Source organism: Curcuma longa, chromosome 1, assembly GCF_044706935.1.
Source record: "Curcuma longa cultivar G26 ecotype Majalengka, Jawa Barat chromosome 1, ITB_CL_G26_1.1, whole genome shotgun sequence".
NCBI classification, from domain to species: domain Eukaryota; kingdom Viridiplantae; phylum Streptophyta; class Magnoliopsida; order Zingiberales; family Zingiberaceae; genus Curcuma; species Curcuma longa.
The window spans coordinates 14,599,458-15,091,917 of record NC_133861.1 but is presented as its reverse complement, the minus strand read 5'-3'; the positions used below and the strand labels follow the sequence as shown (position 1 = coordinate 15,091,917).

The 492,460-nt window shown below is 38.5% G+C and overlaps 81 protein-coding genes and 4 pseudogenes across 101 annotated transcripts; 46 read left to right on the top strand and 39 right to left on the bottom strand.

The window, feature by feature from the left end:
• The first annotated feature begins 8,724 nt into the window (after positions 1-8,724).
• Positions 8,725-10,944, top strand: LOC141846000 (putative indole-3-acetic acid-amido synthetase GH3.1). The gene is made up of 3 exons (XM_074734016.1): positions 8,725-9,112; positions 9,206-10,110; positions 10,192-10,944. The coding sequence occupies exons 1-3, from the start codon at positions 8,772-8,774 to the stop codon at positions 10,791-10,793; spliced, it is 1,848 nt and encodes a 615-aa protein (XP_074590117.1). The 5' UTR covers positions 8,725-8,771; the 3' UTR covers positions 10,794-10,944.
• A 363-nt stretch (positions 10,945-11,307) lies between these two features.
• LOC141845633 (F-box/LRR-repeat protein At3g48880-like) lies at positions 11,308-16,933 on the bottom strand. 2 transcript variants are annotated; one of them, XM_074733756.1, is made up of 3 exons: positions 16,527-16,933; positions 15,567-16,330; positions 11,308-12,673 (listed from the first exon to the last, which is right to left on the bottom strand). In XM_074733756.1, exons 1-2 carry the CDS (start codon positions 16,886-16,888, stop codon positions 15,613-15,615), a joined length of 1,080 nt encoding a protein of 359 aa, XP_074589857.1. In that variant the 5' UTR covers positions 16,889-16,933; the 3' UTR covers positions 11,308-12,673; positions 15,567-15,612. The 2 variants fall into 2 exon arrangements, with proteins under 2 accessions (XP_074589857.1, XP_074589822.1); XM_074733721.1 differs by lacking the exon at positions 11,308-12,673 and having other exon boundaries at positions 15,406-16,330.
• Positions 16,934-17,256: 323 nt separating this feature from the next.
• Positions 17,257-18,522, top strand: LOC141845817 (uncharacterized). Its single transcript, XM_074733850.1, has one exon. The coding sequence runs from the start codon at positions 17,308-17,310 to the stop codon at positions 18,313-18,315; it is 1,008 nt and encodes a 335-aa protein (XP_074589951.1). The 5' UTR covers positions 17,257-17,307; the 3' UTR covers positions 18,316-18,522.
• Positions 18,523-19,404: 882 nt separating this feature from the next.
• LOC141845092 (putative galacturonosyltransferase 12) lies at positions 19,405-22,330 on the bottom strand. Its single transcript, XM_074733171.1, has 6 exons — positions 22,120-22,330; positions 21,127-21,176; positions 20,869-21,024; positions 20,189-20,779; positions 19,812-20,114; positions 19,405-19,717 (listed from the first exon to the last, which is right to left on the bottom strand). The coding sequence occupies exons 1-6, from the start codon at positions 22,328-22,330 to the stop codon at positions 19,436-19,438; spliced, it is 1,593 nt and encodes a 530-aa protein (XP_074589272.1). The 3' UTR covers positions 19,405-19,435.
• A 1,827-nt stretch (positions 22,331-24,157) lies between these two features.
• Positions 24,158-29,301, top strand: LOC141844834 (autophagy-related protein 18f-like). Its single transcript, XM_074732845.1, has 8 exons — positions 24,158-24,789; positions 25,693-26,151; positions 26,227-26,658; positions 26,848-27,084; positions 27,170-27,976; positions 28,064-28,230; positions 28,347-28,691; positions 29,033-29,301. The coding sequence occupies exons 1-7, from the start codon at positions 24,586-24,588 to the stop codon at positions 28,669-28,671; spliced, it is 2,631 nt and encodes an 876-aa protein (XP_074588946.1). The 5' UTR covers positions 24,158-24,585; the 3' UTR covers positions 28,672-28,691; positions 29,033-29,301.
• Positions 29,302-29,399: 98 nt separating this feature from the next.
• On the top strand, positions 29,400-31,745 carry LOC141845919 (uncharacterized). Its single transcript, XM_074733937.1, has 5 exons — positions 29,400-29,666; positions 29,788-29,979; positions 30,129-30,222; positions 30,385-30,550; positions 31,264-31,745. Exons 2-5 carry the CDS (start codon positions 29,866-29,868, stop codon positions 31,352-31,354), a joined length of 465 nt encoding a protein of 154 aa, XP_074590038.1. The 5' UTR covers positions 29,400-29,666; positions 29,788-29,865; the 3' UTR covers positions 31,355-31,745.
• Positions 31,746-32,007: 262 nt separating this feature from the next.
• LOC141845184 (putative pyruvate, phosphate dikinase regulatory protein, chloroplastic) lies at positions 32,008-34,398 on the bottom strand. The gene is made up of 3 exons (XM_074733272.1): positions 33,823-34,398; positions 32,381-33,020; positions 32,008-32,309 (listed from the first exon to the last, which is right to left on the bottom strand). The coding sequence occupies exons 1-3, from the start codon at positions 34,357-34,359 to the stop codon at positions 32,206-32,208; spliced, it is 1,281 nt and encodes a 426-aa protein (XP_074589373.1). The 5' UTR covers positions 34,360-34,398; the 3' UTR covers positions 32,008-32,205.
• A 507-nt stretch (positions 34,399-34,905) lies between these two features.
• Positions 34,906-36,967, bottom strand: LOC141824776 (COBRA-like protein 10). The gene is made up of 2 exons (XM_074712117.1): positions 36,418-36,967; positions 34,906-36,341 (listed from the first exon to the last, which is right to left on the bottom strand). Exons 1-2 carry the CDS (start codon positions 36,965-36,967, stop codon positions 34,906-34,908), a joined length of 1,986 nt encoding a protein of 661 aa, XP_074568218.1.
• Positions 36,968-37,559: 592 nt separating this feature from the next.
• LOC141845013 (putative LRR receptor-like serine/threonine-protein kinase At5g45780) lies at positions 37,560-42,450 on the bottom strand. The gene is made up of 10 exons (XM_074733055.1): positions 42,312-42,450; positions 42,156-42,227; positions 40,920-41,063; positions 40,774-40,845; positions 40,641-40,700; positions 39,497-39,570; positions 39,273-39,416; positions 38,868-39,203; positions 38,103-38,494; positions 37,560-37,880 (listed from the first exon to the last, which is right to left on the bottom strand). The coding sequence occupies exons 1-10, from the start codon at positions 42,437-42,439 to the stop codon at positions 37,566-37,568; spliced, it is 1,737 nt and encodes a 578-aa protein (XP_074589156.1). The 5' UTR covers positions 42,440-42,450; the 3' UTR covers positions 37,560-37,565.
• A 1,476-nt stretch (positions 42,451-43,926) lies between these two features.
• On the bottom strand, positions 43,927-48,464 carry LOC141812392 (cleavage and polyadenylation specificity factor subunit 3-I). Its single transcript, XM_074700409.1, has 5 exons — positions 48,188-48,464; positions 47,959-48,056; positions 47,291-47,336; positions 47,063-47,212; positions 43,927-45,753 (listed from the first exon to the last, which is right to left on the bottom strand). Exons 1-5 carry the CDS (start codon positions 48,350-48,352, stop codon positions 44,119-44,121), a joined length of 2,094 nt encoding a protein of 697 aa, XP_074556510.1. The 5' UTR covers positions 48,353-48,464; the 3' UTR covers positions 43,927-44,118.
• An 803-nt stretch (positions 48,465-49,267) lies between these two features.
• On the top strand, positions 49,268-51,794 carry LOC141833382 (protein DETOXIFICATION 40-like). Its single transcript, XM_074720809.1, has 7 exons — positions 49,268-49,698; positions 49,988-50,619; positions 50,712-50,768; positions 50,839-51,077; positions 51,166-51,284; positions 51,384-51,470; positions 51,548-51,794. Exons 1-7 carry the CDS (start codon positions 49,354-49,356, stop codon positions 51,626-51,628), a joined length of 1,560 nt encoding a protein of 519 aa, XP_074576910.1. The 5' UTR covers positions 49,268-49,353; the 3' UTR covers positions 51,629-51,794.
• Positions 51,795-53,045: 1,251 nt separating this feature from the next.
• On the top strand, positions 53,046-53,925 carry LOC141812895 (protein S40-6-like). The gene has a single exon (XM_074700849.1). The coding sequence runs from the start codon at positions 53,200-53,202 to the stop codon at positions 53,788-53,790; it is 591 nt and encodes a 196-aa protein (XP_074556950.1). The 5' UTR covers positions 53,046-53,199; the 3' UTR covers positions 53,791-53,925.
• Positions 53,926-56,498: 2,573 nt separating this feature from the next.
• Positions 56,499-60,588, bottom strand: LOC141831779 (protein translation factor SUI1 homolog). Its single transcript, XM_074719185.1, has 5 exons — positions 60,498-60,588; positions 58,694-58,801; positions 57,002-57,207; positions 56,856-56,909; positions 56,499-56,758 (listed from the first exon to the last, which is right to left on the bottom strand). The coding sequence occupies exons 2-5, from the start codon at positions 58,728-58,730 to the stop codon at positions 56,714-56,716; spliced, it is 342 nt and encodes a 113-aa protein (XP_074575286.1). The 5' UTR covers positions 58,731-58,801; positions 60,498-60,588; the 3' UTR covers positions 56,499-56,713.
• A 2,755-nt stretch (positions 60,589-63,343) lies between these two features.
• LOC141847080 (protein S40-6-like) lies at positions 63,344-64,381 on the bottom strand. Its single transcript, XM_074735067.1, has 2 exons — positions 63,498-64,381; positions 63,344-63,414 (listed from the first exon to the last, which is right to left on the bottom strand). Exon 1 carries the CDS (start codon positions 63,959-63,961, stop codon positions 63,512-63,514), a length of 450 nt encoding a protein of 149 aa, XP_074591168.1. The 5' UTR covers positions 63,962-64,381; the 3' UTR covers positions 63,344-63,414; positions 63,498-63,511.
• A 1,812-nt stretch (positions 64,382-66,193) lies between these two features.
• Positions 66,194-69,720, bottom strand: LOC141818654 (putative beta-1,3-galactosyltransferase 2). The gene is made up of 11 exons (XM_074706136.1): positions 69,358-69,720; positions 68,603-68,696; positions 68,358-68,422; positions 68,065-68,276; positions 67,909-67,972; positions 67,558-67,630; positions 67,298-67,418; positions 67,106-67,196; positions 66,909-67,034; positions 66,700-66,809; positions 66,194-66,598 (listed from the first exon to the last, which is right to left on the bottom strand). Exons 1-11 carry the CDS (start codon positions 69,684-69,686, stop codon positions 66,450-66,452), a joined length of 1,434 nt encoding a protein of 477 aa, XP_074562237.1. The 5' UTR covers positions 69,687-69,720; the 3' UTR covers positions 66,194-66,449.
• Positions 69,721-74,733: 5,013 nt separating this feature from the next.
• On the bottom strand, positions 74,734-76,301 carry LOC141824766 (uncharacterized; annotated as a pseudogene).
• A 562-nt stretch (positions 76,302-76,863) lies between these two features.
• Positions 76,864-83,675, bottom strand: LOC141812511 (uncharacterized). The gene is made up of 13 exons (XM_074700505.1): positions 83,491-83,675; positions 83,310-83,398; positions 82,344-82,441; positions 81,967-82,133; positions 81,676-81,851; positions 80,581-80,904; positions 80,427-80,491; positions 79,785-79,833; positions 79,514-79,661; positions 78,827-78,911; positions 78,679-78,748; positions 77,355-77,495; positions 76,864-77,279 (listed from the first exon to the last, which is right to left on the bottom strand). The coding sequence occupies exons 1-13, from the start codon at positions 83,618-83,620 to the stop codon at positions 77,022-77,024; spliced, it is 1,800 nt and encodes a 599-aa protein (XP_074556606.1). The 5' UTR covers positions 83,621-83,675; the 3' UTR covers positions 76,864-77,021.
• Positions 83,676-84,765: 1,090 nt separating this feature from the next.
• LOC141827623 (uncharacterized) lies at positions 84,766-90,590 on the top strand. Its single transcript, XM_074714950.1, has 3 exons — positions 84,766-85,723; positions 86,013-86,152; positions 90,075-90,590. Exon 1 carries the CDS (start codon positions 84,798-84,800, stop codon positions 85,659-85,661), a length of 864 nt encoding a protein of 287 aa, XP_074571051.1. The 5' UTR covers positions 84,766-84,797; the 3' UTR covers positions 85,662-85,723; positions 86,013-86,152; positions 90,075-90,590.
• A 2,134-nt stretch (positions 90,591-92,724) lies between these two features.
• Positions 92,725-93,643, top strand: LOC141827710 (dof zinc finger protein DOF5.8-like). Its single transcript, XM_074715061.1, has one exon. The coding sequence runs from the start codon at positions 92,757-92,759 to the stop codon at positions 93,435-93,437; it is 681 nt and encodes a 226-aa protein (XP_074571162.1). The 5' UTR covers positions 92,725-92,756; the 3' UTR covers positions 93,438-93,643.
• Positions 93,644-98,623: 4,980 nt separating this feature from the next.
• Positions 98,624-107,507, top strand: LOC141829105 (uncharacterized). Its single transcript, XM_074716524.1, has 21 exons — positions 98,624-98,709; positions 98,779-98,950; positions 100,185-100,241; positions 101,056-101,083; positions 101,193-101,315; positions 101,649-101,760; positions 101,910-101,947; positions 102,047-102,100; positions 103,197-103,265; positions 103,341-103,457; positions 103,589-103,657; positions 104,532-104,611; positions 104,755-104,862; positions 104,970-105,366; positions 105,494-105,574; positions 105,675-105,842; positions 105,929-106,056; positions 106,146-106,284; positions 106,693-106,817; positions 106,911-107,066; positions 107,150-107,507. The coding sequence occupies exons 2-21, from the start codon at positions 98,856-98,858 to the stop codon at positions 107,184-107,186; spliced, it is 2,181 nt and encodes a 726-aa protein (XP_074572625.1). The 5' UTR covers positions 98,624-98,709; positions 98,779-98,855; the 3' UTR covers positions 107,187-107,507.
• A 1,740-nt stretch (positions 107,508-109,247) lies between these two features.
• Positions 109,248-111,658, bottom strand: LOC141826514 (squamosa promoter-binding-like protein 18). 2 transcript variants are annotated; one of them, XM_074713870.1, is made up of 3 exons: positions 111,074-111,658; positions 110,386-110,911; positions 109,248-109,648 (listed from the first exon to the last, which is right to left on the bottom strand). In XM_074713870.1, exons 2-3 carry the CDS (start codon positions 110,742-110,744, stop codon positions 109,495-109,497), a joined length of 513 nt encoding a protein of 170 aa, XP_074569971.1. In that variant the 5' UTR covers positions 110,745-110,911; positions 111,074-111,658; the 3' UTR covers positions 109,248-109,494. The 2 variants fall into 2 exon arrangements, with proteins under 2 accessions (XP_074569971.1, XP_074569901.1); XM_074713800.1 differs by having other exon boundaries at positions 110,386-110,873.
• Positions 111,659-116,133: 4,475 nt separating this feature from the next.
• On the top strand, positions 116,134-116,994 carry LOC141846333 (dormancy-associated protein 1-like). The gene is made up of 3 exons (XM_074734353.1): positions 116,134-116,280; positions 116,399-116,624; positions 116,689-116,994. Exons 1-3 carry the CDS (start codon positions 116,175-116,177, stop codon positions 116,723-116,725), a joined length of 369 nt encoding a protein of 122 aa, XP_074590454.1. The 5' UTR covers positions 116,134-116,174; the 3' UTR covers positions 116,726-116,994.
• A 574-nt stretch (positions 116,995-117,568) lies between these two features.
• Positions 117,569-122,490, bottom strand: LOC141843441 (mitochondrial arginine transporter BAC1). 2 transcript variants are annotated; one of them, XM_074731505.1, is made up of 8 exons: positions 122,237-122,490; positions 120,651-120,740; positions 119,062-119,163; positions 118,834-118,938; positions 118,646-118,738; positions 118,364-118,564; positions 118,188-118,286; positions 117,569-118,110 (listed from the first exon to the last, which is right to left on the bottom strand). In XM_074731505.1, exons 1-8 carry the CDS (start codon positions 122,330-122,332, stop codon positions 117,976-117,978), a joined length of 921 nt encoding a protein of 306 aa, XP_074587606.1. In that variant the 5' UTR covers positions 122,333-122,490; the 3' UTR covers positions 117,569-117,975. The 2 variants fall into 2 exon arrangements, with proteins under 2 accessions (XP_074587606.1, XP_074587612.1); XM_074731511.1 differs by having other exon boundaries at positions 117,569-118,102.
• Positions 122,491-123,104: 614 nt separating this feature from the next.
• Positions 123,105-130,322, bottom strand: LOC141843630 (putative E3 ubiquitin-protein ligase RING1a). The gene is made up of 10 exons (XM_074731682.1): positions 129,991-130,322; positions 129,849-129,915; positions 128,390-128,448; positions 125,084-125,165; positions 124,831-124,951; positions 124,678-124,719; positions 124,031-124,564; positions 123,835-123,939; positions 123,543-123,743; positions 123,105-123,473 (listed from the first exon to the last, which is right to left on the bottom strand). The coding sequence occupies exons 1-10, from the start codon at positions 130,154-130,156 to the stop codon at positions 123,441-123,443; spliced, it is 1,410 nt and encodes a 469-aa protein (XP_074587783.1). The 5' UTR covers positions 130,157-130,322; the 3' UTR covers positions 123,105-123,440.
• A 2,209-nt stretch (positions 130,323-132,531) lies between these two features.
• Positions 132,532-133,602, top strand: LOC141836462 (ethylene-responsive transcription factor 8-like). The gene has a single exon (XM_074723959.1). It carries the CDS (start codon positions 132,581-132,583, stop codon positions 133,310-133,312), a length of 732 nt encoding a protein of 243 aa, XP_074580060.1. The 5' UTR covers positions 132,532-132,580; the 3' UTR covers positions 133,313-133,602.
• A 6,868-nt stretch (positions 133,603-140,470) lies between these two features.
• Positions 140,471-142,694, top strand: LOC141837750 (protein RICE SALT SENSITIVE 3-like). The gene is made up of 7 exons (XM_074725125.1): positions 140,471-140,763; positions 140,851-140,904; positions 140,998-141,117; positions 141,398-141,506; positions 141,766-141,807; positions 141,883-141,939; positions 142,009-142,694. The coding sequence occupies exons 1-7, from the start codon at positions 140,627-140,629 to the stop codon at positions 142,603-142,605; spliced, it is 1,116 nt and encodes a 371-aa protein (XP_074581226.1). The 5' UTR covers positions 140,471-140,626; the 3' UTR covers positions 142,606-142,694.
• Positions 142,695-142,862: 168 nt separating this feature from the next.
• LOC141837759 (protein CHLOROPLAST ENHANCING STRESS TOLERANCE, chloroplastic) lies at positions 142,863-148,094 on the top strand. Its single transcript, XM_074725136.1, has 6 exons — positions 142,863-143,148; positions 143,280-143,324; positions 143,774-143,887; positions 144,573-144,653; positions 145,248-145,415; positions 147,237-148,094. The coding sequence occupies exons 1-6, from the start codon at positions 142,882-142,884 to the stop codon at positions 147,324-147,326; spliced, it is 765 nt and encodes a 254-aa protein (XP_074581237.1). The 5' UTR covers positions 142,863-142,881; the 3' UTR covers positions 147,327-148,094.
• A 1,662-nt stretch (positions 148,095-149,756) lies between these two features.
• Positions 149,757-152,381, top strand: LOC141835962 (uncharacterized). The gene is made up of 5 exons (XM_074723375.1): positions 149,757-150,478; positions 150,557-150,614; positions 150,695-150,778; positions 150,864-150,999; positions 151,778-152,381. The coding sequence occupies exons 1-5, from the start codon at positions 149,851-149,853 to the stop codon at positions 152,096-152,098; spliced, it is 1,227 nt and encodes a 408-aa protein (XP_074579476.1). The 5' UTR covers positions 149,757-149,850; the 3' UTR covers positions 152,099-152,381.
• A 1,373-nt stretch (positions 152,382-153,754) lies between these two features.
• LOC141841523 (phosphoglycerate kinase, chloroplastic-like) lies at positions 153,755-157,461 on the top strand. Its single transcript, XM_074729699.1, has 6 exons — positions 153,755-154,359; positions 155,501-155,578; positions 155,675-155,935; positions 156,110-156,427; positions 156,571-156,729; positions 156,868-157,461. Exons 1-6 carry the CDS (start codon positions 153,946-153,948, stop codon positions 157,075-157,077), a joined length of 1,440 nt encoding a protein of 479 aa, XP_074585800.1. The 5' UTR covers positions 153,755-153,945; the 3' UTR covers positions 157,078-157,461.
• Positions 157,462-157,863: 402 nt separating this feature from the next.
• On the top strand, positions 157,864-160,964 carry LOC141843288 (outer envelope pore protein 24B, chloroplastic-like). The gene is made up of 3 exons (XM_074731354.1): positions 157,864-158,091; positions 158,173-158,541; positions 160,675-160,964. The coding sequence occupies exons 1-3, from the start codon at positions 157,891-157,893 to the stop codon at positions 160,753-160,755; spliced, it is 651 nt and encodes a 216-aa protein (XP_074587455.1). The 5' UTR covers positions 157,864-157,890; the 3' UTR covers positions 160,756-160,964.
• A 1,101-nt stretch (positions 160,965-162,065) lies between these two features.
• Positions 162,066-163,351, top strand: LOC141833893 (remorin 4.1-like). Its single transcript, XM_074721402.1, has 2 exons — positions 162,066-162,793; positions 162,948-163,351. The coding sequence occupies exons 1-2, from the start codon at positions 162,164-162,166 to the stop codon at positions 163,137-163,139; spliced, it is 822 nt and encodes a 273-aa protein (XP_074577503.1). The 5' UTR covers positions 162,066-162,163; the 3' UTR covers positions 163,140-163,351.
• Positions 163,352-163,667: 316 nt separating this feature from the next.
• On the bottom strand, positions 163,668-168,390 carry LOC141833886 (uncharacterized). Its single transcript, XM_074721393.1, has 5 exons — positions 168,300-168,390; positions 167,622-167,851; positions 166,354-167,542; positions 164,079-164,155; positions 163,668-163,968 (listed from the first exon to the last, which is right to left on the bottom strand). Exons 2-4 carry the CDS (start codon positions 167,841-167,843, stop codon positions 164,148-164,150), a joined length of 1,419 nt encoding a protein of 472 aa, XP_074577494.1. The 5' UTR covers positions 167,844-167,851; positions 168,300-168,390; the 3' UTR covers positions 163,668-163,968; positions 164,079-164,147.
• A 1,814-nt stretch (positions 168,391-170,204) lies between these two features.
• On the bottom strand, positions 170,205-177,533 carry LOC141838915 (transcriptional regulator STERILE APETALA-like). The gene is given in 3 exon segments (XM_074726577.1): positions 170,205-171,335; positions 177,292-177,500; positions 177,503-177,533. Coding segments are annotated over 3 exon segments (1,371 nt in total).
• Positions 177,534-180,199: 2,666 nt separating this feature from the next.
• On the bottom strand, positions 180,200-180,941 carry LOC141847825 (uncharacterized). The gene is made up of 3 exons (XM_074735915.1): positions 180,717-180,941; positions 180,565-180,631; positions 180,200-180,485 (listed from the first exon to the last, which is right to left on the bottom strand). Exons 1-3 carry the CDS (start codon positions 180,916-180,918, stop codon positions 180,341-180,343), a joined length of 414 nt encoding a protein of 137 aa, XP_074592016.1. The 5' UTR covers positions 180,919-180,941; the 3' UTR covers positions 180,200-180,340.
• Positions 180,942-182,400: 1,459 nt separating this feature from the next.
• LOC141841847 (uncharacterized) lies at positions 182,401-183,553 on the top strand. 2 transcript variants are annotated; one of them, XM_074730051.1, is made up of 4 exons: positions 182,401-182,562; positions 182,675-182,756; positions 182,848-183,017; positions 183,135-183,553. In XM_074730051.1, the coding sequence occupies exons 1-4, from the start codon at positions 182,542-182,544 to the stop codon at positions 183,393-183,395; spliced, it is 534 nt and encodes a 177-aa protein (XP_074586152.1). In that variant the 5' UTR covers positions 182,401-182,541; the 3' UTR covers positions 183,396-183,553. The 2 variants fall into 2 exon arrangements, with proteins under 2 accessions (XP_074586152.1, XP_074586144.1); XM_074730043.1 differs by having other exon boundaries at positions 182,848-183,553.
• Positions 183,554-184,440: 887 nt separating this feature from the next.
• Positions 184,441-186,290, top strand: LOC141828422 (alpha-1,6-mannosyl-glycoprotein 2-beta-N-acetylglucosaminyltransferase). 3 transcript variants are annotated; one of them, XM_074715867.1, is made up of 2 exons: positions 184,441-184,642; positions 184,816-186,290. In XM_074715867.1, the coding sequence occupies exon 2, from the start codon at positions 184,844-184,846 to the stop codon at positions 186,143-186,145; it is 1,302 nt and encodes a 433-aa protein (XP_074571968.1). In that variant the 5' UTR covers positions 184,441-184,642; positions 184,816-184,843; the 3' UTR covers positions 186,146-186,290. The 3 variants fall into 3 exon arrangements, with proteins under 3 accessions (XP_074571968.1, XP_074571953.1, XP_074571962.1); XM_074715852.1 differs by having other exon boundaries at positions 184,603-184,744; XM_074715861.1 differs by having other exon boundaries at positions 184,633-184,749.
• Positions 186,291-192,259: 5,969 nt separating this feature from the next.
• On the bottom strand, positions 192,260-194,877 carry LOC141828411 (cytochrome P450 85A1-like). The gene is made up of 9 exons (XM_074715841.1): positions 194,644-194,877; positions 193,893-194,214; positions 193,648-193,797; positions 193,295-193,543; positions 193,126-193,212; positions 192,984-193,062; positions 192,808-192,914; positions 192,599-192,723; positions 192,260-192,510 (listed from the first exon to the last, which is right to left on the bottom strand). The coding sequence occupies exons 1-9, from the start codon at positions 194,826-194,828 to the stop codon at positions 192,423-192,425; spliced, it is 1,392 nt and encodes a 463-aa protein (XP_074571942.1). The 5' UTR covers positions 194,829-194,877; the 3' UTR covers positions 192,260-192,422.
• A 6,979-nt stretch (positions 194,878-201,856) lies between these two features.
• Positions 201,857-205,009, top strand: LOC141846663 (cytochrome b5). Its single transcript, XM_074734706.1, has 3 exons — positions 201,857-202,000; positions 204,335-204,401; positions 204,539-205,009. The coding sequence occupies exons 1-3, from the start codon at positions 201,914-201,916 to the stop codon at positions 204,784-204,786; spliced, it is 402 nt and encodes a 133-aa protein (XP_074590807.1). The 5' UTR covers positions 201,857-201,913; the 3' UTR covers positions 204,787-205,009.
• A 705-nt stretch (positions 205,010-205,714) lies between these two features.
• LOC141844954 (fructokinase-like 2, chloroplastic) lies at positions 205,715-210,544 on the top strand. The gene is made up of 5 exons (XM_074732943.1): positions 205,715-205,859; positions 206,673-206,992; positions 207,174-207,799; positions 209,365-209,836; positions 210,129-210,544. The coding sequence occupies exons 1-5, from the start codon at positions 205,819-205,821 to the stop codon at positions 210,338-210,340; spliced, it is 1,671 nt and encodes a 556-aa protein (XP_074589044.1). The 5' UTR covers positions 205,715-205,818; the 3' UTR covers positions 210,341-210,544.
• A 2,051-nt stretch (positions 210,545-212,595) lies between these two features.
• Positions 212,596-217,863, top strand: LOC141839564 (uncharacterized). Its single transcript, XM_074727345.1, has 7 exons — positions 212,596-212,675; positions 214,100-215,215; positions 215,315-215,396; positions 215,525-215,591; positions 217,140-217,322; positions 217,416-217,476; positions 217,562-217,863. The coding sequence occupies exons 1-7, from the start codon at positions 212,648-212,650 to the stop codon at positions 217,735-217,737; spliced, it is 1,713 nt and encodes a 570-aa protein (XP_074583446.1). The 5' UTR covers positions 212,596-212,647; the 3' UTR covers positions 217,738-217,863.
• A 518-nt stretch (positions 217,864-218,381) lies between these two features.
• LOC141829679 (protein LONGIFOLIA 1-like) lies at positions 218,382-223,539 on the bottom strand. The gene is made up of 7 exons (XM_074720284.1): positions 223,509-223,539; positions 223,252-223,425; positions 222,807-222,874; positions 221,793-222,725; positions 220,629-221,684; positions 219,911-220,046; positions 218,382-219,295 (listed from the first exon to the last, which is right to left on the bottom strand). The coding sequence occupies exons 1-7, from the start codon at positions 223,537-223,539 to the stop codon at positions 218,529-218,531; spliced, it is 3,165 nt and encodes a 1,054-aa protein (XP_074576385.1). The 3' UTR covers positions 218,382-218,528.
• Positions 223,540-229,955: 6,416 nt separating this feature from the next.
• Positions 229,956-231,072, bottom strand: LOC141832111 (PLASMODESMATA CALLOSE-BINDING PROTEIN 2-like). Its single transcript, XM_074719596.1, has 4 exons — positions 230,927-231,072; positions 230,396-230,635; positions 230,267-230,300; positions 229,956-230,163 (listed from the first exon to the last, which is right to left on the bottom strand). Exons 1-4 carry the CDS (start codon positions 230,976-230,978, stop codon positions 229,956-229,958), a joined length of 534 nt encoding a protein of 177 aa, XP_074575697.1. The 5' UTR covers positions 230,979-231,072.
• A 989-nt stretch (positions 231,073-232,061) lies between these two features.
• LOC141832095 (uncharacterized) lies at positions 232,062-242,893 on the top strand. 2 transcript variants are annotated; one of them, XM_074719578.1, is made up of 17 exons: positions 232,062-232,505; positions 232,619-232,744; positions 232,874-232,958; positions 234,986-235,088; positions 235,254-235,338; positions 235,700-235,786; positions 235,955-236,040; positions 236,238-236,421; positions 236,528-236,961; positions 238,017-238,098; positions 238,182-238,358; positions 238,427-238,480; positions 240,125-240,217; positions 240,305-240,370; positions 241,039-241,085; positions 241,219-241,872; positions 242,333-242,893. In XM_074719578.1, the coding sequence occupies exons 2-17, from the start codon at positions 232,628-232,630 to the stop codon at positions 242,697-242,699; spliced, it is 2,721 nt and encodes a 906-aa protein (XP_074575679.1). In that variant the 5' UTR covers positions 232,062-232,505; positions 232,619-232,627; the 3' UTR covers positions 242,700-242,893. The 2 variants fall into 2 exon arrangements, with proteins under 2 accessions (XP_074575679.1, XP_074575687.1); XM_074719586.1 differs by having other exon boundaries at positions 232,062-232,519.
• A 1,009-nt stretch (positions 242,894-243,902) lies between these two features.
• On the top strand, positions 243,903-245,554 carry LOC141813010 (uncharacterized). The gene has a single exon (XM_074700929.1). It carries the CDS (start codon positions 244,397-244,399, stop codon positions 245,435-245,437), a length of 1,041 nt encoding a protein of 346 aa, XP_074557030.1. The 5' UTR covers positions 243,903-244,396; the 3' UTR covers positions 245,438-245,554.
• Positions 245,555-246,318: 764 nt separating this feature from the next.
• Positions 246,319-249,582, top strand: LOC141835568 (SNAP25 homologous protein SNAP32-like). Its single transcript, XM_074722965.1, has 6 exons — positions 246,319-246,443; positions 247,424-247,868; positions 248,320-248,413; positions 248,591-248,715; positions 248,807-248,904; positions 249,326-249,582. The coding sequence occupies exons 2-6, from the start codon at positions 247,467-247,469 to the stop codon at positions 249,423-249,425; spliced, it is 819 nt and encodes a 272-aa protein (XP_074579066.1). The 5' UTR covers positions 246,319-246,443; positions 247,424-247,466; the 3' UTR covers positions 249,426-249,582.
• Positions 249,583-251,933: 2,351 nt separating this feature from the next.
• LOC141843320 (uncharacterized) lies at positions 251,934-256,311 on the bottom strand. Its single transcript, XM_074731430.1, has 2 exons — positions 256,131-256,311; positions 251,934-254,699 (listed from the first exon to the last, which is right to left on the bottom strand). The coding sequence occupies exon 2, from the start codon at positions 254,670-254,672 to the stop codon at positions 252,288-252,290; it is 2,385 nt and encodes a 794-aa protein (XP_074587531.1). The 5' UTR covers positions 254,673-254,699; positions 256,131-256,311; the 3' UTR covers positions 251,934-252,287.
• A 1,681-nt stretch (positions 256,312-257,992) lies between these two features.
• LOC141839731 (uncharacterized) lies at positions 257,993-265,420 on the top strand. Of its 2 annotated transcripts, none has more exons than XM_074727659.1 (5): positions 257,993-258,670; positions 259,221-259,455; positions 260,411-260,643; positions 261,787-262,561; positions 263,012-265,420. In XM_074727659.1, the coding sequence occupies exons 3-5, from the start codon at positions 260,413-260,415 to the stop codon at positions 265,198-265,200; spliced, it is 3,195 nt and encodes a 1,064-aa protein (XP_074583760.1). In that variant the 5' UTR covers positions 257,993-258,670; positions 259,221-259,455; positions 260,411-260,412; the 3' UTR covers positions 265,201-265,420. The 2 variants fall into 2 exon arrangements, with proteins under 2 accessions (XP_074583760.1, XP_074583686.1); XM_074727585.1 differs by having other exon boundaries at positions 259,200-259,455.
• A 3,446-nt stretch (positions 265,421-268,866) lies between these two features.
• Positions 268,867-271,469, top strand: LOC141821886 (indole-3-acetic acid-amido synthetase GH3.8-like). Its single transcript, XM_074709266.1, has 4 exons — positions 268,867-269,213; positions 269,306-269,407; positions 269,806-270,637; positions 270,705-271,469. The coding sequence occupies exons 1-4, from the start codon at positions 268,867-268,869 to the stop codon at positions 271,245-271,247; spliced, it is 1,824 nt and encodes a 607-aa protein (XP_074565367.1). The 3' UTR covers positions 271,248-271,469.
• Positions 271,470-272,231: 762 nt separating this feature from the next.
• On the bottom strand, positions 272,232-278,578 carry LOC141821895 (uncharacterized). The gene is made up of 6 exons (XM_074709278.1): positions 278,319-278,578; positions 276,626-276,831; positions 274,988-275,279; positions 273,764-273,871; positions 272,789-273,024; positions 272,232-272,706 (listed from the first exon to the last, which is right to left on the bottom strand). Exons 1-6 carry the CDS (start codon positions 278,532-278,534, stop codon positions 272,592-272,594), a joined length of 1,173 nt encoding a protein of 390 aa, XP_074565379.1. The 5' UTR covers positions 278,535-278,578; the 3' UTR covers positions 272,232-272,591.
• A 7,574-nt stretch (positions 278,579-286,152) lies between these two features.
• Positions 286,153-288,573, top strand: LOC141844395 (uncharacterized; annotated as a pseudogene).
• A 2,134-nt stretch (positions 288,574-290,707) lies between these two features.
• On the top strand, positions 290,708-297,326 carry LOC141834726 (putative prolyl 4-hydroxylase 9). Its single transcript, XM_074722074.1, has 8 exons — positions 290,708-290,897; positions 290,978-291,091; positions 291,886-292,043; positions 292,453-292,555; positions 292,987-293,082; positions 295,761-295,826; positions 295,926-296,045; positions 296,958-297,326. The coding sequence occupies exons 1-8, from the start codon at positions 290,727-290,729 to the stop codon at positions 297,039-297,041; spliced, it is 912 nt and encodes a 303-aa protein (XP_074578175.1). The 5' UTR covers positions 290,708-290,726; the 3' UTR covers positions 297,042-297,326.
• A 4,092-nt stretch (positions 297,327-301,418) lies between these two features.
• LOC141834716 (putative N-acetyltransferase HLS1) lies at positions 301,419-303,399 on the top strand. Its single transcript, XM_074722063.1, has 3 exons — positions 301,419-301,908; positions 302,010-302,203; positions 302,285-303,399. The coding sequence occupies exons 1-3, from the start codon at positions 301,699-301,701 to the stop codon at positions 303,150-303,152; spliced, it is 1,272 nt and encodes a 423-aa protein (XP_074578164.1). The 5' UTR covers positions 301,419-301,698; the 3' UTR covers positions 303,153-303,399.
• A 1,389-nt stretch (positions 303,400-304,788) lies between these two features.
• Positions 304,789-305,622, bottom strand: LOC141841986 (zinc finger protein ZAT10-like). Its single transcript, XM_074730203.1, is given in 3 exon segments — positions 304,789-305,256; positions 305,258-305,590; positions 305,593-305,622. Coding segments are annotated over 3 exon segments (657 nt in total). The 3' UTR covers positions 304,789-304,962.
• Positions 305,623-306,448: 826 nt separating this feature from the next.
• Positions 306,449-310,475, top strand: LOC141827444 (adenine phosphoribosyltransferase 1-like). Of its 2 annotated transcripts, XM_074714702.1 has the most exons (7): positions 306,449-306,495; positions 306,564-306,729; positions 306,861-306,971; positions 307,528-307,620; positions 307,698-307,847; positions 309,090-309,148; positions 310,245-310,475. In XM_074714702.1, the coding sequence occupies exons 2-7, from the start codon at positions 306,642-306,644 to the stop codon at positions 310,296-310,298; spliced, it is 555 nt and encodes a 184-aa protein (XP_074570803.1). In that variant the 5' UTR covers positions 306,449-306,495; positions 306,564-306,641; the 3' UTR covers positions 310,299-310,475. The 2 variants fall into 2 exon arrangements, with proteins under 2 accessions (XP_074570803.1, XP_074570795.1); XM_074714694.1 differs by lacking the exon at positions 306,449-306,495 and having other exon boundaries at positions 306,498-306,729.
• An 821-nt stretch (positions 310,476-311,296) lies between these two features.
• LOC141827436 (uncharacterized) lies at positions 311,297-318,189 on the bottom strand. The gene is made up of 11 exons (XM_074714683.1): positions 317,497-318,189; positions 316,320-316,880; positions 316,152-316,239; positions 315,300-315,362; positions 315,053-315,216; positions 314,725-314,800; positions 313,937-313,996; positions 313,055-313,174; positions 312,064-312,273; positions 311,897-311,973; positions 311,297-311,813 (listed from the first exon to the last, which is right to left on the bottom strand). Exons 1-11 carry the CDS (start codon positions 318,087-318,089, stop codon positions 311,579-311,581), a joined length of 2,247 nt encoding a protein of 748 aa, XP_074570784.1. The 5' UTR covers positions 318,090-318,189; the 3' UTR covers positions 311,297-311,578.
• Positions 318,190-322,046: 3,857 nt separating this feature from the next.
• LOC141811445 (nuclear pore complex protein NUP58-like) lies at positions 322,047-326,631 on the bottom strand (annotated as a pseudogene).
• A 556-nt stretch (positions 326,632-327,187) lies between these two features.
• On the bottom strand, positions 327,188-329,166 carry LOC141837122 (CCG-binding protein 1). The gene is made up of 3 exons (XM_074724582.1): positions 328,863-329,166; positions 327,743-327,816; positions 327,188-327,663 (listed from the first exon to the last, which is right to left on the bottom strand). Exons 1-3 carry the CDS (start codon positions 329,092-329,094, stop codon positions 327,334-327,336), a joined length of 636 nt encoding a protein of 211 aa, XP_074580683.1. The 5' UTR covers positions 329,095-329,166; the 3' UTR covers positions 327,188-327,333.
• Positions 329,167-330,755: 1,589 nt separating this feature from the next.
• LOC141836943 (uncharacterized) lies at positions 330,756-334,999 on the top strand. 5 transcript variants are annotated; one of them, XM_074724446.1, is made up of 2 exons: positions 330,756-330,870; positions 331,776-334,999. In XM_074724446.1, the coding sequence occupies exon 2, from the start codon at positions 331,842-331,844 to the stop codon at positions 334,701-334,703; it is 2,862 nt and encodes a 953-aa protein (XP_074580547.1). In that variant the 5' UTR covers positions 330,756-330,870; positions 331,776-331,841; the 3' UTR covers positions 334,704-334,999. The 5 variants fall into 5 exon arrangements, with proteins under 5 accessions (XP_074580547.1, XP_074580555.1, XP_074580525.1 ...); XM_074724454.1 differs by lacking the exon at positions 330,756-330,870 and adding an exon at positions 330,994-331,154 and having other exon boundaries at positions 331,794-334,999; XM_074724424.1 differs by lacking the exon at positions 330,756-330,870 and adding an exon at positions 330,994-331,154.
• Positions 335,000-337,790: 2,791 nt separating this feature from the next.
• Positions 337,791-338,632, top strand: LOC141848239 (uncharacterized). The gene has a single exon (XM_074736300.1). The coding sequence runs from the start codon at positions 337,867-337,869 to the stop codon at positions 338,359-338,361; it is 495 nt and encodes a 164-aa protein (XP_074592401.1). The 5' UTR covers positions 337,791-337,866; the 3' UTR covers positions 338,362-338,632.
• A 3,015-nt stretch (positions 338,633-341,647) lies between these two features.
• Positions 341,648-344,951, bottom strand: LOC141843726 (uncharacterized). The gene is made up of 11 exons (XM_074731760.1): positions 344,833-344,951; positions 344,518-344,587; positions 344,200-344,283; positions 343,953-344,069; positions 343,406-343,810; positions 342,895-343,301; positions 342,707-342,806; positions 342,556-342,615; positions 342,369-342,455; positions 342,122-342,250; positions 341,648-341,962 (listed from the first exon to the last, which is right to left on the bottom strand). Exons 1-11 carry the CDS (start codon positions 344,949-344,951, stop codon positions 341,648-341,650), a joined length of 1,893 nt encoding a protein of 630 aa, XP_074587861.1.
• A 3,765-nt stretch (positions 344,952-348,716) lies between these two features.
• LOC141835004 (uncharacterized) lies at positions 348,717-350,319 on the top strand. The gene is made up of 2 exons (XM_074722421.1): positions 348,717-348,982; positions 350,031-350,319. Exons 1-2 carry the CDS (start codon positions 348,831-348,833, stop codon positions 350,107-350,109), a joined length of 231 nt encoding a protein of 76 aa, XP_074578522.1. The 5' UTR covers positions 348,717-348,830; the 3' UTR covers positions 350,110-350,319.
• Positions 350,320-350,508: 189 nt separating this feature from the next.
• On the bottom strand, positions 350,509-351,194 carry LOC141814464 (putative calcium-binding protein CML19). The gene has a single exon (XM_074702426.1). It carries the CDS (start codon positions 351,192-351,194, stop codon positions 350,622-350,624), a length of 573 nt encoding a protein of 190 aa, XP_074558527.1. The 3' UTR covers positions 350,509-350,621.
• Positions 351,195-352,202: 1,008 nt separating this feature from the next.
• LOC141834995 (ubiquitin homeostasis protein lub1) lies at positions 352,203-371,810 on the bottom strand. Its single transcript, XM_074722412.1, has 22 exons — positions 371,720-371,810; positions 371,301-371,635; positions 369,765-369,868; positions 368,088-368,156; positions 367,024-367,084; positions 364,522-364,661; positions 364,104-364,293; positions 363,592-363,653; positions 363,179-363,267; positions 361,920-361,992; positions 361,771-361,830; positions 361,225-361,371; positions 361,099-361,137; positions 360,909-360,946; positions 358,172-358,258; positions 357,538-357,700; positions 357,276-357,353; positions 356,995-357,128; positions 355,574-355,650; positions 353,699-353,768; positions 353,453-353,518; positions 352,203-352,548 (listed from the first exon to the last, which is right to left on the bottom strand). Exons 1-22 carry the CDS (start codon positions 371,777-371,779, stop codon positions 352,414-352,416), a joined length of 2,277 nt encoding a protein of 758 aa, XP_074578513.1. The 5' UTR covers positions 371,780-371,810; the 3' UTR covers positions 352,203-352,413.
• Positions 371,811-374,817: 3,007 nt separating this feature from the next.
• LOC141848061 (uncharacterized) lies at positions 374,818-375,915 on the bottom strand. 2 transcript variants are annotated; one of them, XM_074736177.1, is made up of 2 exons: positions 375,846-375,915; positions 374,818-375,530 (listed from the first exon to the last, which is right to left on the bottom strand). In XM_074736177.1, the coding sequence occupies exon 2, from the start codon at positions 375,497-375,499 to the stop codon at positions 375,029-375,031; it is 471 nt and encodes a 156-aa protein (XP_074592278.1). In that variant the 5' UTR covers positions 375,500-375,530; positions 375,846-375,915; the 3' UTR covers positions 374,818-375,028. The 2 variants fall into 2 exon arrangements, with proteins under 2 accessions (XP_074592278.1, XP_074592285.1); XM_074736184.1 differs by lacking the exon at positions 375,846-375,915 and adding an exon at positions 375,664-375,678.
• A 2,001-nt stretch (positions 375,916-377,916) lies between these two features.
• Positions 377,917-378,266, bottom strand: LOC141838474 (uncharacterized). The gene has a single exon (XM_074726003.1). It carries the CDS (start codon positions 378,198-378,200, stop codon positions 377,988-377,990), a length of 213 nt encoding a protein of 70 aa, XP_074582104.1. The 5' UTR covers positions 378,201-378,266; the 3' UTR covers positions 377,917-377,987.
• Positions 378,267-380,738: 2,472 nt separating this feature from the next.
• LOC141830596 (uncharacterized) lies at positions 380,739-381,565 on the top strand. The gene is made up of 2 exons (XM_074718034.1): positions 380,739-381,147; positions 381,240-381,565. Exons 1-2 carry the CDS (start codon positions 380,739-380,741, stop codon positions 381,563-381,565), a joined length of 735 nt encoding a protein of 244 aa, XP_074574135.1.
• Positions 381,566-382,813: 1,248 nt separating this feature from the next.
• On the top strand, positions 382,814-386,417 carry LOC141848198 (heterogeneous nuclear ribonucleoprotein 1-like). Its single transcript, XM_074736263.1, has 3 exons — positions 382,814-383,185; positions 383,708-384,530; positions 386,171-386,417. The coding sequence occupies exons 1-2, from the start codon at positions 382,874-382,876 to the stop codon at positions 384,482-384,484; spliced, it is 1,089 nt and encodes a 362-aa protein (XP_074592364.1). The 5' UTR covers positions 382,814-382,873; the 3' UTR covers positions 384,485-384,530; positions 386,171-386,417.
• A 6,095-nt stretch (positions 386,418-392,512) lies between these two features.
• LOC141838720 (AP2-like ethylene-responsive transcription factor CRL5) lies at positions 392,513-395,454 on the top strand. Its single transcript, XM_074726281.1, has 9 exons — positions 392,513-392,798; positions 392,912-393,383; positions 393,533-393,615; positions 393,757-393,765; positions 393,857-393,945; positions 394,018-394,091; positions 394,192-394,242; positions 394,316-394,392; positions 394,886-395,454. Exons 1-9 carry the CDS (start codon positions 392,513-392,515, stop codon positions 395,440-395,442), a joined length of 1,698 nt encoding a protein of 565 aa, XP_074582382.1. The 3' UTR covers positions 395,443-395,454.
• Positions 395,455-397,148: 1,694 nt separating this feature from the next.
• LOC141824757 (transcription factor MYB87-like) lies at positions 397,149-398,182 on the bottom strand. The gene is made up of 3 exons (XM_074712095.1): positions 398,047-398,182; positions 397,780-397,909; positions 397,149-397,671 (listed from the first exon to the last, which is right to left on the bottom strand). The coding sequence occupies exons 1-3, from the start codon at positions 398,180-398,182 to the stop codon at positions 397,149-397,151; spliced, it is 789 nt and encodes a 262-aa protein (XP_074568196.1).
• A 1,410-nt stretch (positions 398,183-399,592) lies between these two features.
• On the top strand, positions 399,593-400,306 carry LOC141824747 (agamous-like MADS-box protein AGL29). Its single transcript, XM_074712083.1, has one exon. The coding sequence runs from the start codon at positions 399,593-399,595 to the stop codon at positions 400,304-400,306; it is 714 nt and encodes a 237-aa protein (XP_074568184.1).
• A 6,596-nt stretch (positions 400,307-406,902) lies between these two features.
• Positions 406,903-411,802, top strand: LOC141830219 (homeobox protein rough sheath 1-like). 2 transcript variants are annotated; one of them, XM_074717713.1, is made up of 5 exons: positions 406,903-407,533; positions 407,602-407,715; positions 407,810-407,963; positions 410,628-410,881; positions 411,311-411,802. In XM_074717713.1, exons 1-5 carry the CDS (start codon positions 407,216-407,218, stop codon positions 411,518-411,520), a joined length of 1,050 nt encoding a protein of 349 aa, XP_074573814.1. In that variant the 5' UTR covers positions 406,903-407,215; the 3' UTR covers positions 411,521-411,802. The 2 variants fall into 2 exon arrangements, with proteins under 2 accessions (XP_074573814.1, XP_074573807.1); XM_074717706.1 differs by having other exon boundaries at positions 410,622-410,881.
• A 2,306-nt stretch (positions 411,803-414,108) lies between these two features.
• LOC141824740 (protein FAR1-RELATED SEQUENCE 5-like) lies at positions 414,109-416,307 on the top strand. The gene has a single exon (XM_074712072.1). It carries the CDS (start codon positions 414,109-414,111, stop codon positions 416,305-416,307), a length of 2,199 nt encoding a protein of 732 aa, XP_074568173.1.
• An 11,553-nt stretch (positions 416,308-427,860) lies between these two features.
• On the top strand, positions 427,861-433,620 carry LOC141828858 (pyruvate kinase isozyme A, chloroplastic-like). 3 transcript variants are annotated; one of them, XM_074716248.1, is made up of 7 exons: positions 427,861-428,337; positions 428,765-428,849; positions 428,945-429,135; positions 429,368-429,486; positions 430,128-430,371; positions 432,563-432,800; positions 433,100-433,620. In XM_074716248.1, exons 1-7 carry the CDS (start codon positions 427,861-427,863, stop codon positions 433,429-433,431), a joined length of 1,686 nt encoding a protein of 561 aa, XP_074572349.1. In that variant the 3' UTR covers positions 433,432-433,620. The 3 variants fall into 3 exon arrangements, with proteins under 3 accessions (XP_074572349.1, XP_074572362.1, XP_074572356.1); XM_074716261.1 differs by having other exon boundaries at positions 428,038-428,337; positions 432,566-432,800; XM_074716255.1 differs by having other exon boundaries at positions 428,159-428,337; positions 429,353-429,486; positions 432,566-432,800.
• A 287-nt stretch (positions 433,621-433,907) lies between these two features.
• LOC141828883 (amino acid permease 6-like) lies at positions 433,908-437,087 on the bottom strand. The gene is made up of 7 exons (XM_074716271.1): positions 436,973-437,087; positions 436,513-436,737; positions 436,302-436,395; positions 435,937-436,151; positions 435,651-435,781; positions 435,167-435,394; positions 433,908-434,430 (listed from the first exon to the last, which is right to left on the bottom strand). The coding sequence occupies exons 1-7, from the start codon at positions 437,085-437,087 to the stop codon at positions 434,008-434,010; spliced, it is 1,431 nt and encodes a 476-aa protein (XP_074572372.1). The 3' UTR covers positions 433,908-434,007.
• A 3,350-nt stretch (positions 437,088-440,437) lies between these two features.
• Positions 440,438-448,613, top strand: LOC141838599 (cyclin-T1-3-like). 2 transcript variants are annotated; one of them, XM_074726130.1, is made up of 8 exons: positions 440,438-440,613; positions 441,808-441,890; positions 442,998-443,326; positions 444,159-444,240; positions 445,385-445,519; positions 446,738-446,913; positions 446,993-447,144; positions 447,408-448,613. In XM_074726130.1, exons 3-8 carry the CDS (start codon positions 443,100-443,102, stop codon positions 448,364-448,366), a joined length of 1,731 nt encoding a protein of 576 aa, XP_074582231.1. In that variant the 5' UTR covers positions 440,438-440,613; positions 441,808-441,890; positions 442,998-443,099; the 3' UTR covers positions 448,367-448,613. The 2 variants fall into 2 exon arrangements, with proteins under 2 accessions (XP_074582231.1, XP_074582221.1); XM_074726120.1 differs by having other exon boundaries at positions 441,808-441,925.
• A 1,061-nt stretch (positions 448,614-449,674) lies between these two features.
• LOC141847731 (acidic leucine-rich nuclear phosphoprotein 32-related protein-like) lies at positions 449,675-451,753 on the bottom strand. Of its 2 annotated transcripts, XM_074735813.1 has the most exons (3): positions 451,031-451,753; positions 449,954-450,108; positions 449,675-449,860 (listed from the first exon to the last, which is right to left on the bottom strand). In XM_074735813.1, exons 1-2 carry the CDS (start codon positions 451,694-451,696, stop codon positions 449,959-449,961), a joined length of 816 nt encoding a protein of 271 aa, XP_074591914.1. In that variant the 5' UTR covers positions 451,697-451,753; the 3' UTR covers positions 449,675-449,860; positions 449,954-449,958. The 2 variants fall into 2 exon arrangements, with proteins under 2 accessions (XP_074591914.1, XP_074591906.1); XM_074735805.1 differs by lacking the exon at positions 449,675-449,860 and having other exon boundaries at positions 449,953-450,108.
• Positions 451,754-454,032: 2,279 nt separating this feature from the next.
• Positions 454,033-457,407, top strand: LOC141838709 (protein TRIGALACTOSYLDIACYLGLYCEROL 2, chloroplastic-like). Its single transcript, XM_074726269.1, has 5 exons — positions 454,033-454,580; positions 455,926-456,255; positions 456,644-456,759; positions 456,931-457,021; positions 457,094-457,407. The coding sequence occupies exons 1-5, from the start codon at positions 454,110-454,112 to the stop codon at positions 457,184-457,186; spliced, it is 1,101 nt and encodes a 366-aa protein (XP_074582370.1). The 5' UTR covers positions 454,033-454,109; the 3' UTR covers positions 457,187-457,407.
• A 1,392-nt stretch (positions 457,408-458,799) lies between these two features.
• Positions 458,800-460,844, bottom strand: LOC141835448 (putative CDP-diacylglycerol--inositol 3-phosphatidyltransferase 2). Its single transcript, XM_074722902.1, has 6 exons — positions 460,742-460,844; positions 460,542-460,586; positions 460,394-460,459; positions 459,293-459,407; positions 459,164-459,220; positions 458,800-459,083 (listed from the first exon to the last, which is right to left on the bottom strand). The coding sequence occupies exons 1-6, from the start codon at positions 460,804-460,806 to the stop codon at positions 458,907-458,909; spliced, it is 525 nt and encodes a 174-aa protein (XP_074579003.1). The 5' UTR covers positions 460,807-460,844; the 3' UTR covers positions 458,800-458,906.
• Positions 460,845-460,932: 88 nt separating this feature from the next.
• LOC141835440 (FHA domain-containing protein At4g14490-like) lies at positions 460,933-462,223 on the bottom strand. The gene has a single exon (XM_074722897.1). The coding sequence runs from the start codon at positions 462,136-462,138 to the stop codon at positions 461,137-461,139; it is 1,002 nt and encodes a 333-aa protein (XP_074578998.1). The 5' UTR covers positions 462,139-462,223; the 3' UTR covers positions 460,933-461,136.
• A 742-nt stretch (positions 462,224-462,965) lies between these two features.
• On the bottom strand, positions 462,966-466,932 carry LOC141833817 (protein POST-ILLUMINATION CHLOROPHYLL FLUORESCENCE INCREASE, chloroplastic). Its single transcript, XM_074721317.1, has 8 exons — positions 466,770-466,932; positions 465,856-465,967; positions 464,963-465,047; positions 464,801-464,879; positions 464,608-464,721; positions 464,407-464,519; positions 463,344-463,451; positions 462,966-463,220 (listed from the first exon to the last, which is right to left on the bottom strand). The coding sequence occupies exons 1-8, from the start codon at positions 466,894-466,896 to the stop codon at positions 463,098-463,100; spliced, it is 861 nt and encodes a 286-aa protein (XP_074577418.1). The 5' UTR covers positions 466,897-466,932; the 3' UTR covers positions 462,966-463,097.
• Positions 466,933-467,583: 651 nt separating this feature from the next.
• LOC141846343 (pentatricopeptide repeat-containing protein At1g28690, mitochondrial) lies at positions 467,584-469,569 on the bottom strand. Its single transcript, XM_074734364.1, has one exon. It carries the CDS (start codon positions 469,425-469,427, stop codon positions 467,898-467,900), a length of 1,530 nt encoding a protein of 509 aa, XP_074590465.1. The 5' UTR covers positions 469,428-469,569; the 3' UTR covers positions 467,584-467,897.
• A 536-nt stretch (positions 469,570-470,105) lies between these two features.
• On the bottom strand, positions 470,106-472,959 carry LOC141839554 (uncharacterized). Its single transcript, XM_074727334.1, has 5 exons — positions 472,647-472,959; positions 472,332-472,395; positions 471,521-471,685; positions 470,678-470,743; positions 470,106-470,576 (listed from the first exon to the last, which is right to left on the bottom strand). Exons 1-5 carry the CDS (start codon positions 472,922-472,924, stop codon positions 470,331-470,333), a joined length of 819 nt encoding a protein of 272 aa, XP_074583435.1. The 5' UTR covers positions 472,925-472,959; the 3' UTR covers positions 470,106-470,330.
• A 2,119-nt stretch (positions 472,960-475,078) lies between these two features.
• LOC141846980 (uncharacterized) lies at positions 475,079-475,718 on the top strand. The gene has a single exon (XM_074734993.1). It carries the CDS (start codon positions 475,225-475,227, stop codon positions 475,519-475,521), a length of 297 nt encoding a protein of 98 aa, XP_074591094.1. The 5' UTR covers positions 475,079-475,224; the 3' UTR covers positions 475,522-475,718.
• Positions 475,719-480,055: 4,337 nt separating this feature from the next.
• Positions 480,056-486,389, top strand: LOC141836145 (uncharacterized). 2 transcript variants are annotated; one of them, XM_074723567.1, is made up of 9 exons: positions 480,056-480,592; positions 481,057-481,104; positions 481,211-481,270; positions 482,535-482,621; positions 482,710-482,814; positions 483,277-483,390; positions 484,084-484,184; positions 485,167-485,278; positions 486,106-486,389. In XM_074723567.1, exons 1-9 carry the CDS (start codon positions 480,056-480,058, stop codon positions 486,226-486,228), a joined length of 1,287 nt encoding a protein of 428 aa, XP_074579668.1. In that variant the 3' UTR covers positions 486,229-486,389. The 2 variants fall into 2 exon arrangements, with proteins under 2 accessions (XP_074579668.1, XP_074579676.1); XM_074723575.1 differs by having other exon boundaries at positions 480,123-480,592; positions 484,075-484,184.
• Positions 486,390-488,046: 1,657 nt separating this feature from the next.
• On the top strand, positions 488,047-492,401 carry LOC141824730 (arginine--tRNA ligase, chloroplastic/mitochondrial-like; annotated as a pseudogene).
• Positions 492,402-492,460: the final 59 nt, after the last annotated feature.

Here is a 492,460-nt window from a genome sequence, read left to right as displayed (position 1 = left end):
TAGGAAGTACGGTCGTAATTTACGAGCCATCAATATCAAAGCCAATGCCAGCTTCTCCAACGACGAGTAGCGAAGTTCAGCGTCCTTCAATATATGACTAGCAAAATATACAGGACGTTGGACTTGGTCGTCTTGCTTGACCAGGACTGACCCTAAGACTTCTTCAGAAGCCGACAGGTATACCCATAAGGGTTCGTGGGCAGCTGGTTTAGCTAAAACAGGAAGCTCCATCAGATATTTCTTCAGCTCCTGGAAGGCTTGCTCGCACTTCTCGTCCCAGGAAAAACGTGTGGCCTTTCGCAGCACCTTGAAGAAGGGTAGGCTTTTTGCCGCAGAATGGGATATGAACCGGGAGAGAGCTGTGATCCTCCCCACCAATCTCTGGACTTCCCGGGTGTTTCTGGGGGAAGGCATATCTTGCAGCGCCTGGACTTTCTCAGGATTGGCTTCAATTCCCCGTTCGGTGACGATGTAGCCCAGGAAGCAACCTCCTCGAACGCCGAACAAGCACTTGTTAGGGTTCAACTTGAGGCCGTACTGCCGCAGCGTGTTGAAGGTCTCCTTGATGTCGTCGGTAAGCTGGTCGGCCTTCTCCGACTTGATCAGTATGTCGTCCACATATACTTCCACGTTGCGGCCGAGCTGTTGCTGGAAGACTCGGTCCATGAGCCGTTGATAGGTGGCTCCTGCATTCTTCAGACCAAAGGGCATAACAGTGTAACAGAAGGTTCCGTCAGCAGTAACAAAACTAACCTTCTCCTGGTCTTCTCGGGCGAGAGGGATTTGATGGTACCCTTGATAGGCGTCCATCATGCAGATAAGTTCATATCCTGCCGTAGAGTCCACCAACTGGTCGATCCGAGGAAGAGGATAACAGTCCTTGGGGCAAGCTTTGTTCAAGTCCCGGAAGTCGACACAAACACGCCATTTACCTCCGGGTTTGGGGACCAGGACTACATTGGCTAGCCAGGTAGGGAATTGTACCTCCCGAATTTGGCCGGCTTGCTTCAGTTTGTTAGTCTCCTCCCGGATTATCTTGTTTTGTTCGGCGGAGAAGTGTCGCCTCTTTTGCTTGATCGGCCGGGCATCAGGATATGTGTTGAGGCGATGCTCCATGACGTCTGGGGATACTCCCGTGATTTCCGTGGTGGACCAAGCGAAGACGTCATTATTTTGAACCAGGCATTCCACCAGCTTCTCTCGGAGCGCCTCAGATAGATCCGCTGCAATGTGGGTTACCCTGTCAGGATGGTCGGGAACTACTTGCACACTGACCTTGTCGAGGAGATTGCGGGCTGAGTCTCCCGCCGCCTTTGCTTTATCCGGGGGAATTTGAGAAGGGTTCCCCTCCATCACTGCTTGTACCTCAGCAGGCTTACTTCTTTTGGTCGCTCGGAGGTCGGTCGCGACCATGTCAATGTAGCAGTTCCGGGCGACTCCTTGATCTCCACGCACGGAACCTACTTGACCCCGCACCGGAAACTTGATTTTTTGGTGGAAGGTGGACACCACTGCCTCAAAGGAGCTGAGGGCTGGTCGGCCGAGGATGACATTATAGGAGGACGGAGAATCCACCACTGTGAATAGGATGCTGCGGGTTCGTCGCAGGGGCTCGTCTCCCAAAGAAAGGGGGAGCTGAATTTGCCCCAAGGGTTGGACTGCATGTCCAGAGAAGCCAAACAGGGCAGTCGTCATAGGATGCAACTGACTTCTATCCAAGTCCATTTGGTCAAATACGTCCTTGTAGAGGACGTTGACCGAACTACCTGTATCCACAAAAATGCGAGCCACTTCGTAGTTGGCGATAGTGGCTCTGATGACCAGGGCGTCATCGTGAGGAAGGGATAGTCCTTCCAGATCTTGGGGCCCAAACTCAATGGATGGGCCGGGAGGCAGCGCTGCTGAGCCGATGTTGTATGCCTCCAGTCGACGGCCATGAGCTCTACGAGCTCTGTTGGAATCACCGTCGGTAGAGCCACCAGCAATCATGCCGATCGTGCCTCGATGAGGCGCATTGTTCTGGTTGTCTCGTCGATCGTCGGGGATTGGTTCAGTGGCCAAAGCGCGGCCATGCTGCTGCTCCTCATGCGCAGGGAATTGGTTTCCCCGTGGAGGCGATTGCCGTTCCCCCCGGGGCTCTGGTCGGGGGTCAGGACCGGGTCGCCTTGGCGCTCCCCGCCGTGCTGGTCCACCTCTCCAGCCAGGATTTCCCGGTGGACGCCTTCCTCCGGGCTGCGGGGCCGCCGCAAGTTGCTGCCTCTCCATAATGACCCGATTGATCTCTTGGGCCAAGACTCGACAGTCCTCAGTGTTGTGGCTGTTAGACTGGTGGTAGCGGCAGAAGCGAGTCGGGGGGTGGTTTCCAGCGGGAACCTCGTATTCTCTGGGGGCCTGTGGAGTATCCACAGCTTGAACGGTACGATGCTCATGCCGAGGTGGGGGTGGAGGCAATGGCCTCTGCGGAGCCTCTCTTCGTGCCTCCCGTTGAGGAGGAGCTGGAGCAGGTCTTCTATCAACAGGCGGAGCAGGTGCGGCGCCACTGCCCCGGGAGAGTTGAGTTTCTTCCAAATGCATATACTTATCGGCACGTTCCAGAAGTTTGGGAAAGCTGGGGGGAGGCTTCTTCACTAACGATCGGAAGAAATCTCCATCTCGTAGGCCTTGGATTAAGGCACTAATGAGGACATCAGAAGAGGTGGAGGGTTGTTCCAAGGCTTCTTTATTGAAGCGATGGAGATAATCCCTCAAGGTCTCCTTGGGTAACTGCTTCATTGCAAAGAGAGTGAGCGGGGTTTTCTGGTACCTCTTGAAGCTAGAGAACTGGTGCAGAAATACTTCCCTGAACTCATCGAAGGAATGAATGGAAGCAGGCGGCAGGTGATTGAACCAGCGCTGGGCCGATCCGGACAGAGTGTTGAGAAAAACGCGGCACTTGACCCCGTCCGGATATTGGTATAGTAGAGTCGCATTCTCGAATCTACCGAGGTGATCTTCGGGGTCAGAGGAACCGTTGTATTCTCCTATAGGCGTAATCTTGAAATGCTGGGGTAACCCTTGCTCCAAAATTTCTTTGGAGAAAGGGTTCTTATGCAGCTTCATAGGGGGATCTGATGGGGAAGCCAGGGGAGCCTTCCCCTTAGGGTCGTACCGTCTGTTCCCCCTCCCATGGGGTCCGTGCGAGTCGGCCTCGGTAGAGCACCCCCCGCGGTTCGAGGAGCCTTGAGGAGGTATAACCTCCTCCAAAGGTGAAAGTCGATGAGCCCCGGCGGGAGCATTGTTTACGGGTGCAGGGGGTAATGGTATCCGACCCTGAGCGATCATTGCTTCCACCACTGCCTGGATGGTGGCTTGCAAATCACTTCCTGACCCCAAGATTGGGGCTCCAGGATTAGTAGTATCGGGGTCTCCTTCTCCGCCATGGTCGCGGTTGTCGGTGGTGCGTCTGGTGGTGACCATCGTGTCGTCTAGCTCAGAGTTCCCACAGACGGCGCCAAAATGTTCCGGCTAAAAACCGACGACAGTCAACCCACGGGTCAACAATATGCCACCTCAACCGTCAAGGGCCCCACGGGAAAGAAGGCCTGCAAAATCACTGAAGAACGAACGGGTTAGCTGGCGCCGGGAAGTCCCGGCAGGCCACTCCGACGCTCAAGTTAGGTTTCAGGTGGAAAGTAGTGAAAACGAAGAAGATAGTAGTGAGTATGAGAAGAATGCGATGCCTCTTTCATACCTGTGAGAGGACTTATATACCTGTGAAGAGAACCTTCCACCTGTCAGCGTGGCAGACTTTGAGGGTATCCGGGGGGACAACTTCTGATACTATCTGACATCTGTGTCAGGAAGATGGCATCTGAGGGACAAGGGCAAGCTGTCTGTAACCGTCTTCCGACGTGGCGATACCCCTGGCTTTTGTCGTTTAGCCGGAAAAGGGGAGATGATTGCCACGGGGAAGAAAGATGCCGAAGACATGAGCGTAACCCGTTCCCTGCATATCAGTTTACACGCTTCTTTGTCTGTAGTGTGAATTAAACTTGAGCCAGGATTGTTTATCGGAGTGGGAAATCATCTGGGACCGACAGCAATCGGGTTTACCCAGGACCAAGTGTGGAAAGGGGGCATTGCCCGGGCGAACCAGACATTGCGGGTGAAAGGCCGGGTGGACCGGGGTCCGGGGATGTGATTCCCGGGAGATGGCTCGGCAGTGTAGTCAATGTTTGGGCCGAGGTGTAGATGGTGCTGGCCGGGTGGACCGGGGTCCCGGGGATGTGATTCCCGGGAGATGGCTCGGCAGTGTAGTCAATGTTTGGGCCGAGGTGTAGATGGTGCTGGCCGGGTGGACCGGGGTCCGGGGATGTGAATCCCGGGAGAGATGGCTCGGCAGTGTAGTCAATGTTTGGGCCGAGGTGTAGATGGTGCTGGCCGGGTGGACCGGGGTCCGGGGATGTGATTCCCGGGAGATGGCTCGGCAGTGTAGTCAATGTTTGGGCCGAGGTGTAGATGGTGCTGGCCGGGTGGACCGGGGTCCGGGGATGTGATTCCCGGGAGATGGCTCGGCAGACTTCTCGTATTCCCCTAACCGAGGGTACCCACCTCGAGACCACGGGTCCCACAGTTGGCCACGTTAGCCACTTGGTTGACCTTTGGGGCCGCCTATGACTGGGCCAGACTTCCTTGACCGTGGGCCCCTGAATCGGCCAGGATGGGCATTCTATTGACCGACTGCGCCACGTCAGGCCTGGCAAGACTTACCACATCATTATCGTCTACTTATTTTTGCTAGCTTTATACCAGCAATCACATCCATGTGGGAGGGTATATATGCATGTTGATTGAGCTCTCCGTGGATTAGACCCTGGTCGATCTGACAAGGACCAGAAAGACCGGATCAGTGTCTCCACTTTAACGTTAAGACTTCGGTGTGTTCTGTGGGGTGATCAGGGGAATGAAATAATGCTTGGGACATCCATTAATGGAGACCATGCATGCACGTAGACGTTTGGGCCTGTGATGGCTACGATTGCAGGAGCAAGCCAAGTACAAATTAATCTCTCATGTCTCTGCAAGCGCACGGTTGCCAAACTCTAAACTGTTGCAACGTCATCAGCAAAATGGATACATATATATCACTATTCCCTGGAAGAATATATATACACACACCTGCCTGCTTTCAACATCCTAGAAATCAATTTGCTTCTTGGGGAATTACTAGAGACATAATTATGGTCTCTTTGAATTGGCTCACAAACAACAAAAGAAAAAAAAGACTCTGTTCGTTGAATCACTGCTGGTGATGCAGAGAGGACAGGAAGGTGCAAAAGCCGGCCCCGTGACAACATCACCGGGAATTCCGGAGAGTGTAAAGAGAGTGGTATAAATCAATCACCAGAACTTGGCCATCATGTACAAGGACCAGTTTCTTCCATAGGGCAAACACTATGATTCATGCATTTAATTATTTAGTCGTTTTATATTCACATATACTATGCAAGCTAAGCTAAGAGGAATGCAGATGTATCAGTTCAGTTTTCCAGTGGTCCAACTACTCCGACCTCTCGATCAACTCGCAATAGTAAATCGGAACAAGGGAAGATATATACTTCATGCATTTTGATGTCTATTTGTGTGAACTTAATTTCTTGAACAAAACGAATACGGAGCAATCATATATTGAATGTCGATCCACAGAGAATACAACAAATTTTTTAAAAAATGTTTTTAGTTTGGCTTGTAGTTTGATTGGTTACAACAGCAGCAAGACAGTAGTGTACAATAATTAATTATGTTTTTCATATTAATTATTGATGTAGAATAAAAAATAATTCTGAAGCAAAATATCTAGTTAGCCCTCTCAATCGGCATATTCATCTTGTCTTGTCCTTGCAATCGCTCGCTTAATTCTCAGACATTCTTTTAATTAGGAAGAATTCAATCAATAATCATATGCACCTAACCAGAGTTACTGACTTGCATTGCAAATAGCTAGTACCTTCTCAAATTTATGAGGCCCGGGGAATTAATGATTCGTAAATCATTTATTCCATAAGTAATTAAATTCTCCGCTTAATTAATTATAACCCTTTTAATTAATTACCTTGCCATTAATTACCGTACGTGTGGCAAATCCATGCACAGGCTTTAATTTTTTATGTAGCAGCGTGGCCAAACCGGCAGTTGAGTGGGCACGGCCGCCGTACGGATGAACAGTCTCTTGTACGTGTGTGTTTTTCATCTGTCTGTGTGCCACACGATACGACACACGTTTCCACTCGCTTCAAATTGGATTAAAGTACATAATTCTTGTGTATTCTTGTTGTTTTTAGATATTATTTTTTATTCATCTGTACATAATACATTTTAAAATGTTTATGATAATGTACTCGAAAGAGAGAAATCATGCATCATCCTGGAATGACATATGGATAACCAGCCAGCATAGGCATAGCATCTGATCCTATTCCCCTACCTTTAAACCGAGTGGGAGATGTGGCTCTGCTCACATCGCGAAGCTATCTATCTGCAAATGATGCAAAGAAGCATCGTGTAAAAGTTCGTTGCCGTCCTCCATCGAGTCCTTTCTCCATATGCTCCATCACCTCTAAAAGCTGTAATTCTTGATCACGTCCCCAGATTGCTAAGATTACTATTAATCTGCGATTGGGACACATATCGTACTTAATTAATTTGATCTGCCTTCCCTTGGACTTAATTGGTATATATGTATCCGGCCGGCTAGGTCGATCGAGCAGCAGCTTTTAAGTTGACAGCCATTGCCCGGAGCAAATTAATTCATGGATTTATGAATGAGGAAACACGTCTTAATTGGAAATTGGAGAGGAAGCGAGATGATGATGGGACAAGGAGTTGGTCCCCGCGTGGCGATGGACGTCGGAGACAATGAACGATGGCGCATGACAGTGAACGAGAGGAGTGACTGTGATCTGATGGTGTCAGGAAGAAAAAGGAAAATGCAAGGCAAAAGCAGAGTGGAGGCCACATGCATCCATCCATCCATTACCAACGATTTCATCCAAAAGAATCAAATCATTTGGTGACAGAGAGACACTGACATATATATATATTATTATTTTTGAAAGAAAGAAAAAAAATACTTCTTTCTTAATTTTTGTCCATAAAAAACGAGGTAGAGAGAGGTTTAAACATTTTGGAATATGAACCTTTGATTTAATATTTCCCGGCCCCCTGTTTAGATAATTGCACGTAGGAAAAAGAAAAGATTGCGCAGGGATTTCCACCAACCTTTTTGCTCCACTACAAGTAACAAATGACCAGTACTACTCCATTCACCTTTTAATTTTATCCTTGCAACTTGAACTCTGCGTGTGTGGCTCATAGCATCCATGCAAGCTAGGGGAGTCATAAAGTACCTCGCTTTAAGTCACTTCTCTTATTTCTTGTCAATCCTGCCATGATTCCAGTGCATACATGTCGTCGATCGGGCTCAAATAATTTGAGCCTCGAGGCATGCACTCAGGCCCCAGCTAGCCACCAATTCGAACATCTTAATTATTCTAAAATATTACAGGAACAGAAGAAGTAATAATAATAATAACTCAAAATTACGATCGACCAGTGCAATCTATCTTCGTTGACTTCTGGTCTGGTTAAATTTGCAGAATAGTAGGTTTATATATTGGCAAAATATTAACTTAGTTCACATAATACTTCGTTAGGCCTTGCCCCTAATTAACTTCCAATATAGAGGTGTGTCACCCCTTGCGTCTATCTTAAAGGCTCTCTCTAGATTTGAGTTAACCTTATTAATTCCCAAGAAGCAACACATTAATTACATCACATCACCACACACAAATTACATGCCACCATGTCTACGATAAATTATATTAATTTTTTGGTAATTTGTTTGTTTGTTGGAATTTATATTTATGAACGGCCTGATGGTTTCTTTTCATCGTCCTCCTCCGATACGCTTGCTTTAATTAGTTTCCAAATTTGGTTCGTGCAAGGAGATAAAGACGTCTGTTATGAACCTCATTCGCACCCAATAAATTCCAAGGAGACAGCCACATTACTTTTCTTCGTGCGACAGAGGCACATGAAGTGCCTCCCAACTCCCCTCTCTCTATGCATATTTATATATATCGCTTTGACGTGTATAATCATATCGCTTCCTCTTCTCTTCCTGCCTTTTTCTTCTTTGCTTAATTGCTTATCATTTCGCACACACCAACACCATCCTTCACATTATACAGATATAAACTGCAGATCTGTATCTATAATCACGCACTAGATTCCTTGACATATCTAGTAACTAACAGTACGGTAACATCTAATTTTAACCTCGAAAAATATATCTCGTTCCAGCCATTTATTTCTAATTAATGATGGGATTGAATTTTAAGTGAATCATGCATATGGTAAAAAAAATTTCTACACATACATTAACATGAGACTCTATAAAGGGACATTATTTAAGATATTCTTGTTCTATATATAATCGTTACAGCGGCCTCCAAAATTTATTTTTGATCCATTTGACTGTTCATAATTTGACCGTTGACCTTTTAATCTGGAGAAATTGATCTATGGATTTTGTTGTCGAGTACGTACACTATATACGCTAAATTATATACCAGTGATCGGCCGTGAGTTAATACTCCTTCTCTATCTAACTACTTCGGCCTCGCCCTCGCCGTCTATAAATAGCAGTCATCGCCGTCCCACGCTCTCCGCACCCAACACAAACCTTCTCAGCTATTTTCAGCTCATTAAAATTCTCCCTCGCTTTTTTCATCATGCCGGAAGCACCAAAGCTACTGCCTGTCACTCTCCCCCGAGTAGAAGGCGATGCCGCACCCGAGGATCACCGGAAGGCCCTCGAGTTCATCGAGGATGTGACAGCAAACGCAGACGGAGTTCAACGGCGTGTCCTCCTCGAGATCCTCACCCAAAATGCTCCCGCCAAGTATTTGCACCGGCACGGGCTGTCCGGGCGCTTCGCCTCCGACCCCGAGGCCTTCAAGCGCCTCATCCCGCTCGTCACCTACGAAGACATCCAACCCGACATTCTCCGCATCGCCCAGGGAGATACCTCCCACATCCTCTGCGGCCATCCAATCTCAGAATTCCTCACTAGGTATCAATGCATAATTAATATGCTTAATCATTGACGGTAAAATTGAATTGAAGTCAATCAGCCGGAAACTAATTTACTCTGTGCTACGTATAGCTCGGGAACATCCGGCGGAGAGCGGAAGTTGATGCCGACGATAGAGGAAGAGCTGGACCGGCGGTCGCTTCTATATAGCCTACTAATGCCGGTGATGAGTCAATTCGTGCGGGGCCTCGACAAGGGCAGGGGAATGTACCTGCTGTTCGTGAAGTCGGAGGCGCGCACTCCCGGCGGCCTCGTCGCACGCCCCGTTCTAACAAGCTACTACAAGAGCCGTCACTTCCTCAATCGCCCCGCCGATCCGTACAACTTGTACACCAGCCCCAACGAGGCCATCCTCTGCCAGGACTCCTACCAGAGCATGTACGCCCAACTCCTCTGCGGCCTCCTCCACAGATCCGACGTCCTCCGCGTCGGCGCCGTCTTCGCCTCCGGGTTCATCCGCGCCATCCGCTTCCTCGAAAAGCACTGGTCGCAGCTCTGCCGCGACATCCGCACCGGTGAACTCGACCACGAGATCACGGACCGGGCGGTGCGAGAAGGCGTGGGACGCGTGCTGCGCCCTGACGCGGAGTTGGCTGACTTGATCGAGGCGGAGTGCAGCAGGAAGTCCTGGCAGGGCATCATTCCAAGGTTGTGGCCAAACACCAAGTACGTGGACGTCATCGTCACCGGCGCCATGGCGCAGTACATCCCCACGCTCGACTTCTACAGCGACGGCCTGCCGCTGACGTGCACCATGTACGCCTCCTCCGAGTGCTACTTCGGCCTCAATCTGCAGCCTTTGAGCAAACCCGATGACGTTGCCTACACCTTGATCCCCACCATGGCCTACTTCGAATTCCTCCCCATTCCAAGCGCCAGCTGCTGCAAAAGTACCGACTTTGATCACCGAGATTTGGTCGACTTGGTCGATGTCAAGCTCGGGCAAGAATACGAGCTCGTCGTCACCACTTTCGCTGGCAAGTCGTCGATTCATCATTCGGCCACTAATTACAAATTAAACAAACAAAAAGTTAAGAACATAATAATTAATGGTGCAGGTTTGTATCGTTACCGCGTGGGCGACGTTCTGAGGGTGACGGGGTTCAAGAACAAGGCGCCGCAGTTCAAGTTCATACGGCGGAAGAACGTGGCGCTGAGTATCGACTCGGACAAGACGGACGAGGTGGAGCTGCACGCGGCGGTGAGCGCCGCGGTGAGCCACCTGGAGCCGTTCGGGGCGTCGCTAGTGGAGTACACGAGCTACGCGGACACGCGCAGCATCCCGGGGCACTACGTGCTTTACTGGGAGTTGCGGGAGGGACCGGGGACTACGACGGTGCCGGCTTCGGTGTTCGAGGACTGCTGCCTAGCGGTGGAGGAGAGGCTGAACAGCGTGTACCGGCAGGGGCGGGTGTGCGACAGGTCGATCGGACCGCTGGAGATCCGGGTGGTGGAGGAGGGTACCTTCGACAAGATGATGGACTTCGCACTGAGCCAGGGAGCGTCCATCAACCAGTACAAGGCACCGAGGTGCGTACGGGCGGGGCCAGTGGTGGAGCTTCTGGACGCGCGGGCGCGTTCCAACTTCTTCAGCCCCAAGTGCCCCAAGTGGGCGCCGGGCAACAAGAAGTGGAGCAAGCTCCTCGATGCTGCAAATTAAGTTCATAATTAATTGACTGATACTGCCTCCGCGCGCGACTCAATTAATCGGCGAGATGATTTTGCTGAGTTACATAATTTACATCTTTCTTTTGGATGCTTTCATTTAGTCGCACCGTGTACTTGTCAATGTAGTTACAGAGCTAGCGAGGTACCTAGCTCGCTGTTCATCTTAACTTTTTTTTTTTTGGGTATAATTAAGTAATCACATTCTCTGTTGTCTTTCACTTTTTCAACCAGATTAGATTCTAGCGAAACCATGAAACAGATGATATCGGGATACAAGTATGATCAGCGTCAGCTAGCAGAGGATTTATTGATTCGACCTCTGCCTATTCACTTTTGGCCGGCAAAGAGAGCTCGATGCACCACTGCCTAAAATTATACCTCTGACACGGACAAGAACACATGGTTTTGGTGATTTTAGCCAGTGGGTAGATATATGCATGCATGTTTGGCTAGGTAGCTACTTCCCTACTTAATTTGTTCAACGCTAAAAGCCTTTCTTATTATAATTACTTCAGTACAAAGAGATGTATCACTCATTCGGAAGATAGACATATAAGAGCCACAGTATGTTTATCCATCTGTATTTATTGTATGGGTCGACAAGGCATCTGTGCATGTGGAATTGTTGTTAAATTCTTAACATGTCAGTGGCTCTTTAAAGAGGTGAAAATGTGACTCGTTCTCTCAATATAATTAAGCATTCTAATACTAATCCTTATTGTTGTCTGTACCTGCAATATTCAGATTGTTTGATACCCACCGCACAAGGTCTGGCAGCTGCTTTGTCTGCCTTGCTATGCTACTCAGTTTGCTTTCGTCCAAGATTTAAACCATATCTGAAAAGATGAAAGCCACCATAGGAGATCAGAGATTCTAAACTGATAAAATAAAGAATAGATAGCTAGTTTGTTACTTCAAGGTCTAAAGATAAGAATACCATTTGGCTAGGAGAAGCATACAAAACAAACAATAAGAAAAGCAAAACACAGTCAAGAAAAGGACCATGGGATTCCGTGGCGCTTATCGTAAAGCTGTTTCAATTATATGCAGCAACCTATGAAAATTACCCAGGCACAACGAATTAATTCAACCATTTTTCTTTTTTTTTAAAGATCAATAGATTAATAGTAGTCGCATGTAACCCGAATCCTGATGTAGTACTTCATCTCTTAAAACTTTGAAAAGGTAGAAAGAAATAAAGATCCCTGAATTATATATAAGCAGACAAGACATGGGTCGTTCAGCCCTTGCTCACATTTTGTTGTCAACCAAAAACAGAACCGGCAGCGGACACAGGCTACAAACAGAAAGCCTATGCAGACCAACATAAGTTATGGTCATTAATGTAGATAGTCAACTGGACTATGAAACATCCAACAAAATGAATTCCTGTATATCAGTATATAACAATGCTTATAAGTCAACCCATTCAAAATGCTACACAACGTTAAAGTCATGTAGCACCCAGAGGTCCTCCCTGGGAAATCTTGTAGAGTCCCCTTCATAAGATTTGCCTTTAAAAACAAAGCCCACGTAGCAAATATGCAGATAGCCAAATGGCCTACTCCCCAGTAAATTAATGGAAGCGAACAGAATACAATGTTCCAAGCCATGTACCGACGAGGTGTGCAAAAAGACAATGCAATAGCATAATAAAGTAGGACTATATAGAATTGAATAAGCTTCCCTGGGCTTCATTGTGCGAAATATTTTCTTCTTACTCCCGACCAAACAGGTGGCAGCCACGCCACGATGTCTGCATTGACCAACCACACCTCCTTGGGACGATGGTAACGCACGTGCAGGTGGGAAAGGAGAGAGGCCCATGCCAGGTAGCCTCTGAATAAAAATACTGCCGGCCGGTGTTATCTCCTTGATAATAACACAGAAGTGGCAGACCTCAGCCTCGGCAATAACTCACATTTCTTGCAAGTGATGATGCAATGGACATAATGAATTTGGAAAGAAAAAAGAGTTATTTACAGAACATGTCTATCATCATGCACAATTCAGAAGGTCAACAGCTAAATGATCATTAGTTATCTGCAGTCAATTATATCTGATTAAGCTTCTTGATCTGACAAGTTCAGCAAAGACCATTTATAACAAAGCAATACCAAATACTACCCCAAAAATCTCTTATTCTCCTATAGCCGACAATATTTCTTTCCTTTTTTTCCCCACGAAATAAAAACAAACCAAAACAAAATATGAATCACAATAAATGAAAAGTTGATCTCCAATAACAGTTTGGCAGACTATCCAGCTACCTTCCTAACCAATCTAACATGAAAGGATGTAAGCATGTATAGCAAACTATCGAGTATTGAAATAGCTTTCACAAATGTAAAATTCCCAGAATTCCTCAACAAGGTGAAAAGCATGTACTTATGCGGATAGAAAATGGTTGACTTAAGGTAATACGAACTACTGATGCAGGAACGCCGATACTGAAAATTAGCATGCTAACCTTACGACCAAATGGCAACCTTATACAGGAAGCACACATCTCTCCTGGCAAACAACCACATTCTTTAAGCAAATATTGTTTACCAGGTATTTCATACTGATAACAGATAAGATTGAAAGAAACCAAATAGGTGGATGGAATAAATTCTAATTGTTAACGGGCTGAAGCATAGTATAATTTCTTGCACAATTTCATTAACACTACTTTCTCTAACAAAAGAAAACCACAAAACAAAGCAAACAATAGGAGGCAAGCCTTAACCAAAGCACAGAGAACAAAGATGATGTATTACAAAAAAATTGTAACACTAAGATGAAAGTAGGCAAAACAGACTGCCATACACTGATACACGCTAGAAATAAACACCCTATCAGCCCATATCATATTCATACTCAATTTTTGTTGAGATCAATATATTGTTCACAAACATTTAATTATCATATGACCAAAAAAACATCTAATTAATAACAAAGCGAAAGAAAATCATATGAAAAAGAGGTATTTTAAACTCAACTGGTAGTTATGGAGTTAGCTATCGAGTTACTTAATCCTATGTTATATCCATTCATCTGGTCATAAATCAACTCTCTGAAATGGATATGCTCCATAACGACAATAAACAAAATGTGGTTGAACAATAATTCTTAGTATAATATATTCACTTCATCTTCATCCTATAGAATGAATACAAGACTGTTCTGAGATTTACTAAGCGGAAGAAGCATTTGTCCAATTGTTTTGAGCAACAAATTCAATTAATTAGAAATTGACACAGAACGGGACTGGTGACTTGTATTGAAGAGGGTATTCCAATGCAAATTCTTCATTGATGATTGAATGAATGAAAAAAACAATATTCCTTTGAATATTCGAGCCTCCTAAGAATCAGTGTAAGGCTTACTAGGCTAGCTAGAAAAATGGGAACAAAATAATAAAAAAATTTCAAGCTTAAAATTTGAATATGCAGTAGTTCACTTTATCGGACCAATTTATTTTACAAAAGTAAAATGTTTTTTTTAACATCACCAATATGAAACATCAAAATCTACCATAATGCTGATTAAAATTTGCAGAACAACAAATCTGTACCCTGAATATTTGAAATCAAGATTCCTTTTTTCTGTATAAGCAATGAAGGGGCAAGATAAATGGTCTATATCCCGGAGAAAAGTAGAAAGAGAATTCAACAAACATAGATGGGCCAAATATAATCATTCTAGAACTAAGAAATCTCAGATAACCATTGAAAATTTTGATTACTTAATTTGATACCCACTAAGTTGAACTCAATCGTCTTAAGTGACCTAGATCAGAAGGGTAGTACCTTTGAGAGCCAATTAGGTTGAAATAGTTGGGAAGGTGCAATCTCCAACCAAAAGAGGCAACTTCTTTATGGAACTAGAGGTTCGGAGTGGATTCAAGAGTCGGGCCACAGAAGAAGCGGAGATTATAAAAAGGAAGCGTAGGGACTATTGAGTGAACCTAGCCTCCTGGCTAGCATTAAAAAGCCATCAACCTTACCTGCAAGCAGTCGTGTGTCCTTGGGCACCCGCAAGCAACGCATTCCCATGGAACGGCGACATGTGTCTTCCACGCACTAGCAAGCAACACCTTCACCCACGCCCAAGTATTCTCCACCTCTGATGTCAAGCCACGCCGCCGCATTTGCTACAATCAACGCCAGAATCTTCGTTGAGATCATCCTCCATAACACCATAGCACCCAAATCGAGGGCCTACCATTCTCGTCAGTGTAAATTCACCCATGTTCCGCGACTCCAATGAACACCGACCATGACTTAACGTCCAATGTGTGGTTTTTCTCCTACATGATTTCCTCTGATGTGCAGCGATCCTTCTCGCATGATCTCCTTCGCATTTTCTATAATCTCTAATCTCGTGCTGATTTATGGTAAAAAAGCAACGCTAGTAGCGTACTCTATTATCTGTTTTTATTTCATTATACTCATACCTGAGTCTATTTTTTCTAATTCATGTAGCAAGTTGGGCATAGCTAGTCTATGCTTTAACTTGAAGGGGAATATTAGACATACTTAGTTATTAGGATCCTAATCAGCAACCATCCTCAAACAATCACAAGTAATTAAACCTAGGCAAAATAGCAAGGCATCATATAGGTAAAGCTTATTTAATTTGACAAAGCTAGATACACACCAAAACTGAAGTATTGGCATGTTAATAAGACATCAAATAAAATGATTATTGCCAAAACATGTGACTTCATAGCCACATATATACACAACAAAAGACTAAAGTGAGAATACCAGAATTTCACCATGTAAAGCAATCAGATGCATAGTTTCTTGTAGTTATATCTGTAATCAAGAAGGGTCTTTATCTCCTGTCAGCCACTCCATCACCTTTTCTTTAAGCATGCACATGCAGGGTTTATGCGGCGAGTAGTGCTCTCTGCAATCCAGAAGATCCAAACATTTGCAAGATTTCTGAGCTGAGCAGTGCTTTTCAGGAAGATCCACCAATTCATGGAACTCAAACAGGGACTTGCATTGCCAGCAACTCACGTGTTCGACACTCTGAAATGTTGATTTGGAAGTCCTGCAGGATTCCTCCGAAACTATATTTGAACCACAAAAACTGCAGTCAATAAATTCACCCAACTCAATTCCTGAGTTCCATATGAAAATTTTGAGACGTGAAGCCTTCTTAAGAATCACATCAGTGATCGGAGAATTCTTATATCCAGAAATATCAAAATGCTCGAGTTCCTTCAATCCATCTAGAAACACAATGATTGCTTGTGAGGAGATCGCAGGATCTGTAATCTCAAGCTTGCGAATAGATGGAAGCGACTCGCAAATAATGGACGCCATGCGAGCATCCATGCCATGAGAAAAGACTCCCAGGTCTGTCAAGTGAACGCAGCACTGATTAACATGTTGCAGCACATCAAACTCTATGAAGCGCTCGTTCACCTTCATGCCTCTTAGGAACTTGAGTCGGGTGATAGAGTTGCAGAATAATTCAGCCTCCATTGCTGAATCACCGTTTGGAAAGTCGAAATATTCCAATCTTGGACAACTGAAACTCCAAAAATTTAAAGGTTATACTACGGATAATATTATTTCCTTCGTTCCTGAAGCCCGATCGATATTTGTGAAATAGCACAAAATCCTGTTTCAAGTTGTTGATACCAAAATCCGAAGGGTAAACCAGAAAAAATGTAATTGGACATAGTTTTTGACAGAAACATAGAAAAAGAACAAAAAGAAATCACCTTGTGGCGACATTGAATAAATCCTCGTCGAAGACGAAGGAAGGGAAATATATACATTTAAGGAGATGACGGCTGCGAGCGACAGCAAATCGGAGGATGTGGCTGAAGACAGATCTGAGATCACAGGACGGAGAGACACCAATTTGTTGGAAGATACGGATCCACTCGCGAAAGTCGAGCTCCAGCCAGCAGAGGGGATCGAGCGTAGCAGCGCGCCAAGAAGAGCACACGAAGGGGACGCCGGCGATGAGATCGGCCACCCCTAACCTTTGAAAGATCGTCACCAGTAACTCCGGGCTGAGGTCCTCCCACCGCCTTCCATTCGGGTTCTCTCGTCCCGCTGCCCTTTTTCCGGTGGCCATAGTCACCGCATCGCGTCTCCCGCCCCTGGCTAGGGCACCATTAGACGCCCGAAGACCTTCACGACTCTCTTTTTGGGCCTAACTCTCAAATTAGGCCACATGGGCCGGCCACGAATAGTCAACAGGATTGTTACACTTCAATTAGACGATTTCAGATACACAATCTGAAATAAACAAAATAAGAAAAATTTTAAAGGATATTTACAGATTTTCTTTACAGACATTAGTTAAACTTTAGTGTGTTTTTAAAATTAAAAATTGAAAATTAACGCTATATTTACAAATTTGCGAACGGAAGAAATCATTTGCAAAATTGATTTTTTGCAGATCTAAATTTGATTGCAGACTGAGCTCAGCGACGGCGTCATCATTATCCCAATAGCTCAATGTCCTTCCCCCAAATCAAACAGCGATGAAAAATGGCCGCTTCCAACTCCAGTCTCCTCCTCAAGCTCCTCTCTTCACAGACCCCATCACCGTCTCTCCCTCGTGCCTTCCGCAGCCAGGTTCCCGCTTCTCTCAAGGCCACCGGTGCCTCTTCTCCACGACCGCTCCTACTCTGCTCCGCTTCTTCAGCTCATCGCGACCTCCACTCTTCCACCACCCGTTCCAACTGCAATCCCCCTGCTTCGCGAGAAGAAGCCGTCTCCCAGGCCAAGCTCTGCCTCTCCTCCGTCCTGCAGAAGCACCTTAATAACTCGCCCTCGCTCCCCACCCGCAAGCTCAAGAAGCCCAGGCAGCCACGGTACCGCGTCGAGATCCCCGTCGTCGACTCCTCTCCCTCTTCCCTCGTCCCCCTCGCCCTCGACGTCTTCTCCGACCTTCCCCTCCAAAAGAAGAAGCAGGGCGGCAAGCCCAGGGCGCTGCTCCTGTGGCCGTCGCCCGAGGCTGCCGAGTCAGCTCGTCAGGCCTTTGGCTCGGTCGACCACTCGGATTGGGACTCGGTCGGTTCTCACTCGTTCACCTCCGCTGACTTGGCCGTCTTCCTGTCTCCGGAGGTGTCGCAGCTGCGTGAGATGAGGACTGCGGCCAACGCTTTGTACCCAAAGCCGCTAGTGCTCTTCAACCCCGGTTGGGGATTTGAGGAGGAGAAGGACTTCGAGAGGGAGATTGCGGGTTTTGTCAACTCCTTCGACGTGGTGTACTCGTTCATGGGGTTGGAGGTGAGAGGGGTGCTCAGCAGGAGGAGGGGAGTGGTGCTGAAGTGCGCGAGGGATGGGGTGGTGAGTGGAGAGGAATGGGTGATCATGGTGGAACAGGAGGGAGAGGAGTTGAAGACGGTTACTAGCTTCAAGAAAAGGCCGTCCATTGTCGAGGTGGAGAACGTACTGTACAATCTCATGGCCGCGAATTCGCCAGTGACCAAGTCAGTCAAGTTCATTAGCGACCTCGTCTCCAATGTTACTGGAAGGAAGGCAAGCAAGTAAACGACTTAAAGCTTTTCATTCTCAAGGTTCTCTTGTGAACGTTGTACTAGGTGTTCGACAATTTGTTTCAAATGCAAAGCGTTTTGTTTGACGTGCGAGTACTTGTAAATTTCTGAAGTTTCAGTGAGTAATGCACCATGGCACAAACATGAATATGAAGATGCAAGTATTCCACATGAATAAGAATTGTATATTTGTATGGTGTTCTACTCTTTGCAAAACATGAATATGAAGATGCTTTAAATAAAATTTATTATTAATTTGGATAGTTCAATTTTTTAAAACCACCAGCTAGCAAATGAACAAAACGTGCCCAGGGCACAAAATAACTCCTCCTTAATGTCATCGTCATTTAATTATAATTTTTTGAGACAGACTGTGTGAGACGGTTGAGATAATGAATTTCATTTTTTAGTGAAGTGAAGCCATTGAGATTCCAAATATAGCTATTTTTTCATTATGCTTGGAGCTTACACAGCGAAGAAAAATTGAGGGCAAGAAAGGAACACGCACACATTCAATTATCGCTTTGAGCTTGTTGAACTCGCGATAATTTCTAATTTCTTATCAGCATGCTCAAGGAGAGGTCCCATTCTTGATATTAATGTCGACTTCTCATAGGATATGACAAGGAAAGGCATCGTAGTATGTGTCCTTGAGGACAATGATGCCTTTATGCCACGTGAAGTCTTTATGCTATTAAAGATTAAGAGGCAGAGGCAGTGGGGAGGTAGTTCAACGACAACGAGGGTGCTCGTGAAAGCATCGAAGGAGCAACAAGTAGGTGAAGAGGAGCAACGACAACGAGGGTGCTCGTGAAAGCATCGAACGACAACGATGCTGTAAAAATAGAATTACAGCATCGTTCTTTTCTTGTTATTCTCCCATCGAAATAACTTTTCTTTTCACACAGTATCCATATTCCGTGCAACAAATCGACAAAATCTTTCCTACACACAAAATGATCCAAGAAAAATATAGTTTTTTAAAATCCTGTTGGCTTCTTGCATCATCCAAACCATGAAAACGGCTGACAGTATGTTCAACCAGATATGGGATTAATCATGGTTAGCCTTTTGCTGCCATTGTTCGACTCGTTTGCCCTTTATCAAATGTCCTGTTATTCTCTTATGTTACAACCTCTGATAAATTTGTCGGAGAAGTCAAGGTACTTGGTCCACAGTGGCCTGATCTCTGGAAATGCAATGTCCAGCCACGGTTTGGCTCTGCCATTGAAATGGATCACAGCGACTTTCTCTGCTTCTGCTACGGTGGTGTTTTCTTGGTAGCCCAGACCCAACATGTGCCAGTAAGGATCAATGGCATGAACATGACCATGGAACGCTATTAGACCTGGAGGCAGAGTGCCTAATTGCCACAGACTCAAATCTGATTCCAGATTCTGAGGATCAAGAATGAACAAACAATAAATCAAATACAGTTAGAGGTGAAAAAATGAAATTGTTTGCAGGAAGAACTGCTTTAAATAAATAAACCTTTTGCAGCCAATGGTAGTAAGTAAGACTAATGTTTGTCTTCCTCCATGCGTCCAGATCAAAAATATTCATGCCATAAGCCCAAGCACACTCGTAGGGTTCGAAGTTTGCAGATATCAAGGAGTGAGAGAAATTCAAGTAGTTCTTCAATCTCTTTGACATGACGAATTTATCCGCGCCTCTGCATGTCTCCACTGCTCCATTTACCTTGCCTTGAAGATCAATGTCCCATAAGGGTGAAAGGTCTGCTTGGACAACAACGTCATCGTCTAGAAAGACTACCTTGTTGAGGCTCGGAAACAGCTGCATAGTATAATTGAGGATGAAATGCAGTATCTGAAATGCTAATTAAAAAACCAAAAAGATTCAGGACTCACCTCAGGTAAATGGATTCTGATATGGTTCATGACAGAGTGGTATTTGGGGCTCAAGGCCTGCAGCTTGGCTGCCACAACCACGGGCTTCTCGCTGACGTTGGCGACGATGGCCGAGGAGCCTCCCCGGAACTGCGATCTGGCGGCCCGGTCCTTCTCCATGGCCTCCATCACCGGCACCCGTCCCCGAGCGAACCAGTCGAACTGGTGCAGCGCCTTCACCTCCACCACGGAGGGCCCCAGCGGGTGGAGCGCGAACCACGCTTGCATCGTCGCGTACGTCTTGCGGTCGGTGATGACGTGGAGCACAACCGAGGCCGGGTGGAGGGCGTTGGCCACGAGGGAGGCGGACACCACTGCTGCGGCGAGAACGTTGTCGGAGGCGAGGACGAAGTGGTAGAGCGATGGATCCACCAGGGCGGGCACCAGCTCAGGCGCCGGAAGCTGCAGTCGCGCAGCGGCGTTGGTGGAATGCTCCTGGGCGAGGCGCAGAGCGAGGCAGTACAGCGGCTTGGGGATGCTGCTGGACGCCACGTGGCGGTACAGGTACTCCTGTATCTTGGCCACCCGGGTCCTCTGCTCCATTACTAACACCTGAAAAGTCAACGACCAGTGGTCAACCGTCGATCAATGCTCAGAATAGTCAAATCTCACAGCTACTGCTAAAAAATAACGATGCGCACCATCTCTTTGAGTCTTAAGGCGAATGCTTTCGCATCTGATCGCTCGCTCTTCATCTCCGCGACGAAATCCTCCAAAGTCTGAGGGACATCCGAACCAGGCTTTGGTTGCTTGATCTCTGTTTCTTCGAACACTTCGTACATCTCCTCTGGAACTCTCTGTTTTTTTTTCCAACAAAAAAAAACATAATAACCATTTAATTTTTAAGCAAATTAACCCGATCATCCATGGAGTCAAATTTAAGTAATGTTTCAGCTTACCGACGAGTCTAACCTCCACATTCTTGGAGCCAACCTCTTGCCTATGCATCCTGTTTATAGTCAACAAGCAGAGTCCAAATTAATGAAGCAGCATTATATGGACATGACAGTTTAGCATTATTATTTGCCTCCTAATGAAATTGTGCTGTTTATATTTAGCTAATTATTATTATAATGGGGTCAATCTGTTTGGGATTGCAGTAGTTTCCGGTTAGGATTCTGAAGGAAGTTTAATAAAGCATGATGCTTTTTCTCTTTGAATTGAACGACGAATTTGAAGGACGAGGAGTTAGTTTTCCTTTAGATTCGGTCCTGTGGGTTTAGAACGCGACAGGCCAGCTAACTTCTACAGACTACAGAACTAAAACATGTCACTTTAATTTCGATGATGTGATATCAGCAGTCACTATTTCTGAGAGCTGCCTTTGCTTAGGACTTAATTCAACGATATTTACGAGTTTATTCTTGGCTCCAACACAAACATTGCTAGCCTAGTTGAGCAGAAGGCTAATTAGTTTATTCCTTTAAGAGGGGTCAAATTTTGGTTATGGTTCAACAATCTTGCATCTGTGTGTTTGGTGAGGAATAAACGTAATTGTCGCAGTGAATACTAATTAATACAAGTAGGCATATTTAATACAAGTAGGCATATTGGCATCTGATCACAGCTCTTTGCATGAAAAAGGAGTGAGTTGTTGATAGGAGCATAATTGCAGCTTTTTAGATCTGTTCTGTTCTACTTGAATTATGTTTGGTCCAATGCATTTCGCATGAGCTTGGCAGTACTTCCACATATATAATCGAAATCTACGAAATGGAATGGCTATATCTTCTGTCTGATTGAATTTAGACAGTCAAGTAGGATAGCATTACGAACTAGTTTCAGGAGGAAGGTTTGTTTAGCTAGTCATAACTTTCTTAATGAGTTAATGATAGCACAAAGCGAGTAATTAAGAAAGAAGGAAGAAAGGATGTATTACTGGCATGCATTACCTAGAGAAGAACACTGGGTGTCTCCTTCGATGGAGTCCATTGCAGTCAAAACAAAAATGAACCTGAACATGAAGGTCATGAAGAGCAGGGAATAGATGACCATCTTATAAGAAAGCCTCCTGGACGCAACCTTCACTTTGATGAACTCCCTCACCCCCTTCCCCGGCAACACCGTCACCTGCCTCATGCTCGGCGATATGTGGAGCTGCATAGTAATCCACAGCAAGGAATCCAAGTGCCTCAGACCCAAAACAAGTTCCCTCCTTGCTACGATCCATTCTGTGCCATCCCAGAGAATGTAAAAGGAGGCCAGTTCTGGTGCCTAGGTTGCTTTCCCCCACCTACCATTTCTTAGCACTTGGATTAATGTCTCTGCCAAAGCATGAACATTTGGAAGGAAGTTGTTCGAGATAGGGACTCAGGTTCAACAGCCATACATAGCAGTTTGGCGAGCCTAATTCAAACTTAATAACTTGGTGATCTTTAATCTTTTTTTTCTCTTTCAATGTGGTAATCAGATCTTCTCTTCCAGTCTTGGGTTTGAAGCATAGAAGCTTATGATAATAAATTAAGAATAGATGGGAAGCTGCTGTCTGAGTTTTGCTAATCTGTTGTGTCATTCTGGGTTCCTTTACCTACAAATAAAGGAGGGTAAGTTAAGCAGCCAAACCAGATCCCTTCAGAAGGGATGGGGACTGCCCAACCATGAGGCTCTAGTTTTTTTTTTCTCCATTCTCTCAACAACTCCAGTACTCCACTTTGGTTCGTGCCATGATTGATAATTGAGCTACTTGAGTTGAAATTGTACGAGTCCTAAGTGTTCGATTGGGGATTACTCATGTCTATAGTTGGAGAACAATGGATGAGAGTCTCTCTCCCACAAGTCAACATTAGCAAGATGATGCATTGAGTGGAGAAGTTTTGATCACTGATTCATTCCCATTAATGAACGATGGGAAAGAATCTAATCATTCATGATCAATCGTTTTGTGATCAACTGAAATTGTGATGCTCTGCAACAGTGGAAATATTGTCCAGATCGAGATTGAGATTGAGATTTTTCTGAAAAAAAAAGAGACAGGAGAATCACCCAGCAGCCATCTATGACTAATTACCCTGTCCAAAGAATAGAACAAAAGAATCAAAGCAAGCACAATGAGAGCAATTGTTTATCAATTGTTCCAGATTTTTTCTAGTTTATCTTATTAACAAATTGTTTAGTTGAACTCTCTATATTCTATAACTGTGATTGACAAATCAATAATCTATATACAGTCTAAACACAATTAGGAGTGTTTGATTGGGAGTTATTATTAATAATCTTAATTATCTGTCAAAGGATATATTTTTCTTGTCAAAGGATGTTCATCCAAAGAACAAAAATTTAAATTTTATAATTTCTATTAATAGTTGCTTGGTGCAATGATAATAAAATAGAATCCAAGAACTTTTGGTGAAAGGTCAAGAATTTAAATTTGTTTAAACAAATAAGTTCTCTAACTTCTCAACATATACAAAGTAAACCTTGCTCATAATAGAGGGGAAAACTATAATTAAATCTATTAGTAAACGTTTACTATTTGTTTCTATAATCAAATATAAGGAACACAAATTAATCCTTCTTCTAATTTTTTTAAAAAGATAAATTATTTTTTTAATTGATATCAATTTATGTCGATTAATACCGTTGCCTTGGGCAGGAGACAGACCATTTTGTAGAATAGGAAAAGCATTTATTATCGATTTATTTCAGCGATAAAAAGGATTTTTTTTTTGTTGCGGAGCTAGAGGCCAAAAAATGGCCATCACTATTTATTCCAAATGAATAACATGCATAAAATATCATTAAAATAATTATTTAAAAAATGATTATTGGGCTAAGATGGAAACCAAGAATATTTTTTTTTTTTAAATTTTGTAAAAACAGTTGTATAAATGAATTAATAAATTTTTTATCTCAATAATAATAATTACAAATCAAAGCAAACTGGTAATTGCTTAATTTGTTAGGTTTTGAGGGAGACGTAAACGAGAGTCTTATCTGGAGGCAAGCAATTATACAGTTTTCTTCTCCTTCTCCGTTTTATTCTTCGCTGCCAGGGCAAAAATAGGCGAGCTCACGAAACGCTCCAGGTAGATCCTAAAAACCTCCCTTTTGTTCAGAAATCGGACCAACAGGCACAAAATTTTTGATCGAGGGATCGAATTTCTGGCTGAAAGAAGTGATTTTGGCCTAGTTGCATCAAGCTCTTCGAGTTTGTTTCTTCCGCCTCGGAGGATATGGCGAGATTGGGCGGCTAGGAGAGGGATTTGGGCTCTTTCTCCTAGCCAAATAAAAAATTCAGAGAAACAGCCCTCGGTTCATGATTAGGAAGAAGTTGCTTCCTTGACGAACCAAAGTTGCTGCTTTTTTAATTCCTTTGACCTCGTCTATTTTGGGATTTCTCGTCGGTTTGGGGTTGGGGCATGAGGAACGATGTGCACGGGCATCGTGACGACGGTGTGCCAAGGAACCACGGCGGCAATGGCTTGTTCTCGGTTCGGTCGCTGTCCAACTATATGAGGATTGTGTCCTCTGGCGCGTCCAACGTCGCATCTAGTGTGCGTTCAGCTGGGGCGTCCATAGTTTCCTCCGTATCTGATCGCCATGATGACTCAAGCCGAGACGAGGTACCCTTTTCCGTTGATTCCGCAAAAAATTCGATATAATAAATGTTATGTACAAAGGCATTGATTAATGAACGTGCAAAGTACAAGTTATTTTGATTGCATGTTTTTCTTGGAATGGATTGGTCGCATGCTTTTCTTCTTGAAAAATTTTGAAACAGAAAATACTATAAAAGTAGCTTTGTCCTTTTAGTCATATACAAAGCAAATCTACTTATATGGATGTACGCCAATTACTTATTTTCTTTGTAATTGAAATTTTCTTTTAATTAGGCATGAGAGCTCTGCCTTTAGCTAAACCTAATAGTAAGATGTTTAGAGCATTACAGTCATTCATCACTTTGGCAGGATTACTTGAGACTACAATGAAACTTGGCGCTGGATCACAACGTACTCGAGATTACTAGAGTATCAAACTCTATATTGCATGAATAAAGCACTATTGATGATTGGGATAAAATTATGAGCAATGATTGGTCCAATGATTCATCTTTGAATTTAAATACAAATTCAATTCAAATCACTACAATGAACATTTAATACATTTTTTTATTTTCAAGACATTAACACATGGATCACCAATGCACTGATGAGACAACAATATCTGTTGAACTCTGCTCTTACAAAAAAGAATATGTGATGAATGCTTCAAATAGTAAAAGGCATCTCGTGCCATGTAAGAAAAGGAAGTCAAAAGATGCTTGATTCTCTTTGTTTTTTGTCAGTGTCCATGAACCAAGATTTGAACAATTTGAGAATAAAAATTTTGCAAGAGTGACATATATGGTAGGATATCTGTATTCCACTTTTATGTTTAGGCATTTCATGCAATGCTAGTTTGTTCTTATTATAGTTGATTTTCAACAATGCTAGTCCATTCTCATTAAAGTTTATGTTCCTACAAAGGTGCAATGGGCTGGATTTGACAAGTTGGAATTTGATGATTTTTTCCGGCAAGTTCTTTTATTGGGTTTCAGATCTGGCTTCCAGGTCTGGGATGTTCACCAGTCCAATAATGTGCGGCAGATAGCATCAAGGCATGATGGACCTGTATCATTCCTTCAAATGCAAAAGAAATTAAAACCGGCAATGAAGCAAGAAGATAAGTTTGCAGAAGTTCGCCCACTATTGATTGTTGCCGAGGAGGCTTCAATTAGCATGAAAGGCAACAACCTTGATGGGGATGGTTCTTCTTTTAATGAATCCACAACTAATTGGGATATGGGAAGTGACACACTATCACCAGCTTATCTTCGATTTTATTCTTTGAGGACCCATGATTATGTACACGTTCTGAAGTTCAGGGCTGCTATCATCTCTGTCAGATGCAGTTCTCAAGTAATTGTGGTTTGTCAAGCTACCCAGGTTGGTACTACTTTGTATTCATCTTTTACATAGATTAGCCCCAGAAATAATTAAGAATAGAAACTTATTCTACAGATTCAGTGTTTCAACGCTGCAACTTTGGTGAGAGGTTATACAATTCTTACTTACCCAATTGGTGCAGCCTGTCCCGGTTCCAGTGGTATAGGCTATGGACCATTGACAATTGGTACAAGGTGGCTGGCCTATAGTGGTAAACTTATTGCGACTTCAAACACTGGCCGTGTTAGTCCCAAAAATATGAGTCCGGCTAAAAGTGTGTCACTGCCACATTCAAACAGTGGTCTGGTAGCAAACTTTGCAAAGGAATCAAGCAAGCAGCTTGCTGCTGGTTTAGTGACACTTGGAGACATGGGATATAAGAAGATCTCAAAATATTATTCTGAACTTCTGGCTGAACACAGTGGCCCCAGAAGACATGGAACTTCAAGCTTAAAACATAATGGAACCACGAATGGGCAACTGTCTGATACAGAAAATGTAGGCATGGTATGAAATGTTACTCTGGCTTCAATTTTCACTTGCCTTAGGTGGTTTAAGTACCATGCTTGACTTTGTGTGTACTAAACTAATTCCATGATTTGAAATATGATGATTGAAATATGTTCTTGATTCTAATAAGAACCCAGATGTTAGGAACTATCCAAATGTTTAATTGTTTCTCTTTGAAATTCATAGGTCATAGTCCGTGATATTGTTTCCAAGTCAATAATAGTTCAGTTCAAGGCACATTCAAGTCCTATTTCTGCATTGTGCTTTGATCCAAGCGGAATGTTGCTGGTGACAGCTTCTATCCATGGTCACAACATCAACATTTTTGGTATTACGATCTCTATGCTTGACAGTTCTGCAGGATCCAATGCTAAAGGCTCTTACATTCACCTCTATAGGTTGCAGCGTGGCATTACCAATGCAGTAATTATTCTTGTTGATACTTTCCATGCCTATTTATCTTTACCTTGTGGCATGATTGACTGATTTAGTTTATGTTCCCTATCAGGTTATACAAGACATCAATTTTAGTGATGACAGCAAATGGATTATGATAAGTTCTTCAAGAGGAACCAGTCACTTATTTGAACTTTCTTCTTCTGATGCTGCCACAGAACTTCAATCCAGGGAGGTTAAATTTGCAAACAATTTGTATGAATCAGATTTCATGAAGAATGCACTAGGGAAGTCACTTCATGTCTCTTCTTCTCCAAAGCACATACACATGAATCTTCTTTCATCTGGTCCCCCTGTCACATTATCAGCTGTAAGTAGAATTAGAAATGGGAATCCCGGTCTAAAAGGAGCTGTCAGTGGTGCTGCAGCAGCTGCTACTGGCAAAGTCAATCCATCTTATGGTGCCATTGCTTCAGCTTTCCACAATTGTAATGGTTCTCGCCTTCACACTGAAAACAGCTCACTAATGTCAGCATATTATTTGCTAGTATTGTCTCCTGCTGGATCTATTATTCAGTATGTGTTGCGGGAACGGAATGGTGACAATTATGTGAACGTGTCTACCCTAAGTAATAGTTCTTATTGGTCAATACATGAAGGCAATTCAAGGTTACATGTCGAAGCACTTCAGAAATGGGATGTCTGTCATAAACGAAACAGAAGGGACAGGGGCGATAACGTGGACATATATGGTGATCATTTTCAAATGGGGGGAAAGAAGGGAACTAATATTCTGTCTGCTGGTACCAGTACAGACATGAAAATAAAGCATAATGGGGAAGAAAATCAGCATATGTACTTATCAGAGGTTGAGTTGCATGTGCATGAAGCTAGGACTCCACTATGGGCAAAGTCTGAGGTACTTGTGTGTCCCCTGGTTTTAAACTTAATGAACTGATTTCGTGGCATAATTGTTATCTCAAATTTTACTACACTTAAACTACAGATATGCTTTCGAGTGATGATGGATGAGAACGTTAAATCGTATGATAGTGGTAGTTACTATGGGGAAGTTGACATAGAAAACATCACAAGCCATACAATTGAGGCTAGGTCTAAAGATCTGGTGCCTGTTTTTAACAATTCCCGAACACCAATGTCCCAACAGCTAAGGTCTGACCCCACCCAGTTCTCATTGCTTTTCAAAATATCCTTATTATCCAATTATGAAATATTCAGGTGACCCTAGCTGATTTTCCTGCCATATAATCTTATTTTTTTCGTTTCAGGATAAATGTTTCTGTTACCAACCAGTCAGAACTTCTGTACCAGCAGAAATCAAGACAATTAGAAAGTGGAAGGCTTTCGCACATCAGCCATAGTTTCCTGGATTATGATTATGATAATCATTCAATGGCCGAATTTCCCAGTGGCATCAGTGACAATTGTTGGAAGCGATCCATGGCTAATGAAGGTTTTGTAAATAATAATACACATGACCAATTTACAAGGAATGAACATCGGTTTGTAGATAGTAGCGAAAACTTGAAGTTGGAGACCCAGCTCGAGCTTGTAGAAAATACAAAGGAAATCGAGGATCTACTCTCATTATAATCACAATGGAAACCTTGAAGGTGATATTAAGTTTCCATTCAATTGATAGATGCTCCAATAGTCCATTTTATGGTTAAGTAAGAGCCTGGTAGCATGTTCTCCTTGTGCCACTTGTTGACTGATTTTCTCCAGTAGTTCAGTCGACATTATCATCTTAATCTATCCAGGTGATATGATATATTTTTTCTTGATTCATTAAATAGTCCCATTTTATGCTGGAGCATCTCTAACTTTCTAATTGGCGAGTAATGAACTTACATCTTCTCTGATGTAAAAGACATCATAGTGGTCATATTTTCTTCAGGTGGCATTTATTTACGTTCTCTTAATTCTGTGTTTTATTTTTTCTCTTTATTTGCAGGTTGCCACCCAAAAACTCTGATGCATAGAAACTATTCTTTCATTGTCGATGGGGGTATTAACTTACTTGTCCATATTCGTGATACAATTTCGCCTCTGGTGCTGGAAGTTGTAATTTCATTCTCAGCAACGTTTGTGCACAAAGAGCATCCACACGAGAGCATCTCTAATTTGTAAATAATGACAGCATCTCTCTCTCTCTCTCTCTCTCTCTGTGTAGTCTACATGGATTGGTGTTGATATATATTGTGATTGATTGTTTGTGCTTAACTAACTTTGACTTGAGCAACTATATGTATATTGTAAAGATATCATCTTACTATGTTCTCCTGCTTCAATTATTCTAAACGTCCCAAACCCATCTTATCTTCCATTTCAATATTAACCATATGAACATTGGTTAAACAAAAGGCCCCTCTAAATATTTTAACCTCCGTTTTGTTTCCCATGTCCAGGCGACACGTTACCTGTTCCTCTGCAACAAGGCATCTAAGAATATGTTCCACTTCCTTCCACTCCATCATGTAAATCTTCTTTCCCTTCCCAAAGTTGCAATCAGCATATCCGATTTAGTATCGCATCACTCTTTCATCCGTCAAAAGATTCATAGTGTGAGCGTTCGAGAGCAGCAAAAGGTAATCAATCCTCCGTTCCATTTCGATCCAAATCAGGTCAACTCCTCATACAAGTTGTTGCCGTAATTAAATACCATCGTTTCACATGCGCTCTCCGCTTTATTTGCACGTCTGGCTTCAGAGTTTGGATCCATCAAGAAATTAAGGTTCTCGATCTCGCCAAGGACGAAAGAGCTAGCAGAGGCTACGAATTCCGGCGATGAATTCCGATAACACTCCACGAAACGACGGCGAGAAGTCGGACGACGGCTTCGTGGCTGTCAACGTCGCCGAACTCGCCGTTGCAGTTGACCGCCCTCCTGCAACTCCACGAGTAAGTTTTACTAATTAGTTTTGGATTCTCTGCTCCCTTCCCCTGCTTTTGTGCTTTCTCTATAATCCAAGTTGGGATTCTCCTTCGGTGTGTATGTGTTGCTCTAACTCCTATAGCTAATAATCTCTTTGGACTCGGCTTAATTAAAGACTATGTCAAAGAGCTTGTCGAGGAAAGGAGGGCCACCAAGAAGCGGCGGCGGCTGCGGCGGCGGCGGAGAAGCCGTTTCCGTCGTCACTTTAGGTGAGTCGTCGTTCTCGTTCCTTGATTGTTTTGCACCTCCGAAAGAGTCGTTAGCTTCACGGTTTTGTTTTGTTATACGTGGACATCTTTTATTTTGCCGAAATTTTATATTTTTATATATTGGAGTTTATCCACAAAACTGACGTGTTTGTCGGGCGTCAGATGGGTCCGGCGTGAAGGACAAGCCGCTCTGCGTGGCCGTCGAAGGGGAGGCCGAGGTCGCGGCCACGGCAGCGGCCGCCATAAACAGACACAGACGAGCTCCCACCGGGCGGCGGCTGCCTGGGTGGCGCGATCCCAGAAGAGTGCTTTTGGTCTTCGCTTCCTTGTAAGCTTTAATCTTCGCTTAACTGTTTTCCATCGCCTTTTTTTTCCCTTCAATTATTCAACTTGAATTTCGTTTATACATTTCGGTATTTAGCTTTAGAAGCTTCACAAGGACTCGATCGACTTGGAAATCATAACGCACCATCTTTATGAACTTCTTAAAGTTTCGCTTTGATTTTGGTTTGATGGATGATATAGGTCCTTACAATAATAAAGTTTCTTATGATCGAAGCATTAATAAAAATTAATTAATTGAAGTCAACTTAAATAAATTACGATAAGATAAATTATTTTTTGATTGAAAGTGGCAGTTGGGTGTCTGTTCTTTGGCGATTGGACAGACCCCGTTTACGGTCCACAAAGATGGAGATGGTCTGATTCATTGTGTTAATTATATAGTTCCCGCCAAGGTTACTTCCTCTTGATCGAGTTAATCGCCGGGATTTTTGTGTGATATACTAGTCATTTCTCACGGTTTATTATTCAAATAGTGCTTGACTACCATGCCTTGTACTCCTACTCTTAGATTCGTTGGATATCGTAAATTACTTTGCATTTTAATCTCTTGCTCCAATATAATCTTCAATGTTAATTACAATTGAGTGGAAAGGATTATGAAATGCATGCAGCTTCGCAGAAGCTGTGTCCCTCGATAGTCTTTTTAATAGACGTGATTAACGTTAACAAGAAATCGCTCGGACGTAATTGGTGCAGGTCTTGCATGGGAACGCTGATACTCATCTACTTTACTCTCGCCGTGAGCAGGATGAACACCGGTGCCAATGTCGACGACGATTCCGGGTGATGGCTCAGGACTTCAGACCAACACTAGTGGCACACTTCACAACTCCATTACTATTATTTTTTCCATTTTTGAAGGATAACAAACCATAGAAAACGTGTTTGAATTATGTACCACGCTTGAATCATGCACGTTCCATTTGTTGCTTGTGTGATGAATCAAATATAGATATTGAGAACGAAGATAAGGGACCCACGAGGAGTAGGCACGGCCGCGAGATAGGGAAGGAGGATGTAGGGCTTGGAGAAAGGAGATATTGAACGTGTAAGTCACATGGAGATTTTAAAGAACAGCGTGCCTTGTGTTGTAGTGGGAAGAAATTAAGAACTTTGTATGCCAACTTCCTTACCTACTCAATTTTTATGTTTTGGTGAGTGTATGAAATTGGTGGTTAGTGATTCCTGATTCCCTACTAATTTAATAAATAGTCCGAATACCAATCACCAGAGAGTTAGTTGAACACAAGAGGAGGAAAGAGAGTATCTTCTATTTTGTCTTTTGGCAGGTAATACATTTAATTCATATCTGTCAGAAACTAGCGCCATGTGTGATCGATGGTGCCGAATATAAGTCAGGTTGGGTTTTAAACTGAAGTAGAAAAGATGGTATCTCTCTTATTAAACATTTGAGATAAAATGGAGCACTATGTCATTCATTCTCTAGATGTCTACATATACATAATCCAAATACAATTAAACATTCAAAATTAATCATGAACTACTAACAATGGGTGGATCAAACCCATTCCAGCAAGATTTTCAGGTATCGCATTAAGTATAACAAACTTGGCACTATAATACATATATACAGAAAATATAGAGAACTATTCTGTTGGAGTATTTACTGACTCATTCTTAGTACCGTTTGGAAATGCGTGGCATGGAACATTTTTGTTTCCTGTCGTGATACATCCTGACTATAACAGCTGCAGTTTCTTCAATTGCTTTTCCGGTAACCTCTGTAATCGATAACCAAGCATTGAGATAACTAATGTAAACAGGAAACTGAACCTGCATAACTAGAACTTACCGATCACTGGCCATACTGGATTTTGTGCAAATATTTTACGGGCATATTCCAGTTCCTCCCTCACATGATCCATTTCTGAATAATTGCTTCTCGACTCACTGTTAAAGCCAAGGCTTTTAGCCCTTGCTTTTCTAATGGTCTGCAGAATAACTGGGTTAATTGTCAATCCAAAGATCTTCCCTTGATTTATCTCAAAAAGTGTCTTTGGTAAGTCCAGACCCATCACTATTGGAACATTTGCCACCTTATACCCCTTCTGAGACAGATATATGGACAAGGGTGTCTTCCCAGTGCGAGAAACTCCAACGAGGACAATGTGAGCATGGTCCAGGTTCTGGGGCTTAGCTCCATCATCTTGTTTGATTGTGAAATCAATAGCTTCAATACGCTTGAAATATTCTGCAGTTAGAGGAGCTGTTCGGCCTGGAGCACCTCGAGGAATTCCAGAAGGAGCAACACCAAGATGAGTAGCGATGGCCTCAGTTGTGGGGCTGAGTATGTCAGCTGATGGGACACCCCAATGCTTACAAGCATGTTTTGCAGATTCTGCCATGGCAGGATCAGCAAGAGTATAGAGTATTAAAGCATCTTCTCTAGCAGCTTGCTTTATGATCTCCATCAGTCTATCCATATCTTCCACCTACAGAACAGACACATGATATATCACCTACAGATAAGTCAAAGTTGAAGATAAAACTGAAGGCAAATAAACATGCTATTTCTATTTCTTATCCACAATCCTTTAAATAATCCATCTGTGCAGTAGCTTAGTAGCACAAACACATCCCCAATTCGCAGATACGAGTGCAACTTTAGAAGCTGTATAAAAGATATACAATCTATGCATCACAAGAAATAATAGTGTTAGCCATTACACATTTAGAAACACGCACAATCACAAAAAAAGAAGAAGAAGAAGAAGAAGCTACAATACCATGATAAATTGCCTTTAAACTACACAAAATAATCTAATTAAATTGGAGTTGCAAATTGTCATAAAAACTAGCAAAAGTAGAGAATTTGCAATCGGAAACTAATAGTTCCCACATGGTATTCAACTGTATATGATGTATAGCACTGTATTTAACAGCGCAGAGAAGAACTTTCAGTTGCATCCCTATTTGTACCATCCCCGTTAATTGATCAAAACTCCTTGTACACATTCCATCAAACAAGTTAAGTGATCAGTGAGCCATTCAGTTTCCTTAACAGGCTCACGCTAACTCTTTCCTTGCAGAAGAAGGCTGCATAAAAGACGCTCGAATGTATGAATGTATTTTGAATCAATTAATAGGTTTTAGTTTAGCCCTAAAGCTACACGATAAAACAGAACAAAGTATAAAGCCAAAGGTTTTAAAGATTGCTCCTTTCGAGGCTTCTTCTTTCCTGCATGGTATATAACTAAGAATGCAATGCAAACAAGACAGAAAGGATGGACGCACCCCGGAGAAGAGGTGGGTGTTGACAGGGCAGCCGCGGTCGACGAGGCAGTGCTCGAACTGTCCCAGCGCCGCGTTCACAGAATGCTCAGCCGTCCACCCCGTTCCGTCCGAAACCATGTAGATGGCCTTCCCCTCCATCACTTCGCACCCATCCTCCTCGTCCCCGTCCTCCTCGATCCCTTCCGCGGCCACGATTTGCCGAGCGCTCGCATCGGAAGGCGGCGAAGAGGGTAGGGGTGCTGGCGAGGGCGGCCCAGCGATCTTTTTCCGGAGGGAAGGCCAATCGATCCGGCGGCCGGAACGAACGGACCTCGCGCGGGACCAGCGATTCAGCTGCGTGCTCACGCGCCGCGGCGGCGGCGGCGGCGGCGGCGGTTCGGGGCCAGGGTCAACCGCCCGGCCCGGTTCCTCCGGGTCCTGGACGAGGCAGGAGGAGACGAAAGGGCACGGAGATCTCCCTCTGGGGATGGAACGAGGACTCCACGGCGGAGAGCGAGGCAGGAGCAAGGGAACAGGGCGGAGATTGGATTGCAACATGAGAGGGAAGGGATTAAGGAAACAGGACTGATCGTGTGGATTTCCTTTCCTTTCCTTTCCTTTTTATTTAAATTGATCGCCGGTTTGAAGAAGCGGTGGCGTACGCTGACGCGTTCGAATCCACGCCGACAATCAGAACGATGAAATATAGCAGTAAAATACGCGTGCCAAGAAGCTTGAAATTATACAAGAATCCATATGATCTTTGTCTAAATTGTGTCACATGAAATTTGATGATACAACTATACTATGTAGTAAATGCAAAGAAAGATTACTTGCATCTTCTGCTTGACCTATAGATCTTTGATGCAACGTCCCTCCTCTTTAAAAAGTAAAGGATTTGAGTTTTCCTGCACATTAAATGATTTGCTCAGCTGTAAGCATGCATCATTCAGCCGTGGCTGTGTGTCATATACACGATCTCCACAAAAGTTCCTAAAAACACTCCCATTTCATCGAATATGACACTGGCGACAGGCCAGGCCACCATGCCTGCTCAAGAGTCAAGCCAAAGTTTCGTCGTGTTGCTTTGCTACCTCAACGACATTAATCTAAAGTCAATAGGAGAGCGACGACGGCAGCCAGTAGCATCACTACCCCGGAGCTAACAACACTATGTTGACGAACTGCACTTGCTGCCGGAATCCTTTCCGGCAGCGCGCATTCCTCTCCATTGAAGAAAAGTCTGGTGGGGAACCCGTCGCCCTTCGCAATTGCGATCCCCGGTGTCTCCTTCTTGGAGAAGGAAATTACTGATTGCTGTTTGCCAGGCAGTCTCGGGTCGACCTTGGGATTCTTACCGTCCGTTTCGCCGATGAGGTAGTTGAGTCCCTCTAATCCTTGAAGGAAGAAGGTCCTGTTGACAGCGCCGGGGCCTCTCAGCTTCGTGGAGTTGAAGGAGTAAGCTCTCTCGTAGCCGCGGTAGGCCTTGTCCATCTGCACCGCCACGAACCAGTCCTTGAAGTTGTATTCTTCCCAGTTGAACAGGGTGATCCTGGCCGTCCACCCCTTGCGGAAGTTGGACATGATGTGCCAATTGATGCTGACATCGCAGTTGTCGGGGCAAGGCAGCCGCCGGGGGAGTTTGTAGTGTTTGATATCGGCCCAGGCCTTGGCCTTAGCGATGCGGTTCTTGGCGGGGACGAGCAGAGCTTCCGGGGGCAGAAGCAGAGCGCGCACGTCGGGATTGCATGACCGGAATTTTGAGTCGTCGTTGCAGCCGCAGGCGCAGGTGTCGCAGGGGATGACGGAGTCGTTGTAAAAGGCGGAGTACGAGACGCAGCACTGGGTGGTGCCCTTCTTGGGGCGGGTGGCGTTGCAGGCCACCTGCCAGCTCGCGATGGCTTCCGACTTCGACACGAGCCCGCTGGGATCGGGGAATTCCATGGGGGTCACCCGGAAAGGCGGGCCGCAGACGTAATTCGCGTTGAGCACGCCGTTGATCTTCCAGTTCGTGGGCGGGTATAAGGCGGTGCGGTTGAGGTCGGGCGGGATCTTGTAGACCTGCAGCTGAAAGATGGCCTTGGACTGCGAAGGGTCCATGGTGGGGGGGAGCAGAGTGCCGTTCTTGCAGCAGTAAGGCAGGTTACCGATGTTATTGTCTTTGGCGCGCTCCGGAGGGAGGTCCACGATGGTGGGCTTCGTCTCGCAGTTCATGACGTTGGCGAAATCGAGGCCCTGATAATACTTCCCGGACCGGCCGTAAAAGCAATCGGAGGAGTCCTTCCGGAGGGTGTAAGCGCCGCGCATGCTGTAGATGAACTCGCCGCGCTTCCACTCCCAGGTGAGGTTCCAGTTGTCGAGGCGGCCGAGGGGGCTGTTGATGTCGATGGTCACTTGGGCCATGTAGTTGCTCTCGTACGCCTGCAGCACATCGTAGGCAAAGGTGAGGTCGCCGTACCGGCGGGGGAGGAAGTGGTGGTTGTCCGTCTTGTTGGGCTTAAACTTGGGGTCTTTCACGCAACACACGTACATCTGCGTCTCTACAATGGCAACAACGTGATCATCTCAAAGAATAATTAATGGAGATTGTAATTTAGACAAGATCGGATGTTTTACTTTTCTTAGCGGGGGCAGGGCACTTGTAGCCGGGATTCTGCAACTTGATCGTGCGGGGCATGGGCGTACCCGGCGGCTTCACCCCGAACTGTGTCCCCGTTAGGTCCACCACCGCCTGGATCTGCGACATGTCCCCCGCCGTCTCGATAGAGGTCAACAGATCCGTCTGCGGGTACCCCGACAGGGTGGTGCCGTTCCCGACGTGCGCCGGAAAGTCAGTGCCGTCGGTGATCACGGCTCCTCCGACCGACACGAGGATCTCGTCGTGCTGGAAGCCAATGAACATGCTCCAGGCCTGGAGGTCCTGCGCCATGGTGTTGATAATGGTGGCCTGAGCCTTGAACGCCCATGACTGCGCCGAGGCGTTCTTGACGCGGGGGAACTCTTTGGTGCGCGAGATGAAGTTGTAGGTCAGGAACGCGCCATTGCAGCTGTCCTGCGCCTTGGGCGGCGGTTGCGTCTCCTCGTCGTAGTCCTGCGCGCGCGCGCCGGCCACTAGGCAGAGGAGTAAGAGGGCGGCCGCCAGGAGAACAGGGATCCGGGGCGGCATTGCGGATCTGATCCAGCTCGATCGTAATTCAAGGGAAGACGGGAAGAGAAGAGTTTTGATCGAGGAATGGGAGAGGAAAAGGAAAGGGTGGAGGGAGTGAGAAGAAGACGGAGTCAAGCTCCGACGGACGGATTTGGCGGGAGCATTTTAACGGTTTGTCGCAATTATTCAAATTAAATTGCTGGGCATATATATATATATATATATATATATATATATATATCATATATATATATATTCCAGCAATTTTCTAGAATGTCTCTGGTATTATTATTAAGTTTTTAATTGTTATATTCTTTGTTTTATTATAGTTTGCAGATTTAAATTGCCTTGTGAATGCATACGTTGCAGAAGCTGTACATGCTTTCTCTGGTACAAACAAGCACAAGTTGTTCATGTACTTCGTACACAGCATGCTACATGAACTCAGCTTTCAGAGGACTTAAATTATATCCTAAATACAGCAAACAAGATCTTCATGTACATTTTATCTATTCATTAATCATTCCAATAGCCACGATGATCAAACTGGTCTACATCTACATGTATGAGAAGAAAACGCTTGGTTCTAAAAATCTGATTGGAAGCGTCATCACAATCATCTGGGCCCTGAGAGCTCAATCGCTTCGATGATGAAAGAAGAGGCTTCATTAGCACCATCAGAACTTCTGGAGGAGCTGCAAGACCTACAGCAAGTTACTTCCCCGTGTGTTTCTTCAGTTTGCTCTGCTGTCCCAGCAATAGATTCAAGTGTTTTAACAACTTCAGACATCTTCGGCCGAAGGGCAGGATTTGAAGAAGTGCAGAGCAGAATAACTTCCACAGCAGTTTCAAGCTGAGCAGAATTAAAAGCATCGTTGAGATCCTTGTCGACCAATTCAGGGTCTCTCTTCTCTTCATGTAAAGTCTTGATCTGCATAAGGCATTGGTTCGCTGATTAATAAATAGAAACCAGATGAGTTGCAGAATAGCTACAAAGCAGAAATTGCACAACTGTGTAAACTATCACTCTTGATGGCAAATAGTGTCAAATATCAAACTTATACAGTATGTCTCATTTTATTTTCATGCATTATCAAAAAGGGATGATGTGAAAGCATGAAGTAGGATAAAACAATTGTCAGAATACACTCACCCGGTCGAGAATCATTCCTTTCTGGCCATTACCATTTCCAGAACTCATGGTCTTTTGGCCTATTATCAATTCCAATAGTAGGATGCCAAATCCATAAACATCAGTCTTCTCGGATGACTGCCCGGTAGAGAGATACTCTGGAGCAATGTGTCCTACGGTACCGCGAACTGCAGTTGTGACATGAGATTCTCTCCTATCTAGAAGTTTTGCCAATCCAAAATCTCCTACCACCGCTTCAAAATTTTCATCAAGTAGAATGTTTGCAGCTTTTACATCCCTGTGAATTATTTTCGGGTTACATTGTTCGTGCAGATATAAGAGCCCTCTAGCAGCACCAATTGCAATTCGTATTCTCTTGTTCCAGTCCAAGGATGGTTTACCATGAGAATGATCTGCAAACGGTTAGATGAATGAAACCCATGTACTGAGATGAATGGATGGAAAAGAGCACATATTTCTAACCAAGGGACAATATCCCTGACTAACCATAATGCAAAGTATTATACTCTAAATCATCAAAGAATAATCAAAATATAATTGTGTGGCAAAAAATTTCTTGCATGTCCAACAAGAGCAGGTCAAGTGATAATAATGTAGATACATTTTCCTTGAAAGAAACCGAACTAATTCTGGAGTTAGAAAATTTTTCCCGAGGAATTCAAAGCTAGACTTGATAAAAACCATCTGATAGTGTGGTTTACTGACTTATATAATCGTTCCTTATATTCCATATCTCAAAACAACCAAAGTAACAAGACTACTGACCTCTTAAACGATCAGCCACGCTCCCATTTGGCATAAAAGGATAAACAAGCAATCTCTCATTTGTGGTCATGCAAAATCCATATAGTCGGATTAAATTCCTGTGCAAAGCTAGGCCGATCATTTCAACTTCTGTTTGGAACTGTACTTCTCCAGTAAAATTTGGATCCTTTAATCGCTTCACTGCTACCACAGTTCCATTTCTGAGATGGCCTTTATAAACAACTCCAAACCCACCTTGACCTAATACAAGTTTGGCACTAAAGTTTTCTGTTGCAATTTGTAGTTCCCGGAATGTGAATCTCTTCAAGTGTCCCATTTCAAATTCATAGTTCTGATCTGCAGAGAATTCAGTAATATGAGTAACTGTCTGTCTTCATGATCATAAAATAGAATACTGAAAGATACCATCTCCAGCAAAATTCATCCTCCATTTGCAGCAACGTAACCAGAAAACAAGCAGTAGCAAAGATAATATTAAGGTACAGCCAATACTTAAAGGGATTGCAACTGCCAACTGACGGTTGTTAGAATGTTCCAAAACTCTAGTTTCTGCAGGAAGAATAAAAACAGGTTCAAATCTTTGTGATAAGGTATAGCAAGTGATAAATCCAGATAAGAAAATGAATTACCATTTCTTGTTACCGTTACAACTGCACAACCATGCAAATGAGAAGTGTTACAGAGTAACTTATTACCTGCAAGACTATACATTCCAGAGAGAGTTACAAATAATTCATTAGGGATATCTTATATAATATTTGCCAGAGAAATGGAGGAAAACAACCCAGAAACTACATTCTAACAGACCTATCATCGTCAATAACATCAAACTAAACTGTGTTTGTCCCAACTTTTGAAAGTGGCTACATAAATTTTATTCCTCAATTAAGCTCTAAGCAATGTATATCATTACTAATGTTAAAATTAATTAAAATATTTTTATATTATATTGGCCAGTGCCTTGTTGGATATTTCTTGAACTCCCAAGATCTACCACTCTAATATCTTCAACTATAAAATTAATTTTTCATTGTTTGAATATGCACATACTACTTAGTTTATTTTCTCTCAAACTATACCAACTAATTGAGCTGCACTTAATTGCTCCCGATATTAGTTTTTCTAACCTTTCCATCCATCTTAGCATTCTTATCTTTGTTACATGAGTAAAATTAACTTGTTGTGCATATTGCTCCTGGCAACCCACAACTTCAATTAATCAACTATAGTAAGTTGAACGGCCGTCCTATTCCTTACAAACCTACCAACTCAGAAAAGTGCAGTCCAAGATGTAAATGGTACAAGGTAGTTTCATTAATTAGGTTAATTTTCAGCCATCTAATATTTGTTACAAGATTATAAGCCACTATTTCTGCAAGCCACTGCTTACAAAGGTTGAAACGAGATGAGAAACTGGAGTAATAAAAAAACACCACATCTAGTTGCCTAAATCAGCATCAAGATTAAGATTTGATGGAACAGGCAATTATAGCTTTAGTTTATCTTACAATAAGTTATGCAATGCTAACTAAGAAATGCTACACCATTTTTAAACATAAGAAAGTTAAATAGCTAACAGGGAACAGAGCAAATTGGAATATTTTAGATCTTAAACATAGCATAAAGTGCAATCTTTATTTAACTAGAGAAGACTTGGCTGTAGAGTTAAAAATTACATAACTTTCATTGTAGTAGTAATTTTTTTAAAAGCCTCTCAAGCAACAAAATGACAGGTGACAAGAATTATATAATATCTGGATTTATCATTCTCACCTGTAATCATTTGCAAGTATCTTTGGAGTTGGACCAGTTAATTTATTGAATGATACATCTCTGCAATAATCTATACATAAGATTTACTTGGGAATTAATACAGAGGTGTAGAATAATCTAAAAAGGAACATACAAGAATAAGAGACCCGAAAGATTAGCAACTGCTTCTGGAATCTGACCAGACAAACCATTCCGGTTAAGTCGCCTGAAGAACAGCAAAGTAACTACAATTAAAACATTAACAGCAAGAATAAAGAACCTTTAAAAAAAATCACATACATGTAAACTAACTGAGACAGAAGCCCAAGAGCACTTGGAATTTCTCCAGTGAACTGGTTACCAGAGATGTCAAGGGTCTTCAGCTGTGACAACTTTCCTATTTCTGGAGGAACAATACCTGATATTTTGTTATTTTGCAATAGCCTGAAATCAAAGATATTTTCATTATTTGGACAGATAGTGTAGTTTGATGTAAAGCCAGGACTGTATTTCTACCTCTCTTCTCAAGTTATTCTAATAACAATCTTAGGTCATTTTATGGAAGGGCACACATAATGTTAATATTTACTAAAATACACCTCATTCTCAAAATATCTATAATTGTTTTAACGCATCTAAAAAATTTTCAAAAATATTTTGATGATCCTAGTGATTAAAATTAACAATGGCATGAATTAATTTCTAAATGCATAGCAAATTCAACGGTGGTTAAATCATCATAATGGTCTTCTAGTGGTAAAATTCTAAAAGTAAAGGCATGATTGAACTCCTGGGAGAATCATCAATGCAAGACAGTCAGATATTGTCATTTTGACCATTGGAAATCTTAAAACACCTTAATCATCCTCTAGCAATCAAAATAAAAAAGGGGCATGAATAGACTCTTAGAAGCATCACAAATACTTGTCTCATATTGTCACTGTGATTATGACTATGAATGATTGTTGAAGTGTTTTAGCCAAACTACCTTGATAGCCCTCTATTGGCCAAAATCAATGGGGGAAGGTATCAATGGATCCATGAATGCATTATGAGCCTAATAATGGTTTCATATTGTCATTTTTACCACTAAAAATCAAAAACCATCAATATATATTCTTGTATAGGAAAATAATCAAGGTGTTTTAGCTGCAACAGCTTAATGGTCTTTGAGTGGTGTTTTAGCTGCAACAGCTTAATGGTCTTTGAGTGGTAAAAAATAGGAGTAAGAGATAAAGAATAGCGTTGATGATGCTCCAATAGTTCATTCATATCCTTACTTTTAGATTTAGAGACGTTTGAACAATTACAGTGATTTTTGGCAAAAATATGACCCTTGGTAAAATAGCAAAAATCTTAGCTATAGCTATGCAACTGGCCTTACGTGCAAATGAGGTCCAGGGCAAACTTCTATATTTCCTCAACTTTTCAATTATTAGAAAGATCTAATTCAGTCTGTCTCCAATGCTTGCCGTTTCGCTAATCTTTTCTCTGAAATGCTAAAGATTAGTTTATTTTTCTTTTTGTATTTCTTACAAGGTTTGCAGGTGACTGAGGTTGCCAATGCTCGGCGACAGCGTCCCAGACAAGCCATTACTCGCCATTTCCCTGCACTCCCAACACAAAAGAGTCAACAAACCCTAGCTGAAATGTAAAACACAACACAGAGGAGAGAAACAACAGAAGAGTAACCCAGACAAGGAGATGACGAATCCATCGGAGGAACAGCCGACCATGAACCACGTGCAAGGGTCGACGGAGTTGATGTCCCAGCCACCCATCACCCCGGCCTCATCTCTCATCCTACTCTTCACCGACATCAGAGCCGCCACTGCATTCTTCGACTGTCACACAAAGGAACATTTTTGGCAGGGGAGGAGCAAAGCGTCTCGATTTACCTTCGTAGTTAACGCCTTTGGGCGAAAGAAGAGGGTCGGCGGAGCGCGCATTGTGAGCCGAATGCAGGATGAAGAGCAGAATCAACAGATAGCGGTAGTTCGCCATTGAGGGCGGCAGCTAGGGAGACGGTCGTCACAGCAGCAAGGTGATTCAAATGAGGAGACTGGGTCTCCGTTTCCAGGAATCGCTGCAGGCGCTCGCTTCGAGGCCTCGGTCTCCGCGCGTAGAGCTAGGGGAGGGGTTAAAAATGGGAGACATTGGAGCAGTTCGTCAAGATCTAGGATAATGAAACAGGGAGAGCTGATTGAAGGCAGCTGGTGTTTCATGGAGAAAGACGCCGTAGGCGTTGGAAGACGGTGGCGGTGACAGATTGTGGCCTCGAGATGGGGGAGCCATGTCGACGATGGCAACACTGCCTGATCAAAAATGACTTTTTTATCTTTGGACTCCAAGATCTTCGTTCACATTAAAAAAATCTCTTAATCCAACCAATTTCTTCCTAAAATTTGGTTACGGCCTGCCAAAGATTCAACTTACAAATAAACTTCCTTGTGTCGAGGATCCGAACAACCATGTTCCTTAACTCCTCAGGCAAGAAAGGAAAATATCCAACTTAACTTCTTCAAACAATTGTCATAGGAAACACCACAAAGCGTCGCCAGAGCACAAAAAGAAAGAAAGAAAGAAAGAAAGGCAAAGAAAATTTACAACCTAACTCTGTTTCTACGCTACTCTACATGTTTGTTGTTGTATAAGACTGGACACTTTGAGAATCTCATTGTTCACGGCGATGGCAACGCCAACACTGAATCCGGTCGAGGTTGGGGCTCGAGGGACCATTGCATCGTTGATGTCACGAGAGATCGAGTACCGTCGACAGATGAAACTAGATCATCATTTCGCCAAACAGAAACAAAACCAAGCAAATGGAAATGCACCATCGGTAAAGAAGAAAAGAAGGACAAGCAAGTGGCAACTGCAACCAACGGACGGTTCCTTCCAAGTATGTGTTCGACTGCCGATGTTGCTCATCAGGTTAAGGTGGAGAAGATGGCCGGAGTCAGGTACCAGAATCTGAGAACATGCGCAAAAGGACTAGAAGGGTGACAAAGCATATGATTTGGAGAATAAATTTTCCCCTTTTTGTTTTTGTTATTGTTATTACTTCATCGTGTCTTAATTTTTGTTAAACTTTGTTTGCATCACCGGCAAAGTACCTCAAACATCAAAATATATTTATTATAGTCGACAATCAGCTAGTTCCAGACTTGACATAAAGGGGGGAAAACCTATGTAAGCGTACCTGTGGATTGAAACTGAAACAATGTGTCAAGAATCACTTCGTCTAAATCTAAGAAAAGGTGATGATAAAAGCCTGATTCAATGAAGTATCATACTACTCCAATGAAGAATCACAAAATGTTTAGTTGAAAGGATCAAATATTGTAACAGATATTATCCAGATACAACTCTAAAGAGCAGGTTAGTAATATCGAGTGCAAGAAAAATCATAAACTAAACTATTAAGTGATGATCAGTTCTTCCTAACAGTACATCTTAGATCAAACTGCATAATACTGTGAACAGTCAGCTTGGCACTTCATGCCGAAAGAGGAATTGGCCTCACAGCACTCTGTATCCGCTGGAATGCTACCTTCACCCTCTCCTTAAGACTGTCATTGTCACATTCCACTTCACCATTCTTTCCATCAAGCCGTGCAACATGCCCGTCAACGGTGACAATCAGTTTTCCTTCCTCTCCAACCTTGACATCCCCAAATAAGGAAACAAGTAAACTGTAGATTACTTTATGCGCCATTTTCTCTGTCTCCTCCTGTGTCTTTTCAACTTCTGCAACAGCTGTTACCTTTGGACCTTCTCGACTAATATTCAAGATCATAGCAACAACAGAATCAGAAACCATATCGCTTATAGGATCAGATGACCACTGCATTGTCAAATACTTCTCAGATTCCTGCCGTATCGTCACTCTTGCATGCACGATTAGTGTAGGCACGTCAGGTTCTTCAGTAGGAGCCTCGACACTCTCATATATTTGCTTTAGTCTGTGTTTAATAACTGAAAAGGCACCAGAATAAGGAATAGAAATTCGCTGGGTAATGTTCGCAGTGGACAGCTGAGAGAAGACATGGAGGTCGTCTGGTGCCATTATCTGATATGTGAAACCCTTCTTGACTAGTAAGCCACTAGCTGTTTCTCCTACTTCTGGTGTTTTCTCAGCTAGTCTTCCAATAATTTTAGCCATTTTCTCAGAAGTGAAGTACATCTCCACAGACTGGCAGTTTTTAGGTGACAAAATCTTTATGTTTTTATCAGCAAATTGAGAAATTAGCTTCTGCTTAAGTCTTCCCATCTCATTGGCTTCTCCATGTACAAGGATTATGTTTGGTGGCATAAGCTCATTCAAGAAGGCACTTGTCTGAGCAAAGTCTGCATGGGCCGAAAAGGAGATATAGTATACTTGCATGTTAAGAGGAGCAGTGAGACCATTCATGAGGGTGACTTCTTTTGGTTCGTAGGTGATAGTTTTCGATAAGGTCCCTTCAACAACATAACCAGGAAGCACACAAGCATTTTTCTTATCTGAACACCATCTATCAAATAGTTGCCTTGAGAGACCACTTTGTAGACTACCTGGACTTGCCATCACAACTGAGGGACCAATATCATCAAAATTCTCAATGCTTTTCAAAGGATTAATGTGTTTGAAGTCAAAGGGATTTGAATTTGCAAACTGGTTCCTGATCCTCTCATTCATTGAATTTATGTACGTCTGATAGACAGCCATGCATCTTTTAGCAAGGGGTGAAGCATAATATATGGGAATGTTATGGAGCTCTGGATGATTTGACCAGTACTCATCAAGGATGAGGAGCAACTCCTGGGCCCTTCCAAGGGCAAAAGCAGGGATGAGCACCCGACCACCTTGGGAGATTGTTGAATAGATAACATCAGTAAATCGCTTCTCCCGAATAAGGCGTGGTTGGTGTAGCTGTACACCATAAGTGGATTCTATGATACAGATGTCGGGAGAAAACTGTGGGATTTCAGCAGCTCTGAGATGACGATCCTCCTCACGGGAGTAGTCTCCAGTGTAGAGGATCCGGACACCAGCAATGTCAACCATGAACATGGCAGCACCCAGGACATGACCAGCAGTATAGCACCAAAAACGAATCCCATTGACTTCCAGCGTTTGGTGAAAATCAATGACCTGAAATGGAAGTAATAATCATTCCAAAGAAATATTCAGTAAATATAAGATCCTGCAAATATCTATCTATCTTCATGCAGAAATAAAGATACATAAAATATGGAATGAGAATTGTATGCAGCAAGGCCAAATGCCATCCCAAAGATGATTAGGGCACTTGAGTTCTTTCTCTCGACCATAAAATGGCAGATGCATAGATTAAAAAAATCATTTTTTATTCATACATTTTCCACTTTAGTTCGTGTGAATGCGAACTAACAACGCACAAGAAAATGTACACTTCTAGGATTTCAGAAAGTGTTTTAAGGCAGCATCAGCTGCATAGAGCATATGTGTAATATGGCAGCAATATATATATATATAAAGGACAATTCGGTGCACGAAGCTCCCACCAATGTGAGATCTCAGGAAAGGATCTTGTACACAATCTTACTCTGCTTTGCAAGAGATTGTTTTCGAGACTCGAACGCGTGACCTCTAGATCACACGGCAACAACTTTACCGTTGCATCAAGGCTCCCCTTCATATATAACACACACACACACAAGACAAGCAGATCATGTGCATATAATTATCATCTAAAGTATTTATCACTTGAAGTTAACAACTTAAGCACTTGCAAGTTACACACTATCAAATAGGCAGCTTGGGATTTAACATTTAAGTCGATTTGGTTCAATCTAAATTAGTTTAGAGGAGTTAAATAAGACTTTTAGCCTGAATATGTGGTCTGCATATGCCCTTCATCGCCTAGAGGGTATGCTATGGGGGGTCCCTTCCAAATCCATCAACACAGTCAGATAAGCGGCCTAAATGATGACTTTTTAAAACAATTTTCTCTTCATCCACATCAAACATGATATGTGTGCCAACCTAAGACGATTTCTTGATATGCTGAGAAATTTGCATTTTACAAAGGTCATGAAAATCTCAGAAACAGATTCTCAGATGTTTCATCTTCTTTTCAGGTCTTTCATCTGTGGTATATTTATGTCATTCTTCCCTAACCATATTTCCTACGTTAATGCCATTCATACTTGCAATTATTTGTTTTTAATTTGGTTAAAACAATTCATGATTTGTTTCACTAGATTCACTAAGGGAAACACACCCTTAAAACAATAACAATTCATGGAAGTAAAAATTTCAACTAAATCAAAGTACTCAACATGGAAATATATAAATACAATTTCTACACAGATAACAATAATGTATGCCAATTTTTGATAAAGAAAGATTATGGAGGTCACAACATTTACAGATTTATTGTTTTGAGGGGTAATATGCACTATGATTTTATCAAGCATACCTCAATTTTGTCCATTGAACGTAGAATGTCTTGCTCATCAAATAGCATATCCTCAACAGAAACTTTGCTCACTTTGACATAATCCGACAAAAGAAGCTTGTATATAGCTTTCGTAGCATGTGTCATGAAAATCCGACCTTTAAAAGTAGTCTGTAAATAGAATTGCTAATCTCTAAGCATGCAAATTTATGTCAAAAGATAGCTTGAATTTGATTAGATAAAAATCACCTTCTCCAAGAAATATGGAAGTGATGCAGCATGATCAAGATGAAAGCTGTAAGTTCAGGAAAATTCAATCAAATTAGATCAGTTTGATCCCAACAGTGAATAAGCAGAAATCAACAACTAGAAAAAATGTATGTTTTTAGCATGAGCTTTAAGGGACTATATGAGATTAGACTTCCTAGATCCAGTTTCTCACAAGTTCATTAGAAGCTGTTAGTTAGCTAATATCCAGCATAACTATATTTGGAAATGAACAGCACTTGGAAATACATAAAACGAAAAAATCATAATCTATTGAGACAAAATTGATTTTTAACATCAGATGAAATGAAACATCTTTGTTTTAAAGAGATTGGCATCAGCAGGTACATCCAAGCTGATCATTTATATTATTAAACTAAACCAGTGGTGTTACTAAACCATGATGAGGAAAAACTGAAAGGAGTGACTTATTCAATCACTTTTTTGCAAGAAGATAATCAGCAGGTAATAGAAGGAGGTAACCAAGAGGAGATAATGCATTTTTTTTTCCTATTTATAAACTCTAACTGAGAACTCTGATAATTTGGTGCATTCTAATAGCCTAAGACGCCACCCAAATTTTAAACCTTCATGTCGTGTTTTCTTTAATTTTTTAAGAAAAGGGGTTGAAAATGGTAAATAGTGCATACTGCGTAACAAGAAGCACATCGATGGTTGAGGGGTCGATCTCGTCAAAATAAGGCAACGCAGCCATCCCGGAGTATCCCGGGTGAATCCCACAATCGAACTGTCAATCAGAACCAAGACACAAGTTCAGACTATATTCTACTGCACAGCGACAAACGCATGAAGCAAAAAATCAGAGCAGTGGGGAATACATCATATACAAGCAAAATATACAAGGTTACAACTTTCTACCAAGACGTTCTTTCCTCTGTAGGACATATAGACGCAGGATCTGCCCACTTCACTGCCCGCCCCCAGCGGGGTGATGATGAGCTGGTCGCCCTCCCTCGCCGTCGCCGATGGCGTCGAATCCTTCCTCTTAAGAGCCGAGCCCAGCCCTGTCACGGCGGACGCCATCTCGCCGACCACTGGAAAACTGCGAGACCGAGGAAAGAAGTATCCCTGAATTCCCACTACTTAGGGTTTTGAAGCAGGACTGCAGCGAGTGAGAGGGGAGGAATTCTGCCAGTACGACAGGTTCGGAGTGAAAGCTACGGGTCGGATGTGCAACTTTCGGATCCGAATCAAATGCAATGCATAGTGTAGCAGTTTGGGATCCGAATCAAACTTTTTCATCTAGAGTTATCAAATCAAAGAATTCAATAGCAAATTAAAAAATAAAATTATTTTTTCCTTTATAAAATAATTCACAATATTTTTGATAATACTTTGAGAAAAATCAAGTATTCTCTGTATAAACAACTTAAAACAACTACGATGAATATTTTTTTATATTTTACTTTTAGATTATCAAGGCTTCTTTCTTTCTTGGATTAAATTACAGATTAAGAAATGATTAAGATGTATCGATTACCTGGATTACAAGAGACCCCAGATACCAGAGTAAGAACAGCATAAGCTGTAACATGCTCAGACGTCAGTGCGATTTTGGACAAAAGGTGAAGCGTAGGCAGTGAGCTGTTCGTTTCGAGATGCAGCCTTGGTCGTCCACAAAAACTTGATTATATATAAAGAAGATACATTCGTACAAGTAATTATTCAGGACCATATAATAAGAACCATCATCGACTTGGGACAATTTTCCTCCCTATCTCTACAACTTGGACTCAGTCTCCTCGAGACGTGTATGATCATGCACCATCCGCTTTTGATCGAGTTCATCATCATCGGACTGCCGAAGGCAGACGTTGACTCTGCGCAGCGTACGCCAAATGCTGATTTCATGCGTTAACTCGCAGCCTTTGTTAAGTAGTGGTGGATGGAATATTTAGAAATTATCGCCAATTAAAATTTTCACGATCGATACATGTTGCAGGGAAGGGGGGTCGCCAACTCTTTATTCATTTATGCAAATAAATAGCGACTAGACGCGAGGAGTTCTCCTAATCGGCTGCAGCATGGCCGCCTCCGAGCTTTCCTCGCCTCTCTTGGCCGCTTCCGAGCATGTGCCGCTGCCGAAGTCGTCGCCGCCGCCTCCGGAGGGCGAGGCGCACGGAGTCAACGGGCAGCTGGAGAGCATCCTGAGCGACGACTCCCTGCCGAGGGTGCGCCGCATCTGGATGGCTACCCTGGTGGAGATGCGGTTGCTCGTCTACCTGGCAGCGCCGGCCGTCATGGTCTACATGCTCAACTACGTGATGTCGATGGCCACCCAGATCTTCTCCGGCCACCTCGGCAACCTCGAGCTCGCCGCCGCCTCCCTCGGGAACACCGGAATCCAGATTTTCGCCTACGGTCTCATGGTGATTGTTTGACCAAAATTCCTTTTCCCAATCTTACAGAACAAAAATTCTTCATCCAATTTATTTATTCGATCATCCCACTTCCCGATGCGATAGATGCGATAGATGCGATAGATGGCTGTATAGTTCATCCATAATTTAACAATTAGTAACTTCTATGATCTTACTTGTATGTTTTCCTTTCGTGTTCCATGGATAATTACCGTATGCTCTGTTTCAAACTGCAACAATTTGTCAAATTTGGAAACCATTTATCTTGTTTTTGAGCAACCAATGAGTTACTGCGCAGCTGGGAATGGGGAGCGCAGTGGAGACGCTGTGCGGGCAGGCGTACGGCGCCCACAAGTACGAGCTGCTCGGTGTGTACCTGCAGCGCTCGACGGTGCTGCTGATGGCCACCGGCGTTCCACTGGCAGTGATCTACGCCTTCTCTCTCCCCATTCTTGTCCTGCTGGGGGAGTCGCCACAGATCGCCAAGGCGGCGTCCATATTCGTTTACGGACTCATCCCGCAGATCTTCGCCTACGCCGCCAACTTTCCCATCCAGAAGTTCCTGCAGGCGCAGAGCATCGTGGCGCCGAGCGCCTACATATCCGGGGCGACGCTGGTGTTGCACCTGGTGGTGAGCTGGCTGGCGGTGTACAAGCTCGGGATGGGCCTTCTGGGGGCTTCCCTCGTCCTCAGCCTCTCCTGGTGGATCATCGTGGCGGCGCAGTTCGTGTACATCGTCACCAGCCGCCGGTGCCGGGCCACCTGGACCGGGTTCACGTGGCAGGCCTTCACCGGGCTGCCGGAGTTCTTCGGTCTGTCGTCCGCCTCCGCTGTCATGCTCTGCCTGGAGACCTGGTACTTCCAGATCTTGGTCCTCATCGCCGGCCTCCTCGAGAACCCCGAGCTCGCTCTTGATTCGCTCTCCGTTTGGTAATTAAAAATTTCATGTAACGTTGATCGATTCAATCTAGCCGCCGCTTTAGATTAATTTCGATTTGGGTCGTTTTCATCGTTTGGTGCAGCATGACAATTTCTGGCTGGGTGTTCATGATCTCGGTCGGATTCAACGCCGCGGCTAGGTCAGTAATCATCACCATCAATCATTAAACAATATATTTAATTTGATACCGATGGATGCTGCATGTGCAGTGTGCGGGTAAGCAACGAGCTAGGCGCCGGCAATCCAAAGTCGGCGGCGTTCTCGGTGGTGGTGGTGACTGTCATGTCGTTCATCATATCGGTGATAGCGGCGCTCATCATCCTCGCCCTTCGCGACTACATCAGCTACGCCTTCACGGAGGGCGAGACAGTAGCGCGCGCCGTCTCCGACCTCTGCCCCTTGCTCGCCGCCACCCTCATCCTCAACGGAATCCAACCAGTTTTATCCGGTAATTAATCAATCTGCTCACCCATCCATCAAATTGTGCAACGCCTTCACTGATCAAACTTACACGGGCCTTACAAATTGAACTGCAGGCGTCGCCGTTGGCTGTGGATGGCAAGCTTTCGTGGCCTACGTCAACGTCGGCTGCTACTACGTAGTTGGTGTTCCACTTGGTTCTCTCCTCGGCTTCAAGTTTGGTTTAGGAGCCAAGGTCAATTTGATCTTTGCATCCCAATTCTTACTTTCGATTGAATGACTAGAAATCAATAGATTCCTCACTATAAAAATAATAAATACTCTGTTTTTGCAGGGGATTTGGGGAGGCATGATCGGTGGTACCTTCATGCAAACGCTTATCCTGCTTTGGGTCACCTACCGAACCGATTGGAACAAGGAGGTAATTAAATAGCAACTGCTAATCAGTTGATTATATTAATTGGTATTAATTAATTATATTGTCGGTGGTTGCTGCAGGTGGCAGAGGCTAAGAAGAGATTGAATAAGTGGGGGGACAAGCAGGAGCCCGGCCCTTCTATCCTAGAGATTAACAAGTAATCAATAAGTGATTTGGTTAACTGCCTGTTATTTATCAGGATTTTTGATGAAATGTAGTTGTTGTAATAACGTCCGTCCGGCCCGATTAAACACGGTAGCTAGCTCTTTGGCTGGGTTTGCATTTGTTGAAGCACTGAATTGTACAAGCATGGATTATTTGAACTTTTATTACATCAGCATCAGGCCTACAAGGTTTTAAACAAGCTAGATTTGAAGACAACCCCATTGAGGAATATGATTCCCAATTTAAAATTATTACATATTGATATGTTGGAGACGACACAAAATCAAGTCGGTTCGATTCGTTTTGAGATCGAGTTTAGATGTGGGCAATGGACGTCCTTGAGTTCTCATCTCTCGACTCAATTAACTGTCAATTCGATATAAGCCAACTCAACAAATTAAAGAGGCCCTTAACCTAATTCATGTCTGGCCTATTTATGGTGCTATGCTAATTTGATTCCTCGAGGAGTCAGTCCCTCCCCTTATCTCAATTCGATAGAAGCTAACTTGATAAAGATGCCCTTAACTTGATTCGTGTCCGGCCTATTTGTGGTGCTATGCTAATTTGATCCCTTGAGGAGTCAGTCCCTCCCCTTATATCAACCAGATCAGAGTTGCTCAGTTCGCCTCTGGAGTATGATTGAGTTGATTATTACGGTATAGATTTATTGCAGTGGGCAAGGATCAAATTTCGACGAAGTCAAAATAATAGTGATCGATTTACCTCTTATGATCGTCAAGTTGACCGTGTGATAATGAATTCCAACTTTACTTGCTGGAGAGTTGCGAATTAATCATGGAAGAAATATGCATGCCCTACCAAATCACAACTTGGTGCCACGGGAACAGACACTCTGAAAAAACACATCCTCCCTATGCAAATTAAGCACATGCATCCAATCCATCACATTCACCAGTACAAAATTATTCATCGCATAAGACAAACTAAATTATTCAGTGCAACAGGAAAGTGGATTCTACATATATTCCAGATCCAATGAACTGCAACGATCAAGAAAAACAAAAGTAGACAAAAAGAAAACTGGCAAAGAAAAACTGGACTCGGTTGTTTCTCTGTTCTCATTCTTATTTTGTTTTCTTCCTGATTAATTGAATTAACAACTATAATCTTTTTGAATCATTTAGTAATATAATCCTAGCTAGCAAAGAGGCCACTGAGGAGCAGAAATCCAAGTTGGAGTTGGCCACTCAAATCTAAATCCCTCTGCCATCCAATGTGCAATCTAATTAACCTACCAAATCTAACCCCACATTAATTAAAACCACGTACAATTCTCTTCTGTAATTAACTATCGCTGCCGGGGATCGACCAATAGTGAAGCTCACACGGTCGCGTGCCACGTGGTAAATCGTACGGAGGGGGCCCTTCGTTGACGGAGCGCAGCGCCAATAGCCGACGGCCCTCGCTGTATAAATGGGCGGCGCCGCTTGCCCGCTCTCGCTGCCGTGTGCTCCTCCGCCTCCGCACACCGAACTCACCGCCTGACGGCGAGCTTCCTTCAGTCCCCGGAGGGTGCTAAAGCCCGCACGTACGGGAGGGATAGAGCATGGGTAAGGGAAGGGTACACGGAGCTGCGCCCATGCTACCCATGCCCGCCGCGCCGGCGCTCTCCGGCGACGTCATGGACGACCTTCCCGACCTCGAAGAGGGCGACGTGTGGCCTGAATTACAGGATGCTTCTGGGGACCACATCGAATCTGCCGACGCTGATGCTGACGACGGAAGACGCCCTCCGGCCCGGAGAATGGGCCGGCGCCGCAGCAGACGCTGGGGCAGGCGGTACGTCGGCGGGCTAACCCTCGCCTTGGAGGACGGTCGCACGGGAACGTCTCCTGCTGCGTCTCACCCATCTCAGCAGCGCGAAGGGCACCGGGTGGCAGCGTCGGCGCCCGTGGACGTGCCGGTCTGGCCGAGGTGGCTCCAATCTGGGTCGCCAGCGGAGAGGGAAGCCGAGGAAGAGGAGGAGGAGGAAGATTCCGGGGACGGTGAGTGGCTCCCACCTCACGAGTACCTGGCGCGGGCGCGGCGGCGGAGCGTGGCAACATCGGTTTTGGAAGGCGTCGGCCGGACGCTCAAGGGCCGGGACATGAGACGTGTACGCGACGCGGTCTGGAGTCAGACCGGTTTCTTCGGTTGACTCGATCCGGTTTTTTTCGTTTTTTTTTTCGTCTTTCTTCGTAAAAAAAAGTGGGTGGGGGGATAAACACAATTAATGTTGTATTTTCTTGTAAATTTCCAATTTGGCCATGTGGAATTCAAGAGAAATTTAAAATGTGCCCGATCGAAAGTTTGATTAGATAGACGACAAATGGATAGGCTCGCATGTTCAGGAAGAGACGTAGGCCGTCGGAATTACGGTACAGGCCCTCCGATGAATTTGAGTCTCAATTATGTTTCACTGTAGTAAATTTGTCTTCCAATTAGTTGATAACTCTAAGAATACTTTGCTTAGATTAGATGAATCATCATGTATCTTTTTTGAATTATTCGTAAAATTTTTTATGAAGCGAAGAAAGAGACGTAGGCAAGTGAGGCACTGTCTCATTCAATTCTTTGAAAATCCAATCTGTAAAGGGCATTTTTGAAAAGAAAAAGAAATATTATTTCCATCTCACAGCTGTTTATGTGGTTCGGTAGGATAGTGCAAAAATAAGTTTATTATGCAGGGACAATCTATCTAGTCACATGTTTCCATTTATTATATTAAATGACATTTTGGAATATATCAAAGTTGCATACTCCAAGATAGCCCATGAATGCTTGCACACCGCTGGCGCTGAGTAGATAGGAATATTATTATTAATTGTTGGTAAATTGTCAAATATATTTTTTTTAAACAGTCAGAATTTGTGAATGTCAAGAAGTTCAAGGTTTGGTGACTCAGATGCTACGTGGTTTCGAAACGTGCAAACAACATTAATCAGTAATTAAAATGCATTATTTAAATAGTGAGCAAATAAACTGAAATCCTACTAAATTGTCCGTGAAATAGGACATGAAAAGTTAATAACAAATAAATTGCAAGTTTAGATGATTTGTTAAGCACATCTAAACCTTTAAAAATATTTAAACACTGTGTTAAAATTTAACAGAGATTTACATATGGCAATTAGATTAGGATTCGCAATTGGTCGAGAATTCTAGATCCGCGCCCCTTTAAGTTTTCTGGTATTTATTTTTTTTAATAAAAAAAGAAATTGACTAAAAATATCCTATAAAACTTTTAAATTTTATTTGCTACAACATAAAATTAAAAATTTTCATTGAATTGAATAAATCTTAGGCATAAATTCTTCAATTTTAGAATAGCTCTGAACACAATTGATTAGTTATTGCTCAAGTGATCGACTGAATAATTATAATCTCTACCTGCATAAATTAGATGTTTTAATACTTATATTTTATACAGGAAAACATGATTGATTAATTAATTAATTAAAACCTCCGTGATTGTCTGAGATCTCTTTAACAAAATATACATCGATCCACACATAATTCTGTCTCACACAATCTACAACAGGACAAAATAAGAATGCCAATCAAGCACGATATATACTAAATGGGGCTTCATGTCAGGGGCGAAGCCAGGATTCTTCCGAAGGGTGGGCCAAATTTTTTTAACAAATTGTTAAAAAATAAGTTGAAGTCTTGAATTATTTAAGAAGTAAACAATTATCTAAGAAATGCTTAAAGATCTGCTCTTCGTATCTTTAAATTCTTGAAGTCTTGAATTATATCGACCAAATCTAAAATAGGGCAAACCTATCTCGATAGATCAAACCAATAAATGGTAACATTAAGACCGAATCAAGCTTTTAACACCAATCCTTAAACTAACCAATTCAACATCAACCAACCAATCCAACAAAACTAAAAATTCCAACATCAACAGATCAATTCCACAACCAAATTCAATCCATCAACATATCCCAACAGCCATGAACTAATCCCAACCAAACAAGAATCTAATAGAGCATCAACCCTAAACCGAATCAAACACCCACGATTAGATCACCATCCAATAGATCAATCCAAGAAACTAATAAATCAACAACCTAATTAATAAAATAGTAATTCTAAGCAAACAGACTCAATTAACCATAATAAAGCTTACCTTAGTTTGAACTCTAATACAACTCAGATTCCAGTTCCGTTTCCTCCTCCTTGCCGATCCAAAGAAAACTTATGATCCGTGCCCTAGCACTTAGCTTAGCCCTAATCACGCTCTGCCGCGATTCCTCCGATCACAATCTTCACCGATCGATCTCCCAAATCGATCTGTAATGTAAACTCCATCAAATTCAGAATTCCAACACAACAGCAACAACCCAAATTAAACAGGATCTCACCTTGGTCTCTTTTCTTGCTGGCGAAGGAGGCGAAAATCTCTGGGCTGCGAACAGTGAGATCCAGAGCGCGAAGATGGCGCCGGTCGGGGCGATCACGGGGAAGGGAGATGCGGCATGAGTAGGCAGGGGAGATGAGAGGGCGTCCGTTTGTTCGCGAACCCTAGCGTGACGGCGGCAGGCGGCTTGCTTCATGGAGAACGACGACGGAGAATCACCGATTCACCGTGGTCGTCGCTCAAGGAGAAGGGAGAGTTGCCGGTTGCGGCTGAGGGAGACCTCACGCAGTCACGCCGATTACGATTTCGGGCGGAAGAAGAAAAGGAAATGCTGTGAAGGGGAAGAGGAATCGCGCTGCAAGGGAAATCGCGGTTCGGGAGAGGAATTCCTAACGGGTTAACGAGTTTTAAACCCGAATTCCATTAATCGTATTTTTTTCCTGTATTTTACAAAGACTGGGCCATGGCCTAGTTTGGTCAACTAGTAGCTCCGCCCCTGCTTCATGTGATCGCCTATATATCAGTAATAAGTTAAGGTGACAGGACACACGTACGCAACCAGCAGGTCGCATCAGACAGTATAAATTAAACAAAGGAGGAGTGCTACTGGTTACCCTTCACAAGCTTCTTGATATGGTCACCGCGTGCACTCTTTATATAACGAATACACAAAACGTATACTTTCACACAACTTGCAGATGCATGCATATAGTCTTCAGAAACCGTGAATCTTGATGCGTTCTTTCTTCACTATACCAGCCTGGATCACAGATAAGGCACAAGAGCACCAGGCATAAATTACTCATCAATAGACAGACCAAGATCAATTACTGAAAGAATTTTATTCCAAGCATTACCTGAATTAAAAAGTTTGAGACATTCTTACGCTGATCGCCTTGCAGCTGAATAACCTGCAAGATGATCGCACGGGTTTTAATTGCCATGTGGTCGAAGTCAGAAAATGAAAATGAGCTAGTCCCGTCGTGGTTTCAATGAATAATACCTGCCCTAGTTCAGGATCCTGGACAACGGTACCATTGCAGCAGAATTCTTTCTTCAGGTCTTTAAGAATCTTGTTGTAGTTGAACTCTTTTCTTAGACCCTGTACAGTAGTCAAGCTCTTTCTTCCGTTGCGCTGCTGGATGCGCACATGCACATATTCCTTAGTTCCAGCACCAGAGTCGTCAGCATTTGCCTCAGCAAATGGATCTGTTGAAGTTTTAGGAGAATTAATTTAACTATAGAATAACTACTGCTGGGACGGATCAAATTCTGATTCGTGAACTAGATGTTATTCCCATGAAAAGGAAAGTTATCCATCTATTTTCCTTTTCTTTTATCATACTTGTCTATTGAGAAATAACAAGCCATAATGTCAGACTTCATCAAAAATGTTGATCAAATGAGAGTCTAAGGGCTCAGATAATAGGATCGAAAAATCCTATAATTTATTTACAATTTAATTATAAATTCCTTAATAAATAAACCCCGTATATGGAGAAAAAAAAAAAGAGTCACAATCATACTTACATTAACAAACAAACCTAACCCCCACATACCAAGATAGCCCCTTTAAATTGTTTTAAGTTGAATTTTCTTTGTTCTCCATCTAACCTTTTTGATTGTCAAGTAAATTTCTTTAGTTCTCTGTTCAACTGACCTTCAATTTCAGTTGATTAACCTTACATGAATTTTATGGTTAACATCTTTATTCTTACTCCTTTTATTGTTAATTGAATTATATTTCATAACCTATATTTAGTTCTACTTATTTAAAACTTCAATTTATAAAATCTCTCTCCACATTTCAAGCTTCAAATTTACTCTACCTACACTTCATCAATTAGCGCAACATTGTAAACAAATTCTAGTCAACCATCTAATTCAAAATAATAAGATTTGAACAAAAAAATTAATTATCAGGAGTATAAGTTTAACACTGATTTATAAATCCTTTATCTGTATAAACATGAAAGATAGATATGTTGCCTAGATTAACTCAACCATTACACTGCTGGAGGATCAGGATTGGTGGCATTTAAGCATTTGCGGGTTATATTGCAGTGAACTGCCACACTAAAAGTCCGAGAGGCAGAAAAAATTATTTTTGTTGGATCATTAAAAAAATATTACAGAAAAGGAGAAAAGTCGTCAAAGAAATAAATGGAGACAGTGTTAAACTACCCATCAGACAATCAATGGTAACAGAATCACCAACACCATTCAGGTACCCTCATTTTTTAGTTCATACATGCCATAACTATTAACTGAATGGCATAAAAGAATCATGAGAAATCCTCTTAGCAGGTTAAAAAATATACCAAAGCATTTGAAGGTGGTTAAAATATATACCAAACTATTTGAAGGTGATGCTCCTATTGTTATCACTCTAGCCAAATGCCAAATAATAGCATTTTGTTATCTAATAGACAATGATAGAGCATGTTATTTATGAGACCAATTTGTCTTTTCAGATTTACAACTATAACAAGTCAGATAATATTTAAAAACTCGTTGATATAAACTAGGACCTAGTTGATAAGCATCATAAACATGATGCCACAAGCTAACACGTTTTCTGAGTTCATCTTTGTTCTACAGATAGGACTAAAAAGAAAAAAAAATAGAAATAACCACTAGCCTAAACTATCAAAGAATATATGGTTGTCCGGAAAGTAGTCTATGTTCAACATACCAAAGGCAGTTGGAATATGTACGTCGAGATCTGACATGAAAGTTAGCTCTTGAATTTGGGGTGGGCCGAACAAACTTCCTTGACTAGCTCCTCAAAATGTTCTGCAAGCTGCAAAATAAGCAATCAGGGATCAGCATAGTTTCCTTTACTAATTTCAATCACATGAAAATGATATCAAGCAATACCAATATATCAGTTTTAGAGATGGTTTGAGACATAAAAGCATGTCCTGTAATTATCTCTCATATTATACGCAAGGACTAGACAGGTTGTTGTTGAGCTACATAAGCAACAAAAAAACTCATAGTTTAGTGACATCTTGGAGTAACTAATGAAAGTGGTATGTTTTGCAGGAACATCAGCCACAATACGGCCCATATGACAAACCATAGCTTGTCGATACACATGAAAAGAAACTGGACTCAGCATCCAGAGTTAGTTACATGATTTTTTTTCTCGCATCATCTCTTCAATTATAGAAAAATTTTAGAAATTAAAACAAATGTTTTGCGTTGAAGGCAATTTTTATAGTGCTAGTACATTACATTTGTAAGGAATAAGTTAAAAACGCTACTAGTAAATTCTTCCAAAAATAATTCCAGAAACTAAAGGAGGCAATTAACCAATCAATAAAACAAGGAGGCAAGTCTTGCAGATGCATCTCAATGTAGTCATATCAACCTTTTGAAATTGCAGACTTGAGAGCCAATTTTAGCCACAAATTCCGATCACTTTGCTTACTATCAAATCCTCATAAAATATTTTGTTAATCATACGCTGCTTATATCTATAAAATTATAAATCATCTTCGTTTATGTCGTGTATATCAACGATTATAATTCCTTTATGTTTAATGCTTTAACTGATAAAAGGTGGTTATTTTCATAATGGAATATCAGAGTCGTACAAGCTAAGGGATTTATATCAGAGAGGGCTAGCATAATATTTCTGAAAATGACTCTAGCTAGCTAGAAATAACCTGAAGCAAAGATACTTTATTTGTATTGTAGAGGTTTTTCTTATATATGATAACGATAAACCTTATTATGCAAAACGGCCAAAATTTTAACATCAGAAGGGAAAAAAGCCAAATTCTGTATTATTAAATTGACAAGAGAAAATCATACAACGAAGTGATGAGCTCCGTACAGGATTAGAAGAACAAAATCAATTTCATGTGTTAATTAGCACAATACAAGACAAACGGGAAAGAAAAGGAAAATTGATTCCAAATAATTGGTATAAATCAAGCTTTTTGACGACGATAATAAATAATGGATTATGAAGAAACACAATTATTTGATTTTTGTTACACTAATCTGAGATAGCTTGCACTTGGACATCCAAATACAAGCTATTCATTAAAAACTACAGACTTTTAAATATAAGCTTCAATAAGATAACTAAAAAACAACGAAAGAAGATTGACTTCATCCAAAAAACGAAGAAATAGGAGACTGCTAGAAAAACAAGAAGGTGACTACTCAAATTCATAGTCAAGACCAACTTAATAATCCGTTCGCTCGAGCATGCACGGGAAAAAATATCATACATAAACGTCAAGACAGCCGTGACCAATGACTGTAGATTTGCTCCAATTATCTAATCATCACCTTATTGACGCCTTTGCAAACCTACATACCTAAAATCCGCCTGACATCCAAACCGAATAACCAGCACAAACTCAAAGGTCGAGTCTTTTGCAATCAAGAATCCTCACCACCAGCCATTCCAAAAAACCAACCAACCAAACAAACCCAAAAAAAAAACTACACAAGAAAGGAAAATAGAAGAACAACTTTACCTTGGCGCGCGCAAAAGAGAGAATCGCGGGAAGAGGGAGAAATCTGGGAGGATGCTTGCGTTTGCCTTGACCGCCTCCGCTGTGTTCTAATATAGAGGGCAGATCGTGGCTCCCTCACCTCATCGAACAACTTCTCCGTCCGATCCAGATCGTAGCGTATATGGTCGATAGGCAGTTTAGTGGCGGTGGCTTCGCCGGACGGTCGATTCGTTCTGGATTCACGTAACAATCGTGACTTGTGGTCCATTGGGCGTGAGGAATAGGCATATCAATTGTTAGCCGCACACGTGTCGACAGTTTATTTACTCCTTTGTTTTAACTTTTTTTTGTTTAATTTAAAATATTTGTTTTATTTCCCCATACGTTACCACCAAACCACCTACCATACCAATCACAATTTCATCTTGCATCTATCTATTAAATTATTTTAACAATTTTTTTTTAAAATTATTCTTTATTTTTTTCCTTTTAAATTGTTTCTTTTTATGATCCTTTTACATTTATATATAAGTTTAAAAGATTTCTCTTATTTTTCTTTCTTTTCCTTTTATTACATATGATTTAATTATGAAGTATTTATTTGTATACTTTATTGACTATTTTTAATAGAATAATTTTATAGTTGTAAATATCTTATTCTGATTATTGTCATACAGTTGTGAAATAAAACTTTCTTATTCTTCTCAATTAATTTAATTATTCAAATATATGTGATAAACAAGTCATTATTTGTAATGTAAAATAAAAATTTAAGCAATGGACAAAATGAAATATCTTCTTATTTATAATTAATCTATGAGTTTTTCACTTCTTTTAAACTCTTATCTGGATAATATAATTTGAAAGGAGAAATTATTCTTTCTGCATGGGCAAATTAAATTGATGAGCGAATTAAAAAGTTTATTCTTTTGTTCTTCCTTAGCCATATATTTAGGCCAGCAAGATTTGTTCTTTTTCCACTGATATTATTATTGTCTACGAGAGCCGGAAGCAGAACACAGTTCGTAGCGAGCATTTATAATATATTAGAATGTCTATTTCGGAAATTAAACATCTTTCAAAATTTGATTCGATGCTAATCGGATGGGATCGAATAAAGCTACTTTTAATTTTGACCTGATAAACGAAAGGTGGAGAGCATACTGAACAATTGAGACAAACCAGAAAACGACTTCATATTCTAAAGGCAATTTGCACAGATTTGTCAAGCAATGCATGAAAAAGAAGATGTCTGGAGGTGCTGATGTCTTTCTGCATATATTCCTGGCTTCGATAGATCAGCTAATTAGTTAATTTGAGTAAGTTCACAAACTGTTCCAAACAAAATATATAGAGAAACATTATAACTTTCCAAACTGATACGTATCAGTTGCAGAAGGTTCGTCAGTATCAGATGAGCCTTATGTTCTAGAAGCAAACTGATCGAGTAAGGGCGTCGGCACCAGCAACGATCTCCGATATCTGCAGCTCCGGTCGTTGGAGATGAACAGCGTCCTCTTCATCTCCACGGCGTTGCTCATTGCGGCCATTCTCAGCCGCAACCTCGCTCGATCAGTAATTGGCTGTTGAGAATCGAGATACACGGCAGCAGGGCGTCCAGAGCTCCAGGCGTTACAGAGCTTAATTATTTATTAAAAAGTTTTTTCAGCTCGACTAAAAGTTATTATTATCATTACCATTATTCAATATTAGACTCTTATCGATCTTAATAATGGACTTTGAAATGATTGGTTTCACCATGTAATTTTGATCGGTATTTTGAAAAAGCAATAAAACTCAAAAAGTATACCTTCATAATGTGTTTATTGAACGTTAAGCGGCACGTCTCATCATCGAGACAAGCGGCCGTCAATCGACTGACTTAAGAAGTACTCAAACAATAGAGTTCTGATTGATTCATCCTGTAGAGTTCTGATTGGGTGTCAGTAATCCAGTTTTCTTATTCTTCAGCAGCATGCATGAGATACTAGTCATTTATGATTCACCACCAAAGTGTACAGGACAGCCAATCCTTGATTTACAGAATTCTGTTTCGACAATTATATTTTATATGCTGTGACATAGTTGGGCAAATCTTTAACTAAATAAATTGGGGTTTTGGAATCCAAAGTCGCTTAAATAGGAACTGCTTTTTGTTGAGTAGTGGTAAATCCCCAACAAACATAATGCATGCATGTCTGTATAAACGAAGTACTTTGTTGAGTCACGTCACGTCTAAGTTAGTGAACGGTAGCTTTAATAGTTCAGTTTATAGAATTATTGATGTGCACTACAGTTCATCGGTACTCGTTTAGTGACTTGGTTGTTAGTAAAGTTGTACTAATCGAGATGTGATGTTGGCCTGCACTAACCCTATGTGTCTAAATGATCTACTGGCACAAGTTTAATAGTCTTCAGATTAGAAATATGGAGAAATTCCGACCTAGATGAAGATGATTCGATGGAATAATAAAGAAACATTGAAAAAAAAACAAGTAGAAGATTAGAGAAATCTTCCTCCAAAAAGAATCAGTCTCCAGCACCAAGTAAAATAAATCATTATTATCGCAACCAGATGTGTTAAAACAAACCAGTTTTCTTTCTCTCGATGTCATTGTTATTGTACTCACCACCACAGTGTAATTTGGTCAATCCAACCTCAATGATCGAGAAATTGCCAGTCAGTCTTAATGCTATCGATTATGTCACATGGATCATATGTTTTAACTAGAACTTGACAAAGTCAACCATCGCAGTCCTGAATAAGTTGCCATTCTGTCGAGGATTCGTTGTCGAGGCGCAGGAATTCATTGAAAAATCATGATGCATACAGTGGGACGGGAGGAAAGAATGCGAATCCAATCAAAGAAATATAAGAGAATATGTATTACTTACATACTTGCATACCATCTTCGTCCTTACAGAGCAAAATCTTGATCTGATCATTAGATTCAAACATATAATTAAATAACGAAAAAGAAGGGAGATAGAAGCTTTATCTGACCAGCTCTCTGTTCTCACCTCGCCTGTTCTTCTTACTCTAAGAAGCCAGTCCTTGTGAGAACGGCATTCCTGACTTTGCTGAGATCTCTCCCCTTCAGCGTCCTCCCGGCTCCTTCACACACCGACGAAGACGACGATATCAGTTGGCTCTTGGCCATCTTCTTGGCCAGCCACTCATGCGGAGGATCTCCATCCTCCTCGCCATCGTCGTCGTCCTCCTCCACAATACCTCCACAGCCATGCTTAAAGACCTTGGACCAGTTCGGGATGCTGAGCGGCGCGGATCGTCCCAGTTCTCCGCCGCCGCCACTCAACCGTGGGAAATGAATCCGCCCACTCGTCCTACTATTAGCATCAACGTCACAAGAATCATCCTCACCTTTTCTAGCCCTCGGAGTCGCTGTTTTGGTGACCCTGGCGGCCGTCACAACAGCCCACACCTCCTCCTCCTCAAACTCCTCACCGCACCCTTCCGCCATCATCAGAAGCCAACAATTAGCCAAGAATCAGGAGGCGATCAAGCCTGTGCCCACCAAGTGGGAGGCATGCCTGCTTTATACCCCCGCCTGTTCACTGCTACTACAGTGAACGGATTGGCAGGGATTGTGTAAAATGTACGAATGGCAACAAATAGAGAGCGATAGAGAGAAAAAGGATCGAAAAGGTTGATAGAATTTTAAAAGTAAAGAAATTAGCCCACAGGATGGAACAGAGCAGAGGACGCAGGGAAGTCCAAACCAAGCTTGGTTTTTCACTCTCCTATGGGCTTTGTCTGGGTGGCAATTCCTGAAATGCCACCTGTGGACGCACAGCAGCAGGTGGAGGGGGAGGATTGGCCACTGCCTGCAACCTTATCCCTGGGAGCTGGCGAGCCACCAATTTTTCTGGGAGTGACCGCTTCCTTTACAGCACGGAGAAGTGCAGTATCGATCTCAGGCCATGGCCATGATGCAGGGGAGGCATTCGAGTGGAGTGGGTGCAGTATTAAATAGGAATTACAATTTACATGGTGTGTGTGTTTTTTTTTCAATATTAACTATGCAATTTCAACGCAAAGTTAATATTGAACAAAACAAAATAGCGGTGTGTGGTTGTGTGCACTCCTCCGGGACTAAATTCTTTTCTCGTGGGGAAATTATGATGGGTTAGGTCATGTCGGTTGGTGTTCCAAGATTAAATTTAATTAAAATGAAAACAATGCCTTTAATCAAATTAAATCCATTGGAAGGAGAAGTGTGGGCCCGACCAGTCGCTGTCATTAACCCAAGTGGTTCCGTTTGAGCCGTTGTCTAGAATTAGCGTTCTAGATCGTCGAAATTATTACAAATTTATTATAATCTCCGCCGCGCCAATTATTGGAGCCGCCACAGTAGTATCAAAATTGTCGGGCCGGATTTGGACCATTTGGCCCAACAATGCCAATCTATTTCAGCTGAGTTGCTTTCGCCGTATACGAGCAACAAGATAAAACTTACAAGGAAAGGTCTCATCGTTTTCTCTTGAAACATTAACAGTTTGACATGGAAGACGTACGTCGTTTTTCATGTGATCTTTCGCTGTTTATTTTGCTTTGTTTCTGCGTGCTAAACCTGGCATCAGAGCCACGTTGATGAATTTTCTTATGATACAATGGAATTTGTGGGAGATAGGTATTCAGACATCACTAAGCAAGCAAAACAAACTCAACTGAAACGTTTGACGGAGATTATGAACGCACAAACATGCTCCAAAACAGTTCTTATAATAGCTCAGGATGATTCATTTGGATGTTTTCTTCTGGTACTACCTTGCCGAAGCTTGAAGAAGCAAACGTTTTGACTTTCTCCATCTTCTTGTTATCTTTCCCGCTCTCCTTTTGTACTTGCCGTCGTCGTCGTTCAGTCCGCCGGTGCCCCACTGATCTGCCCAACTCGGAGCTTCATTCGCCATGCTCTGCAATTCGCAGTCAACACAGTCCATTTCCTCTTTACAACACCATCAATCAAAGGGAGAACAAGAGAGAAAGGTGCCTACCTACCTCTTCGACTTGAAAAACTAAGGATACGGAGAGGAATAGGTTGCTGCTGCTGCTGCGATCTTGGTGATTTGATGGAGGTGACTCTCGATGTAGAATGAAATCACTTTTTTTAAATGAATTAACAAGGGGAGCAAATGTACCGGCGTTAATAAAAGGCACATGCATGACTCAGCCAACGCATTCTTTTTAGCCTCTCTAACAGATGAATCTCATGGATTCAATCACCAATTAATACACTCCATTCAATACAACGCAGAACAAGAGAAGAAAGAAAGAAAGAAAAGTTTCCTTGTTACGATTTGATCATTGACATTGGACAACTGGGTGCCAATCAAAAACCTTTGCATTCGACAATTTTCTAGGACTGAACTTTCAGAAAGATAGCTTTGTTGAATTGTTGCTTCTTCTCTCCTCCAACAATTTTTTAAAAAGATGTAATCATAAAATATAATCTATGTTTTAAAAGTTGATTCAAATATAATATATGCTGTGGACTACACTGTTTATCTTTTCAAGATCATATATCCATGGATTATATATCCATGTTCTATTCATTTAACGGCATGGCATCAGTGTATCTATTTGCAGAAGCAGGCGAAGAGCTCTATGTTAACGAATTAGTAAATACCCGAACAACAAAACAACATGGAACACCACGTTTCTGCATCTCATCGTACCAGAAAAACGCAAACAAGCATTTATTGCATCTCATCGTCACGCAAACAAGACGGCCAATTTATGAAAAAATGTGGGGGAGAACTGTGCTCTCTCTCTCTCGCTGACTGTGTCTGTGTGTGTACCCATCCCTAGAGGAATCTTTTCTTAGCAAAATGAAAAAGTTCCCTTGCTGCAAGAAATTAGCCACCGTGATCTTCTTTCAATGCGGATATTAACATGGCACAACGTAGTATGGCACCAGAGATTGGGAAATGGCAGATGCTTATTAATGGAACTTAGAAGGATGCATTCCAGAGAGCTTTCTCGCCTTCACCGCAGCGCCGATGAACCTCCTTGATCCTTTCTGCTGAGTTGCAAATCCCACTGCAGCTCCAATCAAATGAGGCAACACAGACGTTCCCTGCTTGGGCTTTCCACTCGCAATCTGAATTTGCACCAGTGCATTAGTTTAAGCTCAAACTGTAGCCGATTCACATATATACTCAAACTGAAGAAGAATTGCATGTTTGTGAACAGCAAAATTACCGGGTGGCGTGCTGCAACACAATCTGCGATCATCAATATGCTCGACATCTAACCCAATAAACCACGATCCCAGTGATACATCCTCATTCGCATACTTGTGAAGCAAATGCCTATGACAATGAACCAGTGCTCGGTTAAAGTTTTAAAATCTCTTCTACAAACGCACAAAAGTTGAAAGACCGCCAATAAAAATAGAGAATTTTACGTACTGGTTCAAGGATATATAACTGGCCAAATCCTTTGAAATGGCATATAGCTGACCAGTGGCATGTCGAAAATATTTATTTCCCTCCTCTCCAAACTTCCAAAACTCAGGTTCATGATATCTGACTCCCCTATTCCATAAAAGCAGACAGATCAATTGCTGAATTGTAATGTTAGAGTACAAATACCACCATGTGCTTACTTCTGAGCTAGGACTGGACCAGATTTCATGCATCCTAAGTATGCCCGAGGCTTCGTTCTTCGTTGTTTAGCCAGAGTCATTCCAAGAGTCGCTACAATAAAAAATAAAAAGTAGACTCGACATAAACACATTTACCATGTTGCTATGCATATACAAAGGTAGGCATGCAATCCAAGTTACACTTTCACTTACCAATATTTACATGAACATCATCATCTACTTTGACGTAGAAATCAGCATCCCACATAGAGACAGCAGTAGCAAAATATATTTTAGTTTTTGCTGATAACTCTAGGTAGCCTTCGACATGATCCTGCAAAATTATATGACTTGAGCCAATAATACAACTTCAATTCATCACACACAAAAAGTCTCCTAAAGGTATCACAATTAAATTAAACAGCTTCATTGTCTTATGAAATTTTTTTTATAAAAAGCATGTCATGTCTAACCAGCCTCATGAAGTCGCCATGCTTACTATGTTCAGCTTCGATTGCCTTATCCAAAATTCCACCAGGTGTAGCACTGTAAATATCTCAAGGCAGGCAAGTCAAAAGAAAATTGTTAAGCTGCAGAACTAGCAAAGACATAACGAGCAGAATCGTATTTAGAATTGAAAAGGGTACACATAGTCAATTCTGTTTTTGAAATTATTTTTCTTTCAATATCTTAACCTATAAGCCCACTCGCAATATATAAATCTAGAAGAGGAATGACAGAAAGCATGAACATTAGGAATTGTTAACAAGAATTTCACAAACCTATACTTGGTTTCTCAACAAGATCTTATCATAGATGCATACCTATGACCAATGACAAAGCGGATAATAATGCCTTTCTCTTCTTCCATCTTCTTTCTCTTTTCGCCTGTTATTTTTTTACACAATAATTTAATTTGTTAATTAGATCAAAGAGATTTGTCGTGCAGCAAAGAAGCAAAAACAGGTGGAGCCAAGAACCTTGAGGCATCCAAGTAGCACGGACAGAATCTCTTCGTCTACGACTGCTAAATGCAGTATTAATTCCAACAACCATCAGATACTTCCTCGGACCAGTAGTTTCAGTAGGGTTTAGAGTCTCTGTCGGTGGAGCACTAGCGAGAATTGACTCCTGTGCAGCTCTTGCAGCTGCTAGCTCAACTTCTAAGTTAGATATTGTCTTATCTAGTGTCCTGCACAAAAGGGTTCCATTATCTTGCTGCTACAGCTTGATCAATGAGTTCCAATTTCACAATAGATACGGAAACACGTACTGCAAAGCTTCAGGAGTGTTTGAAATTTTGCCAAGGATTTCTTTAGATTCTCCTTTTTTGTTAAGCTGAAACAGAGAGGGAAGAAAAAAAAATGATGTTGACAAGATCCTTGATCAGACACTAGCAAAGTATGATTGGTAAAGCTGATGAATAACCAATTAAGGTAGATAAACAATGCAACAAAATCTACTGTCATTAGCATTGCTTAAAATGATACATCGATATAATGTGGCCAATACACTCACTGTTCTTAGATTGCAATCGTTGGCAACTAGATTCATCTTATTATTTTCTGTTCCTGTTGCCCTAATCATGTCCTTGGCTTCAGGCATTGTCCAACTGCAAAACGTTACTCTGCTTCAGAACAGGATACGTACCATAGGGAACGATGACAGACTATATATCATTTTATCAAAAAAAAACTACTCTGAAATGAAGTGATTATAAAACACAAGAACACGATGAAATTAACTAATACACTGAATTATCATCTGAAGTGGAGAAATTTTGCACTGCTTCTGACAATATATGGGCAGTATATTAGCACTATACTGATATACACCAGACATAATACAAATATATTTTCATCATGCATGATATAATTAGTATTCTTGAACATCAGCAACTTTTCTAGATACTCAATAAAACTAAATTCCAATTGATTACTATTGATTTTTCACTATATAATGGTTCTCTTAGCTGAGGTACATCTTAATCGAATGGGTCATCAAGAACTCTGGCAGAAATACAATCAAGTTAGGGGAAAATCATATTTCCCAATTGCCAAAACTAAGCAGGACATAGTTGTAGAAAACCCATTTCATTTTTTGTAACCCAAAGATGAATTTGACTAATCAAATGACAAAAATGTAAACAATTCAGAATTTAGAAACAAAATTAGCAAAACACAAAACTGCGTAAACCATCGATCAATTATATAAGATAACAAATTTGAGAAGCAAAAGGTACAAATTAAAGAAACTAAGAATAAATTCTTCACCTGTTGATGAAGAGTAAGCCAACACAAAAGCTTCCAATGCAAAGCAAAAAGGTCCAGTTTTTGGACACCATTCCCCTAGTCGACAACTCTCCTCCGCCTCCACTACCACCGTTTCCTCTCCTGAAGCTCATACCTGCAGTCTCCTCTTCTTCGTTTCTCCTCTTATTGCGGCACCACGAAATCCCTCGAATCACCACTCTCCATCCCAGTTCTTCAATAAATATCGCATCTTTACCACTCGATGGTGGAATTTTTAGCAACCGAGAGGGCTCTGAGAAACCAAGAGGATCAAAAGGCAAGATGAAAATTGCTCTTTTGGCAGCAAGCATTCGGTTTTGGACTCTTCCCTGAACTCCGTTTATTCTATGCGGTGGGAAGTGGAGGAAGGATAAAGCACCTACCAACTGAAGCAGGGCATCTCAGAAAGGCTACTTAGGGAAAGATTACCTTAATGAGACTCCGTTCCACAAATTTGATCTCTTTCTCTTTCTTACTTCATTCACGGTGCAAGAACATGTGTTGCTGCGCTAGAATACGGCGGCAAATTGGCATAAAGGCCCTTGGCGTCTGACAAAGAGAAGGGTGCCGCAAAAGAAAGTAAGAGATCATGTGGATCATGGAATAGGGTCACACAAAGAGAAAACAGATCATCACGTGGAATTGTAGGATGACAGCTTGGGGAAAGCACTGCTCTAGAACATCTATCTCCTCATTGACTAGACTAATAGACTTTTCCAATTTCTTGCATTATGTAATGCAAAACCGAAAATAGATAATCTACACTTGCATTATATCTAGTGTTCAGATTCCTTTATTTTATTTTATTTTATTTTATTTTTATTATATTTATTTAAAATAGCTTTACTTGTCTGCATTAAACTGCCCTGACATTAATGCAATAATTTGGACTCAGTTCTCGTTTACTGAGCGGAGTAAATGAGAAAAAGTTGCAATAATTATAGCTTATAACATAACCAGTAATGGCATGATAAAGAAACACTAACCGAACATGATTATGGTAAGTCTATTCCAATTGGTAATTAAAGATAACGACAAATTGCAAAAGAAATGACGTTTTCTGTTTTTTTTTTCACTTTCATATATATGGACATTGAATCCTTCTTTATGTTACTTGAAAAAAAGTTAAATTTTTTTATCATAACTCCAATGAAAATACATTGCACATTCACTCTTTGAACTGTTCTTCTTAGAACAAGTTTACCCAAATAATGCTATATAGATTGCAGAGTTGCCTCCAATTCTGTGCTTTGACTTGCCAAAACAATGATCAGATCAGAGCAACACATGGATTGCAACCCCATCAACATTAGTTCATTAAAATGATCAACATTAATGTGATGAGTGGGAAGACCACCTTGCCAACAATAATGAATGACCTTTCAGTTGCCCTTCACGTGGTCTGAGCTACAAAAGGTCTTGATCAGCTTCCTTCGTGAAGAGGAGAACTCGATCCAGATTGAAGAATGAAGACCAAGAAGACTATATATGTGAAGGGGCATTCATGTAATCTGGAAATTAATTACTTAACTATTTCTTCAAAATGCAGCAGAGCAGTTCTAAATCTGATCAAGTACATCAATCACAAGGCGAGGAAGATTGTTAAGCTTGCAGAGGTTGCCATTTCCCATCTTGTTATAGGGATTTTCTTTATATAATCACTCGGTGCAATGGATCGAGATGAAATGTTTGCTGTAAACTTTGCCTTGGGAACAACTAAGTGCAAGAGACAGAGGAGGAGGAGGAAGCAGAAGCCTGCCATTCCACGTGCATGGGGAGGCCAACCACGTGCACGTTTTTTAGCGTTTATGCATGCAGTTGCTGGGTCATCTGCTGGGAAGTTTCATGAGCATAATAATAAATACTTGTTTGGCTGCCATCTACTATTTTTTTCCCTGTCAATTTTGATCGATTGGATCTTGAAGCATCATCAGATCCAAGCTGTTCAGTAATTTCCTTCAAATTTAATTAATGTTCATTAATCTATGGAAAATAGGCGACGATACAGTTTTATAAGTTTTCCAGCTGGTGAAAGAGGGATTTTCGTCAATTTTTCATCAAATTTTATATTTTCAAAACCTTTTGGAAAAAAGTGTGAGCCGAGTTAATTATTTCAGACAGAGTTTTGACAGATCGTTAAGTTGTGGAAACAGTGCTAATTAATTGAATAATTAATTAACTGATTAAGTGGACAACATAATTATGCATCTAGTACGGTCTGCTAAATTAACCTTCTTTATGATTTATTATGGTTTTTGCTCGAGTAATATATCTTCTTTACGTTAGAGATCATAAATAGATGTCACGCCTCATGATAATTAGGTTTTTTAAAATAAATAATTAGTTTAAAAAATTAACTAAAGTTCATATAATTTTACGGATATTTCTTGACCACTAATTACTAAAATTAAAAACATATTACTCATCTAAAAGATAAAATAGGAGAAACAAAGTTAAAAATGAGAATTGCATTTGAAAAAGAATATGAAAAATATAAATTTATGGGATTCAACAAGTTTGCTTAGGTGTAAAATGACTATTATTTTGTTATAGAGTTTTTTTTTTCTCTTTCACATAATCGTGAATGTAGATATATAAAATAATAGATAATATATTGTCGAGTCGCTCAAGAGATAGATTCGTAGCTTTTAGAAGTTTTGGTTTTAATAACTTTGTGTGTAAACTTTAAAGTTCTATTTTAAAACTTCTTTAGTAATACTTAAGATACACTTTAATCATATTTTCTATTTTAATTTAATAGCAACTATAATAACTTACACGGAATCATTTTAAAACTTATGTACGAAGAAAAAAAAAGAGACACTTGTTCAAGCGACTTCAGGCGATTACCAAATGCAATCATCTTAAATTGTAGCAGTTGCTTTTGCGTACTTTGACAGTACTCACTGGGGAAACTAATTTTCACGCATTCAATAAGAATCAAAAAGGCAAAATATAATAAATTAAAAACAAGAAAAAGAAGATCAAGAAAACTATTTAATTTCAGGGGGATATGCATTAAGGCTGGATCAGTTAGGTTTACAATAAAGCTTGGTCGGTGCTGAAGCTTCAGCTTCAGCTTCAGTTCTTTTTCTCACAATAAGGTTGCAGTGCCAGGAGACAAGAGATGAAAAGCAGTAAGTAGTACGTACTGCAAATGGTTTAAGGGCTGCATGCTTCCCTGAGAAGTTGGGCAACTAGTAGACCAAATCCAACACTAGTACGACATCAAGCAGTTGGAATCTAGATTTGGTCGGTCGTCTTTAATTTGTTGGGTACGTACTGACTATATATGTGCAAGGACATCGATCGATGTTTTCATTAACTGAGCGCATAGGCCATGCATTGATTTTCCAACCACTCCAAGCACTGCACTAGAACCATGCTCTGGAGTAGATTATATATATTATTAGCAGAAGAAAGAAATAGAACTGGTAAGCAATTGTATTTCTTTTCTTATACTCACATAGCTGATAAGTCATTGAATCTGCTAAATAGTTTTGTTCTTTAGTGAAGAATAAGGCAATTCAGAATAATCAAGCCTGTTAAAATATATATACAGTACTTTTGCTAGATTATTATACGATCAGGTACTAGGTCAAAACTCCTTGAGGACGTTCCTGGGCTTTGTTGCTATGATGGGCCATGTATATATGGATCAATGGGCTTATTGGACAGTGTCATACTTTTAAAATTTTTATTTCGCATTTTTAATAAAAAAAACGATGTAATATGAGATGGATAAATTATTGATAATTAGAAGAATAAACACATAGATTATAAATAACAGTTACTTACATTATTTTTGAGAATTCAGACTAAATTTATCATTTATCAAGACATCTAAAGTATATATTTTTAGCAATCATCCCTAATCCAAATTGTTCAGCTTCTCATTCTATTACACATTGCATGCGCTTGCAGTCTCAGTTCGATTGCCTGCCATTGACTTGACTTTGAGGAGATAAAGAACAAGTTCGCTTTCTGCACCAGTCAACAATCATTGCGTCCATGGCTCCACCACAGTGCCCAACAGCCCAAGTACCAACTAGGGCCAGATTCCACAGTCCTCTCTCTCTTATAGGAAGGACCCCTCCTTTCTTTGACCTTCTTCGACTTACCAATATCCCTACGCTCTGACCTTTCTTCACTCTCCAGTTTCTCCAATTGAGCTTTAGCATCCACGCAAAATTTAAAACGGATCCAACAAAGGGAACTACGAATTCTCGACGGTAAAAGTTGAAATTTTGCTCAAGGAAACAGGAACAAATCCGCAGCTTTAGCAGAAGCTGATTTCTGAAAGTGATTGTTCTTGAGCTTGGCGACAGACAATTTAATGCGACACAACCACCCCATCCCCATGACCTTTGACTCCCGGCGTTTATCCCGATTCCCAGCTAAACAGCACAATGGATTAGTGTTTACTTACCTATTCTGTTGATATGTCTTCATTGTTCGTTTAAGTAGAAGCTTCAATTGGTATCTTGATCCCTGATGATTTCTGAGTATATTGAAACATGTACATGTTCGTGGTATATTTATCCACAGTCATTTCTACTTGCTAGAAACAAATTAATATGCATATAATTGTTCACATCAAAACCTAACATCCAAGTGATGGACTTTTCTTCCACTAAAATATAATGCTATTTATTGCTGACGCAACTGCATTGTTTTCTAGCAAACCAAACATTTCCATTGAAAGCGTGACAAGGAAGACATAATTAAGTGTCAGCATTTAAGAGATACATTATGGATCTAAAAGATAAAGAGCAGATAGAAGATAAAAATGCATATTAAGCAAACTCAGCAAGTATAATCATGCATTTTATTATGGCCCCCCCATAAAATTCACTTTCTCACACCTCTCCTTTCTTGTTTCCCTTTTTGTAGCATTTTGGAGCCATATGACAAGAAAATGATCTGGAGAAGGAGAACAATTATAAAAGTGTTGCAGAGAGAAAGCTAACACAAAGGAAGATGCCTTTTTCATTTGATGCAAATTACCAAGAATCAGGGTTGATGTAGCTCTCCTTCCAATACCTCATGGTCATCAACTCCAAAACCTCCTCCTGCCTGTCCTTCTGTGAGCCCTTTGCTTTATTGTGCCGTTCTCACTGTTAGCTTTGCTTCTGAATTGTCATCAAAGAAAGGGAGAAGACGAGCCCAAATCATGTGCTTTGCTTGTGATGTGCACAGGAGGTATTGGCGTGTCTCAATCTGAAAACATGGTTGGATGCTGAAATAGCTATGTAATTGGATTGAGCCGCGTCAATATCTCTTTTCCACTCAAGCACATCAGCTCAAGGTACTTATCTTGCTTCTTCTTCCTCTCGCATCAAGTTTAATCTGTTCCTCTCAGTTGTTGGTCCACTTGGTTCTCTTTCTTTCTCCTTTCGATTATGGATACTTAGCATGTTGATCATTTGGAACTACAACTAATTAAATAGACATTAAATAACAAGTACAAACAAGAAAAATGTTTTTTTAGAAAAGAACAAATTTCAAATTGCCATCGCTATGCATCTTCAGCAAGTAATGAAATCCATACTCTAAGGTTCTTATGCATGTGGGTCAGCAAAAGCAGATTCTTACACCCAGTTATTCCCAACTCTTTTCTGCAAGCTAGCTGGGAATTCCATGGAATCACTGCATACTGAAAGAAAATACTAATAAAAAATGAACAATTTGGAAATGAATGAGCTCTGCCTCATTTAGGCCACTATATTTTATGGGTAGCCAATAATTATATTGTCCAAGGTTATTTCTATATTTCTAATCCCATCTTCAGTTGAGTTATCGGCTGAAAGAGCTTGTTAATGGTCATTGAAGCAGGGTGGTTCTGAAAGATAGATAGTACAACGACTTTGTGAGCTAAATTATTGGGGCAGCAGCTAAGATGCATTTTTACGCAGGCAAGTTGGTGGCAAGTCCTTGGTTCTTACTGCCAAGCCAATATGCTTTCTGCCATGTCAAATCCGTAGAGAACAATTTGCTGTTTGTTAAGTGTTCATCGGTAAATGAGATGACAAGAATCTTCCTAGTTCAACTGAAGGAATAGTAAGAATTTAGTTACCAAAAAGTTATCCCTTCCACTGTTGCATAAAGTTGTCATTCTGTTGTTCTTCCGAAACCACTACAATCTCCCAGAAATATGTTTACAGTACATCTTCATCAACTCTTTTCTTGAGAAAATGATATGACCAAACTACAGCTTTTTTACTTGAGGAATCTAATAGAAGTTGATTTCCACCAAGATTATAGCACGAGAATGCGAATCATTGACCCAACAATATCAAGATAGCTGTTTGACAGCATGTATTGAGAAATGGAAACAACAAATTGCAGAGAATAAGCGCAAGGGGACCAGCATCAAGCGCCGGCAATGGCAGTCGGTTAAGATTGATCACCGCCGCAAACTGAAACAGCCCGAATGAACTCGATCTCGCATCCGCCGCAAACAGGGCCGGAGACTTGGTCGCGGACTGAGAAAAGTTCAAGGTCTGCTTCAAGCCATATCCAACACTGTGGCCTGTGCTGAATCCTTTGCCCGGGCCTTGGGAAGATAAAAATTCGGGGACTATTGGACGCCGATTCTGCCAGTCCCATCGGCGCTCTCGTCTGGAATTACAGAGAGTTCCACAGGTTTTTTACTCCTTCCCTCACCATCTTCATTGCTACCTTCTTGCATGCAGACCTCTAGATGTACTCCACGAGCTCCGTGACGGAGAGCGCAGCCGCAGTCTCCCCAATGACCTCGAGAATGATGTCGCCAGGAAGTAGTCCGTCGAGCGCCGCAGCGGATCGGGCGCGGACGTCGGGCACGAGAAGCCCGTGCAGCGACTCCTGAACAAGTAGCCCTGCGGCGGGCACCTGAACGAAGACGATCGGTTACGCGAAAGCGTTGTTGCAGGGGACGCCGGCGGAGATTACGATGAGGCGGTTTTGGAGGAGGTTGCCGTCGTAAAATCCATCGCGGACAAATTAGTGTCGTACGGTACATGATAATTACTAATTAATCACTTGGGCCTTTAATTTTCTTAGAAATAGTATAAAAGCTCAATGGATTTTGAAAGCCCATCTTAGAATTTCTTCAAACCATTAATCAAAAGGATGGATTTGATTAAGAAGAGCATTTATTTTATTCCCTACAAATTTAAAATGAATATCCTTAAATACACATATATCCGTTGCCTTTTTTTTTGATATAATAATTTTTCAAACCGACTAATTTTAAAGTGATTTATCTGACCTCATGACAATTTGCTATCCATCATCAAAATAAATTTAAAAAACGAACAACATATCCCAACGATCCAAAATTATCTTTTCACAGAAAAAAATTAATCAATAATACAACATAATTAAAAATCAACTTATGAATATTTCATTAATTATGAACATGCTTTACCGTTGCACCGTAATTCCGGAGCAACATGAAAGATTTTTCTTAGCAATATGTAGTGTTGTGATTGAAAAAATATCATATACAAATAAGCACTAACTTTTTTCATCTCAAGAGTATCAAACACAAAATGAATGTACAAGTTTAACCATGGCCATTGGCTCATTGAACATCAAACAATATAAAGGAGGGAAAATTGAGAAACATGCCCACTCTCGCACTCACTTGGGTGGTTGTTAATTTAGTTTTTCAGACTTTTGGAGAATAAAGATGTCCTCTTGTCAAAAAGGTTGGAAAGTACATGACCCTGTTTCTCCTCTGATTTTTTATCATCCTTTGCAGTTCGTTTCCATATTGGTTGTTTGCCCTTTCCAACAAAGTTTAGGTTCCCTACCTTGAAGAGTTTCGTTGATTCGCCAGGTGGAGTTTCATCAGGTTGTTCTTCTGCTTTAGCGATTTCTTCAGGTTTCAGGACTATGGCTTCTATCGTTCCATAAACCTACGAGGAAATAAACAGTGAACCAAAACGAAATCTTAGTAGTAGTATCAAGAATGATAAGAAACGAGACCATACCTCGCAAATGTCATCCAACTTTTCATTCAAAAGGCCGCATTGATAGGTTCCAACTATGTAGTCTTTGCACTTATTGTATAATTTGTTTAAGGTGCCATCCTCTGGAACTACTGCTTCAGCCATCAGTAGACCAGAAGAAATCTAAAAATTTACAAACAATGACAATATCTGAAAAGCTCAGATTAATGAAGAATGCCAAGGAAGGATTATCAAATTTAGGTCGAAAGGAATACAAATACAAACCAGTATGTTTCAGAAAAGTGAGAATACACAAATAATCTTGCTCCAGGAACTTAACAATTTGTTTTATTTATTGAAATTTATTGCCCTTATGAGCCTATCGTCGTAAAGCTTTTGTTTTTTCTCAAAAGAACAATCCTTGGAGCAAATTATCTCACCAACAACTTCCCTGAGCGTTTTAGAAATATTTCACAACTTAAGTTACTAATTAGGTGTTCTTTGGGAGGAAATGGGATGAGACAAGGTTCTTGCATGATGCAGCTAATGTAATACAAACGAAATTTGAGGCCCTTAGAATTGCATGATCTAATCAATAAAATTCCAGATGATTTGCCAAAAACTGCAGAAGCAAATACTTAAAAATGCATAATCTATTTTCGCCATGTTAGGTTCATAAGAAAATCTATTCTCCTGAATAATGGATGATGGATGATAGTTATTCCTATGGTTCAAAGAAATTCTTTGAAATCTGACAAAAGAAAATTTTCTAATCCAGCTTAGATATACCTATCAGCAACTAATGTAATAGCTATTCCAACTTAGCAGATTTTTCATTTTCTAAATATATTTCTGAATCATCCACGTCCTTCCTAATTCCAAACTACAAATTAAAATTAGGAATGAGGATGAAGTATGCCTTCCATTCTATTAACCAACAAAGGAAAAATACAAGTTTCTATTTCATTCTACAAGAACAACTAATCTATTCGTGGTTAATTGCATTCCATGAACCAAACAAGGTGTTAGAATCATAACCATGCGAAGATGCTGTAGTTGAAAAATAATGCTAGTCAAGATCACATCATGATTTGCATGCTGATCGGTGCAGAATCTTTGCTCCACCTGTTAGTATTTTATAATTAATAGTCGAATTCCTTTTGGAACAGAAAATGCATACCACACAGACTAGTGCACCTATTCCATTAGGTAGTAAACAGTATCCTTTTGTAACTAATCAATATGGCAGTACATAAAAAGTTGATAACGTGTCAAAAGCAACAATAATAATTAATAATCCTGCAAAATACATAAACATGCAAAGTCGAATTCCTTTTGGAAGAAAAACTAAAAAGAAAATGCATACCACACAGACAGCAAGCTGCTCAAAGAGCTCAGATGGTTGGATGCTCTCAAAGGAAGTTAAGATGCTTTCACTTCAAAATCAACACAATCAATCATTTTTCTTGAATGGCATCAAGTAAAAGACTGGCCATATAAATTCACCCACTTACACTGCTAAATCTTCATCGAACAATGGTGTTTGTTTGACAGCTGGTAATGCTTTTGCAGTTTCCCACAGTTCATGCCACAAATTACCTAGATTTGACCAACAAATGCATGGTGCAAGTCATCCAAAAATCACCATAGTAGAGAGCTAATGGAGAAGGTGACAAAAGAAATTGTCAAAAAACCAAATCAGTAATGACTGATCATTGATCTCGTCCCTTGAAGAACAACCATGAAGAGCCAAGATGACTCAATTATGAACCAAGTTGCCTACCAAGGTCAGATGTCAGATTATGAGTTAAGAGGTCCACTAGATCGACTGGGTGTTCATAAAATTAGGAAATCATTAGCCAGTGAACATCAACAAGGTATCTGTCTGGATGACGAATTTTCACTACCTATGTTAGTAATCTAAAAATGTAATCCCAAATAAAATGGAGTCAATTCATATGCTGGGCTTGGGTCAGTCCAATTTAAGGATCCATCCACTCCAGGTGGATTGTTATATATAGATTGATTCCTTTCTGAATATCTATTAAAGCTTTTAGGATAAATGACTAAGAAGAATCTCTTGTTCCAAACATTGAAGAATGTACAGTTTTTCTACATTAGTTACCATCATGTGGAGGACACAAGACATTTAGTAGCTACCTGTCTAAATATTACACCAGGGAGATATAGGCTGTGTTTACCTTTTTCCTGCATCCTTCTACTTAATTGACCACGTCGAGATGACCCTTCATCATCAAGTGAATTATCGAGCTGATTGTCCGTCTCCATCCAATCTGGTGGAGAGTACCATCTTACAAAGTCTTCTAGGATACACCCAGGGTTAGCAGCCTAATGAAGTGATATTTCTGGTGATTACACAACTTTGAAATTGCATAGCATTGCTACACAAATCAAGAAATAAGGAAAGGATTAATAAACACTATAAAATACTGAATGAGATTTCACACTTGCCTTAAATGCTTGCATGTCAGAGAGGAGTTGAGAGCAACCTGGCCCTAAACTGAGAAGCATTAAGAACAGGAGAGTAAATACAAATTATAAATTAAGAAAGATGCAAGTACCATTGGCATAGACAACAATGAATCATTTTTATGAAACTAAGAAAAGCACCAGTCAATTCATATTTTATTAAAATAAGAAAACCCAAATTTGCAACAATGTGATCTGATGTTTCAAGGAGTTCAGTCTCAAGAGAAAGGCCTTTCTATGTGAAATTAGATGCAAATAAGTTCACCATGTTCAACTTGGACATTATGGTGATTTTCAGAAAGTTCAAAGGATCTATTAATTCTGATTCAGATGAAATGAAATAAATCCATGATAAAAAGATCACTAAAAAAGGAAAAAGTCAAACCAAAAAATAAATTCTCTACCTTAGTACATTCACAATACAGTCATATCATACTCATACTTAGGGTGGTGAATTAATACTCACCCTTTTCTGTGCGTAACTGAATAACAAAGAAGATTTTCTATCTAAAAAAAAAGAAGTGATTTTCCAATTTGACCAAAACAATAAACCACATAGACTGGAAATAGACAACAGCATATTAGCAATCCCATAAAAATATTTGCCTACAAATAACTACTGACCTCCCAGTTCGCAGCACAAACTCCTCAGTTTCTTTTATAAGTTCTTCTGTTAGAACTGGCCCTTCCTGGATGTAATGGCAAGCCAAGGATCACATTACGAGTGGTGTAACAGAAAAACAGCCACTCAGTTAATTATGCAACTCCAAAATGTTACCTGTGTAATAGGAGAATATATAGGTTCGCCAGTTTCTAACATGGTAAGGTTTTCAGATGGTCCTGCAATTCCAAGCCTAAGAACATAATCTCCAGTACTGGTCCTTGCAAAGCCTTTAGAAGTTGGAGATGAATCAATATGTTCATGACTAGCCTTTGTCAATATAGAATGCAATAATTCTTCATCAATACTTCGGCGCTGTTTCCTGGCAATGGAACAATTAATAACTTGGAACTGTTGATGCAGTAAGCAAGAATTCAAGTCAGGATCTGCATTTAATGGCATTCGAGGTATTGGCTGGCCATCAGACCATAATTTCCTCAGCTGCAGAAATAACAAGAAATAAGAAACAATTACAGCAAGTAATAAATCATTGAAAAATAATAATTATTCTTTGGATCGATTGTGCATTTGACGTTCTTTGTTAAGGAGTTCTGGTAGCATTTAGAATGACAATAATCTAAGTAGAGGTATGCTTGAATTATTGTAAAATTCACAAAATTTCACACAATAGCTTATGACATTTACTGTAACCACAAATATCCAAGCCTTTTAGCAAATCCTAGAACAACCTATCCAATATGCACAATAAGATATTTTCTTTGACAACCTGAACAAGCTCACCAGTGGTCACTTTACAAGAAGGTTTCAAGTAGGATAAATGCATGCAAGCTTAAGCATTGAAATAGGAAAATAAACAGAAACATAGGAAGTATTTTGTTATCTACTGCTTGTTATACATGAAGAGGGTAGCGAAGGGAATTACTTGAAAGACAGGCAGAGCATAAATAAATAATAGCATTCATCCAAACTATTGTGTGCTTGCAAAATGTAATTTAATTAACAATAGATTCAGAAAGGATTTACAACAGCAGCAAGCTTTTGGAGTTTCGCAAATGAAAAAAAACACATCTTTCATCAAAGAACTCATGAACAATACATTAAATGTTACTGGTGTAGATATGAGATGATGAACTTCAATGAGAACAAAATGGGGAAAGGACCAGAATTCACCAGTAATGAGAACAATTCAGATAATGTTCAAAGTAAAAACAGAAATCTTTCCCTCGACAAGAAACAAATCCAATTACTTACTTCAGCTATGACACTACACCAAAATGATGCCATCTTCTGTAGTGATTTAAAGCCTCCAATAATCACAGACAATTCAACAACAAAGCTTCCTGGTGGTGCACCATGAAGATCCTTTAACAACGTAGTTGGAGTAAGGTCGGATCCACATACACCTTTCCATGGCAAATATTGTTCCTCTGGAAGTATCTTGTTGACAATTGCAATCAAAGTGAATATTTAGTTGAATGAGAATAATTTATAGTTGACATGAGGATCAAAAAATTGATGCAAAAATTAGTTACATGATTTTACCTGATTTAAATAGACGGCTTATGGAAGAATTGATTTCCTTATCTTCCTTATCGCGAAGAACTAGAGACTTTACTGCTGAAAAACTCAAACCACTCTTTTCCTTGGTATATGAGGGCTCTACAGCTGATGACAAAAGGCTATTTACAGAGTTGAAGTTCTTTGAGCTCCTATAAAAGTTAAATGCATTTAGATGTAATGATTGATGATAAGAGAATGCAGAGAATTAAAAGCATGAAGCTTTTATGTAAAAATACTGTGCATATAGGTTTGTTCACACATCTACAAAAGCTAAAATTATTTATCTGTTAACGTAGGAAGGGTAATTGTACTCTATGCATACGGATCCAACATGTAACACATTTTGTGAATAAACTTACTCAATTGCCAGAGCTAGTTGTTTAATTACAGAAGATGAAGGAATTGCCTTCGTTAGAGGTTTTGAACTGCCTTTCTTGGACGAGCTTTTTTCCATGACCTGAAAAAGTGTTGATTAGTTCTGTAAAATAGTTATGCATCACAATTTACAGATTTGATAGGAGAACTTGGAGAAAAGGCCATCCACAGAACTAACTGCTGTGGAAATAATACTTGATTCTGAAAGCTGTGTCTTACACTAATTCCAGCTGCCTAGGTAATATTGCAACCTCTCTTTCTTTCTAGAAAAGTATATGATGATATTATAAAAAACACAAGAAAATACAAGATTCTCAATTTGTTTGCTTGCAGAATCAGTTATTCTCCCTAAAATGGATTTTATCCATCACTTGGAGTTCCATAAAAATCTATGTGAGGCTATTCTCCATTGAACTCTATGCATGGCTATATTATCAGTAATTGAATTCATTTAGATCATCTTTTTATTCGTTGATCAGAGTCTCTTAATTGGTCTCTTAAAAATATCAAACTAAATGCGCAAGGCTTGTAGCAATTGTGATACAGGGGCTGTAATGCAGACATCTTTTCACCTAAAATGAAGAGTTGCATCCATGATCCAAATCCTTGTCACTAAATCATAAATACTAAACCCTTTACGCTGAGAAATGATGTTTGACTCCGATATTATATATATATATATAGCCAACCAATATTTTCTGCTTTATGGAGCAACACAGCTCCACTTTGCGTACTACCATGTAGCTGAAGAAGTGATTATATAATAGAGTGAAGAAAGACAGTTGAGCAAATAACTATAGCTAGAACAGGATATAAAACATACATTTGTTCAGTAGCACGGGAAATACTGTAGTCTGCAGCTTATGTTCATGAATAGCAAGCAAAATCTTATGGTATATAATCTACGTGAAAAAACAAAAAAGACAATCGTTTTCACCCATATAACTTACCTCCGTTGGCGATCTGCAGGAATCATCGTCCGCATCTATGTCTCGATCCGTGGATCTCCTCGTCCCTCTTTGGGACTGCACGTCGATGTCTGCGACAGGTCAAATCAGATTCGAAGCGGGAAGGAAGATACACCATCTTCCTAGTTATAATCAAAGCGGGAGATAAGGAGGGGTATGGAACCTCGATCGATCTTAAGGTCGGCTTTGATGTCAGTGAGCACCTTCTCGGCCCTAACCGCGGCGGATTGAAGCGCCGTTTTGGCCCTGGAGACGAGCGAGAGGGAATTCAGCGACGGCTGCGGCGGATCCATTCGGTCGATCGCCGGCGAGTGACGGTGAGGGGTCAAGGGCGAACTAAGAAGTTGGCCACCGAGGCACGCATTAAGCACGACCAAAAAAATGAAAGAGGAGAAGACAAGTCACAAAATATAATTATTTGGAAAGTGCATCAGTATGGATACCCTGGATCGACGTAAATTTATATCGTCTTGGCGTTGGACACGAGTTGTCGGGACCGCTGGGCTTCCACAAAAGTAAAGGGGTATGTTTAGGGGTATTAAACGGCAGTACCAAAGGGCAAGATGTTAAGAAAATGAGAGAATTGGTGAAGAAATTTCTTTCGGTTGGAAATATGTGAACCTTTGAAATAAGTAAAGAAATAATTGCAATAAAATTGGGATAAAATTCACCATCCTTCCTTCAATAAATTATTATTATTATTATTCAATGAGATAGTAGGTTATGTAATATGTGTTTGTTTAATATTATGAAAAAAAATAATCATACTCGTTTTTAGTTAATTATAATAGATATTATTATTATTTAATTATAACAAATATGTATTTAGTTAAACAAGGCTATTTTTGAATGAAATAATAGAATGAAGCGTTATTTTAATATTTTTAAAAACTACACTAACAAAAATAAAGAACGCAATCAAAACCGATCATGATCATGATCATTAGTGGGATTAAATCTGTATAATTCATGTATTCGTCTAATAAAGTTCACCATGATCGTGATGAATAGCTGATAGAGAACGAAGGAGTTTTTATTTCCCATTCTCTCTACATAAGCGTCCTTTATATATATATATATAAAGAATTAACAAGGATGCCCCGTTTTAAATTATAGAAAATGTTTTTTTATTAAGTTACCTAAAATTATTTATAGAGTCATTTAACATTTTCAGCCTCGAGTTCCCAATCGCTCTGCGTAAAATATCTAAATTTTATAGCTCCCATTTTATTTCCCTTTTTCTAAATAAAAATATAAAATAAAATCTGCAATAAGAAAAAGATAAGCTTCCCAGGTGGCGTCTCAGGGGCCATGAGTCCATGACGGCCTCTATGCCGTGGGACCTACTGTTTTGCTCCATTCTCTTCCTCCCACGCGTCGCTTGTTCTCTCAAACACCCAGCCAATTAAAATTTACGGAGACTTCTGTCGATCCCTATCCTCCACCCTCTCCGTCTTCCTCTCCGCCTCGATGGCGCTCCTCCCTCATCATTTCACCTCCGCCACCCTCCACCGCCACTGCTACCATCCCCAGCCTCCCTCCCCCAATCTCAATCCTCTCAAAAATTCTTCCTTTCTTCCATCCAAATCTACTTTATCTAATTCGAAGCTATTCCACCAACTCAAAACCCAATCTTTCGCCGCCCGCTGCTCCTCCTCGTCCTCCGACCGCCCAGTTTCTAGCGACCTCGTGGAGCTGCCTCTATTTCCCCTTCCTCTAGTACTCTTCCCCGGTGCCGTCCTTCCACTCCAGATCTTCGAGTTCCGCTACCGCATCATGATGCACACCCTACTTCAGACGGACCTCCGATTCGGCGTCGTCTTCTCCGACGGTGGTTCTGTTGCTGATGTTGGCTGTGTAGGTGAAATCGTCAAGCACGAGCGCCTCGTAGACGACCGGTTCTTCCTCATTTGCAAGGGCCAGGAGCGCTTCCGTGTTTCCCGCGTCCTCCGCTCGAAACCCTACCTTGTTGCCGAGGTTGCCTGGCTCGAGGACCGCCCACCGCCGCGTCCATCTGAGGGTGAGGACCTCGAGGTCCTTGCCTCTGAGGTCGAGAACTACATGCGCGACGTCATTCGCATCTCCAACCGCCTCAACGGCAAGCCCGAGAAGGAGGGCACGATGGACCTGAGACGCAATTTATTCCCCACGCCCTTCTCGTTCTTCGTGGGAAGCACCTTCGAAGGAGCGCCAAGGGAGCAGCAGGCGCTGCTGGAGCTTGAGGACACTGGCGCCCGACTTCGCAGGGAGCGGGACACGCTCCGGAACACCCTCAATTACCTAACCGCTGCCTCAGCCGTCAAGGATGCCTTTTCACCGTCAAACTCTGCTTGACGAGCGATATGCTAGTACTCCGATGGAAGAGACGAATAGGCAATGAAACAAACACTTTATAGGCAAGATATGTTTCACCTTTTTCCCCCTTTCTTTCTCTCTATGCTCGCATCCTTTATTTACTTTCATCTTTTGTATATTATGACATGTAATAACAATGAATCCAAATTCAGATTAATCTTCTTCTTTTGACAATGTTTTAACTGGAAGGATTGCTCTCTTAAATCCAATTCGTGCATAGTTATATTCTTGGATATCTCTGATGCAATCGTTATCTTTAATTTTCTGTGTATAGGTAATTGTTATGGTGTATGATGAAGTTTTGCACGTTCTGCTCTTGTTTTGTTTCAGGCGTGCATAATTAGATTATGGTATATGATTATTACGTGTAATGCAATCTTTTGATCAAAGTGTGAAGTTTCCAGCTCAACACATTGATGGCCACAAATTCAAGCATGCAAGTGTGGACTATGATACATGTAAAAGATAAAGTATAACCTCCTTCCCCAAATTTAAGTTTTTTATATTTTCCCTGTATGACTATAATCTGTCAGTAAATAGCTCAATACTGAAATTGATTATTAATAAAATTTGGTTTCTAGAAAATGTCTTGTTGAGCTTTCTATTAAGACCAATTTTTTAGTTTTATTTATTTCTGGTATACATTAAAGGATGAGATTTACTATTTCCAATATTCTCGCATTAAACAGATTCAGTAGGTTTGTAGGGATCAGAAGTTTGGAGCATGGCATTATAATAAATCTTCATAATATTCTCAGATAAATGCCAACTAGTCATTTACAAATTGTGTAGGTCTAAGATGTTCCATCTAAAAGATAAAGTACTAAGCTGGACGAAGAGATTAAGTAACCACAAATGTTTCAGGAAACTGTCACCCACCTTGTTGGATGTATATCAGTATATAATGCATCAAAAAAAGATAGCTGCTGTGTACCTTTGGAATGTCCAGCAAACCATTCAAGCATTTAGCAGCGTCAGTAATTCCACATCTGATTAGGAAGCAGTCTAGGGCTTTCATAATGTGTTTATCACTGATTATAATCAGTTCCAATCCCAGATCGTTGCTTATCTGTTTTTTGATATTGACATTCCTAAACAAGTGCCATTCTTGTAAATTGTGTTCCTAGATTCCTGTTTCCATACTATTTATCTATATCAACTTCAAGAACATCACACCTAGGTTGGAAAAGTTCGAGGGAGGAATTCACTGGCTGAGAAGGAATATGACCTTTGTTCTTCACCACTGGTCTGCTATCAACAGTTCAGTTTCAGTCATTAGATTGCATTTTGCAGTCATCTAGTTTAATCCCAAATAAATTTTTGTTGCCTGAATATCTGCACAGACCCTTGGAAGTTGTAGAATGGCACTGAGAGGAAAAACTTCTTATTCAGCTTAGATATGAGAATTAGAAGCTACACCTATTGGAATTGTGCTTCAGGTTATGCATTTAATAATGGGTAAAGAATCTTAGCTTGTGGCTGTTGCCTAGGAAATTAAGAAGACAGAAAGCTTAGTTGTGATCATCTATGGTCATCATTCTTGATGGAGGCCAATAGGCGAGACGTTGACAAGGTCTAGACTCCAGAGACCACTTGGAAGTCAATGTTAAGATTAACTGTGCTCCCTATCTTGGTCTGTTTCAATCAGGAAGCAATTATGTTGGTCTCGAAATTCACCAGTAGTTTTTGTATTTGTATTCCTACAAACCCAAAGAAAACTTCCTCGGTTATCAGCATGCATGTTAAGTTAGAGGTTATATCTGTTTGTCCAATTTGTGCTTTGAGTTTACCTGTATATTCTAATTGATAAAATTGATCGGCTAACAATTTAACCAAAGAGCTCAAACTGTTAGAAAGGAAACAATCTATATACTTATATCCTTAATATTTCCCCTTCATTCATGTGTAGGTAAATATACTTAAATTGATTGGTCCAAATGGGCATATGCATTGAGGAGATAATATTATTGTCTGAGATAAAATTTGAAGCCATAGCCTCTGATATTAATTGGCTAACCACTTATTCAAAAAGCTTAAGCCATATGAAAGAGATGACAATTAATTGGTCCCTTTTGTACGAGTGGTCCCTTTCTTACAAACTAAGGTTTTGGGATAAGTGACTAAGTGATCAACTTTGGAATGGCATTAGAGCAGCATATTCTAGATTCAAATCTTGCTTGTTATCATCAATTCATATGTTGGATACGAGCTACCCAAGTGAAGTATATCCAACTCTGCAGGTCTACACGAGAGAATCTTAGAGATATAAATATACAGAGTATAGATTGGTTCCTTTCCTGAGCTCGTGTTTGTTTATTTATTTATTTTGGTAAAAAATTGATCAACTTTAGCACTGATCAACATAAGAATCACTTATCCATCTCTTTCTATTCCATGCTAAAATCGGCGACTGACTCTTACACTCTTGTTTGGATCTGATTGCACCAATCCTGAGATGAACAAATAGATAATGCACCAGTCAAGAGAGGAATAAACTAATAAATAGCTTAGTCTCAGCACCGTTTGGCTTCAACTATCCTTGGTGCTGATCAATTAAGTATTTTCCTGTGCATCCTTATTCATTTGCTTTCTTGCAAAATAGCATCGGAATCATGGTACCAAGTTCTATCTATTCATCTCAAATACCAATGATGTTTGATTGAGAACTGTTTCCTGGCAACAGCATGTTTGAGTGTCACCTAGCCTGCAAAGAGATTCTTCCTGTAGTACAGTGCGGATGGAAATTTGCTAATATCCTGCGCAGTTTATATCATGTGCGATTTTGCTTGACCATTCATCATTCATCTTTAAGGGAGGACAATGTGGTCCTAAATAGTGGAAGATTGCACTATATTCCCAATTTTCCTGACACGGATGACCATCAACTTTAGAAAAAAAAAACTTAGAATTCAATATAATGTTGCTAATGTGATGCCTTGCAAATTTTTACATGATTATATACATTCCTTTCCCTAGAGTCAAACTCCATAACTTGGGCCTTGAGTAGAGACGATTTGTTAGTTAAGAAAACACTTTGATCAATGCCAAACTGAATGCTTCGCAGATAGATGGAACCACACATTCTTAGCCATGTTCTGAGTTTATCCTAACAAAATCCACTGTATTGAGTAGAAATTTTTGGAGGCCTTCAAACTGATAGGAGATTTCCAGAGACAATAGTGGGAACCCAGACAATCAAGAATTTTGTCATCGTTGAGAGGCACAATAAGTTAGATTTACCCTAGAGTATTAAACTTAGGTATGGATGAAAATATTGCGAAGGTGGAACCACCTATAGAGATTAAGTTTTGTGCTAAAACAAGTTGGGCAAGTTCAGACAAGATACAGATTATCTTGATCAACTGTAATACCAACATTTATATTTTCTATCCTTAATTTGGACCAACAATAGAATTTCACAAAGCCAACATTGTGGCATATTATGCCAATAATGTAATAGGGCATAGATTAGGAAGAACTATCCAAGTTATGAGCATACCAGATCCCAGCGCTGACATTCTATAATTGGTTTAGAGGTTGGAATATGAGGGAGGAGGATCGGCACACATGCAGCTTTCAGATCTTCAATTCCTTTGATCAATTGGCATTTCAGGAAATTATTAGACAGAAAGTGATCTGAGAACCAAGACTAGTGGGGTGGGTGGTTGATTGATCGATGTAATGGTTTGCTTGATGATAGCAAAAAAAAACATATTGCAAGTACTGAACAGCATCATATTGTCATGGGATTTTTATAATGGGACTACCAGTGGAATGATCTCGTAACTTTCTGTATCATACAAGCAGTGGGTTGGCTTGCTCTCGGACTATGTAATTGGTGGATTTTTAGTCAATGACATAATCAATTACAAGAACTGAAGAGAATGATTGGTGTTGGCCATTGAAGATGATGTTTACACCACATGAGGCCTACCAGAACATTACAATCTGTATTGATGTACACTTCTTTTGTGGGCACGTCTCATATAATCTTATGGTCCACAGGACATGCGATTTAGGTGAGAAATCACTTTTAAACATATAATGCCTTAGAATTGGGTGCAAAGATGTACTATTATGTCTATATAATAAGAACTCAACATGACCTTGCAGCTCTAGTTAGACATACAAAGGATGGTAAGGTCCCATTGAATGATGAGGATACCATGTATAAACTCAAGTGCTGAGGTTATACTACATCATCCGGCTTATATTGATAGTTTAAAGTGATACAATTAATGATTTCTGCCAATCAGTGCTAGCTAATGCTTTTTTTATTGTTTAAATTCCTATCATCTAAATTGATGGTTTTGTTTCACGCAATGTTCTTTTCAAGACAAATTGAAGCTTCAATATCCATGATTGTTATATTTTGAGTTTTTCTTTCTACAGGTCAACATGTGGAATCTCTCAACAGTAAAGACCTGCCATGTTCCATGTCCTCACTTGCCAGCATCTCCTTTATCGATTATTTAACTGTGCAAACTAAGTGGAACACCTGAAGATAAGGCTAGACTTCCCAACACATAGAGTCTTCTCTGTTAGTGGACTTTGATTTATAAGCAAAGTACGCGAGAAGACTTGTTTTACTCTTTGAACTTTGTGGATAAGAGACAACGGAGAAATTCCCTCGATCAGGACATCTGAGGAGATGAAGACCAAAAAGGGTGTAAACTACTGCCACGAATGAGACTCATGGCCTTTTTAGCTATTCAGAATTTTGTTTGGCAACTGCAAATACCATCACAGAATAGTTTTGGTGTTTCTTTTTTCTCAAGTGACATTCTTAACAATTTCCATGGCGAATCAGTTCTATAGATTTCAACCTGATTGACGTCGCTGACTCGACCATCGTTTGAGTATCTTTTTCTTGGACATTTGCTTCATTCAAAGTGTGCTTGGAACTAATATATGTCTATCCTCGTGTCTTTCTCCCTTTGCTATCTTGCCTAGTATTATTATTCTCAGTGTTACTAATTTGTAACTCATCTACCACATTCCAGATTATTCTCATCCAATATATTTGAGGTGCATCGTAGATGTATCAGAGCCAGGTGCATCGTAGATGTATCAGAGCCATACCATGTGATTCCTGTTTGGTCACTTCATCAAAAATTAAAGCTTCCAACACGTCGAAATCCAAATGTTCAATCTTTCTTGTAAATACTTTTCTGTACACGTCCCCTTGTAATTGTCATCACCATGTGACAAGAAATTAAACACTACACAACATTTATTACACTACGTCCTCTATTATCGAGGACAAGAAGAGAGAATTGTAGCGAGGACCATGAAACCTGTCACGATTGATAACATAAGATTTGCATCTGTGGCATCGCCATTAATTAGCTTACGAAATCCTGTGGCGGTCGAAATTTGAAAGAGAAGCGCGCAAGGACCACCGATGGCGAGCAATTCTGCAGCGCGGTTTCGTTCTCGATCGACGACATTGGTGCAGCATCGGCTCTGCCGTCTACGGACCACACTCGATCAACGACTCCTTGTCTCTTTATATGCGCCACTGTTGTGCACCCCTTTCTTTCTTTTATATTCCTCCTAGCTATTTCTGTTGCATATAGGAAAACGCCGCCGTTGAGTTGAATAGTATGCGCGCGCGCAAAAACATCAGATATATATATATATATCAACAATTTCATATAAACTGAAACTAAATTAGCTTAATTATCTAACCATTTTGGCATGTTTAGCCAAATTCATATGTAAGATCTCTTATTGAGCGAGGTTTTATATACCACAAAATTTTAAATCAAAATGAGTTAAGACATTTTGAATTATTCATAACAGATTAATAAATTAGAATTTTGCAATCAAGCTATAGACCCAATTGGGTCGTTTAGACCTCCACATAAAATGCATATTTCTTTTCCTTAGTCTCATGTGAGTCTATTTTTAATTTGCTACAATGTAAGGTGCTGATGAAACAGTGCAAGTCAACGAGGCTAGGTGTACAAATATGATAGCCTTTAGATATAAAATTGTCCAAGTCAAAAGCGACCGAAGTGGTTAAATTGACCGAACCCGTGCACATAGACAAGCAGGCCCACCACTCGAATTCACTCATCAAACTTCTGATATACTGACACCCTAGCTCCTCGTCAATTCTCTCCTGGAAAAAGTCTTCTTTGTTCCCATAAACAAAGCTTTCAGCCACCTGATCGAATGATCGATCATTTGTATTATTAATTCAGATGAAGAATAGCATGCAGTTTAATTTGTTCTTGGACAGTGAAAGTCATACAAGGGCGTGGGGAGTGGATCGAGTTAGTGGTATGTATGTCAGAAGAGATTCAATGTTTGATGTGAGCCATTATTCGCATCGACCTGCAGCTACACCAATTTCCAACAAAATTTGTCCCCTTCTCGCGATCCCCGTTCTCATATCCGCTGCAACTAAACACACCAAAAAGCAGAGACCAGGTTTACATGCAAAGTGATTGACAAAAAGCCTGGGAACTGAAAAGGCACTACACCAATTATTCATCCCAATTATGTATTATATCATGCGCGCCTTGCTCTCGTGCAGGAATCTAAACAATAACTCCTCTTTGTACAACAAAATCCCTGCGGCGAAACGAGGTTCAACGTCCAGCGGTTAAAACCTGAATGTATGGCCCCTCGTTGCCTGTTTCTGGGTGTATCATGTGTATCCTAGATTCCACCATGCATGCAAGACACATTTGAACTTGTCCCCTCTCTCTTTCTCTCTCTCTCGTCTTCCTCACAATGTAATTCAGCAGCAGCACTGCAAGGTTGAAATCGAACATAAATGTTTCTGCTCTGCTGCCAAATTATATAATTGCGACAGCTTAATTCCTCCACAATTTCACATGCATGCTTTCCTTTCCTCCACCACTTCACATGCATGCTATTCCAATCCATCGCCTTCACTCTGCAGTAACACGGCATTAAGCTTTTTTGTTTGCTACCTCTTGTCGTGGAACCTTCTCTCTGTCATATTATATATTCTTGTCCTCCCCTTCTTCCCTTCAATTAATTTTCCTCCAAATCATCCACTACTTCTCTCTCCCTCTCTCTCTCACACGCGTTGCCAAGATGAGCGATACCATTCTGACTGCTAAGAGTAGAAATTATCACAATGGTGGTGCAGAACAAGGTAGCAAATCTAATCCTGGAGCCATGGAGCGGCCGGAATTGTCGCCCTCGATAAAGTGCCCTCGCTGCGAATCCACCAACACCAAATTCTGCTACTACAACAACTACAGTCTTTCGCAGCCGCGCCACTTCTGCAAGGCCTGCAAGCGCTACTGGACCCAAGGCGGCACCCTCCGCAACGTCCCCATCGGCGGAGGATGCCGCAAGAACAAGCGCATCAAGAAACTACCCCAGCGGCCGCCCCCGCCGGACGTCGTCGCCTCAGCAAACTTTAAGCTGCAGCCGGCGCCGAAGTTCAGCAGCTTTAATTTGAACCCTTTGGTGTCGACTGCTACACCAATTAGTAGTCTCGCCGTGAGTGATGAGATGTTGAAGTTGGAACGATATAATTCGTTGATGATGGAGCTGCAAGGAATCGGGGATTTTGGATTAATTGATAGTTTGGGATCGGGGCAAAATCTTATGGTTAACAACAATCAATACGCTAATGATTTTGCAAGTTCTGCAGCTTCCACGAATGTCGGGTCGGTGCAAAATTTTACAGCCTCTTCGACAACTAATCGTTGGATCGATGCGGCGAAGCGGTCATGGTCGTCCTCGTCCTCGTCGCGGCTCATATAACTCAGGCATTCATGTGGAGAAGCAATATCAAGCAAGGTATACATTTAAGCCAGTTTTATACATGATTTGTCTGTTTATATTGTGTATTAGGCAGTGCTACTACTTTTTATGAAGATAAGAGTGGATCAGAAAGATCATGTCTGTTTGCAAATATATCAGTATGTATAGTAGCTAGTATATATGTGATTGGTTCATATATGTATGTGGAAGGATAGAATTGTTTTGCTCCGTGAGCTTGACCTCAGATCCATTCATCTTAATTAACTTGAATTAGTATTACTCAGTTTTTCAGGCTTCGATAAAACTAACTAGGGTTCTTTTTCTGGTTCAGATATACGTGAGAGTGTTTTTTTCCTGTATATATCTTTCTTATATTTTGGGGGTCAAACGTATATATCTTATTTTTTATTAAGGAGATGAGTCAGTACTCCAGGTATGCTTCAGCCTGCATATATTGGCTAGTGATCAGGAGACTTCCCTCACTTTTATGATTGTGTCAGCTATTGCATGCATCCAGATCCATGTCTTTTCTTTCATTTAATCCACATGGAGACTGAGTTCCATACATTGAAGTTGCTGAAAGATATACCAAAAGTAAATTAGCTATTGTATCATTTTGCTTGAAGTTTAGTCTGACTGAAACCTAAAACCTAGCAACTCTTTTCAAGTTCTACATATCTCATAGATTGACTGCCAACAGATTTTGAGGGGTTTTATCCATTTCTGAAGCTCATGTTAGTTATTACTGGAGATAGCCTGATAGGTAGTTAGAATGCACACTTGTTTGTGATTTTTTTTTATCAGAAAGAAGAAAAAAAAGGTGCATAGCAGAAACAGCTCCTGTTATTTAACAGAATTGATAAATCTCTCTCTCTCTCTCTCTCTATCCATTCAGCACACTTTATGCCTTTGAAGTACATGGATTACGAATTATTCATGTACATTTGGTTTTAGTTTCTCTTTCTTTCTCCCTCAAAAACACAGCCTAATGAGTGGAAAGATGCGTATGGAGCCCATGTTATTCTTTTTGAAAATGATATGTATAAATATTGAATTAAAGTGAATCATATGTATTTTTTGTTGTATAGACATAAATAGATGCTTATACATCCAAGAAATGGTGGGCATCAGGGCATTTAATTTGCCTTTTTCCCTGGGGAAAGGAAGGCTGAAATATAAATAACTGTCGAACAAAATAAAAAAAAAATACAGTGAAGGAGAAGAGTGAAAGAATTTGATTGAGAATTTTATTTCATTCAATGACTTACTATATTAATGATTATAAAATAAATCTTATTTATAGATATAACAATCAGGCCTTTAGATGACTATATATTATAAATATACACAACCCTTTTTTTTCATTTTGGTTGAAATATACACAACTCTCCAAATATGCATGATTTTTAGTAACTGATAGTTAATTTTTTCAGCACTTCCTTTAAAAAATTTTATATACATTTCTATTTGCACCATTTTCTATTCAGATAACCATGCCTGCACTTTAGCATTCTAGTAGGACACTTCTCAAAATTCTTATCTCCAATTGTGGAATCGACAAGCTATATGGGAAAAGGATTCTTAGTTCAATCTTCCATTTATATAGAGGTTCATCAATCTTGACTATTATTCAATCTTTGACTGTAGAGCTCTTCGTGTTGGTATGATCAAAATATTCATATTTATCTTCATCCTTCAAATTGTTATTCTTCTTTGCAATTTCTTTTTTTCATAAGATGGTGACTTTACCTTAATATTTCCAATAAGAACAAAAGAGTTGGTAAAAGCTTTAAAAACTCTATAACTGCCATAGGGGTCTATAAATGCGTCAAACTCATTGTCAATCTTCTTAAACACTTGTTTGTCAGCTCTTTTGTATTCCACACAATCATCTAATTAATAAACACTTAATTCTTTGTCAACAAATTTCTCTTGTTGCCTGGAGTGTTTTTCTTGTTTATTGTCAACTCTTTTGTATTTCACACAATCATCTCTAATAAACACTTAATTTTTTGTCAACAAATTTCTCTTGTTGCCTGGAGTTTTTTTCCTTTTATTTTCTAAGGAACGAATATCTTCTCTTTCTTCTGTAATGTCTATCTGTTAACTGTCAATCCCTTCATCTGAATCATTTTCTTCTTTTTTTTTCTAAGGAACGAATATCTTCTCTTTCTTCTGTAATTTCTATATGTTAACTGTCAATCCCTTCATCTGAATCATTTAGGGATAAAATAAGATATGTACCTCCTCATAAATGACTTTTAATGTTATCATAGCTTCATGTACTGTCTTTGTTGTACTAAACCATGAGAGGCCACTTTTCTTACAATTGCTTGAACAATCAATTGTAAGACTTTTTTTCCTTTTGACATCTACTCTTCATTTTCCTCTTCTGAGAGTACTTCTACAATCTGTTTCATTCTTCATATTTATGAACACCATAGTTTATGTCTTTACTCGACTGACATTTTACTCCAAATAAAGTCTTCATGTCGATCTTCCACATTTGATAGTTTGCTTTCTGGAATTCTGATATATAATAGGCATTCAAAGAAGCATTCATTATCAATCAAAACATAATCCACATTTTTTTCCCTTGAAGAGACTCAATCAGTTCTCTCAGACTATCTGTATACGCTCTTAGCCGCCTGAGCCTTTGGATCAGGAAGACTAGGAAAACAAGAGGGAAGAAAGTTGAAAGCTAATCTCATTACATTCAACGATTCGATGTAAAAGATCATGAAACAGCTCGTGGTGATGATTATCACAAATAGACACCAGTCTCATAGTATACATGATTTCTAGTAATCAAGAAAATATCATAAACTATATCAAGATCAAGTTTTATTTATTAACAAAAACTTAACTGTACTGTGATTATGTACAAAGTAGAGAATGATATTCAAAAGGTTCAGTCTCTCCAAAAGTTTGCCATCTTACTGATTGATGAATAACTTATTCTTTTCCTTTTGTATGTGAAATGCAGTATAAATAGATCAAATTCAAGCTAGTGTCAATCCTCTATTTGTTTAACCAAACCAGTCATTTGTTTAAGGTGGCATATATATAATTATTGAGGAAGTTTACTGTCAGATCAGTGAGGTGGCTGTCATAAAACCTACCTGGTGTGTTGCTCTTGAAAATCTTTTCAGGTTAGGGATCGAACAGATGAATAGCTGTTATTTGTGATGTCGAGGGAATGGAGAATATTTGTCCTTTATTGTCTTCGACAATATCCATGTCAAGGCTTACCTTGGACATTCTGGAGAATGACCACTGGTTACTGTAATGTATATATGGACATATACAGCAAATATACTTGAGGAAAACAGTTTGTTTTTCCAGGAGTTAATTACCTCAAGATATTAGGTTAAAGAAACCTAATCAAGATCTTACTTCGACACAAAAAATTAATATTGATACAATTTCAGTTCTAACTCATTTATCACCCACACGCTACAAACATCAATGTTATAAAAAGAAAAAGTGAGTCACACTCAAATTTTGATTAAAATAATTCATTGACCAAAAGTTCAAAATATTGATTTATCATGTAATTAAACTACAATATTATAATTAATACATAGCGTTTAGTGCAGATGAATAAGAATGAATAATATTAAAATAGAATTAAAGATGCAATTTAAAATAAAAATGATCCATTTTATTATTTTGTTTGACTGCAGTAATAGAGTTTTACCACCTCGCTTAATGCGATTGGTTAACTTTGCCTAGCTAATAAGCCTTCTTGTCCTTTCTATTGAATTCATTTTTTTTCATTCAATTTTAAAATTTGCATTGGTAAATTCATCAATAAATATGATATTTGATAGTAGAGAATGAAGTGAGTAGAATGCAATAATTTGTAAAGAACATTCCAATTCTATTTCATTCGTCTGTCCAAATATTCAGAAAAAATTATTCTTGAGGAAATGAAACACTCCGATTCTTCTTCATTCATGATCTGTACTTTCTCACATTTACGCGTATCAAGTAATACAAAATACAAATTTCAAAAAAAGTATATATGTTACAGAAGATATTCATCAAATCATTCTCACAAACATGAAAGTTCAGAAACTGTTGAAGTACCAAACAACATAATACTCTCTAAATGAAATAGCCAAACTATTTTTTGGTGAATTTTTAAATTAGACATAATTTGTGATCTATGTACAACGCCAGTGGTGATAGTCTTGGTTGTATAACTAAAATACAGCATATTATACAATCATCAGTTCATACACTATATTTAATCTTCAGAACAACAAATTAAAAGATGCTATAGTTTACTGATATTTAACCATCCCATTGCCTACGCTGTTATGTGTGGCTAAGTAAAGATTACCGAAGTTTAAAAATGCGTTGTTAGACTATTAATTAAAATTGTTGGTGAAGGAAATATCATCGGTGTCATGTACAGAAATACGCCTTTAAAAATGACAGTAAAATAACATCTATAAAATTATAATTTCTCTGTAGTGAATTTTTTATCATATTATTTTCTAAGATATTTTCGAAGCCCCCACTTTTTTAATATATATATATATATATATATATTGAGAAAATATATGTCATTTATTATTTTGTGTAATTTGTATCGTTTCAAAGAATGATTTTGTAGAATTAATTCAATAAACAGTAACTGCATCTTAAATATTTTTTAATTCTAAAGATGACTTAAATATACTTTGAATTTAGATATTTTTAAATAAATATGCGCGTTTTATAAGTGGGCTTATTTTGCAATTTTTTGTTATTTTGAAATAAAACATTTTACCTGATTACATTGTTATCTATTAGATTATTGTGATGCATAATTTTTTCGAATGAATATAAAATTAATTCAGACAAAAAACTATATTATTTATAAAAATACTTGTAATATATAGTTAGAAGATTTATTTTCAGATGATCAGGAAAATCTAAATACCGCAAATTTTTTTAATGAAAATGTCGTAATGGTCCTCGAGAAATACACAACACAGGCACATGTGCTTGCATATGAAAAGAAAAAAAGAAAAAAGAAGAAAAAAAAAGAGAAAAAACCGAATGAATTATATGGCTGCAATTAGCTTTTATATTAAAAATAACTGTCAATGGATGGCTCGTCTCATCGTAATTGGTTTAAAGGACAAAGATACAGCGTGCACACTCGACACATAGCCATCTGTTCAAAGGGGATCCTTGGTCTCCATCTTTCCGCTCCTCTCCCTTCTCCATCGATCGCATTGCTACGCTTCGTATCTCGCCTTCTGCGATCCCTTCCCAGGTTCGTTCTACCTTCCAGTCTGCCCCTGGATTCGCACAACACTTGGATCCTACTATTGAATCGAAGCAGGTGGTCTAGGGTTTGCCAAAGTGGGATTTCAGGTAGGGCGAATCGGGGTCTGATCGTGTCGGCTTTCGGACTCCGAGATGTCGGACCCCGCTTCCTTGGCTGCGGCCGTCGAGGCGCGATTCAGTTCTCTGGAGCTCATTGGCCGGGGATCCTTCGGCGACGTCTTTAAAGGGTGAGTACAGGATTCCTCTTTACTATTTGGAATTCACATTACACATCTCATGGTGTTCAATTGTTTTGGACCTTCGTGAGATTAAAGATCTCCAAAAGTGATACAAAATATAATTAATATATGATTCTGAATACATAAATAAATTAAATTTAAATTCTTCTTCCTTACTTAAGTTTAAATCCAAACATAATAACCAAAATTAGAGTTTTTAGGAATTATTTTCTAATCTAGAACAAGAAGAACTTCCACAAAAGCTATTTTTTAACCTATAAATACATCTAGAATCTCTCTGGTATCTTTGGAAAACAGAGACTTGGCACTACAAGGTCAGATTTATGAGGTGTGACTCTTGTTTGCAGTGTTTTGGTGTAATATGGATTTCTTGACTTCCTATTGGGGTAAGACTATCCTATTGGAAAAGTTCTCCCCTGTGTAGATATCTCTTCAGACTAAATCTGCATTCTTTGGTTATCTTCAGAGGAGTAGGTGGTTGTGTTGCATGTGAGAACTGAGAAGTATGAACACAGACATGAAGATGCACACTATATAGCATGTGGAGAACTGTGTTCTATCTTCTATTTGATTGTTTGCAAAAGGATGAAATTCAGCCAATAGCCATGGTGTTGACAGTTGAATTTAATGTGGGTTATTGCAATTCAGAGACTTGCGATTTGCTTCTCCGTATAACTCACTTAGCAATATGAGCATTCTATTTTAACATTTTTTACCATCCAGAGTGAAAAAATTGTCTGGTTCTTTGAGAAATTTTGGTTGTTGGATGCTCATCTTAATCATGAGTCTCATGACAAGCGAGAAGGTTCTTTAATTTACCTACTAATCATAGCTGAAAGGCAGACTTGATTTTTTCCCCCCAATATTGTGTATCCATGTTTGGAGTCCTTTAGTTCTAGTTACTAATATAGCATGTAGAACCCAATTTAGCATGACTTCTTAATTATATATAACACTAGACCTTGTTTACTAGACAATGCATATGCTTGTGTGTTGTTCTTTAAATTGCTTGTTGTGTTATAATCTCAAGTACTTGGCTACTATTCCAAAGTGCTGTCATATTCTACTTTATTATATTGAGTGTCATATTTTATTTTACAATATTTAGAGCATCTCAATTTTCTTGCATGCATAAACCTTGCTGAAATGTTTGTTGGTTTGCTTCATGAGCTTTGTAGAATTAACAGTTCTAATTGTCATGGAAAAATTTCCTCTCCTGCAGGTTTGACACGGAGCTGAATAAGGAGGTCGCAATTAAAGTCATCGATTTGGAAGAAGCGTATGTCATTGATTACCATGTTACATGCATATCTTAATCCTTGAAGGATTTTATTTTCTAATCCTTCTTTGTAGTTTAATGAAAAAATGCACAAAATAACTTATGCAAGATACATTGATACTACATATTCAATGCTTGCAATGATTTTGTTTCATTTTACTTAATGTTCCATAAACTAGTAACTCTTGTTTATCACTTGAGAATTGAAATCTCTGTTATAGAAACTCAAAGGAGATGACACACCCTCTAAAATATTTGAACTCAGTAATATAGTATTAGAAATTCCTATAATCACATTAATAAGTCTAGTCACATTCTGCATGTTTCATTCCTTTTTTCATATTTTTATGTGTTGTCTGGCTGTACATATTAGTTGAGACTTTGACGATTGAAATTGACATGTGTAGATGATACATGGCCCAAGGAGTTGCTAAATAATGTGTATTTAATTAAGATTGTCCAGACAAAGACAATATTAATTTTGAGGGCAAAACCGATTGAAGTACTTCTGCTCAAAAATTCACATACACTTGGGATAACTAGAATGAAATCTACATGTATGCTATTCTTTCAAGTTAGGCAATTACTCATTGACTATATATTAAGGATTAGCTCTTTTAGATATTTCAATGTTTTATCCAAATTGTAGGTTGAATACATTGAGCATCAATCTATAGCTGACTTGCAAACTTGAGACGTTCTCCACTTTTTACATCAAACACCACTGCATTTATTTCTCATTGGTTAAATGTTTTTTATGCTTGTTCTAACATTTACTCTGTTTTTTTTCTTGTCTGAAACTTTCCATTTGTAGTGAGGATGATATTGAAGATATTCAGAAGGTTGGTTACCAAAATTTCTTTTTCCACTCATATTGATTATATTTTGTTGATGGAAGTATTTTTTAAAAAATAGTTATCATTATTAATTATTATTATTATTATTTTGCAGGAAATAACAGTTTTATCTCAATGTAGATCCCCATACATTACTGACTATTATGGTTCCCATCTCCATCAAACCAAATTGTGGATTGTGATGGAGTACATGGCTGGTGGTTCTGTTGCTGATCTAGTAAGTTCAACACTACAGTTTACTGTTTTGTTTATGACACTGGCTATTATGTGTGAATTTTTTATTTTGCTAATGGAAGAAAAAGCATTTAATCAAGTTGAAATTCGTATCATGTATTTTTTTAATAATGCTATGAATTTATGCTATAGCGTTCATATGCCCATATTTTAAGCTCTAATATGGTAAGGTTATATTTTATGTGTTCAATTTGTTTTGAGTTTAAAATAGTTTTTTCTAAATTTCTGCTACAGAGGCTTGTGTAAAGCGCTGACAAATTTCAGAATATTGATCACACCACCTTGGTATTTTTATCATAATACTTGTGTTTTGTAGCTTCAAACTGGCCCCCCTCTGGATGAAATGTCTATTGCATGTATTCTACGTGACTTGTTGCATGCAATTGAGTATCTACACAATGAAGGAAAGATTCACCGGGATATAAAAGGTCTTTTCTCCTACATTATTCTTGTTCTAGATGATGCCTGTTAGTGCTTATTATCTGTTAGTCTACCATATGATTCCTTTTTGCATTTTGCAATTTTTTATTAGCTGCTAAAGTGAATTTAACAGACAGATCATTTATTTATTTTGCAGCCGCAAACATTTTGCTTACTGAAAAAGGAGATGTGAAAGTATGCAAATGCTACAAATTTTTTGTTGCATTTGTAACTGTTGGGGACAGCGTAATATGCTTGATGCAGTTACACATAATGCTTCTGTCTTTGTTGTAGGTTGCAGATTTTGGAGTTTCTGCAGAATTGACAAAAACAATGTCAAGAAGGAAGGTACATGCTTTTGGTCATTAAAGTATTTGCAGCCAGAGTTTTACTTCTGGTCAAAAGTGCATTTAGGCCTTTATCTCTAGTGCTAATTACAAATTTTACCTCTTGACCTTACTGCATGTTGAATTAGAACTACCATTTAGCTCATAGGATATTGCTTAAGTGCTTATGCTAGAATGTTTCATTTTTGTTAAAGTTGATTAGATTTCCACTTACCCAAAATGCTCGAGTTGTTGGTAAAGCGACCAATTTATATATTAGATCGTTAACACACTCTTTCAAATGTGGAAGGGGGAACTAGACTCGTGCAAGTTCTACTTCTGAATAAACTGGAGACTGGGGATGCATATCAAATACAAACATTCTAAAGGAAGCAAGCACTGAATGCTAAAGTTGACTTCAATGATGATTTATTTTCCTGTTTGTTTTTCTGCAAGATATTTGCAACATTGATGAAGACATCATTTATAATGGTTGGGTGGTTACTTAAAACAAAGTGAGACTTCTAGAGTTTTATCTAACTACCATTTACCTCGTATAGGCTAAAAGAAAAATTTTATAAGCCTGTGTAGTACAATGAATTATGCTTTATGGTTTAGAATGTTGGGTAATTAACAAACGCAAATCTAACATAGATAGCATATAAAGATGGACGTACAAAATTAGTAGGAAAAATAAAATATTACTATTTGCACGTAGTTAGATGTAGCTTCATACGTAAGACTATATGTCAAGATGTTGTGTACAAGTTCATGAACAACCAGGAGATTTTTAAGTTAGACAAGTTGAATTAAATAGAGTTAGAAGTGTGGTGAGAAGGGATATCATAGAAAACCCTACTTAATGTAATTGAAAGTGATTAAAATGACTTGGGCATTACTATCGGTATAGTCTTATATAATTACTGGATAATATTCATATAAGCAAACCACAGGGTCTTGTGTTCTTCATTGTAGTATTTGCATTTCTTATTGCTTCAGGACACATGGTTTGTTGCAGTTGTTATTCACAGTTATTATTGCCCTCTTTGGGTTTAATACCTGAGTAAGTTTCCCTATTTCCAAATGAAAAGACCAAACACTCTTTTTGATTGTTTCAGACATTTGTTGGAACTCCATTTTGGATGGCTCCTGAGGTCATTCAGAATTCTGAAGGATACAATGAAAAGGTACATTGAAAATTGTTGTTTTTCAAATGTTTTAATTCTATCAATTTCTCTTGATCCCTCTCATTGGTGATGCAGGCAGATATTTGGTCTTTAGGTATTACTGCTATAGAAATGGCAAAAGGTGAACCTCCTTTGGCTGATATGCATCCCATGAGGGTTCTTTTCATTATACCACGAGACAATCCTCCTCAGGTTTCTTCTTGTTTGTTCTTTGTGAAAAATGCCATCTTAACACCCCATTTTATTGTGTTAATATAAGGTTGTTTTCACTAATGATAAAGAAAAACATGCATTTGAGAAATATGCTTTTTTGTTTAATGCAGCTTGATGAGCATTTCTCCCGACCTATGAAAGAATTTGTATCTTTATGTCTAAAAAAAATTCCCACTGAGGTAAGTTCTTCCAAGACAAGTTATCTATCTATCTATCTATCTATATCTATCTATCTATCTATCTATCTATCTATATATATATATATATATACATGTTAAAATTATAGCTGTTAGTGATTACATAGGAGAAAAAGAGAAAAGGCAAAGTTCTAGTTTGTATTTGCTTAAAATCTATAGCTCTGTAAGATGTATAATGTTTTCAAATGCATTTGCCAACATTCTATGTTCTTGTTTAATTCCATGTACCGAGGAACTTAATCATTGCACTTTGTTTGTCAACTACCCATGAATTGCCTGCTATGATAATGACTGGAACTCATTTCTCAGCATTTTCTTGTTTAATTAGGTGTTGCAGAAAATTTATGACTTAACCATACACGTTTTGTACCAAAAAAAGGAACTTTTGTGTCTTTTAACAACCAAATCAGAAGCATGTCAGTTCTACTACTGATTTATTCCCATTTTTCAGATTTTCTTATATTTCATTGATGTTATATGATGCACAATTTTTTCTCTTTCTACCATTGTCAATGTTGTTAAGGGCAAGAATCAAGCTGTTTTTTTCACAAAAGACCTGATTTAACATTTACATGTTTATGATTTGGGAAAAAATTGGTTATGAGTTGCATGACTTAATTGTTTCATAATGTAATTTTTCTACTCCTTTTTATCTTTTATCCTTTACTCTGATTACATTGTATTTGTTTTTCCCTTCTTTTCTTTTTGCCTCCTTCTAACCTTTCATTCCAGAAATTTTTCTTAGCAGTATCTCAAATGTTTATAATAAAGGATTGTACTTTGAATAGATTATCATATGCACTTTTTGAGTCTATAATGTTAATTCGTAACTAACAAATTTAGCATCTTACTTCAGAGGCCTAGTGCGAAGGAGCTTCTCAGGCATCGCTTCATCAGAAATGCTAGAAAAAGTCCCAGGCTTTTGGAGAGAATAAGGTCTTTGCAAAAGTACAATTTGTACTTTGAAACTGCAATTACAATTTTGTATGCAAAAGTGTTATTTACATAGCTTGCCTGACAAATAGTTCTCCTTAATGGTGGATAACTTTAACGAGTTCATGGTTTACATTCTATGACAGAGAGAGGCCAAAGTTCATTGCAAAAGAAGACATAGAAGGTCAAAATCTTACAAAAATGTATGATGATGGGACAAGAACCATGAAGGTGGTTAAAGATGCTTATCCAAGGTAAACTTTTCCTGACCGCTGTCAGTTGCATACTCTTTGGGGATCCTTCTTTGCCTTTTGCTTCACTATACTCAAAGCAAATTCCAGAATAATGCTATTTTGGACAGTGGCATGGATGGCATACAGGGCACAGGGACTGTACGCAGCATTGAGAAGCCTACTAGCCAAGCACCACAAGGCACTGGTACTGTACGCAGCAGTGAGAAGCCTACTAACCAAGCACCACAAGGCACAGGTACTACACGAATACCAAGACCAACAGATGGTTTACATGGTACAGGGACGGTCCGAAGTGCTGTAAGATTGCCACAAGTTGATTATACAAGAGACAGAAAAACTGATGTCATCTATGGTTCTAACAAAACAAATAAGGTGGCAAGTAGAGAAAACAAGGCTGCATCTGAATCAGAAGGTCCATTTGATGATTCTGCATCAAGGTTCTCATTGCAGAAGGTGGCTGATCGTGGCAAAGATGATAGAGAGCTAGAAGATTCTTTGGAAGATGTGGGTTTTGTAACTTTGTTATTCTGATTCACAAATTATTAATATAATTTGGACCCAAGTATAAAGGTTACTTTCATGAATTTTTGTAAAAGTAAATATGACATTCAGCACGTTTGTTTGATTTCAGGATCCAAGTGAATTAGGTACCATGGTTATACGCTCTCCAAAAGAAATTTTGAAGCAGGCAGCTTTTGATTCAAATGTGAAGGTGAGATAAAAGATCAGCTCTGAATGATGAATGAGATTCATGGTTCTTCATGGGTGGGCAATTGAGACCTTATGCTATTGCAATCTCTCCTATATTCCAGCCTATAAGCAGGTACACATCATCTGAAGATATGTCAATTAGTGGCACAGTAGTTCTTCATGGCAAAAGTGATGAAGCTGGTACTCTTCGTTCTTCAAAGTCTAGGCTAGGGATGCAGGAAAAGGCATCAAGTAGTTCCAATGAAGATAGTGCTACAAATCTTGCAGAGGTTGTTTATATACTACTACAATTTTATGGACCTTAACTGTACTTGCTGCTAATGTTTGTCTGATTTTAAATGATGGAACACTTTAGGCAAAAGCTGCACTACAAGCAGGAGCAAGGAGAGGAATTGCTAGGGAAAAACCTATACCAAACAAACAGGTTAAGGATTCTCTTGAGAACAAATTAACTGAAAGGACAAATGCATCAGAATCCTCTAGGTATGAGAATTTTTTTTTATTTTAAATGCAATACAGTCCATGGTTGGTTGTTGAATTTTACAGGTAAGAGTAACCCCTTTTTATTGCAGAAATCAGAGTGAGAATATTGACCTACAAAAGGTACTGAACAAGCCACGTCAGTTAGGCACTGAGCAATCTCAAGCCAGAGCTTCTGCTGCAGCAGCTTCTCCTGCGTTGTCTTCATTGATTATTCCTTCCTTAAAGGAGGTGTGCTATTGATATCTATTTGTATTTATTTTTTTTCATTATTATTCTATATGAATTCTCAATCATTTGGCAGCAACTTATCTTTTGGTGTTAATTTAGAGAATGAAATAATATTCTTGTGTATGCAAAAGGTTTTTCATAATCCAAACTGTTTGACTATTAGATGCAGTATGACTGTCATACAAATATTTCTCGCAATGAAAAACTAGGAGCACTTTATAGGGATATACTTCAAGACTTGTTAAATTTGTATTTTCATGTGAACAAAAATCTGTTCGTCTAGTTTTTTTGTAGAACAACATTCATCTTTACCGTCCATACATTGATCAGTAAAATTACTTATTCCTTGTCTCCTTGATTCAGCCTCTGAACTTGATCAGCAATTCTATTTGGGTTTATATCTTGTAGGCTACTGATGATATGTCTCAAGCAGCAGCTGTTGCAAAAGTGACAGAGTCACTGATGGATTTGGAACACGAAATACCTGGCTCTTGTGAAGCTCTGGTTATTAAGATTCTTCAACGATTAGAGAGGTACCTCCTTTTTCATCTTTCACTTGCAAAGTACATTCGTACCAGCTATGTGATTTGGGCCCCCCTCAATGAGCATATTCAATCTCACCACAGTTCTAAGGAGCCTAAAGTGAAGCAGCTTCATGACTTAGCTGTCAGTATGTTCGCGGAGCAGTCTTCCCATGATTTTGTGGATGGGAAGAAACGACTTAACTCATCACTGGGTGAGACCCCCAGTTTAAGCCCACTAGCAAAGTTTCTCCTCACGAGGTAACCAGCTTTACATGGTGCCCTGGTTATTCTTCCATTCCTGAAATCTATGCTTCTAGTAAAATTCGGTTACATCTGTGCAGATGGCGGGTCCAAGTTTCTCAGGAACTCAACTCATGAAGCCACCACAAATCCCAATAACAGACTATACCCTTCTCAAGGCCAACCAACTTTCATTGTAAATATTTATTGTCGGCAGCAGCTTCTGCTGTGTTGATCGTTGTGTTTCTTAACTTTTGTGTTCTTTTATTCCTCAAGGATGTGAAGAAGTATGGCATACAGGGGGAGAAGTTCCTGTCCTATTATCATTTATCATCGGAGTCTAGTTTGATGTCAAATTTTTAGATACATCTCTAATCGATTGTATCAAACAAGTTATTTCCTCGTCAATGCAACTTTTTGTAAATGTAAAAAAGTTGTCAAGAAACAGTCACTTTTTCATAGGGTCATATTTCAAAGCAATTGTTCTACTTCCTCTACCGACTTGGCCTGAAAGAAGGGAGTGAATGTGAAATTTCATCGACACTGAACCACTAATTTGATGGATTTAAGACAGCAGTAAGCGAGTACTCAAGTAACTGCCATCCAGAGCGGCAAATGTAGCAATTGAGGAAGCATTTTAGATATTGTGGGATCTCAACCAAACATCTAAATTAAAAGAACTAAACGAAGGAAAAATAAAGATAAAATCTCGATTCTCATAGAACGACGAAAACAAATTAGTTTGTAAGTGGCAATCAGCAATGCCACCAACTTATAATCTCGACAGGATCTATTATAGCTTCTCTGCTAAGGTCCTGAGCAAGCTTCGGTTTGCTCTCTTAATTTGTTAAAAGTTAATCAAGTTAAATATTATAAATTAATTATATTTGTGAAAGTGTAATGGGTGTTTAATTTGTTTTAAGAATGAATTAAATGTTTATTAAGGTTATTATTGAATTTTAGTCTAGTTCTGCAGTGAAATCATACATATTTTTGAATCTGCCCTAACAGACAGATGACTAGCACCTCTCAACCTTGCTTGCTCGGTTCTCCTCAGCGCGCGTTATCTCAGCGAGTAGCAATAGTGCGCTTGCTGATTTGATAATATCTGCAGGCTCCTATGCCCTTTGTGTCGTTCCTTGGTCATGAATATAATCGTCCAAAACAATCGATCGACAGATCTTGATCTTGCTGGCATGGATTCGTCGGAGGTGCGTGAATCCCTAGCTACATTCACGGTATTACCGACCATATCATCATCGGAGCTGAATCCCTTACAGGGTATTACTGACGACGTCACGTGTTACATAATTTTTTAACATGCTAAATAATTTTTTAATGAAATATTACATAATATTATATTAATTGTATATTCCTTCTTAACCATGGCTTTGTATTGGGTGCTCAAGTCTAGCTCATATATATATATTTTTAACCTACTGGTTAGTAGATTTGAAATGGTCATTCGCATGCAGTTAGATATTATGTTTCATATTAAGCTATAATTATATTAGAGATATCCAAGCGACTACTTTGAAGACGAGTTTTACTGCCATTTTATTTTATCTATGTGCACTTTTGTTTTTTTAGCATATTTCTGTTGACTACGATATTCTTATACATTATTATCATTTCAGTTTTGAGTGTTTGCTTTGTGTTTGTTAATTATTGGAATGGTTAGAAGGTACTGACAGGTATTGTCAGAAGCAATGAGTATGTTTAATTTTTATATATATAGGAAGGGAGTTCTTCAGGTCGTGACACCATTTACCATTTTACCGCATGCTGCTAATTAAGGTCCGTCCTTCCTTCACTCGAAGGAAGAGAGTAACTTAAAACCACTGTCATCACTGCTGAATAGATAGACTAGTAGTAGCCTGTGCAAGGAGTTTGTATTTGAGGGAGTTTCGTACTTTAAATCAGGTACCTAAGCTAATAGCCTAATAGCTCTGCCGGGTTGATTGTGTTAGACTGCATGTGGAGGAGGTCAGTTGCAGGCCGTCCATTCTTCTTTCTTAGCAGCTCTGATCAGTAACTAACTACGAGAGGGAGATGCATGGCCGGAAACTCGGATATGAGACTGTATGATATGATGCTATTAATGAGATTAAAAGAATGGAGTTAAAAGAATGCCAACAAGGGAAGTAAAAGGTGAATATATATATATATATATATATATAGAGAGAGAGAGAGAGAGAGTAGTAGCAATAAGAACTTCAAGTCTCAATATTTCACCAACAAGATAATCGAACCAGCAGACTTGCAGAAGAAAAAGAAAATTACATACACAATTAATTATCAAACCAGCTAGCTGATCATATGCTATTGTGCTTAGATTATGCAAGTTTATGTTGCTGAGAAATCTAGCGACATTTAGTAGCAGAGAAGAGAAAGACATAGCATGACAGAAGAGAGAGAGCATGCTTCCATTCAATGGAGAGGTTGTTCATATCTGGAAGCGGCCACCAGATTCACTTGTCTGGATCCTCCCGTCTGAGCTGATCCCTTCAGAGGAACTCTTTCTGCGACGCTCATTGTGACCAGCCAAACGCCGCCGGCAGCTCCTCTTGGAGTCATCAAACTCTGATAACTCATGGAATCTGCACACAATAATTACTTATATTGGAATCAATGAAGCCAAGGCACTTAGTTTAGTACATATAACGTAACTCTGGACCTTTAATTAATATAAAACCTCAAACTGCATTAATTCAGAAACTCTCACGGCAGGAACGTAGGGTTGCATGTTTATAGCATAGCACATTTCCAATATTAGTCGTATAGATCAAGGAAAATGACGTACAAGACAAAGTTCGATTCGACTGAAAACGCACAAGTAGATGTTAATGATTAATTTATTACAATGCTAAAATCGAAAGCAACTGCAAAGATCAAGCTTCTACAAGCTGAGGAGAACATTGTTGGATGGGAGAATGAACGATTTTCGTAGGCAAGAGAACAAATTAAGACAAGCTTTATCTAAATTTCATCATAAGTATTTTCATGTCACGATATGGAAAAGTTGACACTCTTTTGCAGAGGTTTTTTGAGAACATGTTAAAAACAAGTTTTGTCTCCTTGTTCTTCTGCTTCAGAGAACCTAAGAAGAGAAACGGTCCTATATTCAATAAACAACGATGAGCTAAGACTGCAATTTTTAATTTAGTGAAATCGAGATAAATCAATTCACTAAACTAACAAGAGATTAAGCAAGAAAAGACTAAATTTGTCCCTGATCAAGAATAATGACAAAATTACATGAATCCCGAAGGTAAAGCTGCTGCTTTTTCCTCCCACGAGAAAAAAAGTTGAAAGCAGAGGATGGAACAGGGGTGACCTGCTGCATTGCTGGCAGAACCTCTGTCGAAGCCCGGAGACGTTGACGACGGCGGCCTTCGAATGCGCCTCGCATACCTTGTGACGCCGGTAGTACCGCTTCGCCTCCGCCAGATCGGCCGAGCACTTCTCGGCCTGGCAGCAAGGCGGTGACGCCCCTCCGCTCCCCGACCCCCTCTTCGACGAAATCGACGGCCGCCGCTTCTTCTCCTCCTCGACCCCTCCGCCTGGCGCTGCCTCCCCGTCTTCCTCGTCCCCGTTGGCGTACGCGCCCGTCGCCACCTCCTTCGCCCTCGCCCTCTCCCTCTCCCTCTTCTGGCTCCTCCTCTGCTGCTCCGCCGCCGGCTCCCAGTGCTCCATGGTCGGCCCAAAGCAGAGAATTTTACGGAGCGAGGAGGAAAAAGGTGAGAAGAAGGCGAGGTGCGCGTTGGCCTCGCGTGGACCACTGAGGCAGGCGTGAGAGAAGAGGAGTCGATGCTTAACTATTGCCTATAATTTTTTTCCCTCCGTCAAAGATTCTGTCGTCCCTGTAATTGACGTACGCAGAAACAGCAAAAAAATACATCCAAATTGAAATCCAAAATACACACTCCATGGTTTCTGTAACATCTTCTCTACCTAAAACACTAAAGTCACGCAGGGATTCTTAATTAACCTTCGATCGTTTGCAAGAAAAAAAGAAAGTGTACCTTTTGTCTTTAGTTCTGAGTGTGTAGTGGTGGATGACCGCAGCTGATTGTACCCTCGACTCCATCTCCGCCATTCCGCCGTCGACACGCCCACCTCTCTTTCTATCGTACTCGTACCTCCATCCTCAACTTAATGGCGAGCAACTTTTTAGTTTTTCCCCCATCGGCTTCTTCTTTTTCTCAAACCAGGCTTGTGATGATGAAGAGCCAGGACTAAACCAGCGACCAGAGCAGTAGTAGTCGTACTGTTCGACTGGTCTCTCTCACCAGCACTGTCACCCGACAGCTGAGCTGCGCGTGATCCTAGACAATACAGCAGCGGCGGATGGAATTATAGGAGTTATTACAGGACTCGAAGCCGCAGGAGAGAGAAGAGGGAGCGTGGAATCGTAAAGATTTGCAGGTGTTCAAGTCTTAATTAAATGGGTATTCCCCTCCCCGACTTGCGACCTCCTGCTGCGCGCCGCCGCCCGCCACTGATTAGGTTTGGTGCCGCAACTGCCACGCAAGATCGAGCGAGGGAAGAAGAAACGTACACATGTATGGACTTGAGTGCTTCAATCTAAGGCTGGAACTAGATGCCTCTCCGGTTACTTCCTAGAATATAACATCGTATTCGCATCGAATAATTGATTGATGGACGAAAAATGATGAATCCATTATTTACACAAAATTGAATTAAGTCAGCACAAAGTTTACGGTTGTAGTTTTTCTCTTTTTTGTTTTTTGATAATTGAGGAGATATTCTTCGATAAGGATTGATTTGATCTGAGTTTTTAGAAATTTGATTTTTAAATGATCTGCTTTTTTTCTATATATGTGAAGAGAATCTAGGGAAGGCTGAACTTAAGATTCTGTTTCCATTCTCTAAGAAATTATAAATTGATTAAATTCAATTGTTGATTTTCCCCTCTAAAAAATATCTAAGATGGCTCCAGGTATTAATGTTTGGTATGGCCCCAATGAGCGAGTAAGGGATATTGAAGCTTGAGGATCTCGACTAATCAGCATTTAAGAATCTAGTACTGGTTTATTAGATCATGTTCGGTATCTGATTAGACTATTTTTAACTTTAAAAAATCCAATGGGAACTATTACTTAAATGCCCAATAATTGAGCACCACAAATACTCAGTAGTCATGTATTTAACATTGTAGGAACTTATTTATTTAATCCATTTAAATGGGGGGTCTCTATTAGGAATAAAGACTTGTTTTTTAATACAAGACATGTTACAATTCTAATAAATATATCATTGTTTGTTTTAATAAAACACTGGAATCTCGAAACTTTTCATGTACTTATATATATATATTTGATACCATATGCTATATATTATAGCCTTTTATTCACGATGGTTGATATGAATTTAATTTGAATATGATCTAATGATAAACAAAGCACATTTTTGGGATATTTTATGAAGGGACCTTAATAAAAACCTCTATGAACGGTGATTATGGTACTTTTATATATTAGCTTCAGCTTAAATAATAGGGTTCTCGAGAAAACTTAAATTATCTTTAAAAGGTGTTGATGGTACCGGGGCTAAGTGGTTGGTCTCATTCCTTGATCAGTCTAGTTCGATTCTCGAACAACAATGTTCCTAGCACACCCGGCTTCCCCACTCAATACTTAGATATTGGTCCCCCGAGCATCCAACTTCTCCGAGAATTTGACTCAGTACTCATGTATTGATTCCCCGAGTAATCGACTTCCCTGAGTATCTTGACTTAGTGCTCCGATATCGGTTCCCCGAGCATGCGGCATCAAAACTCAGATACTGATTTCTCCGAGCACCTGCTTTGTTTCCCCAAGTATCTTGACTCAGTATTCAGGTATTGATTCCCTAAGCAACCGGCTTCCCTAAATATCTTGACTAGCTCAGTGCTCTAATATCGATTTCTTCGAGCACCCAACTACCCAAGCATCATGGTTTATCGCCCAAATATTAGTGTCCGCGGCATCTTGACTCAATGCTCGGACACTGACTCCCTGAGCATTCGAGTTCAGTTTTCAACTACAGGTTTCTACTCATTGAGTGGGTATTGGCATCTTGAGCACCGGGACTTAATTAGTCCTTGGATATCAGCTTTCCGAACATCTAGACTCAGTTTTATTATATTGAATTTTCAGAACAGAACATCAAGGGGAAGCATACTCGAGCATAACTGCATAAGGTAGTGTGGCTAATCTGATGGAAGGATGAAGGACATGTGCCATTTTGTTAAGAAAATCCTAATTAACAATGGTTGGATCTGATCTCTGATCACTGATGACATGTGGCATTTTGTCAAAAAATTTTTTTAACGGTGGTCAAATTTGATCCCTTGATCACCGATAGTACCAATAGCTAAGGGACATGTGACATTTTGTTAGAAAAACTTTCTAACGATAATCCCTTAGAAGCACTTCATGCGGAAGATGAAGAAATCTGTGATCTTCCATTAGAAAATTCCTTTCTTTGCACTATATAAGAGCCGGATGAGGTTAGGTGGATCAAGGATATGATTTTCTTTTCATGAACAGAGATAATTCTTTTCCACTGAACATTTTTATAATTTTTTTCTTTGTCTTCTTGGAATCTCTGTTTCCTTCTCCGTGATATTAATTTGAACGTCGATGACCGCATCAGTATAAACAAACAATCATAACGTTTTCTACCGGCTTTCAGATTCTATGACTTATAGGAGGCGGATGTAAATTTTTATTTTTGAGAAGTGATACCATCACGTATAATTAGATTTTTTGGTCTCGAAGAAATGAAAAATATTCTCTCTTTTTTATATAATAGATAAATGAGCATCGCCCTTGATTATTTTGTTTCTACGGCTTCGTCGACAATGAGTGGCGCTGTGGCGTGGCAGTTGCGGTGAACACGTTCGAGGAGCTCGAACCGACTCCTTTGTCACCATTCAGATCGGGCTCTCAGCTCCCTTCCTGGTGGCGCAGTTACGCCGCCGCTGCACCCAATAGGCCCGATCATTATATTGCGCGGGGACTGAGGGTGATGGCCAAGCGAATTATGGAGAAGGAGAAAAAACGAGTCCTCGAGGTGGTTGGATGATCAACCGCCGCCGTCGGTGGTGATCCTCTGTTTTAGGAGCATGCGCAGCTGGCGCAGGCGGCCGCGGCCAGACAGGACTGAGAAGGCATGCAACGGTTCTTGTGGAGCCTTCGGAGATCGTCTTCGCCAACGTCGGACCTGCTTCCGCAGAGATTCGACATTCGAGGAGAAAATCTTGGTCATATATAAATTTTAACTGATGATTTAATATTATAAAATTTTTAAAATTTTTTAAGTACTATGAAATTTTTTTTTATCAAATAAATTGAAAAATCACATGAATTTTAACGGACGATTCAATATCATATATTTTTAATTTTTTTTAAATATAATATATTTTGGATGAAATTTGAATTCTATGAGTTTGAAAAGATTTTTTTTAAAGAGATTGAATAAAATATGCTATGAAAATAATTAAAAATAAAAAATATATTTAAGGCAATCTTTTAAAAAGGCAGAAATCTAAGAATCATCTTGATTGTCAGAATAACTCTAAATGGATTTCTTTATGATCCTTAATATACCACATAAAAATATAAAAATTTATTATTCTTTCTATTATTAAAAAAAATCTCTCAACAATATTATTATAAGTCTTACACTATCCAATCATACCTCTTTATTTATTTATTTTTACTTAATATATCTATGATCTTATTCATATTTCTAATTTTAAAATAAAACATAATTTTAAAATTTTACTATGGCTCCGAGGGCATCTCCCATATAAGATATTTAGAGAGGATTGTGAAATAAAAAGTTTGAATCATTATGGACGCGAGATTTGAAATTTTTAGTTTGAATCATTATTTTTTTTTCTATGGTGGTGGGACCACTGAAGATGAGATATTAAATAAAATTTTTTCTATGGTGGTGGGACCACTGAAGATGAGATATTAAATAAAAAATTAATAAATAAAGATACATGATTTGATAATGTACTACTCATATATAAAATTATTGAGAAAATTTTTAATGGCATACTGTTGATGTGGTATATTAGAATCACCAAAAAAAAACTCATTTAGAACATTTCCGATCACTAGAGCTATAAATGAATTTTTTTATGGTCTCCAAGATACTAACATCATAAAAGTATAGAAATCTACTACTTTTAAAAAAATAAAAATCTCAAACATCATGTTTGAGCTTTTTTGTTCGACATTTTATAAATCTCTCCAAAACCTTGTATTGGAGTTATCCTTAAAATAAAAACTGCAAACTTTATGCCCACAATAATTCAAACTTTTTATTCAACGTTTTTATTTCATAAATGTTTCAAAAAATCTGCTGGGCACTGGAGTTGCAAAATGGATGAACGTGTCCAAGGCAATTATAACATTAGTCGTACATTTTTTAACGACAGTTTTCGACAGCAGGTACTAACAGATGTAACGGCGTTATTTGCGTCGCTGTCTCTCGTCAGTGTGGGGGCTCGCACTTCGCCAGCGGGCCCAAAGCTGACTCCATCCTTATCCGCTCCATTTAAAGCGCACCCACCGCTCTCCCATCCGTGTTTAAAAAATACCTACTGACCAGGAACTGATATCTACCTTTCAAGTGCATGGTATTTTCATAGGAGAGGAATCACTGGTTGAATTTCCCAAAATTCAAAGTGAAAGAAACAAAATAAAATAAAATAAATTTAGTAAGGGCTGCTTAGTTCCTCTTAAGTGCGAGTATGATCGAGATTAAGAATAAAATAAATTTAAGATAAGACAGACTTTGATGACTTGTCGACCAAGAGTATCTTGGGAGGATCTACATTGTTAAAAAAAGACAACAGGTGATAGTGACATTAATGACCGAGATACCATTTAGCAATTAATTAAATTCACCTCTGTAATCTGTATGATCACCCAATGAGCGTTATGATTAAATTATTTTCAAGCGTATGTAAAATGGTAATAGACTACAATCATAGGTGCAGTGACCGACCGGTGACACCACCGTGTAGACCTCCATGCTATAAATGAGCAGAAAGCCATTCATTAGTTCACGGGAAAGGTTTGAGGTTAGATTCCACCGGCAGAAATGGTTCTCCTTGATAAGATGTGGGATGACGTCTTCGGCGGCCCTCAGCCTGAGAGAGGCCTAGGAAAGCTGAGGAAGGTGTCTCCGAGGCCTTTGATCATCAAAGGTCTCACTTTACTCATCTCAATCTACTCGTGCAGTTAAAATTTGAATTTATGGATCTTATTAAACGAGCAGCTCGATCGGTTTTAATTACAAAAGTTTGCCTTTGATATGCTTTCCAGAAGGGGAGGGTAGCAGTGAGGGCGGCAGCATGCTCCAACGTTCAATATCTCTGCCCCAGACGCCGACCACTCCAGTGACGCCGTCGTCGTCCAGCTACTCACCGACTCAGCGGCAGGGCAACGTGTGGAGGAGCGTGTTCAACCCCGGGAGCAACCTCGCCACCAAGACCGTCGGAGCTCACTATTTCGACAAGCCCCAACCCAACTCCCCCACTGTCTACGACTGGTATTTATTTTAAATATTTATATACCATCATACGTACCCGTATAACCATTCATGCCTTTTACAGGTTGTACAGCGGTGAGACGAAGAGTAACCACCGTTGAAATTTATCTACTCCAGATGTAACTGTCACGTATATATATATGTAGATCAAGTGAATACAAGTTGTGAACTGGATGCAGATGTGTAGTGAGCTAGAGTACTACGTCTTATAACCTTGCTGGTAATCTCAAGTGTTAGGCTGCGAACTATCGGTTTAAGAGAGTGAGGTTTTGGAGTTTAAGTTTGTTCATATGTGATGCTGGCTTCGTGTATCCACTAGTACTATGTACATGTTTGATAAATAAAACTGTATTATTCTTCCTGCTGAAAATTCACACGGAATCTGTAATACTGCACGTATAAAGTTTGATTGGAACCTAAGAGGTTAATGGATCTATATGCGGGAACAATCAAGGCAGCAAGTTGCATCCCAAGGGAGACAGGGCTGCTTTGAATATTCCAAGTAGCGTGTGAGCGAAGGAAGGATGGCTCAGGGATAAGGATGGACTTGGACAGAAAGGGACTCGTTTGTTTGGCTGAATAATTGTGGTGGAAGCCATCAATAAAAACAATCAAAGGAAGATTATAGATAATGATATTAATTGGGATTTACAAAGAAGTTTTGACTAGAAACAGTGCCGAGAAGAAAATGGCAGCATTAATCGCTAGGGATAAGGTTGGAGAGCAGTAATGTCGTCGAAAAGGACACCGGGCGCAGGGCGATCCCTGTCGTCTAGTGCTGGATGGTTTATGCTTTTTGAACCAAACCGTCTCTAACATTCAGTAAATGTACCAATTGAAGAGACCAATCAATTCCCAATTTTCAAGCTCACTCATTTCCTGTCGTATTATGAGGTACATGGCGAAAACTGATCTAAAATAAAAACCATAAACTTATTCGGATCTGAAATAGGAACAACACATTTATTCGATTTCGAAGACACCAACACTGTCCTACATATTACTCGACTAGTTCGATTGACAGAAAAGCTCAGATGTTCCAATAAAATAAAGCAAACAAAAGTTGGCCATCAAAATTGTTTCACATGAGCACAAATCTTCTTAAATCTAAACAGTAATGGAACAGATCCAACCTGTAGACATCAGGCAGTTGAATTGCAATGCCTTGCTTGCCACTCCAGATTTTTGATGTCCACGGGATCGGTGAAGAAAATGCAGTCCTGAAAGAACCTCGGTGAGAGAAAATAAATCCCCCAATTGAAGAACTGAAGCAATGATCTATATATGAAAAAAACAATGGGTAACTAGCTAGTTTACAGTTCAAAGAAAAACATTCACTAAGCTGACGCTGTCAGTCTTTTCTAATTCCTAAAAACTTAGCCGTGAGCTCCCAAGTCACTATAGCAACAGCATTTGCCGGAAACGACCTCGCTAAGGTGGGCCCAAGACCAGCATAGCATCCACTCAAGCCAACTCTCCTGTAAATCTAGAGAGGAAAAAACTCCATAAACCTTCTGCAAGTATGCGCATAAGGAAGAGACGAATTGCAAAAGGATAACATACCAATTTAAGTGTTCCAAAAGGGTTTTGATTAACATTTTGATCTGGTGAAGTCTGAATTACAGTTTTTGCAACATCCAATGGTAGAACAGCCAACCAGAACTGTGAAAAGAAAGAGAAACAAAAAAAAATAAGTTAATAGTAATGTTATAACTGGTGGAAGACTTATCTTTACTTACAGCGGTTCCCGAAAGTCCACCAGTAACTATGCCGATCCCTGTATCTATTAGAAGTTTCGAGTGGTGGCTCAAGGCAGATGGAGCAGAGTTTAATTGGCTATGCAAGTAGTGACGACTTAGTTCATAAGTGCTGAAGAACACTGCATTGCCAATTGATTCTCTTAGAAAGGTTGATAATCCACCACGATATAGGCCTCTAAACTGAAAAACAAGCATGTGAACTCACCACGATATAATAATCAAAGATATTTAATAAAGGGAAATAAATGTATAAAACCTTACCCCTTCGCTCTGAATAGTTTTGATAGCACAATCTAAAGGACCATTGTATTTAACAAACATCGATGCAGCATTCCCTTGAACTTGCATTCTACACTGGAAAACACTTAGCGCATATTAAAATTTAAAATGAGAAAGCAATATGATAAGGTAACAACAAGCTAGTTTAAAATGCCGAACTGCCTACACACTTTTACTAGTTCTGTTGGACATAGTATAAAGCTAATTATTGCTCCACCAAATGCAGCCGAAGGAATAATTACTTGAAGTTGTGGCTTCTCGCTAGGAATTTCTCCCTGTACAATTAACAAATTACCACCGTCCATAGCAGAAAGAAAAAATTACAAAAGCAACATAACAATTGAAGATTTGTGGAATTGTTGCCAGGGATAATGAATATGTTGGCTACAGTTTATGACCTGCAACTTTTGCTTCACTTGGGAATACATGCCAAAAAGAAGGGAACTCTCAAATGCCATTCCAACAAAAGAGGATGATGCACCTTTATAGAGTCCTCTCACCTGCAATATTCAGCATAGAGAAAGCTCAAGGAACTTAAGATTCTTGCAACTACATAGAACTTTATGTACACAATTGAAACTTTGAATACACTATTGTAATTTCAGTGAGCAACTTAGGAAGAAAAACTAAAATTGGATCACAAACAAGATATGGAGACAGAACAAGCATTTCCACCGAATCTGCTCATGTGAAAAACTAAGTCACCCAGACTTGGATACGAGTATGGATCTAGGTGTCCAACACCTAATTTTCTAGAAATTTGGCATTTGGTCACTAAGGGTGTTAATATCTGACTCATTTATTGATTTCAGAATGTTCGGTATCCAACACAACTGCAGGACAAAGAATCTAACAACATAGGTTGAAAAAACAAGGGGAGTTGTGCTTTGACTTAGTATGCAAGAATTTATGAATGGGTGTTGTTATGACTTACAGCTATTACCGATAGACTTTGGAGACAATTGAGGTAAGGAAGAACATGTCAGAATTTGAGTGGATAGCTAGATGATTCTCAGGAATGATTGAGAGAATTAAACAAAAAAGCAATTATACCTGAATATATTATTAATAGTTATTCAGAAAAAATGAAGGCATCAACAAAAGACAAAACACCAATTCAATTTCTGATTTATTGCTAATAGATACTCAGATTGCTCCATGGTCAAAAATAGCTGAATAAATAGACATTTAGGAAGGATCAACCTCACAAGTTAATTCTGATTATTAATCAACCCTTTGATTAAGTTGCTACAGTTGCAGACGGACTTCCCACCTGGATATAGAGTCTAACTATTAAGAAAGGTTGTTGACGTAATTATTGAGCTTAAATTCCAAGAAGTATGTACGAGCCTTGTAAAGAATGTTGAAGTACTTGATAATTAGATTTTAGAAGGTAGCCTCCAAGACACTTCTTGACAAGACTTGTACCTTCAGTACCATGCTAGAGGCTCAAAGGTTCAATATTCAGATTAAGTGATCAGGAAAATGTTTACAATTATCAGACATCCAAACACTGTGACTCAAAATTTGCTTCTCTACATCATATTAACATTGAAAACATTAAGATGTTAACATGTAATATAGATATACAATGACACAGCAAATTTCAATTATTTGGGAACATTTACATAATTTCTTTCTCGGATTGAGCGTTGTAAAAAATCATATCTTTACTATTACTAGATCATTTAAATTTCTTCTGTAGATATCTTATGTATGTTTTGATCAACGCATCTCACTTTGTGGATCAGTTTGGAGAAAATCAAGACTATGTTAGCTCAAGCAAATAGAACTATACAAAATCAAGGTATATTAGACTAGCAATGGCCAGGGAGAATTATTTTTTTATGTAAATGTTTTAAGCATCTATTCTTTACTCCGTGCAAGATCGCCACCAGTAAAGCTTAACATATAACATATAGAATTCTGTTTATGAGAAGTTTGTTTCCAAGACAAATGAAGAACCAAATTAAGTTTGAAAGCATACTCCTTCAGTAAACAAGATCCGACTAGTGCAGTGTAAAGCATTCTTGTATTCTTTGACTTGTGTCTGTGTGTTATGAGCCTGCAACTTGACCTGCCACATAAAAACAATAAGGACCTATATATTTTTGTTAAACCATAGCATCTAGGAAAGCAAATCCCTGGCACAAAGAAGACTAATATGGATAAAAAAAATAACTCGCCTGAAAAAATTGATCAATCCTCAGACTTAACTATTTATTTGCATGGAAAGTAATAATCCTAGAAAATTGCAGAAGTATACTTCTCAAAATTCTAAGTTTCATATGCATAGTTCCCAAAATAGTGCAACTACCTCACAAAAATAATCTCAAGATGCCTTTTTGCTGTCCAAAGTAAAAGAAGCTTGAAGAATCTACATTTGCTGATGAAAATGGTAGTATACCTCTTTCCAATGCACGATTTTGAACAAGCTCATACAGAAAAATTATTGTAATGGGTGTTATAAACAGACCTTCTGTAATTCATTGTGTGTATGAATGTCTTCTAAGCTCTTCAGTTATTATTGAAATTTTAAGAGTACCAATCAGATGCTTTACTATAACGTGAAAAAAGCATCTCATAAACATGAATAGACTTTTATGAGTTAAATTTCTACTTCCATCGATTTCAGGAAATGGTTGGTCTTTCATTAATAGAATGAAACTAATGTGAAACAGGAAACATATAAGAACTCACACAACCTATTAATTCCCAATGATTGAGCATTCCACATCACTTTCTATGAGTTAAATTTCTACTATAACGTGAAAAAAGCATCTCATAAACATGAATAGACTTTTATGAGTTAAATTTCTACTTCCATCGATTTCAGGAAATGGTTGGTCTTTCATTAATAGAATGAAACTAATGTGAAACAGGAAACATATAAGAACTCACACAACCTATTAATTCCCAATGATTGAGCATTCCACATCACTTTCTGTCAAAGAATTATAATTCCCGATGTTTAAATTACATGCGGTCTGGTGCACTTAGTTGCAGAAGTTTCTACCTCACAAGATGATGCTATGAGTTTTTCAAACACAATGATAATGTTAAGAGTGCCTATCTTCTTCTATTTTTGCTACACAGTTCAATCTTTACCATGCTTTGCATGCCGAAGGAAATTAGTTCCTTACATATGCAAACAACAAAATTAAATAAACAGAATGTCCATGTGACTTCGACAACTATATAAAAATTTACACTGTCAAGTCACGCATATTCCTGGAGCAAAGATCGAACATCAAAGGCAAGCACATTGCTCCACTCAGGCCAGAATGATGACAGCCTTCATCCTAACTAGTCAACAACCCTCATCTGTTGCTCAAATCATTCTCTTAGTTCAAATCATCAAGCAAAAACGGCATAAACACGTCCAATCAAACAATGTGAACGCTTCCCAGTTAATAGTACAAACATCCAGGATCAAATAGACGGCTCCTTGTCAGAATCACCCGGCACCTCGTAGATCCAATGTTAAGAGGGAAAGGAGCAAAACTGGAGGGGAAACCCTAAAGAAAAATTTAAGAAAAGAATACATAAAGAGGGAGCAGCGAAGGGACCAACCTTGACAGTGTCGAAAGGATGGCCGGTGATGACGGTAGCGACACCTGCGGCGAAGCCGGCCGCATATTCCTTGGCTGCATCGACTGCGGGGCTCATCGCCCCCGTCCCTTTCCTTCACCAACTTTTTCCTTTTGTCTGCTGCCCTTTACGGCTTGACTGCTCGCCATAGCAGCCGATCCATGATCTAAGAACAACCGGTGCAAAAATTAATCAGAAAAAAAAAAAACTATCGCAGATTTTGCTGTGTTCAGGTGGTTTCGTCCACGGCACTTGGGTCTGAAATGAATCAATCAAATGGTTAATAAATACATTTATAATTTTATTCTGTTCATTTGATGTTTAAAGTTAAACAAAAATTAAATACTAATAAATTTTTATTAATATTCACAAAAAATTGAGAAAATTTATGTTTACCAATAAATTATAATTTAATTATGTTCATTTGATGTGTAAAATTAAATAAAATATATAAATACTGATAAATCTGAGTTATTAATATTCGTAAAAATCCTAAGAAAATTTATGTTTAAATAAATAAATTTTTATTTATTTTTTTAAAAAAATACTAAGTAAATATTTTATTTTCTATACTCAAATCGAGTATAAAGTATCATTTGTACAAATAAGAATTTTCGTGCATGATTATTTTCTCTATGAGGCAATTACTTACAAATGCATTGGACATTTTCTTTTCCAAACAAATAACCCACCCTTTAACGTGTGAAATGAATGAGTGGATTAGCTGTTGAAATATTTGTAGAGATAGTTCTGTAATTCATATATATATATATAGTCATATTGATATAAAATGCATATATACTCTACAGCATATTCCTAGTTAGCACAGTCATCATATCCACCAGCTTCATGTCAAGTATATCCCCGAAATGAATGGGAAAAAAAATCCAACTTCAGGTACATTATTTGCAAACAGTTTAAATAATCTCATAGATGATCATTTCTTAATTATCTAGACACAAGTCTAAACGTCTGCAAATCTTAAGCTTAGTGAACATTTGGATGAAAACTATCTTGTCTTTCATCAAGTTCAGTCCATCACCCTTCTTATCTAGACAAGCTTCTTGATTTCCCCACTCTTGAGAGAAACTGTAAGAGTTTGATTTATATCCTTAGTATATTGGAGCTATATACTTCCTTTGCATCGTCTAAGTCAAAAGAGCAGGTTATACAATGCTGAGTTTCTCTACCTCTGAATTTTCAGATAGTATACCAAAACCTGGGAAGGATGGATGTGTCATTGATAAAAAAAAAAAAGACTACTAATAGACCAATAGAGAAATCTCACCAGCTCCCCTTTATCCCCACTATAAGAAGCGTAGAGTGTCCCAAGAGATTCTCCTCCTTCCAATATCTTCAGGCCTAAGGAAGAATCAGTAGGTGCATTGTCTATTAAGCTGCTAGACCTGACTGCCGAAGGCTCATCCTGAGGCTTCCTTGCAAATATTTCAACTTCTTCAGGTTGTGCAGATGTCTGAAGTGCAATGAACTGCAAGCACACATCCATAGGCATAAAATTAGAAGAAACATATTCCAATTCAAAAAATAAGCAATTTTAACCCAATAGAAAGGTTAATTACTTGGCACAGATGTGTAATTAACAAGGTTTGCCCGCAGCTAAGATATGGTTGTTCCAAATTTGGCGTACTCTCATCCAAAGGGACTATGGTTACATGTACATCAAACTGAAAAACAGAAATCACAGCCCACTGAGTGTTTACAGATATTGTTATGAGCCACGAGTGGTAGATAACAAAGGTTAATCTTCCTCTTTACCTCCTCATCAACTTCTTCTAGATTGCGCAGGTAGTCAACCAATTTGCCCATGCGTCCCCCTCTTACCAACCTACCATTTGAACTGCTAGAACTATTATGTCTGATTTGACTACGAGTACCATTCTTCCCCCAGGCAAGAATCTCTCTGTTTCTTGCTTGCAAAGATGATGCCCTAACTGGCTCTCTGTTAATTTCAAAATCCTCATTTTCCTCACTGCTAAAATTGGCACTGCCTAATGTCCTAGCTGGAGAAGATTGGGGTGTTCCCCATTCCTTGGGTCTCTTTGGCCTCCGGTCTCCTGACCACTCATCTGTAGAAGAAGAAACTTTGGTTCCATCATTGCCATTTGCATCCACTCCTTCATCAGAGTCAGCAACGGCAGTGTCATCACTAGCAATATTTTTTCTGCCACTACCACGCAGATAACTTCCTTGTGATTTTCTGCCAAATGATGTACTAGCTCTAGTTGTTGACCTTCTCCTACCAAGAGCTTCAGATTGACGTTGAAATGTCTCAGCTATATATAATTGTATCTAGTTTGAATAGGTGATAAACATAGAAAAGCGGGTCAGAGAAATAGAAGAACTACAAACCACTGGATTCTAAATTTAAACTTCATCAACATATCTTTAGTTATATAAACTACCTTCTGGTTGCGGGATCTCTCCTCTTCAAAGAAAGCTAGTTCCTGCAGCCACACAATAGAACTAACAATTTCATACACAAGACAAATAGCTGCAATAAGAATGACAAAAAAATTATAGATAAGAGGGTTTCAACTTAATCGAATCTGGTTTACCTCCTCTTCATACTTGTCAATATCCGGATACAACGCTGCTATAAGGGCATCATATTTTGGATCATCCCTTAAAGAACGCCGACTTGCACAGTGAGTGCGGCATGCAGGACATTCATTATTTCTGCGGAACAATACAACAATGACTAGTTTGCTTGCTAGGAAAAAAACAGAGATAGTAGCAATACATGATTTTCCAAACAACACAAGGAAAACAATTACTTGCATGTGCACAAAGTGAGCACTTCCAACATACCCAAGTCTCATTGATTTGTCAATACACTCTCTACAAAAGCGATGAAGGCATTCCATTACTGTCCTTGTCTTGCGTATTATTCCTAACAGTTATCATGAAACTCATCTTTAATGTAATATTATCACAAGAATAATTACAAAAACTATCTATAATATAAGCTAGAGTGCAAAATGAAAATAATTTCATCTTTGCTTCTCAGTCACCAATGGTACCTGAAAACAGCTTCATATAAATAATGCAAAAGAGCCACTATTGTCCTCATCAAGAAAAAAAAATAGCAATCTTGCAATTTTTGTTTTACATAAATGCATGCATGACCTGCATTTTGTCTGTCACTACAAGTACAACACTTAATTCTGAATTTAAAAAATGAATTAAATCAATGAAATTGCTGAAAAATAATCACATTGATAAATAAAATGAATTCCAACATATAGACCCAATGAATTAAAACCATTTTTTTTCTTTCTCTAGTAGATTCTAAATCATATTCTGTAATTTCTTTTGAACTTCTCAATCGAAGATCTTGAGATACTCAATTTCTCAAAAAAAGAATGAAGCACCCATAATAGATGCCAATCAAACTTGGACAATCATATCGGTATAGAGTGATTTGGAAAACCATAGTTGCTTCTTAACCATTGAACCCTTTCATCAAGATAGATGGAAATCCTACAGGAATGTTTTGTCCAGACATTTTCACTATGAAAATTTTCCTTTGCCTAATTTAAAAATATTTTGCAATAATTCACACTTTGAATTTAATGTATTTACACTCTCATCAATAGCACAATATCATATTTGAATACCACACTCCTAGTGGATTTACAATTGAAAGTAGTATAACAACCAAGTCTTATCCCACTAGATGGGGTCAGCTATTTACAATTGAAAGTAGTAATGTTAAAAAATTGTTGATTGAGTTGATTCTTAATGTAAAGCTAAAAAAAAACAGTTCGGTGCACAAAACTCCTGCCAATGCGGGGTCCCAAGGAAGAGTCTATGTATGCAATTTTGCCCTGCATCATAAGAGGTTATTTCCATAACTTGAACTCGTGGCCTTCAGGTCACATGACAGTAATTTTACTGTTGCGCTAAGACTCCCCTTTCTAATTCTTAATGTAAAGCTAAGGTAGAAAAATCATGTCCCACTATGTCCAACACTAATCAATACATTATCATAGGTTTCTCTTTATCACGATGATATAATTACAAGACATTTTTTCTACTCACTCAGTGCAATAACTATCTCGTGACTATCATAATTTTTTCTTATAGATTATGTGGATAATTGATACTGATAGTTAATTCATCAGGTATATGACTGCACTGATTTTAGAATATGATTGTTTCATCTCTTTTACTTTTCTCATTGCTCTTTTTCAAAGTTCCATAGTATGGCTCTGTTGTTTTGCAAAATGTTCTTTCAAGCAATCTTCAGCAAAACATCTAAAAATACTTACTGACAAACAGACAAGTGGGACTGTTTAAAAAAAGAAAGTTACCCAGAGTTAAAAAAAAAAAAACCTAGCAGTCCAAGAGTCAGTTTATAAAATTGTAAATTAAAATTTAGCCAAGACATGCATGACACCCACACTTTATTTCCTCACATGTGAACTAATAAAGGAGTTACATTAATTCATTCATCTAAGCAGAAAGCGACAATTGATAGGGTTGCCTAGGTGATGAAGTAGCCATCATTAGGCCTCACATGCTTGATTAGGGATGATTCTGATTTACAAGTCAGAGTTTTAGATCTTGACAGAAGTTAACCACAAATGGCGAAGGTTGTCATCCGGCTTCAGTCTCATATTATGAAGTGTGAGTTAACAAAGGAGTATATAGGCTTAGATGAGTGTTAAGTATTTTAGGTTTGTGAACAAGCTTTACAATTCTCTCATGTAAGTAGAGGATAACAACTTCATATTGATTAAACTGCAATTGGCTATTTATCATAGATTTCACCAAATTGATAAATAATAATGCAAGAATTTGGTAATCAATAATCAACTAAACAAATAAAAATAACAAACGGTTATTTAAAAGAAGCATTAATATCAATAATCTTACAAAAATATAGAATAAAGGAGAACAAATAGTGCACCACCACAGGAGAGATAGAGAAACACTAGATTGTGCCAACCCCGATTATTAAAAAAAAAAATTTGAATCCTAAAGTGCGGTTTAGCGAGCCTACTGTAAAGATCTAGTTCATCAAAGAGGCAATTATAATCTTATTTTAGTTTATCTTATATAATCATGTCATGATGAATTGTTTACGAGCTTGCTAACGCTTACTAAGTATTTTATTAACATCTACTTGTTTTATGTGGATGCCAATAGTTGTAACATCTTAATGCGCATTATAAGATGTATTAGGGAGTGACAATTTAATTGGTATCAGAGTGGACTTAATCCTAGGTATGGCAAGGTGCTGGAAAAGTTTGCCTGTGAAATAGTGTAGTTATTATTAGGCCTCGCATGTCGCTGATTACGGATGATTATGAGTTACAAATTATAGTTTAGATCTTGATAGGACATCAAGCATTAAGTGGGAGAGATTATGTCTCCTAATTTACTATCACATTATGAGCTGTTAGCTGATAAAATATCTTTATAAGATTAGATTACTGAGCTACTATTAATTTGGGTAAAATCATTTTAGGTCAGTGGATGAGTCTCATAAGTTAATCGATCAATTTTCCATTTGAGCATGTTAGTGTGAGAACATGATTATAACATAATTGTTAATAGTAGATTTCCTCCCAAAGTTCTTAAGCTTCTTCCTTCTTTTCAACATCTTCTTCCAATGTTAACCCTCTAGAGATATAAATTGAGAGTACGTGTGATAGTTCATAATTGAACTCAGAATGGTCAGCATCTGCAGAGATGACTGATGATAGAACAATCTTTGCCTGACATCACTGTCAGATAATAAATCAAATGTTACTCTGATAATTCCAAGGAGCCTTGGTTAATTGATCTCAAGATTGATCTACATTGGAATGAATGGCAGTGGTACCCACTGCTTCTATCTAAATTGTCAATTCATTGTATTTAGAATTTAAATATAGTTGCCTGCATCCCACCCCACCCCCTAATTTTATCAACTATCCTCCCAAACTCCATGTCTTCTCAAGATACACAGTGTTCAAAGGGCTTGATCATTATGTATTCATCTCTAACTAACACGACCTCATAAATAATGTAGTGATTACAATGTCTGTTATCCTACCTTGCCACAAAACAAGAAAATTTTCAAAGATCATGTTACAACAAATTATCCATAGGAGGAATTTACTGTACCTAAACAAATAGGACATCGCACTATTTCTCGAACATCAGCAACTTTCACAAAAATAAATCTGAGAACAAAAACGAGAGTTGTGAATCAGTTGTATAGTAGGCAAGAAAATACAATTGATAATGTGCACCATTTCTACTTAAAAAAGGAGGACTAACATTAAAAATACACATCATTGAAACAACAACAACAATGTAAACTTGATTTTGGCAACTATATAAAATAGTCACGCATGACAAGTGAAAACTACCAACAACATATTTATGTTTTTAATTCTACAGGACAAACAGACAGAGTGTATTAGCGGGTCCTATCCACAGGTTTTATCACTTAATATAGGGCAGATTCACCCATGCACATCATGTAGTGTGAATAAAACTGTGGGCATGAAATTACTGATAAGGTTGACATTTGCTGGAAAAAGTAAAACCCAACAGCATAGCAAGAGAAGTCATGTATACATTTAGCTCGGCATGTAGTGGTGTGTAAAATGGATAATACTCTTAAACCAGGATGGGAGGCAAGGCAATCATGTTTCAGGAATTTAGCCTATATGTCTCATTTTTTTAATAATAATATTCGGTCTTATAGACCTTAGTATACTGGATACTGAAGTGCAAATATGTACTGGGACAAACATACTTTCCAGAATGACAAAACGGTATAAACTATTTAATCAAACTGTTCAGAATAAGAGACAATGGACCTATCTATGCTAAGAACCTGAATTTCTAACCACACGACATGCCAAAGCTCATACTAGGTATACAGGAGTAAAAGGATCAAATCTACAGTATATATGATGAACTTCCTAACTCCTAAGAATATCACTAGCTTACCTTGAAGAAGACAAAGAATAATAAAAAGGACAGACAAAAATGTCAGTGAAGCTTGCCAGAGAATGTTGACAGGGATAAAATTTACAGCTAGAATATTTGATAGAAGATGGCTCGATCACAGTAACTTATATGATATTTTTCTACGAAAGACCTTAGGCAACTAGTGATGACATACAATCCTAGGCTGAGGAGAGACGTGCATCGACGACGATCACCAGACAAGCGAATCAAGTAGAAAACTACTCAAAGGTCACCCGATTGTTTTATTTTCTCAGCAACTTCAAGTCTTCAATTGCACCTAACCATCCATCCGGTTGAACTACCAATATCCTAATCGCAAACATACGCCATTACACATGCATAACCATTAAAGAATACCATTTCGTATAGAAAGAACGACCAAACGCCCACGAAGCTGGAATGCACGAGGCACAAAAACCATTTCTGTAGGTTTGGCAACGGAGGATGGCATCTCCCAGTGCATCATACGACAAATCCGACGCCACCCTCTCGGTCGCTCCAGCCGGACAATGACTATCAGAAATCCATATCACAGCCAAGAGGAAGAGGCTCGCCACGAACGCGAAAGATAAAAGAGACGCGGTGAAAATGGATAGCGTACTCTGGCGAATTCGCTTCGTCGTACTCCTCGTCCGACGATCTAACCTCACCAATCCGGCCATAGAAATCTGCAGGGAAACAGCAACGACGGTGAGATCGAAAAAGACACGAAAGAAAGAACGAGGACTCGTCGAGTTCCATACCCTCCCGCCGTTCCTCAGCCTCCTGCGCAAGCTCCTTCTCAGCGATCGTCTGGGCGTCATCGCCAGCTTCCTCGATGCCAGGATCCTGCTTCTGCTGCAGCGGCGCCAGGGCGTCTAGGCCAGTCGGGGAGGGCTCGTCAGAGGCGGGGCGCTTGTGGGCGGTCATTCGGTGCTCACCTTTTTGGAAAAAGGTAAGAGACGAGTTGCTTGAGGGGCAAGGAAGAATGGGAGAGGAGGTGGGGAAGAAGCGAGCGCTTCGCTTTATGTTCACGGAGAGGAAGAGGGACGATGCCCAGCGTAGTTCTTGCTTGATCTTCTCGCGGTCCGACGTCCAACCCGTACTTATCGATCCCCTTATTCTCCTTCTGCTGCGAGGTTAATACTATCAACATTCACGAGCTTTGTACCTGCCTTCTGATTGCTGCAATGTGCGGGCCTCATCATTTGGACGCTTGCGGGGTCGCCGGCGGAGAAATTAGATTATTCCAAATAAACACAAACGTTCGATAAACAAATAGCCACACAACTTTTGTACGTTGATCAAACCAACCACTGGTCTAAAAGGCATTTTATAAGCGAATAAATGAAAATTTGTCATGCCTTTTAGAGGCATTATATTTTTGTTATTTACCGTGTTAACGTTCTTAACGCTCCATCATGCATTTAAATTTTAATTGTACCAAACCAATAAAGTGTCAAGTTCTTGCCCTTTAGAAATCGAATATCTAAATTGAGTCTTAATTCTTTTTATTATCTTGTTGTCAATAAGGTTTCAAGAGTAAAGTGGTCTTCACCTCATAAGAGACAATATTTTATTTTTTTTCTTGTCATGAATCGTAGTTTCTTCTTCTGAACCTTGACCAGTTTCAGAGAACTGCCAGCAGCTGCAGATTTGAATCCCAATTTGCGATGTCACTGGGCCCCCATATATGCGCTGGAACCTGTAGGCCATATCAGCCCAACAATACTAATCTATCAGGCCTTCAGTTCTCCATTTCATTCTCTGTTTGAAATGTACGATAGCAGCCAGTTTTTCCAATAATCTAGTGTATCTTACTTTCATTGCCAGCCCTTTTAGTTCAAGGAGTGTTTTCTGAGGTACTCCGGACTGTGTAAACCTGCCAAACAAAGCATACCTTGCTTTAAACGCTTCAGTTATCATTCTCATGTCGATATACAATCGCCTATGAGTGCTTAGCAATCCATCAGCAATAGGAAACGCAATAGGCCTGACGCAGCAAGCAAGGCCCATCCCCAATAAATTTCCTAATCGCCCCGACAGGATTCTACAGCACACCTACCACCACCACCACCACCCCATGAGAAAAACAGGGGGGGACAGATTTTTAAGGATGCAATTGTGAAAATTGGCAGGCAATCTAGTGAAAGTGAGAGAAGAGTAAAAATAAATCTGCATGAAATGTTATGTGGCTCAGACGACCTTGAGCAGGCGAAATTTAAAAATTTTCAAATCTGTCTGCATTTATTTTTTTAATAGTATTTTATGTTTCCCCATGGGTAGTGCCTAAGGGGCACCAGAGGCATTCGTGCAGCGCTGGTCCATTACCCGGAAGCCTATTCGAATAAGTTCTGAATGGCCAGGCAGTGAGTCCGTTGCCTGAGTGGGGTAGTTAGCTACTGACTTCGGCTCAGCTCACACGAATCGCGTCGGCACACCCACCCGCCCGCCCACGTAGTCTTTATGTGCACCGCTTCCACCCACGTTATTAGGCTGCCTGTGTTCCCACCAGGGCGCCGTCTGAAGTCAAGCGACCATATCTTTGTGTCATAGATCTTCCCTGATGCCTACTTATCTCTCTTAACTGCTGGCTGGTAACTGATACAGTGCAATTACGTGCTCCTACATCACCGCAGCATCATATCGTCCGTGGACACGAGTATGCCTAAACTTGACCAAATCCTCAGTGATTGCAGCACGTGTCGCCCTTTTGTTGGGGTTTCGTCTTACGTGACCGGCTGTACGCAGGAGCAGTGGAACGAGACGCCTCCACGCTGCGTGGGGACCAGTGCGAAGCCGGAGGCGGGAGATCGGGCCCTGGCGCCGCGATCCATGTTATGCGGCACGGAAGCGGCCGATGCTGACAGATGGTGGATCCCACGGCGACGCCGTTAGTTTCCACGTTGATATTGAATTATTCGCGTCACGCGCGCGCCGAAGGGACAGAGACGGCCTCATCCATTAACCACGGTGTCAGTGCGACGGAACGCGGGAGAAAGCCGTGCCGTCCTCCTCTCAACTCTCGGGGCGCCAAACCTCGCGCCACGTAACCTCACGCCCGTCACCCTCGTCGACACTCAACCAAATTAAACGCCTTCACCTACACCACCACCCACCCGAGGGCCCAATGCAGCTAGTAGAGCGGTGAGAACGTGGGTTAAAGTGCGAGGGGGGATCAAGTCATCAGAGCGGTGGGCAGAGTATAGTCAAACAACTTGTTGACTCCTCCGATACAATCTCAAGTTCTGCCGATCACCGTCCAAATCTCGCTGTGATTTTATAAATAAATGCCTTGCACCCTTTCCCTTTATTCACTTGAACGGAAGAGGAGCGTGGCAATACCCTTTCCCCATGGTCGTCATGCCGATGGTTGGCGGCGGTGGAAGGATTGACGCTGACGGTGGACGGAAGGATATGCATTTCCGAGGAGTGAGGAAGCGGCCATGGGGACGGTACGCGGCGGAGATACGGGACCCCGGGAAGAAGAGCCGGGTTTGGCTGGGAACCTTCGACACGGCAGAGGAGGCAGCGCGGGCGTACGATGCCGCCGCCCGCCGCTTCCGCGGATCGAAGGCTAAAACCAACTTCCTGTGTCCTGACGCTTATCTGAGCCCGAGCGTCGTGGTCGTCGGACCAACTTCAGCCGGCGGCGGCAGCCCGAGCAGCACGGTGGAGTCCAACGGCCACGAGATTATGGTTTCTTCTGCGGCAGCTGTGCCGCCTATGGCGATCCCGCTCACGTCGTCTCTCGACCTCGATCTCCTCCAACGCGGCCGCTACGCCGCGCGGTTCTCCTTCCCCGCTTATCCCGTCGCTCCAGCCATGCCAACGGTTCGCCCGTCGTCTTTCTTCGGTTCTATAGTCAGATCAGAGAAAAACGCGGCTACGATGAATCGCCGCCATATCACCATCTGCCCTCCAGTGTTCGTCGCCGCTCTACCGAAAGCAATGCCTAGCTCTGTCCAAAGCGACTCTGAATCCTCCTCGGTCATCGATCTCCGCCCTAACCCCCATCCATCCATGCCGCATAACAAACCCCACAATTTCGACCTCAACCTCCTTCCTATGCCGGAGTTCGATTGATGCCGGTGCCACTTTAGCTGAAACAATTATCTGATCTTCCCTAGTTCTTTCTCCAGTGTTTTTTTCGGTTTGTACGAATTTATCTCTCAACCTCTCCTTTGCCTCAGAAGCAAGAGCAGTAAATAGGAGAGTTTTTTTGTAAATTAATTTAGATCTTTTTTTATCTTCTTTTTCTCCTCTGCCATCAGATCGAGAAAGAAGAAGGCTGCAATGTAATATCGAGACTCCAGATCCCGTCCCCGGTGATATCTTTTATTCTCTCTAATGGAAATAACTCCTCTTTTTTTTTCTGTTAAATTGTCAATTTGCAAGCGTGGGGTGAGTGGGTGCGGCTGCCTTAGCCGGCAGGTCCCTTGTCCCTTTCCTGCGCGCCACATTCTCACTCCAATTCATTTCGTCCCCACTTTTCTTTAATTATTAAAAAAAAAACATTATTGGAGCCCTAAACTGTGTCGCGGGACCACCTCTCTCTGACCCGCCTCCAGCGATGCCCTAGTCTGACGCAAAACGCGATTCCCCGCGTCATAACCACCATTCCCTCTTTCTGTAACAGCCCAAACCGGCATGCGGAGTTTGGTGAAGAATGCGGGTAGATGGCGATGGGGTCGGAATTTTTTCACACATTATTGTAAGCGTGTTGGCGACGTTTGTCCCGTATCTACGTGTGTAGCAGCCGTCGCCGACTCTGGTCCAAAAAGGCGTCCGCACCACCAATCCTCGCGCCGCCCCGCATAGTGACAGATGTGAGTACGGCTGCGGGTGACTGCCCGACAGCGGCGGCCCCACAGCGTATTGGTGCGGATAAAACTGCATTGATCCGGGATGAGGTAGGATGACCCTCGACTTGGAACTTGTTAACTTGATAGGTGGTGTAAAATTTCAGATCTTCTTGATCGATTTGTCAACACTCCAAATTTCAAATCCTCCATGTGTGGAGCCGTGGTTGGACACCCGTGGCGGTTCGCTCGCCCAAGAAATTTGAGTTGAATTCTACGTAAGCCGGGCGGCGAAAGCGATGGGTCAAACAAATGGCTTACCGACGTCGGCAGGAGTGGGGGCTCGGCGCGGCGGAGGTAACCAGTAAGGTACTATGGTGCGGTTAGCGCTGGGGCCACGCGCTGCTGCACGACTCCTGCAACGCTGCCCGCCTCGGAACATAATTAATGCGGCTTGTTCGTCGGCTTGTTAGGGGCAGCCCCCTCACGCCCTTGCGTACGCTCCGCCAATCTCGCTGTGATTTTTGTTTTTTTAATTACTTGTTGCGTCGGTCGCACCGCTAGACGGGTTTCGTGCCCGGCCCCCCTCCTGCCCCCGCTTGCCGCGTGTGTGGTGCGCGAAGTCGGACGTCAAGATCTAGGAGTACGCCCGCATAATGCTGTAATACAGGCAATCTACTTCTATTTGAAAGCGGGCCCTGTCCCACAGGGCATGATGCACGGCGGACCTCGCTTGGGGAGCACACATGCTTATTTCTTATTATGCAATCGGGATATTTCATTTTTATTTAGTATATTTCTTTTTTAAAGAAATATTTTTTTCAAGTAGGAGGAATATCACACAATTTAAGCAGCACAGTCAGGGATTTATATATGGACAAAGAATCCCCGCGACGGCAATTATTCCAGTAGCCAGACGAGGGAAATGCTAAGTAGCATTTGATTTTTTTTTTTTAAATTGACATCAAATATTCGACTTAAGTTAATTAATTATGGAGATATTTTTTTAATTGCCCTTCCGCTTTAGCATGAAGAAGAAGTCCCTCTGCCCTTTATTGCTGTTTGGTGTTTTTGTTTGAAAAGATCCATCTCATTTAAGGGAGCTATCGTTCTAACTGTAATACAATTCGCATAAAAGACGATTGAGACTTTAGTTGTAGACGTATTGATATTATTCTACTGATAACGATAACGTGAGATAGAACATATTTGTGTGAAATATACGATAGGAAGTTAAATTAGCGTAAAATCTTTAGGGCAACGAGCAACACCTGTACATTCGCTTCCATCCGCTCCAGTCAGTGATTCTTATACGCAGTGATAATTATCAGTACAACGACATGCATATTGGTCGGTTGAGGTCTCCTTTCAAGGAAGATATTTAAATTCTTCGTAACAGATATAGTCGCCGCATATAGTCAAGTTAAAAATCAAACGGAATTGAAAGCCAAGTCAAATCGAGCTAAAGTCAGGTCAAATCAAACTTGAGTTTGATCGGATCGAGCTTGAGTCAAGTTGACCTTCACTATGATACCTCAAGTCAAGTCCATTCAAATCAAGTTCGGTCCATCTTAATTTGAAATTTTAATTTGACACGATCACGAAAGAATGCATCTTTCTGTACTAAAAGAAGAGATGTACTATTTGAAAATCAAGATCATTTCATTCTTTATTTAAAAATAACTAATGACAGCGTAAGGTAGGAAATCAATTATTTTCTATTATCTTTGCTGTTCATTTTCACTTTACAATTCTTTTTCTTCTAGATCTGACTAGAGCATCGTTTGAGCCTTACTAAGATTCATCTCGACTCCTTCTAATATTTTCTTGAATCTTTTCAAATCTCTATTAAAAAGATCTCTATAGTATTTGGGGTTCTGAAAATTTTAAAATCCAATAATATGAAAGCCGACTTAATTGAAACTCAACTTGAGAGGGGAGGATCTCATTGAAGTCCAATGCGAAAGGAGATTCAATCCGCCAGAGAGAGACCTGATAAAGAACAAGCCAATTGATATCCAATTGATCGGAAGTGCTCGACCATGAATGGCAATGTCATCTCGGACCGGATCAATCTTAAATCACCTTTTAAGGTCAAAATTAATATTGCTACAATACAAGTATCTGATTACTTTCTGATACCGACGGTACCTTATTCAATGGGTATTAAGGTTAGGTAAGGTACCTGCCCCACCGTCGGGCACTCTTTACCCGTTTCCCCCTTTTTATTCCGCTTTTTTGCTTTGCTTCACGTGGACTAAGGCTCCAATTGCGGTCGCAAAGTTAAAGGAGATAGAGAAGAGGCAACGCATTAAGGTACACCATGCCAGCATGCGGCCGCCGGACAGCACGACCGTCCGCCGCTTCGTTGTTTTTTTTTTAGGTAATAAAAAGTCCATAGCACACACAATTCCCTGCGCTTAAAACAATACGCAAACGGCGGCAGCTGAAAATAATTAAAATACGGCAAACGCGGCGAGCGTGGTGCCATGTATGACCCGTGTTGTCCTGATTAACGTTTGATCCTTCTTCTTCGATCGTCATCAACCACGACGTACGGTAAGCAGAAAAGCACTCCACCCAGACAAAGGCTAAGGTTAAACAATATATAGTCGCACAGTCTCAACTTCTCGCCAGACAGCGGCTAAGACATAAACGTACGTAAGAACCAGATCGCTGCTTAATTAGTTAACTATACATCAGCGACGACGACGATCGTGACTCATTCAGATCGAACGGAATATCGCAAACTAAATATCGACACAGAGAAATGGCAGAAGATGAAGGCCAGACCTGAATAGCCGGAGGCGACAGGCGCTGATCAGCGTGGGCAGATCGAGTGGCTGAGAATGAGTGCATATGGATTAGCCTGCGGCGGGAAGAGCCAGAGATGGCCGGAGAGGTTGAGGCCGAGGTTCAGCGGTGGCGGGGGAGGCTAGGGCGGTAGGGGCAGTTAGTCTCAGCCTTGCGCTGTGGAGGGATCCCGCGGCCTTCTCGGGCGTGTCGAAGGTAACAAGCCGCACCCGCGTGTTCTTCCAGGGGTCTCGTATCTCAGCGGCGTATTTCTCCCATTTTACTCTCGCTCTCACGAAACAGAAGCACCGAAACGAGATAAATAAAGAAGAGTAGTAGACGAAGCTCAAAAAAAAAAAAAAAAAGAGAGATGAGTGATGTGAATTAATTGGTTTTTGGATGGCTTAATTTATTGCCTAATTGACTTTTTTATACGTATTATTTAAATAATATACAGAAACCCCATTAAAATAGATCTAGTATACAATTATAAAAAATTTATAATTATAATTATAGCACTGGATGGCGTGCATTTCGGTCGATTGAAATTAATTTAGGATTATTGCTATTTTTATTTTGGATCTTTAAAGAAGGAAGAATCCCGCAGAAGTAAAGGAGTAGGAGGAGGGGCGGCGCCTCGCCATAACTATTAGTATTATCATTAATTATAATAATCACTTTAAAACGCCACCCTTCTTCTCTTTTGCTCGCAGAGTGAAACAATGGCGCGCAGTGGGAGCAGGGAAGCAATACGTACGTGTCGACCGCTAGATGGAGAAGTTGCAATGGTGGTGGGGGCGCTGCAGCCGGCTCTGATGACCCACGTGGAGGGTGGCAGCGCCGTGTCGTGGGGCAGGGAACAGCACGGCCAAATGTTCACGCGCCGATTTGGCAAGTGATCCACAGGCCTGTGATCCACTCAATCAAATATCAATTTTAAAAATAAAACTTGTTGCTTTATCCATTCATTCGGATCAAATCTATCCAGTGAATTTCGATCTGATATATCGGCGGCTAAGCCGGTGGCAAAATTGCCCACGGCTTAGTTAGTAAAAATTACGAAATCCGAGTAAATTTCCCATTAATTTACCACACATGGTCCACCCCACCATTGCCGCAGCCTAGTCGTGCAAAATTATGGGCGTCGTCGTTTTTCTGCGGACGTGGTGGGGTGCGTGTACGAGCCTACCTGCTGCTGCAGGCTGCAGGATGCAGCCTTCACGCTTCCGTATCGATGTAGGCCCAGGGCAACAATCTTGTTAACCCAACGTTTCTATCCCTATACAATTGAAATAATACTATCCACTTATATTTCAAGTATTAGACGTCTTAGTAAAATTTTAAATGTCAAAAGATTGATTTTTTGCATCAAAGAAGATCACGATATCCTTACCATGCTAGCTCTGATGTCGAAACCATTGCCAATAACTTTCGACGTGTTAACATCAGAAATATAAGCCAATTTGACTGGATAATCAATTTAAAGAGCATATCATCAAACATAAGATAATCAAATTCTATAGTGTTTCTGGCATAGGATAATTTATCTGCTTTAATAGAACAAAGCGAAGCTAAGTATTTGAAACTAATTAAATATGCAGCAGGAAAGTTTACATTAAAGTAAATTTCATAAAAATATGGCAATATGTTCAATAATTAATATAAATACAGAGTTGAGATAATTTAAAGTAAATTTCATAAAAATATTTTATAGTTCAAACTAATTAATATAATAGGAAGAATCAACGTCTATCCATATAAATTAATTGAAATTACTCCCTTTTTTTAAGACAAAAATGAAAATAAATCACTAAAAGGAAGATTCAAGAAACTCAGTAGTGATCGAATATATAGATTGATAACAAAATTGATCAATTACGAGACAGAAATCCAATCTTTAGGATATCCCTCTGTGGAGCTGTGTCATATCCAGTAATTCCTGTTCATCATTTTATGAATAGCAATAGTGGTTGAATATTTATGAAAACAGAATCTAAAGTCACGAATTGAAACTTGGTATATCTTCTTCACGCACTTCATCATTATGATCAGAAATGCTAAAGAATTAATGTTCAGAAGTTTAGTATTTCACGACCACATAAATTGATCTGGGCACGAGAGTTTATGGACTACGAATATGATCTGCTTCAGAACCAGTATAATCCATCAAACAAATGACGGGTGCATTTTCAAGATGCTATTCTGAAATGGGCACTGCCCTTTCTTTTCATCCAAAGTTGTTGAATCTCATTTGATGCTAGCTGTTAATCGGCTGAGAAAAAAGAGAGACAAAATGAAGGACAAACTTGGGTCCTCAATCTGTTGGAAAGTGAGGACTGCTCGGTAGCATCCCGTCTTGGATGCTGTTCTTCATCGTGATAATATTGACTGCTAAACTGGTTGATCAAATGGACAGACAGACCTGGAAAATTTTTTGACAGAAGCAACTGATGCACAAGCTACTCCTGTCTTAATTATCACTTGTGTCGACACAAGTGCCAAAGAATAAAACCTCTTAATTAGTATGAGGAATCCACAATATTTAGTTTAATTATACATGAATCGAGGAATACTAAAAAAGTGATTTAAAATTTACATGAGGATAAAGTTTGGGGGACAATTATCTTTCATTTTTATAATTACTTTTAAATTTTTATTATTTCATTTTCAATGTCTATGAGTTTCATATTGTTACTTTATTATTTGTATATTTATACATACTTTTTCCCCCTTATTTTTTTATATTGTTTTTCATATTTTTTGATTCTCGATTCTCTAAGATATTAGTTGATATAAAAAAAATACGTGTACTTATATACATTTTTACTAAGATATTACGGAATTATATTTTTTAAAATCTGAAAATTTTTGATGGCATCGCAGTTATGACAGATTTTGATTGTGGGACCAGAGGAAGAAGGTCAAGGGAGGAGTGGGGCAAAATCATATCCTGCCAATCTCAAGAATAGACTTTAATATTGTCTTCCGGAATTCGAATTGATTTCCTACTGATTAACCATTGACTTCTGTCTTTTAATCAAAATTCTCGATGTTTAAGCATATAGACTGAAACTATATAGTCAACAGTTATCGTAGATTTTGCTGGATCTTACCTCAATCTCAGGGAACAGACAAAAGAAAGAGAAGGGGCCGTTGGAGCTCATGGTGAAAGTAAGAAGTGAGAAAGAAAAGTTTTTAGCTCTCCCAAGGGATGGGGGCCTGCAATCGGTGCTCTTAACTCCGCCAGCTGCAACTGGGCAAGTTAAGCACTTGCTCTTCAAATTCATCTCCCTACTTCTTCAAGTTAAAGCTCTTCATTTCCTCCCTCTCCGCATATGCCTGTCTCTATCTTCTCACGCACTGGTGCCACGCTTAACTTAATCTGCTTTGTCTCTGCTTAAACAAGCCTCTTTGCGTTTGTTTATGCCTCACGAGGCACCGTCCTCTGCCAGGCACGTGCTCACGTGCCGCTGGCTTTAGTCTATTCGCTGCTGCTGTCCTCGGCGCTACTTCTTTGTCAAATTTGATCAGATAAATAGTAGCTCTGTATTCAGTGAATGTACTTAAACCATGCAAATGGTAAAAGTTAGGACCACTCGTGGATGGAGAGGCCATTGGAAGGAAAGTAGCTAGCATAGCTGCCCGACATTATATGATCATAAATCTAAGGGAAATTCTTTTGTGCTATCTGTTCTTGTGCTGCCTTGCAATCTAACAGAGATACTGAGATTGGAAAGTGCGAGAGTAGATTGAGGCTTTTGGTTTTAGCAGGAAGAAGAAATAGAGTGAGAGATAGGTAGACGAAATGGTGGGCTCGGCAGGAGGAGGGGACAGCAGGAGCAAGGATGCAATAGGGATGATGGCTCTTCATGAGGCTCTCAGGAACGTCTGCCTCAACTCGGATTGGACTTACTCTGTTTTCTGGACCATACGCCCTCGCCCGTACTCTCTCTACTACGATCGCAAACTTTTCTTTCGTTTCTCTAGTTGTTGTTCGATTGTTTCCCATTTTTTGCACTTGGTAATCAGGAGGAGCAGGGGTGTCAATGTCTGCAAGGTGGTGGGAGACGACAATGGCACCCTGTGAGTTGTCACCACTAATTTCTTCTAAAGTTCCTTGTAAAGATTTAAATTTTCGTCAAAATTTTAGCTAATTTTCGTAGGAATTAACTGCAGGATGTTGATGTGGGAGGATGGATTTTGCCGGACAAGCGAAGCAGAGTGCATGGACGAGGAGGACACTGTGAGGAAGGCCTTCAGCAAGATGTCGATTCAACTCTACAACTATGGAGAAGGGTGGGTAATCGGTAGGTGTTGAGGGATAGCCATTAACCATAGAAAAAACATGACTCCAATCTTAATTATCACCTTCCCTCTCTCAATACTCTTCAATCCTTTTTCCATTTAAGGAGGAACAACAAATAAAAAACTATGTTTTTCTATTAAAATAGCGATTTTGATTACTCCTGTCAGTCTTGGGTCAGTGAATTGCCAAAGGATGAGAGCTTGCGTTGTTTTTCTTTTTATTCCTTTTGTTTTGGTTAGGCTTGACCAGGAAATTGATTGCACTGTGCAGCTTGATCGGGAAGGTTGCTTCTGATAAGTGTCACAAATGGGTGTTCAAGGAACCTTCGGATCAATGTGAGGCCAGCATCAGCAACTACTGGCAGAGCTCCTTTGATTCTGTAAGTGGTAGCCTGCAGCATTTTGTGTTTTTGTTCCTTGTTTTTACCTTTTAGTAGACAGCACACCACTGCACCAGCTGACAAAAGGGAGAACCAAGTTCTGGAGAGCTTACACTTTGCTCCATAATTGTACCTGCAAAAGAATGAGAATAGGATGCCCTTTAACTTTAATTGAGCTACTCTTTTTTGCCATCCATTTGCAAGCATTAAATCATTGTGACTAGAGCTTTATTCCTTGTTTTATACTTTGTCAATACAGCTTCCTCCCGAATGGACTGATCAATTTGCCTCTGGCATTCAGGCAACACACATTTCCCTCTTCATTTTTTATAATCTTTAAAACTTATTTTTATTTATTTTTTGATTTTCGGAGCAGACTATAGCTGTGATTCAAGCAGGCCATGGCCTCCTCCAACTTGGTTCCTGCAAGATCGTAAGTCTTAGTTGCAGATTTTCTTCCTAAAAAAAATCACATTAAAATCCAAGATTTCGAACGTGTCAGATAGCAGAAGACCTGCATTTCGTGTTGAGAATGAGGCATATGTTTGAATCACTGGGGCACCAATCCGGCTTCTTCCTCTCGCAGCTCTTCTCCTCCAGGAACAGCAGCACCGCTTCCTCTGTTCCATTCAAGCAAATGCCAGCTCCGAATCCACCATTGCTCTACAATTGGAACCACTCTGCAGCCTCTTTGAATTCTTCCTCGATTTATCAACCTTCTCCCCATGGCGGATTTCCGAACAACAAGGACGCCACCCTCCTCTTCCTCCCTCGCGCCGCCGGAGCTCAACTGGAAGAGCCGGAGCCAGACCTACGCTGGCCCAATGGCCTCTCCTTCTTTTCCGCTCTCACAGGAACGGCCGACGACGCCAAGATTCTATGCAACTCCGAGGTGATGGGAGAGAAGATAGATGCACATCAGCATTCGCCAGCGAACCTTTATGGCAATGGTGACGAGGTGAAGGGTGTTCTGGACGCTTCAAGTATCCATGGAAATGGAGGTGATGCCGTGCCCGGTGTGGATAATACAGAAGACTTTTTGAGTCTGGAGAGCCACTCCGGCGAGGCTGCAGGACTAGGAAGATGGAGAACTACATGAACTAGTTCACTGTTCTTATTAGTTTGATCAATTTCTCTTGGGCAGCTTCCGTTGCTTGTCGTTGTACATTTTGATGCATGAGAATAAAATGTGGCTGTATTATAGTCATTAAATCGCGACGGGCGTTGTATTTTTTTAAAATAAAATTATTGATAAAATAAAATAATATAATATTTGGATTGTTTGTAATACGATGCAGCCCGGCCCACTAAGAGTGCGATAAACCGTACCCACTGTCGTGCTCGCCTCCCAATCCGGCGCTGCAATCCGACGCCCATGGCTCTTTATCTCCCGTCGCCCCCTCTCAAACTCCCCGCCTTCCTCGTTCGCCGGGTTCCCTCCCGGACGCCTCCCTCTTCTTCCCTCGTACGTCGCTGTCCCTCCGTCTCCCACCTACCTCGCCGTTTCCCTGGCCACCGCCGACGAGGAGGGCTGCCTGTTCTCGCCTCCGTCGGCAAGGAAGAAACCGACGTGCGCGTCTCCGGAGAGGATCAGTCCGACGTATCTCCCGAGGATCTCGAATGCGTCCGGGAGATCCAGAGAGTATCTTTACTTCGCCCTTTGTCGACTTCTTATTGCTCCTCGTAGTACTTTTTCTTTCAGAAAATGTTCAAACTTGCGATTTGGATGCATTCTCCGTTGAGATTGTGAATGAATCTCTTTTTTTTTGACAGGTTTTGGAGCTTCTGAAGAAGAATAGAGACATGATATTCGGAGAGGTATGGTTCTTTGTAGCTCTTGTACAAATGTAGTGCAATTGTATGATTAATAGAACTGAATTTTTATACAGAAGTTTTCATTACTTAGGCTGCCAAGAAATTTATTTGTCCGTGACATTAGTGCCACATACCTGGAGAAGCACATTTACTTTGGATTCTTATATTTTGTTGCTTTGCTGGATGCCTAGAGTTTCTAAAACGGTTACTCTTGATTTTTTTTCTTTTATAGTGTAGCATGGTTAATTGTCTTAACAAATTATGTTTGGATAGAGTTGTGCTGGCCCACTGAGGTTTTATATTTTATCTCAATTACTAGCCATAATAATTTTGTCATTTATAAACCAAAAAAAGAAAAATTTGTCTTATCATCTTAATAATAGTAACCTTGGAGTTTAGTCCTTCCTTTGATCTAAACCTTAGCTATATTTATTCTTCTTTGGCATTTCTAGGTTAAGTTAACTATAATGATCGAGGACCCTAGGGATGTTGAACGGAAGAGATTGCTTGGTATAGATGACACAGAGGATATCACCAGGGATGATTTGGTTACTGCTCTGGAAGATGTATGTGCTTCAGCTCAGTAAGATGTATGACTTTTGTAATTTGTAATAATGTATGTGCTTCAGCTCAGTAAGATGTATGACTTTTGTAATTTGTATTGCAAATTTGTGATAGAACTCTTGTCAAGGTGTATAGCTAAGCACAAATTATCAGTATGCATCATTACTTAATCTTTTGTGGTTGAACTCACAAGAGCTAATGTGTTTGCTTCTTTGGTTTGCTTGGCTGCTAGGTGAGACTGGATATTGGGACAATACATCTGTGTACAAACAAGTGGTGGCTTTGTTTGAATCACTCTTCCACTAATATATGTCGACCCCAGTCATCCACCAAGATAATTCTAGATTTATGATAGTGGATTGCTATTGTTTATCTTATGCATGCTTGATGCTTGGATACACTGACACTTATTCTGCCAAGACAATCAGCTGCTTTCAAAAAGTTGTCTAGGACATCCATATAGTACAACTATCTGAAGTTTACTTAATCAATAAAAGTATGAAACAATGCTTAAAAATTACTAAATAGACCATTGTGTGCAGAAGGGATTAGCCTAGGGAGACAAATATGGTTATTGTTGACTGCGTTATTTTTCACTGATAGGGTGTTGGTAATTTTTTTAAAAATGAAGTGTATGTTGTCAGTTCTGTTTATTTAGAAAACTAACTTTGATTCTATTATCTGTAGGTGAATGAAGGGAGAATTCCTAAAAACCGGGTGGCTCTTAAGTTGCTTGCAAAGGAGATGACTGAATGGCCCAATCTTGAGGTGCAAATTTTAACATTACCTAGGAAGAACTTGTTGTTTACACTGTTCAATTATTATATATACTCATATCTGGGTAGTTCTGCTTTATTGTGGCATTTTTTCCCCACTCAGATCTCCAAAATTTAATTCCTCCAGTAACCTGAATTTTAGAAACAGAGTTTTGGTGTGTTTCCTGTTCACTGCAGTCAATTCTCATTTTTGTTTTTTTGCCCATGCTGCATGTCTTTGGTGAAGGGAATGGAAGGTGAAAACCCTACGGGCATTACATTATTGAAAACATTTACATAGTGGTGGGAATGAACCCCCATGTTGCATTTTAAATTTTCTTCTCTCTTGGATCATCTTAGTTGGCAATTTGTGGTTTGCCTAATGATTGATAACTTTTAGTTAAATGGTTGTTAGAGATGTACCAATTTTCATGTTATTGGCATGTTGGTTTTAATATTGACATAAGGGTCTTTGTTCTTGAGCAATATGTATATATTTTGTAATTATTTTTATTAGCAAAAGTATATCCATTTATCAAAGATCCATATGTAAATGGGACATGTTAGATAACATTGGTTGTTTTTTAAATTACCTTTTTGCATAAAGGTTGAATCACTAGAGAAGGGTAGCCCTAGCAAATCTCTTTATGCAAAGGCCACAGATACAGGAGTTGATCCCCAGGCTGCTAAGAGACTTAACATAGATTGGGATTCAGCCGTTGACATAGATCCTGAAGAGGAGGATGGCGATGATATAGATGTGCCCCCAGCTGTGGTAAATATTTTAGATCTTTCTATCTCACGCATTCATATCTATAAATCATTCATGTCTTTGAGAATGGTGATCTTATTTGTTTCTTTTTTTTTAAGGTAAAATTCTCAAATAACTGCCTTTTTTATTCTTATTTTAGAATTTTCTTTTGTAGTTTAATAGACTTACAAAATGACTAGGCTTTTGAATATATTTTCTGTGTGTGTTTTTTTTTATTTCCTCCGTTAGTATAGTTAATTCCTCAAGATTTCAGAGCTACAAAATATTTTTGTAAAATTAAACAGCTGCCTATAAGGCCTTGAGGTGTTATTGTTATTGGGCCCTCAACTATTTGACATTCTAGAATTTGGCAAAAGAAGGTGTTATATTGTTCGTTCCAATAAGAAACACTGATAGTATTTATAGGACATGCTAAAAAACACTTTTATAGTATTTATCGGACATGATAGAATTATAAGGCAAATCTAGAAGCATCAATGTTGGACTAAACTGGCTACACTTAATAATTATAATACCATCATCACTCTCTCCAAGCTTGAGCATAGATTCTAGATTCTGTCTATGTTGGCTTGGTAAATAAATTAGAAAAGCTCTCATAAATATTAATCAAGACCATGACAATGAAAACGACAACATAACTAATCAAAGCTATGGAAACTTTTGATGGAACATGGTAGCGATGACTCCTTCATATCAGTGTGTTAATAGAGAGGATGAAGAGAGATCAGGAACATATCTCTTGTATTTCTGCTTGAAGTGCCGCATGTAATAACACATAATAGATGGAGAAAAGGAAACCCTTGAGGGTCCAGATGAAAGATGAATAACTCAACTTAATCTTTTGTTGGAAGTAGAACTGAGAACAAGATGTTTTTCTCATCTGGTCTTCGTCGGAGATGGATAGTACAACTCAAAGCTTTTGTTAGAAGTAGTAATCTAAGAAATGAGAGTTTTCTCTGTTTAAGTAGTCAATGAAGATGGAGAAGTAAGAATGAACTGAGTGTTTCTAGGAACGAGCAAAAGGAAGTCACTACTGGATCAATGGGTAGAGAAGAATAAGAGAAGGAAATATAGAGAGAAAGGTTGTGAACAAGATGATGGGAACACATGAAGTCAAGCAATTGAAGCCCTCTTTCTGCTTTGCTCAAGAAGGAAATAATCATAAAAGGAAATTAAGGAGATGGATACTTCTGTGTCTAGTGAGCATATCTTCTCCACCTGAAAGCAAGCAACCAAGCACAAGGTTAAGATGTATAAGAAATGCAGAGAAATAAATCTCCTAGAAAAAGTACATTTGAAACACCAATAGACATTAATCTAAAAACAAAATTGAGTATTATACATCATGTTGAGAAATGGAGGATAGCAGGAGCAGATTAGCTAGATTAGACAGAGATTGAAGAGAAATTCAATGAGGGGAAGTTGTCATTGAAGTCAGTGGCTTCCCCCTTCAGGATAATCTTCATAAAAATCTAACCTTAAGAACAATGGCTCAGATACCATTTAGAATATGGGAAAAGAAAATATTATATTGCTTGGATTGATAAGAAGCACTTATGTAGTACTTGTGGGACTCATGATAAACCCATAAGCCTAGAAGTACCAACATGGAGCACCTGCTGTCTTTAATACCTATAACAGACATCTTAGTTAATGATTGGAGTCTGCTGATATCATGATATTATCTTAAGAACAAGTAAAACAGACAGCATGCTAGGTTTACTTGTAATGGGTTTCACCAGGATCTCTATCCTGTTTGTTGTGCCCATGTTTTAGTAAATTTTTTTGCTCTTTTTTACTGACCTGAACTGTTTGTCTGTGCAGGGCTACGGTGCCCTTTACTTGGTCACAGCATTGCCAATTATAATTGCAGTGTCAGTTGTGTTAATCCTGTTTTATAATTCTCTGCAGTAGCGGTTTGTCTTAACAAGTTGTAAGTTAAACTGCTGCCAATTTAGTTTGCAGTAGTTTGAGTACCACATTTTCCCAACTATATTATTAAAGATGCAGATATCAATCTTTTCTAGTGTCTAGATGAAGTTATTTAGCCTTGTTTGACATTTGTGCCAGATCAGCTTTAAGTGTATATAACTGTTATTTATTCAATTTAATCTGTTTGTTCACTGGTTCCTTTCTGCCAATAGCGATCAACTGTGTTGTGGAACACAAGCAAGGCATAGGCTATGATATGATATAACTCGCTGATTGGCAAATAGTATGTAAAGATTATCACTAGTTTTTCTTTGGGGACAACTGTGCAGCTACTTGCATACTTTGGACATAAGCATTAAATCTAGAGCTTACATTGTTTGGAATACACTGTCTGCATGAGTTATTATTGAGACCATAGCAGCGCTGCCTTGCATATTATCATTTATGACAACTGTGTACTAAAAAGAATTAATTGTCCCTTCCATGTTAACATTTCTCCCCAGCACAATTATCAAGCCATGGTCCCTTAGGTTTTCTGCTATTAGAGTAGGAGACCAAACACAGGTGGATGAACTCATCAATATCTCAATATTTGTCTCCTATCATATAGATGGAAAATGCAGTCTATCATACTGCTGTATTCTCTTGTTTGTCTTCTTTGTAGTTCAACTGATGACAACATATCTTTAGCTGTGTTTGCAAAGAAGTTTCATGAAATTCGTGTAGGAAATGCACCTTATGAACAAGCTAGTCCTCGTGGAAAATTACTAATTCACAACATGTACTTTGCTATTATTTATCTTGTAAACAAACTTTGTTGTGCTAAACAAAGAGGTAACAAAGATCTTTTTATGTGAATGAGAATCATCCTACTAAAGGGGGAACAAGATGAGCACCTTGTTTTTCTGTTTACTTCATGTGTCAATCTGATCCTGCACTTTACTTTCATTTGATGCATTATAGATATTTATCAATCCTCACATAGCTGCAAACTGCAAATGACATTGTGGGTAAGCAGTGATAACCTAATCTATGCTTCCAAAAAGATTAGAAAAGAACTCAACAAGTTCCTGCCGTCGACATCAGCTCCTTCGTTTACTTCCAAAGACATCCATCCTTGGGCCAACCGCCCGTGAAGACATGGCATGTGAGCTCTAACACTATCTGCTACTGTGCGTTCTCTTCTTGAATCTGACAGGACACTCTCAATTATTAGATCATCCTCGGCCATTCGCTGATTGATTATGACACTCAGTCTGCCACATGACATGTGTCCAAAAGAACACAAGTTTTGATTAGGGAGATGCATATGCATGCATGATCCAAATTTATGTTCATGAGTTTCAACTGTTATGAAATGATAGAAAGTTTTTCTATTGAACCTTTCAGTGGTGGCATCGAGATAGAATATCTCAATCAAGATAAAGAAAGCTATGAACCTATGTGACAAAAACTGGCGTGTCAAAAGACTTTTTTTTAATATAAAAATAGTAATATTGGGATGCAGTTTCACTGCTATGGATACATGAGCATGTACTTCCTATGCTAATCTTGTTTTTTTTATATAAAAAAAATCCCACGTAAGCCTTTATTAAAGATTCTGAATCAAAAGGGTTTTTTTTTTCACTGCCATTTTCCCAACCTGCACTTCCTGTTCCTGGTTGGCATGAATAAATAAAATGCCTTCACTGCTAGCCCTACAGGCACCTGCTCGCAGGCCTACAACCCTCGGCTCCGAGTCCCCGTGATCACAACATCCCATCCCACGATTCAAGTATTTCACCCACCCTACAAATTAATAATTCCAAGCACAGAAGTATAATTTCAAATTATATATTTGTTATTCCATTTTGCAGAATTTATAATATACTATCACATGCTTACTAATACGTGTTATATTATTTAACTGCTAGTTATATTGTACACTGAACCCATAAGCAATTTCGCTGTAACAAATGCTTAAAGCTGCGCTCTATCGGTTTAACCCATTAAACTAACAATGCGTTAGTCCACATGAAGCAACTAAATTAATATTTAGTCGTATATATGTAATCCCACAAGTAGAAGCACTATGGTGCCGAGATGGGTGTGTCAATTAACCTACCATTTTTTCCCAATTAAATGATAAAAAAATATAATTCAACTGTATTAATTTCCTAGTTTATTGAATAATTGAATTTTGAGTTCCACTTCCTCTATGAATAAGTACATGGAGCAGCCCTTGTGCGAGACATCCCCAGTTCCCACCTAAAGTGGCCTGTCCTTGGCAGTGGCAGACCCCCCTTCCTTATCCCTTCGCTCCATGTTTTATTCCTTTCCTCCTCCGTCTAATTAGTTACCTGCCCCCGCCTTGATTCCTTTTCCTCCCTCCCTTCCCTTCCCTTCCCTTCCTTCCCTCCCTCTGCCCTATAAATAAACAACCTTCCCTCCTCCATCCTTCCCATCTCAACTGCGATATCTGGATCTATTAGCCTCCTCTTCTTCACCTTACAATCCCTCCACCGACATGTGCAATTCCAAGATCAAGTCTGCCCTCTCAAGGGAGGTGGCGGAGATCGACGGCCGTCCGGTCCTGCAGCCGCCCTCCAACCGCATCGCCCCGCTGGAGGCTGCTCGGCCTCTGAAGAAGACCTTTCTGAAGTCCCTCTCTTTGCCCTCCTCCTTCACCAAAAATGCAGTTCGACCTGATGCGTATCACATTGCTGCTGCGATTCCCACTAAGCTCTCGCCTCCGGTCTCCCCCAAGCCGAAGCAGATCAAGGCTGCACCTCCGCGAGCCAGTGAGTCGAACGGGTTGAGTACGAGCGGCGATAAGCTTGCGGTTGCGAAGCCGCCGCTCACCAAGTTATCGCGTCCAGTGATCAAGCGGTCGATGAGTGCCGTTGGAGCCGGCGAAGTCGTTGTGTCGCTGGAATCGATGTCCTTGCTTGGTTTTGACAGGGCTCCCGGTAGCATCGCCGCTGCCCAGAGGGAGCACGCCGTGCTCGCTCAAGCGCAGCGCAAGATGCGGATTGCGCACTACGGGCGCACGCCGGGGAAGCTTGACGGAAAGGTGATTCCTGTTGATTCTTCCACGCCCAATGATGCCAACAGCCAAGAAGAGAAGAGATGCAGTTTCATCACATCAAATTCTGGTGACAAACTGACGTTTACTTCTTTTCGCTTACGTGAGGTCTTTTAAATTGTTAATAATTTCTTGATCTGCGTTTTAGATCCTGTGTATGTTGCATACCATGATGAGGAGTGGGGAGTGCCCCTCCATGATGACAAGTAAGCTGTTCTCTCCTCTCTTTATCTCTCTGTTTGTGCATAGACTAAACTAAAGAAAGCTGCTTGCTTGTTTTTCACAGGATGCTATTTGAACTATTAGTACTAGCAGGATTTCAAGTTGGTTTGGATTGGACAACTATATTGAAGAAAAGGGAGGAATTCAGGTGAGGAAAACACAATTTACTGAATGCAGAATCTGTAAAACAAATTAAGATTCAAGTTTGATGATACGCCCTACTGGTTTTGCAGGGCTGCTTTTGCCGAGTTCTCTGCAGAGTTGGTGGCCAAGTTCACTGAGAGGCAAATGGCCTCAGTTTGTGCAGCTTGTGGGTTAGATATAGGAAAGGTTAGAGAAATAGTCGTCAACGCCAAGAGAATTCTTGAGGTACTTGGATAACTACAATGCTAATTTTGTACTCTTCTGCATTATTTTTTATTTTGCATGTGTTTCATAATATCAAATTGTACATCAGCCAAACAACTTGTTCTCTGAAATGACACTTATCCATGTTTTGTCGAGTAATTATCAGAACAATCCTAATCAAACACAAAAGAAACCTCTTAATTCGCTCTGAAAATCACTAATGAGGAGAAAAAGTATCATAATCAGTGTTGCCAATTTACAAGATTTACTATATAGAAATTTGATGAATATAACAAAAGGTTATCCCAAAAATTAGTAAGTGGACCTCAAAGAAGCACCCGTTTGGGTTGACAACTAATTAAATTATACAGGAGAAAGCAGCAGCTAGTTGCCTCCTTTAGCCACCGATCAAACGAACGAACGTGATCGAGGTCAGAGGACCTCAACCCACATTAAAGTTTTTGTTGTAATGTTTTAATTCTTACAATTTTGCAGCAAAATCTCTGAAAAGTTACAAGCACTCTGTTAAGTACTCTAGGCTGCATATTTTAACAAATGATTGTTTCTATAATTGATATCCATGTCATGAATTCGTAGATGCCACTAAAACTCCCTTCACCATTGTGTGTTTCTTTGTAGAATATTTTGGTTAAAAAGGTTTATGACAGATTGTTATACGTGTAAATTCTATCTGTGTTGGGTTCATAAAAGTTATTGCCTTAGGATTGAATTTGTTAAATTTCAGCTTCTTTTCAATTTGAATATTCTAATCAGACAGCACATGTGGCTGGTTGGACAGGTCAGAAGAGAGTTCGCATCTCTGGACAATTATTTGTGGGGGTTCATCAACCACAAGCCCTTCTCACCTAACTACAGGTCTTCCAGGAAAATCCCAGTTAAGACATCCAAATCAGAGTCCATTAGCAAAGACATGGTACGCCGGGGGTTTCGGTTTGTTGGTCCGACCGTGATCCATTCCTTCATGCAGGCTGCCGGTCTGACGAACGACCACCTAGTCTCATGCCCCCGCCACCTTCATTGCGCCTCCCTGACAACCACCACCAGCATTACCACCAATGCCAACGACCACCCTACTTCCACTCTGACTATCACTTTGTAACTTGATTAGCTAAGTGAGATTAGGTACCCTCTGCTTATTTGTAATAGAGGAATCTAGTGAGCTGTGACTACTTGTGTAACATGGTTGTCAAGAGTGTGATTGAGGTGTTCTTTCTTTCTTTTTCTCAAATCCAATGATAGGAATGCTAGGGAAGGAGATTGCATAATTGCATGTGCTGAGGGAGCATGGCATGTGAGTTGACAGCAATGTCTATGTGTTGCCATGTGATCTGATCACTACAACCTCAATTATTCCTTGAGTCATCATCCAACCCACCTTCCTTACAGATCATGCCATTGGGGAAAAAGAATATTTAATAACAAGCAAGCAATTGCTTTCCTTGTTCATGTGGCAATCTGTAGTTCTTTTCTTCTGTTTAAGTTTGTGTTTGTGTAACTGGCTTGAATGTTTAGTGTGAAAGCAGCGAATTGACATCAATCTTGTGAATTTGTGGCTTAAGAAAGGATGAAAAAAAAAGAAAGTGGAATGTGAATTTCAATTTGGTTGGCATGTAAATGTATACCTTTTTTTCCTTGTTTCCCTTATTATCTGCTGAAGAATCTACATCTTGTGCACTTTCTTTTTGTTTTGGTACTTGAGGACTTTAGTTTTGTTCATCCATGTAGAACTTCCATCTTCACTGCCCTCTAAAAGCCTTCAGAACAAAGTCTTGACTGTAAGCTCGTGCATTTGCTCATCGGGAACTTTATAAATGAGCCAACATCCTGAAGAATTTAATTGAGGGAACCACGTCATTATGCAGAAAGCTAATTAGTTTTATGAAAATAAATTCGAAAATGGGATGCCAAATTCTCAGACTAAATTATTTGAACCAATAAATGGATTAGTAAAGTGTTTAAGCAGAGAGACAGGAGTGTTGGATTTGCTGTGTAGCATTCATCAAAATTAGTTTTGATACAAATTCAAATTGCCCACAGAACAATAAGGTTCTCCAATAACTATGAAAAAGTGTTTTGCACAATCAACTTTAACTTGCACTGCAATATTTGATGTTTGGTACACGTGAGAATATTACAATTAACCAATAAACTTTCTAGAAATATTTCTTCAGAGAAACATCCCTTCCACATACATACAGGATTGCCTTTTTTTTTTTAATGTCAAAACATAACAGAATTGTCACAGGTCCAGTTTACCTCTCTCTGGAAAGGAACTACTGTTACAAACTGTTTCAGTCAATCATCGTGGAAGGTCAAACTATCAGTCAATTAATTATCCATCGTACATGCTCCTCAAGAGTGGCTTTGAGAGATGACAGAAGTAACTTGAAACACGCTCCAATGGAAGATTAACCTGGTGCCAGAGCTCTCGACAAGCCACTCTAATGATTAAATTAAAATTGTTCTCACCAATTGCTCAACAAGCCACTCTGATGTTTAAAGTTTCCAACCTTACAATTGCTTTCACCAATTCCTCAAGAATTGCACACAATTCCCCATGAATTGCTCACAATTCCTCATGAAACTACGTACATCAATAGAGAATCAGGAGTGGCCATGAATAAAGCCGACCGTGTGTAGATTTCATCTAAAGAAGAGAATGGCCATGTAGCATAATTAAAAAGATTTGGAATATATATAGATATATATTAAAGTCAATCCCTTGGTCATCTCTTCCCGCAAACGGCCACCAAAATCCTCCACCCGCCCAAATCAACAACCCCTTGGTCATCGATCGAAGAGAACCACTACGTACCCTCTCTCCACCGCTCCTCCTCGATAAGCAAAATCCATGCCCTCGCGATCTCCTCCACAAACCCAACCACCTTTTAACCCTCTCTCCTTTCCCCGCTTGCCCTCTCCATCTTTCTCCAGAGCTCGCCATCCATGACTTCCACCGCCGCCGCCACCTTCTCCCTCCTCCCGACCTCCTCATCACGCCGGCGTGTGGCCGCGGCGTCTGCCTCCGCTTCGGTTTCTCTCCGACCCTCGTTCCGACGGCTGGGATTCGCCTGCGCCACGGCTGATCGTTTGCTGACCGCCCACGTCGCCGACAGGATCCAGGCGGTGGCCGGGAAGAGCGGGAGAGGGACGCGCGGAGTGGTGTCAATGGCAAAGAAGAGCGTTGGTGACCTCACTACGGCTGACCTCAAGGGGAAGAAGGTGTTCGTCCGAGCGGATCTGAATGTGCCCCTAGATGAGGATCGTAACATCACAGATGATACTAGGATCCGGGCGGCTGTGCCGACCATCAAGCATTTGATCAGCAACGGGGCCAAGGTCATCCTTTCCAGCCATCTGGTAAGCGTCTTTCCTTGGTCGAACTATTTTGCAACTCGGGTTTCTATCATATATCACGGACGTTCTTAAATGTTATGCTTTTAGCTAACGAATCTGCAATGCGCATGCTGTCAACTCGATATTTGTTGTTTATTGCTTTTACAAATTGCTTGGAGCCATCAAGGTTTATGGTATCTGAATTCTGTCTAATAGTGTAGCAGATTCCTGTCTTTGGCGGCAAAAAAAGAAAAATAAACTTTGAACTTTGTTATTGAAAAAATTATGTTAGAAATCTATGCGTTTACATTTGAGAGTTCTCAAGAATTTCCGAGACTAAAAAATTTACAATATAATACCAAGCATATCCTTAATCAACGATTCCAGACGTAAGAACTAAGAAAAGGAATTTCAATTCTGATTTTCTCATTTAAATTCAAACAAAAGAGTTAGAAGGAAGGAAGTCTTTTTCAACTGCTCTTTAATTATTTTCGATAGAAATTGGTGCCAAATATGCTGTTAATTCTCTTTTCAATAGAAATTGGTTCCAAATATGCTGTTAATTCAACTATAATGGCAATTATTCCATGCTGGACCGGCAAGTTGTTTTTTGTTAAAAAAAAACCCTTCAAAGTGCAAAGATGAGATGTTACAGCAGCCATGATATTTTCCACCTCTGTAATCTCATGGTATGGAGGACTGATTTATAATGCCCTTTACTTTTTCTCTTTTACTAATTCAAAAGATTTTGGAATTTTATTCTACATCAAATCCATCTTAAAAAGAACCTTTTGCCAGTTATATGATCTTTGTCATAAAAGTAGATGTATAACAATTTATACGATTCCATCTCGGATTTCAATATTTGCTTTGAGGAATTTTTTGCTAGCAATTCTTGAGTTGATCTCTGTGGATATGGAAGAATCCTGACTATAAAGTGATGGCTTGCTGGCTTTCTTGATGTTTGATTGAATTATTGGAATACCACAATGAACTGCAATTTCAATTAGCCTCTGCGAGGATTATTATAATGTCATTTACTCTAGTTATTGTTGTCCATGCTATAATAGATAATGTTTACACTTTGTCATATGGTTACTAATTAGTTGTATAGGTTTTAGAGTTATTGCCACCGTACTTATATATTATTTATTTGGATAATCAGGGACGTCCAAAGGGTGTCACACCGAAATTCAGCTTGGCCCCTATTGTGCCTAGGCTTTCTGAACTTCTCGGAATCAAGGTTTGATTGTATTCTAACTTGTATGGTATATTGCAAGCACGGAATTCTACCAGTGGGCATTTGTTATTCCAAACTATTCTTTCTTTGCATGAATAGGTTGAGAAAGCCGATGATTGCATTGGTCCAGAAGTTGAGAAATTGGTCAATGCACTTCCTGAAGGTGGTGTTCTACTTCTCGAAAATGTAAGATTCTATAAAGAAGAAGAGAAAAATGACCCTGAATTTGCAAAGAAGCTGGCAGCACTAGCGGATCTCTATGTAAATGATGCATTCGGAACAGCACATAGAGCACATGCATCAACGGAGGGTGTCACCAAGTTCTTGAAGCCCTCTGTCGCTGGTTTTCTACTGCAGAAGGTAGGTATAAACATTGAAAACAACTTATAGGTCTGTCATTTTGCATCTATTTATTTGAGGCTTTGCAAAATAATATTGACACATTTGAACCGTGCCAAACAAATTGTTCATTCCATATTTTGGTTCCTGTTTTATGTTCACTTTGCTAAAATTGTTCATTCCATATATTTGCAGGAACTTGATTATCTTGTAGGTGCTGTTTCAAGCCCCAAGAGACCTTTTGCAGCAATCGTAGGTGGTTCAAAGGTGTCATCTAAAATTGGAGTGATTGAATCACTATTAGAGAAATGTGATGTTCTCCTTTTGGGTGGAGGAATGATATTCACATTTTACAAGGCACAAGGCTTCTCAGTGGGTTCTTCTTTAGTAGAGGATGACAAACTTGAGCTTGCAAAAACTCTTATTGCACAAGCCAAAGCCAAAGGTGTCTCTCTTTTGTTGCCAACTGATGTTGTCGTGGCTGATAAGTTTGCACCTGATGCAGCCAGCAAGGTTTGCTAATCTCTTACTAGTTGCTTGGGAAAACTATTATGGATCACACATCTCGTCCTCGCTATCCTTGAAATAGCACAATCTGTGTATATTATCAATGCCAAAAACAAAGTGGTGATCAAGGACCACTAATTTTTGTGCAGGTCGTGCCAGCATCTGGAATTCCTGATGGTTGGATGGGATTGGATATTGGCCCAGATTCAGTTAAGACATTTAGTGATTCACTGGATACAACCAAGACCATTATTTGGAATGGTCCAATGGGAGTGTTTGAGTTTGACAAGTTCGCTGTTGGAACTGAGGTAAGGATAATTTCTCTTCTCATTAATATATATTAGTCGTACTAATGGAGATTCTGAATTATAAGTGAGTTCATTGAGTTTTCTGTGTGATTCATTATGGCACCAGAAAGCAAAATTTTACTCTTTTTAACTTGGCAGGCCATTGCCAAAAAGTTAGCAGAGCTCAGTGGAAAAGGGGCGACAACAATAATCGGAGGTGGAGACTCTGTTGCTGCTGTCGAGAAAGTTGGAGTAGCTGATGTAATGAGCCACATATCAACTGGTGGAGGAGCTAGCTTGGAGCTTTTGGAAGGAAAAGAGCTTCCAGGAGTTGTTGCATTGGAAGAAGCAGTAGCTGTAGCTGCTTGAACTTGATACCAGATTATTATTTCTTCCTTAAGCTCCAGAATTGGTGGCTTACAATTCCATTTAAAAACCATAACATTGCGATGATTAGAATTTCTTTCTCCCTTTCGTCCCTACAGAAGAGAACCCACCCCTCAAGACTTAGAAGAGCTTCCTGCTGCAGAGCTACAAGTCTTGCTATTTAATAAGTGGATTCTGCAAGCCTTTTAAATTGTCACAAGTCTGTCTCTGGGTTGGTGAAACAACCTGTTTATTTTCAAGTCAGATTCTATTTGTACCAGATTATGATAATAGTTTTAAGTTCTTCAATCGGTGAGTCACAGATTGAGCTTGTGTAATGTCATTTTTTGTTTGCCTGAACTCAATATAGTAGTTATTCTACAGAAATCCTCTCTTTAAATCCTTCGGCCAATATTATTATTTCACTTTGGTTTCTCAAAAACAGGCAATCTATCTATCTATCCCTTATCAAATATAATGTTAAAAATACAATATTAAACTAAAACATAATTTTTATTTAATTTATTTGTATAATTATATAACATTAATCAAGGATTAATCGATGAATATAGTTGATATTGCTAGTTGGGTTTATAAATTGCCGGTTCGGTTCGTTCAATTTGCTTGTGATGAATGATCGACAAATATGCGGTTCGGTTTGGACGTCGATGATTCGGACCATCTACTTTCCGGTTCGTTCAGTTCTAACGCGTGCATTTATCTGTAGCCGCCGCCACTCCTGCCAAATCCCATCGGTCCTTTGACCATAAAAGCACTTTGAGAGAGAGAGAGAGAGAGAGAGAGAGAGCGGGGAAGATGAAGGCGACGTTGAAGGGCCGGTACGAGGCGAACAAGGGCGCCACCGCTGTCTCCACTCTCGCAGTCAATGCTGGCGATGTCCGCATCAAGGCATCCATGACCGACGCCACCTTCATCCGTGGCCCCTCCCTCAACGGCCTCGCACTCTCCGTCGAGAAACCCGGTGCCTTCATCCTTGACTACCACCTGCCCGCCAACGTCTGCCTCTTCTCCCTTCTTCTTCCATCCCTTGCCTTAATTGATTCATCGATTGACTCTTTTATGTTTATATCGCTTTAGGATGTGCGGTTCCAATTCATGAATTCCGTCCGTTTGATGGACAAGACGGTGAATTTGACCTACATCCACGCCCGGGAGAGTAATCGGACGACTCTCGACGGTTCCGTTGCCTTCAATCCCTCCGACAAGGTTAACGTGAGCTACACGTTTGGTGAGCCGAGCGCCTGCAAGGTTAAGTACGTGTACGCGCACGGGGAATTGGGCAGGACGGTGCTGGAGCCCTGCTATGATGTGTCTAAGAACTCTTGGGACTTCGCCGTCACCAGGAAGTTCGAGGAGGGAGACTCCCTCAAGGCCACATACCATACCTCCACTAGTAATCTTGACCTCGAGTGGTGCAGGGTTCCCAAGGACAGTGGCTCCTTCAAGGTAAACCATACTCTGAGAATCTGAGTCCTTTCCAAATCCTCCACTTTTACTATTTTTTGCATAGCAAATCAATTTAATATTTGCAGTTCTGTAGTTACGACTAACGAGTTAGATTTGGTCATTACTCGATCGTTTGGTTGCCCTGAGAACTATTCTGCAAACAATGGATGATGGTCTTAAAGATTTCGTATGGTTCGATTAGGGTATTTTGTGTCCCCTAATGTGATAATCAATATGCTCTACTATAGACTCGGTAGTAAAAGCGGTCTATAAATTGACTCACAAATGAAAACTGGCTCAAATTATCAACTTACATTTTTTTTTCCTTGGATGTTTTATTTGTTTCTCAAAATATAAAGTGCATAACTCCAGATAACCATGATGCTTTGTTTAAATTTGACGTTGGGTGAGATTTTTTCTTTTCAAAATTTGTTATTAGTTACATCTAGACAATTTCTTTATTTCATTTTCCTGCACATCCCCTGTGATTAGAACAATAAAAGTCATAATCCTTTTACAATACTAGACTATTTCTGCAAATTATCTGGAGTAGAATAGTTCAAATAGTCATATTTCTTAAATGTTCATCGGAATTCATATTTCTATAGACATTCTTTGAGCAAATATTTGAGTTTTTTTTATTCTGTATCATTTTTCTTTAGTCCACGTTCTAGTCACATCATTGATTTATTGAAGTATCCTTTCAATTTACAGCTTGATGTGAAATGAGAATTATCTATAACATGATTCAGATCATGAAAATTGTTGAAGTGAGTTAGGGAATGCACCTCTGCTAAGTACACAGTCTCAAGACCCAACCACCATACCTCTTTGATGCATAATCATATTAATTAAAGTTCACCGGATGCATTTTGATTTTACTCTAAGCTGTCATTCTCTTAGCATGCCTAGCACCATGAAATTTCCTTGAGCTTTCAAAATTTTCAGACTCATGTTGCACAGTTTCTTGCTGTTGTTTGTAAAATTCACATGTATTGTTTGAATAGCTTTGTTGAATCTGAATGCAAAAAGACTAGAAATTTTCATTGATTTCAAACTTCTGGTTGAACTTGAGAAAGTTCATGGGAGATGATCATCTTTGTGCTCAATTGAGTGGCTAGCTAAGAAATCTATGAACTGGGTCATTATTCATATGATATTCTAGAAGTCTTTGGGGACTTGCAAGCTAGGAAATGAATAATCTAACGTCCATTTGTGTAGACTCTCATGCCTAGCTAACATAAGTTCAACATGCTCTGGAAATCATCCAAAATGGAGAAAGGAAATTTCATATGTCCTTGTATGCTGATTATTGGCTTCAGCTTTGATGGACCGAGCTGTCCCGGTTTCTATGAATCAAAGATAAATGCTTGCAATATTCAGAATTCTTTCTCTCGTAGTTGAACATGCAATAGCCCCTTTGAGTGTATCTCAAGGTAAATTTATTGTTACTAATAATATTGAAAAGGCACTTCTTTATCAGCATTACTGGATCACCCTAAAGGCTAGATATCTATTGGGATCTTACCAGATTAGCTGATCTCGTGTTGGCCAGTCTTCTAGGCTGAAGTGGTAGGACTAACTGTTACAGACAAGATGTGTGGAACTGGAGATTAGTTGTATAATGAGGACCAAAGGGTAGACTATTATTAATGGTACAAGTAGCATTCATGTCAAAAGAGCTCTAAAGTTGCACAAAAACTCGGAAAGGATACATTCAATCAGTGTAATAGAAAAGAGTAAATGAATATGCCTCATCTATTTAGAGGCGGTTCATTGGTTGCATCATTAAAGTTGATTATGCTTTCCATCTTGTTGTTTTCTTGTCTAATTAGCTTCAATTTTCTGTATATAGTATTTGCATAAAGACAGTTAAGCTTATCTTCTCCTGAGCTATGGTGAACCCACTACCACCCATAAGTGCTCTGAGATCATTATGGAGAAGCAATTTCAATAACCATTTTATCAAAATAAACTACCATTTTCTGTAGTTTCATTACTCTCCCTGTAAATTATGCACCTCCGGGTCTCCTATGCACATTTAATAACACTGGTTTTGCAATTGTAAGTTTCATAGTTTTGTTTGAGGTATGCTGTTAAATGCTATTTTTGTAACCATCGCTCCTCTTACAGATATGCGCAATCGTCAACTTAGCAGATCAACAAAAAACTCCACAATTGATTGCCGAGAGTACATGGAATTATGAGATTTGATTATTTCCCAATGAAATTCACTTATTTGCATGGATCATAAGATACAGAACAAGCTGCCTCTCGTCCGACTTAGATTCACGGAGGAGAAACTTTATTTTCGGCACTATTTATTTAACTTGCATTGTCAATCAATAAGGGTGTATTGGAATAGAATGGTGAAAATATAATGAATGAATCAAACTAACAACTTTTGTAATATTGTGAACTAATTTTCTTCCAGAGCTCATAGTTGCTTAGCTTCAATAGTCATTTGTTTGCTGCTAGGAGAAAGTGGTAAATGTAATCAATGGGGTCCCACCATGTCATCTCCTATGAAAAAGTTGCAAATCGTTCAGACTGGGAGGAATTCGTCTTCTTAGGTCAATATTTCTGGAAGTTTTATGTTAAATATTCCTTGTAAATCTTATCGTCATCTGGTTTTTTCCAGGTTAATTTGTATATTTCTGCGTTGCATTTCGGATTTGGTGGCCATTTTCCAACTGGAGTATATTGTTGATTGTGATGATCTTGTCAACTTATTTTCACATTCGAAGTTATATGGTAATTGTTTGAACTTGTATTTAAACATTTTAAAATTATTATATATTACTGTTTAAACTCGTATTTAAACATTGTGAATTATCTCAGTTTTGAGTCGATTAATTCATATTCCTACAACATATATATCCCCTCAAAATCGACCCTTGCTTACAGTTTGAATGCTACTACTTGAGGCCGCCGCATCTGAGGCTGCGGGGGCGAGAGGTGGTATTGGTGGTGGCCTGTGGGGCCCAACAGGCGGCGTACCAGACGGGAGGTGGAGCGTCCTCCTCCATCGACACGACAGGCGTCGCGTCACGTTCCACCCCAATGCCGCGTCACGTGACAAAGATGGTTTCCTTCTGTGATAAAATATTCCATGTTAATCAGCATTTTGAGTGTCCATACCTAAATCATGTAAACTAAATGAAAATTACAACACCAATTTAAAAGTAATCTGAATGACAGAAATTATTATAAAATTATTAATAAGGCAAAAAATAATAGAATACTTGAAAGTAGTAATAATTCTTAAGGACGTCTTTAAAGTTTTGCTATTTTGTGATGATTAACAACTAAAACATCATCTGTCTAATGACTATCTAAATGTAACTTTTCCTATAATAATTAATTAAAAATGCGGCTGCACCGGAATTTACTTGCGCTACTGGAGCCTCCACGTACGCGTTCCGCTAATCAAAAAGGCAGAATAGGGAGTCCACCGACGACGCACAATTGAGTATTCCATTATTAATTAAGTTGCAATTATTTAGTTCATCGGGACACAAACAAAAGATCACTTAGTTTATTCCACGCAATCTATCAATTACTTCTCTCACTAAGCTAATCGACGCCATGCTTCCAAGTTCCACCCACTCTTAACTTGGGCATGCTGAATGATCCCCGGCATAGCAACGCCTCCGCCGACCATGAAGACGCCGCCTCCGGCCGGAACAGCGCCGAGTTCCGGGATATCCACGCGTTAGCGACCCCGGGTTCCCACTCCAGCCTCGGCCGCCACCGGGAGGACGCCTGGGAGGGCGGCAGCGTCCGCTCGTTGGCGTCGCTCTCCATCGGGAGCGTCGACGGGGTCAGCGAGTACGGCGGATTCACGACTGTAAGCAGGGAGTTCAACGCCATGGTCGTCGCAGGCTCCAACATCCAGCAGCAGATCAGTGGCGGCGCCGCTTCTGCTGAGCAGCTCGACCGCATCGGGGATGACGAGCTGGAGGAGACCAACCCACTCGCCATCGTCCCCGATAATAATCCTTTCCCCTCCCCCCGCCGCCCTCCCCAAGCAGGCAGCGGCGGCGGCGAGTCTTCCTCCTCCGCCGCCGCCGTCGCCGATGGGCTCCCGGTCCACGTGGTGAAGAAGGAGGAGGTGGAATCAAAGATCGCCGCGTGGCAGACTGCGGAGGTGGCGAAGGTCAACAACCGGTTCAAGCGCGAGGAGGTGGAGATCAACGGATGGGAGAACGAGCAGGTCGAGAAAGCCACGGTTTGTTTGAAGAAACTCGAGGTGATAAGATTTTTTTATCCAATCAAACAATCGGTCGATCGAATCTTGGTTCTTCTCCAACAAAGAAAATCAAAATTCGATTCGTTTCCAAGTAAAAAAGATCGAATCTTTATTCGTTTCGAATTTATAATGAATTTGGATTGAACTGGAACAGAGGAGGTTGGAGGAGCAGCGAGCGAAGGCGATGGAGAAGATGCAGAACGACGTGGCAAAGGCGCACCAGAAGGCGGTGGAGAAGCTGGCGTCGGCAGAGGCCAAGAGGGGAACCAAGGTCGCCAAGGTGCTCGAGCTCGCAAATTTCATGAGAGCCATAGGCAGAGCTCCATCTAAACGCCCTTTCTTCTAGCTAGTTATGGATCAATTATTGAATCACACATGAACGAATCACTTCATTAAATTTCCAAAATCAAAGACTTGAACAGATCGACTATTCTGTTTATGTAAATATATGAATAATAGAGTGCGAACTGTAAGCGTGATAAAGTCTGAATTGTCCTGTAATATATCGATACAAGCCTGGGTTGCTTAATGAGGTCAAGTTCTTGTTTGGTTTGTAAACCGTACCAACAAGATGTGTTAAAACTATGTATGAATCAAACTAATTGGGTATTTGGGGTGAACAAAATAGAAACAGATGCACGAAGAAAAAATAACTTGTTACTGAACAACTTGTGTGAAAGTTGAAATACAAATAACAGTTATGAAGAATGATCTTGTAAAACAATCAAACCTCAGCACTCCATGGACAACCGATCGAGATAATAATAATAATAATAATCATAGTAATAGAGAGAACAATAAAAATAACTGGGTGGCACACACACCAAACCTTTTCTTTCATCTTTCTGATATACTTCTAAATTTCTATCTGAACTAATACCAGCATGAATCTAGGGGTTTGGATATGAAAGTATCTCACAATCACACACTTTACACCTCAAACAAACCCAACAACACAAAACCTACTAGTGGAATTTATATCGAATCCCAATCACTGCACAAAACCCAGACTCTTTTACTTTGTGGACTTACTGAATAAACTTCTTGTTAGCTTTGTATATTTAACAATGCATAGAATGCACCTAACATGTACAACTCTCAATCTGTCATACTCGCTGGCTGTAGTCAATGCTTATTCCTATGGAAGAGGGAAAATTATATCTAGGTAGCAATTCCTGCATAAAGCAATTTCCAGTAGTCAAAATGTATGGAAGCTTTTTCGCATGTCAAATAAGAGGGAAATTGAGATTCCTAATCAAGCAAGAGGAGAGAAAAAAGTGTGTACATTTTCACACTAAGTATGCTCCATTCTTCATAACAACAAATCTAACAGGGAAAATATGCAGGCAAGGATTTAGGTTTCTGCAAAAATAAATTATAACATATTAGATGAGAAGCAAGGAAGGGAAAACTTGAGGACAAACTATTCATAGAGAAGCAACAGAGAATGTTGCAAAGTTTATTTTCCTTGTTACTAATCAGACTTTCTTCTATTGAGAGTTAAGAGTATGCTGCTTGATTTGTAATGTAAAAGTCATTTGGTAAAAATCGAACAAAGAAAGTAAAAAATCATGCAGAATCTGGTAGAAATTGAACTTGAAGGCAAATGAAAAATAAGATACCAATCAAATTAGATGCTTAGGAAAAGAATAATAATTAACATGAACTTAAATTTCTCAGGGTTAAATCAGTGTAATTCTGAGATTCTTATTACACTTATATATTTCTAATAAATTTCAAGAAAAATTTCTGATCGAAAAATTTAAAAAATAATTGCATATGAAATATCACGTTCCAAGTGGAACTGCTCTGTTGCCTAGTTTGCCCAAGCACTGGTTCGACCAAAGCAAAAATGAAACAAATTGTTTTACAAGATTTGAAGGGCATTCCACATTCTATGCGATATTGACCTAATTGTTAATATAGTTAAGAAGTCTAGAAGGGAGATCCAGTTCAGGAAGGTATTATAGAAAATGAAGCTGTTGTGACTACAAGTGCATGCTTTATGTTCTTCAGTGAACCACTAAAAGGAACTTCCTCGAAAATCTATTTGGTTTGTTCTTGGTCAGGTGTTATCACTAGATGAGTACAATGCAATAGAAAAAGATGCTTCATGCTTTTACCTTATCTAAAGTTTCAACAGTTAGTTGATTTACAGTAGGTGATACAAGTTAACATAGAGTTGCAGCAATATTTCATACATCCATCATAACCTTCATAGGAGCATGAATATCCATCTTCTTGACAAATTAGTTAAAAACAACACATTTATCAGTCCTAACCTTAGTGTCAGGTGTCGACCAATATTATGTCAGCATGACTAAATGTCACTATGCCATAGTGCCAATACAAAAAGATTCAATTCCCAAGACATCTTTTTATTCCATTTATCAATCATGGGGAGGAGATAGAATACTTAAAAAGAGAGGAAAAAAGGTGCACTAAAGCACAAAAAATAACAAAGTGGAGTGACACTAGAATCATAAAAATCAAAATATACCCCGTACATATTGTTGTTCTAGTTTCAATTGTGATAGTTCAAGTTCAACTTAGTGGTCCGTTGAGATATCTTTATGGACATATAGAAAAAATCAATTCCAATAGCACATGTCCTACAAGCATTGTTTTAACAAGTCTTTAAAAAATTCTAGAATTAATCTCAATAGGATGCTTAAAGAATTAATAGTCTCATATGATGCACGATTACTCGTTTTGGTATTACAAAGGTATAACGACAAGTTAGAATGTTTATAATATTTTTTGTGACTTGTTAGCTTTAAAATTTTAATTCAATTGGCTTTATGATTATTATACACTAATATTTGAAGGAAAACAAGTTAAGTATAAGGCGATTAGAATATTCAAACTCATTTGATTTGATCGGAAAGCTTTGAAGTGTGCGAGTGTCGGCACAATTAGACCAAAACGTTGGCATAGAATGACACTTAAAACATTAATCCTAACAATAATGAAGCTTTACAATATAATTATTTCTTTCCTTGACCAAGTACTTTGGAATTCTGTACTTTGTTAACTATCTACTAGAATAACTATTTTTCTAATTGGATCTCAAATATACAACTTTCTTATAAAACTCAAAGGTCTACAAGAATTAGAATGAGACCAAAAAACTAAAAGATGGTTAGATATGAACTATAAGTTAATAATCAAATTGTATAATCACTAAGAAGCACATCTTTAAAAAGATTATATTTGATTTAGACTGATGATGACATATAGCAGGGAACTGTAGCAAATGTCGACCTCATCTTGGTTTTCTCTTTGTTAAGATATCTCTTTTCTGCAAAATAAACAACTATACTATGTGAAAGTATTAAATTCAAGAAATTACCTTTAAGAAAATGTGACTAATAAATTTCTCCTTAATAAACCAAGATAATCGATAAAGCCTAATATGTATCACCTTTATAGAAGTGTTCATAAGCTAATTAAATATCAGTTGATCTCCAAAGAAATATCTTGTATCGCCTTAAAAGAATTTAGAATATACATGCTATTAATTTTACATCTGAGGCAATATATGCACATAAACTGCTTACCTTGATCTGGTTGCTTATTCTTCATTTTATAGCTAGCCATATAATCTGCAAAACCATTGTCTGTTATGTCTAGCTCAGATTTGCCAAGCTTATAACTGAATGGGACAGTGCTAACAAGTTCTGATAAAGATAATTGCCACGTTGGGTCTCCATAAACTGAAGTACTATCAAACAATTTGGTATAAATCCCATGGTATCCTGAAGTTGTAGTAAGATTAGCATCAGGAAAGGCAGGAGAAATTCCTCTTTCATTAGTTCTGCTACCAAAGACAATATAATCCCCACCTTGGTAGCCTGGATTCCCACTATTGTAGCCAGAACCAGTCCCTCTTAATTGAGATGAAAACGAACTGTCCCAGTTCAAGCTACCACTGCCAGACCCAACAATACTCCTACTCTCAGATGCTGTGGAAGCATTTGAAGTGGCAGATTTATTAGCATTGTTAAGCATAAAATCTACCCATGCATTGCCATCTATTGAGCTGAAAATCGAGCTACTATTTTCATTATGACCACCATATGTAGTGGAACTACTATGCCCAATTGAATTTCCATCATAGTAGGGGTTCAAAGTCTGCCCATAACTCGGATGGTTAGTGTATACTGAATGCCCTGCAAAATTTGAGTTCATGGTCTGCTCATAATCTGTTTCCATTCCAAAGCCAGGGGCAACTGAACTGAATCCATTCCTGCCATTACCCAGGGGTCCTATTCTACCATCCAGTTGCATTCCATCATAGTGATTGATCATTCTTGGCTTATATCCCTGAATGTACCTATTTACGAAGTTGTTTGCACGATTCATACCATAATTATATCCATTGATTGGCAAGCGAATGGTAGGTCCATGGGACATCTCCTTAGGAACAGCCCTCTTGACCTCCACTATCTTGCCATTTAACTCATGGAAGGTTTTGACCAATGCCCTGTCCACAGCATCCTCGGAGTCAAAAGTGATGAATCCGAACCCCCTTGGCCTCTGAGTATTATGATCGTACATTACCACAACATCAGTGATTATCCCAAACTGATCGAAGTACTTCTTGAAATCACTCTCCATTAGCGTAGATGGAAGACCTCCGACAAAAATCTTCTTCGTACGGCCAGGGACGGGAGATCCTGGAGCACTGCCGTTGTTTTTGGTAATCATTCGCTGATCGTCTCTAGGAACAGCCCTCTTCGCCTCCACCTGACAGACTACTAAAGAATCATCAGCAAAAACTAAGTGGAAACAAATGAATGTGATGAGGCATAGTCGAAGGAGTTACCATCCAACCGTCTATTGTGTGCTTTTCCATTACAACTCTTTCAGCAACTGCAGGGTCTGCAAACACGATGAATCCGAAGCCACGGGCGCGGCCCGTATTGCGATCCTTCATGATCACCGCCTCTATAACTTCCCCGTACTTGCTGAAGTACTCTAGAAGCCCATCCTCATTGGTCTGCCATGAGATTCCACCGACGAAGAGCTTCCCGTGATCCATCTCCATTCCTTTTCCTGCATCAACCACCGCCAAAAGACATCATTGTCTGATCCTATCAATCCCGAATCCCCGATACTTAAATCCAACAATTCCCCCCCCCCCCCCCCCCCCCCCCCCCCCCCCCAACAATTCTCCTCATAAAATCAAATTTTAAAGCTAAAACGAGTCATCAGGAATAGTGGCGCCACAATTCGACGATGGAAAGCAATGATTTTAAGAACTAGTCAACAAGTCGTATAGACCTCAACAGAGCAAAGCAATGATTCAAACTCCAACATATTCGCGGATCCAATGGTTCAAGGAGCCAAATAAACCAAAAACCCCACTAAATTGAGAAAACCACGAGAAACAAAGAGAAATCTCACCGTGAATTGGATCGAACGAAACCTATCCAATCCAAACCGATCGGCGGGGATACCAACCATAATGAAACAAAGTGGAATGAGGGACGAGTTTGCTCACCGATCTGAACGCAATCTTATCAGATGCGGAGACGAGAAGAAAGAGGCATCCGCTTCTAAGATCTGCGCGGAAGAGACATCACGAGGAAGCCTCTTAGCTCCTCTCTCTCTCTCTCTCTCTCTCTCTCTCTCTCTCTCTCTAGTCTCTCGTATCTTCTCATCCTCCTCACTTATAAACGAGTGAGATTTCTAGACCATGTCACGATCTGGGTTTGTAATAATTTACGACGTGGCTTGGGTGCAAAATAGAGTAAGTTTAAGAGGTGCAATTAGGCATCGGTCTGGGTGATAATAATGATATATATATATAAATGTGGACACTCTTTTTAATCCCCAAAGTACCACCGAAGCTTTCTCGATCACCGAGCTGCCGCCTCGATCGTGGAGCCCACCCCTTGTCCGCCCTTAGAAACTTTCGCATCCGACGTGAGACCATCTCCACTGTTTATGCATTTTGTCAAATTAATCCAAGCGCCTGCCAGAATATACATATTAGGATTTTCAATTATTCTAAATGCGATTGTGAAAGATTAAGATTTTTCATTATTTAAATTGCGTATTTTCTTCACTTAGTTCTGACATTTTATCATTCAATTAATCAATAAAGAATCCATTTAATATATATATATATATATATATATATATATATATATATATATATATATATATATATATATATATATATATATATATATTAATTATAAAATTAAAAAAAAATCTGATGCGGAAAGAGAAAGAAAAGAAGAAACAAAGTAAAACACTGAGAAGTGTCGACCTCTGTTCATTGGACGTCGTAGAGGCATGCATGTTAACAGTGTTGGACTGCACGCCTAATGTGAATGAAGGATCGAGTGGCGGGAATTCAGAATACTCGAGATGGTTCTCCATCGCAAGGCATAGGGAACCACACGGAGGCCTGGAATGACGTGCCACATCGCCATGTAAGAAACAGTTCGTCTCTGTGCAGCTTCAGCAAGCACTTATAGGATGTGTCTCTCCTTTGTCTGTTGCAGCAGTGAGCAGTGCAATGGAGGAGCGGAGGATGATGACATCGTTATTTTGTCTCGACATCGATCGTTTCATGCAAAAACTGATTCGACAGTGATTTGTCTTGCTGCGTGAGCGTCTGGAAGGGTGGCTTTGTATTTTATAGGCAACAGAAGTTTTCTCTCTCTCAGCTATTACAAGTTTCCTTTGTACTCGATCGGTTTGTGAGAAGGTGCAAGGTCCAAGAAGGCCACCTGATGGAATTAGCATTTCGGTAGGCACTTCCATGTATGGAATAACGAGTGATAATTTGACCGCACTTGTTTTTGGTTTTTGCCCGAGGGAGATGGAACTTTGTTGTTAGGGCTAATGACCATTGGTTGAATTGGTAACTGCAACTGGAAATCATTATTTATATATGTCTTCGATCGTGTAAGCATTTAAATTTAAATGGCATAGGTGATAAAATTAGACACTTTAATTTTATTGTATGTAGAAATGTAAAATTAAATGGATTGGCAGGGGCATAGTTCTTGAGTCCGGTGATCGATGTCTGCTTGTCTCTGTCTGGATAAGTGAGAAGTAGGCTATTATTTCTTCTATAAATTAATGGACTACTCGCGACTTTTCTCCAACTTTATTGTCATTGAGTGATTGGCAGATGGCATGCTCCATCTGCAGGCCGGCCTTCATGATCGTGGTATTAATCCCAAGTCGTAGCCTTTGACAGTGAGCAGACGCGACGCCGTCAGTGGTTAAATAGATCCTCCGTGAATAGATAATTATAGAATTAGTGTCATAATGCTACCAAATGCGCCTACCGAGTGACTAATTAACCAGAAAACTACTAATCCTAATCATCTTTCTCCCATCGTAACCTGGGAGCACCCATCCCTCAACCTTCTCATCTCCATCCAGATCATAATGCTCCGAAATCCCAGAGGTGCAATCCAGTATCGTTTGCCCACGCAACCACGTATCTGTCGCTGGCGGCCATGGCGGACGCCATCCCTATCCGCTGCCGAAAGACGTAGAGGTACTCGCCGGTGATAGCGTTCCACACGTGGACTCCGCGCGAGATGCAAACCAGCGCGTAACCCCAGTTCATGCACCCTTCCAGGATCGGCGACCCATGCTGTCTCTCCGACCGCCGGAGCGTCCTGAACTGGCTCACCTCCGTAAGAGCCGGCACCTCCCTCACCTTCGCCACCCCTCGCGAGTCCACCAACATCACCCGCCCATCCCCCGCGTCGAAAGATCCCACCAGCGGGCCATGCTGGAGCTCCCTCTGGTTTAGAATGGTTCCTGTGACACCGTCGAGGTCCAGCACCTCCATGCTGGATGTCGTGCACCCCACGACGACACCCTGCTCCAGAATCCGCGCGCGGCCGACCACCGGCTTCAATACATCGGTGAGCATGCGCCAACCAACGAGGGCCGCGGGATCCATCAGGCCCCCGCCGACGAACATCGGCAGCTCCGTGGCCGCGTCCCACACGTGCCACGAGTTCCCGGGTGCGCCGGCGAAGAGGCCCACCCACCACCGCGCGTTTCCGGTGAAGTCCACCATCGTGCCGTCCGCCATGAGATTCCCGACGAGCGCCCGGCGGGGGGCCGCCCTTGGAGAGCGGAGTTCCGCCACGTGGACATCGCCGTCCTGGGAGGCGAAGGCGAGGCGGTCGTCGAAGAGTACAATGCCGGAGATGGCCTGGGAGAAGCGGCCGAGGCGGTCGCGGTGGGGGTCCCCTCGGAAGGTGGCGAGGAGCCGCCCGGCAGGGACGTTGAAAAGGCGGACCGAGCCGTCGAGAAAGCCGGCGGCGAGGTGACGGTCGGAGAGGGCGAGGCGGCAGCAAGGCAGGTCGTCGGAGGTAGGAGGAAGGAGGGAGGAATAGGCGGAGCGGCCAGCACGGAAATTGGCAGCTGTGCGGTGGAGATGGACGTATTCCTCGCGCCAGGAAGGAAGGGAGCGGCGGCGGCAGGACCATATGCGGCGGCAGAGAACTTGCCAAAGGAACTCCGACCGGGAGACTGCTCTCCACGTCGAGGACACCTGCAATGAAATTAAATAAAAATAGCAGTAAGAAATGACAGCTAGAAAGATTTCAAGCCTGAGAAGAAATAAAAGCATCAGAACTGCTACATCTTTAATGAAGACTTCAGCGTAAGAACTGAAGTGAGTGCTGCGGAATGCAGCAGCGTTGGTAGGACTAGGACTACTTGTGCAGATATAATTCAAATTCCCTAATACAAAGGATTTAACAAACGTTCACAAAATATGCATGCTTGAAATATATAGTGTGCTATACACAGAAAATTAGCTTAAAAATGATAATGCCTGCAAAAACAAATTACTGAATATATCAGATACATTGGTGTTACTTTGTACGTACATGGCCAGAATCATACATTCTTGTAATCGATGAAAAACAAATAATACTGTGATCAGATGGTATTTGCAAGCAAAGTAGCTAAAGATCATTCAGTAGTCAATTATGCTTTGTTTGCAAATACAATCTTAAAGGTTTACTATCGTCCAATGAAAACGGATAACACATGCATATGAGTTCCAGCATTAATGTTGCAAACCCTAGTTTCTACCATCCTCCATTACTCGCCATTTATTTCTGCACCCTGATTTGAAGTTAATATTATTTACAGTGATTGAAACATCAAATACTTCAATGGTCATACGAGATATGCACATTAACATCCGAGGATATAAAATCCCCAATAGCTTTCCACAATGACTAAACCATATCAAATATTCAATCAGGCATAGAATCGAATATTTCTAATTAATCAGTTATCACGTATTTTTAAGCCAAATCATAATGTGCTTATATCTTAATTACATCCTTTTGTCTAATCATAAGATTTCAGTTGCTCAAAAGCATATCCCTTAATATGATAAAATGTTTTCACATATATGCAAGATTACAAAATCATAATCATCCTTGTCAACCTGAGTTTGTCCCTGTGTGAGTATACAATATTTGAGTGGAATGCCACTCAAATATTTTTCATATTAATTAATACATTCATCTACAAAATCAATGGAAGATTTGCATCCTACAAAAATTTCAAGTTATTTACGTAAGCAATGAGGATTACCAAAAATTCCAAACTGATAAGAATATATCAATATTTTAGTATAATAATATATGAAACAAGAAATAACGATAATCACAAATCCCTTCGTCAAACCATTGAAAAGAAAATTTCCAATAATCTCAGAATTTTTAGTATACCCCTTAGTTTGTGTGCCAAAACAAATGCATAGGAAATACAATTAAAGATACCTAAATATACAAATCGGTTAAATACATTGTATGACAGATAAGATTTCTAACATTTAGATATTAAACATAGTAGTGGTGCCTGGTTTATGCAATTTGCAATTTTACTCGCAAGAAATAGTTCCCTGCAAATGCAAATAAAACGTAACGGTTTGGTTGCTTGTATAGATCACGCCTTCTTGAATTTATAGCTGTTTAAATAAATGCAAAGTACGAAAAAAGTTTATATTTATTCTTTTTTACAGCAGTTAATATTATTCAGTTTATGACATCACACTATATAGTACTTGAAGCTAATTAAGAATCATATTTATAGGTTAAGCAAATGGACATTAATTGATTATAAGAAAAACAAAAGATGATTTTTTTCGTGAACAATAAGATTCTAAAGATTCATTAAATATTATGACTTTCTACTGGTCAGCTACATGCTACAGGTATTGGATAAAAAGTTTGGAATGCAAATAGGTAATTCCCAAACTTGATTTTATCTATATTTTATGTAAATCGACTGAATTCTTTTATATATTTTTTTAATAACAGTTTTATTTGAAATTTAATTGACATAGATGAATACAATTTATATGTAATAATACTAAACTTTATATTCAATATTAGTGAATTTGTTTCAAATTTGTAATATTACTTGTCAAAGACAAATTCCTGGTACGATCAATACATGTTACATCAAGGCCTGACTAAAATTGAATCTACAAAACTTTATGATCAAATCCTAGGTACCTTTTTATTTCCAATATACCTTCCCATAAATGTTACACAAATTGATTTCAGAATCATCTTTCAAGTTGATTTTAAAATAACTTGTTAAGGCCAAATGAGTTATTTCGTCACAATTATAATAAGAGTATCACTAACACTTATATTTTAAATGAAAAAAAAAATACACATGAAATTTCAAGCAAAGAGTTATGATAAATGATTTCAAAATCAGCTTTTGCATTATATGCAAATATGTCCTAGACAAGATGATTCTAAAATTAAAATAAGTTGCTTTGGCACCATTGGGATACAATTGTCTCCAAAATGTACAGTTTGGATGGAGAGTAAATAACGTGTAATTTTCCAAGAGATAATATTGTCATATGATCAGTTTGTTGAACATTTGAGGTATGAAAAAAAAACGTGGGTGTTTGGTGAAATAAAAAACCTAGGCCATATACAAATGAATCTAATTCTAAAAATAGAAAAATATTAAGGAGTATCAGCTTAATACTGTAGATCATTGAGCCTCATATATTGTTAATTAGGTATAGTTAAGTGAATTATTATTAATGATATATTTAATTAATGCTAGAGAAATTAAAGCTAACAGGAACGCGCCCCTTAACTCATAAATGACATTTTTGTCAGCATGGGTTGGGTTGACGTCTTGAGGAAAAATAAAAAAGAAAACAAAAACCTTTGTTTTAAATAACGACTGTAATGTCTTGTATGATAAAAACAAACTTGACGTACTATTGCAAAGGTCGACTTGGGTAAATGTTTAAAGCAGGTAAAATGAGAATAAAATTGGCAATGTCTTATATATAAACAAATACTGTGTGTTTAAGATAAATTATGCAATTTCTCCTAGATAATATAAACTTGATTAAGAGAAAATATCTATATTTATCTCTCTATATATAAACTTAAAGATAAATTAATTAGGACAAGGGCATATTCAATTTATTAACCGTACCATGTATGTATTGCTGCACGTCTCTCTAGATCTACAGAGAAGCAAAAAGAAGTGGGGGAAAAGCAAGTCCGACGATAAAGCACATCAGCTTCGCAATCGAGATCGTGAAGCTCTCGCCATGTACTTGCAAGCTTCAGCAAACGAAGCAATGCTTGACCTCACTTAACTAACCAGAACACTCGTTGAACCAGCAGATCCTCTGCTTCCACTCCGCTCCATAGACGGTCAAGAGAGGAAGCTCATCGTTCAAGGTCCACCGTAACTTGCGATTAAATATGGGGGACATCAACGCAGGCAGCGGCAGCAGAAGCAGTAGCAGCAGCTTTTAATATCTTTTCCCATTCGTGCCGCTGGAAAGAGAAGCGCCAGTGCAGGCGAGGGCAGGCAAAGGACATAAAAGGAATGCTCATTAAAATAATCTTTTTTGGCATAAGAAGAATCCACTCGCTACTCGCGTCGATTTGTCACTGTTATAATAGGACCCCGTGAATCCCTCTGCAACTCCTTGTCAGAATGCCTCAAAGATCAGAGATCACCCACACCTCATCGCTCTCATCTCCTCTGCACTCCACCGTCCCCTCTTTATATTCCGTGCACCGAGTTCAATCATGGAGCGAACAAAACAAAGAGCAACAGCAAATGAAATCGAAAGCACATAAACCGCAGCTTTCACCATTGCCTCATAAACCAAAGCTTTCACGCACCCTTGCCTTCGCCACCTTTAAACCACACCATGCCATGACGTACTGCTACACTTCGTCCACTGTTGCTGTTCCAGCCATCCGTATCTCGACATCGTGCAGGTGATGGTGGTGGTCGTCGTACGTTGAAAATCCTATGCGGCTGATCTCATACTTTAGAGAGACATGATGTTATGGAATCGTCCAAAGGTATTGATGTTTTGCTTCTGAGAGCTCCCGTGGGGCATGCTAAGCTTCGTCATTACAACCATGCTGGCTGAGAAAGGAAGCCAAGCCCAGCCACCACGGGCCGCAGAATTCACAGACCATAAATGGTGGCTGCACCACAAGTAAACGGTACCAATGGCATGTACAATCTCAGTCCATCTCTCCTCAGTGATGAACACTACTACTTGGTTGATGGGCATTACTGCACCCCATCAACAAAAAGCTTTAGATTGCTAAACGACAACACTCCACAGAGTTGGATTTCGCGATCAGACAATGTGTACTGAGGCTGTGATGTGACTTAGAACTAGCTGGTGTACTGGACTAAGATCATTGATTTGCCATTACACATAATTAATCTTCTGTAAAATGTAAACGTACTTGAACACGCACACACTATCACAAACAGCAGAAGGAAAATAAGCAGAGGAGAGGTTCAAAAGAATAAAGAGGCATAGGAGGTGATGTAAAAATAGGCTCTGTGGTGGTAGTAGATACTAAAGAAGTAACAGCAAGCAGTAGGATCAGAAATTAAGCAGGGATAAGAGTGATGAATTGGCTGACCAAGAGATATGTCATGTCAACATTGTGGAAACGGGTGATGGGAGGATAAAGTGGGAATTCTCCGGTGCCGAAGCATGCTATGGCTTCTCGATCTCAGGGATGAGCCAAGGCATGGAGAGAGAAGATGAGAATGGAGTATATGCACAAAGAAGGAACACATCAAAGTCGTCGGAAGCAGCGCAGGTTTAGTCCGCGCGCCCATGCGAGAAAAGCACAGCCCGTGCCGCTTCTTTCCCCACACTTTCATTTCCAATAAACGCCATAAAAAAGAAGACCAATCCACCACATCCTATAATTTCTTAATTCAATGGACACGGGACAACAAACCTCAATCTGTAAACCTAAGGATTGAGGGGTGAAACAGATTTTTTATAAATTTGAACTCGGTCAAGACAATTATTATAGTATTAGAGTGATATATCACTGTCACGGATACTATGAAGGTGCATGCAGAGTATTAGCGGGACAGTGGCTACCAAAATAAAAGGGGCAGTAAAAGATGGTCTGTGTTTGTATCCTTCTTCCCCTCGACCCAATAAAAAAGGACTAAAACGGAACTGAAAGGGACGCGCGTCTGCTGACGGCGGCCGGGCCTGCGCCTTCGCAGTTCGCTCTGCTGCTTATTACTCCCATCTAATCCCATCACATCGCGGTGTGCCATCCCCGAGCTTGCTCTCTTTTTGTTTCCTTTCCTCAGGACGCGAGGCCGAACGCGAGTACCTCAGAAAGCGAAGCATGAACGCGAGTACATAAAGCAGCGATGGGGATGGGTCAAGGGCCGAGTAAAGGCGGGTGCAGAGCGAAGCGAGGGTCAAAAGATAACAGAGTACCACACGCTACCCACTCACCTTCCCCTCCCCCTGCTTCTACTGCTCAGTCCCTCGTCAGAACACAGAACCTCTTCCCACCCCCACCCACACACAGATAAAGAGCAACCAACCACATTAATAATGAACAATGGCAGAGGAGAGTAGTGGAAGATGCGATGCAGTCTCGAATCCCGTTGTCAAATAAATCCAGTGTAAGGGGCAAGCCGAGCAGCGAAAGCTAGTCATTTATGGTTTAACCAACCACAAATGTGCAGAAAGAGAATGGAGAAAAAAAGAAGGAAGAAACGCAGACGAAAAGTTAAGGCGGAGCAACAGCTAGTAGCTATGGGGGGTGGATATCAGAGAGAGTAGTAGTAGCAGAAGGAACTCCTCCTTCTACTTCCGTAGCACATATAGGGACGTACTGTTCTCCATAAATACCCACCAAACTCTAGCCACGAACCCAAAATAAGGAAATAAAAGTATCACAAACAAAAACCCAATCTTATGCACGCCTAAAATGGAAGCATTCTATGAAAAGAACCTCTCCGTCGTCGCACAACCATAGCTAGGTTTTATTCGATCATCCGAATAGAATATTCATTTGGGTTTCATTCGTTCAAAACTATTCAACGACCGGAACAAATTCGAGATCCTAAACATTAAAAAAAATAATGATCTTCTTGGACAAAACAGAAGTAACAATCGAGTTAGGGAAGAGATTGGAAACCTGGAACATGGCGACGACGGCGGGCGCAGCGGCGAGTCGGCCTAAGGATCGGGAAGCTTCCTCGGCGACACGAATGGAGATGGATTCGACGAAGTGCTCTGGCCAGACCGCGTCGGCGGATCGCGGCCGCGACGAAGAAGGATAGTCGGTTCGGCGGCGACCCAAGCGGGGTCTCGAGGCGGAGGCGCCTTCCTCTCCTCCTTCCCCCTGCCGCGGCGCTGCGGTGGCGACCCCGACGACATCGATGCAATATCTGCGGATCGAACTTCGAAGCAGAGAGCGAAAAGTGTCGAAATTGAAAGGAGAGGGAAGGCGCGAGGAGGCGATGCGACGAAGTGTTAGGCAAGCGTACAAAACGAACCGTTTTATAGAGTCGTAATAATTTATCGCATGCTATTCGCCTTCCGTTTTTTTATGTGTCGTAACACGTTATTATATAGTTATCAGTGTTATGTCATACATTTGAAGTATAAGCTTCTATCATGCTTCTCGCACTTCCATAACTGTTTTATCTTTCTTTCTAAATCGTATCGACATGTCGGAAGCTTTTTAGTCCGCGCTTCCACTCGTAGCCATCTCCGATATGGCAGTGGCAATTATGGAATTATAAATGAATCCATTAAAAAAATAAAAAAAGAGAGAGAGAGAGAGAAATGGAAGCGCACGTGACGTCGGTTTGCGTGTAGATCGGGTTGGGCCCACTAAAGTAATAAGACGAATGCGGGCCCATAAGCAACCTTGATGATCTGTCAGTTGGGTTTTCGATCAAATGGGCCACAGAAAACAAGTGGACCCATCATTTTCCCAAGGAATATTAATCCGATTGCAATATCGTTCAGAAAAGTGGCATTTCAATCGCTTTGGAGAAGATCCAGACGTCATACATACATACTACACCAAAGAACACAAAATTTTAATTCATGATCGGGTGAAGCTTGCATGGGTACGCAAGCACAAGTGGCCCATGTATGTTTAGAGAATTAGGAGCACGCCAGTCTGATGGATATTGATTGGGAAGGGGCTCAGTGTCTCGCCCACGGGGCACCTCAGTACGTGCACGCATGCATGCATGCATGTCTTGCTCATGTGTATGCAGTGTACGCACGTAGGGACATATCCAACATCACTGCGCGCGCATGGATGCATGCATGTCTTGATCCTGTGCGTGCAGTGTACGTACGTGACGCCATATCCTGCACTATATGTACGTGCATGCAGGCATGCAATGCATGACAGCAGACATATTATTATATCCCAGGGCATCCACCTCGGTTTAAGGGAGATTCCAAATCCAATTACGAATCAGATATAATGGCCCCGGGGTTGAGTTATGTAGGCACATGCGCGAGCAAGTGATAACAGAGTTAACGATTATATCGGGCCTACATGTTTTAACTCTAACCTGAATATATATATTGGTTTGGTGATTTAATTAGAATCATCACGCGCGAGTCAACTTGTTACCATTTGAGACGTGTAAAAAGAGGATACAAGCAGAGTACCTGGATTTAATTTTTTTTATCATTATCTATATAAATTTTATTAAATATAATATTTTTAATAAAATAAATAAATTAATTAATTAAATTATCAAACATCATGAAAGGTGTTGAATTAAAATCAGATTAGAGACCAATAAAATCTATTAGGTAGACGAGAAGATAAAAAATATATATTAGTTCAAATCGAAATTGATTTGAATATGATTTGATCAAATCAAATTTAATTTAATTAAATCAATATAATTCATTTAATTTTAAAAAAATTAAGATTTCTTTTTATATTTTTCTCTGCATGCAACCTTGCTCCCATAGCCTCACTTGCAAATCTCGCTCCCATAGGCCATAGCCTCACGTGCAAACCTTTATGCATCGACTTCTTTTTTCTCCTTATTTTTTCCTCGCAATGGTAGCTTAATTATTTTTCTCCTTTTCTTCTCCAATAACAACTCTTTTTTATTCTTCCTATTTTCAATAGCAACAGTCCCCCTTCTTCTTTTCCTTTTATTATTTTTCAACTGATCAATAACAACCTAATTATTATTCCTTTCAACAAAAACAGTTCTTGTTTTATCTTTTTTTATCGTCGAAGCTAATAGAGATAGTCAAAAAAAAAAAATTTCATTCTTTTATCCTTGTAGTCATTTTATTTATTTTTTCCTTTTCCCTTAGCTATTTCGAGCAAACCGGCAGTAGTTATTGTGTTGTTTGATTTATCTTTTAATTTTTTGATTTATACTTTGTTTTTCCTCTTCAACTAAAGGCTAATAATGAGAAAAATAAGTTCTCATAGTAATTAAACTTATTTATAAATGAAGTAATTGAGTCATTGGCTATTACTTATTTATTTATTTGATTATTATTATTATTATTTATTTAGGAATATAATTTGAATTATTTTTAAAATGGAACATTGATCAAATCCTTCCAGACTTTTAATTCCTGAATCTGTCTTTGGATACAAATGATAATATAAGCACTTTAAATGTCAAAGCGATCATATGACACTAGTGATTAGAGGCGGGAGTTGAATATGTACAAGACAAAGACAAGAGAATGAAGAGTAGAGGAGTCAAGTAGAAGGTGAGAGGGTGGGTCAAGCGAGTTAAGAGTACTAAATGCATTTAGCAAGTTAATAAAGTGCATGTTGATGTTGTATCAAATAAATTAGACAAATCACTCAGATAAGTTTAGAAGACTATGTGATAAGTAAGATGTGAGACTATGGCCATTGGAGGAGTTGTGTACAAGGTAAGAGGATGAAGGGAGAGTAGAGGAGTTAATTGGAAGCTGAGGCGATCAAGCAAGTTAATACTACCAAATGAATTGAGTAGATAAAGCACATCAAATAAATTAGATGAATTGAAACGAATTTGGCAATCAAGATGGTCCAAGTAACACTACTAATATGCATCAAACCAATTCATTCGAGTATTGGAGAAAACAGGTGTTCATCATCACCAACTCCAGTATTGGAGAAAACACTTGCTGGAAACAGTCGAAATTAATTCGACTACATATATATATTTCCATCTCTAGCTTAATACTTGTCACCTCACTGGGACCTTGATCCAGCCATTCGCAAAGGCAATGGCTAAGATAACAAAAGGTGTTGACATACCAAAGATTATGATGTAAGGCAAGGGGGTCTTCATGGGGTTCTCTCCTTCCCTCTCCCCTGCTGTTTGCCAATATCTGCAACATTCACATTAATCCAAATTTGGTTTTTTTTCAGGAGCAGATTTAATTTGCAGGAGACAGAGTGTAAATTTACTGATCCGGTTCTTCTTCCTTGGTGATGAACTTCTTCTTAGCAGGCTTTGTCTCTCCATCTGCTCCCCCTACGAACGTATCAATGGTCGAAAAAATTAATAAACCCTGGAATCCTAATGAAGGCAAAAAAATAAGGTGCTGTAATTAATGTACCTATCTTTGCTTGGATTTTGCACGGTTTGATGATTCTTCTTGCTGTCGTTGCAGCAGGAAGGGGATGAGAAGAGAAGAGAAGGTGTGATTTGGTGACGAGAAAGACATCGGCATGCGTGGAGATGTAGAGATGAGCTGCGATAGCCATTTCTATGAGGTACAGGAGGATCGAGCTGCCATGGATGATCTTCCCTCTATCCATTACTTGACGTAAGTGGATAAGGCTGCAATGGCTATAGCCCCTCTCTTTTTAAGCAGATAGCCCCCCGCGATTTTAAGAAATTACAGTTATATAATTCCTTCCATCAGACACTTTTAATTGTTTATTTAAAAAAAAAGGATAATTGGAAAATGTTATAGCTAGAACTGGTGTTGTTTCATCACAATTCCATCTTTGCAACTTTAGCCTAACAATCAGTTTTTTTATATACATAATGATCAAAGAAGAGTGTTGAGTTCTTTTTCTGGCTCGAGAGAGTGGTTAATTTAAAGAAAAAAAAAACAACTCTAATTTGTTAGGCCTTTTGTCCAGAAGAGTTTTAACAAATGAAATTAAGTTTATAATCCAAGTTGGAATAATTTAAAGTAAGTGAAAGATTTAGATAATTAAGAACTTAAATTTTAGGACATTAATTTTAATTGATTAAACTTTCAGAGAATTATATATAAGTCGCCGATGAATAAAGGAATTAGGTTCTTATTTAAAAAATGGACTTAGATGTCGTCAGAAAATTACTTTGCTTTAGCTGATGGAAATTTTTAACAAATTAATAAAATTATTTTTTGCAACTACTACATTAATTACTGTAACCAATGGCATTTTTTAGATTGAATCGATGAAATTATTTTGTCATTTAATCTACGAAATAAATCTGATCAAGGGAGATAAATCATAAAATTTGAGGTTTGTCTCAAAATGATTCCCTAGATATCGATTATGCCACTTGAGAATGCCTTTGATGCGCCTTAATTACATATGGCTGCTTCCCAACTACTAAAGGAAACCCTGCCTACCTCCGTACCGACAACTGCCATTAAAAAAATCTGACCGTTCACCGAACTTCATCAGACGTCATGCTGATCATCTGAGTGAACAGAAATGTTGATGTCACAAAGCTAAAGTTAAAAAAAAAAAAAAAGTAGACACTCCCTATGTGTTATGCTAGAAACCTCTATTATTGCTGATCATTTGCACCAAAGAGCTTTTGCAGGATTTTTAAAGATCCTAATGAAAAGTAGCATGTTATTTTATGATAATTTAATTATCAGGATTTTGAACTCAAGCGGGCAGACTGAAAGTTGAACACCTTATCGTAATTGAGATTCAAACTGTTAGATTATTGAAAACGTTACCGCTGTGATATGCATAAGGGGGTGATGGGGTTTGACGAAGTAGCATGATTAGGCTGGTGCTTGATGAAGTAGCATGATTATTAGCTAGGCAAGGTTAGTGCTCTAGGGTTGGTGCCACAATGATGCAAGCTAAAGGTCAAAGGCGATGTCCAAATCCTAAGCAAGGCTATCCGATTGTTCGGCTCCAACGCACAGTGTCTTAATATTTCATCATCATCATCAATTAAACAGGATGTAATCATTAACTAGCTGGTCCTACTTTGAATTTTTTTTCTACACTTTTTGCTACAAGATGGAAATTTAATCTGTTTGTTTATTGCCGAATACAAGCAGCCACAATGAAGGTAAAGCTCTACGATGGTGCTCTGAAAACTAATTTATCAAAGGAGAGCTAGCTCTCTATAAAGGGAGAGCCAGCTTTCATCCTCTTCGATCCTTTCAGTCTTAGTTCAGATTCCAAATCTTGCAAGAGATGGCAGGGAAAGAGCCAAAGGTATTCGATTCCCCAGTTAGATCCTCTGCTTTGGAGCTCTAAATTCTGATCACTTTATGTTCTGATCCAAGCAGCATATATGGTTTTATTGATGCTCTGAATTTTGTCACAGATTGCCACAGTTATCATCAAGGTCGACCTCGAATGCTGCTGCTGCTCCAAGAAGATCAAGCGCACTCTTTGCAAGCTCCAGAGTAAGCATATGTATTACTGGCTTCCTAAGTTTCAGAGTACTTAAGTGAGCAAAATTTATCTTTTTGAGAAATTCTGTAAATTCATCTTTAGAGCGATTCAAGATCAATTCCATCGTCTACGATGAGAAGAAGAACACTGTCACCGTCTCCGGCGCCTTCAACCCCGACTGCTTTATCAAGAAGCTCTGCTGCATGGCCTACAAAGTCATCAAAGACGTCGAGATAAAAAAACCAGACCCACCACCACCTCCACCGCCGCAGGTGCCCAAACCAGCTGATCCAAAACCTGCCTCAAAACCACCAGCTCCACCGCCGCAGGTGCCCAAACCAGATCCAAAACCTGACCCAAAACCACCACCTCCACCTCCACCGCCGCAGGTGCCGCCGGAGGTGATTGTGAAATTCCCGATGTGGGCCTTTCCGGCGCCGATGTGGCCATGCTGCTGCCAGCCGTGCCCCTGCTACGAGCCGCACCAGGGGTGCTGCCGCTGCTGCTCCTGCGGCCACGTGTCCTCCGCCCCGCAGCCACCCAAACCTGTGGTGGATCCCCCGCCGTCACAACCCGCGTACTACGGCGGTTACCCATGCTACAAGATCGTCTGCGAGGACGAGCCTTCCTACGGCTGCTCCATCATGTAATTAATTTGCTTTCCTCTTTTTATGCCCGTAATTTGCGTGTGAAGTGATTGATAATAAGTTTATCTCGAGGCTCATCAATGTCATCCTCGGATTGTAATGCTAAAAATTCAATTCGTAAGCAAACGTGAGTCCAATCAAGTTGATCTGTAATCAAACAATTAACGTATCATCTTGTGCCCTTCATCACGGGGGGAGGCGGCTTTCGAGCGAGCTTTTAGCTACAGGTGGTGATGACCTGCGTGAATAATGTAGCTGGATCAGCTCCGTCGCCGGCCGGTGGGGAAGAAAGGCAGTTTGATGTAACTGAAACGTGGGTGGGTGAGGAAGGGATGGACCGGCCCCGGCCGGCCGACAGATGGTCCTGGAGAAAGCGACAAAGGTGGGAGACTCGGAAAAGTCTAGCTCTTACGCAAAACTCTTCACACTCTCTAAACGCAGATCTGATTGATTAATGGCACAAGGACAATGCTAGGGACATATTTTAAGATTGCATTATTTTTATATTTAAAGATATAATTAAAATAACAAAAAAAACTAATTAAAATTTATACGAGCTAACGAATAAATTATTCATAATTATGTTTGTTGAAGTTAATTTACATTTAGTTGCCGAAGGAGCATAAATAATTATTTACCAAATAAGTACTAAGTTTATTTAGGAACATTAACCCTATCAATATTTAATTTTTAAGAACCGAGATAATATATAAATTAAGTTTTTATCTACTGTTATATTTGATTTGAGAACCGTTAAAAATATTATGATAGTTTTACATATTATGAACGGACCATCGTCTCGGTTGATATAATTGCAGCGTGCTTAATAATTGTGGGTGGTCTGGTCCCTGCGCACCGATTCAACCCAGCTACTCGTCGATTTGATATCTAGACGAAAGGAGCGAGTCCCACTGAGCTTCCTCGAAACTTCATCCGGGTAGAAAATGGAGTAATGGATAGCCACGTCGCCTTCTGCAAGCGCTCCAAGTGGCCATTGCTTTGCCTGCATTGCCCATGCGTGGTGGGCTTCCACTTTCGTGCCCACCAAGCAGTTGACGACTTCACTTGCGGTCTCCGCCGGCTCTTGCCTTTCACCTTCGCTCGATCGGCGTACAGATCTCTCATTCCTCGTCTCGCAGCTGTTTCGAGGTTGATCATTGTCCATTCTCTTAGCTTCTGGGAATCGATTGATTTCTTCGGGTTGCCAATTCATTTGCTGTTTTGGATTTCCGAGATCTGAGTGATAGCTGGTACCGGAATCTCTTCAATTTCCTTTTTTTTTAATCTGTCGTATCGAATTAGATACTCAATACAGCTGATAGATTCTGCTTCGTCGATGAAGTAGCTTCTGGGTAAGGTATTTTCTTGGTTGTTCCCCGTGCATTCATAAGCCACAAATTTGAGATTTGAGATGCTTCTGCAGGATTAGGGTTCCTAGGATCAAAAGTTCCATGGCCTTTAACAGGAAGTCACGCGCTGTGAAAGAGGCTCTTCCGTGGCGGCGTGTGCTTTTGCTCCTTCTCTCAATCCTAGTCGCCGTTATGTTTCTAATCTTTGTGCTGAAACATAGGGCAGTAACTTCATATGCTTCTTTTGCAAATTTAGAAAAGGCCGTTGATTGGGAAACTGACCACCCCGCAGTGAGGCATCTCAAATCTGAGCTCAGGTTACCAGATCAGAATTCGCTATCCATTTCTCTGGATCAGAGGAACAAATTGCCCCCTAGGAACCTGAATCTCTTTCCTAACCTCGCCAAAGACCACATTAAGATCGTCCTTTATGTTCATAACCGCCCCCAATACCTCAAGGTGGTCGTCCAGAGCCTCGCGGCTGTGGAGGGGATTGGGGAGACATTGCTAATTGTAAGCCACGATGGATACTTCGCTGAGATGGATAGCATTGTCCAGGGCATCCGGTATTGCCAGGTCAAGCAGATCTTTGCACCATACTCTCCACACTTGTTCCGTGATAGCTTTCCTGGCATCTCACCAGGTGATTGCCGCAATAAGGAAGACCCTGCTATGAAGAAGTGTAATGGGACAGCAGACCAATATGGCAACCACCGGTCACCCAACATTGTGTCTTTGAAGCATCATTGGTGGTGGATGATGAATACTGTGTGGGATGGGATGGATGAGACCAAGGGATTCTCTGGTCACATTCTTTTCATTGAAGAGGACCATTATATCTATCCAAATGCCTACCGGAACCTCCAACTTCTCATAGGATTGAAACCCTTGAAATGCCCCCAGTGTTATGCTGCCAACCTGGCACCATCAGATGTGAATTCTAAAGGAGAAGGCTGGGATATGTTGATTGCTGAGAAGATGGGCAATGTAGGGTATGCCTTTAACCGGACAGTTTGGAGGAAGATCCACTCAAAAGCAAAGGAGTTTTGCTCATTTGATGAATATAACTGGGACATAACTATGTGGGCTACTGTCTATCCTTCATTTGGGACCCCTGTTTACACTCTTAGAGGTCCTAGGAGAAGTGCAGCTCATTTTGGAAAATGTGGGTTGCATCAGGGTCAAGGGAAGAGCAGTGCATGCATTGACAACGGGGAAGCAAGTATACAGTTTGATGAAATTGATAAAATTTTGAATATAAAGTCCAATTGGCCAGTGCATGTTTTCAAGAAGCAGACAGGTTACCAAGCTGGTTTTAAAGGTTGGGGAGGTTGGGGTGATGAGAGGGACCGAGAACTTTGTCTGAGTTTTTCGTATATGTATCATCTCGTGCAAACATCATGATATTTTCTAAGTTGTTAGAGCATCGCGTTCTCTTCCTACTTGTCGGATTTTGTACACGGTATATGAGGTACAACACAATGTTGTCTGTACCATTGAAAATTTTTAATGCATATCTTTACCTGAAATGGAGTATTTGTTTCTTGAGCATGTTTATTTTAACGCTCTTCTCACCGGTCTTTGATACTACCTTATTCTTGTGCAAATATTCATCATATTGAGTTGGATATGATTATAATTTTGAGCTAGCATTTTAGTTAGCTTGAAATTGATGGGACTATGCTACAGATGAGAAATTGTAATTTTTGCTGTACAATGGCAATGGTTATCGTACTTATAATTTGTGTTTATCTGCATATTGCTTTAGTTCCCATATGCATCCTCTTTTTCAATTGATAACGTCTAGCATCCTTTCAATCATGTACTTTTGTTTAAGAAGTGGTCTCATAGATTAATGCAGATGATTTTTGTCCACTTAATTTGGTGGATTAAATTATTAGATTTATATTATAAGCCAAAAAGAAAATATTTGATTCATACTGATTAATGTTCATCCATGGTAAGTATATGCAGTTGTTAGGTTTGGCAATACCAACAGTGACATACTTAAGTGGCTCAGTGAATTTGTTTGAACTGCTAATATTTTCCAATGCTGGCATTATTGGCCATTTTGTTGCTAGCATGATCACAAAAGTAGACCTGTATAATTAATTGCCTTAAGAATCTGAGCTATACAGTATTTATTCTTTTCCTGCATTGAAACACCTGTTTGTTTGCCTCACGTGTGTATTTCTTGATATTGTTCTTTTCTCCTACATGGCTATAATACTACAAGTAATCTCTTTGAAGAGTATCAAAACTATGGAGGTCTACTCATGGATAATATTGGAGAAGTGAGTTACGATTAGAACCATTAGTGGTTGGCATCCAGGAATATGTCCAACAATCTTGACATGGATTTGTATGGTTCATTTTTATTTGTTCCGTGATCATTTTTCTTTTCTTTTTTCAGTTTTAACTTTTATTCAGTGGTGATGTATGCCATCTGACAATGTTATCTATTCTTGCTTTAATTGCAAGTTCGTTGACAAAAATGAATTAAGACTAAGATACATAAAATGTAACTTTAGCACTGGCAGTGGCAAATTCTAGAGAATGGTTAAGCTGATTCGATATAAAATCCTTGCATGTGAAAAAAATGACAGCTAGGGTTTGTTATTGTAAGAATGATAATGTGTCGGTGATATCATATGTAGCTAAGATGAGAAAGTTAAGTGGATGTGCAAGGCTACGAGGAGAGATGATTGATCCATGTGTGGCAGTATGTGAAGTTGGGATGAGTATCTTCAAAAATGACTGATAATTAAACAAATTGAATAGATTAGGTGACTAAGTGATGTTAACAGTTAAAATGAAGCCAAATAAAACAAATACTTGTGCAAGTGGTAAAATGAAATTAAAAAAAAGTTCTGAACACAAACTAAATGACATGTAGTAGTTAAAAGATGGGCTGCATGAATCTTAAGTCTGGACAAGATCCATAGAATATACCTCAAATAATTAGAAAACGCAGTGTTATTGTACCTTAGATGTTTCCAAATATTTTTTAAAGAGTTAATGGGTACTTAAGGCTTGTATTTGGCTAAATAATAAATATTGAGGATATAATATGATGATAGGTTATTATCACTGGCTATGGTATTTTGGTTCTGGTATCTATGAAAACTCGGTGTATTGATATTCAATTCCATCACTAGATGAGATGAGAGAACAACTAAGATTGCATGTTATTCCACTTCTGGCCTGCCAAGTTTGATTCATTTGGTATGTCATTATCCTTTAAAATGTCAATTAATATATCATTCAACTGGAAAGCAGTGCAATGTTCATATCCATGTGAAGGCATGTCTACTAGCCAACTCAATGAGGTCAACTCTTTCAGTTAAATGTTTTCCTTTCTTTCTTTTTTTTTAAAAGACATAACTGGTAAATTGACATCAGTTCAACATATTACATCATTGCTCAACATTTTCCACAAAAGAAACTTGATATGTTGCAACGTATTTGGTATCTATTTATTGTCAAGCTCAGGTATTAAATGCAGGTAAGTTGTGTTCTGCAAATTACTGTGAGTTCAATTCCATACATTGAGTTAGAATTTTTTGGTACAAAGGTATACAAACCTGGTTCATTTAGTATTGCATATTAATGTTGTTTGGTTGTCTGACGGAAGGAATTTTGAGTAGTTTGATATTTTATGCTATTTCTCTCAGAGTGATGACATTTAATGCTATTCGAGTTCATAACAATAGCAGCCTAGTTTTAGATGTGGATGAAGGAAATTCTAGATCATCTCCATTAATATTCCCTAGTAAATTGATACACAGTGTTTCCTTATTTCATTGTCATGTTCAAGGAAGCGAGTTATGTAATACGATTACCAGTTTTCTGAACCTCTGAATTCTCAACATTCAGAAGACAGATTCTGTAAGTTACTGCCATCTTCTTAATATAATTTCTAGTGCAGCAAAAAGGGCAGATTCTTTCCATCTCAAAGTGAATGTGTTGAGATAGATACTCACATAAAGCAAAGAGCAACTTTATTCTATCTGATCTACTGGAGAGTAGTATTGAGTCATGCCAAAGAGCAACATTCTTCTTCTAGGGACTTCCTTATGCATTGGCCTATCAGAGGAATCTGGATCATCAAAAGGAAAAGAAATCCATATTTTGATATTGCTCGTTAACTATGTTTATGCTGGTTCTCTACTCTTGAATTCTCGATCAGTATATTTCATAGTGGAGTAATCGAACTTTGGGTACGCACTATGCCTTTTTCTATTTTTGAGTTGGAAGTGCTTCAGAAATAAACAGTTGTTTTTTTCCTCTGTCAATAGATGCTGTGAAATGAAATATAGCTTCACAGATTGACTCATGATTAACAAGCTTTCAGTAGAATTCACTGAATAAATGTTTATCCATCTTATGCAGCTTTGTTGGAAATCTCGATCACCTAATCTGGGATATATGCTTTCAAATTTCAGAACTGAAGCTTTTATTCTATGGCATCAGAGCTGTTTGGAAAGCAGGAAAAATTGTCAATATAAAATCGTCCTCATTTCAGGTCAGCATATAGTTGTGGGTTTATTTATAGTTTATTTGAATTCCAAATTCCGTATGGTTTTTTTTCCCTTCTAACTACTGCAACTGAGATTTTTTTTTTCAAAGAAGAAAAATAAATCAAAATTATCTTAGGGGATGTTTACAATTATGTTTTCTGTTTTTCTCTGGAATCATTTGATTGAGCAAATTTGTGATACGAGGAAGGCAAAGTCCGCAGTGGTCCTGGTCCATCGACCTCGCCATTGCATCTTCTGGGTTGAGGCAAGCAGTTCTCTTTACCTTAACATTGACATTTTAATATTTCTCTTTTTAGTTTTTTTTTTTTGCCTTGTCAATTAATGTTTGGAATACTCCAATACAGCATCAAAGGTTTGTTCCATAAATTAAAATAATGTATATATATAAATGGAAAGGTGAACGAACATAATGAATGATTTAAAAATATATGCATAGTTTGAGTAGTGTCTTTGAATAGTTTTAATCAATTATAAGGCTATCTCACCAGCTTAGCTGCAATTTCGTAGCTGCCTAATCGTGCATTTCATGGCCGCCTCGGCCGGTCGCTTGTCGTTCTAACAGCCGTTTGCCTGCAATGCATAAACAAAATGGTATAAAATATATAAATAATAATAATTAGAAGTGCTAAAAAGAGTCAGGCGTCTGTTGAAGGCTTGAAGCGGATCTTGCCTATTTTCCAGGCATCAGCGATTGGTTAGGGCCACTGCCACGTGGGCTGCTTCCATCCTCATCCTGTGCTCGCCTCTCACTCGCGGGTCCACTTCACTCAAGGTCGCGGGACCTCGATCATCTTTGTTTGCTTGACGCCTCAAAAATGAAACGGAAGGGAAAAAACAAGATCGATGGCTGCGAATAATGTCGACTCTGTCTTCTTCTCTTCATCTTGCTCTTCTTTTAGTTCCCTCGATCTCTTCTTCCTCTTTAACTTGTTCCTGTTCTTTTCTGTAATTCTTTTATTTAAAGATCGGGTACAGCCGTAGTTAGCAGAGTGGATTTGGTAAGGAAGAAAATTTTACAGTTATTAGTTGTGAATTGAGTTTATCTGGATACAATCAACTTGTTCCTCACTGATTCCAGTGAACAAAAATTCGGTCTTGTCATTCTACTAATAATCGACCTTGTGGCGTTTGGATTTCGTCGCTCTTTCTCAGATTTGATGGGTTTTAGGGAAAATAATGGCCAAATTGAAGAATAATTGGAGGGGGAAAATTACTTCCGCCTTGGATGCTTCAATCAGAATCTGGAACTTCTCCTTGTCTGCTTTGGCCTCTTTCTCATCTCTTGCTTTGGTTTCTTTCTTCCTTTGGTTCGCTTGATTAAAAAAAATTGATCTTTTTGTGATTTCGTATACCATTTCCTTACTCTAGGCCTTGAATTCACCATTTCCGATGAGTTCTTTGGTTCAACATCAGTCCTTCGGGGGCCTATTACTGCTGCAGATGTGCGACAACACGCTATCCTGTTGTTGTTCGAAAGATTGACCAAGAAGGTTCGCCTTTGGCGAGATTGGTGTTGGTTTCAGCGGCGGAATAGCCAGATTGGATGTCGTCCAAGTCGAACAGGGGGAGCAGGAGCACCTCTGCGCGCTCAAAGCACAGCGGTCATGTAGTTGCTCAGATCACCTTGGACGCCAGGGGAGGAAGCTCAGGGGTTTGGTTGCCTGCCATCACACCATTCCAAGGTTTGTACCGTTCCCGCTCAGATATGCCTGTGAGTTTCTTATGCAAGTATTTGGGGTTCAGCTAAACAAGGAGGTTGGGCTGGCAGCCCAAGCAGAGGCATATCCTCCAAACGCAAACACTTCTTTGTGATATGCTTCTCCGTGATGCACCAATTGGTATCTTCACCAAATCACCAAATGTAGTGGATCTCGTCAAGTGCGATGGAGCAGCTTTGTGTTATCGGAACCAGGTTTGGGTGCTTCGAACGACACCAACTGAGACACAGATAAGGGAAATTGTCTCATGGCTTCAGGAGTGCCATGATGGTTCCACTGGCTTAAGCATGGACAGCCTGACAGAAGCAAAGCTATCCAGGAGCTGCTGAACTAGGGGAAGCTGTCTGTGGCATGACTGTGGTTAAAATTACTTCAAGGTTCATCAACTTGTCAGAAGAGAAGTCAATTAGCATAAAGTTCAATCACTTAAAACATGGAAACAGACGCTCAATGGTTGCTGGAATTTGCCACTACCGCAAAAATCTTGCATCATGCATGGAGCATTGAGACGACCGGTGTATATATCGATCAAACAAGGAGAATCAACACACATTTTTGTATAATGGATCCTTTCCCCGGACCCCGCATGGTATGCCCCTTTCTTGCTATTGCCATTTAAGATAAAATAAGTGGCATCTTACTGCAACTAATTTTTCAGTTCGACTAGTTTTCAGACTATCGTGGATTGCAATAAGTTCGAAGGATGTCATGCTTGTATTGTAGTTGTGCGCATCAGCTGGATTCTAACAAGGCCTTCCAATGTGACTTGTGCTTTATGTGCTCTCGATGTGGGATTTTTAACAATAAGGATCTTGTTAGTTTTTTTTTTTCTTTGGTCGACCGAGGACTTGGTTAGGATTTCCCCTTGGGGTGTGTATCTGAATGGAAAGGGAGGAAAGTGGTTTGCTTTGACACACTCTTTCTCGCTTTCTCATTTCTTATTTCTTATTAGATTGAAATAGTGGTTTTGTAGATTTATTATCAAAGATACAATAAGTTGTGATAATGCCATTATTACTCATGATTGACTCACTTGATTGGTCCACCTAAACAAATGGCTCCATTAGTTGATTGGATTCGTAAGTTGAAGAGTCAAAAATTCACTCCCAATAAATATAATTACAGGTGGTCGAGTATCGTTTAGTAAACAGACAAAATTGGATTTTTTTTTTTTTAAAAAAGAAGAGTGATTTGATTTTCATTAAATAATATTTTTCACTAATTCGATATTTCTATTCATCTGATAGCAGATACACGTCTTCTATGAACAGATTAATTCTTCCTATCAAGATGTCAAAGGTAATGCTAAGTTCTAACTCTCAATGGCTCCACGACAAAACATGTCATCATTTCTGTTCTCATCTTTGGGCTGGAAAACTAGTCTACCTATTCAACTGTACAAGTAACTCAACTCCTTCCTAGCTAGTCATCGCATACGTGGATGCGCAGGCCGTTTGGAGCTTCAACTCTAGGAAATTTTAGTATTTCATCTCCTCCAACCTCTTCCCATCTGCAATCAGAAACAACAATCTGTGAGCTTTAGTTTGTAGTCAAATTGTGATTGCTTTCTTGCAAAGTGAAGTAAGTAAACTTGGAACCTGTATCGAGTTACAAAGTAGTGAAGGAATGTGGCAATTTCAGCAGTGCCCAGTTCTTTCCCAGGGCACATCCTTCCTCCTCCTCCAAATAGCATGAAGTGCTGGTTGGATTCTAAGTTTTTATCCTGGGTTTGGTCAAGTTACACAAACTTAGCTCACGGAACGCGTCGACGAGGCACAGATTTCATTCGAAAATCAAGATCACTCACCAACCATCTCCATGGGTTGAATGCTAAAGGCTCTTGATACACATCTGGATCATAGTTAATCTCTCTAGTGTACACATAAATTCTCCACCCTTTTGGTATTGTGAATCCTGATGCATACATAAGAAAGTTACTTCGACTGACGATAAGGAAACAAAATTGTATTAGATTTAGCTCACCTTTCAACGACACATCTCGAGTTGTCTTCCTAAGCACCCCATTAACGACTGTGGCCATTCTTAGTGTCTCCAGTATTACCTGCAACATAACAATTGTTTTCAGTATGCACTTATACAACTAGTTAGAAATAATTTTTCTTACCGCACGCGTAAATTTCATCGACTTGTAGTCGTTCCAATCAATTGCATCCTCCTGCGATTTTCCTTTTCGGATCTCGAAATGTTCATTCTGCATGCCAAGGGTAAAAGAATCATGAGTAACAAACATTTGAACAGAGAAGATATCACAAAGCATCAACTGTGATGCCTACTCGTAGCTCTTCGAGAACTCTAGGATGGTCATGGAGGTATTTCACAGCCATCATCGAAGTGGTTGAAACAGTTTCATAGCCCGAATAGACGAGAGCTATGATCAAATCAATAATCTGCTCATCGTCAAGTTTAACTTTGGAACTGCCATCCATTTTCAGGAGGGAATCGAGCATGTCGTTGTAGGAGCTTGAGGAGGTTCTTCTTTCCTCTATTAGGCACCTCAACATACCCACAAGCCTTTTCCTTGCCTGTAGAAGAGACTGATCAGATATGATTGAATTCACATGTGTTGATGACACTGTTTAAAATATATTTATAAAACATATATTAATAATTTTTTTTTGGTAGCTACCTTGAATCCCTGATGATAATTTGTGCCAGGAATATTGATGGGCAACGAAAGAGTACCAAGAACAAGCTTGAAGATCTCTGATTTCAGGGCTTCAGAAACAGGCCCTGTCTCAATGCTAGCAATTTGCTTTAATGAAGACAGCAATGCCATCTAAACAAGATGAAGATTATGAGTGGTGTTAGATGTTTGTTTGGCTAATACAGCCAGAAATTTGATGTCCAAATTAACTAAGAATTTTAGCTAACCTCCTTGGTTTTCTCTTGGATGTCAATGACTTTTCCACCCCAATTATGAATGTATGATCTCATGAACTGATCGATCTTGGGAAAGAGCTGGTCCCTGATCATTGGGGGGCTCACAAGGCCAAGCATGGCACTCCTCATCGTCTTGTGCAGCTCGCCATGAACGGACGCAATGTTGGATCTCCCTAAGATATCAAGCATGGACTGTGGGTACCCAGGAATAAAGCCTTTCCCTTCATTCATCAGTATGAACCTGTTGAGCTCTGCATCCATGCACACCATCGTAGGGCACCCCAATATGTGTGACTTGAATACACTCCCATACCTTAACAAAATGAGGGGAAAAAACATCAAACGCTTGGAAGAAATAATTTTTAAAGATTTTTCAAGCTCATGGACATGGATGCTTAAAAAGGAAACGAGGAGAAGGGAAACAGGAGAGAAAATGTGACATCACATTTCAAGTACTCGAGGAGCCAGTGTTTAGCAGACAAACAGAAAGAAAAGGAGCTCAAGAAGCAGCTTTTTTTTCTCCAAGATACCTTTCAGTAAAAAAAAAAAAAAAGTCCACTGAATCAAGAAAAACAATCCAGCTTTTTACTCCCTAAAATGGTTCGTGTTTAAGGAGGGGGAAAATCATCTCCCCATGCAAAATCACAAAAGAAAAGGCAGCAAAAGAGTCAACTTTGCTTCCAAAAAGTGATCTTTTTTTCATCTAAGAAGAAATCTTATATCCAGGGAGCTCTCGTCTCACCTGACCCTTTGGTTCTTCATGAAGCTTGGGCCTTGCTTGAGGAACTCAGTGGTCTCCCCAAACAAAGGCCACCCCATGGTCCCTGGAGGAAGACCCTTCTTCCTGTACCTCACCTCATTCCACCTCAACAGGGCACCACAAATGAACAGAAAGCAAAGCAGTGGCAGCATGACCAACACCACCATCTTTGCAAACAAGCAAGCAAATACCTGGAGAAGACACAGTGACACACACTGCCCCTGCAGCTTACATCCCTTAGCTTGCATGGCCTTATATAGGCCTTCCAAGGTTAAAACTTGACACAGCTGGTTAAAGGTACTAGTCTTTGACCAAGCCAAGACCACAGCTGCTCTTGAAAAAAAAGAATTCAAAAAGAAAAAAACAACCTTTATCTGTCCAAATCAAAGACTCGTGCGACAAAACTTAAAGGCGGGCAGAGAAGGTAGAGGGAGAATCTGCAAATGTTTGTGATCTAAAAACTTGGTGAATTTTGGAAACTTATGGGCACAGGATTGCAATTATGAGTTGGGGCATTGAGATGTGGGAGGAAAAAGAAATGTTGTCAGCAATTACCGGCAATTTAGGTGCCACATGGTGGCCACCAAGATTGGACCAAAGGTGGAAAAGGTGGCTCATGGTATTCACTAGTCACGACTGGAACAACTAAAAAAACCAGGTCCTCACATGCCTGTGAATTGAAGGAGTAGATCTGCTAAGCTTATAACGCCATTGCAAAATATTCCAGCGGCACAAGAAAACAGAAATTTAAAGTTTTAAACCTCTCCAGATTTTGTTGTTTAATCTGTATGCTGTCAAAAATTGGCTTCAGAAACAATACTGATGCCGCTTTGTTTAAGTTTCGCCTTTCTTTTTTGAGCTTTGGATGCTCGGACAGAGAGGGAGAGGCAGTAAATGCCCAGTAAAATAAGGCTGACATAGTTCTAGTTTGGACGGCAATAAAGCTCGAGGGAACTTGCCATCTTCATCGTGTTTCACACTTAGAATTAACTTACAACGGACGACGAGCTCACTGAAGAACTCAACATGAATACCCAAATCGTACGAATTAAGCTCTACAATCGAAACACCAAACTAGATAAAACAGACGAGGTGAGCAGTGAATTCCAAACTCAAATTGCTTCGTGGTGAAACATTAGCACAGAGACAGAGGGAGAGAGAGATGGAGAGACCATAGATTGCCTGGTAAATCTCTTGTGACGTCTTTTTGACTTTGGATTGCTCGTCGTGAAGTTGGGATTAAAAAAATAAATAGGACAGTGTACTGAACAAAGGGCATGGTCCCAACAAGATCCTTGGATGTTGATTTGACAGCAGAGATGGAGTTGCCCCTTTGCCCTTCTTTCTTCGTTTCTTCCCTTCTTCCTTCTGAAATCTTCATAGGATAATGGCACAATCTACTTAATTGTCATGAGGTGGTGCCTCAGTCGGCAGAGAAAACATGAGAAGACATATAGCATATTTGTTTTCTATTTTCCTAGGATTTATGTGCTAATTTGATTCATAGAGTGAATCGACTGATATGATGTGATCCCATCTCTCTGTAGTCTCTTCCCTGGATGAAGGCAAGGAAGAAGACTGATACTGATTCGGTGGGTTGTGTGCATGAGACGAGAGGTATGGTTGGAAAAAATAAACTTAAAACCAAACACCTCCTGATACTGAGGAAGAAAAAGTGGTTGGAATAATTGAAGCATGAGCTGTAGAGAAGAGGCATGAATGCTCAACCACAACCCCTCTTTCCACTCATTTCTTTCTCTAATTAATGGGTTTTGATCTCATCTGATTGTCACTTTTCTTCATTCGTATGCAAACCATTAATGAATCAGTAAATTAGGTATGTGCCGAAATATAGCGAAATTGGATTCGTTTGATTCGCAATTTCTTCAAATCTTACAAAATATTTACTTAGTTCCAGAAACTCTTTAAGCTCCTTTTAGTTTTTTTTTCCTCCTTAATTCCCTCTGTCTGTTTTATCATATCTCTCATATGATCTCTAACAGTGTAAAGATGATTGGAAAATGATAGTTTGGATCTTTTGGAATCGCACAGACGTGTGAGAAATGGATAAGCAATGAAGAAATTGCCAAACTGATAAGCTACTTTTTTGGTGGCGCATAAATATCATATTCTTATCATGAAACAATTGTAATTATCCTCCTCTCTAATCATGCAATGAGAAGATTTAACTATGAAAGTAATATAAATTATTACCAGATTTTAGGAATTATAATTTTTAGAAATTTTTTATTACTATTTCAGAAAGAAGAAGGGAAAAAAAGGTAGAAATTAATTTTCCAGCATTTCAGGGTCTTATTGGGCATTTGACCTCTCCGAATAAATAATGAACACGAGCGGGCGGGGAGGAGAATGTCCAGCACAGTTAGCTGCTGCAGGCCAACCCCCACGTGATGGCATTCATTCAAACAACCCCCTTAATTAATGAAAATTAATTTAAAATTTTTTTAAAAAAAGAATGTACGTGGGGCTCTCATTCATTCAATCAATCAATTAAAATGGTCCTCTGCGTTGCACGAGGGCTCTTCTTTGTCTTCTTCTGCCTCCTCTATTTTTATTTTTTTTTTATTTTTATTTTTTGTTTATTATTTATACGGATGATTCCACTCTCTCACCTACTGTTAGCATCTATCGTTTTCCCATGATAGATATTAGAGAGAGAACAAATTATTAGTTTATTTGTTTTATCGTCTTATGAATGATATAAATTAATTAAATGGGGGTGGCCCTTTTATGAAAATAAAATTAAAAAAAATATTCATAAAAATAATGTAATCCAAATTCAAAGAAGTGAAGTTGTATTTTTTTTAAAAAATTATTATAATTTAGATGTTTAAATCTTGTCCAATTAATTAATTTATAAGTAGACGACGATCGGATTCACCTACCTACCGAAAAAAATTTAAAAGAAATTACAACTTTAAATATGTGGATAGAAGAGAAGAAAATAATTGTTGTGCCCATTTTATCTTAAATGCACTGCAAGAGGACATTCCATTTAATTAGAAAAAAAATATTAATCAATTTCACTTTCAAATGTAATCTCGTTTTCGTTCTCTCTGTTCAACATCAGTACTGTTTCATGGCACCCATTGGGACGCCAATAATTAGGTGGTGACAAGTTTACGATCTACAGAATCAAATGAAACATACAAGTTTTGTTGGCGTTATTAAAATTTTAATCATTGACAGAATGTATCATGTGGCATTAACCAAGTTGCTATAGAAACAAGAATAGTATGCTCGAATTGACTACCTAACAGTAGCTTCTTTCACTGTCCGTCCCAAGCAATGAAATTGAAGTTGAGATTTTTCAAATGAAAATCAATATTTTAAAACATTAATTAAAGATAAGGAGAAGGAAGGAAGAAGAAGCAGAGATATATATTGGAGAATTTTATGACATATTTTAGTTTCACTTGTTTAAAATATATATCTGAGGGAATTATAGACAGACAGATACTGCAGTTTGTCCGATATCTATGAACAAATAAAAAAAAAATCCACTGTAGAGATATGGACCAAAATTAAGAGCTGAGATATGGATGAAATGGAAGATGGAAGGATATCTTGAGCAATGAATGCGTCCAATTAATTCCGAATGCGAATTTGGATTTGGATTTGCTCTCTCCCTGAATTCCACATCGGCTATAATCATCACACAATTGGAAGGGCCCACGTGGAGCTCCCTTTTCGCTACAAATCTTATTTACCACCTAACCCCGCCGGGATTAATTAGATAGATATATGGACTAGCAGTGCTCAATTATATTCATGAGCTTAAGGAAGGAAGGACGCCACGATCGGCGCGGGGGACGTGGACTCGAATCCGTTGGCGACTTGTCCCATTTTTGTCCACGGCATGGAAGCTCGCGCCTCCCCAATTAAAGCGGCCGGAAATCGCGGGATTCCAAATCCAATCCGGTTGGGTTTTGACGGTGACTGGGGCCGCGACAGCGACGGCGCTTGCACGAGCGGGGAATGTTTAATTAGGCGTTGACACGATTACAAATTAATCATTTCGCAGCCGTGTCTGCTGTCTTATGAACGATTAACTGTACGTGGCTTCGATCACTTAATTGTTAACTAAGTTTAATTATTATTTTGTTTACCTATATATATATATATATATATATATATATATATAAAGATGCATGTGTCGATCGGCTTGCTGACGGTGGGCATGACTATCTATCAATCAATCAATTCCCACGTACACGTCCATTTGCACGAGGACCTCTCTCTTGTCCTTTTCGTCCTTCCTTTATCGCGCTTTAATGCATCTTTATCTTTTAATTAATGAATTGTTTGTATCATGATAGTGGGAGATCAACTTCATTAGTTTGCCAACTCATCGTTGGTTGCCTGATTAGCGTAATAATATCCATCTAAAGTTTGATTAATACGTTGTATCTTACACGACTTATGAGAGGGCTTGATTAATTGTGGTTGAGATTATTTAAATTAATCCGAATTAGACTTTTCTGCCTCTTTTTAAGACGAAAAAGGATCAACATTGCCAACTTTATTGACGCGCGTACAGAGGACGCATTATAGTGCAGAAAAGACAATTAACTGTGAATTGAATGACACTCATCGATCGAGCCAATTTAATGCTCGACAATAACATTTTGTTCATATATCATTGGATATATATATATATCTTGGCTAAGATATCATCAAAAGAGATAATTATATTTTAATGCGAACCCAATATAAATTAGCATAACTAAAGTATATACCTATATACCTTTTCCTTTTTATGAAATGATGATCGATTTAACAATACACAAATGAGAGGGTGTTTGAATTTCTTATCGATTAACAGGCGCATATATGCATGCATTTTGATGGCTTTCTCACAGAAATAATCAGAATAAAATCAGATCGACGCGACGACATTAATTATCTATGTGTTAATTGGTTCACACGAGGTACTTGTGCTGTTGCTCGGTGATATATAGCAGCTGCTACTGTTACTATCTAGTCTTTCTCTCTCTCGTGAGCAAGGAATTAAAGCAGAGATGAAGGACACTGCGTGCGTGCGCACGCACTCGTGGGCACGAGCTAGCTAGTTTCGATAGGGACAACCACTGACCACATAAGTTCTGACACTTACCACGTGCTCCCACACGTACGCGTGCCTGCTCAGCCTCTGATTTGGCTCCTCCCACGCATGCACGCGGCACGTACGAAGCATATATAGGCTAGCTACGCGCTGTGGCCTGTAGAGCAACAGTGAGAATGTCGTGTGTGTGTATATATATATATACATGTGTGTGCATGTGTTATTGCAGTATACATGTGTTGAGTTTACAAGGACCAGCGTACGTAGTAATTACTAATTAGAGCTTGCAGAACCACTAAGTACGTAGTAACTTGAGCATGGTTAAAAGCAAATGAGTTGAGTTTGCGACAGTAGATGACACGGCGTAGTGCTAGATTCCAACTAACATGTTGCAGGAAGAATCCAACCCACTGAAACTTTGTTTTAATTTGGCCCTGGCCTCGATCGGTTAATTTGATATCAGTATCACCTCCTGTTTTTGCTAGCTAGCACCGAAATATATGATGCCACTGCATGCATGCATTGTTTCCAAATTACCAATTGACCTCATTGCAGTGGATATCAACAATTTATTTAATAAAAGTTGAGCGTCAGATAAAGCATGGAGAACAGGAAGTCAAAATGGGGCAATGAGCAGCTAGCTATGCATATATATATTTTCTTCCTGGCTGCCATCGATCGATCATTGACGTTTCCTTAAATTGCGCAGAGTACTTCACATGCAAAGCAAAAAAGCTAATTTAGAGCAGCGCACGGCTCCATGGCGCACCACCACTTACCACTACCCAGTCAAACTTTGACAATCTGCCTCTAATCTGATTGTCTTCTTCTCTTTTTTTCCATCAATATTAACAAATGTTATCTTCTCCAATCAATCAACTTACAAGAGATCATGCATGTTAATTTTATATAACAAGTGTAGTCGTTCAGAGCATGAAAATTAATTAGGTTATTAATGCCAAAAAAAAGATGTATAGCTGTAGAAATAACTAAGATTCTACTGTTAGGACTGGTTACGTTAGAAGTAGGCCTGCAGGAAGCCTTGAAGGGCATGCAATAGGGGTTGACAATGGATGTGTTGTCTAGAATTTAAGGCTGCACGTTGAGCTGATTTCTATGTTTGATATCTTCTTTTTCTGACATTCTCTTGATAAGATCGCCTGCATGTTTATATCAACATCGATATCATTTTGGCAGGCATTGAAAGCTTCTCAGATCTCCAAGATATATATCACTTTCCTTTAATTTCCACATTGTATCTTATATCATTATGGACCCCTTTGTAAGTTAGTAATATATATATGTAAACATTTAACAACAAGATTACATATACAATTAATGCTAGCTAGCTCACATGGTCTCGATTACTTATAACCATTAATTAATGTTGTGAACTTTTGGCTGAACACTTGGCTATCGCCATGGCCACCCACCACAAGGACCTCAGCAGCAGGGGCTTGATGTCTTCGTAGGCCAGCTTTTTCTTGAGATATCTAGCAGAGGTTAATTTACACGCCAAGAAGAGCACTGAGCTGCGTTGTACATGCAACTAGATGGGGACGACCATCATAGAATGATAAGAATTTGAAACTTTTAAGAAATATTTTGACAAATTTAAACTCTCTAGTCATTAAAAATAAAAAATAAAATAAAATAAATTTTATAGGTTAAGTGATAATTTTCCTTTCTTTTATTTTTTTTTTTAAGAAATAAAACGAATCCATTTACGAATTAAACCACAATGGCATGCAGCACTACTGCACTAGGCACCCGTGTGCAAATACTAGCAGTGTCGTTTACGATTCTATCGAAAAATTCTAATTTAACTCTGAATTTGCTCCCATTTTTTAGTTAAAAAATAATTTGCTCTTGTATAAAATTTGAAAATTTCTTCGAAAAAATTGTAAAGTAAAGTGAAGGAGCAAACTGCAATTTGGCGCCTCGAGTATCTAGACGGCCCAGTTATATTTATAACGATTTTTTGATGCCCATGTTAATTGTTAGGGGATAGCGGCACTGCTCATTTGGGCTTCAAGTTATTGGAGGCCCAAACATACGCTCATAAATTGCTCTTGACCTTGTGATTCGCAGACGCCAAAACAGCGCAGCCATTGCGCCGGGGACGGCCACTCGACTCCCAAGCGACCGCGAGAGAGGAGCCGAGCAATGGCGACCTTAAGCAAACTGTACTCGATGCGCGAGGCCGCGGAGCACAACACCCGGGAGGATTGCTGGGTCGTCATCGACGGCAAGGTTTGCTTATGATGCACCTCTCTCTCTCTCTCTCTCAACTATTTTTCTCCTTCCGTTGCATCGTTCTTTCGTGTTTGATTCACATATATTTATTATGAGTGCGCGCTCTTTGCACGCGTAATTCTGCTATTTGTATGGGTGATTTTGTGTACATGTGGTGATGGACGCCTTGTTTCGTTCCGTGATTTGGTCAAACCCTAGTTGGATGATTCGAGAAAAATTTTCATATAGGGTTAAGATTGGGCCTTAGTAAAGATTATCAAAGAGAAGGTATTCTTAAGTAAGAAAGTTGTTGTTATGGTGGTTTAGAATAATGTGGATAGGAATAAGGAATTCTGTATCCAGTTTTTTGTATTCACACAAGTATCATAGCCAGGAAATCTAATTGGAATTTTATTATCAAACGAGCAATAAGTTGAATCTTTTGCTTCATGTTTGATCCTGGAGAAAGCAATGGGGCTAGGTGATGGTGTTGTAAGGTTACGGGTTTCAGTTATTGAGGAATAGTTTCCTTCTTTAATTAGCACTTATGTCTGTGGTATATAGATGCTAATTTCCCAGTCTAAATATCTGCCTAGGGTTCATTTGGGAAGAAACTTTATCTCCATGCTGCAAACTGGATGGTGTATCCACCGAACAGGAATTGATTTCATCTTGTGTGCAGGGAGATCTGCTTATTGTTCGAGACTTTTTTCTTCTTTAGGATTTGGTTTAAGGTATCAAACAGATATAATCATTTTGGTTGGACAGATGAGTAGGGGAGTGTTGTGTAAAATACAGATACTCCAATTTGTACCAGATAAGCAGAAACAAAATACGTAAACAGATCCCCTTTCAAGAACATTGGAAGACAAGGGTAAAAGCTTTTCTTTGGCATGTTAGCAATTTGATTTCTCTTGCTTGACTGTATGAAGAGATGTGGAGTGAGGTAAAAGAGGGTAAAGATGAGAGTTTCGAGGAATATTAAGAAATAACAAAAATTTCCTTTGAGATTCAATTATTATGACACAAAGATTGGTGACTGGAATATGTTATGGTTTTGAGTGCATGATTGAATCCGTAGGATCGGGGCTTAAGATCTATTACATTCTTCTCGCCAATGGACTTAGAGTGATGTCCTTCGTTCGTGTTAGCTCTTTCTTCATTCGTGTTAGCTCTTTTCTTCATCCCTAGGGCAGAAGAGGTTTTACTTATCACACCTTAGAAGAGGGGTTTGAGTAAGTGTTCAGCCGGATGAAGGGTGTGACAGTTGAAGTCAACAACCCCTTGGAAGTGGTGGTGGTGTTTCCTTCGAGAAGCAGAGTTCCGATGGTGTTAGTAGGAGTAGTAGTGTTTTTTGGGGAAGTAGTCCTGGTGCTACTATGTGTGGTAGCATGGGAGTAAAGGGGTAGGAAACTGAATGGGAGAGAGGGAAGGGAGAGCGAAAGCAGAGAGGGATGTGGAGTAGAGAGGAATTGAGTGAGATAAGGTATCATGTATTACATCTATTATATTTCTTATGTGGCATATGATCATTTTATATTTTATATGTAAAATACAAACTCGCCCGCAATATATTTTTATTTACTTAGTCTTGCATTTTCATCATTTCTTCCAAATCTATTTGAGATTGACTCTTTCTTGCGATTAGGCCCTTTGTTCATCTGTTGAGGCTGGTTACTTCTCCATGGTCATATCAAAATTATCAACTGAATTGTGGTTTTGTTCTAGAAATTAGGAAACTTAAAACAGCTTTTAGTCTTAACAACTTAGCCTTGTAAAAATCCTAATTTTTTACTTGCTATTTATTGTAGTTGGTAACACAATCAGAATTTTAAATCCTATTTAAAATATTGTTGAAAATTTCAAATTTGTTTGTCATTAAATTTTGATAGCTATCATATTTCCTACAAAATAGCAGGAGAATTTTTAAAATGTTATTTAGTTTCTTAAAAAGTCAATTAGAGTTTTTATTGGGATAAACTTAAGTTTGTTGATCTATAAAAAATATGTTAAGGTTCTAGGTATTATATAGGTTATTAAATCCATAAAATTTCCTAGGATTCTCTTGGGGAGTTTTTTTTTTAAAATTTTTTGCTAGGTGAAGTTTTATCTTCTTTTTGAAACATTTATCTCATTCGCTTTATCAATTTTATCCCTTTAAACTTATTTGGAAAGACTAGCTATCGTTTTGTCATGACATAAACCGTGCCATATCTAAGAACATTTGGAAAGAGGGGTCATTAGCTTTCCATTTATCTTCATTACTGAGATACTTGATGAAAATATGGCACTTTCCTTAAAATGTCTCTTGGTACTTATAGACACTGGATTCATAGCTGTGGTTCATGGCAGGTGTATGACGTGACTTCATATCTGGATGAACACCCTGGAGGAGATGATGTGCTCCTTTCAGCTGCAGGTTAGTTGACCAATCCTATGAGTTCCGATCACCCACTTATCCTTAAAAGGCATCGGATGCTATGCAGCTTTCTACCACCTCATCTATAACCTGAACATTTTATCCTTTTACTGGACCAAACTTTCTATTCTTCAAAGGGAGGGATTCGACAGCAGATTTTGAAGAAGCTGGGCACAGCAAAGATGCTCGTGAACTGATGAAAGCCTATTGTGTCGGGGAGCTAGACCCGGACCATGCTGTTATCCCTGAGCTTGAAGTTTTCAGGAAGGACCAATCATCTGGTTTTACCAACAAGCTCAAGAACATAACCTTCGAGTACTGGGCTGCAACTGCAGTCATCGGAATTGCAGTAGTCGCTGGCATTCTGTACTCACGCAAAAGTTGATTTTCAAGTTCTCATCAAACTTCTGAACGCTTAAGACTGCGTAATATTATTTATATCGATTTGGTCTCCTACCAAATTAGAGGCAGTCACGTGCTGCTATTTCTTAAGCAATTTTGTGGTTGGGCCATGATAGAACACCTATTCGATCTTCTGCTACACTAAGAATTGTTTACAAGTGGGTTTCTTTATTCAAATCAGTATACTTGTTTGATGTATCTCTGAGTTTTATTGCTATTCTTTTCAATTTCTGCAGTCGTTCTAAGATTTATTTCAACTATATTGTCGCAATGCACTTTTTTCTTTGTTTGCTTTTTAGTCCTGCAGGCTGTTGCCACTTAACTAATGAAACGTCCAGTTTAGAGGAGGGCTAGGGGAAAATGCATAGGAGTCAGATAAAGTTGGCAAGCGAGATCATCTTGCCAATTGGGGAAAATGAAAAAATAAAAAATAATAATGAAATTGTGAATATTTATTTTGATGAATTTTTATTAAAAATATATATTTTTTCTAATAGTACTTTTGGTTTGTCTAGATTGTTTTGAAAGTCTCAAGTGTAATTTTTTGATTAAAAATACTTTGATAATTTGTTAGAGAAAAATTAATGAAACTCGAATTATGATTTTTAAAGTTTTTGATGTGATTTTCTATCCTAAATAATATGCGGCAGGTATTTTTTTTGGCAAACATTTTAATGGTCTACTTTAACTTTAAAGTAAAATTTATATACGATATGATTATTTTTATTTTAATTTGGTCAAAGTATATCGTATATTTTTATTTTTATTTATACATAAAATATTTTTAATCTATGCAGAATCTGATGGGATCCTTTGAAAAGATAATGGGCAAAATAGTCAAATGATCTATTTTGCTTGCTTGATTTCCTTTTTCACCGTTCCCTCTGCAGATAGCTTCAGGAGTTAAAACCCATCGACGGAGGCAGCAAAATCTCCGCCACCAGAGCCCCAGACGACGAGGTTTTGCATTCGGCGAAGGAGATAAAGGCGCGTGTCGAAGAAGCTGTTCGAAACAATGGCGTGTCTCCTCTCGACTTGCCCTCGCCCTTTTCTCAGGTCTAATTCATTCTCGTTCGTTTATTTCCAAATTCCAGTCGTCTTGAGTTCCACAATTTTGCCTACTAAATTACTAAATTAGGGCACCATATGCACGCAAGAGTTACACTTATCCTTCTTTCATCGTTCTTGAACCTCCCAGCCTCAAAATTATATTTTGTTTCTTTTTTTTTTTTTTGCTACTCTTGCATCCCCAATCTTTTAGTTTTAGTTTTTTTTTTTTTTGCCTTTTCCACACTTTCATCCCGAATCATTTAGTTTTGGGGTTTTATGATTTGTTAGACGTAATATCAGATACTTACGGGAAAAAAAATTCGGAAGGCCAGTTGTTATCTTCAACTCCTTTAGATATTTATCATGAGGGAGTTGTATCGATTACTAGAAGCACAGGTTTTCGAGTAAAATGAAAATGAGAAATCAGTAGTGCTCGCATTTCTTCTGTTAATTTCTTCTGAATTTTACTGTCACTAATCACGTTTTGATTGTATCGGCCCACCTAGTTACTAGTGTCACTAATCAGTCGCATTTCTTCTGAATTTTACTGTCACTAATCAGTCGATGCCGCCTTTTAGATAAGGTCTGAGGTTGTGGCAGGAGTTAGAATCTCTTTCTTTTCAATATCGGCCCACCTACTTACTAGTGTCAGCAATCGTCACCCAAAATATGAGCACTTTAAATTTTAAGACGTGATGAACTTTCAACATATCATAATTCTTAGAGAGGAGAGAGAACTCTGGAGGGAGGATTACAATTGAGATTGAGTGTCTTAGAAATTTTTAGGGTATTCTTGCAATGACGTTGCATATCTTACAGGGACCTCTCAGATTGTAGATTTATTCTTTCTCGATCAAGCATACATGATATTACTTGCTTGAGACTCCAGAAGAAGGGTATCTCAGCAGTCTCCAAGGGAGAATCTCAAGCACTTGGCGAGGAAGATAAAAGCATCACGGTGAGTCCTAGAAAAGGATCTAAGACCACTCCACGTACTCCAAGGCGTAGCAGAAAGAAAACTCCTGCTGATAATCTAGAACAAAATCCTATGGAAACGTTCAGTAGTGCTGTTGAAGAGAGTACTACTTTAGTGCCATCTGGAGATTCTAAGAAAACAACAAGAAAACCCAGGAAGAAAGGTATGTTCCCTACTATACTTTTACAGTTTCATTCTTCTTATTTTAGTTTTGGTATTTCAAAATGTAATGCAGCTATTGTTATCCCTCAAATATAATTTAGCTACTGTTGCGACAGAGCATATTCAGGAGGTTTTGAATATTATTTATCGATATCTTAATATTGATATATTGATACATACAGTTAGTCAGTTACCAATTTCCCAAGAGGAGAAAACTGTGAAAAGAGCTGGTAGGAGGTCTTCTAAAAAGACTGAATTGACAGAAGTGAATTTGAAAGAATTTACCATTCACGACAACCTCACAGAAACAGATTTGCCAAATAGAGAACAGCAAGAGCTGCAATTAGCAGATTCTGATGCTGAGGATATTAGTTACACTTATGCTTGGCCCCCTCTAGTTTGCTGCTTTGGAGCTGCACAGTATGCATTCTTACCTTCTGGAAGGCCAGCTAATAGATTGATAAACCACGATATACATGAGTCGATGAAGGACATGTTTTGGTCACCAGAGAAATTTTTCAGAGCGCCTGGAGGGCCAGCATCCAGTGTTGCCATAGCTCTTGCTGCTATAGGTGGTCGAGTTGCATTCATGGGAAAACTTGGGGATGATGAATATGGTCAGAACATGTTGTATCATTTAAACATAAACAATGTACGAACTCGTCCTATTAAGCTTGATAGTTCAAGGTATACAGCAGTATCCTACATGAAAATTTCTAGAAGGGGCGGCCTCAAAGTGAGTTGCTCTAGACCTTGCGCGGAGGATAGTTTTTTGAGTTCAGACATAGATATTGATGCCCTAAAGGAGGTACCACCACTTGGCCATGCTGTTGTTCTTCATTATTATAATTTGGTAATGCTAGTATCTGATTTCTATCTGGAGGGAACCTGGCAACTTATGAAATTCTCAGAAAATCACTTGATTGCAGAACTATTTCATGTCACAAAATTAAAATTAACAAAACTATTCTTGGCATCAACTAAAGTGTTTAAGAAAACATTTTTGCAGCAGTACCATTCACATTTTCCTTTGGATTCTAGAAATGTTTTACTATCAGGTATCACTTGAGTGCATCTAAGTAGTTAGTTAACTGAAAATTTTCTCATTTTTTACTCTTAGTACTCATTCAATGACTAAATCTTCCCTTCTTGTCGGTTTCATCAAGAGTTATTACTTGTGACTTTTTGCATCAACATATGAACTCCAGGGAAACTAAGTTATGCTGCAGAATATGGAAGCATGGTCAATCTATGCTTTTTATAATAAATGTTCTCTAAGAATTAATTTATGATTTGCTGTAGATAGGGAGTCAACAATCTGGATGCAAGACTACTAAATGCTTGCATGTAGCCAAAATTATCCTGTTTCAATCCATGTAGTTAAGTGAAAAATTATTGTTAAGGGTTAATTAACATAAATAACATCCAGTAACCAGTAGATCTTATATTTGAGCCTTGTCATCAATGTTTAATATGGGAACATGATGGTTTTGTCTTGCTTGTTCCATCTAAAATTTACATTTTGATTAGGTGGAGCTATGAAGCTACCCATGTGAATAGAATACAGATGTTCTGGACTCAAATGGTGTAGCTGTAATTTCTGTATTACTATGGTGCCAGTGGCACATTTAAGTGGTCAGTAAAAACTGCACTTCATTGTACTAGATTAGGGTTGTTCCGACAAGAATATAATCTCTTTCTACTACAAAACAAACTAGCTTGAAAGTCATATTTGGTTTATTATAAATAAGCAATCTGGTAGTGGTAATCATTTGGAAGATTTGTCTCTGGAAATCTCAACTTGGTTAAAATCTAATTAATTCTTTTACTTACAGTGCCTACAATATGCAAATAAAAATAAAAGAAAAATTCAATTAGTTGATCTTGCAGTTGTGACAGTGATTCAAATCTCATGAGATTTGACTCAAGTAATTTACCTCTATTTCTTCCTTGAATGATGGTTTATCAATCATGTATGATGTTTTGCAGATTTTAATTGATTAAGAAAAATAATTTAACAGATTTAACCTCTCTATTGATGGCTTATGATGAAGATCATAGCATAGTTATACTCTCCTCCTGATAGATCCAATTGACAACTATTCTGTGAATGCTGGGAAATTGATTGATCTACATTCAATGTTTATACTAAAGAAAATAGTTATATTTGTACTGTTGGGTTTGTAAAATGACTACATGAAGCAAGGATCCTAACTTTATTTGAAGTTTTTCCTTTCTACTGATTTATATCTCAAGTTGTATATAAAACATTGCAATTGATCCTTCACGTAAAGCATTTAGTTAAACTTGTTTGTTGATGAATTTAGCCTCATTATTGTGCAGTGGAAATATCATTTGATGTCCTTGTTGCAGGCAAAAATGTTCTATTTTAATTCTTCATCTTTGCTTGACCAAAACATGAGATCGACAACCTTGCAAGCTATCAAAGTTTCCAAGAAATTTGGGGGTGTCATATTTTTTGACCCTAACCTCCCTCTGCCACTTTGGAAATCTAGTGAAAAAACTAAAGCCATTATACAGGAAGCATGGAAGCATGCCAATGTAATTGAATTGACCAAACAAGAACTTGAGTTTCTTTGTGGTATTGAACCTTTGGAGAAGTTTGATACCAAGGATAACGACAAGTCAAAATTTATTCACCACAAATCAGAAACGGTTATGCAGTTATGGCACAAAGACCTCAAGGTCCTTTTTGTGACAAATGGAACTTCTAAAGTACACTACTATACAGCAGATGCCAATGGATCAGTTCATGGAATGGAGGATGCACCTATTACTCCCTTCACAGGTGACATGTCAGCATCTGGTGATGCCATTGTTGCTGGTATGGATTTTTTACGCCTTTCATTAACATGGTTCATTCACTCAGCAGTTATTTAGTTCAGAGTAAAGCACATATACCCTTTGCGCTTGTTTTTGTTCTTTTTAATTTAGGTTACAAGCACACGTTATTGCAGTTTATTTCTCTGGTCGAATCACCACTACTAACTATCGCTTCATTTCTTCTTTTAAGCATTACAAACTTATCCATCAAATCCCATTTAAAAGTATCAACATAATTCCTTAAGTAGTTTAAGTGAATTGTGACATTTTCTGATATTTTTCTTCTTTTTCAGCACTGATGAGAATGTTAACAGTCCAACCTCACTTAATCACCGACAAGGGGTACTTGGAACGCTCAATCAAGTATGCAATTAATTGTGGAGTCACTGACCAGTGGTTACTTGCTAGAGTTCGTGGTTTCCCTCCTAAAGAAGGTATGGATGCATCAGAATATGAAGAAGGCAGAATTAAGTCAATTACTGAAAGAGAATATCGCACGGTGTAAGAATTTGTTTCACCAATTAACATCTTTTTGGAAGATTTTTGAGGTTCCAGAGTAAATTTCATCTCCACTGAGTTGGGATGATCCTAACACCAGCTACTACAAAGTAGTCACCCTGAGCAAAGAGGGATCAAGATTTTGGAGTTTCTAGCGTGTATTTTTGACATTGGTAATTTGTATACGCAAAGCGTGTTATTGTTTTTCTAATTGCTTAAAGTGTAGTTTGTCTGAGACATCAAAAAACTTGGTACTGGCTAATACGGTATTTAAATACTTGTAACAAACTTTGAAAACATATATTTACCTCGATCGTGAACTAGGCAAACAGCAAAATAACTCAAGCATAAGCTACTCTTTTTTTTTTTTTTTCTGCTTTGTTAAACTGTTCAACCTGTTGTGCACCTGAAATATGGCTCACACTACTGGATGAGATTGATCATATGAATCTATTTAATTGATGAAAATTTCATATAACAGTTTTAATTCAAAATAATTAAAAAATATATAAATTAAAAGAATTATTTAAAAATTGATAGTTTAAAAAATTGAAATAAGTACATGTAGACTGATTTAAAAAATTTAAATGCCGTAAATTGTCATTTTTTACCATCCAATCCTCTCGGCTCCAGAAGATAACTCTGGAACACGATTGAATATTCTAATTATCAAAAAATAATAATTAAAGCTCTACGAAGGCCTCAGCCCACCATTAACATTACATGCTCCTTCTTTGGAAAAGAGATGAATTAATATACTTTAAGAAGATAATCTTGAATCCTTCTTTCAGAAAAGAGATGAAGTAATATTATAACCTTGGTAGCTTAAGGTTTTTTACAATTTCAAAGGTTAATGAAATTTTTTTTTCATGATTACCTTTTGATTTTAAAACTCAATTAATTGAAATGTATTATGAAATCTAATTGAAATTGAATTAATTAATTTAAAATTTTATAAATTTAAAAACAATAATTTATTTTAAATTTTAAAAATAAAATTAATGAAGTATATTTATTAATTATTTTATTAAAATAATCATTTTAATGAATTATTTTATTAAAATAAAATTAATAAATTATATTTATTAATTTAATAATCATTTTATTAAAATAATCAGTTTAATGATTTTTAAAATATATATATAAATTTATTTGAAATTAAAAAAATAAAATTAATGAATTATATTTATTAATTTAATGAATTATTTTATTAAAATAATTATTTTAGTGAATTATTTTATTAAAAATAAATTATATTAATTTATGTTAAATTTTAAAAAATAAAATTAATAAATGATGTTTATTAATTTAATAAATTATTTTATTAAACATAATTATTTTAATGAATTATTTTATTAAAATTTAATAGAATTATATTTATTAAAATAAAATTTTAATGAATTATATTTATTAAAATAAAATTTTTAATGAATTATTTTTTAAATATATATAAATTTATTTTAAATTTTAAAAATAAAATTAACAATTATATTTATTAATTTAATAAAATAATTTTATTAAAATAATTATTTTAATGAATTATTTTTTAAATATATAAAAATTTATTTTAAATGTTAAAAAATAAAATTAATGAATTATATTTATTAATTTAATAATTTTTATTAAAATAATTATTTTAATAAATTATTTTATTAAAATATAAATTTATTTTAAATTTTAAAAAATTATAAATAAATTATATTTATTTTTTGATATATTATCATTTTATTATCATTATTAATATTATTAATCTTAATATTAATAATTTAATTTAATTTATTTGAATCAAAGGTAATATAGTAAATATTAAACTGATTATGTTTTATTCTCTCCAAATAAATAAATTGAATCCAAATATCATATTATATTTTATATCTCATACCCTTATAATTATCAAGATTATTATGTATAATAATTTGAATTAAACATACTAAAAAATAGATCTTGAAATTTATTATTAGAATTATATAAAGTATATTTTTATACGCCTATATATAAATAAATTATCTACATTTTTGAGATAAATAATATAGAATGATTAAATCATTCCTTTCTTTCACCTATTTCTATAAGCTAAAAAAAACCCTAATCGGCGCTACGTTGTGGCCGGGACGAGGAAATGGGCCGGTCCAATTCTAAGGCTAATTACTAATAAACGAGAAAGTATACGCACCGTTCGATTAATTTTTTGACGGTTGATAAAAGCAGAACGGGTTACGGGACACGGATAATAACAAGATCCCAATCCTATTCCTTGTTCTGATTTGATTCATCTCGAAGCAACGAAACCTTGACGGAGAAAAGGTAGAAGCTCATGGTGAAGCGGAAATGCCCTGACTCAGGTGAGTGAGGAGATCCTCCCTTCTTTTCCTACTATTTGGCTTCCGGTAGATCAAAGTGAATGCAGTTTTTCTCTACTTTGATTCTTATCGCACGTATGAACCCGTTTTATTTTGTGAAATTATGTTTCTTGCTCTGCCGACTAGAGATTTGTCATCTTGCTTCGTTGCTTCTTTATCCGTCTGTCCAATCTAACCTTGGTAGTTCTGTTTTCTTGTTTTTCTTTCATCTGAACTTAGGATCGGCTAGGCTAGAAAGTCCAATCAGAGCGAATCGTCGAAGAGGAGATTAGGGTTAGACAGGGTTCTTATCCGGGTCTGTCGGGACTGGGGTTACGCTCCTATTAGATTAGAAGAATACGAAGACTAGAAGGAAGCTGTTCTCTTTGGAAGCCCTCAGTCTGGATCGGAGTTAAGCGTATATTTCACTAGTGAATACTCCGCTTTGAAATATGAGAAAGAAGTACCATTCAGGTAATATTTCCAAAGGAGTTGCAAACAGATCTGCCGGTTCACCAATCATTGACGGTTCTAGAACCGCTAAGCCTACATTACATGCAATAGTACCTAGAATTACTACTGGAAAAATATATAAAAGATTGTTGGGCCATGCGGGTTCTCCATAGTAATTATGTCCCATCCCTTTAGCCAATTTAGCCTCTTATTTGATTGTAAGTTATTGGAAGGTTCATTGGTTGTAAATTCTTGGAAAGTTGATGTTGATCTGTTTGTTGCTGAATCCGCGGCTTCATATATTTGTTGTGTTGGTCTCTTGTTTATTTTTTTTGAGTATTTTTTTAGTATAGATAGTAAAGGTGGATTTTGTACTCGTATGATGTTAGATGTAGGAACATCACCACTCTAGAAATGAACTTTTTAGGAGATCTTTACCTTATCCTCCAAGAAAGTAACTTAGATAAATGGGTTTGTGGGATGTTCCAACACAATGGAAAAGGGAAAGAAATAATTATCATTTCAAATATAAACACCTTTGGATCTGAGACGCTGTCCTGAATGAAAGGGTGCTGTGTAATCTTTGTCTATGTGTATATATATATATATATATATATATATGTATGATTTTCTTGGTTTTGATTATGTTGGTCATTCTTTCTCAATATCTTCTCCTGCAGCAAATGCTGTCATGCTTTTTTAATGTAGACTTTGACATCATTCTGCAATTTAGTTCAATATATAAACTTAGTTCAAGTTTAAGTGTCTGTTACCTTGATCACTGATGTAGGATACTGTACCTACATTGTTTCTGAAGGATTTCCATGTCATTGCATCATAACAGCCTTTTGTTCATTTTAGTTCCTGAAATCACTGTTTTGGTTCCTTGCACTCTCATTTATAGCTCTTGGTGCTTCATCAGAAACCTAGTCAAATAAGGGGAAAAAAATTGATTTGATCAATTGATGCTGTAGGTTATCTATCACATTCAAGAAGAAAGGGAAGGGATAAAGTGGAGAAACACTCGATAAGAGTGAGACGAAGAAATCATATTAACAAAATAAAATTTCCAGATAGCAATTGCTCTTCCCCAGTCTCTGGTAGCACAATTGGGTCAAGGAGTCGCAATAGTCAATCAAGGTCACATGATACCCAAGTAACCAACTCAAAGAATAAAGCAAACAGTAAGGATTATGAAGATGGTAATGTTGTCTCTAGAGTCACTGAAGAGGCCCAATCTCATGGAAATAAAAGTCGTCAGAGATACAAAAGGAAAAGGAAGAATATATCCTTGGGCACTGAGACTTCCAATTCATGTTCTAGGATTTCAGATTTGGTTTCAGTCACCCATGGATGTGACAACACAGTATGCTTGAGAAATGGATCATCATTGTCACCCAAAGTTTCAAATAGAAAAGTACGGAGGAGTAGGTGGAGGAAAAGGAAATCTCGTGACTTCCATCCTGCCGACAAAATAAAAAGAGATGTACATCCCGAAAGCAGTGCCAAAAGGAGTGATTCCAATAAGTGTTCTAATCCAGCCATGCCAAACAAAACGAACATATCATCTGAGATGTCATTAGTGCATACGAACATGAGATCATTGGGTAATTCTCACAAGGATCATCGTGAAGCTAGTGCTGTAGAAGGAGTCCCTAGATTACTTACTATTGGTCCGAAAGAAGGGATGAGTGTGCATGATCGACCACATTCATTTTATGAAGACTCTGCTTGTTTCTCATTCCAGAAAGAAAATGAACCTGCCCAGAATGAAATATCAGCTAACCTTTGTGGGGAAGAGTCTAAGTTAGATATTAAAGATGGAGTAGCTTCTCAGGGAACTGAGGCTCTGAACTGTGAAAATACTCACGCTGATGCATTGACTGGTCAGGAGAAAGATGATGCTCCTGATGATGCGACCGAGAATCAAGATGAGAGTGTTAATCTGACAGTTAGTTTGACTACAGAAAAATTGTTGAGCACATATAGGAAAAAGCTTCTTGTTCTCGATCTGAATGGATTACTTGCTGACATCATTTTATATTTTCGGAGAGCTCATAAGTCATATACAAGAGTTGGAGAATATTTAGGTCAAGTTTTGTTGATTTAGTTATCATTTGTGATTGTACTTGTGGCATTGGTTACAAATTGTAAAGGTTGATGGTAGTTCTATTTGCATATTGTGTCAGTTCTTAAAAGGCCCTTCTGTGAAGACTTTCTGAAGTTTTGTTTCGAAAGATTTAATGTTGGTGTTTGGTCCTCAAGAAAGAAGTATGACTACTTTTCCTGTCTTTCAATTTTAATACTTATTTTATCAAATACAAGCTTCTCATAATGAGGCAACCAGTTAGCTTTACTTTATGCAGGTGGTACTCATAATTCAGTTTTACTATCTGCAGAAAAAATGTTGATGTAGTGGTTGATTATCTCATGAGAAATTGGAAACATAAACTATTATTTTGTTGGGTAAGTGATCTCAAAACATCTCTTCTTGAATGCACATTAGTATTTGATTAAATTTAGTATAACATGAATATTGTTGAGACTTTCAGTCATTTTATGAATTTCAATTTTCTGAATTTTTGAGTCCAAGTATTTTTTTTCTAGTTTCACCTCCACGGTTAATGCTAATTCTAATGTTTTGCTTAGTCTGTAGGCTATGTTTTAATTGGCCAATGGCTCATCAACAAAGTTATAAATAGACCCTGTTGACTTCAATTCACTAATGAAGTAATTTCTAGTCCCCAGTATCTGTTAATGTCAACGAGTATCTTTAGATTTTTTTTTTTTTTTTTTTTGCCCGAGACCTCCATTTATAGGCTGTTTAGACTCATCTTATTTAGGAAGAATTGTGGATCCTCAGAAATTATCATGATTGATTAAGTCAAAATAAACAATGAAAAAATAGCAACCATCTAAATAACATCAATGCACATATCCAGTTGCATGAAACTAATTAGTAGCGACACTTCCATCTAGAGCCAAAGTAGACATATAGGGAACATCTAGAGCCAAAGTACATCACATTGCTTTTAACTAGGATACATACACAGCATAGATTGAGGATTAGAAGCATTTTGAGTTATTTCCAATGGTTTGTTCATCTTCTATGATGCATTTTGCATCTTCATTTTCTCTTCTGAGGATGATTTTTCATTAGGGTTTCATAAAAACAAAACTATGCAGGGTTTACTTAATACCCCTGGGCCCCTGGCATTATCATAATAACTAATTGAACAAATAAACATTCTTCTGAAACTGTGCTGATATTTTTACACTCTGAGGTATAAGATTGTTTGAGATAGGCTCATATCACTTTTCTTTTGAGATAAAAGCTTGCTAAGACTAGAGCAATAAGAACTTGTTGCAACAAATTGAACTGGTTCTGAGTCTTGTTACCTTGATAAGTCTTATTCATTTATTCTTGATTGATCTTACTACAAATTCTTCTCATGAGTGATATTTCTGATTCAACAGCAGCCACAAGTTTTCTGATCTAGTCAAGTGCAATTGTTATGGATTGACACCTACAAGTTACTAAAATGCGCACAAAATATTTTTCTTGCTCATGATCATTCATGTTGAAACTTATTCAAATTTGCTAACCGTTCAGTGGAGTAGCCTATTATGTCCCTTGATAATTCAATTGGCCTTCTAGATGAAAAATAGAAAATGATGTTCAGGATACCTTAATTATATGAGGCCTTGAGATCTATCTTTTCCGCAGTCAAAATCTTTGATCTCACTCCCATCCAGAAGTTTGCATGATTGCTGGAGGATTGTTTCATCTTTATCTTGTTTACTTGTGTTACAGCAAGGCTAATAATTTTGGTAGTTGTATTATTCACTGCATTACCCTAGGTTTGGTAATTTCAATTAATTATGGTTACATTTTTGAATTTATTTGTGCATGTTTACAAGTTATTAACTACTTTTGAAGACTATAGACTTTATTTAATTGCTTAGTGAAGCTTATAACGACATTTCATATGTGCTATTCATCTCTTTGTTCAGGACAAGTCAAAGTGCACAGATACTGGCTATCGAACCCTTGAGAATAGGCATAAGCCGTTGGTCCTGAAGGAACTAAAGAGATTATGGAACAATGAGCATGGTCTACCATGGCAAAAGGGAGAATACTCGCCTTCAAACACATTGCTTGTAGACGATTCTCCTTGCAAAGCCATATGCAACCCTGTAAGGATGTCTTTTTTTACAACTGCCATGTAAGATGACCTTGTCACCCCAGAATTTTGCATTAGAAATAACTGGTGTTTTTGTTTTCTGAAGCCACACAGTGCCATTTTCCCACCTTCATTTAACTCCGTGGATAAAACTGACAATTCCTTGGGTAACTCACCATTTATTTTGCTAATTTCTTTTGATGTTTACTTGACCCGCCCATTCCACATAGTTTAAAGTTGTAATACATACAGGGCCAGGAGGAGATTTGCGTGTCTATTTGGAGAGACTTGCAATGGCTGACAATGTTCAAATGTACATTCAAGATCATCCTTTCGGTCAAAGTGCAATAACAGAGAGTGATCCATCATGGAACTTCTACCTTCGGATTATTAAGAAATTTCAGAAACCTTCATCTGTAACTACTTGAAGTGGAGACCAAACTTTTTTGTAACATGCATTTGTTGGATATTCTTTTCAGAAAACATTAGACATTCAACCGTAGGAATGCTTCAATGTTGTCGGATATTCGTTTTTGTAACTTTACAGTTATTAATTGATGTCTTTGAAAAGGAGTTTCACATTCATTTGGATACGAGTTGTCCTCCAATTTGTTAAAACCTCTCAATTATAACAAAGTTAGTATCATCCCTATGGATTGTCCTAGTTAGGGTTGCAGAGAATCGAGGATCTCTATTTATATTCTATGGTTCTTTATCTCGTCTCATTTCAAAGGACCAAATTATGTTACACTAGGCAAGCTCTGTAGTGGAAACATATTGAATGTCATGCTGGTTCTTCGACAGTGGTGGCGATGTGGCCCAATAGATAAATCATATAGCTGGAAATGCGAGGTCACATAATAAATTGTTTTCCAATATATTTATTTAAAAAAACGCCCACATTCAGTAGGTTAGTTCAAGTGTACTTAAGTTTTTATATTTAACTATTAGAATTAATCAATTTTGAAAGTGAGCAATTCAATTCTATGAAAATTTTTTATTGACCATTTGGATAAATTCGAAAAGCACAGAGTGATCCGACACCCACAAAACATGTATCATTACCGTAATAGTTCCAACAATGTCTATATGATGTATACTTGCAAGTTACAACAAAAAGGGAACTTTTAACAAACATTATAATGGCTTGAATTTGCTAGTTAACAGTTTGCTTGGAAGGGAAACAGAATGCAGAAGATTGTGGCATGCTTGCTTAGCATCAATCTCTTTGTTTCCTACTTGCCTTTTCTTGAAAACCAAATGCGCCTTCCCCACCAAGAACTTCGTCGATCAAATCTCTGAATATTGACCTCTCCACCTCTAGGACTACCATCTGTAATTCAACATCAGAGTAAAGCCAATCTTCTGATAGCTCGGCATCACCATTGCCGTGGCTGTCTGTAGTGAAGCTTTCAGCTTTGAGGTGTTCAATATCTGAACACAGCTCTTTCAGCAAGTGTTGTCCACTAGGAAGCCTGCCATATCTAGCTTGAATATGTCGGTTGGGCAGAGGGCCTAAGCTTCCCAACTTCAACTTCTGAATTAGAAGCTCGTTCACCAAATCGAATATCAGCTTCCGGTGAATCTTCTCTGGATTAACCTTGAGCTGATTGATATTTTCTTTTACAGCCTTTGTTTGTTCTAAGACGAGGAACAAGTCAGGGTTTATTGGGTGGCCAGAAGGCTGTAACTGGAAAGGCATGCTCTTGGGCCTGGATGATAAATCTAACATGAGAAGGCCAGAAGTTATGAGTATCTCAGAAACATATCGATGGTCCGGGTTCTGGTTTTCACACAACATCGCAACATGGTCAGTTGCCACAGATTCTTCAGGGTTTGGACTTAGCTGCCTCAGCTTCTGAACCAGGTCTTCAACTTTTGAAAGCTTTTTCAGATTCAATCTGGAGCTTAAATTGTATGATGGAGCATCATGCTTGCCGGTTGGATTACAACAAACACCTAAATCTTGAATCGTATCGTCCGTTACTGAAAGAAGTTAGGTTATTTCACAAGTTGGTATCATTCCTATGATTAAATGTTAATCTAGTTTTTAGTCACCTTTTCTTCTATGATTCCCCTTCAAAATAAGAGAATGATAATCTAGAAATAAATTTCTAAAGTTACTTTCCCATAGAAATAGCATAAAATATGTTTATGCACACCAGTTGTGTTTGGCCGAGGCTATAAGCATATAAAAACAAGTTGTTGGTTGGTTTGTCTTTATTTCTATAATATTGGAAGAGTTAAGTAAGGCCGTCATTCTTCTTACAAACTTGTTGAAAGTTGCAACTACTGCATTGCTAGCTAGAATTCCGAATTATGATTAGAGTTTGACTAGCAGTAAAGAAACCATGGGAACTAAAAGACTAGTATCAACTAACTGATCTTGACTACTTTGTGTTTTCATCATTTGAGACATTTTCATATGATAAGAATTTTAAGGAGGCACCCACCTGCTCTCCATGTCAGATTGGAACCTAACAAGATACTTGTAGCTACAGTTTGATGTGGTGAAATAGGTTGTATCATATTTAGGATAATTGTTATGCAGGCTACCAACTTCTATTGTTGCAATAATAAACTGAACTGCTTTACGTGTACCTTTGAATGCATTAGAAGATATTCTCACAGGAGGCAGCTCATCCTGGCAGACTGAGCGATCAAAGACAGTGATTGGATTTGGCTTCTCAGGAGCGAGTGTTGCTGGACCAGCAGCATCTCTTGGAATATGTGATTTCTTCAGAAGTATGAACCGATAATACACAAGAATAATCAGTGTTATAGTCACATAAGCAATGTCCAATAAGAAATAACAATGTTGATTCTGAAGCTTCTTGTTAGTTAATGATCTCTCATATCTTTGTTTCTTCGGAAATAGACAGGATAAATCTATTAGCTAGATTCTAATTTGTTGACATTTGAACTTTACAATAACAATGAATACAGGATGATTAACAGTGTTCAATATTGCAAAATAAAGAATTCGTTTAAAAATAGTTTTCTGAAGTTAACCTCAATCTTTATCTAGGTTCCGTGGCAAATGTAGATAATAACCAACCATTCAAGACTGAAATCATCAATAATAGTAAAAAGAGCAAAGGACAAATCCTACTGAACAAGTGGTTTTAGTTCTGTACAGCACTTTGGCTCCTCTTCTTTCAGATATTATTATAATAGTTAAAAACAAGCAGAACTGGGAGCATTTGCTGATGAAGTGACTCATTTACTGTTAGAAACATGATCCTACTGTAGAAAAATTAAGTTTTTTCCCCGCAATACTTTTATCTTGCAAATGGTATTGAATCAGGGACAGACTTACGTAGTGTTTCAAGGTTGGTGAAGCACTTTTAGCAGCTCTTCCAGATTGATTCTTTTTACCCTGAGAAGAAAAGCGAAGTTCAACAGAGCGGTTGGAGCTTGTTACTTCTGCATCCGACTTTTCATCAACTTGTTGAGTTAGACTTCCTGTCCCACTACTAGTGTCACTCAGTTGATCATCATTTCGCTGTGCTTGGGCTGGTTTTCTTCTGAGCCTGACTCTAGGAGACACTGATTCTGAAGAATAAATATTAGCAGTTTGTTTTGGCGCCGCATCAGATTGAGTTGAGGGACGTGGGGTAGAAGAATGTTTTTTTTCTTCAAGCTGTCTGTGTTGTAATCTAGGGCCGAGAGCACTCGATGATTTTGGCAGACTTCTATTATCTTCTCTAATTGCTCTCTGAGGCCTAGGTGAGGCCTGAAACATACTTGCACAATGTTTGTGTGCGTCATTTTCTTCTTGTGCACATTTCTTGTATCTGGACTGAAGATATTGACTAGTAGGTTGTCTGTCAATTGATTTAAGAGTTTTGTCTTGGCAAAATTTGGTGTTAAGAGAATCTATCTTTCCGTCATCATGAACTCTTATCTGTGACCTTTGTAGTTCTGGTAAGCTATTGAAAGGAACGAAGGAAGATGGTGATATATCAGAACTGCTAAAAGATCTTGAAGGCTTCATGATGACTATTGGTGATCCAAAAACTATTGGAGTTTTTTCTCCTTTCATCAATGTAGGATATTGACTAAAAACCACGTTTTGGTCATTTGTGGAACCACAACACTGATCATTTCCAGGTGAAGTAGTGTGAATTGAAATTCTGGAAGGCTGATGTTCAACTTTATCATTCTCTAATAGTCCCTTTGCATGCATAGCATCCAATATGTGCTTCAGAGCTCGAAGGTCCCTGTTGGATTGTTGGAACTCAAGATCTTTCAACCTTTTCTCTATCTCACTATACACAGACTCTGCTTGCTGCTTTGTGCGAGATTCACGGACACCAAATGTCATCTTTTGGGGAACACGAATCTTTTTATGGTGCCTCCAAGGAGCATGTTCAACTCGAACCTTTGAACAGGAGATTTGTTTGGTGACAGAATCAAACCTTTTCTGCTGTGGCTTAATGAGGTCATCGATGTAGCACTTCTGGCTGAACGACGACAGATCCTCTTTGTCATCTTTTGTGGTTGTGGTTTTCTCAAAGGGCATGCTTGGTTTCTTGTGGGTAATGAATGTGCTAAAGCTTTTGTTAATGCTTTTATCGTCCAAAATCTCTTGATCTTGGCTCAAGCTGGGCATCACTTCTAAGCCCATGAGCTTAGCCACTAAGCTAGGAGGCCTTTTACAATTTCCCAGTTCTTGCTGATGTTCCATCGTCCTGTAAGATCGACGATCAATGGTGCACTGATCAACTTGTTTCAGACCAGAGTAAGGTTTTAGATCAAAGTTAGAGCTCCTCGGAGTGCAGTCCTTGCTATCTAATGACAGCCTAGGAAACTCTCTGAGTTTGGGTGAGAATTTGCTGCTTTCTTGGGAATCCAGAGAAGGGTGTGCACCTCTTCCATCATACGAAAATCTGGGAGCTACTTTTGCGACCGGATACAATGAAGAAGACTTTTTCCCTTCGTATGATGTTCTTGGTGCTTCATTAGCTTCTGAAAAATATTGGGAAGATTGATTGAGCTTCACTAGGACCCGGAGTGATTCACCAAGATCAACATTCATTTTCGTTTTCCCATCGAATCCAGTGGAATCTAATATATCCATTGACTTTAACAACTGAATAGGACTCGCAGAGTCTTTTAGTTTCGACACATGGTTCTTCATATCCTCCTTGAGTGAAGCTCTTGCCGGTAAAGCACAAGAATCTTTGTGTATAGAGTCCTTTACAATATCTCGAAAATTCAGAGACTGGTAATCGGATTGTCCCTTTGTAGACCGATCTATATACATTTGATCGCCGGAGGGATGCGCTTCTCGAGAAGACTTGTTACAGTCTAGAGAAGAAAATGACGAACAAGATGAAGAAGAGACTGAAGTTCTCGATGACTCCATTGAAATTCTTCGATTCTCATTCAAACTCTTGCTTGAACTTCTCTGCTAAAAGGAAAACCACAAACAGTTACGACAAACAAGTAATATAGTAAACAGATCTTTACTAGGAATCAGTTGGAATCTTGCCAAAACAACTTGGGGAGGACATCCATTTCTCTCGGCACCAACTGAGTTTCTGCTTGAAAGAGCATTTCCTACACAAGTAGAATAATGGTGATGCGGATAGTAGAGAGCAAATAGGCTAAGTTTCAGATTGAGTGTTTAGGCTTTCAAACTTCAAATTCTGAAATATAGATTCTCATAATTCCAACTCTACATTAGGAAATTTCACACAGAAGACTGTTCTTTAGATTTTTTTTTTGTTCAAAATTTCATCTTTAGATTCTGAAACTAAGACAGGTGATAATCCTCCACATTTAAACCATTAATTATATATGAAAAAAATGGGATAGTTTTTTTTTATGGGAAGACTAATGAATAGTAATTAACAGAGCCGCAGTTTTTGAAACAGACTGCATCAAACAATGGAAGGGAAAAAAAAACTGAAATTATAGAGAAAAATAAATGTTACCGGAAGGGAGAGTTTTGTGGTCGTGGCCATTAACATTCAAGCGCCTCCCAGTGAGGATTTGCTGCCGGTCGAACATTTGGAAGATTCCAGTCATGCACCCTATTTGCCTCTGCAACTCTGGATTGTCATCGGCAAATGCTTGCAGAAACTTTGCTGACATATTTCTCTTAATTCCTACACTACAAAATCCGAAATAGAACCAAAAACACTCGGGCTAGAAACTAGATTAGGGTTTATCAAAATCCTTACCTCAACACTTACAATATTTCCTGACAAACATGCCAGCATTCACCCTTCACCATCAGAGGCCCTAATGCTGCTTCTACCAAAGCAGTCCCACTGCATTAGAATGATTATACACCTAAAAGAGATTCCTTTTCCCTTTCCCGTCCACAACCGAACCCAGCTTCTCTCCAAATCTTCCCTCCCTGGCTGGACTACCAACCACACCGAAGAAAATGGGCAGGTACCCTTCAATGAGAAAGGTACAGGAACAGGAGAAGAAAAAAAATGAAGCAACTTTAACACATTAGTCACTCCCTGGGACAGGTGCACCACCATAAACAAAAACAATACTAGAAAAAAAGCCTTACTGCCTTCCTGTAACTCCAGTTTCCTTTTGTTGCTATCGTCAAGAGCAGCAATGTATGTAAGAAAGGTGTCAGAGGCGAGGAGTTCAGACTGGAGGAAACTAGCAAGGTATGGATGTGGGCTTTTGCGATCCCAAGGATGGTGAAAGATTCCAATGGGGGATGAACTTGGAATGGATTGTTCTTTTATTTAATTCCTTCTTGGAATGGGAATTTGGTGCATATCCTTTGACAGATGTGAGTGGGACACCAAGCCCTCTGGTCCTCACTCATCTCCCATGTGCCTCACATCATGCAAACCTTAGCTTGTGCGTTCTTCCTCCACCAGTTCTCATCGACATGTAACCATCATCTATTTATCAGTAAGACGAGCCATAATACATATTAAAAGGGAGGAGGAGGAGGAGGAGTCGTCTAATCTGAAAAAAGAAAAAAGTTGGTGTTTTCCTATCAATTTTTGGCTGTCAAGATTGCTTTGCAAAATCATTGAGAGAGTGCATCGATGAACGACCTGTGGAAGCAGGCAAATTTTGTGACTGGTGGTGGTCAATCATGTGGCAGAGGAATCTCACAGCTTACACTTGCACACAACCATAATTGTGCCAGTTAATATTGATGCTAATAATAAAGTAATAAATGAGAAGGGAAGGCCACGACCGATCGAGCCGAGCAATAGCATGCCTGTTTCCAGCACTCGTAATTAAGCAGCGCATTGGCATTATATTGCATGGAAGAAATTACCTCCTACCAAATTAATGTGGTTACTGCCATTAACCTGCAGCATAACCTTTAGCCTTTATCAATTCTATGAAAAACAAACTAAATCATTAACTGATCGATTAAATCGAGATCAGTGTAGTGTAGGTTTTTAGACGTTCAGTTCAACTGGAAAATACTGGCTGGGTTCAGAAACACGTACAATATTAACCTAGCAGCTAGCTAGCTTAGCTTGCGATCTCATTTTCGAATGGGGCACGCAGACATTCAAATGGTGGTGGGTCTTCAATTTGCCTGACAATTAATGATCCAGATTACAAGAACATGAAGTTGTTCCATTTCATGCAAAGATATATATATATTGTATAATAGCAACAGTTTCGAGGACCACATTGCCGCAAGAACCCTAGACACCAAGCTGTTCTCCAACAATATGGATGGGAAAAGGACACCAGCAGTCGCATCTTGTTCTGTTGATGAGGGAATTGCCCATCAACAAATACCTTGTAATAATCCCCAGAAGGAACGGGAGAAGACTGGGACAGAGCTAGCTAGCTAGCTGCTGCACCATCCAAAAGAACAAAGTTTCCAATATTTATAGAAAAGGAATAATTGCTACGTTTATCGTGAACTTTTAGTGTTCTAGTGAATCCACCATCAACTTTAATATTTAACAAAAGTTTAAATGTCACATACCTCTTTCAAAAAAATTTTATTTGATGGGGAAAAAAATACTTTGTTCTTCGATAATCAAATGTCAAATTTTGAATGTAATGTATCAAATTGATGATGTACATGCCCCAGGAAAATTGAATAATTCATTGTATTTGGGGGATTTAGAAGATTTTGTAATATCGATCGATCACATCGATCAATGTTTTAACTTTCACGAGCTCCACTGCTCTCAAAAAATGCAGCAGACTAATAAATCTATCTGATCATACAACAAGAAGCTAGCTAGTCAAAAGGCAGCTGATGTATGAATAATATTGCAGCTGCTTCCGAAATGCTTCACTTCTTTTAATAATTCCACATGTTTTCTGGGTTTCACTGGCATTTCACCTTTACAACTGTTACATCGATCGGTTCAACAATAGACTACCACATCAAACCGTACTATTAAGGCTAAGTGAGAAGCATTTGCTTTCTATGTGCTCGCTCATCCATAGAAATACGAACATGAGTGCCTTTTTTAAGTGTGGAATCATCACAAGAGCACCACTATTTCATCTTTCTACAAAACAACAACATTTAAACATGTACAATAAAGATTTTGTTTTGTATAAAATAAAGAGAGCTGATTTCTTTCAAAACAACCCATCATATTTCTGCAAGATTATCCATTGTCACCTATCCATCCATGACTGTGTACAGTATATGCTTAGCTCATGGATATACCGATATATTCGGCTATTCCTCCTATACCCTATACCTATACTTATACCTATACCTAATTAATGAGCGTAGCCATGCATGCAGAGTATATATACAAGCTCTTCCCCCATACATGAGGCACGGGCAAAGTTGATGCTGAGAGATGGATGTTACGAAAAAGAGGATAAGGACGAAGGATGCATGATCACATGATGGGCTGGCAATTATATGGCACGCCATGCAGGACCCAGTACCAAGTACCAAGGTCTATTTATATATATATATATATAATCTCATATATAGCCAAGCACTGCTCCGGGATATAATAATTTGCCATGACATTGAATTGGCACATGACGTACTATTTATTTATTTATTTATTTATTTTTTCCTCCTGTGGCCAGGCCAGCTATATATGTATTTATGAAACTTAATCATGCATCATCAGTAGTAGTAAATTAATAATTGAACTGTGGTGGGAGCAACGCACGCAGATATGAAGCAATCTGATCTGATAGTTCATGTGCACGTACTATGCAAATGTGAAATATAATTAATACTAATTGCTCAAATATATAAAACGATAATCACATATGCAACTTTACAGCAGTCTTCAAATTTGTATCTTTAGAGGACCACATCAAAAGCAGAGAAACATTTCTCCAAGAATCCTGGGATTTTCCTGTTTTGGTGTTCGATCGTAGATGGATAGAACTTCGAAGAACTGAAATATTGTTTTCCGAATCTTAAAAGTGAATGAAAAGTTGACTACTTATAATTCGTTTTAATTGAAACACAAAAAATAAAGTTACTTATAATTATGCAAATTTACTGCAAGTAGCTAGTCTGGCAGAAAATAACAACTAACTAATTAATCTACCTTTGCTAAGCAGATTTTTTTAAAAATAAATAATATCTATCGCCATGATCTTGTAAATATTCCCAACATATCAACTCAATGACTACCTGAACAGAAGGTAAATAAACAAAGCCTGATTACTATGATTATTGGAATGCAACAATCAAGTTCTCAAATCACGTTTTAACATGTTGGATGAAAGAATGTAAGTTTGGTTATCTATTCATGGAAATTAAGTGGCATGCAATGTTATTGAATCTACTCATAGTATAGGAAGAGGATTTTTTTTCCTGAGCAAATTAGTTCAAGCCTAAAGATTCAGTACAAACTAAAAACCGAGGAAAATTAGGTAAAACAAAATCAAATTTCAATGCTGTAAACATTTAAAAGATCATCCAATGCATGGATATTTCTGGGTATATATAAACAGAGAGATGGTTAACTTAAGGGATGCAAGAATATAACACACACTATAAATATATATACAGAGAGATGGGAAGTTTGTGCCTATATTATGTGACTTAAAATCACATACAAACGAGTCATCCAGACAAATTAAGAGCTAGGTGATCAAAATTGATAACGGAACACAATGTACCTTGAAATTCTTACAACTCACAATTAGAAAGCATGGATTCCAATACATGGGAGGTATATAAGGGAAATGGCAAAGCAATGTTGCAAGTATGGACAATGGAAATCATCATAAAATAACCAAGGAGAGCTAGTAAACATACTCTCAAACTTGAATCCTAAAAAATTCAATTATTGTTACACAAATGATTAAACATCATCTCCTTTGTCTTTATACAGCAGTGACACTTGTACTAGCATTAATATTACTGAGCAAAAGACTCCATTTGTTAGAGTATAACATCTTCTAATTATTTAAATTACAGATTAGCGATTATAACTTAGCTAGTGAATTAAGAAACTTTTGATTCACAATCAAACCCCAAAGTCACTTAGTTCCACATTTTCATTATTGAGCTTTGAATCTTCATTCTCTTGTAATTCAAGAGCTAGCCAAGTATTCTTTTTCAGTTGTGGTGACCTATTTGAATCACAACAAACCTTAAAGTGACCCAGTCAAATACATTATATTAAGGGCTCAATAGAGGAATCATCAAGTCAAGTTGACAACATAATGTAGCGATCTCATTGGTACAATAAATAACAAATCCCAAAGTGGTGAAATTAAATTGATTCACATGGCATTCATAGTTTGGCTTCATGTATCCAGACAAAATTCCCTGCTATGATATAGTTGGCATTCATAGTTAGAATGCCAAACAATCATTTACTAACAATGTGAGCTTGATTGTTATTTAAAATATGAGAGACAAGTAATATACTTGCTTGTGGCGGTTCCAACTTGTCGAACATAACAATGACAGATCACTACCCTCACGAGGACAATGGTGAAGAATAGTGATGATAGAGCTGCAACAACTTCTGCAACAGAAGAGAAGAAATATGAGGTAGAATTGAAGTGCAGATTTATCTTAATATAGGCATGCCTATGTACAGTGGAAGAAAAATCATGAGTGATATATTCTCTTGTTGCAGTTGTTGGTACTTAGTTATATATTTCCATTGGCCAACCTGGAGTGTTTTAGTCGTAGTAATATGCTGTCTGGATGTTAATGTATTGATAGAGTTATGTGTGGGTGAGTTTGTGTTTTAGTGCATCAACAGTTGCAAACGTCCAAGACTTGTTATTGATGCATACATATGAGGAACATGGGGAGAAAAAGGAAAATCTATCATCATTCTTTCCAAAAAAAGAAAATATGCAAATAGGCTGAAGAGAGTTTTCTCAATATTCCTTACAATGAGCTCACATAATTAAATCTTTACAATAGGTAAGGACATGAAACAGGGAAGAACTGCTGTTCCAGCTGACAAGGATTTCCACAATTCTCCGGATATCAAATGTTAATGACTCAATTCTTTTCCCGTGCCTTTTATGATCATGCAAATATTGCTCTGTGAAAGAGTGGGAGCTTTCTCCATCGTAGCAAGAATCCTGTTGCTCCAGATTTCTCTATAACGTGATATCTTTGTCTTTAATGTATTACTGGTTCATGCTCTTATAGGTTGATGAATGTACACTTGATTGTGGTGCTAAAAGGATTATATGTAGAATATGTTGTAGCGTGGGGGAAAGGTTATATGGTTGTGATGTAAAGGTAATTGGTGGTTTGAGGAAATGCCTTTGATACCAAGTTGATAAGAACTTGTGGACTATCTTGAAGCTAATTATAGAAAAGAGGACGATCGATCACTTCAAGAGGATCGACCTCCAAGTGTTCATTAACTTAATGAATTAATTGATGACTACTTATTTGATTGTGAAAGGCTTCATGATATATTTATTTATAGACATCGAGATACCTTACTAATTCTAATATATCTAATAATAAATTAAAGAATAACTAATACCAGAGAGAAAAAGGTGCTGACTAATAGTAGATCCTAAAACAAATTCTAGATGAAATACTTAAAATTTATGGAAAGCAACGTCAGCCAGATTGAAGGAAGAAAGGTCACGAGATGGACAGATAGGAAAATGAAACAGATTACCGGAACATCCCCAATTGCAGAGCACGTAGAATGATGAAGGAAGAAAGGTCACGACCTGGACAGTTACCTGCTTTACTTCTGGTGCCCACCGCAGAGGGCATTATAGTCTTCCTCGGTCGCCTCGGTGATAACTTGCGTTGAGGTTCGATTGAAATTTTATGTAATAATGTTTTGTCGAAATTTTATTTTACGACAAAGTTCAACAATGAGTTTCTCAACGATTGCATCACCGTCTCATTATTTCCCGAAGCGTGAGAATTCTGAAACTTGAAAGACGAAGAAAGCTTTTCTTTTTTCTCCAGCAAGAAGCAACAACACACCCATTAATGTCTCATCATTGATCCCATAGAAAAAGAAATGCCATCAAAATAAGTAACACTAGTCTAGTTTAATCTCTGGTTCAGAAGGAGATAAGAAAACGAGAGGCAATAGAAGTGAAACAGGTAAAATGGAATCAATTCTGCTCGCCACTACTTGATTAGAAATGTCACTGTATCAGTGCATATAACTACAGCAGTAGCATCACATAAACATTTGCACAGTGATGAGCTCCCAAAATACTGGCATTACAATTTTGCTCAACTCAACAAGGCAATGCATGTACCAGCGGCAGCGAATAAGAGGGAAACCGCGCCTGGCTTTAGGAGCACAGCACCATGGTTGGTGTCACTGGAAATGCCAGTTGAAGGTCCCAAACCACCCAGTCCCCCAGTTGATGGGGTGAAGGAGGTAGGGCTTGATATGCCTGGGGTGCTTGTTGATGGTGTAGAACTTGAGCCTGCAGCACTAAATGAAGCAAACAACATAAAGAGATATGTGAAGGCATTTTTCATTGTAAAGCACAGAAAGAACAACCTGGAGATGCCAATAAACTGAGTGAAATAAATACCTTTGAGTGGCTGGGTAACTGCAGCCACTGTAACCTAAACAATCCATCAGATCAATTAATGGCTTTAATAACTACTTATACACAACAGCGTTCAGAGACAGTGGTAACTGAGAAGATCTAGTGACCTACTTGGATCTGTTGTTGTAAGAGTGGCAGTGCCTGAGAAATCACAAGCCCCTTGAGCCTGCCCCTTTCTCTGGTAGTAGCTGTTGGTAGCATAAGAGCAATGAACCCTCACGGTGTTGGGACTATAACAAGCTCCATTTTGGAGAATGGGGTTGCAGTCAGCCCCTGCTCCACAAGCATAATCCAGTGTCTTCTGGAGAGCAGCATCCCCTATTTCAGGTTTACAAACACACCAAGCAGCCTCTGCGCATTTCAAAGGATTTTCACAATGACTATTGATCAGTCTTTCAAAGGAAACTGTCTTCTTCCCACAAGTTTTAAGTGCGAGTAAAATAGAGATCAACATGCAGTTCAGAGATTAGCATCTGTCTCGCAAGAAAACAAAGGTTTTCCATGGAAAACTTCAGATATAAAACCAGCGGAGGAGTTCATGGATCTTGGGAGTTGGGACGGCTTGAGTATGAAATAGAAGCATTCACAGATAGAGAGACGAAGGAAACTCTTGTAAAAATATTCAAGCGAACTGAAGCTTACCTGATCCTCCAATCCAGGTCAACAAGAGAGCTGCTAAAGCTAGAGCAGCCATGGCAGTGGAAGATGCAAAAACCTTGAGAGACAGAGGCAAAGACTGGAACTAGAAAGAGAAAGAGAGCTGTGAAGTGAGCAAGCATATGATCTAGGAAAATGAAATGGCAGACGCAGATGTGGATGTGTCCACAGCAAGGTTGCTCAAATTTTCACCGAGTAAATGGCACACTGCCCTCTGCAGTGTCCTTTGGAAGAGAGTCACTGTTGCTTTTTGGCCACCGCCTTTTATAGAACGGCTATAAATCCATGAGTGGGTTGTGGAAGAAGATCGAACATCTGATGCGCAATGCGGAACTCAACCCAACTCCTCCATAGCCATGGTTGGGTGAACTAGATCCAGCACTCATGCACACCGAATCCAGTCAATTAATGCTTTCTGTGGGGGCATCAGCAACGTGTTGAAAGAATCAGATTATTTTAAAGAGCATGACGTGTTGTTCTTCTAGTTCCAGATTTTGTACAATGTACTGCTCCAGCCAAATAAGGTGGCTTTTGGGTTGCTGGTCCACCAAACGTTGGCTTTTCTTGTCTTACAAAAACAGTCTTGAGTAATGCGGCGGTAAGATATTGTTATTCAATTTTCAATTACGATATATTTGTAAGAATTTTTTTCAAATCAAGAGCGCAATCAAAAGATACTGAGTCACTACGTAAACTTTCTAATTTCCATAGAACTGAATCAGTCACTCCAAAATAATCAACAGAATTAACTGAGATTTATCTTTTTTTTTTCTTGTCTTACATCAGCAGAATCTTTACGCTTTATTTGATTATTATTTTTTTAAATTTTAATTTACAGTATTAAAAAAATAACAATAAAATAGTCAGAAATTAAAAAAAGTTTATCAAATTATTAATCTTTAATAATTTTAAATATGTTTAAAAAACAATTTTAAATCTTTTTTTTTGTTTTAAACCATTTTTTATAAAAAAATCGAAAACAAACAAGACCTTATTTCCGTCATGAGAGCTATTGCTACAAAAAAAAAAAAAACCCTATCCTTTCGCCTATTTTTTCTCTTTTTTCACTAAACAAAACCTCTCGCCTATTTGGGCCTCCTCTTCGGCCGCCAGTGGTCGTCATCGTCTTCTTCCTCGTCGGTGCGGCCTGTGGTAACCGTTTGTCCCGGTTTGCTCGGCGGTGCGCCGGGACCTTACAGCAGCCATCTGTTCTCTGTACCTCTGTTCCTCTCGTTACTTTTACTTCCACCTGTTCATATCCGCCCTCTTCGACGCGCTGCACCTCGGCCGCGCGTGGGTTATGAAGCCCACGCGACATCGTCCTGCTTACGCCCTCGGGGTTTTGTAAAAGACAACGTCACCTTCATCCGGTTGGTCATCGGCGCTTCCTAGGAACCGAGCAGCACCGCCCCACCGCTGGCAACAGTTGAAGCCGCCATATTGAAGACGGGAACCTCGGGGAACTGGATTTCGACCGCGAGACCCGTGGACTTTGTCCTGGATCCAAGCACGTAACAGACTTCACATCCCTTGTGCCTCTGGTAGAGCCCAAGTTACCACCAAGGTTCTCCTGTGCAAGTATTCCCTGACGGTTCCCCGTGGGCCGCCTACTCATTCCCTGTTTTCTTTTTCAGCGCTTTAAGAAATCAGCAGCTTATTTCCTGCTCCTGTTTTCAGGTATGAGCAATGGCTTCTCATTGGCAGGCTAGCCCTCTGGTTGCTTCACCGTCATATCCAAACTCCATTGCTTGGTCAAGCGAGAACTTGGTGGCTATTGCTTCTGGTCACATTATTACGATATTGGTAGGCTTATATATATTTCTGCCGTATTAATGATAAATTTATTATGCCGGCAATAGTTTCTTTCCGGTTAAAGGAAAGGAGGTGGATGCAGTTTTTGTATAATTATAAACTCATTGTTTTTTTTTTCAGAATCCTGCTTTGCTTGTTGGCCCGAGAGGAATGATCACTCTCCAACCTAGCGTTCCGTTTAAAATAGGTGTTGTTAAAAGAGAAGGTAAGTTTTGTTAAAAATCTTTTATCTTCCATGTGTTTTTCTTCAACGAGATTTTCCATGTGACATTCATTTTTTATAGTTTTCTGAATCATGAATCTTAACAAATCATGGATTTCCATCATGTAAACTAGTTGTAGAAGATCTTGGCTTATTTGGAAAATTTTTTACAACTTAAAATATAAAAAATTATTATATCCTATCATGGTATAAAATATCATTTCATGCTGGGATTTCAATTTTCTGTCGAGATGGTACAGAAATGGTACATTTTGGCACCATATTGTGCCAACACTTTACATGCTTCAACACATATCAGAGCATGTAGAGATGGGTTTAAATAAGTTTTAGTCCTTTAACGGCCTTCCATTTAGCTTATTTACTTTCTAAAATAAGTCCATAACAAGTATATAGTCAATTAAAATTAACATGTTGTACCAATATTCCTCCTTTTCAACATTTAACAAATCATGCCAAAATTTGATCCTTTTCACTTAGATTCTTTACTTTTAAAAACAGGACTATGTTAGTTTGATAGTTGAATTTAAAATGTATTTTGTTCAGTTTTTAGTTCAAATCTGTGTCGTGATGAATTTAGATAAGTTTTTATTTTTCTTTCACATGACTTGTTACTTTTAACAATAAGGTTATATGAATTAGATAACCATTTGAATTAAAATTTTTAGTAAACTAATTATAAAAAATATAACAAACATTAGCTGAATTCATTCAAATTCATCTCAACATGTTTTGACGTTCATCAATGCTTGCTGAATGTTTGCACGGTATGATACTTACCAGCATGAGTTGCATAGTCAACATGGGAGAGAATACCACTGCTAATTAATATCTTGTTTTAGTTTAGTAGAATTGTATATGTTTTGGTCATGTCACTTGACCCAATACGAGATTTCAAATTAGGTGTTTTATTTAGTTGCATAAATGATAAATAGAAAATGCCTATCATAATTCATTTTGAAAAAAGTTTTATATTGTAATATCATCTTGATTAAAACTTACAAAATATCTTTCATTTTATCAAAAACTGAAATGGAAATATCTTTTCAGCCTCAACACAACAAAATATCTCATCTCGAGTAAAGCTTCACCATTCACCTTGACTTTGAGTGTCTGGCAAGTCATCAAATTTGAAATATCACCCTCTACAACTCTCCACTTCTACATGTTGTAAAAGATTCATCTTTTCCTTTCTCATTGTGATTCTTGGGTCTAATTTTGATCTATTGATTTTAACATAATGGGTTGAGCTTAATTTTATAGATCATACTTAATATCTGATAGACCTTCTCATTTCAGAATCGAGTGAAATATTAATTATATTGAACTATATGAATCAATTTTTTTAAAATTTTGATTTATGTACTGCTAGTATCATTTACAATCAAATTGTATTGAATAATATGAGACAAACCATGAATTGAACTATTTATGCCATAAAATGTAGAAATCCGTCAAATGTGAAAATGATGTTGATGTGTTCCATTGACTTGTAGAAAGCTGTGAATTGTATGTCGCTATTGCAGCCCATCATCAAACAGTATACTTGAGTTGTTGTTGGTAGCTCGATATATTTGGTATACTATTTGTTAAACATCAGTTGCTTCATTTGTCTTTTAAATATATTTCTAAATTATTTTATCGAGGATTATACATACTAGGAGTTACTTCTTTAAGTCAGTATTTTATTCATGCAATTATGTTCAGTGGCTGGAAGAGTTCTGCAGTTGGCACTCATAATTGGACCAACTAACTAATTGAGTCCAACAAGCTATATTTTCCCCAAGAACCATTTAAAAAAATGTCCATGTTATGATGGGGGAGGGGGATCCATATGATCCTATCGCATAAACATCTAGTCATGTGTTCACTTATACATGAGCTATGTGATCACTGATGGTATATAACCTAGCTGCCCTTATAAAAACCTTAATGATATGATTGTGAGCTCTTATTTTTTTTGTAATGTAGTCTCCTGACAAATGAAGATTTTGAGGGTTTTTTTTTTGCAGACCTTTTGACTCCCTGTTTGTTCGCCACTTGCATATCACGGGATACCCGTCCACATGCTCGGTCCATCTCATGGTCTGAACCAGGATTTGCTTCTAATTCAGGGTAGGTCTTACTTTGACCTTTTATCTAACTCTCCAAAGTAACACCAATCATCTAACTTTTCTTTTAATTATGCTACTATGAAGCAGAGCTACATCTGATTCCTTTTCTCCTTTAGTGTTTTTACATTTTAATGCATGTCATTAGTTAATTTTGAATCATTTGCAGATGTTTGTTAGCTGTCTGCACTACTGATGGTCGTGTAAAGCTGTATCGATCACCATTCTGTGAATTTAAAGCTGAATGGGTTGAGGTAAGCAACTCTACTGAAATCCTGCATTGGTTTAGAACTGCTGGACACCATTCCCAGTATTTTGAACTGGGATTTGATTCCAATTGCTGAATTACAGTTACCTAAACATGTGATTCTACTTTGAGTTTCTGTTTCTTTTCTTGATAAGTCATTTCAAAAAAGATCATCCTGTGTAAGAACAAACCAGCTTCATTTTTGAAGGGATTTTTGGATTTTGAGAAAATTGATAAATGTATTGCCCAAGTTAATATATCTGACACTTATTTTCTGTGGTACTCTATGTTCGAGGCCCAATATTATAGTTGGTTTTGTGAATTGTGGCATTTTCTGATGTTTGCTACTTCTGGTTCTAATATTGTAGGTTGTTGATATATCTGACTTGCTATGTGATTACCTTACAAAGACAAATTTTGGTGAACCAAATTTGCCTACAACATCATTTTCTGAAGTGAGTTCCTAGCATCTGTCAACTTTGACATGAAATGCCCTTTTTGCTTGTGATATTTGACCTAACATGTATTCGGCTATTTTAGTTATATCTTGCGGTATTTGACCTAACATGAAATGCCCTTGTTGTATAGCCCTTTTTGATATACTTAATGTTATACCTCCTCAGAAAGAAACAATTGAGGGCACCAAATTGGGGAAAAGGCATATCAAGTCCCAAGGTATAAGTTCCAGCAAAGATCCTGTATGCAAAAGGTATATCCTAGTCAGCTGTAGTCAAATCCTCAGTTTTTCTGCTAGATGTGCTTCTGTCTCACACTTTTCCTTTCCTTTTATATACATATATGTTGATTGGTAATACTTGACAAATATTACCTGAATGTTTTTGTTGCAATGTGTTTTATTTACACTTTACAATCCTCTTGTCTTATTTGGAAATTTACTGTTTTCAGAAGCGAGAGAACTAAAAAGCAAATATCACAAAGAAAAGAACTCCCCCATGGTACAAATGGAGGGAGCTCACAGAAACATGAACTGCTCAGATGGGAAGATACAACAGCTGCTGATGAAGCTATTGCTAATAATAACAAACTTGTTAATGCCCATTCCAACATAAATCAAGTTTCTTCAAATGAGGTTCTTAGACAGGCATTTTCTTGGTCAATTTATAAAGGGGCTAATTAATTGTTTTATTGTAGCAAACATTAATTACCCATATTTGGTCAGTAACATCAATTTACAGGTTGTTGGTGTCAACTCCGAGAGTGCTATGGTGGTGAGTGCTCAAGTTGTTCCAATATCAGAAAGTCTGCTTCCATCAGACATGGAAATTAGCTTGCCCCTGATTAGCCCAGAGCAGTATGCTTCTCGTAGTGCATTGATGTCATCCCTTATTGTATCTTGGTCCCCAGTATTGCCGTTATCTCAAGTCCGGCCCAGCTCTTGCAACAGATGTGTTATACTTGCTGTAGGCGGAAAGTCTGGTAATATCTCTTTTTGGAGACTTAGTCAACCAGAATGCTACATGATTGAGCATGGCAGAGTATTTGTTGATCCAATGCTCATTGGAATTTTTCCGGCGCATAACTCCTGGATCACCACAATAACTTGGGGATTGTTTGCATCATGTTCTTCAATTTCCCAGTTAATATTGGTCACTGGGGCTTCTGATGGCAGGTGATTTTATTTGGTGATACTTGAACATTGCGGTCTTCTTTTTATTTATTTATTTTTGTCTATTTGTTTCACTTTGCTACACAAACAGTTATCCATTCTTATGATATACCATAGAAGTGCATATACTGGAATCCAAATTGGCAACCAAGCCAAAATGAGATTATGTTGAAATGCAATTGACATTTGCTTAATTGTATAGTTGCACACAATAATGGATCCATTTTCTACTTTCTGATTTTTTTTTCTTTGATTGATTGGAAATGGAATCTAACTGTGATGGTAAAGTAATTTTCTTTCTGTTATCAATTCAACGTTACCAGATGGTCAAAGTTAGTTTTGGCTACTGTGTCATTCGCATCTCTCTTTCTCTTAGTTGATTTTGCATTTCATGATATTTAAGAAAATTAGGGGTTTTTTCTGGCAGGTTGTCTATGAATGTAAGCTCAACTATTTATCTACCAATAAATGTATCAGGATGAATCTCGTTAAGGGTTGTGTTATGCTGATCTTTCTGTGATAGTTTTCTTGGAAACATGCAATTTTTAGTCTGTATTTGTCGGGTACATATTGGCTTTTCATATTTTGTGATGATAGTTTATGCTATTCCATGTGTTGTGTGCTAAGCTATTGGTTTTACAATTTGTTTCATTTATTGCATAAGTTTTGTATGAACAACAAATGATTGTTTGGGTTAATTAACAACTGAAATGAATGCTAGAAAGTAGCACTATATTAAATAATATATTGAAGTTTTCTTGGTTTGGGTTATTGAATGACACTTCATTTCCAACTGCTTTATTCATGAAAATGCACCATCTCATCTGCAGCCTGCCCCATGGTCAGTGAATTAGTTATGGGTTAGTTGTTCTGATTAATTTGCTATAAATGCTTGTTTAGCAACATGAAAAATAAGAAATTTTCTTGTTTAATGCAAGTAATATTTGTTTATGAGTATTTCCTTCATGAGTATGTGGCATCTATTTTCTTCTGCACGATGCATGGTTTACAACTTCATCAACAATGTGTACGAGTTGAAGTAATTTATTTTTCTTTAGTGTAAAGATATGGTCAGCTCATATTGAAGACCTGGTCAGTTCATCGGAGGTCAATACTTCTCCATTTTCCTTAATAAATGAGGTAAAAAATATCCATCTAGATTTGAATTTTCCAGCTCATCTTTTAAACTTCATTCACCATTTTATTACTCATTTTTCTTATAGTTGACAGTATCTCTGCCTGTCCCAATTTCCGTAATTTCTTTGGCTGTGCCAAAACAATCTCAAGGAACAAGTGTTTTAGCAATTGGGAAAGGTTATGGAACGCTTGAAGTATGGATATGCCATGACTTATGCAGAAAACTCAAAAGTGCTGGTTCTTATAACGCTCATGACCAAGTGGTAATATCTACTGAATTCATGTATATTAATTAGAGTTTTAGTTGGAAAATGACAAATTTTACTAACAGGTGACAGGTCTAGCTTGGGCTTATGATGGTTGTTGTTTGTACAGTTGCAGCCAGGTACTATTGCCCACTCTCTGACATTCCAAATCAAATAATTGAGTAATATAATTTAGATCTCATCTATTTGATACACTTACGAGACTACAATAATATTTTTAAAGAGACATCTGATATTTGAAAATAATCTTGTATTCATTTTCCGAGTTTAATCAACTTATGCCTTCTCCAGGTTAGTTGGTCATTTTTTCAAGCTTGATATTAATTTCAAGAGGGTGATATCTCTACTTTAATGACAAAACTCAACTTTTCACCTCCCAATATGAATTTCGCGGGTCCGTCCCCGAATGACATACAATATAGTGTGTAGAGCTAGGCCATACTGGGTTTGTACATATTAATTCCTAATCTTGAGCCGTCTATCCTAAACTTCTCCCAAGTGAGAGTGATGTGGTTTTCTGATCAGAGCAGGCATAGTTAATTCAAATGCTTTAATGTTTAGCATTGTAGTAATTTGACTATTTTATGAAACTTTCTTGTTGCTTCATTTTCGTCTAACAAAATCCTTATTTATTATGAAGACCATCCCTTTAATCCTTGATAAATGCACCTTTTAACTATGAGGCTCTTGGATCATGCCTTTCCAGGCTTAGAAATGAGAACTTGCACCAGTATTTCCTTTATTGTACCATAATATGATGGAGGTTATTTAGATCTACTGTATTAGTATAGAGATAAAGCCTCTGGTCTGTCCAATTTATTGCTAGAATATCATCATTTTAGTCGCCTAGTATCCATTTTACTTATAAATCTTATTTTGCATGTAATAGGGAACATGGAATCTTAACCATTTAGTGTCTTGCCTGTTTAATTCAAGAATCATTGTGCTTGCTCGCTTGCCTTTCTGTTCTACTAGCTGAATCAGTTTTAATAATATTTTGATGGTTATGTATTTCAGAGTCATTGATATGCACACACCACTTTATTCCACTTTTGTTTTTTTTTTTTTGCGACAAGAATATATCAATTAGATATTAGTACAAGAATTAAAGAGGATTCTTCTACTGATAGGTAAAAGAACTAAGTTACAAAATAGATTTTTCTCTAGCAAAGGTCAGAGCATCAAGTCCTGTGCAATTGATGTGCCATCAACTCAACCAAAATAGTCAAGGCTGATGAATTTTTTCCTTGATAATGATCTGTAAGTGCTATGCAAGAGGCTTTCTTCAATGAAAATATTGATAAGTTGCAAACAATCAGAGAATATGATGGTGCTATACCAACTCTTTGTTACTGCCTTCCTTGCTAAAAAAAAAGGACAGCCTGGTGCATCAAGCTACCACCTTCTTTGCTAAGAGCAGTTAAAAGTGCTTGTGAAATTATCTTTTCCATCTCCAATTTTCTTTTGAGCATGATTAAAGCTCTTGAAAATGGAAGAGGTACCATAAAAGATATCCACCACAATCTTAATAATGCTGAGTGCTGTATGTCCGCCAATCAATATTGTTCAAGTAGGACAAAGATGCTTTTTATGTTGATGCTTCTTGTTGGGTGTTGGTTTTGTGAAAAATTGATTTTTCTCATTGCATTACTCTAGTTTGTTAAAGTTTCCATCCGAACTGTCTCATCTAGCTATAAGTACGTTGCTTGTTTTGAAATCAACAAATTGTCAGGGGAATTAGTTTTTTTTTTTTTTTTTTGCAGGATAATTCTATCCGGAGCTGGGTCTTACATGGAGACTCTCTTTATAAAGTTGACTTCCCCTTAAAATTTCCTGGGTTCAAAAACTCTGTTAATGTAAAAGTTTTTGATGTTTGTGTTACTTCTTTTATTCTTCTCCTATGCCATTTTGGGTTCTTGATGGAGTACATGTTACCTTTGCAGCTATTACAAGTATCTGATCAGTGCTTTGGTCTTGCACTGTCTCCTGGAGAACTAATGATTGCTGCGGTAAGCTTGCTGATGACAATCTATCAGAATATTTGCTACACGTGTGATATTTTTATGGTTCTGTGGTGCTTGCTCATATTATGTCAATTGGCTAGAGTCAGTGTAAATGCAGCTCTGTTGCTTTTGGTGCTTATAGATATTATACTAGGTCTTTTGAATTATATTTTTAAGGTTGATTACCTTTTATCTGTGCTTCAATTCAGATTCAACCCTATAGTCAGTTGTTGATTGACTAAAATAATTCTATTGTTGCTACTGTAGTGAAGACATCTTAATACTTTGTTTTCCCTGAGTTAAATAGGCTCAAGTTTTAACTCTGTTAGCTAGTTTGGCAAATTAGATATGCATACTGAACAAAGTTTACTCATATGTTCCACAGAAGATAACTTTCTACTTGATTGATATAGGATGTCTAGGGGATTTTTGGTTTCAACTGGTGAACCTATTTCTATTTTCATAGTGTAGAAATCATCTGTATTGTTTTCCATGAGGTTAAACATGCTGCAGTAATCAAATTGCTTTATACATGTAGCCCTACTACAATAATAGTGGTAAATAGAAATCCTGCAATAATTGCCAGTTCTCTTCCTCATTCTAATGCCTTGTATATAACATTTTACATTGCTGCATGCATTTGATTATATATTTACATGACATCATACTTTCAGGTTCGAAGTTTTGATTCCCTTCTTCTGAACCAAATGTATCAGGCAAGGTGATCATCTTTACAATAATAATATAACCATGGACATAATTTCTGATTGTATAATTAGGGGATAGATTTTTTTGGGCAGCAGATCTGATGCTGTTACCATGTTTAGGACTGACTCTTCAGTTATAACATACAGGACTCAGAAGGCAGTTGTTGAGTTTTTCTGGATTGGTGGACAGTCTTATGAAATTTCACCTGACAAAACTCATGAATCCTCTGATGCATTGTCTGAGCTAGATCTATTGAGATGGGAATCCAATATCTTACGCTGTTTACAGACTTTTGAAGATGCACATGAGCCACTTGTTCTCTGGGACATCCTTGCAGCATTATTAGAATTTAATAAATATAATCCACAATTCGTTGATAATTTACTCTTGAAATGGATCACTAGCTTGTTTTCAGGATGTCCATCTGGTGCTTCCATTGACAAGATCTTGTTTCACATTCAAAGTAATCTGTCGGATATTAGTTCTCGCAGAATTTGCCTTCTGAACATCATCTGTAGAAGACTAATGCTAAGCAAGGGCAATGGATCTGAAAACAATGAGAAATTTCATATATGGAATAAGTTGCTCATTAACAATGAATCAGAACTCCAGCAAAGGCTTGTGGCTTTCACTTTGGGGGCTGTTCGAAGTCATGCTACTTGTTTGTCTGATGTCTTTTCAGCTAAAACTTGGTTCCCACAAGGTGTAGCACAAATGATGTGCTGGGTTCTCTTAAATGCTGAACTGGTACATAATCAACTAAATGTTCTTGGATCTGAACTTAAAGCAGTTGGAAGCAGGTAATTTTTTTCTAACCTATCAGGTACATTCTATTTGTTACATGCACTGTTTTACTTTCAGCACTATTTATTTTCTTATAGATCGTATCATGTTTTTTATATTAAGGTGTTGGGCTCTGTATAATGTTTTTTATATATATTAACATGCCAATTTACGGTGTTCTCTTTGGTGAATACAAATTTGTTGTTGGTAGGTCATCAAGCATTAAGTCTGATGTTTTAGGCCCATTTATTACTTTTCCTGCTCAGTTTACTGTGTTCCTATGCCAAGTTTATCATCTGGTGCTTCACAGTCTTAGTCTCCATCTTATAAAATGCTAACTGTATATAACTGCAGATTCTGAGATGATTCTGGAGAGATCAAGTTATCACTTAAATGTTTTTGCTTGTCCTTGCAAAAGTATCACAAGATTTTAATTCATTGTGTTTTTTAATTAAGTTGGCTTGATTCTCCTACCAGGATCAATTCCTTCTGCGATTACTCAGAAGAGACGTGCAGTTTCTGCTCCAGCCAGGTACCCTTCGAATCGCTCGACATTGCTTGGTGCCAGGGTGACAGCATCTCAAATGAAAAACACAAATTAATGAGGTGCATGGTTTCGATGAAGCTGTGTTCTATTGATGTTCCAATGTGGTTTTGCATGTGTTGCCGACGGTGGGCAGCTAACTTATTGCCAGATACCTTCTTCACCTTCATCATGCCCAAGTCTGGCGTGGAAGACAAGAAACTATTGGTGATGAATCCTCGACGACCATTGTGTCCATTTTGTGGAATATTACTGCAGAGATCCATGCCGGAGTTCTTGCTATCATCATCCCCAGTTTAAATTACAATTCCTTTAGTTTATTTGTTCCATCACTTTGGAAGTGTGAGCTGCTGTTCTTCCCTCATCCCATGTAATTAATTTGTGTAATTTGGTTGTTATGGATGGATCAACAATTAGCATAATTTTAGTCTGCTGATTGCGGCATCCAAATATAATTTAGTTCATTATTTTAATTGATCGAATGTATTCTTTTATGTCTAATAAGATAGCTGATGATCCTCCAATCCGAACTATGGATGGGACATACATTGATAAGTAATGATCGGTTATGCATGAATATCCAAATTGTTTATCAGATTTAATTAAATAATTATTAAGTAGCTTGGTGACTTGATCTTAATTTTCTAAATCTTTGATATCTGCCATGATTCCGGGCGGGATACTGGAGATCCAAAAATTGCATTGTTGCTGCAGAATTTGTCTTAAAGGTAAGATATGAGATCTTGGTAGCTAGGTGTATCGCCCCTGTAGCAGCTACTCTATTTTTCGTTTTTCTTTTCCTGCAATAAGCGAACTCATTTACTTGATTTGATCGAGTATCCACAAACTTTTATTGTAGGTGCCTGTGCATTTCTTGGATCTGAAGCAAAGGAAGGACCTCTAAAGCCACTTGCAGGATATGACAAGCATCTGAGTGATGAACCCACATATGTTTAATCTTTTTTTTTTTTTTGAAAAAATAAAAGGCACTAAAAACATATATATATCATATATGTATATGTATATATATGCTGCTTGTGCTCTAGGCAAGATCTTGGCTTAGATGGTTTAGAAATTATCAAGGATGTGTCGTAAGGGGATTGATGAGATCTTAATAATGGCACAGAAAGATTTGCCAACTTTTGCTATTAGAAAAAGGCTACCCATTATTCACAGTCAATTCCTTTTATCACAAGTTCTTTGCTTTTAGAATCGACATCGCATAGGCCATGTTACTGGCAGCTTCCATGATATTTATTATCTTGGGATCACAACAGTATGTTGTGCACCCAAACGAAACGATGTGACAAACGTGTTAACGAGTCGGCCATTACTGACCATGCCAAACCTGTTAATTATTCTAGTTTGCGTGAGTGAGTGATCTCAATGGCTTAAGAAGTTATTTAAACTCAAGCTCACGAATTAAGTCGGTGTAATTTTTAATAAGGCCTTAAAAAAAATAGTTACCATCTTAAATTTCAATCAAACACGATACTTCTCCATGCAGCATGCATATGGGCACTCGAACTGAAGTATCACCGGCCAAGTTGGCTTCCATCGAGTAATGGAAGAAAAGTTGAGGGCAGTTGTTATGCATCGCTGTAAGATCATCCAACCATATGCATCATGAAACAATCATGACCGTCCATCTCCATCTCAAAGGCTATCATCACCCTATGAACTTTGCTTCCGTTCCGTGCATGGATTTCTCCTCCCTATACTAAATATATATATATATATAATCGGCAAAGGAAGCTTTGCGGACCCAATTCCCTGCTTCATCCCGATTCCTTCTTACACTCGCCAAGAACTGAGAATGAAGCAGGCAAAGATTGCAGTTGGAGGACTCGGTGAGCTTGCAATGGGGTCGCTTCAATCTCTCTTCCTCGCGAGGTTCGATGACTCGGAGAAGGAAGCCGCTCCTTGATCCCTTGTTAGCTCCGCAATTACCTCTCGTCTTTCCTGCTTTTCTTTAATTTCCTCTGTTTGGGTTGCCGATGGAAGGAGATCGGCCGCCGGAGCATCTGTGTAAAGTGTGCGAGAAGAGCTTCCCCAGCGGGCAATCCCTCGGCGGCCACATGCGGTCCCACCACATCGCGGTGGCTGGCGGCGGCGAGGAGCCGCGGCCGCCGCCGGGCTCGTACCGACTCAGGGTGAACCCTAAGAAGACGTGGCGGATGTCTGGCCCCGGCGACGGTGACGATGGGGAGAAGCGGTGCCGTGAGTGTGGGAAGGAGTTCTTGACTTGGAGGGCTTTGTTCGGCCACAGCGAGTGTCACTTTCTGAAACCAAAGCCGGGGAAACAGGTCGATGCAGGGATTGCGTCGGCAGCGATCTCGCAGCGGAGGCGGCGTCGGTCGAGGCGGATTCCGGCGATGGCTTCGTGCTCGTTCTCGAGCTCGGAGCACCAGCGCGAGGACGCGGACGGAGCGATCGGACTTATGATGCTGTCAAGGAACTGCAGGTGCTGGGCCGGCGGCGGGGACGGCAGCAGTGAGTCTTCGGACAAGGGAGCGGAATTGGATATTCCGAGGAAAGGGATTAACATGATGGAGTATTCCGATGATCAATTGGCTGGCAATCTTGATTCGCTCAACAATCAAACAATCTACCCTTTTCCTGCGGAGTCCAAGTGCTCCTCCAGTGAGGAGTCGGGAAAGGGTTTCCCGAACAAAAAGGATCAGAGGAGCAATTCGGACTCTATCTCGCTTGGCTCTGCGTTCCAATTGGATGATCAAAGAAGCCGATTCCAATGCGTGGACTGCAAGAATTCTTTCCAAGCACTCGGTGGCCATCGAGCGAGCCACAAGAACACGAATTCTTGCCCTAGAAGTAAGATGGATTCCGCCCATGGGATCGCGAACGAGGAAACTGTGGACGGAGATGAAGTCTCCGAAGCAAGCTTCGGATCGACGAAGAAGAGGTGCCATCTGATGATCCAGCAGCCGCCTCTGGAAATAGCGAATTCGCTCGATCTCAACCTCCCGGCCGGCGTCGACGGCGATGCCGAATTCGATTCTTCCTCATGGATTCGCTGATCAGGTACTCCGAAGCTTCATAATTTGCTGATCCGAAGCTACGTTTTGTTGTTTTTTTCGTTCTGCTGCTTCATTTTTCTACTGCTAATTAGAAAGAACAGCCCTACAACAACCGGTTACAGTTCATTGGCCGCTTCGAGTGCGCATCTGACACAACTGATTGATTTGCTTTTAATAAATACTACAGCAAGCAAGGTCGATGCGTTTTCAAAAAAATGTTCATTTCATTTCTTTCTTGCTTATGGAGAAGCCAATTATATTCATTTTTAATACAAATTTGAATATATTAAAAAGTTAATCGTGAATATTATTTTTCAACAATTTTAAGTCATATTTATTTACTAAAACTAAATTATATTTTCTAAACAAACAACTTGCCGGGTTATTATTTGAAAAAACAAACAATTAGCGAATCATAATGTGCTCAAAGTCTTCTAGTCTTCTAAACAAAATCAACTAAAGGTTAAAGCAAGGAGCTGACCTGGATGCTCTATTCTTCTAGACTAGTTATATAAAACTAAAATAAATTATTTTATTTTTTTCCCTTTTCTTTAAAAAAACGACGACTAACTTGCAAAACTATTATAAAGGTCGATTTGTTTACTACTTACTTCTAGAAATCGCTACCCACGTGAAATACCTGATTGTTGATTGGATTAAGGAATGGGGTCTTTTGTCAACTCAATGAATGAGTCGGGTCGTCTGTTGTGCCAAACAGTAGGGCTGGAGGAACCCAACGGTCAAATTTCTTGGCAGCGACCGCGAGGAGGCGCTGTGCCCTTTTCTACGCTCGTCTTCCGCCGGCGTTCGCTAACCTTTGATCCATTCAACTAAGGACGACGACCACGTTTCTATAGAAGACTCTTTGCTCTCGATTGCTTAGCGCCTCCGCGTTTGCTCATCTTTTTTTGACGCGGCTGCTGGGGCGAAATATTAACCACTTCTTTCTGCCATTTTCTTCAATCTTCGTTGCTAATTGGATCTCGTGTCGGGTTGGATTGCTAAGGTTTGTTTGTTTCTTGTTCTTGCGCTATACCAACTGTGTCGTGTTTTTGTTCGGCGTTGTGTTGTATCTGATTGTCTTCTCAATTACCTGATGTTTTTTTTAGTATTCTTGATGTCTATTCTTAGTTCTTATTGATGATTTTTTTTATGATCTCCAAGTCTGCGCTTAGATTGTTAAGTTTATCTCCAAATTACTCTTCGTTTTTTTGATCTGATGCTGCCAAAAGCCTATTGTTTCTTATTTCCAATCTTGCTAGTTTGTTTTGAGTCTCAGAAGTGGGATCAGTTTCCTATTAAGTTTTTGCACTCGAAGTGTTTCTTCTTAAGTTTAATCGAACTGAATTTTATTTTCTCTTCGTTTGCTACTTGCTTTCCTTCTTAAACAATAAGTTCCCTTCTTGTTCCCTGATAAGAAATCACCATAATTACTAATACTACGTTTCATATATTCGTCTATTTAGGTTGTGCTATCCATATGATCTCAAAAAATGGTTATTTATTAATAAATGAATATTTGGTATAGATCTATAGTACAGGATTGATGAATGATACTTGACGAAAAGTAGAACAGAGAGGTGTATCAGTCTTAGATAACATGGTTTGAGGAACTATCAGATTCAGACGCTAATCTGTTTCTGAACCATCATTTCACAACCTCCGCATATTCATGAGGCGTCCTGTTTATAATTTTTCAAATCTAATTCCATATATCTGTTTCTAAGGGTTGATGACGATGAATTGAAGAAATCCGATTTTCTGGAAATATTGCTCGATAGCTTGAAAAACTATTACCTATTTGTTCTTCAGTATACACTAGACTTCACTGGTGTTTGCTGCATCTTCCAACTGTTTTCCTAGTTGTTGTTATGCTTAAACTATTTTGTTCTATTACATTGAACTTATGGGAGTTCCTTTGTAGATTCCTTTATCAGTGTTATGTGCATCTGAAATAAATCATTTTCATTTATTCCTTTTTCTCAGCATTGAGTTCATCATCCGTTGCTATCAGTGAGTCAAAGTTAGGATGAGTGCACGCAAGGCCCTTCTATCAGCCAACAATGAGAAGAGTGCAAAAACTGTAATTTCTAGCGCCAGCCCTTTTGATTCTGTTACTGACTTTGAAGCTGATCGAAGCAGCAAACCTACTACTGCTGCATCCTCGAGTTTGGGATTTTCAGTAACAAAAGCCAGATACAAGAATGACTTCCGTGATTCAGGTGGCATTGAGAACCAATCTGTTCAAGAACTGGAAAACTATGCTGTATACAAGGCTGAGGAGACTACAAACAGTCTAAATGGCTGCCTTAGAATTGCTGAAGAAATGAGAGAAGATGCTTCAAATACTCTTGTAAAATTGCATCAACAAGGCCAGCAAATTACTAAGACTCACCAAACGGTTGCAGATATTGAACACGACCTTAGTAGGGTATGTTCCTTTTTTGTTACTTTCATTCTGTTTCCTTCGTATGTTGAATTGTGAAAGAATTATATTTAATCAAACTAGTCGAGTAGACTTAATTAGCACTATTCAGACCTCTGTGCTTCTCTTGCCTATTTTTGTGACCTCTGTGCTTCTCTTGCCTATTTTTGTTGTATTAAGCAAATTTGGTTTATTGACATCAGTATGTATTTTAATGATGATCTAAAATCTACAACAATCTGAATATGAAATGAAGGGTTGGGCCGAAGCTATTATACTTTATTTTGAAAGAAATTGGGGATTAATTTTGTTGATCAAGAAAACTTGGATCATATAAAAAATTAGGTTAAGAACAACTTGACCTTATCCAACTGAGGTTGGTCGGAATCCACTGTACTTTTTTTTTGGTCATATGTTCTAGAGGTGGATGATTTGATTAATTTATGTGTTCATTTAGGGTGAAAAGCTTTTAGGAAGTCTTGGCGGCTTGTTTTCTAAGACATGGAAGCCAAAGAAAACACACAAAATTAAGGGACCTCTTCCTGTTCAAGGTAAAATGCAACAATTTGTTTTGTACATGCCTCCTTTTGTGAAATGAAAGTTTACATTTAATGATCAAAAATAAAATAAAATGCAACAATTTTTTTGGTCAAATGAAATCCGACAAATCTGTTGAATACCACACATACTGGTTCAGTTCTTTCTGATATTTGTCAACAAAACCATAGATGATTTTCATACGAAAGGTAGCCACCTGGAGCAGAGACAGAAATTGGGTTTAGCTACTGCTCCGCCTCGATCAGAACCTCGACATTTTTCCTCTGAACAAACTTCTGCACTTCAGAAAGTCGAGGTACACATTAAATCTAACTGCACATACTGTTTAATTCTTGTTTCATTAAACCACTCTTTATTTATTCTATGCTACTGATTAACTGTATCAGCATGAGAAGGCAAAGCAAGATGATGTGCTTTCAGATTTGAGCAACCTGTTGGGTGAGCTGAAAAGTATGGCTATCGGCATGGGCTCTGAGATTGAGAGGTTCATTACCCTATCACTTGAAATCTCTTTTGTTGAATTTACTTTCGCTCTGAAAATGAGGGCATAATTTGGAAAATACCAAGATAAATAGCATACGGTTGGTTTTGAACTCTTCGGTTTTGGCATTGATACTACATATAATTGGATTCCACTTTCATTATTCCTAAAGATTAGCTTGTTAGCGAAGTGCCCAACCAATTCACATAAATGTTATTTTTTCAAAACAAGATTATAATTACGAACCTTTTTCTTTGTTTCCGAATCCATTCTATGACTAGTAAGTAGTAACCCAATTGATATTCACGAACAGAAAATATTTCTCTGAGTAAAGATATATACTATTCTCTCCATTATCATCTCAATCTTGTAACATTAGCTATCACTATTTTTTTTAATATTTTGTTGTATTTTGAAAATGCAGACAGAATGTGGCTTTGGACCGAATGCAATACGATACGGATGAGATAAATGCGAGGGTTAAAGGTGCAAACCAGCGAGGCCGTCGATTGCTGGGAAAATAATTTCTTTTTTTTTTCTTTTGAGAAAAATTTACGAATCCATGACGTGTGATAATTCTGGTGCACATTTTCTTTGGCAGTCTCAGTTATATTGTGTAACACTGTAATTGTTTGATTCTTTTTGCTTCTATCGCAAATTTATTCAGTCTTATTTACTCAATACGATGTTTGTTCATTTGGTTCAAACTCTTGTATGCCAAAAACTGAATACGTGTTGAATTTTTTCTACTGTTAATGATATCAAAAGTAATCGAATAGTCATTATGTTTATGATGACAGAAAATTTTCTTTTTAGTTTTTGATCTTCTGAATAATTAGTAGCAATTTTTCCCGTGTGTAATCAAAGTCAAACGCCATTACAGCAACCAGATCTTCATCCATAGTAAACACGCCCCAAATCACATGATTGAAACCATTTTGATGAATTACGATTCACGAGTAGCCATCACACTACGGTCTCACCTCTGCTTGTGATCTCTATAAATAGTGACTAATAGGGAGACGACCCCATGCGCATTAATTCTTCGTGGTTCATGCATTAAGTTGAAAGCTCTCTCTCGCTCTTCCCTTTAATTCCCCTCCCTCCCTCCCTCTCTCCGTTCTCCCTCGTTCCCATTTCGCTTCTTCCCCAAATCCCTACTTAATGGAATCCGATCTCTGAGCTCGCCATGAAGCTCTCCCCTTTCTCCAATTCCCTCGCCGCTCTCCTCACCGCTGCACTCCTCCTCTCTCCGCCAGCATGGATTCGCCTCTCCGAGGCATCGCTCCTCCAGCTCCGGGGCCTCAGCAGCCACCGCGCCTCCCGACCCGCCGCCTTCCATCCTCGTCCTCCTCCGCCGCCGCCGGAGGAGGAGGAGATCGACCCCCGATACGGCGTCGAGAAGCGGCTCGTCCCCACTGGTCCGAACCCCCTCCACAACTAGATCGCGGATAGAGTTAGTAGCCCTAATTGCTGCTTTAGATGAATAATTTCTTGCTCCATGCATGCAACATACTACATATATATGGTTGACTTGGGCCTCGTCCTCTCTTGTTCTTTCTTTCCTGGCTTCTGCTCGTGTGCTTTTTCTTCGTGATTTGAAAGAAATCACAATGGAGGATGTCAGCTTAAAAGTAAAGATTGATTTTCTCTTTGTTTCTTTGTTTCGGTTTCAGTAGATGTGTATGCTGTGTCGAAATGTGGACCATATCTTTTTCCTCCTTCATTTTCAGTTTATATATAACATTTTTCTCTGTGTACAACGGAGGTCGTAATTAGTTTGGCAGCCGCTTTGTCCGTTATGCCCTTTCTGGTCTCCGCTTCTTGTTGTGTTGATTGACGCGCTCGATCCGGATTCCGGTCTCCTTACATTGAAACGAGTCGCACTGGAGGATGTCATCTTAAGCTTAAAAATTGTTTCCAATAGTAGTTGCATAGCGGAGCTTCGTTGAAAGTGAGTTCAATAAATTTGATAGCTGTGAGGTCTGTCGGAATGGGATCCGAATGCATAGTGAGGAAGTAAATGTACGCGTTGCCAACACAGTGTTTGCTTTCTGATTGTTGTTTAGATGGATACACCTAACAATTTGCCTCCTTAACAACAGGGATTAGCTACAGGTAGAGAGTTTCAGTTACTCATACTCATGCATCCAAAATCATATCTGTCTTGTACTTCTGATAGATACTTAACTATTCAACTTGTATGTGTCTTATCTCATCACTAGCTGCAGCATACCCTACCAAATTTTAACCCAAGAGGCCAGGCCAACATCATTTTCTCTCTTTAACACGCTTATAAAAGCGTGGAGTATGGGGTGAAGTGATATTAAAATAAATAAGTTATAGAATCGTGACTAGTACGTACTATTTCAATAAAAATATATATATCGAAGTTTTTGAATAACTAAATTATATTTTTTACGAGAGGTGATATGAGTGTCGGCTGGGTTAAGTATAGTGGAATTTCTAATTAATTCCCTTTCATTTTGTTCCGTTCTAGCAAACATAAGCATGGACCTCTTCTTCCTCGCGGTAGAAGCAGAAACTAATCAGCGTAGCAAAAGCCTTGGTTACTATTTCTCATTCCCTGCCACGCCATATCTTCAACCTCGCCATCCCGACACCCCTCGTCCCCGATCCCCGTGCTTTCGCAGCAACCACCACTCATCAGTGCGAGCTCGATTGGATTGACCTCCGGTAGTTGCTAGCGAGCCTCCACCTTCGTTCGACGCTCGAGCATAGATTGGCTTGTTGACCTACCACTGTTAGTTCGGTTGACCTTCTCCTCACCGTCGCTCCCTCAAACTGATTACCTGAACCTCCCTCCAGTCGTCAGCCGCGCCGCTCTGATTCCCTGCTTCGGCTGCCTCAACCCTACTGGCCATTTTGTAGATTTCTCATTAGGTTTGAAAGAGATTACAATGATATTTTATTATATAAGTTATCAGAAAATATAAATTTCTCATCCGGCTAAGGAGAAAATTATAAAATAGATTGACTGTAAAAATAATTCAGTTAAACTGTTCGATTCCTTGACCTGAACAAACAAGTTAAAGGGGAAAGAAAGAAAAAAGTAAACTACATTATTTGTACTGTCGCACACAGATGTATGGATTATCCACTCAGCTTAGACAAAGTCTCGAATGAGAAAAAAAAGTAAAGGTACAACCAAAGTACATAAACAAATGGCAAAACCTGTATGTAATATGTAGCAGGACCAACACAAACACATGAACAACCTGTTAGCCTTTTATTCTGATTCTAACCGCATTATTGTTGCCTGAGACATTTGGCCACCTTTCAGAGCATATTATTAGAGTGCAATCCGATCTCCTTCAGATTCAATGGCTAAAGAAGAGAAATTATGATGCAAACAATCATGGAAATTAAGCAACCGAGGGAGTTGATGGAACTGGAAGAGGAGAGACTTTGCCTTCTTGAAGAGAGATAACAGTTTCAAAAGCACCAACCAAGGCCTTCACCTTGCTCTTTCTGGTCTCGACAAGTTTACTAGCAGTTTCCTCGATCACCTGATTTAGCAAACCTTGTGTATCTTTCTTTTCCTGCACATCTTGATGTCTCAAAACGACAGTGAGTGCTTTTGCGATGCAAGCATTGGAGTTTGAAGTACTTCGACCACTCCTATAAAGCTTTGCATTGGAGTCTCCTTGATCATTTTGGTTGTCACTTGCCAATTTACGCCGTCTGAATTTGAGAATTCTAGACGCATTGTTCTCAGGTTGCAGACTAGTTACCTTACCTCTGCTAAATTTTAACTTCTGAGGGCTGGAAAATTTATCTTCCAAGTGGAGACTCACAGTTCTTCTATGTTGTCTGTCAATTTGTCCTTTGGAGATAACAGTGAACTTTGTCTTGAGGTCTTCTTTAGCATTTTGTTTGTCACTTGCTACTTTAACCTGTCTGAATCTGAATATTCTTGGCGCATTTTTGTCAGATTGCAGGCTTACTACCTTATTTCTGCTTAATTTCAACTTGTAAGGTGTGGATGATTTATCTAACTGGATGTTTGCAGTTCTTCTATATGGTTTACCAATTTGATTCTTGGAGAAAACAGTGGAGATTCCCCATGTGTAACCATCTTTCCCAATAGATTTATTAACTTCCCCATGCTTCATTAGATGTTGCTTCACAGACCTCAGATTTATGCTCTCTGATTTTGGTCTACTAGATTCATTACTTTCTATCCTTGGTCTCCCAGCTCCTTTTTCAATTTTCACCCGTGGGACAGGGATTATATTCCCGTGTCTATATATCGTCTGTTTTGAAACTTTACTAGTAAGGGATCTCACAGATAGAGAGCTCAAGGATTGTGCCAGTATGTTGTTCACTCCTTTACCTGAATGGCTCAAAATGTTGCTTATCTTATACTTTTCTGAAGAAGATGATTGACACATAACTTTAAGTGAGAGATCCTTGGCTTTCGTGGGGCTGGTTGCTTCAGCACATGCATTAGTAGTCTTAGACACTGATGTTCTTTTCTTGGCTGTCCTGGTTGTCTCAGATTCAAGGTTGTTGTTACTCATCTGTTTAGTGCCTTCCATACTAGAAATAACCATTTTCCTTCTTACAGATGATGGATTCTTTTCATTTCCATTTGAAGTCCCAGATACCATGACCTTTGCATGCCGAATGACTTTAGTTCTTTCTTGGGCACCAATATTTTCGCTTTCCATTTTGAGCTCAGTTGCATCTCCATTTGCTTTGGCTGCTAGACTGGGATTTGCCTTTTTCCCTCTCTTACATGCAGTTGATAGTGTTGCTTTCTGTGTCATGCTGCCATTTGCAAGTTCTTTCCGGGCAGATCTTGCATCCTTGTGTTTCTTGGGTTTCATGCTTGACACTTCAACAGACAAAGTATCTGGTTCACTAAAAGTAGTATGCTCACTAGAAGCAGTGTTTTCTTGTATACAAAATGTGCCACTCGGATCTTCCTTCAATGGCTCTTCACAAATCCTTTCTGGTTGATTGGAAGTTGTATGTGCAACTGAAGTATTACTATGTCCAGTCGATGATGAAACCATAAGCTTTACCACAACAGGTTCAGCTGATAATCCTTCTGTAGGTTCAATCTCACTGAAGGCAATGGCATTCTCAATTGCCTTCTGTTCAAGATTGATGCTTATAGGTTTCACAGGGGATCCTTCAGACATATAAGGTGACTCATACTGATCAGACACATTGCTTGTCGAGACGGATGGTGGGGTCATTAGTTGGATGCCTGTTGTTTCCTCTGATGATCTGTCATCTTGATTTGGAGGTTCATGCCCAATAAGTGAATCAGTCATCTTAGTACTTGAAGGAAAACCATACTCCCTGACAATGGAATCTTGAACTGAAACGTCCTCTGGATTTGTAGGTGAGTCAGGGAACTGGATTATCTTCTCTATTGGAAATTCAGAAATCTGAATTATCTTCTCAGGTGGCAAATCTGAATAATTTTTCATTCCTCTTTCTAGCTTATTAGCATCTATGACTTCATCTTTTTCATCAATAGACATGTCTTTATTGGCTAAGAATCTTTTACGAACAAGATGCCTTTTCTTAACCTCAAAATCATGCTTTGTTCCATACTTGCAAAAATCGTGGCAAGAAGTTGTGGAGGCTCTTAGGTAATGAGGAACTGGCTTTTCTTCAGATGTTGAACCTCCCTTTCCTGTTTTCCCTGTTGAGTTTTTTCCCACTGAACTTTTACGCTTGGATAGCTCAGGGGTTAGAGAAATAGTAATCCTCTCTGCTGTTGCTTCACTCATTGTGGTGAGAAATTTGTGTCCAGAATCCTAAACAAAAATAAGGTAGGCATGCGATGTCAAATTCCCAGTAATCAAACATGAAGAGCTCCAGGCGACAGAAGATAAAGAACTTAATGGAATTCCTTATATCAGGTCTGAAAACAGGAGAGTTGCTAAAATCATGCTTCAAAGTCTTAATTAGTTACTGATAGTGTTCTACGCTCAGAATGATATGGTACTAATGGAAAGAGTACACCAAACTATTCTCAAGCAATACTATCATTTAAGAAGTTATATACTACCAACTAAATGAGTGCTGGTCGTTTACCGTCTGTATCAGATGAGATATGAAACAATCTGAAATGTGCCTCGAGCAATATGAACAGTGTATTTTTATGATAAAAATACCTAATCTTTTATCGAACAATCTTTAATTAAGCAAGTTAATTTTTTTCTATAAAAGAATTGCATTATGAACTATTGTCAGATTATCAGTGTTCACCATGAAGTTAATTTGGAGAAAGCTTGTAAATGCCCTATAGGAAGCAAAGATAATTAAGGTGAAAACCACTTGCTTGTCCCAAAACAGACCTAGAATTTTGAACCACTGAAACATATTCTACATAATGTCTAGGAAATTGCAACCATGTTAAACTGGGTGATAAGCATGTCTGATATCCATGCCTACATACCAAATTCATAAACAATTCAAAAGTAAGAACATCCGTTTAATTTATCGAATCCAAACAACTCCAACAGTGAGATTAGTGAACTGAAATTGTCAAAGGCAGGCTACTACAACTGCACAAGGCTAATTCTGTTCGAAAAGCAAAAAAATAATAGGAAAAGGCTTTTCAAAGATAAATATGCATCATGCTCTTTAATTTCTTTCTGACACGCATATACGAGTGGGAAAAAAAAGGAAAACTAAAAATCTACATCTGTGGAGGGTTCAGACTGTTGATAAGCATGTGACAACGCTTTTGCAAGATAAGAATCTATAAGATATCACCAAGGCAGAAAAGGAAGGATTCAAATTATACAAACATCTTATGTACGCTTCTATTCAACATCATGGCAAAAAACAAGACGAAAGCAGCCGATCTCACAACTATGCGCGTCAAATCATCGGATGAGTCTATTGACAACATAACGTGAACCCTCAGTAAAACGAACAAATACAAATAGTGTTCCGTCAGGAATCATATGAAAATATTGACATCTCGATAGGAACTCAATCTTCAACGGAAAAAAATTTCTAAAAATCCCTTTAATCTACAAAGAATGAGAAATCCAAAGGGCAAAATTAGGATGACATAAAGCAGATAAATCATAAATTTTCTCCTATAAAGAACATCTTTAACGCGCAGCTTTCCGGAGAACATCGATAGAACAAGGAAAAGGACGATCCGAAGTTCCAAGAAACATACGAACAAGAACCGATCATCGGTAGAATTAAAATCCCACAGTAAGCACAACCTTTCGACTCCGCGAGGAATATGTCGGCGAGTTCGTCAAAGAAGCCGCGGAAGCCCCATCAAGATCGCACCTTCCCTCCGAATTCCGAGTACCAAAGAGACAAAACAGAATCACGATCCCGTGCAGAGGCAATCAACCGTGCGCGAGCCGACGGCGTGCGTGGTCTCCAGCGTGCAACTGGACAAAGAGGAGACTGACAAGGGAAGAAACAGAGAGAGAGAGAGAGACAGAGGAATAAGAAAAGGGTGAATTGGTTTTCAAGTGGGACCGCATCCTCCGTAGGGCCCCATCTTCAAAGGGCGAGTGCAAGATAATAATAATTCCAAAATATTTACACGGTCGGTCCCACCAAAAATTATGTTTAAATTTTAAAATTTCGGTCTCTCTCCTCCCAAAAATAAATAATTAGGCCAAAAAAATAAATTAACAATTAAGACTTCCTCATTAGGGTATTGATTTAACCAAACGAAAAATAAATAAATAAATTTCAGAAAAGAATCCAATGCCAACTCAACATTTAATGAGATGTTACTGGTATTATAATTTGATTTATATACCATCATCATAGTTAAATATCATAGAAAGTCAAAAACAAAACGTGTTTAAAAGGGCGGGGGGTCGTTAGTTCTAATAAATATCATAACTAATTAATATAAAACAAATAGCCGAAGCATCCATTCAACAAGATGATCGATGCTTAAAGCGTTGTTCGATCTATTACTTGGAAACTGATGCAATGTTGATGGTGCCAATTCACCAGCACATTATTTATTTTTGAATTGATGGTAGGTATATCTGAATTCAACTAATTTCTATTTTTCTAGTTCACTTTTGCTTATTAATAGTAAATTAAAAAAATACAATTATAATTTTAATATGATTAAAGTCACTTTACTTCAATTATTTTTGTAACATTTTTTTTATCAAGCTCGTTCCTAATTTCAGCTGTGTAATTCATAAGTCGATTAGAAGATAAATTTATTGGAACTATCCATGTCCAATTCCATTATGATTACTAAATATATCCTACAATTTATGCATTATTATTCAAATTAAATATTTATCTAAAATTTTTACAAAAGCCTTCAATGATTCTTTTATTACATTATCCATTTTTTTGTGCTAACCTCTACCTCTTAAATCTAATCTCCAAATTAATAATTGCTCGAGCCCACTTGGCATTAAACAACTTAATGACTTCTCCATGATTAGATTTGAGAAGGGACCACGTCATTTGCACATATAAATCTAGCAAATCTAAGTTACTATTCCAAATTCATGGGAATTAATGCACCTCAAATCCTCAATAAAAAATGATGACTTTTTATACAAAAAATACATAAATGTAATTTGTCTTCTTTCCTTGCTTTTCCATAAAGAAAAAGATCATTTTTTTCATGTTTTCTTCTATCTCGTGAGGTGTAGTTCTTTTACCCAGGATTCGTCAATTTCTCAGGTCAATCATGCAGTCGTGACAAGGAATTATTTTGACGGGTTATTCACTTTCCAATCCTCCTCCAAAACATGGTTCATTATAGCAAATTCCATGGCTTGTCGTGGAAGACAATGTGCCAAAGGGAAGGAAGTTGATGGCATTTCCACTTCCAGCAAATACAATTTCCACAATCTCTTAAAGATGCTCCCATCTCGTTGGTCCCCCGCTGCAGCAAAGCTCGATTTTGTGGCCTAGGAAACCAGAGATACGAGACATCACAGGTAAGAGAGATTCCACCAGGTAATCTTGTGATAAATCCATCACTAGGTCACCTGACAAATGTTAACACTAGTGGTTGGCAGAATGAAAGGAAAGTAACAGAGGTTTGGCGTTCTTGTTTCCTGGGAGTTGCAGGTGTAGAAGCAGCAACGAAAGACGAGGGATGTGAGAATATCTCTATGCCTACGACGAAAAGTAATAAAAATTCATTTTTGATCACATGTTGCGAGCTCTAATAAAGGATACTCGTTGGAAAGTAGTGGAGGCCAATCCGGGGAGAGAGAACAGGTGGAAAGGCAGAGAATCAAGGACCAGATGTGGACAAATTTCCTGTCATTGTTGTTCTTAGAAGATTGTTCGTTCTTGTGAGAGAATTTTTCTTTCATCTCGGATCTCTCTCCTCTCTCTCTCTCTCTCTCTCTCTCTCCTTTTTTGGACCAGGGGATCGATGTCTTTCGATCTACGGCTGCGTTCCTTGCCAATGGGCAACACCAGATGTTTAGGTCGTCTGCCTTAGCGCATTTTGGTCCCAAAGGTTCGAACTTTGGTGGTGAGTGTGCTGGTTTTGGTGGCTGCGGTGTAGCCCCTTCGCTTGGCTTGTGGTGTTTCTCTTGGATAGCTACCGGAACTCAAACACTCACGAGAGGACCCTTGGAATTTGGTCTTCTTCCATAGGGGAAGGCCCACGGTGTCTCCGATTTTTGAGCTTCCACGCGCTGATGCTGAATCCGCTACTGGCAAGATGAATGAGAGGGGGGATGCGATGCGGCTGAGGTGATTCCTGCTTCATCGGTCAACCTTTTCTCTCTCTTTCTCCAGATTTGGGGTAAATTTCTTGCTTTGGGAGAATATTTCTGAGATCACTTCTTGTATTAGAAAAACTAAAGAGGTGATTTAAAGTAGACTCAAGGATAGGTTTTGTGTGTTTGTTAGATTGTCCCCAATATGATGTTCTGCACCACTTCTGCGGTTGAATGAAATGTTCATGTCTTTTCATCATTCAGATGATGGAGTCTCCTGCTAATGGTCTGTGTAGTCAACTTTGGAGTCAAATAAAAGAGGATTTTAGCATCTTTAGTTGTCCTCCTTATTGGAATTTAGTTGAACTAATAAAGCTGCTGTATGTTTCTACAAAATTGTCTTTGTTCCTTCACTTGACCACTGAAGTATCACTTAGTTCTTATCCTTTGGATAATGATGTTCGCCTGATTTTTATTTTTTTTTTCCGCACAGTATTGTGTCTTGCAACCCACATTCCAGTTAGTAATCTCATTGTGTGAAGTATGCATTTTTCAGGCATCTAGCTACTTCCAGTTTGAGATAGTATCTTAAGTTTTATCCTTTGATTTTCTTAGATGGTGTGATGCTGTGGCTAGGTATCTCGGTGACTGGAAATTCTGAGGTTTTCTTCTGTTGGCAATATGGATGAGTCTCGTCTTATTGGTGCTGAAGCTTGAGGCTTGATTCAGTTTTGAGGAAAGTACTTCCTTCTGCTCAGCCTGGTTTGGGTTATTCTCAATTGCTAAATGCTGCAGTGCATTTAGACCTCTTTGCATATATTATTTACTGCAATCACATCAAAGTGGCTGAAGTCCGTAGCTCAGTTAATTGGTAATTCCTTCTCTGATTTTTTTTGGCTGAATTTCATAGACATGGCATTCATTATACAGTGTCATTATTCAAATTCAGTTTTCCTGGCGACTGCTGCTACTCTAGCTAAGTTTTAGCTTGGCTTTCTATCAGTCTACGTATGGTTTCCAAATTCCTTCTCATATAATAACTATGTTTCACCTATGGTGACAACTGTTCCATCTTCAATTTTTCTTTCATGTACGGTTATAAGTGTAAGATCCTTTTTCAGTAATGTCATAAACAGATTCTGCTTTTGTACATTGCTGCAAGCATTGTATTATTTCAAACATGTACAGGTACCATTGGGGCCAGTTATTGGTATCATAAATGTTGTACTATCAGTTGTTAAAGAGTTTAGTTGGAGGCATAAATGCTGTACCATAAGGTAGAAGTTAGGATGGATCTATTTTCTTACACGTTGGATATTTTCCCTCCTCAACCACACAGTGAAAAGCTCGAAGCCCTCTGGTGGTTATTGTCATTTTTCTCCTTCCTACACAAGTTTACGTTGATTTGTCTTAACTATTCCCCTTTCACTGTTTCTGACCTTGTTAAAGACCAGTTCAACTTCTTAAGTGGCTATAGTTAATTAACTTTATGTATGAAGTGCTGGCAAAATTAATTTTTTGATAGAAGTTCACAAACAACCTTTACTGGACTTGAGGTTTTGCATTGCTATTCAGTAGGTAGTTTAATGATGAGTACCAAATGCTGAGACCAGAGGAAATAATATTATTATAAAGAACAATGTTAACTTTCTGAACTCTGATCTGATATTGACATGTAGTGCTTGATTAGCATGTTTACTGTCTATGATTTCAACTGTTCGCCATCTGTGTAGTATTTGCTTATCCGCTTCCTGGATAAAGTCAAGAGAAATACCTTTGTCATTGTTTTCCTATTATTCTTTGTTGACTAGCTTTAGAACCTGCAGGAATGGGTGCAAAAGTGCAGACTAAAAATTACCTTCCGCTTCCGGTATATTATTCAATGCATGATTTCATGGAGAATCCAACCAGTAGTTGGTCCAGTTACTGCCAGGACAAGAGGTTAAGCGAGCACATCTTCAACACTTACATACCAAGGCTTGTGAATGGATGCTCAGAACAAGATAAAGAAATGTTAAAACGAACAATGCTTGAGCATGAAGCTATATTCAAAAAACAGGTAAAGAGATAGTGCAGTCCAGAAGATTTTGAGAAAAAACAATAAATTCACTCTATAAGTTGATTATTCCATTCTCCCTGTTTCCTTCAGTTAAATGACTTTATTGGTTATACTCTATTGGACCATTCAGAATCTTTAGAAAAATAAGTAATGTCCACGAAATTAAGTAGTTATGTTATGAAACTTTGGTGTTCAAGTAATTATGTATTTTTAAATTTGCTTTATTTGGATCCCTGATGCTTTAGCATTCTAGAAACCACAGATTCATGGCACATGGTCAAGTAATTATTCGACCTTGTATAAGATTTATTATGTATAAGCCCCAGATTTATTAGTCTATAAAAGGAGAAAAAGTAAAAACAAAAACAAAAACAAATCAAATCCTCTTGTGATGTGAACAAGTGATTATAGTGGTTGTGTGATGTGATGCACGTTTAATAGCACTCTCTCCAAGCTTTCCAAATTACATAAAATCTGTAACTCTGGTTCAATCTCCTTTCTTTATTTCTTAGTGGTACCATGATTTAACAGAAGGATGTGAAAAGGATATGATCCCAACTATACTTGTTTGTATGGGAGGCATCAGTTTTATCTGTAGAATGATTTCAAGAACAAGGAAATCCTCCTTGATGCTTTCTTAAACTAGTTGTTTACATTATAATTTCCTTTTGTATGCATCATTCTCGGAAATTGTGCCTCAAATGCATCTCATTTCTTATATAGCAATAGAAGCAAAGAAGCTGGTAAAATTGATTTTGTCTCAGGGAATTGTGGATATGTCCATTTGTTGCCGAGGATATTTCCAATTGAACTTCTGTATTTTCCATGTTTGAATAATTTGGATTCATTCTTGTATTGGTTCCATTATAAAATAATCTTATCTCAATATATTTGTCACTCCCAATCCTGTCTCTTATTCAGTTATATGTGTTTGGTAATCCACCCACTATTCACACAGTTTATGTATTGGATAATAAAACAAACTGTAGCTCGCCATCCGACCACCATTAGATTATTGTTAGGATTTGTTGTATCTGTCAGAGTCAATTCTTAGAAATAAGTATATTTATTGTATTTTTCCCATTATTTGTAATATTTATATATGGCCTCCTATAATAAATGTTGTCACTTTTCCTTTTTCAGATTTATGAACTCCATCGTCTTTATAGAATACAGAAGGATCTGATGCATGAGTCTCAAACTAGAAACTTTGATAGATCTTCAGTGCCGGCAGAAGTATCATACTCAAGTTCTTTTTCATCTCAAAGACAACCAGAATATACAGAAACAATATCACAGATGTCTCACTTGCCTGTAGGAGCCACCAGCTGGGGAAATTTGCCTTGTGTGGTCAACAACAAGACCCACCCTAGTTTCAGATGGGAAGGCCATGTCCATTCTGATCAGATACCATTTTCTGGTGGAGCTTCTCAAAATGACAATGTGGTACTAGACTGTAAGCTTCAGAAAAGAACATTTGACCTCCAACTTTCAGCTGATGTATATATGGATATTGAAGATAGAGATGAATCTCAGAAAAAGAATAATATTGAACCTACAAATGATATTCCAAAGAATGAAACTCTCGATTTGCATCCTGATAATGGCAAGAAGCTCACTTTTCAGAGTGATGAAGAAGTAAACCATCAGGTCTCAAATTTAACAAAACGGAGTTGTAGATCAGACTGTGTCATGGTCGACTTGAATAATCCTTCAACAGAAATCTCTTGCGAAGCTCCAATAAACTCATCATCTAACCAATTGTTTGGCATGAAGCCTCACAACAAATTGAAACAAGGTTATCTGTCATCTTTGAGCTCAAATACTAATTTCTTGGATAGGCTTGGAGATCAGCAAACTTCTTTGCGCAAGGATGTGCACTCAGAAGGAGAGTGGCCCTTCTTCAATCATGAATCTGGTAATGTTCCTACCTTTTGTGTTGGTACTTTGTCCTAATTAAGTAATTGTTGACTTGGAATGGACCAAGACGTTATTGGTAAGTCGTCTAATTTAAGATATATTAAGAATAACGATGGTCCTGCATAATTTTAACCATTCTCTCAGTTCCCCGGCATATTATCCACTTGTTAAATTTGAAATGAAATCCAGCTCTATCTCTCTCTCCAAAAAAAGTAAGTTTGGAAATTATAAGACAATCATACAAATTAAGCCAATTTATAAATTTATTATTTGTACGATTTGATATTCCTTGTTAACCAAAGTCATAGTTTTCTTTTCCTTTTGTTCTTGCTTCAGTTTTGTTATTTTCATATTTAAAGTTCAATTGAAGTGTAGATCCTGCCTACAATAATTGGCTTGTTCTACCATTTCGCCTCATCTCTCTTTTGGATGTCGATGTAAAATACAGGGAAAAAGGGGAGCACAGTGGATGACTTTTCTCAAGCCAATAACAACAATGAGCCAAATTTATCAAAAAGGTTACAGTTGAATTCAAATACATGCTGTGAAGGTTCTCTGTGTGATCATAACAACCCTGAGACATGGTCTAGACAAGAACTAACTCCTGCAATCCGGACAGCTCCGATATTTCCTTCAATACCTACAATCTCAACTTCCCAGGCTGACATAACCAGTTGCACGTCTTCATTTGCTTCATCTAGGAGAAAAATTGCCACAAGCAAAAGCAATATGTTAGTTGCTGCTCATGCACCTCCATCCTTGAGGCAGTCATCATATCTTAATAATGAGAGCTTGAGTTCCAATGGAAATGCCCAAATACCTACTGCTTATTGTCAAAAATGGCAAACTAGTAGAAGCTTGACCACAAGTCTAGGAACTGCTAAAACAGTCCCTTACACCAATGTAATGGATCCTAATTCTGTTCCCCATCCATACGTTACATCTTGGAAGCTTGACCAGAGTAATAATCACAAAGAAAATTGTCATGGTCATTTACCTGGACGAACTGAAGAGTATTTTCATAGCAGAGATTTGAAGACCTCAATAGATCTGAACTTAAATCAAGCATTACCAAGTGGTATGGAAGATGCTAGTACACTCAAACAGGATCCAGCCTGTTATGATGTTTGTAATAGGTTCGCAGGTGGTGCATCTTGGCACAACATAGCATCAATTAGTGAGACCATTGAGGAGAAGAAAACCTCTATGGTGGATTTTAGCTTGGAAAATGGGCACTCTAAGATTATTCTCCAGTCCAATGTCATAACCCCTAATATCGAGAGGAAAGGGGTAAAGGAGTTGGATTTATCTGCACACAACTTGCAGGAAGTCACATCAGCCTTGCAGTTTACATGTCATAAAATTCAGGAAGACAGAGATTCTGAGAAAAATGGCAAAAGCATTATTGGCTTTCCTATTGATGGTGTGAATAAACAGTCCAGCATACTTGTTTCCACTGCATATATGGAGAAACTTTTAGCTAACAAAACTAAGTTTACGGAAAATGATAACAGGAAATTCACTGATTTCTCCTGCGAAACAAAAATATTGAATTTGCAGAAGAAAATTCAAAATGGTGATTCTGCAACTGAATTTGGTGGTGAAATGAACAGTGCAAAATTTAGGCCTCACATTAATCTGAATGCTGAGTTTGCATGTGCAGATGATTCTATACCTTCAGAACCAATATCTGAAGGAGAGTTAGTGGTTCAGCCATCACATTCTATATCTATTTTTGGAGCAAAAATTGTTTCTGGCACTGATCTTCAAATTTCCACTTGTAGGGCTGAAACTAACATTATGAATCAAGATAAACACATTTCATCAAACAAAAAAGATGACTCAGAGAAAAAGAATTTCTGTGATCAGCTAGTAAGATTTGCTGCAGAAAATTTAGTTGCTATCTCTGTGGATAGTAATGGCTGCCACAATGATGTTGGTTCTAACCTGTTATGTCTGCCCCAATTTGACACCTTGTGTTGGTTTGCAGAGGTTGTTTCGCATAGTTCAGAAAATCTTATGCTGGTGGATAATGGTAAAAATCAGTATGCTCGATCAATGGATGGTGATAATAATTGTCATGGTGATCATGATGATAATGCTGGTGGTGGTTTGGATCTGTTTGAGGCCATGACATTGGAACTCGAAGAAGTTAAGGTGGATCAACAATGTTGTAGAGCAAAAGAAAATGATGCCAAGGATGACAAAGAAAATGGGGAGGAAGTTAAAGGCCCAGCTTCAATGCTCCTCACAAAACCTCGGCGTGGCCAGGGAAAAAAGAGGAGGCAGAGGAGGGACTTCCAAAAGGATGTCTTGCCAGGCCTTGCATCACTCTCAAGGCTTCAAGTTTCAGAGGATCTTCAAAGTATCTGGGGAATGATGAAAGCATCGGGTAAGCCTTGGCAAGTAAGTTCAACAAAACGAAACACTGGCCAAAACCCCCAAAGGAAAGGAAGAAGGCAGCTGAGCATGGCAATTACAGTAGAGGAAGTTCAGTTCACCCCCCATCAACCATCGCCACTTGGTAATGTTGAAATAGGTGTTGGTGGAAGCAGTATGATTGGTTGGGGAAGGACGACCAGACGATGCCGAAGACAGAGATGTCTCCCTGGAAATCTCGTTGGCTCATTAATTTAAATAGGAGCATCATATATACTAGGCATGCTTATTCTATAGAGGGAATCAGACTGGGTTGTTTATCAGATTAATTAGCTTGTACATTCAATAATAATTAACATTGCTTCATGAAACGCTTCAGAGAATGCGATTGAACTAAGGAATTCAATTAGTCTGGTGGATTCAGTGAGGTGTGATTTCATTTGTGAGGGAGCACTCTCGAGGTTGATACCATTGAGGTAAGCTGCTGATACATGAACAAAGAGATTTCTGAAACTGTTTATCTTCTGTTTTTCTCTGTTTCCTTTAGCACTGCATGGTCCTTACACTAGTGTCCAACTAAAAATATTAGATCTGCTCAAATTTAAGTATCCTTAAGTAATTCAAAAAAAAATATCTAAGAACAAAGTAATTGAAAATTTAGAATTTATATCAGTATACTAAATTAATTTGTACTCTAAAATATATTAAATTTATCACTGGGATCAAATTTGGATTTATTATACAAAATCAGTTTGTGAACAGTGAATTGAAAGTGTGTGTGATGATTTACTTTGAGCACAAGTCATTTTATGCATGGAACAGCATCTACCTTACCAAAGAGGTCCATTTGTAATCACTTACCCTAACCATCCTATTCCTTTCAATCTGATCATCTTTCTCATTTGAAACGTTAACTTAATTAGTTTTGTTAAATTATTGCATAAGGTAAGCTGTCAAGCTCAATATGTTGAGTGATCAGAGACAAGGATCAGACTCTCAAATTTATAGGGTTTGCAACCAACTACCCCTATCTATGGCCCAACATCATAACTTCTTAATGTTTGCTTGATTTATCTAGGGTTGCATACCTAGAGTTTTTATAATCCATAGCTAGCTCAATCAAACGAGAAGTTGAATCATCTACCAAATGGCTATCATGACCTCTGATTTTTCCATTGAAAGATATTATAGAGTCGTATCAAATCTTTCTTCATTTAACTATCAAAATTGCTCTGTTTTTTTCTAAACTCTTGCACAAGGCATTGATCTGGACAAACAATCTGAGAAATAATCAAGTAGGAAACAATGTTTTCAACAAACAATAAGAAAAAGATGTATGAAGAGAGTCAAAAGCTATTCTTTTTTCTTTTTGTTTACTTTGACCATTGTCATTCTTGCAAATATCACATGCATGTCTTATATATGAACTAACTAATCCTACAAGACCTTGTTATGTTTCTTGAACCCAAGACCACAATGTCAAATTTTTGTCACATATTGACCGGGGCATGCAATCCTAAATGATCTTCAAACAACTAGGAAGAAAAGGCATATATATATTCAAGCAACATGGATCGTGTACTTTTCCATGTGATCCAAATGGGCAGTTAAGATGAAACCTTGTGACTTTTCTTTGGCTTATGCAAGTGAACGACTAGTACGAGTCAACACTAGCAATTTCTTATGCGATATGGTATTATTTTTTCCACCAAAAAATAATTATTTAATTTAATAGTAAACAAGACTTTACTTGGAGATTTTAATCTTAGTACTTATATGATAAATAATCTCAATCTAATGCGATATAATTTGTATAAGATACTGAGAAAAAATATTCTTGTTTGAATTACAAAGAAACACTTCATTCCTGGAGAATTTAACAGAGGAATGCAAGGAAAATCGCACTAAATGTTGAATTAATTTAGTCTGATCTACATTACTTATAATTTAGATCAATTCAATACCACCAAAATGAAGTTGTCAAGGAAAGAGGATATATAGTTGGACGGCATATAATTAATTCTCATATGTAAATATCTTAGCTAGACTTAATTAGCTGATTAAACGTAGCATATATGTGAAAAACTAGCAGTATGAATCGAGTGAGCAATAATTAGTTCAACAAGGTTAATTTTTAATTGTTGACCTCTTCACTTATTCCTCTTTCCTTTTATGTAATCCCAGTCTTCAAAACTAGCATCAACCTTTAGACCTTGCTCACGGGAAATTGCTTATCTTAAACAAGTGCCAGTGATCGAATTCAAAGGCCACATGTCATTGCTTGAGAAAGTAAAACTCACATATTAAAAGACTAATTAACACACAAAAAGAAAAAAAGTACACCAAGTTACTGAAAACTGTCTTGTTTCTTCTGCTCAATGTTCAGCATGAGACAAGGAGAAAGAGTTAAATTTCGGCACGCACAACTCTGCATGGAAAATTTTTAAACTTCCACTTCTTTTAGCATTTAGCTAGCAAGAGTTGCTGCAACAAGGTGTTCGTTGAGATGTCCATTGTCAAACCTTATCTCCACTTCTTTGAAAAACCGTGCCAATTCCTTCACTCGAGAGATGAAAAGGAACGAAAAAGGCATCCAGCTCTCCCCATCAGGTCAATCCCATGCAGCTAACATTTTTAAAATGCTCAGTATCTGTTTGATGGGAGTTGAGGATTCCTACACCTTATCCTGCTGCCCAACCCTAGCTAGCTAATAAACGAAATCAATGGTTTCGGGTGCATGCATATGTCTTGGTGCTAAGTGAATCAATCATGGCCTATATGTTGATCACTAAGTACATTAATCCTACATTGTCATGGTGTTTTGATGCTTGTTTTATCTTGAGCAATTTTGACTCCGAGATCCAGAAAAGACATAAGGAATATATATATATCAGTGGACGTATGGAGGGCTATTGGTAGCTCTCCATCAGCTTCTAATTGGTGTCACTGTGTCTCTCAGTAAGGATTGAACAACATAGATTTTTCTAACAAATATACAAGTAGTATTTATTTCCTATTAGAAAAAGGATGCATGATCTGATCTTACTCGCTCGGGAAGAGTCGTCACTATAATTTCTTAAGAGCTTTCCACCACTTTTGAAATGCCAAAAAAGAGAGACAGTCTCAGTAACCTTTTAAACCGAGAGAGAGAATCCGAAGAACCAATATTCCAAACAAGAATCCGAACAAATTAAACGTAAACTAATGCTAATAAATCCATTATGGCAGACAATATATGCTAGTAATTACGTGAGCAAGAAGCACCTCTTAATTAGTAACTAATGTCTATGCATCCAAACATTTAGCATCAAGACACACATTTGATTTAAATAAGAACTATACTGTCTCTCAGTTACGTTATCCACCAAACAGTTATCCGTTCTTCAATATTGATTTCTCTTAATTCTCTTTATAAAAAAATTATTTTAATTTGGGCTTGTAATATTTAATTATTCAAATACCTTTATATGCCGGAAATATTCAAGCGGGTGAAGTGAAGCGTTCGGTGATCCGAACACGGGGCAGCGCTCATAGCCGTGCGGAGGTTTGACACGCCCACAGCTCGCGCTCGGGGCCTGACGTCAGCTGGAATGGTAGCTTCCTGTGGCGCCGGCAGGCGGTCGCTGTCGCTGGAAATGTTAGTGACGCGTGTCGCGACAGCGCTCCGACGGGGCAGCGCCTACGTGGCCGGCATCAGGGCCCACCGCTGTCGGCTCCCATCCCGCCACTGACGGCCCGCGGGCCACCGCCTGCCCCCTCTCCACCCCGACACTTCCTAGGCCTCGCCTAGATTCCCTCCGTCGCTACGTGCATTGCTTCATCCTTATCGCCAGCCCTATAAATATCCGTCTCCTCGATCTCCCTCCCACCCACAACCATCAAAAGCCGTCTTTGCTACTTGACCGGATCGGATCGAATCGAATCATGGCGGTGCTGAAGGCGACGAGCACCACGACGGCGGCGGCGGCGGCGACCACCAAGCTTGGACCCGCAGCGTGCGAGAAGGATGCGGAGCAGTTAGCGTTCATCGAAGAGATGACGGTGAACGCTGACAAGGTGCAAGAGAGGGTGCTGGCGGAGATCCTGACGCAGAACTCCGAAACGGAGTACCTGCGACGGTACGGCCTCGGCGGCGCCACCGACCGAGCCACGTTCAAGTCCAAGATTCCGATGGTCACGTACGACGACCTCCAACCGGAGATCCAGAGGATCGCCAACGGCGACCGCACAGCCATCCTCTCCGGCCACCCCATATCGGAATTCCTAACGAGGTAGATTATTATTAATTGCTCAATTATTTCTATTACTTGCATATTTTTGTTCTATATTTATAGTTAATTATTATTTACTCTTGTGGACGTAGTTCGGGGACGTCGGCTGGCGAGAGGAAGCTGATGCCGACAATCCAAGCAGAGCTGGACCGGCGGCAACTCCTCTACAGTCTTCTCATGCCTGTTATGAATCTGTCTGTACTTCCTCTGCTTTCTCTTTTTGTTTGTTCTTCTGAATTAATTAAGCATATATATATTTCATGATACGATATTGGGAATATAATGCTCCGTTAATTAATCTCCAGTTGTGGTATCAACAAATTAATTATGTTTTATTCTTCTTGATTCTATAATCACAGTTGCAAGTTGCAACCACGTCCTAATCGAGCTTGCACTAAACAAAGCTTTAAAGTCCTCTGACACAAGTTAATTATAAAGATGCATGAGCATCGTGGTTCATTAATTAAACAGGCTCAATTATTTTGATTTATATAGATTTTATTATTTAAAAGTGACACTTGTCTTAATTAACTACTAGTACCTGAACTTAATTAATCACTGAAATTTAATGAAACTGGTTAACGACGGTTAGGTACGTGCCGGGATTGGACAAGGGGAAGGGGCTCTACTTCTTGTTTGTCAAGTCTGAGAGCCGGACACCTGGCGGCCTGCCGGCTCGGCCGGTGCTCACAAGCTACTACAAGAGCGATCACTTCCGTTCGCGGCCGTTCGACCCCTACAACGTCTACACGAGCCCCACCGCTGCTATCCTCTGCGCCGACGCCTTCCAGAGCATGTACGCACAGATGCTCTGCGGCCTCATCGACCGCCTCTCCGTCCTCCGCGTCGGGGCCGTCTTCGCCTCCGGCCTGCTCCGAGCCATCCGCTTCCTCCAACTCCACTGGCGCGACCTCGCCGCCGACATCTCTGCCGGCGTCCTCACCCCCAAGGTCACCAACCCGGCCATCCGTGAGGCGGTGGCGGATCTCCTGAGGCCCGACGCGACCCTCGCGGAGTTTATTGAGGCGGAGTGCGCAGCCGGCGACTGGGCCGGGATCGTGAAGCGGATCTGGCCCAATACCAAGTACCTCGACGTGATCGTGACAGGAGCGATGGCGCAGTATATTCCGACGCTAGAATACTACGGCGACTGGCTGCCGATGACGTGCACCATGTACGCCTCCTCAGAATGCTATTTCGGGCTCAACCTCCGGCCTATGTGCAAACCCAGTGAAGTTTCCTACACCATCATGCCTATGATGGGCTACTTCGAGTTCCTCCCCCACGAGGAAGGCTCCGCCGTCGGTGGCGCAGCACCGCCGCAGCTCATCGACCTGGTCGATGTCGAGGCCGGCAAGCAGTATGAGCTGGTCGTCACCACCTATGCCGGCCTTTGCCGCTACCGCGTTGGCGACATTCTCCAGGTAATTAATTTATTGCATCAATTCTAGCAATGTATAATTACCATTTTAAGAATGCGAGATTTTCCAGGTGACGGGGTTTCACAACGCGGCGCCGGAGTTCCGGTTCGTGCGGCGGAAGAACGTGCTGCTGAGCATCGAGTCGGACAAAACGGACGAGGCGGAGCTGCAGGGGGCGGTGGAGCGGGCTGCCGCTATGCTGCGGCCGTGGGGGGCAACAGTGGTGGAGTACACGAGCCAGGCGGACACGAAGGCCATCCCTGGGCACTACGTCATCTACTGGGAGCTACTGATGAAGGAAGGAGAAGGCGGGCGGTGGCCACCGGCGGAGACGCTACGGGCGTGCTGCCTAGAGATGGAGGAGGCGATGAACACGGTGTACCGGCAGAGCCGGGTGGCGGACGGCTCCATCGGGCCGCTGGAGATCAGGGTGGTGCGCGGCGGCACCTTCGAGGAGCTCATGGACTACGCCCTCTCCCGAGGCGCCTCCATTAACCAGTACAAGGTGCCACGCTGCGTGACCTTCCCGCCCATCATCGAGCTCTTGGACTCCAGGGTTGTGGAGGCCCACTTCAGCCCCTCCTGCCCAAAGTGGGCCCCCATTAACAACTAGTTCATGATCACCATGTTAAATCAGTAGTTTATCATCGAGTTTGTATTAATTATAAATGTAGCGGATAGAATTAAAATTAAGGATGACAAGGACGATGGTGAAGAACAATAACAAAGATAGATGGAATCACCCGCCAGGTTTCAGAATAGGATCGGTTCTCGGTTATCAACTCAGTCTGTTCATCTTATTTATTTGCAAGTGTAATGTTGGTTAATTATATGTAGTGTGATTTCAAAATGTTTTGTCCTCACTTCATGACTTTGTATTGCTAATGTTGAATATGCAAGGCTTTCTTTGCAACAACAACAACCACAACAGCAAACAAGAAAACAAAAACAAAGATGTCGATGAAAACTATCAACAGCACCTTTTGGTGCTAAGTAGAAATCACTGTCAGACTTGACTTTCATCACTAAGGAGTAAGGACGAAGATGATGTGAGATAAGATTGAACAATAAGGACAACGAAAACAAAAGTTGAAAAATGAGGACAACGAAAGAGGTTATGAAGCTTGAATGATCTTTAGTTATGGGCGCAATTTATACAATATCTTATCTAGTGCGTCCAAGTGATAACCCTATCAACAGCACCAATATTCCGTAAGTGCCTTCTCCAATCCGTAACCTTGTACAGTCCAACGTCGCCATTTGCATAAATTTGCAAGAGGCCAACGCTCATGCGTTGGCCTCTGCAATTATTGGCACAAAATCACATGGGCCAATAAAGGTCGACAAAGACAAATATTTGATCGCGATTAATTTAAATCCCAGGATTTTGCAGGCTTATGTACCAGGAATCGTACAGAAATAAAGTCTCTGCTCTGGAATTTAACTATAATTACCACTGGGAAAGTGCATCACAAACAGCTAGACAAGAAGTCTGAAACACTTACTTGAGCTGGCGGACAAGATTTTACAGTCCCAACAATTAACTGTTAACATGCAATCCAATTGTCTGATAGAGGTTTCAAGTCGCGAGGAAATCTGACAAAAGAAAGGTCTGGATAAATAGAAACACCAAACAAAGACTACACTTGATTGCAGTTGGCCTTTGGGGTGCATGTTCTTAGACATAAATAAAGTTGTCGAAGGCATGAAATTGAGTGTTCCCAACAAGAATGCATCTAAGATAAAGCAATCTCTTTGTAGCAATTATTTCAATTATTTACATACTGACACTATTTACATTTTTGACGTGCATACTCACTAAGAAAGCTTGCAGTAACTTCTGCCGACCAGATGCTCCTTTGCATTGGTTACCCAATTCAGTGTCATTGCGTGTCTTGCTGAATAAGGGGATGATGAACTCGTATCACCGGACAGCCCTCTCTGACAAAAAGATGTACTACTCCGTAATGCCATCCGGTGATATAGTTTGTTCATTCCCAGATATGTTGAATAGTTGCACGAGCCCTAGCCTGTATTCGAGGCCTCTGATGTGATGGCCTAATAACATGCACCTAGTACCATCACAAGGGTTTCAAATTAGATAATCAGAAGCATTTGTTGCAACTGTGAAACAACTTAGTATGACGTTCATACCAGAAAAGAAGGCGTGCAAGAAAGTCACGAGGGACTACAATCATAGGCTGAAACTTAAGATAGGTGTTATCGTGTTCGGAAGAGCCATCCTTCCATGTGTTTCCAGCCATCATGTTTTCAGATTGATGAGGTGGACTAGGATGCATATTTGGAGATAGAGTTGCGAGTAGGCCATGTACTACTGAGTGAATAACATCTTCCACCTCAAAGTAGGTCGGCTCGGAAATTTCAGCAACCTACAGAAAAAAACAATTGAAATATGCCACATCAATCAAACTTGCGGTTAGATAAAAAAATAATAATAAATAAAGTTTTTAGAGTAAACCATAAGGCCTTGAGAACAAAAACCTAAAAGTTGAGGACCTTGTAAGACCTTAAGAGAAAAAAAGGGGGAAAACACAAACATTTATAACAATTCTTTACTTAAAGAGATTGGAATCTATTCCATATATACTTTTTCCTTAAACTTTTCAAAATTAAAAAAAAAAAAGCTGGAGTCTTTGCAGTAACTATACTTATTATATTAGCTAAAGCTTATTGTTTGCATCTATTTCTTTCACAACAAGATGGACTTTACTAGGATGAAAATGGACCAGCAATTAAATCTTGGAGGGAAACTTCTTTTTTTCGTTGGATCTATTATCGCCTTCTCTTTTCTTGTTTCACAATAAGTATTATTTATTAGTTTTGTAGTCTTGTCAGGTTTTCCTAGTTTTTGCCAAATCTTCAAATCATATTGAGGACTGATTTGTATTGACAGAAATATTTTCTCCCAAAACAATGAAAAAGTTTAAATTGCATTAATTCGAATGTGAAGATTCTAAATAAATTTTCACTGTTTTTAATCTGAAAAATGGTCCAAGAAAACACCATAACTTTGTATTAGCAGCATGAATCACACACAACACTGACTGTTGTGCAAGCTTACTAGAAATTCAACAGGCTGGAAATAGTTGCACGTTGTTTATAACTGACCTTCTCAGGTTGCAATGATCTCAAATAATCCAGCAATTCATTCTTTTCTTCTCCTACACACTGTTGCATCTTAAGGGCAGAATGTTTCTTTTTCATAGAATGTAACTCCTGGAGATTCATGATATTATGAACCATGGTAAGAGGAAAGCAAAGTTGGACAAATTATTTTTGAAAGATATCTGACTTTTGAACTGGAAATAATAATAGACAAACAATAAAGTGAAAGTAAGAGTAGTAGCTCTGTATGAAGAATATTTCATATGGATGTTAAGAATATTTCTTTGGAAAAAGACAATTTCTAATAGAAACAGGTCACGTATATAAGAGGATCAATGAGAAATAAGAGATGAAAATAGATCAGCAATTTGATGATATCTATAATGCAAATAACCAGACAAATGCTGGCTAGCATGAAAAATGGTTGATGAGTCATGAGGCATAATTGGCAAAAGATGCTCTTACTTAACTAGAGAAGAATGTTTATGAGCAATCATCCCAAATATGCCTATACAACATGCTCGGTGACAAATTTGAGACGATTACATTACTAAAACAATATAGAGGTGAACAATAATTATATCACTTTGCTACACACCTTCCATCAATTTGTGCATTAGTTTGTTAAGTTTGATGCTCTCAGATTACTCTGAATGGAATGTAAATGGCCACTAAGTTACAACTTAATAGTTTCTTTAAAATATATAATGCTAGAGACTTAGCTCCACAACTTTATAATTAAAGAAAATTGATTAATATGTTATGCAGTTTACTTTAGAGCAAAAGGTGGCCCACGGCATATTATTCCAATAGAGAAGGCAGTTACATGCAGCAGGGGCGCAGAGTTCCTCTTAGAGGAATCTGAACAAATAATGGAAATCAAGCCTGAAAATGGGTTGGAGAAAAAGAAAGAGATGCAGTTTATTTTTTTCTACATGATACACACTAATTATATGTAGTGTAATGCAAGAAAATGATGTTGATAATAATAATATAAAACAGTAGTGATCCTTCACAAAAACTGCATGTCCCTTTGTTTCATGTTTCAACGTCAGGTCAGCAAGCCAACCACTTGCACTTCCTCTACAAAGAAAGAGATGCCATTAGTTTCACAACTGAAACTTAATAAGAGAAGTTTTCTTGTTGAAGGAAATCTCTTAATTTCAGCAATAGTGCAGACTTAGTTTATCTTCGACTGACAGTATTATTGCAGATAAAATGTAGTACCTTTTCCACAAAATTTAACTTGGATTGCAGCTGCTGAATATATTCTATGGTTTGAGGTGTCAGATCACCACAAATTTTAGTGCTAATATCCTCACAAGATCTATCATGGCCATGCATATTATGATCCTCTAGAATATCCTTGTCTTCTAACGAATTTGACATTATACAAGTCCTTTCAGATAAAATCTCATTATTGTCATTTCCTAGATGATCTATTCCTCCATCATGATCTTCAGGAATATCTAAATTCTTTTCAAGAAAAAGCCTATATTCCGCATTGTGTAATGCATACCTGCAATTAATCTTCCAATTATGTATAGCATGTCAAGATTAAAATTATGCGCAAAATTAGAAAGGTGAGGCAAACAAATAGAGTTAACAGAAAGAGTTGACAAGTTAACAAATTTATGAAAACTCATTACATTCAAAGTAAGTGTATAGAAATAGAATAATAGGGGGCAAAGTTTCCTGGTATGAGGTGTATGTGATCGTAAATGATGATTAGCAAAAGATTTTAGCCCCATATTTGCATTGGCCCAGCAAATACAATTTTCCCAAGAGTGATGCTATTATTTGGATGGAACTTCTGTATGGGGTCTATCCTGAACGCTGTTAGAAGAACAGTTATTCCTCAGTCTGATTGGAAAATATGAGCATCCTATATTTAGACATGTTATATGGACACACTTGGGAATAATTATTCCTAGACCCACATAATAAGTTTCCTTGATAAGTACATTTTACCCAACTCAATCTTCTTTCATTTGCTCCTCAGAAAGTAGTATATTTTTGGTTTCTTTCCTTGTTATTTCATATTATTGTCTGTACTCTTCCTATTAAGAAAACAAAAGAATATTACGCAATGAAATGACTGTGTTCCAACTGACAATTGATTCCATTGACCAAGACATCTACTTTAAAAATGCTCCTTAAAGACTCAAGATGATCAACTCAAAACAATAAAATGTCTTTCAGCCTTACAAGATTCGCCCATCTTTGCAATTGTTTGAAAGAAAAAAAATGGACCATGATAAGAAGTAACATTTTTCCACGTCTATTAATATTTAAATACAGACCCAACTTTAAATTTTTTTTGAAATGTGGTGGCATTTAATTTAAAATTTAAATTTTGTTAGCTTTTATAATACCATTAATATCATATGTATACTATCTCCTTTTAGAATTTTAGACAGTGTATCAAATTACTAAGGATTGATTTGGATGATACCTAACATGATTACTCTAAGTGTCTGATTCCTTGAATAGATAAGTTGAAAAATGGATTTGGAAGACGAGGTCAGTCGAAAAGTGGATCACCTTTCTCTTGAAACTTTGTCAAATTTTAGCACTTCTAGATACAATAAAGCCATCAGTTCTCTCTATATTCAAGGAGACACTCAAAGGATAATTTCCTTTCTATTTCTTCCCTTCACTTTTTTGTTTCTTACATATTCATCTTTTTAATTTACCATCTCTTCAAGACTGCAACATTAGTTTGGTTGCTTTGTTAATTTAACCACCTTTTAACTAAATGAGTACATCATTCTACCATTAATAGTTGATATATGAGGACAACGAAAATAATTTTTACAAATGATACAGAATATTTGACAAAGTGAAAGTTAACCCTTCGCTTACCCTGTTTTCATGGAAGAAACTAATAACTTGAAAAGTGATGCCCAAAGAACTTCAACTACCACAGTAAATTGATTGGATGGAAGAAGACCCAGCATACTTGAAATAGTCCTTTTCATTGCATCCACTGTGTTAGGTGGTACATCTTTTTGGATGTGGCTCACATCCATAGGCTCAATTTCTTCTATCAAGCTTAATAGTGGTGACTTCTGAAAAGCAAAGAAAATAAAAAAGGATAAGAAGATATCGTAGAAGTTAAATACGGATGAAAGATCTTCGAGATATGTATGCAAGATCCTAACAGAACGGTATGTCTTATTACTCGTCTGATCTTGTTAATGCATCAATCTAATCATTCATGTATCTTTCAAACTCTATCTTCCATATGCATATTCTAGTACCTCAAGTCGTTTCAGCGATCAAATTGTCTAGGATTTTATCACCAGATGGAAGCCAACCAAAAATATGGTTTATTAAATATGTATAGTTTGAAAATCATACTCATTAAATGAGAAAACTATGAGGTCAAAGAGGATAATGAATTCCATGGTATTATCTTCTGAATGACTTGAAAGACAACAATCCCACAAGGAAGCTAGTAAAAGTTCTCCTTATGTTGTAGAAAAGATTACTATGCCTCTTACAATAATGATGGATAACAACTTAGTTAACAATCTATGTTACTACAAACATCAAACAGATTTGTTTGGCAGAACAGCATGAGCTAGCTCAAAAAATCAGAGCAGATTTCATCAACACTTTATAGAACTTGAAAAAAATACGTGAAAAAAAACTAAGTTTATTTTTTTTGTCATTATCACATAGTAATAAAAACCATTAAGAAATCTAAGAATGTTACAAGTAGTTATAATATGTGAGCACTAGTCTGGAACAATTAAGCTGAGAAACTTATTACAACGAGGGCAGAAATTGTCAGAGAGAAATATCAAGAACCTCCTGGATTGAACCTTAGAGGCAATTTAGAATAGTGGTAATAATCTGGCATAAAAAAGTTATTGTTGACAAGATTTTAAAAAAAAAAACGTCACCACTTATATTTCATCTCGGAAGAAGTTAAAAATTTCACACCGCAGAGCAGCAAAAGAGGGGGGGAAAAATCAAAACATTTGAATTTGTCATCAAACACATTTGTTATGTTGAAATACAATAAATACCCAATAAGTAATCCTGAAAATTTACATAAAAACATAGTAAGAATGTTGATATTCAAGAAGCAAATCCAGTGAATAAAAAAGCAGATTGGTTCATTTCCAAATACTAAGCCGTTGGACCAAGTAGTTACTCAGCAGAGAATTGAATTGTTGTCCTTTGTTGAATTTCATCTCATTCCACCGGTCATACTGAGTAATTTATGCTACCCAATTGTAAATTTTGAAACTTTCGTAAGCCTCAGTTCTTTTTAACCCAGGTTTTTAGACGAGCATTTTGTCTATAATACACGCCCACTTCCTTCAATTTACGAGTTCGAATTCAATGCACTGTTTGACAACTGATAATCCTAACCAATCTGACAAATTTTTCCAGAAATTGGTCCTGAATACAATTCCTCCTATGAATCCGATCTAGGACGACAAAAGAAACCAACATAATATGCCACGATACCATAGATTGATCCCCTTTTTTTTCTGGTAACAGGCCATACGGTGATGAAGCGGAAACGAATCCAAATACTAACCTTGGACGAGTGGCTCTTGGATCTGACTTTGGCGTCGAATTCGTTGAAGGGGACTGCGGCGCAGGCGAGGACAGCGTGCAGCCGGGGCTTCGAGGGCCCAAACGGTTCGAATAGATGGGCAACGTGAAGGCCGGACAGGGAGGCGATCGACGGCAGCAATCGGCGAGGCCGTGCGAGGAAAGAGGCCCGGGGGAGCAACGCGGCGGTCGTCGGCATCCGCTCCGCCGTCCCTGGTTCCTGCCCTCTCTCTCTCTCGCGTCTCCCCCTGCTGTTAGATTACGGCGTGAATCAGGAGCCGCGACTAGTAATCAGGCGAGTCCAACTTGGACGGCTCAGAGTCCACGCGTCGGAACTCCAAGAAATTCCGTGGCTCACGTGGAGGATGGGATGACGGGCCGATTTGTGCCAGACAACATGACTGGACCGGTCAAACCGGTATAATCTGGAATCGTTATGCACTGTTCTAATTTTGATTAAAAAAAAAACTAATTTAACATTCTGCTTACCTTCATTTTACACTTTGTAGAAGCATCGAGCATCGTCGTGAGGTTAACCGTCCACAAATATTATGATTTTGTTGTGTGTTCTAAAGAGAAACATACAAAATTGATATATGAGATACGATCGAGAAAATTTCGATGAAACTTAATATTTGTTTACGAGATTTGTGAGATCTACAGTGTTTATCCTAAGCACAGGGTCAGAATGGATCATTGCATGGCATTAAATAGATATAGATTGTGGGCTGGGCTTTAACTAATTCATAAATAGAGTTGTTCATATGTGCTCGGACTGCTAGTACTGAGTCAGAATGGATGCATGGCATTAAATGGATTGCAACGTAACTGTCTGTTCATATGCAGTACACTACAAAAAAAAAAAAAGCATTCTGCGACGAAATTTACGACGAATTTTGTCAAAAAATTCATCGCAAAAAGATTTCCAACGAAATTTGCGACGAATAATTTTCGTTGCTATAAAATCGTCGCCAAAAATTTGCGTCGAAAAATCCACATTTGTCGCAAAAATTTGCGACGAAACTAAAATTTCGTTGCCAAATTCGTCGCCAATTGGCGACGAATTTATTTCCGTCGCCAATTGTCAACGAATTCAAAATTCGTCGCCAATTGGCGACGAAAATGGATTCGTCGCCAATTGGCGACGAAAATAAATTCGTCGCCAATTGGCGACGAATTTTGGATTCGTCGCCAATTGTCGACGAATTTGACAACGAATATAAAATTCGTTGTAAATTTCGATAAATAGTAAATTGACGATATATTTGTGACGAACTAGTTTTCGTTGCTAATTTCGTCGCCAATTGACGACGAATCCTATATTCGTCGCAGATTTCGTTGCAAAAAAAAAATCAATGCAATATTTATTTTGGTGATTATCCTGTATATACAAACAATATCGATCCAATCGGATCGATTCATAAATACATGTAACATGTAATAAACAAGCATATCAAATCCAATACAAATAAAGCAATAACATCCATTCATTTCATCCAAATATCCATAACATACATGAATCCATAACATCCAAATCATCCATATCCATAACATCCAAATATTCATAACATCTACAATCCATAAAACTCATAATACAATCCAGCAAATAACTACATTAGACATGTATGTACATGTCTATAAGTCTAACCAAGTCACATCATCATAATACAGGAAAGAAGCTACAAAGTACTGGTACAAATAAATCAGAAGATATATAAAGACAAGATAGAAGAGATCATCGTGGTCCGCCGGAAACTCTGCTTGATTCTTCGTCACTATCTTGTCTTCGCCTACATAGAAAAATAAGATAAAAAGAAAGTATCATTCTTAAAATTAAAACTAATACTAAAACCTATAAATTAAATATGTAAAGACTAACCTTTTTTTTTATTTGTTTATCAAAACTTATTTAACAAAAAACAAACAGTATTATTAACAATATATAAATTATTAACTTGTAGCTGTAATAAAATGCATATTAAATAAATAAAATAATGCTTAAAAAAATGCATACACAAAAAAACTCATGAAGGATCACCACCTATCCTGTACGAGCAAGTACAATACAGTGGTTAGTTCCTATGTTATTCCTATCCTGAATGAGCTGGGATTGTCTTGCATCTACAAGCTTCAGGAATATCAAAAACAAAGACCCAATAAGACTCAACAAAAAAGCAAAAAAAAAAAGGCAAACTTAAAATATATAATATAAACTAAGTGTGTTGATCAAATGAAGATGCAATTTCTTGTCAATCTGCACAACCATGCACGTGATTTATTTAAATAAATTAACAAAGATAACTTCAGATATCAAAAGAATAGTTGATACCAAGAAGTGTTTTCACTTTGTTGCTTTGCAAGTTCCCAATGAAATGCCACTCAATGTCTGGTGGAAGCTGTAGAAATAAGAACTAATTTAAATTTTTATGAGTGTGGTTAATAAAACACTATAAAGCATTTAATAAATATCTAGCTGATACAAGTAATTTCAATATAAGTCAACACTCACGCAAAGACCTGCTATATGAAAGGCTGATGATAAAAATCTCAAAATTGCCATTAAGTTAGACAAGGATAACTGTAATGATCCATGCCAAAATTACAACACTTCAGCTTATATGCTTCTCAAATAATAGTTTATGTATGCAGAATTTATCACATTCCAACCTAATCTTAGACATTAGGTTGTCCCAGAAAAATTATATGTAAATCTAATAGCTAGTCTTTACTTGAACTCTGTCTCAACATAGCAAATGAGGACTATCCTAATTGAACATGTTGCAATTGTTCTTGAGTTTCTAGCCTTCTTTTAGTAGAATAGATAATTCTCAATGTTAATCCACCAAATTCTAATGGGCTTCTCAAACACAACAGGAATTTGAAAGAGTAGAATAATTAAAATTTCACAACAGCACACCAGATCATTGTCTTCTTAAGTTATCTACGGTTTTGTCGAGCTAAAGGCGATTCTAGAACCAATTATTCAAAAGCAAAACAATAGAAAGTCACACCATATCGATCTCACCCAATATAGAAAAATAACAGGATACTAAGCTCTTTCAATTATAAACAACCCCAACCAATCATGAACAAAACATACACGCACCAAATTCTAGTTTTCAGGTGAAGGAAAAAAAGGAAAAATATGCGGAAGAGAAACGGAAACCTGAGGAGCCTTCTCCACCAACTCTTGAACATAGTTCTCACCGAAGCGCCGGCCAAGGGCGGCCAGCGACGGCTGACGGCGGCCAGGGACAGGCCAGCGACGGCCGACGGCGACCATCTCTTTCCACCGGCGCCGGCGCCAAAAAACACAGAAAAATAATAGGAAAAAGGAAGGAGCAACCTTACGGAGGAATCTGGCGCCGAGGGAGAGAGATCTGGCGACCAGGGAGAGAGATCCGGTGAGAGATCGGTGAGAGAGAGATCCGGCGGCGAGGGAGAGAGATCCGGCGGTGAGAGAGAGAGATCCGCTGGCGAGGGAGAGAAATTCGGCGAGAGATCGGCGAGGGTTGTTCGCGTGCGAGAGATCGGCGAGAGAGAGAGGGTTGTTCGCGTGCGAGAAGAAAAGAGGAGACGACAGCTAGGTTTTACTTAAGTTTTTTTGCGACAAATCGCTTTCGTCCCCAATTTCGTCGCCAATTTGGCGACGAACAAGGTATTCGTCGCCGATTTGGCGACGAAACAAGATTTCGTCGCCAAGTTGTATCAAAATTATGGGCAAGGAGCGGGAATCGGGGAAATTTGGGGACGAAACTCGGTTTCGTTGCAAATTTCGTCGCCAATTTGGCGACGAATTCTCCGTTCGTCGTAAAATTTCATCCCTATAAACCAATTTTTTAAATTATAATTTAGCGACCGAATCGGAGTTCGGTCGCTAATTTAGCGACCGACTGGAATTCGGTCGCTAATTTAGCGACCGAACGCCGATTCGGTCGCTAATTTTTGCGACGAATTCTAGATTCGTCCCTAAATTTGTCCCAAAATTGGGACGAATCCAGAGAATTCGTCCCGAAATTTCACGACGAAATCTAGATTCATCCCTAATTTTGGGACGAATCCAAAATTCGTCCCTAATTTTGAGACGAATCCAGAATTCGTCCCTAATTTTGGGACGAATCCAGCATTTGTTACAAAATTGGCGACGAAAATCCTGTTCGTCGCCAATTTTGGCGACGAATTTGATTGTTCGTCGCCAAATTGACGACGAATTGTATTATTCGTCGTCAAATTGGCGACAAAAATCTTGTTCGTCGCCAAATTGACGACGAACAATCAAATTCGTCGCCAAAATTGGCGACGAACAGGATTTTCGTCGCCAAATTAGCGACGAACAGGATTTTCGTCGTCAAATTGGCGACGAACAATCATATTCGTCGCCGATTTGGCGACGAACAAGATTTTCGTCGCCAATTTGGCGACGAAAATCTGGTTCGTTGCCAAATTGCGACTAATTTAGCGACGATTAATTTTTTACAACGAACTCAGCAACGAATTGATTGAGTTGCTAAATTAACGACTAATATTGGATTCGTCGCAAAATTTGTTGCAGATTAGCAACAAAATATGGATTTGTCCTAAATTTCGTTGCTAATTGGCGACGAAATTTTTTCGTCCCAAAAGTTCGTCACAAAATACCTATTTTTTTGTAGTGGTAGTTGTTTGCAGAAATGCCTGAGTCTAATTAGCTAACACCAGCATTTTCCAATGCGAGTGCATAAGGTCGATGACATATATAATTAATGATGAGTAGTACTGTTCGTGGATCCTTTCATGTTTAACTCCAGTCTTCGTCGCATTCTAGATCAATTAACCACCAACTCAAACTTTAACAAACTTAATTAGGAATAAGTACTTGCCTAATACACAGTGATCGATTCCTCTGTAGAGCAATAGGAATGTGCCTAGTGATGGCCTATTTAATTAATTAATTAATTAATTGTTCTGTTGCATCAGTAACTTATTGCTTGCAACCTACTCAACTGATCAAGAACTGTACGTACGTACCTCTCTCTCTTTGTTATGTTTCCACTCCAAGCATCATAAAAGCGATCGATCGAGCGCATAGGAACAAGCAAAAGATGGTGGCAGATGAGCCATGCCGGATAATGCAGCTAGCAGGACTCCATTATATATCCCCATGCTCCTCCTTTATAATGTTCCATTAAGTGGCTTAGCTTTCCAATCCATATACGCGGTCTCAGCTGTTCCTTAAAATTGATAGATATATGACACAAGGAACATATATAGCGAATTAAAGCGATAGAATGTGTAAAGCTAGCCATTCATATGCATGTGGCGTCCGTAGAGGTATCTGATACCTTCATCCACACACCCACACCCACACCCACACCCACTTCCTGATGAATAATCTGATGTAAGAAAAACTTCTGAAAAGTTTTAATGATCTTTTGAAATTAAAACTCCAAGTAGAAAATTAATTAAAAACTGCAGAGCTAGTTGTTAACTTGATGTGATGTGTCATAGAAAAAGCTAATGGTCAACGTGCAGAGAGAGAGAGAAGTACTGTGTCGATTTAATAAAATCAACGTCACGATATATTATTAATAATTAACATAAAGCTGATTGCTCGATCGCTTTAATCTGTTATATATATATATGCATGCATGCATCATGCATGCTTATTGTCATGTGATAAAGTGAGTTGTGCGCCTGTGCCTCGACTTAATTCATAGCTTAGCTGGCCCAGTACACTTCGCTTAGCTTCACCTTTGACTATATAAATCCTGGTCGAAGCTTAATTATATTCATAATATATAGGGATTAACCTGATAATTATGATATCTGATTCATTCAAAGTATGTAAAATTATAGATCGTCGTGGATATATAATAATTAATTAATATAATTTAGATAAAACATATCCTTTATATGATTATAAAATAAAAGACAGTTTTTAATTAATTATCAGCTGGCAAAACAATGACAGTATCGATCTATCGCCGCAGAAAGAAAGAAAGAAAATTAAAGTCGATCCACCAACCGCACGCTCTTTTCATTCCATGCATCCTTCCAAATGATGTCACGCTTTGAAAATTTTCCAGTTGGATTTTGCTGTGGGGGACAGGAAGAACATCGATGGAACAATTCAGCCACCTCAATACGACAAACCCCACCGCCGCAATCTACGGCGGCGTTAATGCTACATGTTGGTTGGATTATATTCTCAGAGCAGACTCAACTGAAGAAGCTAGCTAGAACGATGAACGAAATACATATATATTCTACTCCGATTATCCAGAATATATATATATAATTAATTCAATAGTTTTTCCGCAAGAATCTTAGTCTGCAGTTGTTGTATAAGCTGCGTTACACGACAAACAATATTTTTCAACTAACTAATTATATTCCAACTATTCTATTCTTACTGTATGTTAATGGCTTAATGCAATAATATTATTTATATGTAAACAATTCTAGTACGTCCAAACTTCTTAATAATATATATAGGTTGCAGGTATACATATCCACATGTTTTATAGGTAGAGAATCTGGAGTAATAACAATATCAATAATAGTGACGGTGATGACGATATATATTATATATGCGATGTGCGAGACACTAGCTATTCAACCGATCGACGTGTTGTATTATATTAATTGTCCAATAAGTATGATCAATTTACTAATATTCTACCTCCATGGACAGGACTCGATCGGTTCCACTAATTAAGCATGAAAACACAAAATTATATATAATTTAACTGAAAGGGTGACGGGATCCCATGTTTTAGTCACGTGCAAAAATAGGACAACAGGGTGTTATTTCTATAAAATTTCAGCTATCTTTGAATACTCGCATCGATCCATTAATTAATTAGAAATCTAATTAATACTTGTATTTAATTTGCTGTCCAGTCTTCTATCAATATGGATGCTCATACTTAATTAGTAAAAAAAAAGTCATATGAATGATATATAATTTACTTCAACGAATTAATTATATAACAAAACAAGGGACCTATTAAATGTGATTTACTTTAACGAGACAAACTCGACGTGACATCCCAACGTGAACTGCATGGCCAACTAAGATTGTCCCTGGAGTTGGGGGCCTCAAGAATGGCACGTATGGAATTGATGGCGACTCCTCTGGTCCGCCCGAACCGAAAGGACCATTTCCACCGAATACTACCCGAGTCGGACTGACAATTTCATATCCGACCCCAATCCGGTCGACCCTAATTTGAGCCAACATTCGAACCACCCAAAAATGACATGTCACTGTCTCATTTGGCGCATCAGAAAAGAAAAGGCATTCCATTATTATTTATTTAATACTTGTTTAATTAAAAATAAAATAACTCCCTCTTTCCAAACTAATTTAATCTAATCTAATCTAATCGAAGAAACAAGGAAATAATTATGGGCTGCTGTCACATGACAAACGGGGCATCTCTTGAACCGGAGATACGCTTTTCCGTCGTCGAAGAAACGCGGTTCACGTGACCAACGCCGTCAAATGCGGGTACGGCGTTGATTCTTCTGTATCGGCCCTTGTTTTTATGTCTTTTTACATGTTTCAGTGCTTCCTTGCTTAAGTTGCTTTGTGTTTTATTTACCATTGAACCCCTGCTTTTGCTTTTTTGGGTTTTCCATTATTTCTCCCATCGCTTTCAATCTTCTTTTATTAAACCAGAGGGGCAGGGTTGAACTCTCTCTTCCGCACTCCGCCTCCTCCTTCCCTTTCCGCAACGCTATAAACCCTGCGGAAAATCGATATTTGGAGCTCGATCGCTGTGTTGCTCCAGTTCGCTGGAGCAAATTGTTATTAGCCTCCTGGGAGGTTTTTCTTTTAAGCGAAGTCTTCCTTGTTTCGTGTTTTTCTTTTTTGTGTTAGGGTTTTTTGTGGCGGCGAGTAGTACGGAGGATGGAGAAGAAACAGGGATTCTTCTCGGCGCTGAGGGAGGAGGTTGCGAGGGGACTGTCTCCGTCACGATCGCGGGGGAGGTCGAGGTCGGAGAGCCCGCGGCGGAGCTCGTCGCCGGTGGCGGAGCTGCTGTTGTTCTCTCGGCGGTGGAGGCGGCGCGGGATCGCGGGGAGCTCGCGGTGCCGAGATCCGGGAGTCTGACCCCGCTGATGGAGGGGCCGGAACACGGGGAGGGTGAGGATGCGAAGAAGGAGCGTGGGTGGGGACAGTGGGTCAAGGACCAGCTGTCGCGTGCGCCGTCCGTCTCTGTCTCCGCTGGCTCCTTTCGACGGTCGGATCTACGGTTGCTGCTCGGCGTCATGGCGGCTCCCCTCGCTCCTATCCATGCTTGCTCCACCGACCCGCTTCCTCACCTCAGCATCAAGGATACTCCCATTGTAAGGATTTCATTTTTCTCGGATCTACATAATTTCGCTTTATTTAATGACGCGATTTATGTTGGTCGTGCGCATTTAATAGTATCTAGCTGCTAGAATATAATCTTTTATAGGATTTACTGCGGTTATTTCGATCACGGTAGTGTAACTTTCTTTGATGAAATGCTTGTTCATGTTGACTTTTGAATTCGTTGGTTAATAATATAAAATTTCATATTTTAAGGAATCGATAGGGGAAAAAATTACGAGGCATTTCTTTCCAGGATTTGATAAATTCTTTTTATCTTCAATCGATTTCTTCCTTGTTAAAGATGGCTTTCTAGCATTTGTTCTGTTACTATTTGTGGCAGGAGACCTCTTCAGCGCAGTACATCCTTCAGCAGTACATTGCTGCATCAGGAGGTCTCAAGCTGCTCAGTTCCATTAGGAATACATATGCAATGGGGAAGGTGCGGATGGTGGCTACCGAGTTTGAGACTGCAACCAGGGCCATAAAAAACAGGAGCGCAACAAAGGATGCTGAGTCTGGTGGATTTGTTCTCTGGCAGATGGTACCTGAGATGTGGTATGTTGAGCTCTCTGTAGGTGGCAATAAGGTCCATGCGGGTTGTAACGGCAAGTTAGTTTGGCGGCACACACCATGGTTAGGTGCTCATGCTGCCAAGGGTCCCGTTCGTCCCCTTCGTAGAGCTCTTCAGGTATAGTAGCTCAAAGGGGGAAGGTTTAACCTTTTTCACCATGTGCCATGTTGGAATGCTTCTGTTGTATGTTACTTATTCTCGTTTGCTATATTCAGTATGTTTAATTCAGATGATCTTATGTTTGTATAATTATAGGGTCTTGATCCACTGACCACAGCTAGCATGTTTGCTAATACTCGATGTATTGGGGAGAAAAAGATTAATGGTGAGGATTGCTTCATCCTCAAGCTCTGTGCAGATCCAGATACACTTAGGTCCAGGAGCGAAGGGGCTGCTGAGGTTATTAGGCATGTCTTGTTCGGCTACTTTAGCCAGAAAACTGGGCTTCTCCTCCATATCGAGGACTCACATCTGACTCGGATTCAGCCAAGTTCTGGTGGGGATGCAGTTTACTGGGAAACCTCAATCAACTCCTTCCTAGATGACTACCGCCCTGTCGAAGGCATGATGATTGCGCATTCTGGTCATTCAGTTGTGACTCTCTTTCGGTTTGGTGAAGTGGTCATGAGCCATTCAAAGACCAGGATGGAGGAGGCTTGGACTATTGAAGAGGTGGCTTTTAATGTTGCTGGCCTTTCCATGGATTGCTTTATCCCTCCAGCAGATATAAAACGCGAGTCTATTAGTGAGGCTTGCGAGCTACCTCAAAGGGAGAGGGGGAAGAGCATCATGGTTGGGGGTCACCGGGCTAAGATTGCTGCATTGGGAAAATTCAATGACACTGCTGACGGCTAAAACTTAATGCTATTGCTGCTTGAGATTTGAAGCGAGCATAATTGTCTATATCGGACTGGTAGTTCCTTCATCTTGACTGACCTGAAATTAATATAGGTATGCAGAGGCTAATTTCTAGGTGATTAAGTTTACTTGCGGAGATGTCCCTCGTAATGTGGGTCATCACTGTTCAATGCTCTTTAATACACAGAGTATTGATTATCCGATCCTCCACCAGTGGTGCATGGTGGATCCTTTCAAAGGATAGTAGGGTCTTAGGTTGATAAACCTGTTTTTTTATTTTGGTTTGTCAGTTATGCCGAATGTGCTTTGGGGATTCTGTATTTTGTTGTTGTTGTTGTAATAGGGTGATGCTGCCGTTCCTGAAAGGAGAGGATGGTGCTAATTAATGTTGCTGTTGTAATTGATGTTTCTTCCCGTGAAAAGCCTATTTTTTTAGTGGCGACAAGAACTTTATCTCCATTTTTTTTTTACTGAGTGCATGCCTGGCATGGGGTTCTGAACTTCTAATGTGTGGTTGATGGGTTGCATTTGCCTAATGTATGTGACTGTGGATTTATTGTTGGAACATTTGCTAGCTAGCCTACTTCTATCCATGTTGAAGTTGATGGAGACCAACTTTTGCTAACTTCAAAGTTATTGTCGATTTAGTCTTGCATTTCGGGTTACTTTACGAGATGATACAATTGCTGAGGTGGATGGAATAAAACCATGTAGCATTTTCAGAAGCTTAGTCATCCACAGGTGCATGGAAAGGGAAATGATCAGGACAAATTGTACGAGTTTCACTATTTTGCTGTAAACAGGCGTGACGATAAACATATAGTACCAATCATGGTGGTTGTTGTAACATGGAGTAAGATCATAATAGCTGTCTTAGAGTGTGGGGCGTTGGAGGGTAGATTTCACTTTTTGCTATAATGATAGCTGTCTTGGAGCCTCCGGGGTTTGATGCAATGGTAAACAGAAGGATGAATTTCTCAAGCAACACAGGTTTGATTTTCATACAATGCAAATAAATGTATTTTCTTTTTCTTCTGCAAATAGATGTATGTGGCGTTCAAATTACTCGTGGTACTGGTCATCCCTATGATCCATCTGTGTTTTTAAGATTTATCTAGCGGTCAATGGAGAATTTCTGTGGAGCCGAACCAACTAGTTACCTCTGTGAATGGAGTAGAAATACGTGGACACTTGGGCTTCTACATGATAGTTGTCTTGGGTCGTTTCAATGAGTTGGAGTGTTCCTGATTTACAAATTTATAGATCCATCTAGCTAAATCAATCTCCATTTTCCTTTTATTAAATAAGACCCGCAGTCCTGACCTAAGCCCAAAACGAAGGACCAGTTCATGGTTATTTTTGAAGGCAAATGTTAAGCTTATTCCTCACTGTAATATAGTTATATTCTTCTCTGGCCACTGATGAAGAAGTTTTTTTTTAAAAAAAAAAAATCAACTCAAATTTGACACTCGTACGTCTAAAGATGTTCCAAAAAAAAATCAGGAAAATAAATTTGTCCCTCCAGAGATATCACTAGAGATATTGTTGCTCTTCACTAGCATGTTCGCGTAGTTCATAAAAGGTAAAATTTATTATTTCAAATTTTATATTGTCAATTTTATGACTATATAAAAGTAAATGAAAAAATTATAATTGATCTTATTTTAACTTCGTCAAGAAAAATATTATATATTATTAAAATACGCAGCCCATAATATATATTCCACGGCTGTGGCACGTGAGCCAAAGTGAAAAAGCTACATCAATCATCAAAACTAGGTGCGCTATCCTAAAATAGATTGCCAGACATGATGGCTAGCATGTGATTTCCATCTTCGAATGATCTTGCTCCATTTCAAACTTAATGTATCTCATGAAAATTTTTTATAAATTTTTCACCTTTTATCTCATTAGCTAAGAAGTTCGTTTCACCTTTTATCATGCATAATAACCCCAGGTGCTAATGTATTTCATATCATTTTTTTCGCTTTTCAATTTATCCTGGCTAATGTATTTCATATCATTTTTTATCATTTTTTTTCATATCATTTTTTCTAATAGAGGCTAATTGATGAAAATTAAGGAATGAATGATAAGTTTGAATTGCAACTCTGTGGAAAAAGTTCCATTGAATTGAAATATATATATCAAAAACCCGTTGGTTCTTTATTTTCAATATTTAGACGTTGTATTTATTATATGAATGACATTAATTCCATTTGTTCTCATCATATATTTTTTTAATTTTATGACTAATTGATCGCTTGTAATTTTTTTATCCAATAATTATATTCTCATTATGGACGATGATAAAATTAGCAAAGAAATTATAAAATAAAATTTTTTCATAGTTTTCATAAGTATTAATTTAGCTTTAAATATTTAGTTTTTATTGTTAACACACGTTTTAAAAATTAAAATATTTATTTTATCCTTTAAACTACTACTAAACTACTTTCTAAAAATATGGTTAAAATAAAGTAATTTTTTTAACATTAGTAAACTCTTCAGGGGGCATATTAAAAATTAAGTTAAAATCCTAGGGCATAGTAAATATTGCCCAGTAGATTTCGTTGGACTTTCCTTGTCTCGGTCTCGCATTCTGTCGCTCCGTCGCTCAGATGCCGCTTCTCCAATCGGCCATGAAAGGAAACAGGGCGCCAAGGTTGCCCTTCTTACCTCGCTTGGCTCGCGAAAAAATTGGCCTGCCAGCTGCCCTTTTCTTCTGCGCTTTCTTCTTCCTCGCCGGTCTCCTCGGGTCATCCACTCTCATCGCTTCACCCGCCTCTCAGGTTGGTATATTTCTACGTTCAACCCTAGCGTGCCCTTCGATCTGTTACTCGATCCAAACATCACTGTCTCAGTCGTACAGTTTGACCACGTGCGCCGTTCGAAGCTGCTAGGGCTCGACGATGACGAGGCGAAGTGGCCGGCCATGCCTAGCGGGGAAACCGGTGAACTCACTACGTCTGCGATACCTTTCCAGGTTAGTGTCTCATGTAAAAATTTCCCCGTTGTATTGGATTTATAGAGTAGATCTTGAACTTTTTACCTGGATTTTGCTGTGTCGCATGTAAAATTTTCCCTTTTGTATTGGATTCATAAAGTAGATCTTGAAATTTTTACCTGAATTTTGTTGGAAATTTGAATTCGTTCATGAGAGGAAATCGAGGAAATTTGCTGCATAGTTTTCTTTTCCAGTAATAATTAATAAGGACTTCAATTGGATTTGATTTGTCAGGAGTAAGATTTGGTTATTTTGGCTGCTGGTTCTTTAAAAATTAGTTATAGCTGTGTGTGATTACATAAAATTTGATGATTCCGAGGAGTTTGTCATCAAAAAGATATGCGCTTATGCTTATCTATTTATACGTTAACATAAGCGAGCACGAATCCTGTTTCGCAATTGGCACTATTGATAAGAAGAAACAGGTATTATCAGCATACTTGATGTGGTTGTAGGATCCATGGTGAATTGATTGAGTTGGTAGTGTCATTTCGTTTTACCTTGCCTTGAGCGTGTCATCATTTTGAAGCAGAAATATAAATGGAAGCTCATCTGCTTCCTAGTACACTTTAACTTTCTTAACCAGAGTTTCTAAATGGTGTGAGTTTCATTGTACTGAGATATCCACCTTTCTACAAATTTGCTGTTTTTCCAGAAAGCATGTTAGATTTTTGAATTAGCATTCAATAAGTTGAATGATGCTTAGCCTAACAACAGAATGTGTTCCTTTCTTTAATGGGCCATAAGGTAATTGATATTAATTCTTCTTGCAGGTTTTGAGCTGGAGACCTCGTGCATTGTACTTTCCAAGTTTTGCCACGGAAGAAGAATGCCAGACAATTATAAAGAAGGCTAAGTCTAGGCTTAGGCCATCGACTTTGGCTTTACGGAAGGGAGAGACTGAGGAGAATACTCAAGGAATAAGAACAAGGTGTCTTTTCCAGAGATTTTGATTTTGGTGGAATTCAAAATGCATGCCTACTGTTGGATGATAAAGTTTATAAACTTAATGCTAGTGAGATTGTGTGTGTGCAAGTTTTATTTTTGATAAACACAGAGAAATTACTTGCTAATAAAGAATGACTGTTGAAATGGGTATGTTTTATTCAGTTTGTTAGGAATAAAATTGCCTTTTTAGTAGTTTCCTTTTGAAACATGGAGCTTTATTGTTAACTAGTAATGAATCTATTTATTATGTATGAAGTTTACGTCAAAGGTAATTTACAGCATAAAGTGCAATATAGGTCATATTTCTGATGTAGTACACTGTTTTCTGAGAGATGGATTTTTTTACTTGTCATCCACTGCAAAAATTTGTTATTCTTTACTGATGGCAACAGTTCTGGCACATTTTTGAGTGCATCTGAAGATTCAAGTGGAGTCTTGCGTCAAATTGAGGAGAAGATTGCTAGAGCTACAATGATTCCAAGAGAGCACGGAGAGGTATTGTTTGAATACTTCAACACTGTACAATAAGTTCAAAATGTTTGATTTTGATATGGCAAGTTTTATTCAAGTTGAGTATATTCAAGTAAGCAACTTATAGAGCATTGTTGGTCTTTAGTAGTCTGAGAATTTGAGTCTTGGCGAAGGGAATGTATCATCAAGTTCATAGGAAGAAAAGAGAAATTCAAATGCCTCAACTGCATACTCAGCTCTTGTAATTGCATCCCAAGAACTTGAATAAACAACAAATAGTTGGGCTAATAATTGTCCATAAGTCTATAAATGCGAACTGTAGAAACATAATAATAGCATTGTGAAAAAATTTTCCACCACTGGTTCATTTCTAATATCTTTAGAAAAAGTATTGCTTGTCAATTTTGAGTGTAACACGTGCTGTTTGTTAGTAATTGTTGCCCATCTTATTGCAGGCATTTAACGTCCTTCGGTATGAGATAGGGCAGAGGTATGCTTGTCACTATGATGCATTCAACCCTGCTGAATATGGGCCACAGAAAAGCCAAAGAGTAAGTAGCCTGCTCATGTTGTGGAACAATCTTTGTTGATAATTTCATTAAGAATCTGATCAGGAATATGTGTTATATATTCTTCATATATTTGCCCTTTAAAGCAAAGGTAAATATCTGATTTGCCACATTGAAGGAAGTTAGAGCAGTGGACAGAAGGATAAGTATTGATAAACTTTATGGTTTTGTTAATACTACTATATAATTACTATGTATGTTCTTGGTATAGCTTGTAAACCAAATAAAGACAATATACTCATAATAAACTAAAATCACATGGGAGAGGTAAATTTTGGGATACCTAGAATGCTACATTTAAACTCGAACCTGATAACATTTGGCTGCATATTGAACAAATGAAATTTGGCTTACTCAATATTATGCTTTTATCAACTATTCTCTTATCATACTAAGAGTAAGGATGACACAACAACACCACATGCCTTGATGTCATGAGGTTGTCTGCCTCAGTGATATTTAGAGATTGAATATAATGTCTGAAATAGAACATTTTGTATTATTACTTGAATGATGAAAATACAGAGAGGGATCCTCTTTTTGAAGCCTTTACCATCTCTTGGTCTTATAAAACTCAAACAAAATTAGACTAGGTATGCTAGAAATACTAAAAGTAGAATAAAATTTTTAGAGTATTTAGAATTAATAAGTTATTAGGTATAATGGGTTTAGTTCCACAGTGACACTGCCAGGTTCAGGGTTTTATCATGAGTCGTATCTCATAATCAATAAGCAGAATATTCAATTTCTCCAAACTTTACACGGTATTAGGGTATCCCTTCTAGATCTATTTTGTCTTTCTGATATGAATTTGTTTCTTTATTTATTGATTTTATGCTTGCCAACCATCTTCCTATGAACATTTCTCTTCTGCTTTTAACTTCTTCATAGGAAGACATCCACCTTTTTATGCTCAAATCTCCCACTCATTACTCCTATAATCCGGGAAGGCCTCCAAGAGGTTGACGTCCAAAGAGCTCCCTTAACCAGTTGGCATCCTTGTCTAACACACATTTGATTAAATCTTGAGAGCCTCTTACTTTCTGGTGGAAGCAAAACACTTTGCCTCCACGCTTTCTTCAGGTCATGTTGTTAAGAGTCCATGTTCCGTTTTTTTCTTTATTTCAGCAAACCTCAAGCCAAACCTGAACAGAGAAAATGCCATGTTGTCTCCTTTTGCTACTTCCAATAAAGAGTTGAGCTACATTGTTCATCTCATTCTCGTGTTTCTTTTTTCTTCAACCTACTGCATACTGCTGTATGTAAGCAGTGCTTCAGGGGAAAATCCACTTAGAGATATTTCTTCTTAGGATGTCTCTCTTTCCTATCTCTTTGTCAATGTATTGATTTGAGGTTGAAGATATAATCACTTATGTGCTCTATCGAAAGTTTTTTTTCGTCTACATGTGGTATTTTCTTTTGGGTTTCACTATTGTGGTATCTAGCTCATGTTTTGCTTATTAGGTGTGACAGGTTTACTTCCAGATTAGTATTTTTAGATTTAGAATTTTTTTGTGCCCTATACCTACCTGAGTGAAGTTGGGTACTTAGACCACTTGATATAGCACCAATACCATAATAGGTCCTATGCACCAATCAATAACCTTACTAATAACCTCACAGGGAAACGTGCCTCAGTTGTTGATCTCGCAAGAGAGAAGATAATCTCTAAAATAGAAAATTTTGTATTATTGCTCAAATGCCTAAAATAATGAGAGAACCTATGTAATAGGATTTTTGAAAAATTAGATTCGGATTATTATAAATATTACAAATAAATAAAACTAAAGTTAGACCATCAATCAGTGTGTTTTGCATGAATAATTGATTGAGATAAGTATCTAGTCTGTGTATATATATATATATATATATATATATATATAGAGAGAGAGAGAGAGAGAGAGAGAGAGAGAGAGAGGACAACTTGAAAGGAAATATCCTTTAGTTCCTTATATTCAAAACTGGGCTACAATGTTGGACACAACACCAAAACTTCCAGATTTGACTTGTCACAAAACATGGTTGACATAGGAAAAAAAAATGATACAACACAGCATGACACAATTATTTGATTCAGCACATTTACTAAACAAATTGTTTAGTTTAAAAAACGTTACTAACCTTTTACATTACATGATGTTACCTCGTAAATTTTTTTGTCAAAAAAAGTTGATAAATTTTAATTATTTATATGATTTTAAATTGACACAACATGACCTACTTATAACATGATTAACATGTCATGATGTGAGTTGCTAGTTCTATTCAAAAGTTAAACGGATTTTGCTAAATGTCAGAGTTTGTTATGTACAACACCTATACTATTTGAGTTTTTGGCAATTTCAATTTTCATGAAAATATGAATGAACCTGAAGGGATAATGCATTCTCTGCTTTACTTCATACTTATTGCAATGCTAGAATGCCACATTAACTAGAGATGACTTAGATCATGCATCTTGGCACTTTATATATGTGAGGTAAAAAAATGCCAATATTCTAGTTGCAGTATGTTTGCTTGTGATTAGAAGGCTTCTGGATTTGATATTTGAACTTTATGCTTCACTGTGATGACTATTATTTGAAAGTAAAAAATTTATCAAGATTTTAGTTGAATGCCCAGTAAACAAACTCTATTGTCATGGTTCACAAATTTTTCAGGTAGCTTCCTTTTTATTATATTTGTCAGATGTGGATGAAGGAGGAGAAACCATGTTTCCTTATGAGGTAACTAGTGAGGATGTTGCCTTGACTTGAATATCATTGTTGTCATTTTCCATTTAATATATGGCTTATTTGATCTTGAAACTTTTAATGTACTAACAGAATGGATTAAATATGGACATTGGCTATGACTATGAGAAATGCATTGGTTTGAAGGTGAAACCTCGCCAAGGAGATGGACTCCTGTTCTATTCTCTTTTTCTAAATGGTACAATTGACTCGGTAAGTCATATAATATTTGGCGCTTCTATCATTTGTGATTGGCACTAGTACAATCATTTGTAATTGTGACCAGTATAATTAATTGCATGACGAAAGAAATTATTAATTGTAGTAGATTGCAGCGGCTCAAAACAAATGCAGCCTTAAGACATGCTTGTAGCAAAAATGACAAAATCATCATTGTTTAGTCAAGGTGTTGATTACAACTAATTGAGGTGTCTGCGTAGATTTTACCCTCCTCCATTGAACTTTATAAACTATTTCATTACTAATATTTAGTCCAATTAAATTAATTTTTAATACATGTACTAGATTTTCCTTCCCTTTCTTTACTTTTTACATCTTCCACTCTAATTAAATCTAATAAAAAAATCAATTTAGAGTTGTTTCCAAATGGTAAGTACAAGCACAGTGTAAGTGAACAAGAAAGGGGTGTAAATCCATGAAGATTCCTTTTTTTTTTTAGAATTCTCAGGTGATCAAAATGCACGGCCCCATTCTCTGATGTTGTTGCATATCAATAAAATATAAAAGAAGGGACTGTCTTTTGTATGTTTGGGATTTTGCGAAGCATTTTCTTACCAGTAGGTAGGCATTGTAAGTAGCATCAGTACAGAAATCTTAAAGTATTCCAGAACTTTGTCTATGGGATCTCATATGCCACGAACAATTTGAAAGATAAACGAATTTGATGTTAATCTGTGGCATCGGAGTATGAGACAAGATGAACACGGAAGGGAACGAACTTGGGCGCATATTGCAATGCTTATTCTTTCAGTTCATAGTTTTTTTTTTCATTATTGGTTTACCGTAGAATTGTAATTTTGGCCTCTTTGTAAGAAGCATTTGTCTTTTTTTTATATCGGTTTACCATATAATCCGTGTACTGATTTGACTCCTGTGCTTTTGCAGACATCACTTCATGGCAGCTGCCCTGTGATCAAAGGAGAGAAATGGGTGGCAACAAAGTGGATCAGAGATAATGTGGACAAGTAGTGCAAAGTTGTTATTGCATCCATCAACGTAGTCTCCGTTTCTGCTATATATATATATTATTTTGTTTTGTTTTCAGTTACTACCCCCATTCATCCATGTACAATGATCAAACTATAACTTTTAGCATGCAAAAATGTAATTTTGTCATCAGTTAGGTGGAAGAATTATGGGCCCTTCAATGCATCTTCTCCGTTAAAGAAAACTGTTATGTGCTGGCAAAGGAATTCAAAGGTTTATATCCTGTGTGTATATAGTTAAAAAAGTGTTTGCCAGTCTGCAGGGTGTTTCTTTATTCGCGTGTTTCTTTAATAAATTAGATTTTATTATGTATTTGGGCCTCGGACTCATCTAGTCTCTTTCATTCCACCTGGTCATAATTACTAAATATCTTTTGCCAAAAAATAGACCGCCTGGTTTCGGTCGTTCGCAATTTGAGATAACTACAACTTCATACTCGATAACATATCAATATTTATTATCTTTTCATAAAATAAATTCTCAAGCGTGGGCTTCTTGCCTGCATGTCGTCTCATTCATCTCCTCCCGCAGTCGACGTCATCGTCACTGACCTATCCGAAGGCGTCGGCAGGAGAGGTACTGGCCGCCCTGTACCGGCGATCTCTCGTCGAACTGACTGCTCTTTTTTTCTTTTTCTTTTTTTTTTCTCTTCGAGCATTTGCAGCGGGGCCCCCAACCACAAGTATAAAATGCGTGTACGAACAAGTCAAGTATCAATTTCCCGTGAGAATGATTACAATTATATTAGCGAACGGATATGTTATGGTGATTCATTCATGAGCTAGTTAGTTAGTTAAGAATGACAAACACACGAGCAAGTATATAATAAAAACTTATCATTCATAATAGGCTAGCTAATTATTAAATATATCAAATACGATAGTGATAAATTTGATCGATTATCATCTTAATTTCCCAGTCATCTACTATTGAATTAATGACATGAAATTATTTATTGTTTGTTTGTTCTAAACCATTATCGCTCGCTCGTTTAAAAGAAAGACCAAGATGGTCCAGATCAGTCAAAGATATATTATATGCTCTGAAAAGACCCTGCCCCCAGGCCCCAGGTCATCTGCTACAAACAGGAGATTCCTGAGCAGAGCCAAAACAAGAGCGAGCGAGCCTACAGTCTTTAAATTAAAAAACCAAAACTACAGGTTGCCCTCCTTAGTTTTACTACGATTAAAGAATCCAATTAAGCCTTATGGAGCAAGTGGACCAACCTGCAGATGTATATATAGTAGCTAGCTAGGTGACAAAAAATAAGAACCATCCTTCTGGTTGGGCAATGATGGCAAGGAAGAGGGAAGAGAGAGCATCAGCGTGCAGGTGTGCATAGGATGACGAGAGGATAAGGATGTGGATATATATATATATATATATATATATCCAAGTCAGTTTGGTTTGACTGGTGAGATCGATCGCTGAAATGTGATGGAGGCAGGCCGCCCAATATTTCCATCCATAAGAAGCCAGCCGAATGGCTCCACAACGAGGAGGACTGCCACAGCCACTGTCACGACCACACCCCACGCATCGTCTCCTAGATCTGTCCACCTGCAGTGCCCTGCAATTAATTAATATTAACATATAATTCCTTTCCTTTAGGACACAGCAGCTAGCGGAATCTGTGGGTTTTCCTTGTGGTCTGTCTTCCACGCACTTCCATATATATTATAATTAATTAATATACTCAACCTCAAACGCATGAGAATTAAAACTATAATTTTACAATTAGTGATCATTTTATTATATATAATTAATATGCCATGGCATATTGGCACGGCATGCCCAATTGGCAATTGCCAAGCCAAGCGTACGTAATTAAGGGCCGGGGTTCATAACTAAGGTGCAGGTGCCTTCCAAACTCTAACTCTAACTAACTGCTGTAGGCACCTCGATCGATCGTCTTCCATTTAGCTATGCCTATCTATGAGAGAGACAACGACACATGCATGCGTGACCATATGTAGTTAGATGTTCAGCAGGTCACCATGAACTTTTTGACTTTGCTTTGCCTCTTTGGTGGTCCATGCATGCATGCCTTTGAACTCATTAAAGGATGTATGGACAAAATTATTACCGCGCGAGGCAACTTTTACAGAGTGAGTTTAATTCTGTCGAAAGCTTAATTCTTTTTAATTTGTAATATTTAAATAAGTTTGACAAATTAAATAATAATCTAATTGCTTAAGTATATGTAATTAATGACTGTCAAAGTACGTATATACTATTAATCAACGGGTGAGATTATTCAAACGTTCGAGATTGATCATATCGAATCATTGACTTTGGTTGTTAAGTAATAGATTTCCTCATAAAATTCCTTAAGTTGATTATATTGCTTCTTTTTTTGGTAATCCCATTCTTAACCTATCAAATAACTACTACTTCTTGTAAAGTTATATCATTCTTAATTAATTTATATATCAAATAAGTACTTCTCGTAATTAAAGAAAGTTATATGTCAAATGAAAGAAGGGCCAATCTAATGTTAAATCAAAATTAAGAGGCATAAGATATATATGAAAGCAGCTGCCATGTACCATTCAGAATTGTAAGCTAAGCAAGGCAGTGATTTATGATCATGGCAATATATAAATAAATAAATTAAAGGCTAATTGATAGCAATTAGTTGTAAAGTTTTTATCATGCATTGTTGCAGTGGAAAATGAAGTGCCATCATCTGCTTATCCAAGCCATAATACGACAAGGGAATACTGATTTGTCAGGCACTCAAATTCCATTGGTGTAATATATTATTATATATCTAATAATTAAGTTAAGATAGATGATCGACGATGGATATATAATTAAGAAGTTCTAATCAAGTGACTAGTCCTGGGGGCAATCCTCTCACTCCATTCCTATTGTCTTTAATGATGCATGCATGCTCTATTATTATTATTATTATTATTATTATTATTATTATTATTATTATTATTATATAATCAGGAGAAAATAAATAATAAAAGTTTATTATTAATTAAAATTAGTATCGAATGCAATGTGACGTCAAATCAAATACAATTAATTAACTTTTTATAATCTCAAGGCAACGTTATATGAGATGTACCAATGATTACGAAAGAGTCACAAATTTATTTACCTAAAAGATAAACTCAGCCGATAATTTGCCGATCGATGATATATAATATTATTTTATTTTACAAGAAATGAATGATTTTTAATTCTTTCTTAATTTCCATGAAAAATATGGTGGAGTAGCTAGATAGATATATAATTGATTGTTATTATGTCATTGTTCGGAAAACTATTAGTCTTCAATGCCCGTAACTATCGACACTATTGTACGCCATGCGTAATCATCAATTAAAACGTAAAACCGATGCAAATTCCGCATCGATACAACCGACCTGCACAATTAGTTGTAATCAAATGTATCAAATCGCAATTACTAGGATGATCAACCTACTCATATTAATTGGCAATCCCAGCGCCACCTTCGAATTATTAATCATATTCATTCTCTTTTCCTAACTCCAATAGCAAGGTCATATCGAGTCAATTGTACAATTGTTTTTTTTTATTTTTTAATTTTTTAGAATGGTAGATAAAAAGATGAGTCATATATATTCTCCATTTAGAATAAGGACGACATAAATTCGACACCATATTTTTAGATATGACCTGAAGAAAACTGAATGTCCACTTTTAACCATAAATAGGTAGTGAATATATGGAATGGATCCTGCCTGCACTATAATAAGTAAAGTAACTAGATATTTCACCAATTAAATCTTAAATAAAAAAAATCCTAACTCGACTTAAATCATTGTCCGTTATCTGTAAGATTTCACCTTCACCCTAATTAATTCTCCCAATCCACCTCAACTAACATTTAACAACTCCCAGGCCACTAGCTCCACCCTTCCTCACCGCCTTCCCATTGGCGTATGTAAGTGGGACTCATATTCCTGGCCAATACGCCCTGAACCAACTCGATCTCTGTCTTCGTCTGGCGGGCCACCGCTGTCGCCGGCCGATCGAGTCGCTCGCCTAACAATTAACTGCGGCGACGGGAACGGGAGATGAGATGCCCCCCTCCGCCGTCCATAATGATGTGAGGCCGTTCACCGCCGCCCCCGCCGGCGACGTGGCGCCAGTCGTGATGCACAAGTCCCATCGCCGCGCAACGCGTGGCGCCGTGTTAATTGCTCTGTGCATCGCCCCCATCTTTTCCCCTCCCTCTTGCCGTCCGCCTGTCATTAATAGGATCCGCATCGTGATAGTAATAATGATTCGTGTGCATCTTCACATGCTGTCGTATTTGTTTCTTATCTTCTCCGATATTGCCTGTCGGTTAATTAATTAATTAGGGAGGGAGAGGAAGTAAGTAGGTGGGGGCTACGCCGGAGAGGGAGAGAATCCGCCTGCGAAAGCAGCCATAGCCGCCATTTCCATTCTCAAACCTCAACCTCGCTTCCTCTGTATATATAATTTATGCAAGGACGAGAAGATTCTAATTGATATTTTATAGAGAGAATCCTCCAGCCATATATGTATATATATGTGCCAAGTATGCCGCAGGAGATAGATCAGAAGTGCAAGGAGAAAAAGAGCCACGAGTTAACTTTGTCTCTGTTTTGCGTCAAACAGGGAAGTGAAGGGACACATGGATAACCTGGTGGCGGCGTCGCCGGAGGAGGTGCCGGAGCCGGGAGTGGTTATCAGGGAGTACGATGCTGGCCGCGACCGGGAAGGCGCGGAGGCGGTGGAGAGGTTGTGCGACGTCGGGACCAGCTCCGGTGCCATGTCGCTCTTTACCGATCTCCTTGGCGACCCTCTCTACCGCGTCCGCCACTCTCCTCCCTCCCTCATGCTCGTCCGTACCCCACACTCCTTATCGATTTGATACTTCAATTTTATGTTTCTTTCTGATGCATTAGTTGATTAATTAATAAAATTTTAATTTCGGGAATTCAGGTGGCGGAGCTGATCCGTGGCCCGCAGAGGGAGATCGTTGGTCTGGTCCGCGGGTGCATCAAAACTGTGGCCTGCGGCGCCACCAAGAACCTGAACAACCATCCTTCCTTAACTTCCTGCGCGAAACACCACACCGTCTCCATCTACGCGAAGGTCGCCTACCTTCTCGGCCTACGCGTCTCCCCTCCCCACCGGTAACGTAACTGTTACAACTGCCTCTTCAATACTCATCGTTATACATGCGTCATTAAGCGGCATAATCGACTGTTAACTAGACGGCGGGGGATCGCGCTTAATCTGGTCCAGCGAATGGAGGAGTGGTTTAAGGCGAAGGGAGCGGAGTACGCTTACATGGCAACGGAGAAAGACAACGAGGCGTCGCTCCGTCTCTTCACAGGCCGGTGCGGCTACTCCAAGTTCCGCACGCCGGCTATCCTCGTGCATCCTGTATTCGCCCACCGCCTCCCCCTCACGCGGCGCGTCGCCGTGCTGCGTCTCCCTCTCGCAGACGCCGAGGAGCTCTACCGCCGCCGCTTCAGCGCCACCGAGTTCTTCCCTCGCGACATCGACGCGGTGCTTGCGAACCCGCTCTCTCTGGGGACGTTCCTCGCCGTCCCCTCGGGATGTCCTGCCGCGGCGCGGTGGCTGGGGGCGGCGCCTTTCCTGGCGGACCCACCGGCGTCGTGGGCTGTGGTGAGCTTGTGGAACTCGAAGGAGGTGTTCCGGATGGAGGTGCGGGGGGCAGGACGGTGGCGGAAGGGGCTGGCGCGGGCGAGCCGGGCGGTGGACCGCGCTCTGCCTTGGCTGCGGATCCCGTCGGTGCCGGACTTATTCCGCCCGTTCGGGATGTACATGGTGTACGGGATCTGCGGGGAGGGACCAGCTGCCGCAGAGCATGTGCGGGTGCTGTGTCGTCACATGCACAACATGGCGAGGGGGGCCGCCGAGTGCCGGGTGATTGCAGCGGAGGTGGCGGAGTGCGACCCGCTCCGCCGGGGGATCCCTTTCTGGAGTAGGCTATCTTGCTCCGAGGACGTGTGGTGCGTCAAGAGGCTCGCAGAAGAGTACGGCTACGGGGCGCTCGGCGACTGGACGAAAGCGCCACCCCCGCCGTCCATCTTCGTAGATCCCCGGGAGTTCTGAATCCGACGGCCTCAGATCGCATCCTTTTCCAGTCATCACAAATCGCTCGGGTTTCTGTGTCGTCGCGTAACGGTGGCATATCGCTATCGGTTTTGTAAATGGAGTCGGATCTTGTTTATACCACCACTTCCCGGAAAGGATATCCGCTTTGCAATGGAGCTTATGAGAACCATTTAATGTGCTTTACATGCAAAAAAAAAAAAAGTAACTAAATTGCTACAAATCTTAATGAATTATTCTTTAGTCATACCATCACAAATCATATTCTATTCTTCCATTCTTAATAGCTAATCTGTGATGCTCGAATCGAATCTCAAGCCAAGGCAATCTTGTACTTCTTATGAGGTGAAAATGATCCATATTGAATTTCAAGCCTCGGTCCTTTTTCTTATTCAGTTCAAATTCAATTCAAGACAATGCAATTAAAAACTAGATGTTCTCAACTCATAATACAACCAATTGTAAAAGTGGAGCTCAACTCAGCTCTAACAATTGAGCTGTATGTCTATCCCTGAGTTGAGTCAAGTGGGGTATGCATGAAATAAATAATCAAATATATGCTTCTATTCTTTCCCTATGCCCATCCCATCTTGGTGTTGAACAATAAAAACTCTCACCTCAATCACCAAAGTTAATAGAAATCGTATTGCATTTTCAAGTGTACTCGTTTACACTTGTCTTCTTTAAAAGTTTTTAAAAAATTATTCAAGAATGAAGAAAAAGAAGACATGCATCAAGCAACCCTTTCGGCCTAACACAGCGTTAACTTAGCACTTAGCAGAGTCCTTTTGATTTGGAGTGTTTTTAATTTCCTCATGCAGCACGAGATCCGATTACGAGCCATATCCCTAAATCTAAGGCAAGTGCGAGAGTCAAACGATCCTTTTGTAATTTATTTATCTAATAATAATAATAATAAAAGACTCAGACCTACAAAAGAATGGATATTATCTCTGCCTACTGTTGAGTCAATAAAGCTAGAGTTCACTACTTAAATAATAAAGGCAAAGCATAAGCACATAAAGACTCGTTATCAACGTTAGTTAATGTTTCACTCCCCACTAATAAAGACTTTGACTCGAGTTTATTAATTATCAACGATAATTGATATTTCACTACTACCCACTAATTAACCATGCACCTAACCTGCTCGATCGGTCCAAATTGCCTAATTAATCTTTCTTCCCTAATTTATCTTAGGCATCTTAATTAGGTTGAGTCATCACTTTTAAGGATGGCTAATATGGAGAACCGACCACTATATATGAATCTGAATATATCAGACAACTTTAGATTGTATCAGTCATCCACATTGACCACCCACTGTAATTTGGAAAAGGAGTTGTATGGAATAAGTTCATTGAGAAAAAATAAATGGAAACTTAATTAGGAATGATCATATATATATATGGAGCATCATTGAAGTGATTATTCTATACCCTCTTTCTAATTTATATACATTCCCTTTATTGTGAGAGTTCGTTTTAAATTATACTCCAAATTTGACCTCTTCTATGAAGTTCTACTACTAATCATTCAAATGTGGTGTGCCATGCAATTATTTTATTTTTGACTTGAATATTAATTGATTTCGTAGGTGGGATCTCATAATCATGCAATAATTAATAGTGAAAGGATTTTGTTGACTTTGTCTCAGTCAGTAAATCTATTAACTTTAGTAGGAACAATAATTGAAATGATGAAATTCAATCGATCAATGAACAATTCTCTCCACGAGGAACTGATTTTGTCAATCTATTATTAATTATTTTCAATAAATAAATAAATAATCAATTAACTATTTGATTAATTAAGTCGGAATAAGGAGTCTGGGTTTCTTCAAAGCCAGCGGACTCTGCACCTCCTCCTCCGCCGCCATCAAGCAACGCTTGACACGGTCAAACTCTATCTCTGGCGGCACCGGCACGTTCAGATCGAACCCCCTGTGGCTCGATCCCGCACCCTCCGACGCCGTCGCCGCGGTGATGCCGAGGCTTCCGTCGTAGTGGCACCTCTTGTGCCCGCCGAGAGCCTGCCCGGACGAGAATGTCTTCCGGCACACCGAGCACCGGTGCACCTTCCCGCCTCCAGCAGAGGTGAGCTTCGGAGGTGGAAGACCCCGTGGACTTCGCGGCCGCCGAGGCCTCGTCGTTGGTGGGCTTCCGGTGGCTGGCCTTGTGGCCGCCGAGGGCCTGGTACGACGCGAAGGCCTTTCCACAGACGGAGCACTTGTGCTCGAGCTTCGACGGAGCCACCGACTCGGTCATCGTCGGCGGTCGGAGTCCGCCGCGGGCGAGCATCACTAGACACCAGGCCAGGTACTCTTCCTCAGTGGGCGGTTGGTCGAGGAAGCGGTTGCGCTTGGACCGCTTCTTCTTCGCCCATCCTTCGATTTGAGGAAGCGAGGACTCTTCCTCGTAGCTCATCTCCGGCGGAATATTGTGGCGGATGATGCCGTCTCGACTGCCATATATATAGCATCTGGAGGATTGGAAATGATGAGAATCAGAAACAGAGAGTTGACTGATATATAGGAAATTTACACAGGAAGAATCGTCGAACTTGGCAACTGCTTACTTTGAACTGTCGCAGCTACTGTTGACTTCAACAAAATGCCAAGAAGTGGTTAATTAATTACTTGTGGAGTGCAAAGTACATAGACGATTGGCTAGATAATCAGCAATTAATGAGCACAAAACGGCTACGATCGTAGCAGGAAGGAAGGAGTGGGTTGCCTGGAACCAGAGAGGAGGAGAGTTCGTTGGAGATCGAGACTGATTACTGGCGGCTACTAATCCTAAGAAAGACGAACGAATCTGATGACTGGTCGGTCAGAGGGAGGAAGTTAGTAATATAATTGGGGCATGCAGTGGCGTGCTTGTGCGTTAGGGTGACGAATAGGTGTTTGTTTGGCTTTGTGCATGCGTAGAAATTAAAGGATGAAGTTGGAGGAGGAAGAAGAGTATAACTTTGATTTGTTCTGGAAGGAGAACAATTTGCTGTAGGTGTTGTTTCAGTGTTCCTGAACCCTCCTTTGCGGATTCAATTACACAGCTAATTTGATCATTTTATCTTTGCCCTTTAATTAACTACTCAATTTCAGAATTCAAAACAATTATTTATCATAAATTAAAATTAATGTCTGCACTGGCAATATATTTTTTAAAGATACTAATTTTATAAATTATGCTCCAACCCGCTGCCGTTAGTTTGGACGGTCGAAGATCCATAGTGTAGTGTAGGTCGCCATTTAACGCCCGCTTTAACGGAATGCGTCTGCGCCTCCTTCGGTATCCTTTCACTCTCTTTCCCCCACGAGCCCACTGCTCTTCGGTCTTCTCCGGTATGCTTTCACTCTCTTTCCCTCGCGAGGCTCATCTTATACGCTCCCCATCCCCTCTTCTTCCGCAGCCGTTGTCGACGTCGCGGCCCTCCCCATCCCTTCTTTGCCTCCATAAACCACCCTTTCGCCTCCCTTCCATCCGATCCATGGCCTCTGAAGAGGGAGCAGATCAGGACCACCGCCTGGAGCGGATCGCTTCCACCATACGCGTCATCCCCGACTTCCCCAAGCCGGGTAAGCGATCTCAACAATTGTAGTTCATTAGCGTGACTTTGAAGTCCTTTTTCTCGGATCGGGAATCCGTGAGGTGTTATGGCGAGTTTTTTGTTGTCGTTGTTGTGCCTGATAGGTTGGATTGGGTGTAGGTATCTTGTTTCAGGACATTACGACCATGTTGCTAAAACCCGAGGCGTTTAGGGATACGATTGATATGCTCGTAGAGAGATACAGAGATAAAGGAATCTCGGTAGTTGCAGGTAATTGTTTTTATTAAACTGTTGAAAACTAAAATATTGTTCTTCTTTGCTTGCTGTTTTGTTGGATGTCATGTGTTTGTTTTGGCATTTGAAACTCATGAATATCAGCTCTCCGTTGAAGATGGTACTATTGGGTTAACTAAGATTAGGAAGGCGACTCACCTAGAAAAGCCAAGACTTTTGTATGGGAATGAGCAAAACACTCACTTCACGTTACTTTTTCTTGATTAAGCATTTTGTTCTGTGTATATGTTTCTGACGATTAGCTTTCTGTCTTGACGACTTGATTATGTATTATATGGGTATGGGAAAAATCAAGGCAGCAGTTATCAATATGACATCCAACTTGAGTTGCTTTCATATTAGTTTTGCACGATGTAGCATAATTTATTCTCATCACTGCTGAATTTTGTTCTACCAAATTATATCATACAATGTATTATTAAATTCCAAGTTAAATCATCATCATAACTCTATCCTGAAATGAGATTACTAATGGACATGGTAGTAAGAATATCAGTTCAATTGCTTAATTGAATATGCATGATATATGCAGGTGTTGAGGCAAGAGGATTTATTTTTGGCCCTCCTATTGCTTTGGCTATTGGAGCAAAGTTTGTTCCTCTCAGAAAACCAAACAAGTTACCTGGTATGTTTTTCTGTCACGTCAATCTGTTGCTATCAGTGCTTTGTAGATGATATACTAATTCTTGTGTGGACTATCAGGGGAAGTTATTTCTGAAGAATACTCATTAGAATATGGTACAGACAAAATGGAGATGCATGTAGGAGCTGTTCAGGCAGGAGATCGGGCAGTTGTTGTTGACGATTTAATCGCAACTGGTGGGACATTAGCTGCTGCTATGAGGCTCCTCGGTGGGTTTTTTTTTTTTCACTGGTTCTCTCTTCAGTTTTCTGGTTTTTCTACCCAATGCTATTAGTAGCATATCTTACATATTAATGCTCACTTCTACATAATCATGTTTAGAGAATAGACATCTATGATGCAAGAGTATTTTAACCATCTAGGATAGATTAGGCTTTCCTATAATATTTTACAGATGTATAGGTTAAGTTTCCCTATCTCCCATTGTTTCTTCCCAATTTTTTTTATTGGCTTTAGACAGATTTTGAATTTGTCGTTAGGAACTTATTATTTGTGAACAAAAATCTAATGAAAAATTCCAATTGTGGATGCTAATTGTAATTGAGTTGCCCATACGTTTTTGCCTGGGTTTAGCACAATCTTTTGAAGTTGTCAATGCCAATCTAATCTTTATTTTCCTGCTTCTACTTGTATTCAATTAGTGTTAATTTAGTGTATTTAGATTTCAAACTTGGATATATGATCAGGTCGGAAGTGATGAGGCTGGCTTAAATGATGCCCAACCTAGTAGCATCTTAAGATTCTCTAGGTAAAGCTTATCCATTTGTATCAGAGATTGCAAAATCTAACTACTCTAGTTGAGACTCTACTTTTTGTTTTTTCTAACATCTTGTACTGCTACTAATGGTAAAGTTTGGGTGGTACTATTGTGGTGTTGTTCCATCCTAACCCATCTGAACCACTTACAAACATATTACCATTCCGTGATGCAAATTTGACCTTAAATGTAATGGTTACCTTCAATGGCTCAAGCGCCAATATTGATGGATTATCATAACAATTTTATGTTGTATGGCTATGATGCTAAACTATTATTGACACTTTTCCATCATCTTGCCTAGAAAACTAAATCATATCTATACAGTATTACAACATATTTATCTGATAATATTTCATTCTTGCTTGGTTTCAGAGATCATACATCTGTACTTTAAGCCAACATTCGGGATCAATGACTAAACAAGGACAAGTTATAATATTGCCCATGTTCCTTGGTTTGCATACTAATGCATGGAAAATGTGGCTGCACTTTCATTTGCTTTTGTTTTCCGTGCTTTATCTGCCTGGTCATAGGACCCACTTATATCATTGACTAAATGATATTAGTTCTGTAGATCAGACGTTTGTTGTACGTAGCACAAGATTTATAAAATTCCTTTGTTCTCTTACATATATATTACAGTCAGACTGACACTGGTATCTTAATTATTGTTTCTCTATGTCACTTGCAGAGCGTGTTGGAGCTGAAGTAGTTGAATGTGCTTGTGTCATTGAATTGCCAGAGCTAAAGGTTTGCTATCAACCATTAAGACTTCAGTTTTAATTGGGTGCATGATAAGCATTTGAGAAGGAAACATAACTCTGTTTCCTTGCATTTCCTGCAAGTGAAGGAAATGCGAACTAAAAACGAAAAGATTTATGCAAATTTCCTTTTCTAGTGAAATCATTAAGGGAAACTCTTAATTTTGTTTTCTTCCCTCCATGGATGTACAAATTAGAGATATCTTTCTATCTTTTTTTCTATGATTTTTTTCCCATCATCTCTCTTTCCTTAGCTATGTCTTTTCCTTTCAAGAAATTGGACCTAATGCACCAGGTCATTTGGAACATATTCTCCACAAGTTAGAGAGAAGTTCATATACTGTCATTCTTTATGGATTGAGCTGAAGCACAATTCAACATATATAAAAGGCTTTATAGAACAATTGGGTATTGTACAGTCAGCCTGATCTTTTAAACTAGTTTAAATTCCATTCTGGAGACATTGTTTCAGAAAGTGAGTGACTTCCTTGAATGCTAGGGCCTGTTTGGATTAAGATATTTGATGAGGCCATTGCTTTGGCAAGCAAGGATTTCTTGAAAGCAAGAGATTGTTTCACCATTTAGATTTGTGAAGGATTATAAGAAAACTAAAAGTAGTTTTCCGAAAAATATGGGAAATTGAATTCTGTTTTGTTTTCCTATCAAATCAACTATAAAATTATTTCTTTTATTGGATGAGAATACACGGCCAAACAATAGAAGGGTTGCTAAACATTCAAGTTTGCAGCTTGCAATGTTTGTGAGCGCATGTAAATAAGAGCAAATCACTTATTTCATCTGCATGTTACAAAAATATAACATTATGAAAGAGAATGGCGCCTGATTTTGGTTGATGCGGAATCATGGAGCTCAAGTTTTCAAGGAAAGGGAAGATGCTAGTCTACACTGACTCAGGAATGAGTTCATTCTAGTTTAGTGTCTTTCCATGTAAATTCTGTTATGAATCACCAAGCAGCTGTAGCTTATGTCTTAAAAGCATTTAACTTCACATGAAAAAGTCACGTCTTATATTGTGCAAGGTACTCATTCACAAATAAGAAATGACATTTTTGCTGGTTTGATAGGGACGTGAGAAACTGGATGGCAGGCCACTCTTTGTGCTGGTCAAAGCAGTTTAGTTCATCAAAACGAAAGATGCAGTTTATTGTTCCATGGTGATGAGATGACCAAGGTTTATGGAGATTGCAAGCGGAATTTTACCTGAGTAAAACATTTAGCAATTTGATTTTGGAGCCTAGATTATGTTTGTAATTGAGTGATTCGACTTGGTAATTTATCTGAATCTTTCTTTATAATATTCCTTTGTAATTCTCGTACGTTCTTCAATCTTAGATCCGTTACCAAAGTCCGCTATCCCAATATTTTTGACGTGCATAGCAATCCACGACTATTTGAAGCAGTGTTGGATCAAGCGAACCAAGTCAAACATATGGATTAGTGAGGTTGGCGGATTGAGCAGTTAACATGGAGTGATTGATTGGCAGATGAACTGAGTAGATTGGTCATATTGAGCACACCAAGTATGTACTAAATGACATAGCATTCCAGTAACTCGATAAAACAACAAAAAAATCATTTCACTTATTATCATCCTATGTTCCCTCTCATTTCATTCTATCCTGTTTCCTCCCACCAACTACGACCTTAGTTGTTTGGTCTGTATGTCTCATGAAAATCAAAAGATCAGCTGAATCTGTATTGTGGTTTCCATTTCCAAGGACTTGAATTCTTTGTTTCCTAAATTGAGTTGCAGGTTCATCACAGGAAGTGCTGCCTCAACAGGAGAGTTCGAAGCTTTGCTGATGGTGGATCAGATCTGAACAGTTTGACATAAGCTTGATCAAAAAATATTGTCGAATACGAGATGCATTAGTCTTGCTTCTTGATGCATTGATGGCTTCTTTTGGGTTGCTTAAGTTGATAGTTTATTTCCCTGACTCGATGTCCCAATTCAGTATCATACATAAACAGAGAAACTAACGATTGTAGTTCTTTGAAAATGCTGTCATTTTCATCTCTTCTTATATTATAAGAAAGGCAATATGCATTATATGACATCAAAGAAATACAATGGAGGTCTAAATCTAAACTGACATTTTAACTTATCGTTCGCACTATTATACATGATGCATTTAAATGATGGACTAGGACAGCTTCAAAGTTCAGATATGCAAGAACATCAATATACAATCAGCTCTCTCACACTATGGCATAGCCCATGGGGCTTATCTGTCAACAAATTGTTTCATCGTGAATAGAAAGAAAGAAATTTAGTAGAATTTTAAAAAATATATTTGAGAAGATATTTACAGATTATTAGGATCACAATGGTTAAGTGATCTTAGCTGTTTAGTTGTTAGTCTCTGAAACACATCCTATGGAAAATAGTGACTCCATTTTAGAACGAAGTTGCATAATCTTTTCCCTTAAATCTGTGCTGTACATACGGCTGATGTCTTCCGTCGCTTGACAGAGCACCATGTTGAGTAAGTGTTGATGAGCCAGCTGCACTTGATGCAGTGAATTTTGAGCGAGGAGATAAGCTAGAAAAAAGCTTAGGGATCAAATGAGCTGAACGATGGGATGTAGCTGACTCAAAATTCTCAGGATAAGATGGTAGTTGAATGTTATCACTGTCAATAAAACAATGTTAAGTCACGCTTAATTAAATGTGGAGCCAAAAGAAACCAAGTAAGATCTCATATAACAAACTTACATAGTAGATGTAGGCTTTCTTTTCACAAACAGGCAACGTTTTGGTTTGCCTCCATTGCTTGGACTGAAAGCATAATCCTGTGATAGAAAAGAACACATTTTTTTCAGCTTATCTAAAAATACAAAACTAGCATAATTCAAAGTATCCAGAGGAAGATTGAGACATACATTGGGTTTAATATCTGTAATCGCCTGGACAGGACTATTAAGTCTGTGATGTTGGAAGCTTTCTACAAAAGGATGCCGAAGCAACATATTAGCAGTTGGCCTCTCAGCAGGGTTCCTCCTGAAACACCACTGGAGGAAGTCCTTGCCCTCCCTGGACAAATTCTCTGGTATTGATGGATGATAATGCAAGACATTAAACATAGCTTGAGCCTGTATCAATCACAAATAAATTTACCCCAGATCCGCATGGAAAAAGAGATATGAACTTCTTTAAGCAAGCTATAAAACAATTATGAATCGCATTAAATATTTCACATGCTAAATTGCGATAGAAATAAAAGTTGCCAAAAGGTATGAGAAAACCATGGGGAGCAGTTTGGAATAATTGATTGTCCTTTTTCACAAGAAACTCCCAAGCTGAAGTCAAAAGAACAGCTTCAGATAAAACCACAACATATCAATCAAACAAGTACATTTCCCTTGGAATATGTTGCTACTTCACCAATTTAATCGTTGTTCCTTGTATATGTATTGCTTGAGCAATTAATTCCAGACAGGCATTGGCTGTTTTCCCCCCGCTAGTCACCTCTGCTGAATATGTGCAACCCCCAAAGCCATTTTAACAAACATGGTGTTACCATAGTTGGGGAATATTGAAATCTTTAGCACCATACTATAAACTCAAAAAAAGAAGCAAAAATTGGTCCAGTAGATTGCATCCTTCCTATAAGTCGAGCAAGTTATGTACTCGCTTTGCCTCAGTAAGCCTAGTTCAAGAAATGAGGTAGTTTCGCCAAATTGTGCACATATGTTGGAAGTTGAACATTCTGGTAGTGTATACGAAAAGTTGAAAACAGAAAGGATAAGTTCCTTCACAATATCAACATAGGAAGTAATGAATTTGTATAAAAAGTGATGTGCAACTAGGAGTTAGAAACTTAAACTGAAAGGCTGCAAGATCTCAACGACATAGCTGTAAAAGAATAAAGACCTCCTGTAGGCCACTCCATGGGTGATTTCCTGTGAACATCTCAATGATTGTACAACCCAGACTCCAGATGTCAACAGCAACATCATAAACAATTTTTTTGTTCATTGTGGCCTGCAACATCTGCAATGAAAAAGTAATTTGAGATCTACATCATAATAAACATTGAAAATATAATTAATTTAAACTTGCATAAGGAAAGCAATTCTTTGAAGCCAGAATAGTCCAGTAGGTTTGATTGTAAATTCTGCCAGCAGAAACTATAGTGTTATTCCATTTTCAAAGAAGTTGTTGGCTTGTTGGGAAGGGAAATTTTTAAGCTGATTAACTAACTCGCTGACTTGAAAATCATAATAAAAAAAGAAAGTGGCTGCTACAGATAGCCATACAGGAAACACCTTCATAATCCTACGTCAGTTACAAATTAATACTCAGTTGCTGCATTGTCTGGAAAAAATGCTAATTTTCCAATACAGTGAAATCCGACTGAAACCCTTGATGGGAGGCAACATTCAAATAAGTATAATGGAGTAAACATAGAAACAAGATTAAAGAGAGCAAGGATGGTCAAATTCCTTGACTAGAACATGGAGAAACCTTGTATCCTAAAGAAGAAATTAGCTAATGTCAGAAGCTTTCTGTTGAATATAGTACTATCATGTCCAACAACTCCTATACCAAAACTATCGCTGTGTCACATCATCATTCCCAGACACCACTGTCCAGTAATCATTGAGTTCAATGAGAGTAAACTAAGTAATAATCATAATTAGCATCTTTATTTTGGTTAATTGAAATGGTGCATTTCATTGTACCAATGAAAAAGGATCCAACCAATTAATTACAGACAAATAAATGGATGTTGTAATAAAGAGAAAAAAGTACCTCTGGAGCCATCCAAAATGCTGATCCCTTCATTGAATGACAAGTTGTTGCTCCATTTAACTGATCAATAAATCAACATTCTAATTAATAACATGCCAGAATACTATTTATGTAGGTAGAATATTAAAATGTTGCCCTGTTAATTTTGTAGTAACTATCAATTTTCCTCCAGGACCTCAAGTAATTTTTTTTTACCTCACTCAATTTCATATTGATGTAATTGTCTCTTCAGAGGGAAGCTTACTCAAGAAATTAACTCCTAACATTTCTTTTTATCCTTTCTCTCTTTCTTTATTAATGTAATATACTGATTTGAGTTTAATGACATAGTTAGCGGTGTTGGTTTGAGGTTAAAGGGATCATTGGTTGTGAGCTCCATTAACTTCTAAAGTTTCATTTTGCCTACATGCAGGAATTATACTTTCATTTCATTATTGTGAAGTCTAGAATTCATGAAAGCTTTTTAGTTTATGTAACAAGGTAAACATAAATAGTATCTATGTATCAGCTTGAAGGAACTTTTGAAGGTGTTAGTATTGATAGAGCTACTAGTGTAGTGAGCTCAATCACACAGTAGTTCTAATTATAGTGTTTTATCATGTCCACATATAGCCATTTAATGACTATCTCATTAACAAAAAAACAAAATATTTCTCCAAATGTTGCAGTATCGAACATCCCAATATAAACAATTCCTCAAGCAGAATTCTAATTCATGAAAAATCAGGCAGATGGCCATGGAAGAAGATGATTTATCCCTTTTACTTTAAATGCTGTCAAGCACTTACATGCTTTGCCATCCCAAAATCAGCTAGCTTGACAACCCCATTCACATCAACAAGCAAATTTGCTCCTTTGATATCCCTGCAGGACCAATCTGTGTGTTACAATTCTGTTCTAAAACTTGAAATGTTTCCTTTCTAGTGTTTTTTGTTTTTCCCTACACATTTAACAGTTTGTTATATACCTCTTTGATTTGGATAAATTCTGCATCTAACATGAATTGGTTACTCACCCAAATTCAATTGTACATGCAGTTAGTACACTGATTAAATAAACATATGACAAAGAACATTAATATAACTCAAAGAGATCCTTTTTTATGAAGATACTAACCTGTGCATGATATTTTTATCATGCAAGTAAGCCAAGCCTTTAAGGATATGACGAGTAAAATTGCGCACTATGCGTTCAGGCATAACTCCATGATACTGCTGGACATATTTATTAACTGAACCAGGATGAACATATTCCAGATAAATGTAAAGCTGATCCTCGATCTACATAAAAGAAACAGAATTAATACATAAAGTTAAAAAGGAAAGAAAATATTAAAGCTTCAGCATGACCAAAAAATACACACCATTTCACTTCCATAGTACTGAACAATATTCAGATGCTTAAACTGACTAAGGAACTTGATTTCCTGCCAGACATAGGACAAGCTTAAATGTCACATAAAGAACATGAAATAGTGTGATCTATATATGTAATAGGAAGATTAACTAATCATGAGACAAAGCGTCAAAACAAAGGAAGAATAACTTAGAACAAAGGGTCTTAAAACCACCAGTAAGTTTGTAGCACAGAGAGAAGAAAATGATATGCTAACTTTGGTAGACTTGCTATATGAGAACATGACGTTTTCCTTGTTTAGATCTTCACAGAAGACTAGGTGATGGAGTGACGCATATATGGAGCACAAATAGGATAGAAAATGATATGCTAAAAAAGGAAGAAAATGAGAAGAACGTGCAGGAGAAAAAGTCAGATCTGGAGCTTGATGGACAAAATCTGAAATGAAGAGGATTTTCTATTTGTATTTGGTTCCTGGTATTGAGAAGAGATGAAAAGAGTATATATATGCTAAGAGAAAAACACTAAAGGGCTCCAAAGAGGATAATGGGTGGAGGTTGATATATGAGGAGTAACGAGATATGAAATTTTCAATGGGAGTCAAGTGCGCTGGAGTCGCATAAAGGTTGTTCTTTTCCCGCAAGAGATCATTGCAGCTTTGTGGATGATGCGCGCAAGTGTGACTTAGACAACAAGGTCTCAAAACAACCAGTAAGTTTGCAGCACCGCTTTCATGATAGTGAATTAGATGTGACTTTTCAGTGAGATTTGAACATGAAATTTCTAAAAATCTTTATGCAAAATTGAATAATTTGACATTACTCAGTTGCCAAAATCAGGATAATTTGAAGAATTTAACCTGTTCCAACTGCTTCAAGCATTCAGCTGATCTGGAATCATCAGGGATTATATTAACTTCTTTCATTGCACATAATGCACCACTGTAACTGTTAAAATAGTAAACAAACTTTTATATTAAGATACAAGAAAACATTTCATAATTCAGCTATAAAATATGACTATCTACCTGTTGGTGGCTACATATACATTCCCAAACGTTCCACTTCCAATCAGTTTCCTTTTCTTCCATTGACTTTCCACTACTGGAACATCTATTTTTGATGCACAGGAATAAAACAAAGCTGATTGTTTAGAACATAAAGCACCAGGAGGGAGAGGAAGTGGGTGGACATTGACATTTTCACCCCTGTCATGCCATGTAGTCAAGCTCTCTGAGTGCATTGCTCTGTGCAGTGGGGACGCCGGTGCACTATGATTTCTAGGTCTCGTGTAGTTTTCAGTTGCCAGATTATATACTGGAGAATTCACATGGCTCTGCACTATCATAGGTGAAGCCTGAGAAGAGGAAGCAGACACACTGTTTTGAAGGATATCTGGCTCTGACAAGACGTGAAACCCTGGAATGCCATTGCCAGAGGAAGAAACCAAAGACGCTACACCACTTGATCGCCTAGGGGTACGCACAGGGCTAGCAGCAAGACTTAAAAATTCACTGGTGAAAACACTTTTAGCCGGAATATTCAATGCGATGTTTGCTGTTCCGGTAGGATTTGGTTCTTTAGATGACCTGAAACAATGAAATAACATGAGCCATCATTAAATTTCCCGAGGAAGAGACAAAGAACGCGTGCAGCTCTCTATAAATACAGCTGATGAAATAGAACAACAAGAGATGCTTTTCTACATCAACAAACACAAATAGGTCATTACTCTGATGCATCCGTTGTCAAGCTTGCTCTCCAGGGTGATGTTGAATTAAAAAAAATAAAAAAACTTAATTGAGTAAAGCGAAAAAAAATATAGAATTACTTCCTGGCTAGTGGTTGAAAGGGCATAATCAAGCCAAGATACAGAGAAACAGCTTAAGTGACCATAAGACGAAACCCATCCCCTCTACTATAGATGTCAACAACTTCTCTCTCTCTCTTTCTCTCTCTCTCTGGCTTCATAAGAATGTCCAGGATCTCCATAAATATAAAGACGAATTACTTGAGAAAAGATTTCACACGAATTCACTTCCTCTCCAAAAGATTTCACAAGAATTCAGTTCCTCTCCAAATGATCAGCAATTACACAGAAAACCCACAATATCCATTCAATTAGAGAAACAATTGTTGACCATGAATAGGCGGTTTCCAAAATCTCTTCGAACATCTAGCACAAGAAGGCAATAAATAACATACCTCCCTAATCCTGAATCACAAGGTGTAGGCTCAGCAGCTGCGCCAATTCCACCGTCACCATCCACCGTGATAAAATCCCCCCAGGGCGATGGCAGAGGCCCACCCGCAGATTCTTCTGGAGAGAGAAAAACGTTCCGTCCTGATCTCAACTCCCTTGGCAGCGAAGCTCGAGTAACGGACTCTGGAAGTGGAAGCGGTCGCGGCAAGACATTCGGCGTCGAAGCAGACCGCACCGGGACGTCGTAAAGTTCGCTGGGGCAGCGGGATACGGGAGTCGAGTTCGTGGCGGCGGCAGAGGCGACACGGTTGCTGAGCGACCCCGATACCGACGTGGAGTTCGATGCATCTTCCACAGCGTCCAGGCACAACGCATTGAGCTCGTGTTCCATGAGTCGGCGGAGATTGTTCTGGCGGATAAGGCGTGGTTGGGGTTGGCAGAGGCGTGAGGGGTGGACTCGGAGATCCTTGGGACGGCTGAGGCAGCTGCCGCCGCCGCCATCAGCGCGTCCCGGAGAGGTGGGTACGGAGGCTGATGAGGGAGAATAGGAAGAAAGAAGATGCCTGGGGCTTCTCTTCCTGTTCCAAAAAGTCATGTGGACTTGGAGCAAGGGACGGCGGTAGAATAGAGGCGGGCAGGGCTAAGCAAGCTCTAGCGGAGGAATAACGAGAGAACCCAAACCCTAAACAGCGTCGCCCGTGAAAGGATGAACCAAGAAGAAGAAGAAGAAGAAGGCAGAGGCCATTCTCGTCGTCGAAGCATTTGCTCCCTCTTCGCTTCTCCTTTTCCATTTCTCTGTCACTCGGAGCACGCGGCTTTGAGAGGAACACGAGTCTTTTGCACAAGGTCAAAACCGTTTTCTGGAATGCCGTTTTGGCAGGCATGTCGCGCTATGAATTCAAGTTTCGGCTCTGTGCCGCGGGAGACAATTCTCCGTTATCTTATTATCGTTTCCGATTTGGCTCCCAAACGTCCACTAAAACATTTTGGTATAATAATATATTATACAATCGTTAAAGAAAAGTGCTCAAAAATGACAAAACAAACGCTATTTAAATTTAATGGTTTCTAAATCAAATCTTTTTACACTGTTTTAAATTTTTATTTATAAAAATTAGAAAAAAGATATGATTAATAAGTTGATTTTTTAAATGATATTTTAAAATATGAGAGATAAAACATAATTTTTTAAAAAATAATTTTTAAAATCATTATTTCTATTATAAAAGTAAAATTAAGAATGCTAAATTTATCCAAAAAATTATTATTATATAAAATTATTATATTATATTCTAATTGTTATATAATCAAATTATTAATGTATTTTAAAAAAAAACACTAAACAAACAAACCTGGTTTTCTTTTCATTTGATTTATATTTATTTGGATGTAAAAAAAAATACATTTATATTGTTACAATATATATATATATATATATATATATATATATATATATATATATATATATATATATATATATATAAAATTTGTATCGTGTTATTTAAATTACATATATATGCATATAACTAAGGGAAAAAAATTATTTGATTTTTTTAGATGAATTGCCACGTGTCAAGTAAGAAAGGAAGAAGCTAAACGTCAACCAAGTTGACTTGCAAAGCTGACGCTGACGTCCTTGCTTACCCACTCGATCCGCGATTGACCCTACCCACAGCTGGCTAACGTCGACGTTCGCCTGCTTAGGTGAGCGACCGTCTGGCTGCATCACGTTGGATACGATTCAGAAATTGGAACCGAGGATGACACATCAGTGCAAACGTCACTCTGGTTTTTTGTTCTCAGTCTTAAACGAAACGACGCTGTGGCTATAACCTCAGACCGTGATCGAAATAATGCAGGGGATCTGTCTAGCCACGTACGGTCCTCTTTCTGGGTCCCATGAACAAGACTTTGCCAGGTCAAATACCCGACGTGGTAAACTTGCTTTGCCTCAATACTTATTCTACCTAAATATAATATATATACATCAGACGTAAGGCAGGCGGTAAACGAACTTAACGTTGAAGAATAAATTTGAGTTCGAGTTTATAAAAAATTATTTATATTCATCCAATATATATATAATTAATTAAATAAATAAATTTATATTGCTATGTTGCGCGACCCGTGTGCGACACCCGCGATCCACCGTCGCCACCGCCGCTCTCGCCGCGTCGTCCGACTACCATCGGCCGTCGCCTCGGGCGCGATCGACGCGCCACTCGATGGCACTCCGTCCGACATCGGATTCTGACCAGATAGTGGTCGAAATCCGACGTAATTTGGCCGGAAACAACCGTCGACAGTGGCCGCGCCACGGCAATGGCACGATCAGGCCGGATTCCGACCGAATCACGATCGGAGACCAGCCGAGGAAGGATCAACGTGCGACGCAAACCCTTCCTCGACCGGTCTCCGATCGCGATTTGATCGGAATCTAGCTCGATCACCATCGACAGTGACCACGCAGTGAGGGGCGACTGTTTCCGACCAAATTACGTCGGATTCCAACCACTGTCCGGGCGAATCCGACGTCGGACGGAGCGCCGGCGAGTTGCGCGTCGATCACGCCCGAGGGAGAGGCCGGCGGTGGCCAGACGACACGGCGAGGACGGTGACGATGATGATGGATCAAGTATTCCTCATCGCGCAGCATAGCATGTCTATATATATATATATATATATATATTATATAATATTTATAAATTAAAATTATAAATAATTCATGAATAATATTAATAAATAATATTTACGGATAAAATTTATAAAAAATTGTTCATCAACAAAATTTATGAACTAGATTAATCGATAAAATGGTTAATGATATGATAAATAAATCAAAAAAATTTAAAAAAATAAATAAATTTAAATTATCAAATTTAATAACTAATTAAATACATTTACAATTATAAAATTTTTAAATAATTAAATAAGTTTAACTAAAAATTTAATAACATCTAAATAAATCAAGTTGGATTTAAAGATTACATTATCAAATAAGTTGATAAAATTTGATTCGACTTGACTTAAACAGTCCTACTTGTATAAATAACTTACTTTACCTCATTAATTTATTTATGTCTTCTAAAAGAATAATAAATGGGTTGGTCGTATGTATTTTAATTTATTTATTCAACAAATCTAGTCGAAATTAAATGTCTAAAATAAATAAGAGACGGCCTTAGATTGAAGTTTTTTCTTTGCAGGAGCTTTAATTCCTGATTGTTGTAATATCCAGAAAAATAGAAGCATGGTGAGATCTAGCAGTTAAGTTCTTCAGGATGCAAGCTGAGTTTTACTGGGTCTTTTATTGAAATATAGGAATCCTAGCTAAAATGAAATGAAAGTCCTTTTGGGACAATCGTTGAAGACAAAAAAGTCAACACAAAATTCACGAGGTCAGAGTCTACAAGACTACAACAAAATAAATAATTACCAATCTTTTTCCAGACCATGCAACGCTGCGTGGCACTCTAAATATTTTTTTATTAGTTCTTTAATAATTTGACTATTATTTGTTGGTGGATTCAAAGCAGTAAAATACCAGCCTAAATATGTGCACCCTTCGAAGCTTGGTCAACGCACTCGCAGAGGACTGATTTAGTTAACCGTACGTTTTTCTTTTTCTTGGATAGAAATCAAGCTAAGTGGTCAGATCGAAGAAAGAAATTAAACAACGTGGATTAATTCGACAGCGATAGATACTGACTGACTCCATTCATTGTATATTTTGCCGTTGGAGAACAAGTCTAATGTCAAATTAAGAGATCAAAAATTACTTCACTTTCCATTTTATCAGGAATCAAGAACAGGTCAAATAAGTTATGATAGATAACGACTAAAAGACAAGGCATTCACTGGCTAAATTTAATCAAGTAAAGACATTCACCATGTGATAATGTTCTATCGTAATACAATCAAATTATCTAAAATATTATTCGTTATATTTAGACAAGTCCACAACAATTAAGCAAAGATATTTACATTTGTAATAACACAATTGATTTAAAGATTTAGATATTGCTAATGATGTAGTATTAATTATATAGAGATTAATTGAAAAAGTAAGACGCTTCCAAAGATTCACTGGGTATTTTGATTATCAATATCCATACTTATCATATTTGTGTTTATCAAATCTCAACTGTAATTTTCTAATTTACTTTCTTATAGATGATCATAAAAAATCATAAAAATCATTGGGATGGTTGAGTTCACTTTTTGTTGAAATGTTTATGATATCTAAGTTTACCTTATCCAAACCAAAAAAAAACAATCACTATTTGAGCAACTATCCCATGGTAGATTGTTTAACGACCCGAGTTTATAAAAAAATGAATGATAAATCACATCCTTTAATTGTGTTCCCCATTTGTTTATAACTACTAACTAACCTGTATATTTCTTGGCAAATTAATTGAGAACATTTGTTTTAAAGATATTGCCAGAAATATCAATCCAGCAATTTGTAACGATGCTTGCAGCTTACTAAATATTAACATGTTTGTAATTTTTTACTCCATGTCGTATTAAAATAGCTGGAATGAGCATAATACATAACAAATTAATTTGAACTGCTAAAAAAGATTCTCGGACTAATCTAACTGAACAAAGCCACCCACAACGCCTTGAGCAACATGTCGTTGCTTTGAGATACAAAATGTTTACACATGGCAACTCACCGCTTAAAGTAGAAATGAGGACTAATAGCCAATTCTGCATTGATTTCATACATGTGGCTAGCTCGAACTTCATAAATCAAATGAACTTGCTCTTCGACAATAGAGATCTCCATTTTTGTTAGAAATTTTAGACCAGATAATCTGCCGATAGTTTTGCATCGCTAAGCCAAAAAGCTTGGTGTTGCGACTAGCGCTTACTGGTGCGCGATTTTGGCCTGGATGATTTCTGGAAAAAAGGGGGCAAAATCACCACGCGAGAAATAAGTGAACTTTGTGTGTGTGCGCGCGCGCGCGCGCGCGCGTGTTTCTTTTATGTGAACATGCGGAAATAAGTGAAAAAGAAGAAATTATCGATCAACTCACAGATAATTCAAAGCTAACACCCGAACCAGTTGCAGCACCTACAAAAAATAACTTCATTAAACGTAGAAATATACAATTCAATCATTAACTGAAATAGTTAATACGACTATGAAAACAGAACACATACAAAACCAACTCAAAGGCTACATGATAAAACTCATCAACAGCATCATCATTTACCGGACTAATTGTGGTTGGCTATGCGAGAATTTTATCCTCCATTGAGCTACTACATCATAAGTGATATTAATTATTTTTTACATTATTATTTTTTTCTCCTTATTCCTTTCACTCCCGTCTTTGATCATGAAACTATCTATCTATCCAGTGCTATAGAATTGCAAATAATGACACTTAACAAAAGACGAGGCAATTCTAATAGGTGTGAGTTCTTTCAGATCATAAATCTTATTGAAAACCCATCAAACCTATCTGTGAGGAAGATCATGCCAAAAGATCTGTAGACAAGCCTAACTCAAATAGTCACTAATGATGCTTCCCGTTAAACAAAAACTAAGAATTGCTAGGATCTAACATTACTTTGGCAGGAGACAGAAGCATCTAATGAGAAAATTTGAACATATACCTGCTGCAGATAGAGGAGTCGAGAAAAGTGAGCTACCCATGGCAAGAGTGGATCCAACTGCTGGAGTGCTACTTGCAAATCCAGAGGAAGCCTGAATAGAACCAAAGGGAGGTGCAGGAGTGCCAAATGATGTCGACTGAGGTGAAAAAACAGAAGAGCCATACAAGTTTGATGCAGGGGCAGATGCTGTTGGGGTTGAAAAGAGGAAAGAGGAAGATGGAGTACTAAATAATGAATGTCCACTTCCAGAAGATGCTGCTGATGGTACAATGGATGGCTGCATAGCGCTTGTTGCAGGCGCCACTGAACTGTTGAAAGCACCGCTAGTTGGTTTTGAAGAAACTGTAGGTAAATGCAATGTTGGGTGAACTCTTCTAGCAGCAGCTTTTAGTTTAGCTGTTTCTCTTCTGTTGGCCTCAAGAAACGGATCATTTGCATCACCTCGACGTCGCTGATCAGCAAGATATGCTGTCTTCATTGATTCAACATACTGGTGAAGGCTCTCCACCTGCAATCCAAATAATGATGTGGGAAACAATAAAAGCTACCGACTGGTAACGTCTGAAGAGAACGACTACTGATATATGTTAAAATGCCTTAGAAAATATCCTCATCCTCAAAAAATAATGACAAATCCTTAAGTGTAGGAAATAATGTCAGCTTACCTTGGCAGCTACATGAATAAAGAAATCATGGACATTGAACATGACTTGTGGCAAAGATTCCAGAGCGTTTGAACCTCTTCTACCATTTTCCATCATTACTAACTGTTGTACTTCTTCAATCCATTGGTAGCACTCACTGAGATACTTCTCAAATTTGGTGGTTGTCTGCTCCATAAAAATAGATGGTCTTTTGGGAATCCCACTGTAAAAATCAGAAACTGGTGCGGTAGAGGAATCAGCTAGTTGGTTGTTTTGCTTTGAAACCAATCTCAGTCCAGTATTTGGATTTCCAGAGGCCACATTTGAAGCTGTTGTGACACTCTGGCGAATAAACCTTGACCTTAGCATCAGATATGACCGAATAGCAAATTATGTGTCCCAGATTAATTTGTTTACCGAAGCTATTAGATCTTGAAGAGAAACTTTTTCTCTTTCCATCGTGGTAGTGATAAGCCCAAGTTCCTACAAATGAAATTGTCATATGAATTATAGAAACGTGATAGAAACAGCAGATTTAATAAGTGAACTAATGTACAGATATAAAAGGGTTACTGCCTGTCAGACGAATTAAACAAAAACCTAGATGAATGAACAAAATATATTATAATACTGAATCCAAGCCTGAAGACATAAGAATTGAGTTGCCCACATAAGCTAGTTATTAATCTGCACGTGCAGTTCATTCATACAATCATGACCTCCTCTAGGATCATTACAGTTGTAAGAAACTAAAAAAAGAATCAATGAATTAACAAAATGAAGGAAAAGAGAGTAAAAAATAAGAGAAGGAGAAAAACACAAAATGAAATAAAACTAATTAATCCCATCATCTACCAGAAGTTAGCTCAAATCCAGAAAGAATGTTGACGATCAGGACTCAAATCATGGTCAAGTGCAAAATTAATTGTAGGTGGTATTAAGTATAGGCGATGGAATCACCATGCCAATTATAGAAAAAGGAAGAGACGAGGGTGATTTGAAATGTACAATAGTAGTGATTATTGTCACGAATTAAAGGACTTTTCATAACTTTAATATAAAGCAAATCATCATCATTTTTGACAATCATTCAATTAGTCAAGTACATGATAACAAACACTAACAAATGCGCTAGCCAAGCCATGTATCAGATCGCATAAACCAAAAATTATCTTAAGCTGTGCAAATAAAATGTAGTAGAAAAGTAGAAGATGAAGAAACAACAACCTAACAATTTGGAGCAACCAACTGTTGAGGCTTCCATGCTCAACAATTAGACAGCAGAAAAAACTAAACATATATCTTGATTCTAACAAGTTTCTGTCTGACCAGCCTCTACTTATTTTTTAGCCATTTAATCCATTAAAAAGGAAAATTAGTGAATCCTGGTGTCATACGATTTACAAAACCACACCAAATGTAAAACCTGTACAAGATGACCTTATTAGGATGTTCATAATGCATAGTCTTCTTTTTTGAGTTGAGAAAGCATTTCTTCTTAAGAAATGCTCAGGTGTGAACAATAATCAAATGTTAGGCTTGGCCAGCAAGTTTGAAGGCACTTAAAAATAATTGAGCTCTCATAGAGCCAAGTACTAAACTTATCCATGAGCACCTTATTCATTTATAACCCTACCTGATGATAAAACTAACTAATTAACTTAATAGATTTGCATTGCATGAGCAAAAGGCTTAAGCCAAGTGAGTGACAGAATAGCCATCTACATTCTAAAAAAATGTAAAATAAAATAAAATTACCAAGAATGGACTAAATGTAAGATGTCACAATCTTAGACAAAACATGGAGATGATAACAGGGGAAACAAACATTTTAAATGCATAGAATGATAATCCAGGAAAATGAAAATTTAGGATCTAGAAGGCAATTAACTACTAAATACATGTAGATGAATGTAAAGTATAAGTGTCTGAATAATTAAGAATAGATGATAAAATGGACTACAGTAAAGAACAAAACCTGAATGATTCTACTGGAATTGGCCTCAAAATTGTCACCTGATACTGATGAATCAAAAAGTCGACCGCACTGGTCCAACCTCTGACTCTCATCCTTGTACTCAAGAATGCGCACCCTGTATCACCAAAAAAAAAAAAAAAAAAAAAAAAAGATAAACAATACAGCCACATAGATCATCCACACTATGAACCGGTGAACGAAAGGATGAATAACCAATAAGGTATGTGGTACTTAGAATGAACCATGTAATAAATCAGTCATATTCAATGAGTTAAATTTTTAATATGCAAGAAAACAGAAGCAATATTAAAAGAAAGGCGACACAAAATTCTTTCATTCAGAAGATCTAACGTAAAAACAGAATTGTCCATGGTCAAACATTGATTAATATATAATAGAAAGAAAGAAAGAAAGAAAGAACCCGGTATCACATGAAGATCTTTTTTTCTGGTTTTTTTTTTTTGAAAACCCAAAATCGAAAAAATCCCTAAAGCAAAGCGAAGGGTCAAACCAAGTAGACAAGAAGGACAATACTCGATCTGTAGGAGAAGTTTTTGCGAGCGAGGATGCAGATCCTCCCAGTTGGTATCATACCCAGCAGACGTTTTATTCTTGGTATAAAGCAACAATTGCTTCTGCGGGGCAGTACTCGTCGCCTGCTGCTGTCGCCGCAACTGCGTCTGCGGCCTCTGGAACTGGAACGGCGACTGCTGAAAAAGTTGCTGCTGTTGAGTCTGAGGGTTTTGGACGAGAGGCGACTGCTGTCGGGGGGTTTGGAACAGGGACCGCTGCGGCGGCTGTCGTCTAGGAGTCGGAGTCTGGAAAGAGAACGCCATCCGCACTCTTCCGGAGATCGACGTTTCAACTAACCACCGCCGATCGGTGACAAGACGGCAACGGATGGTAAATCGGTATCGCGGTCAATTTGGGCGGGAGAAGAGCTTCGAACGAGAGAGAGAGAGAGAGAGAGAGGTGGGGAAAAAAACGAAAACCCTAATGCTTCTGGGTTCGACTCGGGTGCGTCAAACCCGACGCTAATGTTATGAATTCAAAGACTAAATGAACCTTTATATACATTCCACTAATACCAGAAAACATTTATTTTATATTATAGTCCTTGAATTTCAAAATATACAAGGAAAGGCTTCATTTTCAAATCTTGACACGTTACTGAAAATAATGCACCTAGATAAAATTAATCAAGCTTTTTTTATATGGAAATTAAGAATAAACATAAGTAAGCAATAGTCTATATTTTCACTCATAATTACAAGAGTGAAACATAATTAATCACTTACAAAGAGGTGGCTTGGGGTTAGAGTTATACATCTACATACCTGCATACTTCTTGGGGTGGTTGATTGTAGGTGGTCGTGTTTGCGGCGGAGTTCAAGATTTCAACTATAACATTTTAGTCGTATGTTATGCTGGAATAGTACGGAGCTGAACAATCGGGCACCCTTTGGTTGTTGTACAAAACAAAACCACACACACAAACACAAGCAACACACATTATTTATGTCTCTTGCCTCAAACATGTCTAATCTGCAACTACTGCACATCTCAGCTATCGATACTTGAGCAATTCAATCCGTCTCATGGTCTGGACGTGGCGTGTACCAAGCTGGAAGCTTTCCTTTGCTCCTAAGTAGTCTGGTAAATGGAGAATCGGGCATTCTGGCTTTCTCTGCTTCTTGGAGCTCTTCCAGCTCTTCTGCCGTCGGAGGCAATCCATCAGGAATATGAAAAGGTTTATTATTGGGTCGACTCTCTGGTTCTGCTGGTTTTTTTTGGTGCATTTCTTTTTCTTTCATCTTCTTCTCCATCGCCGTGATGCCATGCAAATAGTCGATCAGTGTCTTTATTCCACCGCACTGCCACAAAAACTTCTCCAAGTCTTCTTTTGACCATTCTTTCTGCACAAAAAACAATGTAAACAATTGGCAAAAAAAAAAACAAAATATAAAATTACAATTCTGGATCACGTAGATGTACCTCAAGATCTTTCAGCTCGAAATAGGCACTCCAACAACTAGAGCATTCATCGCCTTCAAGTGTTGTGCAATACTCTGAAGGGAAAACAAAGATGGCAACAGACAACATCAGCGACGACAAGAAAAGCCACAAAAATGTAAAAATTAGAGTGTGAAGAAACAAGGGGGCCAAAACATTTTTTAAAATTGGTATTTCTGTTTACTCGCTACCGTATATTTGAAAGTAACATGTATCGTGGAGTGCCAGAAAGTTGAACATTAATCAAGATAGAAAGTTGAACAGTACATGAGATTAGACCGAGTGACGACAATTTTACCTCAATTTAAACGATCGAATTCTAATTTCTAGAATTAATAAAATTAGAAGGTGAAAAAAAAAGTCAGTAGCAGTATTAAGACCCAAAATACTGAGATAGTTACTGCAGCAGCGTTCTTATTATCAAACACTTCGAATTGTGTATGAAATGAAGCACTCTGAATTCGTCTCATATAACCGAAGAATCATGTCAGAAAATACCAAGTGACTTAGGTAATCATCGTATGTAAGTTTCAGCGACTAATATTACGACCGAAGAGTATGCTCATGTATGGAAAACACTACTCATAAAAGAAATTCTTTTGCAATGACTGTAAATACAAACAAGTGAATAAGCTCGAACCGAGAACCAATTGCAGACAGCAGATGTTTCAACTTGCAATCTATGTACGTTTACTACTGAATTAGTCTATTTTATTGGCTTAATTAGGCACAGTTGACGTTTTCTTCTGATGATCAGTATCTGAACGCTTTTAAAATAATAATATTATTATGTTTCGAGCCGATGCTGCGGCTGTTTGGTTCAATCTTCCAGAAACAATATAAAAAAAGACTCGATAAAATCCGATACAGTTATCACTGATCGGAAAGCCCTAAGTTTATCTAAATGACGATTAAAAAAATCACACTGATCAGATGCATAAATCCATGAGACATTAAAGATTTTGTGCTCAAAAAGGTATCAAGAGATCATGCACTAGCATTGTAAACCACGAAAAAATCCCACTTGTGCTAATCAAATTCGCCGAAAACATCCTCAAAAAACATAAAAATTGGCCGCGAAATTGTAGCGGTGCATGCGTACCACTGAGTTCGTTCTTCGTCTTCTGCAAGAGAGGCGGATCCTTGAGCCACCGATCGATGCGGTTCCCGCTGAAGGGCTTAAGCTTAGGGATCGACTCGTAGTTTCGAAACTTAGGCTGCGCGTCGCAGACGATGGTCGACCTCAGCGGCGGACGGGACGAGAGATCGGTCCCGGAAGCCTCCGACGCGAGCAACTGGAGGCCCGAAGATCGGTAAGCAATCGATCTGAGCATCTCAAATTTCACAATCCCTCCCTCCACAACGCCAAACTCTGATCTTTCAGCTTTTCGTCGTCTCCGCGAAATATCTGTTTTTATAATTTTATACAATTAGCAAGGCATCGTCCGGGATCCGGATAAGGTTCAAAACTCATTTGCTATAGGTACCGGAACTGATCTACTCGCTTCAAACCTTGCGAAATTAGACATCTTATGGCCAACGTGTCTCGATACTATTTGATTATTTGGGTTGGGCGGGTGGTGCTTAATTAGTTACTATTTTTGTACCTGCGTCAGAGATGGAAACCGCGATCTGTGCCGTCGATTTGGGGATAAATCGGGCCAGCGTGCGGGGGGCGGAGTGGACGGAGAAAACAGGGGGCGAAAACGAAACAGAGTGCGGTAGGATCACCGCGCTCGCACTCGACCTTATCTTAATCCACAGCTCCATTTCTGCGGGCGCGAAAAAAAACAGGTGCTTTTTGCTCGCATGATGTGTTGCATATGCCACCGCAGAAAGGGCCGTCGGATCATTTGGGGCTTGCGAGATGGAGAGTGGATGTGTTGTCCTCATGCTGGATTTTCGAGCGGACTTGTGGATGCGAAATAGGCGCTGGGTCGAGTTCAACGATTAAATATCTTGGCAAAAAGATGATATTTTTAATAGAAGTCTTCTTTTATCATTTATAGTAATCCAAATCGGACAAAAAGATGTTTAAATTGAACGGGATAGAGTAGAGTAGACCAATTGAATAGGCACCAGTGTTTACTTGAAGAGAAAGAAAAGAAATCGACAAAATTATAAAAGTATGGTAGCGCATTTCCAAACGTGGGTTGGGCTTATAATTCCATCTCTAACAAACAAGTGGGCCGACCACACTTCTAAAGTCAATCGGGTTCTAGATTTGAATATTAAAATACTATTCTGACTATATATATATATATATATAACTGTAAATAAATTCAATCAAATCTAATGCACTTTTACTATTACAACATAAGAGTTCTAAGGAGACCCGTAACTCATGGAGATTTTTCTTCGTTTCGTTTGCCGTTCTCATAGAGAGCTCTTAAATTCTGTCGAAGCAATGGAAAAATGTGGTCGACTTCCATGACTATATACATTTATTACCGGAGCAAGACATCGAACACTAAGAAACCCATAGCTGACAATAAAAAACATGTATATAAAACTTGATCGTGTTTATTTTAATAATGAAAACTATTTGCTCTCCTCTCCTCGTGATGTCACAAATTTGATGTGCCTGATCCATCAAATTTCATCTCAAGTGAATCACTGAAAGATTAGCCTTAATCTTGCATATATATATGTATGTTTCCAATCTCAGCTATTTAACATAGAAAATGCAAGTGCTGGATGAAAATGCTGGTTGACTTTTAAGAAAAGCCACAATTTAGTTGGCCTTGGTCAGAGGCCCACCTGGTGGTATAAGAATAGATAGTGCTAGGTACTGAGAGCGATATATGTGGCGTTTGAGAAGTCAATGATCTATCCTATTTCTTCTTCTGTCAGGTAATCAATCCATAATAGATATAAGAACCCCTGGCGATAGAATTTTCTTTCCCTTTCTTATGGCACAATAATCCCTTCTGTTCTGCCTTCCTCCCTCACTTAATTACCCTGTCTGTCTGTCTCTGTCTGGAGCCTCTTCCTTTGTCCGCACGCAGTTTGTTCGTAGCTCTCCGCTTGCACTTGGCGCAGTCTTAACGAACAAACAAACAAGCAAACAACCTGGAATGTGATCGGGTGTGATTAAGGAGGGCACAAACGTACGTCAACTAAATTTATTTTCAATTAATTTCTTTCTTTCTTTCTTTCGTTCTTTCTTTGACTTGCTAAATAAAATCTCTCTCCTTTTCCCCTAAACAAGATAAGCTAATTTTTCCGCTCTCCTTGTGCGTTCTGAGGTGCTCGTCCGCCTCTGGACCCTCCATCCACTCAACGGAACAGAGCGTCAGTGAGGGTGGGTGGAGATGAACTAGAGAGAGAGAGAGAGAGAGAGAGAGCGAGAGTATGTTTCGATCTTGTCAGGAGCTTGGCGATCGTTGGTGCGGTGAGATGCCTCTGATTCTGGATTCCTTCGTTGGGCTCTGATCTAGTTTAGCAAATTATCTCTTCCAAAGCCTTGTTTTGGTTTGAATGCACGGGAGATTCGTCTTCTTTTGGATTCCTTTGGTGGGCACTGATCTAGTTTCTCAAATTCATTTTTACCAAAGCGTTGTTTCGGTTTGAATCCGAGGTTTTTGGCTGATTGATTTCGACTGATCTGAGAGGAGAAAAGGAAAAGGGGGATTTTCGTGCCGATTTTTGTTATTGTCTTCTCTATTTTTGTAGTCGTTTGCCCTCTTTTCAGTTTTCCCTCTCATCTCCACTCTCCTCCTTCGCTTTCTCTCTTTTTCCGACTTTGGTTTTCTTTTTATTGAATTAGGTTGGAGTCTTCTCAAAGTTGTCATCTTTGGGTTGCTTCCGATGCGAATCTCAGAGATTAGTGATTTGAATGCTCCCCCTTTCTTTACCTTCCTCTTACTGTCGCCAAAAGTAAAAGCTTGCTGAATCTTAGCTTCGAGGGTTTCTTTTCCTTGTTCCCTCCGTTAATCTCAAATTCTCGTCCTGATCGTCTCAAAATTTGGTTTTTGAAAGGAAGCTCGGATCTTTATGCTTCTGTGGTTTATAGGGCGTTGATGTGATTCAGATATCCCTCGAGGGCTGTTGGATGGAAAGGCTTGGATGAGCAGTATAGATGCATCTCTCTCTATGGAAGCCCATCTCCCACTGCGCCGCCCTAATACTCGACAGGAAGAATCGGTGGCGGGATGGTGGCGGCGACGGAGGCGGCAAGGGCTCGTCGGAGGAGAGGTCCAAGCGGCGGTCGTCGATGCTCCAGCAGATGCAGGGGAACAAGCTCCGGGAGGCTCTCGAGGAGGCCTCCGAGGATGGCTCCCTCTTCAAGTCCCTGGACATGGAGATGGACCCAGAGAACTCAGGCAACACCGACGAAGGCTCCATTAACCGGTCGAGATCCCTCGCTCGCCTCAACGCCCAGCGGGAGTTCCTCCAGGCCACTGCTCTCGCCGCCCAGCGCACTTTCCACTCTTCCGATTCCATTCCCTCCCTGGATGAGGCCTTGTCGAAGTTCCTCAGCATGTACCCCAAGTATCAGTCCTCCAACAAGATTGATGAACTGAGACTCGATGAGTATTGCCACCTGTCGGACGCCTCCGCCAAGGTATGCCTCGACTATTGCGGCTTTGGTTTGTTCTCCTACATCCAGAGCTTCCAAAGCTGGGAGTCTTCGGCATTTAGTCTCTCTGAGATTACTGCTAACTTGATCAACCATGCTTTGTACGGCGGCGGTGAGAAAGGGACTGTTGAGCATGACATCAAAACTCGTATCATGGACTACCTCAACATTGCCGAGAACGAGTATAGTCTAGTTTTCACTTTCAGTAGAGGCTCCGCTTTCAAATTGCTCTCTGAAACTTATCCTTTTCATACCAATAAGCTGTTGACAATGTTTGATCATGAGAGCCAGTCTGTTAATTGGATGACCCAGAGTGCCAAGGAGAAGGGAGCCAAGGTCTATAGCGCAACATTTAAGTGGCCAACTCTCAAGCTCTGCTCAACGGAGTTGAGGAAGCAAATCTTAGGCAAGAGGAGGAGGAGGAGGAAGAAGGACACAGCTGTAGGCCTTTTCGTCTTCCCAGTTCAGTCTAGAGTGACTGGAGCAAAGTACTCATACCAGTGGATGGCTTTGGCTCAGCAGAATAATTGGCATGTGTTGCTTGACGCTGGATCTTTGGGTCCAAAGGACATGGATTCTCTTGGTCTTTCACTCTTCCGGCCGGATTTCATCATCACTTCATTTTACCGGGTGTTTGGACATGATCCAACAGGTTTTGGATGCCTCCTTATCAAGAAATCTGTGATGGGAAGCCTGCAGAGCCAGAATGGTGGCACTGGACCAGGAATAGTGAGGATTGTTCCTGTGTTTCCTCAGTATTTGAGTGACTCAGGGGATGGTCTTGATGTATTGGACAGGATTGAAGATGAAAACATCGACGGAAATGATGAATCTTCCACGTCAAAGACTCACAAAGGATCCCAGCCACCTGCCTTTTCAGGTGCATTTACATCAGCTCAAGTAAGAAATGTATTTGAAAGTGAGATGGATCAGGACAACAACTCGGATCATGATGGAGCCAGCACTATCTTTGATGATACGGACAGCATTTCTGTTGGGGAGGTCATGAAGAGCCCCGTTTTTAGTGAGGATGAATCATCGGACAACTCCTTTTGGATTGATTTGGGTCAGAGCCCATATGGATCAGACCATTCAATGCAGTTGAACAAAGGGAAGTTGGGTTCTCCAATACCACCTTCATGGCTTTCTGGAAAGAAGAATCATAAGGTGTCATTGAAGGTCGCTTCCAGGATGTCGGAAAACTCCCTTCTTGATGATCATGCTCTATCCTTTGATGCAGCTGTCCTCTCGGTTTCTCAGGAACAAGGTCGTTTAAAGCAGAGCTCACATGAGGGGCTGTCTCAAAATAGAGCGGATCATTCTCACTTACAGAAAGTGACTGAGATAGAGGAAGAACCTAAAGTAAAAGAAGCAACACAAAAACAGTCTGTTAAGTTTTCTTCTCCCAGTGGAAGGAGAATCATTGGCTCAACTTCTGGTTTATCACCGCACACTGGTCATGAGAATGGTTCGACATCAGAAATATATCCTGAAGTTCAGAATGAATTGAAAGAGAGTGCCATAAGAAGGGAAACAGAAGGTGAGTTTCGGCTTTTAGGAAGGAGAGAAGGAAATAATAAGTTTTCAGGTGGAAAATTCTTAGGAGTGCAAGAGAATGAAAGAGTTTCCAGCATGGATAGGAGGGTATCCTTCAGCATAGAGGATAACAAAACTACTGAAGTTTCCCATCACAATTCTGATGCCGGAGAGACTTCTGGACAAAGACTTGATGATGAAGAGGACCATGATGATGGTGCCACTGATGATGATTCTCAAGAATGGGGAAGATTAGAACCTGAAATTGTTTGCCGACATTTAGATCATGTGAACATGATGGGTCTCAATAAGACAACTCTGAAACTAAGATATCTGATCAACTGGCTAGTGACGTCGTTACTTCAGTTGAGGTTACCAGGTTCAGCTGGGGGCAATGATTTGCCTCTAATCCAGATTTATGGTCCAAAGATCAAATATGAAAGGGGTGCAGCTGTGGCCTTCAATGTAAAGGATGGTAATGGAGCAGTGATTAAACCAGAAATTGTTCAAAAGCTTGCTGAGAACAATGGTATTTCCTTGGGCATTGGCTTCCTTACTCATATAAGCCTCATGGACAATCATAAATTTTTACCAGGAGAAGTTCTCTCTGATACTTCCTTACAACATTCTGCAAACAATCAACAAGCTAGTAAGAAAAACAGTAAGAACAGCGTGATTAGAGTGGAGGTTCTTACCGCTTCACTTGGTTTCCTCACCAACTTTGAGGATGTGTACAGAATGTGGGCATTTGTGGCCAAGTTTCTGAATCCTGCATTTTCTCAAACTGATAGATTATCAACCATCGCAGAGGCTTCAGAAATATAAACAAACAAACATGGTTTGTGGATGTTCTCCTGATCGGCATGAAACCATCATGTAGCACCTCCAGTGTTATTCAAACACTGATCAAACAGAAGCAATTGCAAGCATTTTAAAGTCATGAATTGGATGAAACTTAACCATTTGTGTTTATTCTATGTACAATAGTTTCCTTCCTTATGTGGATGAACAAAATATGCAGTGCTTGGGGTGTATTTGATTCATTCTGCACCTTTTTCTAGGTGCCCATATTTTTGTTTGATGTAGAGTTTGCCTAAGTAATATCACAGGGTTGTTCCGAATGGAGTTTCTGTCTTATGATGCTGACATATCCAAAATAATATAGGCAGGTAATAAATAGTTCTTCCTTATCAGATGTTCATTCTGCAGGAAAACTTATTTCACTTTCAGCTTTGTGGATTTGCCACATACCTGTGATAATAATTTCTTAATTGTTGGCCATTTTTGAGTAGTTTCCAGTGGTTATATTTTCTTTTAGTATTATTGTAAATACGCATATCAAACGAGGGCGAGGTAGACCAAAAAAGACTTGGTTAGCAACAATAAAACAAGATAAAATTTATTTAAATATAAATGATGATATAATAGGAGATAGAGCTCAATGGCGTAAAAGGATTATAGCCGTAATAAGGCTTCGTCTTTATATATCTGAAGATATACCCGGATATAAAATTGTGGTTCAGGACAAGATTAATAGCATTGACAAATTTATCAAAAGTATTCTGTCATATTAATATTTTTATTTAAAATTTTACGTATGAACTTATTTCAAATATATATTTTGATGAAACTTACCTAAACCATTTGTTTTAAATCTAAACGAGCTATCTCACACAAATAATGAACAAGTTTGCGATATTATTTTCAATTGAAATCTTATGCTTGAACTCATTTCTACACAAAATATATACTTTCAAAGAACTAAAAAAAGCGATGCTTCCGGTTCTGCTCTCTTTCTTCCTACGGGGTTAGGGCAAAACTATCTTCGGTTCCTTACTTTTTCTTCTACTCCGGCTTCTCTTTCTCTTTCTGTTTTTTAATGTTCGTGTTCTCATTGATCAAAATAGGTGAAACAATTATCTCTTCTACTAGTTTATGAGAGTGTCCAGTTCGGCAATAGCATCTTAAAATTGTTTTATTTGTTTCTGTTTATTCTGCTTTCCATTTACCGACTGCAGATGTAATCCAAGTTAGTTTACAAGAACAAGGCCTGGTTTAAAACAAAACCAAGCCGCCATCTTGAACAGTGAAACAAGAACATAAATTTTATGATGGAAAACAGACCACCAACTAAGAGTCTGACTTTGAAGGATTGTTTTACAGTAAGATGAGCATGAGATAAACTATACTAAAATGAATTCTTCAGTGAGCGCTACTTATTATCATTAGAGTTTTGGATCAATGCTTCTTCTTTTTGATGTTTGGTCCCGTGTCCAAGATAACTGATTTGCTATACTTGCTTTATGAATTATGGAGTCGGAGAGAAACGAACAACATTTTTTTTCCCAATTGAAATCTTTGCCATTTTTGAGTGCTTAGCTTTTTTGTTTTTTTAAATTCCTTTTTCTGCCTTATCGATTAACCACTTTCATTATTTCTGCTCTGTTTTCAGGAAGGGTAACAATGCAGAAGTCTCTCATGTAATAGAACTAAGAGGAGTTTATGACTATTTCAAAAAGAGGAAGATGCATTTTGTTTGTGAAAATTATGGCCAGTGATTTCACCCGACAAATGGTAATGTTATCTAATTTTGCTTCTAAGAAACAATTAACATTGTTGTTATAAGTAAGACTTTGAAATTTCATTCAAAATGTTGGCCAAAGTGTCATACAAGAGCATACATGATAAGCTAGAAATTTTCAATTTTTATGAACACATTGTTTAGAATTTTACTATTAAAATGTTCTTATATGGAAGGTACTCCATTATTTTGCCCTCTAGTTTACAGAAAAACAAACTAGTCTGCTGGTCCACACATGATCGGGAATAAATCTTCCTTGGACGATTAAGGTGGCTTCACTCAATTTTGCTTGAAGAACTCTTCACTCCAACTTAACCATAGTGTGGGTATTGATTGTGGATAACGGTAATTTTCTAATTTACTTTTTTACAAATGATAGATGAATTGAATGTGGGGTCCTTAAATTTTATTTTTATGTTTATTTTTTAGATCATAATAATACATGAGCCGGTTTATTAATAATTTAATTTTAATAAAAAGTGATATTTTAATTTTTATAACAGGTAGCCGATTAAATTCAAGTGGCGCTGCGAAGGGATCCACGCCGTGTATGTTCACCCACCGGACACTTTATGCGACCACCCTGGAGGGAGCAAGCGAGCAGCTTCTCAGATTTGATTGCCCAAAACAGATCGACCAAATTTAAAGACTATAATTACGCAACTGCCCATGCAACGAACGAACCTTCACCGCGCCAGCCCAGTCACACTTACGCTTCGTGGGCATCACGCCAACCAAAGGCCTCGACGACACCAAAGCCGGGTGGCAATATAATTCTATCTTCCTCTGAGCTACACGCGTTTACGCAGTCTCGTCTGGCTCATAAACGTTGTTTCCCCGATCGATGAGCTAAAAGCAAAGCTGTCAACTGCCTGCGTATGGCATTTTTAAGCCCAGTTGACCAAGTCAATGTCATATATATATATCTATAATCAATCAAGATAAGAGAGACGGGTAAATATTACGTATCTATCCGATAAGAACATGGAATGGGTGATGGGTCTAAGTCCCCGTGATGCGTACCAAAATTGGACTAGGACCTGTTCTGTTCTGGAGGGGAATGGGGATTTTTGTCATTGTCCACCTAACCGTGAGTTTCGCTGGTTCGATATGTCTACGAGCGTAGTGGCGTTAGAACGTAATATTCTTCAAGATGGTGCACTATTTTAAGGCATCAATTAGACGTCACATCACACGCTGTTCTGATGATGCTCCAGCCTGTCATACCTCGCAACACGAGAACAAGGTCGCGCCCTCTATATCAATGCACTCGTCATACGGCGTTCGTCTCGAACTCGACGGACAGTGCGAAAGAATTTGAAATAGAGAAGAATAAAAAGATCGGCGATTACCTCGTCCAGGCAGCGGTTCGATCGATACGATATCGGCACCTGGTTCACCTCGGCGATGGGGGTCTGCGCCTCGTGCAACGCCGCGGCGATGACGGAGATGGAGGGGGCGGCGAAGGTGGTGCTCCCGGATGGCGGGCTCCTTGAGTACGCCCATCCGGCGACGGCGGGTACTGTTTTGGGAAAGGACGTGGCGGGCTTCTTCGTGTGCGACGCGGACGAGATGGAGATCGGAGGATTTGTGTCGGCGGTGAACATCGGCGAGGAGCTCTGCCTGGGCCAGCTCTATTTCGTTCTCCCGCGGTCGATGCTCAGCTACCCGCTCCGAGCCGAGGACCTCGCGGCGCTGGCGGTGAAGGCCAGCGCGGCGCTGGTAGACGCCTCGGGGCGGCGTGGGCGTCGGGCAGTGGCCCCTCTAGTTTTTCCAGTACTGGATATCACCTACCGGAAGCGGTTTGAGAAGGAAGATAGGGAACAGTTGCAGCGGAGGTCGCCGAGGGATGGCAGAAGAGGGCCAAAGTTCGCGCCGGAGCTGATTGCCATTCCGGAGTAAATCGAAGCGGATTCTGTTGGTGGTTCTACCATGCGGTGTTCCGCACCGCCAATGATCTGGTTTGGCGATCTGGACCGTCAAGCGTCGTCTAAATGAGCAATTGACCGCTAGATCGAGGACAAGGATAGACGGAAATAATTAAAATTCTGGGAACGCCACGTGGCCTAATTTTGTAAAAGTCAACAGACAACCTGATGCTACTAATTTTGTAAACGGAATTATCATGACACATTTTCTTATCGGTTCGATTTAATGTCTTTCTAGCTATACACATCGCCTATTTTCTGAATCTCATAACACGAGGATTAATTAGAGAATTAAGACAACTAGTTTCAACTAGAAAATGTTCGTCAAAATTTGTTATGTGTTTTATTAAATATATTCATTAGCTTCTATATATTCTCATATTTATGCATCAACACATTTTAGTAATGTTTTTTAAAGTTTGCACTAAATTTTTGGCACGAAAATAATCAGAGAATCAGGTTTTCCTCAATTGGTCAAATTTGATAAATTTTGTGTATATTCATCTGGGTGCAATAATAAGACCCAACCCACTGTAGCTTGTCTGTAACTTCTTTCTGAATTTTCTTGTGATAGTCATTCATTAGATTGGATCTAGCAACATTTTTGAAACATATGCAATTTAATGACGTACTTATAGATATTAACAGTCGACTTATGGTTAATAATGATTGCTTCCTTTATTTGTTCTACTGATTTTAAAGCGTCATTTACTTGATGTTGCAATTAATTACTGTTGCGGTTTAAACATAAAGACTCTCATAATTTGCTTTATATTTGATATTATTTTTAAATCTTAGATTAAAAAAAATCATGAAAGGTATAAAATCACTTTAGGAGAAAAGATTATAGTCTTACTTTTGCAAGTGGAAAAATAAAAAGACGAATGAAACACCACGAAGCTTGATCTAAGCGTAATGCCGTCTAAAGATCCTCATGATGCTCGCTCTACTGCCCTAGTATAAGTTTCTTTGGCTGAGTGTTAAAATGCAGAAGAAAAAAAAGTCTATTTGTAAGTGTGAATCATGCATGTGTCTTATCTTAAATTAATAAAATATAATAGAAATTGTTATAAATTAAGGCGAAAAAATTATCAACTGAAAATGGAAAAGAATAATAGAAACATATGTGAAAAGTAGTACTTTTGATTTCTCCAACTCAATATTTGTCTAATTGCATGCTATATATGGATATTACCTTCTTATTATTAATTTCTTGATTGTGACATATATATATTCAGTGGGGGCATTTTAAATTGCACCCTTTGAGAATCAATCCTAGGAACGCGCACGTAGGAACCAACCAACCGCGCGCGTCAACATGTGGGGGGCCACTAATTAATTCACAAATATGAAGAATAAGAAAATAATCTCAGTTTTTGGTTCATTTAATTAATTAGGCCGTATAGTAGCATGATATCAGAATTTTAAGGTGCCAACTTGCATGAACTGTTCAATAAGGACCCGATCGATACTGGACCACTGGTCGTGGACCATCGTCCGTAACACATCGACACCCTAGCTCCTTTAATTTCATTCATAGATTTAAATGGTCTTTAATAATATAAGATATCCAAAGATGCCCGTCTTAATCTTAGGACATACCTAAAATCATTGAATATCTAAAAAAATTCAACATGCGGCCAGAAAAATTCAATAACAATTCGAAAATTGTGCATGCGACTGCGATGATAATATAATTAATCCGTACACGAGAATGATCGCCAAGTCAATGAGATTCACGAATAGATTTTGCCATAAAGTTTTCAACGCATTTAATCAAAATTAAGAAGTTAGCAGCTTATCCCCACACTCGTACGATACCTCTCGCTCCAATTCAAAGAGAGACGTAGTTTGAATGCAAACGTCAAGGTTCATGGCATTGCACACACAGTAGTAGTGCTCCTACGTACGTTGACTTGGAAACTTTTGCAGTGCAGGCACACATCTCGTGAATATAATCGCTTGCAGTATATATTGCACCGATTATTCCAGTCGTACGTGGAGAGCGGAGACGATGCCGATAGGAGTTGTCGTGGATGGATCTGTAGATTAATTGGATTGGTCCAATCCTGCGCTAAAGCAAATTAAAGTAGGGCGATATGGGCGCGCGTCGACATGCACGGATTGATCAACGTGCACGAACCCAGTCCATCCGAAGGCATCTAGCTAGCTAGGCTTGGGTCTATGCAAATTAATTAATCAATTCTTGCAAAGCTACGTAATATATATATATATATATATATGTGGGGAACAAGTAAAAATTATGGAGTTACCGTTAGAATGGCAGATTTCGCTGTAAATTGCAGAAGAACAAGTAAAAGTCATCGATCTGTTGATCAGTGTGGTAGACTGAAGGTTGGATCGGAGTACGAGGCAGCGAGCTAGGAGCTCCATTTGGTACGCGTGCAGCAGCAAGGTGATGAAGGTACATGGGACTCAATCGCCGGTGGTAGCAAATTAAAGTAATTTTGAGGATGAACTAACAGTAAATGTAGAGATATATGGAACGACAATTAATATATATGACCTTAATGTAATTTTCATAAATTACGTACGCTTTTGTTAGACCATAAACAATAATTAAATTAAGTAGTTATGCAAATCAGCTCATGGAATCGGAATCAGTTAGCCATCACAAGCAGTTGCCTGAAATTGACGTACTGTTCAACACAAGCAAGCTTCATCTCACCGGCCATCCTTCATCTACTAGCTACTCCATGGCTTCACACCGACGACACCATCAATCTCCCCTCTCCTTTCATTAACATTAATTGAACCTTCCACTCATATTTAAACAGGCTCTGCTAGCTAGCTTGGTCCCATTTTTTTCCTACTGAAAAAATAAATCCATAGATAGCAGAGCAAAGATAGAAATTATTTATTAATGTTTTACACAAAGCAAGACAGATTGCCCCAAAACGCAAAACAATTTATTTTAATTTCCACTGTTTGAAATTTATTTTTCAAAGACATTTTCATAATAATTTTTTTAGAAGAAAATTAGAAATTTGAGATTCTTATAACAAATGCAGATTACCTTTTTAAGGTTAAGGGTTTCAGATTTTTGTGAGTATTATTCTTATTTTGGAAAATATGCATGTAGAAAATTATGCACACTGTCGATCAAATTTCTTCATTCCACAACTTCACCAAGCCTGGTCTGAATTATGCACATTTAATACATTGCAAGCTTCTCAATATACAACAGTATATATTTTTGGTTTGTACAAAAAAAAAAAAAAGAAGAAACATTCTCGTTCTCAATTTATCTGTGGAAATGCCAAGTCTCTTGAAAGCAAATACCTAAAATTGAAGTTGTGAGGCACCCATTCGATTATCTTCTTGGATTTGCTCTGTTGGCATCTCTGCATTGCCATTCTGAGAGTCTCAGGAAGGTAACACTGGATCATATCAACCAGTCTTTGGGTGCCTAACTTTGTGTCTTTGGCATATGAACCTATGATGCTCGGCAGAATGATCTTCTGTTCTTCCCAAATGCCAACTGTCGCGCGAATGTACTCTTCTTTAGCTGATTCAAGCTGCTCAAACAACCGATTGCAAGTATATACACGGACCTGGAAATCAAAAACTCGGCATCCTTTAGCTAGTAAAAAAATGACAATAAACTTGAAACTGTCATTGTGTGTTAACATGCAACATTGCTCCAGATTGACTAAAAGGCCTCCTTGAACAAAAACTGTCTCTAACTAATGATATGTGATTAAAAAGTTTACCGCAGGGTCGGAATGGCTTCCTGAACAAAGTGCAAAATGAAGAAGAGGTTCTGGTTGCTCAATTGCATAGCCTTGCCAGATGTCTTTAGCCTTTTGCTTGAACCTTGGGTAGAGCAATGTCCTAAGCCACTGCAAGAACAACAGTCTGTAATTAAGCCTCACGATGTTTTAGAAGTTTACTTTTGACAAAGAAAAGCCAAGTGACTAAGAAAATTTCAAGCAAACTGATTGAGCTTGGTCTATATACCTGCCCTGTATAGTGTGTCTTGCAACCAAGAATGCAACCTTGTACCATGGCAGCATTCAAGGATCGACCGCCAATGTTGCACATAGCCTGCAAAAACAGAAAAATTAAGTTGCAACTTGTTTCTCTTTTTTCACAGAAACAATGTTTGCCTTATTGTTCTCTCATAAATCATTGAATTGCTATGTACCTTCATGAACAAAGAAGTCCTTTTCACATTGCCCTCTGGAATTCCATGTTCTATATGTGCCTGAGGAGCATGGAAAACCATTCATAAGGTGAAAATATATTCATACACTGCCATGAGATGGTGGAGAAAATTAGGAAAGGAGAGTAATTACATGCATGATTATTGCATTGTGTACATTTATCCAAAAGGCAAGCTTCTCATCATTTTTTAGTTTCCTTGGATCGACTCTCTCTACTCGATGAAGGATCAACCTACCATAGCATTTGAAAATTCATACCTATCTAATATATTGGATCTTAAGAATATAACACCTTTTGCATTGTAAATCATTCAACCCACTTGTAATTGCATAGCATGTCTTCGACATCCTTGAGTCTCCGACGATCTCTACAAATTAAGGGCACCTCCACCATAGCATTGTATGGTCCACTGAACTCTTTCAGTCCTTCAACTCGAAATGGATTAACCAATCGTGAATCCAGAGTGGACTCTCTTTTGTAGCCAGGACTCCACATATCTCCCAAGTACTGAGGAGACAGTGCACTCATGGATGAGAAGGACGAAGTCGGAGAGGATGAAAGGCCATGATAAACCAAAGGTGGATCAGCAAGTTTGCAATATATAGCAGCCATACATCTAACCATGTCTTCTGAAAGTTTATTAGGCGTGTCTGCAACATGATCAGCAATACTAGTCCCAAGGTATTCGGCCAAGCTAATCACTCCGGAATTATCATTTTGTTGCTCCTGCTCAATGAAATTAATTCATGCAATTAGGATAAAAAAATTGTATTCAGTTTCTAAAGTTTTTATCAGAATTTGTTTGCAATCGAAACACAAAATCTGCTTGCCTCATGAAAAAGCAAAGGTTGAGAATGGAATGAGTCGAGAGCTCTTGCTAAGCTATCTTCTGAAGGAGATATCCTAGCAGAAGAAATCACACGATGAGAAAGCGAAGAATGGCTGCGGTGGACACCAGGACCAAGTAGCTTGTCTTGGCACTTGAGTTCAAAATCATCATTCGCTATGCTGGTAGTCAATTTCTGGGTTACTTCAGATCGACTCAGTGGAACTCTTGATTTTCCTTTAGTAGGCGAGGGCTTAAGTTTTGCAGATTCATGAAGCAACTCTGATTCGGAACTCAATTTAGTCATGGGCTGATTGAAAGCTTTACGATAAAGTGACAACAGATACTGCTCCAGATGCATAACCTCTAACTCTAATACGGCTATCTCCCTTATCAGTTCCTTTGTTGGCTGATAACATGAGTAATTTTAGATGCATCAGCAGAGAGAAGTTAACAAAGCATAGTTAAACATCTTCTCGCGTAAAGTTTGACCTAAATACGAACACTATTATATTCCTTCTTAAGTGTAACTTTATTAGCCATTCAGATACCTTTGGCATGGAAATTTCCTTTGAGGCACAAACTGCAGAAGAACTATATCCTAGTGCTTTTTCAAGAGCATATCTCATTGTGAGCTGATCCTGTAATCTCTTCTCAAGTTGCAAAATCTGCAGCATGCCAACGAGAACTCCATGTTATCTAAACCAATTAATTTAGCTTAGCTATCAAGTTAATTCCCAGTAAAATTGTCGTGTACATTTTCTAACCGAACAAACACCAGACGCAATTTAGCAGTACCTCTTGCTTCAACGAGCTCTGGACCTTAGTTCCTGGTGGTGTATTGTCCTCAATCCGGCCGTCACCGTTAGGCTTTCCATTAAGCTTCAACGTAGAGAAGCACCATTAAAGTTTCACTCAAACGGACAACAATAATAGTCTCCAATAATAAGAAATACCAGCTCATAGATCACCACATATAATATAATTAAGGTGTCGACCAAAATACTACAATTGCTAGAGTTAAAGCTAACAGAACAGAGAAATCAACAAGAGATTGATGTATCCATGTGATTCAAAAACTACAAGAGACCAAAAAGACCGATTAAGCATACTTACTGCTTTGGCATCATAGGTTGCTCCAGAGAAAGGGTTCAGTTCATCTTCTCCATTCCTCTTCTGGGTATCACTGACATTAAGACCAGAAATCATGAGGAAATATAGACTATAATTAAGAAGTACTAAATGCCAAATATTTAGGAGGAAAAGAAAAAAGAGAGCCATAAAGCTACTAGAACCAGTTCCCCCATTCACCAGCATTAACCTTCCCACTTTCCCAAATAACCTTGGCGTTCTTCAAGCACCAGCGGAAAAGGCCGTAGAAAGAGATAAATAAATCAGCAGTGGTAGCTTTTCTAAGAGGAATAGGTGTACCTCTCGGAGCGTTTGTGCCCCGAAGGCAACCTGTTAGAGTGCATTTTCTCCAAAAGGTGGCCTTGGCATTTCTCGTCCTGCATTTTTATCTCAATCTCCCCTTCAAATTCCATAAGCATGACCTGTTACACAAGGCAGAACTTGGAGCAAGCGCATAGCATATCGGGGGCAATGGAACAAAATCAAATGGCAAAGACATCCCATGCCTTGTGAGCTAGGAGAAGAGAGTCACCTAAAGAGGTAGCTGAGAAAGAACCAGAGACAGTGACACAATGACCGAATGGGTTTCGAGACAAACTCCAGCTACCACTGAGTACAACAACTCCTCTGGACAAATGAAGCACAACCACACCACAGACCAAACTACCAAACAAAAAAATTGGAGGATTTTAGCCTGAAGACCGTAATAGTCCAAGTGCGTGCAGTGTGTTTGATATGTGTTTTTAAAGGCCCCAAAACACTGACACACCAATCAAGAATAGTTTAACTTTTCTGCTTCTATCTGAGAAGTAAATGTTAGACCTTTTTTTGAAAGTCATACAAGCGCAATAAATGTCAAAGTCCTTGCCACACTTTTTTTTCCCTTCTTTCCGGGAATCCTGACAGAACAAGTTGCATGTTAATCTCTTGAGCTCATCCACTTTGCATATTTTTCAAAATATAATACAACCTTAGGATACGCCAAACCATTAGAATTCTTTCTCATGGACTGATACTGACTAGAAATTAGAGCAACAGCAACTATCGAGATAAAGCTCAATGTTTGTGCACTAATTCAAAAGATACAATAAAGAAATACGCCTTGTCCTCACTAAACTGCCACTCTTCTCTGGTGAAGAATGGATTAGAGCCAAGATAGGCATGGGCCGGAGCAAGGTTTCTCAGCAAAAACGGACAAAAAGTTGTTTGTCCAGGGAATGTAAAGAAGCACGTTAAAGGGGAAACCTATACATAAGCAAGCCTCAAAAGGGATGAAAGTGAAGAGGGAAAGTGGCACTGGTTTGTCAAATGATACTCCTATTTGGGGTTTCCTCTTGTTTTTTTGACCAATTATCTTTAAAAAAAACTTGAGATGAAATGTTGTCCTCTGTTACAAATAGCTTAATGTTTGTCAAAGAATCACTCTTCTTTTTTTAAATGATTGATGAAGATATTTTTGAAGTTTTCTGCTATCTATGCAAAAAGGGGTCGGTGTGTGAACAAAGTGGTCCGCCTCCACACATCCCTTTTCTTCCTCTGGTGAAGGGAAAAGGGAAAAGCTTTTGCCTTTTCTAGTGCGAGCAGGCATAAGTGGTTAAGTCTTACTGTCATCAACCATTCAACAACCTATGGCACCGCAAGTGGCAGAGAGTATTCATGCAAGACAGATAAGCCATGTGTGTGTATATACAGGGCTGTTTAGTCACTTAGAATATTGAGATTGCAAAGATGGTAGCTTCTAATTTAACTGTTTAGATAGTTAATCCAAAACCAAATTTGTCTGTATTAGTGGAAAATTTCTATATTATTTTTCCTTCCATCTTGGTTTGCAGAAAGAAGAGTCTGCTTATTAATACAAAAGAAATCACTTTTAATCTACATTTGCATCTTCATGAACGCAAATATAAACTCATATTTTGCATGACTTTGTTCGATGATAGTCTACTGTATACATAACCAGATCAAACAGAGTTTATGACTATGTTTACAGATTTAAAAGACTAAATGCTCCACTTGCAGTTACGGCTTTTAAGATTCCCAAGTGGGAGCCGATCGAGTTCATTAATGTGATTCACAAAAACATACATAAGATGGAGATCAATTAATACAAGCGCAAAAGCCTGACAGACATGCTCGTGGTTTCATGTAATAATTGAAAAATGTAGCCATTAATGCAATTGGTTAATCCATTAATAAGAAGAAGACATGGAGAATCAGGTCCAACTATTTTAATTAGAAAGCTATTAATTAAGATTGGCATGCGAAAGAAGCCCTTATTCATGAAAGTGTTCAGTCGAAGAAACCAAAACACCATCTAGTTTTCTGTGACAGCTTTTTTTTATACAGCAAGGTCAAAGCTTATAGAATCCTTTTAATTAGTTTTATCGAGGACAAAATTAAAAGGTCGTGTAAGCTGCCATGAACGTAGCCTTTTAGCTGATCACATCTTCTATATTAAATTTGAAGCGAAAAAAATTAAAAAAGATAACTCGTTTTGAATTTTTATTGAAGGGTGTTCCTCTCCCAAAATGTCCCTATCGTCCTCCTCTCAGTCGGCACTACTCCCTGCTCCTTTACTGCCACCGTAGACGTAGAACCTGTTTGTCTCTCCTCCTCCAGCCAATTTTCCCTTCTCCGTTGACATTGTAATTGTGGCCCTCTGTCTGCTTCCTCGACTACCTCCTCGAGGTCACGACCATCGCCGTGCGTGAGGTCGAGGACACTGTCTCGCACGGAGGAGGAAGGCGAAATGGCCGTCAACGATGAAGTAGTCACCGGCAGCGAGACCTCACGTCACGTGTGACCACAGATGCGACTGTGCGTGATGATGACTAGCATCACGTGATGACAACTACGACCTTGCGTGCAGCAGCGACGACCTCGGAGTGAACGCAAACAGGAGGCCACGTGCATACAAAGGTGGGAGGAGAGGTTATTAGGCCCACGGAGGAGGGAGGGAAAGATGACGGAGGAAGAAGAAATTAAGGACAATTGGGGTATTTTACAAAACAAGAGTACCTTTCTGATAAACATTTCAGACAGAGGCAATTTTTATCTGAATTTTAAAGCAAATATTTTTCGATATTAGAGAATACATAAATCGAATTTCTATGATTTGAAATGCCTAAATTAGATAAAGTTCATTTTTCCAAGAGCAAATTATCGTCCGCTGTTTTACTAAAGAACGAGCTTGATTTAAATAATCAAGAATCGAGCTATTTAGCGAACAACTTGAAGAAACATAATGACATTTTCACTGACAAATGTCATATTTATATAAGTTTTACTTAGCATCTTTGCCTAATAACAAGCAAAGGTAGAGCCTTAATTCTCACACCTAAAGCTCCAAGTAAACGACGGAAAAGTTATCAGAGCAAATAACAACGACAAGAGAGAAACGAAGAAACAGCTATAAACGTGAGTTGAGAACTTGAGATTGATCTGAGGAACCGGTCTGCTTGGCTTTAGGGTGGGCGTGCAAGAAAAGAAGCCGTAGAGGGAAGCGTGCCTGATTGATGAGAAAGCAGAGCAAGTGAAAGCGAAAGCAAAAAACATATATACGTTTATAGATTCTCAGCCTCAGCCTTAATTCCACCCAACCTTTAAAATATTCTCTTAGGGAAATCAATCATCATCCACTGGCTGGACTGGTTGGCTGGTGAGGTTTTGTATCTGTGAATGTATTTAGTGTCTCCTGATAATAAAAATAGTGGTGATGCATGAGACAAGGGAAGTGTCCAAGAAGAATTATACAAGGAAATAAATGCCGAGTGGAGTTGGGCTGAAAAAGAAGGTTACAGTCACAAGAGTCAGCACGCTAGCCGCCGATGCCCCTGCCCTGCCCTGATTGAGCTGGTGAACGATTTGCACGTCGTCTATGATTCATTCTTTTGAGGAATGGATTTGCTACTTCAAAAAAGGCCTCAATCCATCTTCGGTGAACCAGCCTGCCTGCTTTTGCAGTGCCGGGAAGAAAGAAGAATCCAAGAAAACCGGTAGATCCCGAACCCCCCGGTCCAGTTGGAATCATACCCAACAGTACACTTCTATAATGTAGAAATCGAAGCCAAACCAGCGTGGGCCGATGGGCCAATCTCCATATGTGGCTTTCGAACAAATCACTTGGCCCAGTAAACCCGTCGTGATCGTAGCCTCGTAGCTTCTCTCGCTAGGGTTTTTTCCGTCACAAGGCGAAGCTTTTCCTTGAAGGGCTGCTGCTCTTCGCAGTTCAAGGTTAGGGTTTCCTCGAGAAATTCTGATTGCTTAAGATTAGCTCATACTGAGATTTCAACAAGGAGATGGCGTTGACCAACTTCATTGTGACGGTGGTGGGCGTCGGCGCCGCCATCCTCCTTTTCCGCACGGATGCTAGGCAGTCTGCCGCCATCTTCCGCCGCAACCTCCGCCAGATCCGCAGCTGGCTCGAAGAAGAAACCGCCTCCACTGCCAAGTAAGCCCATGCTTAATCTTCTCTTCTCGTTTTTCCTCTGCTACCTTTTTTTGGTCTCTGGATGAAACATCTTGCGCTGTTAGTATAAAGCTTCTGGCAGCAATATCTTTTGGTTCAAAGAATCAAAATTGTTAACCTCTTTTTAATTTAATTGGTTGCTCGACCACGCTTTATTTTTGCTTCGATGTCAGTCTTCATTTGGTTAGTTGAAAAAAAAACATTTTCTTTAGAATTTTCTGATTTGAATTTGTGTTCCGATTTCAGAATGATGAGTTGAGGGTGCTATTCATCGACCTGATGTAAGATGCACACTAATTTATGATCAGGAAATTGTTGGATAAATTCCCTACATTTCATTGAACACAATTGAGAATCCTGATAGAAAATATTTTGACGAGATTATCATCCAGTACTGTCAAATTTATGAGAGATTGTCATTTTGTGTCGCTTAATCTAGATGTTAAGAAACAGGACAGAATAATGAACTGGCTGCTAGTTTTATGATATTTATTGGCTCTTATTCTCTCTGGTTGAAAATGCTGCACACAGTAAGTAGGAGAGTACAAAACCAAGGCAGTATCTTTCAAGCAGTTATAATAATGAATTGCAATCACAGTTCACAACATTAAACACTCTGATTAGATGAACAATGTTTAGTATAAACTTTTGATATTTGGCTTTCGGACATTAGAACAATACCTTTTCAATATCCAGGCTGTGAAATTTATATACCTGCTCCATGTTCTCTCTAACTTACAGAAGCCCCTTTTTTTTTTTTTTTTTGCTTTTCATACATTTGTTAAAATGCAGTTTTTTTCTTATATATTATATCAGTTCTTGAATTATTGCAAGCATCTAAAGGGAACATGTTGAGTTGATATTCTACTATCAATAACTTTAGGCAATTCAAAATTAAGAAAAAAGTTACTCAAACTGTGTGTGGGTTGCATTTTCTGAACATCTGAATAATTTTTATTTTTACACGCATGGCATAAGCATATGTGGCCCTGCAAAACCTAATGTGTTCAACCTCTTTTTTTTTCCACAGGTCCATGGAGCGATCAGCAGCCAAGGAGTTGGATTCTCAGATTCCTAAAAAAGAAACTCCGAAGGATGAGAAGCATTAGAATATCATTTTCTTTTTACAATTGTTTAGAAATCAGGCATAAGCGAGCATATGTACATGTTTGTGTTGTGTGACATTCATCTTCCAGGTGCATAGACAGAAATACCTAGGGGATGTGGCGAGAGTCAACTTCCTGCGTTATTGTTTAAGATCATGGTTGAAAGTTCTTTTATTTAATAATTATGAGCAAAATGCTAAGTAAAATTTGGTAGATTGGAGGGCTATTAATGATTCACTTGTTATCACGTTATGTTTTTTTTTTGTCATCCTGCCATAATTCTGGCACTCGGCACTTTTCCGTTTTGGACCAAGAAACAATATCTCAGGCCAAGATGTTTTAGCTTTGGAAACCATTAGAGATGAACACGCACACCATTTGGATTTGCAAACGAATCGAAACAACATACATGGCACTGAGAAGTGATTGCTTAGACAAACCGAAACTTGGATACAATTGCAGATTTGTTGACATGGATGGATGCATGAATGCATCGACTTACCAGATTGTTTTATCTATGCCATCATCTGGTAGAACTCATGGAAATTGAGCTCGCCATCTCCATCAAGGTCATATGCTCCTATCATGGTTTTGCACTCCTCGATTGACCTGTCGTCGCCGAGCCGACTTAGCATTCTTTTCAACCCCCTGGGTGTGATCCTTCCTGACCCCTTCACCACCTCAAACATCTCGAACACCTTCTTAAGTTCCTCATCATCTTTGCCCTCGACCTTCTCTCCCTCCCCCTGATCTACTAATCTCACAAAGTCCTCAAAGTCCAAAAGTTGGTCGCCATCGGAGTCCAAGTCGGCAATGACCGCTTGGGCTGCCGCTGCTGGCATCTCTTCCCCCAGCAACTCAAACGAAGCCCTTAGTTCGGCGTAGGAGACCCTCCCATCCCTATCTCGATCAAAGTGTTTGAAGACTTCCCATAACTCACTCGTCCTGTCTCTACTACTTGACGGTGAACAAGGAACGGCGAAGGGGGAGGACGGCAGGTCATTATGGCGGTGAGGGACAAATAGTCTGAGCTTCGATCTCTTGAGAGAGAGCCATTTTGACGCTTTAGACACTACCACACAGGCCATGGTGTGAACACGAGATGAAGTAGCTATCAGATGACGAGACTATGACTATAAATATGGAAGAAAAGATCTGCAGCAGAAAAGGAGAGAGTTGCTTAGAAGTTGTGGTGTGGCACAAGTCACGTTGAGAGAATTGAATGCTAGGAAATTTCCTGGCGGTTTCTTAGAACACCCCCAAAGTAGGTCTCTTCTTGGTGTATGTATGGCTTTAGAGGAAAGAATTGATCCTTTGGCACTTGTCTGTGTTTTTTTTTCTGGATTTTAGCGCGAAGGAGATTGGTCGTTGGTAGGTATTTGTGAGGTTCCTGAAATTTTCTTCTCCCTCTTTATTGGTTCCTGGACCTGGAGAAAACAACAGGGACCACGTGAAGTTGATGGATATGTGAACTACAGTAAAGTTAGATGGAGATTTCCTAAGAATTGCTGAAACGAACAGCAGGGAGAAATAAAGTGTAAATAACCATTTTACAAATTTAACAGGACAGGTCGATTCGATCAAGAATCCAGAGCCGACCAACTTTTCAATCAGCTGCATTTGTATGTAGGATATGGATTAGCTCTATATTTTGAAGTCAGTGCAAATATATAGCCATCGTCTTTTTTTGTCGGCCCACTGCATATTTAGCATGTTGCATGTTGAGAAGTAAGCTCTTTGCTTAACACGATTGCCCTGGCTCGGAAACGAAGCATTCATCTCCACACTTCAGAATGGCCGAATCGGCCTTTCCAACTGATAACCTGGAATTCTTCTAACAGTATCTTCATATTTATTGGACAGACGTCATATTTAATTAGGTATGACATTATATTTATTTATCTTATCCTCTCCTATTCGACAGACTTGGAAGTTAACGAATTCAGAAAGAATACGAATCAGATTCAATGGGGGCAAAGAAGCATCAGAAATATCCTAAATCGTCATAATTCCATGAATTTTATACGGGCAGAGAATTAACGTTGATGGTGCTGCAGCATCAAAACTGCCACGTTTTCAATAAATGGCACATAACAGGTTTCAAATAACTATAAAATATGTTTAAATCGATATTTTCCATAGTTTGATTCGATAAAGTCGCACCATATTCTTTTTTAAAAAAATAGCCAGTTAATACTAAGCATTACCTCTCCTCCCTTGTGTACAAAATTCCGAATATACAAGTATCTTGTGGACTAAATAATGTAATGCAAGTAAAACACAACAGTATGGCCTAATCAGTCACTGTTACTTCGAGTTAATAACCATCTCGATGTCAGCTCCAACTTCAGCGAGCTTTGATTCCTTCGAATTCTTTGCTTCTTTAGCTATGCTGAGGACATCGAAGTCAATTGCAATTGACTTCACGAGACCATTTAACATCTGATATAGTTAAGGTAAAATTTTGCTTTGCATCTTGCAGAATACCATAAGACAAAAAAAAAGTACAGTACTTCAGTGAACACAAGGCTACTTGCTCCTCCAAAGAGAACAGCAGAAAGTAATATTGGTTAGCTAAATCTGCAACAATAAGATGATATAAGAAGCGTCAATAGAATGGTGATGCGAGGAAAAAAAAGAGTAGCATGTGAGATAATAAGGCCTCTTTTCCTTTTTATTTCATCAAGCCCTTGAATGAGGCATCAAGCCATCAACAGCTTGAACTGACTTCTGAAGACAGTACAAAATGGAGAATGTTACCTTATGTGGCCATAAAAATAGGTAGGTCGACTAGGAGTTTGCTAAGAGTTGGCCATGAATTTAAACAAATTTCAGTGTGACTGAAACTGCCACTAGGTAATTTGGAGTGTCAGACTCACTATGGGCATTAGCAAACAAGTATTCTGAGTTATTTGTGTAAATAAGATTGGTATACTGGTGGATGATTGAGACGTTAGATTGCAAATGAAATGACAAGTAGATTAAAACAAATAGTTGGAAGAGGTTAAGACAGTTGACCATAAGAAGGAAAGAAGATCAGGGGGTTTAGAATCGAAAAGGAACTGGACCAACATTTCATCTTTTCCTTATTGGATTCGATGGAGAAAATTTTTATATTGGATTTGACCAGAAGTTCACAATTAATCAAAGGCTCTTGCAAAGAGACATCTAAAAAGACATGGACGTGACAGAGTCTACTGTGAAAGGGTTTGTTTTGTGTGTAACCTCTACTTATAATCCCATGCTTCCATACTGTAGTCTCGGGCAGTTATTACCTAAAAGCTAATATGGAAAACAAACAATTAAAGCGCCAGAGCACAGATCACATAAATTTCCAAAAGGATACGAGTGTACCAATAGCAACAAGTGCTCTAAATTTTACATCCGCATCTTGATTTTCATCCTCTGCAATCTGCAATGTATCACAAAGATTGACAAACATATCAGAGTCACTTGCATAAGCTATAAGAATCAGCTAAAATAAGTAAATGTTTCTGCATGAGTAGCACTTTAACAGCATATAATCTCATGATGGAAGCTCAACAGAGATGTATCAAGGTTATTTATGAAGTAAATCACAAGTTAGTCGTACTTCAAGAGCAGCAGAGAGAACTTGAGCCTGGCCTTCTTTGTCTTTCGCCTCAACTAAAAGCACAGTATAACTGAACAAAATTTAAGGAGAGCAAAATTAAGAGAGAAAAGGAATATTTTTAAATAACACACAGAAAGTAATTCTTTTTCAATAAACAAGTTTCAGTACCAAAAAGGTAATAAAAAGACATTCAGGATTACTAAGATTTGGATTTAGCTTATAGTAAAGCCAAATAGAATCTATCTACTCAGTGGAACAGTTGAACAAAAAAGGAAATACACAAACAGTAAGAAATATATGAAGACATTTGAGCTAAGGGGTCATAAAGAATCAAACATTTCTCAAAAACTACAATGTTCCTTTTTGAACTAGTGTCTCCACTTTCCAATGACATACAAAACATGATTATAAACTATAAAATTTACTATGGAGAGATATATAATTCCACTATTCACTTTTGTTTTCCATTGTTGAAGTACGAATTCCTATTTTCAATTTTTTTCTTAAAATAGAAGAAATTTTTTCTTATAATCTTATAACTTTTCTGTAATTTGTAAGGATCTCATAGACCATTATCACAGAGTTAGATAGGCACTAGAACTGAGAATTAGACCCTAGACCCACCCCATCATGGTTGCATTCCTTGGTATACAAGTTTAAACCACCTAGGCTTGTGAAAGTGAAAACATATAAATGAGAGCTCTAGGCATTAGTTCCCACTCATCGAGTCATCGTTGTTGATGAACATACACAGAATTCTTATCCTGCAAACATGCAGCCTGCATTTTCCTGACTTAAACATATGGCATCGCTGGTGACAATTGAGTCAACTACTTCCCTCTCCTGAAACCACAGGATTGATTGCAGCAGCTTTGTTGTAGCTGTTCCTAATTATAGGCATCAGAACAAGACAGTATTTTTGTGACCGGTTATTCTCTATTCTTCTTGCTCTGCGTAGGTTTGAATCAACAAAGAGTTCTTCAGATCTGACAACAGTGAGATTTCTTCATAAGATCTGTTTCTTCCTGTTCACAACCCTCCTAGGTATATCCTTTACAGACAAGCCTCTTTATTCACTCATTAGATATTTAGATGAATCAACTTTGTTCTCTTCAGCTTGTCCAAGTGCCGCTAAAGGCTCAAACCCACCAGTTACTATTTTAAGGATCAGCTCTGACAATCTTTGCTAAACCGTCTCCCTGCTCCTTTATGAACAATTGCCAAAAGAATATGACAGTCAAATGTACCACACATGTCATATATGTGTGATGAGTCATTACTCCATGACCAGCAATTCCATGGCCTGTTGATAATCTTAGTCCAATGGAGAAACAGCTAGGGAATTAGATATTGTGCAAACAAAGATAGTTTCGAGCAAATCTATGCAGCATTTAGGTAGTAATTTGTCACAGCAAATTCCATTGTCAAGCAAAGCAATGTATCATGTTTTTAAAAAAAATTGAAGGTTTTCCTTCTTTTCTTTTCAGTTTTTGCTCCATTCGTTCACATATGCACATTGTCAAACTCTTGGAGGTAATATAAGATGAGCATGCATATCTATGCCTATCTTAAACCAGGCTAGCATCTAAGCAACTCCCTACAATTATTTGCCCACATTGGGCATATAGTTGAACTGGAGCTAAAATTTGAGAAAGATTGCATATATAAAATCCCGCCACGCCAAGAATAATATATGATTCATCTAAAGAACACTTTGTAACTCCAACTTCACATCACACCAGTAACAAATGAAAGGAAAGGTCTTTTATAGTCAAAAGCTTTCTCAAACAACCATAACTCCTCTAGTTTTTTCCAAACCACAATGACATACCAAAACTGCATCATTAGATCCGCAAAGTTGAGTCTAAGACTTACTTCAATATCAATGTGGCATAACATAGATGTGCATTCTTGTTGAAGGATGACCGGCAACTTGATATAGCATCTAAAACCTGGGAAAACATAGAATGATAAACTCCATTACAAATAATCACCAATCAGGAAAATAGAATCAAAGCTTTCACCTACAAGATGCATCTCTATTTTTTTCTGAGGGAGACACATGCATTAACTCTATTCAATTTCCTGATTAAAAGGTATTTTATTACGCATAGGCCACCATCTAATTTTGATTTACAGTAATATTTACAAGTGTTCTGAAATTCTATGAACTGCTGAATAAAATAGTCTCCTGGGAAGATAAGCATGTGGCATTATTACTACATCACACAAAATTGAGTCGGCTTCTTATGTTGTCCAACCATGGGGAGATTTAAGTATACCCATTGAGTGCAATTGCATCGACCAGACCCCACAAAATATAAAAAGGGTATAAATACTTTATCAAATAGTGAATCTAAAATTTTTACCCAAAGTAAACAATGAACATAATTTAATTGAATCTATCTTATTTGCCCCCAGTGACATATAAACTTGTTTCCCCCCAAGTACATTATGTCATAATGTATTTTCACTTGCATCCCACAATGAGCAATATTTTTCTTTCATTCATTTAATATTACCTTACATAAAATATTTACTTTTGAATGTCATCTTTAGTTCCATGGAGTGTTAAATTATGAAACAAAACAATATGCATTACAAGATAGTGTAAGTTGCATATGCAAATTTTGCCACGAAACAATTCTATTTTTCTAAAATCTAATGCTATATAAATGTCTTTTATTTAATTTGTTTTTGCTTTATCTAGTTTTAACTTTGTCACTTCAATCACATCGATGTCACTAAGACTTGAGTGGACTAGGATGGTGGTGTCTTCCATGGTTATCCTATTGTCTAAAGCAATTGACAATACATGATTTAATACAGTTTGAATAGAATCTTTTTTTAATTAATTTCAAATAAAATAATCGAAGTTCACGATTCATGACTCAAAGATTCAACTCAAACAATTACGAAAGCAATGACCTACCACAATTTGATAATAATTTTCAAATTACAAGGATCTTAAATGCATATATTGAATAGCTATGGTATTTATATTTATGAAATGATTTTATTTCTAGTGACAGTTTTGAATTTTGTTAAAATTTAATTTTATAATCTTTAATAATGTTTTTTCCCTATCGACCCTAGGGTCCTAGCTTCACCACTGTCCAACTGCCTATGGAGTTACAGACTGCATGTTATGGCATATCTGGTAAACATATGTCCAGCAATAGATTCCATAAATGATCATACATGATACATGTATTCTTACAACCATTTAACCAGTCTAATAGCAATGAATTACCTAACAATATTTGATGAACTAATGCTTAAGTAAACAATTGTACCTGACTACAGTGAGATTGTAACCACTTTGTGAAACATGAATGCTTGAAAAGATTTGTAATTAACCGAATGATGGTTAAAAGATTTGCTGGTTGAGGAGTTGTTGTGATTTTTGCTAATGTTTCCATCAGAACAGCTGTGAGAGCACATAGGCATCCAACATCAAACTTGAAAATTACAAAAACTTAACTGACAAAAATTTGTGATTGCTTGCATAACCAAGCTGAAACAATTAGTATATATGAAGAAGGCAACTGAAAGAAGACTTTTTGATAATACATACCATTCTCACTCTCAATATGTTTATGAAACAAAGTAGCTCCATTAGGATGTAAGACAATCATTCGCAAAATATCTATCCCTGCAAGACAAAACCAAATGATCATTTACACACATGAAAAACTGGATAAAGCTAAAAAAACAAATTATGAAACTAGGTACCTATATGTACACATCACTGAAAGGACAGAGAAATGATAGCTTATAACATCCATTTTAAGTAAATCCAAGAGAAGATTGCACATTAAGAAACAAAAAGAGAATACCCGGAAACAGCATTTGCACTGGCCATGATTTCAATATCTTCAATAGTAGAGTTATGTCGACATCTGCAAAGGAACTGCTACTATACCGTGATGTATCTTTTAGAATTTTCACTATAGCTGCGAGCCTTGACAACTCAAGCTCTGAAAATGACAACGAGTTCTCCTAAAAGAATGAGGAGAAAATAAACAAGTGAGGTATATGAGGATAAAAAAACACAGTAGGGTACAATCATACTAAGAAACTAACAAATAAGTAGAAAAGGATAAAACCCCCTTGCAGATACAAAGAAAAGACATTGAGAAAGTGCAATTCATAATTACTTGAATTGTTTAACAAGAAAGATGAAGGCCTGTACTGCTCTAATTCGTACAAATATTAACGATTAATAAGAACAAACAAGGTGAAAGAGAACACAGTTGTTCCAATAGCAAACATCTATTATGCTAAGATTAACATAATTGTAAAAAATCTAAACTTGTAAAGAGTTTATCAACTACACGGGAGGACAGATCATTGACATCATATAATAGATTAAGAATGCATAGAAGATTAAGATGACCATGGCATGCATAGAATATTTGCACTGGCATTCTTACGGAGCAAACAAAAACTAAAAAGCAGCATAAGTGTTACCCCATCTGTCAAGAATGCTTCATTGAATTCTGAAATTTTCTTTAGAATTCCATCAAACTGCGCCGAATCAAAGAAAAGCATCCCTATCTAGAAAAGAAAAGAAAAATTAGCTTGCATAACAGAAGAACTATCTTGTTGCGCAAGCAAACAACCAAACATGACAATAAATCAGCTAAAATGCTTTCACAACAGTTGTGACACATAAAGTTAGCAATATCCACAAATAAATATTAGCATGGGAGAGACAAACTAGTTCTTTTACTGAGTTTTTTTCCTTTGAGAAAGGGAGAGAGCATCCCCAAGTATAAAAGATCAGATAAGGTGTGTCTACTTGGAGATATTGATAATACACATAGAGTTAATGGTATTTCATAACTAATGGATTGAGCAGCAGCTCGCAGACCACCTGAAAAAGAATATTTATTATTCGATCCATACCCTGACATAAGAAGCCCAATAGGAGCAATACTTGAAATGGCGATCCATAAAAAAACACCTATACTTAGATCGGCTAAAACAAGGCGATACCCAAAAGGGATTACTAAATAACTTACTAGAATCGATATGACTACTATAGACGGTCCAATACTAAACAAACGAAGATCTCCTCTAGACGGGAGAAGATCTTCTTTTAAAAGTAGTTTAGTTCCATCTGCCAAAGCTTGAAGAATTCCCAACGGGCCAGCATATTGAGGCCCAATACGTTGTTGTAGCGCTGCAGATATTTCTCTTTCCAACCACACAATTACTAGTACCCCTATTGTAATTCCCAATATAAGGATTAAAATGGGTACAAAAGTCCATATGAGCCCATGAACCTCTTTTAAGGATTCCGATGTAGAAAAAGAATTGATAGTTTGTACTTCTGTCGTATCAATTATCATTTCAACGATCAACTTCTCCCATAATGATATCTATACTACCTAGTATCGTCATGATATCAGCCAATTTCATTCTTTTAACTAGTTGAGGAAGAATTTGCAAATTTATGAAACCGGGTGGACGAATTTTCCATCTCCAAGGGAAAATACCATCATTGTTCAATTCTAAAGTATGAACGGCCAACTCAAGTCAACTTTTAATATGAATTATGATAATTCATTACGGTACCATCATAATGTTCCTTGACCTCTTAAACAAGATTATGCACATCTTTTCTGATTACCCACTTAGTCATTTGACTTATTGTCTGCTTCCCTTGGCCTCCAGTTTTGCAAGCACAGGCACCCTTTTGATATTACAATTGGTTTGGCCTTACATAGAGTTGCTTAGATATCTCGGCCTACTAATTCCTGATTTGATTTGACTTATTTTTGTTTTGTTGTCTTTACATTTTGTTTCATCTACGATTTTATCCGTATAGGTTTCCTTGTATATAACAAAAATGTTATAAATAAATAAATTTGAGGAATTTCATAACTATCTTGATTATATAAATGTTTAATGTCTTTTATTATATTGTCACGAGTGAGGTACCAAGAATTACACCCCTAGGGCGTGACAAAAATGTTATTGTCTCCTATCAAATAAATTCCTAATTCCCCCTTTGGGGACGACTTGAATCAAATAGGGTCGCAAGTGCGAGTAGAATAAACCTAAAAAAATATTTAATTTAATAAAACTAGTTTAATTGATTTGAATATTGATAGCAATATAGCTTTACATAAAACTCAATGGAAAGATAATGTCAATGTAGTTAATTTCAAATGCAGGAAAGAGGAGGGAGTGGTAGAAGTGGGAGAAACCAGATATCCCTTAGTCTGCAAGCATTGTGCTAATGTATATCATACATAAGATGTCTTTTATAGGCTTAGATGGCAAATTAATTAAACACAACTTTGGTAAGTTAAATTGAAGGTATAATTCAATCTGGCATGTTGAGTTGAAGATGCAGGTCAGTATAACAAGTTGAATCCAAGATGAGTGTTTTCTCAATTTTTTTTGTTCTCTAGTTACTGTAGGATGATCCACCTTACTAAATCAAGAACCACATAGCATGTCGTCCTTTGATGAAATAAGCAACTTAAGTAATTCATCTTGTCAATATCTAAAACATTCATCAAAAATCATAATATCTTTGGCATTTCTTTGATTTAAATCATAATATCTCGGCCATTTGCCTTAAATCAAACATTAACCAAATGGTCACATCAACGGAGATAGGGCGCTTGCTAAAAATAGGCCACCAGAAGTTGGTGTGCTCAAAAGTCATAAGAAAGGATGGTTGTTAGTGTTATGAAGTATGGAGCAGCCTGTATGCACAGTAGTATTATAAGAAAGTTTGAGAATGCTCTCCCAAAGTGCTTATGAGGGACAAGGCAAAATGTGATGCATAATAATTAATGCCAAATCTTTATTTTGCAGTCATTTTTCAATTTAAGTGGAAGGACGCCTTTCAAAAGAGACATTGCCAAAGCAACGATCAAATAATTTCAAACTTAGTAAAATATTAGGCAAATAGTATAAAAGTTAAAAATATAGGTAAAAAGATTACTCGACCATGAACATTTAACTACATTACTCTTATTTAGTTAAATCTTTACTACACCATAAGAATATCAAATAATACAAGTAATATCAGCCATCATCCTGTCAAAAATATTGTGGTTCTCAAGGATTTTAAAAGATAAAGAAACTAGATTCATAAAATTAAAAAAAAAAAAAATCCTAGGTAATGCATTGACAAACAGAAATTTCAATCCAACCATATCCATAGTCAATTAAAACTAGTAGAAACCTTTGGAATATGCTTGAAAAATGGTACTGGTTCAGCCCCTACAGGAATCAAAGCATGAGAGCACACATTAGAAAAAATAATGCGTCATATGAATGATCCATGCAAATATGAAGCTGTTATAAAAAGTTGAAAGTAGCATAATTCGCATAGCTCATTCAAAATACATATGCACAAAGTAAAACAAACGAACCTCGCGTAATAGATGATTGTCCAGGGACATATGCATGAGCTGAAACAGAAAATAATAAATTGAGCTTGAATAGCTAATAGTTATATCGAATATTAGACATAGTAAATGAATAAGGACTTCTCATACAGCCTGTATAAGGATCCTGAAAAGATGAATCAAAAGAAAATTCCTTTTGCCCAGTGTTCTGCAGTATAAACTCCACAATTTGTTGGCGGTAAGAAAGAGGCAGACCTTCTTTCAAAAGCCACTTATCAGCAACTGTATAAGGATTATCTGCAAATGAACAGTACCATAATTATGAGGAAACAAAACAATTGGACAAAAGAAGCTTATATGTACAAGGGAAGCAGAAAAGGTTGCACAGGTGCATCCTAAAGATATGTTAAAACAGTATATGGAATAGATAGCAGCCATAACAAAACATCAAATTCTCCTTTATGCTAAACTCTTACCAATCACATTTCAAATTGAATATTAAATATGTTTCTACAAAAAAAAAAGGGAATGATCTTGTAATATATGAAAAAGGCCACAAGTGCACTATCCAACAATAGTTTAGTAGAAAATATAAAACTGAAACAAAATTAGAAGAAAAAAAAACGAGTCAAGAACTTATATGCTTTTAGTTAAACGAACAACTTTAATCTGTTTTATGACATTGAGAATACTTACCTGTTCGATTATATGGCAACTTACGAGCAGGCTCACCATCCGCAATATCAACATCAAAAACTGAAATCCAGAATTAGAACTCCATTAGAGATAGAAAAATAAATGTTATTTGAACACAAATATCCAAATCATATGACTCTGAAGCATACCATAATCATAATGTATACCATCCAGGACCTGATTACTAGAGCCCTCTCCTGGCCCATCAACTAGTTCACCAATCTAATCATTTAGTAAGAAAAAAGATGAGCTTACCAACATGGCAACAAGTCAAAATGTTGATTAAAATTGTAAAAATAAAGGTGAGATCTTAAGCACATAACAATAGAACCAAACTGTAAGCATTAGAGAGAAATGAACTTAAATATATGATATTAGACTTTGAATCTCACTCTGGTTAATCATACAACAATTTTGCCTCACATATTTATAGTTACTACCGGGGTAGCAAAAGTTGGCATGGCCAACCCAATCCATAATTTTGCAAGTTTGGATTTGAGAAAAACAAGTTCTAAGTTCAGGTCTCAGGTCATATACAGGTCAGTGTCAACCCGTGTATGACCCACAAATAAGTAGATCGGGTCAAGTAAGTTATAAATATATAGTATAATAGCACATATCTATATATATATATACAAATTTGCTATCCTGGGCGAAACAAGCGCCTCCATCCGAGCCGTCCGTCCGTCCGGTCATCGCCCGATCCAGGTCAGTGTCAACCCGTTTATGACCCACAAAACCGCAACTAGAGTGGCCGGAGTATTTGGGTTTGAGAAAAACAAGTTCTAAGTTCAGGTCTCAGGTCATAATCCGGCCGGAATCCGATGCCGGTGTGTGCGCCGTCGAGTTGCGCTTTATGACCGGCCGGCGGTGACCGGAAATAAGTAGATCAGGTGGCGTCGCTCAGAATAGTATATATATATATATATATATATAATAGCACATATATATATTACAATATATAACTGTATGGACTATATTTTAAGTTTTTGTATAATTACAAAATACTTAGTATCTTATTTCTATTTAAAAGTTATTTGAGTTTATTAAATGGGTCGTGTGACTCGTTTAATTATGCATATATTACATGGCTCATTTATAACCTTTCTGGCCCGTTTAGTTAAACAGGTCATAAACGAGACATGTGTGAGTCATAGAATTTTGCCATTTATTAAATAGGTCAAGTTTGGTTGAATTAGACAGGTCGCGGGTCAACGAGACACAATCCAACCTGTTTATGACCTGCTAAACCAAATTGCATCCCTAGGTTACTATTTCCATCAAGCTTTATCATAGGGATTGAATAAGATAACAAAACAAATAGAGAACTAATTTGAAAAAACAATCAAATAAAGATGATTCTTTGTAAAAATAACTGGAAAAGTATAGCTTCTTTCTAAAGGCATACTTTGTCCCATTTAAACTCTTTGGAGTTCCAAGAATAAGCAACACCATTATCACCTTCTCTAATGATCTTCGTCTGTCCCTCCTTGGTACCTATTTACAACAATGGGCATGAAGATAAGGCAAACTTAGGTACCAAAATATGGAAGAGTGAGCATGACCATAAATCAAGAAAACATATAGCATAAAATAATTTTCATGCACCAGTAAGGAATCCCTAAACACCAATAAGCCATTTTGCTGTAGATTGATGACTTACAAATTTTCTCAGAGTTGGACCAATAAATGTAACTTCATCAATAACCAAAGAAACATAAAATGAAAGGTGTAGCACTTATATACTTTGTAATAAAAGCAGAATATAAATCTGCAGATCATTTATGCTCAACAAAAATTGGGAAGTAAAAGATACTAGACCTGGAACTTGCAAGGCCTCCAAACCAGGAAGATCTGCCAAGTTATAGCCACCAACTTTCTTCCTGAGATAGATTTATGAAATTAATTACAAACTTGAATGAATTGTTGAAAACACATATATAACCATAATATAGAGTTACGATTTTTGGCTCATGAGACTATCTTATGAAATAAATGAACAAAATTAATTGCATACAAGTATACAACCATTAGGCCAAAAAATGTCACCTGATTCAATAAGGAAAGTATGTTTATCCTTATACTTGGGTACCCCTATTGATTAGGTGTAACCATTTCTAGACATAGCAATTCGCACACTTTTTATCTACACCTATGATGGATGCTCATAGGCATGTCAAACATAACAATGAGAAATATCAATTGTCTAATATTTAAGGTCCTAAATCAGATTAATGCATCAAACTATTCAGCACAACACAATATAATTTTTAACTTTTCTTGATAACCAACAACTGCTCTTGCTAACTTTGCACAGTGAGTACACAACTTACCTGCTCGTTTTATATTGAGAAAGCTCCAACGCAAACGCTTCAAGTTCCGATGGATCACAGAGGCAATCTCTATCTGATGTCCATATTCTAACAGTTCCATCTGAACATGCAGTAACAATATCTCCATTTTCCAAAAATTTGACATCCCAAACACATCCAGGATGTTCAATGCTTTGTATACATGCCCCATCTGCTTTGTTAAAGATTTCATAATAAGATTCTGATAATCAACTAAGACAGATTTGTTACAACTAGAATGAGAAAAACAAGCATTCAGAATAGCATGTTTCTGTTAGCTAAACCTAAGATTTTGCAAGTTTTTCTACTAACAAGAGAGAGGGAAAAAAATTCAAAATGGGAGCAGTAAAAGGGAATAGTTTTCCATTTAATGTGTGTGTTAATTAGGGGGGAAAATCACCTCTCCATATCTTAAGGAAATGATCTTCACTTCCACTTGCAATAAGTCCAGATGCATGAGCATCTACAGAATATACCAGAGAAGTGTGACCCACCATCTCCATCAGGACTTGACCAGTCAATGCCCATAATTTGATGGTACTGGCACCATTGAAAATTTGTCATGATCAGGACTTGGATAAATATATAGGAATTCCATATGAAGTAAAATGTATGGAAGGAAGCAATTCATTAAAAGGAGAAAAACAAATCCATAGCATAAAACATGTGCATGTCTCCAAATATTGGAGTGACTTGAACAACTAAATGTGTAATAAGGAGGCTGGTGGCAGAAACATGAAGATCTTAAAATCAGATCCAGTGATCAAAATATTAGTGAAATTTATTTAACAAACCATCCTCAAGACCCTTATGATCAATACTAAATGAGCATAAGGGTCCCCTATTAGCATCTCGTTGCAGTTTGCATATCATCTTGAAGTTGGTACATTCAATTTAAACAAAAATCACTTCCAAAGATCTATCTGTTGCTGCCATAGGTCTACTGTGATGTGTCCCAAGAAGCATACATTGTTCATCCATGCAGACTGCAAGTGCCTTCAAAACACTATTATTAATGTAAGGGATGAGGATCTTGAATTCCATGGTGTTTCATCACTGTAAATGCATGATTTCCTAAATTTTCTAATTAGAATAACAATAGAATCAAAGTAAGAATTTCAACCAGTTTTTTTTTTAGAAAAATTGCCCAGGAAAAAAATCAAGTCAGTCAAATCTATATAAGATCATCCACCTACAATTTAATGGTTCTAGATGTACTCAAATGGTAAGTATATGTGTATAAACTAGATATTCATGGAGATAGATCCTCAAGGTGCTGACTAAAATTTGTAGTCAATTAAGTTTTACTAACATCACTGGTACTCATAATCATGGCTTAAAAGGGGCCCATGCAACCACATGCAATATGTAGGCTGCATTAAGCATAAACATTCACCTACATTAGCGAAAATGCATACAAGGTATCTACATATTCTGTATGCAATGTGTGGCTTGCATATGAGGCTGCCCGGCTGCCCGGTAAATCAATTTCTGGTCAACTCAAACAACATCAGTGGGATAAATAAGTGAGAAAAAAAAACTAATTTTTTCCACTTATGTGGCTACCTTAGTCACTTTTTCTCATGCTTGCCTCTTCCACTTCTCAACTCAGGGCTCACTTCTTCTTAGGGATGAAAAATGCTGCTTCTCGGGCATCCTTGCAAGTTGCAACCACTTCTCTCCTGATTGCTTCTTTGATGTAGCACCAGGAACACCGGAAACAAACAACTTTAAAAATTTACAACTTCAAAAATTAACCCTGATTTATCTACTCCATTACTCTTTCTCTCCATGATGTTGTTTCTTTTCTTCTCTCCAGTTGCGGCTTCATCTGGAAGTGGCCAGTTTCCTCAACGGCAGTTAATGCTAGTGAGGTTTCCAAGATTCTTTTCTCTCCACAACATTGCTACTTCTCCTCTCAGTCTCTCCACAGGTATCATCTCTCTCTCTTTCTCTCTAGTCTGTGACTATATCACAATAATTAAGGTGGCGAACTAGTTGTAGATAACTGAGAACAGTGATAGGTAGTAAGATTATGGTTGTTCTCTTATTGTTTGGCTTGATTGTTTAGTAACCAATTCTTTAATTTTTTTTACTAATTTTGTTACTAAATTGTTTGTGTTTAGTTACTGTTAAATAGTATTTCAGTTATAGTATGTCAACTCAATGTCTAGTAATTAGTGTTGTTATGAGGATTTTAATGACTTTTATGATGATTTTTCCAGCTAGAGATGATTAGTTATTGAGATACCTTAAAAACTTGGATTTAATACTATGCAAATTTTTTTTTATGGTATATGTTCTATATGTTGATTTCATATAAATTGTTGTAAATATGTTTTAAGTTATAGAGATTACTTAAGTTAACATTTTTGTCAAAATTATTGATTAGATTTAGACAGGTTGATTAGTACTCTATTATACATATGTCAAGCATTTTTATCAAGGCAACTAATATGGACTACATATCCCCATCATATGCACTTGCATACCCAATGTGGATAATCAAGTGATCAACCACATACACCTTGCATATAATTTTATAAATATTGCTAACAGTCCATTAATTGGAATACAACTTCATAAAACCTTTAGGAAGCACTCATCTCTAGACTCTTGGCAAATGAATAGCAAATAAGCAAGTAATTAAAAGACTGATCCTGAAGCTTCAAGATGGATTTGAATAAGTTAGAACAATAACTGGTAATATACTTGGGAATAAGTATAGAATGCTTATTTTCCTCTTTTATCATATGCAAATAATTATTCTGTTACTTGGCACGACCTTGTAAATCCATAAGCAAAAAAAAAAAAAAAAAAAGGCCAGTAAAACGAAAGTAGCTATGCAACAAGAAATAAGAAATTTAATTGCCCCTTTAAAACTGTGATGAGAATAACTTACCAATCATGAGATGCAGAAAGGAGCCCATATCCGGGCATCACTGCTATTCCACGAACAGTATCTGTGCAAGGCTTAGTACAGTTAGCCTTAACCAATGGAAAAACATTAGCATGGGAATGATACAAGCCCGGCATAGGAAGTTAAACAATAAAATTCATTGTCAAAAGTCAACACTATCAAGAAAAGCAAAAGAAGCCAAATTGAGTGCTTCTGAACAATACATGCAGCCAGAAAAGCTAGATAAATACCCTACAAATGGCTGAGAGAGCATGATTATCAGTTAATTTGACATCTCTACAGACAAGAAACGAAACACCACGAAAAGTTCCATTCAAGTGACCAACTTCTTTTATTCAACAATTCATTATCACCAGGCACTGCTTTCAGTCATATTTAAAGGAACGAAACGCAACGGAAGCAGTAAATCTCTAACATTTAATAAGCCTGATAAGCAACATGATTGCTATATTACAAACTGTAACAGGAATCAAAATTCCAAAATGACACTATTAAATTCAACAAACCTCATAAGTTTGAAGTGCACAGCAACTTATCAGGAAGATTATATAGCTCAAGAATCTAGATAGCTTGTAATGAAATTTTAGAGAACCAAAGGATCTATTAACCTTCAAAGTCCCTCAGAAATATTGTGAGAACAGTGAAGTTGATTATTTGAACAAATTATTTATTTTATCACCATCATCAACTACTTTAATTGATCTTCAAAAATTGCTAACAAGAAGCGCATGAGAATTTAATGTCATAGCTAAAATATTATATACAATCAGCACAGACATCTGGGAAATTGGAAGCAACATCAGGTACATGAATGATCATGAAGAACTTGGACACTGAATTGGATAATCATGGACAATTAGAAGAAATATTAGATGAAACCAAAAAAGGGAATGATCAATGATGAAAAATAAACAATCCAAAGCCATCATGTAAAATGCTGGTTTAGATTTGAAACCACACTACAAAAAGAAAAATCATAGAGCAACTCTTTTGGGCATTATATATTTAGTGAACTTTGGCATAGTGAAAGAATTACTAGAACCAACCGGCATGACCAACGAAAGTTTGTATACATGTCCTTCCTCTCCAGAGCTTAAGTGTCGAATCACTGGAGCCTACATAAGCAATGAAAAGCACTATTTTACTAATGAACATTATGGATATGTACCATATATGCTGACCATAACTCTGATAGCATGATGTGAGAGAGAGAACAGTTTGGATTAATAATAATCCAAGTGATTGATCACTTTTTCACACTGGCATCTTTCAATCATAAGTGCAGTTATTGTTTGATAGAACACAATTGAAACAAAAAATGTGGAGCCTCAAACAGTTGAATGCTGAAACATGATACATAAGAATCTGCATAAAAATCATAACAGAAAAGCACAACAGTTGTTCACAACTTGAATGGTTTAGCTACCAGTGCTAGTGTGACTGCTCTCTTTGTTATCTACTCTATGTATTATTTTGACCTTGTTGAAATAAAACTGACATTGGCCATGTTGTTCCAGATGCTTCACCAGGTAGGAAAGACCTTCCTACTTGCAAAATCCAATAGATAATGGGTTTTGAAGTCACTCCAAATGAATATGATAGAATTGGGGGAGGAGTATAAAGTGAAGTATGTGTCATTCCCAACATTTCTTGTGGGACAAATGAGAACTGAAGGAACATAAAACTGAGAGAGTGAACCTCTAAGAAACCCCAAATGGCCCTGGTCCAACACCCTGGATAATTTGTCGATTCAAGGTTCTCTAATGTCTCTCGGCATTTTGTTGTGCTTTTTCTCAAGCATTTGATCTGATGGCAAGACAGCTAGTGAATTGGCTCCTCAATTTGATTTGTACCTGATCCATATAATTTTCTCTTTCTGAGATCCAAAATGTAGAACTCATTGCATTATCTTGGCACACCAAATCAATCAATTGCAGCACAACAAAGTTTCATTGATACTCTCGGAAAGTGGGGCACAGCCTTTGCCCTTGCCTTTTGGTGCGAATACACTTCAATCATGTTTTTCAGCTTGTGGATAAGGAAGATCACAAACAACAAGTATGACATGAAGTCCAGAAATATGGTTTGGTTGACTGGAAGAGCAGCCAAACGTATAATTTACTATCTAACCATCAGCATCGTCGTCTCATAACCTACAGAAATAGTTGCTCATGTCTAATCTAGACATATATCTTCTTGTCATCGTTGTCACCCAGGTTTATCACAACCTTTTGGATGTTGGATGTTATTTCACAATTAAATCATTTTTATTACATTCAAAATGTAATTATTAAATTGTTTTTCACATTTATTCCCACACCAAGAAGATTTCTATTAATGAGTATACATGCACATCAAATTTTTCATCCACTAGACTCCAACTAGCACAACCTCAGTTTGTTAGTTTGCCTAATTTTATGTACAATATCTTGCAGATTATAAGGAATGATCTACTAAACCAACATATGGCATGCAACCACCAATTAGTGAAGTAATATCCTTTAATCATCGGATGCCATGTTATATTATGATATCATGGATCATAAATATCACCAAACAAATTATCCAAACACCAAGGAGAAAGGAATCTCTTGAGAAACTGAACATTTGATAGCACAGAAGTCTGTGAAATGCTAGAGATTTTAGCTCAAATATGAAGAGTCAGAGTTAAGCTACTAAAATTAAGGAAAGTATCCAATACAAACAATTAGAAACGAAGTTACCAGTAACAAATTCACCAGATGATAGTTTCAGGACTGCTTGAATGGCCACCTTGTGAGCTTCCCAAAACTCAACAGTTTTGCATTGCCTCCACCTACGTATTGTACTGCAATACGTAGCCAATTAAATAATATAAATGCAACTAAAACCAAAAGAATTAGACCTAAAGTAAATTAAATAAACAAAACAAGAATAGAAATGAATCTAATGGCTCAGTCAAAACCCTCAACATACATGAACCCACAACTCAAGCGCTACAGTCAATACCAATCCTTTGCGACACCTGAAATTCCCATGGTTAGCCACTCCTAAATTGGCTCTCCCACAATCTCTTGAACCTTGGCCGAGTCTCTATCGACCACATTTAGATCCTGAGCCCTCCCTCTCTTAACACATAAACGCTACAGGTTCTACATTGCTACAACCCCCCCCCCCCCCCCCCAATTTGAAATCCCTCACTGTATTTTCCATCCCTCAAACTGCCCTGCCCTATCCAAACCTTTGTTCAAGATGCTGTGAAGGTAGATCAAAACTTTTTCTTCTGCCATCAACTACCAAAGTTCCATCATGTCACCCTTGAGCAGTTGCTGCCATCGGGCCATACTGTGTTTCACCTAGGTTTCCCCAGGTGGTGAGTTCTCCTATATGCATCTGATTATATTGTTTATAGTCATAGGCCTGCAGATCGTGTCATTGGGGATGGTTAGCGATGTGTTTATTCTTGTTGTGATTGTTAGCATGTCAAATCTGTGTTGGCACCCTGAATTTGTAGCCGGAGTTGCATCTTCATTATCAAAACCTTTGTGCCATGTGAGTTTTTCTTTTCCTTATTTGCCTGTTGGGTTTTGGATGTACAACCACATTCCCTTAAACCCATTCACAAGGAATTTTCTTTTTCCAACCTCTAAATGCCAACAAAATAACTGCTAGTTAAGCTTTGTTGACTTGTTAATTCAACATAAAGATAGAAATATTGCCGTGGATACTTACCCAATGTTTGGGAGTATAGATGAACAAGAACAAAGAAAGAGAGCAAATGTGGCTCTAAAGAAAATAAAGACCTGGCCATGGAACATCACATCGTAAAATATACTTGCAAGACGGTCACAAGCAAGCGACTCCAATAATTGGGGCATGCATACCATGATTATGATAAAGGTGAAGGTGTGTCATAAGCTAAAGGGAAAAGCAACAACTCCAGTAGAATGCTCAGATCAGTTTTCACTTGGATCTTAAATGATGTTTAGATGCGTAAAAAATATGCAGCTAGAGTTTCAAACGATACATAAATAGCATTTCAGAGCCTCACTGAAGTAATCAATATGAAATTAGTTTTCAGAGTGCCTGATGGAAAAATCAACACTATGTTTAGGATTTTCAAGTGCTGTCATTTTTAAATGACCGCAAAGAAAGCTAGTATTTCCATTTCACATCATTTACAAACCCAAAAAAATGATAGCAAATCTCTGAAGACCGGAGGAGATTAAGGAGCACACGAATAGATATTACAGTTCATAACAAAGATTAGATAACAATACCAATCAAGTGATGACGAGATTATGTCCCCATTGTCATCTATGGCAATACCAGTGACCTGAAACTGATGGCCTACCATCTTCTCCACAATCTCTCCCCTGCCCAAGTCCCAGAGCAATACGAGCGTATCCATGCCGCCTGACACGATCCCGCCCTCGGGGAACCGCTCCCCAGGCGGGATCCAAGCCAGAGGGCCCACGAAACTCGTATGCCCGGCAAGGGTCTTCGACAACAAGTAGCCATGCTTCTTCTCCGGGTCAGGAACCCAGAATCTAACCGTTTTGTCCCTCGAGGAACTTGCGATTCCGGAGTTCCCGCATACGCAAATCCGACGAACCTAAAATCGAAATAAAAAATTGAAAAAAAAAAAAGTCTTGAATTGAAATAAAAGATCGACAGAGGAAATGGAAAGGAGACCTACATCGTCTTCATGAGCACGGAGAGTGCAACTAAGGCGGTAATTACAGCCGTCGATCGTCATCGAGTAACAGCCGGCGAGAATCTTCAGTCTTCGAGAGCCGCCGGAGGGTTTGTTGTTGAAATATAAACTTGGGATTTTATAGTTTTTTGTTAATTCCTGTATCGAAATATTTCTAAACATTTATTTATTCTATACAAAAGAAAAGGTCTTAAGTGACTGACTTTAAAAATTCTTTAGAATTAAAATTTCTATTTTTATTTTCTAAGTTATTATTTAGTTTGCTCTTAAGACAGAAAAGTAGTTATTTAATAAAAATAATGAAAATGCTTTATGTAATCGTAGACTATCAGTTTTAGGTCACTTGTATTGCCATATATGACAATGGGGACGTATTTTTTTAATGTTACTTGATTTGTTTTATGTATAAAAAAGTTTTAAGGGATTTCAAAAAGAAAGTTTGATATTTTAAATTAAAATATTGGGTTTTATTTTCTAAATCATCATTTAAATAAAGATAATAACAATGTTTTAATATTGATAAAATGTTGAAACCCATTTTAAAAAGTATTCTAAAATGATATATATCTTTTTATTAGGAATTAATTTTTTAAGAAATAATAATTATTTCGATAAATAGTTTGGTGAATTTTGTCTTTGCAACTTTAATTAAACAAAATAATCCTATCAAGCAAAAGCACTAAAATGATTAGATTAATATGTAAAATATATTCACATTAAAATATATGTATTCAAAATGATCTTTTAAAAGATAAATTATTAATTAAATTAGGATTTTATATATTCATTAATATGATAAAGTTAGGACTTCATAAAAAATTATATTATTAAAATTAAAGTATTTATTTTTATTTTCTAAGATATCATTTAAATTACTCATCTATAGAAAAATGTGTTTAATAGATTAATAACAATAATGAAAGTGTTTAGATGTTGATAAATTTTTTTAAAAGTTTATTAAAATTTAAAGTTAATATTTTTATTAAAAATATCTAAATAAAAAATTTATTATTTTAAAAAATCATTGTTTTTAAATAATTATTTTCAAAATTAATAAGATGAATTTTGATTTTATAATTTTTAAATGTTATAGTCCGATGTTATAGTTTTAATAAGACACTGGACAAGATCAACTGGGGGAAAAGATCAACTGGGGGTTGATTTTAGTCAGATCTACAATAACTCAGAACTCTATCAGTGAGTATATCAACATCCTTGCGATCCTCTTTAGTCTTCTTCAAGTACGTACTCTCGTATATCAATCAGTACATCTCATAAAAAAAGCATTTGGTATATATAGATTTTAGGAGAAACCAAAATTCGATAAAAGAACTAAGCACGCCGCCTCCGGACTCATGTGATCTTTACTTCCCAACCCAGTATTCTCAATCTTTTCTCGTGCAATGCATGGCATGCCTATGGAAACAACACTTATCATACTGGCGGGCGGAACCCTCCATACACTGCAGTGAGGTTCTACTTCACCATGTTGATAGCCTTGTTGTTTGGAACTGTGTTTTGGGACCTCGGTACCAAAAGGTAAATATCCATCCTGAAATTCCTCAAGTGCCATAATTACCGCACTCACTCATATATATTGTATGATGGAGATATTATTAAGGAAACTTCAAATTGCAGGTCCAGATCCACACAGCAAGATTTGATCAATGCAATGGGTTCTTCTATGTATGGTGCTGTTCTGTTTCTCGGGGTCCAGAACGCTTCCTCTGTTCAACCAGTCGTTGCTATTGAAAGAACCGTCTTTTACAGAGAGAGAGCGAGCAGCAGTAATGTATTCAGCCTTGCCTTATGCAGTTGGACAAGTAATCGATCCCGTGCTTTGGTGTTCAACCAGTTGGGAGATATAGATGAAAAATTCGAAAATGGAGATACTTTGGTGTGTGAATTCAGTAGGAGTTTCTTTGGATTCAGACGTAGCTTCTTGGGCGTGGTAGCGGCTATGGTGGTCATCTTTCCCGTGCTTTTTGCCTTCCTCTTTGCATTATCGATGAAGACTATCAACTTCCAGAGAAGGTGAACCTTGTTTTGCTAAGGATGCATGCAGATATAAGGAAATCTGTTATCTTTGTTGATTATCACCAAATATGCTTTAACAAAGTCTTCCAGTATCGTTACCAATAATTGCGTCCCATCACCATAAAACAATATTTTTAAATTTTTAAATAATACGTACGCTACTTTGAAGGCATATTTTAGTAAATTGCCATTTGAAAAATGATGGCATAAACCAGAAAGCATGTGGTTCATGAACAACTTGGAAGCAGTTCTGAAAATAATAATAATAATAATAATAATTGAAAGATTTAATGCGATAAAGATATGTTACCTCAAACAAACGGCGTTTGGTTTTAAATGCGACTTGAAAGTGATTGAATTATGAAAAACACCAAGCTGTCGTTGGCGTTTTTATATTGGCTTGTGATATTTACATATAACACTTTCCCTGCAAATTTTTAAAATTGAAATTATAGGGATCGACTTACAGAAAAATAGTCACATCTACAGTGGAGCTTTCCATACAGCCACTTGTTCTTAGTCAACTGAAATTAAGATGCGTGGATATAAGTATTTGGGTCAACCACTGAAAAGTCGACAATTGAACAAGCGGTTCTAGTTCATTTTCAGGGAGCAATCACGTTGCATTATTATATATATTGATACTTTTCACACCTTAATTTCGACGAACACACAATTAAGCAACCCTTCTCTCTAACAATTGAGACGTCAATTTAATCAGTTTGATCATATTTTTGTTTAAAAAAAAAAACAGTGTTAAATTTGAATGGGAGATGCGTGCTGAAAAAGTGAAGCTTAATTGTATGTGGATCCAGTATGATTTCAATAGTTTTGTTCGCATATATATATATATGAGAGTCTAATGTTTATAAATCTTATAAATTAAAATGTTTTAAATTATTATATTAAAAAGTGATACCTTCCCTCCGGAAAAGAAGACAAATCCCGGAGTTTCGCCCTGGCCCAAAAAAATTATGATCTACTATGCATCTTCCTAATTCCCTTTTTTGTCGCTTCGTGTTTATAATTTTAACATTAACTAGTTGAAATCCTAACACGAATATTTAGATTATCAACAACCACAACGACAATATCAGGAAGAAAAACAAAAAGAAATTACAAAATCATAATTAAATCGTTCTTAATAAAGTCGACACGCGAGAAGAAGACGCGATAAAAGTTGGTTGTATAATTAAGCAAATGCAATCTGCAACGGATCCAGCGATTACTGGAAATCGCTCGGCGATCAAGGAATCAAGCGAGATTCTTCTGTTTCCTCTCCGCTCCGGGGGCGTAGCTCCGGCTCCTGAGGATGATCTCGCCGCCGGAGTTCTCGTCCCCGAATTCGAACGGCTTATCCTCGTCGATCCGTGTCACCGCCACACTCTGGCTGCGCGGCACCGCGCCGGGCACGGCGCCCGCGATCGCCCCCTGCGAGCGGGCGCGGCGCAGCGACGCCGTGCGTATGAGGTCTTGCAGATCCGTCTCGCTGGCGCCACTCCTCCCCGACGCGACGCTGAAGCTCCGCGGCAGCGGCCCGGAGGCCATCGGGTAGCCGACCGTGTACGCTCCGCCCTCCATATCGATGCGCCCTGCGCAACTCGTCATGCTGCGCACGTAGAAGTCCCGGGCGCGGCACAGCACGCGCAGCGGCGCCTTTATGTACCGCAACAACCGGTTCTTCTTCTTCGACGGCGAGGACGTGCTCATGCTGCCGCTGCTCATGATGCAATTGCCCCGCCGATTCCTTCTTTTCCTGCGAATCGAACTAGCTAGTGAGAAGAAGAAGGATAGTAATGTGAGGCAGAGTTTTTTTCCCCCCTCAAAATCTTCTCTTTTTTGAGAGTTGGAAACTGCCAGTTGAATTTATAATTGGCAGGGGTTGTTACCCGAACCATTTTATTGATTGCCAAGGAGAAGAAGTAGCTAGTCACGCAAAGGACAATGGATAAAAACAAAAACAGCGACAACAACAATTGAACTTTGACGCGGTTTAATTTAGTAGAGAACTAATTAAAGTCAGATTGTCTGAGCAAATTAAAGGAGGTTAGCTAGGAAGGAATCAATTTACGATTAATCCCGTGATGATCCATGCGAAGACTGAGAAGCATGGCTATGTGGAAATTTGCCCAGGTTTTAAGCGGACTGAAACTTAAACAAAGACGCAAATGATTAATATACAAACAGCGGTATTTGTCCACCATCGATGATCTCCCGTAATATCTAATTAATGATCTGGAAGCAGAGCAAGTTGGAGCGGTCCACAATTTGTTAGGGAAGAGTCAAATGCCCGATTGGAAACGCATGGCGTAGCCAGACATCAGAGCTGAAGACTTGGTGCAAGTGAAAGGGAACGTTGCATATAGCATAGCATAGCATAGCGACGGTCAAACGCGGGACTCTCCAAGTTTTAACAGCCTCAAACTTGGCTGCTCTGCCTCTGCGTTGACCCAAATTCAAATGTAGAAATAAATATACATAATGGCGAACGGATGGATTCTTTCGTTGACACGGTCATGGGTGAAGTTTGACTAATTTGTTTACGACTTTGAGATATATATATATATATATACACACACTGAGTGACCTGTTCGAGATTTGGATAGCGTGAATCTTTCATGAGAAGAGTAAAAAATTAAGGGGGAAAAACATTCGATTGCATGTCTCTTTAGTTTTTCCCCGGTGGAAAGATAAGTCGGTCATTTTTGTCAGCGACCTAGAAGACTTTGACTGTTAAATTTAAACATAATAAATGGGTTAACATATTATTTATCTCAGTCATCTTACCTATATATAATAAGTTAACATTTTTTTTTAACATTTCAGATAAGAAATAACAAGCTTCCATTTCCACCCCCATTAAATTTTATGTATTTTGTCAATCTTTTATTTATTTTTCAACAATTTACATGTCTAAATTCCATCCAATTAATTTAAAAATAATATAGTCTTCGCCCCTATCCGATAAATCCTGCTGTGCATAATTTATGCACATTAGGAAATTATTTTAATGATTTTTTGAATTTTAGTCTCATGTGATTATTTTTTACCGTAATTAAATTAGTTGCGTTCTTATGCATGTTACCATATTCAAGTTAATTGTAATTAATTTTTACCATATATTCAAAAAAAATCTTAATTTTAATATATATATATATATTAAAAACTTCATTTATTTTTAAAATATATAAATAAAATATTTGTAATTTATTTAATAAATTATAAAAGGTAATGACTCGGACAATTTTAAATAAAATAATTAAGATCTAACTGCATTACAAATTAATGTGTGAATTGTCTTAAAATTACATATTTACATTATATTAATATTAGCTTTGAAACAGGTAAAATAAGTTTAATATTTCATATATCCCGCAATATATCAATTTTCACTATATTTATTTGTATTAAAAAAATATATATAATTTTATGTTTTTTTAGCGCAAGTTAAATTTAGAAATTGAAACCCACAGATTTACAGATGAATTTACTTTAAGAAAGAAGAATAAGTAAATCATTTTTCTCTAAAATTGGAAATAAATCATTTTTATGGTTAGGCTCGAGATTTGAACGGAATTACGGCAGCGAAGGAAGAGAGAGAAAACGATGAGCGTTTTTTAGTAATTTCATATTGCAAGGCCCCTTTTGTTAAATATTATATTGCAGAGGTGCTTTCTATAGAATACGAAAGTTTTAAAATAAAAAAAAAAAAAAACAACGAGGGAATTGGATGCTCATTATTCGATTCAAATTATAATTTAATTTAAAATTAGTACTTGCTTATTCGTTTCCCACATGAACAAATAATAATCAAATATGCACAAATAATCAAATATAAAATGACTTTTGCCGTATTTCAATGAGAATAGAAAATTAATTTAAAATAATAATCGTAACAAATATTGTAAAAACCCATTGCTAGCTATTTCTTTTTACATGTACATGTGGAGTTCATCGTGAGATTCAAACCAAAATTTTTGATTTTATTCGCTTTATTGATAAATTTATAATTATTAAAATTTCAATTTAAATCGTTCAAATCCAATTGAAAAACTTAATTTATCATCTGAATAAAAAAGTATATATATATCATCGAATACAAATTAAAAGCATGGAGAAAATCTGTAATTGATATGGGCGCTAGTAATATTAATTACTTATTTGGAATTAAGATATAGTTAAGACTAGAGGACAGATGAAATTAAGATTTTGATCAGGAGGGGAGGGCAATCTTGCCAGGGTGGTCGGCAGCCATGAGGGTGCGATCGATAAGGCGGCGAGCGTTGCGGCTCTTGATCTCCACCTTCACGCTCGCGCTCTTGTCCATCTTCATGTACGACTTCGACGTCGTCTTGCTTTTCTTTTTCTTCGTTATCCACTGCACCCTCGTCTTGATGACCCCCACCAGGCTCTCCAGTTGCTCCATTATCCAAACGTACCCTCTCCGGCTCCGGCTCCGGCTCCGGCTCCGTCTTTGATTTTTTCTGAAATCGATCTTCTTTATCAACTCAGTGCTCTGTGACTTGGACTTCAAATTTGGACCGCTATTATTATATTTCCTTAAATTTCTTTCGAGGATGTAAAAGTCAAGTATCATTTATTGGGGGAGGTGATTTATAAAGATTTTAGTGTTCACGGAAGAGACGGAGACCCATCTCTGACTCTGTGCCATTCCGTTCCGTTCCGTTAATTAGAAAAATGTATTGATTATATTGACAAATTTGAGAGGTACATATCGCACAAATGAGGATGATCGGCGGTCCAAAGAAGAAGAGGACCATTTTTTTTTCTAAAAGAGAAAAGGAAAAAAAGGACGGAAATGATCAGTAACCGATCGAAAGCAATCGCTTCCTAACCCCTTTACAAGGAAAATTAGGCACAAAAATGATAGAAAAGGACTGGTGCAGAGCATGTCAGATCTTTCACATTGCCGTTTTCAATACTCATTCATCATCCCCTATTATATATATATATATTAACAAAGAAATTAAAGGCAATATTGAATTAATCTATATGCGTGAGCGTGACTATAATATTAAAGGTTATAAATAAAAATAAATTTATAAAATGACCTTGATATTCTTCTGCAATAGAGGGCCGAACCGAAGCCGGTCCAGCCGGAGGAGATGCGTCGACTCCGCCGCCTGGTTTTAAACCGCTAGTTCGCCGGCCGCTGGATGAAGCAGCTCCTCCTCCTTTAGGAGCTTCGAATTCGGGCCCTGGCAGATCGACTTGCGGCCGAGAATGGTCATATCGTGGGCAGGTCCTGTCGCCTTCTCCATTGCTGCCTCCACCTATGCCGGCACAACGACCGCCTTCTCGGCGAGGCCTCCGCTCTCGCCCGTAGGCTCACTGTCCTACACCTGGAGCTGCTACCGCAACCGTCTAGCTCCTTCACTCGCGACGGTACCTGCAATCGGAGTGGTGCAAGTAAGAGGTCCCTGCGGGGCCAGCATGCATCTGGTACTGCTCAAGGATGTTTGTCTCGATCGGTCTGGGTGGCTTAATGAGACGACGACAAATACAGCCATGCATGTCTGCCATAAATTAATTATATTAAATAATACTCACTTTCAGAAATAAATGCCAAAATAATAATTTCGATTCGGTGCATCGCAATTTTGGGACTTTTTAATTAAATGAGCTAACCGATGGCCTGTTTGTCTTCTGGGAAAGTGGGCGAAAGCAACCTTCAGTTCACTCTTTTAACAACATAAGTGCAATTAAAGCCGCCCCCTCTCCCTGCAGCTTCTATGAAATTCAGTCGTTTCAATTTTACCCTTGGTTTTTCTAATCATTCTTATTGTTTGAAATGGCCAATGAATTCTGCAAACGGTATTGACTTAATTCTCTTGTTTCAGTTATATCTTATTTTTATTTTAACCTTCAAATATGAGAAGATAATGAACAAATGGCTAAGTATGATCTCAATTATTCTCGAGTAGCGTTTAGTAAGGCTTTATATAAATAAGGAAATTTAGGACTAGATTTGCATACTTTAAGCTCCTTAAATTGGCACGTGACATCGTTGCCTTGGTCAAAGTAAAAAGGTGAATCGCCGTGAAAGGAGGTAACAATATTGGGATCAACCCCATCCACACAGAGTCAGAGCTGACCATGTGGATCAAACACCTACCAACATTAAACGCTTCCAATTTCTTGGAACGGACACTTGAAAGTTGAAAGAGTAGAACTACCAGATAAATTAAACCAACATAACTAGATTCTTAAAGTTAACTAATTAAGAGTATGACTAATGCATAGGTGCATTCCAAAAGTTAATGTTAGATTGGTGATTTCTTAACTCTTTAACCAAAGAAGCAATTAGATTCAACAAAAAACAGTTGAGGCATTAAACAACTACAATGTATATATTTTAGATTAATTAACACTGGCTAGAAGTCAGGTCTCATCATTATGTCAGAACTCAGAATACCAGCAGTAGCTCTCTCCTCTGGCATTTTAATGGTTAACATGTCCAAAACAAAGGAAGAAAGTAGAGCTATGACACTTTTACAAGGTCGACTGCATGGAACAATAACCCAATATTCCTTAAGTCGAGTTCTGAATTGTGAATCAGATCAACCAGTTTAATTGAATAAACAGAAGATTCAAATCCAATGTGTTCTAGTTGAGTTAGTCGATTTGATTTTCAAAACACATAGTGTGCCAGATAGCAAAAAAGTAGAGGCCAACTGTACCAATAAACTAAAATCCTAACAACAAATCGACTCAATCTTTGTTAAACTGCTTCCCCTTCCTCTTGTCCCATTGCACACGTGCTTGCTCATACTACCGAACAATAAAGTGGGCACACCTCCCTACTTGCCTAAACTCTCTTGCCCACCTTTGCTTCTCATTCTCTCTATGTTAGTATGTTTCATCTCGCCCTCCTCAATTCCGGCATCAAACCATCATTTCAATGAGCACAGATCATGTCTTCGCTTGACAAATTACCTGCAAGATGGCTTCTGTTCCCAACCCAATGCGCCCTGTCAGGAGGCTATTTGAGCTTCTGGAAGAGCAACAGGAGCCGTTTCTGCTGGATGTCTACCTGTTGGAGCATGGCTACTCGGATAGCAGAGCCATGAAAGCCACTGCCAGGTCCATTTGCTGGCCAGGAAGCAGTTCTTGCAGTATCAGGAAGCTAAGAAGGTTTGGCATTTATGGCTTGAGGAAGAGCAAGGGAGGGCTTCTCAGATGCCTACTCGACAAATTTGGCTACAGTAAGCTGATAAGAAAAGTATGGAGGTGGCAAATCAAAGACGGCAACAGAGCAGTTGAATTCCGCAGGCTTTCTTATTCTGGTGGCACTGAAGAAGGTGAGCTGGTCAAGGAAGTGCTCAGTCCTGTGTCAGTTCTCGAGCTGCAAGGTGTTCTTTTAACCAACTATTCTGTTAAATTATCCTCTCAATTGGTTCAAAAATTGGGTCTTTTTCACAATGCTGCCATTCTCTTGCCACAGCGGAGGAAGAAGCCTCGTCAAGTTCGAATTTTGATTCACCAATCGAGAAAAGTGAATCTCCATGGGTTCGCTCGGATCCACCAAAACCCAGCAGAAGGTTCATCTTCGAGCCACATCACTTTGTAGGGAGAAGAGGAAGCTTAAGCGAGGAAGAAATTCTGTCATGCGAGAGTCTAACACATCTGATAGGTTCAGATTTATCCAAATCCAGCAAAGAATGGATACAGTTCGGAGTCGAAGAATCAGAGGTTGGAGTTGAGATTGAGCGGATAATCTTCGAGGAGATCAGGGCAGAAACTCTGCTTGATGTTCTAGATTCACTGTAATTAACCTGTAAAACTGATGTTAATCGTAATCGTTGAATTAACTGCTTGATACTAGCTAGACACATCATATCTGTCCTTTTTTCTGGGGACAACCTCTGAAGTGAAGTCTGAACATAATGGCAATAGAAAAGACAAAATCTCATTCCATTTCAGGTGAATTTTTCGATCTTGTAAACCACACTCCATTGACTTGTGCAAGTTTAGCAAAGACATCGTTTATTTGGCTCCGCGCGAGTTTAGTGATTACACCAGCTTTGTCAGTGTCTAATATATATCTTTGTGGGAGGCTGTGCCAGTGGTAATAGAAATTTATGTTTTACAGGAGCAGATTCCGAACAAACAAATTATTTGTATGTGCTTCTTTGAATGAATGAATGAATGAACCAACGGCGTAATGGACTAATGGGGGAGAGAAAGAGCAATCCGGACATGGAATGATGGTCCACGGTTCCATCAAACCATGTGCCTACATTTATTAGATGCCACGGTGAGAGCTAATTAAATTAAATGGAGTTTTTCGGTTCAATCACTTCTCTTGTCCATGGGAGCAAGCATAGTCCATATGATCTAGGATTAATTGGTTGGTTGCCCATCGAGGTCCACAATATATGTCCTAGTTTAATTCGGTGATCAAGACACACTACCCACACAGAACGAACAACTGCTTCCGTTAAGCTCATCTTCCACATGTCATTTTATAAATCACCGTCTTCCTATTTGTTTGCCGTGTATATTATATAAATGTAAAAAAGTATTAATTATTTTTTGTTCCTTTTTTCACTTATTTAACTTAGAAATATGTATTATAACTTTTAGTAATATTTATAACAATTTATTATCATCTATAATAATAAATTTTAATCATGTTACTTAGATATTATAAATTGTCTAAAAGCAGAGGTCAAAACTTGCCAATCGAGTGATAAAAAAAATTAATTGATAGATAGTAGTTTAGGTTTTAACGTTACCATAAATTTATTATAAAAAAAAAATAGAAGTCATAAAATATAATTACTCATCGAATATTTTTAAGGAAAAAAATCTTTAAAATAAAAATATAAAAGTGGTGAAACCATTGTCTCATTCCGCGCCACACATTTCCACAAGGAGTTCGTGTCGACGGTCAGGATATTTTTGAAGAGATACGAACCGGTAGACTGACTGTTGGATCCGAACTGATGCCTACATTTTAACCATCCATTCCTCCAGTTGCTGCGCCCGGTAATTCATCGTCGTCATCATTCTACCCAAAACCCTAGAGCGAGGAAGCAAAACCCTAGGCCTGCCTGCTGGGCTGAGGATTGAGAGATGGAGCTCCCCTCGTCGTCGCCGCCACCAACCGACGCCGTTGTTCCTCCGTTTCAGTGCTCGACCTCTGACGCTGCGGGACCATCATCGGCAAGCGAACATGGAGTGAAGCTTTTCGTCGGAGGAATTTCCTCGGGCATGAAAGCGGAAACTTTGAGAACTCACTTCGAGAAGTTCGGGTTGGTTGAAGCAACGGTGATGAAGGACCGGCTAACCGGGAAGTGTAGGGGGTTCGGCTTCGTCCGGTTTGTGGACACGGAGTCCGCCGAAAGGGCGCTCAAAAACCCCAATCCTCTCATTAGCGGACGAACGGTTGGTTCTGTTCCCTTGTTTTTCTAGCGTTTTACTTCACATTGATTATAAGAAAGCCACAACTTTTATATTTCTTGCTGCTATTTAACACTCTTTCCCATCATTATTCGATAAATTTCGTTGCATATTCTTGAATCGTCCTTCCATTTGATGAGTAGTAAAGTAGGATTTTTTTGTTTGTTTGTTAACATTTGGTTTTTTTCCTTTCAGTTCCTAAAATGTCGCTTTATGTATACTCGTTTGCAACTTTTTCACAATTAATTCTTTCTGATTTCTGGTGCATCCTTTTCGTGCCTAAGAAATGAAAGAGAAGTGCAAGTTGCTTATGTTTTCGTGAACCGTGGTTCCTAATACAGGAGGAACATTAGTTAATCACATAAAGTAATGGTTGGTCTGACCAATTTGTCTGGAGGGAGAAGAATTAATCTTTCAACTCCTCAGTGTCCTTTCGTCTTGGAATATTCTTGGTATCTGCGCATCACATGTTAATGGAAATCTCTTTGATTTTTGTATTGTTTATAGGTGGAGGTTAAAAGAGCCATACCGAAAGGTCAGATTAACCACACTAACCAGAAACAGTTTTTACGTCAAAGTAGCATGTCCAGTAGGAATAGTATTAACAACGGAAATCCAAAAAAGATTTTTATAGGAGGTTTACCAGACAACTTAACACAACTTGAGTTGAGAAGTTTCTTTGAGAAGTTTGGATCAGTTGTTGATTCAGTCATTATGTACGATAATATGACTCAACGGCCTCGTGGTTTTGGTTTTATCACATTTTCTTCGGACGATCCCGTGACAATGGTATTGAAGAACAGCTTCTATCAGTTGAAAGGGAAACTTGTACAGGTCAAGTTAGCTGTTCCAAAAGATGACAACTACCGTTTGTGCAGATATGATAACGAGCATTGTAGTCCAAGAGCTGTAGCAACTAATGGACAAGCAGAGGCTGATTATGGTATTTATCAACACACTTTTTACCCAAGATATGGTGATTATGGATATTTCAATTATTATGTAGCACCTTGCTCTCCTTATCTTTACGGAGGACTTTATGGAGGATATGGTCTTAGTGGAGTGCTTGGAATTGGATACAATGACCACTTAGGAAATTCTAGGAGCCATTTAAATGTTGGGAATGGAGTGATGGTGCCTGTTACCTATCCACCTCATGTCACTGATGGCTTTAGAAGCAACATGTTTGTGCCTACTCTGTGTTATGCTGGGGATCATGGGCTTGAAAGCAGTAAGGAAGCCAGCTGTAGGGAAAGCGAAATGATCCTGCATATTGACCAGTGATAAATGGGACTTCCAGAGAACACAATCCCAAAGCAGAAGATGCATGGTAATTTCTTGTTGTACACATTCCTCATTTTGTAATTTCTCTTAGTAATTCACATGTTCTATGCTTGAGCTATGCGATTATTCTCAGGGCATGCCATCTGTCAAATTTAGATTCTTGCCAAATTAGATGTAGACCTTGTAATGCAAATTAATCTGCGTAACTTAAAATTTTCATTGTTAAAACTTAGTTGTCTATCTGTTTCTTCAAAGTTGCATCCCTGAGGTTCTTATACTTTTATTGCTTGATTATACCTTTTCCTACTTGACACACATGGTCGTAGCTGACATATGTTTTTATTGGTTTCTGTGCCCTTATCAATTGGTCGTCTTTTCTTCAAGTCCAATGTATGTCCCTACTCCTAGAGTCATCCATAACTGGAGAGGCGGAACCCAATAATGGCTCTAGAATGACAGACATTTTCTTACTCTTATCCTTTGTACAAGCTTATGGAAGCATTTTCACATGTTAGTCTTTGTTTTGTTTTTTTTGCAAGCAGGTTTTTGTTTTTTATTATTGCTTGATGACCTCCATGAAATTTTACTTGGTTCATGAATGCGTCTGGGCCAAGCATACCATCAAAGTTTGCTACATCAGTTTATACTTTCATAACCATTTTCTTCAAGATTGGCAACAATTCTTCCTGAATGTTTTGGTTATTTGGATTGTGAAAGCAGAGTATATGATGGTAGGTAAATCTACTTTTTTTAAAGCTATACAATGTCTATAATTTTTTTGTTTCTGTAATGATCATCAACCTCCTCATGTATGAGGTACTTTTCAAGATGTTGGAGGGCTCTTAGACAGCTAAACTGTGATTGTATGGGCAGAAAATGAGTTTGGATCCTTTTAACAGGGAAAGCTCCTCAGTATGTTTTGGTATTGATTGATGTTGCATACATAATTAATAAGTAGGGGAAAAGTTGAGAGAGGAGAGCAAGTAGATAGGAAGAGAGGAAACAAAAAGAAAGTAGGTTGTAAGAAAAGATGATCCAAAATACAAGTCTGTGGGCCAGTAAGTACAAGTCAATGCCATAACTCTGGCTGGGTTGAGCTTGGTGGGCCTAACGAATTTAATTAATATGTATGATAATTAGATAGCTGAAATATAGCATAAAGATAGGAAAAGTAGGTTGTTAAATTAGCCTTGCATTTACTGTAGTAACTTTTAAACTCATATTTACTTCAAAAGAACAAATGTAATTCTGCAAATTTGATGATGGAGCAGAAGGTACGGATGAAGCTTCTCATTGTTACTTGGAGTGAAGGGAAAACAAAAATGGCACGCCAACGGATTTTGCAGAAGCCAAAATTAGGCACAGATGCAACAGTGAGGAAGGGGAGAAATAAGAAATGATTACTTTGCTGACCGTCACTATTCGCATACTTAGAAATAATTGTTTTCCTGAAAAAATATTTAGAGTTTAGTGTTTTTTTTTTTTTTTTTTTGCTGAGACCGAGATGAGTTTGCTAATTGAAAATTTTTCACTTTGTTTTGTCAGCTTTTGAAGTATTTTGTTTCTGTACTTATTTGGAATTTCTTTCGTGCACTGTTCTTTGCCTAGCCAAAGTTAGACTAGTGATTTTGATGTCTGCAAACTGCTACATTTCATATTTCTTCCGTTTTAATTGACATTGATTAGGCACTCAGAAGCTAACTTATTGATGGATGCTGGTGCAACAAATCACCTTTGCAACTGCCAATCATCTCAGATCCAAGGCTTTATTGTAACCATATCCATTCAACTGAACAAAACGCTGCTTTGTTCCTTTTTGTATATATTATGCCCATCAATTTGCTCAGGCAATGTAGGTCTGGTTGTTTAAATTGCACAGTTTCATGTTTTTTTTGTAGGTATTATGGTACGTTGACAGTTAATTGATTAAATTTCAAAAGTTTTCTTCTGTTGACGGTTCATTCTAACAATTGGTTATTTTCATATGTTATATTGGTTAAAGCTCTTGCCATTCGAAGAGTAAGAACCTAATCTGACCTCATCGAGTGGTTGAGCCCAGGATCTATGATAGTCTATTATTGCATTATGTAATAGACGTGGTTCCCGGATTCTCAGACTGTTGAAAGAGATTTATTTGGCAACTAGTTCATAGCAGTTGAGTAATGATTGATAGCTATTAGATATGAAAAAATTTTCGTGTACGTCGCTTCAATGTTTTTGGGTATGCATACATGCTTTGCCAGTTTTCGAACAGGGGAATCCTAGCAAGAGTCCTTTTATGTTGCGTCAATGTTTTTAGATACGCATACAGATTTTGGCAGTTTGTGAATATGGGAATCCTAGTTATTGGAAAACATGATTCCTGTTAATCTTTATCACGGGCATTTATTTTTCCTTAATTAACAGTCATAATGTCTGCTAATTTCTTTCATAATAGAGATTTGATATCAGGACCCACTAATTAGAGGGTCCATCAGATACGAATTAACAGTCATATTTTTGCACCTCACGTCCAGGTCAATCCGTCTCCATTAACCCATCAATCATAAAGTTTGTGCCTCAGTGGAGTCCAATCCAATTAATTGTCCGGAAAAGAAAAGACTCGCATGGAATGACCCTATTCTTGTCCTCTCCAATCTCATGCAGGCACGAAATGATCTGAAAGGACGTCAATCAAATGCTAAGTATTTTGGAATTCTCAGTGATTCTACTTTTGAGCAAATGTAAGCTGTCGTTTAATGAGTGAAGAATAATTGGCACTATAACTGAAGGGCACAGAGTCAAACTGATTGATTAAGTAGGTCCAGAAGAATCTATGCATGTTCCCACTGATTCTTTCTATGCAATTCTTGGGCGTGGGGGTAAAAACAAACTCAATCAATTGATATTAACTCAATTACAGTTTGCTGTTGGTGAAGATGTGTGTTTACACGTGCTTATATCCTTGGAAGTCTTATATTTTAACCTGCATGCAGATAAGGTACAGAAAAGTTAAAAAAAGGAGCAAGCACATTAGTTTATTTGTTTTTCAGGAATTGCAGCCGAGCACCGAAGAGCGCGCTCTCTCTCTCTCTCTCTCCATACCTCCTCAGCTCAGCTCTCCTAAGGAGTAAGGACACAATAGGTGGTGGTGGTGGTGGTGGTGGTGGTGGTGGTGGGGGAATGAAGCAGAAGCATGCACAAACTTGAACTTTTAAGGCAGCCCCACCGCCCAACCAACATTCTCACAGAGCTAGAACTTAGGCTTTAGGCTTCACGTTCTTGTTAATCTCGAACTAAATTGTTCCATCCACAGGACTTTACCATTCCGCTATTTTAGAGAAAAAGGGTAAATGACTCAGATTAATATGATGTCTATAGGTTTTATTATTTCAGGAGGAAATGATGTTTCTACTCGTGTCTTAATCTGCATATACCACTGAACTCCCTTTGGATGTTGCCAGCGACAAATTGTTTTAGGGATTTAAAAGCACTGGGAGACATCAGGTTTTGAGCAGCATAGGTGCAGACATAGAGAGAGAGAGAGAGAGAGAGAGAGAGAGAGAGACAGGAGGAATTAATTGGGGCTTTAATAAGGACATGTGAGGTAGCTGTAGGTCCTCTCTCCTCTCTACTTTTCTATTCAGCTGATTCGAAGCTTGTTTATTTGCTGTCAGGCATTTCTTTCGTTGCCCTGTCTTTCACATTAGGACCTTTACTCACTTTTTTTGGCATATTAGTTTGGATTTTGTTTGAATCTTGTGTTTCATTCCGTCGCAAAAGACTGAAGCAGCATTCAAGCCTTTTATTACAGAGCTCCTGCATTGCTGCACAAGGCTTTGATGGAACGAACGCTTTACTTTCTTTTTGATAGATGTAGTTATTTTCTTTCTTTTACCGTGTCGTGTCAGTCCATCCATGGTTGAAATGGATATATATATACAGAGCTCCTGGCCTGGATTTTAATTTTCAGTGTTGGGCAATAGAAGCCACTGGAAAATTAAGGGATAAAAGTAATTAAGATATCTGCCTTGCCATTTAATTTGAAACGTAGCTAGCTAGCTAATTGTTGGATTTTCTTGTCTCGTTTTCCTTGTTGCATGCCTTTTGCCTCCCCATTTCAAATGCAAATTTTTCATGGCGGTGCTGGGAAAATCTGGCTCATGCACTCACTGAGCGTGAAATCAAGATGCCATATCTGACAACGTAACGTACTCTAAGGAAAGACGTTGATCGATCGTCTGGTCAAAATTTTAGGGGTAAAGAAAAATCACAAAAATATATATATATTATATATATATATATATATATATATATATCTGTAAAAGGATATATAGCCGTTTAAATTGCATAACTCAAAAAGCTAGAAGAAAATGAATATATATATATATAATTGCATTAAAATTATATATGCCTTTTTAATTCCATCGGTGTGGCTGAATGACAAAGCTTAACATGCATGCATGTCGTAGTGGTGTAGAATGACAGCTTCCTAGCTTCGTTGTGGCTGTGGCTGAATGAAGCCGAAATGAGAGGATAGGATAGCTAGGCGGTGCATCGGTGGGACCAGGACCAGTGCAAAAACTGATGGCCATTTGAGGATATATAGTCATGTCAAAGGTGCGATAGGTCTGTGGCGCCCCATGCACATGCACAAGAGTGATCTCCTTGCCATCTTACACTAAAATTAAACACAAACATATATATATACTATGCTGTCTGGAAACGGCATTTACACCGACGTCCCCGTTTCCGAAACGGGGGGAAACGTTTCCACGGATAGAAACTTACCAGAAACGGGATCTGGTCCGAGAATCACTCCGGCGTGGAAAGCCCGAAGCGAAGAGGGCGTACGAAGAGATATTTGAGGTTCATTCCCAATTTCCGAAACTCAAAGCTTTAGAACCGATCAAACTTACCCGAATCTGGCCTTCCTTGCTCGGTTTGTCGCGCCGATCGCCGCCGTCCTAACAGCCGATCGCGCCACCTCTGGCAATCAAGCAACCACACGATCGAAGATCTGGGACCTCCGGTAGCTTCCCCGTCGCCGGCTCCAGCTGCCAGCCCCTCCGCGTCGCACGATCGGAGCGAAGAAGAGGAAACAGGGGACCTCCGGTAGCTTCCCCGTCGCCGGCTCCAGCTGCCAGCCCCTCCGCGTCGCACGATCGGAGCGAAGAAGAGGAAACAGGGGTGGCTGCGGGAAAGAATCGTGAATTTTGGGGAGAAGAAAAGCGTAAGCCGACTTTTAGGGTTTAGGCTTTCCTTAACGGGTTCAAATCCTATACCCCTTTAGCCTTTAACCCATTAACCCTTTTTACCCATTAACCTTTAACTCATTTAATCAATTACTCTTTAATTGCATGAAACTAAAGCTAATTGGGTCTCAATTGGGCTTCCTAATAGACTTATTAGGACTAATCTAATTAACTATGTAAGTAGGTTGGGATTTAACATTTAATTAGGGTAAATTTCTTTACGAATTACCCCTCGAATCCAGAGACATGGAGAGGGGCGACGGTTTGAAAGAGGGATCGGCCGAGGAAGAGGAATAAAAGGGTCGGCGTTTCCAAAATCTGGAAACTTCAACTATTGCCGTTTCCCGTTTCCGTTTCCGCGTTTCCCGTTTCCCGTCTCCAAGTTTCCAGACAGCATAGTATATATATATATATATATATATATATATATATATATATTCTCCACTCTCTTCTCCGGCTTATTTGCTCATAAAAAAGGGCAGAGTATCCAGGCCTGGTGCGTCTGCAAATTACGTACGTTATCGACAATTGAACTGCCGCTGCTGCGCTAGCTTAATTGTAGTGCTCTGACAAGGCAGCTTCACCTCTTTTATATATATATATATATATATATATATATATATCCTTTGGATTTACAGCATTTAAACCCATTGTGTACATGTTTGGGATCACGTGACCTCCTCAAATTAATTTGTTTAGCATCTTCCAATGGATGTATATATAACTAAATAATACTAAATATTTTTTTAACTTATTCATAAATTAGAATGATATAAAATAACTATTTTTATATTTGATTTATTGATTTATAAAAACTAAACAAGGATGATCGAGTTTACTTACATTCAATGTCACTAACCTATCTTAACATATATACGAGTTGATCATTACTCGATGCATGAACCTATATATCTTCTCCCCTCTCAATTCACTTTGTATGGTAGGTCTAATTGATCACCTTTTTTTCGCTATTTAATGCACAACATGAGTCATATATATGTTGAAAAACATATGCTTGAGTAAATATTATTTTTTAATAATTGATAGCTAGGCAATCCAGAACTTGCATATTGAAATTAGGAAATTTAACAAAATTAAAGGAAGTGAGAAAATTTGATTTCACTATTCGAAGTTTATCTATTTCTTTAAATATGTTTAAATTTTAAGATTAGCAGCTTGAACAGTAACATTGGAACTTTGTTTCTTAAAAAGTTAATATCATTTTTTGCTTAGCTATAGTTTGAATAATTAGGAGTAAATGATAACAGAATTTAAACTTCTAAGTATTTTTGTTCATCTTAAAAATCTAGAAGATATATATTTTCTTAGAAAAGGTAAAATTTTAAGGTCGAAATGAATTTCTCACCTTTGAAAAAGATAAAAGGACATCAATGCGAGCGATGACAGTTCAGGCATGCCGTATTTGGAAATTAAACCTATTTAGTCATGCATAGACTAATTAAATTAACTATGATGATGAGTAAATGTGGAGCGTTGACTCAGGACGATCGTGAAGAAATAAGAATGCATGTTGCGGTGCATGGCCACCCAAACCCAACGAGGATTAACTAATTAAATCATAGGAGATATATAGATTTCGCTTCTCATTGCCCATCTTCCATTACCAACCATTATATCTGTCTGACACATGCCCAGCAGAAAAGAGGGCACATAAATTGCAGTAAATTAATAACGAGAACAAGTACGTGCGAATGGTGGTTTAATTCTGCCATTGAAAGAGACCATATATAGTTATATAGACTTATGAAGCCTGGCTTTGAGCACCAGAATTTTTCCTGATCTCTATCTCATCATTAGTTCATTACGCTAATGAATTGATAATGCTCTTAAAATTAGATTCTATTCTCCCGTGTGAAGCGCCTGTCGTGTTCAGAAACTTTGTCTGCAAAAAAGAAAAAGATGTTGTCTCGATCTACCGAATTCTTATAAATCTACGCGTCCATTATCTTTCTCCAATCACCTCTTTGTCTGAGCAAATCTATTGGTGATTTGCTCAGGCGTTTAAGAGAAGGAGAAAGGTTTAATGCATGCATCTTTAATTTTTGAATTGCATTGAAAGTAAAATAGGCATGTCAAATTAGATCCCTGAGCTGCACTGCAGATAGATTAGTAGGTAGTGCAGTGCTACGACGACTGTGGCGAAGTGTCGAGTTGAACACTGATCCTCCCTGTCAATCAATTTTCATGTTTCTCTTTCAATTCTTAATTTGTAATGTTAATGACCGTGCTTGATCAGGGCACCGGCACGATATAGTTTTCTTCCTTTTTTATCTGGTTTGCTACGGTTGCAAATGAGCACACCCAGTTCGACGCCAATTTAATTCTGTGGGTTTCCCAAAGCTTTCCTTGTGGGCAATACGACATTCCAGTCCCCAAATATGGGTGTACAAAGCACTGGGTTTTAGTAGGTCTTAATGAGCGACTTAAGAGAAGCCTAAACTCATGGCGGGCCTTCTCAGAACAGAACACAGATCCCTGTGGAGAGCCGCGCTGGAATTTATCCACCATTTCCTCTTTGGAGTTCTTCTTTTTTATTATTTCAAAGCCTCCTTGCCTTCCTCGTCTTTGCTTATATCTTGCCCATGGAGCTTAACTTGAAGCGAGTTCGGAGTTGAACACGAACCCAAACTGCAATGGTGGGTGGGTGAGGGTGGATGGGTTCTTTGCAAGAAGAAGGCAGAAGGATGATTACGCTGTGCCCTCTCCAATGATTGAGCTGCCTCACCTCGGGCCTTTTAAAAAATCCCTCCTTTGGATCAATACGCAGAAGAAGATGAAGTCCATGAACAACACAAACAGCGGCACCAATAATGCCTGGTTGGGCTTCTCTCTCTCCCCTCATATGAACATGGAGGTTGCTGCAGCTGATCACCAATCCCACTCCTCTACTGACGCCTTCTTCGTCGCTCCTCCATTGACTGGCTCTGGTTTCATCTATGGACCCGGCGAGGGCGGAGGAGGATTAGGATACCACTATTCTCAGGTCTCCTCCATTCCACTCAAGTCCAATGGATCCCTTTGCCTCATGGAAGCTCTCAGCTGCAGATCCCAACAACAAGGTTCGTTTTAAAACTTACTTCCTCAAATTATTTATTCAGCTCGTATAAGAATCTAAAATGCCGAGGTGCCAACCACGATCCTTTTTCATGGCTTGTGGCATTCATGTGAGAAGGAATGGTGGCATCTCCATCTCCCAAATTGGAAGACTTCTTAGGCTGTGGTCCAAACTTGGGGACCCACAGCCGGGAAGCAGCAACGGTTTTAAGCTTGGACTTCAGACACTCTCTCACTTCCTCAGCCTCGGACATCCTCCATCACCACTTCCCCCACTACCAAGATGACATCGTTGTTCCGTTGACCAGCCATGAGACGTATCAGGCTCCGATGGCTGCTTCTGTCGGTCCGGTCGCTTCCGTGTGCACTGGGGATTTGCAGTCTTTGAGCTTGTCCATGAGCCCTGTTTCGCAGTCGAGCTGTGTCACGGCTCCACAGCCGCCTGTCGGTCCGGCCAAAGCCACCGAGTACGGGATCTTGGACCCTACCAAAAAGAGAGGCTCCAAAGGAGGTCAAAAGCACCCTGTTCATCACCGCAAGTCGATCGATACATTTGGGCAGCGAACGTCTCAGTACAGGGGCGTCACAAGGTCACTGCACGAGTTCTACATTTCCTTTTTATTTTCTCTCTTTGTTTAAATTCTTTGTTGCTGCATATGATACAATACCGTCAAGTGTCACCCTTCTTTTTGATGGTGATCGAGAACATTTCCGGTAAAGAATGTTGAACTTGTTACAGGCACAGGTGGACTGGAAGATACGAAGCTCATCTCTGGGACAATAGTTGCAAAAAAGAAGGGCAAACAAGGAAAGGAAGGCAAGGTTGGTTAGATTATAAAACACAACCATCACTATTGAAGTAATCATTCACAGTTCAATTTTTCTTCTTATTAAATTAATTAATTGTTTTCTTGCCCGGGTATGCATTGGATGATAATGATGAACTTGTTGGGTCGGGAGCAGTTTACTTGGGTATGCTTCTGTCACTCATCCAAATTAAATATTAGCATCAATTCATTTTCTGTTTCAGCATGCAAGGTACTATTAGCATTTTGTATCACAGGGGGGTATGATATGGAAGAGAAAGCTGCGAGAGCCTATGATTTGGCTGCTTTGAAGTATTGGGGCACAAACACTCATATCAACTTCCCGGTGAGCTGTCAAAGATTTAACTTCTCTGAAAATATGCATCAAGTGATCATAATTATTCATGGTTTGGTGCAGCTGGAAGTTTACCATGAAGAAATTGAAGAAATGAAGAACATGAGCAGGCAGGAATATGTTGCTCATCTAAGAAGGTCGAAGCCATACTTTTCTTTTTCACTGTTGGTTAATTTGAAATGGAACTCAATGTTGTTGTTCATGATTTACAATGTGCTTGATCTCTTTTATTCACAGGAAGAGCAGTGGCTTTTCGCGTGGAGCATCTATATACCGGGGAGTCACCAGGTCTATATATTTTCAATAGTACTTAGGGTCCATTAATTAGCATATGTTTATTCAACTCATGATGTATCTCCAGGCATCACCAACATGGAAGGTGGCAAGCTAGGATCGGGAGGGTCTCTGGAAATAAGGATCTTTATCTAGGAACCTTTAGTGAGTTTTTAATTTGGGCTGCAGCTGGTTTATCATCTTGAACTTGAAATAATAATATAGTTTGCATGGCTCTCGATCCCAACTGTGGCAACCATTCCATGCAAATGTTTTCTAAGTCAAACTTCCAATCATGATGTTGCTGCTAAATCTTTGACATGTTGATTGCCTCACAATTCTGAAAAGAATGCTTTTGGGGGACAAGCAATAAGCATGTTCGCTAGAGCAAGACTTCATTGGCAAATAGTTGTTCTTTTTACAAGGCTGATATTTCAGTGACCTTAAAGTTTTTGTTTGACCAATTCATCGCCTTTATTTAAAAAAAAAAAAGTAAAGTGGCAACAAAATAATCGAAAGCAGTCACGAAATAATTGCGAGGATGATTATTAGAAGCTACTTTTGATGCTTACGATTCTTTCTCCTAAAACTTAGCTCTTAATTTGATCATCTTTCGTTAAGCATTAATTCTAATGTTTCACACTCATGTATTAATTAGGTTCTCAAGAGGAAGCAGCTGAAGCATATGACATTGCTGCGATCAAATTCCGCAGTTTGAATGCTGTCACAAACTTTGACATTTCAAGATATGATGTGGAGAAGATCATGGCGAGTAGCACTCTTCTAGCGGGTGAACTTGCAAGACGAAACAAGAACGTAGAGGCCCATGGTGTTGCTCAATCAGTTCATAGTAGCAACCGAGAGTTCGATTTTGCTGTAGAAAACAATACAATTAGCTCCGATTGGAAAACTACCCTCTATCAGTCTTCCGACCAGACATCCCAAGTCTTCGAAGAACAAAACCCGAAACTCATAGCTAGCATTTCTGAATACCAAAATGAGCCCTTTGTGAACAACCTTCACGGCCTAGTCGGAGCCATGGATAGTTCAGCACACGGTATCAATGATTCAGGCAATCTGAACATCACACAAGGATTTAACACCCTACCACTTGTTACTGGAGCGAGCAACTCTCGCGAAGGAAATCCAGATAACTGCCCTTGCCGCACATGCCAATGTTTGCTGCTTGGACAGATGCCTAGTAATTTAAGATAGCACCAATTCAACTTTTAGGGGATATTGAGAAGGGTGCCTTAGGTGGTAATCATACTTCTTTGTAATAGAGATTGGTGATCCCATGGATCTGGCCTCTGGTCTTCTCCTAAAGGGAAGGATTTTGCTATACCGAGGCCTTGGCACTTGTAGAATAGCTACTTATGTTACGATTTTGGATGTTAAAATTAAGCTTCTCTACTGTTTTATTAAATGAGCTAAGGCTCTACTACATCGTTTAGTACTAGTTTATGGAAGAATTCGTATTGGGCGGGGCGCAACAAAGTTGAAAGTTTTCCAGCATAATCTCTGCACCATTCTGAATGTGTCTTCTAGGTTTCAGAACACTCTTTTTGAAAAGAATTCTAGCAGCGTCTTTATTTTTTCAACTGAAATAACCTTTTTGTGTTTTTGGAGTTGTTCCATAAGCGTCATGAGCCAACCGGGGCTGCTTGTGTCTGGCCAGAGTGCTCGCCAAACCAACGGTGCTTTGCAGTATTAAATGAGTTAATATTTGCAGCTCCTGCCTCCTCCAAGCAAGAAAGAGTCTGTAGAAAGCTTCAGTGCTGGATTTTTCTCCTTGCAAATAACACTGTCAAAAGGTATTTTAGCCATTTTAGTATGGTTAACAAAAACAAATTTCAACAAATTTAATATCAATGTTAAATGTGTACAGAATGGCATTAATTTCCACTAAAATAGATTCGGATTTTGATGTTTGAACTAGTTGCGAGGTTTTGTCCTAATATTTGCAGACAGGGTGACACAGATGCCATTCATATTGAGAATTACTCAACTCACATGACAACGACCAATTCCATCCAACCTCCTCTAAATCATTTTTTTTACCACTCTCGTGAAGCTCGTGTCGAGCTAAACATCTCATCAAATCTTTTCTTAACGTAATCAAGCAAAATCATATACTTAATCTTTACTTCTTCCTTTATTGAGATGTTACTTCCAGTGTGACCGTAACCATCCCCTGTTCTGCTCATTCCTCTCTTTTCATGCATCACACGAAATCATCTCTGTCGATATGTGCCTTGGCACGATTAGCGCCCGTCCCCCTGCCATCCACTCAGAAGTAAATCGGCTTACACCTTGGACATAGCTGATCGAGTTGATTGCGATTGAACAAAGTTACAGAAGAAGTAAATCGACTTACAATTGATGACACTCTATTAAACCTTGAAGAAAACAAAAAACTGTATTTAAATTTTGCTATCTTACTTTGACATCTCAAGCAGAGGCATGGCGTATCTGCTGACGACAAGAGCTGACGACGAAGTATCTGCTGGTGATCTCATTAGGTGTGAACCATCAAAGCAGGGATTAAATAATGATCATTAGGTGCTAATTATTAGGAGTGTGGATGGTCGACGCCAAGAACTGACGACAAAGTATCTGCTGGTGACTGTCTATTCCATGCAATTAAGGGCATCAGGAGTCCTATCCTATGAGATTGCATGAATTTGCTTATAGCGAGGATAGAAGCCATACACACACACACTTATTATCATATTAACTGGCATGGCCAAATTTGATTCCATAGATAAATCAAAACCTCATTTAATGACCACATAATTGATGGGTTGTTCAATTATTAGATAATTAATTGCTTGAAAAAACAGAAGAAATACAGTGACACATCTTTCGACGAATAAATACAACAAATTAAATCTACATTAACCAAACTCAAATCACAACCACTAATCAATAACAAGCCAAGGCACATCATGATCGTCGATCAAGTTCAAGTTCTCCATCTGACCGAGATTACTAGTTACGCTGCTCTTGACGTCGTACGGGCCATCTATTCCCTGGCCGAACCGGATCAACATCTCATCGAGCTCGGTCGAGAAGCCACCACCGAGCAAATTTAAATTTTCCTGCAAGGAATCAGAACCGGCGGACGAGACGATTCCGGCCGGTTCATCAAACAATTGTTGCTGTGAAATCGTGGACGGACCCGGTCCAATCTGGGTCGACCACGACGGTAGATTACCAGGTTGCGTCTGCGTCCAGTTGCTGCAGCTGGGATTAACGACGGAATTAGAAGCCTCATCCCCGTCAGCAGCCTTAATATTAGCTTCTAATTTGATCCGGCTGCGTCCGGCACCGGGCTCTGATCTTGGCGGCTTGCCGAAGAGCTTCTTCTTGAGCCGGGTGTTCCAGTAGTTCTTGACGTCGTTGTCGGTCCGACCGGGCAATTGTGAGGCAATTATAGACCACCTTATAAATTCAGGCAGGCAGGCAGGAACAAGTAGCTAGAATGATTAATTAGCGCAAGGAATTAACATTAATAATATTGGACGTGCGATTAATTGTCGAATTACTTGCCTACTACCGATGGTCATGTACAAGCTGAGAATGACTCGGTCTTCCTGGTCGGAGAAGGCGTCGTGCTTGATGCCGGGGCGGAGGTAGTTGAGCCATCGGAGGCGGCAGCTCTTGCCGCAACGTTTCAGGCCTAGTTAATCGATCAATTAAATGAGTTTGATTATAATGAATAATGGGGGCATTAATTAATTAATTATTTATTTATTTTAGAATAAAGGGATCGATATGATGTGCATGGCATGCTTAATTAATTAGTTTTGTACCGACCGATCTTGTGGGGGAGGGCGATCCAGTTACCGCCGGTGCCGTGTTGTTGGATGTAGGATATGAGCTTGGCGTCCTCCTCCGGCGACCAGGGACCTTTCTTGACGTTGTCTTTGTCGCAGCACGGCGCTCTTCCCATTGTTGCTCGTTCGAAGCTTGAATTGGGTTCAGGTGTGGATTTTGCCGGTGGTGGTGTCGCCAGTGAGCGTAGACCTGTAAGTGGTGTGGGTGGGTAGGAGCTGAGGGAACTTATGATATAATGATGCAGCTGTAATTCTCATATATTATATATATAGCACGAGCTGACAAGCCACGAGTTGAAGTGAGGCCGTGGCCCGTGAGAGAAAAATAAATAATTAATACTTGTGTAATATAATTATAAGGCAATAACACGTGTTATTTACATGCATGCGTGATGTGGGGTTCAGTACACGTACGATCGAGGGGTGCAATGCAATTTAATTTGTTATTTAGTTTTGCCACTTAATTAAAGGTGTATGCATGTCTTTTCGAATTCCATGTATAATATTCTGCACAAACGATCGTTAGTTCGTGGATGACCAGGATTAGATCTCCAATCCTAAGGCTATATATAACTAAGAGTACTCTTAATTCCTGCAAATTTCAAACATAAACTTTTTCTTGACTTTTCCTTATATATAATTAACAGGAAGCTCGCTCGGGCGCTATTAGATTAATTTTTATGGAGTTCAAATAGAGAATATTGTTGTTGTTTACTAATTATCATAAAATATTTAGGTAATTGTTCCAAAAGGGTTTATAATTAAATTAAAGTTGATTATTATGCATCACGTCTCTATTTGATTAATTAAATGGCTCTAAGGTTAGGGCTCCTCTCTTTTAAAATACAGTTTTCTTTTCAATAAACAAAAAAATTAAATCTTAAATTTGATTTGTTAAAACGGCAGAATCATGGATGATTAGAGCATGACATCACCGATATATAATTAATTATATTATTGAATTGCAACTTGCAAGTGGTAAATTTTATTGGGTCGCAATGGCTTTTGTGTACCTTGCTATTTCCAACGGATTATGGGAGGTACAATCGGCATTCAATGTTTAGCAAATCACTAAATTCAATTAATCTGGTAACTATATACCGTTGTTTCCAATATTTAAGGTTCTATCCGATTGGCCGATTCACTCAATTACCGCCATATCTTTCATATAAAGCGCATTCATATCTGATCCAACGTACTGTATAACCCGAGAAAAGTAATAAACAAAAAATAAATAAATAAAAAAGAGAGTCAAAGTATCAACATATTGTCGATTTCAATTATGGTAGGTATATTTAAATATGAAAAACATATATACAATTTTTAAAGCTCGATAAGGAAACGATCAAATACACGGTCCTGCTGAGGGAATTAAAAATTTAAAATTAACACTTGCTTTTGCGGCCGTTATAATTTTTGGAAGCTACCAATTTTTGAGAATTAATTAAAATTGACAACTAACGATCAGTACCGCATTCGCTATTTAATCTCTGTCCGTTGGCCTTGTGACGGTCACAACATGCATGATGGTCAAAAACGGAGGCACGAGCAAAGGTCGACGGAAGATCGAGATCAAGAAGATAGAATCTGAGGATGCTCGCCATGTGTGCTTCTCCAAGCGCAAGGCAGGCATCTTTGCCAAAGCTAGCGACCTCTCCACTCTTTGCGGCGCCGAGGTGGTCATCGTCATCTACTCGCCCGTAGGTAATCCTTATTCTTTTGGGAGCCCCTCGGCGGAACCACTCGTGGACCGGTTCCTCTCGGGGAGTTTCCGCCATCAACCTACTTCCAGCAAGAGCAACGCCGTGGCGCAGCTTAACCAGCAATACATGGAGCTCTCGAGACAGTCGGATATTGCCAAGGCGACCAAGGTGAATCTCGAGGAACGGCACAGGGAGCTGCTGCAGAGCCCAGACTTGGACTGCGCTAATAACATTAAGCAATTGGGGTTGGAACAACTGGACCAACTCAAGAACCGGTTGGAACACCTCAAGATGAGACTCGATGATAGAATCAAGGATTACCTTCACGTCGCCTCCAGCCAAAGGATGGTGTCACCGATGATGACTAGGACGCTTGGGTTGTTGTCTCCGGGTGCTACGGGATCTTCCTCGTCGTCGTCAGCGTATCCACCACCTTGGCCCATCAATTTTGAGATGAACCAAGGCGAACCCATTTCCTTTCAAGCTTTGTTGGCGACGACAGGCACTAACTTGGCTCGCTACGTGCACAAACCGTAGCAGTTATGAGCCTTCTTTCTTTAATTTGTCGATGTCTGTCGTCGTTGTCCACCGTCCACTTAATTTCTTATCTTTTAAGTTTGTTCGTATTATCTGTCATGCTTAATTTGTGTTCTAATATAACAGTCTTGTAATGGGCTATATATCATATATAGTGAATTAAAACTTAATCTGCAATTATCTTAATTAATTAAAATTGTTTCTGATCGATATATAATTAATATATATATCGTATTATCGAGGAGGGAATAGTAAATGGCACCAGGCTAAGGACTAGGAGTGACTCCGAGTGGAAGAGGGAGGGATCGAGATAGCGTGGTCAACGTGCTGCGCTTGCCTTGACCGTGTATTAATTGCTTCGGCGGCTGGGGCCGGTCGACGATACGACTGTGGGAGGTAGGCCAGCGGTCTAGCGATGATGTATTTGATCATCGGAAAAATATTCTAGGAACATTCCTAAGCATTTTTTGTATTTCATAAAATACCATTCAAATAGGCGTTTCTTTTATAAAAAAACTTAACGTGATCTTTTTCGAATAAAAATCCTTTTAACACACACATAGATACGTATTGCTCATTTCAATTTTGGCTCTGACTAATTTGATTCTCAATTATGTATATATCATCTTGTTGTTTTCCAAATCCATTCGAACTCATGACGATCTAATTAATTTGATTCGCTCAATCGAGTGGCTAAATCAGATTGGCCCTAATTAAGCATCCAATGGTTTAACCTAGGAATTCGACATTACTCATCCAATTACAGATTGAAAAGTAGTCCGGAATTCGGCTGTTGCACTCATTTCCCTAAAATTAAGAAAAAGGATATTCTTAAGTTGTTCAGCATGCATTTCCAATCTGAAAATATAACTTCAAGAAAAATTATAAATAAAATTGATTGGAGTTAAAAATCAGTTAAGTTTGGTCATGCCGCTTGTCGTCTTTAATTTTGCAAGTTTAAATTTTTAATTGTACTTGCATGAAAAACAAATTTAATTGGACAGTTGGAGCGTGTCACGGTTCAAAACAAAGATCAATTAATAGTAATAATATATGATTTTTTTTTAGAGTTGGAAACTAATTTTTTATCAGCGTTGTTATATAAATTAAGTAAATCGAAAACAAATTAAGATCTATGCCTTAGATCCGAACACGCAATGCATTGGCTAGCCTAGCTAACATTATCTGATATCTGTTTGCCTTAATTGTATTGTGATGTCGCAGCGTACGTACCATGTGATAATAATAATGAGGCGGTGATATAAATAATTTGTTAGTTGGTAGCTTGTTAATGATTACGCTTGGATTACTAACATGCGTCGCACTGTTAATAATCGCATGTTCACAATTTAGGTTGATGTATTCTTTCCAATAAAACTGAATTACCAAACCCAAATTGATAAATTTAAACACATTGATAAGTTTCAATTTTTAGTGCCATGGAATGCAGCATCTTTTATTATTCCTTTTTTTTTAAAGAAGGAAACGGTAAGAAATGAAGAATAATATTATTAATCCAATTGAGAAGTTGAATGAAAGGTATAGGATTGCATAGTCAACCGACTTGCTTTGAACGTGGTAAAAGTAGTGCAAGAAGGCCTTGGGACAAAATAATTACTATGAACTTGAGCAAATTTGAGGATAATTAATTGCTTCGTGCATGCTGCCGTCAGCCGCTATCGCCAGTGGATCAGCGACGCTACCACCCAGAACAACTCCAATATTAATTGTCGATCGCCTGCTGATCCATGTACGCCACTTTCGCGCGCTCGCGAGTCGACGACGTTATCTCCCGTGGATCGGTGCAGCTATGACCTGAGGATCGACGTCGCTGTGGCCCTACGATCGGCGGTGTTTTCGCCTGCGGATAGAGGCGACATTGTCGCTCGCCGATCGGCGCCGCTGTCGCCCATCGTTGCCCATGGCAATCTCTCCCATCTCTCACTCATGAACCTTTCAATTTTTCCCTTCTCACCGTCGTCCGCCGTAACCCTTGAATTGCCACTGCTGCATGCCCAAACCGCCAAACGTTCTTCACTGTCGAGAATCCCTCTAACAGCTAGCAGTCCCTGCGGCCGTTGCCCAGGCTTTAAACATTTTCATATTGCATCGAGTTAATTTTTTTTCTCATAAAAGTTGTGTTCTATATATATATCTGTGTGTGTGTGTGTGTTTTGTTTTACCAATGCATCATGTATGTGTTATCCTTGAACTAAGACATAACAACCGTTGTAACTAAATAAAAGTAACTACTTGAATATATATAGTTATAATTGAAATGAAATCATTTAAATGCATTTTTTTTCACTGATACATTTCTAGAAATATACAAACAGGCGTTCGATGTGTAACCAAACCAAAGTATGAACAAAAGTCTACACTTTTCTGCCAGTACTCTTTTTCTTGTTGTACATCAACTCCTAACAGATGAGTACTGGGCTTTTCTACGTCTCGGTTCCTTCCCAAATAAATGGACTAGAAATTCTCTTTCCTAATATAGGAAACTCAATTATTGCCTTTTATGAATTTTGAACATGTAAGGGGCTACCTGGGTGGCTGATGATGAACAATATACCATTTGAGTAGCACGAGTATTTCTGAAATAGTCTGCCCAACTCAATATGCGCATGGCAATGAACTAATTGTGCTTGAATATGTCTTCACAGCATCAAGAAACCATTGAAGTTTCTCATGATAGTACTTTGCTACAAGCTTTGATTTGTGTCGATTGATGGTTTTGAAACCATTATCAATATTACGCATATATATCAAAAAAGTAGTGTTTTTTGTTTGTTTGTTTGTTTTGGATTCTAAATATCCATTCCTCGAGGAACAGGGTGAGCATAGGTTACAATGGCCGCATGCAATTTCTCGTGAGCCGGTCCACCAGGCCCAATTAGCTCATTCATATTGCATAGATCTAGGAGAAAATATAAGATTTGTCATTTTAGCTGGCAATATAATTTAATTAATTAATAAAGTATTAATTATATTGTGCTCGCGCATAACATGGATATATAGATAGATAGATAATATATCACATATAAATTAAAATTTTGAAATCATTGCAGCTCTACGAGTCTCTATATCTCATCGATGAATGACTAGAAAAGGAACTGCATAGCATGGCCGGGCCCCCTGTGAAATTATGTCTGTATCTGTTGTGAATTGATAATTCATATGGCTTTATGATTCCAATTAATTATGTATCTCGTTTCGGTCATCCAACCTCAGACTTTGATGATGACATGACTTGCCACCGAACTCTTTGCACCATCCAAATTATGCTGGATTTGATGTATATATGTGTAAGGAAATTTACTAGTTAATTTTTTATATAAAAAAACTCTTGATCATAAGAACAAATTGATTGTTCACATCCAGTCTTACATTTGTAGGCCAAGTTCACCTCGATTGAATTGAACCTCCTGCTATGGAGCTGTACATTATGTTTGGCCAAGTTAAACCCCATCTTCCATTGAACGAACGTGTGGAGCCGCTCGGGACGGATTCCACCTTTATTATTGAAATGGATATCTATCTGCAGCTTTTTTTAAAAAAAAAATTTATGAATTTGTTTATATTATATGCAGAATATTTGGAGTGTGATTGAGTTACTTTTGTGATCCCGGGCAGTGCATGTGCAGTGTTTGAGAGAGAGAGAGAGAGAGAGAGAGAGAGACAGCAGCAAGGTCAGGGATTTGATGGATGAGACAAGTCGAAGGCAGAGGCAGACGTAGACGTAGACGCAGACGCAGAGCCCGCGAGATTCTCGCAGTGGAAATTGGAGAAGGCAGACGTAGAAAAACATATATATATATATATATATACACACACACACTACGCGAACAACTGTTTGTCTAAAATATCTGCAGTATTGTTGCTTCCAATCCACCAAGCGCAAGCACTGCAAGTGCAACCGACCCCGCACATTTTTGTTTCTTCCCTCCACTTCGCACCATGCACTTCCACTCAATATCTATCTTCTCTCTTAATTTCTTTTTCGACTGACTTATATATCCTTCCGTTATTGATCATCTTACATTATTAATTAATTACAACCTACGCAAACATTTATATATAAAATAATGCCCCCCACATGCCAAGATTCTAAACTATTATATATATATATATATATATATATATATATATATATAATCGGAACTTGATCGATGCGAAAGTTAATGATAGATTAGTACATTATCAATGGGCTCGAAGAAAGTGGTTCGATGCAAAGCAAAGCCTAAAGCTATAAAGTAATAGAATAGGGCAAGTCAAATTTGCAAGATATGATATGATTTGATATGACCATGACAAACAAAATATTCGAGCTACCGGGCCCGTGCAATTATTTATGCACCTAATAATCGGAGAGGAGATCATTTGACCATAATTTCAATGTCAAAAAATGTGACTCGAATATGATGCCATTAATCTTGATCTTCCAGTTTAATAACATCCTTAATTACTGTGGGAGAAACCGGTCTATATGGAATTATGATGGAATCTCGCAAGAACCAATGGGGGTAATTATTGGGCTTTAATCCGTGGCTCGCTTCCCTATTTGGGCTGTGCTTCACAAATATTCTATCTAGTGTCGATATGTACGCTGTACGCAATGCATATTCTATCACGGCATGTAACTATATATATATATATATATCTTGAAGGGTATGTAACTACTGATAGTTAGTTACATGTTGATCTTTGGTTCTTAATTATTCGTCCGAAACATTTCATCATCTCTTACGAATACGTGCTTGGTCAAATTAGATATGAGATGAAGCATTTGTCAACAATGTGGAACTTAACCGAGTAGATCAAGCCTCATCGTCTAATTTGTTAAAGATGTAGAACCTATAGCGTGTGTGATATTTTCAAATTTTATTTATTTCATTTTTTGCATCAAAATATTCATTTTGAGGACCTTTGCATCAAAATCTACCTTTTAGGGTTTTCTTATAAATTATCCATTTTAAATCCTCTCTCATCTTAATTAGTGGCATGAGAATATAAATAAGCGTTCATGCATTTTGATTTCAATAATTGCATGGTACTGAATGCCTGGTCCACAGGCTGATTGCAATCTTACTTAAAATCAACTTGCATATGTTTAGTTGGTGTTTAGTAGTTCATAGCTGATACGATCTTTTTCTAACATGGGGGCGCAGTGAAATATATATCGAGGGGCGTGGTTAATTAAAAATAAATTATTAGGGTGTTAATTGTCGTCTGCATTGAAAAATCCACTATAAATTAGTGTTATTTTTATTATAAAAAAGAACATAAACTACTGATAGTTATCTCTTTCCAGTTAAAGATAACGACTTGCATGCCTATATCTGTTTCAATTCATTTTGTCATAAATACCTTGTCAGATTTAATTAAAAATCTTACAATATTTACCTGTCTCAATCTAACCCCAATAATTAACTTACTCCATAGATGACTCCACTAATTAACATGCATGATGAATTATCATGAGCTCAAATTAACAAATTAAAATGAAATAATTTCTCCATGAAAATTGATAAAATAGTTGTTTTACAAAGGTAAAAAGGTGCCGTGTTGCATTGGTGCATTGACATGCATGATGAACCATTGAATTTTATAAATTGCATGCCATGAATTAATTAACGCGTGTGCAGCACAGCCTGTACTAGGTTTGTGGTACGTAGTTTACCACCTGTTTCGGCCATCCTGTACACTGCTCTCGTACTCAATCAGTGGCGCTTCCCGTAATTACAATATGTACTATAATCCCACACTTGGATAGTACTTAATAATTGCTTCCAATTGGTTTTGAATTTACATAAATTTGTGTTCGAGTGAAATTTTAATCCGGATTCGTTCTCATGCATTTTCGAACATATGTTATTGTCTATCTTTTTATTGAAGAATGTTAGTTGCTTATAAATTACGATGCTCTAATATTCAGAATCTAGAGGAGAACAATGTTCTTAATTTTTTCCCAATATCTGTGGTGCCTCTATAGCTTATTTAATATAATCTTTTTTATATATTTAATGATCTTATCACTAGACGTTTAAAGACACTGATAATGCGTTTACTTTCTCAAGAACCTTTCTAGCTTGTTCGATCCCGTAGAGGATCGGAGCAAATAATTTAGTAGTAGGAAAGATCGATGTGCATGCGAAGATATCATATAATAGAATACACGGTGGAGGCTTGACCAAATTCTAATTGAATCGCCAACACTAAACAAATGGATCGAGGTCATGTCAGACACCAAAGCAAGGCAATGGGTTGCCGGCGGTCCCCCGACCGGTCCAAAATTAAACCCCGTCGCGTTCATTAATTCGTAGAACCAGAGTTGCATGGAGTTATTGTCGCGTGCGCTTGTGTTTGTGCTTAATTGGCTTTCAACCACACCACATGCTCGATTTAACTCCCACCACCTTCACCTTCATCACCTTCACCTTCACCTTCACCTTCACCTTCACCTCTCTCTCTCTATCTTAATTACAAATATGTTACCATTGATTAGGGTTTTATTACATGCATTAATATATATTCCTTCCCTGAAAAATATACAACACAAGGCCAAGGCCATGTAGCCACTGAAAGCACAGCCATCTCCCGTCTACTTGATTTGACATCGGAAAAGAAAGCCACCAGACTTTGCTTTCCCTTTCTTCTCTCTCTACCTCTTCCCTTCCCTTCCCTTTGTCCATTCAATTGGGAGAACCCGTACTATCTCCTTCCTTTGCATTCTTCCCTTCGCCTTCTCTTCCCTTTCATCCTCTACAAACCCTCTCAATTTTTTCATAAAATTGCGTTAAAAAAGGGCTAGCTTTATAAGTGCAATAAGATTTTCTTTCAGCTCCATCTTTCCTTTCCGCTGTCTGTATTCCTCCTTGTTCTATTGGATAGACCGGAATCGGATATATGGAGGAGCTGTCGCGGCAGTTGGGAGCGTCGGGGCGGCAAGTGGCGGCCGGTAGCGATCTCCTCTACCTTCCCTCCTCTGCCCCAACTTCATCACCAGCCGCCGCCTCCTTCTATGGCCGCGAGGGGGATCATAATAGCCATCATATTAACAACAACAACTACTACCCCGACGCCGCCTATCTCCACCGCCCTCCATCCGCGGCGCCGTCTCAGGGGGAGATCTCGGCCGTGGCGGAGGACAGCGGCGTCAAAGCCAAGATCATATCCCACCCCCAGTACTCCGCCCTTATAGCGGCCTATATCGACTGCCAAAAGGTAAATCAAAAATTTTTCCCCTTTAAAATTACATAATTAATTATGAGTTACATCATATATATTTGTAGGTGGGAGCGCCGCCTGAGGTAGCGGCACGGCTCTCGGGATTATCCCGGGAGCTGGAGTCGCGGCTGAGCTGCCGGCGAGAGACCTCCGACGACCCCGAGCTCGACCAGTTCATGGCATTATCTGATCCCAATTAATCTCTCCTATAAATTAAAAAAAAAGTTTATTAAGCTAAGAAATATAATAGAAATGAGACTAATTAATATACAGGAAGCGTACTGTGACATACTGGTGAAGTACCGGGACGAGCTAAATCGGCCGTTACAAGAGGCGACGGAGTTCCTCAAGAGCGTGGAGTCGCAGTTCAACGCGCTCACCAACAACGCCACCTCCTCCTCTTCTTCTTCCCGCCTCTTCTCTCCTGGTAATTAATCACTCATTTATAGTGGTACTGTTCATCTTTTTTTGTCGGCGAAGCCTTCGGTATCTCCATAGAAAGGAGAGAGAGAGAGAGGGCTATAGTTATCTGCTGTTCCAAGTGTAATTTGAAGATTTTTTAAAATTCATTTTTACCACCGTGGAAGGGCAAGTGAAATAGTCGCGTAGATGATATATGTGCACCTTCTTCTCCATTTAGGCAACATGCATTAATATTGTTTCAGTGGATGTGCGGAAGTAATTATATACGGTAAATGGAGAGGAGGCTTTGGGAAGGAAGAGGCGCCCCCACAGTGGAAGCATTGCCGGGTCATCCTCTGCCTCTCTTTCATTGAATTACCATTTGTTCAATAGAGTTGAGCGTGTGCGGAGAAAGTTAAAGAAGACAGCTATTTTTATATATTACTGAGTGAGGAAACCAGCTGACAAGAGCACAAGGGTCATCTTTAGGGTTCCAAGAGAAGCCTCTCTCTCTCTCTCTCTCTCTCAAGTGTCTGGAGAATATAGATAACATAAATAACATTACCTGTTGTATTAGTTTATTGGGAAGCTAAGATCCTTTCCTACTCCTGTATCTCTTTTCTCTATCTTGCTAGCTTTGGGTTCTAGTAACACGGAAAATGAAGGAGGGCGCATGCTGGTTTCTTTTAATGCAAGTGTTCATGCATCTTTTGAGTAAACTGAGTGCATGTAAAATGGCATCACTTAGATTCCTTATACTCTATTTGCATTATTATTTTTTCGTTTTTCCATGAAAAATGGCGTGTCATTTCCCAGCGGTACTATTCTTTCTTTGTTAAAGCAAAATTTTACACTATTCATTATGGTTTTATTGGTATATATAATGGATTAATGGTGATCATGGTATACATGCCGAACCTACTTTAGATGTCAAAAAATATTTTTATCCCCGTCTTTCATTGCTTGCAGAAAAAGATCAGTCATTGAATCATTTAGATGTTTATTGACTATCTTTTCTTAACTAAAGCTACTTATTTCTTAATTTTAAATGAAGATAATTAAGCTTAGCCATATGTAGAGCTGAAATGTCTTTTCCACATAGTTCATGCAGTATTAGATGATCGTGTAATTTTGGTTAAAGTTATACCGCTTGGTTGACATTGTTACGTTGAAAATGTTTGTTGAATCAGCAACTAACATTGATATATTTAAGTTGATGATACACAAGAGTGGAGATGCTCAATCCATGTTTATGATTATAATGAGTTTGGAATTAGAAGATTGACTAATTTTAGCTAAGTACTGATTACTGACCTACTAAAACTACTAGCTGGCGTTTGGAGGTGTTTTATGTCTCTGATGTATGTGGTTTCCTTCTACAATAAGTGAATCTACATCTAAAATTATGGAGATACATTATTCATTCTGTTTTTCTCAATCGTTTGATTAACTAGTTCTCAAGCAATCTGAGATATGCAATTACGTCTGAATCACGAACAAACAGTTAATTAATGGGCAACCATATTTTTTACCTTTGTGGAAATGATCCTACATTAGTTTTCCTCTGAGATAATGCATTTGCTGGTAGATAATTATTGCTATATATTGAGTGAATGTAATGTTATCGAACAGCTTGCTGCGACCCTTTTAGACATTTACAATTAGGAAGAGCTTGTTTAATGGTTTTTGTGATCACAAAAAGTATGCATATTCGAATTGCCATCATCATTGATTCATCATCTCAACCTGTGTTTGTCTGGACTGTTTAAGATTGGGCTACATGCATTCAAATATATATTGATCCTTAACTTTATATACAAGGAGGCATGCCATATGCATTCCCCACACACGCATGTCTAATGAATTACTAATGGTTTCTGATTCATATTCATTCTTATTGAAAGTTAGAAATGAGTTAATTTAATCAAATTGTTTCTGATATGAGTTTCCTATATTTATAGTCATATTAAAAATAGTAAGTAATTATCCATAAGCTAGTTTAAGCTTATAGAGCATATATAGTCTGAATATTACGTACTGTAAGACGATTATTAATTACTATCCCGCCTTAAGAAGTCTTTTTTATTGCTTGATATATCAGTTGCGATCCTAGAATGAATGAAATCCTTGCTAGGAGGATTCTAATCCCTTGACCTGCCTGTTAACTAGATGTTTAAATATTTGTATTAATTGGTGGCCATTCATCCAAAAAGCTTAAGGAGTTAGAAACTGACTGAAACTGATCTTTATGTATGTTCCACAAATCCCTCTTATGTGCAATTCGGGATTAGACCATGAAGACCTGCAAGTGAAAGAGAAAACGGTCAATGAATGAATCCTGGTATTTTAAAAGTTTCTTGATTACATATATAGTAACGTTATCAGTTTGAGGTATCAGGAATTGAAATTAATTTTTTTGATTAATTCTGGTTAAGCTTAATTAGTCTATTTCATGTCGTTGTAACTCACTAATTATCCACACTTGGATATATATTTGTAGTACTTATGCCTAGTAAAACAATCTAGTTTCTGTGAATAGTATACGACTGGAACGATGGAATTGCCTGATCAATTATCATGAATAAACCATTGCCAGAAAATATTCCCGGATTGTAACTCTTCTATCATGTTTCGGGTACTTTTTTTAAACATGTCTATCCATCAGTATTCCTCTGACTAAAAGGTACAGACGAAAAAGGAGAAGGCGTTGGATCCTCTGAAGAAGACTTTGATGCTAGCGGCGGAGAGACTGATCTTCTGGAGATCGATCCGCGTGCTGAGGACAAAGAGCTGAAGCACCATCTTCTAAAGAAATATAGTGGCTACTTGAGCAGCCTTAGGCAGGAGCTCTCCAAGAAGAAAAAGAAAGGAAAGCTACCAAAGGAAGCCCGGCAAAAACTACTCAAGTGGTGGGAGCTGCACTACAAATGGCCATATCCATCGGTATGAGTTCAATCTTTTCTAGTCCGTGTTTTCCTCACGATGATCAGTAACTTAGTCGATGCATATAATATAATCCTCAAAGCAATCCAAGTCATAAATCCAGATGAAAAGACAGTGTGTGCAGTCCCTTCTTCCCATATATTGTAATATCACTTTTCGTTTGCAGGTAAAAATAATTCAGGTGAACTAATTAACCTTTCTTTCAGCTAGTTTTTAGATGTTATGTATACCTCTCCATAACATTATCAAAAACATGGAATATTGTGTCATTTAGCTAGCTTATATATATAGTAATATAGATGACAAATTAAAGGTACACCTGTGGTTGTGGTGTTTGCATATTATGAGTTAAGTGATCTCTTTATTGTCTTTGTTTCAACTTGTTAACGTTCTAAAACTAGTAGAATTGTTTGTGCATGCAAAAATCAGGAATCTGAAAAGATTGCTCTAGCGGAGTCAACAGGCCTCAATCAGAAGCAAATCAACAACTGGTTTATCAACCAAAGGAAGAGGCATTGGAAACCATCAGAGGACATGCAACTCATGGTGATGGATAGCTTTCATCCACATAACGCTGCTGCCTTGTACATGGAAGGGCAATTCATGGGTAGCGATGGTCTTTACCGCCTTGGTCCATAATTTATCGAAGGTTTGCCGTCTGCAGAAGCGTCCCCATGCAAAAGCACTGAATTATATATACAGTAAATGACTACTACGGTGTTTCATTGGCTGCCCCTAGCTGGAATCATGATTATATATTATGACAAGATGTCAAGATGTGTATTGTAATGCTTTAAAGTTTTCCGACACCACAAAACGAACTATGATAAATTTAAGGGGGAGCTGTAAGAGCTCCTTCTGGTTCAAGTTTTTCTGCATTGGCGGCCGTTGAATTGTGATTTGTATATGTTAAAGGAATGTTGTGGACCTTGCTAACTAAAATCTTAAGCAAATAAGGTCGAAACCTTATTGTGACCATCACATATGGAAGCACCCCTTGTTCATCAATGAAATATAAGAAAAAAAATTAAAATAAATAAATTAAATAGTTGCCAATGAAGTTAATTTATAAGATGATCAAACAGAACCACTATATATCTTACTGTAAAGCTTGTGTGAATGAATCTACAAGAGCGACTCCAGATAGCTAACCCTAACATATGTTTCTTAATTATCAGTTATCCACAACTTTTGATTGAACGTCCAAGGATGCTTCTCGTGTTCTTATTAAAAGTATTTTGATCCCAGGAACTTAATTGGCATTTGGGTGGAAGTAAACCAAAGGCGAGGCGGTTTAGAGGGGTTGGATTATTGTCCCCAAACGTCAACCGCAGACCAGGACACCACCTACAAGAAATCCCCAACAACACATTAAACAGCAAAGCTAGCTCGGTTGGATGTTCCAAGATAAAAATCAGACCTTAATTCCCAAGGCGTTTCATCCAGAGACGAAGGGTTAGGACCAGCGCACCAGTCCACTTCAAAATTCATATATGAATTAAGAGGTACTATTTCATGCAATTATGCCAATCTCATCCTGAGATGAATGGGTAAAAGCTTAGTTAGAGAACGCCTAGAAAAGAATGACTTTGACGATGATTCTGATCGCAGGATTTAGTCACAAAATTTATTATAACTTTACTTGTATAATTTCTAATAAATTTATTATGTACTTTATAATTTGTAAATATATTGCTAGTGTTTAAAAATATATAGTAAATCTTATGTTGCGAGTAAAATTTTATTAAGAACTAATTAATGTACTAATTGGGAGATAACATGATGGATGAAGTGAATAGAAAGATTATTAGAAATGTTGACATTGCATTAGCTAATAAATTTTTAACTCGATTTTATTTATGTGATACAATATTTCTGTTTAGCCTTTGATCGATAAATTATAGTTATTTTTAAAATTACATGATAAAATTTTTAAATAGATACATTTTTAAAAAAGCAATAAATTTATTAAAAGTTTACTCTCCATGTGATTTTCAAATCGATTTGACATTATTTGATCCTATAAATTAAATCTCTTCCGCGGTCCTATAAATTAAATCCATTAGTTTTAGTTTATATATATATATATATATATATATATATATATATATATATATATATATATATATATATATATATATATACAGGAGGGCTATCCTGAGCGCCCTCCTATACGCGCCTGTGAGCGCCTGGTGACGTGGCGCGCTGGCGTGGCGAGGCTTCGCGTGCGGTGGCAATGAATTCGCGATTTTCTTCTCCCTCCCTCGACAAAAGTCGCGATTTTCTTCTCCGCGCGCGCCGAAGCTAGGGTTTCTCTCCCACTCCCCTCTCTGCTCGCCGAAGCTCCGAAGCCTTCCCCTTCTCTAGGGTTTCGCAGCGCCCTCGCCTCTCTTCTTCCTTCGCCCTCACCACTCCGCCGCGCCCTCGCCTCTCTTCTTCCTTCGCCCTCACCACTCGCGAGCGCTCCGAAGCCTTCCCCTTCTCTAGGGTTTCGCGTGCGTGGCCAAGAAAATCGCGATTTCCTTCTTCCCAAACCAGCCCGCGATTTTCTTCTCTCTTCTTCCTCGACATTCTTCGCAGCGCCCCTCGCCCCCGTTCTCTCGCCGCGCCCGAAGCCCCTGTTCTCTAGGGTTTCGCCGTTCGCCCCGTCTACTCCCGAGCGCAAGGACCCGCGAGCAGCTCTTCTTCCGCGCCCCTGCTACTCGCGAGCGCAAGGACACGCGAGCAGCTCTTCTTCCTCGCCACAGGATTTCACCCTCACCACAGAGTTTCAGCCTCGCCCCTGCTACTCGCGAGCCGAAGGTCCCTAACCCTATTTTTTCTTATTTTTTCTTATGTATGTTTGTGCATATCGTTATCCACAAAATACTAGTGAGGGGATGTGAGAATACAGAACCTTGGTAGAAAAAGATTGAAAAACCTATCGCTAGAGCAAAATACCAGAACAAATGGTCTTAATAATGCATGTCTTATTGCTAATTTTTTAGGCATGTTCATAGGCTAAAGTTATTTCAATGTTTGTTATGGTACAGGAACTAATGATACTTCATAATGCATGTCTTAACAATGTTTGTTAGGCTAAAGTTATTTAGAACATTATGTATCATTAACATTTTTGAAACAATACTTAATGTGAAAGGAATATTGTTTCTCTTTTTCTTTTTCTAAGTGATTAACTATTAAACAGGGGTGGTTTTCACTTAATTTGAATCTGATAATCCTCGGCAATGGAAGGAAATGACGGTGATAATCAGTTATATATTCCCCAAGTTGAAAATGATAGGAAGCCTAAAGTTGGTATGGAATTCTCATCTTTAGAGGAAGCATTTTTGTTTTATAATCAATATGCACGAGAAGCTGGTTTTAGTGCAAGGATGAGCAATAGCAAAAAGAATAAGATTACAAATGAAGTTGTATGGAAAAAATTTGTTTGCTTTAAAGAAGGTCAAACAGATAAAATGAGGGCAAATAGAAATGTAAACTATGATCAACAATCTATGGAAAGAGCCCGCAGTGATATTAGAACCGGTTGTAAGTCACACATTTCACTTGTAAAAGAACAAACTGGACCTAATTGGATTATCAGTCACATCATGGAAAGTCATAATCATACCCTCTCGACTCCTTCAAAGGTACATTTGCTTCGCTCACATCGTCATATTTCAGCCGCTAAGAAAGCATTGACTCAACAATTTTCTGAGGCTAATTTGCCAGCTTCTCAAAAAATGCGAATATTTGAGATAGAGTCTGGGGGGCCCGAGAGGGTAGGTTGCACAGAAAAAGATCTTAGAAATTTTGACCAACAACTAAGAGATGACCTGAAGGGTATTGATGCTGAAACATTGATTGAGTTTTTTACATCTGAGAAGGAAAAAAATTCAGCTTTTTTCTTTGATTATGAGACTGATTCAGAAAACAGATTTAGCAGATGTTTTTGGGCTGATCATGTATCGAGGACGGCTAACATTGTATTTGGTGATGTTGTTGTATTTGATACGACATATAACACCAATAAATATGGGTTGATTTTTGCACCATTTGTTGGAGTTAATCATCATCATCAGACAATTGTTTTTGGTTGTGGTTTTCTAAGTGATGAAAAAACTGATTCCTTTGTTTGGTTGTTTAATAAGTTCATAGATGCTATGCCTAAAGGAGCACCAAATGTGATCATTACTGATCAAGATCTTGCTATGACAAAAGCTATTGCACAAGTTTTCCCTAATACGGTGCATCGATATTGCTTGTGGCACATTTTGAATAAATTTTCAGAGAAATTAAATCCTTTGACTTTTCGTGATCACTATCAAAGCATAAAGAATGCCATTGTAAATTCTACAACGCCTGATGAATTTGAGAAGTCATGGGAAGACGTTATCAAATGTGCTAACTTGGAGAATAATGATTGGTTGGCATTGATGTATCAATTGCGACAAAAGTGGGTGCCCGCATATTTTAGTCATGTATTTTGTGCTGGAATGTCAAGCAGTCAGAGATCTGAAAGCTCACATGCTTTTTTTAAGAAAACCATCTCAAATAAGAACTCATTGATTGATTTTATCATTCGTTTCAATAGGGCACTGAGACACCTAAGACACAATGAGTTAGCTGCTGACCATGTTGATATTAATGAGCATCCCCGGACTAAGACAAATTGGCCAATGGAACTTCAAATGGTTAAGGTGTACACGAAAAAGAAATGGTTAGAGTTTCAAAGTGAAATTAGTGATAGTCACAGTTATTATGTGCAACAAGCGTCTGTACAAGATGATTTACTGATTTATAATGTGATGAAATTTCAAAGTTCTTCTTCTTCCAAATCAAGGTTACTCACTCATGACAAACAGAAGGACTATATATTTTGTAGCTGTAGAAAATTTGAGTTTGAGGGCATTCCATGCAGGCATATGTTAGCCTTTTTCCGCATCACCCAAGTCTTTCATTTACCTGAACAGTATATACTCAAACGATGGACACGAGATGCAAAGGTTGGAGCAAATTATGTTTTGGGGGAAGACCAACTTTCCATCAATGATCCAAATAAGTTTTTGATGTCAAGGCTTTCAAGGTTATCCTATAAAGCTTCATTGGTAATTGAGGATGCATCTTTGACTGATGAGGGAACATCCTTTTTGGAGGAACAACTAAATTATATCCACAGCAAAATTCAAGACATGAACATTAGTAAAACATGCAGTATTGGTAGTCAAAGGAAGAATTCCATGGATGGCACCCTTGGTATTATTGATCCTTCTTTAGTAAGAACAAAAGGATGCGGAAAAAGGTTGAAATCGTCAAAGGAGAAGGCAATCTCAAAATCCAGGTTATGTCGTGGATGTGGCCATCGGGGTGTGTCTCATGATAAGCGTAATTGTCCGAATTTGCAGCAAAGGTATGTGCTGATTATTTCTATATTTGTTTCCTAAATTTATTTCCATAATAAATTTAATTAAATTTTGTAAATATAATGATATTGTTATTACCAGATCAACTATAGATGATCATGATAACAGCAACGACGACACAAACGAAGAAGATTTGGCTTCTAGAGTTGGTACTATAAAACTCCCAATTTAGAAAATTAAAGGTGTTGATTGACTGAGAAATTGAAGTTAATAATTATTTGTATTGTTGCAGGTTCTAACAACATGCCTCATAATTAATGATGATTTGTAGCTGCTGGGAAAGTCGTCCATCATGTTGTGTACGGTTTTGGTTTTGACATGTTGTGTGTAGATGAAACATGTTGTGTTGACATGTAGCTTTATAACTTCTTCTGCAATAACTTGTTGCTTATGTTGGTAGTCATTGTGAACAGTGTGAACTGCTTGTTTCATGTGACCTGCTTGTTTCATGTGACCTACTTTCTTTCATGTGACCTGCTTGTTTCATTTTTTCCTCTTGCCAACTGTTGAGAAATCGGGCATCACTCCAACCGAAGCCAGATGAAGCTTTTGGTCTTATCTTCTCATGGGACAATGTCATGGTAATAATTGAAGCTTGTTGCCATTATTCTAGTTGGTTATAATAACATATGAATTCTTTCAGTATCTGCATGTGCCTTCAGTCTAATTTTTAGTGTAGCTCAAAGTTGCATAAGGATGTGGACATCAGTATTTTGACAGTTGATTAGAGGTTTGAGCCAAATACTGTTAATTGAAACTTTTGCAATTATATTTTCTTCACTGTGTTAATTTTCTATTGTTAAATCTGTTCTAAGGATAAATGTCATACTTGTAGGATTTGCATTTTATGTTTATGTGAAAATGCATCTAATTTCATATCTTTTCCTTGGCATTCTAGTCATCATACTACCAATGTATTTGTTTATCAGTTACATGTTATTCGTATATCTTGTTTTTTAGATTTCATCGAATGTCACTTTCAGCATTAGCAGCTTGCATGGCCCCATTACTGCTGCGGCCACTTCTTGCTGGTGATTGTGAATTTGAAGATAATTTTAGTATGGGTGGAGATGGTTCTCTGCAACTTCTTAAAGCAGGTTTTCATGTCTTTCAGATCAAATTTTCACTGATGTGGTTGGAAGCCCATACTATGTTTCTCCCGAAGTTCTCTGTAAGCCCATACTTGAATTTTTATGTCTGTCTATGCATGCTTTTGGTTTTGGGTAGTAAAACAACTTCTTCTAAAGATTTCTTTTTTTGTATTGAGCTTCTGTGGATCATGTGGTGCACAAAGCAACACATCAGTTTGAACCTTTATAACTATTGGAGGGTACTGGATTGAAACTTTGAGCCAATGTCCATGAGTATGTTTTTTTTCCATATCTTTTTCACTATGTTGGTTGATTTTAATATAGAGGATTTAAATCAGGCGTTTTATAATTACAGCATCTAGTTTGTTCTTCATGATTGACTATATTGCATTTTGTCCTTGCTCTCCTTTAGTGGATGCTTGGGATATTCCTGACAGAGATGATATCACTCTTCACATGGTACCTAGGTGATACCCTTTAGTGGTAGAGCATGCACCATAAACCATAAACCTGTTTTTAATATGTAGTTTCTTCAAGATGATACCCATGTCAAATGTGCAATTTCTACTTTTATGCTCAGGTCATCCATGGGTTTGTAAGCATGGGGTTGCTCCTGATCAAGCACTAGATGCTGCAGTTCTCTCCCGTCTGAAGCAATTTTCAGCAATGAATAAGTTAAAGAAGATGGCTTTGCGTGTGAGTACCACAGACAACAGCGGGTCAATTACATTTGATGAACTTAAAGCAGGTTTGAGAAGATATGGAAGCGGGTCAATTACCTTTTCTTCAGATTGAACCATATTAAATTGTTAGCTTAAATTTATCAAATATTCATGAGATATAATAACTTCAGGATGATTCCTCAAATGATGAGTCAGTGTCATCAGAGGTTTATTCAGACTCAGAAGATGCTGAAATTGAAGAAGATTATTCAACTGATAGTGACATCCAGAAGATGATGAATCTCATGACATTCATGGTGGTGTTGGAAATCATGACCAGCATAATGGCCTTGAAGCAAATAAAGATGATTCTGAGTGTTCAGGAAGTGGAACAATTAGTGAAAGCTATAGCAATACTGGAAGTGATTCATGCGACATCTGGGCTCCTGGATATCACTGCACTCTCGCAACTGAGGGACAAGGGGCACGTCTCCAAGTACACCGTCAAAGCGATTCTGGTCGTGCATGATTGCTTGCATTGGTGCCTTTATATAATAAAAATATCATGTTTTTTAAAATGACAATGATGTAATTATTCCTTTTATATTGCCTCATTTGGTCATTTATTTATGAACTTGTGGGATTGGTTCACTGCTAAAGTATAATGTATTTGGAAAAACCAAAAGGTTAAATAGAACCAGGTCACCCTGCATGTCTCAGTTTTTTGGTTCTTGAAATATTTGATCGGTTTGTATCCATCAGTCTGAATGAACTTTCTTTGAGACCTACAAATTTAAAAATTAATGTCTCAAATTTTCTTCGTTTGGCTTGTAAAGTTGCTAAGTACATAGCATATGTGAAAGGAGTTTGGAACTCTGGTTGGCAGCAGCATTGCATCGATCCAGAAGAGTGCAGCACCTGAGGTTACATATTTTTAACTTTTCAATTTACATCTTTGCTGCTAAAAGAATAAAATGCTTTTTCGTTTCATGAAGAATTAAGGATACTCACCATTTACGAGCACATTAAAATGACAATGACTGTTGATTCATATCGTAGTACATACAACCTCAATTGACTTTATTAAATTCCATCTAATTCACCTTGACCCTCCAGTGTTGATAAATACATGGTATAATGACACATTGCTAAACTCCTAAGAAATCACCGTTACATCTACAGGTCTAACAATTGGAATCTAATCATCACAGCATGATCAATCATTGTCAAAGAAAATTAAAGTAGTTCACAAATCAAATACACTTTGTAGAAAAAACGAAAAGACAAAAGAACAGAAAAATTCTGCAAAAGCTATTGCTCACACTTTGTAGAAGAAGCTTTCTCAAACTTTTTTTAAAATGCTAATACTACATTGGACCAATACTGATACTACAACAGTACAAACATAATATCAGAAACAGTTTACAATAAAATTCAGATAACAACTTGATACAATATATTTAATCCTTATCACTAATTAGGAGAGAATCTAATTGTTGTTTTATTTCGTCCAAAGTTTCTTTCATCTTAGATATTGTTTCTGACCGCGATAGATTTCCTTCTGAATTTGAAGCTGAAGCTGAAGCTGAAGCTGAAGCTGAAGCTGAAGGGTGGGGATAGAATTTTTATTCATGTAACGTTCAAAAGCTTTTTCTGCCTTCTCTCTAGTCTTGAAAGACTGATGTATAGCGCCCTTAAAGCCAAGAACTTGACTAGAAGCTTCTATCCAAGTATCATATATACCTGGTTGATGTCCAACAAAAACAACATATGTTTTTCCCTAAATAAAAAAAACATTCAGATTATTATATAACCAAGATATTAAGTCAAAATTAAAATGAAATGACTTACCATTCTTGCTACGAGTATAAATTTGGATTTACAACTCCAACCTAACAAGTAGAACGATAGCTGTTAATCTTCTGAATTGCTAAGAAATTCATCCATATGATCTACCCAAATTTTCTCATTCTAAATTTACAGAAGCAACATATCCACCTCAATAATAAAACTCTAATAAATGAAGAAATGGAAGACAAAACCAGCATAACCAAAATCAGATTAATCCAAATCTAAATCTAAATCTTAAAAGAAGCAACACTTAACTACTATTTTACATGAATCAAACTGGAGCACCAGAAAGGAAGCATCGACCGGTCTGGGTGTAGAAAAACATTAATATTTTTTTTCAACTTTCACGACTAAATCTTAATTAAGCCAGTGTACAAAAACTATAAGCTCCAGGTGTTAAATGGGACAATTTGCTCGAAGAAGTGAGCAGATCCAGTGGCAAATAGTCTTCCTCCATCTTCTTATCTCCTAATCAGGCTACTAGATGTTCTTTTGTGGATAACGATATGCACAAACATAAGAAAAAATAGGAAAAAAATAGGGTTAGGGACCTTCGAGTGGCTTCGGCTCGCGAGTAGCAGGGGCGAGGAGGGTGAAACCCTGTGGCGAGGAAGAAGAGCTGCTCGCGAGTAGCAGGGGCGTGGAAGAAGAGCTGCTCGCGTGTCCTTGCGCTCGCGAGTAGCAGGGGCGACGAAGAAGAGCTGCTCGCGGGTCCTTGTGCTCGGGAGTAGCAGGGGCGCGGCTCCTTGCGCTCGCGAGTACAGGGGACGAGGGTGCGGCGAAACCCTAGAGAACAGGGGCGAGGGCGCGGCGAAACCCTAGAGAACGGGGGCGAGGGCTCTGCGAAGAATGTCGAGGAAGAAGAGAGGCGCGGCGAAGGCGAGGGTGCGGCTGGGAAATTGCAGGGGCGAGTGGCGACGGACCTTGCAGCTCGCGAGGAGTGGAGAGGAAACCCTAGGCGAAGGGAGAGCTTCGGCGAGTATAGCGCTGGACTGGGAGAGAAACCCTAGCTTCGGCAAAGAAAATCGGGAGAGAAACCCTAGCTTCGGGCGCAGGAGAAGAAAACCTAGCTTCGGCGAAGAAAATCGGGAGAGAAACCGTAGCTTCGGGCGCGGGAGAACAAAATCGCGCTTCGGCTTTGGCGAGGGAGAAGAAAATGGCTTCGTTGCCACGCACGCGAAGAGCAGGCGCGCAGGCGAAGAGCAGCCACGTCAGAGAGCCAGGTCAGCAGACGCGCATGAGGCGCTTATACAGGGCGCTCAGTATAGCGCTTATATATATATATATATATATATATATTTGATATACTGCGCGACGAAAAAAACGCGATCCCGTGCGCGATCGATCCATGCCGTCCACGCCCGATCGCGATCAACCGCAGCCGTCTAAAAATCGCGATTGCACAGTGTTTCTCCTCGGACGTTCGCCGCTTCCCGACGTCCGTTCATCGCCGTCCGACCACCGATTGCCGCCGGACCGGACCCGTTGGAACCGCAACTCACCGGCGGTCCGGCGGGTGCCGGAGTCCGGCCCCGATTCGGCCGGAATCCGGCCGGATTCCGGCGAAATCGGCCGCCAGCGCGTCTGCTATGTTTCGGTCGGATTCCGGCCCAATCCGGTCGGAATCCGGTTCCGATGTGTGCGCCGTCGAGTTGCGCTTCCAACGAGCCCGGGATGGTGGCCGGCGGTGACCGGACGGCGAAGAACGGCGGCGATGAACGCGGAGAGGTTGGGCGGTCGCGTACGGGAGTCGGGTTTTTTCGTCGTGCGGGATATCTATATATGATGTTGACTGCTTCTCCTACTATTATTATTATTATTTAAAAATTAATTTAATATTATTTAATACTTTAATATAAAGATATTGCATAATGAAAGATATTTTTTCAGATAAAGCGCTCTACTTTATTTTTTTTAATTAAAAGATATTTTACTGTACTATTTAACTGTATATAATTATCTAACTACTTTTTAATATTATTTAATATTATTATCTCTTATTTAATTTTTGAACAGATTAAGGACGTTGTAACATATATTTAAAACTATAGTTATTGTATATATTATAACCGTTATGATTTTATAATATTATAATATATTTTTGAACCGATTAAGAACATTGTAACATTTAAAACTATAGTTATAGTTAGTGTACATATTATAATAGTTACGATTTTATAATATTATAATACATATGTAATCTATTTAATATTGAATAATTTAAATATTTTAATCTATTCTATATGGAATACTTTCTATAGTTGTTACAGGAGTTGTAACTATTAAATTATAGTTGCTACCATATAGGTAGCGGCTATAAAATTATAAATATTATAATATAATCGATCAATTTATATTTTTAAAAAATATATAAATGAGAGATAATAATATTAAATAATATTTAATTATACAGTATTCTTTGTAAAAAAATGATATCCCTTCAAGTATTTGAAAATAAATAAAGCGATCATAACAAATACAATCGCTAATGATTGTGACATAAATAAGTTTCGAATAACAATTTATTTTATACCTCATAAAAAAAGATAAAATCATAATAAATCACAACTAATCTTTGATAGTATATAGCAGACAGTGTCTTCACAAACTCTCTTTTACAAAAAAAAAAAAAAAAAAAAAAAGAATTCGCTATCCGAGCGATTCTACACGGTTGACCCTACAATTATCTGTGAGAAGATAAATTGAGAAACTATAATTAGTCACAACAGAAAAGATTATTGTCTCGACTTCACTGCACAAGCTCACAATTATATAAGAATTGAATCTTAAGTTTAATAAATTAATAGATAAATTTTTTCAATTTATGATTGATCTAAGAATATTAGACTGATAAATGAGTTGTTATAAATATTTTTTAATTTATCTAGATGATAAATAAAAAACTTATATGGGATCTCTAAGATTAATCCGCTTAAATTACATATACGTTGCCAATTAAAATTAAAATAAAAATAAATAAATAAAAGCAGAGTAAATGCCCTCATCTGCTGCAGCGAGCTTTCTACTTTTACAGTGGAGGATCAAACCTGCTACCGCAAGAACACAAGCACAAGCGTCCAGATTACAGGCCTCCACTAAGAGAGCAACACGAGCTTGCAGGAACACATTTTGACTCCAAACTGTTCAATCGATCAAATGGCAGAGTGAAAACACATCCCGTAAAAGTACGTGAACTAGTGTCTTCTTCTGGAAATTAGAATCCCCACCCCACGTACACCTCATCCCTCTCTCCTCTTCCTTTTTTGCACTGCGCAGAGATTCCATGTGGCTTCCCCTGCGGGGTTTTTTTTTTTTTTTTTTTTTTTTTTTTGAAAAAAATCACCTTCTACCTTTTCATTGGATCAACATTTCTTCTTCCCCATCACCTGTCCTTAAGCGACTCTGGCTGACACTCTTTTGGCTGGCTCCACTTCTATTTAATTCCATCTTCCTCTTCCTCTCTTGGTGCCATAAAACCAAGAACAATCAGAACACTAGACACACCAATATAATTCCTCCTCAACAAATGGGACTTCTCCACTACTCTACCAACCATCTCCTTTTATTGCTTCTCCTCTGCAGCTCCACTGCACTCTACAACTCAGTGGAGGGTAAGCTAACTCATCGAAATTCAATTTTTGTTTTTATTCATAAAGCTGAAATTAAGCTTTGCGTTCTTATTCGCAGGCAGGTCGTTATCCATCCTTCCGGAAAATACAATTGTAAGTTTTTAGTTTTTCTCGTTCAGAAACTGTAAAGTCACGTTTGGCTGCTATTTCAATTAACATAACGAATATTGCAGGGGAGAGGAGAGGGAAAGGTGAGGGCTTTGATCGGATCAAGGCCGCCGACGTGCGAGAAGAGGTGCAGGACATGCAGCCATTGCGAAGCAATACAGGTGCCAGTGATCACACAAGAGACCAAGACTCAAACTAAAAAGGAATTGGACTTGGCCTCTAACTTGAGGGGAGACTACAACTCCAACTACAAGCCCCTGAGTTGGAAATGCAAGTGTGGAAGCTTCGTCTTTGATCCCTGAAGCAAAGCTTGAGTCAATACCAGCTGAATTGTGCATAATAAAAAAAAATACACTCGAGGACGAAGCTGCTTGCCTTCATTTTTGTTATTTTTTCCCTTACATTATTTTGTCGCTGTGCGTCAGATTCAGTGTGTTTGATTTGATGATGATCGTGGTGTTCTTTGTCCTTAGTGCTTGTTCGGTTTGAGTATGAGGTTGAGCGAGGGATAAAGTGAGCAACTTTAGCAGATGATGCAGAGATTGAAATAGTATAAGACTGCGTTGAGAAATAGAGTGAAAGACCAGACACCACGAGCTTTACAGGTTACTACTTTATCTGCAAGTCGTTTCTTTTCCTCGAAATGTCATGTCCTCGGAAACCTTCTCAGCTCAAGACAGGGAAGAGCCTAAGTAGGCGAGATCATCTCGATCCTTTGTTTCAGACTGTTATGTTGGGTTTTGTGTAACTATGGTTTATGCCGCATTATTTCAACATCGTAAAAAAAAAAAAGATGGCAATGAAACAGAGGATGTTCCTGTTCCTGTTCCTGTTCCTGCTCCACTAACCTTCTTAATTCGATCTCTTTGGACACCAGCCATGCTGTCTTTTGTCCTGATTCAAGGTTTAGGAGGGAAAGAAAAGGTTATGCAAAGATCCATATGCATTACAGGTTTGCTGGTCCTTGCGTTGAGGAGACCGATGCATGCATGGTGTTTGGTGGGCAGAACAGAGAATCCCCACAGGCCACAGCCAGTGAGGGTTGTTCGCTTGTCAAGTTCGATCCGTAGTGTGCATGTAACTATATGAATTATGGTCTAGCAGTTTGTCAATTTATTTTATCGTAATAATAATTGATAAATGAGCGAGATTTTAAGAATTTTCGGCGAACAACAGCACTATTGAAGTGGGACTAATTGTATATCTAAAGTGATATTACGAAAAATAATCATATTTGTAATAAAATTATTGTTCAATTTAATTGTATGAAACCAAAAAGAACCGTGCGACTCTTTTCTTAATATCATATTCCAAATAATCCTGAATATATATATATATATATATATATATATATATATATATATATATATATATATATATATATATATATATATATATTTTGATAATCTAAGTATCCAAGGAATAGTAAGTCTTAGAGGTGGGTGGTAGATGACCTCCTCTGACTTGTCCATAGTAATACATTGGTAGCCAATCTCCACAGACTTGGTTGTTTTTATAAAGTCGTTCTAACACTAAAGCGGGTACTCTGCCTGCGTTGATAAACTCTTAATTTTTTTTACACGTAGGTATTTTTATTACAATAAATGTGACTTCTCACAATGTACAATTATTTTAGTTGTAGTGCGCATCATATGTTGCACAATTATAAGCGATTGAAAATCATAAGACATTAACAATGTGTGTTGCGCGCTGTGGTTAAAAGCATTCATAGTGCGCGATTAAGAGTAATATAAATTCAGATAAATCAAACAACTGTACTTTTTATCTATTACAACATTAAGAAAAAACATTGCTTCCTTTGATCCACCCTCCCTCAATATTTTCTTAACTATATATTCCTGTCAAATAGTATAAAGAGATTGAAATGTATAAGTATACTTTATAAAATTAAATAAAAATTAAAAAAGATACAATATCATCTGTTTTACTTTTCATCTTTTGAATGTTATATAACCTACTTATAAAAAATGAATAGTAGACATCTCTGATACATTCCCTTATATAACCTACTTATAAACAATATGACATGATACATGGATGAAAATAAATGATCATCTATACTAAAATAAAGAAACAGTAAAAAAAAGCATTTATTATTAAAATAAGATAATTAACTATAAAACCTACACTTGCTCATCCTTGACCTATGATGTTAGAATTTAAAATCCAACAGCATACTTGTATTGATTTTCGAAAATCGTCATCAATGTCTCAGCACCACGTATAGTTTAGTTTGTGGTATTAATTAAGGTGTATCTGCAAATGCATAAGTTGTCCCTGATTCGAAATAACATCTCATTCTCGTTGCAGTGACCAACTTATCTTTACACCGGTCAAACTGGAATATGAGACATGTTGTTGAGATACCAAAACTAACATCCGGGGCATGGGTGAGTTGGTTACGACGCAACAGACTTGCAAAGAGGGCAAGGGTTTGAATTCTGGCGAAGCCAGACAATACCCTCCTGCGTCGTAACCAACTGCACTTTCTTGATTTACCTCCTCACAGATAGTCGTGGGGCCGCTAAGGTGGCGGATCCCACCTTTTTTTTTTGTAGAAGAATAGCTAATTAAAGCTTCTTCTTGGGGTCCTCCTATTATTTGCTGATTGACGCCATGTGTTAGCACACTAGCAAGGCCATCGCCATCTCTTTGACATGTACTTAAATCCCAACATGGGACAGTTAATTTGTTAATACCCAACGAAAATAATAAATTTTTTATTTTAAAGAAAATCTAAACAAATTCATTTAATTTTTTCAGCAATCAAAATATCAATTATATAAAAGATAAAGATGATTAGACATAACATAATTTAATATTATTTTGAAGATTTTTGAAATATCTCATTCATGAATTCTTCAAAGAATTGATTAAGCCAATTATATGAGTTAGTACACAACCAAATATGAGATTAGATTCGACCTTATTTTTAATCTCCTAGTTTTTTTTGTCAAAAAGAGGATCGAATTCTGGTTTTACTTGGAACGATATGTCGCTTTCTGAGTTCTGATTGTGTGAAACAGTTAGATCGACTTAATGCCTGCTCGATGGATAGAAGAGGAAAACGATAAGGAGCAGCATAAGAAATAATAAATAATCAGCAGTCAGTCGATGAAGAAAGAAAATAAAAAAAAAAAAGAAAAAGAGAGAAAGAGAGACTCACCGCCTTGCAAGTTCGCGATCAAGTCTGCCCCTAGCAACTGTGGGACATTGCAGTTTGGCTGTTGGTTCGGAGGGGTCGTCCAGGCACAGGAAAAATGAAGTTGAAATGGAAACTTGCATCGGATGTCAGAATTAATAAGAAGAAGGAAGAAAGTCTGCTCGGCATCTTCTCTGTACTGCTAAGTAAGTAAACAGGGAGACTGAAGATTGAAGACCAAAGCCCATGCACATGTGCTTCTGATTCGGCAAACAGAGGCCCCTCCACGAACTACGTTTTCAGTGGGGTTCCACTGAACTACTTTCATCTGCCCAAACGAGCTAGAGTGAAGTATGTTGTTTGAATCATATGAAAGGATGACATGCAGTGTCCTGTGAATTTTAAAACTCACGATCGTATTGTCTGTCCCAGCACATGAAATTAACACTAAAGAGGTAATTGAGAGATTCACATTTTGAGTACTAAATGGAGTTTGTTTGTGAAAATGGCATGGAAATGTATTTTCAAAGCATTAATTATATCTGTTTCTGAAAAAGTGAGTAGTCTGGTGGGGCATCGGGTATTCACAGCTAGCGGCCAGTGCAAATTTTAAAATCGGAAATTAGGAGGACAAAGCTGGCAGTTGGCACTTGGATAGTCGGAGTCCAGCAGTTTAATTTCCAGGCGCTCGGCATCCATGCAACATGACATACATCAAACGTTGTCCAGCTTGAGCTGGGGCGATGGCAAAACGATTGCCACCTTTTTTGGTTATGGACGTGCCACCCACCAACTGTCGAAGGGAGGGAGTGGTCAACTCATGACGATAGCAGTAGAAATGGCAAGGGTTTGGTTGGAACTGCATCAGTCGTGACTTATGTCGGTACTTACGGATTAGAAAATTAGAAACGATTTTAGCGGCATCGTTCCGTCCGTCCGCCTTACTGGACTATGGAATCTCCTCGATCTCTCCGAACCCAAATGGAAATGGGAGTTCGGAAGACGACTCCATCGCCATCTTTGCCTTCTGAAACCCTATTCGACACGCATACCCTTCTTCCTCCGCATCCATGGTGGCTGCCGCCTTTGCGTTCTATCCCCACTTATCGCCGAGGAGTCCCGTTGCTCGTTCCAAGTCACGCCGCACCCCCATTCCGTTCCCCAGCCATCGGGCATCTTACGTCGCTGGGCGTTGCACTGACATCCGAGTGAAGTGCACTTTGCAGGCGGGGAGATTCTCCTTCGATGTGGCTTCTGAGATGCAGCTGAAGGCGAGGGGGTTCATGGGGATGAGAAAGACGAAGCTGGTATGCACGATCGGCCCTTCGTGCTGTTCGGAGGAACAGCTGGAGAGGCTAGCCATGGGAGGAATGAACATTGCGAGGCTCAACATGTGCCACAGCACCCGCGAATGGCACAGGAATGCGATACAAGCAATCAGAAGGCTGAATGAGGAGAAAGGGTTCTGCATCTCCGTGATGATTGATACAGCGGGAAGTGGCTTTCCGATGCTCGATCATGGAAGCTCTTCCTCCATCAAAACTGAGGTTTTTGTTTTATGACTTGAGTTTCATAATTTGAAGATAAGAAGAGGAATGTGGTTCGTTTTAGTTGTTCAAGCCAACATAGGGATGGCTAGCTGTTTCTAATCACCAATTTTCCCTGATTCGGAAGGAAGAAAAGAAAAAGGACCGATTTGTAAGTCTGAATTATTTCGCGCTTGAATAGACTCGCGTCCATGGAACACCCTTTTGTGGTGTATTTGACAACGGACATATTGGTTAACCAGGCCAAACAACATAATTATATGTCTCTGTCTTGCTTCTGTTTCTCGCTTAGGAGTTTGTGCGAGGATACATGAAGATTTCCCTTTAATATGCATTCCTCCAATCTTGATTTTATGGCATTGATAGGTTTTTTTTTTTAACCATAAATGCTGGTTTTAAGTTTGGTTCGTTATCCTGGGTAATGTAGGATGGATCACTATGGTTATTTACAAGTCAGAAGCTTAAGGGTTCTCCATTCACCATCCAAGTGAGCGCAGAAGGATTTTCAGAAGGTATTTATACTAATTACGAAATCTTTCTGTTCCAATTTGGAGATCCAACTATAGTAAATTTCCTGATATACCTCTATATTGTATGTTCATCACAGGAATATTGGTGGGTGATGAGCTTGTGATAGATGGCGGGATGGCAACCTTTGAAGTTGTTGAGAAAATTGAAAATGATTTACATTGCAGATGCACGAATCCTGGCTTGCTTTTACCTCAAGCTAAACTATCATTGTGGAGGAATGGAAATCTTGTTACATGGAACACAACTTTGCAGGCTTTGAAGGGGAAGGTAGATTTTTATGATGGTTTCCTCTGATTTTTCCCCACGGTTTCTTTTTGCATGTAATAAAGTTCAACATCAAGTTTCTACTGCTCCTAGCTTCAAAAATTACTAAGTTTACTTCCTTATTAACATTGACTTCAGATTTAGCATGGTCCTAGATTTGTTTCTGTTAACTTCACTGTCAAATCTTGTACTTGCCTCAACTATTTTCTATCCTTAATAGTGTATCAGCACACAGGACTGGAAAGATATCGACTTTGGAATTGCTGAAGGAGTTGATTTTGTTTCCATTTCATTCGTGAATGATGCAAGTGATATCAAGCGTCTGAAGGGTTATTTGTCTTCTAGATCTGTCGAGTGAGTATGCTATAACTCTTGGAAGTCATTTGTTTTTCTTGGTTTATATAAGACAGTAGTGTTCTTAAACAAGAGATTTCTTGCTGTTGGATTACTTATTTATTTTTCCCTATTAAAGGATCTGGAGTTAATGATCTGAGTTTCCTGCAAGTTACACCAAGTTAATATGAACATTCTAAAATTGGCGATAATTTGAGCTCTTAAATCAAAATTTATTTAGCTTTATAGATTAGGATTGTGATGAAACTTTTTTTTTTTTTTTTTGAGGATTTTTCACATGATAGTCCTTTTATGAATTCTTGGTATGCTATTTTATTCTAAAAGGATTTCCCTACAGGTTCATCAGCAAAAAATGAATATATTTATATATAATTTTGGTAGTGGTTTGAACCTTTGGGCGATGGAAATAACATATCTGAGAAGATAAAAATAAATTTCACAATGGTGGCAATGGCTACTATTATGAAATGAAATTATTTTGACAAAAGAAATTATTATGACATGTTTTTTTGTAGTCAATTTTTTTTTTTACTTCAGGTTTGCAGCGATTCACTCATATACCTTCTCTGAAAATGAACTTAATTTAGATTTTTAAAGGAATCTTCAACCATTGTGGTACTAAAGCATTCGTAATCTTGTAGATTCACAGGTGTCCTAGCAAAAATTGAAAGCCTCAAGTCTCTTGAACATCTACAGGATATCATAGAGGCTTCTGATGGGATAATTATAGCACGTGGTGATCTTGGAGTTCAGGTTTCGCTTGAAGAAATCCCTGCTATTCAACTGAGAATTACTCAGTTATGTAGGCAGTTGAACAAGCCTGTAATAGTGGCTTCTCAGCTACTTGAGTCCATGGTTGAATACCCAATTCCTACAAGAGCTGAGGTATTATTTCTTAGTTTAAAGCATATATTTATCCATCTCTTTAATACAAAAATTAATTAACATGTTGTCCCTACAAGATTGGTCCCAACTTATATTTACCTTTGTCATTTCTACCAAAAAATCCATTCTCTTGCTTTTCGTATTCATAAAACTTACATGTATATACTTTATAAAAATGAATATTAATTAGTAGCTTCTCTATATTTTCTATCAATATAAAGACATCTGTGGTACATGCATACTAAAGGAAGATGATTACTCTCTTGAGCTATTCTCAAGTCATTATGAACGTGTGCATTCATCACTTAATATCTGTGGCATTGTTTAGCCTAATTTTTCTGCATGATTAATGCAAGGTCTTTAGGTGCTAAAGCAAAGAATAGTATCTTGAATAATGGATCCTAAATGTTTTTACATAATCATTGGTTAATAGTGTCGATCCTCTGCTTGAGCTTTAATAAGATTATTAATAATAAGTTGAAGAAGTTTGATTAGAAAATGAACTATACAATCAAGCTTGTCTTAATTGGTTCATTTACAACCCTACTTGTAGGGAGGTTTTGGGTTTCATTTTGTAATTGCCTCCCCTTGCTCCTTTCCACATGTTTCTCCTCGTCACTATTCTGTTCCATGTAGCTATATGTGATGATTGTAGGAGTAGGCAACACCAAGGATAGAGAACCACTCACTGTTGCTGAATGGACCACGAGTGACGTTGGATATCAGGTCTGAAACCTTTGCTGCTTGAGCAGTAGAGGCTGAGGGTGCCCAAAGGATTTAAGATCAGGCATATGCAGTGGAATTTCCTTTTGTGGTAGTCGTTTGAAATCAATTGTGTTGATATGATTGGATAGCTACTGTGAGAAAGCAATGCCATTTAGATGCATTTCATTATCATATCACGCATTAGTTTTTTGTGGCCGTTTTAATTGAAAATTGTAAGAATAACAAAAAATAGCATAATTAATTTTTTTATCAAAATAATTAACACCTATATCAACATCATATATATCACTCATTTGACATCAATATGGTTCTTACTATTCCAACTCTAACCTATTATAAATTATAAAAGATACTATAGGATGTTATCTAGTTCACAATTTGTCATGTTAGAAGTTTCATAGGGTACATTTTTTTTTTGATAAAATTGTTCTAAATTTAAAGTTATAAAGTCAAATTAGATCACATTAATATGTAGATGAGGAGGAATAACAGTGATGAAAGAATAACAAAGTTGGTGATAATTAACATCAGTGAATAGGATTAGAAGTCATAGAAGTTTTCTTCAGCTTGGGAGAGAAAGGGCTAGCTTAGCAATTTAAGTCAGTTCAAATGTATATATTTGGAAAAATGTTTTTGGAGATATTTTTAACCTTAACTTTGTTTTTGATGATTTGTTATTTATTAAATTCTATGATCCCCTTGTAAAATTTGCTTATGTTGTTGATTGCATTGAAATTTTATATATTCAACTATAGCAAGTATTTATGAAAAAGTACTCTTTATCTAATTTATTGTAATCGATTAACTCCATGTATCATGCCTGTTATCACCTATTGTATACTAGAATGGATGTCATACAAGATATTAATACATTTTAGTTAATCTTCAGGCCTCAGTTCAGGTCTTATCTTGGCTAGTATCACTGGGATTATATTGACATGGGAGGCATAATCTCATTCACCTGTGTCAACATATAGTATTAGTATGGTTGGCAATAATAACAATATGATTTGGCTTCGTCAGCATAATATTGGCACTTAAAACCAAGATTTGGTACTGTACATTATGTCAGCCCTATATGTAAAGGAGTATGATTATAAGTTCTCTTTGATGAATAAAAGGCAAATTATGCCTTTTGGTTGTTCATATACGTGGAGTTTTCCAATGTTTGGGCTCTGTCCAATTGAGTTGATTTATGTGCTAGTTTTCTTATAAATTTTAGTTCCCTTTGCACTTTTCAGATCATTGCTTCTTATTTTTCAGTGTATTTCCTGTCAGGAGCTTCATTCTCCCAACACACACACTATCCAAAAATGGGAAAATTGTAAAAAAATCTTCTGGAGTTTAAATACTTTCTCTATGTCTACCCTTAAATGTTTGTTACCTTATAATGAAATTTATAAAAAGTTTGAGCTAATTCACTTTTGTTTTTATCTCCTCTGTTGGAATGACTTTGGGTTTTAAGAAGGTAGCAGATGTTTCAGAAGCTGTGAGGCAGTATGCAGACGGTTTAATGTTGTCTGGCGAGTCAGCAATTGGATCATTTGCTGAAAAGGCTCTCTCAGTAATGAAAATAGCTAGCGAACAGATGGAGTCGTCAAATCGTCGGGAATTATGCCAAAGCTTTATCTATCAACCACTACTTGCTGAATCTTCAGTTGGCAAGATTGCTGAGCAAATTTGCAAATCTGCTGTCGAAATGGGTACATTTCCTTCATAACTGGGTAATTGGTAATTTGAATGTTTGTTCTTGATGAGGAACTTAAGTTCAACAGCTTTTCCTGTTTTTAATCATTATTAACTTATCAATCACCTTCAAAGAGAGTCATGGTTTAAATTGAAGTATTAAGTTTTAAAAAAAAAGATATTTAACATTTCATCACTATAAAATTTTGATTTTGTTGATATTTTGTATAATCAGCAGCTAGTTTTATTCATCTGCTTAGGGATTATTGTGTTCCCGCTCTTCTATTTTACCGAATTGGTAACTCCATGTGAACAGCAAACAACCTTGGCGTGGATGCTATTTTTGTATACACAAAGCGTGGGCAAATGGCATCACTTCTGTCACGGAACCGTCCAAATCCTCCCATTTTTGCTTTCACAGATGATGCTGGTGCTAGAAAAGCAATGACTCTGTTATGGGGAGTTTTCCCACTTGAGATCCATTTCTCAGATGACTTGGAATTTAATTTTGAAGAAATTACTCGTCGTCTGAAGGTTAGAGGTTGCTTAAAATTAGGCGACCTGATTCTGGTGGTGTGTGACTCTGATGTGGGTGGTTTTAATGTATTGCCTTTGTTCCGGTCCATTCAAATTAGGGCAATTGTTTAGACCCTTTTTTTCTTAGATATAGAATAAAAGATAAGTTGTACCTGGCGTATGTAAAATACTTCTGGCAGTAATCAACTAGCTAAAATCATTTATTTGCTAGTCGACACTAGCTTACTATTGCTGCCCTCAGATGTATCGAGTTTGACATTTGAATCAATTATCAGGCATAGTTCTTTTGTCTACTTAATAAGCATGTTGCTTGTAAGTGGATGAAGATCTAATGAGTTTATAGAAGTTGCATCATTTGTGAAGTTATTTTATGAGTAAACTGCATGGAGAGATCATAAATTCGTGTGGTTCATGTGATATCTTCTTGTTCAGACAGTCATTCTTGACACATGACACAACCTTGGCTCCATGGAGAATGAGAAGTTAATTGGAAGACAGTTAAATGTATAGATAAGCAAGTAATATCATGTCTCCGTAACACATGCTGTTTTCTACTGTAGTGTCACTAGAATATTAAACACTCAATAGCATAATAGTTGACTAGAAACAGATTTTTTTGGTTCTTACTCTGTCTCAGTTTATTCAGTTTAAACATACGCTGAAATTGAACTGGATTTGGCTTGCTTCTCAGGAGATTTTGAAAGGTTGATAATGTCGAAGGCTATGAATAAGTCCCTGAACAGACGCACAGGCAGCCACCAGTGACACTAGCAAGCAGATGGTGTTCAGGATCTGTAGCCAAGTCCATGTTGAAGAGAACTTTGGAATTCTTGCTCGTACTATGTACATCTCCACAGGGAAAAATACAGTCAGCGGCCAGAATGAAAGAGCTCCTATCAGACCCAAGAAATCATTGAAGAAAGGGAAGAGCATGGCAATAGCAGATGTGGCAATGACATAAAGGGTTCTCCAGATTATCCGAAAGAAACTGAGGGGGCAATCACCCAGCAGTGGAACTTTGACAACGTGCTCTGATGTTATGAAGTGGCTATCAGGCCAACGGTTTCTGCTCCAAGTTTCGATGAATTGGTACAGTGGTTGGGCGAAGACCTGCAATTACCGGATAGAAATTGAGATATAAACCTCGAATGATTTTGATGACACCAGCTTACTGTTTGTTGATTGTCAAGCAGGAGGCATGGCATTGCGTGTTGTTAGTATTAACTAACAATTAAATAATACGTGTAGAAGCTAAACAACGAATCGAGTTACGCCGTGAGTTTTTTCAATTTAAGACACAGTATTAGATTTTTGTCCTATCCTTTCGGCTTACTTCATCCGATGCATATCATGAGTAGCTTAAACCAGCTGCCAATTACGTACCCTATAAAAATGTCTTTTTGAATATTAATGGGACCTACTACCCAGTTTAAAATTAATTGATGTCTTGCAGGACCAGCTAGCCAAGACTGCTTGGAAATGCTTGCGCCGAAAGCAAGCTGATAATTGAATAACTCAGAATGTGCAAGTTGGTGGATGTCTATCTTTGGGCAAATTAAAGATCGAGTAGGTCAAATGAGGACAATGTCTACAATATATATATTGGTTGTCTTCGTTGGAAGATGTGGCGAATCCATATGGCAGGTTTAGTAGTTCAGAAGGTCACATATATATATAGCTTGTCTGGTTAGTATATATATGGTCCCTAATCCCGTGGAATATATATATATATATTGTCAATAATGCACTATGGGCAGAATCCTTTTTCAACAATTTGCATGATATTGTGATCCAAATGTTTGCAGCGATGAAGCAATCTTATGAGGGAGGGCATATATATATGTACCTGGTAAGCACCGACGAGATGAATGGCAACGCAGATGTTGCCAAGGTCAACAAGCCAAAATGGATCATAGAACCCGAATCCAGTTAAGAAGTTGCCTGGTGCATCATTTCCAAAGGCCGCATAGCCCAGAATTCCACACAACATGTAGAAAATAGTGGTGGTGACAACTCCAATGGAGGTAGCCTTCTTCATCACCTGGTTCTCCGGAGGGCTTGATTTCAGAGTATCCTGCATGCATGCCACATTAATTAACAGGTGCGCATATTTGACGAATAAGTCAAAGTTGGAATTTCAAAGCGAGTCATTCTATGCATGCATATTCATTCAATTACACTTGAGCCATCTGCTCACCAAACTTCTCGCAATTCAATGAATTAAGATAATATATAGCTAGCCTTAAATAGCATCGATCAATAAATTCTGCATGCTGACTAAACTTTTAACTGCATCCTTATTCATTTAAACGCATGCATAGTTATGATACCTGGATCTCGATAAGAACATTGGAGTAAGTGTAGGCAAAGGCTATGTTTCCGAGAGACTGAAATGTTCTCCACACTTTTTCACTTGCTGAGACCGCGACTCCTGTGAGACTGGTGCTCGCATGAGCTCCCTCTGCATAGTCCCAAGTCAACAACAGATACGGTGTCAGCTAGACACATGGACGCATTAATTAATTGAAATTAAAGAGTCGCGCGTGGAGACAAATTAAGATCAGTAGGTGCATGCATATGGTGCATGCATGCGGACAACTGGAAATTAAATTAAACCTGCTATTTTGGCCGCGGAGAGGCCGAGGCTAATGCTGGAGTAAGACACGGACATGATGGCTGCCACAATGGAGAGCCACCAGAGCTTGTGGAAATTAGGCAACTGGGAGAGCACTATTTGGATGCCCGCGAAGATAAGCAAGTCCGTCGTCGTCGACGCCTCACATGCCGCATCGTGGCCGTTCTTGTGGAAGCAGTTGGACTTTTTGATCGCCCTGCATTATTAATCCACCACCACCACTGTTAAACGCATGCAAACATATATATATATATATATATATATATATATATATATATATATATATATATATTTCCAAGTATATTTGGTTAATTATAAATTGATGGATAGATATATCGATATATACCCCATGCTAATAGCTGTTGTGATAGTGTAGCCAATGGAAACTCCAAACAGATTTGTATACTGTGCCCATCCACATAACTTACAGTAAACACTCCCTGTAAATATATATAGATGATCAACACATATATAATCAAACTATTCATTCATGCTAGCTAGCCTAGCGCTCTCGAATTGTTATTTCTCTTGCTAGCTAGCTAGTAATAATTACGTACCTAGATTGGCCTGGACAGCATCTTTGTAATTGTAGCTTCTCTTCCCCTGAGAATTCCTGTAGCAGTCTACAAGCAGGATGGAACAGAACCAGGTGATGAGAGCGAAGACAAAAAGAACAATGGGTCCGGCGATCCAACCCAACTGTGCCAAGGCCCAGGCCAACGACAGCACTCCCGACCCGATCACCGCCGTGATGATATGAGCGCTTGCGGTCACCAGTGTCCCTGCACAGCAATTCATATTTCATATATATATATATATATATATATATATATATATATATATATATATATATATATATATATATATATATATATATATATATATATATATATGCATGATATATATATCCTTCAATTCCATCTCAAACTCTCATCTGTACATATATATATATGCTCTTAAACTAATTAAGTCAAGATATATATATATCTGTTGTATATATATGCTATTATTAATTACCTGTACGCTTAGCACGGCCGTCGTCGTCGATGAACTCGTCAGGAGAATGGTCACCCACGGCGATCTCGAAGGTTTCCTTTATGGCTGTTGACTTGCCTAGCGCTTCTCCTGCCATGGATATGCTTTATCTGTGGAACGAACAAGCTGTGTTATTTCTTCTATATATATAGAGAGTATAGATGTGATATATATTATATATGTTGTACGCATGAATTATGATGCTTTGCATTGACTGCTTTCATATAGGAGATAAGCCACACGCGTCAAGGCAGGCGCAATTAAATGATTGCGTTAACTAGCTATGACATATATGGAATTATTTTAACTTAAAAACCCATCGTTTTAATCTTACATACTTGACGCGGATATATGCCATAAAATAACAGGATAATTTACACGCTTTGTTTTCCAAAAATGCAGAAAATTAATACCCTTATCCTCACTTTTTTTAACCTCTTTTTTTCCCTTGCCAATTAATTTCTCGCAGAAAATAATTTTGAATAAGTATCTCAGAATATTTTAGATACAATTAGGATATAGATATTGAAAATAAAAAAAAACCCAAGAAATTAAATTCACAAGTAAGATCTTAATTAAAATTTTATCACGTTAGTTCCATAATTGATTAGGTGAACATTTTGTATATCATTCTAAATAAATTGGTTTTTTAAATAACTTGTTTATTTAAGGCGAGTTAATCGTGTACCGTTACCATGTGAATATTCTCAAATTACATAAAATTTCACCCGCAATCCAACCTGATTACTTAAGGAGAGTTATCAGAGACATTTGTTTCCTGTGGAATAACGTAGAATTCGTACTCGAAACCGATTACTAAACCCGCAAATAGATTGTGTGGCATCTTATCGATTTCGTCATGTTACGATTTATGATGCACACAGACCCAATTGTGACCTTTGAATCAACACCCGTTCCCGTGCCGCACCCGTGTTGCTCCTCCCTATAAAATCTTTCCCCAAGCTCGGAAGGTCCTTTTCTTGGACCCTAATACTCTGTTTGAATAGGATGATAGTATTGGATCGAGGTTGATCGGTAAGAAGGGGTGAATTGCCCATAAAAATAATCAATTAAATAAATGAATATTAATTAAACTAAACAAATAGTAAAAGGCAAAATACACACATATGTATTTGGTTACAACCTAGGTGGTTGTAAGCCAAGGCGGTTGAAGCTTGACTATGAAAATCTCCTTCTGGCAGATAAATCTTTTACAGAACTTTGAAGAACAAGAGAAGTTAGAAAAGAATACAATTTTAATGTTATATTTTCTTATAACTTCTAAGCCTATTTATAGTATAAATGAATATATCTGGATTGTTGATCGTAGATGGACTTTTTCTTGGTCGTTGATCCGTTGATACGATCCTAACTATTGATTGAAGATAGACTTTGATCGTAGCCGTTGATTAAATAAGGATAAACTTTATCTTTAATAAAAGATAAAAAAGATTTATCCTTAATAAAAATTAAATATTTATCTTTTATACGATAGATAAAAGATAAATCATATTTTTTTTCTTTTTTTTCAACCGTCATGTCCCAAAAGTCTAAGTATATTTTATCCTATTTTTATGAAAATTATAAAAATATATGATAATAAAAGATTTAATATAATTAAAATACGAGACCATCATTAATTCTCGTATATTTTATATATCTATGTGTACAGCACAATTTCAAACAAAACTACGTACTCTAAGTAAAAATATGTAATATTCATTCCACCCAACAAAGTATATCTAATCATCAATTTAATCCATCCTTTACCTCATTTAATTAACTAATCAACTTGTGCTCTAAATGGGCTTGCGCCTGGCGGTGAGGCTCATGGAAATGCATGTAGGGTTCGTGCCTTTGGAGTTCGGGCTCCATATTCTATTTTATGATTATGTTTTAATACAAAAAATTCATGCCAAACTACCTTTAAATAATTTAAAATTTTACTAAGTTATTGTTTTTTTTTTGTAAAGAACATGCCTCTCTTTATTCCTTACACAATACAATAGTTTTTAAATTAATTTGCAAATAATTTTCTTGTTGTATTTTTTAACTTGATAGGTTTACTCAGGCTCTTAGCAGGTGGTGAGCATAGCATAACCTGATTATGCTCGGGCTGTGCTCGGCATAATATATTTAGAGTCATATTAGACTAAGGAGATTCGATGAAAGTTGGAACATCATGTGTTTGGTTCGTCCATTGGCATCTCTATATTCTCAGCATGCATTAAGTTTTGTCACAGCAATAAATTTTTTTTTTAAAATTTATCCATATTTTAAGGATTTTATAATTGGGTGTTGTCTATTTGTAATTTGCGTTGCTACTACAGAATAAAATACTTAATCTCATTCACCACTGAGCTCTTACATCCTTCTTTCCAAATCAACATCAATTTGTACAATCAATCCTACTAGCTAGGTGACATTAGATATATATGGCTTTCCAAAAGCATATTTTGGGACCACTAGATGGCAAAACTGAAGAATGTGCAAAAAATTTCAGAGTAATGAACTCCGATATACGCACGCCCCAAATTGATCACTTGAGGCGGGGTGTGGCAATGCTGCAAATTAATTATATGGTCATGCAATCATACATCAATGAATGTATCGCTTGCTGTAAATCCTTAAATATGCAGTTGATTTTGTTCCAGTTCTATCGGAACCCGCGATATTCATCTGTTCCACTGTAGGTCTGATTCCAAGAAATTAAACACTGTGGAGTATGTAGGCGTGCAACCATCCAGAGTTGCAAAAAAGCCATGGTACGAAAGGAAGTCGCGCCTTTGAATTGCATGCCGTTGTCTTTTTTTTCTTTTTTCTTTTTGTATTTTAATGCAGTGTCGGAGTGGAGCAGGCGACAATCATCTGGCAATTGTTGAACGAGCAACGTGAATGGGCATCGAGCGAGCATCCGGTGTCAAAGTTGGGCGATTAGCAAGCAATGGGTGATAATTAATAACAGTTGAGCCTGCGAACGATTGACGAGCGATGAACGGCGACTAGACTAGGCGTGTGGCCGTGCGTCTTGCGAGCGATGAGCGAATCAGTGTGTCGGGGAGCATGTAAATTGTAAATCACATCAAAGATGCGTCATACGAGCGCTCAATGGGCAAGTAGCATCCGATTCCTATCCTTCTTCTTCCGACTTCACACCTCTACCAATTCACCTACTCCTTGCTGCAGCAGCAGCAGCATCAGCAGGAGGTAAACAAAACAATAAAAGAAGTATCAATCTTGTAAAAAAAAAAAATTACGACAGACGGCCATACGCGTCGCCGATATTTTTGCAGCCGTGGGATCACACCGGCTGTGCACGAATCGACGGACAGGAATGCCGGATCACATCTGCCAGGGGCGCGGACGCCGATCGGACGGTCCAATTCCTTCGCTATATGTGTTTCCCCCACTACGTCTCCGCGACTGAAACTTTCTAGGGCACGCCCAATCCCCCGATTCCTCCTCCCCTATCTTCTCTCGTCGCCGCCGACGCTGCCGCCGCCGCGAAGAGAAGGAGAAGCATCTAATATCCGCCTGAGAGAGGGTTCTCAACAACTCCCTCAGTCTCCACCTCCGTCAAGGACACGCGCTCTTCACCAGTCCGACACCTCCTTCCCATCGCGGTGAGTCCCGATCCTACACCTCATCCTCTTCCCCCTCTTCTTCACCTGCCTCCGGAACCGTACACGTTGTAGAGGCGACCTTCTCCGACGTCTCCTATCCCTCCCCATTCCTCATCGCGGCGAGGCCCGATCCGACACCTCCTCCGCATCTGCTGCATCCTAGTCGTCCTCCCTATATTGCCACTGTCTTCCTCTTCCACCACCAACATCATGCCGCATCACTTCGTCGACACCTCCTTCCTATCCTTCCTGTTCCGCGTACGCCATCGGGGAAGCCTTTTCAATACCATGCTCATTACGTTTTTTAAAAAATTACAATATTTCAAGAACTCGTCGGATGAATTGGTAAAGGGATGACCTGCTAAGCCTTTGCTCATTACTTTTTTGATTGAATTAAGCGTTAGAATATTTTCAGCTACAACTTTAAACTTTCTGACATAAAAGAATGAGCAAAGGGAGCACACATTAGGCTGATCAGTTCAAACTCTTTCCGTTTACGTTTGAAGATTTTATTGAGATTAAAACAAATACTTTCATGAAATAACTGCAAATTAGCGGTCCGGAAGAATAATTATAGTCTGGAAATAAGTTATTTTACCAACAAAATCCTTTGTTTGTTGTGTATGGATGTATATGGTTGTTTTTTTTTTTTTGCTACTTGCTATTTATTCAACCAGGACTCATGGTTTGATTGGTTCTACCATCATCGCTCTCTTTAGGGCAAGGTACAACAATCTCTAATGTACCCAGTGAATCTGGCTGGAGTTCACATATTGACAAAAACTTATATTTGCTTTTGTGTCAAGCATAGTATATCAAGAAACAAATTGGTGTTAAAGGAAATTACCAAGATTTAATCCCACCACAATTGTTGTTTCAATTATGTGGGCGTTTGGAACTCTACATGTGCATTTGGAATTTTTTAGGTCAAATATCACTATTTGTTCTATCAATATGCTTAATTCTAGTTTATTTTGACGTTGTGTTTTATTCCATATTTATCTTAAGAAATTCGCGAATTTATTGCATGCAATTAACAACTTGATTCTATTGTGATTCTTAAATGATAAGTTGCTGGAGTCTTAGACTTATTCTCTATGAATAGATGTTTTGTTTGTTATGGGGGAGGAGAAATGATGGAGAAGGGAAAGTTGATGCTTTGGTGGAACTGATATGTGTTTGCTTTGAATGCAGGATGTGTGCTTCAATTAATCATTGGCTTTATGAAATTGAAGAGTTTGTGTAATTTCTTTGTTGCTTTGGCGAACTCAACAAAGGTCTTCTACAAACTTTGTTCTGATTTTTTTTTAAGGTACCTGTAATTTTTTTAGTTTCCATGCATGTATGAAAATTATATATTTCAATAAAAACATAGTCTACCTCAAGAAAACAAAGTAAATCATAAGTTCATATGTTTATATATGCGATAAATAAAATTTTAATATTTGTCTGGATCCACACTACATCTACATGTGATTGCTATGCTTTTGCTGAAACTACCAAAAACAACATCTTGCCTATTATTGGAATATAAAAAAACAAAATTTAATCTATGTCATAGATGGTTTTTTTGCTTATCATATTGTACTCATATCATTTATCCGACACATAGTTGGGAGATGTCATTTTTATCTTGCTTTTATAATTAATGTTATTTTTTTTTATTGATTCTTAAATCTGAATTGCTATCTTCTGAAAATGGGATACTCTAGATCAAGTTAGAAATGTGATTTGAAGTTTTGTATCTCATTTATCTTGGGAAAATGTGATGCTCTAGATATATGTTCATCTTGGCCGTTCATTTTTTTATTCTTTATAATTGTAAGTTGGACTATTTTCTATGATAAAGTTTCAATTTTATTTGATTCCCATCCTATTATAGTTCTCATTTCAGCATGGCAACGTCGATGTTTTACTGATATTATCATTTTGCTATTATGCTAAAAATTATTTATGGTCATACATAGTAGAAGATTAAGTTAAGCAAAGGAATCTAAATTATTCTGGAAACATCATCTGTGCACAGTGGAAGTTATATAACTAGAATAATCACACTTCATTCATGTTTGTACCTTTTGAGTTTGATGAATCTTAGCTTGCTTCTAGTTAGCTAGTGCTTTAATCCCAGACCAACCCGGCTGGTTCATCCAGTTAAATGGGAACTGGTCTGGTTCTAATGGAGAGCACTTAGTAATGGTTTCGATTGGAAGAATTGGGAACCAAAAGGCTTCTGATTCCTTGTCTGATCTGGATTTAAAAATACTGAAGCCACCAATATTGATATGGAAAATCATAATAATTATATAGTCACATGTTGTTTCCTTTGTGCTAATAATTTATGTCTCATTCCTAAATATTACTTGTTTGTTAACCATCATGTGCAGGATGATCCCATTGTGTTTGGTGGCTTGACAAGCTTACTGACAGATACTAAACCAGAAAGCAATTCAACCATTTAAGTTGGCCTGCTTAATATTGTTATCAATATGGCTGGAGATTTTTCACTTCATGAAATGGCGGATGACAGTACCTTCAGGTCCTCCCATGACCGGCATGAGGAAGTTAATCTTCCTGGTGCTACTTGGTATTTGAGCCGGAAGGATATTGAAGAAAACTCCCCATCCAGGCAAGATGGCATTGATCTCAAGAAAGAAACTTATCTACGGAAGTCTTACTGCACATTTCTTCAAGATTTAGGCATGAGATTGAAAGTGTAAGTTTCCCCTAATTATATGTTCTGTGACTATGGTCTTCATCTCATCTCTTTGTTGTCCAATCAAGAAATTCTTTGAGCATGCTTTCAATTTACTTATTTTGAATGTGTAAGGATCCCACTTAGTGATCCCTCTAATGTCAATATTCTTATTTTTTGTGTGTATAATTTTTGATTCATTATGCCTTATGTACTGATAGAAACACTAGGCTTTTACTTGCTGATTCTAGTTTGAGCTTGCATCTCTACATTTTGTTCTCTTAAAATAACACATAGGAGAAACACAATTAATATGGGCACATAAAGGAAATTTGGACGTAGGATAGATGAAAATTTTACATGATATGTAGTTTGTCAGCCTGTTAAACTTGCTGAGACCTTCTAAACTGATAAAATCCATATTAATAATAGTAAGATGCTCTGCTGCAGAAAGTATGCCACTGGCAAATACTTAGATTACTAGTATTTTAAATATCATTTTCTTATTTATATGCTCTGTACTATAGATAATGATTCATATGAACATGTATGGATACTGCAAGCCCATTATGTTACTGTGCCATGCAGATACTAATGTGTCAAACCTTCAAAAGGACGCAGAAGAAACTCAACAAAAACATTGAAATTTCTGTTATTCGGAACAGTGTTTATAAACATTTGTATCTACTCTCTAATATCATTAACTCACACACAACTCATTCTGCTTAAGAGGAAAATGTTTAGTTGTATGCTTTTTTATTATGATCTTGAATCTAACACTTTGTTATATGGTTTTCTAGCATAGCTTCTATTGCATTATTGTTCTTACAAAATTGAGCCATTTGTGATCCAGACCTCAAGTAACGATAGCTACTGCAATTGTATTCTGTCACCGTTTTTTTCTTCGCCAATCTCATGCAAGAAATGATAGAAGAGTAAGTATCACTTCATTTTCACCTCCTGAATACTATGATTTTGTTTTTTTGTATTGCTTTATGTGTACAACAACACCAATTATTCTCATTTATTTGGAATTGGCTGCATGAATTTTATTCCACCATAGACTTCTTTTGTTTATTCAGAACGTGGAGATACCAACATAAATTCATTCACAAAAGGTGATAATTTGACATGGGTTCTCCTTGTGATTCCAATATGACTAAGATCAAGGTTATACTTTAGTCATATAGAGTGACCACCTAAAAATCATGTAGAAAACAATATATTGACTTTAGCTCCAGATGTTATGCCTCAACCAGCACCATTTTGATAAACACATGAACTTGACATAAAGAGTTCGTTTGCTGAATTCTCCTTTGGACTTATCCTGCCCAAAAAACACATGTAAATACATTGCTATGATGACTTCTCCTAGTGGCTGTATGGTATGAGAATACTTGCTATATGCCAGCTTTCATGCTGGTTTTCCTTCATAAGGAGAGCAATGGAACCATTGCCATTTAATTGAATTTTCTGTTCAAATTAGGGCAGATTCCCTAATACCAGCAAAGGACTGGAAGCTAGGAAGGGATCCTTATCCTGGTTTCATGTTTCTGTTATCAATATCTAAGATTGATGTTTTAGTGATCATTATATTATTTTGCTTTGGAAATAGCTTTCTGTTTATCCACTTAGGGAAGTGGTTACAATGTGAAGAGTGAGGTTATTGCTATTGAATTTTTCTAAGAATATGCCATGTAAAGCTGTTTATTAAATAAATATTGACTCCATTTAGATTTTTCTGATGGTTACGTTGACCTAATCTTTTAATTAGTTTATTTAGTTTCAATTTGGTTGCCTTTTGTTCATGAATAAATATACTAAAAGGTACGTTGATTGTTTTTTACTAGTTCTTGTTCATAGATAAATATTATTCACTTTTTATTTATTTTATCAAGCTTATTTTCAAGAAATTACCTATTTATGTATATCAGTCTTCCTTTTTCTTTTAATTTGTTGATTCCATTAAAAAACTTACATATGTGCTGCAGCTATTGACCATAGTTGCTGTGGCGTGTTACCTGTGATCCTTCAAATTTTCTTTCTTTTTTGCTTAACATTTGATGACAATTTTTGCAGATCATTGCTACTGTTTGCATGTTTTTGGCGGGAAAGGTAGAAGAATCACCAAGGCCATTAAAGGATGTCATTCTTGTTTCTTATGAGATTATCCACAAAAAGGATCCTACTGCAGTACAAAGAATCAAACAAAGGGTAAAACTTGATATATATAGATATATATATAAAGTCCTTTTTTTTTTTTTCATTTTTTTCCCTTCATAGTGTTTTTTTCCCCATTGGCAGGCCCTGAACACCCTTCTAATCTGTGTTTTGTTGGTGGGGGTAGGGTTGTAAACATTTCACAATGACCTATGATAAGCAATTAGCACAACCAGGTCATGGTAGATCTAGGTTTCATTGTGTCGCCTCATTGTCGTGATAGGTGTACATGCTAATGGTAATGAAATTTGCTACATCTGAAGGAAAATATATTTCTATCACTTGCTCTTGTATTATCAGGTCATCAGTGTTTGTAGTAGATCTCGGTTTCATTGTCTTGCCTCATTGTTGCAATAGTTGTGTAGGCATTGAGGTTTACTATATCTGAAGGAAAATGTTGGATTATCATTTGTTGATGTCAGAAAATATTAGCTTTGGTCTGCATGCTACTTTATCATTATTGTGCTTTTAGTCTGTAAAATACCAACCACTTAGCATCAGCATAAACTTGTTACCTGTTAAGTTAGCGTGCTATTTATTAAAGAATTCTTTATGAATTGTGCATGCAAAAATATTTGAAGTGAAAATTTACGGAAGTTGGCATTGAGAACATAAAAGACCATGGGGCCAGGACTAGGCAAATTTTACTTGGGTGATTAACAATGCACTTTGTTTGGTTGGTTTGATTTTGATCTTTGAAACTGGCTTCGTTGAAGGTTTGGACCTTGAGCAGTCTTGCTCATCAGTTATGCAATGCTTTGAGCAGATTGAATAATGTGACACCTTTATTTGATCCTCCTCCAAGGCTCACAAAATTTTGCGAATGAGATAAAAGAACTTTTTCTAAACTTATTCAATTCAGATAAACTAGAGAGAATGAGAATGCAGGGCAAAAAGGGAGGAATAGTGCATCAGATACAACTTAATGTCTAAGACTCAACAGATAAATTATATATGATCATTCTATTATCTTGTCTAGGTGGCTCTTGATTCATGAATAACCTGTTTGTTATTTCTGAAGCTTCTCTTCTATAGAAGTTTTTATTATATCTCGATGAATAAGTTTTAATTCAGTTTGCATAATTTCTTATTTGACTACCTGTGCATTAATTCTCACCAACTTCTCTTCTTTGCTATCAACGGTACCATGCTATAGAATTTTTATAACATTTTTCCTTGTATATTTTAATATTCAACCATTCTGCTATGTAGGAAATATACGAACAGCAAAAGGAACTGATTTTGATTGGGGAGCGTTTGGTACTTGCAACTCTAGGTTTTGGCCTAAATGTGCTACATCCATACAAACCCCTAGTTGAAGCAATCAAGAAGTTTAAGATTGCTCAAAATGCTCTTGCACAAGTTGCATGGAATTTTGTCAATGATGGGTATGAGAAAACTATTTCTCTGCTTTTCAGTTAATTTCCGTAAATGTGTATTAACTACACGCTGGAAAGGGGTATGCAGGCTGCGAACATCGCTTTGCTTGCAATTTAAGCCCCACCATATCGCAGCCAGTGCAATCTTCCTGGCTGCCAAGTTTCTGAAAGTAAAGCTTCCCTCTGATGGTGAGAAGGTCTGGTGGCAGGAATTTGATGTTACTCCGCGGCAGTTGGAAGGTATTTTTCCATTGATATCCCTGTAAATGCATAATGTATACATCTCTTTGTCTTATTATTTCTCTTTGTTTTTTTTTTTTTTGTGTTTGGATTGGATAGTATGAGATTCTGCATGTATAGATCTATTGGAAAGTTTATATTTGATAGTTTGCAATTCAGCATATTCATCTTTCTTCCTTGTTTGTCAATTTACTCGGTATTCTTCTATGCATCACGTTTTTATTTTATCATTTACTGAATTTTCTTAACTTCTCTCCTCTCAGAGATAAGCAATCAAATGTTGGAACTATATGAACAAAACCGTCCAGCACCAGCATCCCAAGGAAATGAAACCGAAGGCAGTTCTGCTAGTGGCGTGAATCACCGGGCTCCAGCAAAAGCCCCTGTCGATATCGATGAGCCTACTACACAAAGTGGATATTCTCAGGTGTCTAGAAATACTGCCACGGAGAGTGCCTGCCCTGCAAACTCATCCACTTACTCTGACCAATTTCACTCTGATAAGCATGTTGGAAGCTATGATAGTAATAATCATGGAAGGCAGGATGATCAGGGAAGGCATGAGCTGAGAGCCGGAGTTTCTGGAAACAAAATGGCAAAGGATGGTTGGCATCATGAACCCACTAATCATCCAGATATTCTAGGCAGTAGGTCCAACAGATCTGAACCTGCAGCAGAAGAATTTGCAGCTCCTTTGGCAGATGGTATGGCCGAAACAAGGGAGAGGATGTTCTTCCAGAGTCAAACTACCAAAGTCCAGTCACCTGCAATGGATGCCATAAAGAAGATTGACAAAGAGAAAGTGAAGGCCGCATTGGAGAAAACAAAAAGATCTCGGGCCGACATCACCAGAAAAATGGATCATATGGATGAAGATGACCTCATCGAGAGAGAGTTGGAACATGGTGTGGAATTAGCGGTCGAGGACGAACGAAACAAGCAGAAGAGCCACAACTGGTGCAAACCTTCATACAAGCAAGAACCCAAGAGCATTGATATTACGGAGAATGCTGAAGAAGGTGAGCTCTCTGTGGATAGCCAAGAGGCTCAGTTACCAGAACCGAGCAGCAAGAAGATGAAAACAATCAATTCCCCAGGGAAACAAATTCATAACATCCCTACCTCACGCCGCCTGAGTGGCATTGATGATTTACGATCATCAGGAAGACTGGAGCATGTTGAACGAGATCATAAAAGGTTCACGCCGGGAAATCAAGTATAACAAAATAAGGTACAACGGCGCTTTGTTTCCTTGCAGTATCCACTTGAGGCACCTCATATAGATTACTATTCATGGTTTGTAGCTATATGCGCAGAGTTCCGGATCACAATTTAGGCCCAAAATGTTGGAAAACATTTGCAATCTTCTGTTGTTTTATGATAATGGCTGTGGAAGTTGTGTGGCTTATTGGAAATTTATTGTGAAGGGAAAAAATCAAAATGTTACACTATTAATAGGACAAACCTAATCTTTATCTTATTTTTGGCAGAGTATTTGTTTATGACGGTTTCTCTCTGCTTGTCCATGTGGCTTGTTGCGTTACATCATCTAGTCATCATGTGTTTTCGTGTAGAATAGAGGTTATTCTTTACAAAAGTTTGTAGCACCCACCATCAAAAATTGAACTTGAAGAATATTATCCCTGTATTTTACTTGCCGGTGTAGAATAATAGTAGGGAGGTAAAAAAAAATCTGATCCAAATCGATGCAGAAGTTTGAATAATTCTTGTTTCATATTGGTTAGCGGGAAAAAATAGTATATATTTAAATCTTAGCTCTGTTGTGATATCTAATTTAAGTGCTAATCAGTCTGATCCCATTGAAGTTTAATTATGTAAATATGCGATTTAGTTAAAATTTTATTATTTACATAGTAAATTGCCCATTAAAATTTAAAATGCTCCGAAAGTTGCGCCAATAAATTGTGAAAATATTTGCAGTAACGAAAGAATTAAAACGATCCGTCTTGGTTACGTTAGATACTACTATATTTATATTTCATTTGTTTGGTATGATTAAAATTACATTACATCCTTGTAATAGTTCTACTTACATCTTGGTTCGCCAGAAGGAGGTGCCGCCTGCGGAAACACCCGATGCCAGGAGGACATGTCGATGCGTCTCGCCTTCACGGATAGTCTCCGTCGGCCGTATGTTGAGGAGGTCTGGGATCCTAAATCATGGAGGGCGATTGTGTGGACGATCGCGATGTGGTAGTCGCCGCAGAAGTTCCGTGGCACAAGACGAGGACGGCGGCGGGGAGGAATTTTGGATCGAAGTGTGATATGGAGACGGTTGGAAGAAGATGCCGGATGCAGAGCGGTGGGAGTGTGATTGGATGCGGCGTTCGAAGCGGGAGGACATGAGGCATGCCCAGGAGACGTCGTCAAGGGAAGACGAGGAAGTTGAGAAGAAAGGTTGTCGGCCTCGGCGGAGGAGAATGATGGGTTGCCATCGTCGTCCAATCGTCTCTTTAATTCTTTTGCTCTGGCGGAGGAGCATAAAAGAAAACGACCATGTACTGTAAATATCTCCAAGAGGAAAATGTATGCGATGCCTACACAAACTGTGCTTGTGCTAACAAAAGGGAAGTTGGAAATGTCACTTCCATTTTACCTGGTTTTACTACTAGAGTAGTTGTTGAGTAAAACATGCTCGATTAAAAAAGACCAACCTTCTAACACTAGGGATGGATGCTTCGCATTCACATTTTTCCTGATTCAAAATGAATCCGTAAACCTCATTGATCTAAACTCCCGTATGTTTGTTTTCAAAACATCATCAAAATATCCTTATAAGGTTGAATACCTTTTTTATGCCTGTCCATCTCCCACCCTTTTCCTCTTGCTGACGGTGTTATTTTCCTGTTGCTCTGGTTGATCATCCTTGGACACATTTTCGGATTCTCCATTCTCGTGTCGGCGCTTTGCTGCTCGGTTTGAAGAATGATCTATCGCATGGTCCTGCGGATTGGTTTCAATATCAGGAAACTATAATAAGAGTGTACCAAATAATTGGGAAAAAAAAAACATAAACTGAAATCTCCAAGAATACATCATGTCATAATTACTCGATTAATATTTTAAGCCTTTGGTACAAGTTGTGAAAGGCAAACCCTATAATCTCACGTCCAGGTCTAGTTATAATTACAATAAAATTATAACAACGAATGCTACTTATATTTTAAAGGATATCACTGCCAAAATCCATAAAATAACCAGAGGCAAAACTGAACTTTACCAAGAGAGCCAAAAAAAAAACGATAACAAAAAGAGGAAGCTAGTCATGGAAAAAACACATGGAAACATTACGAGACCTACCATCTTGTGGGCTCTGAATATTTTTTAGTTCTCAAGGGGATAAAACACCGTTCACGAGCCTTCTCCTAGCTAACCAAACAAGCGTATGAGGACCGCCATTATCATAGAGAGTCCAAATGGCAATTGACAAATTACGCCAGAATAAAAAAAATTCCTTGTCAAAATAAGGAAAAAGGTTCATTTCTTAATAAGCTTAAGATTCTAAAACTTGTCACAAATATCAATTAGAAATTATATATTGATCTTCAATGACTGACATGACATCCTCAGAAGGATGCATCACAAAACCCATCAGAACGTAAAATAAGGACAATGGAATGTATGCTTCACTTTTTCAGTGTATCAATACCAAATGTGAGGCAATACATCCAATAAATTTGCTGTCGGATCATACGGACAAAGTTATGCAAACACCAAGGAAAAATAACATATACGTTAAAATTTCATCGCATGTGGTAGCTTATATCAAGAGCAAACAATTCATGGATGTCAAAAGCATACATTCAGATCAGAAAAAAGTATAATTTACTGAAGAAAGAAACAACGTAAGGAAAGAAAAACATACCTCCATTTCTTGTTTTTCTTCTTCCTCACCCTCTTCTTCTCCTTCTTCTCCTCCTTCTCCTTCTTCTCCTTCTTCTTCTTCTTCTTCTTCTTCTTCTTCTTCTCCATCATCTTCTACTTCATCCTCATTATCATTTTCTTCCTCCGCTACATCCTCCTCTTCTTCCTCCTCCTCGTCTGTCTCCGGCCTTTCATTCCCATCCGTGTCCACTTTATCCAAATACTTAAGGGAAGGGATCATTCCAAAAACCTTGGAACGGTATCCCTCGATCTTGGTCACAGGGCACTCGTAGAGATCCAGCGACTCAAGGCGCAGTTTTGCTAGCTGGGAGAGGTCCTCGATCGACGCGATTCGGTTGTTAGAGAGGTCGAGGTCGCAGAGTGCCTCGAGGCCTGCTTCCACCAGCGCGGCGAGACCGCTAGCGATGCGGTTGTCGGATAGGACGAGCCGACGGAGGGAAGGGAGGTGTGGGAATCCCTCGAGGGAGGAGAGGCGAATGTTGGCGACAGAGAGGTGCTCCAGCGCGGCAAGCTTGCCCTCGAAGAGGGAAGGCGGCGGGAGGTGGCCGTCGGGACACTTCAGGGCTCCGTCGAGGGTGAGGACCCGCGGCGGCTCCGCCTGTCCCTTGAGCGCTGCCGCCACTGCTCGCTCCCAAGCTTCCGCCATCGCCGATCGCCGCCGTAAAACACTAAGGTGAAGTAAAACCCTACGTGTTGGTCCAGTTTTTTTGGGCTTTAAATGGGCCTCGTGTAAACTCGGTCCGCACACCATGAAAAAATGGACTTCCATGCTTCAGTCAATCAATTTGTTTTAAGGGTAAATGTGGTCCGTTTCATTCGAGGATGTTTTTGGTCTGATAATTTATTTTCCCAAAGCTTTAGCAAAAATGAATTTTCAGATAAAAAGAAAAGAAAAAAACAAGAATGGCCACAGAGAGCTAATTATTTATCGATCGTTTTGGCTTCAAGCTGCTTCTTTATTACGATCTCTTTTTTTTTTTTTGGTAGAGCAACACAAACGAACGACAGAGCATCACTGACGTCGTTGCTGGAGGAGACTTCTCTTCCTCCATTCGGGACCCCAACCGACGCCTCGGTAGCGGGGCGGGGACGAAACAGCGCCAGCAGAGACCTCTGAGCCTCAATTCTCTTGCGGTAGGGATTTTCGCCACCGGAGACGATACTGGTTCCGAGAAAGTTCGATCCGAAGACCTTTAATCCCATCGCGCACGTTTCACCGGATTTCTGGCTACGTTCCCCTCCTTCCTCCCTCCCTCTAACCATTATCTCGAGCCGCCGAACCTACCCGATCTCCCTCCCTCCTCGGACGTGTGTGAATTGCCTTCAAGATTCATTGGAAGCTCGTCCAATGCGACCACGGGTAGCAACTCCAGCACATGATCCTGAGGTTTGATAATTCCATGTCTGTCTTTGTCTTCGTCATCGCGGTCGATGCTTGTTGATTCTCTTGTTCTTGCCTTCTCTAACCTAAAAAAACCCATACGATTGTTCACAATCTTTATTCAAGAAGATCCACGTCTCTTCTTCACCAAAAAGATCGGTTTTTTGGGCAACTTGTAGTAAATCGTTCCAGATACACCAATATCGTCCAACTTAACTTCATCCTTAGTCTCCCGAGCTTCAGTTTGTTGGGTGCTTGAACGTCATTAAGGTCTTTCTTGAACTTACCCTATATTACTGATAAATTCCAGTACAGCGGAGCTAGGCATTGATTTCAATAAAGATAGTCCACTGCGGATTATCTTGTTTTGTTCTTGGAGAACACCTGAGATCTTTCTCTGTAGTCACAAAGATCAACTTAAGCTGCTTCTTTTGGTGGGACTGCTTCTTCCAGTGGATCCTAAATTTGGTGAACTGTTGAAGGTGGAAACCAAGAAGACTTATGGATTTGTCTTGATTGTTTAATCATGTTGCTTTCCAGGTGAATTCTACTCTCGAACATTTAATGCTATCCACGGAACAAAAATTGATAAAAAATGGAATATTTGTATCAAGAGAATAAAATCGGTAGTGAATAGAATAAAAATTTCTAAGTTTTGTTCATGGAATGCATTAAATAGATCAGATTCATTCTTGTGTTTTATTCATAGGAATAAGTCTTGACAATAAATGTAAAAATTTCACAAGTAGTAGACAATGATTCACTTCGCCAGGTCTGGCTGGTTCAGCCAACATGCTTAACTCGGTTGCTCGTCCACAAATAAAGTAGGCATTCTTTGGAAAATTAAATAAAGTAAGAATATTTATTCCTCAATTATTTTGTTTTCTTATTGATATTTACTCTCTAACATTTAATGCTGTTCATGGAAGAGAAAGAATACAATAGTCATTCATGAAGCATAAAAATGATAGATAGTAGGATAGAAATTGCTAAGCGTGCAATTCAATTCCCAACCTTGTATATGGCAATTGTTGAGCCCAAAGCAAAACCTTGTACATATGTCAGTGGAATTGAGTCCTATTGTTCGTCACATGGTTTTTTTTTTCTCCCAATATCATGTATGGTCTCTATATTATGTTTTTTATATCATGTCCTATGATTTGTATATGTCATATAATCCAATGTGTCAAATTTTCATATACTTGATTTCTGTTTCCAAAATCATTTGGATACATAATACTTCCATTAGAAAGCTTTATGGAAGCTATATACAATTTAAGTCCTATCAATTTAGATACTTGTTTATTTGATAACCAAATTTAATTTATCAACACCAAGTTTCTCTTTTTCTAACCTATTGAATTTCCCTCTCATTTACTTCTTGAGCTCCTCATCAAATATACATGGCTTGATAGCATGATAGGTGATATAATTTTGATAAAATAAAAATTATTTTGTTTTCAAATCCGGGCGACTCAAAATGCTCAAAGTGAGCCCAAAAATGAACCGGATCGATCTTTTTCCCAGGTGCCATTGATTCGTTCGATCTCAATTAGTCTCTCCTCTTTGACGGACTCTCTCTCTCTCTCTCTCTCTTTATTATGTTCGTTTTGCCTGCTTTCTAGGGTTCAACAGCAATCCACCCCATCCAACCGGCGCACTCGTCCTCCGAGTCCAGATGATTTCCTCAGTCAATTCGCCGCTGTCCCCGTCGTTCCTCTCTTTGATTGTCAATTCCCCAAGACTCTCCCGCCCCCCCAAGAAATTCCTTCGGATCACGGCCTCTTCAGCCGGCTCCGACGACAGCCGGACGACGGGGAAGGGCACGCTGGCGTCCGTTTTGGAGGTCCCTAAGACGCTGTGGAGGAGGACGCTGCAACCTCTGGGAGACTACGGATTCGGGCGGCGAGGAGTGTGGGAGGGAGGCGTTGGGTTGTTCATGGTCTCCGGGGCAGCTCTGTTCGCCCTCGCTGTTGTCTGGCTGCGTGGTATCCAGCTGCGTTCGCGGTTCAGGAAGTATCAGGTGGTGTTCGAGTTCTCCCAGGCCGCTGGGATCTGTGTGGGCACGCCCGTTAGGATCCGGGGGGTGACTGTGGGCAGCGTGGTGCGGGTTGGTTCCAGCTTGAAGAGCATCGATGCCGTCGCTGAGGTATGTGCATGATCATTTTATTATTATTAGTTTATGTTAAAGTTCACGAGGGACTCACAAAATTTTGGTTCTAGCTATTGATTGCAAAATCATTAAAGAAGGAAATATACATTTGGAATAGTTTATTTAAAAACGTAGTTCTTATATGCACGGTTTCTTATTCTGTGAGAAAGAAGTAATTTAAAATATTCTGATTCAACGTCTAGTATTTATTTTTATTCTAATTACAAAATCAGTAACAGGGAATTATATTTGCAAATGATCAGATCCATTCCATCACATGTTGCCGGATAAGTAATTGTCTTTGAATTGATGGAACAGCAATCTTTTGATTCAAGATGGTACTCAAAGAGCAACATGTTTGATAGCATTATATCATCTGCTACTTTTTGTTTCCACACTTGTTAGTGCTGGTTAGTTGGTGATTGATTTTTGACCATCTGTGTGCTAACATGATATGCCATCATTGTAGACAACCAAGCAGCTAAATTTATTTACTTTCCTGACAGAATTGTTTTCTTAGAATTTTACCATGATAATCCTTCCAATAAGCTAAATCCACTCTGACACCTCTTGATACTTTGTACTGGAGAAATATTATCTAATGGGAATTCTATGGCAAGCCCTGAGATATGTCATCTGTCAAGATAGAGAACACGAATTTTGTGTTGGGAATTGGAGTGAAGCCTTGGTTATAATAAAAGAGACAACTTATATCTAGGTCAAAATTATCATTCCATGTGAGTGATGATAGCTAGAATGATATTTCTATCTCTAAAAGCAAACCACAGAGATTGTCTAGTGTGTTTATCTTTCATTCATCAAATTCAGAGATAAATATTTAATTGAATAAATGTAATGCAGCTTAGAAGAATCATTTGAAATTTCGCACACAATTTATCCCGGTCACTTAACATTAAAACAATGACAATAGAAGAGTTTCCAAGTTGACCGATAAGAGTGGCAATTTGAGCTACTGGTCTAGATTTTGTTCAGTGTGTTGCCATGCAATCCTTTATACAGTTGTGATGCTTACTAGCCACTCATAACCTTTGTTGCCTATTCCATTAGCCATTTTTCTGCCTTGGTTAATAAATATTATATTGGCTATTTGGCAATTTGATTTGGACTAGCATCTTAGTTCTTTGCACTTCCAGTGATTCTTCATTGTGTCCAAATTGGCTAGTGATGAAGTTGCTTTCACATGTAATATGCTGTCCTGAACTAATATTGATGTGCTATGTTCCTTGAGAGTTGGAAAATTATTATGTATATCTGTTCTTTGCTTAGTTGATTCCAAGTAAATGACTAGCAACTATAACTACTTTAACCTTCACCTTGGCAGGTTGAGGATGATAAAATCTTTGTACCTCAAAATTCATTAGTTGAGGTGAATCAATCTGGCCTTCTTATGGAGACGTTGATTGATATTACACCACGAGATCCACTTCCTGAACCTTCTGTAGGTCCTCTTGATCCTGATTGTGTCAAAGAAGCTCTAATTGTATGTGACAGACAGAAGATAAAAGGACAACAAGGAGTAAGCTTGGATTCTTTGATTGGAGTGTTTACACGTCTTGGAAGAGAAATGGAGGAAATTGGAATCTCAAGAAGTTATAGATTGGCTGAAAAGGTCGCATCTGTTGTTGAAGAAGCACAACCCCTCCTTACAAAGGTGAAAGTAATTTTTTACTTCTAATGCGAGTTATTGTACATTATAACCTTAAGTCTTGGATACTTATATTTTTTTTTTGGGATCCATTGTCCTAGATTTTAATTGTCTAGTTTATAGACTTTTGATGTATTCTAATACTATCTAGCAAAGGCAGTATTGTTCTTGTCAATATTAAGATCACCACGTTAAATAGCTTTGTTGCCGCATGCCATCACAGTTGAATGACTTCATATAATTCTCTCTTTTTTGTCTAGAGTTTCATTCTAAGCAAGCAGTTGATTTGTTTTGCCTATTCCTGCATTACGTTTGTCTTTCTGGTTGTTATCCATTTTCAAGTATGTGCATTTTGAATCTGAAGTATGAAGAATTTGTTGTAGTGATGCAACAGATTGAAGTATTGGCTGAGGACATTCAACCTTTGCTCGCTGAGGTGCTAGATAGTACTCTGCTGAAGGATGTGGAAAGATTAACCAAGAGTCTAGCCATGGCAACTGAGGATTTGAGGTAAACTCTACTTGATCACCACTACACAGTTGATCCTTTTTTTCAAGTTGTACATTTATACGATCTATATCATGAGTACGGTTATCATTATGTTAATGTAAAATAATGCATCAAGTTCCATACACTATTTCATTATGCATTTTGTAGGCTCAATCTTCTGTCATCTTGTAGGAAGGTTCAGTCTGCCATCCTAACTCCTGAGAATGCTGATCTAATTAAACAATCTATTTTCACCCTCATCTTCACCTTGAAGAATATTGAGGTTAGGCATCCTTCTCCTCCCTGATTCTGTCTTTTAACAAAAAATACATCTAAGTACTTCATCTTCCTCCAGAGTATTAGTTCAGACATATCCAGTTTCACTGGCGATGAGGCGACCAGGAGGAATTTGAAGTTATTAATCAAGTCTCTCAGTAGACTTCTGTGACCCTTGCTGATTTGTGCCACTTCTTGCTTTGCTAAAAAAAAATCTGGTCGCAGCGGTGAAACAAGTAAATTGGTGCATTCTTTGCTCAGTTTTCAAAGAATGCAATTGCCAAGGATTACATTCTGGTGTAAATCTTTCGCTCATCCTTTTAATATTATTCATCCGGTCATTTATACGATCAGTTAAAAGAATAAACATTTATAGTGTGTTTTTTTACTTCACATTGGTTTGCCTAGTTTTCAGACTTTTGATGTCGGATGAAGCCAGTTACATTTCCATAAAGATCGTTACTCACGAGTTACATTGTGTTTAAAATTAGTCGTGTATAAAAATGCAATTATAATAAAAAAATTAAGGTATTGGAACTATAACATTAATTAGTTACTTATTTTTTAAAAAAATTGTTGAATTTTTTATATCGTGTAATAAGAGTTCAAAAATGTTTCATGGGCGCATATGAAATTTTCCAAGATGCCCAATTAGTCTAAGATGTCCAATAAACTCTTTTTACTCTCATTTTCATATACATTTTAATTAGTTTCCACTTGGATGATCCATTAAATCCTCTTGTTTTGTATTGGAATTAATTTCGCCTATACCTTGCGATATTATTTAGAAACTAATATAATTTAAAGGATTGGTATTCAATAAAATTGTAATTAAATTTAGTGTCAAAATAATAATTATATAAAAATTTTCAATAATGTTAAAATCGCCTTCGCTTTAACGCACATGAAATAATGTATAATTAAAATTTATTCTGATATTTAACTCAATGGTAGTATTTTAATACTTTATAATTAAAATTTATTATGATATTTGACTTAATAATAATATTTTAAAATAGTCATTGATTAATTTATTTATATATTAGCTATATTTTAAAACATGATCAAATTTTAATTAAAATTTAATTTAAAAATCATCTCAGAGGTGTAATTATATTTAGGCATTTAATTGTAGTTTTTATATTTTGTTAAAGAAAACTGATAGAACCAGCTCGTAAAATAAAACCACAGATTCCCATCTCAGAATCTTCAACTGCTCGTAGTCGAGTAGCAAAAACCACAGCTCCAGCTCCAAGGGCGCTCTCCCTCTCCTCCGCCTCCATCCTCGTCGCACCCTCCAAACCCTCATCCTCCTCTCCCCTTTACTCGTTCGGCGCCTGCTCCACCGCTCGCTTCCGCTTCTCCGCCTTCCTTGCCGACAACGGCTCCCTCTCCCTCCACCCCTTCTGCCGCAAGCAGCCTCATTGGCGGCGCGGCGGTGATGAATTCTCCAGCTTCATCAGCGCGTCCACCGATTTCTACTCCACCCTCGGAGTGCCCAAGTCCACCAGCATCGAGGAGATCAAGGTTTTGATGATGAAATATTATATCGTCTCTACACTTTGGCATCAAATTCAGTGGGTTTGGCATTGGGCTTCTTGTTAATTTCAATAAGGATTTGGAACAAAAATTTGCTTCTGCTTCTCTAAAATTCCTCAAAAGCGTTGCTTAGTCAATGGAACTATTGTTTGAAATGTGTACTTCTCTGCCATTTATTTGATACAATCCGATAATTTATTGTGTCAAAGTTTTCCAACTGAAGTCAGAGTTTATGAGCAACCTCGGTACGTGGAATAAGAGGATTCCTTGAACGATGACACTTAGATCGTTGAGTCGTGTGATCCACAAAGCGTTTGACATTCATCTAAGCCCAAATCGCTCCACTTCTTATCTCATTTCTTAGTGAAAATAAACCATGAAGATGCACTACTACCAGATTGGTTACTGTTTGCAGTACTTTTGACCGTTGATATTCTAGTAGATGGCCTGGCATATCTTGCCCATCCAATCGAAACAAAAGGCAACAACAATGAGAGAAGTGTATTTGTCCGAAATGCATTCAAATATACCTGTCATATTAGAATTTAAAGTAAGCTGCAGGAGCATACAAATTTAAAATAAAATGGAATGACATAACATGAGAGCTTACAGTGATCCAGCTTTCAGATTTCTCATCAGCAAGAAGATAGAGGATGATGTAAAGAACCTACAGCATCACATTATGGTTTCATTTAAATGTGTTCATTTGACATGAAAAGCTAGCATTTAACCCAGATACCTCATATCCCACACAGCAGAAGGCCATAAACATGGGGTTACCGTAGTACAACTTAAAAAGCCAACTGCTCGAATCCTTCACATCTTTGTGGCTAGTTTTGCCAGCTAAGAATGAACTGCAGTTGTGTATCAAAAAAAGATCAGATTAATGATGCAGTTAATTACTGAGGTCTCATCTAACTAAAGAATCATGAAGTTTATCAATTGTGACCCGAAACCTCCCACAGTGCTTGAGAGGACTATAAGTCCACTTTCTCCTAACCATATGACAAAAGGTCAGTACCAGATTATGAGAACCGAAGAAACAAGATCATTCATCTGCAAATAAGCAACACAATTCCTAGATGCATGCATAAAGTTAGTCCAAATATTCAGTAGACAAATACAATAACATTTTGTTGGTACAATTACAAGGTCAAATTATTATCTTGAATCTAGTGAACTCATCGTGAAGTTATGTTACACTAGAAAGCTAACACACCCTCTGCATGACTTCAGCTCCTCTAATAACATTTGATTGGCTCCCATTTGGATGATGCCAATATGTAACAATTCATACCGACTGATTGTTCAGTAATATATCTGCAAAATATGGCCCTAACTTAGGCTATTCTTGGCATCAGACAATTATTTAAAATCTCAAATGCAAGTGTCTACTTGCATGTACAAATCCTTCTATGCATGCATTGTTCAAACTTGCCTCGAGTCTAAGGAAGTTAGTGACACTAGAATAAGTATGAACTATAGGCACTCAAAGAAATTATGAGAACTATTTAAACCGTGATGTTTCCAATGCTAAAGATAAGTGGTACGAGTAGTCAAACTCATAATTTCTGATCTCAGAACATTTCCATCTATTTTTTGACAAGACATGGTTCAAATTCCAATTGGCAGAAAGTTACCAACTATCAGCAACATGTAGGCTAGAACCTCTGCCCAATCCTGGAAGAACACTACTTTAACAAATCCATTTTGTGTACGATGACATAAAATTTATGTTTCAATTAAACATGGAAGTATGCAAACCAACTACAGAAAATAAAAGAGTTAAATTCAACTGAAAGGAAGTTGTGTCCGGTCCAAAGTAGCTAAATCAAAATACCTGTACATTTGCAGCCAATGACTCGCAATGCCCAATCCAAGCAACGCCAAGAAAATTAAACCTGGGCTGAAAAATCAACAAGAAAAACAATATTATGTCTGAAAGGGGTGGAACCCAATTATATTTTTGAAATTAAAGAAGCAAGTACTTGAATAGTTGTGAGAGAACAGACAGTAGACATGCAGTGTTAACCCTGACAGATGTGAAGAAACAAGACACATATTATGTCATTATGAATGAAAATGAAAACAAATGATTCGTCTCAAGTGCAGTTGCATCTAGAATTCAGAATAATATATACACACACAATTTTAGAAAGTAATGCCTAACAGTCTTGTAGAGAAGTACCTGTCAGTTACCATGTCCAAAACAGCTCCAAAAGTTGACACTGGATCATGAGTCAGAGCAACCATTACAACAACCGTGAAAAAACATTTTCTATGACATCAATGTTTGCTTTCATGAAAAAGAATAAAGGAATATAAATATTCTCCCATCTTCCCATCTCATTAATAAGCAATATTAATAAGCAATAATAGATGAAAGGAGAGTGGTGGTTCCCATGTATTTAAAAAGATTTGAAAATGCAACATAGTTCTACAAAAGGTTTCTCTTGGGCTAGACTTTCATGCCATCATGATCACTAATTTCCTAGATTTCTAGCGATAATATAATGGCGAATTTAGAAACTAGAGGAAAGGCTCACTAATTTTTAGATATTTTTAAGCAAAACAACTGAAAATTTAGCATATCTGTACTAATTGAGAAGTGGAACTCATTTCTATGAATTCATCAAAGCGGCTTGCTGTCTCCCTCAAATTTGCAATAGCCTCCTCTGCCATGTCATTAATCATCAGAGGCAAGACCTTCTCCATTCGAGCAAACCACTGGCCCAACGTCATTTTGTCCAAATCCACTACTTCTTCTTCTTCTTCCTCTTTTGCTAATTCTTCTCTTTCTCCAGAATTTGTTGTTTTCTCAGTAATATCACCTTCCACCACCACCTTCTTCTCTGCTTCAACTGCTTCTACAGCTTCAACATCTTTGGAATCAGGACGCATGGCTGAATCATGAGACTTGACCACTTCCTTTTCATCCTTAGAAGCTATAGAAGTAGATCTTGTAGCAGGCCTTCTGCCCCTTGTCCTAGGCTTTGCAAGAGGGACCTCCACTTCAACGATCTGCTCCACAACCAGGGGTTGCAAATCCTCATCTTTGTTCACACTTGCAGAAGCAGAAGCACCCTTCTTCGGCCTTCCTCTGCCCTTTCGATCTTTATTCCCATTCGTCACACCAGCTACCAACTCCTCTACGACCGGGAGGGAAGGCACGCCGTTCCGAGCCCCTCTCCTTCTCTTCCGACCTACCTCACGCCTCTCCTCCTCTTCGTCACAGAAATCGCCCACTTGTCGCCCTTCCGAAGCGAGGACCTTGACAGAGATGACAGTGAACTCGCCGATCTTGATGGTATCGCCGTCCGAGACGGGGAACGGAGAGGAGGGCGGGATCTGGAAACCGTTGACGAGGGTGCCGTTGGAGGTGCCGAGATCGGAGACGGACCACGAGGAAGCTTCGTGTTGGAACTGGAAGGTGAGGTGCTTCTGGGAGACGCCGGGGTCGCGGACGGCGAGGTGGTTTCCCTTGACGATACGGCCGACGCGGGCGACTGCCAAGGCCTTGCATTCGAACGTCTCCCCCTGCTTCGGGCCCTTCTCCACGGTCAATCGAAGATAGGGGAGCTCCATCGGAAGCGAGAAACCCTAACCCTAGTACGTCGGCGACGACGAGGAGGAAACCCTAACCCTAGGGCGTCGGCGACGACGAGGAGAGGCGGGGATTGGAAATTTGAGTTTCGAAATGATGGTGAGTCATCCCTAGTTATAGGGCTCTAGGTGTGCTTTTTTTTTAGAGAGATTTATAAAATTAAAAAATTGAAAAAAAGGTCGAATTATTATTGACACGAGGTTTGAGATTTTTATTTCAAGAGCGATAATGAAATTTCAAAATTTGTTATTTTCTTTCAAAATTAGAAATGTGGATGACACCGTAGAGATATTAAATAAAAAATAAAAAATAATATTATGAAATGAATTTAATATATATATATAATATTTATTAAATAAAATATAATTATTAATTTATTATGAAAACATATAAGTTTTGCCCGTACATATTTAAAAGTATTGACTATAATAAATTTTAACTGAGATTTATATTTTAACTTTTACTTATCAAATTAGATTTGCTCGATAAATTTTTATTAATCAAAGTTATATTTTATCGATAAATTAGCAAACTTTGAAATGCATTATCAAATTGTCTCTTTATGAAGCTATATATATATATTATTCCAAGAAAATTAACATTATAACTTTTCTATGCATATGCATATTATATAATTTTAGTTATTGAACTTTAATAATTTTTGCAAGCTTAATTTTATCTACCTACAAACCGAAACTAAATTACTAACCAAATCTGATGAATTTGGATTGAATTGGTTTATATATGCCCACCCTACTATCAACAACAAGATTGAATACTACCTATTATTAAAGAAAGAAGAAGAAGATTGAATACAACTTATGTTATACACGAATGTAATTTAACAGCACTAGGATTGTTCAGAAAGTATATGCAATTACTTACATATTGTACATTGATCAATAGGATTGTAAATGTCTTCTGAAGCATGCCTAGAAAATTATTCTTCATCAGGATCTGTCTCCAAGGGGCAAGATCCATCATCTACATTTGCTAATGGATTAAAAAATAGCGAACTTGGATCCATGCACCCTGGCACAAGGTTCAGCTTGCAACTATTTCCCTGTAGAAGTTTACATACATAGTATCTCAATTTTCTTCAAGCATATCATAATATCATGCATCCAACAAGCGGAGACAAATAGACAGAAGAAAAAGAAAGAGAAGTGGATGGGAAGTTTCTTACTCCTTCAGCGTAAAGGTTTCCAATTGCACAGCTTGCAACATAGTTGTTTGGATCAGGATAAATGGCTCTGTCACAAGCACCTTCTGCACTGAGCTCTTGTGCTAGACCCTGCATGAGAATCATTTTTTGCATGATACGTGGGTCATTGAGTTTTTCTCAGTTGAGCATGCTTCAGAATTTATTTATTTTTTTCATCTTGTTAATTTGAATAAGATCATTGCTGCTTAGGGAGCCACATGAAGGCCTGGAAATGAAATTTTCTAACTTGGGTTAAACAATGAACTTATTAAGATCATTGTTCGTAGATGAAGCCCCCTTTCACTGAGCATCTGATGAAGGGGGATTTAAAATCATGACAAGTGAATAAATACACTGCATTAATCTTAAAGCACATAGCTTCTAATAACAAATACACTACTAATCAAAAAGCACATGAATTTGTTCTACACTTACCATAAATACATCAATTTGTTCTTCTATACTTTCACCAAACAGCAGGGGCCACAAATATGTTAACCAAGTGCCACAATTCTATTTTAACATATGACATGATTCTATAAGCAGACCCCACTGTTTTTTTTAAGCAGGTACGATGGTTCTATTTTAACAAATGCTTAAATAAGTATCATGGTTAAGTAGGTGTTTTAACAGTGACACATGTTAAAACAAACCATGGCACGCTTAAACAGGCATACATCACCCAGTTTAACAATGCAATGACACCTACTTGCTGTTAGAAATAAAATAACTTTACGGTGTTACCTGCTTACAAACCATAAGACCTGATAAAATAGGTCTGTGGCGCCTACTTGTTAGCAGTTAAAATAGAATGATGAATTCCAGTGTTTTAAGATTAGTCTAGGAAAATTTATCCATGTATCATTATTCTAAGTCACTCTTCGCCAGATACTATGTGAAGGAAGGGGGATTAACTTTTATCCAATAAATCAAACAGAGAAGCATAGATGCACTCTAAACATTGTGTGATAGGTTCACTGGTTTTGTTTGGAAAACAAAAAAGGAGAATTTCATAGAAAGTTCAGACTTCAGTGCAACTTCTTACTGCATTGAAAAAGCTTATTGGTCTATTCCTCCACATCTTCAAGGTTTGGAACTGCAGTTTGTATGGACCATCCCAATCAACTCCATTGGTGAAGGAAAATATTAAGTTGACAGCTGCACAATTGAGACAAAAAAAAAACTCTAAGAAAGCAATGTTCAGTAGTCATAAAGATTTAGATATCAGATGAAGCTAAGTGCAAACCATGCTTCGGCACACGTATCTTTATAATGAAAATGGGTGGATCAGCCTTCCCCCTGTTTCTCCTTGTCATTACTCTTGGCTCACTTCCGCACATAATTGGCTGATTAAATCCCCCTATTTTTTGTTCATATTTTCATGTCAAAACTGAACTACTACCACAAAAAGAAATTATCAACTCTATGTAATGTGATACCATTAAATGCAACCCCGTATTCATCATTTGGGATGAGTTTGCTTGATACAGGATTGTAGAAGAGTGTCAAACTTTCTCCCTGTTAAAAATTTAAGCAATTTTCAGTAAAGAGAAAACGAGAAAATCAGATCTGTTCTATGATGTAGTGACATTGTCACATACAGAGGTTGGTGGAAGACCATTCGTGGTTTTCCAAAAGACTGGTGCAATTCCTAGTTCAAACTCCGACCAAGAAGGAAGAATGTACCTGATACAATGAGAAAATGACCAGGTCATGAAGTAAAGTTTGAGGAATTAAAACATAATATTGAGAATAGCATGTATAATAATGTACAACGGGTTATAAATTTTAGTCAAATTCCTAAAACAATTAAAAATGATTAAAAAAGAAATTATTTCAACTTTTTTTTTGCTTCTCCAATGATATTGGGATTCTTGTCATGCCTTTTCTATGGCTAATTCATATTTGGTCCTTGAAGATGGCATTTTATCGAACACAGCAATAATCTAAATTCAACGGTTCAAATTATTAGAGAAGCTTCACAAAATACTTGCTTAAGATGCATTTCCCTGTCACAACAACAATTTTATTCTTCTATGGCTTCAATTTTGCAGCAACGGAATTTTCAAAGGAGGGAAAAGGCAACCTGAACTATTCCATAAGTGATCGAGTTAAACAATACATAGCCAGAAGTAACAAGGAACAAGCTTATGTCTCTAGTTGGTTCTTTGCAAAGATGCCTAATCCACTATTGATGAGAGCTAGCTAAAGTTAGCACATTATTGAATCACATATGAACTAGAAATTATTTTATTGCAGCTATTTCCAATGCACAACAACAAAGAAAATGAACAATCAGTGTTCGCACTAGGCAATGATATGATGTTATGATAGTTAACTATAATCCTGTTACATAGTCATATGCTCCTTGTGATTTTTTAGGTGGAACCTAAACATTTGATATCAGGGTGTGAGTGAGCATCAAGCGACATTTTTTTTATTCATGTAAATGTAACAGCACCGACTGGAACAAATCAATGATTCAGAGTCGTACTCTTTAAGTTCTTCCTCAACAGGGGATGAAACAACAGCTGCAGCTTGAATTCTCCTACCACACCGTTGTTTGGGCCCGTATGTTACAGAGTATGCACCAACAAAAGAAGCAGCTTCATGAAAAAGCAATTCTTAGCTATATTTGTTGTAGTAAAATGGATAGGAAGCAGGAGCTTCCTCTCCATGCAAAATATTAACAAGAAGCAAAAGTTATGAATTATTTCATGGGAGCTACTACTTCTAGCCCAAGTAGGCAAGTAAATTAACACCAACAGAAATAAAGCCAGATCTCTGTCAATAGAAGTTTGACAGCTTTCATACGAATTGAATAATTTTATGGGAACTACTGCTTCTAGCCCAAATAGGCAAGTAGATTCACACCGACAGAATTAAAGCCGGGATCTCGGTCTCTATCAATGGAAGTTTGATAGCTTTCAGTAGAATTGAATATTTTAACGGGAATCCACATGAAAATGAGCAAACTGCGAACATTCTAGCTCCAAGACACAATTTGTGTTCTTTGTTTTCTTTGTCGCCTTGATGCTATTTTGTTATATAAAATGACGATGAAATACAAAATAGTCTATTTTTTCTGGTGCAATTTGTTTAATTTTGAAGCAACGACCACGCAAATGCTATTAAAAACACAATTTTTTTTTATTTCACTTTAAGTTAAAACCGTACCATAAGAAGAAAAAAATCTCCATCGGATTTTGACTCTAATTTTCTCAAAGCATGAAATAGGGGATTTTTTTTTTCCAACAGAAAAGGATTCAATAAGCTGCAGAGGAGAAATCAACTTGTTTCATAGAAGACGAGAAGGAAAAATATCAGAAAAAAAAAAACGGATCTTTGACAGAACAATGAAGAGAAAACATTGCTGCACGAGGGAAAGGGGGTTCGAAACAAGAATACCTTTGGCTGAAGAAGTGTGCACCGGTGGATTGGAGGTGGAGCCGTGACGGCGTGGGCTGAAGAGAGAAGAGGAAGACGAGGAGGAGATGGAGCAGGGAAAACAAACAGCGGAGAGAGAGGAAACCATGGCCGATCGCTCGAGGAAGAACTGTCTTGCCCCTTCACTTGCTATATAGGTGACTAGGCGAAGCGGAGTCCATCGCCACAAATGCTTTGACGAAGATCTAGATATTTTTAAAATTTTGTATTTTCATTTTTATTTTTATTTTTATTTTTATATACTGCTGAAGAATACCAATTTCATTGGCACTTAAATTATAAAATGATTTGTCTTGTTCCTCCGAGATATTTAACATTGGTTGGTTGATCCACGTACCTTTTAGAAGTCAAATTGGAGACGCTAGATTTTTCTTTTTTTTAAAGCCACCCAAAAAAAAGTTTACTAATAATTCTATCAACGGGTTTTATAGTTTCCATACAAAATATTTATATAAATGATAAACTGCATAACACACACAATGCCGCCTAGTTTCTCTCGATCCGTTAAGAGACAATCTACATGTGGGTCCTCCTACAATATTAGGGGTATACAAACCAATGTTGACACGATAAATGATGTTCTTCCCCTCTCAGTCTCAAATACTATGCACTATCGATCGGCATCCTGTTCACTTTTTTATGGAGATATATCGTCGACGTCATGTCTGTTCTTCCACTCGAATAACCTTGAAGAATTTGAACAAAAAACAGGCGCGAGCCTTCGACGGTGATACTCGTGGCTCGCCACGAGCTTCACTTTGATATTGAATCTCACAAATCGATTCGAACGTGAGTCTCAGCAAGAACTTCAAAATGATAAACCGCATTGGTTCAAGAAGTCGAGAAGTGTCTAAATAATTTGAAAGATGGTATTGTTAGAGCCGATGAGCACATCATTCACCCAATGAAGGGTTCCTCCTGCTCCTCTAACCGCGAATCGAATATCCGAAGCTGTTAATAGAAATCAAAATGGGCATAGAATCAAATAGTGTCGTTTCTTGCATCGGTGTTGTTTCTAGCATCTTCCTGCGAAGCGGATGTACCTCTTCTTGGATTACTCCGAACAGTTTCTCTCCTGAAAAGAAATTTTCAAGCACCTTTGTTTACATCCACCCAACTTTGACCAGTGCCTTTGGAGACACCCATTGCTCTCATCAACTTCCTTACTTCACTTACACCTTTCCATTTCTCCGCAGCCGCGAAAGTGTTGGACAAAGCAACATAAGCTCCTGGCCTTTCATTTCGACTCAATTTAAAAACCTCTTTCGCAGCAACATCTGCCATCACAACATCTCCATGAATTCTAGCTGCTCCTAGCAAAGCTGTCCATACATCTGAATTCGGCTTGTTGGGCATCTTCTCAATGAATCTGTACGCTTCGCTTAGGTTTCCACTCCGACCTAATAGATCCACCATGCAAGCATAATGCTCCATTCTCGGTTTAAGTTTGTACTCCCTCTCCATGCTCTCAAAAATTTGGCGACCACTCCACACCAATCCAGCATGCCCACAAGCCGATAGAACACTCAAGAATGTGGCATGATTCGGTCTGTCGTTACAGTAATCTTTCATTTTGTAGAAAAGAGTTAGGGCCAGATTCGGAATCCCATTTTTCCCATACCCATCAATCATCGATGTCCAGGTAAAAACATTCTGCTCAGGCATTTCGTCGAACATCTTCCTGGCATCGTCAACTTTTCCGCATTTAGAATACATGTCAACAAGTGCACTCCCGCATTTGACATGAGAAAGGATCTCCATCTTAGCCATCTGCCCGTGTATCTGTTCTCCAACCTCCGACGCCGATGAGAGTGAGCAAGCTCCGATAACACTCACAAAGGTAGAAATTGTCGGCAAGTAATTCAATCGTCGCATCATCTTGTACATCTCGATTGAATTGACACATGTATCTAGCCCTCTACTGTACCCTTCAATCATCGCATTGAACAGAACCACATCCTTCTCTTTCGAACTCCTAAAAATATGCTCAGCTTCAGTGAACTCACATTGATTCATATAACCAACAACCAATGCGGTAGAACATATTAAATTCCTCTCTGGCTCTGGCATTGAATCAAACACACTCCGGGCATATTGAAGATTCCCATTCTTCACATAAGAGTCAACGAGAGCAGCAATGACAACCTCGTCGGAGGAGCCGATTCCCAATCTGACAATCTGAGCATGGATCTCTCCCGGCAAAGTCCACGAACCCAAGCTCGTAGAAAGCTTCAGAGCCATCGACAAGGTGAACCCGTCCGGCTTTTGGTTCGAAGCCGAAAGCTTGCGGATGAGGTCCAGTGACTCCTCTACACGACCTTCTTTGAAGTACCCGGCGATCATGTAATTGTAGGCTGATAGAGTTCTCGTTGGCATTTGATCGAAAAGTTTCCGGGCGTGGAGAAATGATCCGCATCGGAGATGGAGGATGAGGAGCTTGATGAATAGATTGGTGTTGGGGTGGAGGCCGAAGGTGATGATCTTTGCGTGGAGTGTTTGGCCTTTGGAAGGGGAGTTCGATTCGATGAAATGCTGAAGGGTTTGGGCGAGGGTTTGGAACAAGGGAGTTTTGAAGGATTTGGGACGAAGAAGGTGCCCTGAAATCCGGCGATCTCTCATCGCACCTCATGGTTTGGCATCTCGATCTCTATCAGTACTAAACGACGATATATCTGGAGGTGGAAAGCGACGAGAGGAGTTGGGAAGCTGATCGGTGATGGTACGATGCCAGATGAGGGTGGCATCAGCAACCAGAGGGCGGCGGCGGCGGAAGAGGAAGAGAGACTTGTGAGGGACTTAGCGAAACCACACACAAGAAAATAAAAGATCGAGGGATTTTATCAGGCAAAGTTCATTTCACACCTTGAATTTACCTTTTTAGTTCTGTTCGAATTCGATTTTCATTTCATTATATGTAAATTAAATCAATTCGAAATATTGGAATAAAATTTTTTTTAAAATAAGCAGCACACATTTTATGATTTTGTTATGAATAATTTATGCAATTTGCATAGAAATCTATAATATGACAATTTAATTTAACATATATTTTATATTATAAAATTTGAAATTTGATTTTTAAACTAAATAAATACAAGTTTTAGATGCAAATTCTGTTCAGGCTGATTAAGTTAACAATTTTGATGGTTGATTTAGATCCAATGTACATCCTTATTTGGACATAGAAAAGCATTAACTTGATCTCATATGATTCATTCCATTCAAACCAAATGGTGACTAAACATCTTCGCCATGATCAGGTCAGCATAAGCATCTCAATCAATTGCCACATCATCATTATTGTCCTTTGAAAAAATGCAAATAACTTTCCAGAAAATTAAATGTACATATTTCTTTCCTCCAAATACTAATTCTATTAATTGGCTTTCCAATGCCTTCCTTGAGGATATCCTACACCATGGTTGTTTATCATATTGTACAAAAAAATTCAATGCGAGAAGAAAAAAAAATCAATGCTACGTTTAGTTTCCTAGTTTAGCATTTGAGGAATTAACGTCGTCACTATACTAATTGGTCCAAGGGAACTAGCGGCTTTGAGTGGCTAGCGTCAATACTCCATGAGTGTTCATTATCGTTCGTCATTCTCTCCATGTTGCAATGACCTGGTGATCTAGTTGCGAAAAACGCAGGCTGATGAAGAGTTTTGAAACCCATGCTTCCCAAGCCACCACTAGTTAGGCATATCGTGTTGCCCCGGCCATGCCATACACCATTATGAACATTGTTCATTTCTAATGTCCTAGATTCCTGATCGACCAATGAACATGTAATGTAATGTAATGCAAATGCACAACAAACATCTCAAGAGTTTAAAGAGATGGAGATTGTATCAAGGAACTAGCAAGGACCTGGCATAATGTGCAACAAGGGCAAAGAAGATGATTCAGATAATCGTCCAATGGAGTCTTGTTCCCCTGCCAAACAACAAGCGATATTGTTAAGGTTAAACGCCCCAAAACCCCAGGTTTACATAGGATGAAAGACAGTAGTGCTTGGTTGAACCTAAATTAGTCATGAATGTGATGTGGCACTCGTGGGAAACTAACATGAAAAGAATACATCGAGAGAAAAAATTGCATCTGTTGCAAGCAAATCTTTCAACATGAAAAAACATATGACAAGGTATAATAGGACTGAAAGACAACTCATCAAAACTAGTTTTACAAAAAACAACAAAACAAAGGATGAACATTACGAGGACAAAAGTATGCCCTAGTATCCAACTACATTAGCATAGTGTACAAACAGTGGTTTGTCAAGAAACAATAGGTATCCTGGGGCACTAAACCTTTGTTCTTTGAATCTTCTAGGACCTGGTTAGGAAGAATTTTTCTCTCCCTACCAACTACCTGAGATGCTAGGTTCAACTCATTAACTTGTTAGGAATAAACCATGCACTAGCCAAAAATGCTACGTTAACTCTCCAAATTGATCATAAAACTTAGACCATTAATCCACCATTCCCAATGTGGTCAACCATTGACATCATCAAGATGTTACGATTCAATCTACTAACTTTAGTCTTGACATTTTAAGATCGATCAAAGAATCAACCTGATAACGACGAGAATCAAAGAGTCTTCTCTCAGAAATAGTAAACTAACTTGATGACTAGTGTAGATAATTAGCTTAAAGGGTAAACTATATGTAAATAATACATGAAGTACAACCAATTAGAAAGAAATGCTTGCCTTTATATTAAATTGCCTCTTCATTCTAGCACGGAAAAACCCTAAATACAACCCCGCTGAGATGCAACATGAAGCTCCCAGATACAGGAACCAATGTCGGCTGGTGATACCAAAAACAATGAAATTGAACAAGGCACCGGCTATAAAGATAAAATATACAATTGCCTGTAAAAGAGACTGAGAAATTAGGACCATCTTATGATTAAGAGAATGGTGCAATGTAGCATAATATTGTAAGCGAGAATAGAGGAATGGACGTTAGGCAAGACTATCATCCCATCTGCCTAGTTTTCCTCAAATATTGTAAACAAAGCCTAAGTTACAACAATTAGTGGTATGCACAATTAGGATTGTAACTGAAAAGATATTCATAACAAGGTCAATTCTTGGCTCGATAAGTTTATAATCATTAAATATTTATAAGTAAAATAAACAAATTAAAATATTAATAATAGTAACTTCATCTTATTAAAGTTCATAATAAAACTCATGAGCAATCTATAAATAAACTTGTTAATTATAAAGCACAATTGTGATTTTATTGTTTTGTTTCATATTTAAATACATGAAAAATATCATATATATGATCTTACAAATTCTATAACTTTATATTATAATATATTAAAAATAGAAAACAATATCTTTCATTTATTGGAGCAATATTAATAACTGAACAAACTCGATAAACGAACGAGATTTAAGCCAGTCAAGCTCGGGTGAAGCCCAACCTAGAATTATTTCCATACATGATTTTTCATTCGAGCAACTACACTGAGGCAAAATAATAATAGTAATGTTCTTCAAGCCTCACCTGAAGAAGACAAGATCCTAGGTTGGCCCTTCTCATGTTCTTCCCAAACCTATAGCACGGGCAGCTGCAAAAACAACAATTGAATCTATTTATTCACATAAACAAACTCCAACTTCAGCACAAACCCGTCTCGATTTCAAACTCCCAAAACTTAAAAAAAAAAACATATATCATTGAAGAAAAGTAAACAACCAATAAACAGTTCCCACAAGTCAAATAATTCATTCAAACGGGGAAAGTTGAGAAAAAAAGTTTCAAAAAACATTAAAAAAAAAAAGACAACACGAGTAGAGTAGAGAAGAGAAGAGGTCACACCATGCGGTCTCGATGGCGATCCGTTGATCATCGAAGCAGTCCACGATGTCGCCCTCCCACATCCGTTGCACACCGGCAAACTCCACCCCCATTTCCTCTTCCCCCGCCCCTTCTCCCTCCTCATTCCGGAGTTGCTGCTCCACGGAAATCCCCTTCGTCTGGAGAGCCACGGTGGCGCAGAGAATGTCGAAATCCAACACCGCCGCCATGTTGCAGCCTGCCTCTCCCTCATCCTCCGTTTTCATCGCAGATTCTTCCACCGCTCCCATCGATCCCATTGCTGGAATCCGCGTTAGACTCTCTCTCTCTCTCTCTCTCTCTCTCTCTCTCTCTCTCTTCTGTAGAGTCCAATTGATGTCCTTCTTCAATTGGATCTATTTTATTTATTCGAGTTATTATTGAAGGGTAAAAATGTAATATAAAACATAACATGCGTTTCTTTTGCGTACGTTGACTGTTTGACTGGCAAATTGTTCTTTTAGTGGGCGAAGCCTTATCAACGGACTAAAATACGTTTGAAAACAAAAAAAAATCTCCATAGGCTACTCTAGTAGAGATATGAAACAGAAGCATTGGACTTGAGAATTGTTTTCCAACAAAATTAGACGGAAATATTAGTGTGCATAAATAGATAAAAAGTTTCGATCGAATTCCTTTGCTATGTATGATTGTGATTGAAATTAATTATAATTTTTTAATTTATCTTTTTATATATAATTATAAAATCAAAATAATACATTTCATCTTTTTTATTATAATGATTAAAAAAACCCGATTAAAATCTACATCTTCCCTCTTTAAAATAAATATAATAATAATAATTTATTTTTGCTATCAATATTCAATACGAAAAACTGATCATAAATTGTGGAAACAAATTCAAGGTTGCAAACTGACACAGATTTTGATGGGTACAGATTAAATTCTCATCTCTATTCCCATTTTAGTAAAAGATAAAATCCACCAATTTAACGATTTTATACAGTTTTATGATCATCTGTAAAGAGGTAGATCAAGAAATTGCAATTGGTCGTGATGAAGGAGGATATTGTCTTAGCTTTATCGAGATTTGACACTTGTCTACTCAATAACTTTGCTCTATTATAACCAATTCAACTATGTCTAGGATCTCAAAACGCTGCAATATTTGACAAACCACGCTCATAAGAAATCAAATAAAATTACGCAAATTCAAACACTATAAGACTAAGAGTTCCGTTAGTAGCGTACATTCGAGCAAAGGCGACGTGGAACACGACAAATACGATAATCTATGTCTGATTGTTTGGTGCAAACAGATTGCGTGAAACTTGCAAACATGAGCCATCGATCAGAAATCAATTAATACAAGAATATAAACAAGGTAGGATTTGAGAATTTAACCTATTGCGAAAAACTTGCTTTGATCATTGGAGTTGCAGATCGATACCGTCGTGGTAGAATAGTTTTGAGGCCGGTTCCAGAGTCCTAAACAGTACCATTGAAACCCGAGTGTTTGAAATATGTTGCCTCCAGGTGTTCACAGTGCATGTCCAGCGCAGTCCCTCCTTTCTCCAGGAAAAATAGGTTCCTCTCCAGGAGACCATTTTGATCAGTTCTTTGCTTTGGACTGTGGATATATAAGTGATTAATTCTACCTTGGTATTCTCAGATATTTATCATAATTGTCCATGCAGTTTTGATCAGGACACTCTTTTTGCCTCACGCATACTCACAGGTAACTCATTCCATTTCCTATGTTCTGACATATATTGAATAAATTTACACAATATATATATGATTCTATCTTCAAATTATGGTTTCCTTGATATCCTCCGGTCCCATGCTCTTTGAAAGAGAGTAAAATCATGGAGGGAGGGGTATGCCCTAGCACAATGACTTTTTGCACGGGAGGTCAGACACCAATGAGATATTTTTGTACCCGTTGGAAATTGATTTTAAGATCTATTGGGATAAACACTCTTCTGTAAAAAGGTGGATCTATTGGGATAAACACTCAGTAGGTATCAACTATGCCAATCAATAGAGGCTATTTTCCTTGATATCTATGTTATTATGGGAGGCGTATGTGTTGTTATTTTTGAATTACAACTTAAGAATTTTTTTATGTTAACTTATCAGTGTTTGGACTAATTAATTAACTTATTAAAATAATTATACATGTTTCAAATTTCGTAATTGGTTATATTTTGATTTTTTTATTTTACATGATACTACTCTTGGTATTTTAATATTTTTCCGGTTTTTTTGCGTCATAAAATTTCCATTCCCTGTTCTCGTTGTGGGCTCAGTCTGATATGTGGGACATGTTCGCTCCGGTCTGTCTGATCCAATTTTGGGGCAGTTACGTCGGATATGGGTCTGATCACATTGCAAGCTACTCAGACAATCAATTATAAGTTTTGAAGACTTAAAAGGACTTATGTTTACCAAATCACCTCAATGGCAGGCCTACGGGCAGATAGAATTTAGTGCGCATAATTAGCATCCACATCCATCACCCCTAATTTATCGCCTTGGTACTTCCAACTTCCCCGCAAGGCGAAACCCTAGTGCCTCGTTGCTCTCGATCTAAATCATGGGGTTGCTATCGTGGTGGAGGGGCAAGGGCGCGACGCCGCCTCCTCCGTCAGCTGCGAAGGTCGATGCCGAGGCTAACTCTGAGGTGGCGCAGGAGGTCTCCGGGATGAACGGCGCGGTCGAGGTGCGGCGCCCGATGGACGTGACGGTCTTCGAATTTGGATCGGTCGCCGCGTCCGGCGACAGGATTACGCTGGCCGGATACTGCCCGGTCTCCGAAGAGCTCGAGCCGTGCCGGTGGGAGATCATCCCGGCCACTGGGCCAGACGCTCCTCAGTTCCGCATTGTCTTCTAAAGGGGCGGTACTTCCTCGAAACAAATTGCTTCGGAATATGTTGCTTTTTAGTGTAAAGAAACCTTGGAATTTTCATCGCTATGACTCTTTGCCTCGTATCATTTGAATTCTGTGAGTTTAAAGTTGCTGCTTGTGTTTTGCCATACCAAATGTTGTCTTTGACATTGTTATAGTGGCCTTTCATTAGCTGGCTCTTAGTTAATGCGTTGTGGCATCAATTACATAGTTTTTACATTGTCGATTCATATATCAGTGCGTGTGCGAGTTCGAGTTTAGCCATATACTCCGAATAATAGTTATTTAAGGTGTGAGACGTTTAAAACCCCATAGGTGCTATAAGGCCTGAGATGCATCGTTCTGAGTATAAATGTTTACAATTCAAACAAATATAAAGAATTTCTATCAAATGTTTTACTAATAAAATTATAATCTATTAACTATTAAATAATAATGTAAAAATAAAATTCACTAGCAAATAAATACCTTATGCACATAATTCAAATAAAAAAACTTAAATATCTAAATCATCAAAATCTTTATCATATTTCTCAATCATATCATTATCACCATATGTTATGTTTCAGATTTGTATAATTGAATCTTCATTGGTTTCTTCAAAATTGATTTCTTCCTTCTCTCACAAGGCCCATGCTTAGATCGCACAGGCGCAAGAGGCTTGTCTAGCTGCACCTCACGCCTAAGCGCAGCCAGACGAACACCTTTAATAACTATGATCTGGATCATTGTCTGCACATTTAAGTTTCAAATTGATCACATGTATTTTACGTGGACATCTCAGTTGAACTGATGTGGGCTGTAAACGTGTTTTGATGAGGCAGGTTGCCAACACAGTTGCTTAGTTTCCTTGATGCCTCATCAGTTGGCAAGTTGTCATCTTTAACAAAAAATTCTGCCAGCTAGTAATATTTAGATTATACGTGTGAAAAAGTTCAAAGTTCAATATTACGGTTGTTGTGATGAGGCAGGTTGCTAACATGGTTGCTTAGTTGCCTTGGTGCCACATCAATTGCCTTGGTGCCGCATCAATTGGCATAGTTATCATCTTTGATGGAAGTTCCGCATCAATACGCTTGAGTAAGTTCAAAGCTCATTGTTATGGTTGCTGTGATGAGCCAGATCGCTAACATGGTTGCTTAGTTGCCTTGATGCCACATCAATCGGCAAGTTATTATCTTTAGTTAGAGTTCTAACAGGTAGTTATTTTCAGGTTATACATGTTAATTAAGTTCAAAGGTCATTGTTACGGTTGCTGTGATGAAGCAGGTTGCTAACATAGTTGCTTAGTTGCCTCCATGCCAGTTGGATTGGCAGGCTATCATCTTTAATGAGAGTTAGTTATTTTGATGTTATGCATGTGAATAAGTTCAAAGTTCATTGTTAAGCTTGTTGTGATGAAGCAGGTTGCGAGTGCGATTTCTTACTCGCCTCGCTTCCACATCACGCCGGCAAGTTATGATTTTCAAGGAGAGTCGTGGCAGCCTGCTATGTCAAGTCTATAATATGGGGAAGTTTAAAGTTCATTGTTACATGCTTTGTTAACCATTTCAAACCATTGGAGTTTATACTTAGATTAGGCGCATGTTTAGTAAAGTTTAGTGAGGAGGAAGCGATTATGAAATAGTGAAAATTTGTTTGCTCCATGACATCCAATAGTAAGTGGGCGAAGGCCCCATGGGACAAGCTCACTGTCATTCACGGAAATGTTTGGTTTTGGTAATTCTGAAATGTGTGGGGCAATTGCTACTTGCTTTATGAGAAAACAAACAGAGAGCCAGAGACAAGTTTTTGTGATGCAAATTAAACTAGTAGCCAGCTAGAGCCATTACTGCTGCCCTTCAATTCAACTATGCTCGGGTGTCTTTAAATGTTTTTGTTATTGCGATTAGTTTATGATCGAATGCTAGATAACACATACTCCTATTTCAAATGTTGATTTAGATCCTTCTTGGGATCGTAATACTTTTATTTTAAAAATAACGAATTCTTTGTTTGATTGTTTTCTTTAATGTGTCAGTAGTATAACACTTGTTTTTTTTTTCATTCCTTTCCCTCTCTGTTCACAGGTGATCATCGTATAATCCCCTTTATCACCAACTTACTCAGAGATGATAATTCCATTTTTATACAAACAAGTTGGTTTTACGGAGCTCGAGTTTTTACCGAGTTCAAACAGCGTATAGATTAGTTAAATTCATAATATAATAACTGCTGTGTTCTCTCTTTTTTTTTAATAAATATTATAGATATTTTAAAACTCAAATTGATATCAAAATAATAACTTTAAAGAGTAACATTTATTATATTCTTTGTATTTTTATTAAAAAAATTAAAAAAAATAAGATTATAGTTGAGTTTTTAGGTGAGTCTGTAAAAAAACTTTACGAAAGTTAACTTAGTTGGACTTTCTAGTCTTTTAAATTTGAATTTGCTTTTTTATATAATTTTTCTCTATCACAAATATGATGCTTGTTTATAAATATTATGGGTGTGTTTGATAAAATATTATCATGAATATCAAATAATCATATAATTAAGATTATGAAATATAAAATATAATTTAATATTATTTGATTCAATTTATTTATTTAGAGTGAATAAAATATAATCAGTTTAATATTTATTATATTATATGTAATTTAATTTATTTTAAAAATAAATTAAATTAAATTAATGATATTAATATTAATAATGTTGATGATAATAATAAATTGATAATATATAAAAATTAAATATAATTTATTTAGATTTTTTAAATTTAAAATAAATTTATATATTTTTAATAAAATAATTTGTTAAAATAATTATTTTAATAAAATAATTTATTAAATTAGTAAATATAATTTATTAATTTTATTTTTAAAATTTAAAATAATTCTTTTGATAAAATAATTTATTAAATTAATAAATATAATTTGTTAATTTTATTTTAATAAAATAGTTTATTAAAATAATTATTTTTAAAAATAGTTTATTAAATTAATAAATATATTTCATTAATTTTATATTTAAGATTTAAAATAAATTTATATATATTTTAAAAAATAATTATTTTAATAACATCATTAGTTAAATTAATAAATATAATTTTTATTTTTTTTTGAAATTTAAAATAAATTATCCTTTTTAAATTTATAAATATTTAAATTAAAATTTATTAAATTAATTAACCCAATTTTAATTAAGTTTCACATATATTTCAATTAATTCAATTTTAAGTAAAATTGAAAGGTAATCATGAAAAAAGTTTATTAATTTTTAAAATCATAAAAAATCTTAAACGGTCAAGTAATTACGAATTATAACTTATTTATTGATATGTTGACAATACTGTGTTATTTGAAAATCAAATATCAACTATAACTCTCAATGGAACACTTCTTATATATTTTTTATACCAGTTGTTGTGAATGCCACGGTGAGTTTCTCGTCATTACGGGAGATTTTCAATAGTGAAAAGGTTATTTTTCTGTTAAAAAAAATACTCGTAATTGTAATTATTACATATCAATTTTAATTCGCCATGATAATGAACAAGCAGTGGTGTAATATGTCCTCAACATTTTAATGTAAGTATATTATTTTCAGGCTGACCGCTGACATAAAGCGATAAAAATAATGAAATTATTATTTTTTTATCTCTCAGAATTTATCCGTTTACCTTTTTTTTTCTTTAAGGGTTATTCAAACTTCATGAACTCTAGTGTTTTTTTTTCAATCCTATAAGTAACTAAGTTGACTAGCATTAGATTTTGACATGTTTTCTGGAAAAAAAAACAATCTGAAGAAAAACAATCTGATTTTAATAACACTGAATATTTATAATTTAATATATGAATAAATATAACTTGAATAATAAATAAGTTTCATTGGGATCCTCCTATTTTGAAAATCTCATTTTACGCCTCTACTCGCACATGATGGCGAAAGGAATATGTTCTTTTGTTAAATAATTTAATTACAATAATTTATATTAGCATTATGTTAAATTTTATCAATACACTGAAATCGTCAAGAAAAAAATTAGAGGAATAATGTCAATTTGATATATTATTTATCATGTAGTACATAATTTTTAGTTTTTCCGATTTAAATTGTTCGTTTGGAATAAATCTAACTTTTGTTTGAGGATTAAACTCAAATTTAAAACTACCAAATTATGTAACGAATCATGCATGTCTTATGAACTGATGATATATCCCATTCTTTGTCACTCCAAGCTAAGTCATGATTGGTTTAATTTGGCAACATCAAAATCACAAATACATAAAGATATAAACCAAATATTGTCTAAAATTATTTCGAGGGAATTTTAAAACATTATAACGTTGCTTAGCCAAATAATCTACATGATTTAATGATGTTGGAGAAGAATAATACTTCCACTCCACGGTCGCACTGGGCCACTGGGCTAGTCCCTAACCGGCTTAATATACTCTTCTGCGCGGTCCATTGAACCGAACTAGTAAACATAAAGATCGAAGCGAGAGAGGGTCACTCGTAAGCGAAGCGGCTTATGTTCACTTCCGCACCAGTCCGCCTCCTCGACTCGACCGAGTCGCTCCTCCTCGTGCCACCGGTCCGGTGCCCTCGCCGTGCCTTAACTCGGTACCTTCCCCCTCTCCGACGCCTCCTGTCAATTGGTCTTCGCCCTCCTCCCCGCTTCTCCGCTTCCTTCTGTACTTCCTGCCACTGTCTCCGCCCTCCGATGGTTCCCGCCGGATACGCCTCTGCGGGGTCGGATCCTTTCGGCGTCGACGACTACGTTCACGTCTCCAAATCTTCGTCCGACGAGGCGGCGCTCGATTTGGAATCGGAACGATCCGAGCCGTTCGACTCTGATCTCCTTCCTGGGGCAGCGGAAGGGCGATCCGCCGAGGTGGAGCTAGATGCGAGTGGCCTGCGATTGGGAGAGCAGGAGGGTTCTGAGACAGCGGAGAAAAGAGTGTTGCCGGAGGAATTGGCGAAGGGCGTGGTGTTCTTGGAGTGCGAGTCGTCGGCCGAAGGTGGATCCTGCGACGTGTACCTAGTCGGAACCGCCCATGTTTCTCAGGTTTGCTCTAAGAGGCATCTTCAAAAGATTCCCATTTCACTGGATTTTCTTCTCTTTTATGATAATACACTAGAGTATATTCAAAATCAACGTTTGTAAAAACACTTCGTTTAGTTTTTGTCAAGGCGTAGTTTTTGATGAATTAGGGAGAGAAGAGACACAGGTAGATGAAATGTAGGAAAGAAAAAAAAAATAAAGGTTTGATTGAATTACTGCTTGATGCTTTACGTTGGACCGATTTATCTCTCTATATTGAGATGGCCTCGATTGCCAAATATATTCCATAACTACTATTCGAATATCATCAACTTTCACCATGCACATTATAAATTTTACTATGCTCATTTAATATAGCTAGCCTTTACTATTGATGATTCAACTTGTGACAACTTTTATTATTAGTTATTTGATTTGTCTAATACGAAGTAACTTATATCCCATTCTCCTTTCCTGTTACGATATAGGAGTCTTGCAAAGAAGTTCAAGCCATCATCAGTTGCTTGAAGCCTCAGGTGATTCTTCCTTGATCCATCAAATTTATTTAATTGATCATGTTAGCAAGCTAGCAGCCTGCTTTAGAGAATAATTTGAAAGTTTATGCATGTCTTATCAATGTAGGTTGTTTTCCTGGAGTTGTGTGCAAGCCGGGTTGCCATTTTGGCGCCCCAAAATTTTCAGGTGTTGTATTGTTCTCTGTAATTTCTTCAATCAGTGTCTTGGTGGTTACTTATTTCATAATTCATTTTTACCAGCAGAAATGATATGTTTGAATTCATGCTTTATTTCAAATTATGTTTCGATATTGTTATTGTAATCGAGCTTAACTAAGGTCTTCTAATTCATGCTCTTGTTAATCCTTCGGATGTATATGTAATTCTAAATTTCTTGTAGAAAGGGATGAAATAATCTTTTCTCCTATCAGATTTTGGAGGATGCCTTTTGTTTAACAACCATCTATGGAGTTCAGAAGTTTACATAAGCACCTTATCTTTTGATGTCCTTCATTGAGCACTTTTCTTCTTCCTCATGAGTTATCTAACCTGAATCAATGTCCAATGTTTCCTAAATAAGCAGGACTGTAGCATTATTACGCGATTTTAGATGAAGTGCATGGCTATTCTTGATTCTCTGACTTCCATAACGTACTTCTTTCAGGGAAGATGTCTGAAAAATACAGCATGTAGTGAAAAAATGGAGGAAAGACATTCCCTTGTGCTATGGGAAAAAAAGTGGAATAAGTACTAAGTTTGTATCTAAATTATTTTCGATGACAGACTAACATTCCAGCTGCAGTGATGATATACTTTTTATTCTATGACGTGTGTGTTCCAGAATGTTGGTAAAGTTTATTTCATATGATACCATGAGTTACAAATAAAGTCAATGAGAATTAAGGGTATTTCCAGTGCTACTAAAAGGAGCTAGGGGGCTCGCCTAGGCATCTGTCAAGGTGATGTCCAAGCATCTTTACCTTCTACGCTAGCGTCATTAGTTGCAACACCTGGCTGACTGCCTGCTTTTAGGCAATGGGTGGTCAAGCACACTGTTGGCGAAAAGAAAAATATGACTCATTATCAAATTAAAACTGTTTTATGAAAAAAGGGGGGGTGGGGGGTGGGGGAACAGAGGATGGTGATGGTTGATGAGTAGTTGATGTGTCTACTATTTAGGCATTGTAAGTTCAAGAGTATGACTCTGTTTGATGTTGTGAACTGTGAATTTGATGATCTTTTTATGATGTAATGTTAGCTCAGATTTAGGTTTGATTTACGTGTTTAAAAAAAAAATTAAAACTGAGATTTCATTGATAACTTGCGGGTACATACAATCACCTTGAACCACTCAGAGCAGCATCAAGCACATAGCAACATGGCACCATAGAGCGCTTTAACAATACTGGGTATATCTTGATATGATGTTACTTTTCTTTCATCCTCCTTAGGTTCCAACTGTGAGTGAAATGATTGACATGTGGAAGAAAAAGAAGATGAATGCTTTTGGAATTCTGTACAGCTGGTTTCTTGCCAAGGCATGGCCCTTGCTTACTTTACTTGCAGTTTGTATAATTTGTTGTTTATATGTTGTTTGGACTTAACATCAGATGCTTTTCATTTTAGGTTGCTCATAAACTAGAAGTTCTTCCAGGTGCTGAGTTCCGAATAGCATATGAAGAAACAATGGGTTATGGAGGCAAAATTATCCTGGGTGACCGTCCTGTTCATGTACATTATATATTCTCTCAATAAACCAACCTAATACTTATTGCTGCAGTTTAGATCTTTGGTTGTTTGACAATTGATCTGTGCCATGCAATTAATTAAGCCATTCTCTAAGTTTCTGTTATCCCAAAGATGAGGTTGAAACTGCTATACTTTGTTTAATCTCAGATGTCTTAGTCATCATCAAGCTATTTGTTTAAACTGTGTATACTTCTAAGTTATTTTCTTTATTGGATAATCTTATACATGTTGTCTTTAAGCAAGATTGTTGCATTTGTGTATATTCATAAAGTTTGTTTACTTACCAACTGGCTGCTACTAATCTTATGCTTACAACTTGGGATATAACGTTCATGAGAATTCTTAGTGTTTCCATTTTATGGACATATAAAAAATTTAGAATACATCCAGCAACAACTAATAACACATTCTTTTCTGATTGACTTTTTTTAACAATTTGTGCAGATTACCTTGAAAAGAACTTGGGGCAAGATGTCATTATGGGATAGAACTAAATTTTTGTTCAACATACTTTTTCAGACAGTATTCTTACCAACTACAGATGAACTAAATAAGATGGTAAGTTGTCCTTTGTTTGTTGGCCTTTATCTTTGCTATTTTTGTCATTCTTGATGAACTCTAGAATGCTTGGACATAACTTGATACCTTTTGCCAAAGAAGAACTAGAATTCTAATATATTCCTTGATGAACTCTAAAGAATGATTGGACATAAGACGTCAGCATGCCTTTACTCATTTCATACTTCCACATGGGGTAGGAATATTTGATGCATATGGGAGATGCCACCAAAAGCTTCCAATGATCGAGTGATATCAAAATTGTTATTCTTTTTCCTAAGAAATTTTATGACATGAACATCTATATATTCTTTAACAATTCATTATGCTCTTTAGATTCTGCCATAAATTGAGAAATGTCATTACGCATCATGTGTCTTCTTGTTCATTATTTGTACTGTTAAGAAAAAAAGCATGTGATTGATCTCTGTTCTAACATGCCCATTTGGGAATGAGGATTCAGCAAGTCAAGTTTAACATGCTATATGAGGGTAGGGTTGTTCTGTTTCTTAACCATAAAAAATTGGCATATTTGCTCAATCAGTAACTTTTAGCAGCCTCTAATTTGCTAGTCAATAGATAAGCTCAATACTCTTTCAATAACTGGCACCTCATTGTGGTTTTATAGAAATGTTGCTGTTTAGTATAATTTACATTAGATAATGATCCTACAATAAAATCAAGTTTTTTCAGCTGAAGGACATGGATAATGTTGACATGCTGACTCTTGTAATCCAAGAAATGAGCAAGGCATTCCCAACTCTAATGGAAACTCTTCTTCATGAAAGAGATATGTAAGCATCAATTTCTGATTCAATTATGTTCCTTATTTTGCAATGAAGGTTTATGCTTTATTTCAGTATGAACACTCTTATTCATGAGAGAGAGAGATGCAAGCATTAATTTCTGATTCCGCTGTTTCTGATTTAGCAATGATGGTTCCTGCTTTATTTCCTTTTGAAGTTGTCTCTCAAATCTGTAGTAATCATCAGCATAGTTTAACCCTCATTTTCGTGTTACTTATTGTTGTTGTTTTTGTTGTTAACACCATAGTTTAAAGTACTAGACAGTGGAGCATGGCATGGCAGGAAGCATCGGGGCAATAGAGAATTAAAGGCAGCGTGTAGATTAGGTTATAAGGACTGGTTGGGATAGAAGTGGTGGTCAGAGGTGGGAGCAGTAGTCACTCACAGTCACGGGACAGAGAACAAATCTTGATTTTGAATTATTATAAACTTTTTGACCGATATAAACAGATTTATATGATAATTATTGTATAACAGTGATATATTATATCAGTTTACATAACTAATAACTAATACATTGTATAGCTAATATAATATAACAATATATAATTGATATTATAATATATTATATAACTTGTGTTTTGGTGTGTATAGAATATTCAAGAGTTAGCACCTAAATGATAAGCTCAACGGTCAACATCTATTACTCTTAAATATTAATGAAAATAATTTTTTAAAAGTAGTGTAGACTTATATTTGAAAGTAAAAAAATTACCAAAGCATAATATGATTCTGAAAAATATGGTTTATGGTTAGTAGCACAGGCACAGGCACATGTGTGGTTTCTGGGGGTGGTCGGCCCGGTCCCAAACCGACCACCAGGGTAAATCGGGAAGCGCATACGGCGGCCAATGATGCCCCGCAGCACAGGCACATGTGTGATTTAACTTAATGCATAACTAAGATTTTATTTATGGAGCAAGCTGCATACACAGATGTTCTTTGATTTACGTGCACTTTGTATGTACAGGTACATGTCCTCCACCTTACTTAAGGTTGCAAGAGAGCACTCTTCAGTTGTTGCAGTTGTTGGCAAAGGACATTTAGCTGGAATAAAGAAAAACTGGAAACAGCCCATTGAGGTTTGCTAATTTTCCATGTTCCGCTTGCTCCATTTTCTTTGTAGTTGCAAGTTTTTTGTGTTATGAGCAAAACAAATTACTCCTGTGGTGTGGACTGTTGGATGCTTGACACGGAGTAGCAGTATGAACTGTGCTCATTTGTGCACAACTTCTCTAGACCAGTGGGAGCTTGACACTCAATTGGCTGTACTCAGTCTAGTTTGGGCGAGTGAAAACTTAGTCTAGTGCAGATGAGCTGAATTCTTGTACTATGAACCTTCTCTGGCAAGTCTGAGACTTCAAACCTGCTTTTAGCAAAGGTCTAGTAGGTTTCATATCTATTAAAAGGGCAGCCCGGTGCACGAAACTCCCGCCATGCGGGGTCCGGGGAAAGGATCCATTACGCAGCCTTACCTTGCCTTTGGCAAAGAGTTTGAACCCGTGACCTCTAGGTCACAATAGATAGGTTTCATATCTATTGTGATCTGAAAAGTGTCCTCCATTATTGCAAAGAGTGGTGATACACAACATGAAATCGTAGCATGAAATCGTAGCATGACACTCACATTGGCAGTGGATCCCACTGGCATGCAGTGGGACCCACTGCATGCAATTGTGAGTGTCATGTTACAATTTCATGCTATCATTTCATGGTAAGTATCATTTATGTATTGCAAATTTGTTGTTGTCAAGCTGTCACTTAGACTAATTTTTCTTTAATTTTTTTTACATGTGCTCAATAAAGATATTGTGTGTCTAAAGTGTCGATATCCAATATCAGTATATTTTTAGTGTCGTAGATAAACAAATTTTACTCCCTGAATCATGTCTCATGTTTGATTCTGCAGTTGAAGCATCTTCTGGAAGTTCCAGTACGAAGTGCAGGACCAACAAGAACAACAATTTTAGCATCTGTTGCAGTAGCATTGACCGGAATAGCCGCTGGTGTTTATCTTCTTGCCAAGAGATGATCCTTGGAAATCAACACACAAGACAATTCAATTTAGGATGAAAAAAGTGCTTTTGTTTTAAATTTGTTATTATTATTATTTTTTGATAAGATCAAATTAAAGTTGTTACTTGTTATCGGTACATTATGCTGAAGTTCCTCAGCTTTCACTTCGAAATTTTTAATGAGATTAACGAATTTTATTTTTTTTTAATATGACAAATTGATTGTGCACTCTCCACTTAAGGTTCTTCAACTTAAAGCTTGTTGAATTGAACCTAATCTCATATGATATTTTATATATATTTGAACAAAGAAACTAGCACATGTACAACCGGCCTTTAAATACGTTTACCAACAAATTATTCATAAATTTTATTCATAAACATCAACATCCCACTTCCATGCGAGTTTAACGCTTGAGTACTTGCAAATAGCTGTTTTATTTCAAATGTGTAAAATGTACATAAAATACCTATAGCATGTGTATTTCTAAAAAGATTGGAATCCGTCCTGACCGGATTAATAAAAATCGCATGTTAAACTTCGATATAAATAAGTTGTGCGCCCATAAATTCTTAACTACTAGTTACCGGCTAGATCATCAAGATATCAGTCAATGTTATGCCATCTCAACCGTCCTCCGTCTTTTTGTGAGCTAGAATATGTGAATATGAACTGAAAGGAGAGTTAGATGGATGTCCGGGATTATCCTTACATATATGCCAAACGTTTTTTTAAGATTCCAAATTTATAAATCGTATTAGAACTGTTAGAGGTTTCTTTGATTTTGACGATTAAAACAAATTCTATTTCACAGATTAGCTAGAAATTATCCCTTTTGTAAAATAATATCAAATGTTAGTTTTAACATATTCAAAGATATATCCATTAGTAATACTAAAAACTATTGCCCAAGAGCTCGGATTCACTTGTTCTATTCAAAATTTTAAAATAAATTCTGTATTATCTCCATTTAGATTGGACTTTTGATCTCTATTTAGATTTGACTTTTGACTTGATTCTACCATGTGTAGATTTTTTTTCTATCATATCATGTATGATTCTTGCTTGATAAATCATATTATGCGTCATGTGGTATATGTTATGGTCCGCAGAAGGGGCATTACTATGATTATATTATTAAGGGGTGATTCTTAGTGAATATATCCCATGTGCATCATTTGCAATTGTTCCCTTAATTTTTTTTTTAAAATGAAGGAGGGACATTATAGTCTGCAGAATTACTGCCGAAGTGATTCTTAATGAGTTTGATTAAATCAATCCTATCTCGTGGTGTTGTGAATCTTTGAGCATTTTTTTTGTTACGTGTGCATAACGATTTCTCTCGATAGTTATCTTTGTTACGTGTGCAACCGATAAGGAGCATTGTGAGGGGTTGGTGCTCGATATGGGCGAGCATTCGAAGAGACCGTCTAAGACAATTCAGTAGCTTCTTGATCTTGGATCGTCCGCTTGGGCGAGCCGATCGTAGGGCATCACGGGGGGTTTGGTCACGGAGGGGGAGGAGGCGGTTGGAGTTGCCAGAGCAGCAGCGTAGGTGGTGGAGGCAGATCGACGGCCGGAGGAACGAGGCAACGGCGAGATAGCGCGAGGAGCTTGCGGATCGCCAAGGCTATGGCCGAGAAACGAGCATCGGGAAGGCAGAGGGGTGAGGTTTGGCGACGGATGTCGGATGTAGCGGTGGCGAAACAAGTGGAACGAGGAAGAGGTTAACAATCGGAATAGGATCTGCTCCAGCCCGCATCCAAACACGGCAGCTTGGGCCTGTTTGAAGCTACCTCTCTTCTACTGGGCTTTAATGGGTTCGATCTGCCCCAGTTACATCCGCACCCATCGCAAGGAGTTCGGGCCTATTTGATGCTTCCTCACATCTTCTTGGTTTTCCTTACCGCCAATGCGTACACGTCAAGCCTGCCCAACAACGAACGAATTGTATGAGCGTAAGAAACCCTAAAATTAGCCACAGACGTTGCTCATATTTAATCTAACCCACTGCCCATGGGCCCTGTTTCCGCCGCTGCTCCCGCCACCTCCCCACCTCTACCATCACGACGCGGGTCTGTTTCCGCTGCTGCTCCCGCCGCCTCCCCACCGCTACCATCACGACGCTTCCTTTCGGTGAGTATTTCTCCTCACTCCTCTTGAGGATTGCTTGGTTTCTGTCTCCTTGATAGATCCTCTCTCTCTCTCTCTCACACACACACACACACTCTCTCTCTCTCTCTCTTCTTCTTCGTCTGTTTTGTAGTTATGACATTTAATTGAATTCTTCTGTGATTTAAATTTGTGCAATTGTTGTGGTTCTTGTTATGGATTGGGGATTCTGGAACTAGGCAGGCTACTTTCGTGTTACTTCTAGAAGTCTAGCGAGGGTGTTTATCTCCGCAACGAGCAACGAGGTGGTGCCGATGGCTGCGCCCTTGGAAGCGCCAGCTACGAGCAGGGTGAGTTGAAAACGTTTCTGGGTTCATCGATAGCTCATCTGCGCTCATATTCTTCTAGACTGAGAATGGTCCGTAATTAGTTTTAAATTTTCTTTATCGATAATTAGGGAATACTAGGATTTGACCAGTTATCTTTATTGCTTTAGGATGGTAAAATAAACCCATAAAATACGCTTTCCTGAAGCTAGTGTTTTATGTTCATAATTTATTAGTGTCTGAGGTGAGTCCCTGTCTCCACCACCTACTGATAGTTCATGCAGTTTTTGATGTGGCAGAATGGGTTTTTTATTTTTTGTGGATGAATGAATTACATTTGTGACAGAATATAGAGCGAGCTGGAAGCTTTAAACAACAACTTTCAAGGTTGGTGAAAGAATCCCTTGAATCGTTATTCCCAGATGAAGTCCAGCCCATTGTTGCGGCTTGCCAAGCAAAGTTTGGTGATTATCAATGGTAATATTCTTACTATATTCTTCTTCAGCAGAGCACTTCGGCCAAATTTCAGCAAAGCCTCATTGTTTCTCTGTTGTGTGCTTGATAAACTGACTATGCAAGTCTATTGCATTTTGAGTTCTTATTAGTTGTAAGAATGTTTAATTGTTATTGCCACTGCAATTCTCCTCTAATTTAGCTATTTATAAGGTTAATTTGTCTATTGTTTCATAATTATAGTTATCATCTTTACTATTTGCTCTTTGTTTGGTGAATGAAAATGACTAGAAATCTTTGATGTAGCAACAATGCAATGGTAATTTGGTCACAATTGAAGGGGAAAACAACCCAGTTCAAGAATCCCAATTCCATTGGCCAGGTACCTTATAATTCCCATTAACATCAGCTCCTACATAATGTTTGCAAAGTCAAAACTTCACAGCCAATTAGGTTCCATAATCTGCCATATTACTTTGTTCTGATACTCGTGGTGGTTTGTATCATTATTTTCTCTGAAACGATATTGATATGATATTTTTTACAGGCAATTGCCAAAAATCTTCCTGAGTCTGAGATGATTGAATCTACCTCTGTTGCTGGACCTGGATTTGTGAATATAAAATTGTCAAACAAGTGGATATCTAAGGTAAAGAAACATTGGTCTGTTTCCTCATTCATCTATTTCTTTCTTCTATCTGTTATGCAGAAATTTTATGGCACAGCATATCCAAAACATGTTGGTAAATGGGATTGAGCAATGGGCACCAATACTTTCAGTTAGAAGAGCAGTGGTAGATTTCTCGTCACCTAATATTGCAAAGGAAATGCATGTTGGTCACTTGAGATCCACCATTATTGGTGACACTTTAGCTCGCATGTTGGAGTTTTCAAATGTGGAAGTCCTTCGAAGGAATCATGTTGGTGATTGGGGTACACAGGTAACATTTGTGGTTCTTTTTGTCTTTTTTGTAAGGGTCTTCCTAAATTAAGTTACTGAAGAATCAATAATGCTGTTATTTTATTTCATGTTTCCTTTAAAAGCCATATTTTCTTTTTTTACTATTAGTCTAATATACTGTGATTAGTTACTCCCCACAGAACATTTGTGCATTATCTATCTTATGTTCTGACTTAAGCTAGATACCTAGTTCTCTATCTCCTGTCTTTGCCTTTGGTATCTCGTGATCAATTTATACAATGTTGCAGTTCTTGCAAATTGCTGGCTTTTGCTATATTTTGGTTTAGAAAATTATCTCACCATACATAAAGGGGCCTGATCAGCCATGCTTGTAAAGCAACCTGTGGTAAATTGCTTTTAAACTTTTAAGAGAACCAGTTCTTTTACAGACAAAATAAACCTATGAATTACAATCACAGACATACCTGTTGACATGGAATTTTTTAACGTGTAAATTTGAGATATTCCCCTGCTTGATATCCTAGTTTGGAATGTGATTATGCTTGATAAGTTAAAAAAAGATAATATAAATGGTAAACAGTATTTATTTGTCCACTAATCCACCATAGGAGCTCCTGTTCTCCTTCCCTCTCTTTGCTTGTAGTAGGGATTGTCACCACTATTACCTCTATAGGTTCGCTTTTCTCTTCTGCAGCCTTTATACAAAGCATCCTCGTAAAATATCCTCCGCATTTTGTTTTATTATGCTTTCCACCAAGTAACTAAATGCAATCAGTATATCACCTCTGAAATTGCACACTTAGTATTACCTATGGATATCTGCTATAGTATATTAATATAGGATATATTCCATATTAAGTTGTATTATATTAATATAATACAGAAAAGGATATAAATTTAGTGTCATTATTTTAGTGAGAGTCATAGTTTCGTGTTACTTGGGAATGCTATTCCCATTACATTAACCAGAACTGTTATGGTGGTACCTTAATTTGTGATGCATTGTATGTCTATATAAACTTTGAATAAGGTGGATTCTGTGTATGACACTACCTTTTATTTGTTGACTATTGTTGTTCTATCAGGGATGCCATGTACTTTTGTTAGTTTTATATTTTAATTACTTATTAATTAAACTTGTATATACTTATTCCTAATTTTATTTTGCCTCATCTAAATTGCTGTTGAATATATTTATTTTATTCTTCTGCAGTTTGGCATGTTAATCGAGTATTTATTTGAACAATTTCCAAATTGGGAGGATGCTGGGGAGCAAGCTATTGGTGACCTTCAGGTTTGATATGACTACGCTAATTTTTGTGGATTTATTATGTTTTAGAATGTGATCATGCTTTAGTTGTAAGGTTTGTTGTGGAACCACGCTCTATAAATATACAATTCATAATATACTCATCCAATAGTATGAGATCTATGTTCTGTAATAGCTTCCTTTATTTTTATTTTTTAAAAAATTTAAGTGTTAAATGCAACAAATTTTTATCTACATGTAAGCATGTGTTTTAATTTTAATGGATCTTGTGAAGAATATTGAACTAGGTTTTAACTGTGGCCCAGGAGGTTAACTGGTTCATTTCCTGGGTTTGGTTTCAAACTCTGATGCTATCCATTGATAATATCAACACTATATTAAACCATGTATACTTTTTCTTTGTTTTTAACAGGGAAATCATGGTCTATTTTGTTTGGTTTGTCTTTCTTTCATTATCTGTAAATATATGCTCTATAGTATGTTTTTGTGCATATTGTCTGATGCAATTCTAATTATATTTTTGTGGCAAAAGGCAACATAAGGATGAGTGTAACTTTTAAAAAGAATATATGCACTCTTCTTTTTTCCCTCTTTAGTAATGGTTAACGTGTATGTATCAACTTGGATAAAACTGAAAACAAACCTTTATTTTAAGACCCTTTTGAATGATTTTCTTAATCATCTCGTATTTATTACAAACCTGGCTGATTTCTTTGCCACTTCAGGCTTTTTATAAGGCATCAAAGAAAAAGTTTGATGACGATCCAATTTTAAGGCAAGGGCACAACAAGCAGTTGTGAAATTGCAGGTGATAATTCTCAACTTTAACCTACAAAGGATGGATCTTCATAGACAAGCACAGGATATTTTTTTTATCATCTAATTATTATTCTTGATGCACTAATTATCATTCTATGTTTGTACATTGGCAAAGAATTCATTTCTTTATTATTCTTTTTCACAACTAGTCTCTTGTTTTATAGAGCGGGGAAGACAAATATAGGCATGCTTGGCAAAAGATATGTGAAATCAGCAGAAAAGAATTTGATCTGGTTTATCAACGTCTTAAGGTCCGATTGGAAGAAAAGGTAATAGTTATATTATGAGCGTAATGTTTTGGTTTTCAGATTACTTTTGACCGTTTCTCAACTGGGAAGGTAATAGT

Excerpts from the sequence above, each read along its gene's own strand:
- LOC141846000 (XM_074734016.1), top strand. The coding sequence starts at position 8,772 with ATGCCGGAAGCACCAAAGCTACTGCCTGTCACTCTCCCCCGAGTAGAA. Across the intron at positions 9,113-9,205 it reads ATCTCAGAATTCCTCACTAG|CTCGGGAACATCCGGCGGAG; the intron begins GTATCAATGCAT and ends TGCTACGTATAG. Across the intron at positions 10,111-10,191 it reads CGTCGTCACCACTTTCGCTG|GTTTGTATCGTTACCGCGTG; the intron begins GCAAGTCGTCGA and ends TTAATGGTGCAG.
- LOC141845633 (XM_074733756.1), bottom strand. The coding sequence starts at position 16,888 with ATGGCCACCGGAAAAAGGGCAGCGGGACGAGAGAACCCGAATGGAAGG. Across the intron at positions 16,331-16,526 it reads TTATTCAATGTCGCCACAAG|TTGTCCAAGATTGGAATATT; the intron begins GTGATTTCTTTT and ends TTGGAGTTTCAG.
- LOC141845817 (XM_074733850.1), top strand. The coding sequence starts at position 17,308 with ATGGCCGCTTCCAACTCCAGTCTCCTCCTCAAGCTCCTCTCTTCACAG.
- LOC141845092 (XM_074733171.1), bottom strand. The coding sequence starts at position 22,330 with ATGCAGCTCCACATATCGCCGAGCATGAGGCAGGTGACGGTGTTGCCG. Across the intron at positions 21,025-21,126 it reads TGTGGAGGTTAGACTCGTCG|AGAGTTCCAGAGGAGATGTA; the intron begins GTAAGCTGAAAC and ends AAAAAAAAACAG. Across the intron at positions 19,718-19,811 it reads ACTACCATTGGCTGCAAAAG|AATCTGGAATCAGATTTGAG; the intron begins GTTTATTTATTT and ends CTTGATCCTCAG.
- LOC141844834 (XM_074732845.1), top strand. The coding sequence starts at position 24,586 with ATGAGGAACGATGTGCACGGGCATCGTGACGACGGTGTGCCAAGGAAC. Across the intron at positions 24,790-25,692 it reads ATGACTCAAGCCGAGACGAG|GTGCAATGGGCTGGATTTGA; the intron begins GTACCCTTTTCC and ends GTTCCTACAAAG. Across the intron at positions 26,152-26,226 it reads TGGTTTGTCAAGCTACCCAG|ATTCAGTGTTTCAACGCTGC; the intron begins GTTGGTACTACT and ends CTTATTCTACAG.
- LOC141845919 (XM_074733937.1), top strand. The coding sequence starts at position 29,866 with ATGAATTCCGATAACACTCCACGAAACGACGGCGAGAAGTCGGACGAC. Across the intron at positions 29,980-30,128 it reads GCCCTCCTGCAACTCCACGA|ACTATGTCAAAGAGCTTGTC; the intron begins GTAAGTTTTACT and ends GCTTAATTAAAG. Across the intron at positions 30,551-31,263 it reads CTTTTGGTCTTCGCTTCCTT|GTCTTGCATGGGAACGCTGA; the intron begins GTAAGCTTTAAT and ends TAATTGGTGCAG.
- LOC141845184 (XM_074733272.1), bottom strand. The coding sequence starts at position 34,359 with ATGTTGCAATCCAATCTCCGCCCTGTTCCCTTGCTCCTGCCTCGCTCT. Across the intron at positions 33,021-33,822 it reads ACACCCACCTCTTCTCCGGG|GTGGAAGATATGGATAGACT; the intron begins GTGCGTCCATCC and ends TCTGTTCTGTAG. Across the intron at positions 32,310-32,380 it reads TCCAGTATGGCCAGTGATCG|AGGTTACCGGAAAAGCAATT; the intron begins GTAAGTTCTAGT and ends TATCGATTACAG.
- LOC141824776 (XM_074712117.1), bottom strand. The coding sequence starts at position 36,967 with ATGCCGCCCCGGATCCCTGTTCTCCTGGCGGCCGCCCTCTTACTCCTC. Across the intron at positions 36,342-36,417 it reads CCCTGCCCCCGCTAAGAAAA|AGACGCAGATGTACGTGTGT; the intron begins GTAAAACATCCG and ends TTGCCATTGTAG.
- LOC141845013 (XM_074733055.1), bottom strand. The coding sequence starts at position 42,439 with ATGTCGGTGAAGAGTAGGATGAGAGATGAGGCCGGGGTGATGGGTGGC. Across the intron at positions 38,495-38,867 it reads CGTGGCTGATCGTTTAAGAG|ATCATTCTCATGGTAAACCA; the intron begins GTCAGTAGTCTT and ends AACCGTTTGCAG. Across the intron at positions 37,881-38,102 it reads AAGGAATGATTCTCGACCGG|ATCAAGACTTTACATGAAGA; the intron begins GTGAGTGTATTC and ends TGCCTTATGCAG.
- LOC141812392 (XM_074700409.1), bottom strand. The coding sequence starts at position 48,352 with ATGGCGTCCGCCGTGACAGGGCTGGGCTCGGCTCTTAAGAGGAAGGAT. Across the intron at positions 47,213-47,290 it reads TTCCATATTTCTTGGAGAAG|ACTACTTTTAAAGGTCGGAT; the intron begins GTGATTTTTATC and ends TTCTATTTACAG. Across the intron at positions 45,754-47,062 it reads GTTCAATGGACAAAATTGAG|GTCATTGATTTTCACCAAAC; the intron begins GTATGCTTGATA and ends CTTCCATTTCAG.
- LOC141833382 (XM_074720809.1), top strand. The coding sequence starts at position 49,354 with ATGGCCGCCTCCGAGCTTTCCTCGCCTCTCTTGGCCGCTTCCGAGCAT. Across the intron at positions 49,699-49,987 it reads TTTTCGCCTACGGTCTCATG|CTGGGAATGGGGAGCGCAGT; the intron begins GTGATTGTTTGA and ends GTTACTGCGCAG. Across the intron at positions 50,769-50,838 it reads GGATTCAACGCCGCGGCTAG|TGTGCGGGTAAGCAACGAGC; the intron begins GTCAGTAATCAT and ends CTGCATGTGCAG.
- LOC141812895 (XM_074700849.1), top strand. The coding sequence starts at position 53,200 with ATGGGTAAGGGAAGGGTACACGGAGCTGCGCCCATGCTACCCATGCCC.
- LOC141831779 (XM_074719185.1), bottom strand. The coding sequence starts at position 58,730 with ATGTCAGATCTCGACGTACATATTCCAACTGCCTTTG. Across the intron at positions 57,208-58,693 it reads ACATATTCCAACTGCCTTTG|ATCCATTTGCTGAGGCAAAT; the intron begins GTATGTTGAACA and ends AAACTTCAACAG. Across the intron at positions 56,910-57,001 it reads AGGATCCTGAACTAGGGCAG|GTTATTCAGCTGCAAGGCGA; the intron begins GTATTATTCATT and ends ATCATCTTGCAG.
- LOC141847080 (XM_074735067.1), bottom strand. The coding sequence starts at position 63,961 with ATGATGGCGGAAGGGTGCGGTGAGGAGTTTGAGGAGGAGGAGGTGTGG.
- LOC141818654 (XM_074706136.1), bottom strand. The coding sequence starts at position 69,686 with ATGCTTGCTGCCAAAAGAGCAATTTTCATCTTGCCTTTTGATCCTCTT. Across the intron at positions 67,973-68,064 it reads TGCTACTTGGATGCCTCAAG|GCGAAAAGAGAAAGAAGATG; the intron begins GTTCTTGGCTCC and ends AAAAAATAACAG. Across the intron at positions 67,197-67,297 it reads TGATGTTCATGTAAATATTG|CGACTCTTGGAATGACTCTG; the intron begins GTAAGTGAAAGT and ends TTTTTATTGTAG.
- LOC141812511 (XM_074700505.1), bottom strand. The coding sequence starts at position 83,620 with ATGGATCCGCCGCAGCCGTCGCTGAATTCCCTCTCGCTCGTCTCCAGG. Across the intron at positions 82,134-82,343 it reads CAACTAGCTCTGGCAATTGA|GAGCTCAAAGAACTTCAACT; the intron begins GTAAGTTTATTC and ends TAACTTTTATAG. Across the intron at positions 80,492-80,580 it reads TATATTCTCCTATTACACAG|GAAGGGCCAGTTCTAACAGA; the intron begins GTAACATTTTGG and ends CATTACATCCAG.
- LOC141827623 (XM_074714950.1), top strand. The coding sequence starts at position 84,798 with ATGGCGCTCCTCCCTCATCATTTCACCTCCGCCACCCTCCACCGCCAC.
- LOC141827710 (XM_074715061.1), top strand. The coding sequence starts at position 92,757 with ATGAGCGATACCATTCTGACTGCTAAGAGTAGAAATTATCACAATGGT.
- LOC141829105 (XM_074716524.1), top strand. The coding sequence starts at position 98,856 with ATGTCGGACCCCGCTTCCTTGGCTGCGGCCGTCGAGGCGCGATTCAGT. Across the intron at positions 103,266-103,340 it reads CTGAAGGATACAATGAAAAG|GCAGATATTTGGTCTTTAGG; the intron begins GTACATTGAAAA and ends TTGGTGATGCAG. Across the intron at positions 104,863-104,969 it reads GTTAAAGATGCTTATCCAAG|TGGCATGGATGGCATACAGG; the intron begins GTAAACTTTTCC and ends TATTTTGGACAG.
- LOC141826514 (XM_074713870.1), bottom strand. The coding sequence starts at position 110,744 with ATGGAGCACTGGGAGCCGGCGGCGGAGCAGCAGAGGAGGAGCCAGAAG. Across the intron at positions 109,649-110,385 it reads TTCTGCCAGCAATGCAGCAG|ATTCCATGAGTTATCAGAGT; the intron begins GTCACCCCTGTT and ends TATTGTGTGCAG.
- LOC141846333 (XM_074734353.1), top strand. The coding sequence starts at position 116,175 with ATGGTTCTCCTTGATAAGATGTGGGATGACGTCTTCGGCGGCCCTCAG. Across the intron at positions 116,281-116,398 it reads GAGGCCTTTGATCATCAAAG|AAGGGGAGGGTAGCAGTGAG; the intron begins GTCTCACTTTAC and ends TATGCTTTCCAG. Across the intron at positions 116,625-116,688 it reads TCCCCCACTGTCTACGACTG|GTTGTACAGCGGTGAGACGA; the intron begins GTATTTATTTTA and ends TGCCTTTTACAG.
- LOC141843441 (XM_074731505.1), bottom strand. The coding sequence starts at position 122,332 with ATGAGCCCCGCAGTCGATGCAGCCAAGGAATATGCGGCCGGCTTCGCC. Across the intron at positions 120,741-122,236 it reads ATCCTTTCGACACTGTCAAG|GTCAAGTTGCAGGCTCATAA; the intron begins GTTGGTCCCTTC and ends TTTATGTGGCAG. Across the intron at positions 118,939-119,061 it reads AAGTGAAGCAAAAGTTGCAG|GGAGAAATTCCTAGCGAGAA; the intron begins GTCATAAACTGT and ends TTAATTGTACAG.
- LOC141843630 (XM_074731682.1), bottom strand. The coding sequence starts at position 130,156 with ATGACCGCCCACAAGCGCCCCGCCTCTGACGAGCCCTCCCCGACTGGC. Across the intron at positions 124,952-125,083 it reads GACAAATCAATGAGACTTGG|AAATAATGAATGTCCTGCAT; the intron begins GTATGTTGGAAG and ends ATTGTTCCGCAG. Across the intron at positions 123,744-123,834 it reads TAATTACACATCTGTGCCAA|TTCATTGCACTTCAGACATC; the intron begins GTAATTAACCTT and ends GTGTGCTTGCAG.
- LOC141836462 (XM_074723959.1), top strand. The coding sequence starts at position 132,581 with ATGGTCGTCATGCCGATGGTTGGCGGCGGTGGAAGGATTGACGCTGAC.
- LOC141837750 (XM_074725125.1), top strand. The coding sequence starts at position 140,627 with ATGGTGGGCTCGGCAGGAGGAGGGGACAGCAGGAGCAAGGATGCAATA. Across the intron at positions 140,764-140,850 it reads TGGACCATACGCCCTCGCCC|GAGGAGCAGGGGTGTCAATG; the intron begins GTACTCTCTCTA and ends CTTGGTAATCAG. Across the intron at positions 140,905-140,997 it reads GGAGACGACAATGGCACCCT|GATGTTGATGTGGGAGGATG; the intron begins GTGAGTTGTCAC and ends AATTAACTGCAG.
- LOC141837759 (XM_074725136.1), top strand. The coding sequence starts at position 142,882 with ATGGCTCTTTATCTCCCGTCGCCCCCTCTCAAACTCCCCGCCTTCCTC. Across the intron at positions 143,149-143,279 it reads GCGTCCGGGAGATCCAGAGA|GTTTTGGAGCTTCTGAAGAA; the intron begins GTATCTTTACTT and ends TTTTTTTGACAG. Across the intron at positions 144,654-145,247 it reads CTGAATGGCCCAATCTTGAG|GTTGAATCACTAGAGAAGGG; the intron begins GTGCAAATTTTA and ends TTTTGCATAAAG.
- LOC141835962 (XM_074723375.1), top strand. The coding sequence starts at position 149,851 with ATGTGCAATTCCAAGATCAAGTCTGCCCTCTCAAGGGAGGTGGCGGAG. Across the intron at positions 150,779-150,863 it reads AAGAAAAGGGAGGAATTCAG|GGCTGCTTTTGCCGAGTTCT; the intron begins GTGAGGAAAACA and ends CTGGTTTTGCAG. Across the intron at positions 151,000-151,777 it reads ACGCCAAGAGAATTCTTGAG|GTCAGAAGAGAGTTCGCATC; the intron begins GTACTTGGATAA and ends CTGGTTGGACAG.
- LOC141841523 (XM_074729699.1), top strand. The coding sequence starts at position 153,946 with ATGACTTCCACCGCCGCCGCCACCTTCTCCCTCCTCCCGACCTCCTCA. Across the intron at positions 154,360-155,500 it reads TCATCCTTTCCAGCCATCTG|GGACGTCCAAAGGGTGTCAC; the intron begins GTAAGCGTCTTT and ends TTGGATAATCAG. Across the intron at positions 155,579-155,674 it reads CTGAACTTCTCGGAATCAAG|GTTGAGAAAGCCGATGATTG; the intron begins GTTTGATTGTAT and ends TTGCATGAATAG.
- LOC141843288 (XM_074731354.1), top strand. The coding sequence starts at position 157,891 with ATGAAGGCGACGTTGAAGGGCCGGTACGAGGCGAACAAGGGCGCCACC. Across the intron at positions 158,092-158,172 it reads ACTACCACCTGCCCGCCAAC|GATGTGCGGTTCCAATTCAT; the intron begins GTCTGCCTCTTC and ends ATATCGCTTTAG. Across the intron at positions 158,542-160,674 it reads AGGACAGTGGCTCCTTCAAG|ATATGCGCAATCGTCAACTT; the intron begins GTAAACCATACT and ends CTCCTCTTACAG.
- LOC141833893 (XM_074721402.1), top strand. The coding sequence starts at position 162,164 with ATGCTGAATGATCCCCGGCATAGCAACGCCTCCGCCGACCATGAAGAC. Across the intron at positions 162,794-162,947 it reads TTTGTTTGAAGAAACTCGAG|AGGAGGTTGGAGGAGCAGCG; the intron begins GTGATAAGATTT and ends GAACTGGAACAG.
- LOC141833886 (XM_074721393.1), bottom strand. The coding sequence starts at position 167,843 with ATGGAGATGGATCACGGGAAGCTCTTCGTCGGTGGAATCTCATGGCAG. Across the intron at positions 167,543-167,621 it reads ACACAATAGACGGTTGGATG|GTGGAGGCGAAGAGGGCTGT; the intron begins GTAACTCCTTCG and ends GTAGTCTGTCAG.
- LOC141847825 (XM_074735915.1), bottom strand. The coding sequence starts at position 180,918 with ATGGATAGAGGGAAGATCATCCATGGCAGCTCGATCCTCCTGTACCTC. Across the intron at positions 180,632-180,716 it reads CAAAATCCAAGCAAAGATAG|GGGGAGCAGATGGAGAGACA; the intron begins GTACATTAATTA and ends ATACGTTCGTAG. Across the intron at positions 180,486-180,564 it reads AAGGAAGAAGAACCGGATCA|ATATTGGCAAACAGCAGGGG; the intron begins GTAAATTTACAC and ends TGAATGTTGCAG.
- LOC141841847 (XM_074730043.1), top strand. The coding sequence starts at position 182,542 with ATGGCAGGGAAAGAGCCAAAG. Across the intron at positions 182,563-182,674 it reads TGGCAGGGAAAGAGCCAAAG|ATTGCCACAGTTATCATCAA; the intron begins GTATTCGATTCC and ends ATTTTGTCACAG. Across the intron at positions 182,757-182,847 it reads CACTCTTTGCAAGCTCCAGA|AGCGATTCAAGATCAATTCC; the intron begins GTAAGCATATGT and ends ATTCATCTTTAG.
- LOC141828422 (XM_074715867.1), top strand. The coding sequence starts at position 184,844 with ATGGCCTTTAACAGGAAGTCACGCGCTGTGAAAGAGGCTCTTCCGTGG.
- LOC141828411 (XM_074715841.1), bottom strand. The coding sequence starts at position 194,828 with ATGGTGGTGTTGGTCATGCTGCCACTGCTTTGCTTTCTGTTCATTTGT. Across the intron at positions 193,213-193,294 it reads GAGTTCTCGAAGAGCTACGA|AATGAACATTTCGAGATCCG; the intron begins GTAGGCATCACA and ends CTTGGCATGCAG. Across the intron at positions 192,915-192,983 it reads TCGAGATGTGTCGTTGAAAG|GATTCACAATACCAAAAGGG; the intron begins GTGAGCTAAATC and ends TGTATGCATCAG.
- LOC141846663 (XM_074734706.1), top strand. The coding sequence starts at position 201,914 with ATGGCGACCTTAAGCAAACTGTACTCGATGCGCGAGGCCGCGGAGCAC. Across the intron at positions 202,001-204,334 it reads GGGTCGTCATCGACGGCAAG|GTGTATGACGTGACTTCATA; the intron begins GTTTGCTTATGA and ends GGTTCATGGCAG. Across the intron at positions 204,402-204,538 it reads TGTGCTCCTTTCAGCTGCAG|GGAGGGATTCGACAGCAGAT; the intron begins GTTAGTTGACCA and ends TATTCTTCAAAG.
- LOC141844954 (XM_074732943.1), top strand. The coding sequence starts at position 205,819 with ATGGCGTGTCTCCTCTCGACTTGCCCTCGCCCTTTTCTCAG. Across the intron at positions 205,860-206,672 it reads TGCCCTCGCCCTTTTCTCAG|GGACCTCTCAGATTGTAGAT; the intron begins GTCTAATTCATT and ends CATATCTTACAG. Across the intron at positions 206,993-207,173 it reads AAGAAAACCCAGGAAGAAAG|TTAGTCAGTTACCAATTTCC; the intron begins GTATGTTCCCTA and ends TGATACATACAG.
- LOC141839564 (XM_074727345.1), top strand. The coding sequence starts at position 212,648 with ATGGTGAAGCGGAAATGCCCTGACTCAG. Across the intron at positions 217,323-217,415 it reads GCAAAGCCATATGCAACCCT|CCACACAGTGCCATTTTCCC; the intron begins GTAAGGATGTCT and ends TGTTTTCTGAAG. Across the intron at positions 217,477-217,561 it reads TAAAACTGACAATTCCTTGG|GGCCAGGAGGAGATTTGCGT; the intron begins GTAACTCACCAT and ends TAATACATACAG.
- LOC141829679 (XM_074720284.1), bottom strand. The coding sequence starts at position 223,539 with ATGCTGGCATGTTTGTCAGGAAATATTGTAA. Across the intron at positions 221,685-221,792 it reads CCACAAAAGATGACAAAGAG|GAACATGCTCCTTGGAGGCA; the intron begins GATCTGTCGTCG and ends AAGGTTCGAGTT. Across the intron at positions 220,047-220,628 it reads CACCAACCTTGAAACACTAC|AAATCACATATTCCAAGAGA; the intron begins GTAAGTCTGTCC and ends ATACTTCTGAAG.
- LOC141832111 (XM_074719596.1), bottom strand. The coding sequence starts at position 230,978 with ATGGCTGCTCTAGCTTTAGCAGCTCTCTTGTTGACCTGGATTGGAGGA. Across the intron at positions 230,301-230,395 it reads TCTTACAACAACAGATCCAA|GTTACAGTGGCTGCAGTTAC; the intron begins GTAGGTCACTAG and ends TGGATTGTTTAG. Across the intron at positions 230,164-230,266 it reads AGTTACCCAGCCACTCAAAG|TGCTGCAGGCTCAAGTTCTA; the intron begins GTATTTATTTCA and ends TGCTTCATTTAG.
- LOC141832095 (XM_074719578.1), top strand. The coding sequence starts at position 232,628 with ATGGCTTCTCATTGGCAGGCTAGCCCTCTGGTTGCTTCACCGTCATAT. Across the intron at positions 232,745-232,873 it reads GTCACATTATTACGATATTG|AATCCTGCTTTGCTTGTTGG; the intron begins GTAGGCTTATAT and ends TTTTTTTTTCAG. Across the intron at positions 235,089-235,253 it reads GGATTTGCTTCTAATTCAGG|ATGTTTGTTAGCTGTCTGCA; the intron begins GTAGGTCTTACT and ends AATCATTTGCAG.
- LOC141813010 (XM_074700929.1), top strand. The coding sequence starts at position 244,397 with ATGGAAGGAGATCGGCCGCCGGAGCATCTGTGTAAAGTGTGCGAGAAG.
- LOC141835568 (XM_074722965.1), top strand. The coding sequence starts at position 247,467 with ATGAGTGCACGCAAGGCCCTTCTATCAGCCAACAATGAGAAGAGTGCA. Across the intron at positions 247,869-248,319 it reads TTGAACACGACCTTAGTAGG|GGTGAAAAGCTTTTAGGAAG; the intron begins GTATGTTCCTTT and ends GTGTTCATTTAG. Across the intron at positions 248,716-248,806 it reads CTGCACTTCAGAAAGTCGAG|CATGAGAAGGCAAAGCAAGA; the intron begins GTACACATTAAA and ends TAACTGTATCAG.
- LOC141843320 (XM_074731430.1), bottom strand. The coding sequence starts at position 254,672 with ATGAGTGAAGCAACAGCAGAGAGGATTACTATTTCTCTAACCCCTGAG.
- LOC141839731 (XM_074727659.1), top strand. The coding sequence starts at position 260,413 with ATGGGTGCAAAAGTGCAGACTAAAAATTACCTTCCGCTTCCGGTATAT. Across the intron at positions 260,644-261,786 it reads AAGCTATATTCAAAAAACAG|ATTTATGAACTCCATCGTCT; the intron begins GTAAAGAGATAG and ends TTCCTTTTTCAG. Across the intron at positions 262,562-263,011 it reads CTTCTTCAATCATGAATCTG|GGAAAAAGGGGAGCACAGTG; the intron begins GTAATGTTCCTA and ends TGTAAAATACAG.
- LOC141821886 (XM_074709266.1), top strand. The coding sequence starts at position 268,867 with ATGGCGGTGCTGAAGGCGACGAGCACCACGACGGCGGCGGCGGCGGCG. Across the intron at positions 269,214-269,305 it reads ATATCGGAATTCCTAACGAG|TTCGGGGACGTCGGCTGGCG; the intron begins GTAGATTATTAT and ends TTGTGGACGTAG. Across the intron at positions 270,638-270,704 it reads GCGTTGGCGACATTCTCCAG|GTGACGGGGTTTCACAACGC; the intron begins GTAATTAATTTA and ends GAGATTTTCCAG.
- LOC141821895 (XM_074709278.1), bottom strand. The coding sequence starts at position 278,534 with ATGCCGACGACCGCCGCGTTGCTCCCCCGGGCCTCTTTCCTCGCACGG. Across the intron at positions 273,872-274,987 it reads AGTTAAATTTTGTGGAAAAG|GAGTTACATTCTATGAAAAA; the intron begins GTACTACATTTT and ends ATGAATCTCCAG. Across the intron at positions 272,707-272,788 it reads CTTGCACGCCTTCTTTTCTG|GTGCATGTTATTAGGCCATC; the intron begins GTATGAACGTCA and ends TGATGGTACTAG.
- LOC141834726 (XM_074722074.1), top strand. The coding sequence starts at position 290,727 with ATGCCGCTTCTCCAATCGGCCATGAAAGGAAACAGGGCGCCAAGGTTG. Across the intron at positions 292,556-292,986 it reads TTCCAAGAGAGCACGGAGAG|GCATTTAACGTCCTTCGGTA; the intron begins GTATTGTTTGAA and ends ATCTTATTGCAG. Across the intron at positions 296,046-296,957 it reads TAAATGGTACAATTGACTCG|ACATCACTTCATGGCAGCTG; the intron begins GTAAGTCATATA and ends GTGCTTTTGCAG.
- LOC141834716 (XM_074722063.1), top strand. The coding sequence starts at position 301,699 with ATGGATAACCTGGTGGCGGCGTCGCCGGAGGAGGTGCCGGAGCCGGGA. Across the intron at positions 301,909-302,009 it reads CTCCTCCCTCCCTCATGCTC|GTGGCGGAGCTGATCCGTGG; the intron begins GTCCGTACCCCA and ends TCGGGAATTCAG. Across the intron at positions 302,204-302,284 it reads CGCGTCTCCCCTCCCCACCG|ACGGCGGGGGATCGCGCTTA; the intron begins GTAACGTAACTG and ends ACTGTTAACTAG.
- LOC141827444 (XM_074714694.1), top strand. The coding sequence starts at position 306,498 with ATGCTTTCACTCTCTTTCCCTCGCGAGGCTCATCTTATACGCTCCCCA. Across the intron at positions 306,972-307,527 it reads AGGAATCTCGGTAGTTGCAG|GTGTTGAGGCAAGAGGATTT; the intron begins GTAATTGTTTTT and ends TGATATATGCAG. Across the intron at positions 307,848-309,089 it reads TGCTGCTATGAGGCTCCTCG|AGCGTGTTGGAGCTGAAGTA; the intron begins GTGGGTTTTTTT and ends TGTCACTTGCAG.
- LOC141827436 (XM_074714683.1), bottom strand. The coding sequence starts at position 318,089 with ATGACTTTTTGGAACAGGAAGAGAAGCCCCAGGCATCTTCTTTCTTCC. Across the intron at positions 316,240-316,319 it reads GTATATGTAGCCACCAACAG|TTACAGTGGTGCATTATGTG; the intron begins GTAGATAGTCAT and ends CTATTTTAACAG. Across the intron at positions 315,217-315,299 it reads AGTACTATGGAAGTGAAATG|ATCGAGGATCAGCTTTACAT; the intron begins GTGTGTATTTTT and ends TCTTTTATGTAG.
- LOC141837122 (XM_074724582.1), bottom strand. The coding sequence starts at position 329,094 with ATGCTCAGATCGATTGCTTACCGATCTTCGGGCCTCCAGTTGCTCGCG. Across the intron at positions 327,817-328,862 it reads GACGAAGAACGAACTCAGTG|AGTATTGCACAACACTTGAA; the intron begins GTACGCATGCAC and ends TTTTCCCTTCAG. Across the intron at positions 327,664-327,742 it reads TCGAGCTGAAAGATCTTGAG|AAAGAATGGTCAAAAGAAGA; the intron begins GTACATCTACGT and ends TTTTTTGTGCAG.
- LOC141836943 (XM_074724446.1), top strand. The coding sequence starts at position 331,842 with ATGCATCTCTCTCTATGGAAGCCCATCTCCCACTGCGCCGCCCTAATA.
- LOC141848239 (XM_074736300.1), top strand. The coding sequence starts at position 337,867 with ATGGGGGTCTGCGCCTCGTGCAACGCCGCGGCGATGACGGAGATGGAG.
- LOC141843726 (XM_074731760.1), bottom strand. The coding sequence starts at position 344,951 with ATGCTTATGGAATTTGAAGGGGAGATTGAGATAAAAATGCAGGACGAG. Across the intron at positions 342,807-342,894 it reads GACATGCTATGCAATTACAA|GTTGATCCTTCATCGAGTAG; the intron begins GTGGGTTGAATG and ends ATGCTATGGTAG. Across the intron at positions 342,251-342,368 it reads AGACACACTATACAGGGCAG|TGGCTTAGGACATTGCTCTA; the intron begins GTATATAGACCA and ends TTGTTCTTGCAG.
- LOC141835004 (XM_074722421.1), top strand. The coding sequence starts at position 348,831 with ATGGCGTTGACCAACTTCATTGTGACGGTGGTGGGCGTCGGCGCCGCC. Across the intron at positions 348,983-350,030 it reads GAAACCGCCTCCACTGCCAA|GTCCATGGAGCGATCAGCAG; the intron begins GTAAGCCCATGC and ends TTTTTTCCACAG.
- LOC141814464 (XM_074702426.1), bottom strand. The coding sequence starts at position 351,194 with ATGGCCTGTGTGGTAGTGTCTAAAGCGTCAAAATGGCTCTCTCTCAAG.
- LOC141834995 (XM_074722412.1), bottom strand. The coding sequence starts at position 371,779 with ATGACGATCGACGGCTGTAATTACCGCCTTAGTTGCACTCTCCGTGCT. Across the intron at positions 363,654-364,103 it reads TCTCAATATAAAACGAGCAG|GAAGAAAGTTGGTGGCTATA; the intron begins GTAAGTTGTGTA and ends AATCTATCTCAG. Across the intron at positions 360,947-361,098 it reads ACAATCATCTATTACGCGAG|GGGCTGAACCAGTACCATTT; the intron begins GTTCGTTTGTTT and ends TGATTCCTGTAG.
- LOC141848061 (XM_074736177.1), bottom strand. The coding sequence starts at position 375,499 with ATGAGCAGCGGCAGCATGAGCACGTCCTCGCCGTCGAAGAAGAAGAAC.
- LOC141838474 (XM_074726003.1), bottom strand. The coding sequence starts at position 378,200 with ATGGAGCAACTGGAGAGCCTGGTGGGGGTCATCAAGACGAGGGTGCAG.
- LOC141830596 (XM_074718034.1), top strand. The coding sequence starts at position 380,739 with ATGGCTTCTGTTCCCAACCCAATGCGCCCTGTCAGGAGGCTATTTGAG. Across the intron at positions 381,148-381,239 it reads GTCAGTTCTCGAGCTGCAAG|CGGAGGAAGAAGCCTCGTCA; the intron begins GTGTTCTTTTAA and ends CTCTTGCCACAG.
- LOC141848198 (XM_074736263.1), top strand. The coding sequence starts at position 382,874 with ATGGAGCTCCCCTCGTCGTCGCCGCCACCAACCGACGCCGTTGTTCCT. Across the intron at positions 383,186-383,707 it reads CTCTCATTAGCGGACGAACG|GTGGAGGTTAAAAGAGCCAT; the intron begins GTTGGTTCTGTT and ends TATTGTTTATAG.
- LOC141838720 (XM_074726281.1), top strand. The coding sequence starts at position 392,513 with ATGAAGTCCATGAACAACACAAACAGCGGCACCAATAATGCCTGGTTG. Across the intron at positions 393,384-393,532 it reads CAGTACAGGGGCGTCACAAG|GCACAGGTGGACTGGAAGAT; the intron begins GTCACTGCACGA and ends AACTTGTTACAG. Across the intron at positions 394,243-394,315 it reads ATATACCGGGGAGTCACCAG|GCATCACCAACATGGAAGGT; the intron begins GTCTATATATTT and ends ATGTATCTCCAG.
- LOC141824757 (XM_074712095.1), bottom strand. The coding sequence starts at position 398,182 with ATGGGAAGAGCGCCGTGCTGCGACAAAGACAACGTCAAGAAAGGTCCC. Across the intron at positions 397,910-398,046 it reads CGCCCTCCCCCACAAGATCG|GCCTGAAACGTTGCGGCAAG; the intron begins GTCGGTACAAAA and ends TCGATTAACTAG. Across the intron at positions 397,672-397,779 it reads TACATGACCATCGGTAGTAG|GTGGTCTATAATTGCCTCAC; the intron begins GCAAGTAATTCG and ends TGAATTTATAAG.
- LOC141824747 (XM_074712083.1), top strand. The coding sequence starts at position 399,593 with ATGGTCAAAAACGGAGGCACGAGCAAAGGTCGACGGAAGATCGAGATC.
- LOC141830219 (XM_074717706.1), top strand. The coding sequence starts at position 407,216 with ATGGAGGAGCTGTCGCGGCAGTTGGGAGCGTCGGGGCGGCAAGTGGCG. Across the intron at positions 407,534-407,601 it reads CCTATATCGACTGCCAAAAG|GTGGGAGCGCCGCCTGAGGT; the intron begins GTAAATCAAAAA and ends ATATATTTGTAG. Across the intron at positions 410,882-411,310 it reads ACAAATGGCCATATCCATCG|GAATCTGAAAAGATTGCTCT; the intron begins GTATGAGTTCAA and ends TGCAAAAATCAG.
- LOC141824740 (XM_074712072.1), top strand. The coding sequence starts at position 414,109 with ATGGAAGGAAATGACGGTGATAATCAGTTATATATTCCCCAAGTTGAA.
- LOC141828858 (XM_074716248.1), top strand. The coding sequence starts at position 427,861 with ATGGTGGCTGCCGCCTTTGCGTTCTATCCCCACTTATCGCCGAGGAGT. Across the intron at positions 428,338-428,764 it reads CTTCCTCCATCAAAACTGAG|GATGGATCACTATGGTTATT; the intron begins GTTTTTGTTTTA and ends TGGGTAATGTAG. Across the intron at positions 430,372-432,562 it reads CAATTCCTACAAGAGCTGAG|AAGGTAGCAGATGTTTCAGA; the intron begins GTATTATTTCTT and ends TTGGGTTTTAAG.
- LOC141828883 (XM_074716271.1), bottom strand. The coding sequence starts at position 437,087 with ATGGCAGGAGAAGCGCTAGGCAAGTCAACAGCCATAAAGGAAACCTTC. Across the intron at positions 436,396-436,512 it reads TGCTGTCCAGGCCAATCTAG|GGAGTGTTTACTGTAAGTTA; the intron begins GTACGTAATTAT and ends ATATATTTACAG. Across the intron at positions 435,782-435,936 it reads CTCCGCGGCCAAAATAGCAG|AGGGAGCTCATGCGAGCACC; the intron begins GTTTAATTTAAT and ends GGGACTATGCAG.
- LOC141838599 (XM_074726130.1), top strand. The coding sequence starts at position 443,100 with ATGGCTGGAGATTTTTCACTTCATGAAATGGCGGATGACAGTACCTTC. Across the intron at positions 446,914-446,992 it reads TGGAATTTTGTCAATGATGG|GCTGCGAACATCGCTTTGCT; the intron begins GTATGAGAAAAC and ends AGGGGTATGCAG. Across the intron at positions 447,145-447,407 it reads TACTCCGCGGCAGTTGGAAG|AGATAAGCAATCAAATGTTG; the intron begins GTATTTTTCCAT and ends CTCTCCTCTCAG.
- LOC141847731 (XM_074735813.1), bottom strand. The coding sequence starts at position 451,696 with ATGGCGGAAGCTTGGGAGCGAGCAGTGGCGGCAGCGCTCAAGGGACAG. Across the intron at positions 450,109-451,030 it reads AAGAAAAACAAGAAATGGAG|GACCATGCGATAGATCATTC; the intron begins GTATGTTTTTCT and ends ACCAATCCGCAG.
- LOC141838709 (XM_074726269.1), top strand. The coding sequence starts at position 454,110 with ATGATTTCCTCAGTCAATTCGCCGCTGTCCCCGTCGTTCCTCTCTTTG. Across the intron at positions 454,581-455,925 it reads GCATCGATGCCGTCGCTGAG|GTTGAGGATGATAAAATCTT; the intron begins GTATGTGCATGA and ends TCACCTTGGCAG. Across the intron at positions 456,760-456,930 it reads ATGGCAACTGAGGATTTGAG|GAAGGTTCAGTCTGCCATCC; the intron begins GTAAACTCTACT and ends GTCATCTTGTAG.
- LOC141835448 (XM_074722902.1), bottom strand. The coding sequence starts at position 460,806 with ATGGTTGCTCTGACTCATGATCCAGTGTCAACTTTTGGAGCTGTTTTG. Across the intron at positions 460,587-460,741 it reads TTGGACATGGTAACTGACAG|GGTTAACACTGCATGTCTAC; the intron begins GTACTTCTCTAC and ends CACATCTGTCAG. Across the intron at positions 460,460-460,541 it reads GTTCTCTCACAACTATTCAA|CCCAGGTTTAATTTTCTTGG; the intron begins GTACTTGCTTCT and ends TTGATTTTTCAG.
- LOC141835440 (XM_074722897.1), bottom strand. The coding sequence starts at position 462,138 with ATGGAGCTCCCCTATCTTCGATTGACCGTGGAGAAGGGCCCGAAGCAG.
- LOC141833817 (XM_074721317.1), bottom strand. The coding sequence starts at position 466,896 with ATGGTTTCCTCTCTCTCCGCTGTTTGTTTTCCCTGCTCCATCTCCTCC. Across the intron at positions 465,968-466,769 it reads GCACACTTCTTCAGCCAAAG|CTGCTTCTTTTGTTGGTGCA; the intron begins GTATTCTTGTTT and ends TTTTTCATGAAG. Across the intron at positions 464,880-464,962 it reads ATGGTCTTCCACCAACCTCT|GGAGAAAGTTTGACACTCTT; the intron begins GTATGTGACAAT and ends AATTTTTAACAG.
- LOC141846343 (XM_074734364.1), bottom strand. The coding sequence starts at position 469,427 with ATGAGAGATCGCCGGATTTCAGGGCACCTTCTTCGTCCCAAATCCTTC.
- LOC141839554 (XM_074727334.1), bottom strand. The coding sequence starts at position 472,924 with ATGGGATCGATGGGAGCGGTGGAAGAATCTGCGATGAAAACGGAGGAT. Across the intron at positions 472,396-472,646 it reads ATCGCCATCGAGACCGCATG|CTGCCCGTGCTATAGGTTTG; the intron begins GTGTGACCTCTT and ends TTGTTTTTGCAG. Across the intron at positions 470,577-470,677 it reads CTTGTTGCACATTATGCCAG|GAATCTAGGACATTAGAAAT; the intron begins GTCCTTGCTAGT and ends TTGGTCGATCAG.
- LOC141846980 (XM_074734993.1), top strand. The coding sequence starts at position 475,225 with ATGGGGTTGCTATCGTGGTGGAGGGGCAAGGGCGCGACGCCGCCTCCT.
- LOC141836145 (XM_074723567.1), top strand. The coding sequence starts at position 480,056 with ATGTTCACTTCCGCACCAGTCCGCCTCCTCGACTCGACCGAGTCGCTC. Across the intron at positions 481,271-482,534 it reads TGGCGCCCCAAAATTTTCAG|GTTCCAACTGTGAGTGAAAT; the intron begins GTGTTGTATTGT and ends CATCCTCCTTAG. Across the intron at positions 482,815-483,276 it reads TGGGTGACCGTCCTGTTCAT|ATTACCTTGAAAAGAACTTG; the intron begins GTACATTATATA and ends CAATTTGTGCAG.